This window comes from Cavia porcellus, unplaced genomic scaffold (genome assembly GCF_034190915.1).
Source record: "Cavia porcellus strain 051 isolate PalLab524CR breed Dunkin Hartley unplaced genomic scaffold, mCavPor4.1 scaffold_25, whole genome shotgun sequence".
Taxonomy (NCBI): Eukaryota; Metazoa; Chordata; class Mammalia; order Rodentia; family Caviidae; genus Cavia; species Cavia porcellus.
The window spans coordinates 31,498,100-32,038,400 of NW_026947508.1; the positions used below are offsets into that span (position 1 = coordinate 31,498,100).

General features: G+C 43.6%; 5 protein-coding genes, 1 long non-coding RNA gene, 3 other non-coding genes and 4 pseudogenes across 54 annotated transcripts; 4 read left to right on the forward strand and 9 right to left on the reverse strand.

The window, feature by feature from the left end:
* Positions 1-9,611: 9,611 nt before the first annotated feature.
* On the reverse strand, positions 9,612-9,718 carry LOC111754151 (U6 spliceosomal RNA). Its single transcript, XR_002788861.1, has one exon. It is a non-coding gene; the product is annotated as a U6 spliceosomal RNA (small nuclear RNA).
* A 2,886-nt stretch (positions 9,719-12,604) lies between these two features.
* Macf1 (microtubule actin crosslinking factor 1) lies at positions 12,605-355,426 on the forward strand. Of its 36 annotated transcripts, none has more exons than XM_063236130.1 (104): positions 12,605-12,697; positions 14,456-14,510; positions 15,344-15,615; positions 127,873-127,934; positions 138,771-138,860; positions 140,669-140,764; positions 144,179-144,256; positions 148,178-148,270; positions 173,065-173,231; positions 173,818-173,930; positions 174,020-174,126; positions 174,842-174,961; positions 175,110-175,205; positions 175,831-175,958; positions 176,049-176,142; positions 176,462-176,616; positions 177,565-177,841; positions 178,776-178,904; positions 179,875-179,952; positions 180,617-180,778; positions 182,088-182,192; positions 183,188-183,283; positions 184,343-184,468; positions 186,984-187,136; positions 188,454-188,608; positions 192,185-192,311; positions 192,832-193,015; positions 193,399-193,568; positions 196,341-196,519; positions 197,659-197,797; positions 198,791-198,984; positions 200,113-200,275; positions 201,424-201,507; positions 204,381-204,488; positions 204,667-204,765; positions 208,683-208,835; positions 209,203-209,291; positions 211,943-212,078; positions 215,652-221,009; positions 221,778-221,927; positions 224,020-224,235; positions 224,323-224,472; positions 226,430-226,663; positions 229,084-229,233; positions 235,612-235,845; positions 237,012-237,236; positions 240,878-241,396; positions 242,379-242,555; positions 242,826-242,949; positions 244,136-244,344; positions 244,756-245,073; positions 253,179-253,345; positions 254,784-254,940; positions 258,175-258,292; positions 260,615-260,677; positions 261,446-261,687; positions 262,647-262,776; positions 263,431-263,630; positions 264,970-265,465; positions 265,957-267,428; positions 296,172-296,333; positions 296,495-296,665; positions 297,698-297,864; positions 301,470-301,629; positions 301,904-302,230; positions 303,148-303,232; positions 303,721-303,962; positions 304,597-304,803; positions 306,517-306,636; positions 307,416-307,523; positions 308,346-308,564; positions 310,452-310,655; positions 312,335-312,566; positions 313,183-313,409; positions 314,271-314,393; positions 314,491-314,592; positions 314,976-315,077; positions 315,169-315,342; positions 315,435-315,590; positions 315,705-315,902; positions 316,946-317,074; positions 317,958-318,131; positions 321,383-321,538; positions 321,619-321,825; positions 321,954-322,073; positions 323,168-323,337; positions 324,570-324,729; positions 326,231-326,425; positions 326,756-326,884; positions 327,710-327,853; positions 328,238-328,426; positions 331,633-331,753; positions 332,457-332,620; positions 333,286-333,300; positions 334,109-334,271; positions 335,629-335,783; positions 336,314-336,388; positions 337,460-337,477; positions 340,727-340,844; positions 341,783-341,851; positions 349,537-349,748; positions 350,279-350,389; positions 353,175-353,304; positions 353,988-355,426. In XM_063236130.1, the coding sequence occupies exons 3-104, from the start codon at positions 15,396-15,398 to the stop codon at positions 354,242-354,244; spliced, it is 22,701 nt and encodes a 7,566-aa protein (XP_063092200.1). In that variant the 5' UTR covers positions 12,605-12,697; positions 14,456-14,510; positions 15,344-15,395; the 3' UTR covers positions 354,245-355,426. The 36 variants fall into 36 exon arrangements, with proteins under 36 accessions (XP_063092200.1, XP_063092202.1, XP_063092201.1 ...); XM_063236132.1 differs by lacking the exons at positions 12,605-12,697; positions 140,669-140,764 and adding exons at positions 13,731-13,992; positions 14,849-14,902; XM_063236131.1 differs by lacking the exon at positions 12,605-12,697 and adding an exon at positions 13,731-13,992.
* LOC100717051 (small ribosomal subunit protein uS4-like) lies at positions 142,481-143,067 on the reverse strand (annotated as a pseudogene).
* A 4,527-nt stretch (positions 355,427-359,953) lies between the features above and the next one.
* LOC100723594 (bone morphogenetic protein 8A-like) lies at positions 359,954-387,313 on the forward strand (annotated as a pseudogene).
* LOC111754139 (succinyl-CoA:3-ketoacid coenzyme A transferase 2A, mitochondrial-like) lies at positions 381,004-385,544 on the forward strand (annotated as a pseudogene).
* A 3-nt stretch (positions 387,314-387,316) lies between the features above and the next one.
* Positions 387,317-404,784, forward strand: LOC134473021 (uncharacterized). The gene is made up of 3 exons (XR_010043105.1): positions 387,317-388,418; positions 389,574-389,695; positions 403,295-404,784. It is a non-coding gene; the product is annotated as an uncharacterized LOC134473021 (long non-coding RNA).
* LOC134473093 (small nucleolar RNA SNORA2/SNORA34 family) lies at positions 388,213-388,317 on the reverse strand (annotated as a pseudogene).
* LOC111754144 (small nucleolar RNA SNORA2/SNORA34 family) lies at positions 392,938-393,074 on the reverse strand. The gene has a single exon (XR_002788856.1). It is a non-coding gene; the product is annotated as a small nucleolar RNA SNORA2/SNORA34 family (small nucleolar RNA).
* Positions 404,785-410,720: 5,936 nt separating the features above from the next.
* Positions 410,721-428,217, reverse strand: Pabpc4 (poly(A) binding protein cytoplasmic 4). Of its 4 annotated transcripts, none has more exons than XM_003462265.4 (16): positions 427,085-428,217; positions 424,265-424,458; positions 422,589-422,704; positions 421,260-421,399; positions 420,806-420,900; positions 419,847-419,984; positions 418,616-418,711; positions 416,286-416,558; positions 415,344-415,431; positions 415,130-415,201; positions 414,500-414,586; positions 414,278-414,405; positions 412,566-412,659; positions 412,156-412,286; positions 411,816-411,918; positions 410,721-411,029 (listed from the first exon to the last, which is right to left on the reverse strand). In XM_003462265.4, exons 1-15 carry the CDS (start codon positions 427,275-427,277, stop codon positions 411,829-411,831), a joined length of 1,935 nt encoding a protein of 644 aa, XP_003462313.1. In that variant the 5' UTR covers positions 427,278-428,217; the 3' UTR covers positions 410,721-411,029; positions 411,816-411,828. The 4 variants fall into 4 exon arrangements, with proteins under 4 accessions (XP_003462313.1, XP_003462312.1, XP_003462314.1 ...); XM_003462264.4 differs by having other exon boundaries at positions 415,082-415,201; XM_003462266.4 differs by lacking the exon at positions 414,500-414,586.
* Positions 418,297-418,429, reverse strand: LOC111754145 (small nucleolar RNA SNORA55). The gene has a single exon (XR_002788857.1). It is a non-coding gene; the product is annotated as a small nucleolar RNA SNORA55 (small nucleolar RNA).
* Positions 428,218-458,081: 29,864 nt separating the features above from the next.
* Positions 458,082-473,392, reverse strand: Heyl (hes related family bHLH transcription factor with YRPW motif like). Of its 5 annotated transcripts, none has more exons than XM_003462268.5 (5): positions 473,235-473,392; positions 466,878-466,944; positions 465,703-465,786; positions 464,612-464,693; positions 458,082-460,069 (listed from the first exon to the last, which is right to left on the reverse strand). In XM_003462268.5, exons 1-5 carry the CDS (start codon positions 473,312-473,314, stop codon positions 459,396-459,398), a joined length of 987 nt encoding a protein of 328 aa, XP_003462316.1. In that variant the 5' UTR covers positions 473,315-473,392; the 3' UTR covers positions 458,082-459,395. The 5 variants fall into 5 exon arrangements, with proteins under 5 accessions (XP_003462316.1, XP_063092225.1, XP_012997964.1 ...); XM_063236155.1 differs by having other exon boundaries at positions 466,878-466,940; positions 473,235-473,377; XM_013142510.3 differs by lacking the exon at positions 473,235-473,392 and adding an exon at positions 473,025-473,216.
* Positions 473,393-489,775: 16,383 nt separating this feature from the next.
* Nt5c1a (5'-nucleotidase, cytosolic IA) lies at positions 489,776-509,380 on the reverse strand. Of its 4 annotated transcripts, none has more exons than XM_003462284.5 (6): positions 508,671-509,372; positions 500,989-501,156; positions 500,449-500,578; positions 498,586-498,708; positions 496,418-496,602; positions 489,776-495,049 (listed from the first exon to the last, which is right to left on the reverse strand). In XM_003462284.5, exons 1-6 carry the CDS (start codon positions 508,800-508,802, stop codon positions 494,684-494,686), a joined length of 1,104 nt encoding a protein of 367 aa, XP_003462332.2. In that variant the 5' UTR covers positions 508,803-509,372; the 3' UTR covers positions 489,776-494,683. The 4 variants fall into 4 exon arrangements, with proteins under 4 accessions (XP_003462332.2, XP_005000169.2, XP_012997981.2 ...); XM_005000112.4 differs by lacking the exon at positions 508,671-509,372 and adding an exon at positions 507,752-508,528; XM_013142527.3 differs by lacking the exon at positions 498,586-498,708 and having other exon boundaries at positions 508,671-509,380.
* A 5,153-nt stretch (positions 509,381-514,533) lies between these two features.
* Hpcal4 (hippocalcin like 4) lies at positions 514,534-526,220 on the reverse strand. Its single transcript, XM_003462285.5, has 4 exons — positions 526,041-526,220; positions 520,389-520,558; positions 520,049-520,264; positions 514,534-518,476 (listed from the first exon to the last, which is right to left on the reverse strand). Exons 2-4 carry the CDS (start codon positions 520,548-520,550, stop codon positions 518,279-518,281), a joined length of 576 nt encoding a protein of 191 aa, XP_003462333.2. The 5' UTR covers positions 520,551-520,558; positions 526,041-526,220; the 3' UTR covers positions 514,534-518,278.
* Between the last annotated feature and the right edge of the window lie 14,081 nt (positions 526,221-540,301).

A 540,301-nucleotide genomic window follows, 5' to 3' on the forward strand; every position in this document is an offset into this window, starting at 1 on the left:
ATTTTTTAATGTTAACAAAAAGCAACAAGTGTGTAAAATAAAGTATAGCATATCAAGGGGCTGGGGATTTAGTTCAGTGGCATAAGCACCTGCCTTGCAAGTGTGCGGTCGTTAGTTCAATCCCCAGTACTGATAAAAAAGAAAAAGACAGAAAAAAAAGGTATAGTATATCAGTTTTTTTTTTCTTTTTGGTACCAGGGATCAAATTCATGGCTCATGACCTTTTACTTACCAGTCAGGTGCTTATGCCACTGAGCTAAATCTCTGGCCCAACATATCAGTATATCAGTTTTCAACTGTGTTCCTAGGCCAAATCCTGGATTCTTTCTTCAATTTTTTTTTTTTTATTCAGACAGGGTCTCTATACAGTTCAGGCTGTCCTTGAGCTCACTTTGTAGCCTAGGTTGGTCTTGAACTCACAACGATCCTCCTGCCTCAGCCTCTGAGTGCTGGTTTAAACCCTGGATTCTTCTACCTCTTGCTACCCAAAACCTTACACATCGACATAGATTACAGAGTGAATCAGTGCAAGGGTTCTACTGCTTCCCACATCCGATATGGGGGCGTAGGCAGATACTCACTCAGTGGGGAGGACTGTGGGAGAGAACACAGACCAGCTTAATGCGGTGACTGAGATTGTCTCTTACACACAGGGCCATTCTCGCCATTCATGGCCCCAGCAGTAAGCAGGTAAACCAGCTGCCCCTAGATCCCATCCTCCATCCTGGACAATGACTACTCCGAGAATTCAGTGGAGGGAATCTGGACCAGAGCGCGTTGTTCTTTGTGTTATGTGAATTACTGTTTCTCTACCTACAGCCTGATTTGCTGTGAGACTGGAAGGCAGGTGCTTCCACGTCTTTTTGACCTCTGATCCTTTCAAGTTCACTGAACCCAGCTGCCAACCCAGAATCCTTTGCCACTGATGAACACTGATACCCAACCACCTGGGATACGAAGGGGACATTCATATTTAAGAAGGCATGGGTAAAAGGACCAACTTTGGGTGAAGACTATCGGGAGCTTTTCCCATTCCAGTTCGACCTGTTAGCAGCAAACCAATTTATCAATTAAAACAGCCAAGGACCACTTCTGGGAAAAGGTCTAAGAGAACGTACACTAACACTTTTTTTTTCTTTTTTTCCGGTACCGGGGATTGAACTCACGACTGCCTGCTTGCAAGGCAGGTGCTTATGCCGCTGAACTAAATCCCCAGCCCCACTAAACACTTTTTAACAACAATTGCTTTACAGATCCAGGGTCAGAGAGGTAAATGTTTATCTCTTTAGAGAATTTTTACAGTAGGATTTAAAAAAGTAAATCTGTGAAAACTTGCTTACCTCACTCATAGGAGTAATACAGATTAAAATTGAGCTGGCTTTCCATTTTTTACTAATTACTCCGCCAACAATCAAAATTTGCACTTAAAAATTCAATAATATTGTTTTGATCAGATTATATTTCAAAGCCGAGCATGGTAGAGCACTCCTATAATCCCAGCACTCAGGAGGCTGAGGCAGGAGGATTTTTCAAGTTCAAGGCCAGCTTGGGCTACATAGCGAGACTGTCTCAAAACAAGACAAGACTAAACAAAAGAAAGAATATAATTCAGGAGGCAGTATAAATTGGTTGGTGCAAACTCAACAGTGGACAATTAGGTAGTGTCTTTGAAAATTATAAATGCAGGACCTTTTGGCTTCTACTTCTGAGAATACTTGATTCATATACAGTGTACCTGGGAACTGATGTATACAGGGTTATTTATGGTGTCACTGTTAGCAGAAGATTGGCAGTCATCTAAATTTCCATAAATAGGACACCGGCCTAATTTTTTTTTTTTTTCTTTGAGACAAGAGTCTCACTATGGTATCCCAGGATGGCCTCAAACTCAGGGATCCACCCAACTCAGGCTCCCAGTGTCGGGTGACAGGTATGTACCATCCCATCTGTCCACTACTCTAATTTTGATACATTCACACAATAAAGCAACAGTATGCAGTTATTTATAAAAAGTAAAGCAGCTTCTTAGGTTTTCTTTTTCTGAATTGACTCTTATGGTGAAGAGCTGGAAGGTCTTTTTTCCTTCTTATCGGTACAGGGGATCAAACTCACGACCACCTGCTTGCAAGGCAGGTACTTACGCCGCTGAGCTAAATCCCCAGCCCCAAGAGCTGGAAGGTCTTGATTGACTTAAACTTAGTTGACAAGATCCCTTCTACTGGGCTTGGGGGAGAGGCTGTGGGTGTGGACCCTGCTTCAGAAACCTGGGCTCCTGTGGCGTTGTTTGATTTTTAGAGAAGACCCCCACTAAGTCCCCAGGCTGTGCTGGAGCTCCCTGCCTGGCCTCCCAGGCGCCGGGATCGCAGGTACACGCTCCCACTTAGGCTTTGTCTTCTTCCTGCAGCCGAGCCCGGGCCTGCGGTAGTCCCACTCACTTGTTCTTTTTTCTGATTCTGCCGCTGTCAGCGCCCTGCTTCTGGTCTTGCTTCAACCACCCTTCCAGACGCTAGAATTTTACTCTTCCATTCATATGAAAGATATTTATGGCCCCTCCCTGTACACCAGGCAGGGGATCAGACACAGGGCCCATGCACACTAGACGAGCACTCACCTGAGTGTACCCCAGCACTGTCATGTACCAGGAGGTTCTGAGAACTGGGGGCGCAAATCCTTTCCCTCACATCACAGGCTTTACATCTTTTTCTTTCTCCCTTCGGTTTTTTGAGACAGGATCTCACTACACAGTTCAGGCTGGCCTTGAACTCACTGTGTGGCCCAGGCTGGCCTCAAACTCCAGGCAATCTTCCTCTGCCTCCAAAGTGCTGGGATCACAGGTGTACACCAGCACACTCAGCCTTTACATTCTGAGGTGTTCTCTCTGGGTGTGTGTGTGGGGGGGGGGGGCACTGAGGATATGATCCAGGATCTTCACACCAAGCTGTATCACCAGCCCTTTCTTATATTTTACTTCAAGATAGGACCTTGCTAAGTAACTGAGTTGAACAGACTGAGCTCAAATTTTCAGTCCCCCTGCCTTCATATCCCAGAGTCCTGGGATTACAGGCATAAGCCACATTACCTGTTCTTCTTTGAAAATAATCCCCACAGAGTATTATAAGCCCCATTTTCTACAGTTTACCCCATATCCATTGTCTAAATGAGAATGACCTGCAAAGCATCTAGCTCTGTTCCTGACATGTAGAAGACAATAAAATGTAGTCCTGTAATTCCAGCTATGTGGCCTACTCCAGCAGAAGAATTTCAAGTTCAAATCCAGCCTGGGCATTTTAGCAAGACCCTGTCTCAAAATATAAAAAGGACTGAAGATGTAGCTCATTGGTAGAACGCATGCCTATAGGAGCATGTGCCAGGCATGGGTCCACTACTGAGACAGAGAGAGACAGACAGGGAGAGACAGCAGACAGAGGGCAAGAGAGAGACCAACAGATGGAGACGGAGACAGAGACAGAGACAGAGTGGTGTATAGAATGGGTCAGTGGTTGCACCAGACAGACCTGGGGCAAATGTTTCCTCCAACACTTCTTTCTAGCTGTAAGTGAGATCTTGTAGGAGACTGATGCTCTCTAGGTCCTCATTCTCTCTCTCACGTGTAAAACAGGAAGAGAACAGCACATACCTGGAAGGTTGTAAGGGCTGAATGTGGGCGTTTGGCTGAAGCCGTGAGGGCTCCATGCCGGTGGCTGTGTGGAGTTTGGCGTCAGAACCAGGAGGGCAGAGCAGAAGGTCTCTGGGGAAGAGCTGCTCAGCAGCCAGGCACAAGGAGAGAGGAGTACCTAGGCTGTAGGTATCGGCCCCTAGCAGGAGCCCAGGAGCTCAGAGGGGACGGAGAAGGGCTGAAGTTAGCAGCCGCCCCTGCCAGGTTCCTCTCTGGTGGGGTCTGAGCTGAACGAGGTGGGGCAGCAGGTCGGAGGCGGCACCCGCTCCTGGGAATCCAGGAGGCAGGGGGCAGCAGCTGTGGAAGCTGAACCAGAACCTGCCCCAGCCAAGTCCACAAACCTGTCCACACGAGCACAGCCCCCTCTGCTTCCTGAGTTCACCCCCCAGCTCTCTTCATGCCAACTATTTTGAACATTGTGCAATTTCTTGAGCATACTATTTTCTCTGTGTACTTTAGATCTTTCAACATACTGAGTTCTGCAGATCAAGACTCTTCCCTGCTGTCCTCACTCACTGGATTCACTCAATCGTTCACTCATTAGCAAATATGGATTAAACTGGGCCTGGACCCAGTGGTGCACGCCTGCCTGTCATTTTAGCTGCTCAAGAGGCTGAGACAGGGGGATGCCAGCCTGGGCAACTTAGCCATTTAGTAAGACCCTATTTCAAAATATGATATAAATAGATAATCCAAACAAGTAAACAAACAGGGCTGGGAATGTAGCTCAGTGGTAGAGGACTTGCCTAGCATGCATGGGCCCTGAGTTCAAACTCCGGTCCTGCTTCCCCACACCAAAAAATCAACCCCTATGCGCAGTGTACTCTGTGAACTATGAAATACAGATGTGAAGAGTAAGGGTTTCACTCTCATGGAGCTTGCATCCTGGTAGCAGGTAAAGAAATAAATAGGTAAAGATATGAGCTGGATATGGTGGCACAGGTTGATTGCCACAGCTACTTGGGAGGCTGAGGCAGGGGGACCGTAAGTTTCAGGCCAGCTTGGGAAGTATAGTGAAAAGTTGTTTCAGAACAAATAAAAATATAAAGAGCTGGGGATGTAGCCCAGTGGTGGGGTGCTCCCCAATACTGAAAAAAAAGAATGAATGAAAAGGGCTGGGGTTTTAGCTCAGCAGCATAAGTACCTGCCTGGCAAGCGGGAGGTCGTGAGTTCAATCCCCAGTACAAACAGAAAAAGAAAATAAATGAATGAAGAAAAGGAAGGAAGGAGGAAAAGAAGCAAGCAAGATGGATATGGCAAAGCAAAGCGTAAAGTGAGGGGCTTCTTCAGGGAGACGGTCACATAGGCCTCCGAGGAAGCAGCTGTTCAGGTAAATCCTGGACAATGCAAAAGGTGCCAGCCACACCCGGGGCTTAGGGAACAGGAGGCCAAGCAGTGGGACAGAGCTGGAGAGCGCAGGGTCACAGGGTATGGCAGCACCGGCCTACAATCCCAGGGTACTGGGAGGAGGATGACAAGTTGGAGCCCAGCTGAGGGACACAGTAACCTCGTCTCAGATTACAACATTTGAAACAGCTTGTAGCTCAGTGTGAAGACCCCAAGTTCAGTCCCCAGTAACACACAGACACAGACACACACACACACACCCTAGGGTAGGGATGAGACTCACCTGGTAGAGGACCAGCGGGAAGGCCTGATTTGCTGGCATCAGTAAGCAAAGAGATAGGTCTGAGGGATAAGCAAGGCCCAGATGGTGGAGGGCACTATGGGGCAGGGTAAGGCGTTCTACTGTAATCTACAGTGCAGATTGGAACTGCGTGTGGTGTCGTGGGGTGACTTATATTTTACAAGATTCATCCTTGGCTGCCAAAGAAATGGAAATGAGAGGGAAGAAGCATGGGAACAGGAAGCTGTTCAGAGACTGATGCGCTGGTCCAGGAGAGAGGGCAGGGTTAGACCAAGATGTTGATGGAAGGATGGAGGAAGTAGATGAGTTCAAGATACACTGTTTATGGAGACAGTTTGTCAGAGCTTGCTGATGGGGATGAACAGGGTGAGAGAGACAAAAACAAAGAATAACTTCTAAGCCAGGTGCTGTGGTGCATGGCTGTAGTTCCAAAAGTTAAAGGCTGAGGCAGGAGGATCTGAGTCTGGATTACCTAGTGAGACTCTGTCTCAAAAATAAAACAAAAAAACCCACTAATGTCTGGGGCTAGGAAGCAGCTTAGGGACAGATTGCTGGCCTAGCTTGCACAAGGCCTTGGGATCAATTCCCCAACACTGCGATAATAAACAAACAAACTTCTAGACACTGGATTTGAATAGTAACTCAGTAAGTATTGAGTCATTTTCCAAAATGATATAAGTTGGAAAGGAGCGTCAAGGTGTGGTGAAGGGTACCTGTAATCCCAGTACTCAGGAGGCTGAGGCAGGAGGATCAATGTGAGTTTGAGGCCAGCATGAACTGCATAGTGAGACACTGTCTCAAAAAAAAAAAAAAAAAAAAAAACCTATGGGGGCCAGCTGGGGTCATGAAATGAAGCCCTGTGTCCAAAAACAAACAAACAGGAACCTACGTGGGAGTTGGGCATGGTGGCACACTGGGGAGCCTGAAACTGGAGGATTACAAGTTGTAGACCAGCCTGGGCTACATAAGGAGTTCAAGTCCAGCCTGGACTGTAGAGCTAGACTTTGTCTCAATGCCCTCCTCCATTAAAGCCATACGGGGAGGTCTGTTATGAAAGAATAAAGCTTCTCTATGAAGATAGGTACCTGATGGCATTTTATTCAGCCAAGGGCCTAGAAAGAGAAGGATGACAGACCTGATAAAATGAGCCAGCCTCTGGGCCGGGCGTGGTGGTGCACCTCTGTGATGCCAACACCTGGGAAACTGAGGGAAGAGGACTGCTATGTGTCTGAGGCCAGCCTGGGCTCAAAAAAACAAAGCAAAACAAAAAACGAAGAATAAAGAGCTACCCTGTTCAAGCTTCTGTCATTCATCGTCCCCTTTCCACACTCCTTCTCGGGGTGCTTCCTGCTCGGCATCTCGGCAGAAGCAGGCTGCTTTCTGCCCTTTTACCTCTTGTCTCTGCACCCCGAGGACAGGGGCCACGGCTGTCTGATTTCTTTTTTTTTTTTTTTTTTTGTCTTTTTCATTTTTATTGGTACCAGGGATCGAACTCACGACTGCCTGCTTGCAAGGCAGGCGCTTATGCTGCTCAGCTAAATCCCCAGCCCCTTGTATGATTTCTTTTTGAAAGAAAAGTATTGAAAGTTTTGAAAGTATCTCTTTCAGGCTTCTGCTTTCTTTTTGGTACCAGGACTCAGACTTAGGACCTTGCACTTAACAGACAGGAGTTTATATTGCTGAACTATGTCCCTGGCCCTGTCTGATTTCTTTTTGATCCTCCTGCACAAGCCCGGTGCCCAGTGTGGTGAGGGCACTGACCAGAGTTGTGAATAGATGTCACTCTGGTGTGGCTAGGATGCCGCACTCATCTTGCCAGCTGAGGGACCAGGTTAGGACGCCACACAGTCCTGCTGGTAAGAAGTTGCTCTGTGCACCCCCAATCCCAAGGAGGGCCCTGCTCTGGGACAGATATGGGATTTCAGGGCCACCTGTGCTGGGGGGAGAAAGCAGTGGTCTCTGCTGAGTTGCTGAAATGGGACACTGGGGATGTTCCCAGCCTTGCGGGGGCGCTGTTGGAAGGCAGTCTTTTTGAAGTGCCTGCCACCCCTCCCCCTCCACCATCCTGTGACTCTTTAAGGACAGAGAACTGATTGGATTCATTTCTGTCTTCCCAGAAGAAACCAGAACTCTCCCCAGCACATAGTAGTCCTCAGTAAAAAACCTGCTCAAATGAATCGAAGCCCAGTAGCTCAAGGTGACTGGGTGGCTGCCAGCTGCAAAAACTGGCAAATCTTGCCAGTGGCTGAATCTCAGGCAATGCTGTTGGAGCCAGAGACCAGAAGGGCACTGAGCTCAGGTGCCCTGTAGGCACAGCAGGTGGGGCCCTCAGGCTTCCTAGGCTGTCCAGCAGCACTTTGACGAGCCTCCAGTTGAGCCTCTCACCCAGGGTCCTGCTCACAAGATTCCAGGCTCCTTTGGAGACCGAGTCCAGCTCTCTGCCCTCTTCCACCCCCACCCCTGCATCCATGTTGCTTTCTCCAGGCTGACACCATGGCACACTTTCAGGTTGAAAGCAACTCTCCAATCTCATGCCTCTTGCCTCTTAGCCTCTAGGAACTTTATTTCCAAATTTATTTATTATTTTTTGAGACAGGGTCTTGCTATGCTGGCCTTGAACTCACTATGAAGCCCAGGCAACTCACAGCAATCCTCCTGCCTCAGCCTCACTAGTATGGGAATTATAGGCATTTGCCATCACACCCAGCTAAAAATTTATTTTTAGTTGATAAAGTTACATATAGTTAGCACTTGTAGCATGTTTGCTTTTGTGTGTGTGTGTGTGTGTGTGTGTGTGTGTGTGATCCTGAGGACTGAACCCAGCCCGGCGAGTGCTTTACCAAATGAGCTACACCCCCAAGCCCAACAAGAATTTTTTGCTGGTGACAGGACTTTTTTTTTTTTCTTTTAGACAGGTCTTTCCTTGTAGCTCAGGTTGGCCTTGAACTCACCATGTAGTCCAGGCTGGGCTCGAACCCATCACAGTCCTCCTACTTAAACCTTCCAATCATGCACCATTATGCTCAGCTGACAGATTTTTTTTTGTTAGACAAGATCTCACTATGTAGTTCAGGCTGGCCTCAGATTTACAATTTTCCTTCCTCAGCCTTCTGAGTACCTGAAGTTACAGCCATGTCCTTGGCTCATATAACATTTTTATTTATTTATATTTAATTAAAAATTCTTTTTATTTTTTTCAGTCCGTTTTCTTTCAAAGAGAAAAAAAGAAAAAAGAAAACAAAATTTCAAAACACATCAATCAGGGGGCAGCAATGGTACATACATTGCACATTGTGATCCTCAAATCATTCACCCAGAGCACAAGACATGTGCATTCAGTTGTCCAAACAATACCAGCATGAATCTTTCTCTAAATTCAGAGAAAGTAATGTAACTATCTTAATCATTTTTATATACATATACATATGTTGTTTCTTTTAGCTTCTCACACTAGTGAGATAATATATTTACACGTGTGTCTTACTTATTTTACTTATGAGTATGGTCTCAAATTACATCTACTTACCTATAAAAGTCTCCAGTTTACCCCTCTTATTTAACATTTTTATTAACTATAGTCACCATGTTATATAGTAAATTGCTTAAACCTTTTCCTAAGTGAAATTTTATATTCTTTGACCAACATCTTATCAACTTCCCTTCCTTCTTCTCCCTGATAATTATCATTCTTTCTACTTTTTAAAAAATTTTGGGGGCTGGGGATTTAGCTCAGCGGCATAAGCACCTGCCTTGCAAGCAGGCAGTTGTGAGTTCGATCCCCGGTACCGATAAAAAAGAAAAAGACAAAAAAAAAAAAAAAATTTGGGGGCTGGGGATTTAGCTCAGCAGCATAAGCGCCTGCCTTGCAAGCAGGCAGTAATGAGTTCAATCCCCGATACTGATAAAAAGGAAAAAGACAAAAAAAATTTTTTTATTTAAAGACAAAAAAAGCAAAACAAAAAAAGGGTAGCAACAATACAGAGTTTCAAAAAAATAAACAGTAAGAAATCACTTGTTGGGGCTGGGGATTTAGCTCAGTAGCATAAGCGCCTGCCTTGTAAGCAGGCAGTCATGAGTTCGATCCCTGGTACCAATAAAAAAGAAAACGACAAAAAAAAAAAAAAAAAGAAATCACTTGTTGATAAATTACATACTGTCATCTTAGAAGTTGCTGTTCAAGTTACAAAATTAAAGCATACATACAAAGTGGACATTCCAACAGTGAGACTACAAACAGTTCTGTTCAACAATCCAACAAAATTTGGTAATATGGTCATCTATCTTACAAAAAATATGGAATGCTTCAAGAATTTGCGTGTCATCTTTGCGCAGGGGCCATGGTAATCTTCTCTGTATTGTTCAAATTTTAGTATATGTGCTGCCGACGAAAGTGCTCTTTCTACTTTTTTGAGTTCAAGTCTTAGAGTCCACATGTGATATTATCTGTCTTTCTGTGCTCTGTTTATTTTACTTAACCTAATGTCCTCTGGTTTTAGCCTACTTGTTGCAAATGGCAAGATTTCCTGAGTAACATGCCATGATTCCATAGGAACTTTAGAATCAGGCTGCAGAATTTGCTGGGCCGCTGCAGGCTTCTGTGAATATATCCTACATAGGAACCTGTATGACTGGTCCAGATACAATTTAAGTTGTAACTGTAGACTTCTGATCTTTCCCCAGATATCTGAGAGGAAGCTGGGCATGGTGATACATGTCTGTAATCTCAGCACTCAGGAGGCTGAAGCAGGAGGATTTCTACTTCAAAGCCACCCTGAACAATTTAGCAAAATCCCGCCTCAAAACAACATCCCCTCCCCCCGAAAACGCAAACAAAGATAAACAGGACAAAAAATAGAAAACAGAAAAAAAAGTCTTTGTAGTACCTCAGAGGCCTTTGGCCAGTCAAAGGACCTGGGTTCTTTGCTGTGGCTTCAGATGGAACACAGCAATGGTTAGAACATGAGATTTGGCAAGAGATAGGGCTGGACTGAAACAACACTTTCAATACTAGCATGCTTTCTGGGCTTCAGTAAGTCATTTCATCTCTCAAAGTCTTGTTTCTTTATGTGTGAATTTAAGATATTAAAGTACTTACTGACAGGGGTCTTGGCAAGGATGTAATGGCATATTAGAAACTGCCCAATGAGGGGCTGGAGATTTAGCTCAGTGGCATAAGGCCTGCCTTGTAAGCCTGTTGTCGTGAGTTTGATCCCTGGTACCGGTAAAAATACAAAAAAAAAAAAAAAAAAAAAAAAAAAAAAAGAAAGAAAATGCCCAATGCACTGTTAGCAGGTAGTGATTCTTTTACTTAATGTGAGAGGCTGAAGGTAAACACAGAAACTAACAGGTGGAAAACATCCCTTCCCATTTCCACTGCTCTACCATGGTGCAGCACCTTATTGCTGCGTGTGTGTGTGTGTGTGTGTGTGTGTGTGTGTGTGAGTGGGGAGGAACATACAACCCTTTACAAGCTTTGCAAAGGTTCTTGCCATCAAGATGCTCCCTGATCCTGGAGGTCCTGCTGCTGTGGTCTCCCCGAATCACCATCATACTCACCTGATTCCTGCCTGTGAGCTACTTTAACTCTACTTTGACACCTTTCTTGGCTACTCATGATCATAAAATTTTGGCCAAATTTCTCTGTGAAGTTCAAGGGCACCTGTAAATTGCATCAAGATATATTTTTCTCCAACCATTATAGTGAGAAAAGAATCAGGGAAGTAGAATTGAAAACAGGAGTCCATGCTGGGCATGGTGGTGCATGCCCGTAATCCCAGCAGTCAGGAGCCTGAAGCAGCAGGATTGTCTTGAGTTTGATGCCAGCCTGGGCTACACCGTGAGTTCAGGGTCAGGCTGAAATACCTAGTGAGACCCTGTCTCAATAAATTAAAAAAAAAAAAAGAAAAAGAAAAAGAAGAAAAAAGAAAAATAAGGGAGGGGAAAAAAAAGAGAGAAAGAATGACAGAAAAGGGTCAGTCCTGGGATCCTCCACTTTCTCCCTACTTGATTTTGAGTAAATCATCCGACCTCAGTTTTGCATTTCTAGATGAAAGATCCTGAAGCTGTCTCATGGGATACACTGATTTCTGGCCATCTGTCCTGCTGGACTGTTATCCCAGTGGAGACAGTGGGCAGGGATCAGATGCATCTGGCTCTTCCTTGTATCTTTAGTTCCAGCATGGAACCTGGCATGATGCAGATGATCAGTACAAGTTTGTTGAATGAACAAATTCGAGATTTGGCCTCAAGCAGGTAAAACACCTTAGGTAGCTACCATGAGACCTTTCCATATGATAGCTGTTTCTGTGCAGCTTCTGGAATGATAGAGACAAATTCCCTTCCTGTCTGGACATGTTCACGGGGGACAGTCTTGCTGTGTAGTCCAGACTGGCATCGAACTCACTACTGTGTGTGGCCTGGGCAATCCCTGCTTCAGCTTCCCAAGTACCTCTAAGGGAATTACTGGCAATGCACGGCCACAGACGCCCGTGTTCACTATTCTGTACACGAGAGGAAGGAAAGTACTCCAGGATTTTATTTTCCATATCATTAGCTCATATATTCAGACGGAGTTTTAAAAATGCTCTATCCTTGAATGAAGCTTCTTCCAAGACTCCACCTAAGGCTAATCTACGGTAGGGCTCCCAGTCTGGGGCCTGGTTCCCCTCTACCCTTCTCTGCGGGGAAGATGGAGCCTCCTTTGGGTTCTTCCTGCATTCAGCTTCTGCAGAGGGTTCTCCACCCGGGAGTCAGGACAGAGTGTGCAAAAGGAGAGCAGGCGAAGGTTACTCCAGCAACAGCCAGCCCCTGACAGAGAGGCAGCAGGCAGCCTGGAGGGCGGCTCTGGGCCTGGCTGCAGAGCGATCCCAGGGGCGGGTGTGTGTGTGAGCGCGTGTGCCTCCTGGGTCAGCCAGCGGCTGCCCGCCGGGGTTAGCGGAGAGGTCACGGGAGCCGAGGGCGGGGAAGGTGGGGGTGTGAATTGGCCCGGGGGACCCTGGGTGCCTCTGGGGAGTGGTGGCGAGGAAAGCGGCGGTGAGGAGGCGCCTGGGGCAGCAGGAAGACGCGGGGTCAGTGCGGAGCAGCGTGGGCCTGCGGACCCTCGGGGAGCGCGGAGGCGCCGGGCGGGGTGCAGGGTGGCGAGCGCGCCTCGGGGGGCGGGGGGCGGTGTCGGCGCTGGGGGCGGGGGAGCGGGTTGGGCGGCTGCGCCGGCTCCGCTTCAGCCGCCGCCGCTAGGGCGCGGGGGGCGGGGGGCTCGGCGCCGCGAGCTCGGCCATTGTGGGAGCCGCTCCCCTCCGCCGCGCCTCGCTCCCGCCGGGCGCGCCCCGCCGCCGCCGCCGCCGTCTCCGGCGACCTTCTGCAGCTCCGGCTCCAGGGTAAGGCGCGGGCGCCGTGCGGGATCGGGGCTCCCGGCTGGCGCGCGGGGTGCGCGGCGAGGGATGGCGCGGGGCGGCCGCGCCCCACTTTGGGTGCGGGCGGCCGTGGGCAGCGCGGTGACGGACACGGCTGTCGCCGTCCGGCTTCGCACCTGCGGCCCCGCGCCCGAGAACGCAGCGCGCCGAGCAGGCTTCCCTGGCGGGCTTCCTGGGAAAACGGGGCGCCGAGCTCTGCCGGGGCCCGGCCCAGAAGCCGCAGGAGCGTGCAGAATCGGGCGCGGAAGGTCCCCTGCGGCCCAGGGACCCTGTGCTGGCCCCGGCGCCCAGTGGGTCTTCGGGCATGCGTCCCTGCTCTTTGTCAGCCACGCGCGGCGAGCACGCGGACCCACCCGCGCCACCGTCTCGCGGGCGCGCCCCTCGCCCCGCCGTGGGGAAAGGGATCGGGCGAGGTGGGGAGGCCACGGCGAGCGAGCGCCAGGTCGGGTGCTCAGCGCAGGTTCCGCCTGAGGCCTTGGGGTGGGTTGGGGGCGTTGGCGCGCGTTCGGGAGAACAGAGATTGATGGAATGACCGAAAGGTGGGACTGGAGCCTTGAGGTCAAACAGGTGTGAGTGTGTGTGTGTGTGTGTGTGTGTGTGTGTGGGTGTGTGTGTGTGTGTGTGTGTGTGTGTTCGAGCCAGGCAGTGGCGAGGACGGTTGCTCCCGGTGGAGGCCCTGGCTCAGCGGGTCTTTGTAGTAAAATGGGCGTTTGGCAGGGGAATGGGCGGCTCTGGAATGAAGCAGGTGGTCCGAGAGGAGGAGCATTTTCCTGCCTGAGACTGAGGGTAGGGTGGAAGCACAGCCTGACTTTCCAGATGTTGGGGCTGGTACTTTAGAACCCGGTCTGGGTGTAGGAGCTGGGAGGTGGGCACCAGAAGGAAAAGGAGTCGGGCAGGATGCTAGGATAAAGGGCAAAGCTGTGCCAGAACCTGAGCTCTTTCCTCTCCACCTCTAGCTGAATCCCTTCTCGGTGCTTCATGGAAGAGGGGCCGTGGCTGCTGGTTCAAGGTGGAAGGCTGTCCTGGCAGGGCTGTTTTTTCTGCCTTTGGCTGCTTAAAGGCTTCCCGCACCTTTTGGTGTTTCTTTTGTTATCTCTGTGAGTTCTGTGCTTATGATGGGGATCAGCCAGTGATCCAGGAGGCTGTCTCTGCCCCCCTGCCTCCAGGCAGAGATTCCCAGAATCCAGGAGCTGTGCCAGAGATCCGTGGAGTCCAGCCATTTAGGTCACCTCCCTGTCCCCACGCAGCCGTGTGTGCAGGTATTTCTCATAATACCCCTGGTCCACATCTGCGTTCCCTGGCACCAGTGAGAGGTGGTTACCCAGGCTGGGTTTGGGGCCCTAGGAACGTTGGCAGCTGCAGGCGTGTGCCATCTCAGCTCCAATGGAGCCCTTGGGGTGGTGGGCCTTGTAGCAGATGGCTCTGGGAAGTGAGCATGGCCTGGCTGAGGGAAGGTTGCCCAGTCTGGCTGGTAGAGCCCAGCTGGCCTCAGAATGATTGTTTCCACTCAACTCCCTCCACTGGTTAAACTGACCAGAAAAACTGACTGTCTGTACCATCCTCCCACCCCCATGCTGAGCAGTTTATTCCCATACCAACCCTAGGAATGAGCCTTGAATGTTTTACCTAATGCCTGCTGTGTGGGATGCCTTGTATGGCAGCAGCCTGTTTCACGATGTTCTTAAAATATCCTCTAAGGTAGAATGTTACCCCATTTTGCAGATGATGAAACTGAGTCTTTGAGAAGTGGAGTGACTTGTCCTTGATCACACCAATTGTAAGTGGCCAAGCCAGAATTTATACTTAGGTGTTTTAAGTTGAGTGCTTTGTGTAATGTGTCTGGAGAAATGCAAGAATTTTTTTCTATTCTAGCTTATGCTTTGTTTCATGTCTGCCATTGAGTTTTAGCTTTTTGACAGTGCCTCCCATCCATTGTCCTATTTTGTCCCTGTAGAATTCCTGGAAGCTAAGTAAATGGGGAATGTAGCATTTGCTGCTGTTTATTGAGTTCTTACTGGGCGCCAGGCAGTGTTAAGCACTTTATATGCAGGAGGTCATTTAATCTTCATGAATAGCCCTGTCAAGTTAGGTGCTAGCATTATCCCCCTTTTACAGATGAGGATGCTGAGGCTGAAGAGATTAAATGGCTTCTCCAGGGTCACACAGCTGGTGAGTGGTGGAGTAGATGTGAACTCACTTTTTCTATTTTAATCTGTGAGATCTGTAAACTTAATTCTGTATGTTCCACATTACAGTAACAGTGGTCACTAGTAGTGGAAGCTAACATTCATACAGTATTTTAAGACTTAAAGGTTTTTTTTAATATGTTACCTGATATGATTTCCCCCAAATCCCTTGAATTGTAATCGAGACTGGTCTTGAACTTACTATGATCCTCCTGCCTCAGCCTCCCAAGTATGGAGCCATGCCCAGCATATGTAGCTTTTGACATGTGTCATCAATATCTCATTTTGCAGGTGAAGAAACTGAGGTTTGGGTAGGTAGAGGTCAAGTTGGTGGTGAAACCAGGACTGGGAGCTCTGCTTCCCAAGCCCCGGTGTTCCTGTGTGACCCCTTCTGTCTGTTCACATTCATCCTTTCCTCCTCCAGGTCACTTCTCTCTGGATTCTCAGGCCCTCCTGCTGCAGCTCCCACCTGGACCATGTCTTCCTCTGATGAAGAAACGCTCAGCGAACGATCCTGCCGGAGCGAGCGGTCATGTCGGAGCGAGCGGTCTTACCGGAGTGAGCGGTCAGGGAGCCTATCTCCCTGTCCTCCTGGGGACACTTTGCCCTGGAACTTGCCCCTGCATGAGCAGAAAAAGAGGAAGAGCCAGGATTCGGTGCTGGACCCTGCAGAGCGTGCTGTAGTCAGAGTTGCTGGTAAGAGGGGTCCTCCCTGCACCTGGATGCTGTGGCCATGAGAGACAAACAGGCCAGTGTGCAGCCAGTGCCTGGGTGGGAAGTAGAGGGGTCCTCACATCAAGCCAGCTGGAATCTAATTGATTAATGCTGGCAAAATGATGAAAGCATCAATAAGCCTCAGAAGGGGAAAATCTACTTCCCCTAATGCTAACGTAAGACCTGCTGTCATCCTGCATCCTCTTCCTTGCCCGCCTCAGTTCTGTATAGTTGCCTTCGTGGTCTATGTGCCATTCTGACTCTTCAGCTTCTCTTCTATCAGAAAGATTTTCCATATTACATCAAAGTTTACAGTTACTTTCAAAGGCTGGGTACTATTTCATCATTGTCCAAACCCCACTTTCCCCCCACTTTTTTTTTTTTTGTCTTTTTCATTTTTATCGGTACCAGGGATCGAACTCACGACTGGCAGGCGCTTATGCCGCTGAGCTAAATCCTCAGCCCCCAGAATAATAATTTTTGATGTCTGTTGTGTTATTTTTTTTTGCAATGAAATCTTTTGAGAGTGCAGCATCACTCACATAGCCTTTCAGAAGTGTTGGGCACCTTCTCCCTTGACTCCGTGTCAGGGCTGGGGCTGCCTCACCTGTGCTGGGAAGTGCCCAGTTCTCCTATGTCAAGCAGCCGTGTGGTGCACTGGTAATGTGGGCTTTGCAACAGAGAGGCAGGATGCTGGGTAGTGGCCCCGTTACATACCAGCTGTGTGACTCCCTTATCTCCCTAAGAATGCCCCTGTGCCTGTGCGGGGATGCTGTCTGGAAAGTCACTGCTCCTGCTGAAGGTGTTTGCGGGGGTGTGCTCAGCATTCCTGCAGGCGCTGGTGTCACAGTGAGGGGAGACAGCTGGATCAGTGCCTGCAGCACAGTTAGTGACATCACCCGCATCAGTCCTGTCCTACTGCCTCCTTTGTGTCTCTCAAATTTATGTCCCTCCATCTCTTTCACCTTGACCTTCCAGCTAACCACCTCCAAGTCTTCCCGGCTTCTGCCACATGACTAACAGAGTAGTCGTTTCTCAGATGCAAATCCGGCCATATTACTCAGCGCTTTTTAAACCATCTTTTTAAAACCTCCTTGTTGCCTGTGTAATAAAGGCTCATCAAAACCAGGCCCTATTTTATTTATCTCTTCTATCTCACCTGCTGCTTTGCCCCCAAGCAGCCTGCCATACTGTGCTATAACTTGTTCTCCAGAGGTATGCAGCGTGCAGGGTCCAACCTCCATGCTTTCATGTTCTCTGCAAGATGCTGGTTACCCCTCCTTCTCTTTTAACTGCCGCCTCCTCTGTCCCTAATGCCCCCAGTGGTATCCAGAGCTCCCTCCTCCACTCTCATATTCCTACTTTTCATTCCTCCATGTTCCCTTGGACAGTATAGCAGTTAACTCACAGGAAACCTGTCCCGCCCTCAGGACTGTGAACCATTCAGACCTGGCTTGTTTATATGTTTTCCCCTGGGTGACTCCCCCAGGTCTTTCCTGATGCTAGAGATTAACCAGTGTTGAATGACTGAGTGAATGTAAGGGGTATTGAAAGGATAATGTGACAGATTATGATCAGGACAGGCAGCAGGCTGTAATGGGAAGTCAGAGAGGGATTTCAGCAAGCACCAGCAAGCTCTAAGGGAGGAAAACAGCGGTGGGCTTGGCAGGCAAGCTGCAGTTTGGATCTGCTTCGATTATGCAATAGGGAGCGCTTGGAGCAGTTCTCAAGCCCCATGGGCCTGAGCACCAGCCTGTACTAGAGCTTCAGTGCCTTCCCTAAAATGTAGGAAGGGCTTTACTTGTCCCTAGCCTTGAGGGGCCATGACTCAGGAGCCCGTGACTCAAACTTCTCATCCTCCCGAAGGCAGAGCTGATGTCTTGTTCTTTCTTAGATGCCTGGCTCCATCCTGACCACACTTCCAGGTCACTTTGCGATGCCTTTCTCTTCCACCTTCTCTGCAGAGGCCCCGCTATTTAAGAACCTGAGCCTAGGCCAGAAGTGGAGTGGAGGTGAAGGGGCTCTAATCCCCAGGCAGAGCCCCTCAGGGTCCCTCGATAAAGTGAATGACAGGGAGGGTGCTGCTCGGCCATCTTTGCCTCTTGACCCTGGGCAGTCTGTCTTGAGTAGGGCTGGGCTGGTGAGGGTGAAAATGAGGAGATTGCCACCGTTAAAAATAACTTGTGTGCTGTAGCTAGTCGTGTTTCTTCCACTGGAGAGAAGAGAGGCAGCAGCGACGAGGCGTAACTGCTACTTTAGGGTCTGTGATTTTTAGAATGTTGTGGGGGCCCCGGTAGAGAGGTAGGCAGCCTTGTTGTGTGGGGATCCTGCACGGAGTGCGGGGGCATGCCCGGGGGACCCGGGATGCTCTCAGGTTCTCTGCAGCAGATCTTCCCTTCCAGGGAGGAAAGGAAGTCAGGCTCCCACTGGAGGCTGGTTGTGGTCCGTTCAGTTTCTCCTCCTCCTGGGTCTGGGCTCGGAAGCCAGAGGTGTCCAAGACAGTCTAACCAAATGCAGTGACTCTCCTTTCCTGCCCCTTGTGTGTCCTAAGCTGGTCCCAAAGACTTGCCTTTGCTTGAGAGGCCTGATGGAAACACCCTGCTGTTCCTTCTGTCACAGGAGAGAAGTGAGTCAGGGCCAAGAAACCTGCTGGTCTCTGTGAGCAAAGCCAAGAAGATTCTAGGAGTGCCACACATTCTGCAGCCCGATTCTTCTTCTGCCTCTCTGTCTTTATCCCTTCTGTCCATTCTTTTCCTCTCTTTTCCTCGCCAGCCCTATTCCCAACTCCCTAAGCCAGCCACAGTGAAATGTAACAAGAGTCCTGCACGAGAGCGCCCCATTTCTCTTCATGAGCTCCGCGGATCACGTAGAGACTTTGTAATAACACTTGTGCTAGGCAGGACAGTGGCTTAGCATCTGAGGCCCAGAGGCCTTAGGGACTTGCCCTGAGTCACAGAGACCTAGGGCTTTAACTCCAAACACATATCTATTTTTGTTCCTTGGACAAGGCCAGTCTGACTCTTCTGCCAGTCACCCCCTAATAGCTAACCCAGTAATCTGAATCACCTGAAAAACCTTCTGGTCACTTCAGAGAAAGGCCTCAAGGGGAAGGCAGCAAAAAGATAGAGGAACCTTGCCTTTTCTCCTCTGGCTGTGTGTCCTTAGTGAGAGCAGACTGTCCTTACTCTCTGATGGAGGGCAGCAAGGAAGGCAGGGCTTGGGAGATTATGCTGGCAAGGAGTGTGACCCCAAAATGTCGAAGAGGGGTGGTGGAAAAAAGGCTGCAGTTCTTGGGTGCTGTGGAGAGTGGAGGAAAAACAGGTGTGGGACAGGTTTCACATAGTTTTATACTGCACAACTCTAGGGGGCGCCATTTACAGGTGTTGCATTGTGGCTTTGTGTTTTACTCCAACTAGATTCCTGCAGATGAAAGCCAATGTTTTATTTGGAGTAGGGCAGGATCATGTGTAGAAGGGATTCGTGATCCATCAACATCACATATTCAAGGCCTTTCCTGTATTTGTCATGATATATCCTGTGGTCCTGTCTTCCTGGAGCTTAGTCTAGTTGAGAGTACAGACGGAAAACGTTAACTCCATCCCTGTGTGTGTTGTGAAGGCAGGGAGCACAGGGACTCGGGCTAAGGATGATCACCTAGTCAGCCACGGGAAGCATCCATGGGATTCATTTTAGGAGCCCGCGGCTGCCGCCGCACTGATTCCCGACATCTGTTCCACTGCAGCCTCCCCCAGGAAGCCTTCTGTGATCTCTTCATTAGATCTCTTTCTAGCCCTTGTTGGCTTTAAAGCTTATTGTCTCCAAGTTCATTTCTCTTACCAGAGCTGGAGATTTCTATATTCCAACCCTCATGGGGCCCTTCTGCCCTGAGGCAGGCAGTACTGATGGAGTAGTGTCTGGTTGGGGTGGAGGTGGGGTGGGGTGGAGGAGAGCCTGCTCCAGTAGGAAAGCTTGGAGAGGCCATCCCAAAGGCACCACTCCGCTTCTTCATTTGCTCATCTGTTCAATACAGAAATGGATTGAGCCCCAGCTGTGTGCCAGGCACCAAAGAGACAACTGGATGTAACATCAGAAAAGTAGGCAGCCCAGTGTGGTGGCTCATGCCTTTAATCTCAGCACATAAGAGACTGAGGCAGGAAGATCCCTCTGAGTTGGAGATCAGCTTGAACCACATAGTGAGTTCAAGATCAGCCTTTAACTACATAGTGAGACCCTTTCTGAAAACAAAACAAGACGATAAGACTTCATTTCTTGGGGTCTTAGTGTCCTTCTTGGTAATAGGAGGTAATGATACCTGCCTCCAGCAACCACTGAATGCAGATCAGGAGGAGCTGGAGAAGCACAGGTTCATGTCAGATTCTGCGCTTAGCAGGGTCATTCCTGGTAATGTCCCTGGCAACAGAAGAGGCTCTAGCAGGCCAGAGGCCCTGAGCTTGTTAGTTCCGTCCCTTTCTTTTGTTTGTCCCAGGGCTTTGTGAGAGGGCAGATGGAAATGGTTTATTCCGACCAAGCTGTGGACAGCAAGAAGGGAATGCAGCCGGGAAATGGAACCCTAAAAATAGCCCCACCGGGAACCCTTATTCCTGACCAGGCAACCTGTCATGGCCTAGGCTTTTCTGAGCTTGGTATCAAGAAGGGGTCCTCCCCTTCCCAGCTTCTCTGCTTCCTAGCAAGGTTCTCAAATCGCTGCTCCTGTCCTGGAGCTTGGTTTCAGTAGCAGGAGAGTCCTCTGAAAGTGGGACAGAATAAATTGTGGCGAAACACCACCAGCTCAGCTTTGGCTCTTTGAAAGCAAATCTGGGTCACATTAGCTGCAGGGATAGAAAATGACCACGTGGGCAGAATTCTGTGCAGGTGGCAGAACAGGCAGCCAATCTGTCCTTTCTGTGAGGCGCAGGGGCCCTGTGGGACCCCAGCTGGTAAAGGAGGTGGTTGCTGCATTGCAAGGCGCAGTGATGACTTTATGTCATTGCTTCCTGTCGTGTTCTTCTAGTGACTTCTAGGTGACACAGAGAAAGGTTTAAACTGGCATTCTGGCTCATGCTTCTGTTCCAGAGGTTAGGAATGCAGAGAAAGGGTTGGGGACTGAGAAGGCTGTCATTTCTTGGGCTTATGGACCCAGCAGCAGGATGTAGAGCTGCGTTTATGTTTTTCAGCAGTCTTTGCCTGGAGAAAGGACTGTGGACATATCTTGGATGTGAACATTAGTGACTCAAGGGCTATTCCAAGCCTGGCTGGTGGCCTTTCTCTCTCTCTCTCTCTCTCTCTCTCTCTCTCTCTCTCTCTCTTTTTTTTTTTGCTGTGTCTAGGACCTGCCATGATTGGTTCTGTGACTGCCTGTTGCTACCTATAGTTGAAAGCCAGTCAGTTTTACTTTGGGTCTCCTATAAGGTGAGAAGGTTGGAATCTGCCCTGGTTGGAATCTGCCTAGGTCTGGAGTCATGGTAATAGTTATTATGGGCTAATATTTTGTGTCTCTGTCTCTGTCTCTGCTCTCTCTTGTGATATGGGAGGAATGAAGCAAAGACATCTGCCCTGACTTACATCCCTGCTGTTATGTTTTGTTTTGTGTCATTTGATTTTTTATTCTGGGACGGGTCTCACTACATCGGTAACTTGCCTGAATGAGGCTCAAGCTTGCACTCTTCCTGCCTCAGCTTCACAGTGTGTTAGGAATATAAATGGGCTGCACCACACCCAGTTTGTGCTAACATCCCGCCTGAACTGTGCTCCACCCTTGCTCAACTGCCTTGTGGTCAGAGGCAAGGTCCTTGCCTTGAGTCTCGGAGTGTGTGTTTCTGGGCACACCTGCCCTCCGTGCTCCCTCATTTGTCCATTTCCACAATTGCTCACTTAAAAAAAAAAATAAGGTACTAGGGATTGAATCTAGGGACACATATATGCTTTACAAACACCTTACCGCTAAGTTATATCCCCAGCCATTTTTATTTTGAGGGAGGGTCTCCCTGAGTTGCCCATGCTGGCCTTGAACTTGTGATCTTCCTGTCTCAGCCTCCCCAGTGGCTTTGGAGTTAGTTAGAATCCTCGTTTCATCACTCACTCAACAGTTAGAGGCTCCATAGTTTCCGACCTTACCGAGCCTCATTTCCTCATTATTAAGGGGAGTGGGGAGGCAAAAGAGCTACCCCAGAATCTGTAGTTATTCTTTTTTTTTGGTCTTTTTCCTTTTTATCGGTACCAGAGATCGAACTCACGACTGCCTGCTTGCAAGGCAGGCGCTTATGCCGCTGAGCTAAATCCCCAGCCCCTAAATCTGTAGTTATTCTAATGAATGTCTTTCGTTCATTCACACACCCGTTCATCTCAGTCTAAAGGTAGTTCTACAGGAACTACCTTTTCATGAACTTAGACTGGGCCTCAGAGCCAGCTCCTGCCTGTGAAGAGAGTTAGGACCCAGCCTGAGCTGTGCAACACTCAAGCCAAAGAGTGTGGAGGAAGTTCTGAGAGAGAAGGATCTCCTCTACTCCTGCCTCTTCTGGGCTGAGAGCAGTGATGGTATTTTTTTCCTTTTGGTTTGGTTTTTGGCAGTACTGTGTATGAACCCAGAGCCTTCACACCTAGCGACATCCTTAGCCTCTTTTTGTTTTTTATTGCGAGACAGGTTTTCCCTAAATTGCTGAATTGCCTATGGTGGGCTTGAACTTGGGATCCTTCTGTCTCAGCCTCCCAAAGGGCTGGGATTACAGGTGTGTACCTCTATGATCAGCTGAAGACAACATTTGATCAAAAACTTGAAAAAGACATAATTACTTGCTAGGATAATCTGAAGATGGAGAGTCACGTCTGTTGTTTCTGTTCTTTTCTTCCTTTGCCCTTAGTAGGATGGAAGGAAGGAGACTGAAAAGAGAACAGCTGGTGGGAGTTAAGAATTAAAGGATCCTTGCCAGGCATGGTGGCCACATGCCTATAATTTCAGCACCCAGGAGGCTGAGGCAGGAGGATTGCCACAAGTTTGAGGCCAGTCTGGAGTACCTAGGGAGACCTTGTTTCAACTCCTTGGACCCCCAAATTAAAGAATTCCTAGGGTGGCTTACACAGTGAACTCTGGACTCAGTTCAGGAGCTTCAGGAGAGATGCTGCCAGTTGGAATCACCTAGTAAATAATAACTGGAAAAACTACTGTGTAGAGCCATAAACATATGGCAGGCATTTTACACACATCATTTAATCCTTGCAGAACCCTGGGAAGAAGCTGCTATTCTTAACGGAAATGTTAAGGAACTTGTCTGAGGTTGTCTGGTAAGCAGGTAGTGGAGCAGGGATTCAATGTCACTCGGCATGTGGAACCCCACATGCATAATACTCCCTTTGCAGCTACTTAGGTGCCATGCTTTAGGGACTTTTTAGACTGCTTGAGGCATATACCAAACAAGTAAGAAGAAAAATATATTGCTGAACACCCATGACCCTGAAACAAGAATTAGGGCCAGTCATAGTCTGTCTTCTTTCACTTACATACCCGGCTTCTGCCTTCCCCAGTTAGGTAAAAGAAAGTTTAGATTAACTATATTCTTTTCCCTGCCTTGCCTTTTCTCTTCTTTTGGTTTCTTTTAAAAAAAATTTTTTTTTTTGGTACTGGGGATTAAACTCATAACCTTGCACTTGCCAGGCAGGCACTTGTGCTGCTGAGCTAAACCCCTGGCCCTTATTTTGTTTTTTTGAGACAAGACCTAGCTATGCAGCCCAGGCTAGTATTGAACTCCTGATCCTCTTGCCTCAGCCTCTTGAGTGCAGGAATTATAGGCAACTGCTATCCTCAGCTCCTGCCGCGTTTTAACCTTTATATTACACTACCTTTCCCCCAGTAGTGAGTATATCAGTTTATCTGCCTCAGAGCCCATATCTGAAGACCAGAGTCAGAGCTCCTCTATCCATCTAATGCCCAGGGGCTTCATGAGGAATTCTGATTGCTAAGGCTGGGTCCAGGGGACACTCCATCCCGGGGGACACTGCATCCCTCCTCCTGTTGCTCTGGGGTCCTCTGGTCCATGCAGGTCAGCCTCTGGCTACAGCTTGCTTGATCTGTGACTAGAAGATGATTTCTGAGGGTGGCATCTGTTTTTTCAGGCCTACGGACCCTGGGTTTGAATCAGGACCCTGCCACCACAATTGAGGAAGTTATCCCAAAAATGGATTTCAAGGATTGGAATTCAGTCTTTGTGTGTGTGTGTGTCTTTTTCCTTTTTATCGGTACCAGGGATCGAACTCACGACTGCCTGCTTGCAAGGCAGGCGCTTATGCCGCTGAGCTAAATCCCCAGCCCCTGGAATTCAGTCTTGCGAGTCTAAATTTGAGATGCAAAACTAGGATGGAAATCTTTAAAATCAAGGAGGAAGGAATTCTGTTTTTGAGAGGGTGGCTGGGGCCCCAGGCCTACCTTGGTGCTGGTGAATGTGTTCTCACTTGGAAGCACTGCTTTCTAGGGCCCCTTGGGGTCTTGGGACTTTGTGCTGAGTTCTGTGTTCCTGTCAATACCCCTTTAGAGGTTTGTTTCCTGCGGGATATGTGGGAAGGGAAGACTGTGTTTTAAATGGAGGGTTGCCTCATAGGTAAATTGCCACAGCTCCCAGTTTAGGGAACCTCTGAACTCCCTGCGGCCCTGCTTGGTAGGAGGGAACTCTGGGGCCCTGCCCCAGTGTAGGAAGGGAGGCTGAATTTAGTTAGGTGGGGTTCATGAGGCAAAATACAGCACTTTTATTCACACAGAGGCCTGAGACATTAGAGCAGCAGTACCTTTTCTAACTAGTATTGTTACATTCCTAATGCCAGTCTTTGTGTGCTTAGCCTGTTATGAGTTGCACTGGATCCAGTCTTTTATAAAACTTTATTGGGCAGAGAGCTATCATAGAGGTGGACACCCAGAGAGTTCAGTAACGTGCCCAGTATCTCCAAGCCAGTCAGGGCTCAGCTGGGAATAACTGTAGCTCTACTCAGGGCAACTTGCTGCCTCCCTCATTCCAAGGAACAGTAGAGTAATAGTAACTCACATCTGTGCAGCATTTCAGGGCTCAGGGTGTCTTCACACCCATTGTCTCCACTGTGCCTGGGAAGTCCAGATGAGGGAGACATTCTAAGGTCTCTTGGGATAACTGTCTGTGAGGGGTCCATCCTCTGCTCACGTCCACCAGTAAGGACTGCAGAGTCTTTGGTGCTGGTTCTCATAAGGTAGAGGAGAAGGCCTAGAGAGAGACTGAGGTGGAGAGAATGGTCAGTTGCTATGGTTACCCAGCTGGCTGGGTAACCATTTTGAGGGTTGCTATGGTGACATGCTGCCTGGTGGCAGGGATCTTGTCTTCTTGGGTGGCACCATCCTTAAATTGAGCTCTTTTACTTTCTGAACAGAAGAGGGCAGCATGAGATGGGCAAAAGCTTCTTACCCCTGAGTAGATTTGGGAACTTGAGGCAAAGCTTAGAAAAGGTTTTCAGGAACTGGGCAAAAAAGAGTTTTGACTGGGATTGGACAACGTCTGTGCCCAGGAGACTTGTAGAGTTAGGCCTGGAGGCAGAACCCCTAAAACTAGACCTAGGCAGTTTTCTTCCAAGAGCAGGGGCAGCCCCTTCAGTGTCTGGCATCACCCCTATTGGGAAATGTAAAAGGCACAGGAGACAGCTTACTCCTTTTTTTTTTTTGTCTTTTTCCTTTTTATCGGTACCAGGGATTAAACTCGCGACTACCTGCTTGCAAGGCAGGCACTTATACCGCTGAGCTAAATCCCCAGCCCCGACAGCTTAACTCTTGCAAGAAGTGGAAGAACACAGGTTTTCTGTCTCTGTCTCTGTCTCTCTCCCTACTAGCACATTTATTTATACAGCCTTCATTAACACATGCAGGGTAGTGTAGCATGAGCAGAACTGACTGCTATGGTTGAGCTCTCGAGGCTGGGCAGGGCACTAGCAGAGAAATGATTTTGCACTCTTCTGTTCACATGAAGTGCCTGCCCTCAACCCTTGAGCCCTGACTGAACACCGAATTGAATTCTCAGCTGTCTCGAATCACAGATCTGGCCCCATTCTCAGCTCCGCGCGCATCCTTCATTGAAGTATCCATTCCTTAAGCAAATACTTATTTTTGCAGTGCTGTGGAAACAAATTACGTATTACCTACTAAGGCTTGATAACCTGCTGGTGAAAGCACCGTATTAGGTCCTATGATGAATGAAGATGAAATAGATGTCACTGTCCTTAAAGAACTGATTAACTAGAGCCCAGTGTGATGGTGCATGCCTGTAACCCTAGCACTTGAGAGGCTTGAGAGGAAGGAGGAGTTTAGGGTCAGCCTGGACTATAGAGTGAGTTCAAGGCCAGCCTGAACTATGTAGTGAGTATGTCAAGCAAACCAAAACAACAACAACAACAACAAAATCCTCAACTATTTAATGAATGTCTGGTATATCCAAAGTTATTTGCAGGGCTGGGGATTTAGCTCAGTGGCATAAGCGCCTGCCTTGCAAGCAGGCAGTCGTGAGTTCGGTCCCTGGTACGGATAAAAAGACAAAAAAAATATTAAAAAAAAAAAAAAAAAAAAGTTATTTGCTACAAGCTACGTGCTGGTAAGCAAGACAGACAAGAGTCCAAGCCCTCAGGGAGCTAATTCTTTCAGAAAGGATGAAAGACACTGAGCCAGGAACTTCAAATGTGTGGGTATTAGCAAAGGGGGAGACAGGGTGTCCTAGAACCAGCTAACCTGGGGATCAAGGAAGACTCCCTGTGGGAGTCTCAGCAGGGGCCTGTGTAGAAGTGAGCCTGCCAAAGGAGGAGAGTAATAAAGGGTTATAGCCTGGGAGAAAATCAGGTGGGAAGGCCCCAGGCAAAGGACTACTTTTGAGCTGAAAGGAATTAAAGTAGGAGGGCTTTAGAGCGAAGCACTTGACCGGAAGGAGAGGACACCAAGAAGTTCTTGTCCTTCATTTCCTTGTCTTACTCTTCTTTCCCACTAGATGCCCTCCTGAGTACATCCTGCTTCCTGCTTCCTCCATTGCAACCTCCTCAGAAATACTGTACCACTGCAGGCTCACCAATCAGAATCATAGGCCCAAAGAAGAAAGCCTCAGAGCTTTCCCAGTTGTGTGGTCTGGCTATAAATTTACTCTTGCTTGCAAAAGAAAAACACAAAAACAAAAACGAAAAACCTCGCCATCACAGGCTACTTTCTTTCTTATCCTCCCAGCCAGCTGCTTTCTTCCTCTAGCCTTGTAAAATTTTCTCTGTATAAAACAGGAACATCAGCCAAACATGTGGACTTACCCCGTCCCATTCATTAGAAGAATGCATTGCTTCAATCTTGTGGGGGGCATTTAAATGCAAATTTTGTCAAGAAAGCAATTTGAGTCTGAGTGAAGCTGCTAGCTCTAACCACAACCTAAACCAGAACTTCCTTCCCTGATTTCTGTGTATCATAGTGGGATCAAAATTCCTTGCCCCCTCCTCCCAACCCCGCACGCATTTTAACAGAGCTTGATTCCCAGAGTGGAGTCTTTTCCTTTTTGCCCCTGTCATTCCTCACCTTTAACAGGCACTAGTCACAATTCTTGAGAAACCTGTTCTCAAAGTAGTGTATGTAGCAGCTCTGGGATGCTGGTGGTGGTGGGACTTTTCCACTTGCTACAATGAAAAAAAAAAAAAAAACAAAGAGGCAGATGTCTGTCGGGTCTGTCAGGGGTGAGGGTGAAGTATGTGTATGTGTGTGTGTCTGGGCCTTTGTAGCCCTACTGATATAAAATAATATAGGAAATGCAGTGACTCAGCACTGTTAACAGTCAAGATCCCCAGAGTTAGCATTTCTATAATCTCTGCTGTTTACGAAAACTGTGCTGGTGCTGTGCCAATCACAACTCATTCGTCTTGTGTTTTGCACTAAAAGCTTTTTATTTGTTGAATGTGAAATATATATGTGTGTGTGTACCTAAGATTTATTCCTTTTCCTAGCCTGAGCTCATTAGCAGCTGATACCAAAATGTGAACTAGACACGCGCAGCCTCTCCCCCATTAAATTGGAAGGAAATGAGCAATTGCCCACAGATCTTCCCTTTCCTCTTTCAAGCTCTTCCCTGTATGGTCATGTCTGGAATTTAGGCAGCTCAGCAATACTTGATGGAACAAGATATGATTAGTGTGATTAATGAGTTGGTCATCCCATTTGTGCTCATGATGTGATGTAAAAACCTATTAGCACACCTATTAGTGAAAAGCATCATTTCTTTTTCTTGTTATGAATGTACTGAGCATTGACCAAATAGTTGGCATTACTCACCAAGCACAAAGGTACAATCCCTGCCCTGGGGTAAGAAGCTCCTTCTTCAAAATCTTGAGAGGAATGACTGAAGTGAAAGCCCAAGCCCCAGTTTTGGCCACTCAGTGCCGAATGATTTTTTATTTTTTAACTTGCTTATGTGCCCTTATTGTGATATCAGCCAACCTAAATTCTTACCACAGCGTCCTCCCACTCCCTTGAAGAATCTTGTTAACATGAGGTGGGTAATGGTAGAATGGGCCACTTGTGGCCTGAAAGTGTCACCTACATTTACTTGGTTCCCTTACTTACTGCGTCCATCAGTGTTGGAACTGAAAACTACACAGTTGTACAGAGGGCCAGATGATGTCAGGACATCCTCCTGAAAATGGTCCCAAAGAAATCCCTACCTATGCTTACCAGTTTCCTTTCTTTACTATTTCCTTTTCCCTGAAGACAGAAAATAATTGGCTTCCTTGTTTATGCTCCAGAATCCTTTCTTTGTTCTCCGAACTGTCCTCCTTCAGTCTCAGGTTCCCTTCTGATCTAAGTCTCTGTTCAGATGCTTGTCACAGTTTAGTGATCCTGTTGGGTTTGCCTCCTCTGATTTGTGTCCTTCTGTGTGTCTCATTCACCCCACAGTGCAATCAGAATCCTGTTTTCTTTCTTCCCTCAGTTGTCATTTCTCAGGCTCTGCTCCTTGGCCTGGTTTACTTTTTGGTGATGCGTTGCCCCCCTCACTCCCATTTCAGTTTCTTCTGCTTCTGGTCAACCCTTTGTTCGGGGACTCTTTGTGCCGCAGAGTTAGTTCCCTCAGTCTCACTGCAGCCCTGTTCTGGTCCTGGCCCTAGTGGCTGAGGCATCCCTGCCTTCCCTGGTTCCGCCGGCAGCCGAATAGGCCCGGCTCCGCTTGTCCCCATCCAGGGGGCTCCCTCCTTTGTCCGGGCTCCCGGATGGGTCAGCGCTGGCCCGGGCTGCCCGCCCCGCCGGCCACCGCGCGAGCCGGCCAGGGGTCTCCCCGCCGCCGTGGCCCTCCCGCTTTTGGTCCCGACGCGCGGGGAGCCTCCGACCCGCCGGCCTCGCGCAGGCTCCAGTCCCCCGCCCGGCGGGACCCCTGAGGGCCGCCCGGGCCCACGCGAGCGCAGCCGGGGGCGAGGACGCCTAGGGCGGAGGGGCGGGGAGCCGGCCCGGCCCAGCGCTCCTGACAGGAGGGGCCGCCGCCGCCGTCGCCGCGCCGGGGCGGGCTGAGGGAGGAGCGGAGCCGAGGGGTGGGGAGGCGGAAACGCGAGCCGTGGCCGGCGGAGCCCGAGCGGGCCGGACGCGAGCGGGCTGAGGAGGCAGCGGAGCGCGACTGCCGAGGCGGGCGAACGGACCGAGAGCCGAGCGCAGAGAGCGAGCACAAAGGCCGAGCGAGACTGGGGCCGCCGCCGCCGCGCCGCCTCAGCGCGCGGGCCTGGAATCGGCGCCCCCCCGGGGTCCGGGCGGTGCGCGACGCGGGCGGCCATGGCCGGCTACGTGCCGGGGCAGCAGCCGGCCAACCGCAGCCAGGAGAAGGAGTTCGTGCAGGCGTACGAGGATGTGCTGGAGCGCTACAAAGGTAGGGCTGGGGCCGGGGCCGGGCCGGCGCGGCGTGGCCGGGGAGCCCGGGGGCTCCGCGGGCCGGCAGGTGGGGCGGCCGGGCGGGGTCGCGCTCCCCGCGCCGAGCTGGGCTCGGAGCGCCGCGTCTGGGGCCGGTTTATTGAGAGTTGGGCTGGCCTCGGGAGCTCCGTCCTGCGGCGGCCGGCGCCTCCGCGTCCCCGGTTACAGCAGTTGCCCTATTATCTGGCCTCAGCTGGGAGGAGGCGAGGAGAGGAGCCGGCTCGGGAGACAGACCGCTGTGGGAGTCGCTGGGAGGAGGAGGAGTTGGGCGCGAGGGAAGCCACCCGTCTGCCCTCCGCGCTCTTCCTCCTAGGACCTCGGACCGCCGCTCGCCCGCCCGCTTAGGGTCCCTCGCCCGCTTTTGTCTGCCCTATCTCCTGCGGGTTTTGGGGGGCGGGGGGAGGCGGCGATGCCCGTGAGTGTGCAGTTTTTGGTGGCGACCCCCCCCCCACTGCATCCCCCTCCAGGTCTAGGGCTGGTCCGGCCAGGGGGGCTATTGCTTTTTTTTCCTTCCTCAAAAATAGATTGGTCTCTGAGCTCGGGTTTCAGCCCCCCGGAGGCAGTCTCGCGTAGGACTTCTGCAAGTTAATGCCTAATCTGAACCTTGGATATAATGCAGAGAAAGTTTTGACAGGCCAGAGAGCTGGGGACTGCGTTACCCTAACTGCTGTGGGTGGCCTAAGTGGCAGCCACGGATGTGTGGCCTCAGAAGACCCCTGCTTTGATCCCTAATATTCAGTTCTGGGATTTTGCTTTGGGTGGCAGTTGTGCTTTTCCCAGAGGTGGAGATTTTCCCAGAAACTACATAGGCAGCACTTTTCTCCTATTTTATTTAGCTCAGGCCCTTGTGACTAGCGTTTCATTTCTTTTCATTTGAAGGAGAGAAAACTTCAACCCTTATACAGAATCCAGCGTTCTTGTTTATGACACGTACTCAACGAAGGGAAACTGATGAAGAAGCTGTAAAAACCTCTTTCTGTGTGTCTTTTTCTTGGTAGCTTTAGAGTTCTGGGGAATGCAGCAGGATTAAAAAACAAAACAAAAACAACAAAACAAAACAACACACCCCGACAAAATACTAAAATGGACTTGGTAGGGCAAACTTGTTCCCTTCTGCATCAGCTCCTGTAAACTGTCCAGTTTTTCCTGCCTGCAGCAAGTTTTCTGTCAGCCCCCTGTGGTCTTTCTTTTAAGAAATGTGGTTCATTTCAGAGTACAAAGAGGTTAGATTATACTGCTCAACTTCATTGAAAAAATGCTGCCCAGTGAATGGTTCCATTAAGTTTTCTTTGCAAGCTTTTGGGCAACGTTGCACTCCTCAAAGGGAAGATACACTGGGACTGTGTCAGGACATGACAGCTTTAAACCAGCAGAATTAAAAATAAAATTTGGGGGAGGGGCTGGGGATTTAGCTCAGCGGCATAACGCCTGCCTTACAAGCAGGCAGTCATGAGTTCGATCCCTGGTACCGATAAAAAGGAAAAAGACCAAAACAAAACAAAAAATAAAATGGGTGAAGAAATCTCAGTGCCTCACTGGATTGAACTGCCCTGGCCCCCAGCTGAAAGGAAGTTGCAGTGTCCAGCAAATGAAACAGAGGAAAAAGGGGGAAGTAAGAGGGCTTGTTTCAGGAGAGATCCCTGGTGTTCAGTCATTTCAGCTGGCTCCCTCAGTTTGCCTTTTCTCTGAAGGATTTTGTTTGGGTGTATAGGAATTTGATTCTTCTAGACTCAGATCTCTTTCTGGACAGGACTAAAAAATGGTTGGCCAAAGAACTTGAGCAGTATAAGAGGGTTGTGCAGTCTATGATAGGTGTAGAAAAATCTCTTCTCCATTGCACCATTTTTTTGAAGCTCCTAAACAATTTTAATGCCAAATGAAAAATGCCAAATAGTAATAAAATCAAGTGTCTTAGTTTTTTTCTCTCATTGCTGAGACAAATCCCCTACACCATTGCACCATTCACACTGGTGAGTCAGGGCGGCTTAGATTCTGGGCTTTTGTTACTTTGCCATATGGAATTCCCTGCATTTCTCGCACTTGGAAATCTTCTTACTGCCTTTATAGAACTGTTTGCCTAAGCAGAGGAGTGTGATGGAATCTGTAAAGTAACCAGGGGAGTAGTTTGAGAATAATGCCAATGATTAGTTTCGGAGATGGGGAAATAGATATTGATGGGGTCCTAGATTTTCGTAGCTTGGCCTCCTGATTCCTTGGAACTCCTCTTTCTCTTTCTTGCCAGTAATTTTAGTCATTTCATTCTGCAAAGTAGAATTCTTATATACAGAAGAAATACTACATTTTTCACCTGAAGAAGCTGCCCCTAAAAGGAGTAAAGGTGAAAAGGGAAGTAATACATTTGCAGTGTGAAGGGAGCAGAGCTGTGTATATCACAGCTGTATTAGGAATGGTTGTCAGGCATGGATTTTCCAGAACTGTGCTTGGCAACTGTTTCTCTGTGTATTGGTAGTGAGCATGGACTTGGCAGGATTAGGTGATTCAGCGTGGACATAAATGTGCTCCCTCATTTCCTAAATATCCCAAAGGCTGTTTCAAATAGCTGGCTGGTAAGCAGGAGGTATTAGGTAATAATTCTGGATCCTAACATTTTAGAGTGGGCAGCAACTGAAAAAACCAGGTTATATATTCCAACAATCAATTACTGAATTTTTTTCTGGTTGTGTTAGGCATTGCAGATGCCAGAATTATGAATGAGGTCTGGTTTTTGCTCTTGATTATTCACATCTAGCATAGGAAAGATACATGCAAACAATTTTGCTGTGGTAAGTGCTAGAACAGAGGTGCATAAAGTACTATAGAAACAAGAAAAGGGAAGACTAGCTCCTTAGGGTTCATGGGGAGGTTTTACTTTTTTGGGAGACTGGGCTTCCTGTGCATGCACACTAGGGGCAGGCACTCTACCACTGAGCTATACCCCCCAACCCCCTGGGAGATTTGACAAAGGAGGCAACACTTTCAGCAATGAATAAGATTTAGCCAGATAAAAGGAGGGGAGGGGAGAGGGGGTATAAGTAGCCCATCTAAAGGCTTGAAGGTGTGAGTGAATGAAAGTGTCTAAGGAATCTGAGTAGTTGAGTATGACTAACAGGTTAGAGTTTTGGTGGGGGCACATGATGTGAAAAACCAGGCTCCAACACATAAAGATTGTTTCATGGACTGAAAGAATGGGCTGTGATTCTTTCTATGGCTGTGAGAATCATTTAAAGTTGAGAAAAAGCAACAACTAATAAGCCAATTTTATTCATAAAAAGGGAATACCTGTCCACTGATTGGGATGCTTACATTGCTGTGCAGGGCACCTTGTTTCTGTAACAAAGTACTTTTGAAGTTTAGTAGTCAGATGATTGGTTGGGGCCGGGGATTTAGCTCAGCAGCATAAGCACCTGCCTGGCAAGTGCGAGGTCGTAAGTTTGATGTCCAATACCAAAAACAAAAACCCAAAACAAACACAGATGATTGGTTGATAAATATGCACACAACAGAGAGATGAGTCGTTTTGAGGAATATTTCATCTGGTGATATGGCCAACCACAGGGTTTTCCTTTCTGTGGACTGAGGTCCTTATGTATAAGAGAGGGAACTAAGAAGGAATATTCAAAGATACAGAACCAAGATCTGATTTCTCCCTTAGAATAGAGACACTGTATTGAAGAAGCAGCCACATGAGTCCATCATTTTAGGTTTTAAAGTTGAGGTTTAAAAATGAACACAACTGGATTCATGGTGTTGGTAAGCAGACAGAGAAATAACATAATACTTGTTCAAACTTAAATAGAACTTTCTGCTTTCGTGAGACCTTAAAGAGTCTTCATGTGTTAGAGTAGGCTAGGAATAAAAGAGAGCATTCACATTTCAACATTGGTAACACTGACTGTTTGGTACTTACCAACTTCAGAGTTATCGCTGGGTGCCACAGGCTATACGGGATTAGTTAGGACTATCTTTATTCAGCATATCACAGAAAAGAACTTGCAGAATTTACTGCACAGAGAGGAGTGAAGGGTCTGCACTTTACATAAAAAAGAGGTTGTAAAGAATCTACATTGTACATATTAATATACATATTTTAAAAATATGTAACTTTTTTTGAGACAAGAGGCTGTGTTGCTTAGACTGAACTCAAACTTGTGAGCTCAAGCTCTTGTCCCTAGAGTAGCTGAGCCTATGATTATGTGCCACCATTCTCAGCTTAATATGGACAACTCATGAGGAAGTTGTGTAAGTACTGTAGTAAAAAGGCTAGTAAACCCAGACTTCAGATTTCTTCATGCTTGGGCTTCGGTGCTCATTGTGTGCTTCTCCGTGTGACTTTGGAAAAATTCACCCCTCTGGTCTTAAGGGATTTTATTAGGGTTTATTAGGGTTTTATTTTTTAGGGTTGACAGTACGTCTTTGGTTTCATGAGAATATGAATGAATACTGGCATGTTTAACAACTTTCATGTATATAATACTTTATGTTTTACAAAGCCATTTTTATCCATTTATTTTATTTGAGTTTGATTTCTTGTAAGATGGCTAAATTTAGGCATAGAGACTTAACATTGTCTTTCAGGACCTAGTTTCAGACTTGTAGATGTAGATTACACATTGTATCAAGCCAGTTTTAAAATTAGAGCACAAATTTGGGTTGAGATAATTGTGAACATGTTAAGTAAAATATAATTGTTGGTGGAATTGTTAATATCATTGTTACTAGTTTTCAGCCACTTGAAGTATAGTTACATGGTATAAATGACCTATATTTCCTGATGTCTGAATCATGGAGAATTTACTTTCCCTTTATTGTGGGAGAAGTTTTATGTTAAGTATGACTCTGAGAATTGTATAAATATTTGAAAACTAATATACTATAGTGATGAGAGTTTGCTAACACAATGATTGAAAAATATAGGCTTTGTTTACCTAAGTGATGCTCTGAAGAAACCTCATGGTTAAATGTAGACTCAGTTTTTAAGTTCCTTTTTAGAAAAGAGTCACAAGGGCCGGGGATTTAGCTCTGGCATAAGCACCTGCCTGGCAAGCACAAGGTCGTAAGTTCGATCCTTGGTACCAATAAATAAATAAGTAAATAAAATAGAGTCCTAGAGGTGGAGTAGATTCTAGACAACAATAGAGTAATTGTTATTTCTGGATATGGACACTATGAATTCAGAAAGTGAGTCAGGTCCATCTTCTGGGAAGCCTTAAACTTTGGCCACATTAAACGGTGGCCGCATCGTGCTGTAGAAACAGTAAAACGTGTGCGTGCACTGACAGCATTTATGGGAGCTGCTGCTTTCATCTTGGACTTGCCTGGCTAGTGATGTAATACAAGTAAGGGAATTGCACCAGCTGAGACCTGTTATCCTGGTGTGTTTCAGTGCCAGTTCTAGGTTTTAGAGATCTTGGTGCAAAAAACACTTAGTTGGACCTGGGGCCTGTAATCCCAGAACTTGGAAGGCTGTGGCAGGAGAATTGCCATGAGGCTCTGGGCTCTGTAGTGAGTCTAAGGTCAGCCTGAACTACATGGCAAGACCCTGTATCCAAAAAACAAAAACAAAAACCAGACGACAACAACAAAAACAGTACTTCAGAGTGCACATTTGGGCACAGATCCATCCCAAGATCAAGGGTCCTGTCCTGCCAGGTGTGGTGCTACATACCTGTAAACCCAGCATTCTGGGAGGCTGAGGCAGGAAAATTAGAAGTTCTAGTCTGGCCTCTGCAACTGAGTGACTTGGTGAGACATTGTCTCAAAATAAAAATTTTTAAAAATTTTCAAGTATTTTATTATTTTGAAGAGTGACTTACCCATGTTTTGAAAACATATGTGAATATATAAGTCCTAAGGAATCCATTATAAATTTTTTTTAAAAACAGTAGGGATATAGCTCAGTGCAAAGGTCCTTGGTTCTCAGTTCTTACTATGAGTGCAAGAAAAAATCCTGACTCACTCTTTCAGCTTCTTTTTTTGTACCGGGGATCCAACTCATGACCTAGCGCTTGCCAGGCAGTGCTGAGCTAAATCTCCATCCCTTCTTTCAGCTTCCTTAGGATTGTGTTGAGCTGCGTTGTTGACTAGTTTGAATGGTGGCCTAAAGCCTTTGCTTTTTTTTTTTTTTTTTTAATCTGTACCAGGGATCCAACTCATGACCACGCGCTTGCTTGCAAGGCAGGCGCTTATGCCGCTGAGCTAAATCCCCAGCCCCAAGCCTTTGCTTCTGCTCACTTTGTGTGTGTCTTTGTATGTGCTAGGCAAGTGCTATACTGTGAAGCTGTATCACCAGCTTACTTTTCTCTTTTTGTGTGTGTGTGCTGCTGGGGAATGAACCTAGAGTTTTTGTATGGAGCCACACTCCAACCCTTTTTACTTTCTATTTTGAGGCAGGGTCTCACTAAATTGCTGAATTTCCCTGGGTGATCTGGGACTTGTGATCCTCCTCCCTCAGTCTCCCAGTAGGAGATTACAGGTGTGTGCTACCACACTTGGTTCTTTTGTGATGCTGATTGGATTTGGGATCTCTGTTGTATAGTTACTGGTTTCCTGGCCTGGAAGAGCCATTTTAGGCCCATTGCCTGAGCTTTTAGTATGTAAGAATGTTTATTCCAGTTCATTTATTTATTTTTATTTGCTTCTAATAAAACATTATGTTTCTTTCCAAAGCTTTTCAGTTTCTGGAATAAATTACAGTGAACCTGCAGTCCCTATCCTCTCCTGTCCCGGGGCTCAAACTCATGACCTTACACTTGCTGGGCAGGTGCTTGTTGTGCTGAGCTAAATGTCCAGACTGAACCTCCATTCTTGGTGTTCAACTTTCAGGGCTTCCCATAAATGACTTGTCCTGCACACCGGCTATACCACTGATGGGAGCTGGCCAGCAGGGGTGAGGACCAGCAGTCCTTTCCTTGCAGGTCCTCACCCCTGTCTCTGTGCCTTCCTTCACATCCCCTCTTCCTTAAGGACCTTGGCTGGCTACCCTGCCTTTCTTTCTTTCTTTTTTTGTCCTAGTACTCAGACTCAGGACCTTGCATTTGCCAGGTAGGCGCTTTTGCCACTGAACTGTATCCCCAGACACAGCCTTTCTGATTATATAAATATTACCATCTTTTCTTATTTTTTATTTTTTGTGGTACTGGGGATTGAACCCAGGGTCTTTTCAGTGAGTTACATCCCCAGCCCTCCAGCCCTTATTTATTTTATCCTTTATTTTTTTTAAATTGATTTTATTTCAAAGAGAAAAAATAAAATTTCAAAACATAACAATCAGTTTTTTTTTTTTTTTTTTTTTTTTGAGACACATTCTTACAGAGTTGCTAAATTGTGCAGGCTAGGCTGGAATTTGTGATCTTTCTGCCTCAGCCTCCCAAGTGCTGGGATTATAGGTGTGCACTATGTATCTGGTGTATTTCTCATGTATATGCTTCAGTGGCAGGAAATTTCTCTCAATATAGGGGATGGTCATATCAATTCTTTTAATTTATATTTAAATTAATTTTCACATTATGAATGTGTGTAGTGTGAAAGACTAATAAACATAGGAATGTATATACAGTTTTAGGTAATACGCTTTCCTTAGGTGTGTAGCGGGGGCGTCAGTGTGGAGGGGCAAAAAGGCAGGCTGACTGACCTGTCTATGAGCTCTACATGGGAGGGAACAGAGCTTTCAGGGACAGACCCCTTTTGCTCAGCCTTGGGTCTGAAATCCTTCACTTGTTCTGGCTATGTAGAATTGTGTTATGGTATAAATCTGCTTTCTGGGCACAGGCAGAATATTCAGAATTGCTTTATTCTGCATTACTGTGTGTCAGTCATGCAGGATGTTCCAATCATCAACGATGATTTGGACAGTTCAGCTAAGACAAGTTAATGAACTGGTCAGTCGTCATCTTTCTTTTGGCCAAGGGTTTTGCCAGCTATGTCACTGGATTTCCTCTTAACCATAGCAAATTTCTATAATGATTTTTTCTATGTTGAAGAAAAGAATGAGCTTACCTGAAGTGTCTTTGGTGTTTAGATGGGTTCCAACCCGCAGGAGCATGTTAGATTTAGACATGTAGGCAATAGTTTTCTTTGACTGTTTTTTAGGCAATCAGCAACAGTGAATAAACTCACTGCCTTGCAAGCAGACGGTCGTGAGTTCGATCGCTGGTACCGATTTAAAAAAAAAAATTACTTGTTATCCTAGAGCTTTTCTAAAACAAAATTTTCTTTCTTGTATAAAAATTATCTTTTAAAGATTTCACTCCTGAATTTGTAACAGCGCTGTGCATTTGAATGTATGACTCAAGGTCCTGTTTTGCAGCCTTTAGTTCTTAATTAAATTTGCAAATGCTGTGTGCCCCAGGTCACCTATCCATTCCCTGAGTAACATTATTGAATGCTTTGGGCGATAAATATCTGGCAAGACTTGTGTAAGAAATTCTCTAAGTCTCCTCTGAAATCTTGGATTAAATCTTGATTGAGGGTTTGATTGGAGGATCTATTTGTTCATTTAATAAACATTTATTGAATTTCTACTCTGAACCAGGGAGTAAGCCATGTGCTGAGGAAACAGAGATAGGTCCATGCAGCTCTGTGATCTTACAGTTTAATGGGGGAACATGTCGGCAGGCTGACAATACCTGTGTTGTAGGGAATGTTGTAATATAGGTAAATGTAGCTGTGGTAGGGAAGAATACCAGTACAACCAGTGCAAGAAAATGTCAGGGACTGCAGCTGAGAGGAAATGAAGCCTGAATTGTTACCATCAAGGTTTTGAGATTTTGGGCAAAAAGCTTGGCAAAATTAGACCTGATGGAAAAGTTTGGCTCAGGGGGCTGGAGGTTTAGCTCAGCCGCATAAGCGCCTGCCTTGCAAGCAGGTAGTTGTGAGTTCGATCCCCGGTACCCGTGAAAAGGGAAAAAAAAAAAAAAAAAAAAAAGAGAAAAAGTTTGGCTCAGCTGGACATTGGTGACAGACACCTATAATTCCATCGCTCGGGAAGCTGAGGCAGGAGGATCACCAAGAGTTTGAGGCCAGCCTGGGCTATGTAGCAAAATGGTGTTTCAAAAAAACAAGTTAAAAAAAAAGTTTGGCTCAGGGGTATTCAGGGCAGAATGAAAAGAAATAAGGAATGAGAGAGCTTGAGGAGAGGGAACATAGGGTAGAGTTTGGTCTTTTTTCTTTTTTTGGTGGTACTGGATATTACACTCAGGGACTTTGTACTGGGCTACCTCCCCAATCATTTTTTGAGATATGATATTACTAAGTTACTAAGCTGCCCAGACAAGATATGAGCTCGAAATCTTCCTGGTTCAGCCTCCCAGAAGGATTACAGACATGTGCCACCTGTACCTGGGAGGTTTGGACTTTTAAGTTTTGGGAGCCATTGATGGCTTAAGTCAAGGAAGGCTATGATTAGGTTTACATTTTAAGAATACTTTCTCTTTGGCAGCAATATGAAGGGGAGTTAGAGGGGATTGGGGATTTAGCTCAGCGGCATAAGCGCCTGCCTTGCAAGCAGGCAGTCGTGAGTTCGATCCCTGGTACCGATAAAAAGAAAAAGGCAAAAAAAAAAAAAAAAAAGAATGAAGGGGAGTTAGAGAAGGGCAAGAGAAGTGGACCATAGGAGGCTCTTACAGTAATTGAGACAGAGAGTGATGCCATGTTTAATTCATATTGTTAAAGTAACGGTGTAGCCCAGCACGGTGGTGCATGCCCATAGGCAGGCTGAGACAGGAGGATTGCTGTGAGTTTGAGGCCAGCCTGGGCTACATGGTGCATTCAAGGCGAGCCTGAACTACACAATGAGACAGTCTCTCAAAAAAAGGAAAAAAGAATGTAGTGAGTGGGCAAGTGGGAATGTTAAGGGGTAAGATTCCCATGTTTCTATGACTAACTGAATGATGTATATTAGGGAGAAGGAAGAACCTAGGATGACTTGAAGGTTTCTGGCTTGAATATCTGTGGGTGAGTGGAGTCATACACTAAAATAGAGAATATAAGAGGAAAAAGGTTATTTGTGGTGAAGTGGTGGCATCAAGAGTGCAGGCAAAGATTCTGAGTTCAGTTTAGGTTGTTGTGGGATTGAAGTTTCAGGGAGATGCCAGAATAAATGGTGCAGTGGCAGCTGGGGGCCTGGCTTGTGCAGCTTGGGAGTATATGGCTGAGACAGACATCATTAGTGACTCAAAGCCACAGCACTTGAGGAGACTACTTAGGGAATGGACATGCAGGGAGGCGAGACTGCAAACAGATACTCAGGGGGAATACCAGGGGGAGGTGGTTTCAGGAAGGAGGAAGAGGCCCCTGGAAGGAAATCATCTACAAGAAGGGAGCAGCTACAGGGTCTTGAGAGGAACAGGACAGAAGTGACTCTCTACAAGGAGGGTGCGCCCTGCAGGGTGTGTTGCACAGTGACAGTTTACAGAGGTCAGGCGAGACATGGACTGTAGGTCATGGACTACCGATGTCCTTTAGGAAGGACACTTTTACTGGAGCATTTTCAGCGGAGTTGCAGGAAGTGAAGGGGACGTGCAAAGGGAAGTCAGTGAGCTTTGAAAACTGGACTTTGAAGGACAGAGAGGAGGAAGGCCTTATGAAAGGCAAATGTAATATGGGAGTTTTGTTTGTTTATTGAAACAGGAGAGACTCAGGCACATTTAAGTGTTGATTGGAAGGAGGGAATAGAGAGGGAGAGATTAGTATACTTAAGAGAAAGGAAAGACTACTTGATGGAGCATTGGGATCCAGAGTTGAAAAATTTTAAAAAGACTAGGCAAGATTTCTGGTGATACAATGGGTTGGTTAGCAGAGCTGGGACTAGGCCAGGTGTGGTGGCACATGCCTGCAATCCCAGCATTTGGGAGGCTGAGACAGGAGGATTGCTGTGAGTTTGAGACCAGCGTGGGCTACACAGTGAGCTAAAGACCAGGCTGAACTACACGGCAAGACCTGTCTCTAAAAAAATGAAACAAAAAGAGTAGAAACTTGAGAGAATTTTCCCTGATATTCTTAACTTTGTCTGTGAAGTATTATTTAGTAAATATGTCTGTGTCTGTGTATGTACATGCATAAAATATAGCTTGATTATTGATTACTTGATTCTTTCCCTGACTTGTATTGTGTGTGTGTATGTATGTTGTTTTCTGACTTGTATTTTGTAGCCCCACCGAGATGATAAGCTCTTTCAAGGCAAAAACCATGTCTGTAACTTTTGTATTCTTTTGTATCAGTTAGCAAAGCACTCAGCAGAAACTAATTCTTCTGTGTTTGTTAGTTTGACTTTTGTGCACAGAGAGGGAGGAAGGGAGGGAAGGAGGAAGGGACAGAGGGAGAAAGAGAGAGAGAGAGATGGAGGGGAGCTCAGATGCCTCAGGCATACACTGTACCACTGAGCTCCAACCATAGCCCCTCATAGAAGCATTTTGGCTCTTGACATCATGGTCTGTAATCCCTATATCTGTTTTGGGGAGTACAGGATTCATTGGTTTATGAAATTGAGACTCCCTTCTGATAAATTCTACAGACCACCTTCACTACTCTGGAAACGTTTGTGGGCTTTGCTTTCCACGAATATTGTGGGATTAGTGGACCCCCGTTCTATCTGGACTAACCTTGTAAAGGCTCGGGTTTCTTGCAAGATTTGGACAGAGGGCTGATATGGGAGATAGAGTCTCTTTCATGTGTATTTTGGCAGGGGGAAAACAAACCTGATGAATGTTCTCCTGATTCAGAACCCTTTCTGTCTTGAGGGTCAGTATAATTACCACCTTTCAGATGGTGATAGAGCCCTTCAGGGTTTATCTGACTTTTATGTCTAAACAGAGTACTAGTTAGCCTTTGTCCTTTATTTGCTTGGGTCTTTTTTACCTGTAGTCCAGGTTAGGGGATATTTATTATTATATGAGGACCAGTTCAGGACTTACTCAAGTGTTACCCTTTTGGCACATTCCACGTACTTTGGTTGTTAATTGGTGTGTTCTCAGTGACGCTTGCTTTCTCCTTGATTTTTAAATTTGGACTCTATCAGATAAACTTGAGATGAGTCACTCCAGGGAGTGGAAGGTTTGTCTTCACTCTTGGAGAATCTTTGATTTTGTTCCAGTTCCTCATTTGGCTTATCCTATGCATTTTCTGTGTCTTGCAAGAAGTTTGTGGGGGCTGGGGATTTAGCTCAGCAGCATAAGCACCTGCCTTGCAAGCAGGCGGTCGTGAGTTCGATCTTTGGTACCGATAAAAATGAAAACGACAAAAAAAAAAAAAAAAAAAAAAAGTTTGTGTATTGAATGGACACTCTATTTTGTATTTATAAATTCCCTCTAAAATCACTGTCATCACTATCATCAAGAATGTCTATATTAAGAATCTCTTTGAATAGACTTTACTATATAAGACTGAATAAACAGAGTTCATAAGCCCTCTGTCTGCCTTCTAAGGGTTTACAGTATGTAGTAGACATTAAGTGACAAACACAAAGAATGCATATTCATTGAATGAATGGTTTCTCCTCAGCTTTTTTTCCCCCTTAAACACAGGGTCTCACTATGTAGTTCAGGTTGGCCTTGACCTCTCTGTATAGCCTAAGTTGGCCTCAAATTTACAGCAGTCCTTCTGCCTCAGCCTCCTGAGTGCTGGAATTATAGGCATGTGCTGCTGTGCTTGGCAGAAGTGTATCTTATTCAGACTGAGTCAAAAGGGGGAAGGGACTGGCAGAAACAGGATCATCTGTTCCCTCTGATGCAAGGACCTACTACCCTTGTCTCTTGGTGCCAGACAGTTTCTCTCCAATGTCCTTGGGTTTTTTTTTTTTTTCCTGCTTTGTCTTTTTTGAGGCAGAGTCTCAGATACATAGGCTGACCTTGAGCTAATTTTGTAGCCCAGGCTGGTCTTGAACTTGCTACAATTCTTGTATTTCCCCAGTGCTGGGATTGTAGGCGTGTGCCACCATACCTGGTGAATGTCCTTGTTCTCAGCGAATGCCCTTGGTCTCGAAGGACCTTTCCACCATGTTATCTTGCCCTGTAGCCAGGAGAGGATCCGGCTGGTGCCCTCATTGCAGTGACTTGTGGCTGAAGAGGTAGGCTTCAGTTTCCAGCAAGAACACTTGGAAGGCTTGGCTCCTTTGGTACAATTATCTTTGTAACATGAAGACATTCATCGCAGACCTGCTTCTACAGACACCTCAGCTGGGCACAGGGTCAGTGTTATTGGGAAGGAGCTGGCCTGAGCCACTTCCACAAAACATGGGCCCGTTCTAGCTGTTGCTGGTTAGTTTGTCCAGTGGAAAGGAGGGGCCAGACTAGTCTAACTGTGGTGCTGTGAGATCCTCACCTCTCTCAGAGGATTGGTTCATTGTTTGTATTGATTTTGTTTCTGTTATTGTATAACATTCATGTAGTAGGCCAGTCTTAGAAAAGGGGAACTGTCTGTCAGTGGCTGGAATTTCCTCCACCTCTCCTATGTGTCAGAGACACAGAGAAGCATTAGATTCCACTTCTCTGATTATTCTGTGGGAACATCTCAGAATGGAGTGAGGCAGTGGGGGATGATCCAGGCTCTGACATGAATGTGTTCTTTTGAAAGGATAAGAGGCTGTATCTGTAGCTTTTGTACAAGCACTTTGTTACTAAGAGAAGGTAAAGGAGAATTGAGGAGGCTAATAAAGCAGAAATTTTGTGTCATCATTAGGTACTTCTTATTCCCTTTTATTACATATGTTAAAAACAGAGCAAGAATGCCAGCTAAAACCTCTTTCTCTGCCTCCCCCTTGTCTTGATTACATCTCATTTTCTGACTTATAAAGATGTGTAATGCCTTTAAAAAATAGGCTGGTGATAATATGGGAAGTTAAATAAAAGCACCAGAGTTTGGAGTTAAGTGGTGATTTGATTATGGTCTTTAAATATAACAAGTGTTTTTCTTGCAATGCATTTATAAACAGAAACTACCTTATAGCACTCCTTATGTTTTTGTTTCTTAACTTCATATGTCTAGAACATCCCCACCTGATTGTGATCTCTTTGAAGGGCTTGATTGTGTCAAATGAGATGTGTATGATGTACCTCATGTACTGAGCCACATTGTAAATAGTGGTAGCTGTGTACATTTCTTAGTATGTCTAGCAACTTCTGGCACCTTTCACAATGGAGTTTTTCCAGGTCATCCCCAGACGTCACAAACGTGGTATGTCCAAAATGAGCACCATTGTCTCGCTCTGCTCCCAGACCTGCTTGTTCTCCTGTGTTCGCTACCTCAGTGAGTGCTTTCCCTGTCCATCTACTGTTCCAGGCCAGAGGCCTGACTTTTCCGTTTCTTCCTGACTTTCACCTTGTCCAGGTGCCAAGTCCTGTTAACTTGATCTCTGCAGTGTCTCTCCATCTGTCATGTCTCCCACTCAGTCCACTGCTGACAGAGGCGTGCAAGGCCTTATCACCTGTTCCTGGACTGCTGCATAGTTGCCATTAACTGGCCAGACTATAAGTTTCCTTCTTCAGCCTTTCACATTCAACCTGGAAGAATACATTCAAAAATACAAGACTAATCATGTCTGTTCTGTGCTTAAAAATTGCTTTAGTGGTTTTTATTGCCTGTGTGATAAAGCGCAAACGTGGGGAAAAAAATTTGTGTTGATTTAATCCTGGCCTGTTCCTGTAACCTCATTTTCCATGCATTTTTCTCTTTAAGGAGATGGGGCTATGTTTAACTTTGTTAGCATGCCATGCCAGGCTGGAGAATGTCTCTGTGATTTTGTTGCTCATGATTTTTTCTCTCTCTAGAATTCCTCTTTCACCTGTTAACCTAACCTACCCTACCAGCAGATTCCAGTTTCTCCTATTAAACATAATTCAGATAGTGTTAGAGTTAAGAAACTTTTTCTTATCCTTTCTTCCCACATAGTCTCTTTCCTTCCTTGCTTGATGGTTAGCTTCTTTACTAAACTGTTTTCTAGCCTTGCTAGCACATATAGGTGCTAGAAGAATGTTTAAACAATTAATGTACACAAAGATTTACTGTACATGTTTTCGCAGTGCACAAACTTATGTCTAAAATCAGAATATGCAGCTGGTCGTGGTGGTGCGCTCCTATAATTCCAGCGTTCGTGAGGCTGAGGAAGGAGAATCTGTGAGTTCAAGGCCACCCTGGGCTACACTGTAAGTTTAAGGCCAGCCTGAACTATGCAGTGAGATGCCCCCCCAATCTCAACCCCTCCCCCCAAAAATGAATAAATAAATAAACAAAACAGAACAAAGCAAACCAGGTTGAATATGATACTTTTCCTAAATGCTGGGCACAAGGAGTGTTTTGGATTTCAGATTTTGGTTATTTGCATTATATTGTGAGATATCTTGGAGATGGGACCCAAGTCTAAACTCGAAATTTATTTATGTTTCATATATATTTTATATATGTAGCCTGAATGTAATTTTATATAATATTTTTATTTTAGTGTCTTTGTTTTGTTTTAAAGCACAGTATTAAGTTATGAATTTGTGCCCTGGATTACTTTAAGATTTTGCAAATCAGACAGCTCATGCAGAGATATGAAAGCTGTTTGCTTTTAGACAATCCATAGAGCTGTAAAGCTGTGGGAGTAGAGAAGTCTGTGGGACTCTTCAGACAAAATACTGTGCTGCACATACCTTCCCTTGATTATACTGTATATAATTCACATTTTAGGATTCTTCTGTAGCCAGGGTCCCAGAATGGTCATAGAAAGGGGCGTGCAGCCACTTGTGAGTGTGTTTGGTAGTGCTCTTAAGCTCCAGAACCACAGCAAAAGCAGCGGCTGAGATGTAGGACAGGCAGAGTGGGAAAAGACTGAGCCCAATTGAAACTAGCTGTTTCAAGTACTTAGTAGGCAGATCATAATTACCTGTGTTGCTCAGAGACCTGAGTTGAGAGTGGGGGCCAGAGGCAGGTCACACCCATTATCTTTAGAGAAACGAAGGGAGTACGCATCCCTTAGTGTCCAGTTTACTCCAGAAGTTTCACTTGCCCGTGAGAGTCTCTTCACTTGCCCTTGAGGTGAGGAAGTATTCGAGTTGGCAGCGAGTCACCCACATCATCCAAATGTAGGGTTCAGACTTTTTTCTTTAGGGAAGGCTCATTTGTGTGGAAATTTTCCTTAGCTTCCTCATTGGTAGCTTTGTGTCAGCTACCTTAGGAAGGAAGCTGAAGTCAGGGATGAGAGGGCAGGGAGGGACAAGGGAGAAGACTGAAAATGGCAGAGAGAGGATGATTTAGGAGAGTACTCTTTTGGGGGGCAGTGCTGGTCCCTTTAACTAATTAACAGAAAGGGGCAGGGAGGAGTGTGGAGATTCAGGAGAAGGAAGGAGAGTTGCAAAGTGAAACAGAGTTGTTGGGCTTCTGCAATCTTGTTAGAATGCAGAATTTTAGTGGTGCGTGGTGTACAGCCTGTAATCCCAGCATTTGAGACCAGCCTGAGCTACAAAGTGAGCTCAAGGCCTCAAAAAAAAAAAAAAAAAAAAAAAAAAGCAAGATCTTTCTGGCAGGCACTGTTAAGAAAAATGAAACAAACAAACAAACAACCTTAGACTCTACCACAGGCTTGTAGAGTTACTTTTCTTTTCTTTTTTTGGTCTTTTTCCTTTAATCGGTACCGGGGATCGAACTCACGACTGCCTGCTTGCAAGGCAGGCGCTTATGCTGCTGAGCTAAATCGCCAGCCCTGGTAGAGTTACTTTTCATTTAGCAGGAATCCCAGTGGATCTATGCACATTAAAGTTTACTATTATGGAGCTGGGGATTTAGCTCAGTGGCATAAGCGCCTGCCTTGCAAGCGCGCAGTCGTGGTACCGATTTAAAAAAAAAAAAAAGGTTTAAAAAGTTTGCTATTACGTTCTTTTTTTTTTGAAGGTCAGTTCAGGCTGACCTTCAACTCACTGTGTAGCCCAGGCTGGCCTCAAACTCATGGCAATCCTCCTGCTTCAGCCTTCCAAGGCTGAGATTACAGTCATGCTCCACCATGCCCAGCTTTTATGTGATGTTTTGTTTTGGAAACAAGGCCTCTCTTTTTTTTTTTTTTTTTTTGTCTTTTTCATTTTTATCGGTACCAGGGATCGAACTCACGACTGCCTGCTTGCAAGGCAGGTGCTTATGCCACTGAGCTAAATCCCCAGCCCCTAAACCACTATTTTATTTTATTTTATTTTATTTTTTTGTCTCAGGCCTCTCTTTGTGTCCCAGGCTGGCCTTGAATTTGTGGCAGACCTCCTCCCTCAGTCTGCTGAGTGCTGAGATTTCTGACATGTATCGCTACACCTGGCGATGCTACATTAGAGTTGGAGAAGCGTGCTGGGTATGGTGGCACATATCTGTAATTCCAGCTACTTGGGAAATCGAGGCAGGTGGATCACAAATAATAGGGCCTGAGTGTATAGTTTAGCATCCCCTGAGTTCAATTCCCAGTACTTGAAAAATAAATTGAAAAGCACCAAGTTTGTGATTAAGTGGCTAAGCACAAAGGTCTTAGGAATACCACTGACCTGGTATTGAAACCTAGTTTGGCTATTTATTAACTTTATGGCCTTGGTTATATCATTTATCCTCTTTGTGCCTCAGTTTCTCAACTGTAGAACAGGGGAATTCTATCTCATAGGACTTATTGGTTTACTCAAGTGGTTTTGGGGACTGAACCCAGCACCTTGTGCATGCCAGACAAGTGCTGCACTACTGAGCTGTATTTCCAGCCCATTCATAGAGCTACTGAGGAGAGTAAACAAGATATTGGCAGGTTTAGCAATTGATGGTGTCTTATTTTTAATGAAATTTAATAGTATCTGTAACATACCAAACACTGAGCTTGGCATGGAGTAAATATTCAGTAAATGTTATTACTTATAATCAAATTAGGCAAGCTTACAGAAATAGCCTTTCTCTTTTCTCTCATTCCTTATCTCTGAATGAGTGTAGCTGTCTGCAGTTTTGTGAAGCTGTAGTAGTGTAATTATATGCTGGTGTTTAGCTTAGTATTATTTAACAGTGGCTAGAGAAGCAGCAGCAGTTAACACATACACAGCATTTTTATTATTGTGTCAGGGACCATCATAAGTACTTTATGCATCTGTTAATCTATTCAGTCCTTAGAGCACCATGTGAAATAAGTATTATCTCCATTTTCAGATGATGAAACAGAACAGAAAGATTAAGTGACTTGCTCATGATTACATAGCCGGTTGACGGCAGAGCTGAGATTTGAACTGAGGCAGTCTGAGTTCTGCATCTGAGCTGTTTTTTTCTCCTTCTCTTTTACTTTTTCTTTCTTGAGATCGGGTCTCACTATGTAGCCCAGGCAGGTCTTGAACTTGTGATCCTTCTGAATCTCCTTAGTGCTAGGATTAACAGGCATGTGCCACCTGATGACTGTGCTTTTTGTTTTCATGTAGTGTTGTTCTCAAACTTACATGGTGCTATGGAAATCAGGAAGCGTTGATTGGATACTTAATTCTGCCACAAATTTGTGACCTTGATCAAAGAACTTTCCTTTTTTATCTGTTTCCTTATAAAAATGGAAGGGTTAGATGAGATTTTAGAGTCATAAGTGATTCATTTAACACATAATAATTTTAATCAAAGGTTTGAAAGAAAATTGTATTCAGGAAATTGATTCAAATTACTTTGTTCAAGGGAGGTAGTGGTACACATCGGGTAATCCCAACTACGTGAGAGGCTAAAGCAGGAGGATCATAAATTTGAGCCCAGCCTGGGCAACTTGGGGAGATATTGGCAGATTTAGCAATTGATGGTGTCTTATTTTTTTTTAAAGTAGGTGTTTTAAAGTAGGAAAGGGTGGCATGTAGCTCTGTGGTAGAGTTCCTGAGTTTGATCCCCAGCATTGCAAAAAATAAGTAAATTTTTAAAACTTTTTCAAGCAGGCTGTTGTATGTAAGAAGAAGGGGTTTAAATTCTGGCTCAGGCTAGGCATGGTGGTACACGCCTGTAATCCCAGTACTTGGGAGGCTGAAGCAGGAGCATTACTGTGAGTTTGAGCCAGCCTGGCTACATAAGCAAGTTCAAGGCCAGCCTGTACTACACAGGGAGACCCTGTCTCAAAAAAAACTAAAAAAATAAAAAAAAGAAAAACCAAAATAAAAAGTCTATCTCAGACACTTTGAGGCTGTTTGACCTTTAATAACTTACTTAGCCTTTCTAAACATTGAATTTCCCATTAGTGGGGAGAATAGTTCATTCCTTGTAAGGATACTGTGAGATTTGAGTAAGATAGCTTGTATTATCACCTAGTATTGTGTGGCACACAGTGAATACTCAGTATCCAAAAGTCCACTTTCCTTTTTTCCACATGGGTGATGATTAGAAAGAAGATGTTCTAGATTAAAAGGACTTAGAATCTTTCTTGGTTTTACTGCTCTGTAATGGTAGCTTCACTCTTAGGAGATGAGAAGTATGAGAAGTAGCTATTTTTAAATCATCTTTTGATTTTAGGTTAAAATTAACTTCTCAAAATTCATAGTTTATAATAGCATAAGTACCTTTTTTTTTTTTTTTTTTAAGATGGTAATTGCCTGAGCAGCCATAACAGAGTAAACAAACTGGGTGGCTTCAAAAGAAATGTATTGGTTTATAGCTCTGGAGGCTGGAAGTACAAACGCACGTTGTCTGCAGTCTGAAGGCCATAAGGGACAATCTGCTATTGCCTCTCTTTGCTTTAGTAGCCTCCCTCAGGTATGTTTTGGCTTATAGATGACGTATTCTCTGTGCTTCACATCGGCTGTAGGGATCTGTATCTAAATGTCCCTTTTATATAAGAATACTAGTTTCACTGTGGTAGGAATCACCATAATGCCCTTGACTTGATTATTTGTAAATACCTGCTTCCTAAGTAAATTACAAGCTAAATGGGCCTGTTGCAAGTACTTGGGAGGTTGAGGCAAGAGGATCACTGGAACCTAGGAGTTGGAGACCAGCCTGGGCAATTTAGTGAGATACCACCTCAGAAACAGTAATAAATAAAGTTACATTTGTAGTTTTTAGGGGTTAGGATGTTAACATCTTTTTGGAGATACAGAATATTTAATCTGTAGCAGACGGTTTAGCTGCTTTCTAATCTGGAGAGAAATGTACTATGAAATTAACTTTTTCTGGTCTTTTAAAGCTTGTTACTAAGATTGCCATGGTAAATTCATGTTCACCTCTTGTCTTATATTTATTGTGGACTTTGGAAATATCTCAGATGGACTTTGGTTTATAGATCAGGGTAGAGATGCCTCCTTTTTCTGGGCTAAGTGGATTAATAATAATAATAATGATAGCTCCTATTAGTTGAGTTTTTACTATGTGCCAGGGATTGTGTTAACCAATTTGTATACATTACTTCATTTAATTGTCATAAAAACCCTACAAAGTATTATCCTCATTTTACAGAAGAAGAAAGTGAGGATCATTCAGTGAAGCAACTTGCCCAAGGTCACAGTTAATGATAGAGCAGGCATTCAGACCTGGCTTTGTGGGACTTCAGAACTCCTTTTAATCATGTTGTTACATTTTTCCTGGCATAAGTCCCCTTCTTTTCTCTAAAAACTTCTGGTTCTGGAATCCTGCCACCTGAAAGAGTCGGAAGTGACCTTCACTCCCATGTTTGTGAGCTCTCATTGTTAGTGAATAAGAATGGCAGTGTGATGTCAGTTGGTACTTTTTAACTAATGGTTTAAGTTTCTGTAGGGCACTCTCCTCAGCTGGGAGACATTGTCAATTACTTTAAAAAAGAATATCCTTGAACTTAAAAGAAATAAATCAGGTTTATTATGTTTCTCTCTATGATTAGTACAAATTATAGCGGCTCGTTATAATGAATTTTTAAGTAGAAATTAAAGAAAAAAGTAAAAGTTGTCTTTTCCTCATTTTCCTTTGCTCCATCTATTCCCCTTTCAGCGTCACCATTATTCAGGTGTTAGTATATGTTCTCATTTTTGTCTTTGCCAGGCTAAGTTTGGAACTTTCTCTGTGCCTCCTTTACTTCTTCATGTTGGTTGTATCTCTTCTTGTTCCAGAAAGCGCTTATTACTTATTTTAGTACTGGGGATTGGACCCTGCCAGGGTCGTTGCACTGAACTACTCCAGTCCTTTTAAAAATTTTTCAGATTTTGAAATAGCATTTTGATCAGTTGCTGTATAGTCCAGGCTGGACCTTCATTTACAATCCTCTTGCCTCTGCCTCCTAGAGTGCTGGATTACAGGCGTATGCTACACATGCCTGGCTGCATCTAGTTTACTTTTGACATGTCATTTAATGCTTGGGATTTGTACTCTGATAGAGCACCTTTTTTGAGACAGTTTCAGTATGCCATGGCCTTGAACTCACTTTGTAGCCCACGCTGGCTTTGAACTTGAAGTGATCTTTCTGCCTCAGCCTCCTGAGTGCTCGGATTATAGGTGTGTGCCACTATGATTTAGGGCACCCTTTCTGTAGTAAGATCCTTCTCCTACCTCCTTATAAAATGCTTCACGTCTTCGGCGCTCAGCTTAAGTCCTCTCTTTCCCATAATCCTTTGCAAAACTATACTTACCTGTCGCCACTCATTCTGCTTCTGAATTGTAGCAGTCATTTGTTAGTTGACCGTGAAATTCTGTGTATCACCTCTTAAATTTTATTTTGCAGTACTGAGGATGATCCCAGGGCCTCCATACTGTACTACGTTTCCAGCCACTTTGAATTTTTTATTTTAAGAGGTGGTTTCTCTAAGTTGCTAAATTTCCCAGGCTGGGCTGGAATTTGGAATCCTCCTACTTCAGCCTCCCAGAGCATTGTGTGTACCACCTGACTTGGCTTGTATTTTGTTGTTGTTGTTATTTAGCTTTTCACATATTTGGCTAATTAGATGCTGCTGCTGGGGCTCATGGATTATGATTTATTTCCCTGCTCTCCATTTTGACTAGCACAGTGCCCTACATTTAGCAGGTAGTCACCAATTGTTGATGGGATTGGATTTTGTTGATGCTACACACCCATTTTTAGTACAGGTGTTGCCGAAGCAAGCACTACACACTCATCTTTAAAGATCAGGTGCCCAGACCGGAAGGCTGAGGGAACTCTTGCTGGCTGACGTCATTCTGGCTGCCTGTCAGGACTGGGTGTGTGCTGAGAGACGAGTATCAGCACATGAAATACCTGTGCAGCGGGTTGTTTCCTCTTCTTCTGGATGGGATTCACACTTAACACTGGGGAAGAGAGATACCAAGTGTAGGAGGAGGGCCAGAAAGGGGATAGATGGGAGCATGTGGGGTTTGGCGTTATTAAAACCATAAATAAAAGGGTGGTGTAACACAGAGAACAGCATCTTAGAACCAGCAGGCTGATTTGATAAACTGGCTTCTCTGGTACAAACTAGTTATTAACTGCCACTTATTATTATTAGTTTTTGCAATAAAACGAACCACCCAGCTTCTCACTTTCTCATTAGAGTGAGTTTGGAGAAAAGGCTTGGCACTGAACTGGGAAATCCAGGAGAGAACCAGGACAGTGAGAGGGGCAAGGGCTGAGGCTTAATTGTCCAATTGTCTTACCAGTTCTGGACCTTTAGGTGATCAGGACCTCCTTGCATTTGCCAGATTGCTGCTGAAGCGGATAAAAACCTACTGTTGATAGAGCTTACTACCCTCTTTTGACCCCTTTTCCTCCCTTCCTTCACTGGTATCTCCCACCATCCTCTGAAAATTGCTCATGCATCAGCTTTGGTGCAGTGGACAACTTGCCTTTAGGTACCCACCCCTAAATAGAATCCATCTTTCTCGGCTGGGGATTTAGCTCAGCGGCATAAGCGCCTGTCTTGGAAGCAGGCAGTCGTGAGTTCGATCCCTGGTACCGATAAAAACGAAAAAGACCAAAAAAAAAAAAGAATCCATCTTTCAGTCCCCATCTTTCCCCAAATAGTAGGAAGGAAGAGAAAAGGAAACTGAGTGTGATGGTGACATTTTTAACAGCTGAGGGGGTAGGATGTTTTGATTGCTTGATTTAAGGGTCTTGGGGCCTCCTAATATGAGGGTCTGTTCTTTTTATTGCTAAAGAAACTTCACTCCATTCTTTATTCTTTTGCTTTGTGTAATGATGACCCAGAGAAAGGTTTTTGTTGGGAGCTGATATCTGTCCCTGCAAGGGAAAAGGTCATTTTTGTGTTTGATTTTTTCCCCTATTACTGGATATCTCTATCAGAAGATGAGGCTTTTAATGGTGCTTTGAACAGAGTGTAAATATAGCCAAGATCCTAATACATTTGTAATGATTAGGCTTTTACTTTTTGGAATATCTTTGTAAAAGCACAGTCTTTTAGGCTACATGCGTCCCTACCTTTAATTTGGTGATTTAGTTGCCAACTAACCTGTAGGGAAGAACAGAATTACTAAGACTGTCTTGGGAGGAGAGTTTTGGGCCCATGGGAATAATGTGGGTTTTGGTGTCTACTCCTTTCTGTCTTGAGATAAATCCTCCTACATGTTCCATTCTCTGGCCCTGGGAGGGACAGAGCAGGGAAAGGTTTACACACTCATTTCATTGTTCAGGTCAAGTTTTCTGGGTGTGGTTTTGTAGAACTTCCTCAGTTGACTCAAAGATTCTCTTCCATTGTGGAGCTGTTCTTACATGTCATACCAATTTACAGCCTCGGAATTGTGGACCACATTATTTGGAAGTGTTGAGTTGGAAATGGAGAAGGTAAACATTTTCAGAGGTTCCTTGAGAAAAAGGTTTCTTTCACTGGGTAAGCCAGTTACCCCAGATGCTGTAGCTGAGAGCCAAAGGGAGTTGAAACGTATAATCTTCCTTTTGATGTTACTAATTTCTCTGAATAAGTTTTAAACACCCCCCCCTCCCCCCAGTTAAGCCCAGGGTCTTTGCACTGAGCTACATCCCCAGCCATTTTTAAAAATTGAGATGGTGTTGCTAAGTTGCCCAGGCTGGACTTCAGCTTATGATTCTCCTTCCCCAGCCTCTCAGAAGGCTGAGATTACAGGTGTGGACCACCATACCTGGTTAGTTATTTGCCTTTCTGCTCTCCATAGTCTCTGAGTACCTTGGCAGCTAAATCGTCCCTCATTCATACAGTGTCGTTGATATTAGCAAGATGCTCAGCTTTGTAGATGTATGTTATGTTAAACTGAATAGTGGATGGCTGCTTCAAATGCATTGAGTGTAGACAGGTGTGTGCCTAGCTCACTGAATTGGGAGACATTAGAAAAATCTGAGTGGGCTTGGGATGTAGCTCAGTGGTTACAAGTGCCTGCTTGACAAATGCAAGGTCCTGAGTTTGATTCCTGGTACAAAAGAAGTAAGAAAGAAATAATGAATGAACAATTGATCTGTATGGACATGAGAGAGAGAGATTTTTTTTTTAAAGCAGTTTTTGTGGCTAGGAAATAGAGACTTGTTTTCTAAAATTTTTTTGAAAAGCAGTTTTGTAGTTCCTTTTTGTGGGAGAGCATATCTTGCTAGCTAATGACCTTGGACAAGACTTCTAGTCATTATCACCTTTGTAGGGAGAAAGATAACTTGTCAACTCAAATTAAGGGATAGCCCTTAGCAAAAGGAGGGACCCAAGATTAGATTGGGGGAAGTAGATCTTGGGTCTCTGCTAGCCAGGCACTGCAGAACAGTCTAGCTTTAGAATGATGATTGCTGTTGGCTTCTTTGGCTTCTATCCTACACGCATCACAACCTCAGATTGGTTGGATACAGACTTTAAATATTGGGGTCACTTGTAGTTGTTGGCAAATATTCTTTGTGTTTATCTGGAAATTGTGCAAATATTACTTTTTGTGTTCTTTTCCTTTTGTCTGTCAACAAAAATGTAGGAAGTTGGTAGCATGTCCTTTTGGTTAGCATTTGGGGCATCGGGTGCTTTCCTTTTCTCCATTTAATTAGTGAACATGCAACACTCCATAACAAGATGACCTGGCTTGGAAGTACTCACACAGGGAGTGACTAAAGCCTAAGAGGAAATAGGCTTCCCATCCCTTGCAAGAGATGGGAGCAGTTGCTTCCCTGAGTTCCATGGCTTGGCTCCTGATCAGCTGATTTCCTGTCTCTATAAGGATGTGATTCCTCCCCCTTCCTTCTGGAAGAAATGGATATTTTTCATTTCCTGTTTGATAGCATATTTTCTGAATACCAGGAGACACTTGGTAACTATAAATCAGTTGCGGGGAGGGAGTGGGAAAAGAGGCTGCTTTTGTTTTCATCAGAATGACTTTCTTTTGAAGAATTCAAAGCAACCCAAGCTTCCTTGTTCCTCTGGGAGAGTCACAGACCTAAAGGAATTGTTTTGAGTACCTTTCCTGGGCTGTGCCTGTTTGTTCTCCTTTCCTTCACTTAGGTCAAGAAAAGCTTGGATTATCTTCTGGAGCCCTACATGCTGTGATTCTTCTCATCCCATTATCTGGGTAGCCCTTCTTGCACCTAAGTCCACTGGGGAGCAACCATTAGTCTCTGGTGGAAGGACACCACCCTTAGAATGGAACCTGGCCAAATGCCCCCCTTTAGCCTTGACCGGGGACACAAGCTGGGTTTGGAATCCGGCTGTCCAGATTTCCTGTCCTCCTCTGTCCTCACCAGCAGACCCTGTGGCTTCCTCTCTGGGAGGGGCCGGTAGGAAGTGGTTGTTAACAAACAGTAATACCTGTGGAGCTGTACAGCACTGTTGTGTTCCTGTCTGAGAGCCATCCGTCCAGTCCCGCCTGTTCTTGCTCCTTCTGCCGCAGAAGCAGAGGAGGAATGGGCAGGAAGTCATTGTGATCCTTTTTGCTTCAAATGGCACTTTGCTTAATGTCTGAGGACCTGGGGTCTTGCAACATGCAAATTCCTAGTTTTTTTTTTTTTTTTTTTTTTTTTTCTCACTACTGGGGATTGCACTCAGGACCTTGTACTTGCCAGGCAGGTGCTTACGCCACTGAGCTAAATCCCCAGCCCAATTCCTAGATTTTTAAAAAACAGACTTTCTTAGATTATTCTTTTTTTAAAATTAACTTTATATTTTTAAAAATTCATGGAGAAGTTCTTAAAAATTCTTACGACCCAGGAAATTGCCTGGGAAGGGAGGCAAAATTTCATTTTTGGGTTTTGTGGGTATCACAAACAGCTTTTCCTAATTGGGTAGGGTTTTGCAAAGCTTGGTAATTGGTATGTTAAAGATCTTAAATATCATTTGAAGAATAATAAACTGTATCAGTGGAATTGAGGAATTTGTGCTTAGCCTTTTTTTAGGGGGGGTATTGGGGATTGAACTCACAACCTCCCATTTGCCAGTCAGGACCTTGTGCTGTTGAGCTATATCCCCAGTTATTATGCTTAAGTTTTTTTTTTTTTTTTTTTGAATGGGAATCGAACTCATGACCTCGTGCTTGCCAGGCAGGTGCTATGCCACTGAGCTAAATCCTCGGCCCCTGTGCTTAAGTTTTAACAAAAAATAATAATTCAATTCTTCCTCCTCCTCCTCCTCCTCCTCGTCATCCTCTTTTTTTGTAGAGAAGTTTTGTTAGAGGAAAAGAAACAGGCTCTACAGTGTGAGTTTGGGCCAAGTGAAGGTAGGAAAAGAAGTACATCCTACAATGTAAGGGTGGGCCACCATCAAGAGCATGCATGACACAGTGGCTAAAAATTCTCCCTTTTATCTTTCTGTGGCTACCCGTGCTTTTTCTCCTGGCTCCAGGGATTTGTTTTTGTTTGTAACTATTTTGTAGGATCAGATAAAATTTCTCCTGTAGGGTGGACAACAGCATTTTACAGTTGAAAGGAATTCTGTCCTGAGCCATGTGTAATTCCAGCACTTTTTTTTTTTTTTTTTTTTTTAATTTAAGGAGAAAAGAAAAAAAAAAAACAGTGAAAGGGTACAAGTTATACAGATTTACAGAAGAAAAAAATGAACAGTAAGAAATCACTAGTTAATGGATTACATATTGCCATCTTAGAAATAATTGTTCAAGTCACAAAATGAAAGCTTGTAGAGTGGACATTCCAACAATGATACTGCAAACAGTTCTGTTCAATGATCCAATAAAACTCTGTGATATCATTTTCTATCTTATACACTTAAATATACATGCAGTTATATAGTTTAGAGCACTTTCTTAATTCCAGCACTTTGGAAAGATAATGAAGGAGAATCACAAGATTGAGTCTAGCACAGCAACTTAGAGAGACTCTTGCTGAGGACTTAGCTCAGCAGCATAGGTGCCTGCCTTGCAAGCAGGCAGTCATGAGTTCAATTCCCGGCACCGATAAAAAGGAAAAAGACCAAAAAAAAAAAAAAAAAAAAAAAGAGAGAGAGACTCTTGTCTCGAAATTAAAAAAAAAATGAGATCAGGTAGCAATGTAGCCCATTGTAAAGGCCCTGGATTCAACCCCCAGTTTATTCCTTTATTTTTATTATTTTTTAAATACTATCATGTGAACTTTATTTATTTATTTTGGTATCAGGAATTGAACTCATGACCTAGCGTTTAGCCAGGCAGGCGCTTATGCTGTTGAGCTAAACTCCCTGCCACATTTTTATTATTTTTTGACAGGGAAACTCACTGAGGAGCCCAGGCTACCCTTGAACTCTTGGTGATCCTCCTGCCTCAGACTTGCAGTCTGAGATTTGGGATTGCAGGCCTGTGTCACCAGACCCAGCTCCCAGTACTTTAAACAAAACAAAACAAAACAAAACAAAACAAAACAAAAAAAACTCCTAGGAGTCCTGGTTTTGGAATTCTGGTTCTCCATACTTATTGGCTCTCTGACCTTGGACAGTCTCTTCACCTCTCAGCTGAGTGTGCTACTCCTAATTCCTTGTTTGCAAAATATTTGTGATAATAACCAGCATGCAGGATTTCTGTAAAGATTAAACAAGTTACTGTATAATGTACACACATAGTAGCTATGTAATTGTGTCTAACTTTTATCAGCAGGAATTATAATGGCAATATAATTTTTTTCCAGGTATGTGGGATTGAACCCAGGGAGCACTGAGCTACAACCCTATCCCTTTTTGATAGTTTAAGACAAAATCTCACTAAATTTCCCGTGCTAGCCTTGAACTTGAGACTCTCTTGGCTCAGCTTTCCTAGTAGCTGGAGTTGTAGGTGTGTACTATTGTGTCTGACAGCAGTATGATTTTTCTTATTGTAATAAAATTCATGTAACATAAAGTTGGCTGGTTTAACCATTTTTAAGTGTGTATCTCAGTGTCATCAGATGCATTTATGTTGTTATACAACCATCACTATCATCTGTCTCCAGAACATTTTTTATCATCTGAAACTGAAATTCCATTCCTATGAAATAATAATTCCCCTTGTCTTTCCTCAACCCTTGACATTCTGCCATTCTTCTTTCTGTTTCTATGAAATTAACTACTCTAGGTCCTTCACATAAGTGGAATCATACAGTATCTGTGCTTCCATGATTTAGCATAATGCTTTCAAAATTCATCCATGTGACATCAGAATTTCCTTCCTTCCTTCCTTTTTTTTTTTTTTTAAATCGGTACCAGGGATTGAACTCACTACCACGTGCTTGCAAGGCAGGCGCTTATGCTGCTGAGCTAAATCCCCAACCCCCAATTTCCTTCCTTTTTGAGGCTAAATAATATTTCATTGTATGCATTTACTGTATTTTATCTATCTATCAACAAATGTTAATGGTCATTTGAATGGCTAATAGTATGATTATTTTAATTACTAGTATTATTAGATTGAATCTCTAACCTAACTTCAAAGCTGAGAAGAAGAGAGTGAAATAGAATAGTACTGTTTGTGTGTTGACTTTGCCTCTGTGGGTTTTGGTCATAGGATCTGCTTTGATAGGAGTCTAACAAATGATTAACCCACTGAACTGCTTATAGAGGGTCTAGGCCTGGCAGAACTGTAGGGGAAAATGTACTGCCTCTAGCCTAATTTTTCCCCAGGTTAGATTGGTCTTGCATGTCTGTAACTTCTCTCCTTTGGTCTTACCAGGAATGGTATTCTTTCTGTGGTGACATAACCAGAATCTTGGTTTATTTTGTACAGGTAAGGAACTGTGAGAGAATTCCAGTTCTTATAGGCTGTGAATGGTGAACGCAATGAATGGCAGTGTGGCTCACTCAGGGTAGGGCTTTATAAGGCATGTGTGTGTGTATGCATGCACATACATGTGTCTGTAAGTAAAGATACATACATGCATATATATATGTACATACACACAAATATCCCATCATGATAGTTGACATAATGTGGAAGCTGTGGGTTCTCCCCTGGTTCTCCTCCACCCAGCCCACCACTAGTACAGTAAGTCCCAGGATGATGAAGAGCGTCTCCACAGTGGTTGAGATACACAGAACCTAAGCAGAAGAATCTATAGTTTAGACAATTTTGTGCAGGCCTAAAAGAGACTTAGAAAAGTCCAGGAACCCCAGCTTTTGTGTGTTATACTTAGCTGGACATAGGTGGAGGAAAAGGAAGAGATGTAGTTCTTTCAAACTCGTGGATCTCTAGCTGTGGACTCCAGTTCGTTTACAGGGGGAAGGGAATTCATTACCCTCAGTTTTCTATGTTTGGGAGGACTGCAGTGTCTTTGGTTTTTTTTTTTTTTCTTTTTCATTTTTATCGGTGCCGGGGATCGAACTCACAACCACCTGCTGGCAAGGCAGGTGCTTATGCCGCTGAGCTAAATCCCCAGCCCCAGTGTCTTTGGTTTTTTGAATGCAAGGATCTACCCTTTCACTGCACTCTCTCACCCAAATAGGCCTGCCCTGATATTTCCTGCTTCTGTACTATTTATCTTTCAGGTGCTATTCAGGATGATCTTTCAGTGTCAACATATATAAGCAAATTAATTTCATATTACATTAATAGAGGTCACATTTAGTTATAGTCATTAATACTGTGTATGTACGTATGACAGAAGAATTACATTTGTGCCTGGCATGGTGGCACACTCCTATAATCCCAACTATGGGAAGATGATGCAAATTTGAGTGAGACTCATCCTCAAACAGAAGGTTTGGGATGTATATCAGCTGCAAAGAATGCTTCGACTCAATCCCTAGCCTCTCATCCTACAAAAAAAGTGCTTTGGAAAGGCCACTACAGGGGAGGATCTAAAATCTAAAATAATTTTTTTTTGTATACCAGGTGGAACCCAGGGCTTCCTGTGTGAAGTGAGCACTCTGTCACTGAGCTACACATCAATCCCTTTTTAAATTTTAATCTGAGACATGGTCTTACTAAGTTGCCCAGGCTGGGGCTTGAATTTACCATCCTGTGGTTTAGCCTTCCATGTAGTGGGCTTACAGGTGCATGCCACCGTTTCCAGCTGAAAATGAATCTTGGAAGAGTGCTAGAGAAATGTTGGTTAAGTGTGACCGACAGTAGGGGGCACTTGTAGGACGGTGGGATAAAGACACACAGTGTTCAGCTGGAAATCTGATCTTCAGCTTCTGCTTGCTCTTGAGGAAGTACATGTGTTTTCCTAGTGCAGTTTTCTTTATGCAAATCTAAGAATTGTACTTTAAGTATAAAATATTTGACATGTTCAACAAGTTACAAAAATGTTGACAAAAAATGGACTTCTATCACAGTGTGTCACATTTATTCATGTATTCATTTTGTGCTGCTGGGAATAGAATCCAGAGCCCTATGCATTTTATGTTAAGCTCTGTACCATTGAGCTACCTCCTCAGCCCAAATTTATTTTTTACTTTCAGATGTTTTTTGGCAAATAAGAATTGCTACATTAAATGCAAAATGCTTTCCTGTACAAAAACAGTGCATGATTAGAGTGTGGTGGTACACATCTAGAATCCAGCACCCTGGGAGGAAGCTGAGGCAGGAGACTTGCAAGTCTCCAGGTAGCTTTGTGACTTAGGGAGGCCCTGTCTCAAAATAGAAAATAAAAAAAGAACTGAAGATGTAGCTTAGTGCAGAGGTCCTCTCTGTTTAGTCTCTAGTACCTCAAGTACAAAAACAGTGGATGAAAGCAATACCAAACGAAGGTGCCTTATAAGGTATTTGAATAGAAGTCCTGACAAATGCTTGAAAAATGACCGAGAAAGTTGAGCCCTTTTCATTTCATTTTTTAGCTAGTGTTAGGTGAACCCATTCTTTCATTTGAATAATGATATCGAAAGGTTGGTTCTGAAGGCCAAAACAACTTTTTGTTTTGTTTTGTCTTGTCTTTTTTTTTTTTTAATCGGTACCAGGGATCGAATTCATGACCACGTGCTTGCAAGGCAGGAACTTATGCCTCTGAGCTAAATCCCCCGCCCTTGTCTTGTTTTTTGAGACAAGGTTTCATTATGTAGTTCAGGCTGGCCTTGGACTCACTATATAGCACAGGCTGGGCTCAAATACATGGTGACCCTCTGCCTCAGCTTTTGGTGTGTTGGGATTACAGATGTGTTGTTTCTTGAATTCCAGTGGGAAGCTTTGATGAAGAATAACCCACACAAGCTTCATAATCATAGGTATTCCATGTTCCATGTATGATATAGCTGGCTGTAATCATCCCATGTAAATGGAGTTCAGGGTGTTCTAAATACTGTAAATTCACAGATCAATCCTAAAATTAATTTTCACTGTATCAGCAACAACTCCTACTTGAATGGTTGTGTGTTTAGGGGAAGGAACAGATTTCTTTCCTCTTTTTTGATTTTTTTCCTACTTTTTAAAATATTATCTCTCTTTAGTCTTCCTAGTCCAGCTCAGTGGATTAAGTGCTTTTTCTATACATGTCAGCTTGCCACTTCGTGCTTTTGCATATTCTGATTTTGGTGCTTGGATTGACCTTGCATTTCTACATCTTATTTGTTCTTCTATATCTATCTCACATACCACTTTTTGTATGTAACCTTTCTTGATTACCACAAGTACAAGTAATATCTTCCTAAATTTATGTGGTATTATTAAAATATCCTCAAAAATCATAGTACTAAAATGGACACTTCACACTCATACAATTGTTATAAAATGCTTCACATATACTAGCTCTTTTAACCTCAGAGATGATTGGTTACCACTGTCTTACAACTGAGGAAACTGAGACTCAGGAAGATTAGGTGATGTGCTAGAGGTCACCCAGAGCTGGAACAGGACATAAGTCTTACAACCTCTAATCCCTTGTCTTCCACTGAACAGTGCTGTCTTATGATTCTTATCACTTAGTACTACTGTGCGCTAGGGTTACTTAGGTAATGTTATATCTAGACCATTGCTTTGTGCTGTCCTTAAGGGAAGCGTTAGTGCCATATTATGTGTCTTTCACATCACAGTTTTGGGTATTGCATATAACAAGGGCACTGATAAAAATCTGTTGGAAGGCTGATGGACTGGGGAGATGTTGCTAAATGCATATGTCTAGCATAGTGCCTGGCACATACAAGCCTAATAACTGTTTGTTGAATTTGATTGAAAAATGAGTTAAAGCCCATAGTTTGAAAGAATTTATGTGGCATTTACTAAGCTCTTGTTAACCTGGAAGATAAAAGCTTTATATGTTATTAACTTTATTTTTTGTGTGTGGTGCAGTGTCTTGTGCATGCTAGGCAAATGCTTCAACATTGAGCTATACCTTATGCTTAATATTAGGTTTACCTATCTCCATTTTTCAGTTGATGAATTTTTTTGTTTTTGATACTGAGGATCGATCTCATGATCTCACGCTTGCCAGGCAGACACTTACACCACTGACCTAATCCCCAGCCCAACTTGATGAAATTTAGGAACAGAAAGGCATAATGATTTGCCCAAGGTCACACAACTGATAGGCAGCAGAGATGTGTTTCGTGCTGACAGGCAGTGGTTATGTAATCCACACACACTCTTTAACCATTACGTTATAATCAATTTTTTTTTTTATTTAAAGAGAAAAACAAAACTAAACGAAGCAAGACAGTAAAAGGCTAGAAGCAACACAGAATTTCAAGAGAAAAAACATACAGTAAGAGTTCACCAGTTAATAGATCACACATTGTCAAGTTACAAACAGTTGTCCAGATTACAAAATTAAAGCATACAAAGTAGAGATTAATACAGTGAGATTGCAGTCAGTTCTGTTCAATGATCCAAGAAAAACTCAGCAATATGGTTCTCTTTCCTACACATTTAAATAAACTTGCAGTTATATCCTTGAGATCACTTTCCTTCCTCTCTTTTTTACACTAACAATCGCGCATTTTAGTTTCCATTATTTCCACAGTTTTTTTTTAACTTTTTCTTTGAAGAGGAAAAGAAAAAAGATTGAAAAAAAGGCCAAAAAACAAAAAACAGAACAAGACGGACCAAAGAAAAACCCAATGTGACAAAGCAAAACAGAGTCATTTAGGTCAGGAGGATGGACATAGCATAAAATGAAAAAAAAAGGGGGGGGGGTTACTAGGTGATCAACAATGGTTACCATTATGCCTCTTGTTATCCTAAAAAGAGTAGCCTATATCAGCTAGTATAAAAGAATTGAACAAAACTGTACATAAGACCAATAAAACCACATTGGAGAGCTTACAGGATTCCAAAGAAGATAATAGTCAAATAATAACGGGCATCATAGAATATCTGGTTGCCTTCCAAATGGTTGCCTATACCCTCCACTGTAATCAATTGTACAGGTTATTTTTACACTGTTAAGTTCCTGCTGGACTCTTCTCTGCCTTGGGTGTGGCTCAAATACAAAAAAGCCAAAGCAGCATAGCATGAGAATATAGTACTGTGGTTCTCAAACTCGAACCTGCATCAGAACCACGTAAAGGGCTTGTTAAAACAGATTACTGGGTCCCACCCTAGCTGTGAGACAGTCTGTACAGAGCCTTGGGTGAGGCTCTAGAATGAGTGTTTCTGACAAGTTCTTGGGAGATGTGGGTGTTGCTGTTTGAGGCCCATTGGTGTGGAACGCTGGGGCTAAGTGCATACATTCAGGTTGCTAGAGTTTGATCTCATTTGTGCCATTTATTAGCTGAATTTAGGTAAATTTCTTTTTTCTCTTTCTTTTTTTGAGACAAGGCCTCATTCTGTATGTCAGACTGATCTTGGTCTCATGTGTAGCACAGGCTGGCCTCAAACTCATGGTATAGCCCAGGCTGGCCTCAGACTCACAGTGATCCTCCTGCCTCAGCCTCCCAAGTGCTGGGATCACACATGTGTACCAACATGCCTAGCCAGCAAACTCTTGAGACTTTCTGTGCTTCGGTTTTCATGTGTAATTTATTTTTATTTATTGATTTATTTTAGGTACTTGGCCTTCACACTGAAATGCATCCCAGCCCCCTTTCTATCCTTTTTTGTAAACGGGTCTTATTAAGTTGCTAAATTGTTTAGAGAAAGCTTGAACTTGCCATCCTCTTGCCTCAGCCTCCCAGAATGCTAAGCCCACACCACCATGCCCAGTAAAGTATTTACTGATAGCACCAACATTGTAGGAGGAGTCTGATGGAAGGTGAATGAAATAATATGCTTAAAGTAGTGTTTGAAGTATATAGTTGGTGATGAGACATTTTCCTTCCTTTGTATATTATAGAGTCCACTGGACTAAATCTGATCAATAAACCACTGTGAAGTCAGGTATTTGATGGGATGGTCCTGACTCTAAAATACCTTAGTTTTAGATTTGAAGAGGTGAAGTTGGGTGTATGTTGGGGTGCAGGGGAGAGAGAGGAGGGACCAAGAGGAGGAGAGGTGCAGGGGACTGTAAGATAATTGGAAGTTACATGGTCAGAGTTTACAGAGGCTGGAGTTGTCACTGATTTTGGTTTCACTACCAGAGAACTTAGGGAAAGAGAAGGAATGAGGTATCCACACACTGTCTGCCAAAGAGATAACCAGCTCTGTTTCCTATTCTTCTTTCTGAGGGTTGGTGTCGGCTCCTAGGGTTAAGGTCCTGGCAGCATTAGCTTTCTGTGGGGAACAATGCCTAAGGAAGTGGTTTGCTGCTGGCTTCTGAAGCCGGGCTCTGCAGCCTTTATCCTCTGCAGCTGCCACACATACTTCTGATTCTTGCTGAGAAAAGCAGTTGTTAGGTTTGGAAATCTTCAGATTCCAGGGCCAGCTGGACAGCTGACCTTCTTAGTGGCTGTTTCCCAGACTGCCAGCCCTCTGTCGCCTCATCCCCCTGGGCCCCTTCTTTTTGCTTTAAAGCAGTAGCCTATATTTAGTGAACTAGCCAGTTTGAAGATTGGAGATTTGAGAGGAGAGTCTCTCCTACCTTAAAATTCTGGATGGAAGGTGTATGTGGGTGAGGAACAAGATACATATTTAACCCCTGCTTTTGCCCAAATGACAATTTATAGTGCTCAGAATGTACCTCTAGGTTCTGGTGAGAGGCAAAATTTATTTTTGGGTGGCCTAAAGAATATATTTGGGGGAAGGGATGGGGAGACATTCAGGCAACTCCATTTATGGTTGAGCAATGCTTGGTATTTTACAAAAGGGACCATATGAACAGTGGGGAAGAGTTTAGCATTCTGATTGCTCACCTCTTGCTCCCTTCATTTGGGGATGATTAGGAACACCTCATTAGCTATCCGAGTGGAACAACTGTTTCCTGGACTCATCATGAGCCTGAGCTTCATATCTGGGCGTCTTCTCTCCTAGCCTCTGAGTCACCTCCTAGGAATGGCAGTAGCCAGGTAGCCGCCTGGAGCACCTGGAGCACTCTTGGCACACTGCACTGTTGACTGGTCTTGGTCTCCTAGACACAGTTTGGGCCTCTTCAGGCTGTTGGTGTGATAGGCTGGGTCTTAGCACTCCTTCCAGATTATTCCACAAGGCACTGACCTACTTTTCAGGGGGCAATTAAGTGTTTATGAGCGAAGAAAGGCAGTGACCCAAGTAAAGGTGAACCAGAGTCTCATTAAACAAACATTTTGGAGTTAGTTTTTCCATCGTTCACAGTAGCATCTCCCTGCAAGTGGAACAGCAGACCAGGCTGGTATGAGGGCCAGATTTCATGTGATTGTCTAGGGCCCAAATAACTCTTGGATGCTTATTCTTTTTACTCTGCACTTTAATATCAGAAGTTACCTTTCATCATCATTGTGCCCTTATTCTTTTAGATGATAGGAGGTTTGGAAGCAAATTAAGCTCCAGTGAATCATACAGAACAAGCCAGCAGTCATTTTTGGGGGCAGTGTTCTGGTTAATTTGTAGGTCTTTAAGAGGATTTGCATTTCTTTGTTCTTTTAGTACTAGTCTACAATAAGCGAAGTGGGAGCCTGAATCTTTAGGGAATGAATAAATAGCTGGTTTTGTTTTCCCTGTCATTGAAAGGCAGAGGATCAAGGGTTAACTTCAGCCTTTCAGCAACCCCTCCCCCACTGCTGGGACCTGAGGACCAGCTAGGCAAGCACTGCTGCCCTGAGCCACATCCCTAACTTTTTACCTTTCACTTTACAGTGCGTGTCACGCATCTTTTTAGTAGGCTCCAACTTCTGCTTCCCTGTTGAGTTTGATGTGTGAGTTGTCCTTAATGCTCTAGCTTACCACTGGGGGAAGGAGCCAAGGGCCTGTGAAGGACAGTGACCCTTGCCCTCAAGAGCCCTGAGGGAATTGCCAAACTACTAATTAAACAGTTTCTTAAACTTTTATTTTCATCAATTCCACATACTTGAGAACATGCATAATCCCTGATTAATAAAAAGGAAAGTTATTGATATTACAACCCAGAGATGTAGATAAAACTTCAAAGGAAGAAAGAGGCTTAGGAGCAGAACCCAACTCTGTCCCCTTCTCACTGCATTTCCCTTTGCAGTATCATCAGTACCAGTTTATATGTCAGAGCTTGTCCTGGAAATGAGCATGGCATCAGTGCTGGGCTTATCGATGGCTACATCTTTTGAAGGAAGGGTATTTTAGGTGACATGAAATTGTTCTGTTTCTCCTAGAAATCTGAGAGTCTGGTCATAAACTTTCTTTCACTTCTTCTATTACTTTTTGCCTATGAAACTAGGCTCCGCTGCTTCCCGTCTGCCAGCCCTTTTATGAGGTCAGACTCTTCCTGACCTAGCCTGCTGTGTACAGATATTCTTGATATTCTTGCCTCTCTTTCTTTTTCCTTCCCTGCCCTATCTGCAGGGCCAGACCCTGTTCATTTGCTCCACTGAGACATAGCACTGTGCTGACTAGCTTCTTTTCAGGTTTGTGAGCATCAGCCACACCCGGATTCTCCTCTGGTTGATTCCTGTTCTGTTTCCCTGCAGCATTTATTCCAGACTTGTACCATTTTCAAATTCACCACGCCATACTACAAGTCCTTTCCTTTTCACACCTTTGCCTCCGATTTGACTGCAGTCCTTTTTTTTTTTTTGGGGTATCGGGGATCCAATTCATGACCTTGCACTTACCAAGCAAGTGCTTAAATAGCTGAGCTACCCCCCCACCCCAATCTTTACCAGGCCCCTAGGCCCCTTGTCGTTCACCTGTTTCAGAGGCAAGACTCTGAGCACAGCGTGTTTTGTATTCTTAGTCTTTCCTCTCTAGTGAGTGACTCTTTATAAATCTGTTGAGGTTTCCTCCATCCTCAAAAAAAAGTTCTTTAAAGTCTCTTTTTTTTAGACTAGCTTTCTCCACTCTTTGTTTGCTTAGTTTTAAACATTAAATTTTAATATAGTTTCTTGTGTTTTAGTCATCTTGACCTCACTGTGGCCAGTGCTTATGCCTGTCATTCCAGTTAAGTTGCTCTCACTTCAGAGAACTTCCTTGCAGAATTCAGTAACCTCTACTGTTCTTTTATACCTAGCCTACAAATTAAAAAAAAAAATCAGTAATCTCTTTTTAGCTCTTGCAGTTATCTGCCATTCTTTGGATATTGTGCTTTCCCTGGACCAGTTTCCTGCTTGGATGATTTCATTTGTCAACCTTTTGTATGTAATGATGACTCTCATATCAAAACCTAAGTATGTGGAAACTAGAAGAAAGGAAAAAGCAATGAAATTCTGCCATTTAAAGCCAGTATAAACATGTGAACATTTTATACTCCTTTAGGGCATTTATATCTATAAATATACACACTTCGTAAGATCCAGTGTTAAAATAAAAAAATAAAGAGAGTTAGGGATATAGCTCATTGTGAAGGCCTTGGATTCAATCCTTAGTACCCACACTGCTTCCCAGTGATTTATGTACCTGTCCATTGCTATTGTTGAGGTCCCTAATGACTTTCTGATTGTCAAATCCAATGATATTTTTTTCTTAGCTCTGATCTTATTTGGCCTTTCTGGGTAATTCACACTATACGACACACCTTCTTCCTTCTAAGGTTTTTCCTTCTTAATCTTTGGTGACCTCATCTTCTGGTTTTCTTCTTTCTCATTTACAGCTTTTTTTGTGGGGGAGAGGGGTGGTACTGGGGATCGAACTCACAACTGTGGGCTTGCAAGGCAGGCACTAAATCCCAGCCCCGCTTATTTACAGCTTTATTTTTCTTTACTGATCATTAAGTAAAGAAGTGGTCTAGGATTTTTGCCTTTGAAAGGCTATGCTTTTCTTGAGTGATCTCATTGACACTTGTGGCTTCAGTTACTGTAGTGACTCTGGCCAGATTTCTTTCCTGAGCTCCAGACATTTCCCCCTTTGTACCTGAGTACTTCTTTTGGATATGCTATGGATGTTTTTTACTCAGCGTATTGCACATTGACCCCTTTTTCTTCACTCTGGCAAATGTGCTTTTTTCTCTTCTATTTCTTACTTCATTTAACCACTGGCTGAGGGTCTAACTCAGTGGCAGAGCACTTGCCTAGTATGCTCAAGGCCCAGGGTTTGATTTCCAGAACTACAAAAGAAACCTTGAACTTTATTTTAGACACTGCCTTTTACCAGTTATCCAAGTGAAATATTTGGAAATCATTTGGCAGCCCTCCTTCTGTCCATCTGTACAAGTGCGGCAAACCTGTGGCATATGTGCTACAGCAGACATGCAGGGCCTTGTCTGTCAGCTCACAAGCTAAGTCACCCTGGCAGCTAAGCATCAGTTGGTTTTTCTAAACTAAACACTTGGTTTTTCTAAACTAAAACTTCAGTAATCATGTTTCATTGTAATGTTGTAATAATAAAGTGGAATTTGAGTTGCATTTTGGGCACTTAGTCTCTAAAAGATTTGCTATCACTGATCTACATACTATTCTACCCTAACTCAAATAAAACAGTGATCAAGTGTGGTATAATTCCACTTTAAATCTCATATCCCTACCTTTTTACTGATCCCAATGCTACTGTCTTAGTTCAGATTCTGTCTGTAGTTCATATCACTGTACCAGTGTCCTAACTGGTCCTTTTTCTGTTTTGCTTCTTGTCTTGTCACTACTGCCAGATTTGTTTTTCTAATACTGGGTATTGAACCCAGGACCTTGGACATGCTGGCTAAGTGCTTTACTGCTGAGTTACATCCCTGACCCTAGAATGCTTTTTATTTTTTGGGACAAGGTTTTACTATGTATTTTAGGCTGGCCTCAAACTCACAGTGATCCTCCTGCCTCAGCGTTTCGAGTACTGGCATGTGCCACCACGCCAGGCTAGAACGCTTGTTCTGTAATTAAATCTAATTATAAAAAAGTCACTTCTGCTAGGTGTGGTGATGCATGCTTGTAATCTCAGCACTCTGGGGGGCAGAAGTAGTATAAATTCTAGTCCTTACTGGACAACTTAACAAAACTGTCTGAAAATTAAAAATAAATAAAAAAATAAAAGGACTGGAGTTATAGCTCATTGTGAAGGCCCTAGGTTTAATTTCCATTACACCAGAAAAAACAAAAAAAACAAAAACAAAAAACACTTCCAAGCTTAAGCTCTTTTAATGGTTTCTAAGGTGAATTCTAATTTCTGTACAATGTCTTTTTAAACAATTTTTATTATTATTATTTTTTTTTACAATTGTGTTTTGCATATGTCCATCTTAAGAGAAGATTTTTACAGGTGGAATTGTGGGTCTAAGGGATTACATAATTATAAATTTGATGGATAATGTAATTCACTGCTTTTCTTTTTAAAACAATTATTATGAATATTTCAAGCACGTGGATAGGTATAGCAGACATAGATATACCCACTACTCATTAAACAGATGCTGATATTCTCTTTGCGGCTCGGTCTAACAGGTTCTTTTGGCACTTCCTTAACATTGTGATGTTCTCACACCAGTTTCTCAGGACTCATGATCTACCATCCTTGGGTCATCACCATAAGGCCTCCTTAAATGTTCTTTCTGAATATAACCTTGGTGTTAGCAAAGGGCAGCTTCAAGGAAAATTCCTTTATATAGTTTTTAGTATCTGGAATCTAAAAAAACTTTTCAAAAATGTTTATTTTGCCTCCTTCCTCTGCTCTGAAGTAACAGAAGAATGCTACTGGAAGGTGCTTTCTATGTTTTCAGGGACATGTTTGATTTTCTAGCAAAGGAGCTCAGATGAATTGAACCAGCAAATACTTTGCTTCCCTTAGGTTTGTCAGAATAAACAAAAGTGGTTCTCCGAGACCCACGTCTGTGTTTAGTTGCCTTGGAGGTGCAGCTGTGCCCTCCAGGTCCTGACGGAGTTGAGGGCAGAGTTGTGCTGGGGCTCTGTGGAACCTGTTGACCTCTGTTGCTTCTATAGGCTTGGGGCTGTTTCAGCGCGCTTGGTTGAAATAAATTTCTTTCCTGTTCATATCTCTTTGCTAGAATTCTCTCACTTTCTGTTAGTGGGTGGTTTTTATCTCTAATATTTTTCTTAGGTCTTTGGAATTCCTGATACTGAAGCTTTTCAGTTATTTTGTGATTTTATAAACTCAGAGGGGAAACTTTTATCAGACTGGACTGGAATCTGAGGACACATAGGTGCAGGTTCATCCTAGAATAGGTATTTATTTCTTCCCTACCAATTAGTGTTTCTTTTTTTTCTCCTTTCCCTCTTCCCTCCTTCCCTCCTTCCTTCCTTCTTTCCATTTCAAAGATTGACCCTAAGGCCTCACAAGTGCTAGGCGAGTACTGTACTTTCAGCTTAAGGCCCAGATTTTTAAATTTTATGACAGGATCTCATTACGTTGCCCAGGCTGGCCTCAAACTTGAGATCCTCCTGCCTCAGCCTCCCAGGTAGCTAGGATTACAAGTGTGTGCCATTATGTCCAGTTTGTTTGGCCTGTAGTATTGCATAACTAGTATAGGTAGGAAATGGCTTAGAATACAGTCATTTCTGCATGGACCAGGCAGTTGAGAAGGACCAAAAAGAGTGAGCTGATTTGAGGGCACTCTTCTTGGTCCTGTAGCATAGATCTAACACACACTAGTACGTCTGCTGGCCTTGGCTGAGCACAGGGAAGGTAGAGCTTCTTGGACCCTTTTAGCCAGACTTCCACTTTTTGAAGCTTCTATTGGTCTTGCCATTTCAGTCCTCTCTGTCTAGGCATGAGACCTGCTTTTTGGTCTTGTCTCAGTCCTGCAGAGAGAGCTTTGGCCCTGGGAGAGACTTTCCTTTACATGGCAAACTTTTCTCCCTAGCAGACCAGAGGGACAGTGTGTAACTGAACCCTCTGTCCCTCCAGTTCTGCTGCCTTGGGGAGACACTGAAGAAAGTGATCATTGTTGCTCCCTGAATAGAACCCTGAACTGGCACCTGCTTTTGTTACTGGCTTCTGAAGTCACTGGAGACATTTTTGCTCTCTTCCTGGGCCAGCAGCTGCTGTGGGGTAATAATGGCAACTGGCTGTCAGGGTATCAGTTCTCCCTCAGAGAAAATTGATGTGTTTATGTGAGGAAGTTACTTCTTGTGTCCCTAAACCTTGTGCCTTCAGGGTTCATCTGGAGAGTGAGCAGTTGGAAGTCAGTTGTACCTTTAGGTTGACAACTCCATGACCCCTCTTTATCTGTGTCTGAGAGCACTTTCTTTTACTTTCTTCTCTTGGTGTCTTGGAGACCGAATTTTGTATGTCCAGCACTTAAGTCAGTGTCTGGTGCCTGGTAAAACTGCAACAAGTACATGTGGAACAAATGGTTGAACAGATTCTTTTTTTTTTTAAATTTTTTATTATTTTGAAGGTAGTAAAATACAACAGAACAAGATGGGACAAAGCCAATTTAGATAGTATAGTGAAATGGGTACAGAACTTCACGGCAGATTACTGAGATAATAGTAATAGGTACCACAGTATATCTCGTTATCTTCACAATACTTGTTCTTTCAATCAGGCATAACAAAATAAAATGAAATACAGAACATTATAGAACTTATCAAAATGAATATTGAGGGGCTAGGGGCTGGGGATTTAGCTCAGTGGCATAAGTGCCTGACTTGCAAGTGCGTGGTCGTGAGTTCGATCCCGAGTACCGATAAAAAAAAAAAAAAAAGAATATGGAATAGAGCAATATCATTAATCAGAGTAAAGCAAAACAGTGGTAAAAATATTTGCCTTCAAAGAGATGGTAGAAGGAAATTCCCCATATTTGCTATAATACATATGGTCAGCCTCCCAAGAGATGCTCAGATCTCTGGCTCCCTTTTGCTAATGGGAAAGTGAGGAGGTGGGATGTTTGATTCTCAGTCGTGTGCTGGTAGGCTCACTACTGCTTAGCAGGGAGGCAGGCTGGTTGCTTGGTTTCCCAGCGCCCTAAGTTCCAGCATGGTCCAGATTCTTATAATTCTTTTTTTTTTTTTTTTGGTACCGGGGAATCGAACATAGGACCCCGTGCTTGCAGGGTGGCGCTTATGACACTGAGCTAAATCCTTGGCTGATTGAATAGATTCTTTATCTAGCTGCCAAGGTTTATTTTCCCTGGCCTGATACTGGAGTGCTCTGTTGGAAGAAGACTTTGCTTTGGGGAGGACTGCTTCGCACCAATTGTGGAAAGTACTGGTTTCTAGAGGGCTTTTGGAACTCATTCTCTCATTATCTTAGATCTTCTCAATTGTACTCTGCTGGCAGACTTTCTCTCTGTGTCAGGAGGAGAATTCTGAACCTGACTCAGGTCTTGGAGCCTTCTGACCCACAGACCACTCCAGGGCAGGGCAAGAGTCATCCTGTCACAGGAAGAGTCAGAAGCACTGGGGACCACACCTCATGCATTGCAGTCTGCACTTCCCATGTGGCTGCATTCAGTCACGTTTCACTCAGCTTTTAGCTGTTCATGCCTTTGCAAGAGCTGTTGGAGACAGCAGGGCCTTTTTCCCCTTTGTCAGCAGCTGGCCAGAGAGCACCTATAGACTGCCATTCACAGAGCAGAATTACTCATAGCACCGGAAGTTACTGCTCACAGTCGGCCACTGTGGGCCCTACTGGGAGAGAAACGGTGAATAGTCGTGGAGCAGGTATAGACGTATTGGACTCTGGGGCTTTGAAATGCTCTGTTTCTGGGGAGAGGTCTCTGTTTCCAAGAATGCGATTGGAATTCAGACCTTTGTCCCACCCCACCCTACCCCTTCCCACGAGCTTCAAGATGGAACCATCACTTATTTCATAATTCCAAACATCCTTATTTTTAATTTTTATCTGATAAAGTGCTATTAAACAACTTTAATGGTGAAGCTCAGAGCAAATGACAAAACACCATGTGTTGTCTTTTTCTTGCACCTAGTTCAAGTGGCTATTTTAAATCGGCTGTTCTTGTTATTTGATTGCTGTTGTCTCATCTGCTTCCCGCTTTGAGTAGACCTACAGCAGGAGGACCCAGCACTTCTTTGGCTGATTGTTTATTCCTTTATACCGTCTTCTTTCCAACATTATGTTCAGATTGCTTTATGCTAATTGCTTCCAGATCATGATGCAGAATAGGTTTTAGAACTAAGCTTAGGGGTTCTTTACTTGAGATTCATTGATCCCTCTCCCTAGTCAGTAGAAGTTTGTATGTAGTTGAATTAATGTCTTTTTTTTTTTTTTTTTTAAAGGGAAGAGTGTTCTTAGTTTCCATCAGATTTTCGGAGAAGTTTGTGATCCAACTTCCCCAGAAAAGTTAAGAATGGAGCTGGACATGGTGATGCATGCCTATAACCTTAGCTATTTGGGAGGCTGAGGCAAGAGAGTTAAGACCAACCTGAGCAATTCAGTGATTCTGTCTTTCTGTCTCTTTTGAGACAAGATCTCACTGTGTGGTTCAGGTTAACCTTGAACTCACATTGACCCTTTTGCCTCAGCCTACTGAGTACTAAGATTATAGGTACGCACCACCATACGGGACAAGACCTTGTCTCAAGATAAAAAAGAGCTGGAGATGGAGCTCAGTGCTCCCTGGGCTTTGTCCCCAGTTTTTTTTGTACAGGGATTCACACTCGGGACCTTGTGCTTACCAGGCAGGCATGTATGTTGCTGAGCTGTATATCCCAGGTCCTTGACCCCCAGTTTAAAAATAAAATCAAGAAATTGCATTTTATAAGAACTTGGGGCACTTGCTCACATTGGCTAGTTAGGGGCAAAGTTGAGTCTTGAGATAGACTCCAAATCTAGGTACTGACTTTACAATCAAAGTTTTCCCCTTCATAACATGTGATCTGTATTTTTCCTGGAGAAATAAGTAGAAAAACTCCAGAAAAATAGACACACATGATCCATATATTGCTTAATGTTTTTCTTTTTCAGATCACACATAGCTTTATTTCACAGATGAATAATCTAGGGTCCACAAGGCAGATCTAGCCTGTTGGGCTAAGTGTTTTAGAGATACTGTGATTCTAATAGTAGTGCATTGTAGAATCTGTATTTGCGCTTTTTACTGTGACTTGTTGTCTTATATTCTTTAAGCATTACACTCCTTTTTAACCTATTTATCTTGCCCATAAGTTGTGCTCTAAGAAAAGGAGCCTTATGTTTATGTCCCCCCATGACGCCAAACACTCAGATTTGTAGCATGTGTCTGGCTACCTTGTTGGTACTGTTGACTGACTATTGGAAGGCACAAAAGCTTGGTTTGGTTATTTTTAATTATTTATTTATTTTTGGCACCGGGGATTGAACTCAAACCTTACACTTGCCAAGCAGGCGCTTATGCCGCTGAGCAAAATCTCCGGCCCTGATTATTTTTATTATTTTTCCCTTTCTGTTATCCCAGCAGCTATTATTTCTTAGCTGGATTCCTCCAAGTGAGTGTCTTCCTTTTTCTTTTTTGTTTTCACAATCTTGTCACAGTTTCTCCACCTGTAGCCAACCTGAGTAGTTGTGAGTTTTGCAGAAAATTATATTTGATACATTGTGAATTCTCACCTAGATTACTGTGTGGCAGCCTGTAAAAGAGCCAGGTTATTGGGGTGGAGTGTTAAACTTTGGGAGGGAGTGGAGTGTGTCAGTGTGTCTTATGAGGGCATTGTTCAGTGACAGCTGACTGGCTCCATTAGTTTCTCCTGAGTCTCTAGTATGCCAGAACTGTCTTGGTAAGATGAGCTGGATGTACCATGGTCAGATTAGGGAAACTGGTTTGCATGCAGCCCCATCCTGGGAATGGAACCCAGGGCCTCTCTGTCTGCTAGGTGAGCCCTCCACCCCTGAGCTTCATCCCCAGCTCTACAAGCTTTTCCCCCATGTCCTCTCATTGGGCTGATGTGTGACTTTGGGACAGACTCTGTTTTTCCCTCATGGTACTGAGGATTGTTGTAGAACCTCACACAAGCTAGGCAAGCATTCTGACTCTCTGCTACATTCTCAGCTCTTTATATTTTGAGACAGCGACTCATCAAATTGGCTAGGCTGGCCTCAGGCTTATAATTCTCCTGCTTCAGCTTCCCGAATAGTGGAGATTTTTTTTTTTTTTTTTGTCTTTTTCATTTTTATCGGTACCAGGGACCGAACTCACGACTGCCTGCTTGCAAGGCAGGAGCTTATGCCACTGAGCTAAATCCCCAGCCCCGATAGTGGAGATTTTTTTTAAAAGTAGCTGGGATTATAGGCATGTAGCATCACATCTGGCTTTGGGGACAGATTATTTCTCACGTATAAATGAAAAGTTGCAATTATTTTGATAAAGACATTTTCAAAAATGAGTATGGTAAGTAATGTAGACCAGCTACTTTTGAGTTTATTACAACAAAAAAATAGAACCATTAGTGGTTTCCCTCTTAATTGTAACATCTGTAGCCTTAATTTTAAGAGCTCACAAAACTTTTGCAATGGTCATCTTTTTGAGGCTTATGGAGTAGAAAGAAATTTGCAGCAGCTACTGATACATGAACTCTCGGAGGTCATGGCTGAGCTGAGATTCACAGCTCATCTTTTTTTTTGTTTTTTTGAGACAGTCTCACCGTGTAGTTTAGATTGGTCTCAAGCTTACTATGTACCCCAGGCTGGCATTGAACTCAAGGTATTCCTCCTGCTTCACCTCCAGAGTGCTGGGGTTACTTATGTGCCATCATGCCTTGCAATGCACAGAGCAACTAAAAAGCAAAGTGGCTACGTGAAATTGTGCCTGAACTAGAGGACATGGCAATGTTTGAGTTGCTTTTTCTCCCTAGTTTTATCTGGAGACTGTCCTGTCCCCCTGACTGTCAGACGTTCGGCATTTAGGGAACAGTTTGGTTCCTGCTGCTTTCTTCCCTTTGCTGTGTGTGGCCTGTGTTGATCAGTGGTCACCTGTGTTGTGTGGCTACATTCCAGTCTGTAAACATGACTGCTGTAAGTAAAGTGCGGTGTTGATCATTTATTTTGTGGAACCTGTCCCTTTGTCTTGTGATATTTGTCCAGGAGCTCCTGCTGTGGTGACATTTTTGTGGTGAGTATGGCCTTTAAGGATTCATTTTCAAATGTTAGAGGAACCCTTCGTTGGTGTCCTGAAAAGCTCTTAAGCATCCTTCCTAGAGGTTAAGCAGGAGGAGCAGTAATCTAAGTGGAGCTTGGTCTGTGGCCTAAACAGAGCCAAGGTGGCGGATGATATACGGGGGCTGTTGTGGTCTTATAGCTCTTTTGCACAAGGGAGGGGCTGGCCTCTCTTGGGGAGGTATTTCCGTTCTCAGCAACAAATGAGGGTGCACAAAGGGCTGTAACGCAATGAGGCTCTCCCGGTGACATCATTTATAAGTGTGGTCGAAGTCCAGTTCCTGGGGCTGGAGTGGAGACAGGCTGTTTGCAGTTCTCACTTCTCAGCTGTCACTTTACCATGGTGCCTGCTTTCAGCCACTGAAGCAACACAGCTGGGCTAGGCATGAACGCTTACAAGTACCAGAAGTTCCTGGAGGGACTCAACAACCTGCGAGGTATTACAGGCTTCAGACTGCCCTTTGTCCTCCCTGACTGAGCCACACTTTAACTGAGGGGTTGCTGTTTGTTGTGTGGGTCTTTACTTTCCATCAACAACTGACAGGTGTAGAAAGCCCTCCCCAGAGCTGGCTATGTTGTTTATATTAAAGCAGTTATGCTGAAGGAATAGTTTTGCTGAGTGAGTAAGAGAGAATCCTCTCAGGTATTTCAGCAGCAGCTAGTTCTCTAGCTTGAATGTGAAAAAATACCCCATGCTTCCTAGCTCAGCAGGGCTCAGGGACTCACTGTTTTCTCTAGGGCTGCCCAGCAGTGGGTGGAAAGCTCTCTGGTCATTGATCCTGCAGCCTCACCTAGAAGTACCTAGGTTTTTTGGGTAGAATTTTCTAATTGGCCTGTGTCTGCAGTGAGTAGGATCCTATTTGGTGAAAACTGAAAGTGGAAAGGGGGTGGACAGAGGATTGCAAGTTAATGTAAAATAGATACCTTTGTAAAATATAAACTAATGACTTTAAAGCAGGCAGCTTTTTTTTTTTTCTCTCTCTCTCTTTTTTTTTTTTTTTGGTACCAGGGGTTGAACTCACGACCATGCACTTGCAAGGCAGGCGCTTATGCCGCTGAGCTAAATCCCCAGCCCCCAGGCAGCTTTTTAGTAAAATTATATTTAAAGAAAATAGTGCTTTCTTTGTTTAGACAAACTTTTCACTGATCAGATGAGAGTACACTCCGATGTGACAATGCATGAGGATAAGGAGGAGAATGAATGAAACATTTCTCCTTTCCTTATTAACAGGTATTTCTGTGTGCTGAGGAGGGTTCTCATCATTCCTCTTTCATCTGCAGTCAGGATTCTGGACTCCGAGCTGTATTGAGTCCTTTTTCACTCCCTAAGAGTTGCTTTGGTCTGGAGATTTTCTCTAATTCTCCTGACTTCTTTTGTGGGGTCAATGGAACATGTGTTGTGAAGAGGAAGGAAAGGAATAAAGGGGGCTTTTTCAGTCAGAAGATCTGATTGCCTCTCTGGCACGATGTGTGACATTTTACCTTCATTTACTAACTTGAATAACTCTGTTTCTAGGAAACATGTATGTGAGAAACTTTTTATGGTATAGAGGGATATTACAGATTGAGCATTCAAAATCTGAAAGGCTCTGAAATCTTAAACTTGTTGAGTGCTGACATGACACCCAGAAGTTTCAGATTTTAGAGCATTTTGGATTTCAAATCCTCGGATTAGAGGTGCTTAACTGGTAAAATCTGTGTACTGCCCCATTCCCCAATCTGAAATGTGAAGCACTTCTGCTCTCAAGGATTTCAGGTAAAAAAAGAGGCTGTTGATCTCTGCCTTCTCTTTCCTTTTCTCTTCTCTCAACTCATGCAACCTTTTTTCACTTTCAACTGCTGACTCCTGGAGCCAGTCCCTTGAGGTTCAGGGCTCTGCAAGCTCATCATGTACCAAACAGGTCTGATAGAGAATGAGTGACATTAACTGTTGTTCTCACTTCCCTGTCAGAGGAGATTTTAAGAGGGTAGAAAAGGCCTGGGTTCTTCATCCAGTTTCATGGGAGGAGATGAAAAAGGGGGCACATACTAGTGATTCTTTTCAACAGCAGCTCTTCCAGTTCTTGCGATTGTAGGAACATGAAGGGAGGTGCTGGCATGTACCCCTGTCCCACACAAAAGCTCCCTTCTCCTGCCCTATTTTCAGTCTTACAGGAATCCTTCTATATTCCTGGGCATAATGCCCATCCAACAGCAGGAGCATTTCCCTCTTTTGTTTATAAAACTGGATTACAGAATTTGATCAACCTGCATATTCCTTTAGTTGAAGAGACTCAGAGTTGGAATCTTGGGCTTCTCCTGAACACTGAGCTCCCTGGTGTAGCATTACAGTGTTCTATCCTTAGAGTCATTCTTCCATAGAAAACCACCAAGGCTTTTTGAAGACAGACAGGTGGTAGAGTAGATGGAATGATATGAGATTTACTTGTCCATCCAATTTGAGAGTACATACAACTTTTCTTTTTTGGTTCTTTGTGTCAAGGGTTTTAATTTAGATGAACAGTTAACCGTACTAGGATGGTCATGGCCTATGTCAATTCGGTTTAGCAGTGTTTGTGTGAATTAGGTTAAGTATAGTCTTGAGGTTCTCAGGAGACTGTACAGGTCATAACTGTCTGTCATGTGTACCTTACGAAAAAAGTAGGCAGCTATCATTGCTGGAGGCCCTAAGGCATGCCAGGGGAGGGAATTCTTTTTCACTCTTCTAAGTAGGATTTGTTTTGGTCTGGAGGGTCCTCTAATTCTCCTTTCTCTGTGGGTTAATGGAACTTGTGGCTTGGCTTAATCTTTCCTGGGGTGTAAAGATTTAAAATTTTACCTTAAATACTATTTTTGATTTTGAAAATAATTGTTTTGAAACCAGATTGACAACCATGTATTTTCTTGGCCTACCCTATAAGGTACTGATAGAGTAACTTTTAGAGCTTTCAGTGATACAAACAGCCCACTGTGGCACTGTGCTGTAGGTTCACCACCACTGCTATAAGGTAATTTTTTCTTTCCATTTCCTGTTTGTATTTGGAATAAGTAACATTGCTAGTAGTGAGTGAGTAACAGACAAGGCTATTTATCGTGGGCAGTATGTCCTGTGTGGGCTTGAAGTCAGAGAAAAGACCACCGCAGCAGCTCCTCCTCTACTCTTCCCATTCCAGATATGGGGTTCTGTCCCATAGCCTTCTGATTGTACACCTCTGAGACAAACTCAGAAACATTCATTGTTGTGGGCATTAAGCAGGAAGCTGTGTGTATATATTTAGTTCAGTGTTTGGATAAAGGTCATTGTTCACCAAATGTTAGTTTTGCCTCTTGCTTGTTCCACTCCCAGAGATGTCTTTAGATCACAGAGTCCTTGTGCCTACTTGGGTCCAGGATGAACTGCAGGTCACATTCTGGGTCATGAGTTGTATCATCCACATTTGGTTCCTGGTCTGACGTACTCTCACTTTAGGGTAGTTAGAAGACAACAGCAGCAGTGATACTAGATATAGTGTAAACGTTTAGTAAAGTGCGTTTGGGACTAGACACTCCTCCGAGTGCTTTACCTGTATTAATCCATGGCTTGGCTGACCCACGCTCAGGGTTCTTGATAACACTGGCTGAGGGTTGTCAGCAAGATGGCTGATGTGCTGCGATCTTGTGAGGTAGGGAAGAATGCCCACGTTTGACTCAAGAGTGTGTATTAAATGTCTTTATGCACCTTTCTAAAAGAGCAGCAGTATGATGCTTTGGAATGAAGGTAATAGATCTTTTTTCTCCCTACTACCCTCCTTGAACTGTTGATTCTGATCTTTCATTCAGTGGTGTTTGCTTCATTTACATGTGTTCTATACACACACACAGTATTCAATACTGTGTACAGCAGAAAATGTATACAGTGATTTTGGGAGTGGAGCTAGTCAGCATTAGATACCAATCACTGCCTTTGTCAAATGTTGGTGTAGGTTGAGTATACATACTGTGTACTTCATTCTTCATTTTACCTACATCTTTGTGTATTCCAGCAACGGCTGACAGAAGGCTGTCATTAGACCCCCTCTTCATTTAGGTACCGACTTTGTTTTTCTTGACCTGGTTCAGCTTGTAGCCATTCCATAATCTAGTGGGTAACTGTTGCAGGGAATCCTGCAACAGAGAACAGAGACATTATATATGTTTTTCTTCTAAGTTTTGATCCCTATTTCTTGTGAATCTTTAGTGCTTTGATGACCTGATTGGAGGCCTAATATGTTCCACTGCTGCTGCTGCTTCTGGAGGGCTTTAACCTGTATTTCTGTAGCCTGGCATATTTCTGACACCTGGAGCCAAAATACATATTTTGGTACTGGGGATCGAACTCACGACCTCGTGCTTGCCAGGCAGGCACTTATGCCACTGAGCTAGATCCAGAATGAAAATACATGGTTATTGAATACACTAGAAAGACAGTACTGCTTATCTGTAGGCAGTTTCAGATGAGGGCTCTTCAGTACATTTTGCGTAGTAAGGATATTTTTGGACTTTATGAAAAAGGTAACTACTGGGGCTGGGGATTTAGCTCAGCGGCATAAGCACCTGCCTTGCAAGCAGGCGGTTGTGAGTTCGATCCCTGGTACCAGAAAAAAGAAAAAAAAAAAAAAAAAAAAGATAACTACTAAGAAGGAACACAGACTTTTTGATTTTATTAGCATGTTTATTAAGTCATCTTTCTCTTTACTTTGAACATACACTTAGTCTAGCAGCAGAGAAGCCTGTCTTTTGTTACCATATCTTAGCAAGCAAAAAACCCTCACACCCCAACAGGTGTCCTTAGTGTATTGGTAGGAGGGGATTTTTACCTTCTTCAGCATGGCTAATAATGAGCCCTGGTGTGTGTGTGGGGATAGATTTTTTTTTTTTTTAATGACAAATAGATATACCAGTTTGTCCTTATAGAAAGTTGGGGGGGATTACTAAAATACTATAACCCTCAGATTATTATGCTCATATATTACTGTATTTCTATCTAGTCTATCCATATATACTTTAAATTTTGCTTGTATATATTGTTATTATTATAATGCAGTTTAGTATCTTACTGTTCATTATTGTGTGGACACTCTTTTTTGCCTTTAACTATTTTCTACAGCATGATATTGCTTTGCTTTGTTTTGAGATGGGCTTCCTGTGATGCTTAGGATGGCCTTGTTCACAGTCCTCCTGCCTCAGTCTCCCGAGAAGCTGTGGTTACAGGGATGTGACATTATGTTTGTTCTATATAGCATGATTTTAAACAGCTATATAAAATTACATCAAGCAATAGTATCATTTAACATTACCCAATTGTGAGTATATAGCTTTCTAACTTTTCATTGCTCTAGTGATAATGATCATCTTTGTAAATAAAGTTTTCTGTGTATCTCTGATTTTTGTTGTTTTGGATAGATTATTGAAACTGGAATTACTGGCTCTTAATACTGTGTTAAGAATTTCATTTCACTTTTTAGTTATTGAGGGATAAAAAGAGGATACCTGTAATGCTGAATGCCCTTGTCGTCTGGGGATAGCCTGTCTTCAGGCTTCGGGCCCAGCTGGCTCTGGTGTTCTGTTATGCAGTTAATTTCATGGCAGGACAGATGCCAGTTGCCGCTCGCTTAGTCAGCAGCTCCCACATGTCGTCATTATATCCCTGTACTGTTGTGCTCTGAAACTTCTCTTCCAGGAGCTCCAGCCATTTACATGGCTTCAGTGAGCCTTCCACCTCCAGTACCTTTTTTTCTCTTGTGCTGAGGAGAGAGCTGCTGATGTTGATTGGGAAGTACAGCATCAAGACTGAGCCAGTAGTCAATGCTGTATAGGTGTCCTACATTGGAGCCCAGATTGATACCAGATCAGTCTTCTATTTCTCTGCTTTTATTTATTTTATTTTATTTTTGTTTTTTAAGACAAGGTCTTGCTATACAGTCCAGACTGGCCTTGAATTCACTATGTAGCCTAGGCTGGTTTTGAACTTGTGGTGATCCTCTTGCCTCAGCCTCCAAAGTGCTGGGATTACAGGTGTGTACCACCATGTCCAGCTTGTTTTCCTGCTTTTACTAAGCTAGTACCTAGAAAATAAGTTGGACCAGCTTGACCGATAAAATAGACTTTCGTGTCAACATCTATTTAAATCAGCACATAACAGTCATGTGCAAATTGGCTTCTGTTAACTTGAGATCTTCGAGTAGAATTATGGACTCTGTGAGGGTATATTCTTGTTACTGGTTTGGAGTTGATACCCTATAGCAGACAATGTGAGGTTTTCTAGGTGATAATAGATTGGCTTTCTGTTGTTTGGCAACTACCTTGATGTCTGAGAGAAGGCATGAGTGTGGGACTATGTGTGTAGAGGTCAGTAAGAAAGTCTCCACTGAAGCCTGGATAGTGGAAAATGGCTTGAGTCACCAACAGGATTGCGTCCTTCATGGTGAGAACTACCTGCTCCTCCCATTCCCAGAGCCATTAAGCAAACCTGCCACAATGGAGTGATTCTCTCCCCTGCAGGGACTCTGGGAGTCTTTGTGCTTCTAGGGTGTGCGGCCTGTCCACACCTTTTACAGCACTAGGCACCTGGTAAAGCTGTGCTTGTTTGAATGGTTCACAGTTTGTCCTGTGGAAGTTTGTTCCCTCCTTACTGCATGTCACTGGGCTAAAGAGAGGCATCACAGTGAACACCTGGGAGTTGGTTTCTGTTGCTGCTAGTTTCCAGTGTTTGGTGCAGTTCTTTTGCTAGTGTGGCTGACAAAGTATAAGTTACTATTTTTCCTAGCCTTTGTCTTGTATTGTTTTGGAGGTGGATATTAGTGTTGAATAGTGAAGGCCCTCATCCACACTATTCTGCCACAGTTTCTGTTGGCCACTCTCCAGGTAGAAACCTAGTCTAATGCTCCTACTTGCACATGTGTTACTCGTCACAGCAACGGTGGGGAGGGTCCACTGAGTGATTGATTCCCAGTGGTTAAACAGCATCTTCTGCTCAGTGTGGAATTGGCAGGGACCTTTTAGACTTCCTGGCTTGGTGTAACTTGAAATCTTTTGATTTGAAAGATCACTTTTTATAACTCCCAGTAGTGTTCCATGCTTTCTGGCCCTTCATTGGAAGTCCCCATCTCCTTTCCTTGCTTTGAGAACTTCCTGTATGCTGGACCCTTCCAAGAGACCAGGGCCGGGGTGTAGCTTAGTGGCATAAATGCCTGCTTGGCAAGCATGAGGTCGTGAGTTCAATCCCTGGTACCAAAAGAAAAGAAAAGAAGCTATAAAAAGGTAGGTAGGCAGACAGGCCAAAATAGACAGTGAATTTTTTTTTTAAATTTTTAAATTTTTTGTCTTTTTCTTTTTTATCGGTACCAAGGATCAAACTCACGACTGCCTGCTTGCAAGGCAGGTGCTTATGCCGCTGAGCTAAATCCCCAGCCCCCTCTATATATTTTTGTTTGTTTTGTTTTGTATTTTGAGCCAAGGTCTTGCTATGCAGTCTAAACTGGCCTTGAACTGGCAGTGATCCTCCTGGGAATGCTGGGATTATAGGTCTGCACTCCCATGCCTGATATATTCACTGTATCTTTTGATCACACACGCAGAGACCTCCTTTGCCCATGGTAAGTGTTACAGAAATATGAACAAAATACTGTGAGAAAAGTGGTGGCATGAGCACTGTTGGCAACATAATAGGTTATTGGGGAAGCATTGTGGTTGGCTTGGAATGAGTTATGTTTATAGGAAGCTGGGAAAAAGAATAGTTGCTTAGGGTGAGAGATAAGGCTGGCATAGAAAGTTTGATCAGTGTCACAAAGGACTAAGGTCTAATGTAGGCAGTAGATAACACTCGATATTTTTAAGGCAAAAGGAGTGGTTGGGAGTGGTTTTTTGGGGTGATTGGGTGGAAGTTAGAGTATTATTCTAGCAGCGGTATGAATGATTATCTGTGAGTATCTAGAACTACACCTGAACCATACTACATACCTGATTTTAATTTGTTTAGGATTCAGTGTAGGTGAGAGAAGTGAAGAGCTGGAAGTGGAGATCCCTTTACCTCCACGCTCAGCTTGAATCTGACCCTGATGTTGTACAATGCTTGTTGAGGCTGCTCAGATGTGCTCCAGCCTGAGGCCTGCAGAATAGCTTGCAACCAGTACCTCAAGGTGTCAGTGAGAAGAGGGAAAAAGGGAGCCTCCTTTACCTCTGTGAAGGGCATCTGTTCATTGGAAATTCTCCTGGCTGCCGTACCTGGCCCAGGGTTCCATCTTTATAACTCTTTACAGACCATTTTGGAATATTGACCCCATTCTGTGTTGGAGTGTTGGCATCAGCTACTGTTGATTGTGTCCCTGCTTATTTACAATATTCTCTTCCCTTAGCTTCAACAAGGGCATTTCATTATTTTCTTTCACATATCTGATGGCTGTTGCTGGGTATTTGGGGGTGGTGGAATGGTAGGACCCTAGGGATTGAACCCAGGGCCTCCTGTATGCTGAGCCCTACTCTACCACTGAGCTACTCCTCCAGCCCCTCCTTTCTCTTAGGCTGTGTGGTGAAGTTGGAAGACCATGGATTTAAATTGAAGTAGGTGGGGTTCAAGTATGAGTTTCTACATTTGTTGTATGTATGATTTGAGCCAGTTAACTCTTTAGGGCTTCACTTTTCTCATCAGTAAAATGAGATAATAGTATCTTAAATTTCTGAGGATTAAATGAAACAGCATGGTGACCCAAACATACATGATACATAGTTGGTGTAATTATTATGTTGATCCTCTGACCATTTTCTCTTTCTCTGGTTCTTTTCTTTTAAATTGCAAATTTTCATCTCTGTCTTTCACTATTTAAAATCTCTTAACAAGCTTTAAGTACTTTTTTTGTTGTTAAAAAACACAAAGTTTTAAGTATAGTGCAATGCTGTTAACTGTATATACATTAATGCACAGCAGGTCGCTAGCACCACTTCATCTTGTAGGACTGCAATGGTACAGTCATTCATAGCACCCCCTCGCCTCCCCTCAGTCCCTGACAGCCGCTGTTGTGCTTTCTGCTATTGAGTTTGACTGCTTAAATACTTCATATAAGAGGAATCACACAGTATTTGTCCTTCTGTGACTGGCTTTTTCCACATAACATGATGTCCTCAAGTTTCATTCATATTGTCCCATATGACAGGATTTCCTTCCCCTTTAAGATTGAGTAATATTGCATTATATGTTTAAAAAGCCCTCAAATTTTTTTCTTTTTTTTTTCAGTTAGCTGTAGGATATCTGTACTTGCATATCACCTCAAACTCAGTGTTTGTGTTTGTTTTTTGAAACAGGGTCTCACTGTATAGATTAGTCAGACCTTAAACTCACTGTGTAACTTAGGCTGGCCTTAAATTTGAGGATCCTCCTGCCTCAGCCTCCTGAGTGCCACTATGCCTGGTGCAAATTCAGTCTTTTCTCTTCTGTTCTTTTCTTTTCTTTCTTTTTTGATTGTGGGGATCGAACTCATGACCTAGCATTTGCCAAGTAGGCACTTACTTTGTTGAGCTAAATCCTCAGCCCACACCAGTATTTTCTAAGCCAATTTAGACTTGGCTTCCCACCCTTAGGACCCGTTTTGACAGCTGTGTTCACATTCTTCCAGTCTCCGATATTAAAAACCCTGGAGACATCTTTGATACTTCTCTCTTAATTAAATCCCCATTTGCAATTTGCCACTGAGATCTTTGGTTCTTCAGAATGTCTCATAATTTTGCCCTTTGCTCTTCCTTTTCCCTTGCCTTGGTTCTAGTCCAGTGGTTCATCACCTCACACTTAATTACCGCAGCTGTCTCATATTTTGTTGCTTGTGTTGTCTTTCCCTTCCATTTAATTCTAGCAGCTACTTTCTTAGTATTTCCTGTTGCAGAAAGTCCGTATTTTAAAATAGACCTTTTATGCTGTGACCCCTTCCTGCTTATCCAGGTTTATGTCATATAATTTCCATTGAATCACACCATTAGTTCATCATCTTGTTGTGCCTCAGCATCCCTTGTTCATTCTCCCCTTTTGCTATTTCTTGTGGAATTCTCTTTATCTGAAGTGCTCTTGTTCTTAATGCTGACTTGAAATCTACCCAGTCCTGCTGGCTTCATGTCAATTCTTTCATGTCATGAAGATCTCTCTGATTATTGAAGTCCAAGTTTGTGCATCACTCTCAACTTAGTTTTGTTTGTTGAAATTGTGAACTTTATGAGGGGGCTGTTCTGTAGACATCATGTTTCTCTACCTCTCATGGCACCTCGCTCACGCCTACCTAAGTGCTCATTACTAAGACCTTATAAAGTATGGTACCCAGGACTGTGGCTGCACATGTCTATGATCCTAGCTACTTGGGAGGCTGTGTCAGGAGAATCACAAGTTTAAGGTCATAGGGCTGGGGATTTAGCTCAGTGGCTTAAGCGCCTGCCTGGCAAGTGTGAGGCAAGAGTTCGATCCCAGTTACCTTAAAAAAAAAAAAAAAAAAAACAGAGAGAGAGAGTAAAAAAGTTTGAGGTTGGCCTGGGCATCTCTATAACATCTCTCTCAAAAGGCTCTGGATTCAATCTCCAGCACCACTAAGCAAATAAATAGTCTAGTGCTCAAATCTGTTGACAGATATGTGTAGTACTTCCCTATGGATGCTGTGCTCAGCAGTAGAATCTAGCAGTAAACAACACAATAACAAAACTGGTTATATTGTACATAAACTAGACACATACTTGTAGGTAGACTGGATTTGAGGAAACTAGGCAGGACTCAGGACAAATGACAAGAAGGAGACTTGAAAATGTGGCACAAATAAAACAACTATTGTAGGAAAGAGACGTTTAATGGATTAAGTCAGCAAATTTATTGAGTATTTGCTGATAAGACTTTATCCTAGTTATTAGGGGTGTACTAGTGAATAAAACAAAGTCCCTTCCCTTGTAGAATTTATTTTCTATCATTTAGAGGCATTTTTAAAGAAATCAAAGCAGTTCCTGTTGGATGAAGCCCATCCCAAGGAGGTTAGCAGGAAAGGAGTTAATCTGTTTCAGGGCTCTAGGCTTTGTTGAAACAGATGGTTGCTCTGCCTAGGGAGTGTTTCTAAGGGGGATTAGAAGCCTGGGCTGAAGCTGGCCTGAGACACACACCTGCTGTTCTGGCGCCTGGTAAACTATGTAACTAGTCTCCAACTTGGTAGGCCCTTGTTTGCAGGCTTGTGATTGTGGCTACAGAACTGACTGTTTCTGGTATTTCGTTTTCCTTGATTTTTACTTATTGAAGTGAAAAGTGAAGCAGTGAAGTCCCATTTTTAACAGGTGTTGGAATCTAACTGTGTTCCTTTCTGGTCCATATTTACTTCTACACAGTTTTTTTCCTGATGCAATTAAAATAAAAAATAATCATTTGCTTTTTTGATGCAGTTTTAAAATTATGGTAAAATACATAGAAAATTTACCATTGTAGTCATTTTTCAGTATATAATTCATTGACCTTCAATTGTATTCACAACATTGTGCATCTTTTAAAATTACCTAATTCAAGAAGTTTTTCATAACCCAGTGGAAATCCTGTGTCCACTAAGCAGTCTGTACTCCCATCCCTAACCCCTGGCAACCAGTAATCTGCTTTCTGATTTGTGTATTTTGGATTTGCCTAGTCTAGATGTTTTATATAAATAGAATTATGTGGTCTTTTGTATCCAACTTCACGTTAGATGTACTACACTTATCCATTTATAAGGCATTTTCATGTACCATTAAAAGGATTTTTAAATGTTTTCTTGCAGCCATTATACTTTTAACTTATTTTGTTAACGACTTCACTTAGCCATTCCCTTGTTTAAATTGTTTCATGTTATTGCAGTTAGTAGAAATACTACGGCAGACATTTCCCTGACTGTGTGCTACCTCCTTTCATAGGATTCTGTGTGTTTCAAACCAGCCACGGAAGATCATTGTCCCTGACTTAGAATAATGTGGCTGTTATTTACCTTTGTGGGAGGGCAGTAATTAACATATGTACCTGATTGCCAGGGAATAGCAGATAAAAATTTCCCTCATTTCCTACTGTCAGGAACTCTTCTGTGGTACTCCCTGCTGTATAGGAAATAACTGATTACAGCAGTTGGAGTGTTTCGTTTATTTGAATATTTGAGAATCTAGTGCATTTCAGACTTTCGAAACCTGGTGGTGGATTATGTTTTGGCCAAACAGTGTCTTTTACTCTGTGGCCTTTGATGCTGCCTGGGAGCAAGACCAGGACCTACTTCCAGAGGATCTAGGAGCCTCAGCAGCATGGGGCCTTATTACCTCATGGCGGGACACGTCATGGCTTGGTGACAGTGTAGAAGATAATCACACATTAATTTGAGCTACTCTCTTCAGGGAATTTCAAGGCCAGGCCGACATTCTTCATATATGGCTGCTCTCATTCACTCTGACAATCCTAGCTGCTAGGTGAGCCATCAGTGGCCTCCTAGTAGGTGAGTTCACAGTTTGCTGGGAAAGGCAACAAAGTAAGAGTGCTTGTTGGCTAGGTATAAAAGTTTTAGGGATATATGGTGATGCATGTCTGTAGTATCAGCACTGGGGAGGCTGAGGCAGGATGATCACCTCGAGTTCAAGGTCAGTTTGGGCCACACTGTGAGGTCAAGGCCATTATCTAAACCTTGCCTTAAAAAAAATAAATGAGAAAGTCTCCTAGCGATACAGGGGAATGAAACTCTCGACCTACTATGTCTGGTATGAGCTCGTGTTCTCTAAAATTGAAGAATGAATTTTAGGAGCAACGGAGGATAAGAGCAAAATATATTTATTGAGAGAAAGCTTCTGTCTGAGGAGAGACAGAAGGGGTCCTGAGCGGGTTGCCAAGGACTCTGTCTTTTTTAGGGACTTTTATAGAGTAAAACCATGGGTTCAAGGTGGGGGAAGACTGGGAGCTCACAAGGCAGATGGGCATAAGGTGGGACATAATTATAGTTAGCCAATAAGATCAGTAGTTAAGGTAAAATTGATTACATTATGGACAAATGGGGAGCGAGTCATGTAGAAAGCTAGAAAGCGGGCATTCTTATGGAGCAGTGACTCTTTCCTAGAGGATTGGGAACTATTTAGGGTATCAAACTTAGGATATGGGTGCATTTGTTTGGTCTTTTGTCTTGAGACCTGGCCCACAGCAGGAGGCATCAGTCTCCCCCACAGTTGCCAGGTATCTGCACTGGCTCCATTGAGGACCTAGCCCTGTCTCACTGCCTATAATATTTCTAATTAACTCAGCTGCCTAAAACACTAAGAGTTTGTTTGTTTATGTATTTGGTACAGGGGATAGAGCTTACAGCCTTGCGCTTGCCAGGCAGGTGCTATGCTGCTGAGCTATATCCCTGGCCCCTGAGTCTTTATTATATTAATGTTAACAGCTTTCATGCAAAGGGTGGGATTGGAGTGTTACAGATTGTCATTTAAGCTGTATTTACTGGGGCTTCTTGTCTTTAAGTCTCTCCTCCCCCTTTTCCTTAATGGCCAATTTAACAAAATATTCTTACTTTCTCTCTACCTGCTGGGAAAATGGAAACCACTTAGGACCATTCAAGGCCACCCTATACCTCCAAACCCCAGTGTTAAGTGGAGAGAGCCTTGGGGAAAAAATGGGAGGGAACTGTTTCCTTAGGAAAGTGCTAGAATTTTCTCAATTTGGGGAAAGAAGCCAAGAGGCTAGTGAGCGTGCAAGAATCAAGCCCTATAGCTACCCTTGTCCACTGACTGCGTCCTATTTTTATCCTCAGTGTCAGAACTTACCTGTCTATATCTTCAGATATATTTTTCCTGTATACTTTAAAAAGTCCCTTCTCAAGGAAAGTGGAGGGGAAATGAGGCGGATAATCAGCAGCAGGGCCCCGTTGTTTCTCTAAACATTGGCGTGAACTGAAGGCGTAAAGTTACTGAGGGCGACTGTGTTTGTTTTCCAGTGGGCTGGTTTCCCTGAGTAAGACAAAGGCCCAGAGCACAGGCCATTCCCACAGGCCTAACGTTTTCATATTTCTCTCTCTGCCAAAGAATCTTTGGTAAGTGTTAAGAATAACTAGTCTGTCTGTGGAAATACCAAGGCCTTTTGTCTGCCAGAAGAAAAGGGCTTTTGATTAAGGCTCATTTCTCTCTCTCTCTCTTTCTGTTTCTCTCTTCCTGTTTTACTGGGAGAAGACTTGAGAGCTTCTGAAGGTGCTGTGTTTGAGGTGTTTGGGGGGAATGCGATCTATAGCTCAATAAAAGGTTCACTGTACTTTGCTGTTCATTGTGCAGAAGTGAACAATAGCAAAATTTATCCAGTTTTTGACTGTTGCTTTTACTAACCATTTTTCCTTCTGATCTTTCATGAAGTCCATCCACAACACTGACTCCCCATCTGGCATGATGGCACACACTTGTACAAATCCCAGCACTTGGGAGGCTAGGGCAGGAGGATTGCCACAAGTTCAAGGCCAGCCTAAACTACCCAGCAAAACCCTATCTCAATCCCCTCCCTCTCTCCAAAATTAATTCTCACAGGAGCTGCAGTGCTGATCAGACCTTGAATCTTGAAGCATCACTTGGTGTGATTTGCAAAGGTACTTTTCCTCCTTAGGCCAGAGTTTCATAGCTATAAAGTGGGGATGATTATTATTAAAGCGGGTACCATTTTTATAGGGCTATGCTGAAGTGAGGGTTGAGTAAGTTAGCATATGGAAAGTCGGCAGAACATTGCCTGGCATGTAGGAAGTGGTCATGTCAGTAACATTACTATTACTTGCTGTCTGTTGCAAATACTGAGTGTAGCTTTCAGTTTTAAAACTTTTTACAATGCTGGGAATCAAACCCAAGTCCTGTGCCATGCTTGGTGAAGAGCTTTTCCGCTGAGCTACATCCCTGATCCCTGAGTATAGCTTCCTTTTCCTGATAACAGTTTTTGTTGTTGTTGTTTGTGGCAGGGTCTCACTGTGTAGTGCAGGCTGTCCTTGAACTCACTTTGTAGCCCTGGCTGGACCCTGAACTCACAGTGATCCTCCTGCCTCAGCTTCTTGAGTGGTAGGATAATAGGCTGTGCCACCACACCTGGGCCAATGACTGATTCTGAATGGTTTTCTACCATTAGTGAAAATAGCAACTAATCAAAATTGTTCTTGAAAAATTAATGACCCAGGAATGAAAATATATACACATAGTTTTATGTCCTTGACAAGACAGAGTAGTGATGCCATGTAATACAGTGTGTAGGGGACATCATATATGGGAAAAGGAAGCATTCTTCCTTCCTTTCCTTTTTTTTTTTTCTTTTTGGTACCAGGAATCAAATTCAGGACCTTGCGCTTGCCAGGCAGGTGCTGTGCTGCTGAGCTATAACCCTGGCCCAAAAATAAGTATTCTCAAATACTAGAATCATCTTTAGCATTCAGGGTGCCCACAGTGTGAGATGTACTTGTGAACTGAGATTTGCAGAAGTCTCTTGAGTCAAATCCTCTTATCTCATGTTCATCTGGAATACAATCTCATTGAGTAGAATTATAAACCTCTGTACTATTTAAATGTTTTTTCTCTGATTGTATTACTAGATGCAAGTGTGTCATGATTTTACTATATTTTTTCATTTTTCTATTCCTATTACAGTTTTTTAGTCTTTATCTTTTTCTAAACCCATTTTAGCTTTCAGCAGTTCTCTTACTTTGAATGTTTACTTATGTGTCTGCCTGTTCTGTTTCTTAACTGTTTGCAGTGTTTGGGATTCATTAAAGGGGCTTGGGGAAAGGACTCTTTTAATAGTCTTCTTTATTTAGATTTGCTGTAATCATATCTTTCACTTTCCTTTTCTCAAGTTCTCTACTAATTTGTGGAGAAAACAAAACAAAAAACAACAGTTAAAAGATCTTTGCCTGGGTGTAGTAGTGCATGCCTATAATCTCAGCCTTGGGAGGCTGAGGCAGGAGGATAGGATAGTTGCAAGTTCAAGGCCAGCCTACGCTACAAAGTAAGTGTAAGACCAGCCTACACTGCATAATGTCTCAAAAAGATTAAACAAAAAACAAAAAACAAAAAAAAAGATATTGCAAAGGATTGCTCCTTTCAAGCCTTAAAAGTGTGATCTGGAGGAAAGGCATTCAACTATAAGCCAGGAAGCTGGATGATGGTTTCAGCTTGTTGGTAACTAGCTGTGTGGCTTGGGACACAGATTGTTCTCTGACTTTTCCAAAGGGGTTCTCACCTGTCTTTTTATAAATCTATGAATTTGAAATTATTTGCTGACTGACCAAGTGTTTCAGTAATAGGAGTTTTCTAGATGAATACCTGATGTATAAATAAAACTGTTTTAGGCCAGCATCTAGGAGAGGCCCAGGAGCCACTCCACAAATCATTTAAAAACTTATTTTTAAAAAACTGCTAATTAGGGGCTGGGGATTTAGCTCAGCGGCATAAGCACCTGCCTTGCAAGCAGACAGTTGTGAGTTCGATCCCCAGTACCGATAAAAAAAGAAAAAAAAAAAAAGTTAAAAAAACAAACTGCTAATTCGAGCCGGGCGTGGTAGTTCACGCCTGTAATCCCAGCACTCTGGAGGCTGAGGAAGGAGGATCATTGCGAGTTCGAGACCAGCCTGGGCTACAAAGTGAGCTCAAGGCCAGCCTGAACTGCATATCGAGACCCTGTCTCAAAAAAAGACCAAAAAAAAAACCCCAAAACAAACAAACAAAAAGCTGCTAATTAGGAGGGGATTGTGATGATGGTGGTGGTAGGAGTGTTTGAGTTCATGGAGGAAGACAGGGCTACAATCCTCATTTCCAGTTTCTGGTTGGCATTGGTAACTGCCAGCTTTCAGAAAGTCAGCTCCCAGAGGTGACTTTGTGGATACATTTCAGCTTTGTTCTTTGCACTGTTTACTTTGCTATCTCTATCAGGAACTGTGGTGAACAGGAGAGCCAATGCCTTCTAAAGTGCCCTAGGACATTTCGAGTCCTTAGAATCATTTGGGAATAATGCTGAAATCCTATAGTTATGTGGCTCCAAGGAAAAGTTGTACTACCATGGCAATAAATAAGCAAAATGACAATTTCCAAGAATCTGGGTGGTAGTTACTTCAAACAAGTTGAAAAATGAGGACACTGAGACAGAAGGGGATTTCTGTAGAATCTAGGCTGTCAGGAAAACATTAACTCTCTCCTAGCTTCTATTTACCAGTTCCAGGAGAGAAGGAGGCCCCAAGGGTGTGTGCCAGTCCATAGCAAGATAGGGAGCCCATAGATGCTGGGCAGTGGACTTCCTTTTTTTCATCTTTTTGAGACAGGGCTTCATAATGCCATTCAGGTTGGCCTACAAAGTGAGCTTTGTAGCCCAGGCTGGCCGTGAACTTGAAGCAGCAGTCCTGCCTCAGCCTCCCAAGTGCTGGCATTACAGGTGCATGCCACCATGTCCAGCCTAGGGCAGTGGACTTCTTGACAGTCACATTGTAACTTTTCCCTTTCAGAATAGTTTCACATATTAACATAATCTTGGTATTTCACTGAAGATGTAGATGTGGCAATTATTCTGCCTGAAAGTTGAAGCATAAAAAATAGAGAAATATGTGAGAGTCATATTTACTCTTAGGACATATCTTCCATCGTATTTCTTGAAAGAAGTAGTTAGGGCATTTTTCTTTTTCCTTTTCTGGTTCATCCAGTGGAGCAAATAGTTGTTGGATTTGGTAACATTCTTTCCCAAAAGATTCTTGAGTCATGAGGGTCACAGAGGTTTATTTTTAAGTTCGTAACTCCGGTTGAGGGAAAGCAGTTGTCCCCACTGAATTCCCAGTAGAGGCTTTCAGCTGCTGAGACACCCCCCCCCCCCCCGCGCGCCTTTTTTTTAACCAGACACATTCCAGTGGCTTCATTCTGGTCTTGCATTTCACTCCTGGTTTCCCCGCGTGAGGCAAGGCTATGGTACGAACCAGGGTCCAGTTAGAAAGGTGAGGAAACAAGCAGCCTATAAGACTCCAGACTAGCAGATGACTTTGTAGACTTAGGCTTTTCGCACATTTCCTTAGATTTGTCAGCTTTACCCATCTCCTGCTGTCTTCTTTAGTTCCTTTCCATGGTTTTCTAGGAAAGTGTTGGAGACATTCAGAGTAACAACCCCCAGAAAACCACAGTGAACTTGAGAATGATTAAACAGTGATTAAGTATTGTAATAACTTCGTACAGTGGAGAAATGGGAAATCATGAGGGACAAAGTCGGCCATTTTGACTGGTCACCTTGTCTTTGTTGACCAGGGATGCCAGTTTCATTTTCAGCTGTAAGGTGAAGTCCCATACACACTTCTTTACTGATGTCCGTTTTTGTTTTTACTCCTAATCCTTCCCTTCACTTCCTCCACCTCCATGTTGCTCTTGTTGGTCTGGGAAAACCCATTCCACTCAGAATAGAGTTGGAGTGGGACTCAGCTGTCTTGCTGTCTATCTGTGAATTCTTTCTTGAAGGCTTTGAGGTAAAGCATAGATAGGAGATTGGGGATATTGGAAAGCCACGGGACTGGTAGGAAAAGTACCAGGTACCAGGTGGGAGATCTGGATATGAATCTACCTTTGCTATTTAAATAACTGTGATCTTGGACAAATTACTTAATCTCTGTAAGTCGTAATTTCTCTTGTAAAATAGGAATGATGATTTCTACCTGTGAGGTTGGGAATTAGAGTTATATGTGAGGATCACCTCACATTCAGGCCAGCCTGAACTACACAGTGAGACCCTATCTCAAAACAAACAAATAAACAAAGTCTTGGAACTCAATAGTAAAAAGACAAAAAATGGACAAAGAACTTGAATAGTTAGGTAACCAAATATGCACAGTGAAAAGATGATCCACATCATTAATCATTAGGAAAATACAAATCAAAACCACAACGAGATGTACTATGTCTTGTCCTCTAGAATAGCTACAGTAAAAAGACAGCGAAGATGTGGGGAAATTGAAGCCCCAATACTCAAAATAGTGTAGCTGGTTTAGAAAACAATTTGGTATTTCCTCAGAAAGTTAAACGGAATGGAATTGCTGCATAATCTAGCAGTTCTCCTAAATGTGTATGTGTGTGTGTATCTCCAAGAGAACTGAAAATATATGTCCACAGAAAACTTGTGTATAAACACTCATAGCAATATTATTCATAATAATGCATATTACCTAAATACCCATCAACTGGTGAATGGATAAACAAAATGAGGTGTGTCTGTACAATAGAATATATTTTGGAAATAAAAAGGAGAGATGTACTATGTGGATCTTGAAACTATTAGGCTAAGTGAAAGAAGCCAGACTCTAAAGGCCTTATAATGTTTTATTCTGTTTATACAGAATAAGCAAATCCATAAATAATAAATAGATTAATGATTGCTGGAGAATGGGAGGAGGGGAATTGCAAGTGATTGCTGGTAAGTATAAGGTCGAGGGTGATGAAGTGTCACCCTAAAATTAGGTAATAGTGATGGTTGTATAACTCGGTGAATATGCTAAAGTTCACTGTGTATAGGTTTTGAAAGAGTGTCTTATACAGCATGCTAACTGAATCTCAATATTAGGATGGTTTATATGCACGAATGGCATTTGGTCAGTTTTGACTTGGCCCTTTTACCACTGCCACTGTAAATCTTGTTGGGCAGGTTATTGTTGCCCAAAGCCTCAGGTTTTTGTAGTCATTTCTTCCTGAAAAGTAGTTGATGACAGTTTGTGTCAGTAACCAGATGTTTTACGGTAAACACTGAGGCACTTGCTTTCTGCTTCAGAAGGTCTGTGTCCTGCCCTAGTTCTTCAGTCTTCCAGCTGTGTGTCCCACTGGAATAACCGGTTGGTATTCTGGTTCCCGGCTCCATTCCCAGCCTCACCAAGAATCTTCCCTCTTTCTTCCCTTACCCATTTTCCCTTCAGGCGGGAGCTCATGCTTGAGGCATTCTTTCCTGGGAGATGTGGAGATAGCAGCTGCAAGAGCCTCTGGGTGGCGCCCTGCCCCAGAGCACTGCTGAAGAATGACTTAACTGAAAGAGTCTGAGGCCTGTGTCGGCAAGAAGTGACTCATTTTTCATCAAAGGAATTTCAAAGAATGTATAATGACAGGATGATGTCAGAGAAGCAGGTAGAGACAGAAACCTTAACCTAGGGCTGAAAGGAGGTGTTGAATGATGTGGTTGCCTAGGCAGTCAGGATGATTGACTGGCACAGATCATAGGAAATGTCACCTATTTATTAGTTCCTTTCCTCAGGAGCCCCGGTCAGGTCAGTGCTGTCCCAGTTCCCTCAGAGCACATGGTCAGGTCCATGTATGCACGTCTTAGGTGTATCTGGGTCTTGCTGACAGCATATAAGACAGTCATGGACCTCATTCCTTGCAGCATGCCTTGTGCTCTCTGTGTTGGTTCCATGGCTAACTGGGTCTGTGTCTTGGAACTGAACCTTACGTGTTTGCAGTGGTTGGTTTAGAGGTCGTGGCAGTTGGCATATTAAGATGCAGGAACTTGCCTTGACATCAGAAGGTCAGATCTCAGAACTCAACTGGTATAGTCTGGAGTACTCTAGTTCCCTCTGGTGTTTTGACAAGAGATGGATCTTTGATCTAGCCCATCTAAGGTAGTTTATTTTTTCCCTTTCTTTTTTGAATAGAGGGCCCTCTAATGGTGTGTATGTGTAAAACTGGTAAGTGGTAGGGGGAGTTACAGTTGAGAGGAAAAATAAACAAGTATTGATATCTTTTCATATTGCAAAGTAGTTAAGTGTTCAAGCTCCCTTTACTCCCCTCCCACTTTGTGGTACTGGAGATCAAGCTCAGGGCCTCATGTATGCTAGGAAAATGCTTTACCACTAAGCTATAATTATTTTTTATTTTGAGCCAGAGTCTTGCAAAGTTGCTCAGGCTGGTCTTGACCTTGGAATCCCTCTGCTTCAGCCTCCCAAGTAGGTAGAATTACAGGAGTGCCCCATTATCCCTGGCCCAGGCTTCCATTTTGTAAGAGTGCCCCATTGTGTATTAGCACCTACCAGACTTTGTATGATTGTGAAATTAGAGATTAAATCAATAGCTTAAGCAGAAGGAAAAAAGCTGAGTGTGGTGTTTATTGTTCTATGTATGAGATATGTATGTACTTCCAAGAGACTCTTCTATGAGATTCCAGGACTGCTGTCTCAGTGTGTTAAAGCCTATCAAATAACTTTTGAGTTCAGTATTTCTTTCTTATTGGTACATTTTATTTTATTTTTGTCTTTTTTGTTTTTATCAGTACCGGGGATCAAACTTACGGCTGCCTGCTTGCAAGGCAGGTGCTTATGCCGCTGAGCTAAATCCCCAGCCCCTTATTGGTACATTTTAGATATACATATTGATGACATTCATCATAGGAAATTTGTACCAGTATGCGATACATCTTGCTTCTTTTTTTTCCCATTCCCTTCCCTTTCCTTCAACTCCTCTTCTCTTCCTTGTTTACAAAAGCTTTGTTTCCATTTTCCCCTTCTATTTTCTTTTAGTATTTTCTTTGACATCGCCTTCTACTAGATTTTTTTGGTTTTCTTTTTAATACAATTTTAGACTGGGTTGCTCCCAACACCTAAAAAGCTGTCATCGTACAAGCATAACCTCTAAGCCCAGCACCCCAGAGGCTGACACTCAAGGCCAGCCTCGGATACACAGTGAGCTCAAGACCAGCTCAAAACATAGCTAGACCCTGCCTCAGAAAACGAAAATAAAACAAAGGCTGTTGTCCTAGGACTTTACCATTATCCTAGGACTTTAGGACATCCTTGGAAATTTCTTCGCCTCTCTTCTTATTACCTGGAGCTCATGTCACATTTCACAGTTTACCCCATTGTTGTTGTTGGGGGTGTAGCTTCCTACAAAAGGGAATTTAAAAGATAAGTGTTTTGGATATTTGCTTATGTGAGTATGTCTTCTACTTTTCATTTAATTGAGAGTTTGAATATAAAATTGTAGGATGCAGATCACTTTCCATCAAAAGTTTGGAGGTACACCTCTTCCTTCTCGTTTGCTGTTGAAGTCTAATCCATTAGGGTTCTTGATTACTTGCTTGCTTGTGGTGCTGAGGCATTGAACCTAGAGCAGTGCACATGCTAAGTTTGTGCTCTACCATTTAGCTGCAGTCCCAGCTCCCTGGCTCTTCCTTTTTGATTGAGACTTGTTTTTCTTTTGGTAACTTTTGGAATTGGATTTTATTTTTGCCCCCATTCTGAAATGTTGTGGTGAAAGTTTCTATTAATGTGCTAAGTTGAGTTCTCAGATGGCTTCTAAAATTTGAAACTACATGCAAAAAAATTGAAAATACATCTTTAATTAAAGTTATGTGATGATTTGTTCTCTATTTTGTTTTTTTTCCCTAGCTGTTTCATTATTAGACTTGTTTGTTCCCCCTCTCTATTTCTTTCTTTTTATTCCAGTAATTTATGGAAGAGCTCCTCAGCCCTATTTTACAACTCTTCTTTAGAATTTTTTTATTTTTGCTATCATATTTTTCCACCTTAAGCATTTTTTTCTTATTCCCTGAATGTCTCTTTTCGTAGTACTTTTTCTTAAGCCAGACGTGGTGGTGCATATCTGTAATCCCAGCATTTGGGAGGCTGAAGCATGAGGATCCTTGGAAGTTTAAGACCAGCCTGAGCTAGAAAGTGAGCTCAAGGCCAGCCTAACCTGTATAATGAGACTCTGTCTCAAAAAAACAAAACAAAACCCAAAACAACAACAAAAAAGGTAGTTATTCTTGTTTATGGTGCTATTTGTGGATAGAAGAGCTTGCCTTTGGTTCTGTTTTTGTTTTTTTGTTGAGACAGGATCTTCGCTGTGCAGTTCTTACCGCAACAATTCTGCTTTAGCCTCCCAAGTGCTGGGGTTACAGGTGTGTACCATCACGCCCGGCTAAAGTTTGCTTCTTTTCCACCTCTTTTCTCTTTTTCCTCCTTCTTTTCTTCCCTCCTCCTCTCCCCCACCTTTCTTTTTTTCTTTGGTTTAGCTGGGTACAGTGATCAATCTTACAATCCCAGCATTCTAGGAGGCTGAAGCAGGATAATAAATTTGAGCCCAGCTGGCAAATAGTGAGCAAGACTCTTTTAAAATTAAAAACAACAAACAAATAAACAAAAAAGTACTGGGTATATAGCTTAAATATAGTTTAGTGCTAAGGTCATGGATTCAGTCTCAGTGGCACAAACACAACAAAAAATGTTTTCTTTGACTTACTTTTGCTGGCGCTTCTTTCTTCTAGGCTTCTTTTGTTTGTTTGGTCTTTTTCATGTTAGAGGTTCTCTTAAAATACCTAATGTTTCTTGGTGTTTCAGAGTTGGCTGATTGGTGGGACTTGTTGATTGCTGTTTCTTAATGAATAACCAGTTAATGGTAGTTGAATTCTCCAGAGTGTAATTGGCCAGCCTTCTTCCTGGGGCTCTTGAAGCCTGGTAACCAGAGGTTTGGCATTGCCAAGCAGAACCTGGGAAAGTGAGAAAGGAAGGTGAATTGTTCTTCTGCCATGCTTCACTTTTTACCCTTGTTTTCACTGAGACACACTGTTTTCAGCCTCATATGTGCCTGAAGACTTCAATCAGTCTCATTTCAGCTTCATCTTGTACCACGTCTTCCCCTCCCGAGCTTTTCTGTGGTTCTCTGTACAGTTTACCTGGTTCCTTATTATTCTCCATTCCATTCTGGCATTTAGCAGAAAGAAGCCCAGTTTTTGCTGTTGTTATTGTTGTTTGATTTTGTTTTTATGGTGCTGTGGATTGAATCTAAGGCCTTATGCATGCAAGGCAAGAACTCTACTACTGAGCCACATTGCCAGCCCAAGAAGCTGAAATTTAAGTTATTTTATTATTATTATTTTTGCATTTCACAGGTTCAAACCTATGAAATTTACATACCATCACGGCAACTAGGTATTTCATAGGACCACAAAAATTTAGAACTGAAGAAGAATTTAGAATGTCAACCTGTTTTACAAATGAGTAAGCCAATCCAGTGTGATTAAATGATGCTAAAGCCATATAATAAGCTATGAACAGAACTGAATCTCTGACCCCATTTTCTAGTTCCCTAATTAATAAATCCTCACATTGCTTCTAGCTGATCTACACTTTATTAAATGTTGTCAATCTGGAGTTAATCAAAGGGTACTTTTTATTTTGTTCTTGTTGAAAATTTTTGTATTGTTTTGGTGTTAGTTACTGGTTATACTGTATGTAATTTTCTTTCTTTTTCTCTTCCTCTTTTCTCTTTCCCTTCTTCTTTTCCTTCCTAGTAAGTCTGGAGCTTGAATACTCTGCATTTTGTAAAGCAAAGCAAAACAAAACAAAACAAAAGGAAATGAAACAAGCTGTAAGCTGTCCAAAACAAAACGCCAAAATGAAAAATGAAACACTCTTAATTGTTTTCTTGCAAGTAAGAAGGCTTTGGTGAGTTCAAGACCAGCCTTGGTTATATAGTCAATTTAAGGCTAGCCTGAACTAGATAGTGGGATACTGTCTCAAGGTACCTAACTGAATAAATAAGATATCTAGCTCAACCTACAGGTTGGTGGTTATGGTTCATTCCAGCACAGAATGTGTGTTTAGCAGTAACTCTGCCTTGTAGAAAACATAAACCAGCCCCAATATCAGACTGTCTGCCATCACTCTGATGAGAAACCAAATCTTAGAGGAAGGAGTAGCCTCTTATGTGCCTGTGCATCTTCCCTCAAGAGCAGGGTGAGGAAAAGGATAGCATCTGGTTTTATGCTGAACAACTCTGAGGCAGTAGTTATAGTTCAACTTTTTAACAACAGTTTTACCTGGAGGAGTAACTCCTTAAAATACTAGTTCATACAGCTAGTTTAAACATTCCGGAAATAGCTGCCAGCAGCTCCTCATCTGTCTCATGGTCTCTGGATTTCAGAGAGAGGATTTATTGTACTCATTGACGTTTCTGCCTTTGCCTGTTTCTGCTTTGCCACCTGGCTGTCATTAGAGGGAATCACTACTAACTCTTGAGTCCCTGTAGGGGACTGAGGGCCACTCTGTCTGTTTTCAGGAGAGGCCATGTGTTCTTAAAACTTAAAACTGCTACCCTTTCATAAAAGATTTCCTTTTATGACTTGTTCAGTCAGCGCCAGCTGGGAAAATGCACTAAGAGGCGTTTCTTACCAGACAGACATAGTGGCCCTGGCTACTGGTGGGTAGTTGAGGCTGTGCTGAGAGTGAGTCAGCTCTGAGAATGGAAAAACTGCAGGGGAGGGAGAAGAGGCCACGTGTCAAGGATTGCTCCCTCTGTGTGCTCTGTTCTCTGTAAGGACTCCTCACGAAGCCATGGATACTGGGGGTCCAGTTGGTGCAGCCAACTGTGTGCCAGCCACCTGTGTGATACAGTTTTCATGAAGAGAATGAGCAGACTGGGCACAGCATTGCAGCTTTCTGTGTCGTGGGTGTACATAAATTTTGAGACAAGTTGAACTTGTATAGTGATGGTTCTGTGTGTATTTCACTAGATTAAGAGCAACAGTCTGTTCTTTGTCTTGGCTATAAAACTTATTCTTGTAGATCTTTGTCCAGTAAGGGTCAGTGAGGTTTTAGATTTGAAATGAGAAATTGTTACTGGTCCTAGGGAAAACCAATCAGATGCTTTGTTTTTGCTATGGTATCTTTGTACCTTGAGTACTTTTTTTTTTTTTTTTAAAGGAATTAGAGCAGAAACAAAAGATGTGAATTTGTCTTAAGAACTTCATTTTTTGCCAGGTGTGGTGGTACATGCCCATAATCCCAGCACCTGGGAGGTTGAGGCAGCATGGGGATTGTGGTGAGTTTGAGACCAGCCTGAACTGCATAGTGAGACCTTGTCTTCAAACAAACAAACAAACAAACTTCATGGGTTTACTGAGTATTTGAAGACCGAGTTATTCTAGATGATAGAAGGATAGAAGAATTAAATCAAGGTGAGCTAGAATTGTTTTTATGAATAAAAGTTGAGTAATTTTTTTAAAAAGTGAGAGAGGGAAAGAAAGTTGTTTTAAGCATCTGATACTGGCCTGTGTACTTTGCAAATACAGGTTATCCTTAATCTTGATAACCATCAGAAACAATTTTATATACATTATGTACTACTTTAGGAACCTTAAATACAGAAATAGTAGGTAGCTCCCCCTACTAATGATTTATCACTTACTAGGGGAGTCCCTGTTGGGCACATTTTATTTGATTGTGGTCATTACATTTCTGTTAAGGGGTCATGAAAGCTTTTTTTGTTAGACAGGAAGCAGAGCCTGATGGTAGACTCACCTGACAAAGACTAAAGTAATTCTTTGTTGTGGATTAGTGTTCTGACCAGTCTTCCAAGAGCCAGCAGGTGGAAAGAAGCTGATAGGTTCTTTGTCTTCACGTAACAAATTCTTTATTTTTTTCAGTTAGAGTTACTATCAGGGTCTGGCAAAGTATCTTACAGAGATCCAAAATTGGCTTTTGTGTGCAAAGCCTGGTTTCCATGGATAGTTTGTTTGTCTCTCTCCTTTTGGGCTGGGCTCTTTTTGTTGTTGTTCATTTTTAGGTATTTGAGACGCGTTCTTACTGTGTAGCCCAGGCTGGCCTTGAACTTGCAGTGGTCATCTGCCTCAGCCTCCCACGTGCTGGGATTACAAGCATGTGTCTCCACACCCAGCTGGGCTCTTTTTCTGACCTGATGTTGAACATTGCTTGCTATTGGCAAACACAGACCTGCTACATCATTGTTGAGCTCTTGACCTCTCTGTGAGCTAGCTGCGTAACCATATGAAACCCTCAACCATTCTGCTATCTTGGGTTGTGTCTCTAGGGGGCTAAGGTTGTCACTTGTTCTTAGCCAGAGCACATTAAAGATATTTCAAATTGGGACCATTCTGCTTTTGGTTTCCATTTGGAAAGCATCTGAAAAATATATTTAGGCTCTGTAAAAATACATTAGGTGTGATTCACTTGCCTCAGCCTCTCAGTGCTGGAATTACAGGTATATGCCACAACACCTGGCTTTTCTCTATGTACTTTAATATGTTGACTACCAGAGTTTCCTGGAAAACATTAATAGCTAGATCTTTTTATGTTATTGGGGAAAATGATCAATATTCTAGAGAGAGGGATTATTTAAAATGGTAATATGTCTGTTGAGATTGGCTAGATACTTTCTTTCTTTTTCTTTCTAAAACAGTACCCTTGATGTGTACTTTGATTTATCCATTGAATTGGTGACTTGGAGTGGTAAACACTCAGGTCACTTTTTTCTTTCACAGTAACCTACTTTCTCATGTAGAGCATGCTGTTTTCTACTTGAGCCAAATTCACTCTGCACAGCCTGTTGCTTTTCCTATCTTTAATAAATGTAAAATCTTTTTACCAGGAACAAAAAAAGTGTTAAGCACTATACCTTGACTGTCTTCTCTGTATTGGTTACTAAAGATGACTTAATGCTCTGCTAAAGCACAAAGCTCTTGTGCAGCCATGTCAGTAATAATAGTTAACATCAATGAATTAATATTTAATGTCTTTTCAATAGTTAAAGCTTATTCTGTGCAAATATTCCACACATGTCCTCGTTTAATACTCACTATTACATTGTAAAGAGTTAATTTTATTATCTCCATTTTATTGATGAAGAAAGAATTAAAAAGATAAAGTAATTGAGTGACACACAGCTAGAGATGGTGAAATCAGAATTTGATTCTCAGCTTGGTTAACAGATTGTGGTAAGAGTCTTGGGCAGAGAGACAGAGACGCTTATAGGTTTTTAGAGTTGACATCCAGAGCATTTCCTACTTAATTTAGCCTTATTCTTCTGCTTTATTTTCCCTTTTTTTTCTTTTCTTTTTCTCAAAGGTTAAGAGCTTCAGTTGCTGAGTTGGGCAAAAGCTACCCAGAGTTTGTGAATGTTAGACAAAATCTGTATCTGGAAAGGCTATCCAGAAGTATAATTTTTATTAGTATATGTTTATAATACATAATGATTACATTCCTTGTGGGGAGTTGGTCCATGTACATAACTCACCTTAATTCTTTTTACATCCTGTTCTTCTCCCTCCTTCCCAACCTCCTCCATCTCTTGGTCTCTTTCCCATTTTTAAAAGATCTGTCTCCCTGCAGATAGAGACCATAATATTAAGTGAAATAAATCAGGCATACAAGCTTAGATGTTATGTATGGTTTTTATCTTCTTCTGCCTGTCTTTCTCTTTCCAAATAATGATTTACAAATTTTTGTCTGGACATATGTTTTCATTTCTCTTGAGTTACATACCCAGGAGTGGAATTACTGTGCCATGTGGTAACTTTGGTTAGTTGCTTTTTTTTTTGAGACAGGTTTTTGCTGTGCAGTGCAGATTGTCCTTGAACTTGCTTATATAACCCAGGTTGGCCTCAATCTTATGACAGTCCTCCTGTCTCAGCCCCTGAGTGCTGGGATTACAAGTATGTGTCACCATGCTCACCACCCCCATAGTTTATTCTTACATGAGAAATGTACAGTATAAATAACTTAAACAATAGAATAAAAGATAGATAATAGGAAACAGGAATGCATCTGTTTTAATCACAAAATGTCTAGTGCTGTAATCATAGGCAAGTACCACCGGACTTGTATAATGCTTTTTAGACCTTACTTGTTTTTATTAATTATTCACTCATTCTATAAATAATTATTTAGTGACTAAAATTTTTATAAAAGAGAGCAAATAGTCACTTATCTTCAAAAACTCAATCAAGTGAGGGATTAAAATATATGCTCTCTCACCTGGCTTGGTAGCACACACCTGTCATCTCAGCACTCTGAGATTAAGGTAGGAGAGTTGTGAGTCCAGCCTGAAGTATATAGCAAGACCCCGTCTCAAAAAAAAAAAAAAAAAAAAAAAAAAAACAAAAAACCTCACTTGTATTCTCAAGTGTTAAACATGAGAGAAAAATGAAGTACAATAAAAGCTCAAAGGAAGCCAGAGTTATATTTCTAGCTAGGGAGGAGAAGGGACCAGGGATAATTCTGTGGAGGCATTGGTTTTAAAATAGGAATAGGATGTTGATATTTGGGAGGGGAAGGAAGAAGATTTGCAGGGTTAGTGAGAGATATATTGTGAAGCCACAGAATTTTGGACCTAATTTGTTGGCAGGAGGAAATTGAAAGCTTTAGAATGTTAATTATGAATAAATAAGTTATACAGCACTGAAATTTTACCAGTATGAAACAAGGCATGTTGGTACACACCTGTAATCCCAGCACTCAGAAGGCTGAAGCAGGAAGATTGTGGCAAGTTCCAGATCAGCCTGGGCTACAAAGTGAACTTGAGGTCAGCCTGAACTGCATAGTGAAACCCTGTCTCAGAGAGAGAGAGGGAGAGGGAAAGGGAGAGGGACAGAGGGACAGACAGAGCCAGACAGACAGAGAGGGAAGAGAGGAAGAGAAAGATGTTACCAGTATGTTCCAGGGAGTATAGTCTTGTGACTGAGGGGAGGATTGACATGTGGGGGATGGAAATTTGGTAAATTATGTTAGATTACTTAGATGAAAACTAAGTAAATTATTAATGTACCAGAGTTTGGAGCAATATTTAGAGATTTTTGAAGACAGATATTATTTGTTGCTCCTTCAAATAATGACAATAATAGCCAGTAATTATTGAGCATATATTGAGCACATTAAGTGCATTCATCTATTTAACTTTTCATATGGCTTTCAGAGCTACATTATTATTTTCCAATAAGAAATTGAGATTCTGTTAAATTGAGTAACTTGCTATATACCTATAGTTTTTTTTTTAAAGCTTTTTGTCTTGATGAGCACATTTTTTCCCCCTGGATTATGATATGTTTTCTTTTTTTTTTTTTTTTTTTGTCTTTTTCCTTTTTATCGGTACCAGGGATCGAACTCACGACTGCCTGCTTGCAAGGCAGCTGCTTATGCCATTGAGCTAAATCCCCAGCCCCATGATATGTTTTCAATTTTTAGTTTGTGTCTGTTATGCCGCTTGTTGATAATATTTTGAAACCAACTAAAACTCCACGGGAGTTTAAATATAATATGCCACATATCTTTTTGTGGGCGTACTCTAGTCTTATTCACAAACACTGACAAAGCTGTGCTTTGAGCTTTCTCGAGGGTACAGTCATGGGAGGCAGTCCTGAGTTCCTGGGAGTGACATCATCTCAAAAAGAGGCAGGTCCAAAATCTACAGGAGGCTGAGTACTCCTTCTACAAGGCTTCTTTGGTGGTTGGGGCTCTGCCCATTTGCTGTTAGTGAGGGATATTCTGGAGGGTGCTAAATGTGACTTTAAAAGCCTGTTCTTTTTATAAGAAATGATCCCTAACAAGAAACTAGTCACTTTCTCCTGCTAGTTTTTAACCACTTCCTGTAAATGACAGCATACACATCCATCTTAGTTTTGCTAAGTGAAACATCCATTTTATTTTCACAAACACATTTCCCTCCCCTTCTCTCTTCTGTCATACACACACACACACACACACACACACACACACACACACACACACCCCAAAAGGCCACAAGCAAACCTCTTACTGTAGAAAAGTAATGTATCCAAAGTATAGCATTGCATATTATTTTAGGAAAATCTTTAATGACACTGGAAATCTTTCACTGACTCTTCTAGTATTAAAAGCCAAAGTGGGTGTGGTGATACACGCCTGTAATCCTAGTACTCAGAGACTGAGGCAAGAGGATCACTGAGAGTTTGAGGCCTGCCTGAACTACATAGTGAAACCCTGTCTCAAAAAACCAAATAAAATTATAAAGGCCAATTGGGAATGTACCTTGGTGTTTGAGTGCTTTGGATTTCCCTCTCAAATTTCCTAGGTATATTTGAATGACACAGATGCGGTTTATGACTTTCTAATGACAATTTTATAATAACTTTTGCTAGTAGAATAGGATAAAGAAATGCTTTTTACTTTGGGAACTGAAAATACATCCAGAGAGTTTTATCATCTTTTCTACTTTATGACCTTGGCAAAGTAATGTGATTTCTCTAAGTCTCAAGTTCTTAATATATATAATGAGGACAATAATATGTACTTCCCAGAAATATTTATGGGGATTACCATAAATAAAAGATGGAGGTACCAGATAGTAGCTGTTTAATAAATGTTAGTTTCCCCTACAGACTCATCCTTGTTTGGATATCACGGCCCTAGAGCTTCTCTCTTTACTGTAAGGGGCATTTTTTCCATGGTGCCTTGCACAGGCTATCTGTGTTTTAGTTTTATGAATGAAGTCATCTGTTTAGCCACAGTGAGCTTATTCCCTTGAGCAAACAATATCACATTTCTTTTACATTTCATAGGCCAGGAGAGTTCTCTTTTGACCCTACCCCCTCTCACTGCTCCCTTTTACAGCAGGTCATTTATGAATGGGTTAGCACCAGGTTTCCCATAACGTGGAAGTTACATGTGAGGGGCAAGAGCATGGCCCTCTTCTCTACTGCACTCTGTTTCCCAGGACAAAGGGCTCTCAATTCCAGACCTGAACCCGGATCCCTACTTGGTGCCCTACTTGGGCACAAGGTAGGCTATACAGCAAGGTACCAAAATATTTAGAAAGCTTTGTTTTGTTGTTATGGATTCCTTTCTTCCTGTTTGGTCTTGAATCATTCTGGTTAGGCCTTTTCTTTATTATTACATCATCAAAATGCTATACCCTGGTCCCAGTCAGCATTAGTGCTCAGAAGCAGTTGCACCTGGATTTCTATGATGACATAATAATTGGTTTCCCTCCTCCCCACAGTTGTTTCTCAGTATTCTTTTCTCAATGTGACAATATGAGCAGTCCTTTTAAAACCTAAGGTGAATCATGTCACTCTCATATAAAATCCCCCAAAGCTTCTCCTTTCACTTAGAGTAAAAGCAAAAGACTTAAATGACCTGCATGGCCCTAGGTGATTTGACCTAAAGACTTAAATGACCTGCAGGGCCCTAGGTGATTTGACCTATCTGACCATATCCATCTTCTCCCTTTAGCTCCAAGCATTCCAGCTTTCTAGGTGTTCCCTATACACATTAAACATATACTGTTTCAAGGTTTTTTACTCGCTAGTTTGGGTTCATCCCTTCGTTAGATAGCCATAGGACTTTTCATTCATATTCGTTAGGGCACTTGTTCAAATGCCACAGTATTAGAGAGCTTTCTCTGACCATATCAGTAGTGTAAACTATCACTGGCACCCCTTCTCCTCTTCATTTTCTTCAGTATTCTTTAGAGTATTTTAATTTACTTTTGTGTTTTTGAGACAAGATCTTGCTGTGTAGTTCAGGCTGGCCTTGAAAACTATATATACTCACTGTGAACTCTTGGTGGTCCTCCTGCCTCAGTCTCCTGAGTGCTGGGATTGCAAGAGTACACCACCACGCTTAGCTCTCCATAATATTAATGTGACAAAACTATATATTTTATGTCCACCCTAGTGAGAGCAGAGTTTCGTTGTTTACCATGTCCCTGGGACCTAGAATAGGGCCTGGCACATAGTATAAAATATTTGATGAATGAAATGTAGATTATCATATAAGTATGGATGATCTTAGTGCTGGCTTAAAAAGTTGCTATTGTATTAGTTGCCCCATTAAGGGCTATTTATTACCTTTCTCTGTAGCAGATTATTCAGATCTAAAGTCCTTCTAATTTATTAGAAAAAAAAAGATACAGATAAACAACTTTAAATTTTTTTTTAAGTGCTTGTGAGAGTGCAGTATTCATCGTGTAATATACACCCTAGAAACAAAGAGCTAGTCTGGTAGACAGATGAAGCTATATAACCTTTACCTTTTTTGAGGTAAAGCTATGGAAACTATGGTTATATAGCTATGAAGCTATATAATCTTTACCTTTTTTGGACCTCACAGAGGACACCAGACCTATTTGTCGGTGTCATGTTGTGTGTCCACACCATACTTCGTAAAGTACCTTTTCAAAGAGAAGTAGATACAGATGGTGCAGTGGTTCTGTGAGACCTTCGTATATTCAGTTTAGGTTGTTATAAACTTTCCAGCATTTAAATGCTTTATGTTTGTTAGGTTTGTTGAAGAATATGTATAGAACTCACCTTTTTTGTACGATTTAGTGAGTTTGAACAAATGTGTGCAGCCATGAAACTACTATCATAATAAACACATAGAATATTACCAGCGCCCCTTTCAGTCCCCTTGTAATCTAGTCTCTTTCCTCATCCCAGTCCCTTCTGATTTCTATTCCTGAAATTATTTTCTAGAATGTCACATAAATGGAATAATGCAGTTCCATAGTCTTTTGGGTTGAGCTTCTTTTATAAAGACTAACACTTTTGAGATCACTCATATGGTTGAAAATATTAGTAGTTTTTTTTTATTGCAGAATAGTAGTCCATTGTATGGATATAGTAACTTTATAAGTTTACCAGTTGATGGACATCTGGGCTCTTTTCCAGTTTTGGTTATTTTGAATAATGTTACTATAAACATTCATACACTGGTCTTTGTGTGGACATAACGTATTTTCAGTTGGGAAAATACCTAGGAGTGAGATTGCTGGTGTATGTGTGCTTAACTTTGTAAGAATTTTACTCAAACTGTTTTCTAGAGTATGTGTGCCAATTTGTACACCATTGAGAGTTCACATCCTTGCCAAGGACTAGCATTATCAGCCTTTTTAAGTTGAGCCATCCTAGTTAGTGTATAGTGGTAACGAGTACTCAGTTGCTTCTGCTATGCCCATGCCCTGGTTTTGTGGAAGGCATTGCATTTTGCTGTCCTTGAGTTCCTAATGGGTTGGGTAGGTAGTTTTTTCAACCCTGGAAAAGTGCCCTCCCACACTGTCCCCCAGCAGTTTGCTCTCCTGTCTGCCTGGTTGTCCAGCCTGCTACCTGGGGGTCTGTTCTGTGCATATCCTTTCTGCAGTGGTGCACTACTTCTGGCTTGTGGCTGTGGAGGCCAGGGTGCTCTCTGTAAGAAGTTTCCTCGTGCTTCTGTGACTTTTCTCTTCTGGCTGCATCCTGAAGTCTGGCATTCCTAGCGGACTGGAAATGGAAACTTTAGGCGTGTGACGTCGTCTGGCACTCTCCCTTTTTGTAGCAGGGTCTGAGGTTTGTTTGTTTAAGCTGACCGAGGATGCCTAAGATAGAGGTTTGAGTCAGCGTGACACTGGCTCAGGCACCCCTTTCTATTCCCCTTGTTCCTCCTTCACTCGCCCCTCCCCACAGCCCGGCCAGTTGTTTCCTGGGCTTTGTCTGAGATACACTGTGCTGTTTTAGTCCCAAGCTACTACTGCCTGCCGAAAAGCATTCAGAGGCGAGATGGAGGGGAAGGGGGCAGGAAGTTTCTGACACCGAGCCCTGGGCCTCTGCGTCTGTGGCTGATAGTGCAGGACAGCAGTAACCTCAGGAGAAAGGCATCCAGGGCAGCACCGAGCTGTGCTTGTGGCTAGTTGAGGGAGAAGAAAGAATAGGCCTGAAATGCCCCTTTTGGATTCATCGTTTTTGCCACCAACCATCTTTATTTTGACTCACATTCTTGGAATTGCTGGTGTCCTGTACTGGAAGAGATGTGCCAGAGGCAGAGCAGGTAACCAACCAGCTGATGCTGTTCCTAAGTCAGCTGTGGGCTGTGAGGGTGGCAGAGAAAGGGAGGTTCTTAAGGGGCCAGTGCGCTCTTCCGCCGGGCTGCCTGTCAGACCGGACTGTGTGGGCACACTGAGGGAACTGGCTCTGGGATCTCCCAGAGGCGGGGACGCTCCTGCACCCTGAGGTGGTCCGGCTGCAGGGTGCCAGTTAGATGAGCCCACGTCTGACCCCAGAGCTGAAGGGAAGTGGCTGCCGTGCTGCCTTGTATTCTTCCGCAGAGATTCAGATCTGCTTTCTTTACTTTCTCGATCTCACAGTAGTGTTTTGGATACTTGTTTTAAGCAAACAAACTCTGTCATGTTCTTCCAGATATAGTTGATAAGCTTGGTGGGATCAGAGAGGTTTCTGAATTTGGTGTATTTTGGGGTGAGAAAAGGCAGAGGAGGAAGGGTCAGAGAGGAAAGGATTGTGTGGCGTCCTTGCTGAGGCACATCCCGGAACACTGGGGTCTGAGCATTCTTTTTGGTGATTGACCTTGTTCCCTTCCCTGGGGCAGCTGCACAGTTTAGCTGTGTGCGTATCCAGATCAGCCTGTTGAATGCTCTTCTCCAAGGAACGGGGCTCTGAAAATAAAAACAAAACCAAAAGAAACAGAAAAATGGTGCCAGGGCCCTTTTCTTATCACATTGCTCTTACATTGTGCTCCATTTACTTCTGACTGCCCAGTTAGGAATCGACTCTGAGTTACCTGATTCTCAATCACTGGTCAGCTCACTACCTTTATGTCACAGCATTTAGGTATTTGCTTTTGTGTCTCTTGCAAGTTAAAATGGAGATTTGATGACTTGTTACTTAGCCTTTCGTTAGAAGTTCATAAACAGCAGAATTATTCAGGCATACCCGGACATCCTTTCCAGTAATTCTCAGAAGAAGCTTTTGACTAAATACCATAGCCAAGATCCCAGAGTGTATTTCTGACAGTAGAAACAGACACACAGGCATTTGGAAATACATTTGCTCATGTGATGGCACATTTACAATGGTACCCTCATGTAACTTTTGTTTTTTGTTTCTTTTTTTTATGTTTTTCTTTTTTCTTTTTTTCCCTTCTTCGGGTTTACTATATTTGAACTTAGAAATCATACTAGGCTTAAATTATTTGGTACTATTATATTTCATATGTACTGAGAAAATATCACTTAGACAAAGGTACTACCTTTGTTCCCTATTACGTTATGGTAATGACATTTCTAAGTCATTAATTAGTATTTTGGATTTTCTAAAGAAAAGAGCCATTACCCTAAGTGCTTTCATTTTTGTTTTAGAAATACTAATTGCATAATAATGAAATACATTGAAATGAAGAGAAAAATGCACTGTGAAAGCTTTTTATTTATGTAAAACAACTTTGACTATTCACACCTCATAGCTGTATTAGGAATGTGATATGTTTGGTTTATCTGTAAAACTAGAGCTTTGCTTCTTTTCTTTTGTAGCACTCAGTACTCGAACCGGTAGTTTCTCTATCACTGAGCCACACACCCAGTCCATTTATGTATTCTTCTATTCGTCTGTTTACTTATTTTGAGGCAGGATCTCAAAATTGCAGAACTCGAATTTGTAGGACTTGAACTTGTGATTTTCCTGTCTCAGCCTCCCTCAGTGCTGGGATTACAAGCAAATTTGAGGTTTTCAGTTGACTTTTTAGTTGGAAACTATGGACATCACATCTTCCATGGAACATGGAAATACTTAAGAGATTCTGAGCCTGTATTACTATTTCATTTATTTAAAAATGTTTCAAAAGACAATTTGTGTGCCCCAAAATCACTACCAGCCAATTGGATATGACTAAATAGTTTCTCCACCATCTCCTGTATGTTTTTGTACTGGTCATAAATGTTTACATGATTAAATATATGAGAATTGGGGCTGGGGATTTAGCTCAGCGGCATAAGCGCCTGCCTTGCAAGCAGGCAGTTGTGAGTTCGATCCCTGGTACCAATAAAAACGAAAAAGACCAAAAAAAAAAAAAAAAAAAATATATATATATATATATGAGGATTTTCCATTCATTCATACAGGAGTGTGGTAGCACATGCCTGTAATCCCAGCAATCGGGAGGCTGAGCCAGGAGCAGCTCCTCAAGTTCAAAACCAGCCTGGGCTACATAGTAAGTTTAGTGCTGAACTACGTAGCCAGATCTTGTTTCAAAAAAATCAAAACAATAACAACAACAACAACAAAACTCAAAACTACCACCAACAACTTCTTGTGCCTCCCTCCCCCTTTTAATTAATACATTGCAGAATATAGGTCCTGTGCCTAACGGGTTCCAGGCAAGGTTCAGTTGTGTGGGCTTGGGTGTTTGGTCTCTAAGATGTAGTGAGAGTGGCTCATCACGGTATGAGGATGTTGCAGTACTGGTGTAGTGTGTCTGTATTGAACATTTGGCTCTTGTCTCACTTTCTGTTCATATTTACATAGTATGAAGAATGGACTTGGTTTTAGATATTGAACGTATTCAGTTTTGTGGTTTTTTTTTTTTTTCCTTAGGCAAGGTCTTACTATACAGTTTAGACTGGCTTTAAACTCATTTGGTGACCATGCCTCAGCCTTCTGAGTGCTGAAACCACAGGTGTGTACTACCATGCTTGGCTAGGGAATTCTTTTGTAAAACTGAAATATACCTTTGTAACTTGTACACAACCTTTAGTCTAAATTTTGCCTAGCAAAGATCAAATATGCTCCCGCTTTTCAGTGTTAGGCTAGCTTGTATTTGAAAATACCTGTAGTATTTTTACCTCCCTTTCTACTGGTCAGTATATTTTTCTAACTTTTTAACATTCTAGCACTCTTTTTGGGCAGTTAAATTTTTCACTTTTGCTTTGACAGTGGGCATGTGGGTGGGGCCTGGGAGGGAGGATGAAGGGTGAGTGGCCAAGGGGTGGTAAAGAATCCTTGATCTGATTGATGATAGGTGGCTTTTACAACCACCATGCTAAGTCACAATCTCTTTAGTAGATGTAAGCAAAATACAAAATGGTGCAGTTTGTATTGAAGCCATATAATATCTGTAAGGTAGATATTATTTAAATTAGGGGGCTGGGGATTTAGCTCAGCGGCATAAGCGCCTGCCTTGCAAGCAGGTAGTTGTGAGTTGGATCCCCGGTACCGATAAAAACGAAAAAGACCAAAAAAAAAAAACCTAGTATTTAAAATTTTAAATGTATTTAATATATACTGTCTATACTTGTATTCACAAATGTCTCGTTATTCCGAGAACCTCTTACTATCTTTATGTGTTGCTTTTTTTTTTTTTGTAGGCTTTTGAAATAACCTCCTTCCTGTGATCTATCCTATCTTATTTTTAATTCTAACCACCGTGATTTTTCTAAAACAGAGTTGTGCCACTCTGCTGTTTAAAATCCATCTATGTTTTCCCTTTGCTTTTAGAAAAAACTTCAGACTCTTCAGCCTGATGTGAAAGGGTTTGTGTGATCTGATTTGGGCCTCTTTCACAGATTTCGGTTCCTCTCTTGGTCTTACAGGGACCCAGCATTCTAGAGGTATTTAAAAATGTGTAGCTCTCTGGCTGAAATGTTCTCTTCACCTGGGTCTGCTTGGTGTTTGTCCTTCCTGGTAACCAGTTAGTGGCTGTGGAGAGCCCCATGACTGATGTCATGGCTTCTCTTCTGGGCTTCAGTGTTGTCCCGTCTGTGGTACAGTACTCATTCAAACTTGTCTCACCATCTTGCTTAGAATCCTTGTCCTGCCACCAGTTGAAATCTGTTAGACTGTAAGATCTTGGAGAACAAAAGAGTCTCATTCAACTCAGTATTTTAAGTGCTCAAGATAAAATAGGTGTCAATAAATATTACTTCAAATAAATAAAGAATTAACATAGCATTAGCTATAAGCTGTAGAGGGAAGTATGCCCAGTTCATTGTGTATTTAAAAGCTTGACTTATTTGATGTGTACCCTAAGGTAGGTAGATGTGTAGGTATAAGTTAACTGAATGATACAGAGTTGTCCTGTGTATTAATTTATACTCTCTCTTGTTGTGACAGTGTAAGTAGGAAAAGGGTTTTATGTTTACAGGAGAAGAACATTTGAGTTTTTATTGTGTTTGTGAAAGAAAAACTTTTTCTTCTCTACTGTTTTGCTTTTTTGCTTGTTTATTGGTAAAATGAAAGGTTCAGAAAATTTGACCTCTTTTTTGTCTTTTTAAGACAGGATCTCGGTATGCAGTTCAGGCTGGCCTTGAGCTCATTTTGTAGCTCAGGTTGGTCTTGAATGGGCAGCAGTCCTCCTGCCCCAGCCTCCCAAGTGCTAGGACTACAGGTGTGCGCCACCATGCCTGGCTTAGCCTTTTCACAGTTCTTTTTTTTTTTGTCTTTTTCATTTTTATCGGTACTAGGGATCAAACTCACAACTGCACACTTGTAAGGAAGGCGCTTATGCCGCTGAGCTAAATTCCCAGCCCCCACAGTTCTTTTTGAACTTTACTTTCTTCATTTGTAGTATTAGTTGTGTGCCTTCCATTTATATATATATTGTTTGAGACAAAGTCTCACTATGTAGCCCAGGCTGACCTCAGACTTGGTGCAATCCCCTTGCCTCAGCCTCTGGAGTGCTGGTATTATGGTCATTAACCCCCAAACCTGCCCAGCCATATATTTGATAAGTATATAATAGGTATTCAATTAAAAAAAATTTAAAAAGAATTTTGATATTGAGTAGTTTAGGCTAGCCTTGAACTCACAGTGATCCTACTGGTTTAGTCTCTTGAGTGCCTAGATTACAGGTGTATGTCACCACACCTAGCTTTTCATAAGTATTTAATTTGTGTTTGATAACTAATGTATTGCTGCTCAAATAATTATAGATTTTTGTAGGATAGTATATAAACCGCTGACCTTGGAGTCAAAAGGTTTAAGCTCTTAAGTCCTGGCTCTTTTGTTTACTACTATGTAATTTTTTGTTTTGCTTTGTTTGTTTTTTGGGACAGGTCTTTATGTAGTACAGGCTGGTCTTGAACTTGCTTATGTAGTCCAGGCTGGCTTCAAACTCACGGTGACCCTCCTGCCTCAGCCTCCCAAATGCTGGGACTACAGTGTGTACCACCATGACCTGCACTACTATGTAATTTTGAATAGGTTGTTTAACTCCTTCTGACTTCAGAGCTTTAGTCTATAGGAGAAGAAACAAAATGAAGATCTTCTGTGATTCTGGCACTGTAGTCATATGGCCTATGCTTGGAGGTAGTTAGGAATTATGTTTGAGAGAAGGTTGAAGGCGTGGACTCAAACTGTATTTTTTGTCATATTTGTCATCCTACCAACTGACATTTATTTATCTGAGCCCATTTTCTCATCTGTAATGGGTTAATAATATCACATGGTTCTGAGTTTTCTTTTTTTAAAGACAAAGTCTTGCTGTGTAGTTCAGGCTGACCTCAAACTCATGTAACTCAGGCTGGCCTTGAACTTGTGGCACTTATCCTGCCTCAGCCGCCCTGGTGATGGGATTATAGGCATGTGTCCCTATACTTGGCTGATTTTGGTATTTAGAAAAGAAGTTTAATATGTAGCTTCAGTTTTTATACTATTTTATGAAAGCCAGGAACTATAACTTTTCTAGTAACTTCCAGCCAAATGTCTAACATTGGTTGAATGCTTTCCTTCCACCCAGTTGTTCAAGATCTGGTAGCAGCCAGATTTACCTGTTCCTATTTTGTCATGAAATGATGAAAAGTTGGGCAAAAAATGGAAATAGCCCAGATAAGCACCTTACTAGTCCATCTTCTCTGGGTATGCCTATCCTCATCAAAGCCCTGTCCTCTTCTGTCTCTAGCAGCTTCTGTTTCAAAGCCTAGAACCTACTCAGTATTTCTAGAAGTTACCCTGTATATTTGTTTGAGACGTACCCCAAATCTCCTGTCAGCCACAGTTAGGAAGTTTTATTTCCGAATTTCCAGAGAATATTGTATAATCATATGCAGCTCTTACATCCAGCTTAGTTTTTTAGTTTAGGTTCCTTTCAGAGATAGCAGGGTATAATAAAAGGTCCTGCTTTGGAGCTGACAGATGAATATCTAATATTAGTCAAGTCATTGAACCTTTTATATCATAAGTGTGTTTGTCATTGAAATTAAAATGATATTTAATTTCTTTGAAAACTGTTGTTGGGATTAAATGAAATACTATTTAAAGTTCCTAGTACATTACCTGTAAACAGTTAAAGTAGATATTTGTACTCAGTTAATTTTAGCTTAACTTATTTAGTGCCATCCAACTGTGCCAGAAACTGAAATATGAAAACAAGAGTCCTCGAACTCAAAGAATTTCAGTGTGATAAAGGAAAATGTTAGTAAATACGAATCATCCTTTTTCTTCTCTCTTCCCTATTGCTTATATATTGTTTTTCCTAAGGCAAGGTAGCTTCTAGGAGGACCTTTCTCCCATGCTAACGAGTATCGAATAAGGGGGATAAAATGAGTACTGTTGTCACAGGTTATTGGGGTGACCACGAGCTTAGTCAAGGAAGGATAAAGTAAGCTATGAGGCCCTTTCTTAGTAACCAGTAACAGGATTATTAGGAGTTTGTAGGTGGGAGGGAAGGAAGTTGTCAGGTGACTGTGGAGGTAACAGGGTTTACTTAAACCAAGTGGTCAGCAAGGCAAGCCGATGTTTATTTTTACTTGTAGTCTTTCAGGTTAATATCTGGACACTTGGTTGCCTGGGTGCTGCCCCTCCCTCCCTGCCTTCGGAAACAGGTTTGAAAGCAGCATTAGTCTAAAGTTGTTCTATTTAGGGAGCTAAAGCAGAGGGCTGATGATTAGACCCTTATCATCAGTGGGGCCTTTTTGAGCGGTACAGGCAGGCTTGGATCATCTGCTTCAGCATCCACAGAGGCTCTGCTCTTCTAAGCCCTGGTTGGGTCAGAATTGTGAAAAAGCCCTTCATTGTGTTTCTTCAACATTCCACTGTCTGGTACAATTAGCCAAGACTCGGAAAACAAGTTGAACAAACAAGCAAGCAGCCTTCCACTGATGGATAAAGAGATTTCTGGCACAGCTAAGTTAAATGTGCCCACTGTAAAGACAAAGTGGGAGGATCTGGAAGAGGAAGGGGTTTTGGGATGCCATTCCTGGCACCAGGCGAACAGTCACTCTGAAGTTGCTGGAATCTGCTGCACTAATCTCTGCTAGAGGCGGTGCTCGACTGTGCTCTCTAAAGCAGGAGGAATCATCTGCAGCTCTTTTCTTTGGGAAGTGAGTCCGTCTCTCTTAGGAATCTAGGAAATTTTTCCGTGACCGCCTAGGTGCCTGCTCTAGTATGGTTTCCCATCTTGAGACTTCGTGGTTTGGTTCAATTTTGGATGCACTGTTCGAGGAGATGCGAGCCTGAGGAGCAGGTAATTGGGCAATGGGTGCACTGTTCCTGACTTGGCAGTAAGCCATGGTAGCCTACCAGCTGTCTGGCAACTGCTGAAGATTTACTGGGTTACAAGCTTTTTACTCTTAAATGGAAGGTAATCAAGGACCAACTTCTGTATGCTCAGGCTTCCCTGATACCTTGACTGGACTTTTATGTATGAAGTCCCCACCTCTGAATGTGCTATTGGTCTGCAAATGCTGAATTGATACCATTTTGGAATAGCATGCCCTTTGCCCGAAGACCTGCACCCCAAGTCTGGAAGTGCCCTAGGGAGGAGCTTCCTCTCTGATCTCAAGGGAAGAAGGAGGTCAGTAGGAAGTTGTGGGCGGAGCCACTTTTCGTTCTGCTCTCTGTTGATTGCCTACCTCTTGGGCTGCCTGTGTCTGTTCACTTCGGGGCCCTCCCTCGTTGAGGACCTGCAGGGTGTTCCCCAGGCCACTGGCTGGAGGTTCTTTGGGACATCCTCATTTAGTGGGGCCGGCTGACTTGGGGAACAACCATGTGGCCCAGTTACCAAGATGAGCACGAGTTCAACGCCCACCTGGCTTGCCGCATGTGCTGTATGGGTTAGTATGTGAGGGTTTTTTTTGTGTGTGGGCCTGAGGATCCTAAATAGCCCTTGTGCTCTTTGAATCATAGGAATACACAGCCTTTGAAGCCTGAAGGTGTTACTGCCTTTGAGCTTAGTAAAACGTGGGGTAAGAGACAGGGTTGCCTACTTCCTGGGGAACTTCTTAAGCTTGTGGTGCCTGGCAGTTAAGAGCTCAAGCTTTGGGTGTGTAACTTTTTATAGAGACTGAATTCATGCTCATGCTTCTTTCTGCCAGTGTCAGGAAGCTACTTTTAAGTTTCGTTGCATAATGTTGAAAGTCTAGGGTATATTTTTAGCAGAAGTTGGTTGGTTATGGAGTTCACCTCTGAACAAGCCGGGGGTGGTGGAAGGGAGGAGTCATGGTCTATGTTTCCTCTTTGGGGCCTATTGCTAATTCTCTGACACTCTCCTGCCAGTGTAACAGAGAGCAAAACACGTGAAGATGGTCTGGGGAAAAGGCCTGCAAAAGAGTTAGTGAGAGAAACAATCCTGTTAGCTGTGACTTAGATCTCATCTCCTCTGGTAGGGAAAAGAGTTCATGTAAACAATGTTCTCTGACTTTGAGCAAGTGGCTGTAGGTTTCCTGGTTTCCAGATTATAGGCTCTACTGACTGATACTGGACTAAAACATCAATTCATGGTTTTTTTTTTTGGTAAAATGAAAAGTAGAAGAGGGACGTAGTAGGTATAATCACTTAAAGAAATGTCCTTTATTCTGAAATTGTCTGCCTACTTTTTTATGTTAAAATAGTCTTTATTTTATGAATGTTTTGTTTTTAGAAGGTAAGTATTCAGATATCCGTAGCAAAATAAGTTGACTACTTCATGTTAGACTTTCTTTGAAACATTTACTGGCCTATGAGATCTAAGTTTGGGAACCACTGGCTTGGTAATCCATTTTGAGTCTCTAAAGTGATCCAAATTTGGCAAATGTTTTACTAACATTAAAATCATTAGTGTTTTTATGGAGAGGGGACCTCAGAAGAAATGGAGAGGAGAGGAACATAACTGGGGTTTTGATTTCTACCTCATCCTCTTGTTCGTTTGTTCATTCTTTCTTTCTTTCTAGAAAATCTTTTAAAAAATTCTTTCCTTTTTTTGACAGGGTTTCACTATGTAGCCAATACTTTCAAATTGTGGCGATCTTCCTGCCTCAGCCTCCCAGATGCTGAGATTACAGATGTGCATCTCCCCCAGCTTGGTACTCTACATCTGAAAGTGCCCAGAGATTAGTATAGGGGCCAAAGGCACTTTTTCTACAGTCAACAGAGAAATGTAAGAAAATTAAGAATTTTATTGAGCCAGATGTGGTGGCACATGCTGTATGTAATTCCAGCACCGGGAAGGCTGAGTTAGGAGATCATTGAAAGTTAGAGGCCAGCCTGAGCTACACAGTGAGTTTAAGGTCAATTTGAAAAACATAGGGACTCTCTTTCTCTCTCTCTCTTTCTCTCTCTCTCTCACACACACACACCCTGAGTCATAATCCAGTGCCTTCTGTATAATAAGTTAATAAATACTGGCTGGTAGTTGCAGTAATGTATGCAGTGTTTATAATGTTAAGCAGTACTAGTCATCATTTATTCCTATACAAAACCAGGTACACAAGTAGACAGTGGATTGCTGACATAAAGACCCTTATCCTTTGCATGCACTTTATTTCTTTCCTTGGGGTACTTGATGGCTGGAGAGAGTAGCTCCCTATTGTGAGCCTTGCCCAGCTGCTGGCCACAAGCCTGCAGCTCCATTCTGAGATGGAAGCCAGAGATGCAGTGGTTGAACTTTCTCCAGACATACAGGCACTATTCTCTCCCGGTTCACTTGAGTTGTACTTTTTACAAAGCTCTCGAGGTGCATTTTGATATAGCTGGTTCATAGATTGGTATTTGGAAACTACTGGCTTAGTCTGAACCCTTCATTTTGTAAATGCAGTTTAGCGTCAGGAACAGGAGATGAGCACTGTGTCTGAAAAAGGTAGGAGCCACGGACTAGAGGTCAGGAAATCCAGGTTTATAGTGGCCTGATTATGCCCCAATGTGACTTTGTCTAAATTCTTTAATCTCTCTAGGCCTTGATTATCTTTAAGATGATCTTCAAGGATTCTTAAAACCATGTTTCTCTTTGTATATATGAAATATTTAACTTTTCTGAAAGTGATACTTAAGTGAGTATTCTAGAAAATATTGGTCTTTTTCTCTCTTCTATTCTCTGCGTGTGTCTATCTCTTGAGTTCTTCTGCTGGCTTCTGTCTCTTTTGGGAAGGTAGGGCTGGTTAGCAAACCCTCAGCTTTTTGGGATTGCTAAGTATAAGTTTGTTTTATTTCTTTATATAACTTTTCCTCGTGTTTTCTGATTCCTAATAGTCCAAAGAATTGTCATTGACATAGATCAGATTTTCCTAAGAAATAAGATAAAGGGCAGCCCACTTGGGACCCCTTCTGTCTTTCTCAGACGGAAGCTTTCTTTCTCTCAATAAATATGTTTTGCTCTTAACCTCATTTGTTCCTGAAATTAATTCTTCAATGTTAGAGAACATAAACTTGTATCAGACATCTAGTAGGTTGGGAGTTTTATTCCCCTATGTTTAAAAGAAAGAAAGAAAAGAAAAGAAGGTAAAAAAAAAATTTTTTTTTTTGAAGCAGGTTCTTTTGCATTGTGGTTCAGGCAGGCCTTGAATGTGGCAGTCCTCCTGCCTCAGACTCCCAAGTGCTGGCATTACATGCATGTGCCATCATGCCTGGCCTAAAAATTTAATTTTGCGTTGAAGTTTCTAGAATTTTCACTTCCATGAATCCAGTGTTTCTCAGTCTGTACCAACCTTTGATGATAGATTCCCCCCTCCCACCTTTCCTGAGATAGTATCTCATTACGTAGCCCAAACTGGCCTTGACCTCACATGGTTCTCCTGCCTTAACCTCCCAAACTCTGGGATTACAGCTACATAGCCCACACCTGACTAGATGTCTTTCTTGAGTTCTTATTACAATGGTAGATTGTATTGTGTTCCTTTATAATGATTTCATGGAGGCAGTAGCATGGAGTGTTCACACGTCTGACAGAACCTAATAGACTTGCATTTAAATCTTTTTTTTCTCTTTCTTTCTTTCATTCATTCATTCTTTCTTTCTCTGTTTCTTTTTCTTTTTGTTTTTTTTTTTTTTTTTTTTGGTACTAGAATCGAACTAATGACCTTGCATTTGCCAGGCAGGTGCTGTGCTGCTGAGTTATATCCCTATCCTTTGCATTTAAATCTTAGTTCTACTAATTATGGTATGACTTTGGGAAAATTAATAAGCCCTCTGTCACTAAACTTCTGAATTATAAAATGAGGATAAATACTGCACACTTGGGTAGCATTGTGAAGATTAAGTCATATGCTAAGTGAGATAGGCCTCATACAATTTTAGTTTTTTTGAGACAGAGTCTCATTATATATAGTTCAAGTAGGTCTTAAACTCACAGCAATCCATGTGCCTCAGGCTCCCAAGTGCTGCGATTTCAGGCAACCTACATAGTCTACTTTCTTATTACATTATTAAATGTGTGCTATATCTAGCCAAAGCATCCCTTAAACACATGGTGTGTACTTTGGTATACCTGAATCACAGTTTTTGTTTGTTTGTTTATTTTTCATTTGTTTCTTTTGGCCTGCCAGCATCCTACTTGTTATTTAAGGATTATTTCGGACACCACACCTTCCTTGAACTCTTCTATCTCTTTGTTGGAGTTGCTCAACTCTGTGTTTGTGCTTCAGTATAATTTTGTGCAGCATGTATCTGATAGCTTATTTGCTCGTGCTATTATTAATTATTCACATGATGATCTTTTACCACTAATTGTAAACTTCATAAAGTCACAGAACAGACCTATTTCAACTCTCTTCTCCCCTTCTCTGTCAGCTTGAGTATCTCCTTTTAGACTTCCAGATGGACTGAGGATTTAGCTCAGCAGCATAAGCACTTGCCTGGCAAAAGCGCGAGGTTGTAAGTTTGATCCCCATTACAAAAAAAAAAAAAAAAGAAGAAGAAGAAGAAGAAGAAGACAGTAGATTTCCAGATCGCTGATACTTCCCAGGTTCTTAAGAACTTAGGACTTTTTATCACTCTCAAGGAAACAAGCAGAGGCTTTCCTTTAATTTGTTTTTGACTGATTCATGATGCAGTGAGACTATGTGGATAGGCTCTTTGATCAGAATATAGAATTATGCATCCCAATGCAGCTTTCATTCTGTACCTGTACTATTCTTAAATTGTAGAATAGGACAGAGAGTGGTAAACAGTGATACTGTGCAACAGTTACCAAACTAGTGTGTGTAGGCGATGGGAAAAGCACTTAGAGGAGGTGATAACTGAATGCTGAAGATGAGAAGGGGGTGGTACATTCCATGCAAAGGGAACATTATGTGCAAAGGCATGAGAGGACAAGAAAACAGGCTTCATTTAAACAAGACTGGAAGTTAGAGTTTTCATGGAAGTGTGGAGAGAAATAAGTGGCAGGAAGGAGTCATATCAAGCTAAAAAAAGTTTGAATGTTATTGAATGTTATCTTAATGGAGGCATCAGGCTTTGGCACAGGGTAAGCTGGGTTCAAATGTGACTTTATACTTTACCTTGTGATCTTGGACAAGTTACTTCTCTCTGGACTTTTATCTTTCTGTTAAAGTGATACTTAAAACATTTGCTGAGCACTAAAAGTACGTATGTAAGGTGCTTTGCATATAAGTATATATTCAATAAATCTTTACTACTATTAGGAGAATAAAGACTCATTGGAGGATTATAAAGTAGATAATAACAAACTCTGTCCCCTGACCCTGCTCATCTCTGCATCCTTCTGCAGTTAGTATATGTGTGTGTGCTGCTGAAGTGAGCACACAAGATTCCTTTTGACAGAAATATTGCTGGTAGCATTGAGAAGGATGAATTACAGCAGGATAGTCTGTTACAAACAAAAAGATTTCTATTTTAAACAAATAAATTTGAGATGACCATGAAATTTTTAGGAGGCAGTCTGATATATGAGAGTGGCGTTTGGGATAAAGCCCTGGGCTGAAGACAAAGATTTGGGAATTACCTGTGTATAGGTTGGAACCATGGGGATAGATGAAATCTTTCTGGGAGAAGGTAGAGAATGGGCATCCCTAACTTTTAATTTTTTTAAAGCAATGATTTCCTCCCTCATAATACCAAGAGCTTTGAATATAATTTTGGTATTTTATGATCCCCACTCTAAACCCATCAATGAATGGAGTCTTAGATCCTTGAATATTTTAAGAAGCTATAATATAGAATAGTAGAAAGGACCAAAGATGTATAAACATTTAAGGAGTGAACAAAAGAGAAAAGAACTAAAGGAGAAAAACTAGATTCAAGAGAGAGTGTGTGGCTGGGTGTGGTGCCAAGTAACCCCCCACTTTGGGAGGGTGAGACAGAAGGGTCACAAGTTCAAGCCCCGTTGGGGCAATTTAACAAGACTGTGTGGCTCAGTGCAGAAGCCCTTGGTTCAGTCTCCAGTATCACAGGGAAGAGGGAGACTTTGTTTAAAAGGTGAAGGAATGATCAGCCTTGTCTTCTACCACAGAGAATTTAAATGAGATAAGATGCAGAACTGCCCTGCTACACTGGAAATTAGGTGACTGTAGGGGGAGCAGGGAGAGTGAATCCATGGGGTTGGAGGCCATGGCCAGATAGGTAAGAGGTGAGGAAGTGGATTTTGAGAGTTGTCATCACACTTGTCCTGGAAGTCCAGGAAAGAGCTGATGGAGGAGAGGAAGTTGAAGGTATGCAGGCAAGGGATACTTGCTAGATTATGTTCCCCAAGAAGATTATTTTCCCCAAGAGGGAAAAAGTGGAAGGACAGATGTGGGTTATGAGAAGGGACATCTCTGCCAGTGAAACTGAAACGAAGAAAGTTATTGTAGGTATTGGTAGCTTGGTGCCCATTGACCTGTACTGTTAGTCTTAATGAAGTTGGAAACAAGTACTGAATCATTCCAATTAAAGCCTTGTAATTCAGAAATCTAATAATTAACAAAAACACCAAGCAAATAAGATACTAGATAAATGCCTTTATTAGTCCTGAAATTATAAGAAAATTTCAGATGAATTTTGCCCCTTTCTTTGACTCTTTTCCTTTTAACATAAGAGTACTTTCTGAGAATTTTACTTTAATAGAGTGATCTAGATTAAACTAGAATTGATGTGGGAATTTATTGTGTAGGAAGCCAAATTTAAAACTTAGCAAATAGTTTGAAAGTATGAACTGTTTAGAGCATGTCGAAGTTCGGTGTAATAGTTAAGGTTTCTGCTTGGTTTCCCCACTGAACTTGCTTGCTAAAATGTTACACCCTACGTTAGCACTGCAGTAGCCTCTTATGCTGATATTAAGTAATGATCTTAAAAAAGGATCCTACTCTACTAGAGGCTAAACAGTTCTACAAAACCCTTTTCTAGGGGAATGTATAACTCAGCTGTGAACAGGCTAGTTGGCTTTGGAAGGGCATGTAGTCAAGTTGCTGTTAATTCTATTCAGAAAACATTTTGATCTTTTTCTTCCTGAATCGAAAGGCAATTAGTTAGCTTTGGGGCAGCATGATTAATGAGACCATCAATTTTTCTCTAGGGCAGCAATGGCTATCTATCTATCTGTCTATCTACTTATGGTCTTTTTGAGACATAGTTTGACTGTGCAGTTCAGGTTGACCTTGAACTCATTTTGTAGTCCAGGCTGACCTATTTTTGTTTTTTTGAGACAAGGTCTTGCTATGTAATTGAATTTTGTAAAACTAAAATCAAGACATGGTTATGGAGTAATTAGTGTAGCAAAGCAGTGTGGGTCTGCTCTTGATGAAAGTGTAGCGGTCAGAACTCACAGTTAGCTATAATTTTTCTATCATGGTTGCATGTCCCATCATACATTGATACTTACTAGAGTTTTGGAGTTTTGACCTATTGAACTGTATTCTTCTAGGTAACTCAGTTCTCATTTCATTTTATGTTTCTTTAGCCTGTCTTCTAATGATATACTGACCAATTGAGAAAGATTTTTTTAAAGTTTTTGTTTAGGTCTTAATGTGTAAAGCTTTAGCTGTTAGAGATTGTGGAAGATACGAATAATGGTTTTTCTCTTCAACAAGTTAGTGATCTCACTGATGATGTAAGAATAGCATATTAAAATTATATAAATGCAGATTTAGTGATTAGTACAGTAAGTGCCATAAAGGATGTCATAGACATTATTGGGAACTGGAGTTGTTCAGTTCCCAATAACCAGGAAAAGGTTTCCCAAACCAGGAAAGGTTTCCAGAATAAATTTTCACAAACACAAATCTGATCATATCATCCTCCTAATTTAAAATCTTTCAGTGCCCCTTCTTACCTATAAATACAGTTTGGACTCCTTAGCTTGTCATGAAAGGTCATGATTTAGCATACACCTCCTTACCAAGTTTTAAGTCTTCGTTTTGAGCATTTCTCTGAATGTAAGCTCATCTCTTTGAATCTGTGTGAGATAATAACTTCATATAACAACTTTGTCTATTCCCTTCTCTTTCTGATTGACTTCTAGTTATCTTTTAAGGTTAGTCACTTCTTTGGAAGGCAGGGATTGTGACATTTTTCCTTTTCTTTCCTTTTTTTGAGACAGGGGCCTGCTATGTAATCAGACTAGCCTTGAACTCACTATGTAGCCCAGGCTGGCTTTGAACTCATAGAGACCCTCCCATTTCAGTCTTCAGAGTACTGGGATTACAGGTGTGAACCACCACATCTGGCTACATTAATATTTCTATTGTTAGAGTCTAAAGGACCTATCAACTTGGTCCTTAATATTTATGCAAAGAATAAATGAATGAAGGAACAAATTGGATTTTAAAGAATAAGTAGCATTTGGAGAGGCGAAGAGAAAGAAATAGAGTAGCATGCAGGGAAAGTAAATAGTATGAATGTCTGTGATTTAGCTGAGACTAGTTGTAACTGATTCTGATTTAGTTTGTAGGTGACATGGTCCTAAAAAAGATGATTGTAGGTTCTGGACAACTGTACCAATTGGCTGCTAAAAATGTCAAAATATGTTGGCATGGTAGAGGTCAAATCTGATAATCCTGGCTTCAACTATTTATAAACCTAAGGTGAAAACTAGATTAGATTTAAGTAAATTGATGTGCTGTCTTATGAGATAGTGAATTTTTCATTATCTCAAGAATACTGTAGATGTCGGGCATGATAGCACATGCCTCTAATTCCAGGACTCAGAGGCTGAGGCAGGAGGATTGCTGTGAGTTCAAGTGCAGCCTGGGCCACAAAGTGAGTTGGGAGTAAGGGAGTTTGCCTCGGTGTGCTCCCATCCCCTCTTAGGAGAAGGAAGGGAGGAAACAGATAAAAACTGGTCAGCTTTGAGAGCTGGCCGAGGGAGGTGGCATGATGCAGGGAGTGCTGGGTGGGAAGGGTGGCGGTGGGGCTCAGGCAGATTGGTGGTTGGAGAGAGAGAGAGATGTAACCCACCTGCCTAGGCCACTTCACACATTATGCTGGTGTTCACAGCTTTGACCTTCATTGTTTGTTGGGAAGGAAACAGGGAGTGATTCTCCTCCCTGCTCTGTTCAGATTGTGTTGCTCTGGAGACGTTGCTGTGACAGGATTTTTGAAGCATATGAATCCACTCTGTAAAGTGACAGCAGGGTCAGGAGCAAAGAGGAAGTTTGAATAGATGAAGCCTCCCTGATAAGAAGTCCTGTGATTCTGTGGGTAAAGTCAATTTTGTTTTGTTTTGTTTGAGATAGGGTCTCTGCCATGTAGTTCAGGCTGGCTTTGAACTCACTGTTGAGCACTGGCTGCCCTCAAGTTTGTCCTCCTGCTTCAGGCTCTCAAGTGCTAAGATTACAAGTGTGCACCACCACACCTGTTTTAAAATGAACCTTTTATTTTATTATTTATTTATTTTTGATACTGGGAATCAAACTCAGGACTTTGCATTTGCCAGGTGGGCACTTATCCTGCTGAGCTATATCTCTGGCCCCCAAATGAACTTTTAAAAGTGGTCCTGGAGAAACTAAGGTATGCACGAGGCAGGGGACTAGGAACTTGCCTGCACAGCCCTGAGCCCTTCTCTGTGTTTCCTTTGCAGATGAGCGGGACCGAGTTCAGAAGAAAACATTCACCAAGTGGGTCAACAAGCACTTGATGAAGGTAGGATAACTTCACAGATGCCGTATGTGCGGCCCTAGCACCTGTTAGTGCTCCTGAGTTAAACTCTCCCTTTTCTTCAATGGTTTGGATTGCCTGCCTTGTGCCAGTCTTGAGGATATGCATGTTCCTTCCCTCTCTCCTTCTGTGGAAACAACCTTATTATGTGCCACTGTCTCAGAAGGCTGAGGTTGAGGATGCTTGGAATGATTTCTAAAACTTTTTTTTTTTTTTTGTCTTTTTTGAGATGCGGTCTCGCTATGCAGTTTAAACTGGCCTTGAGCTTACTTTGTAGCCCAGGCTGGTCTCGAACTCGCAACGATCCTCACACCTCAGCCTCCCGAGTGCTGGGATTACAGGCGTGAGCCACCATGCCCGGCTGATTTCTAAAACTCTTAAGAACACTTTATTGCCAGCTTTAAAAAAAAAGTTTTATAAACTCCTTTATTTTTATTTTTAAATTTCATTACTAAGTAAGAGTGGGACAAATGTGATTTTATTTTCTGTCTTTTTTGGAGACAAAGTCCTGCAGTGTAGTTCAGACTGGCTTGAACTCACTGTGTAACCTAGGCTGGCCTTGAACACTGGGCAGTCCTTCTACTTCAGACTCTCAAGTGCTGAGATTACAGTGTGCGCCACCATACATGGCAAGGGATTTATTAAAAGTCAACCAGAAGCACATGAAAGGCCCACCAAAGGTAAATGGAATGCCTCCTGCAGCAGTCAGATCTGAAAAGTGTGAGTTCAGATCATTCCTGCTGCTGTGGGAGAGGTGAGAGGTCAGTAGTGATCTCTTAATTGCCATATCCGGTGACCTCATTTTATCTTCGTCTGATTTGGTTTCTCTAGCATTTGACCCTGCTGTCTGTTCCTTGAAACCATGTTTTACATTGGCTTCTAGGACTCTTGTTTTCTCCCTGAGTCACCTCTTCCCCTTCTGAATGTGTTTTTCCTCTTCCAGGCGCTTTTCTCTCTGACCTTCGTGATGATGATCTTCCCAGGGCCTTAATAATGGTCATTTTCTTCCTTTGTTCTCTATTCTTGAGCAGTTTCACAGGGATTGTTTGGTGGCTGAAATAAAAAAAAGCACAAGTAAAAGTATATATGGGATGATATCACACAATCTGATATCTAGATATAGCTGGACTTTATGAAAACTAAACAGTTATTAGACCGCTACTCTTTCTCTCACTTTTTTATAAGACTTCATTTTCCTGTTCCATTTCTTGTGTGCCCTTTTACCTTCATCTTTCTGTGTTGTACTCATTTATTATATACTGGTTGTGGTAGCTGTTCCTCACATGGGTACACCTCTGAAGCCACATGTTTCTAAAGGCACAAGCAAAAACTATGATGGGCTAGGGTTTTCTGTCCTCTGTGGGCTGGTTGTCCATTTATTGTGAAGGAAAATGTGGCCCCGGAGGTGATACAAATGAGGCATAGGTGTTGTAATAGTGAGAACTGCAGGTAAAGGTTATTTTTTCAAACTGCAAATCCTGAATAAAGAGGCAACTATAGAGCCTTTTCCCTCATTTTTGCCTGTCAAAGAATATGCATTCCTCACAGTGTACTGGACACATTCATATGGAATATGCTATATTTGACATGTCCCAAATGATAAATATTTCTTTTTTAAATTGCTGTTTGTTTTTGTTTTGAGACAGGGTCTCACTATGTGGTTTGGGCTGGCCTTCAACTCACTGTGTAGCCCACTGGCCTTGAACTCTCAGTTATCTCTCTGCCTCAGTTGCCTGAGTGCTAAGATTACAGGTACGAAGTACCATACCCAGCTTGTGATAGGGTTTATGTATATTATGTCTTTGTGGTAGATAATAGCTTGAAAGCAGGTAATAAGCCAGTCTTACAGTATCAGGGCAAAGGGAGAGAGGCAGAGAGAAAAACAAACAAAAATAGCTATTCTCTTCTTTAAATCTCTTCAGTGGCCACTGGTTGTCTATTGTCCAGTGATACCTAGTTCTATCATAGTGCAGAGCTCTGCACAGCCTGTTCTGACCTGTCCATTTTCATTTCCAGGTAGACTCTCCTGTATAGCCTGTGTGGTAGCCACACAGAGAACACACTGCCCCCAAAACTCTGTGCACTTTCACACCTCTTTGTTTTTCTCTCCCTGGAATGTACATCCTAGCGTCTTGTGCCTGGCTCCTACCTACTTGCCTGTCAAGCGGAGCTCTAGTATAAACTTCCTGACACTCTGACTTCTGTCCCTCAGATTAAATCAGCTGCAGCTCCGTCCCTAGTCAGTACTGCTTTGAAGAGACACCCATGTGTATGCGTCGCTTTCCTGTCTGGTGCTATACAGGGCCACAAGAAGGAGTCATTTCTTGTTACCTTGCATAAATAATACTTGGTGGTGTTTTATAGTTTATGAAACACATTTTACCTGACTTGATCCTTTAGTAATTCCTGTGGAGGGAAATATATTTTATATTCTGTTTTCACAAGTAAGGAGAATGAGAGTAACAGAGGTAAATTGACTGCCCCAAGATCATACAGCTAGTGAGGAGTTGGAGCTATGATGGCTCAGTCATGAATCCTCCAATCAGAATTTCTAGGTCTTCTACCAAACATGCTCCCTTTTTATACTCAACTCTACCCCTGGGAAGAAGTGGATTATCTGCCTCAAGCTTTTTCCTTGAACTTTGTCATGGTATTCAAAGGTGGTGGCTCCCTGCTGCTCATTTGTAGCTGCTGCTGCCTGTTGGACCCCAGCTTCTGTGCTGCGTGATGACAGGCGCTCAGCAGGGCTGGGGGCGGGGCTGAAGTGGGAGCAGCAGCACACATCACAGCATTGTTAGCCACTGGAGACCAGCCAGAGCTTTACTTAAAACCCTTGGCTATTTTTCATCACCTCTCAGGCTGCCAGCCCAGAAGGCCCCCCCCACCCCCACCCCGTAGCATTTTTTTCATCTTGGAATATTTTAAGAGAGAGATTCACTGCTAACTTGAATCACTGCTGTAAGCTGGAATTCTTTGAACTTTGGGGGTGAAGATTAGGGGTCAAGATTTGATTTTCACAACTCGGGCACCTTTTGCTTGGCTGTTCATGTACACCCAGATTAATGTAAGATCAAAACCAGTTAAACCTCCCGGAGCCAGATGTGGTGGCCTCTAATTCTGGCACCACCGGGAAGGCTGAGGCAGGAAGACTGCCATGAGTTTCCAGACCCAGACCCTGTCTCAGAAAACCAAACCAAAACAGTTTAAGCCTCCTCTAGGGTTCGTTCATGTAAGATCTCTTGGGTTCTCAAGTACCTGTTTGGGAAACAGTTTGTCCTGGAGTAAGAAAACGAATTCATCTTTATTAAATGAGAACGTGGTTTATCCATTCATGAAAGAAATTTGTTAACAATGTATGTATATGAATATATAAACAACCTAATTTATAACACAAGCCCACAGAGCAACAGTTATGTTTATTGTGTCAGAATTATCAAAAAGGAAAATCTAGAGATTCAGAGTATCTGTGCCATATCCCAGATACTGGTAACCCGATAAACTGTGTTTTCCCAAAGAGAACATCAAAAAAAGATACGAGAGTGCATACCTCAGGAGGAGAAGTGGGCTTTCTGGTTAGGTCTTACTGATTTAAGAGGTTAGTAGATGTAAAAGAAACGCTAGCGTTTAATAGTTAATAAATGCTTCTCCTTTTTATTCATGTGTGCATCTAGTAGGCACTAAACTTCCTGGAGTTCTAGTGTAGAATTCCACATATACCAGCAAAAGTTTTAAACTCGAAATGTTCACTGCTGTTTCTAGCTTGTCTTTGTTTTTGAGTTACCTAGCTGAACACAGGTCAACTGATGGTTCGTGTTACTGTCTGCTGCACAGTCTCAGTGTGGCCATGAGCAGCTGTTCTGTCCCCAAATACTTGGTGGACTTTCACACCTCTGTGCCTCTTCATGTCAGTGGGAAATGTTGGAGGAGGCTGGGGACAACCAAGTGCCTACTTACAATGACACTGAGGAAGAGTGTTTTCGGTCTTTCCTCTTGTGACCCTGTGGTGCTGGTCTGTGGCTCTTCCTGCCTGGATGTGGTTACTATTAAGGCTAGATTTCACTTTAGACTCACCTCAGCTCTTACCAAAGGTTTTGGGCCCAAGTTGGGCCCACCTATTAAATACGGTTGTCTTTGATGGATTTCAGAACCACCCTCATCCTCAGAGAATCTCTGTTAATCAGGGTTGTTAACTACCATTAGGGTTTCCAAATTTAGGAAGTTCTTAAAATAGATGATTGAGTTTTTAGCTGCAGTGACCCACTCACTGTTCCCTGCATAGGGTTACCAGCCTTCACTCTTTTTCCTGCATTTGAGCACAGATCTTTCCAGAGTGGGAAGTCTAGGACAACTATAATCTGTTTTTTTCCCCCTCAAATAGGTGTTTAGTCAGTGAATCAATATAGAATTTCCCTTTATAATTTAGTGACCTACCAATTCAGAAATCTGCCTCAGCCTCATTACCAACCTTGTTTTCCCTTTCCCAAATCTCTGTGTGTGTGTGTGTGTGTGGTGCTGAGGATTGAACTGATGGCCTTTGCACTGAGCTGTATCTGCAGCCCTTTTTCATTTTTATTGTAAGACAGAGTCTTTCTAAATTGCCCAGATGGGGCTCAAACTTGTGGTCTTCCTTAGCTTTCCAGAGTGCTGGCATTACAGGAGTATCCCATAGTTTTTTTTTTTTTAAATAAATTTTTAAGTTTTTTGAGACACGGTCTCACTGTGTAGTCCCAGGCTAATCTTGAACACAGTGTGTAACCCAGGCCGCCTCAAACACAGCAATCTTCCTGCCGTCAGCCTTCGAAGTGCTGGGATTACAGGCATGCACCACCATGCCTGGCACTTTGTTTTTAAATTTTCTCCTCTGACCTGTTTCTTCAGTATATAGAGGTTCACGGAAATCGAACTGTTTGTGTTTCCTTTAATACATAGTTTTAGATGAAAGTTTTTCTGGATCATGTTTTCTGTAGATGTTAAAGAATACCACATCATAATCATTGCTTCTTTGTTGTTGAGTTTCTCTTATTATTTAATAATGTTGATAATAGGGCTGGGGATTTAGCTCAGTGGCATAAACGCCTGCTTGGCAAGCGCATGGTTGTGAGTTGATCCCCGATACCGCCAAAAAAAATTGATAATACATCATATTTACCAATCAAGTATTGTAAATGTCTTCAAAAAGAAGGAACGAAAATGGGAATAAGGTGACAGATCTGGTATCTACTCTGGTTCTTGGCCAAATGATCTTACTTGGGTTACTTAACTTCTCCAGGCAACAGTTTTCTCATCTGAAAACTGGGTAAACCTAAGTCAATTGGCTAGATCTAAGTCATCTTTAAAATCCCTTTGGGTTCAGATTCTGATTCTAAGCACTTAAGTGTAGTTTATTCCCTTTGTTAAAGCCACTCAACCATAGAGGAAAGCTATTTATTTTTCACAGCTGTAAGACAAGTTTTTAAAAAGTGAAAGAGCAGGTTTTCTTTGGCTTCTTTGGTGCACGGGATTGAGGATGATTTTCCTGGGTCCGGTTGGACTTGTCTTAAAATTTAGTCATTTGCTAACTGAAGACTTAACACATTATGCAAGTCACCTATTGAAAGAATACTGTTGAGTATTATTTGGTATGTTTACAGAGTTGTGCGGTCATCACCACGATCAATTTTTAGAGGACATTTTCATTGTCCCCAAAAGAGATGCTATACCCCTTAGCCACCACCTCCAAACTCCTCACAGGCTTCCCCCAGCCCTAGGCAGCCACCAGTCTACTGTGTGTTTCTATGGATCTTCTTTCCCAGGTATCCCCTGTAAATGGGGTCACACTACATGTGATCCATTGTGATTAAGTTCTTAGCTTAATGTTTTCAAGGTGCATCATTGTTGCAGCATGTATCGTTTCATTTCTCTTCATTGCTGGGGAATATTCCTTACTATGGATATGCCACATCTTTTATAATTGATCATTTGATGGGCGTTTGGGTTATTTTTTACTTCTTGGCTGATATGAGTAATGCTGGTGCAAATAATAATTTGCAAATTTTTGTCTGGACATGTTTTCAGTTCTCTTGAGTTACATACCTAGGAGTGGAATGACTGTGCCATATGATAACTTTGGTTAGCCTTTTGAAGAACCAGCAGATTATTTTCCAGGGTATCTGCACTATTTCACATGTCTGCCAGCAGTGTCGGAGGGTTCTACTTTATCTGCATTCTTACTAATCCTTATTATTTGTCTTTTGATTAACATTTTCCTTATGTCTGGTGATGTTGAACATCTTTTCTTTGTTAGGCATTTATATATTTTCTTTGGGACATTTGTTAATTTAAATTGTACTTTTCTAAGGGTGTGCAAACTGCTGAGATCCGGGATAGTTGAAGTTTTTCGTTTATTTTGTTTGTTGACATCAAGCGTGATTATTTGTTGGAAGTTATATCTATATTGATGATTGTTAAGCACTGTTGGCTTTACTTGGTGACTACTCTAAATTTCTGCTCCTTCCTCTACCGTAATGTATCTTGAGATTTGTGGAAAACACTGGAAGCAAATGTGAACATGTGCTGAAGGAAAGACTTTAGAATGGGGCAGATCTGGATTAGATCAGCTGGGTTTTTTTGATAGCTGTGTGATTTGGGTCATTAATTGAGTCCTCCACATTTCATCTTTATGTCTGAAAATTTTCTGACACAGAAGTACCCAGTTAGAGTCAGCTAGTTCTTACACATCAGTAGGCAGAGCTGTATCCAGTGTGCCTTTGAAATAGGCTATTGTTGGAAAGTCTTTGGGGAAGGGGACAGAAAACTACATTCCCTTCCCCATTACCTCTGTCTGTGTCTTTTTTTCTCTCTGTATATATATCCTAAAGGTAGTTTCATATTAGTTTCATAGTTACTGCTTGTTATATTGAGACAAAGATTGAGAGATGTAATACCCTAATACTTACCTAAATGTCTTATATTTAAATTTTGCTATGGTAGTTGTAGAGCAAAACAGGAATTGTTTTTGTTGTTGTTGCACTTTGTAGTGCAGGTGGACTTCAAACTCATTGTGTAGCCCAGGATGGCTTCAAACTCAAACAGTCCTTCTGCCTCAGTTTCCCAAGTACTGAGATTATAGGCTCCACCACCATACCTAGGCAAAATTTGAATTTTAAGAAGGCACTATTAAGGCCTTGCTGTAAAATTAACTTTCCATTTGAAGGTGCCTCCTTTTTCTGTTAAGTACTCTGTGGTACTTAATAGCCTCACAATAACATGTTGCAGTTGGTTCTCACCCCACACCCCCCCAATCAAACTCATGACTGCCTTGAGCTTGCCAGGCAGGCACTGTGCTGCTGAGCTGTATCCCCAGGCTGATTCTCAAGCTCTTAAAGCCCATTCCCAAGTTTTCTACCTATGTTCAGATCTTATCTATCGAAGATAAAGCCTTCCTTTTTGTCTGATTATATAATAACCTTTTGTTTTTGTCTGGTTATATACAGCTTTTGTTTTTCTTTTTTTAGTTTTCTTTTAATAAGAAACAGGATCTGTAGCCCATGCTGAACTTGAACCCTGGGTATCCGAGGCTGGCCTTAACTCACAGTAGTTGTGCCTTAGCTTCTCAGCTTTGTAGAGCTTTTAAAAAGGGAAGGAAAAACGGGCAAGTACTTATGGAAGAATAATAGCAAGTATATTAAGAACTACAGGGGGAAAGCTGGGTATGGTGCTGTCACACACACATTTGTGGTCCCAGCCACTTGGAAGGAAGGTTGAAACAGGAGGATTACCTGAATTCTCAGGAGTTTGAGAACAGCCTGGGGAACATAATGAGAGCCCCATGTCAACAAAACAAAACAAAACAAAACAGAGAAATCAAGGTAATGTACTGGTTCCCTTGAGATGAAAAGAAATAAGACCACATAAAAATATAGCTTCAAGTATATGTGTTTTATTGCAATAAAAGTACCTAAAGTGAAGGTGGTAAAGTGTGTGATTAAAAAACACAAATTGTATTTAACTTAGTTGCCCTTCTTTTTCTTGCTCCTCCTCTTCCTCCTTTTCTTCATCTTCTTTCTCTTCCTCCTCTGCATTCTTTTTTTCCCCCCTTTTTGAGATGGGTTTCATTATGCAATGTAGGCTGGCCTTGAACTCCCTTCGTAGCCCAGGCTGAATTTGAACTCACAGCAGTCCTCCTGCCTCAGCCTCCTGAGTGCTGGGATTACAAGCATGTACTACCATGCTCGACCTAGCAAATCATATTTAAAATAAAACTAATTCTGTACATACAGCCCTCTGTAATTATTTTACTGCATGTTATTGCCTGTACTCTTGAGGTTAATTATGTCTGTTGTGTTTCTACCATGAAAATAATGATGTGCAACTGCTATAATTATGAGCTAAGTGTCTTGTATTCATTGTCTAGATTTAATAAAGTGATGGAAAGATTAACAAAGTGTAGTATTGCAGATTAACCTTAAAGATGGAGGTGTTCATGCCTAAGTCTCTAGGACAGTATTGTTTTAGTGTTCAGAAGTTTTTACCAACTTATAATGAACCATTTTCTTCAGATGGACATTGTACCTATCACTTTATTTCTCCACACATGCAAAGGCACACTTTGCAGATTTCTACTTCTGTACCTTGTCTCATTTTTTAAAAAATCTTTTTTCTTTCTACCGAAATATTTGCTGATCTTTTAAGTATAATCTTATTAGGGAAATCTTCCCAGATGTTTCCACCCTTTATCTTTTCCAATTTACATTCTACTTTGAGTGCTATAATGAGTATCATAATTATAAAGGACTTTAATTTTCCATTCAAATATTTTTAAAAAATGCAAATCGCAGCTCCCCCCCCCCCTCTTTTTCTTTTTTTGAGGCAGTGCCTCACTATGTTGGGTAGGCCAGCCTTGAACTTGCTTATGTATCCCATGCTTGCCTTGAATTCATGGTGATCCTCCTGTCTCAGCCTCTTGAATGCTGGGATTACACATGTATGCCACGGTGCCCAGTTTATAATGCAACTTCTACTTGAAAATTCAAGTAAGTATACCACTTTTGAAAGTAACTCACTCTTTCTTTTCTTTCTTAATTTCTTTTCTCTTCTCTTTTCTTCTCTTTTCTTTTCTTTTCTTTTCTTTTCTTTTCTTTTCTTTTCTTTTCTTTTCTTTTCTTTTCTTTTCTTTTCTTTTCTTTTCTTTTCTTTTCTTTTCTTTTCATACCAGGGATCAAACTCATGACATCATACTTGCCAGGAAAAGTAACCATTTCTATTGTTGTCTAGAAAATTATTTGTGTAAAAGGTCTATTTCTACCAATCTTCTGATTGTTTCTCCAGATTTACTGAAAAATTGACAAATAAAAATTACATTTTTATTGTGATGATTTGGTGTCATGCTAATTAACAACCTAACACCTCACATAGTTATCTTTTTTCTAATGGTGAGAACACTTAAGATCTAGCCTCCCAGCAATTTCTGAGTATAGTTAATTATTAGTAGCTATAGAGTCACTGTGTTGCACAGTAGATCTACAGAACTTATTTCTAGCTGAAACTCTGTACCCTTTGAGCCCCATCTTCTAATTCCCTACTCAAACTAGTGGTCTTCTGATTCTGTGCTGTGAGCATCACTCTGTTGTTCATGACTTTAAAACAAGTTGTTAGTGACTTTAAAACAAACGACGAACAAAAACACCACACAAGACCACCTGCCACTTCATTAAGAGCGTGGATCTTGCCTAACTTACAGTTATATGAACCTAACTTCTTAATCCTCAACTTCTGTTTTTTTCTATGGAAAGGGGATGATACTCTTCAGAAGGTAGTTTTTTGGATTAAATAGTAAACTGAGATATTGGCTGATCATAAAGCATATGAGTAGTGAAATCACAGTTTTTCTACCTCTTGACTTTGGGCTTTCTTTGTAACTTGTTTCCTTGTGTATAAAACAGAGCACCACTTTTTGGTGGTGCACGCCTGTAATCCCAGGATTTGGGAGGCTGAGGCAGGAGAACTGGTGCAAGTTCCAGGCCAGCCTGAACTACATAGCAAGACCTTTCTCAACACCCTCTCCCCACAATAATACGCACTTTACAGATGTGAGGGGTAGATGAGGTAACAGCATTTAGCAGGGTGTATGACATTAACTACATTTTTTTCTCAAGGTGAGATTTTTCTGTAATTTTAATTATAAAATTGAAATCAATTTTCTTGTAAGGAAAATAATTCTCAAATTCACTGTTAGAAGTGTTTAAGAGAAATGTTAATCTGGAGGAAGATCTTAGGGAACATTGAGTACCCAACATTTAGTTTCTTTTCAGCGTACTGGAAAGCTTTTGTGACACTGGCAGGACTTCATCTGTCCGTCATTAGCCATTCAATCACATTTTGGCCCTGAAACATTTCTGGGGTTTTTCAGGGTAATTAAGATTTTGCATCTCCTTATCCAGAGTTTGTAGACTGTTGCTCAGTATTGCTTATAGTGTCTTAATAGATCTGTCTTCATTAAAAACACCCCCCCCACACACACACCTTGTGGCATTACCTTTTTTGTTTGTTTGTTTGTTTGTTTGAAACAGTTGAGGATCACCTTGAACTTCCTGTGTCGCCCAGGTTGGCTTCCTACTCGCAGCAGTTCTCCTGCCTCAGCCTCCTGAGTGCTGGGTTTACAGGCTTGAGTCATCATACCCAGCTTGTTACCATTTCTTATATATTTTATTTAAGCCTGAAGATTCACAAATTTTCTTGCTTCTGTATTCAAATTCTTTAATTTGTATTTACCTAGAATTCTTGTGTGGTTTATAAAATGCTTCAAATCAAATGTAAACCAGTCTACGTCATTCTCCTTCCCAGGTCCGCAAGCACATTAATGATCTCTATGAAGACCTTCGAGATGGCCACAACCTGATCTCTCTGCTGGAGGTCCTCTCGGGCATCAAATTGGTGAGTGTCTGTCTTCTCCTGATGAGTGGCCTGTAGATGTGCCCTCTTGGTGGCATCTGGGGTCATCTTGCTGAATGCTGGGACAGTGACCTCACAATGCTTCCTCAATGACTTGGGAGGAAAAAGCAGAAGAGATTATTATTTATTTCTGAGCTTATAGTTTACAAATGACATTCTGATTGATGTATGTTTTCATGTCTTGTTAAAATCAAGAATCTATTATATTTCTTCTATATGTGTATATTTCTTTTGACTCTTCATGTATTTCTAGGTACTGATAATATAGGAACTTTAGGTTCACATTTATTTGTAGTCTGTTAAGACCCCTCCTATTTCCCCATCTATTGTGGCTTCAATACATTCTTTTCTATATTCAGCTAAGGACCTGAAGACTACATTTAAAACCCCAGGTGTGATTTGAGTTGTTTTTTTCTAGCTTGTCTCACTTTCTCCCTTCTGTGATGCACCAAGTTTCACAGAGTAGAGAGGTGCTGAGGTTCATGTCTGAGCCACGCCCCAGAAAGCAGTACCTCTGGGTTCCTTGGATAACAAAGTGTGCCTGTCTGCTTCCAAAATGCATTAAAGATCATTTTGGGGAAACACCTTCCTATCTGAAGACAAATCCTGGCTTAGCTCTTGGCTTGTCAGATCATCATTCTTACATTTGCCGTGTTAGACGGATCAAGATAATCCAGCATTGTGTCTGTTGTTTCATATATTTGAGCGTGATTGATGCAAGTGCCCCTGCTGGGTTTACGTGCTTTTACTAGTGCTATCGACAGTGTCATTTTCATTTGGAAAAGTGCACTGTTGACTATTGGAAACATCTGTGGAGAAAAGAGAGCTGAAGAGCCGCAGAGCTCCAGTAGTCTGTGAATCCTGGCCCACTCACTGCCTTTGGTGAATTCTTAGTCATTGTTTGTTGTGTTTAAAGAACAGAATTTGGCACATAGGATACCACCGCTAAAGTGATGTTTAGCTCCTTCTAGGATTGGGGCTTGGCTTCCTCTGGGTCCTTTTGTTTCGCTGCTGCTACTGCTTCTGCTGCTGCTTCTGTCTCCTCCTCCTCCTCCTTCTTTACCTCCTCTTCTCCCTCTTCCTCCTTCTTTTCCTCCTCTTCCTTCTTCTCTCCTTCCTCCCCCCATCTGCCTTGAAAAAGAATTAATTATATATATATTTAGTGGCCAAAACTGACAGAAGTTTTTATAGCACAGCCAGTAAATATAATTCTGGCTCTTCTCTTGCCCTTATTTATAAATCTAGTAAGTAATCATAATTTCATTTTCATTATGTTGGACATTATTTCTATTACTTATAAGATTATTAGATAATATGATACATTTGATGAACTTATGATTTTATATTAAAACAATTCTTTTTGTTGTCATTGGCTTCAAAACAGGTAACAATTGCTCCAATATATTTTTCCCTAGCTCTTGGAATTCTTTTAAGTTTTTTTATTCTATAAGTATTTAGATATACAAGCTCTCTCTCCCTTTTTCACTCAAAGCCACCCAGATATTCTTTCGTTGTTATTTTCATCCATCTTTTTCTCCCTCAGTTGATTCACAGAAGCAGAAAGGATAGGTGGTTATGGAGAACTGACGATCCGTTTCAACATAAGAAATGTTCAGTATAACCATCTGCTTTGGTCCTGATTTGGTTTTGTATCTCTTTTGGAGGTGGGAGGGTATTTTCTTATTTATTTGCACTTTTAAAAAAATGTTGTTGCATTCATTTCCATTTCATCTTTGTGTTGTGAATTTCCTGTTCCTCTGTTGTGTCTTTGCCTTTGTTGGTGGCCAAAGGAGCCAGCAGGGCTGAAGACCCTCCGGTTGGTGAGCATGCCCTCCTGGCGCTATGCAAACATCGAGGAGCAGGAGGAGGAAGATGATGATGATGTAGTAGGTCCTCTGGGGATGCCAGCATCCCTGCTGGCACTGCAGGGCCATCAGAGAGGCTGAGGTTCTCCAGAGGCCCCCAAGTAACTCAGTCACCAATTGCCTCCTATTTCCACTTGGGAATTTGGGTCCCAAAGAAAGTGGTTAAAACTAATTGTGCCTCTTGCCATTGTTAGATAATCCTGGTGGGGGAATTATTTTGCTTATCTGAGAATGGTTGGCACAAAAAGAGTCATGATGGTCGGGGATGTTAGGTCCTTTTGTATCCTGGAGAGCCATAACTTTCTGGTGGCCTTCAAAACTATGGAAAGTTTAGTTGACAGCATGACAATTGCTCACAGCTCCCCAGTCCAGACTAACAGCTTTCTCTCCACCTCTCTGGCCTCTAGCCTCTTACCACACGTGCCTTTTGTTTTCAAAACAGTCTGTTGTTTGTAAACTCACTGCATGGCTATACTCTGGCTTGGTCAATAATATTTCTAGTTGTTGTGGAAGACCAAGATTGAACTTGCATGTTTTAGGCTATTTTTATTTTTGATGGAGAGTACCTTAGGATTAAAGATTAGCATATATAACAGGAACAGTTTCTGCTTATAGACCCTGAGTTAATAACCTATAATATTTCTTTAGAATCAAGAATTAGACAGATCCTCATTCCTGTCCTTTTTTTGTTTTTGTTTTTGTTTAGTTTGGTTTTGGTGCTAGGAATTGAACTCAGAACCTTGTGTTTGTCAGGCAGGCACTTGTGCCACTACGTTATATCCTCAGCCCATTGTTTTCTATGTAGACAGGGTCTTGCTGTATAGTCAAGGCTGGCCTCAAATTTTGAAAGAAGGTCTTGCTATGTAGCCCAGGCTGGTCTCAAATTTGCAGTGATCCTCCTGCCTCTGTCTCCCAAGTGCTAGGATTACAGTGTGTGCCACCACACCTGGACTTGCTTTTTTTCTTTTTTTTTTTTTTTTTTTTTGAGACAGAGCCTGGGGGCTGGGGATTTAGCTCAGTGGCATAAGCGCCTGTCTTGTAAGCAGGCAGTTGTGAGTTCGATCCCTGGTACCAATAAAAAGGAAAAAGGAAAAAAAAAAAAAAAGAGGCAGAGCCTGGCTCTGTTGTTCAGTCTCCCCTGTTCTGGAATTACAGGTGTGTGCCACCACAACCAGTTTAAAGTCATCTTTTTATCTAATTGATCTCACTTCCCATTGCCTTAGACCTGTGATGGGAAAGCTTTTAGATCCTTCAGTGATACAAACAGCCTATTGCATTGCGTGCACCATAGGCTCGCTGCCATTGCCTTAGCCTCTCATTTCTTAGACTGTCGTCCTTGAAACCATATTAACAACTAGTTTAGCTGAATGACTGAGAAGCGGTTCTTTCTAAAAAGATGTTTTCTCCTAAACCTTTGATTTAAGAAGTTATCCTCTTACTTAGAGAATCCTCAGCATTTCTGCAGATTACTGTACTTGGGGAATCTTGCTTGAAGTGTTGGAGGATGGCTAGACAGGGGCTCCCATTCCCCTCCACATTCTCCATCTGTTTTGTCTGTTTAAACCTGGGACATCTGTGTGTTTCCTCTGTGCAGACACCTACCACAGAGCTACTATATATATGTATTTTTGAGGGGTCCTTAATGGTATCAGTTTTTTTTTTTTAAACTGTTGATTCTGGTTCATTTACGTGACTGGGAAAGAAAACCATCCTTTAGCCAGAAAATGAAGGGTGGGCTTAATCCTCCTCCTTGTCCTCCTTGGCTCTGGCCCTACCCTGGCCCTTCTTGGATTCTTCCTCTTCAGGTGGCCCAGGCAGCCTTCCCAGTATGGGCAGTGCAGGGAGAAGTTGATGTGCTTCTGGGAGTCCGGTACAGGATAAAGGAGGGGGTGTTTACCACCCGCTTGCGGACCCTGATGTGGCGCTGGCGGATGAGCACACACTTATGGTGGATGGATTGGCCAGGCCCAGCTTGAAGACTTGGGTCTGCAGGCCCCTTTCCAGAGTTTTTAGGTCCTCGGTTTTTAGGTCCAGGATGTAATCCAGCCTCATCTTGCCATCATCCAGCACACTGATAAGGACAAGTCACGGCTGGAGAGTGTTGCCTTGGAAGAGATACTGCGGGTCCTTTTCGTCCAGTGTCAGCAGCCCCCAGGCAGCCTTGCAGATCTTGGCCAGAGTAAACTTGACCCTCCAGACCTCGTACCTGTTCCAGAGCCCATACTCGCAGATCAGCTTCAGTTCTGGTCAAGGCAGGATTTCTTGAAGGACCTCTGCGGGGTTATGTAGGTTTTACAACAAACCCAGCTCCTTGTCACTGGCATGTTGGCTCTCCTTGCCCTGTTGCGCCTATGAGCTGGTCCTGATAACTGAGAACAAGAGTGGTATCAGTTTGACATTTATAAACGATTGGGTATTATCTAGTGACAGTTATGCCCAGTCACTGTGTCCAGTATATTGTAAAATAAAAACAATTTCGGAGTCATATGTGGTGGCGCACACCTGTGAGGCCAGCTGGGCTACATAGCGAGCCCTGTCTCTAAATAAATGCACAAATAGGGGGATGAAGCAAAAAAATGTGTTGAGAGGCAGACAGCCATTCCCATAGTACTTGCTAGACAAACAGGCTTTATTCACTTCCCAGTGGATAATAATTGAGCCCTGTACAGAGTACCAGAAGCATTGGGTGGAGAAAGCTTTTCTCTCCTGAATTGTGTGACACACAGGATTAAAAACAGACAATAATTGTCTTTAAGGTAAATGTGTTGAACAGGCCTCCACTATCAAGGTTTTGTTTACTCTGGGTATTTCATGGCAGAATAAAGGGCAGCTTCCTACAGTGATACCCATCTCCTTGGGATTTCCTAACTGTTCTCCCTGTTTCAGATATTTTTTTTCCAGTTCTCTGTGGCATGTATGTGCAACTCCTCTTCTGTATGGTTAGAAATTGGCTATGTCTAGTTGAGCTTCTTTGGCTTGGTTTGTAGTAAGGTTGGCTCCATCTCTTTCTGTGCAGCAGTATGTATTAGGGCTCTCTACCTTTTCCTTATAATAGCATTTACCTGTGATTTTTAAGAGCCCTAGAGCTATGTGAAATTTTTGTTCCCATTAATCTCACATCCAGAGTCAAGCTGTGCCACCTGTGACTACAGAAGGACCTGTGGAAACACCATGACACTGGCTCAGCATTAGTAGTCTAACAGGATCATGTGTCTGTAGGATGCATAGTGTGTGCGAGGCAGTTGGGGGGCCACAGAAAGCCTGATAAACCACACACAGATTCTGCTTTTAAGGATGCTTTATGTACTGCTCCACGCCTCGCTTGAGCCATGAGGAATTCTTGTGTGGTCTTCTGGTCTTTGCCACAAAAGAAGAAAGGCCACATATGAATAAATTACTGTAACTAAAACGAGCATTCTTTTTCTCTATTTGCAGCCCCGGGAGAAGGGCAGGATGCGTTTTCACAGGCTGCAGAATGTGCAGATTGCCCTTGACTTCCTGAAGCAGCGACAGGTGAGGCCATGCTCTCTCCCCATTTCACCGGAAAATGTTGATCTGGAGGTCCTATTCAGGGATGTTCTCGTGATCTTAGGAAGCCTGAGTAAATGATAAATCTGACTGACCCATTCTAAATTTTAACTTGTTTATGAGCAGTTGTTTTATGATTGGACAAGTCAGTTAGTAGACATTACATTTGTGGCCTTAAGGAACAGTGTTCATGAACAAGATGCTAAAAGATGGCATCTTGGGGCCAGGAGTTTAGCTCAGTGGCCTAAGTGCCTGCTTGGCAAATGTGAGGTTGTAAGTTAAATCATCGATGCAAAAAAAAAAAAAAAAAAGATGGAATCTTGTGGGCCACTTTATCCAAAATGGAGATAAAAAACAAACCAGGGAAGAAAATGGGGGAAAACATGTAGCATGGCAATGGCATGTTATCATGAAGACAGGATGAGGGAGTGGCCTGAATTATTGGGTAGACATCAGATCCGAGAAGGTCTTAGCTCCTAAGCAGTCCTGACTTCAGAGAATGTAATAGAGTAGAAAAATATTGATCGTGAACCTAGATATATAGGAGGAAGAAAAGTTTTTCCCTCCCTAGATAAAGAAGGAAGGAAGAAAACCACATGATTTTAGGCATAGGAGGAGGAGAAGCCAATGAAGAGAAAAAGGCTGAAAATGAGTGTGAAGAGAATTAAGAATCAGAGATTGTTTCTTTTATGAGCTATCCTAAAGACCTCGTAGTCCAGGTTCTTCATGTTACAGGTGAAGAGACTGACACAGCTTAAATGACCTGCTGCAAATCATACCAGACAGATGAGAGCTGGGACTTTAACTCAAGTTTCCTACATGTGGCTTAGTGTTCTTCCTGCTGTCTTTGCTGGTTTCTACTCACAGTCCTTTCTCCCATTGCTTCCTAATTGATGAAACCAGATCTAGGGGTTGAAGGATGAGAACCAGAGCACAATTGATGTTATCTTTAAAGAGAAAAGACAGTGCCTCTTGTTCTGTGATCCTGTGGGGACAGAGGAAGAGTACAGATTCAGAGATGGCTTGTGGTAGGGAGGCAGGTGGGTGAGGGAGCAGGAGGCTTTATCTCCTTAGAGTGACCAGTACGGGAAATGTTTGGTGTAGCTAGGGTTGCCATGCAACAGCTCCAGTCAACATGATATTAAATAGCATGTACATTTTTGGAATAAGATCATTTTAGTTACTCTTACCAGCAATTCTCATTAAGTTGAGCAGTTGTCTTTGTGCATGGTTATATATTAATGTTCTGAAGTAACATTTACTAGTTATTTCTGCTCACTTCAGTGTAAGTTCTATGAAGACAGGAAGCATAGTCTTAACATTTTACTCTCAGCATCTGTCATAATGAATGTTTTATAATTGGCAATTGTTTGTTGAGAGAAACTGATAAATGAGAGAGATAACTGATAAATGTTGAGAGAAACTGATAAATGGCAATTGTTGTGAGAAACTGATAAATGAAGAGGTGTAGGGGAAGTGGAGGCTGTAGAAGTGTTCAGGGTACTGGAAGAAGCAGCTTAACATGTCTTTGTGCAGTTAGACCAACCTCATGAGGGCCTTAGTACATAAGGTAAATTGAAAAGGATTGGTTAGCTAGAAGTGTTAATAAGAACAAAGAGTCAGTTTGATTACCATGATAAAATAAAAATTAGAACAAGTAAGAGCCTGGGACTCAGAGAAGGCAGTCCCAGAGTGGAGTCTCCAGAGCAGTTCTTGATGGGGATGAGGGCCAAGTTGTGGCTGTATAGTTAGTTATCCACAATAGAGTAAAATGAAAATCGTTAGACCTGAGAAGGCAGGCAAGTTGTGCTTATAGGGTGATATTTGAATCATCAACATGAGTACTAAAATTGTCAAGGTAAGTGGCAGATGGAGCTAGGTATGATGACACGTGCTTGTAATCCCAGAACTTGAGAGGCTGAGGTAGGAAGATCTCTTCAAGGTCAGCCTAAGCTACAGAGTGAGTTCAAGACCAGCTTGAATTGTAGAGCAAGACTGTCTTAATTAGAGAGAGAGATAGAGAGAGAGGAAGGAAGGAAGGAAGGAAGGAAGGAAGGAAGGAAGGAAGGAAGAAAAAAAAGACCGCAGCTGGTGAGGTAGGAATAACAGCAGGAGCTGAGTGCTGAAGTCGTGCGGAGAATGTTGGTAGAGACTGCACGGTGGTCTGCAGAGGGGAATCTTGACAGAGGTGGGCTGAGGCGTGTAGACTGGATTGACATTTCCCACCCAGTTCTGCATTGTTAATGACTGATCACTAGAAAGACTAGAAAGACCACTAGAAAGACCACTTCGAAGAATGTGCAGAAATAAGAACATGCAACATGGAAACCTGTACATGAAGGTAGGAGCTTTATTCTCAGGCTGGAGGGACAGATTCTCCTATCCCTTTTCACCAACCTCCAACCCAGCTGAGAACATTAGTGTTTGGGAAAAATAAGGTTTCTATTTGAGAGATCATGATTTTTGTTTCATTTTTTTCATTGAGACAAAGTCCAGGCTGGCCTGGAATTCACAGAGAACTCCTGCTTCAGCCTCTTCAGTGCAGAGATTACAGGTGTGCACCACCATCCTGGCTGTGAGATTCTTCAGTCTATGGGAGATAAAGGCAGGACAACTAAAGGACAGTTTGTCACAGTTGAATAAGAAACTAACTATACATGTTTCAAAACTCAGGCTGTTACACTAAAAAGTAATTAATTCCATGAGGATATGACAGGAAAGGTGAACAAGCTGGAAATAGAAGTAGAGTGGTTTACTAGGACATTTCTGGTTTAAAAATCCCATGACCCAAGAAACCAAACCCCTCAGTTGCTAGCACACAAGCATAATTAATCATACAAGGGGGAGGAGAGCCTTTCTACGTCTGGGCACAGTGTATTGTTGGGATGAGATTTCAGGAGTAAAGTAGGGATGGCAGGAATGGCAGGTAGGGAAGTGTGTGACAAAGAGAGGAAGCTGGATGTGTGAAGGACCCTCTGTTATTTTTTTTTTGAGACACAGTCTCAGTAGGTAGTCCAGACTGGTCTCCAACTCGCAGTGATCCTCCTGACTCAGTGCTGGGATTTTAGACATGTGCCACCAGGCGTAGCCCAAGGGGTCTCTTTTAACTTTAAGAATGAAAAGAAAAAGAGTTCTGATTATTTAATTTAAAAAGCAACTTGTAATACCTGTCCATGTAAGTTTGTTTTGCTGGTGAGAATGCAGAATAGTATAGCCACTCTTATAAAGGTAAAGACAGGGGCTGGGGATTTAGCTCAGCGGCATAAGCGCCTGCCTTGTAAGCAGGCAGCCGTGAGTTCGATCCCTGGTACCGATAAAAAAACGAAAAAGACCAAAATAAATAAATAAAGGTAAAGACAAACTGCTTGATGCAGCAATTCCACTTCGAAGAATGTGCAGAAATGAGAACATGCAACATGGAAACCTGTACATGAAGGTAGGAGCTTTATTCAAAATTGCCAGAGACTGCAAAAATCTAGAAACCCTTCTATGGATAAAAACAGGGTACTATGTCTACACAGATGAAATGCTGGTTGGCAACAAACAGGCAAACTAGTCAACAACTCTAATGATAATCTCAAAGACATATTGTGCTGAGGAGAAAAAAAAATACCCTAGTGTAAAAGGGTTACATATTGTGTGGTTCCACTTACTTTCCAGAAAAAGTAAGCTAGGAGCCTGGAATATTCCAGTGACTATCAGCAGGAGTTCAGAGTGGGACAGCTTTACTGCAAAGCGAGAGCAGCACAAGGGACCTTTCTGGGATGATGGAACTACTATACATATTTTGAAACTTGGACTCTTACACCAAAAAGTAATTTATTTATATGTCAATAATGAAAATGTATGAAAATCAAATCAAAACTTAGAGTGCCAGAACTCTGAGACTTTTTTTTTCTTTTTCAGGTGAAGCTAGTGAATATTCGCAATGATGACATCACAGATGGCAACCCCAAGTTGACACTGGGTTTGATCTGGACCATTATTTTGCATTTCCAGGTGAGGGTTACAAAGTTTTGGTTGCTGTTGCTTGTTCTGGACATGGCCTAGGAAGTTATGCTGCCTCCTTCAGGCAACACAGAGCCTCCTGTCTATTTGGCACTAAGCAAAGGTGGGTAGGAGCTATATCCTAAACCCAGACTTCTAATTATTTGCATAATGAAATGGAGAGATTTTTCAGCTGTTTGTGGTTTAGCCTTGTCTTTGGCCTGCTCTAGGTATTAACATTCTGTTTGCTCAGCTGAGTTAAAACTAGGCTTTTTGGTGACTTCAAAGTAGGAGGGGTGGGAAGTGATGGCACAAAAGTTCATCTCTAATCTTTAAGCAAGCTTGACTGACTGATTATAGCACCTTAGCAGCTGTTTGTATACTGTGCTGTCAGCACAGCCTTGTAATAGGTGTCATACCACCAATGGTTCATTTTGAAGCTTTCACATGGTCACATGGCTCTTGTTGCTTTCTGCACCTAAGATGCTAAATCCTTTCAAAGTTTGGGTTGGTTCTGGAAAAGCACAACCATATTTTCATGAAAGGCTGTTTTTTTTTTAAAATCACTTCTAGCCCACCCAAACAAAGCTGTTTCTCAGGCAGCTGTCCAATATCCAATTGTTGCGCAGTAGGCTGATGGATTAAAGAGAGTACTCCATTTGCAGGGTGGGAAGAAGACTACCATAGTAACTGACTCTAGGGCTGAGGCCTATGTGATATCCTGTTTGAGTAGCTAGTGCCATCTTCTGGTTGCAGGCAGAACAGTACCTCTCCCTGAATTTCTAAGACGCTGAGCTAACAGTGTAGCTTTATTCCTCGCAGCTCTGGTTTGCAGCCAGTGCTGGCACTGCAGCCTGGGCAGGGTCACTAGTATGTGGAGGTAATGTGCATTTTTGTGGTGCTGCAAGATGTTTTGAGGCAAGCTTTAAATATAGGGATAACTAGGAATCTGAACTTGGTGAGTATGATCTGGCAGGGTGGAACTAAAGTCTTTGCTGAATTTGAACAGGGGAAGTTTGTTTTTTTTTTAAAAGAAAAATTTTGTTTGTTTCTTTGTTTTTTTAGCCACAAGCCTGCCCTCACTGTGAGTGCCAAGTGTTAGTCTCACAGGCATGAGGTAGTATCCACTGTGTCTCTGTTTACTCTTACTACCACTAAAACACTTTAAAAGGGGAAATTTGGCTGGGTGTGGTGCACACCTGTAATTCTAGCACTCAGGAAGTGGAGGCAAGAAGATTTCTGAGAGTTGGTTTGAATTAGTTTCCAAACAAGGTCTATACTGCATTAAATCTCCTACCCACAGTGATTTGATGAAGAAATCAGGGCTTTAGGTTTTGTTTGGTTGTTTTTTTGCCGAGGAGGTAGTGGTGTGTTGTGTACTTTTACTGCTATACACTAGGATGCATGTATTGTCTTTTTTGGGGGGACGTTAAGATTGATAAGTGACTTTCAGTGTTATCAACCTGATCCATTAATTCTGTGTTTCTTATTAGTGAAACACCTAATAGTTTAGTAGGTATTGATCATAATTGCTAGTTTCATTAGAGATTGGGAAATGGTGATATTTTAACTTCGCTAATCCTTCATTACTTAGTTGGAATACTTTTATAAAGGAGATCTGCACCTCACCAGTTACCCTGAGGGGAGTTCTTATGGGAAAAACAAAATAGATAATCCTATGTTTCCTTTTGTCAGTTTTCAGAGTTGTGTTATCAGCTAGGTCCTTCTAGAAGTGGCTCCCTAATCAAATGTTCCTGGATTTTGAGTCCTTTGCTTCTTCTTCTGGAGTTGGAGTCCAGGTTCTTCTCATCTTGAACAAAGAATCAAAGAAAACAAGCCAAAAGCAATGACAAAGTTTATTTGAAAAAGTAAAAGTGAAGAGTACAGGAGAAACTGACTCTGCAGAGTAAGCTTGGGCTGAGTGAAAGAGGAAAAAAACAATGTAAAAAAACCTCCCTGGAGAAGCAGAGAGGGCTCTCGTGAGGAAATGCTCAATAGCCACCTCTTCCTGGTATCTGTGACCTTTTATACTGTTCGAATCTTGAAACCCCCAGAACCTCTGCACCTCGGTAATGAGAGAGAATGCTGGAATTCCACACCTCACCAGTGTCGGGTCTAGGCCACCCTACTGAAAACTTGCTGGACTTTATGAGAAGTCCACATTCAGAGCTTGGGAGGTGTTCTGCCATGTGGCTAGGATCTTGTACTTAACAGGTCATGCCTACTTTCCCAGCTATCTTTGCCACCCGCTGTGTCAGTCTGTTCCCTAAGATTCTTCAAAGGTGGGGGCTGCGGATTTAGCTCAGTGGCATAAGTGCCTGCATGGCAGGTGCGAAGTTGCAAGTTCAATCCTTGGTAACGCAAAAAAAAAAAAAAAAAAAAAAAAAAAAAGATTCTTCAAAGGTAACCAGTGTAAGTTTTTTTTATGGATTGTTTTTTAAAAATTAATAATGTTTATTGGTATATTTTAGGTATACAAAATGATCACATTCATCATAGGGAATTTATACCTGCACATAATATGTTTCGACTCTTCCCCCAGCCATTCCACTCCCCTCCCCTTGATCCCTCTTGCCCTCCCTATTTACAAAAGTTCTGTTGCCATTTCTTCTTTTTTTCTTTGCTTCCTTTCCTCTTCACTGGTTCCCCATTTTCTTTCTGTCTTTCTTTCTTTCTTACTTTCTTTCTTTCGTCTGTCTTTCTGTCTTTTTCCTTTTTATCGGTACTGGGGATCGAACTCACGACTGCCTGCTTGCAAGGCAGGTACTTATGCCGCTGAGCTAAATCCCCAGCCCCAGTTCCCCATTTTCTTAATGTTTCACAAATATCTATTATACATTTTGGTCCTTATTTTCACTGTAGGTTTCTCATACCAGAGAAACTATGCAATATTTACAAATGTGTGTCCTATTTATTTCACTTAAGAATATGGTCTCAGGGTGCATCCATTTTTCTAGAAATGTTTCAACATTATCCTTCTTTATGGCTGAAATAGTACCCATTATATAAAAGAACAATATTTTTATCATTAATTGGTTGATGGGCACTTGAGTTGTTTCTAAGATTTAGCTGTTATAAACTGTGCTACTATACATATGGGTGTGCATATGTCACTGTAGTATGATGCTTTTAATTCTTCCAGGAATATGCCAAGAAGGGGGAATAGCTGGGTCCAATGGGACCTCTAGTCCTGGTTTTTGAGGAGTTTCCACACTGATTTCCTCAGTAGTTGTACCAATCTATACTCCCACCAGCACTGGAGAATGTTCCTTTTTGCCCTTAGCCCCACTAGCATTTGTTATTGGTTGATTTCTTGATACTAGCCATCCTTTCTGGGATGGGTTGGAATCTCAGCATTGTTTTAATTTGTATCTCTCAAATGATCAGTGATGTTGAACTTTTTCTTTTCTCGTACTAGTATTGAACTCATGACCTCACACTTACCAGGGAGGCACTTGTGCTGCTGAGCGAAATTGCTGAGCTAAATCCCTGGCCCCTCCTTTGTCAAAGATGTGGTGACCAAGTATTACTGAAACTCCCTCCTTTTAATGTCACCACAACTCAGTGAACTTTTAACAGACTTAATATGTTCTTTTTTTTTTTTAACTTAATATGTTCTAATCAACTATAGTTCTCATTGTTCCTAATACTCAAATAGCTGTAGTTTTGACTAATATGAACCTTTCAACTTAATTCTCAGTCCTTTGGCATGACCTCAGTAGTTGGATAATTTCTTTCACTTCTTGTGTGGTAAGATGTCTCACAAGCTCTTTTAGTATTTCCTGTCCCAGTCTTGAAATTCTGTTTCTCAAGAAAACCAGCTCTTTATTTCTGACCACAATCCAAGTGCTGCTCCTTGCTCATTGTTTCTGGATTTTTTTCTACTGTTACAACTGGGCAGTACCTGTATCACTTTTTAAAAAATCATTCATACTGATATTTCTGAATCAAATTTAGGATTCTAGGGTTTTTTTTTATCTCCTTTGACTTTATTTTTTTTCTTACACTGAATTTCTTTTTTTTTTTTTTTTTTTTTCTTTCTTTTTTTCCCCTGCTACTAGAGATGTATTTGCAAGGCAGGTGCTTGTGCCACTCAGTTAAATCCCCAGCCAACACTGAATTTCTTGATTCTAACAATAGTAATGAAATTATCCCTTTTTCTTATGCACACATATATGTAATATACCTAAGAGAAAATAATAGTATTAATGCTGGTAACAACAGTACTTACAAGTTTTTGATTTCTTTGCAGTTCTTTGTGTCCCTAAATTTTGTTTTGTTTTATTTTGTTTTGAGACAGGATCTTGCTATGTAATTCAACCTGGCCCTGAACTCACTGTGTAGCCTAGGCTCGCCTCAAACTTGGACAATCCTGCCTCAGCCTCCTGAGTGCTGGGGTTAGAGTTTTATGCCACCATACCCAACCCAAATTCCGTGTCCCTCCCCCTGTTTTAGTTTAGTCTGTATAGATCATTTACATTGTTTCAAATGGAAATTTTAAAAAGATTACAGGGGCTATTCAGAGAAGTCCATTTCCTTTGGTCCTACTATACTGTTTCTTCCCTTTTTCTCTAGTTAGCCAATTTAAAAAAAATCATTCTAGTTATGTTTTGTGGTCATTATATTGTTTGTATATTTTGGAAAATGTGCACTTTTTAAACACATTAATTTTTATAGCTATAAAACTTTATTGAGTTATAATTTATGTATCATAAAATTGAGCTGTTTTAATTGCATAATTCAGTTATTTTATGAGCTTTATAACTGTCACCATAATCTAGTTTTGGAGCATTTTTGTTATTCTTCTTGTCCTTTTACAGTTATTTTCTCCTCCTATCACCAGCCTCAGGCAACTGCTAATTATTTTCTATCTCTAGATGTATCTATATTATGAACATTTCATACAAATGGAGTCATACAGTCTTTTGCATTTGGCTTCTTTCACTTAGCATAATATTTTTGAACTTCACTGATGCTGTGTCGTTTGTCAGTAGTTCATTTCTGTTGTCAAATAATACTCTATTGTAAGGATTTGTCGTTTATTTTGTTTATCTCTTCAGGATTTGATGGCCATTTGTGTTCATGTTTTGGATATTAAAAGTAATGCTGGGAGCTGGGGGTTTAGCTCAGCGGCATAAGCACCTGCCTTGGAAGCAGGTGGTCGTGAGTTCAATCCCCAGTACCGATAAAAATGAAAAAGACAAAAAAAATAAAAGTAATGCTGATATGACTACATACCAGTCTTTCTGTTGATATATGTTTTCACTTATCTCGTATAAATTCCTATTAGCTGTTCTTACCAAGGACTTAAGCCAACAGATACAGAGTGGAGATGTTAAAATGTTAAGAGATCAGCAAAGTAGTCACTCTAGTCAGTCACAGTTACTGGTGCTGATGAGGTAGAACAGTGATAAACTTTAGGAGTAGTGGTGGGTGTTCTCCCAAGGGGGTATGCAGTTGAAGAGATGCTGGTTTGAGATAAAAAATTTGCTACTATCAGTGATACTGGTAGTATTGATATTTTCCTAGAAAGGTTTATAGTTTCTACAGTGGTCTAACAAGTATTTTAAAATATATGCTGTATGGTAGAGATTCTTTGTATTTTATTTTGAGTTTTTAGTTAGGAAAATTTGAGGTACTCAAAAAAGTATATGAGATTCTCAGATGTATATTTAACCTTCACAATTAAACAAATGTTAATATTTTCTTATACTTGTTTTGGAGTTCTTTTCTCTGTCTCCTTTTTTTCCACTAAAACATTTATGATACAGCCAACTTCCTTGGCCCATGTGTTCCCTAGTTAACTATCATCCTGAAGTTTGTGTATACTATTCCTATATATGCTTTTGTGCATTTGTAGCAGATGAAATATCATAAATCATATGTACTGGTGTTTGCATGTTTTATATTTCAGATGAACTTCTGTATATCCTGCTACTTTTTAGACTAAAATTTGTTATTCAGGTATATCCATGATAGAGGCTTGATTTGTCCATTTTAAGTAACTTACGTGGAATATAATGTGAGTAGTGCCCCCCACATCAGTGGTTCAATAGAGCTATTATTTATAGTAATTAGTTGGTTGTATAAATAAAGCAGTCATTGCTGTATCCTATATAAAAGAGGGATTTTTGGATCCATTCTTGGATTGGAATTGCTGGGTTGTAGACTTTCCTTGATTTGCATATATTTTGCTAAGTTTCCCTCAGTAGGACTGTGCGACCTACAATATTTTGTTGAGTAAAATTACTGTTAGACATAATATGTATTTACTTACTTGTTTACTGTCTGTTCCCCAAAGTAGGAGTAAACTTAAGAATGGCAAGGATATCATCTCTTCTGTTTTAGAAGAATAGGCACTCAATAAATATTTGTTAAGAGAATATGTTATCTCAGAATGTTCTCATACCTATAAGGTTGGTAGACCAGGTAAATACACTGTGCTATTTTCTTATTTATTTATTTATTTATTTTCCAAGTTTGTGATATCCAAATGTGCTATTTTCTTATGCCCCTTGTTCAGATGAGGAAACTGAAACAGTCAAGCTAACTTCTTGGGTCACATATCTAGACCGTAAAAATAAGATTTATCCTAGTTTTACCCAAGCCAATTTTTATATATTTTATGTTAGGATTTATAATTTTTCTTAATGATATTATCAGTTCTTTATAGTCATACTGTAACAAAATTAGTTTTTCAGCTGTCATGTTTGTTAAATATAGTACATGTCCAGCATCTCAATATTTAGAAAAAATCCAGAGTTCAGTTACAGGGTAGTTCTAGCTATCTAGACTTGAGGTCTAAATTTTCTGTACTTTATGGCACTTTATACTTTGCATATTGGATGAGGCATCATTCATGTTTGTGGAAAGAATGAATGAATGGGCTCTTTCGTTCATGAATGGCTGTCTCTATGGAGGAACTGGGTAGTAAACAGTTAACTGGAAAAAGTCAAAGAAGAAGATACCAAGAATATGTAGATCCTAAAAGTCTGCCTTACATGAAGGCAGTAGGACCCAGCCTAGTTAAGAAAAAGGTCCCAGGGACAATTCTGTGATCAGAATTAACTTAGTAAGGTAGTAGAAGCAGCTCCTGCAAGGACAAACAAAGGCTTTGGGTCATGGAACATAGCTCCTTCCCTTCAAGCCTTATCAGGAAAGAGTATATTGGGATCCCCTTATGGCCTGACAATGTCATCTGATAACTTTTAGCTCTGGAAACAAATGGGACAAAAAGGGATTTACTGTAGATCAGGCACTGAGCCAAGTACTTTATAGATATTATTTCATTAGCTGTGTCTGCAGTCCATAAGTAAGTGATCGTGTCCACATTTCACAGGTAAGGAAATTGAATCACCTAGTAAATTAGTGAAGCTACTTAGCTTATAAGTTAACCGAGCTGGGAATTTGAACCTAGTGAGACTCTGCTAAAATCTCTGCTTCTACCCCAAATCAGTTTTTCTGTGGGGCAGGAAGAAACAGGTGTTTATATATATGATGCACATATTTAAAAAAGAAAAATGTCCACCGAGGTAAATGTGCTAGGTTCTATGAAGCTTCTCAGAGAAATCTTACACAGTAGGAATCATGTTAAGCAGCTCCTTTTCTTGCTCCAAGTCTAACAGTTTCAGGCATTTGGTTTGCTTATATTTTATTAATAAAATTCAAGCTCAAATCTTAGGATATGCAACTTAAAAGTTCCTGTTTTCTTCATTAGAGGTGTGAAGACTTGGTAGCTGCCTAGAGAACATCATGCTGTAATGTCTGGTTTTTTTTCCTGATTAAATTATTTGCTGTCATCCGAATTCCCCATGCCCTCTTGTTTCATGCTGCACTTTCTGACAGCCATACGATGGTGCTGCAGCTCTGTAGTCAGCCTTAAGAAAGGGGAGATGCCCACTGTACTTACAAGGCAGGTGGGGGCCTCCGGAGGGGGTCATACTTTAGGGCTTCTTATTGCTTTCCTCCTGTGGAGGGCGTGGTGTAAGTCCCCAGGAAAGGTGGGTAGAGTATGCTGCTACAAGTCTTTGGGGTTATGCGGAGCCAAGCAGGTTGCTTCCCTCTGTAGTGTCCTTCAGAGTGGTCTGGATATTTGTGGTACAGTGTCAACAGTGCAACCACTGTGATGGCATGCACCCATAGTTTGCACCAGGAGCTGAAGCAGGAGTTTAAGGCCAGTGTGGGCAACATAGTGAGAAACCTGTCTTTAAAAAAAAAAAAAAAACCAAAAAACCACAACAAAAAAACCCAACCAAATAATAAGATAAAATTATGCTGGAGATGTGGCTGAGTGGTAGAGCACTTGCCTAACATTCACAAGGCTCTGGATTCAAGCCTAGAACCATAGAGGGAAAAAGCAGCGACAGGAAAGAAACACCTATAACATCTCTTTCCTTCTACTTTGAGCCCTTTGAGTTATAATTTTTTCTCATCTGTCAGATGCTGTGCTAGAAATTGGAGTGAACAGTACCTGCCTGCCAAGTGCAAGGTCCTGAGTTCAATTCTTGATCCCTAAAAATAAAAAAATTGGGGTGAAAAATTCTGTTGGAATCACAGGTTAATATTTTAGTCTAACTTTCACAGTCTAATTCAGACTTCTTCCCTGTGGTAGCTTGAGTAAAAATCACCTGGGTCTCATTTTCAGAAGCTTTTCTTTCTTGTGTCTGGCAGTGAGCTAATATTACCCCTTTGTTGTACTCATGGTCCATGCAAAGTCCAGTTGCTGTTTCAGAATCTGTTTTCCAGCCTTGGGTACAGATTTCCATCCCTGCTGTAGTTAGAAGGTAAGGTAACATACATAATTGAATTGAAAAGTTTTAAACAGGTTCACATCTGGTTTTTCCCACTTATTAGGTATTGAATGTTGGGAAAATTAATCAATTTTCTTAAACATCTATTTATTTATCTGAATGAATGAATATAAAATGATAGTTTTGACTTCACATGGTTACTGTGAGGGTTAAATGAGATAATTGTGTTCACACATGCTTGAAATATAACAGGTGTGCAAAAAAGTGTTAGCTTTTGGTGGCAGCTGCACCATCAGTGATCACTGTTGAGTGTTTGTGTCAAATGCTCTTAATTGGAGGTCTTATTTCTCTGTTGTATTTGGAAGCAATAGCGTTCCCATTTAGTTTTACATGCTAGACTTAAAACTGGTTGCCAGGTTTTTCTTCCTTGTCATTAGCCAATTGAATTAACAGATCTTTTCTTTTTCCTTTTTTTAGGGAAGAGAAGGGAAATAAATATAGGAGGCTAGATGTTCAGAGCTTTCCTTCCTTCCTTCCTTCCTCCCTTCCTTCCTTCCTTCCTTCCTTCCTTCCTTCCTTCCTTCCTTCCTTCCTTCCTTCTTCTCTTTTTAATCTGGGACTGGCTCCAATCTCTCTTTCGGTTAAAATTTGATTAAACTAATTGTATCATGATCTGAAAAAAAAACTGGGATTGTGTATATCTTCTTAATTTCCTTTGTACATCTTGGTGCAACAATTAAGATTATTTGATTTTTTGTAGTTTAGAAGCCATAATTGCAGCTTCCCAGCTCTCCCTCTTTGTGGCCCTTCCCTTTCCTTGCTGCTTGGAACCAGCTGAGCTGGTTTGCTTTTTCCCTTTTGATATTGTTCTCCTCCTTCTTCCTTCACGTTACCTCTCTTGGTTTCCCCTCCCTTTTCCATTTACTCTTACATTCATTCCCTTGCTCCTCCTCACCCTCTCCTATTTTCCCTCTCCCCGGGTTCCTAGCTCCCTTTTGCTTTCTGTTTGTGTTACTGAGGGCAGTGCTCCAATTACCTCATATTTGGAGAGAGGAAGCTGCAGCCAATCCGGTTTCTGTCTGCTTTTAGGTCAAGTGATTTCTGAACTGCAGTGAGATGCTTTGAATTTGTCTTGTTGCAGCTCTGAGCCTGTAAGATGGCTGTCTGAATCGGCAGCGGCTGGAAGAGACAGAGGCAGGGAGGGAGGGAGAAAGAATTGGAGGGATTGCTGGCATAGTGCATGTTTTTTAATGTGCATCAGACCCGATGAAGCCACGGTTGGCATTTTTCTTGGATCCCAGGAGTGGTTTAGCTGCATTTTTGCTGGGATTAGGAGGGGAAAGAAATGGGAAATTCACTGGGCTGTGTTAAGGAGCCGAAAGAGTCAATAACTGTTCCAGAGAAGGCTCCCATATCTCCTAAGAAAAGGGTTCGGTTCAAAAGGAAGTGGAAGGGGAAGAAAGTCCCTACGCTGGGAGCACCTCACAAAGAAGAACCCTTGGAAAGAACTGGAGTCACTGAAGAGACTGAAACCCCAAGGAAGTTAACAGTGAGTCTCCAGGAGGACAGAGTGGGAGGGGCGGAGCATCCCCTCTCAGACATTTTGCTGCCTGGGGACTCAGCCCAGAACTCACAGGTGGGCGATCCGGGAATGATTGTGCAGGTGAAGGAGAGATTCCAAGGGGAGATCCAGACTGCCCACCTTTTGTTAGAGAATGAGTCATCCTTTGCTGGAGCGGTCTGGGATTGCCTGGAAGAGGGGATGACTGTCATTGCTCACCTGCGTGATAATCCTGCAGAGAGGAACTGTGAGCGATCCGTGAGCCAACTGGTGGAATTTCCGAGGACAGCGTCCTGCAGCAGCAAGGCTGTGCTGCTGCCTGTGCAAGGAGAGATTGCAGTGGAAAGGGGAGGTGCTCAGCTTGGATTTCGGAGTAGCGCTTTGCCTGGAGTAGACCACTCCAGTGACATGAAAAATCAGGACCAACTTTCAGAGGGCTGGAGTGCAGGGAAAGGAACCAACAGTGTTTCGAGAGCCCCACAAACGGGTTCCTGGACTGCCAAAAGTTCTGTTCCTTCATCACTGCTGGGCCAGCCAGCAGGCGCTAGATCCACAGAGCCTGCCCAAGTGGGTCAAGTGCCGCCCCAAGGCCCCAGATTACCTGCTTCTCAGAGTGATTTGTCCATCAGTGGCATGACTGTGAGTGTTGTGCCTTTATCTTCTGGCTATGGCAGTGATGGGCTGCACTTACATGGAATTCAGCCTAAAGATGCAGAACGTGAGAAGAGCTCTACATCCTTTTCAGAAGAGGATGGCACCCTTTCTTTGGAAGCCAGCCACACACCATCATGGGGTCTGGAGGAGGTAGGTGGGCATACTCAAAGGCAGTCTGACCACTGTTTGTATTCCTGGCCCTCAAGCCTATTAAAATGGATTATGGTGAGCAATGAGAATCCTGATGCTTCTCAAATCTCCCCCCATGTAGGGCATGGTGCGTTACTGACTGCCAGGGCTTGTCAAGCAGAATCTATTTCAGGCCCATCCCTCGATACTTGCAACCAAGCCTTGTCTCTGAGGAATTTGTGCTTCTGGGTAGCCAGGTAGTGTAATTGCTGGAGCTGTCAAGATGCAGCACCACCTAGTCATTACTCTCAAGCAGTACTGTTTACCTGCCTCCTGACTGTAGTGAGTTGTGCTGCAACGCAGAGGGGGAGGAAGAGGCCTCAGTGAGTCTCTAAAATGAGTGTGGAAGGCTGAGGGATCATGAAGGGATGGAGGTGAGGCAGCTGTCCTCAGTGTGTTCGCCCTTCGCCCTAGAGAGCTGAGCTTCTGCTGGAGCTGATGTAATCCTCTGCTGTGGAGAAAAGGCTAAAGACAGCACTCATTTTGTGTCTGTTTGGGAAGAGAGGGATTGTCTTCCTTTGATTTGCAGGATTAGGGGTGTAGAGTTATCGGAGACAGTGGAATAGGGCAAAACGTTTGTTTTTTTTGAGAGAAGATCTTGCTATATAATCTCAGCTGGTCTTAAACTCACTATATAGCCTACAGTGGCCTTGAACTAACCTGTGATCCATTTGTCTCAGCCTCTCAAGTGCTGAGATTACACACATGAGCCACCATGTCTGGCTTGAAAAAGTTTCTTTTGTGCTTGAAGTTGTTTGAAGTTTTAACATGTTTAACATGTTTTGTTTGTGAGGTATGTGGTGAGACATAGGTGATGGTTTTGGTTGTTATGACTGTTTCCAAAGGTCAAGAATCAATGAGAATTCATAGATGTGGATGATAACCAGCAAGACTCTGGTGGCATAACCAGTGCATGGATTTTTGAGGATGCAGAGGGTTGAGGTGATAGTTCACTCACAGCTGAAGGACTTTGATTGGCATCGTGGCCTCTGCTTAGGGTCTCAGAGCAGCAAAAAGTGGGGTGGAAGATGAAGTAGGACACTTTCTTGGCTAGCCTGTGTGCAGCTAATGTTACCTAGCTGCCCTGATGTGCTGCTGATCTGTGATGAAAATTTCCCTTGGAGATAGATTGTCCCATGGATAGGCATCTCAGTGCCCTCTGTGGGGAGTTTGGAGACTCCTAACAGTTTGAAGATAGCATTGAAAAAGAATATTATATGGATGGGCAAGAGGCTCCACAGGCCTCGTAAGTATGTGTGTTCATGCATGCGTGTGTTAGGCAGCAAGGAAGACAAGCTGCCGGGATGGAGTGTATAGTATTTGGGATTCATTAGATAAGAGGGAATGGCAGAGTCAGTTATTACCTTTGTAAGGAGTAGATGTTGAATAGTTGGGGATATAACCAACTGCTGAGTTTGTTTCTCTTTTAATACTACCGCCATTAAAGTTGATACTGTGGAATCGTAACAGTATTATAGGGGACCATAATTGAATGTGGGATTTTCAGAAAGTTTTGAAAAATTTTAGGAATGCTTGGTGGAAATGAACCTTAGGTAATGGACTACAGGTAACAGTGGCACCTCTGTACCAGCTGGATCTCCAACACTGAGAAGGAAGATCACATACATACAATTCTTGAAGAGTTTTGTTTTGTTTTTTGAGACAGGGTCTTCGTATGTACTTAAGCCTGGCCTCAAACTCACAGCAGTCCTTCTACCTCAGCCTCCTAAGTGCTGGGATTACAGGCATGTGCCACCATGCCTGACTTCTAGGGAGCTTTTAAAGAGTTTTTGGGAGAGTCCTTTGGATCACAATCTGTAGTTGACAAAGTAACAGTGTGACTCTTTTGCTGTTCAGCACATGAGTCCAATTGGTATGTGACATTTTCTGGGAGGCCAACCTCTGCGTCCAGCCTTCTGCTTTTTCACTGAGGAATAGCCAGATTATTCAGATATAGACAAGGGGCTGAAAAATCAAGTGACAGGATGCCAGTGCAGATACCTGTGTTTCTGAAGCTCTGTATTTATCGTATGATGTGAGGACCATAAACCGACCATCTTTCATGACATAAGGCACTTTTCAGTATATGTGTTAAAGTTTTTCAGAATCAATGCCCTTAAAGCCAAAGGGCTGGCACCCTCAAGGTCTGTAGAGGAACTGTGTCTTTAGGGAACTGCTCCCCGCACTAGCAGACTGTTCACAGGCTCCAGAGCAGCAACAGCCAGAGAGGTGGTGGATGCTCTGACCCTGTAGGCTTGTGTGACTGGGTTGAGGCTGAAAGCAAGTGTATGGAACATGGGGAGGACACGGTCAGAGAAGCGGCTCTGGCCGTCATGCACCAGCACCTTCCTAAACAGGAATCTGTGCAGCTCAGTAGTGTTTGATTCATTTTGTTTGCTTGCTTCTTTTGGGGTTTGTTTTGTTTTTAATGTGTCAACACAATAACCCTTCTCAGAAAACAATTCAAGCTGCATTGCTATCTGTCCTATATGATGCAGACCATGTTCTGTGTCCTGTTGATTAGTCCGGGGTGATGATGGGAGTGGGACTAGGCAAGGGCTAGACAGGAGTGGGTTTTGCTGCTTTTCAGAATATCAAGAAATGGGAACTAATTTTTGCTGGTTTACATAATAGAAGATAAATGTCAGCTGCTTTCCTGTTCACCCGATGCAGTTAATACTTCGCTAGATGGAAAATAGTTAATATAGAAGCATGATGACAGAGAGCAGCTGACAAAGTGGTTTTCAGAATGATAAGTAGACTAGGGTTTGGAGCTAGATGGAAGCAGACTCATAGCAGTTGTACTTTGATGTCAGATAAAGGTCTTCTGTGGCACTTTCATTCTGTCAGGAATTCTTACTCCTTAATACCTGGTTCACTTGAACAAGGAAAATTGTTGAGAATCCATGTTCCCCATCGTGGCTTCACATTGTTAGTGGATCCCATTGAATAGAAGAATTTGACTCTATACCAGTGCCTTGCCATGTACATGGAGATCCTTACAATTTCAAGTGAGTAGACAGGTAATGTTGGGGGCTAAAAATGATGAGCAAGAGATCAATTGGTATATTGTTTTCTGGGCTCAGCCTTTTTAGTTTACAACTATTCCTTTCCCATTTGTTCTTTTAATTATAGGAAAACTGGGTGCAGCAGTACACATGTGTAATCCGAGCTATTTGGGAAGCTGAGGCAGGAGAATCACAAGTGTGAGGCCAGCTTGGGTGATTTAGTGAGACTTACCTCAGAATAAAAAATACAAGGGGCTGGAAATGTAGCTCCGTGCAGAGGCCCTAGTTTCAGTTTCCAGTAATCCCCATTCCTCACAGCGGCAAATGGGTGCTGGTAGTGCATATCCACTCTCCCAGCACTGAGAAGGCTGAGGTGGAAGTGACATGAGTTTTAGGCCAGCCTGGGCTCCATACTAAGTTCAAGGCAAGCCTGGGGTGTATAGCAAGACTCTGTCTAAAAAATAAATAAAAATAAAAATTCATACAGATCGTGTTTTTTAAAGTATTGTTTTACTAATACTGGTTTTGTGTTGTAAAAAGAAAGCAAAACTAAGTAGGTGATATTAGAAGAATGTAGAAGTTAAAAGTTATAGCTAGAGCATTGTTCAAGAATGGCTTTTGTTCCTTTTTTTTAAAATGTAGTTTTAACAGTATTACTAAAAAAGCATTATTTTTTAGATGTAACAGTGTTATGTGATAGTAGAAACAGCCTTCATCTCCTAGAGATTTAGAGATAGCTACTGCTGTGTTTATAGAGCAAACAGAGTGTGTGGGATTTGCTTCATAATAGGGGAGGGGTGAAGTGGAGGAGCATGGATGAAACGGAATAACTACATGTTGATAAGGGTTGAAGCCTACAGGGGCATATTAGCCTGTTTGGTCTTATTTTGCATGTGAAAATTTCCATTCAGGTGGGACATTAAGAACAATAAAATTATATAAAAATGAAGTGAAAAGTTAAATTGTAGATCAATAAATTGAATAATAATGGTAAAGTTAATTAATGCATATACTGACAGAAAAGTGGTGGATATTGAGTACATATGAAATATTACACAGGTGAAGTGGTTAAGAATATCAGGCTATTGGCTTGGTTTGGATTCTAGTGCTGCCACTTACTAACAGTATACCTTGGACAAGTTACTTATTCTCTGTGCCATAATTTAATCATTTGTAAATTGAGGCTAAGAATAGTATATGCTTACTTTGCAGGGTTGTGTTGAGAAGTAGATGAGGTGGTACAAGTAAAGCACATGTTAATACTATTATTGAAAAAATTTCTACAAATAAACAAGAAAAAGACAGATATTAGGACCATGCAGTTCATGAATACAGCAAATCAAAATGCCTCATACTTAGCCACTAATGAAGGATATAAAAATTAAAATAGTAAAGTACAAATACCCATCAGATTGACAGACAGTACAAAGTTTCAAAATGCCCAGGGTAGGCAAGGATATGAGTGACTGGAAAATATTTTCATAGCCTGTGGGTGAAAGTATAAATTGGTACTGCAATGTAGAGAGAAGTTTGGTGACATTTAGTGGAATGGGAAAATGCCTATATCCTATGACCTAGACTTTCTGTTCTAAATATAGTCTCTTGTGAGATCTTCAAGACTATGAATGATGAATGAATGAATTAGTTAGTTAGTTAATTAATTAATTTTGGTACCAAGACTTTGCCTTTGTGCTTCCAGGCTAGCAATGTGCCACTGAGCCATGTCCCCTGGCTGAGACTCTGAATTTAAGTACTGAAGGGAGTAGACTCTTACCTTTACCTAACTCTCACGTTGGTAATAAACACCTTTTTCTGTGGTCCCCCAAAACAAAGCTGCCACTGAGTCCCTCTACCTGGACACTGTGCTCTCACTTTCTGCTTTTTTATTTTTACTTCTTATATAATTGACAAAATCCTATATTTAAGGCATACAGTGTCATATTATGAGATACATATATATTGCAAATTGATTACCGCAATCAAACTGAGTAACATATCTATCACTTCACATACTTATTTTAATTTTAATTAAATTTTAATTTTCTCCACATAGAAACATTCTCGTAATAGCACAGGTTAGTATATTCTTAAATAAAAAGAAAAATATGCTCAACATCTACTCTTAGAAGCAGAGTAAAATATTTAAGTGAACACTATTCTAGACAATTTTCTTGGTATCTCTGTATATTAATGCATTTTTGAATATAGAAATATGTTAGTACATTTGATAACCTGCTGTTTCACTTACTGGCGTGTAGTTGGACACCTTTTCACCTCAGATTCATGTTAGCGTCATGATCTCTCTCTCTCTCTCTCTCTCTTTCTCTCTTTCTCTCTCTCTCTCTCTCTCTCTCTCTCTCTCTCTCTCTCTCTCTCTCTCTCTCTCTCTCTCTCTCTTTTGGTACTGGAGATCAAACGTATGACCTCACACTTGCCAGGCAGGCGCTTGTGCCACTGAGCTAAATCCCCAGCCTCCAACATCATGACCTCTTAATGACATAATACGTCTCTTCTCCATCCCCCTACTTAACCCTTTCTTTTACCTCACTTCTACTCCTATCTAGGAAGAGTCTTTCTTCTACTTTAGTATTTCCTCTCCTCTCTTTCTCAATGCTGGGGATGAACTTAAGGCCTTTGCTCTAAGTTATATCCCCTGCCTACTACGTTGTGTGCTTTTTAAAATTGTTTTTATTTTGAGATTGGGTCTCAAGTAAGTCTCCAAGCTGCCCAGGTTGGGCTCAGACTTTCCTGCCTTAGCCTCTGGGAGTGCTAGGGTCACATATGTATGCCACCATTTCTGAATATCATATCACCTTTTAAAAAATATTTTCCACATTAGGAAAAAGATTTTACATATTAGGAAAAAAATGATACTGTCATTTTGAGTCTGGCTTATTTATCTTGACATGATGATCTTCTATCCATTTTCCTGCAGATGGCATAATTTCATTCTTTTTCACAACTGAGTAACACTCTGTTGTGGGTGACTTAGTTAACTTTCTCATTGCTGACACACAATACCTAAAACCCACAATTTAAAAAGGAGAGGTTTAATTTGGCTCATAGTTTCAAGGAATTTAGGCCATAGTTATCTGGTTCTGTGGCAAGAACATCATAGTAGAAGGGTATGTTAGTGCCAAGATGCTGGGAAACAGAGTAGGGAAACACAGTACTAGGGAGGAAGGAATAAGGAAGCACATGTCTTTGACCCATCCAGACACACTCAGAAGTATGCTTCACCAATTCCCTGGGTGGCTCCCCAGCCAACCAGGTTGACACAGTTAAACTCAACCACCAGTGTGTGTATATACCGCACGTTCTTTATCCATTCACTGTTGATGGGTACTTACTTATTTTGGCTACTGTGAATTATAAATAAACCTGGGTATTGTGAATTGTACAGTAAACATGTGTGCAGGTATCCTTGTAGTGCATTTACCTGAATTACTTGGATAGATGCTGAGGCGTGGTGTAACTAGATTAAATGATAGCTGTGTTCATGGTGGTTTTTTTCGAGGAACCTCCATACTGATTTCAATAGTGTCTGTACTCATTTACATTCCCACCAGCAGTGCAGTGCAGAGGTGTTTCTCTATACTCTCACCCCTACATCCTAGCCATTTATTATTTTTTGTAGACTGGATGATAGTGGTTTTGACTGGCCTGAGATGGAATCTCAATGTTGCTTTGATTTACATTCCCCTAATAGCTAGGAATGTTGAACATTTTTTTCATATACTTACGGGTCATTTATACTTCTTTTGAGAAATATCTGTTTATTTCATTTGCCCATTTATTGATTGGGCTAGTTGTTTTCGAAGTTAAGATTTTGAGTTCTTCATATATTCTAGATATTAGTCCTCTGCGAGAAGAATAGTTGATAGAGATTTATCCCACTTCTATAAGCTATGTCTTTATTCTGTTGTTTTCCTTGCTGTGCAGAAACTTTTTAATTTGATGTAGTCCCACTTGTTGACTGTATTTTTCCTCTGACATTGGAGCCCTGTTTAGGCAGTCTGCTGGTACCTGTAGCTTCATGTGTTTTCTCTGTGTTGTCTCTTAGCAGTTTTTAAAGTTGCAGGTCTTATTACCTAGGCCTCTGATCCTTTTTGAATTGAAACTTTTTGTTTGTTTTCTGGTGGTAGATGAAATTGAACACATGTATTTATGTGTGCTAGGGAAGCACTTGAACCATATCTCTAGCCTTTGAAACTGATTTTTGTACAGGGTGAGAGGTAGGGATCTGGTTTGAATCTTCTACATATGGGTAGTTCCCCTAAATTTGTTTAAGAAATTGTCTTCTCTACAATATATGTTTTTAGCTCCTTAGTCCAGAATTAAGCGGTGTAGTTGCATGGGTTTCTTTCTGTCCACTCTTCTGTTTCATTGGTCTGTGTGGCCTTTTTTTCTCCCTATTCTTTTGTGATATAACATGAAATTGGTATTGTGATATCCAGCCTTGATCTTTTTAGTTAGGATTACTCTGGCTTTTCTGAGTCTTTTGTGTTTTCATATGAGTTTTAGAATTTTTTTTTTCTAGTTTTGTGAAGTGTTGAAATTTTATTGGGGACTTCTTCCTCCTCCTCTCCCTTCTTTTACCTTCTTTCTTCTTCCTATCCTTTTTGTTTCTCCTTTTCCCCATGCCCCTTTTTTGAAACAGGATCTTACTGTGTAGCCCAGGGTGACCTTGAACTCCTGGCAACTCTCCTGCCTCAGCCTCTTAAGTGCTGGGATTACAGGCATGTACCACAGTGCCCAGCTACCAGCTACTGTTTGTGTTTATAAGTGATGTGAGTAATTTTTAAAAAAGTTTTCATGTTAAGGCTTGTATAAAATTACATTCAACTTTTCCAGTTAAGAGATTATGTTCTCAAGAACCACAAGTAGTGAGACATGATGGTGCATGCCTGTAATCTCAGTACTCTGGAGGCTGAGGCAGGAAGATTATGGAGTTTGAGACCAGCCTGGATTACAAAGTTTAAGTTTAAGGCCAGTATGAACTGTATAGTGAGACCCTGTCTCAAAAAAAAAAGAAAAGAAAAGAGCCACAAATAAACCTTATGCCTGGAGTGCATAGCAAGACACTGTGTCAAAACAAAAAAATAAAACACACACAGAGCTTCTGGTCACATTATGAAAATTATAAATAAACTTTAGTAAAATGAATAAGAACAAAGTTCCAGTGTTATATAACTACATTCTTATGGTTTTGAGTGAAATGTCTCAGAAAAGTGTTCTTATATCTTGAAAATCTTAAAAGGAAATGTAGATGATATTTTCTAGAAAGATCACTCGCAGAATAGCTTTATTTATGAAAAAGACATTGATATCAGTGACGTATGTGAAGTTTTTTTGTATGTGAAATTTGAGTAGCTTATTTTTTTAAAATATAAAGGCAGAAGAAGTATTAATGTTAAACTGATGAACTAGAATACACCAGTAAATTTTAAGTATGGGTATAACTGATAAATTTCTAAATTTAAAGAAGATGACAATGTCCTTTCTCTGTCTCTTACTTTCTCCCATTTGTTATAATTTGGGAAACTAGGATGGCCTTATTTTAGTCAAATAGGACATTTCTCAACCAAGTTCTACCCCATTTCAAAATTTCAGGTCTTATTCCCTGGTCTTTGATCCCTTTTGAATTGAATTGTTGTGTTTGTTTTCTGGTGATCACTGGGATTGAACACATGTCCTTGTGCGTACTAGGGAAGCATTGTACCCCTGGAGCTATATCCCTAGCTCTTTGAATTAATTTTTGTACAGGATGAGAGATAGGGGTCTGGACAAATAGATGGTTTGGTTTTTGTTTGTTTAGTCCTTTTTTGCTTGGCTAACTTCTCTGGTGGGCAGAGAGATGCTATCATCTCTTAAGTAAAGTTCGTGGTCATTGCTAATGAAGGTTGCTTACTTCCCTCTGTGGCAACATTGCTCTCTCTGTCAGTTATCTCCCCAATTAAAACACTTTTCCTTAGGCCGGATGCTGTTTTTACTCTGAGGTATTAAAAAGATAAACAGTGATTGCTGAAAAAATAAATAATGTGTAACTTATTTTGTTCTCCACAGTGTCTGATATAAGGTTAAGGATGTTACTCAGTTAATATAGTATGTAGTGAATAAATATCATATGATTTTTCCTGAATGAGAAACTCCAAGTATAAATAAATTAAAGAGCAAAATAAAAGGTGGAGAATAGGAAACAGATCGGTAGATCTTTTAGAAAAGGGCCGGGGACCCAGAGATGAGGGTGGGATGAAAAAGAATTAAGATATGTTACACACATGTACCTACTCCTCACAAGGAATGTAATCATTATGTATGGCAAACATGGACTAATAAACTAATTTAAAAAAAAGAAATACTAGGAAACGTTGTTTGTATGAATGCTTCAGAGAAGAAATTAACCAGGCTTTGGAAAGTGTGAGTGAAAGGAAGCTCAAGGAGATGTGCAGGAGTCTGTGGCATGGTATTGAGGCTGTGCTCTCCCCACATGGGGAAGAAAGCTTCCTGCAGTGGAAGCTGGATTTCTGCCTTTGAGAGATTAAGGTAAATCTTCTGCAGAACCAAAGGGGCAACAACATGCATACACATGACATGTGGGTAATATAAAAACAGATGGACAGCCAGGCTTGGTGGGACACACTTGCAATCCCAGCACTTGGGAGGCTGAGGCAAGAGGATCATCACAAGTTCTAGGCCAGTATGAATTGTATAGTGAGATCTTGTCTCAAAAAAATTTACAAAATTCATTTAAAAATAAATAATATGACTCATAAAAAATCCCAGTGTGGTGGCACATGCTTGTAGTCCCAGCACATGGGAAGATGAGGTGGGAGGATGAGGCGGGAGATTGCCCTGAGTGTTCAAGGCCAGCTTGGACTACATTGTGACACCCTGTCTTAAAAAAAAAAAGGTAACCAGATATTTTTCCTTTTCCTTTTCCTTTTCCTGAGGTACCCAAGCATTTCCCCTTCTCATTACAGCTGTATTGCAAATATGAAATAAAGCTGTTCATTGAAGTAGTTTAAGTACAATGCACAGAAATACTGTGATTTGCAGGTAGGAGGTATCATGAGGGAGACTGGCTGTAGTTGGCTGGGCATATGATGTCAGTTAACTAGTTGGAATTTAGTTTTTTTGTTTTTTTTTTTTTTTAAAGAGCCTATATATTCAGACTTCATTTTGCTTATTCAAATTGAGTTTTACTTCATCAAAATTATTTTCTATTCCCAATAATGTTTTTCCTTCTTAGTATGTACATCATACAGTTGCAGGGAAAGTATGAGATATGTCAGTGTTGAGTAGCATTTAGTCATTAAAATGGTCAGCTAGAAATCTTACAAAGTAGAACTGGAATAGAATTGATACTAGAGAGTGACTTTATTTTGGGATCACAGGATGGTGACTTGAGCAGCATGAGACATCGTTGGTCCTCAGCTTTGCAACTTCATACCACCCCACACACATACACACACTGCAAGTATATTTACAGTAGATTGAATTTTGTGGGTTTACTCACACTGGTCACAGTAGCAGGAGATTGGTTGATGTGAATGAATTAATTTATAAAATGAATTTTATGCAGGATGTGGTAGTATGCAACTGTAATCCTAGCACTGAGGTAGGAGGATCACTGCAAGTTTGAGATTAGCCTGGGCCACATAGTGAATTCAAGGCCAGCCTGAATTATATAGTGAGACCCTCTCTGACCTCGAAGAATTTTAACTGCCACATATATGGGTACTTACCATCTGCCACTGATTGCCTGTTTTTGGAATATTTGCATGGGAAGCATATCTTAGTCCGAAGGTTGTTAGGAGAACATAGTATTGGAGCAGTGGGCTGGTAAATGAAAGATAGATTTGAGAAACACTCTTACTAGCCTGCAACAGCAAAGTGTGATAGCCAGATTTCTTCTGTAGGCTGCACCTGTCAAGGACATGATGAGGATTCTCTGCCCTCCAATCTGCCATCTAGGGCAGCATATTGCCTTCATAGGTGTAGAAGCAATACCTCTTGGATTTCCTTTTCAGGACTCCATTCAAGCTCTGTATACTCTTGTGTTTTCATAGTCTGTCCTCTGAACAATATTTAGTAGTCTCCCATGTTATTTTAGCCTCAATAGAGTATTGAATTCCTGGTCCCATTTTTTTCAGATTTTAAAAGATAGATGTTCCTTGACCTTATATCTTGATAAGGTCATCATAAAAAAACAAAAAAACAAAAAACGCTGTCAGAAATGCATTTAAGGACTGGGGATTTAGCTCAGCGGCATAAGCACCTGCCTTGCAAGCAGGCGGTCGTGAGTGCGATCCTTGGTACCGATAAAAATGAAAAAGACAAAAAACAAACAAACAAAAAAAGAAATGCATTTAATACACGTAACCTACCAACCTTCACTTAGTTTAATTAGCCTGCCTTAAACTGCCCAGAACACTTACATTAGCCTACAATTGAGCAAAATCATTTAATATATTATAAAGTCTCTTTCATAATAAAGCATTTGATATCTAACGTAACTTATTGAATACTATGTTAAAAATGAAAAAACAAAATAGTTGTATTAGTACACTTTGGTACCATCATAAAATCGAAAAATCCTTAGGTCCAAGCCAACTATGGTGGCACATACTTGGCATAGCTACTTAGCAGCCTGAGGCAGGAGATTGATAAGTTTGAGGCCAACCTGAGCAATGTAACAAGATCCTATCTCAAAAATAAAAAGTGGTTGGGAGTAATTTAGTGATAGAACACTACCTACCATGCATGACACCCTGGGTTCAGTTTTTAGTGAAGCCAGTAAACACACACAAACAAACAAACATACATTAAATTGAGCCATCATGAAGTCAGGTATCTCCTGTCTGTTGTGCTGATGTGCAGTGTCATTTCTTATAAGTTGAGTTTGCATAGTTGGTATGGAGATACTCAGAGGTGCCTCAGTGTTAATATCCTTGTATTGGTCACTAGGAAGGGTCCTATACCTGACAGACCAGATACAGATTGACATGTCCATACCTTCCCTGCTCCAAACACCAGGACCCCCCCCAGATGATGCGGAGAGTACTCTTCTACTATGATGGGAAAGAAATACTGGCTTTCTAAGCACTACCAGTATCCCCTTATTTAACCCATAGAGGGACTCTATGAAAAAGCTGCTGTCTTGTATTGAGTATGAGTAAACTGAGTGGAAGGAATAAAAGGATTGCCTGAGAGGACAGTCCTCTAAAACATTTCCTTTTAGGCATATGTCTGATTCAGAGCCATGTGTTTTTTCTTATTAATCAAGATTATAGTTTCATTATAAAAGTACAATGTATTCATTATTTAAAGTCTAAAAATGGAAAGGAAATAAAATTATTCCTTGTCTTACTCCAAGGCGGACACTTGTTAACATTACATTAAATTTACTTTATTCACTGCTTTGGATTGACCTTTTGACTTTGGATTCTAGGTAGAGTTTAACCTTATATCCTTTATTTGCTTATTTTTAGCACTTCATTTATAAGCCACATATTTATAAAATTATTATTATTGTTTTGGGAGGTTTGGCCTGGTTTGATTTTGATTTTTTGAGACAAAAAAAGTCTCACTGTGTAGTTCAGACTGGCCTTGAACTCCCTAGGTAACTAGGCTAGCCTCAAACTCCTCTTAGGCTATCCTCTTGCCTCAGCCTCCCGAATATGCCACCACAGCTGCCTCCAGATATTTATAAATTAAAGCATGTTAGGTCCCTAGCACTACACTAGTGAGTAGGCAATATTTGGAAGGACCATGCCCAGAGTCTCAGAGTTGGAAGTTATTTCTTGCTCAGCATCCTCGATGCTGCTTAAGTGAACCCAGTGTCGAGGAGCCCTGTGTCACAAGGGCTGCTATTGATTTTTAGATAATTTTGATTGTTAAGATATGGTGTCAGCCCTTCAGAAAACTTACAGTCTTGACGAGATTAGATTAAATATATGAAATAATAGTCAGCAGTGAAAGACAGCAGTCAATTAAATGGTGATGCAGACTGTCAGTGCTGTGACAGGGAACAATTGAAGATGCTCCTCCACACAGTGAAGAAGAAGTAAGGGTCCTCCTGTTTATTGAGAATAATGTGGAGTTAGACTCTGTATAGTCTCCTTGATTATCACAGCCTCCTCCGTCCCACCCCTCAAAAAGGTGGTAGTTATTATTCCCATTTTTAAAATTTGATTCGATTCTTTTTGCTATCTTGCTTATGATGTTTTGATAAACATTCTTGTATAACTTTCTTTTATACATCTATCTGATGATTTTCTAACAAGTTGTGTGTATTTTTTAAAGCTTCTGATTCAAAATTGACATCCTCAGAATTTATGCCATTTTTTACTCTCACTGAGGGCAGGATGAAAATATCCAATTTTTGATATTCTCTCCAATTCTGACTGCTATCATTACAAACAAATTTTTCCTAGTTTAATAGGTAAAAAAACCTCTTAGTTTCAATGTGCATTCCCTTATTCTCAAAAGAAAGTGAGAGTGATGTTGGAGTTGTCATCATCATAGCTGCCAGACTTGGATCATCCTCTTCCTTTGCAAACCATATTGTTTGGAGTAGAGAAAGTTCAAAACCATCATCTTATTTGTTATAAGTCACTCTATGCCCTTGTCTTTTGGCAGATCTCTGACATCTACATTAGTGGGGAGTCAGGGGACATGTCAGCCAAGGAAAAACTACTCCTGTGGACTCAGAAGGTGACAGCTGGTTACACGGGAATCAAATGCACCAACTTTTCTTCCTGCTGGAGTGATGGGAAGATGTTCAATGCACTTATTCACCGGTACAGGTAGGTACAGTTGAATTTCAGACTTCCTTTTGTCTCTTACTGATAAAAAATTATAATGTCTCCCCCCATCAAAAATTAAGCTGTAATTTCTTTATTCACTTGAAAGAAAATCTTTATTAAGCTCCAGCTCTTCTTGGCTGTGGGCACAGGTAGCAGTGAACAGAGTAACAAAAGTTCTTGCTCTCATAGAACTTGCATCCCAGTGGGGAGAACAAGAACAAACAAATGCCTGCTGCCAAATAGTGGCAGATATGGTGGTGGGATAGTGAAGGGTTAGTGGCAGAGGTGATCCGAAATGGCCTTTGTGATGTGGATGTCAGGAGAGAGCCATGGGGCTCTCCAGATCAGAATGCTTCAGTTGAAAGAAAATCCAAGTGCAGAATGCAGGCAGCATCAGGGCTTGATTGGAGAGTGGCTGAGGACCAGCAGGTGGCTTGGAGCATGTTGAATAAGGAAGATAGGAATGAAAAATTCCTGCTTTTCTTCTTAACTTGCTCAGTTATTTTTTGCCTCTGGGAAATTTTAGAGTTTTTCTTTGTATGAACTTGTGTAACAGACATTCATGTGCCTTGGTGAACTTTTACAGACCTGATCTGGTAGATATGGAAAGAGTGCAAATCCAAAGTAACAGAGAGAATCTGGAGCAGGCTTTTGAAGTGGCCGAAAGACTGGGGGTCACCCGGTTGCTAGATGCGGAAGGTGAGAGTTTACCAAACTGAGGATGTTAGCCTTGTGGCTGTTGTTCCTTATCCTAGCAGTTCTGACATATTTCATGTCTGTACTCTCAGATGTGGATGTACCATCTCCAGATGAAAAGTCTGTAATCACTTACGTGTCTTCAATTTATGATGCCTTCCCTAAAGTCCCTGAGGGTGGAGAAGGGATCAGTGCTACGGTAAAAGAACATTTTCCTAAAGTACCTCTTAAGTCGATTTATTTGGCTGCGATACATTGCTTGAACAGTGTTTCTTAAGTTTCATTGTGTATAGAGCACTTTTATACAGAGCTACTTTTATACAAATCCACATTTTCTTGATCACAATGGACATTGTATCCAGGTGTGGTAGTATAGTTCTGTAATCCCAGCACTTAGGACAGTGAGGCAGGAAGATCATTACAAGTTCAAGATCAGCATCCTGGGTTACATAGGGAATTCAAGACCAGTGAGACCTTATCTCAAAAAAGCCCCAAATAACAACATTAATAATAATAATATTGCCCTGAGTCCCTCAGAAAGATCCCTAGGTATTGTAGATTTTATATCACTTAGCACAGATTTGGTGTAAAATGCCAGCAAAGAATGACCTTCTTACTCTCAGCTATAATTCAAGAGAAGGCAGTGTTTTTTCAGACACTAATATTAACAGATTTAGGCATATCAGAGATCCTTTCTGAATATTTTTAGTAGCTTGGTCTATCGCCTTTCTAGATGTCAGGGTATTGAATGCTGGCCTGAGAGTCCTTGAGGAGCTCTGAAACTGGGACTGTGAGCAGCCTAGGCAGTTAGAGGAAAAGAGTTTTCTGTGGTTTGGAGTGACCTGAGCTACTTTCTCCTGTGCTTGTTCTAGATATTGCTAATCAGATTTGTGATGTTTACCTTCTGGCAATAGGAAGTGGACTCCAGGTGGCAAGAATATCAAAGCAGAGTGGACTCCCTCATTCCCTGGATCAAACAGCATACAATTCTGATGTCAGATAAATCTTTCCCCCAGAACCCTGTTGAACTAAAGGTAAAATCATGGACCTAGATTGCTTTTATAAATTCTTTCCAAGGAAGAAGTCTCAAACCTTGTTGCTCCTGGCCCTGGGTGAAGTGGTATGAAAAAGTGGGCCTGTTTCTTGTGTCCATTTATTCATTCATCAAATATTAACTTGTAGGCACTTTATAACCAATATATACACTTCAAAGAGACAGAAATTTTGGCCAAGGAGAAAGAAAAAGGAAGAATTGAGGAATTATATAAATTATTAGAGGTAAGAAAATTTATCTTTAACATTTATAGTTTGCTGGTTTGCATTGTTGCTTTTTGGTCAGACGGATTCCTTGTGTTCTCTCTCCTACCTGTACTAATAGCAATACCCTCAGTCTGGTCTTGAAAAGTTAGGGTACAGCAGCAATACCAACCATCTGTATTTTTTTTTTTTTTTTTAAAAAGAACTTACTAAATGGCACACATTTATTGAGAAATTCTGAGTTTTGTTGGTGAATTTCTCTGCTGTTTTAGAAGAAGGATTAATTTTTTCTGAGGCAAAAAGGAAAGAGGCTTCCCTTTATGTTTTGATTCCATGTTTGACGCTATAGATAGGCATTTAACCTCATAGAAGGAGATTATTGACAAGGAAGATTTATAGAAAGTGTGAAGGAATGGAAGGCTTTAGAATAGGTAGTTTCTAGTTTCTGCATTTTAGAGGTGATTTTTTTTTCCTCACCTCAAGATGAGGCATTGCTAAATATTTTATTGTTTTTTCATATTAGATAGTAGGAAAAGCTGCTGATTGATTGGCTGGGTAAAGAAGGAAGAGTCAAAGTAATAAAGAATAAATGAAAATGGGCCTGAGAGCATGGCTGTGGTTTTGGACTGAAAAGTATCTCTTTCAGGTGTGGATTGAATTTGGCAGAATTAAGCTGCCTCAAGGTTACCATCCCAATGATGTGGAAGAAGAGTGGGGAAAACTCATCATTGAGATGCTGGAGCGAGAGAAATCCCTCCGGCCAGCCGTAGAGAGGTAGGTTCAGGGCCTAGGTGTGGGCTGATACTCTTAACCTCTCTGCTTGCAGCTTTTCACTTGACTGTGGTTTTTTTACTTTTGTTTTAGGCTGGAATTGCTGCTACAGATTGCAAACAAAATCCAGAATGGTGCTTTGAACTGTGAAGAAAAATTGACACTAGCTAAGAACACACTGCAGGCTGTAAGTCTCTGTTTTGTCTCACTTTTATTTGTTTGTTTGTTTTGAGTCAGGCTCCTGTATTTGAGGCCAGCCTAGCCTCAAACTCACACTGATCCTGCTTTCTCAGCCTCCCAACTGCTGGGATTATAGGCGTGCACCACCATGTCCAGCTATCCTTATGTCATGTGTTTTCTACTTCTCACCTTCTGCTTTACTGTTCAGATTAACAGTTGAGGATTCTAGCTATGTTACTTTTTTTTTCTTGTAAGTACAATAGGCCCCTTGGCTGCCTCTATGCTGTGAGATGTACTTCTCCGCTTTTGTTTTCTCTCTGTTGTAGGATGCTGCTCACCTGGAATCAGGACAGCCAGTACAATGTGAGTCAGATGTCATCATGTACATTCAGGAGTGCGAAGGTCTCATCAGGCAGCTGCAGGTGGATCTCCAGATCCTACGAGATGAAAATTACTACCAGCTAGAAGAGTTGGCCTTTAGGTAAGGAACAAGGAGCTCACACAGAAGCTTTGTTCACTATTAAGATTCATTTATCAGTGGGTCATGCTGAATGTGATGGCTTGTGCCTATAATTCCAGCACCTGGAGGCTGTGGCAGGAGGGTCACTACAGGTTTAAGGTCAACCAGGAGTACATAGCAAGATCTTCTCTTTCAAAAGACCAAAAAGAAAAAGAAACAAAAAGACTGGATGAAGAGATAGACCCTCAATCTTATAACTTGGGCATTAGAGATCAGCATTTCAATGGAATATTATATGTACATATTTTGGGCAGGAAAATTCTTGTAGAGGAATGTTTCCCTTTGTGCACCCCTCTCCCACTAAGTGCTTGCAGTATATCCTCACCTATTTTAGAATGACTTACAGAGCTGAGATAATGTACCCAGTTTAGAAACCCTGGTGATCATTCTGTAGAGGAAGAAACTGAAATGCAGAAAGGGTGAGAATTATTTGAAGTCATATGGCAATCCATTGTTTATTCTGTTATACCTCTCAAGAGTTATAAAAATAGTTCTTAACACTGGAATTTGGCATTTGCCTTGAAGACAGCTCCAAATTGCTGAAGATGTTATAATACCCCTTTGCATTCATATAGCACTTTTTAAAGACATTTTTCCTATTATAAAAATTTTTATTTTTACCATATTATCTACTGAACAGTCAAGATTTCAAGTATGTTATAAATATACAACTTTTTAAAATTTATTTTTTATTGGTACCAGGGATCAAACTCAAGACTGTGCTTGCAAGGCAGGCGCTTATGCCGCTAAGCTAAATCCCCAGCCCCTTAAATATACAACTTTTTTGAAACACTTTTTCGAAATAATTTTCCAGTTATGATCTCACTTTTTTTTACCATGTTTTTGTCTAATATAATGAAAATTTTAAGTATGTTATAAATTTAAGTCTCTTTTTCTTCTCCACTGTAGGGTTATGCGCCTACAGGATGAGCTGGTCACTTTGCGTCTAGAGTGTACAAACTTGTACCGGAAAGGTCATTTCACTTCACTTGAATTGGCTCCACCCTCTACTTTAACCACTACTCACCTGAAAGCAGAACCCCTGACCAAGGCAACCCATTCTTCTTCTACCTCCTGGTTCCGAAAGCCCATGACTCGGGCTGAACTTGTGTCTATCTCCTCCTCTGAAGATGAAGGCAATCTCCGATTTGTATATGAACTACTATCTTGGGTGGAAGAAATGCAGGTGGGTATGTGCCAGTGTCCAAGAAGTTCATGCATTGCGCAATTTACTGGACCTAGCAGCTTGTCTTAAGAGGACTCTGATACATATTCCTTTAATTACTGATCCTGCCTGGATGTAAGATCTTCCTCTTTAAATATTAAATGTGTAGGACCAGTATAGTTTCTCATAGTCCCTCTTTAAATAGCAGAGCTTCTGGCTTTGGGGAATCTGTTCCCTCAGCTAACAGTACCATGAATGCTTATTGAAGAAATCAGTGTTCATATATCTCAAGTTATCATTCCTGAAATTTTCATTAGCAAAGGAAATTTTTTTAAATTTTGTTTTAGTTTAAATTTACAAGCTTTTTGTGTTACATAATCCCAAAAATTTATCCCAACTATTTATTATAGGATAATGGTTCAAATTAGGTATTGTCCTTAACTTTCTAACCCTTTTGTTTTATATTAAATTTTTACTATCCCAAAAGGTCTCCTGTATCAATAAATAAAAATACTCAAACTATTCTAAAATTTTCTTTCATTGGGTAAGTCGATACCATGAATAAATGAAACAAAATATTTCAAGTAGTTTTTCTTATGTCTGTTCTGATTATGAAATAGAAAGATACTTCATAAAGAGAAATCCCTGAATTGCAATGTTAAACATGTTTAGTCTATGAAGACCTCTTTTTGATTGTTAAACTCAGAAATACATTCTCATACGTAAGTAAACACAGCTAGCTGCCTGCATTGCAAGTATGTGAGCTTTCCTCTCCTACTCTTTAGGGGTGATTATGCCATATTCACCTTTAGAAAGTCATGAATGGTGAAGATTGTTTAGGTGTCCTTTTACTTAATCCTCTGCACCTAGCCACCTTCTCTAAACATTGATTTTGACCATTTTCTTTTCCTATCTGTTCAGCAGTAAGTTATAACCTATTTTTTTCATTTTTTAGATGAAACTGGAACGAGCAGAGTGGGGCAGTGACCTGCCTAGTGTGGAGTTGCAACTGGAAGCACAGCAGCACATTCACGCCAGTGTAGAAGAACTAGGCTCGAGTGTCAAAGAAGCCAGGTTGTATGAGGTGTGTAGTATTTGGAATCCACATTATTTAGGACAGGTGGATTGGGTAGTATATGATGCAGCCGGTTTGCATGGTGCAGCATTTTCTTTAGAGAAGGGGCATTGAAAAAGAATGGGAATGATTGTCAGCTGTGGTGGTCCATACCAGCGATTCCTGCCTACACTGGAGGCCAAGGCAGAAAGATCACCATGATTGAGCCCAACCCAAGCTATACAGTGAGACTTAGTCTCAAAAGAAGAAAAAAATACAAAAATGAATGAGAATGATAAATAGTGTCTTACAGCAAATACCCTTTCTATACTGTGTCCTGATAAGTCTTCGAAATAACTTTGTAAAAAAGGTATTTTTTTTAACTGAGCCCCTCATAGTAAAAAGAAAAGTAATAGTGGAGGCTAAAGTCAGAATTAGTAGAAACAGTACCTAAACTCAGGCTTTTTAAAAACCCAGCATGATGGTGCATGCCTATAATCCTAGCATTTTGGAAGTTTAGCAAGAGGATTGTAAATTCAAGGCTAGCCTGGATTGCATTGTGAAGCCCTGTCTCAAACGAAACAACAAAAAGCAAAAACAAAACAACCCCAAAGCATCAGACCTTTTGCCTCCAAAAATTCACGGTCCTTTTCCTTGCTGTCTGCATGTAATCGAGAACCAGTGATCTTCACACTTTTTATTTCAGCTCTCCCTTTCAAGAAACGGTGAAGTAGTTTGGTAATCATCAAGCACAAGTCTCGCTTTAAAGCTTTCCAGAATTGCTGGAAGGTCTATTACCTAGTTGTTGTTATCTGATGAACTATTGCCCACTTATTGCTTCTCTGGGGTATAAAATATGATCCAGAGATTTTGTTGTCTAAACTTCTTTCAGAGAATAGCTAATTACCTGTGTACAGACATATTATTTGTACAAGTGAAACTATAGCATATAATTTATTAGTTCTACAAATTTTTAAAGATTTCATTTCTTTCTTATCAGGGAAAAATGTCCCAGAATTTCCATACCAGCTATGTTGAAACTCTTGGAAAGCTGGAAACACAGTATTGTAAATTGAAGGTGAGTTTTGACTAACTGGTTTAGTTTCTGCTTATGGAGAATCAGTTCACTCCAAATAACCAAAAGCACATGGTTTGGCTATGTTTTAGTTTTCTATTTATTAGGTCATATTGTTTACTGTTTAGGTGTATTTATGTATGATAATAGGTTTTCCATTTTCTTTATAAGTTAGAAACCATTACCATGGAAAATTTTACATAAGCAGAACCATCCTAGTTATCCTGTTTACCAAAGCAGTGGCCATATGTTCTTTAGGACACAGAAATGAAAAGTTTGCGATTAATAGGGAGAGTATTTGTCTTGGTCACTTTCTCATCACTAGGATACAATACCCACTACTCACAACTTGAAAGAGGAAGGTTTATTATGTCTCACAGTTTCAGAAGTTTCAGTTCATACACGGCAGGTTCAAATGCAGAAAGAACAAGGTGGGAGAGCCTGCTATGGAGGCAAGCTCCACTTGTCATGGCAGCCAGAGGGCAGAAAGAGAAAAGAGAGCCAGAGAGAGAGGTACACTCTTGTAGGTCACCGAGGCCCCACCTCCCAACAGCATACTTCACAGCTGAACTCACCAGTAAATGAATACACCAATAAGTGTGGAATGTGCTATCACCTACAGATGCAAAGGCTGGCAGTTTAACCCTATAACTTTTGTCTTGTCTAGGAGACTTCCAGTTTTCGGATGAGGCACCTTCAGAGCCTACATAAATTTGTATCTAGAGCTACAGCTGAGTTGATCTGGTTGAATGAGAAGGAGGAGGAAGAACTAGCATATGACTGGAGTGACAACAATCCCAATATCTCAGCCAAGAGGAATTACTTCTCGGTGAGTCTGAACACAGCAGGCCTGTCATGTTTATTTACTAGCAGCAGAAAGACACAGCAAGTTAGTTTGCCTCAAGAGCCCCCGTTAGAGTTGCGGTCTGATAAGTAGAAATAGGGATCCTGCTTAACGCATGTACGTATCTGAGAAATGCATATAGAGAGGCACACAGTAGACCCTTCTAATTAATATATTTGGAATGTATCTAGAAGGGCAGTGTCTTGAGTGAACAGCATAACAGTATGTAAGTTCAGTCATTTCAGAAACCGAACAGCTTGTAGTTAAGATTACAGCCTTTATAGTGAAACAGACCTAAGTTTAAGTCTCATTTCTTTACTAACTAGCTCTCTAACCTCAGACAAGTCATTTAATCTTTTTGGATCTTTGTAAAATAGAGTAATACCCACTTCATAAGATTGTATAAAAGGTTAAGTAAAACTTAATAAGTTAATCTGGGCAAAGTAATTGTAGAAGGCTTAGTATTTTTTTGACTGGGTTACATGCTTGGCTTTCCACACATTTCTGAATTCTCCTTGTTAATTCATTTAGTAACATTTTTATCTCAGTCTCTTAATTTGTAAACTGGATGGGAAAATTCATGGAACGACGAGGCAGTTATGTTTTTCAATGAAAAGTGCAAACAAGCAAGTAGGGATATTTTTGCTACTTTCAGTATTATATAAGGTTGTTAATGATTTCATAAACCCCATACAAATAGAAGACTTTTTGCTAAATTTGAGGTTCTTAAAAAATATGAACTTCTCCTAATTGGAGAGAGCATATGATTCTTCTGAAGAAGAAAGAAGTAAAAGTCTGTGTGAGAACTGAACTTAAGTGTAACAAACATATAAAGTGTCTTGGAAGCATCATGGAGAAAGGATAAATGTGACAGGAAGATTTCACAGAAGCATAGGCACCTAAATTGGATCTCTTAGTATGAATAGAATTTAGCAGCAGAGGAGACACTGAGGCTAAGGAAATGGCTGAGCAGAGCCCTCGAGTCTGTGATCCCACTCTCCTGTCATGTCCTCCACTGGTGCGCTGATGCAAGCTGCCTGCCCCAGCCACATTTTCCTTTTCCGTGCCTTCAGTGTTCCTCTGCTTTACTCAGATCTGACTCAGGTCTTTGTCCTTTGTGAATTGTTTTCTACTAATTCCAGCATTTGGCACTTTTCTGAAATCTCGCATGTGCTGTTTATACATCTCATTTTGGCACCAATCCTGGCTCCTTAAAGAATGGCAGGGAACCCTACTTTTTCTTTATTGTTATACCTTCCCTTACTACACTTGTAAAACTGAATTTAATTTTTAGGAGTTGACAGTGGAACTGGAGAAGAAACAGGATGTGTTTCGGTCTCTACAAGACACAGCAGAACTGCTGTCACTTGAAAACCACCCAGCCAAGCAGACAGTGGAGGTATGTAATTTGCAAACTTGTGAAAGTCAAAGACTTAGAAGCTATTATTAAAAAGAATATTCAAATTGGAGGCTTTGCTCTTTTGAAAGGTCTAAAGCAATGGTGGCAAACCTATAGTATGTGTATCGTTTTTATTTTAAGACAAAATATGTTGGGGCTGGGGATTTAGCTCAGCAGCATAAGCGCCTGCCTTGTAAGCAGGCAGTCGTGAGTTCGATCCCCGGTACCGATAAAAAGGAAAAAGACAAAAAACAAAAGAACATATGTTAATGTATGAGTTGGTTTTTCCAAGCTACAACCTCAGCATTCAGGTTTAATTGTGGTGTTGGCAGTTTACAATAAATAAGCAAGATTGGGTTATAGTTTGGGCACTCATATCTAAGAGGTTTGCCATCACTGGTCTAGAGGAAATGTCAGGGATCATTCATCTTTGTATCTTCCTCCTTTTTAATCCCAGACTCTTCTGTAGTCTTCAAACACCTGTGAGCAGTTTTGATAGCTAAGAATACTAGGAAAAACAGTGTATAGCAACCCTGACTTTATGGAGGAAAGTGACTTGGATTATATGCCTTCATATAACGATTCATCCAGCCTCTGGTTGATGTAGTGCTTTTGTCTAGAGAAGAGAGATAGTAGAATAATACAGGAGGAATTTATGCCTAGATTTTGCTGCCCCATTGATTTCATTGCTACTGAGTGTGAAGAGACCTTTTTTGTGTAACTCCTTCTAAGAAAGCCAGGTGGGATAGATGGCAAACCTGCTTCTCATGGGAAGCATTGAGTAGGTGCCAGCTGAGTATCTCTATGTCTCTTTTATTGCTTTTTTTTTTTTTTTTTTTTTTTTTTTTTTTTTGGTGGCACTGAGGATCTTGTGCTTCTGAGCTAAATCCTCAGCCCCTGGCATCATTAGCAGAATTGTGTGTGAAAGGAGCATATATATTGTACATTGAGTCTGTTAAACTCATACCCTGTGTCTGTGTGCTTGGTTGTTGCAGGCATACAGCGCCGCTGTGCAGTCCCAATTACAGTGGATGAGGCAGCTGTGCTTGTGTGTTGAACAGCACGTGAAAGAGAACACAGCTTACTTTCAGGTATGATGGGCTTTGTGTGATTGTGTGTGCATACCTTTGGAAAATGAGATTAAGAATATGTCTGTATCAGTTAGCTTTTACTAATTGTGTAAAGTTCCTCAAAAAAAAAAGAAACTTGAGTTGTTTAAATTAAAAATCATTTAGTTCGCTCAGTCTGGGCTGGCTCAGCTGAGTGGTACTCTTCATTGTATTTGCCATCTGTGTGACTGCAGGCAGCTAGCAGACAAGCAGGGGACTATCTGATCCCAGATAGCATCACTCAAATGTCTGACAGTCGCCTGGGTGACAGGGTGCAAGACTGTGTTTCTCTAGCATTGCATAGCCTTTTTCACAAAGTGCCTGTGGCCCAGAAGCAGTAAGAGAAAGCAAGACCCTGTGCACAAGTACTTTTTCCACTTCTGTCACACTTGTTGATAAACCATTGGTCAAAGCAAGTCATATGGCCGTGCCCCACTTCCAGGGGAAGAAATTGAGATGCCACCTCCTACCAGGAGGAGCTGGTAAATATTAAGACCTCCTCCTACCAGTCTATCATAACATGAAAGAATACACTGCTTATTTTTGGCTGTGAGTAGTGCAGGAAGTAAGTTCTTATGTGTTTTGCTCTAAATTAATAATCTCTGATCATTTTGTAATTATATCATTGGATTGAAACAATGGCTTACACAAACTGTAGGCTTTGTATGTCATCCCTAACATTTTACAAACATGGCTGTGGGGTTTGTTTGTTTTTTTGGTGGGAGTGTTGTTTTGCTTTGCTTTATTTTCTTTGAGATAGAGTCTTGCTATTTAGTTGAGGCTGCCCTTAAACTCTCAGCAGTCTTCCTGCCTCAGCCTCCCATGTGCTCAGATTATGGACATATACCACCATGCTTGTCTTTGATGTAGCTTGTTAGCCTTTCAGTTTATACTGCTGTGGACTTTGTAATCCAACTATCGCTAATTCAGTAGCATGTAATCAGTAGAGATTGCTCAGGTCAACATGGTCAGATTCTTTCTTAGTTAACTCTGGGCATTCTGAGGTGTCAAGCACAAGCCCTCTTCCTTATTTTCCTACAGTTCTTCAGTGATGCCCGAGACCTTGAGTCATTCTTGAAGAACCTCCAAGATTCCATTAAACGAAAATACTCCTGTGACCACAACACCAGCTTGTCTCGCCTTGAGGACCTGCTGCAGGACTCCATGGTGGGTGTTGCCTCAGTGGGAATGGTTACTTCTGAGAAACAGTGACCTGTCAGCTGCTGCTGTTTGTATCCTTGAGAGCTCCTAGGCATTCTTGTAACAAAGGCTGGCTCACGTCCAAACACTTTAATGGGTATTTTTTCTTTCTCTTTTCGTTTTCCTTTCTTTAAAGAAGTTTTCACAAGATTTCTCTGAGTGTGTTACCGCCACCTCCCCTGAGCCACTCAGTGCTCATTGTAGTTGCTTTGTGTCTTTCCTGTTTGAATGCAGTAGTTGGAGCCAAGGATTAGGTGTGTAGTGTGAAGAACAGGATTGACAGGGGTTCACCGACAGCAGTTTGTTTTTACTCTGTTATGCAAAAGAGAATTCTAAAAAGTGAAACCAACCTGAGTCCAATGTTTCCACTGTGGTTTATTTTGGTAATGATGAGGTATTAAAAATCTGATTTTAATTAAGACCAACATTAAAATCTTATTTAGAGGTAATACAGTGTTTTTCCAGTTTATTTATGTAGCAATATTAGCCTTTCAAAATAATTTTACTTGCAGTATTTAACCTACATTAATTTTATATTCATTTGCTCCAGTGAATTATTCTTTCAGGAGTGCTGGTTATAAAATTAGTAGCAGAGCTACTTGCATTTACTGAATATATTACTTAAGAGTTGGCAAGACATGGCATAGCTATACCTCAAATTAAGAGAAATACATTTGCAGTAGGGAAATTACTTTTCCTGTGTGAGAAGCCTAGGGATTATCATATTTCAATACAAATTTCCAACTAGAATGAGAATAACAATCCAGTAGAGTTTGTTTTGTTCTGTTTGTTTTCAGTGGTGGGGATTAAACCTAGAGCCTTGGACATGCTAGGCAAGTGCTCTACCACTTGAGTCATACCCCCACCCCTCCCCTGATACTTTGAGGATTAGTAAACTTTTGTGCAGATTTATATTCAGTGCTAGACCTGGGCAAATAGAATGTGAATTTAATTAATTTGGAATGCAGTATAAAAGCCTGAATTTTCAGTTGTCTTTAAAATGTCTCTCAGAGGTACTCCAAGCAGGAAGGAGGAATATAATCCTTGGCTGTTATCTCTTCCTTCCCACAGAGTACCTTCCTGTGATAGGGTAACTCTGCAACTGTCATATCTTCTCTTCTCGAGGGTCGCTGCTCTGTTCCCTCCTCTCCAGGTCAGGGGCATCGGGTTGGCGGCGTCATCGGGGCATGGAGTCACCTGGGTCTGCTCCTCAGCTTGTCCGTCAGGTTCGGGAGCATCTGTCCTGGCTTCTGGTTCTTTTCAGAACTTTACCACGCTAAGCACTTGGTCTCTGCAGCTTGAGATGTTTGGCTGTGGGTTAGACACAAATTTACATCTTTGTGGAAACTGAAATGGGTAGACCAGCTCTCAAGTATAGAAGTATGGCTGTCTTCCCTGATGTATTCCATTCCTCTTTCTTAATAAGTTAAAGTTGTATTTCTTCCAATCATGCTCCCGGGGACAGGCACAGGTAGTTCGTTTAAGCATTTCTTTTTCTTTACTTGCATATTCTTAATTCTTTAATGGCATTTCTTAACATTATTAACTCTTTATTCTCATCACATCTATGCTCATCCTAAGAAAGCCCTCTTTGGGGAACTGTTATGCCTCACAGTGGGTTGAAACATCCTGAATAATAGATAAAGGCTTATCATTTACTCACTAATGGAAATGGTAGTAGATGACTACCAGTTTTACTAAGAAGTTCATTAGGTTTTAAGATAATTGGGTTTGCAGAGATTTGACAATTTCAGCTTTGCATGTTATTTCATTCAAACCAATCAAATTTACATGAATATAGCATGGCAAGGTACTAAAGGTAAACCTTAAGTTATTTATTGTGATGGCTTCACCAACAGCATTTGCTTGTGAGTTGTTGGTTGAAGGACTAAGATCTTTCTCTAGAAAGCTTTACTCAATTTAAGAAAGTTAAATATGTGGTGCAGAGCTTGGGAGATAGAATTATTTTTAAAATGTTAAATCATTTAACTTTAGCTGCTCCTAAGCAGTAAGGGAAGGACTGATTTCTATCAGTAAGAAAAAACAATAATACTAATAATATATTATTATGCAATATTATGTTATTATTATATTGATAACTTCTACATTCTCTACCCATAATTGAAGAAATCCTTTATTAGCTATGTAGCTGTATTTGACAACTATAAGTTTGTGTTTGTTTTACTTTTGCATGTGGCTTTATGGGTCATTAAAAGAGGCACAGAAAAAAAGGGGGGCACAGAAATTTGCAGATTTAGAGTTACAAAAGTACTTGGTAGAAAACAGAAATGTTCTCTCCTTTTTTTTTTTTTTTTTTTCTTTTCTTTATTCTTGTCTAAATCTTTAAGATGCTCCATCAAGGATCCCTACTTAACTGAGAAATGACATTCTCTAAGGGAGTGGAGCACTGAGTTTTCATTATTGACTTGGTGATCCTGAGTAGCACCATTAATGTCCTTTGGTTTTTCTTTTCATTTTGTAGGATGAAAAGGAGCAGCTTATACAGTCCAAGAGTTCGGTTGCCAGTCTTGTCGGGAGATCAAAAGCCATCATTCAGCTAAAGCCACGTAGTCCAGACCATATGCTAAAGAGCACCATTTCTGTGAAGGCCATCTGTGACTATCGACAGATTGAGGTGAGGAGCCTTTCCTCTTGAGGGAAGAGAGAAAGAAGGTAGGCCTTCAGTAAGGATTATGATTATAGGAAAAGGTCGAGCTGTAGACGTTGGGAATTTAACAGTGCTCAGATTCCTCCCATCATTAAAAAAGAATTCATCTGTACAATCGTGACCTGCTTCTTGCCTTGGTGATTGTCACCATCATCCCCCTATTACCAAGTTGTAAAGAGTGGAACTTTGTGATATGTAGGAGGTCCTCTTCCCCTTCCCAGCTCATCCCTACAGTTAGTAGGACCACCAAGTCCTACTAAATACCACCTTATAAATATCCCTTTAAGGTACTCTGTGTTCCCGCTGCTATGACCCTAAGTCAGATCCTAAGTTTCTTTCACTTGAATTATTTTATTGACCTTGTCATGTTTAGCACATTCTTATCCTGCCACCAGCATGGTATTTAAAAAAAAAAAAAGTTCACACTCTTCTACTTAAGTCCTATAATTTCTCATTGCAATAGCAGGCACTCTGCAAAAATCTGTATACCAAAGATTGAGTGAATAAAAGAGAGTGTAGGACTGCATTTTCCTATGTCTTGGTATTTCTGTCTTCAGAGTAGGAATAATAACATTGATGTCTCTGAAGTGAAAACAAAATTTTGGTTTTTTTGTACTGGGAATCCAACTCACAACCTTCCCTTTGCCAGGCAGGCACTTAGGCCACTGAGCTGAATTCCTGGCCCCAAGTGAAAAATATTGATGAGTCCAAAATGCTTACACATTTCAGAAGTTTTGAGTGAAATGATGGGAAGAGAGTGAGAAGTTTCAAAAGAGTAATGCCACAATTATTTATGTTCCTTGATTTTTACTCTAACAATTTTTGGTATCGAGAATCCTCTTGAGGGTTTTTTGTTTGGTTTGTTGATGGATGTTCTGTTTTATTTTGAAACAGGATTTTGTTAATGTAGTTCAGGCTGGCCTTCAGCTCACTATGAAGCCCAGGCTGGCCTCAAACTCTTGGCAGCTCCCCCTCTGTCAGCCTCCCAAATGCTAGGATTATAGGTGTGCACCACCACATCTGGCTGTTGAAGGTTTTATAGTCTCCTCATAACTCATATACTGAGCTATTTCACATATAACAGTAATTTAATATAAATACTTAATTCTTTTATTTGATATGTTGTATATGTATAAAATCAGAAACCTCCACTAAAGTGCTGCAGATCTTTTCTTAAACAGATTTTTCTTTCCTTAAGAATTTCATAGCCTTTAGATTAGGTACCAGGTAATAGTAAGTTGTTGACTTCTCCATTAACAATAACTTGTGACTTTATCCCTTCAGATCACTATTTGTAAGAACGATGAATGTGTGCTGGAAGATAACTCTCAGCGGACCAAATGGAAGGTGATCAGCCCCACAGGAAATGAGGCAATGGTGCCATCAGTCTGCTTCCTTATCCCTGCGCCCAACAAGGACGCCATTGAAATGGCCAGCAGGTAACTGTGCTCAACCAAGTACAGCCACCTCTGCTGTTTGTCTTAGGTAAACTTAGGAGCAGAGAAGCCTGCATTAGTGATCTCCCAGAACAGAGCAAGCAAATGAGAAGTTTCTTCTGGGAAGTCTTGCGGTTACAGAAATGAAGTCTCAGTTGCTAGCCACAGTAGATCTTCAATAATTCCATGATACTTCTTTTTCAAAGAATTCTTGCCAGGTGTGGTGGCTCACTCCTGTAATCCTAGCACTTGGGAGGCTAAGGCAGGTGGATCCAGACCAGCCTAGGCTACAAAGTGAGCCCAAGGTCAGCCTGAACCACATAGAAAGACCCTATCTCAAAAAGACAAAAAAAAAGGAATTCTTTTGTTAAAAACAGGTTACTCTCAGAGGGTTGGGATTTTTAAAGTAACTTTAATTTATTATAAAGTATTTTATATATACATTGTAGAAAATTGGATTATACTACAGAGCTTATTATAATGAAAACTAGCCAAGTGTTGTGACACATGCTATAGTCTCAGCTACTTGGAAGGCTGGAGCAGGAGAATCTCTTGAGCCCAGGAGTTTGGGATCAGCCCAGGCAATACAGCAAGATTCTGTCTCATGAAAGAAAGACTGGGAGGGAAGGAAGAGAAAATGAGCGGTCATCCCCCCCACCTAAGGTTCTACCCAGCAGAGAGAACTATCTTCAACTCTGTTAGGTTTTTGTGGGCTTGGCCTCCAAATTTCTAAATTTGTTACTGAAGGAAGTAAATATGTATCTTTATACGTACTTACACCCATAGCTTCTTTTCTTCTGAATGTAGGTATGTCACAATTATTTATTTATTTATTTATTTATTCATTCGTTCATTCATTCATTTATTTATTTATTTTTGTGGTACCAGGCATCAAACTCATGACCTTGCAGGCAGGCGCTTATGCTGCTGAGAATTGTTTTAATACTGATTTTTGAGGTTCTTATTACATTGTAGCTGAGCTGGGTAGCGTACTTGAAGGCATCATTATGCCTCACCCCTCTGACCTCATCTTCTGCCACACTTCCTATACTCTGCTATTTTTCCTGGTTTTAAAACAGCAAGCATCTTTTTACCTCAGAACTTTTGCACTTTCTGCTTTGTTCAGATGGTTACATTTTTATTTTTGTCTGCATCTTCAGCATCTGGAACCATTTCTGGTACATAGTAGGAACCCAAACAGTTGTTAAAGAATGAATAAGTGATCAAACATATAAATAGTTTTATTAACTTCTTGTATGACTTTATTTTTTTGGAAATTAGGTAATTGCTTTACTGTTTAGTTTGCTTCTCTGTCTGCATGTTAAGAATTTATCACCAAATTCTTTCCCTGTGTTGTGGTTTGTGTCTAAATGTCCCCCCAAAGCCTCGTGCAGCCATGGGAGTGGGTTTCTGCAGTTTGGGATTGATTCATGGTCCACTGCTGGGATTATGGGTGTGGTAATATACCCACCCCGAGGCAGGTAGCCTATATATAATATAGGGACAGAAAGTCTTCTCTTGTTCCTCCCTTTTGCTCCTGTTGCTTTTGCTGATTTCTGTCACTGTGCACTATTGCCCTCTGCCTTGGAGCCAGACGAGTATGCTCTAAAACTTCCACAAACTGAGCTAAATAAACCATTCCTTCCTTAATTCTGGGCATCAGACAGTTTGTCTCAGCAACAAGAGACAAGTAACCAACACACCCTGTCACTACAAAAATCTCATCAAATGTGGTCAAGCACCACATACAATTTTTATTTTTATCTTGTTATCATCTCTTTTAAACCATTCTATCTTACTTTATTGATCTGTATCTGCTCCGTAACCCTAATTTAGTGCTGCCTGTGGATTTTCACATCTCCTGGGGATTCACTTCACTTGTCTTTTGTGTTGGAACCATGGATTCCACATCTTGTTTGTTTGTTACCTGGTTTGGAAGAATACACTCTTCAGAGCTACAGAAAAAGACCACATGGGTCGTACATTTTTTGGCACTTCTGTATCTGAAAATATCTTCGTTCTTCTTCACAATTACTGGCCAGATATATAACTTTTTAAAAATTATTTTCACTGTGAACCCTGAAGACATGCTTTATTTCCTAGTTTTCAAGGTTTCTTATTTATCCTTGCCCCCTTTGAAAGGTTTACATAACAGTAAAATTAACTGTTTATCCAGTGCAGAATTACTGGTTTTCACAAACAAAATTGTGTATACACTACTCAGTGCAGAATAGTTTCGTATTTCTGCTTTTTGAATGAAATCTTTATTCTTCTGGAAAAACTCTTTGCATCTATTGTGCTAATGAATAAACTGGAAACTCCTCTTTCAGATCTTGGAAAATTTTTCTAAAATTATTTCTTGAATTGTTTAAATCTCTATGGGTTTTTGTTGTTGTCATGTTTTCCCTGTTCTTGCTTTCAGGAATTCCCATTGTTTTCAGATGTTGGACTTAATGAGCTGTTTCTCTGATGCACTCTTATTTTCTGTTTTTCATTTATAGTTTAGCCTTCTTTTGAGATTCCCTGAACTTTTTATTACGTTAGTGAAATTTCAGGGATTTTTTTAAGAATGAGAATATAAATTAATGAGTTTAATGTCTCATTTAAATAATGCCCTGCTTCTAGTTTGCCATCCTATTCTTTATATCTCACATCTTCTCAACTTTAGTAAAATCCAGGTAATGCAGCATTGTATCTGTGTGTCTGCAGGTCTTCCAGATGCTAAAATTGAGGTAGGCTTGGGGTGCTTATGAAAATATCTCAGGCCCAGTATGCTGTAGTTTTCTTTTGAATATCAAGTGAACTTCTTAAATTGCTATTAGCTTTTAAACATTTTGGCATTTTTGTAAATTTATAGAACATAGCAAACCACTTTTTAAACATTAGTATCATCATTTTTCAACAGTTCCAAATGGAATTGTTTTATCTGCATTTTTTTTCCCCTGGGGCTCTCCCTGGCTACTTCATATACTTACAAGTGTATGTCTCACATATATTTTATATATTTATATATAGTTTTATTTGTTTTTATTTTTTTATTTTATTTTTTTGAAATAGAGTCTAGCTGTATAGTTCAGGCTGGCCTCAAATTCATTGTAATCCTCCTCCCTCAGTCTCCCAAGTGCTGGAGTTATGGGTATGTGCCACCACGACAGGGCAAAAATTCATTTTCAACAATAAGTAACAACAGAAAATATACATTTAATGGGATACTATTTGTTATAAATATTCTATCAGTACATATTAATATTACCTGATGGTGGGTTATTATTTTGGAGACATTGGTATGTGCATTTAATATATGTTAATCAATTTTGATCTCATGTCCCCCTTCTATCTTATAATAGTGCTACATTCAGATATCATATTCAAGATTATTAATTATATGTAAATGTGATATACATAATACTGTAGCAAATCCAAATTTATCTGCAAAAATTCCTGTGCTATCAGAGCATGTTGCCTTTGCTTACCTGTAAGCTCAGTTCTGCTAAAGGCAATCACAGTTTTCTGTGGAAGGCCTTTGTTGTGGAACTCAAGTCTTAGAAAGGCTATAGCTAGGTCTCTTGTTTTTTCTAGGGTGGAACAGTCTTATCAGAAGGTGATGGCCCTTTGGCATCAGCTGCATGTTAACACCAAAAGCCTTATCTCTTGGAACTACCTGAGGAAAGACCTTGACCTTGTACAGACCTGGAACCTAGAAAAGGTGATTGTGAAAATGTTATCTCATATTTGTATCATATTGGGAAATTTTTCAGAAGAAGCCTTTGTCATTAGTGTGAGACTTCTTCCCAGCCAAAGGAAATGAAGGGAATAAGAAGCACTGTTTCAAGTTTACAAATAATTCAGAAATTAAATTAGGAGCCAAAATGATAAGGATATTCCTTGGTGGAAATAAATAATATCTTAGGCAAAGGGAGGTTGTTCTCTTCTCTCTGCAGGAGAGACATCTTTGTGTAAAACTGTGTAGTGGTAAAATACTGGTGGTCAAACAGCTATTAAATGTCATATCCAGTGAGGCACAGATTGTGTTCTTGGGGTGCTGGTAGTGTTGTATTTTTTTATCTGAATACTATTTACACGGATGGATTCAGTTTGTGAAAATCAAAGTGTTACAGTTATGATTTCTACACCATTTTGTATATGTATATGTTAGATTTTAACAGAAGGGGGATAAGTATTATGTTCCTATTTTATTGAATTTTCTCTTGGTTGTTTCTGTCTAGCTTCGATCCTCAGCACCAGGGGAGTACCACCAGGTGATGAAAAACCTCCAAACCCATTATGAAGACTTTCTGCAGGATAGTCATGACTCTGCGCTCTTCTCAGTGGCTGATCGCTTGCGCATAGAAGAGGAAGTGGAAACTTGTAAAGCCCATTTTCAGCACCTGATGAAGTCCATGGAGAATGGTGTGTGCACTGGGACAAGGGAGGGAGAATGATGGAATGTGCACCCTATTCATACAAACTACAAAGTAACGTCACCTGGAAATAGAGGAAATCTTACACAGATAAATTCTCAAATTTGCAGAAGATGATATTTTGATTGTTATTGCCAACTAACCTATCACATTTTCTTGTTACTATAACATGCTTGAGTCCTTAAAAGACAGTAAAAAATGCAAGGACTATAGGATCAGGCAGTTTCTCTAAAAGAGATGAGACCTTGATTTCATCAGTGACATACCTAATCTGCTGGTACCCTCTGTCTGAGGGGAATCTATTGTCCTTAGCTTTGTTGATCACTAATAAGAAACTTAGTGGTCCTTTGTTTTGTGTTTTTGTATTCACAGAGGACAAAGAGGAGACTGTGGCCAAGATATACATATCAGAACTGAAGAATATCCGGCTACGCCTGGAGGAGTGTGAGCAGAGGCTGGTCAAACGAATTCAGTCTCCAGCTAGCTCTAGAACTGACAAAGATGCCCGGCAGGACACTGCATTAAGGATTGCAGAGCAAGAGGTAAGTAAGCCCCAAGAGAAAAATGAGCTGGTGGTAGTCAATGCTTTCACATTAGTTGGATGGTGAAAGAGTATGGACCCTAGAAAATGGGGCACACACTCATACTACTACTCAAGAATCCTTCCTTCTGGTCTGCACATGCTTTTTACCTGAGGAGATACATGTTTTCAGCTGCAAGGGTATTGCTAAATTGATTATTTAAAGATTTGAGAAGGCAGGTGGACTGCTAAATTGTTCTCAGCATTGTGTTTGGGCTATGTATCCTGGAGTTACTTAGTAGAGATGCTTCTATTCTTTATGTTACTTTTTATGACTTATCTACTACATGTGGTGACCTTTAGTCCTGACTCAATAAATATAAGGAGACATTTATATTTTAGTGTGGGCTATCATGCACACGGTCTCTAACTTTGAGCAAACTAACTCATTCTAAGTTTTCTTTATTGTAAAATAAAGACAATAATGCATAAGTTGCAGAGTTCTTTAGAAATTTAAACAGTGAGTACATATAGTGTGAGTTTCCTAAGAAAAGTAAAATGCTATAAAAATACAGTATTCTTGAAATGAATGAAGCAAATAATGCTTTATTAAGTTCTCTGCAGTATGCAAAGGAAAGAAGTCATGGTGCTGGTTTTTTACCTGTCATATAATAAAAGAAAAATAAAAGATTGAAGATACTTTTAGCAACTTCAATACAAACTATGCCATAGGCTAGTAATTAGTATATTTTTTAATTTCCCAGCAAACGTTAGTGAAGGACTTTAGAGTGTTTATTAGAAAAGTTTTGCTCAGGATGGTATGAAACAGCTCTATGAAGATTATTATATTTATCTGAAAGTGTAAAAGGTATGGCCCAAATGGCAATATGAAAAGTGATTTTTCTTATTTTTCTCAGTTATGCCTACACCTGCAGAGAAAAATGGGAGACGTAGTATGGCTTTCACTGGCTGAGTGGGATTATATATGTCTATCTATGTACAGAGTCCTCAGAAACTGTAATTCTCACGTGAAGATTTTCTACTTTTCTGTAGTCATATAAAAATCTGTTCATCCTTGGGTGAAATAGAACATGCTGAGACCTCTTGCATTCATTCATTCATTCATTCATTGCTGCAGTGGTAGTGATTGAACCCAGGGCTGCTGTACCACTGAATTATACCTTAGATCCCAGTCCTTTTAAAAATTTTTATTTCGAGACAAGATCTTACTGAATCACTAAGTTGTCTAGATTGGGTTCAAATTCATGATCTTTCTGTTTCAGTATCCCAGAGTTCTAGGATTATATGCATATACCACCATGCCCAGAAGCATTTTTGCTTCTGTTGTGCTTTTATTTGCTTTTTGATGTAAGAATCTCACTGTGTACTCTGGGCTTGGCTCAGACTTGTTGTGTAGTTCAGGCTGGCTTTGAACTTGTGATCTTGCCCCAGCCCAAATGCTTGGAATTACAGCATGTACTCCAGCTATGCATCATAGTTCTTTATCTTTTAACATCGGTGCTTGTGGTTTTTTTTTTTTTTTTCCTTTTGGGCTGTTTCCAAGATTGTATTTTTTTTTGAATAGTTTACTTTTGACAAAGCAAGATATTCCTGGTTCCTCTTGCCTTTGTCAGCCCCAACCCAAGAATCATTTACTTTTCCAAAGAGCTCTGCTCCTTTTGCTTAGAGAATATATTTAGAAATCAAGAGTTGAGTTCTAAATGTGCTTAAAACTGTGTCATTGCTTGTGGCCTGCTCTACAGCAGCCATAACTAAAAAACACACCAATGTAATTATACATAAATAAACACATACATGTTATATATACACACAGTCATACATGTATATATGTACATCTGGGTGAGTATATACAAGTAAATGTATCATCTAGACAGGTCAATATATGAATCTGTCGGCGTCTATCCAGTTCCATACCAAAGGCTTATTCTAACCCTCTTTGTACCTCCTGTTCCTGAGGCTGAAAAGTGTGCTTCATGCTGCCTATAATATATCTATTTGTTGTACAAATCTAGTATTATATTAGTAGTTTGAAGATTGCGTAAACATATCACTACTACTGCATAACCAGACCTACTATACCAGAGTTTAACAGTTATTTATAGGTCTTCTTTTCTTTAGCCTGAAGATATATCTATAGTCCAAACATTATCTTCAGGAACTACTTGTATATATTCTTGTACCTGCCTATTAAGTATGATTGTTATTAATCTCAAATACAGTTAGACTGGTTTATTTCTGTTTGTGTTACATTAGGAACTCTTCCCCCCTTCCCCATCCTTCATTATTTGTTGTGTTGTTGTTGTAGTTTATAAATTTTATTTGCAAATTTTTAAAATTTTTTATTAGTACATATTTATAATTCACATAGTTTACAATCATCTTGGAACATGGTTACATATACATGTTACAGCCTATTTTTAACCCTCCCCTCTTTTAAACCCCTTGTTTTAAAAATGTAAAAACAGTAGTTTATAGTTTGGTCAACTGTTTTGTATAAGCATTTTGATGTTTCTAATACTTTGCTTTTAAAATAAGAACTTCTAGCTGGGTGTGGTGTAACGCATTTATAATCTCAGCACTTGGGAAGCTGATGCAGGGGGATTGTTGCCAAATTCAAAGCCAGTTTGGGCTACATAGTGAATTCAAGGCTGACCCGAACTACATAGTGAGCCCTGGCTCAAAAAATAAACAAAAAAAATTAAACTAAAATCAAAACTTCTAATATCTTTTTTCAATTCTGTCTCTGTCTTTATTGTGTTCTTGTTGCTGACAGCACACTCAAGAGGATTTGCAGCAACTGAAGTCTGAGCTGGATGCTGTTTCTACAAAATGCAACAGCTTCCTCCATCAGTCTCCATCTGGTTCGAGTGTCCCAACTCTGCGTTCAGAGCTGAATCTGCTGGTGGAGAAGATGGACCACATCTGTGGTCTTTCTGCTGTCTATCTGAATAAGTAAGTGAGCTGAAGTTTTGGGCTAAAGGGCAGTGTTTTTCATCGAGAAAAATTAGAAATTGTTTGTTTGCTTACGGTACTGGGAATTGAACCCAGGACCTTCTCACTGAGCTACATCTGCAGCACCTTTTAGAAGTTTTTGAGACAAAGTTTCACTAAGTTCAGTAAGTTGCCCAAGCTGAGCTCATACTTGTAATCTTCATGCCTCAGCCATCTAAAATGCAGGGATGAGCCACCGTGGCCAGCTAAGATTGCAGATTTTACAGAGCATTTACCTGTGACGAGAAGTTTTGACTTTATTTCCTAGTAACATGGAGTGTGTTGATTTGGACTGCATTGAACAATGCCAGTGATAAAGATGAGGAATTCATTTGCAGTGTTAGCACTGTTTTGTACCTTATTTCTGTCTGAGTAGATACCTCTGAAAATAATTCTTAAAGGCATTAAGGGAAAGAGACTAAACATTAAGAAGAAAAATTCCAACTAACCTACATTTTAGTGTTTCAGCATCTTCCTCCTACCTGCCTATTTCCACTCATGACCCTGAGTGGCAGATTTGAGGGTGCCTTGGCATCACGGGGGTTTCTGGCTTCATGCTTTCTCTCTGTGAGTCCACCACATGTGCGTGTGTTGCGGGTCTTAGAAATTCATTTTGAATTGTCTTTTTTATTTTTATTTATTTATTTTGTCTTACTGCTTTTTATTGGTACCGGGGATCGAACTCAAGACTGCCTGCTTGCAAGGCAGGCGCTTATGCCACTGAGCTAAACCTTCAGCCCCTTGAATTGTCTTAAATTACCAGCAGGATCAAGAAGGGAATTTTGAGACGGGATCTCACTATGTAGTTCAGGCTGACCTTGATCTCACTTTGTAGTCCAGGCTGGTCTCAAACTTGCAACAATCCTCCTGCCTTAGCCTCCCGAGTGCTAAGATTACAGGCATGCACCACAATGTCTGGCTTCAAGGAGAGATTTTTGTCTCTCTTTACAAAATGCTTTTATAGAACCTACTCTTTAACCACTAATGGTGAGATTGATTCAGTAAGTTATGTTTTGTAAACCTGTCAATAGTATCCTGGTGTGTAAACGAAAGTCATAAAATTCACATGCTAATGAAGAAAGGTGATTTTATCCCCACAGATTAAAGACAATCGACATTATAGTGCGTAACATACAGGATGCTGAACTCTTGGTCAAAGGTTATGAAATCAAGCTGAGTCAAGAAGAAACAGTACCAGCAGATCTCTCAGCTCTGGAATCCCATCGGTCCACATTACGGGTTGGTTATTCTAGTTTCTTGGGAGGTTGATTTAACATACCCATTGCTTTGGGTTACCAGAAAAATGCAATTTTTTTTTTTTTTAAATTTTTTGTACCAAGAATCAAACTCAGGACCTTGCACTTGCCAGGCAGGCACTTATGCCACCGAGCTGTACCCCTAGCTCAAGAAATACAATTGTGAAAGGCATACTGACTTAAGTTTGCATTTGAACTGAATAGAGTATCTTTTTTTTTTTGTTGTTGTTGTCTTTTTCCTTCTTATCGGTACTGGGGATTGAACTCACAACTGCCTGCTTGCAAGGCAGGCACTTAAGCCGCTGAGCTAAAACCCCAGCTCAAGTATCATTCTTAAAATTCAAAAAAGAAAATATTAAGAAACATGTCTAGCTAAACAGACAAAAGATTCTACCTTTGAATTTACTCCCATGCCTCCACCCCACCCCCCATAAAATCATAGCTTAATTGAACACAACCAGTAATTGTGATGCAAGTTTATGAAGCACTTAACTGTTACCTCCTCTGATCCTCCCATTCTCTGTGAGGTGGATGGGGAGGGATATTTATCTCTCCTTATAGATAAGACACTTAGGCTGAATAAATGATTTATCCTGATTCCATACCTTGTAATAGTGAGGCAAGTTTCAAACATAGGTTCTTTGTGCATTTTGTCTGTGTGATATGCTTTTGTCCTTGCCTCCTCAACATGCATCAGAAAAGCAGGGACCGTGACCTGAGGAGGCATTTCTGAAACAAATACTCTATGGCCTAGTTTCTGAATCACAGTTACATTGTGGAATCCATTGCAAACAGTGTCCTAGTTCTTCCCTTAGTTCGAGTGCTTTTATTTATTTATTATTTTTTATGTACTGGGGATTGAACTCACAGCCTTGCACTTGCCAGGCAGGCGCTTATGCCACTGAACTAAATCCCTGGCTCAAGTGCTTTTAAACATGGAGAATTGGAACGTGTTTCTCTGCTTATGTTTTTATAGCACTGGCTTAGTGATGTGAAGAATAAGAATTCAGTGTTCTCAGTCCTGGACGAGGAAATCGCCAAGGCCAAAGTGGTGGCAGAGCAGCTGAGTCGCCTGACACCAGAGCGAAGCCTGGATTTGGAGCGCTGTCAGGAAAAAGGCTCTCAGCTGCAGGAGCGTTGGCACCGTGTCATCGCCCAGTTGGAAACCCGGTAAGTGGCAGCCCCAGCCTGTTCTCTTCTTAGGGTTTGGGGACTAGGACTTAAACAAAAATAGAGTTTTTAAAGTCAGGAGTTGATCAGAAGGTGCAGAAATACAACAACAGTATGAATTGTGAGTAAGATAAGTGATGGTGTGATTAACAGTGCCTCTCCTGGGCTGGGGATTTAGCTCAGCGGCATAAGCGCCTGCCTTGTAAGCGGGCAGTCAAGAGTTCGATCCCCGGTACCGATAAAAAGGAAAAAGACAAAAAAAAAAAACACAAAAAAACAATGCCTCTCTTAGATCCCACATCTTATCTAATTAAGCCATGATGACAGTGGCTTTTATAATATAGAGATGAACATTGTATAGTGATCTAAAGTGGCAGTTCTTGTTTTACTAAATTAGAATCCCAAATATGAGCCATTTTCATAGTGTGGGGCCTTGCAGAATTCCTTGTTTCCATTGCATTTGCTAATTGATGTTTTATTTTTGTTACTTGAGGTTCTTTCTGATGACAGATTGAGTAAACATGGCAGAAAACTATACTTTTCTGAGGCTAAGCTGGGTAGGGAAATATGCAGAGGGTTTTATCCCAAGGCTGACTAGAATAATAAAAGTAAGTAGCAACTACTGTTTTTCACTTTTCCCACTGTCTACTCCAAGAAATTACAGTGATTCATAAAGCATAACTGTTGTAATGTTACAGTTACTTCTCATGGGTACACACATGTGTACTGCCAATACCACCTTTTTGGCAATCTAGGTGTGAAACAATTGACAAGGACTATCGTGGGATGCCAAATCATGACAGGATTTCCAAGGCTAGTCAGTTCCAGCGGGTTTCTTCGCACTTTTAGGGCACTGAGTACATGCTTAGGTATCACTCAGTCTTGTACCGCTTTTTTCCAGAAGTGAAGTTTCATTCTCTGATCAAGCTCAAGTGGAGGGCCAGGCAAAGGGAGGAATTGCCTCATTTCCTGAACTATGTTTGTAATAAGATGTCTGATATTGGGGCTGGGGATTTAACTCAGCAGCATAAGCACCTGCCTTGCAAGTAGGCAGTTGTGAGTTCGACCCCCGGTTCTGATTTTAAAAAAAAAAAGATGTCTGATACCAGTTTCCCTTTGCTCCTCTAGCCAATCTGAGCTAGAAAGTATCCAAGAAGTTCTGGGAGAATACAGAGCCTGCCATGGAACTTTGATCAAGTGGATTGAAAACACCACTGCCCAGCAGGAAACGATGAAGCCAGGCCAGGCAGAGGACAGCAGAGTGCTGTCAGAGCAGCTCAGCCAGCAGACGGTGGGTGTGGCTTTGCCACCGAGAGCACGGAGAAAGAGGGCGATGTTTTAGCAGCTTAACGCTTAGAGGAGAGTTGAAGAACAAGGTGTTCTATGTCACTGCTTCTTAGAGGAGTTCGAACAGATGTTATGAAGATGTTGGTTTTGCATTTAATCCACAGGGACCTGTCAGGTCCCTTTTGTCTTGAGTATCTGTGACTACATATTGAAATCATTAGGTGGACAAATAAGTAAATCTTTTAGCTTTTCTTTTTTGCAGTAATGGCGATTGAACCCAGGGCCTCTACACTGAATGACATCCCTAGTCCCTTAAAATTTAAAAAAAAAATTTAATACAAGATGTCACTAAGTCATGCAATTGCTCAGGCTGGACTTGAACTTTCAGTCCTCCTGCCCTTGCCTGTCAGAGTGCTAGGATTACAGGCATGCACCACCATGCCTGGATATTTTTTCATATATTTAATTTTCAAGACTATGAGATTTTCAAAACCTAGGAAAAGTTATGAGTGGAAGAAAATTACTTTGTTCAAAGAATTTTTTTGCTTGGTATTTTGTTGTGTCCCATTGTACTTAAGATTTTATTGTCCCAGCTCTAGTTTTGTCTCACTCACCTATTTGCTATGAAACCTTGAATACATTTCTTACCGCTCAGTGTTCTACTTGCTTCCCTATAAAATGAACACAGTTCATTAGTCATTTAACTACCTTTTAAAGTTACTGTCATTAGGATTAAATGAAATGATATATGTAAAGTACTAGGGAACAGTGGTTCTCAAAGCGTAGAGCTGCTGGCCATCGTAGTATAGGCCTGTTATCCCAGCACTCAGGAGCCTGAAGTTCAAGGCCAATTTAGGCTATATAATGAGTTCAGAAGTAGCCTAAACTACTATACATAGCAAGACCCTGCCTCAGTTTAAAAACAGAAAATTCATAACGCCAGGAACAAAAACATCAGCCTCACCTGGCCATGTTAGAAATGAAGTTCTTGTGCCTCATCACAGACTTACTGAGTCAGTAATTGAGGTTGGGGCCCAGGAACCAGGCTTCCTAGTGATTCTGATGCAGCTAAAGTTAGTTAACCACTGCCTTAGAACATAATGAATGTTCAGCTATTTCACTGGTGATAATGTTTGATACTTTTGTTTCTAGGATCTATTTGCAGAAATTGAGAGCAATCAGACAAAATTGGACCAGTGTCAAAAATTTTCCCAGCAATACTCCACCATTGTAAAGGTAAGTGTACCACACATAAAATGATCTCAAGTTTAGAAAAAATCTGCCTATCAAAAAAAAGTGCTTAAAAAATCTCCCAGGCATGGTGATGCACTCCTGTAATCCCAGCACTTGGGAGGCTGAAGCAGGAGAATTGTTGGCAAGTTTGCCTGAACCACATAGCAAGACCCTATCTCAAAGACCAAAAAAAAGAAAAAAGAAAAGAAAAAATCTGCACTGTGGCTATTCTGTTTTGGGACAAAATAAACAGAACTCTCCTGCTAGAGGCTGGTCCCATCCTCTGAGTACATGTATACTTCCTGTGGCCCCACGTTTGAGGATGCTCAGACACTACCTGTGGTTTCAAGAGCCTCTATTTGGATGACCACAGTCCTGTTGAATTTTCCATGTCAAAAACAGAACATTTGTGTTTCTTTCTCAGATGCGCTTTTCACTTGTCTTGCCTATCTCAGGAAAGTGACTCTAGTTTTCCTACATGGTGAAATAAAAAGTCCAAGAATCATCTTTTCTTTTCTTTTTTTTTTTTTTTTTTTTGTCTTTCTGTCTTTTTCCTTTTTATCAGTACCGGGGATCGAACTCACGACTGCCTGCTTGCAAGGCAGGCGCTTATGCCGCTGATCTAAATCCCCAGCCCTCAAGAATCATCTTTAACCTTCTTTTTGCTTTAAACTTTACACACAGCCTGTAAATTTTCTCTATTGACTTTGCCTTCTATTGTGTCTGCATCTGACTACCTCTGGTTGTAGCTCTTCTATCTCCCTGTTTTGCATCCTAAGTGAGGAGTCTTTCTTTGACCATTGCAGTACTGCTAAGCCAGTATCTTGCTTTTGTTCCTGCCCTCCTGGGCTGTTTTCCCTCATGAGAGGTGGATTTATTTTTTTAGAATATGTCCCTGTCTCTGAGATGCCATTAGTTATATCATTCTATTTTGCATACCAAAATAAAGAGAAACTGCCAATTATATGAAATATCATTGACTGTAAGATGTAGTCAAATTTTAGAGAAACTGAAATGTGAGGAAAATGTACATCTTATAAGCATAATATATGGTAAATTGGGTCACAGCATTCTTTATTTAAAATGGTCTGATAATTTCATAGCATGTAATAAGCTTTCAAATCTGTATGTCACGTATATATTATCTTCCCCTTTCTATGTCTCTTGACATCAACTTAAAAACAATTTAGGATCATCATTATCTACTGATTATGTAATTTTTCACTAGAGTCTTAAGTGCTAAGGGAATAAGATTTTTTTGTGACTTGTTTTTTACTGTATGTACAGTACTATACTCAAAACAATGGAAGGCTATATAGTAGTTCAACAAATAGAATATGCATTTCTTCAGTTAGTAACGTTCATCATCAGAAAAAAACTGAGTTCAAATCCTAATTTTCTGCATTTGAGACTTTGTGTGAGTACTTAGCCTCTGGTGTTCCTTTTCCTGTGACTAAAATGAGAGCAGGTTCTCACTGAGTGGCTGTTAAGATTAAATGAGATAATGTGTACATAGAACAGTACCACAAACTGAGTGTTCACTCACAAATAGAAGCAGATGTTGTTACTTTATTACAAATACTGTGTTGTTTGTTTCTTTAAGGAACTCATCACGTTTTTGTTTTTGTTTGTTTGTTTCCCCCCTGTAGAATTTTCTAAGTAGATACAAGGAGCAGGACATTCTAGGCAAAGGAATTCTGTAATCAGAATCAGAATTAAGGCATAGAAGGAATAAAAATACATGACTATATAAAGAAATAGCAAGTATTCTGGTGTATCCAGAAAATATATGATAGGTGTGTCCTGGGACATAGCTTTGCCTGTCAGGCTTGACAGCCTGGGCATGGTCCTCAGCAGCATACACAGAGGAGCCCAAGATAGTAACAGTAAGAGTAGAAGAAATGTGAAACATGAGAAGCAGCAACTGTGGGAAATGCTCCAGGTTGGGTTTACCTGTGAAAGGCCTTATTCAGCTGTTTTGGCTTTATCTTTTGTTCGTTTCCCTAAGATGCTGTCTTTAAGGCATAGTATCAGCATCACCTGGGAGGTTGTTGGAAATGCAGACTCTTGGGCCTGCTGAGTCACGTTCTGCATTTTAATAAGGTCCCCAGATGATGTGTATGCATGCTAATGTTTGAGAAGCTCTACTGTAGGTCATTGAAAACTGTTAATCAGAGGAGCAATGTTGTCATCTTTATGTTTCGGGAAAGGTCTTGTGGCAGCAGAATAACAAAGTAAATTGGAGTAAGATTAGAAGCTGTAAGCAGCAAATAAGAAGTGCTTGCCCCATTCCTGTGACAGGAAGAGCCCGGGAGCAGAGCAGCATTCTTAGGGTCACAGAAGAAGTGGTCCAGTAGGATGGGGGATGAAAAAAACATCTGTTGAAGGATTGAAAGACAGAGAATCTAATTTAACCTACCACTCACTCACAGAGCTAATTAGGGAAATTTACTTTTCCTCTTGGGTTTCAATTCCCCAGAAATCAGAAGAAAATCAACCATAAATTGTAAACTCAAAAGTCATCAGGCCCCAAAGACTAACTCTAGCTTGCATACTGGCTATGAGAAATAATTTTAAAAAATTAAAGAAGATTAAAATATCATGACACATTAAAGTCATAGGAACTTTAATTTTTCAGTGTCCTTAAGTAGAATTTTACTGTAACATAGACACATTCATTTGCCTATTGTTTATAGCTGCATTTACTTAAAAGTTCAGTTATGATAGAATATGGGCCAGTATTTTTTTATCTGCCCTTGTTTGGAAAATTTTTAATCTCTTGTCTGAATGATTACCAAAGTGCTGTGGTACTGTTGCATGATTCATGTCAGCTATAACTCCTTAACTAAATGAAGTGGAATTCCTTCCTCTCTCAGGACTATGAATTGCAGCTGATGACATACAAAGCCTTTGTGGAATCACAGCAGAAGTCTCCTGGCAAGCGCCGTCGCATGCTTTCCTCTTCTGATGCTATTACACAAGAGGTAAAAGGGTGGGGGAGGGAATATTCTACTGTGTTTCTTTAAAAACAATTCATTTGTCTAGGCTTGCCCTTTGACTTAGGGCTGTCTTTCCTGCTGAGCATGTGATACCCTAAAAATTAATTCTTGAAATGTACTTTACTGGTTGATAATTTGTCTAAATTGTTCTTTTGAACCACAGTTCATGGACTTGAGGACTCGTTACACAGCGTTGGTGACCTTAACAACTCAGCATGTGAAATACATCAGTGATGCACTCCGGCGGCTGGAGGAGGAAGAGGTGAGGATATTAGGTCCTGAATCATCTTTCTGGTTTTGTTGTTGTTATTGTTATTGTTGTCTTGAGGCAGGGTCTCACTACGTACAGTTCAGGCTGGCCTTGAACTCATTGTGTAGCCGAGGATAGCCTCAAACTGTGGTGTTCCTCCCACCTCAGCCTTTTGAGTGCTAGGATTACAGGTATGCACCATGACACCTGAGTGGGTCCTGAATCATTTCAAAAGTTCAACTAAAAATCCTAGAACTAGGGTTGTAGCTCAGTGGTAGGGGGCTTGCTTAACATGCATGAGGCCCTAGGTTCAGTCCCCGGAACTACAATATTGTCATCATCACTCATGCCTTCCCATTTAATGTGCACTTATTTGCAGTGATCATGTTTTAAAGATTGACTGCGTTATTGAATATTGAGCCATTGCTGTTAGAGAAATAGTTACATTCTTGCTGGTCTTAAGTCACATTTTTGTCAAGAGATCAATGGATAACTTTGTTTTATATATGTTTTTATATAAAGGTTTTTTAAAAATACATATGGTCGTGCTGGGGATTTAGCTCAATGGCATAAGCGCCTGCGTTGGAAGTGCATGGTTGTGAGTTCGATCCCTGGTACCGATTAAAAAAAAAAACATATTGTTGACAAAGGGGCCAAACATGTTCACTGGAAGAAGGGTAGCCACTTTGATAAATAGTGCTGGAAAAATTGGCTTTCCACATGCCAAAGACTAAAACTAGACACTTGTCTATCACCATGCACTATATAAACTAAAGTCAAAATGAATCAAAGATGTAAATATTAAAACAAACACTAAATCTACTAAATCTAATCTAGGTAAAAATCTTGAAGACATGGGGGAGGGCAGAGAGTTCATGAACAATACCCAAACTGCATGGGAAGTACTTCAAAGAATCAATAACTTGGGGCCTGGGGATTTAGCTCAGCGGCATAAGCACCTGCCTTGCAAGCAGGCGGTCGTGAGTTCAAGCCCTGGTACCGATAAAAAAAAAAAGAATCAACAACTGGGTTCTCATTTATTAAAAAGATTGACAGATCAAAAGGAATCACCTAGCTAAGCCCCTGCCTGTGAGCCAGCTTGCACAAGGAATGAGGAGAACCAGGAAGGAAGCTAAGTCCATGCCTGTGAGCCAGCTGGCCCACAAGCCTCAGAGATCAAAACAGCACCCTCCTATCCCCAGCAACCAGCTGATTCGGAGGAGCTGTATTGTTTGATTGACTTTGCAAGCCTAAAACCAGTAGTTCCAGCAACTGTTTAGGGACAACAATATGCAATAGAGTAACTATTGAGATTTCCTACTGTCTTATCACTGTTTTGATTCATTTTATTGTTCTGTTTTTTGCCTTTAAAATCAAATTGTAAAAAAATTACCAGCAGAGTGAAAAGAAAACCCAGGAATTGGGGAAAAATTGTAGCCCCAAGTGTCCCTCAGACAAGGGACTTACATCTAGAACATAAAAAGAATTTTTAAAAAATCAAGTCCTCCAAGTTCAAAGATCCAATCCAAAGATAGGCATCAGAGATGAATACACATTTCTCAGATGAAGAAATACAAATGACAAATAAGTATATGAAAAAATGTTTAACATCACTGGTCATTCGAGAAATGCAAATTAAAACAACACTGAGATTCCATGTGACTCCTGAAAGAATAGCTATCATCAGGAAATCAACTGATAACAAAAACTGGTGTGTATGTGGGAAGAAAAGAACCCATCTCCACTGTTGGTAGGAGTGTAGACTGGTACAACCTCTATTGAAATCAGTGTGTAGATTTCTCAAAAAACTAGGTTTGAAAATCCCATTCAATCCAGCTATTCTCCTTCTGAATATTTTTTCAGAAGAATTAAAAACATCATACTTCAACAATATATGTGCACCCATGTGTATAGCAAGTAGCACAATTTGTAATAGATCTTTGAAACAACCCAAATGCCCATCAACCATAGACATTAGGACATTAACAATGGTCAATATATTATGTAGTTACCTTCAAAGTAGTTGCTCAGGTTATAAGATACAGGCAATGATCATACAATGAAAGAAATGGTTCTTTTTGATGAGCCAACAGAGATTAGTAATATAATTATCTATCATATATATTGTATGTATGTATACATATATATGTATATTTAATCTTTTCCCTTCTTTCTCCTTTCTCTCATCTCAGTTGTTCTTTCCTTTTGAGCAGTTTGTCTATTGTACATTTTGGATCTTATTTATTCTTTCAACTTTTTACACAACAGAGACAATATTATGCTTACACATGTGCGTCTGATTTATTTCACTTATGAGTATGGTCTCAAGTTGCATCCATTTACATATGAAAGCTTTGAGTTTACCCTTCTTTATAGCTAAGTAGTATTCCACTGTATAAAAACACAGTGGGAAATACACAATTTGTTGGTAACACTGAATTCATGGCCAACAGCATTGTAACTCGTACCTGAACAAAAGTATCTGTTTCCATAAAGCATGTTATAGTCTTCTTGTGCTGAGGAACACTGGATGGCACTTCAGTACGACAGGCATTTTAAATAGTGAAATCACCAAACAAACCCCCACAAAAAATCTGGAAAATGTGACCCTAAATATGACTGCTGAAACAAGGTGGCCATTGCCGTTTCGTTCTGCTACACTGAGCAGCTACATGTGTTGCCTTTCTGTGCACCACAAATACTGTATTGATTTTGGAGTTAAAGATAAATTTTAGTGAGAAGATAAATTTACAAATAATCTGTGAATAATGAGAGTTGACTGTGTTAATCTAGCACTCCTACTTTTTGGGATTTTTGTTTGTTTGTTTTTTGAGACAGGGTCTCACTATGTAGTCCAGGACAGTCTTAAACTCACTGCAGTCCTACTGCCTCAGTCTCCTGAGTGCTGAAATTACAAACATGCACACCACACCTGATAGCATTCCCACTTCTTCTTCTTTTTTCTTTTCTTTTTCTTTTTTTCTTTTCTTTTTCTCTTCTTTCTTTTGAGCCGGTCTCATTGTGTAGTTCAGCGAGAGCCCATTCAACTTATTATGGAGCCCAGAATGGCCTCAAACTAGTGGCAGTCCTCCTACCTTAGCCTCCCACGTGCTGGGATTATAGGCATGTGCCACCACACCTGGCTCCACTGAGAAATATCTTTGTGACAGAAAGGAATGTGATCTTCATTAAAATATAATTTGTTAAAAATAAAATACTGAAAATTCCATGCCATGGAATGCTATGGCACTATTGAAAATGATGAAATAGATTTGGGGCAGGGTTAGAAATAAGGTCTCTCCGTTCAGCCCAGGCTCACCTTGAACTCACTGGGTCACCAGGGTTGGCCTTGAGCTCACAGCAGTCCTTTTGCATCAGCCTCTGAATTGCTGGGATTACAGGCGTGCACCACTGGCATGCAATAGATTTGAGTGAATTGACATGGAAATGTATTTATTACACGAGCTTCCAGAAGTGAGCACTATAATGCATTACTATATAATACTTTGTATTATTTCAGTACAAGTTATACAACAAATATACAGTGTGGCATAGAAATGATTAGAAATATATTTAAGAGTATATATACATTTCAGATTTGATTGAATTTGTTGTAATTAGCATGTAGTCTTTTATAATTATAAAAATCTGTTTGTCAAGTCAGTTTGCCGACTATTCAGCCATTCATAAAATGCTATTAAAAACATTAACTTTACCATATTTTGCTTGTGTAAAGTGAAAGACTTCCTTTTTGTTAGTGCTTTCCGTATTATCTTTTTCCACTTTGTCTCTTTCCCAGTAAGAATTATGAACATATGCAAGATGCTATATGTAAACGGTAGTAATTTTCTCATCTGTTTTAGGATTTCTTGAAGTATGCCAGTTTAATGAGACATTGACCAAGGTACTGATTTTGTTTCTTTTTGTAGAAAGTGGTAGAAGAGGAAAAACAGGAGCATGTGGAAAAAGTTAAAGAACTTTTGGGTTGGGTATCTACCTTGGCAAGAAATACACAAGGAAAAATTACCTCATTCCACACCAAAGAATCCACAGACATTGAAAAGGCTATTTGGGAACAGCAGGTAAGTGGAAGGCCAGGTGCAACATGTGGGAATGCACCAGAAAGACAATAGGTTACATGTTTCCTGAAGCAGCTGTTACCTTAGTAAATGATAACTTTGAGCACTTAGAGAAAGTTCAGAGATGGCTTGTTTGGTTTGCCTTTTTCAGATCAGCCATAGTCCATTGATGGTAATATTTGATCTAAGCTGTACTTTTCTTTGTTTTTTAAAAAAGTTATTTCAGGCCAGGGATTTCAGGTCAGTGGCGTAAGCACCTGCCTAGCAAGTGCAAGGTCGTGAGTCCTATCCCTAGTACAAAAAAGAAGTTATTTCAAAATAATGTTATACTTTTTAATTCTTGAGTTTTCTCTTTTTCCCTATAACACAGGTTCTGGCAGAAGAGCTGGCAACCAAGAAAGAACAAATTTCTGAGGCCATTAAAACATCACAGATCTTCTTAGCTAAACATGCTCATAAGTGAGTATTAAATGTAAGAATACTTCATTTTGGGACTCAGGGTCATGGAGAATTCAAAGCAGCAAGAGCTGGGATGTGAAGAGCCTTGGAGTTCATACATTTCACCTAGTTGGCTCTGGGGAGAAATCTTAAATAATTGGATTTTTGGTTAAAGTTTCTACAACATTTACACAGAGAAAGGATTGACTAGGGGCAAAATTAGAAGATGAGAGCCAAGTTAAGAGGTTGTCCTGATAGAGCAAGAAATGATGAAGACTAGAGGGGAGGAAACAAAGATTCAAGAGATACTAAGGACATTGAATCTGTGGATTTGATGACACATGAAAATTGTCAGGTATATCTCCTAGGCCGCCAGCTTAGGCCACAGATTATATAAAGATGGCACTAGCTGGGGCTGGGGATTTAGCTCAGCGGCATATGTGCCTGCCTTGCAAGCAGGCAGTCATGAGTTCGATCCCTGGTACCGATAAAAAAGGGAAAAGGAAAAAGACAAAAAGAATATAATAAAATAAAAAAATGCCTGTTCATTTAAAAAAAAAAAAAAAAAAAAAAAAAAAAAAAGATGGCACTAGCCAAGATAGGGAACACAGGAAAAATACAGGTTGAAGAAGAGGTAGGTAACTTTTATTTCAGACACTATGAGTGTAGAAATTATACGTCAACAGAGTGAAAATGCATTAGTTGACTACAGCCTGACCTATGCCTTCAGTAGTTGCCCCAAAGGATCCAAAGGCCAGGGCATATGTAAGTTTAGAATTAATGACAAATCTAAAATGATGGAGATCTGAGTCATCAGCATAGCAGAAGCCATAAGAGTAAAATAATTTAAAAAGGGCTTTCAGGGCTTTTCATTCTATAAAGGAAGCCTCAGAGTAGGAAAAGAAGAACTTTAATGAATTATGTCCCACAACCCAAGAGAGTTCTCAACATGAGGGAGTAATTAGAAGTCAATACAGGTTGAAAACTGAATTAAATTTAGCAAGCTGGTTGTTTTGGAGAATTCATGTGAAAAGTTGGGGAATAATTTCATATTTAGTATAATGAACAGCAAGTGAAATGTGAGGAGATCAGTGATAATAAAGTTAGACTTTTTCAAAGCTTGGTCATAAGAAACAAGAGTGCAGCAATTAAGAGTGAAATATACAATCAAGAAAGTTTTGTTTTCTAGGAAGATTGGAGACGTTCCTAAGGACAAAAGAAAGACCTGTTGCAGAGAACATAGATGAGAGAGGTTGAAATTCATGTATGATAGAAAGTATAACCTTAATCAGGAGTTGAGACACCTTTTCCCCAGAAGTATACAGAATGAACGAGGCAAGGTGTGTATAATATGATTTTGTTAGGAGTGAAGTCAGTGAGAGAAGTAGTGTCCAGTGTTATATATGTTCTCTTTGAATAGGCAGAGGGATGTCATGAAAATTAAGGTGCACTGACTGCAAACCTTTAAGAAGATTGTCAGACAATATTGACATCCAGATGAAACTGGAAACCTGTAGGATCTGTTGACGCACTGTAGAACTGTTTTTCCTTCTCAATGGATATAGTTAGTAACATGGATGGGAGGGTAGACAGGTCCAGTGGTCTTATTGCTCTAGGATGTTTTCGCAGATTAGTGAGTAGACAGTACAAAGATAATAGGAACTGATCAAGAAGTGGAAGGGTCTGGACCCTAAAGAGAAGAAACTGAAGATAACAGAACTGATAGATGAAGAACAAATGGAAGAGCTGAGTGTAGTGGCACTCATGAGCCTGAGGCAGAAAGAGCACAGTGACTTGGAGGCCAAAGTGGGCTACATAAGGAGTTCAAGACCAGCCTGAACTATGTTGTGAGACCTCATCTTAAGGAGGAATCAAGTAAAGCTTGGAGAATTTCAAGGAGTTGATGAATAGTTCTACTTTGAGTCAACAGTTCTTTCTCACATACAATATAGAAAGAGAAGTTATTAATTCTAGGGAGACATGGAAATGAATAGACTTGGTGACAAATACATAATTGACTTTAAGTTTATCAAGAGTGTCATTTTTCCTGGAAAAGGATTTAAAACCAAATATGGTTAAATAATAAAATGAGAGCTGGGTGTGGTACTGTGCAGCACTTGGGAGGCTGAGGCAGGATTGCCGCGTCATCCTGAATTACATAGCAAGACCCTGTCTCAAACCACCACCCCCCCCCAAAAAAAAAAATTTGGTAAAGCTAAATAGATGAGTAACAGGAAAATAAAAATTCTCAAGTTAGTCAGAATATCAATTTAAAATATTTTTAAATGAGGAAAGGTATAAAAGTAAAGAAATACAAAACAAGGAGATAAGGCGTAATCATATAGTGGATTGTTACACCCTAAGGTGAAGTAGAATAAGGTCAGATGACGGCAGGGTACAGGTTTGCTATGTGTTGGTGGGCTGAGGTTGAGAAACGGTCATTTGGGTTGAGGAGGCTGCTGGATTATAAGCTAAGTGTGGCCTAGCATTGTGTGCTGGGCATCATGACCTGATTGGAGATAGCCAGAAAACTATGAGATTCCATCAAGGAATACGGAAGAGTGGCCAGGTAATCCATTCAAGACTTTGAAGTAATAGTTTAGAAGCAGTAGAGGAGAGTTTGAAAAATGTTTTTTTTTTCCCCTAAGAAACTTGAATGTATCATCTTCCAGGCTCTCAGAAAAAGAGAAGGAGCAGATATCTGAGCAACTGAGTGTGCTGAACAAGACTTACCATGAACTATGTGATGGCTCAGCAAACCAGCTACAGCAGCTTCAGAGCCAGTTGGCTCAGCAAACAGAACAAAAGGTATTTTTAATTTTTGTCTCCACATGTTGGGAGGGTACCTCTTGAGTGGTATGAAAGCACCTGTGATGATTGATTGAGAGTCACAATCACTAGCTTTCTCTGACCAAAATGACTTAATTTTTAACCTCACTGTAGCAGCCATTTGTCCTGTGTTTTGTTACTGGGGTTCCATGATGTGTTAGTCAGCCAAAAACACCAGATGGCATTTATAGCAAAATCTTTAAACATGACTCAGTTTATTTGTCTTTTGCTATTTTGTAGCAAAAAGCCATCAGGAAGCACATAAATTCTATTATATCTGATCAAAAGACAGTAGAATTACTACTTTGTGGTATTGTTACCCAAGTTGGTATCCAAGAAAGGTGAATATTGGGAAGAAACAGCTGTGAGCCTCTTTTCTCCATATGGTAAACAGTGGGAAACATTGTTTCACAACAAATTGGTAGATGACTTTCACTGACTGAGACGCTGGTTCCCCGCACCCGTGGTCATCCCATCTTGTGACATCTTTATCAGTTACCACTCCATGTTCATGTCCTGGACCATATGAAAGTCGTTATAGTTAATGTTGGTTGTCCTAAGTGCTTCCTGGATACTTAAGTGTGTATGTGTGTGTGTGTGTACACTTACAATATTATATACATGTGTCTTTGGGATATATATGTGTGTTTGCCTGCTTATTTCCTATGTTGTGAAGCAGTGGCCAATATATGTGGGGAGGACCAAAATTTAAGCTCATGTCAGCATCCGGTTTGAGCCAGATAATGCTCAAAATGATGTTCAAATAAAATATACTTTGACTCTTGTCCTTGGATACAAATTCATACTCATCCAGAGCTGTAAAAACTGCAAGATGGAACCAGCTCTGATTTGAAGGTATATTTTCAAAAAGCATGTGCTGTGCATAGCATTCTATGTAAGGTGACCCACTTTGAACGGCTTGTTGCTTCACCATATAAGAGAGTATGTGAAAAGTTTTAACAGTTGCTTGCTGAGAACATCCAGTTCTCATTTTGAAAGGTTAAAAAGAGTGGGGGAAAAGAAAAAAAGAAAGTCAAACTGCTGAGCACCACTACATTGAGCATGATGTGTCCCCTGTACTGTGTGTGTGTTTCATGTGAAGTATTGTTCTGATTAACTGACATCCTTGCTTACAAGTTTCACTAACCCTTTGGAGTTTAAGCACAAATGCACAAAGGGAAAAGAGGACGACCTGTTTGGGGTTCTTTTTTGCAAAAAAAAAAAAAAAAAAAACAGTCGCATGCTGGACGCTAACACCAAGCTTACACTGTGTGTGTGATACGGCTGAGCTGCTCCGTAAAGCTCTCTCTCTTATCTGCCCGAGGCGTGCCCTGCAACTCTGGTAAGTAGAAGCCGTTTATGTTTTCTTTCCTCTTCTCCCTCTGTCTTTAATGCTCACTTAGATCAGACTGTCCCTTGTTCGGTTACACTAAGAGAGATTTCTCTGGATTACTTCCCAGCTCAGTGCTAACTGCCTGTTCTCCAGTTGGGAGGAACAGCATGGCCTTTTTCTCTTTTGCTGCCCTCCAGGCTTGTTTTCAGTGTCAGCACTTAGGAGACTCCATGAATCTCACAGAAAAAACTAGAAGTTCTCACCGTAGTCCTTCCCTTTGTCATATTGTCTGCTTCTCAGTAGGCCTTACATGGACTTTGTAAAAAGAGTTTGTTAGACGTCTCAGTTATATGTCAGTTGTCAGTTACTCCATTAAGCACATACAGTGAAATGGAAAAGCAAACCAGCTCTACTGTTGCCTCATTTGCTGTCTTGTTTTGCATTCTCACAGTACGAGATCATTAAGCTTAAAATCCTTGATACGTGTGTTTAAAATTTGGGAGAAACCACTTACTGATTTTAAGGGTTTTCTTACTTTTTTTAATCCACATTTTATTCATCTAGTGTTTATGGAACTTCAGGCTCTGTTCCTATATACTGGTTGAGTAAAGTATATTTTTATGATGCTTACTTTTCCCTGAAAAGTCAAATGCATTATTTAGGAAGCAAGGAAGTGATTAGCAATTATTTAACCAAGATTTTCCATGGATAAGTTATCAAGAGTTAAATACGTGCTGGGAACATAGTTCAATATAGAGAGCTTGCTTAGCATGCGTAGATCCTGAGTTTAATTCCAATACTGAGAGAAAACTAGAGAGAGTTAAATAATGCCCAGAAAGTAACACTGAACAAAGACACCCAAAATTATCTAAAGAAAATGATCAGCTGGGTAAAGTGGCATATAATCCCAGCACTGAAGGAGGCTGAGGCAGGAGGATCACAAGTTCAGGTTTTTCTGGGGCAACTTAGCAAGACTCTGTTTCAAAATTTAAAAAAATAAAAAAGACTGGAAATGGAGTGCAGTGCCAGGGTTTAAAACCCTGGCTGGAATTGCAAAAACAGAAAAGAAATACAATGAGCACAAACTCTTAAGTATCATATTTCTATAATAAGAGGCTTCAAAATTGGAAATTTTAGGAGCTGTTTCTAGTACTTATATTTACAAGGATAGGTAATTTGGAAATTGTATAAGATTTGTTTTATTTACTAACCTTAGGACCTGCCTCCTGTGTAAGTGACTCTAAATGCTTTTCTGGAATTGACTATGGAGTAGAGACCACGTAAAGCACAAGAGTCTCACCTTGGTTTATTTCTGGAACTTACTAGTTTTGTGATCTATGTCAAATTATTTAACTTCCTATGCATCATTTTCTTGTCTTCAAACTGAAGATTAAAATTCATTTTCATAGAATTGTTATGTAGACCAAATGTTAGCCCTCAAAAAGCCTAATAATAAGTGGTAGCTGTCATCATGGTAGTTGTACTATTCATTCTTGCCTTCACCCGAGGAAAAGTTACTAGTGGTTCAAGTGACAGAGGTCCCCAGTCTGTCCCATCCTTGACTTGTTATTCCAAGTCCTAAAACTAATTTAACTCAGAGCCGTTGCCTTTGGGAAAGCTGGCATCAGCCACTTAGAGTATGACTATCCCAACTGCCAGTTGCTTAAATAGTATGTACACAGGCTCATTTGCTGGGATGCCCAACTGTTGCATAGTTGTTGGGATGCTTAACTCACTCATATCTCATCTTGTGGACCCATCTTGTCATACTGTCACCAGAGAAATGCTACTTCCAGAGTCTTCTGCGTTGGTTACAACACTGAGAAGTTGGTATATGAGATTGAATTCTCACTTTTTGAGAACTGGTATGTGTATATAAGAACCTTTGTGGTGACTTAGTTTTAGAAATAGCTGTCCTCATACTTTCACTGCTTACCCCTTTGTAATGCTTGCCATTTAGATATGCTTAATGCCATGTATCATCTTTCAAAAGTAATCTCCCAACTTCTAGCATTATTAAACATTCTGCGACTTTAGAAAAAAAAAATAGCATTAACACTGCCAGGCTTGCTACAGAATATTTCCTATGTGTTAGGACTTATCCCAGGTTGTGTTTTCTTGTGGTCAGAATTTTATTTACTATAGTATTTGCTGGTGTTCTGCCGATAGGTACTTTGCCATTGACTCTGATTCTTTTTTCTTTCTCATTTTGTCTCTAGGGTTGCAAAGCGGTTGCTGGGGTGATTGACCTGGGCACAGTGGAGATATTTCCCATCTTCAGAGCCATGCAAAAGGGCCTCATTGACCAAGACACAGGCCTTGTGCTCCTGGAGTCCCAGGTTGTCATGTCTGGCCTAATTGCACCTGAGACCAGTGAAATGCTGTCTTTGGAGGATGGCTTAGCCAGAAACCTCATCAATCCCCAGATGTACCAGCAGCTCTTGGAGCTACAGGATGCCCTGTTCTTAATAAGCAGGCATACTGAAAGCAGAGGCCCTCTGTCTGTGTTAGAAGCAATTGAAAAGAGAATAATCAATGAGAGAATTGGACTGAAAGTCTTAGAAACTTACCTGGCAACTGGAGGTTTCAGTCTCTCCCCAAGCGAGAATTGTGTTAACCTGGAAGAGACTTTTCACCAAGGACTCATTTCTACTTGGCTTCATTCATTGGTGGAGTCTCATCTGAGATCATCCAAGAATTTGATAGACCCCAATACAGCTGAGAAAGTCAGTTTGTTGGATCTGATGCAGAGGTGTATTATCCATAAGGAATCAGGATTGAGATTACTGCCTGTGAAACAGTTGGCAGGGGGAATGGTGAGCTTGAAATCAGGCCGGAAGGTTAGCATTTTCCGTGCAGTTCAGGAAGGGCTGATAGATAGGCAAGTCACAGTCAGGCTTTTGGAAGCTCAGCTTTTTGCTGGTGGTATAGTAGATCCAAGAACAGGACATAGACTTACAGTGCAAGAAGCTGTAAGACATAATTTGATTGACCAAGATATGGCCTGTGCTATACTCATAAGGCAACTTCAGACAGGAGGCATCATCGATACTGTCACTGGGCATCGCATGACAATAGACGAAGCAGTGAGTAATGATCTAATAGCTGCTAAGATTGCCCTTGTGATTCTAGAATCCCTCTGGTCATTCATGGGATTGTTACATCCTGATTCTGGGGAGATCCTCCCAATTATAGACGCCCTTGAACAAGGTATTGTGTCTACCGAACTAGCACATGATATTCTTAGTAATCGACAGCATATTAAGGCTCTATTTCTACCAGCAACCACAGAGGTTTGGTCCTGGAAGAATGCAGTAGAAAATGGTATCTTGGATGAAGATCTCGCTAATAACTTAAAATCAATTTGTATACCTGATGTGATGCCCAATATGCAATTAGCAGACTCTGCAGATCAAAGCAATTTGAGAATTACTTCTCAACCAGCTGCACTGCCATGCAGCAAAGGCCAAACTGAGGACATAGCAAGCCATGATGAGAAGCTGTTGTTTCAGCTGATGACTCACAGCTACGTTAATGTGCAGAATGGACAGAGGGTGCTTCTGTTAGATCAAGAGCTGATGGAGACTCTGACATCCAGAGATGAGTATCATGCAAGTCCTCCAGAAGTGTTTGGAATTGGGCATCAAAGACCATACACCCATGAGGAATTGCGAGAATCAGTGAATAGGAACATCGCAGAAACTTTCAGTGATAGCCTTATGTCGAGGCCATGTGAACGCCAGTTTTCTTCTCAAAACAAAGAACATCCCAATCAGGAAGACTGTTCTGAAGCAAAAAATGAAAAGATTAATACAAGAGTAGAATATTCTTCTATAGAGAATCCTGAAAAGCATCAGTTGGTAGAACAAAATGTGAGTAATGCAAATTTGAAGGTTATAGATAAAGTCAAGTTAGAGTTACAAAGGCAGTTGTCAGGTGCTAAAAAGGAAGCCCAAACAGAAATGTCTACCAAAGAAAATGATACCAAAGGACTCCTCCTGGGAGTACCTCCTGAAGAAGGGCTGTTAGTTGGCAAAGATCTTTTTTCCATTGAAACACCAGAGGAAGAATTGCAAACTCCTAGAAAAACTTCTCTTACAAATCAGAAAGAAAAAAGAAAGACTTTTATGGTTGAACATACCCCATGTGCAACTGAAAGACTTCTCTTAAATTCCCAAAGCAAAAAGTCACAACTTCAGATAGAGAAATCTGTAAGTTTAAAATCAGAAGTGCTGTCAGAAAATGATATGAATATTCCTTCTTTGAACGAAGAGAAGATGTTATCTAAAATGCTTTTGGCCAGGGATGACCATAAACAAAGCCAAAAAGGACAAAACATTGCAGATGGTAATATGATGTCAGAAAAAATAAAAACAGAAGGTAATGGCGGTGAAACTTCCATGTTGTGCAGTCATCCTTCAGAGGTGCTTGAAGACTCTACCTTGAATATATTATGTGCACAGCTACTAAATGGAGGAATCATTCATGAAGAAACAGGTCAGAAGTTGTTACTAAATGAAGCAGTAGCCGGAGGCATCGTGCCCAGCCACACTGCTGTGAAACTTATGGGAAAACTCAGCATGTTTCGGGGCTTCTTTGATCCTCAGACCTGTGAATCTCTGACAACTGAAGAAGTCATTGATGAAGGTCTGATGGATGAGAAATTATTACATAAAGTCCTTATGACAGACAAAGCTATCAGTGGTGTCTTGGACCCCCGTACTCACACACTCTGCTCTATAAATGATGCAGTTAGAATTGGACTTCTTGATAAGGAAACAGCTAGCCAAATTTTAGAGGGGCAAGTGGTGACTGGTGGAATTATTGACCTGAAACGAGGCAAAAGAGTGTCAGTAACTTTGGCCTCAAATCTTGGCTTAGTAGACATTACTGATCAGACAGAGCTTATAAATCTGGAGAAAGCCTTCAAAGGCAAAGACACTGAAAAACCAATTAGGGAAAGATTAATCAGACTTCAAATGGAAACGACAGGATTCATGGACCCTGACAGTAAAGTCCCCTTAACAATTGTAGAGTCCATTGACAGAGGTCTTTTGGAGAAAGAGGAGGCCGTTCATTTGTTGACTAAACAGGTGGTAAATGGAGGTATTGTTCACCATACATCTGGGATGAGACTCACAGTTGATAATGCCTATAAACATGGCTTAATTGGTGAAGATCTAGCCAAGCAACTCAAAAAAGTTGAGAATGTGAATCTCCATCAGTTTTTTCATCCTGAAACAAAGGAAGCACTTTCCCTCCCTGAAGCCATAAAATTAAATCTTGTTGCCCCAGATGTTAAAAAAGAAATACAAGAAATTCAGACCTTTAATGAAAACTTTGTGGATCTCATTTCTGGCCAGAGACTAACTGTGGCAGAAGCTAACAAAAAAGGACTGTTAACTAATAAAGCAATATCATCTTCAGGAATGATGCATGGGGTTATAGATCCTGAGAATTACAAAATTGTTCCATACTCAGAATTGGTAAAGAAATGTAAGATTGATATTGAATCTGGACAGAGATACCTGGAAGTAATTCCCTTCTCAGACATAAGAGATGGGGTAAGTGACAAAGTACTTTCACTGTCTGAAGCAATTCAGTTAGGAAAGGTAGACTTTGTATCTGCATTGAAGGTTTTGGAAGCTCAGGCAAATACTGGTGGAATCATAGATACAGCCACAGGAAAAAAACTAACATTGGCATCAGCTTTGGAACAGAAATTGTTGGATGAGAACATGGCCAGAATTATTGCATCTCATCAAGTGTTAAGTGGAGGAATTGTTGACATATTTAATGATGAGAGAGTGACTTTAAAGGAAGCTGTGCAGAAAGGACTTATCAGCCCTGAACTGGCAACTGTTATCCACACAGATACTGTGAAGTCTGGTGATCACACAGCTCTTATCAAAGAGCAAGATGATATTGAAGTATGTGAATCAGAGGATGAATTTCTAAGAAAGGAGAAGTTAATTGTTTATAGTCAGATTGCCAAAATGAGTTGCGACAAAGGAGAAAGTGAGAAATTATTTGCACAAGAAAAGTTTGAAGGAAAAGTTTCTAATGGTAAGCAGACAAGAAAGAAGAGAGAGATTTCTGAGTTTAAGGGCAAAGATTGTGAAAAAGGAAGAGCTTCTCCAGATACTATAGGATCTGTGAGTGACATAATTCCTAGTAGCATTAACATGAAATCTGCAAGTCCAGTTTCAGTGCCACATTCTCACTCAGAAGTTGCCAATTTTAAACTCAGTGGGGCTGGAAACATGGGAAAAAATACAAATGTAGAACAAGAAAAAGTAATGCCACAAATAGAAACACTCACTCATATGAAAAAGTCTAGCTTAGATTTGGATGCTGAAGATGCAACAGAAAATCAAGAAGTGATTTCAGAAGTACAAGAGTTTAATCGCAAACCACCAGGCAAATTTTTGAATGAGCAACCAGTGAATACGAGGGAAAAAAGTAAGAGAGAGAAAGAGACGACTGTAGAGAAAAGTGTCAACTCATGCAAATCAGCAGCTATTTCTGAAAAAAAGCTGACTCAGAAAACTGCTGATAGAGATGAGCACAAATCTAACAAAAAGAAACAGTCTATGGAAATGGTCAAAGGTGAAAAAGAGAAGGAAGCTGATAGAGATAAGGAGCTCTCTGTTATTTGTAAAACTGAAGACTTTTCTTCGCAAATGACACCTAAAGGAATTTCTGTAAAAAATCAAGATGCTTTAACATTCTTTACCTCTACACCAATGAGTGAAGAGGAAAGAAAAAATGTAAGCCTCTGCTTGACTTTTAAAACAGGAGAAAATTTATCTAAAAAAATTGATGTTGGGGCCCAAAGTGAACCATTCTCTTCTGTGACCCCAACATCTGAAGAATCAGACTTCCAGCAATTAGTTGGAAAACCTCAAATTACAGATACCTCACAAATGTCCAAAACAGACAACATTGTCCAAAGAGCTACCAGACAGGAAACCAACTTTTACCAAGGTTCTTGTGTTACTTTGGAGACCAAGGAAACAAAGGATCTAATTTTCCCACTTCAAGAAAAGTCAGACCAAGAATTACCTTTTGATTCAAAAAGTGCTCTTAAATTAGGAAAATTTACAGTTTCTAGAATAGATCCAAACGAAGTGAGTTATCTAGAATCCTCAGACAGGAAAGACCTTCATTATCAGGACAGCAAAGATGATCTTGAACTTAGTGAAATTCTCAAATCTAAAATAGCAGTAACTCAGGAAACAAATGGAGAGAAATTTCAAGAAGTAAATCCAGTAGTTACAGGTCCAGAAACAGGGTCCCTTGAAGGCATAGTGACACAGAAAGTTCCCAGAGACTTGGTGTCCCTTGTTCCAGAAAAACTATTCAAAGATGTGTCAGAGAAAGTAAGTGCAGTGCAACAGGGTGTCATCGTTGCTCTTTCTGCTCTGGAAACCAGCGAAGAAATGGCACTTCCCCTGACAAAGGATGGGAAGACACCACAGAAAGAGCTCAGTGAACAGTCTCCTTCCATGGCTGGACCTGAGGGAAAGGGAAGCAGGAGTGGAGATGGAAACCCACAGCCTCTGAGAGCAACTCAAGTAAGTCTCCCAGGACTATGTAGTTTTTAAAGAATAGAAGTAGTTTTACGCTAAAACTTTTAACTGCATAGAGTTGTCATGTGTATAGTTCCATGAATGTATTCATTGTAGAGTACTAGATAACTCTATAAGATACAATTTTATCATGGTCAGTTTATAATGTGATTGTTAGAAAATTAGGTAGCCACTGATTCCAAATGTGGTTTTGAAATTTGCAGGTTTGGTTTGGTGTGGCTTGTTTTATGTAGTCCAGGCTGTCCTTAAACTCATTGCATGGCCTTGGACTGACCATGATCCTCTTTCCTCCCTCGTGCTGGAATTACAGGTGTGCATTACCACACCTGGTGAAATTTGCAGAGTTTTTTTATTTATTTGTCTGTTTTTTGTGATGCTCACAATTGATCCCTGGGCTTGCTGGACAAGTGCTATACTACTGAGCTAATCCTCAGTTTTACATTAGGAACCAACATGGTGCTAATGTAAAATACTGGGATGATGGTCATTGAAATCAGAAAAATTTTTGATAATTTGCTAAAATGATGCTTGTCAATTGAGTATGAACTTCCACTCTCTGAGAAAATTAATAAAATCACTTCTCTGTTGATTGAATTTACTTGGACAAAATAACATTTCATTTCATTCTGTCTTGAGTTTACTTAAGAAAGGAGTAAAAATTACCTCTTTCTGTTTGTCTAACAGGAAGCTACCCACTTTAGGAGTCTACTTAAAGGAGAATGATATAACTGAAATTTTTCTTTTGTTCCACAGAATGTGTTTAACCGTCAACTCTGTTTAGAACATGATGAGAAGCTGGTATCCTATCTGTCTCTGTTACGGGACATTGAAATGAGAACCAAACAGATTCAGCCTTTGGAACTTAACTTGGCAGAATTACAAGACCTGGTGTGTCAGGCGAAGGTAAGTTCCCAGAGACTTCCTTCAGGCCCATTGGTTTCAAGTTAGCTGCCGCCATCTTTCTTAAAGAGTCCAAGTTTAAAAGAACCTACCTAATTCTCCATTCCAGGGTAAACAGTCTGAGACTCTTTATTAGATATTGTGGGTCTCATTTTGTTGAGTCTAGACAAGATGTATAATGGACAAACTTAAATAAACTTTAGTCAGACATTTGTGTTTTGTGTATTCTTGGATTGAAAAATGTAAGGTTAAAGGCAGAGTGATTGGGTAGGAAGCTGTTGTAGTAATTCAAGCAAGAAATGTTAAGGGTGTAAAATAGTAGGTTAGATACATAAAGTAATCTCTGTTACTTCCCAGAACTCCAGTAAGACATCAGGAAAACGTGTGTTCTTAAAATGCATGAACCGACAAGAAAAAAAGGGGAGGAGAAAACCATGAAATTCTATTCTTTTTATTTATTACTTATGTATGTATGTATATTTATTTATGTGTATTTATTATGTATGTGTGTAACTTTTGAGACAGGGTCTCACTGTGTAGTGCAGGCTGGCCTTGAACTTGCTTATGTAGCCCAAGCTGGCCTCAAACTCACTGCAGTCCTCCTTTGTTAGCCTCTCAAGTGCTGGGATTACGGTTGTGTGCCACCAGGAAACACTCATCTCACAGAAACCAAAGAAGAGACTTAAGAAACAGGATATTTGGTCTTCCGTGGTACTAGAGAGAAAAGACAGAGAACAGAAGAGAAAGGGAATTTATTGAGGGCACAGGAGGGCTGCGGAGAAGAGGCAGGCACCCTGTGGAAGCTCGGGGAAAGAGCCCAGGACTTTATTTGGAATTTGCCAGTGGGTAGAGTTAAAGGGGTGGGCGGAATTATGTTTGGACAGCTCCTTGAAGGAGCATTTGCTCATGTGCAAAAAGGGGGAGGTTTGATGTTTGAGTCTGCAAAAAGAATGCAGAGAGGCGCTTTCTAGGAACACCTGCCAGAGGAGACAGAATTAATGACGGCAGACGGACTGAATCCTAAGGACTAATGGGAGAACTGAGTGCCTGAATATCATTGGTGATCTTACTAGAAAGAGTTTCAATGGAGTGGTTGGATATTAACTAGCTTAGATTAGAAAGTGGAGACAATTACTATCGAGGAGTCTTTCCAGAAGCTTTGTAGTGCCATCAGGAAAGGGAGGACACTAGCTAGAGTAGATAAATCGGGAGGAATGTTTCCAATGGATTTTTCTGCTGAAAAAAAGAACCATTTTTTTAAAATGGGAGAACTTGAATTTAGAGGAGAGAAGAAGTGAAAACTGATAAAATTTGGCTCCTGAAAACATAGAAAGGCAACCTTAAGAGGGAGGATGAGGTACTTTTTATTGAAATTGAAAACTCAGAACTGTCACAGGATCAGAGTTACAATGATGACATAGAGGTTTGCCAGTCCTCTTAATGTGCAGAGTATCATCTTGGGTAGGTGACTGATTGGGAAGTGATGTTATGTTCATAAAAACTGTCAAGCTATTCCATAGCTAATTTCTGGCTTCTTTGTTGAGGACCAAAATATTTTAGATCAGTTGAGCATGAAGATTTTTTGGGATATCTTTGTGTTCTTTGGTTCTGTCTATCTGCAATACGGAGCAAAAGAGTTATTTTTTTGATTCACTTATTTTGCAGAACACTAATTATGCATAGCAGCCCCTAGGGAAAAGAATAATACCATTGTCAGAAAGGCAGCAAGTTGTACTAGAGGTTACACACTGCACAAAGTCTAAAGATCTGAATGCAATTCCTGATTTCAGCCAAGTGGCCTCAGGCCAAAAAAAAAAGTATTATTAAGTGCTGAGGTATCTCCTTTGTAAACCCAGAATAATAATGTCTGTCCTACTGACCTCATGAATTAGCGATTATGAGAACTAGTAAATAAACTGATGAATGTACATAAAAACATTTTTCTAAGCCCTAAATTTCTGTGTAGACATGAGGCAAGAAAAGTGTGTTCACAGCTGATTCCCAGATGCTAAGATTACTGGGCTTAATTTTGTTTTTGTTTTTTGTTGTTGTTGCTGGTCTTAATTTTGAAGATAACTCTAGACTATCTCTTCAGGTAATAGACAGGGAACTACAGGCCCTGTCTACCTTGGTGAGTCAGGAATTGGAGTGTGTAAATCAGATTATTGTCAGCCAGCCTCAAGAAGTCCCCACTCAGCTGTTGAAAGCTCTTGAGAAAGATGCCAAGAATCTTCAGAAGTCTCTCAGCTCTGTGAGCAACACTTGGAGCACCAGACTACTCCATCTCCAGAATGCTGTGGAAGTAAAAAAGGTGCCATCTGATTTTTATCCATAAAAGCCCTTAAAGCCTGGGAAGGCCTGGAGTGTTTTCTAACCTGACTTGTTGTTTATTTCGTAGACCACAGTGTTAAATCAGCACACACAGCTAGAAAGCGAACTTCAAGATCTGAGAGCCTGGGTTGGCGATACCAGTGTTATTCTGAACAACAAAGAATGTAACAGTGAAGCAGATGTCATCAGCCTGAGTCATTCTCTCCAGCAGTATAAAGTAAACTCTCCACTCATTTCCAAGCATATTTTATTTGTCATTTGAGTTTTATAAGTTTTATTTTTGTTTTTGGAAACATATCTATCCTAGTCTTAGTCTGATTTTCCATTTCAGCAATAAAGTGAACTGTGTAGTTTTTAAGCCGTCATCTTCCTGGAGTTTATGATTAATGCTTATGGTTATTTTCTCACTCAGCTGCTCTCCGAGAGTCAGTCTACAGAATGGCCTCTTACTATCAACTTCATCTTCTCTTTGTAACTGATTTCTAGAAGCTGTTTTCTGTTCACCTAAAATCAGTCCTATACACATGCATGCACATACCTATTTCAGAAGAATTGGTTTTTTGTTTTGTTTTGTTTTGTTTTGTTTTTGTCTTTTTCCTTTTTATCTGTACCGGGGATCGAACTCACGACTGCCTGCTTGCAAGGCAGGCGCTTATGCCGCTGAGCTAAATCCTCAGCCCCTTCGGAAGAATTTTTGTTCAGTGACTTACAACATTAATTAACAAACTTTTGCGTAAAGGGCCACATAATACATATTTTGGACTTTGCAGGCCAGATTTAACCAGGGGACATAGTTTCCTGACCCTGTCTTCTTAATCTCCAAATTAATTGATTCTTCAGTTAGTCAGAGAGAGAAAAGTTATACAGCAAATCCAGGTGGTTTTTCTTAACATTGTTATTTTTGTCATTGTTATACTTAACATCAGATAGATAATATTCACTGGTTTATCAACCCTGTGCTATAAAGACAACTCCCACTCAAACCCTTTAGACAGTCAGGAAGAGCTAGAGTCATCCCCTCCTCTTCTGTCCTTTCCTTTCCCAGTGTTAAGAAAATGAGACATAAAGGTGTGTCACTAGTCCACTTTTTATGTGACCTCTTTCTCCCTCTTTATGTTGCAAGAGTTAACGTATCTCCTTCTTTTCGATTCTTTACCCAAAGACATTACTGGGGGAGGGAGGAGCAGATTTTCTTCATTAAATATTACAAGGAAGCAAAAGAGAAAATAATTCCTATGATATAACATGATATTTAAACACAGAGCATCTCATGCACTGGTGCCCTTCCCTTGTTTTAACTTCTGTTCTTCTAATAAGAGAAAAGCAGTCTAAGGCTTTTTTTCTTAGCGGTAATTTCCTAAACCTATATGTTCACAGATACACTGTTTTTATTGTGTAACAGTAACTATACAGAATATTAACATAGTTAATGATCACTAAATGTTTATGGTTTTAATTGTCTGAAAAACAGATTACTTTACTGTTTGAACAGTTTCTGCTACTTTAAGAGAACAATAACTATTTTATAAGAAAATCTGGGGGGGCTGGGGATTTAACTCAGCGGCATAAGTGCCTGCTTTGCAAGCCCGAGGTTGTGAGTTCGATCCCTGGTACCGTCTAAAAATAAAAAAAGAAAATCTGACTATAATCCTTCGTAGTTTAACAGTATATAAATAGCATTTGTTTACTGTAAAAGTCAAAAGTTATATATTTGCTGAGTACTAGCCTACCAGTAATTCACTGCTGCAAAAATACAAGTAGGTATTTGGGCCCAGGAAGGTAAAATGAGACGTGATACATCTCATACCAAAAATTTATGCTGTACTTTCCAAAACTTTTTTTTAAGAGAGAGCAGTAGTACAGTTCAGTTAGCATAAATAATTGAAAACTTAACTGCATTTGGAAATCAAGGTATACTAAATGAAACTTAATTATATTTATTAAATGTGCTGCTGAAGCAAGCACTCTTAATAGTATTTATGAAGACTTTGGAAAGACCAAAAGTGAGAGAAATTTCCAATGCTATTTTGACCCTAGAATCATCAGTGCCAATTGCAAAAATAGTTGTGTTCATATTCTTGATTCTTTGATTGGGAGCAGCAGCTTTTTCTTGAAAAGGGAAATATAAGTTTTCTTTCTTTTTCTTTTTTTTTTTTTCTTTCCCTACTGACTAGGATTTGAAACAACCTATGGCTGAAAGGAAATCTCAGCTGGATGCGCTTGCTTTTGATATTCAGTTCTTTATCTCTGAGCATGCACAGGACTTGTCTCCTCAGCAGAATCGACAGATGCTGAGGCTTCTGAATGAATTGCAGAAGTCCTTCCAGGACCTTGTGGACTGGACCGCAGCTCAGACGGATGCCTTGCAGGGTCGCCTTCAACAAGTGCAGAAGGAAGCCCAGATTAAGGTCAGACTGAACCAGCAGCTGGGCTCTTTTGTCTTCTGGGATGTCTTCTGTTTTGGGGTTTTCTGGTCAGCTCCTATGTACAGTATCATAATTTCCTATAGCTTGGCATTGCCAGTTTTGAAATTTTGTATTATTCAGGCCAGTGTTGTTCTGGCCCAAGAGCAAGGTTTCCTGTCTGTTTTTCTTGCCACGTTTTTGGTTTTGTGTTTGTATGAGAGAATATATGTGTGTTCATGTATGGTTATATGTGCAGTTGTTTTCATTTTCGTGAGGCTGTACCCTGACTGTATCTCATTGTCTTTGACTTTCAAAGGAAAATCATAATAGCAAGCCCTTTCTTCCATTACTTTCTCCTTCTTCACTCTTAAGGGCGTCAAGATACTCTAAACTCATGCCAAGAATAATTCTGAAAATCAGTTTTGGTCTGGAGCTGTTTAAGTGTTTTGTGATAAGATTTCATGATAATCTTCAAACAACTGACAAAGACATTTTTATTAGAATGATAATAATTTATTAACAATTTTTAAATTACTACTATTTTTTATCCACTTTCTTCATATTGTACTTCCCGGTAGTTAGTCAGTCGTGGAAAACAGTGTATGGAATCAGAGATGATACAATTTTTTAAAAAACTGATAGTCATCCTCCATCATAACAAATTCAAACTCAGCATAAGGGCATTTATGATAACATCATAATCTTAGGATATGTGAATGATATTTCTGCTTCTGCTGTTTGTACAGTAAGTTGGCAGGCAGCAGAATAATGTTAGAATTGTCATTATCACTAGTAAATCTGTCTCAGGATCTCTAAATATTGTGCAAAATACAATTCTGTTTTTTGGTACCGGGGATCAAACTCATGACCTCACGCTTGCCAGTCAGGTGCTTTGGTTTTTTTTTTTTTTTTTTTTGTCTTTTTTTCATTTTTACCGGTACCGGGGATCGAACTCACGACCGTCTGCTTGCAAAGCTGGTACTTATGCCGCTGAGCTAAATCCCCAGCCCCCCAGTCAGGTGCTTCGGCCACTGAGCTAAATCCCCAGCCCTATAACTGTGTTTTTGAGTCAGTCTTAAATTAGATTGGTCAGTACCACATATCTCCTACTCCTGGTCAGATGTTTGAACTGTGTTGAAATTGAGATAAAATCGTAACGATGCTTTCGGTTATCTTCCAAATCTGAACATGCACGATGCCCTAATTTTATAATTTATGTAACATGGTATAATCTTGGGATGCTTAATGAAGCAGTCTGGTCTCAGGTACATGAAGACCCAGCCCAGATCCAGAGTAGGCCTCTAAGCTGCAGCAAGTTATAGTACTGCATGTGAACATTCTTGTGAGCACGAAATTAATTTCACAATGTTTATTAACCTTGTTATTGTCAGAAATGCTCTGCTTCTCTCTATATTTGCCCTGAACGCATGTGTATGTTTGTGTGTTAACTTGTTTGCTTTGCTTTTTTCAGATTCAGTCTGCACCCATCCTAACCCATGAAGATCCTGTTTTACAGCTGAAGAGCTCTTAGGAGTTCTCTTCCAGAGCCCTTCTATTTGTCCTAAAGAGGGGGAGAGAGGGCCAAATTGGGCACCTGTTTGTAAGTGCAGGTGACTAAAACACCATCAGAAGGCAGAAACTGGTGGAAAATGGTTTTAGAAGGGTGTCAGGAGAACACATCATGCTCAATTGCTTAATTAGGTGTTTCAGTGTCATGCAGCTGAAATGAGTCTGGGAAAAGGCTTAGGCACAGAAACATATTCCATCTCTCTCCTGGGGCCTGCCTTTTTCTGTGATACTAAGGTAATCACCTTAAGGATTGAGCCCATGGCTTTTCCTGGGCAGTTTCCTTCTTAAAATAGCCAAGTTAGGCTTCTTATGCTTGACATATAATCATTCTATTTTTGAATCCTTACAGTGTTTCAGGCATTTGACTTACAGTGTCAATTTAATTGTTAAGCTCTATTACCTTACGAATTATTCAAGTCCTTGATTTCTTTTTCTATTCATATTCTTCTACTTTCCCATGTTTTGATTTTAATATATAACAAATCATCTGGTTCTAGGGAAGGAATTAATGAGAAGCACTCATTTATTGTCATCACCACAATCGTGGTTTTCAATATTTTCCACTTCCAATGATAATAATAGCAGCCTGACAAAGGAGCTTCCAGACCCAAACTTAAACAAAAAGTATTCTTTCCTGAAAATGCCCATTTGTCATCCCATCCACAGGCCCAGCTCAATAGACTGCCCAAATAAGGGGAGCTCCCTGAATATGATTTCTGTGCCTTTTCCTGTTCTAGTCTTCTGCCACCTTTTCTATCCTTAAGATATAATCTTCTTGTTTTACGTTTCAGGGATTATATTTGTGTAAATTGAGAGTTTCTAATTGTCTCTTGACTCCTTTGCATTTTAAATAGACTCTGCAGCAACAACAAAATACCTGTCATCAGAAGCTGGAGGATCTGTGCAGCTGGGTAGGACAGGCAGAAAGAGCACTGGAGAGCCACCAGGGCAGAGCCTCCCATCAGGAGCTTTCTGCTCTGCAGAAGAACCAAAGTGACTTGAAGGTTAGTGTGAGTTACTCATTTTTTCATTCTTTCAACAAATATTTATAAAAGCTTGCATTGTGCCAGCATTGGGCTAAACATACTGTCGATGTCCGCTCCCGGCCGGCAGGAAGGACACACGACAAAGTCTGGTAGTGGACAACCTTTTCTTTTTATTTTCCTTCTCCGTACAGCCTGCCCTGGGTTCTCCCAGCTGAAGCCTCCTCTGGTCCGCTCCCCGCGGCTCCTTTTGTGCTTCAGTCTGCCCCAAAGCCTCTACCGGTCCGCTCTCCGCGGCTCCTTTTGGGCTTCTACTTCCAGGCTTCTATCTGGCTTCTACTTCCGCCCAGGGGTGGCACCGGTATATATACGGGTACAGTGTCCAATCATGTTAAAGTAAGCAAGGCAAGCTGATTGGCTAACATCATCAGTTGCCAGGCAGACTATATTGTTGAGCGGGTTGTTTACGCGGTAAGCAGGAAACTAACATATTCGATGGGAGGGGTAATCTACCTCAGGCCTCACTCTTTACTACAGGCCTCACGTCCGCCAAGTGAGGCGACCGGGCTCGGGGCTGTGGCTCCCAACATCTCCCCCTTTTTTATTTTTTATGAATGTGCGCATCGTAGCCCTTTCTGGACTGGGTGCAGAGGCTTATGCCCTATGCGTAGGCCCACCGTAGGTCCTTGGCTTAGACCCTGGTCGGCCGTCCCATGGTCCGCCAAGGCCCTGAGGCCCTCGTCCTTTTTCTAGGGCCAGGCACAAACTGGACGGAACCTGGATGCACACAAGCTTGCACTCATTTCCTCTCCGTAAAGAAAATCCCCTCGGAGAGAAATTTAGACCTGGGCAGCATCTAACAGTCCAGCGGCTTACGTGCAGGATGGGGTAGGGCCTGGCTTAGGTCGAGTCGTGCTGGGGAGGCACGCTCTTACCCGTCATTGACTCACCTACCCTGCTGTGTATTGTCACCTTATGGAGGAGAATGAGGGATGCCCGCCATATCTAGACTCGGTCGTGGGCCAATTGAGCAAGCCATGCATATGCCTGAGGATCTTCTTGTCCATTTCGGGCTACCGCTATTTCTATTCATCTTATTGGTTGGTCTGTGATGGATCTCCAGTAGGGCAGGTCTGATCTTTAGTCGAGGGCTTTGTTGCCCGTGTCAGTCTCTCCGGTATCCACAGTGGTTCTCGTCCCGGTTCCTGTGGGAAAACACAAACCGCGCCTCGGTTCCAGCTGACCACTGGATCCGGGCCCATCCATTGTCCTGTCAGGACATCTTTCCACTTCACCCACCCTTTATGGTTGGGGGAAGGGTTGCAGTGCTCCACAGCTGGGGAGCTATTATCATTATTTAAATTTAAAAAATTGTGTGTGAATAGTGCCATGGATAATCGTGCCTTTGGGGCCAGGCCTTGGCCTACTCCCCCTTTTTGTTTTTGTAAAATTTCTTTGAGGCTTCTATGAGCCCTCTCAATGATTCCTTGACCTTGGGGATTGTATGGGATACCATGTTTTAATTGAACCTCCATCATTTTGCAGAACTCATTGAAAGCTTTGCCTATATAGGCTGGTCCATTATCAGTTTTTAATATTTTTGGTTTGCCCCATGCGGCCCAAGCTGCCAGGCAATGATTGATCACATTAGACACTTTTTCACCTGTTTCTGCTGTTGCGAATATGACGTGAGAACAGGTGTCTGTGGAAACATGAACATATTTAAGAGTCCCAAACTCCTGTATATGTGTGATGTCCATCTGCCAAACATCACCAGGGATCAAACCTCGAGGGTTTACTCCCATCGGTATGGCAGGTTTGTATGTGGCACAGGAGTCACATAGTCGCACGATATTTCGTGCATCTGCTCTAGAAACATGGAAATGGTTTGCTAGTGTCCTGGCATTAACATGAAATTTATCATGGAAGGCACAGGCTCGCTCGATTGGTGTTAGTAAGGTAAAAATCCATAACGGGCGAGTGGCAGTGTCAGCAGCCGCATTCCCCTGTGCCATGGGCCTTTTACCAAGTGTCATATGGAGTCCCTCAAAGACTTCCCCTGAGGAACCGAAACCTTGACTTTCTCTAATTTTCTGCTTTGAGGGAAATCTCTTGTGGAGACTGGGGAGCAGCAAGAGCTGCGCTATCTTGTCTCCTTTATTGATTACCATAGTACCCACAAGAGATTGAACCATAATTTTAATATGTCCTGTGTAGTCTGAGTCTATGACCCCCGGGACTACTGTGAGACCCCGAAGGGCCGTGGAGGATCTCCCGATCACCAGACCCACGGAATTTTTGGGTAACGGTCCCTTAAAAGTGGTTTCAACCACTTGAACACCCATATCAGGCACTAATATAAGTCCTGAGGCGACACTGAGGTCCACACCTGCTGACCCAGGGGTGGCCCTTGTTGAAGGCTGCCACCCTGAGCTGTCCTGTCTCTGGGGCGGGGGCCCGCCTGTGAAGGGGGCCCCCTCTGGCCGTTTTTTGGCCCTCTAGCATCTCGTCCACAAATACGGTTGCCCTGAGCATCAAAGACCGACCTACACTCCTCAGCTTTGTGTGATCCCTTTTTGCATCGCCCACAAACATATGGTTCTTCATTCCTAGGGCGAGGCCTAGCATCTGCATTGTTTGGGCAATGACGTTTAATGTGTCCTGGCTCCCCGCAGGCAAAACACCCTTTAGCCTTACATTCCCCTTCTAACCCACGAGGTCCCCTCTGCTGTATAGCCTCGGCCAGGAGAGCAGCCACTCCCGAGTTGGAGAGCGGCCCCCCTATCTCTCTGCATATCCTAATCCAGGCATTGAGGTCCTTGTTCTTATGAGGAGCTATCGCTGCCTTGCACTCCTTTGTACATTGCTCAAAAATCAGCTGTCTTACCAGCGGTTGAGCCACTCCTGGATCAGGAAATATCTTATCGGCAGCATCTTGCATTCGGGCCACAAAGTCAACAAATGGCTCTGTGGTACCCTGAATTATTTTTGAAAGACACAAGGAGGCTGTTCCAGCACCACTTACTTGCTTCCAGGCGCGGAGTCCTATGGCATTGATTTGCTCATAGACAGCGCCGGGGAACTGGGTCTGGTCATCAGCGTGCCGACCTTCTCCCATAAGCATTTCCTTGTTCCACCCCCGGTTTCCCCGATTGGCGTTTCTCTCAGCCTGCTCTGCAGAGAACTCTGCGTACCAGGCTCGCCAATCCCGGTAACTGCCCGAGGGCAGACACGCCTTTGCCAGCTGAATCCAGTCCGCGGGGGTGAGGGGCCCAGAAGACAGATTCTCCAGCATGGCAATGGTGTAAGGCGCAGTCGGCCCAAAGGTTGTAACTGCATTTTTAAGTTCTCTAATCTGCTTTATCTCAAAAGGCTCCCATACATTGCGTCCCTGGCCCATAGCTACTTGTACAGGAAATATCCCGTAGGGGCCACTATCTATCCCAGGTGGATGTACCTCATGAGACAAGCGTCCCCCCTGCCAAAGCCGCCTGTAAAAATACCGACCCGCCGGCGGCGGAGCATAAGACGGCGGCCGTGATTGGGCGGAAAATGGGGGCCCGTGCATCACTTCCTGTTCTGGCGAAAGGGGAGGGAGCTCCCAGGCGGCCGCCTCGTGGCGAGGGACCGCCTCCCTCTCGCGCCGGGGCGCACTCAGGAGCTCTCTACTCCTCCGCAGACCAGGTTGAGCAGAGCGCAATTCGCGGCGTGACGCTGGAAAAGAACCCTGCGACTCCTTATTGAGCGACTTAGGCTCCTGACAGCTGGTCTCTTTGGCCTCCCTGCCATTCAACTTTCCCTCGTCCTCGGAGTCAGACGACTCCGAGGCTAGAGCCCCGTCCTCCTCCTTAGCATCTTTGTTCCCCTTGACGGGCCCCTCTCGGGAGCTCCCCGACTGGGCCTGCTCAGATACCCTGCGTACTTTTGTAAGCTCTTGAGAGCTTTCTCCACAACCACCCTCGCTCTTAGTGTTGCTACCTAACATGTTTCCCATCTTTTAATATGTTACTCACCGCGTGAGGCCCAAGGAATCCGCCACTTACGCGTGAGCCTGAGGGGAGTCTAAAAGCCCTGTAGGTGCGCGCCACCCAGAGCCCAGGCTTATCCCCAACTCACCTGTCTCGCAGCTCTGTACTGGAGCGTTGTCCGCTGTCACGTCTCGGGGGTGATCAGTCCCCGGGCGGGCCTCCAAATGTCGATGTCCGCTCCCGGCCGGCAGGAAGGACACACGACAAAGTCTGGTAGTGGACAACCTTTTCTTTTTATTTTCCTTCTCCGTACAGCCTGCCCTGGGTTCTCCCAGCTGAAGCCTCCTCTGGTCCGCTCCCCGCGGCTCCTTTTGTGCTTCAGTCTGCCCCAAAGCCTCTACCGGTCCGCTCTCCGCGGCTCCTTTTGGGCTTCTACTTCCAGGCTTCTATCTGGCTTCTACTTCCGCCCAGGGGTGGCACCGGTATATATACGGGTACAGTGTCCAATCATGTTAAAGTAAGCAAGGCAAGCTGATTGGCTAACATCATCAGTTGCCAGGCAGACTATATTGTTGAGCGGGTTGTTTACGCGGTAAGCAGGAAACTAACATATTCGATGGGAGGGGTAATCTACCTCAGGCCTCACTCTTTACTACAGGCCTCACGTCCGCCAAGTGAGGCGACCGGGCTCGGGGCTGTGGCTCCCAACAACATACATCATCCCTGCCTTCAGAAAGGTCGTGGTCTGGTGAGAGACACAGATAGTTACATAGATTTCACAAAAATGAACATCTGATGAACGTGGTATCTAGAAAGTTTTATGGAAACACATACTAGAGATTCTCAGTCTAGTCTTAACATTTGAAAAAAGATTACCTTAAAGTATCATTTAAAATGAGAAGTATAAGCTGCGTAAGGGATAATGCATGGTGATACATGTCTAATCCCAGTACTCTAGGAGACTGAGACAGGAAGATCACAAGTTTGAGCCCAGCATGGGCAACTTAGTGATTAGTGAGGCTCTATCTCAAAATAAATGATAAAAGAGAGCTGAGGAAAGTGGAAAAGCCCTGGGTTCAATCCCCTGTACCACTCTTCTCTTCCCCTGCCCCTCAAAAATAAATAAAAATAAAAGTGGAATGAAAGCTATTCAGCTAGGCTGCAAAGAATAGAAGCTTAGTGAACAGTGAAATAGGAGAGATAGGTGGGATCTGTATCATGTTGGGCTTTGCAGACCATAGTAAGGTGGAGTGATAACCCAGAGTACAACAGCTTCCCCTTAGCCTGCAAGAAGCATGTTCCAGTACCTTTAGTGCATACCGGAAGTCACAGACAGATAGTAGTGAACCTACATATTTTTTCTATACATATACAACTGCAATAAACTTTGCAAATGAGACACAATACGATATTAAAAGCAAAAATTAACATCAAGTACAACAATTATAGCAATATACTGTAGTGAATATCATTACTGTGGCACTTTGGGGCTACTATTATGTAAAATGGGAGTTCCTAGAACACAAGCACTGTTACCAGCAGATTGTCTGATAACCAAGGCAGCTACCAAGTGACTAACTGGTGGATACATGTACACTATGGGTGCCCTGGATAAAAGGATGATCTGGGCTAAAGCAGGATGGAGTGAGAATCACCATACTACTCAGAATGACACACAATCTAAAACTTACGAATTATTGCTGGGATTTCTGTTTTAATATTTTTGGACAGTGTTTGACCATGATTAACTGAAATCTTGGAGAGTAAAACTGTAGAAAAGGACAAGTAAGCTGTAGAAAAGGATAAATCAACAGACCTTGGCTCTGCAGAATCATGCCTTTAACTCTTCTTTATAGAAGAAATGATCTTACCAGGGATGGTGGCTCACCCTGTAATCTCAGCACTTGGCAGGCTGAGGTGAGAGGATTACTATGGGTTAGAGGCCAGCCTGAGACACACAGTGAGTTCAGGAGTAGCCTGAACTACATAGCAACATCCTTTCTCAAAAAAAAAAAAAGGAAATAAGGAACAAAATACAAAATAGCCAGGAGTGTGTCATACACCTGTAATCTCAGCACTTGGGAGTCTGAGGCAGGAAGATGGTTGTGAGTTCAAGGCCAACCTGGGCTTCACGCACAAATTAAAGGCCAGCCTGAACTGCATAGCGAAACTGTTTCTCCAATCAATCAAATCTCTCTGTGGAGAACTCGCTGCAAAATGAAAAGCTCTGTTATTAAACATATTTATGGGTAATCTTTTGTCTACATTTAAATATTTGTCTAGAAAATTAATTATATTAGAATGTCTTTCATTGGTTTGAGTATAAGCCTAAAATAAATTTTAGTTGGAAACTGTGCAGGTATGTCTTCCTAGCCATTTAATCCTTACACTAAAGTTGAATACTGTGACATCCCTATTTTCATGTGTTAAGGATTTACAGGAGGATATTCAGAATCATACCACTGCATTTACCACTGTTGTCAAAGACATCGAAGTGTTCCTGGAAGAGAACCAGACCAAACTGAGCCCACAGGAATTGACAGCTCTTCAGGAAAAACTTCATCAGGCTAAGGAGCAATATGAGGCTCTCCAGGAACAGACCCGAGTGGCGCAGAAGGAGTTGGAGGAAGCAGTGAGCTCAGCCTTACAGCAGGAGACCGAAAAGGTAACCACACTACTATAATGCTTGATGTTTTGCCAAAATGAAACTTCCCATATCTGCATAAAAGGTGAGGGGAAACTGCCTTATAGAGAGCATAACATCACAAAAAGGGGCTGCTTAAGGAGCAGATCTGTGAGTCAGTCTTTTTACAAGAAATATTCTGAGAATTCAGGTAGAAATGCTAGCCAAAAGTACACATTACCAAAAAAAAAAAAAAAAAGTAAACAAACAAAATAATCTTGCTGTTAGTATGTTTAGTACTCTGGCTAACTGAGAGAACTTAAGTAAAGTATTACCCTAAGAGGAAAAAATAAAATATTGTATCATAACATGATCTAGATTGGTGATCTAAGGTACTAGAGAAGATACCTGTGAAGTTTTATTTCACCACAAATTATCTCCTGTTGAGTCTATAGTTATGATGTGAATTATGGCACGGGGAGAAACCAAAGAGAATAAAATCTTGAGTGATCCTCTGCCTCTGCGTCAGCACTGGCAGATTACATTGAATCCTTCATTCAGCCTTAGGCTGTGATAGTAATGAGACAAAGAGCAGAGGAAAGAAAAATGAATCCCTACAGAGGAATTTTGAAATCCGTGAATATATAATTTGGCGTGTACCACTTAATTGAACCAAAATACTTGAGGAGCCAGTAAATAGAATTCAGGAGGCAAGTTTAAGAACCGAGAGTTCTGTTTACTGAGATAAGGGTGAAAGAAGTCTGTTTTTCTTTTAGGGAATAACAATCAAATAACTGATTGTGACTGTGCTGTTTCTTGCTCTACCAAACCAATGTCTCACTAACTTAGAAAGAATTCTGTGAAATTTTGGTAGGGTGGTAAGACTCAATATATTGTATATTTACTTAGCTATTAAAGAAGACAAAACAGAGCAGTGCTCACTGGATTTAATAAAGCCTTTTAAAATCCTGGGATGTAGTATTCTATTTTGTCTCGAAACAGTGAGATGTAGGTGAAAGCTAGACATTATTTTAAATTTTTATGTTCAGTGAGTTTTAGAAGGTATTAGTTTTTGTATGTACAAACACCATTTATACCCAGAATTAGAACAGCTCTTTTTTTTTTAGAAAGAATCTTACCACCTTTACTTAACAGTTGGTTTAATGATTGAGTAAGGTCTTCTCACTAGATACTTCTGTGGCTTTCAGAGTAAAGCAGCAAAGGAACTGGCAGAGAATGAGAGTAAGATTGATGCTCTCTTGAATTGGGTGACTTCCGTGGGCTCATCCAGTGGACACCAACAGACCACTCTTCCAGGAATGAAGCAGCTTTCTGGAGCCAGCCCCATGCAGGGGACCTTGGATACCACCGATGGCCACATGGGGGTGAACCATGCCCCAGAGAATCTGGACAGGCAGTGTGAAAAGATGAAGGTGAGGTGTCAGCTTGTTCTCATACTAGGGAAATCTCCACCTTGTGCGCAGCACCACAACCTCTTTTCCTCTAAATCCAGTGAGCATTGCTCTCTTTTTGTCTTCTTTAATGGTTCAGTGACTTTGAGACTATTGGCTGTTCCTTTTGAAGTACTTTCTCCCTTGGTGTCCAATACCGCTTGATCGCCCTTGTTTTCCTCTTGCTGGTTTCTGAGGTACTGTTAGGCTTTTATCCTTTTTCTCTTTCAGAATATACTTTCCTTAGGTAGTCTTCTTCACTCAGAAACTTAAGTTACCAGTTGCATTAATTAATTCCATGTATAGATTCCTCTCCAGCTGTGATGCTAGTCCTGAGCTTTAAAACAGTTTACAAATTTTTCCTCCTCTTTGTATTTTGGAACCACAAGCTCCTTAACCAGAAAATAGACCTTTGTTTTTTGTACCAGGAATCAAACTCAGGATCTCATGCTTGCCAGGCAGGTGCTCTGCACCATTGAGCTAAATCCCTGGCCCGGAGATAATGGAATTTCTGTCTCCTACTATATACCTCCGTTTCTAATTTTTTTTGTCTTTTTCCTTTTTATCGGTACCGGGGATCGAACTCACGACTGCCTACTTGGAAGGCAGGCGCTTATGCCGCTGAGCTAAATCCCCAGCCCCACTCCCTTTCTAATTAAATGTGTCCTTCTATCCTCTCACCTAATTGTCTGAGCTAGACATCACCCTAAATTCCTCTTTCCCTCATTATTTATATTGAGTAGTTGGGTTTTTTTGCTTTTTTATTTATTTGTTTGTTTTTATTGTTTTTTGGTACCAGGGGTCAAAATCATGACGTTGCACTTTCCAGGCAGGCACTTATTCCACTGAACTAAATCCCCAGCCTACGTTGAGTCTTTTCATCAAATCCCATGCTTCCTGTGTCTCTTTCAAAGTTATCCAGACTGCATTATCTGTTGAAATATTGTAGTTTAACCACTATTAGCTTTCACTTCATTATTTAGTGACTTTTATTATTTTTCTTGCCTCTTAATTTTTACCCTCAATTCCCTATTACTGAATGATCTTTATAATTTTATAAAACGCTACATTCCCAGGGGCCAGGGATTTAGCTCAGCGGCATAAGCGCCTGCCTTGCAAGCAGGCAGTCGTGAGTTCGATCCCTGGTACCGATAAAAAGGAAAAAGACAAAAAAAAAAAAAAAAATAGATTCCTGCTCCAACCTTTTAATGGTTCTGTTAACCTCAAATTAAGACTAAACTTTTGTTTTGTTTTGTTTTTTGGTCTTTTTGAGACAGAGTTTCACTGTGCAGTTCAGGCTGGCCTTGAATTCACTTTGTAACCCATATTGGTCTCAAACTTGAAGAGATCCTCCTGCCTCAGCCTCCCAAGTGCTGGGATTACAGGCATGTGCCCCCACACCCTGCTAAGACTAAATTTATTAAACAAGGTTTAAAACCCCTTTGGTTAAAACATAGTTTTACTTCCTCTCTCCCTCACTTGACCTCATTTCTCGCCTTCCTTCACACTTGAGCCTCTAGCCACTGATACCTTTTGTGGTCAGTCAACTGTACTGCGCTTCATTCTCCTTGGCCTTTGCATGCTCTTGGAATCTTTTTGTTTGTATAGAAAATAAGGAAAGCCAGGTGTAGTGCCATATGCCTGCAATCCCACCCTCAAGAAGGTAAATAGGGGGGCCAGAGGTGCAAGTTTGAGGCCAGCCTTGGCTGCATAATGAGTTCAAGGCCAGCCTGAACTACACAGAGAGACTGTCTCAAGGAAACAAAGATAAAAGAAGAAAGGAAGAGAACCTGTTTTAGCTAATTTTCATTTCTTCTTGTTTGTTTTATTTGTTCTTAGGAACTTACGTTACCTCCTCTAGGAAGCATTGTTTGCTCCTCCCCAAAGTTAGTGTATTCTTCTTACATTGTAGTGTTTCTCATTCTGGAATGTTTTGTGTGCTTGTTTGTTTTTGTTTTTTTAAATCTATATTGCTTTCTGAACATAGAATTGAAAACAGAAACAATTTCTTTTTCACCATTTCTCTCTACCTGTTTATGCATTCATTCAGTAAATAATTGTGTATCTGCTGTATGCCAGGCATTGGAAATAACCCAAGGAACGAATAAGACAAACAATCTCTTAGAACATTGGCTGCAGGGGCTGGGGATTTAGCTCAGCGGCATAAGCGCCTGCCTTGCAAGCAGGCAGTCATGAGTTCGATCCCTGGTAACGAAAAAGACCAAAAAAAAAAAAAAAAAATTGGCTGCAATGTACAGGCATAATATATTGAATGATTGAAACAAAATTTGGGACACTTACAAAATACATGGATCACATATTTTCATAGTGACATCTTTATAATTTGGCTTACTAGGAAGATTGTTGAAAGACCTGTGTGGTTCTTTGCTTTATTTTGTATTAAAAGGATTTTTGCCTCTTGCTTACCATTTATGATCTTAGAGGATCCACTGTAGTGTTTCCCAAACTCCTGGTAATCTTTCAACACCAAACAACAGAGATGGTTCTGCTGCATTATAGAGAGCCTCCTCGGAACTCTTGCTGGCTACAGTCAGCCTGGCCAAGTTGCATCTCCATCCCACCATATCCATGGGTGTTGGGTTGGAGCCTGAGACATTTGGGTGGGATACAGACAAGGTTGTGGTACTCCCCGTTACTAAAGCAAGGAATCTATCTCTAGGTTTGCTGAGATGATGCGAGATACTGAGATTCAGGTTGCTGAAGCTAACTAAATAGTACTTTGAAGAAAAGTAGGTTACAGTCCTGCTTCAGGCAGTTGCCTGTAAATGTACATAGGAACATTGGCTGAACTCCCACTGTTTTTTTATGGTTTTGTTTTGGGGTTTTTTTTGTTGGTTTGTTTTGTTTTTTTGGTACTGGGGATTGAACCCATGACCTCACACCTGCTAGGCAGGCGCTTTTGCCACTGAGCTAAATCCCCAGCCCTCCCACTTTTTTTGTTAGGCTCTGGAAAAATACATTTCAAAACCAAACCCTGGATCTATACACTAGGATAGAAAAAAGGGCACACGTTTGTCCATAGACATAGACATTCAGATAAAAAATACAAAGTAGGGATGTAGCACAGTGACAGAGCAACTTGCCTAGCACGGAGGCTCATTGCCCAGCACTATCAAAAAAAGTCTATGAAAACCACCAAACAATAAAATTAAAACATGCAAATTATATATAATATCCAGAAATATACTCTATTTAATGAATTAATTTTTCAAAGCCTTATCTAGTAGCAAGTCTTCATGGACATACGAATGACATGTTTACAGCTAAGTGTCTGCATTTTGACATTGTCATGTATGTGGCTTACCCAGTTACTCATTTCTTCCACTATTGTAGATAGGTACTGAGTGACCATTTGTACGTTCTCATAGACTTGATTTAGTGATAAGAGTCAAATTCTAGTCACCTTTCTGACCTCGAACTCTCTGTATGTCTTCAGTCAAGACATATAACATCTTTTTGGTATTTATGTATCTCATTTGACCTATAGTGTCTTATTGAAGTAAAGACAGAGACTTTTCTTTACTTGTAGCTGCAGACATTACCAAATTATTCATGTTTCTCTACTGATTTTCCTTTGTTTTGGTTGGGGGTTTATTCACCAGGCCCATCATCAAGAATTGCTGTCCCAGCAGCAGAATTTTATTCTGGCCACCCAGTCAGCTCAGGCCTTCCTGGAGCAGCATGGCCACAATCTCACACCTGAGGAACAACAGAACCTGCAGGAGAAGTTAGGAGATCTTAAGGAGCAATATGCAGCTTCCTTGGCACGATCCGAGGCAGAGCTGAAGCAGGTGCAGACACTGCGGGATGAGCTACAGAAGTTCCTGCAGGACCACAGAGAGTTTGAAAGCTGGCTGGAGCGGTCTGAGAAAGAACTGGAGAACATGCGTATGGGAACCATTGGCCCCGAAGCTCTGCCTTCCTTGCTAAAGCAGCAGGGAGGCTTCTCAGAGGACGTCATTTCCCACAAAGGAGACTTAAGATTTGTGACTATCTCAGGACAGAAAGTTTTGGATGCAGAAAACAGCTCTGAGGAAAGCAAAGAACCATCAACTACTAGTGACTTAGTGAAGGAGAGGCTGAAGGATGCAACAGAAAGATACACTGCTCTTCATTCAAAGGTAAGGCAATAGAGGGATGGTATATGCCTATAATTCCAGCTGTGTGGAAGACTGAAGCATGGGTTCACAGGTTCAAGCCTAGATTAAGCAACTTTAACAATCTGGGGGTGGGAATGTAGCTCAGTACAACTCCCAGCTATAGAAGAGGAAAAAAAAAAAAAAGTAGAAAAATCATGTCAACCTCTGACAGGATTCCAGGATTTTTGGGTAACAATAATGGGCCTCAATATAAGAACCCTAGAACACAGTGGGAACGCTTTATTTGACCACAGGCAGAGGGTTTTTATGAACCATAGAAAAGTGCATAATATGTAGGCCAATGGGCTGACACCTTCTAGCAGTATGGGGAAGGTGGGAGTGCTTTCTATCCTGGATCTTGACCAGTATCGTGGGCTCTTTCCTGGACAGAGCAGCTACTGTCAATCCTTATCTTCTTTCCTATCCAAAGAATTCCTTCTCCCTTAAACCATAATCTTCAGGTGAAAAAAAAAGAATTCCTTCTCCCTCCTAAAGTTTAGAATCCATTCTGTTTTTACCTGTCATGCTTTCTGCCAACATCTCTAATCCCCAAAAAGGAAGGCTTTTTGTACCTTTGGTCCTAACTTTGCCTTCAACTTGATGTGAATTTCTGTGATGGCCTGTCATTCAACTCATTAAGTCATTCTGGGTGTCAAAGAAGGGTAAGATGAATAATGGCAAACAAACAGTGAGGCGCTTGTAGTTAGGTGCTCAGGCTGCTCATCTGTCCAGAGTTCCTAGCAATACATTTGTGACAAGTAGCAACCCAGGCCACTTTTTTGAAGGGGAGGGGTGTGTCGTTTTATTGTACTAGGACTGAACCCAGGAGCTCATGCATGCCAGGCGAGTGTTCTACCACTGGATACATCCCCATTCCTAGACCTCTTTCTTTGTGCCCTACTCAGGAAGCTGCTCCCTTTGGGCTGACATTTCAGGTCTGTTTTTCTTTCTTTCTCTGGCGCAGTGTACACAATTGGGCTGTCACCTGAACATGCTACTAGGCCAGCATCAACAATTCCAGAGCAGCGCTGACAGCCTACAATCCTGGATGCAGGCTTGTGATGCTAATGTGAAGAAACTTCTCTCAGATACTGTTGCTTCTGATCCTGGAGTCCTACAACAGCAGCTTGCAATGACAAAGGTAAGCCTGAGCACAGGCTGTGATCGTAGCATCAAGGCCTTGGATCACATGGCTTAGAATATCTCAAAGGAAAATCAGTACTTGTATAGATTAAAAGTGGGGTGCTTTGGAGAAATTCTGGTCCGTAAACAGTTTATTCTACTATCTGTAGCTGTTAATAAACAGTTGTTTATAAAACTGTTTAATAGTTCTAGCTTCCTAGAATTTAGTTTAATTGCTCAAGTAGGTTTTTTTTTTTTTTTTTTTTGGCCTTTTTTCATGGACAAGCAGAAATTGCAAGAGGAACTGGCTGAGCACCAAGTTCCTGTAGAAAAGCTCCAAAAAGCAGCTCATGACTTCATGGAAATTGAAGGAGAGCCAGCCGTGGACCCTAAGCATGTTCAAGAAACTACAGGTATGAAGTAGGAACGGCAATATTGTTTCCTGAATTTCTAGAGTTAGCATTTGTTCTACAAGATAGCACAGTGATGGCAAACATTTTAGAACTTTCAATAATAACAAACAGCCCACTGAAGCACATGTGCCATAGGTTCACCACCATCGATACGGCACATTGTGTTGTGTGTATCTGGATGCTCAATTAGGAGCTGAGACTACAGCCATGCATAGCAATAGACTTGGATCAAATAGGGCATCCTCCAGTTAACTTTGTTTTTGTACTTTTGAAAGACATTCACAATGGGCTTCAATCACTTTTCCCAGGCATCTACCTTCTTGCCACACCCTTCTTAAACCAGTTATGTCTGCATTACATTACCTGTGGAGTTTTTCCTGTTGCTTAGCTGTTAACATTTATTTCATATGTACTGTGCGTGATGAAATCTTGTTCATACTTCAAGATGTGGCTAAGGGTACATCATGACAACTGTAGTTAATAACAGTATATTTTATGCATGAAATTTACCAAGAGGGTAGATTTTAAGTGTTCTTGCCACAGAAAGTGGTATGTAAAGTAATGTGTATTTTAAATAATTTGATTTAGCCATTCCATTAGGCATTTGTCTATTTCAAAACATTACACTGTTTGTATGTAACTTGTCTAAAAGACAGAAGAGACAAACAGAAGAGAGAACTGTACCTAAGAGGTTATTTCCTTTATGAAATCATTATGATCACCCTCATCCCTCAAAAGACATAAAAAATGAAAAGTAGCAGTCATCCTTCTGAGTTTCTTTAAGATGTACTTACATTACCAATAAAAGCACTTATGACTTTATTTTTATCCCTAATTAGGATTTCCCATCCTCTGGCCATGCTCTGCTTTAGAATCTTAGTTTGTAGAGGGCAGACTAATGTCCTAAGTCTCTTTTTTTTTCCTTTGCTTTAAGATATTTTATCCAAAGTCTTGTCTTTAGTATTCCACATCTAGCACAATTTCTTACTGTTGGTAGATGCTACATGACTAATGCTTGTAAAAGTTGGCTCTAATACTAATGTACCTAAAGCATATTCATTCTATGTGTGTTGCTGTCAATTATTACAGTTAACATGTACATTTTAAACACTTTATTTTTTAAAAGCAGAAACCAAATGTAATATTTTACTTTTAACTCTTTCTTCTCACATCCTTGATTTTCCAGATTTTATACTCAGTCACTTCCAGAGCCTTTCCTGCAGTCTGGCTGAACGCTCTGCTCTGCTGCAGAAGGCAATTGCTCAGTCACAGAGTGTTCAGGAGAGCCTGGAGAGCCTGCTGCAATCCATCAGGGAAGTAGAACAAAACCTAGAAGTGGAGCAAGTGACATCCCTGTCATCAGGAGTCATCCAAGAAGCCCTGGCTAATAATATGGTAAGACCTGTGTCCTGAGAGCATAGAGGATGTGTTTGCCATGGGCCATAAATTACATAACTTTGAAAAAGTAGCACTAGGAAAACTCATGCCTATGTTCTAATAAGAGTTAGAGCTGAGAACTAATCCATGTAAAGACATTTCTACTGCCAAGGATATAGCTCAATGATATGTTATCTACCTGGCAAGTGTGAGGTGGTGAGTCCAATTCCCAGAATAACAACAACAACAACAAAAAAAATATATATATATAAATATATATATATATGTATATTTGTACTGTTAGGATTTAGCTCAGTGGTAGAGTGCAGTTGCCTTGGGGAAGTGAATGTGGAGTTGTTAAAGATGATGAATTTGTAAGTATCCTGAAATAAGTGAGTCAAAAGCTGACAGCTTTGTTCTTCATATCAGAAATGGAAGCAGGACATTGCTAGACAAAGGAGCAGCTTGGAGGCCACCCGTGAGATGGTGACCCAGTTCATGGAGACAGCAGACAGCACCACAGCAGCAGTGCTACAGGGCAAACTGGCAGAGGTGAGCCAGCGCTTTGAACAGCTCCTACTACAGCAGCAAGAAAAGGAGAGTACCTTAAAGAAGCTCCTGCCCCAGGCAGAGATGTTTGAACAGCTCTCTGACAAGCTGCAGCAGTTCATGGAAAGCAAAAGTCGAATGTTGGCCTCTGGAAATCAGCCGGATCAAGATATTGCACATTTCTCCCAGCATATCCAGGTAAGGATATACAGTGTCTGCTATGTTGGCAGAATAAATGGGAGAGACCAACATTTACTGATCATATACTGTACCATCAGACACTTAAAGCTTTACCTGCATCATCATGGAGAATTACCACAGACATCCTAAATGCTTCAAAAAAAACCAGCCTAGATTATTTCACTCATACTACATTTCAACCCAGATCTACCGGCATACTCAGCTTACTATAGCCACTCAGGGGTACATATTGACAGATTTCACCCTGATATAGCAAGGGTGAAATGTTGCAAGGGGAGGAGACACAGCATAGGCATTCATATTTCATCAGCCAAAGCAAGTTTCACACTGCCCACACTTAACTTTTTCAGGGGATTAGGGTATGTAATTTTCCCATGTACCTAGAGATGTGGAGCTAGAAGTATTTGATGGAAAGTACTAATGGCTAACCAAAATAAATACTTATGAGGAAAGTTGCTGGGTCATAGTATATGTATATGCTTAAGTATACTAAGTAGTAGCTAGTCTGAGCTCCTATTTGAGGGCAGCCCATATGCCAACCTGTAGTACCTCAGTATTCCTGCGTCACTGCCTTGGGGCTTTTCATTCAAGCTTTTTCTATTTTGAAATGATATCTCACTATTTTGTTTCCTAAATTTAGGGGACTTGTTTTGAATAATTTCATTTATTTATTTATTTATTTATTTATTTATTATTTTTTATTTTTTTGGTACCGGGAACCAAACTCAGGTCCTTGTACTTGTCAAGCAGGTGCTATGTCTCCAGCCTGTTACAGAAAAGTAGATAAGTCTGATAAATATTAGTATACTTTTTGCTTAGACTCACCAATTATTGTTTTATTGATCTTTATTGGAGTACAAAAGAGAGGTGGTATCACTAAGAGCTCTTAAATTCTTCATATCTTTTTGAAATGGAAAGTTTCCCCAAATTGGTGAGTGGAACCCTTTAGATGTTTTTGACAGGTCCTTATTGGCATGCAACTGTACTTAGAGTTTTCTAAAATAAGATAGTTCAGAAGCCAGATGTAGAGGCACATACTTACCATCCCAGCACTTGGGAGCCTGACACAACGCAATCACCGTGTTAAGAGTAGCTTGAACTATAGCGAGACCCTCTCTCAAAATAATAAAAACAAATAAAAAATAAATAAGAAAAATAGTTCAGGCTCACTTTGTAATTTCCTTGTCCCATATCTGAAATCAACCTTTTCTCCAAAAAACCCCACTTTTGATGGGTAATAGTTTTCGCAGACCAAAGTCTGAATACTTAATGAAGTACTGGCATGTTATTTCTTCTGGGTCCGTTCATTAGGTAATGTTAGCTAATACTTGTACATATTTTTTGTATCATGAGAGCACACTAATAATGTAGTATCTACTAAATACTCTATTCTTTGTATCTTTTTTTCCTACAGGGAGAATCTTTTTCTGTACGACTTATATATTGCCTATATCCTATAATAAATAAAAAAGAATTTTGGAATCATACTAGTATTTCTACCAACAGCATACTAAAAATAATCAAAGATTTTTATCTTTGTTAATACAGTTTTATTCTTAAATACATAAATCATTAATACAGCTTAAAAGTCATTCTCTTTTCTGTGTTTACTAACTCATCCTCACCTACCCTGATACTAATGAATTATAGGTTCATTTTTCTGTTTTTTTCCCCCAAAATGATCATATGCTTTCTTCTCTCTGTTTTGTTTTGTTTTGTTTTTAACAAAAATGAAAAACATACTGTAGAATGTTTTTGCGCTTTGTCCTTATACTAAATTTCCTGGAAATCATTAAATGTCAGTTCATTTTTAAAAATATATTCTTACAGATAAATAATAGTTTATTCAGTGAGACTCTTATATATATGGAGATTCCAAAATTGAGTTTGGCTGGGCATGGTAGCACACATCTATAATCCCAGCACTCAGGTGGCTGAGGCAGGAGGATTGCCATGAGTTCAAGGCTAGCCTAGGCTACATAATCATTTGAAGGCCCACCTGAACTACCTGATGGGACTCTGTCTCAAAACAATAACAATAAAAAAAAAAAAAATTGGGCTATTACACAATTCATTGTAACTATGTGCATTTTCCTCCATATTATTGAGTTTTTTTTTTCTTTTTTTAAATTTTATTTAAGGAGAAAAAAAAACAACAGAAAAAGGGTACAAGTTATACAGAATTTCAGAAAAAATAAACAGTAAGAAATCACTAGTCAATAGATTACATATTGTCATCTTAGAAATAGTTGTTCAAGTTACAAAATTAAAGCATATAAAGTGGACATTGAAACAGTGAGACTGCAAACAGTTCTATTCATTGATCCAACAAAACTCAGTAATATGGTTATCTATTTTATACACTTAAATATCCATGCAGTTATATCCTTTAGAGCACTTTCTTTTCCTCTGTTTTGTACAATGACAATTACACATTTGGGGTTTTATTACTCCCACAATTCTTATTACTTTTTTTGAAGAGAATAAAACCAAATGTGATATAACAAAACAGAATCAGTCAAATCAAAAGGATGGACATAATACATAATGTAAAAACAAAATACAAGGTGATCAACAATGCCTCTTGCTATCTTAAAAAGAATTGCCTATATCATCAGTTATAATAAAATTGAACAAAACAGTAAAGAACAAAACCAATAAAACCAAAACATTGGAGACATTACAAGACTTCAAAAGAGATAATAGTCAAACCAGAATGGGCGTCCTAATGAATCTTACTGTCTTCACAGTTGTTGCTTATACTCTCGAACTTAGTACTATCAAGCAAAGCTGAATAGAGGAAAATCAGTCAAAACAAGATGGTGAGAGCAATACAGGGTTTCAAATCAAGTTAATAGGAAATCAAAGTGGGTTACTATAATATATCCTGCTATTTTTTATTTTTCTGTTAATTAAAAAGGTAAAAATAAAAAAATAAACAATAAAAAAGGAGATTGAGATAAAAGAGGACATAACAATAAAACAGCACAGGTCAAAACATAACCATTTAAGCAAAATAGTGTTTCACCACAAGATATCCCGACATAAAAGTAGTTACCATAGTGTCTCTTTCCTTGAAATCTTTGAGTATAACTTCGTATACTATAGCATCAAACATATCAAGACAATGTAAAACCATTCAAGTGAATGACAATATTACAGGGTATTTAGAATCAACTAATGGAAAATGAACAATGTTTCTGTATAATCTCCTTGTCTATAAAAGTTTCTGTTTATATTATTACATATAATAAAATCCAATAATATACAACATGTGAAGATGGATGGAGACAGAAGAACAAAAGCTTGATGGGACTTCAAAACAAGATGATATTAAATCAGTACTAGCTATTATGATGTCTTGTTTTCTCCAAAATAGCTGTTCCTACCATCCAACCTTCTCTGCCTCATTTCTGTTGAGCTCTTTTTCTATCATTAGTTGTCAGTTTGTCTTCTTCATTTTGCTTTCTGCTCCATTCATTGTGGCCTCTCTGCCATTGTTTCTGGAATCTTGGTATTTTTCTTTTTTTAGCATGTCCTGTAGTATTCTCCGTAGAGTCGAATTGGTGGTTGCAAATTCCCCTAGTTCCTCTTTATCTTCGAAGCACTTTGTTTTTCCATCAACTTCTAGGGACAGTTGTGCAGAATATAGCAATCTTGACTGGAGGTTATTATCTTTCAAAGCTTGAATTATTTCCCCCCACGCTCTTCGTGATTTGATGATTTGTGCCAAGAAATCTGCTGTAATTCTGATGGGTGTTCCCTTGTAAGTTATCTGTTTCTTGTCTCTGACAGCTTTTAATATTCTGTTCTTATATTGGATTTCTGGAATTTTGATTATTATATGCCTGGGTGTAGTTCTGTTTGGGTTGTAGGTGGCTGGGGTCCTGTACGCCTCGTACATCTGAATATCTTTACCTTTTGCTAAAATAGGGAAATTCTCCTGGATTATTTCTGTAAATAGCCTTTGCAGTTCATTTGTTTGTGTCCCTACTTCTTCTTTTACATTCTTAATTCTTAAGTTATAGATCCTCTTATCATCTTCTAGCCTTTGGTATTATTGCTGTTTATTTCCTTGTTATTTTTAAGAAGTTTTTCATTTCATGCTCCTATATTACAAATCTGTCCTCCAGTTCAGATAATCTATCCTTAGTTTCTTTCAAGCTGTTATGCCAGCTTTCAATAGAGTTTTTAGTTTCCTGGTAATCTCTTTGAACCTGCATCACGTATTCTATGTTTTCTCTATTTTTTCCATCAAACAATTCTCCCCTTTTTTCTCTATTTTCTCCATCAAACAATTCTCCCCTTTTTTTCATTCCACCATCTGTTACTTCTTGGGCGATGCTTAGCATTTCTGTAACTATTCTACTTATATCTTGCATTACTTCGTTAAATACTTCACTTTTGAACTTGTCTATGAGGCTTCGGAGATACCGCTTTATGTCTGTTGGTGCCGTGTCTGATATTGCATATTTTCTGTCCTCATTCTGCTTTGCATTAACCTTTCCTGGATCAGTGTTCTCAGTATTGGGGACTGAGGACCCTTTCTTGTTGCTCCCTTTTCCCATACTTTTTGTTCCTTCCATATAAGTGTATATAGGAGGCCCAGTTTGTTTCTTTGTTGGTTACAGTTTGTTTGAATCCGCCAGCTAAGGTGTTCTGCCTACTGCAGTATACTAGGGAGACACAGACCTGGGCAGCCTCTGCTGGGCCTGCCCCTCCAGGTCAGCCTACTAAAGGCTTCACTGCTAGGGTGTACCGCCGGCTCTGGGACCTGGTTTGGGCTAGCCTAATGGGTCTTAGTCTGTGGCGTCACCCAGGCCAAGCGCTCTCCACCAATCCCGCTTGAGAGAGGAATATGCGACTAAAGTCACTGCAGCGTCCTGTTACAGCTAATCTGCTTGGTCCCAGAATGTCCTCTGTTGGAGCCTCCTAGTCTATGGAAGGGTCCCCGTTCCTCTCACTCACCACAGGTCAATGCAGGGCTCCCTGCCAGTCCCACTCTCAACTCCGTTTGCCGATTCCCGCTCTCAGAGCTTTCACGTTCTGTGCATGCCATGCCGATTCAGACACAGCAGCGGCGGCAGGAAGTTCAAATTGCGGTTTCCAGAGGCACAGGTTCCAGCTTCTGTGCTGAGATTTTATCTCTTCCAGTTATAGCACTGGGATTGCATTTCCAGTTGGTTTCTCTCAGCCTAGTTTGTTCCTGGGTCGGCAGGGTATATCTCCCCTTGCTTAGGACTCCTCACACCGCACCATTCCTGTATTTTAAGCTGGCTTTCTCATAGAGCCTCCATAGCTGCTGTTATCTATCCACCATGTTCTCCCGGAAGTCTTCATTGAAAGAGCATTTTATGAATAAATTTCTAGAGTGGAATTGTTGCATCAAAAAGTAAACATAGCTGGGTATAATGGCTGTATATTTGTATTCCCAGCATTCTCAGATGCTGAGACAGATCAAAAGTTCAAGCCCAGCCTGGGCAACTTAACATGATCCTATCTTAAGATAAATAAAAGCTCTAGGATATAGCTCAGTGTAAAGACCCTGTGTTTAATCCTTGGGATCCCACACACACATAGACACAGTATCTGTATGCTTTATTAAATACAGCCATATTTCAATACCATTTTATATCCCCTACTAGCAATGTCTGTGAGTTTGTTTCTTAAATTCTCTCCAATCATATGTTAGCAAACTTGTGAAATTTTGCTAATATAGCTAATTGGGTGTGGTGGTGCACACCTGTAATCTCAGCACTTGCAAGGCTAAGCAGAAGGATTGCTCCGAGTTCAAGGCCAGTGTGGGCTACATAGTGAGCTTAAGGGTAGAACTACATAGCAAAACCCTGTCTCAGAAAGAAAAAAAAAATCATTTAAATAAAATGTTGCTAGTTTAATAGGGGAAACTTATCCAAGTGTGGTTTTAATTACGTCTTTTTCCAAGATCTATCTAGTTCTTTGCAAACAGCTTATTAAAATGTCTGTCTTGGTTACTTTCTCATTGCTGGAACAAAATATCCAGTACCCATAAGTTAAAGGAGGAAAGCTTGATTTTAGCTCAGTTTGTAGAGGTTTCATTCCACAGTCAGCAGGCTGTAAGGCAGAGCAGCATAGCATAAGAGAAACAGTCCACGGCATGACAGGCAGGAGTTAGGAAGCAGCAGCAGCAGCCTCTCTTCCTTGTTGCCCTTTTATATTCCATCCATTAGTTAGTGCCACTCATCTGTTTGCAGTAAATCTATTCAACCACCATGCTAAACCAACCAGGGTACTAATCTTAACCCAGTCACAGAACCATGATCTGGTAACCTCCCCAAAACCTTACCTATAAGCACATGAAGCTTCGTAGCTTTGTAGGGACTTACAGGTGCAAACCATAACACTGTTTTTTCTAGAATTGAGACATCATCTTTATCATATACAGTATTTCTATATATGTTTGAATCTACTTTGAATTTTTTTGTGTGTGTGTCAGTTCTGGGAATTGAACCTATTGCATCCTGCATGCCTAGTGAAGCTTTTGTACACTGAGTACATGTAGACTTTCTATTTTGTTTCACTGATTTGTCTATTCGTGTACCATACTTTTAATTACAGAGACTTTCTTATTGTTTCAGTATCTAGTGGGGTTGCTAGCCCTCCAGTTTTTTTGCTTTCAGGATTTTTCATAACTATAGCTGTTCATTCATTTTTTCATGTAAACTTCAGCTATATTATTTCTAGAGAGAAAAGCCCTGATGTTTTTATTTGAGTCACACTGAATGTGTTTATTCACATAGATATATACGTGTATGTCCTTATGAATGTCTTCCCCCTCTTTCAGGTCTGCTTTTGTGTCTTTCAGGAGTATTTTAATGTTTAGGTTTTGTGTGTTTCTTGTTACTTGATGACTAAGATTGAGCCTTTTTTTTGTTATCTGCGAAGTTTTTTTTCTTGATTTTTGTCTCCCCTCCCCTTTTCTTTTTTGGGACCAGGAATCAAACTCAGGACCTTGTGCTTGCCAGGCAGGCACTGCACCACTGAGTTACTTACATCCCTAGCCCTTATTCTTAAATTTTTGTGTGATTTTTTTTTATACCTTACTACCTTATTAAACTGATTCTTTTTTTTTTTTTTTTTTGTCTTTTTCCTTTTTATTGGTACTGGGGATTGAACTCACGACTGCCTGCTTGCAAGGCAGGCGCTTATGCCGCTGAGCTAAATCTCAGCCCCTAAATTGATTCTTTTTACATTTTTTATAAGTATGCTTTCATGTAGTCCACAAATATGTTTCATTACTCCTTTTTCTTTTGTTTTTTTTAATCAGTACTGGGGATCAAACTCACAACTGTGTGCTTGCAAGGCAGGCGCTTATGCCAGAGCTAAATTCCCAGCCCCTATTACTTCTTTTTTAGTTCTTCACTTCCTCTTTGCTAAAAGATCAAGAAGTGATACCCCTTTTCAATTCTTATACAAGTCTTTTTCCCTTAACTGCATTGGCTAATATCTTTAATACAGTGTTAAGTACAGTGGGCATAGTGTGTTTCTTTATTTTAAGGAAGTGATCATAGAAGCTAAGAGATTAGTGGTGTAGTATCACAAGTTAGCTGGGCACATACCTGTAATTCCAGCACTCTCTGAGACCAAGGCAAGAGGATCACAAATTCCAGCCCATTCTGGACAATTTAATGAAACCTTATCTTAAAGAAAAAAGTAAAACAACGGGACAAGTGTATATGCCAGGGCTCCGGGTGATTCAGTACCTGTGACTGGGAAAAAAAAAATCACAACTTAGGTGACAGCCATGATTGATTCTCAGATTTGTCTGACTCCTAAACTTTTGTTCTTTTCATTCTGTCATGTTGTCTCACAAGCGTTTGCACATGTGTTTAAAGGAGACACGACTTCTTATAATTCCTGCCTACCCTCCATTCAGCTGGAGGAGAGTAGTTTATTATTTTGACCTAGCAGTTAATCTAGAAAGTGTGCCTCTTTTCTTGTTCACTCTTTTTTTCTGCAGATTATAGGGAGTTTTTTCCAGACTTCTGAGTATCTGTCATCTTCTTGAGTATATTTATTCATAAGAATTAGAAGATTTAATAATTTCTTTGCTTGCTGGACAGGAGCTCACTTTGGAAATGGAAGACCAACAGGAGAACTTAGATACTCTTGAGCACCTGGTCACTGCACTGGGCTCTTGTGGCTTTTCCCTGAACTTGTCCCAGCACCAGAACAAGATACAAAATCTCAAAAAGGACTTCACAAAGCTTCAGAAGACAGTTCAAGAAAGGTGAGTTTTCAGCTGAGTTGATCAGTGTTAAGGAACTATTGTGGGTATTGTTGTTTCTTTCTTTCTTACTGTAGGTTGAATAATATTTTCTTCCTTCCTCTGTAAAGGAGGCATCCAGAATTCTGTTACTGAGTCATGAGAGTCCAGCAATTTGAAATTCTGAGTTTGGGGACGGAAGGGGAGGTACTTCTTTTAGGCAAAGCTACTCAATTCATTTGATTACCATAGAGATCAGTAATTTTTGTGTTACTAACCAGTGGATTCCATCTCATTAATGGAACTGAGTTCTGATTTTTTTTTTATGACCGAAAGCCCAGGTTCTCTGATGAAATAGAACAAGTAGGATTACGGCAAAATTTGAGATAAATACAAAAACTAGGGGAGACTTGTCAAACATAATTAAGATTATATTTGCACTCTGTTTGCTTGTTTAGATCACTTTAATTGCTGTTTCAAAGCATGTGCAAATTTTTCTTTCAAGTTACACAAGTGAATATATGACAAAAGGCTGGTGGACTGAAGCTTACTGTTGAAAAACAGTGATTCCCCATTAGAAAACCTCTCATATTGTTGTGTGTGGTGGAACACTCTTATAATCCCAGCACTTGGAAGCCTAAGGCAGGAGGATTGTTGCAAGTTCAAGACCAGCCTGATGTACAAAGTGAGCTCATGGCCAGCCTAAACTACATAGCAAGACTCTGTCATTAAAAAAAAAAAAGAAAAAGAAAAAGAAAGAAACCCTCATGTGAATTTGAGTATTAATATGTTTTTTATCTTAGTTGAGCCATAAATGCAAGCTTAATTTAGAAGATGACTTTTTAATAACTACAAGAAAACAGTTACTCAAACCAACACTTAGCAGGAGGTTATTTAGTGGAGGATTTAAAGACAAAGGCCCTAAGGTTTATTTTTCTTGCCTTTTATTGATAGGAGGGACCAAAATCTGGATTGATATCTGACTGACAAACATGGCTATTTTCAAACTTTCTCCTCGATTTATTTTGGATGTGCTTCACATAGGGCTAACCACCTAACTTTTCTGAGTTTCAGATTCAGTGTTTCAGTTAGGACTTGAAAGAGTCAAATACCTAAAATGTAGCAGAGCTGGAATAGAGATCCTAAGCGTGCATTCTTTCCATTGTATCATAGTACCTAAATAGCAGACTGCCTTTAGTTTTCCTCACTTTCGCTTTAGCCTGGAGTAAGATTAAAGGCTCCTTTCCCCAGAAATGTCCAAACAAGGGCAACAGATTCCTGACTTTGATGCTTCTCCTGCATTATATGTGGTTGTTCAGCCAAACTTGCTATGGAACAGATTATGGGAAGAAAGGACCCTATTAGGAAACTAATGCCTAGAGTTCCTGAATGAACCTACTTTCAGCTCAAGTTGATTTTACAAAACTTAATCTAACAAGTAACAACACTTCTTTGTTGACAGAGAGAAAGATGCATCATCTTGTCAGGAGCAGTTAGATGAGTTTCGGAAGCTAATTAGGACCTTCCAAAAATGGCTGAGAGAAACTGAAGGAAATATTCCACCTTTGGAGACTTTCATTAGTGCTAAAGAACTGGAAAAGCAGATTGAGCACCTGAAGGTAGGTGAATAAAAAGGCTCCAGTGTTCTGGCTAGACAGTAGTTTGGAAGCTTATACCAACTAATCTCCAGTCCTAGTGGAGCTGCAGAACAGAAATCCAAGTTGTCTATCTGCATTAGAGTAGACATTTACCCGGTTCTTTTCATTCCACTGAGCCCTCCCTACACAGCACCAAGCACTACACTATCTCATATTTACAAGTCACTATCAAGCCAGGTGTGGTTGGCACATGCCTGTAATTCCAGCACTCAAAAGACTGAGGCAAGAGGCTCACTGGGAGTTTGAGGCCAACCTATACTACATAGTGAGACACTGTCTCCAATCAATCAGTCAAATGAAATCAAATCAAATCTGGGAAAAAATTTATAGTTTCAGCTATTTATTGAATGTCTTTATGATGTAGTAGGTGCTGAAAAAGACATTTAAAAAGATTGATTAAAGTCCCATCCTTGAGAAACTTACATTCTCATTATGTGCTTGAGAATTAAATCAGGTATATAGTTCAGCAAGTAACCAGACATATCATTAGAAAATTAAGGAGAAAAGAACTAGCAATACTCTGGCTAGTAAAGAAGTCAAAACCACACAGTTTAAAGATACCTTTAAGAATGCAATCAGCCTTTCTCCCATCCCCTCAGAACCCCTTTTGTATCACCTTTGATTCATAGTCAGACACCCTCTGCTTGTACCTGTGACATATCTTTCTTGTTGAAATAAGCCAATTCTATTTCTTTTTTTTTTTTTTTTTTTTTTGTCTTTTTTGAGACAGAGTCTTGCTATGCAGTTCAGGCTGGTCTTGAGCTCACTTTGTAGCCCAGGCTGGTCTCGAACTCGCAAGGATCCTCCCACCTCAGCCTCCCGAATGCTGGGATCACAGGCATGAGCCACCATGCTCGGCTTTCTGCGGTACCAGGGTTGAACTCACAACCTTGCGCTTGCCAGGCAGGTGCTTATGCCGCTGAGCTACATCCCCGACCCACGCCAATTCTATTTCTAATGAATGCTCTTGTGTTTGTGATTATTTTCTCAGAAAACCAGGCTTTATCTTGGCAGGTGACTGAGAAGAGTTTATTTATTGTCACAGAGCAAGTGTCAGGAACATTTCCTGTTGGAATTCCCTGGAAAGGAGGTTTCCCACAGGCTGACGATTTAGCTCAGCAGCATAAGTGCCTGCCTTGCAAGCAGGCAATCGTGAGTTCAATCCCTGGTACCGATAAAAAAAAAAAAAAAGAAAGAAAAGAGGTTCCCCAACCTTCTTGGTTTATAGTGCCCTCAGTGTTTGTTGTTTTTTGGGTGTTTTGTTTTTTGCCGGGAATAATTGTATAATACATGTACATGTTAAATGAAATAAATTGGTAACTGTGTTGGGACTGAATATTGAATTTTAGTCACTTACATGTGTGTTAATCAAGGATCTTCAGAAAAAACAGATCAATAGAATATATACAGGGTCTGCCAAAATATTGTATAAACATTCCAGGAAGAGAAAAACTTGTATAAATACTTTAATGCTAACTTTATTATCATCCTGAAATTATTATCATGATATTAATACAAGTTATGTTTGACCTCTACAATTACAAGAAGTACTCAAATTGGCCCTTAGCTTCTAGACATTTATTATTTTTTCTTTTCCTGACATATAGATAAATTTTTTGTCGTACTCTACATGTATTCTAGAATATATATTTACACTTACATATACACATATGTTATTCAGAAAGACTTGTGCAATTATAGATGCTGCCCTTAGTGTTTTATGAAGATTTCCATAGTACTTTAAGATCCCACCCACCCAAAAATTCCTACAAAGCAATTTAATAATTCCCTATGCTAACAACTTAATAGTTGTTCACATGGTATCCAACAGATGTCACTATGTTGCCCTCAAAATTTTAAAATTTACTTCGTGTCCCTGCATAGTTTTAGGACTGGTTTAGGAATGAAGAGTGATTAAGCCACCAACTTAATGAACATTTGAGTTGTGAACTTTCAGAGGGGAATTGATCTCGCATTACAAATATTGTATGTGTAAACAAATTGCAGAAGTAGCTCATGTATCTGCCAGACATTGGCATAGTTGTGTTGCTGTGTGCTTATTGTACAGTACAATAGTGTACAGTATTATAGTACTGTCGGAGACTTAATGTTTTTGTGTATATTTGGTTTTCTTGTGCTTTACATTGTGTCAAAGGTGTGTAAGACTCATTTTGTTGAACTTACAGATGAATCTGACTTATTATTCTCTTGGAATAGAATGCATTTGTAATTTAGTGACTTAGTGACCAGCCACAAGTCAGTTGGAGTTAGGTTATATGAGCTTGCTAGATTTGATGGTTTTGTGTCTTTTCTCTTGCTACTCTGAAACTTAGAGACAAAAACAAAGTAAGTAAGTGGTTAAGGGATATTCACTGCAGAGAGTAGCATGATGTCCCTGTTTTGAAATGGGTAAAATCATACTACTGCGGCAGGCCATCCCATCTCCAAGACCTAGCATGATCTGGTACTTTTGTCTTAGAGCAGATGCCATTTTTCTTCCTTTCCATGGTAAGTTTGAACTCTGCCTTAAACCCAATTTAAAGTTCCCTTAATAGGTGGTCAAAGCTTTGTTTTCTTTAGGCAATTAGTATATCTCCTCTTATGTGCCACGAGTTCATGATATTTTTATAGTAACATTTATCATATTATAATGCAACTGGTAATACAAGGATTTGGTTCTAAGAATTATCATAATCCTATCTTGTATCCTAGTACTTGACACACTGCGGATCTATATAGTAAATGCTAATAATTATTTGATAAATGAGAGGCCAAGTGTGCCAGCCTCACATCTGTAATCCAGCTACTTGTGGACTGAGGCAGGTTTGCAAGTTTAAGCTCAATATCGGCTAATCAGCAAATCTCTGTCATCAAAATAAGAGAATGGAAAGGGCTGGAGGTGTAGCTTAGTGGTAGAGCACTTGCCTAGCATGTATGAGAGGCCCTGGGTTCAGTTGCTCCTACCACCCACAAAAATGAGTGAATCAACATCCACAAATGAGTCAAATGCCTTAAAATTTTCTAAGTGCCATTCTTCCATTTCTTGACTGTATCAAGATCACACAATGGCTAAATACAGAGCATGGTCTTTTAGATGCATGTCAAAACTTTGGGGAATGTGTATAGAACAGTTGTCCCTAGTTAGGAGGAAAATACTCCCAGGTGTTAAATTTAAGTACTTTTTCCTTTAAACAGGATCTCCTAGATGACTGGACCAGTAAAGGAACACTAGTGGAAGAGATCAATCACAAAGGCACGTCTTTAGAAAATCTCATCACAGAGATCACAGCACCTGATTCTCCAGCCAAGACAGGTGAGTGGGTGCTTCAAAATGTAGTGGATAAATGCCACTCTTCACTTTCAGCCTTTGGATATGCCTTTTTACTTAATGTCAAAATCAAGGTTGGCTATAAACATGTGGGCCCTAAAGCAGTGTCTCCTCGCAACCTGATGTGTTTTCTGTTTTGCTTCATAATCTTGCTCCAGTTGACCCAGTTAGAACTGTCAGATGAGCATAGAAGAGTTGAAAATGGAATTTTCATCTTGCAGAAGTTTGATGTGTGAAAGGGATAGATACATATCATCTTTAGACTTGAGTCAACCCAAATCGATACGAGTGAATATCTAAGGAAGGGAAAGCCAGTGGTTGAGAATCACCATTGATACAACAGAGACTAGTACAGTTCTCCAAAGCAGACACAGGATTGTGTAGAGATGTGAGAATAACCTCTGGCTGTAAGTTAAATTTTTCAGGCAAAATCCAGTATGATTTCAGTGACTTGCTAGTTGTTAATGGAGAAACCATAGATTTCATTAGCAGACTATGATAGTATACTTTCATGGTCATATACTTTCATGATCACTTGTTTATTTTTCCCTGGTAAAAATAGCTACTGTTCTTCAAAACTCGAAAAGTTAAAGTTTTCTTGGAATTATCCAAAAGGGACATTTAGAAAAATTGAGGATTTGTATACTCTTAATACATGAACCTCTAAATTCAGTGAATAATTAGTATGACTAGATCAGAAATAGATAAACGTTTTCTATAAAATATCAGATAAATATATTAGGTTTGTAGACCGCATGATTTCTGTCACAATTATGCACCCCTGCCACTGTGGGACAAAAACACTCATAGACAGTGTATAAATGAATAGGTATGGCTGTGTCCAGAATACCTTTGCATACAAAAACAGGTGGAGGACCCAGTTTGTTCTTTCATGGTTCTCGTCCAGTACTGAAAACTTGATTATTCCAGTTCATGACACTTCTGTATGTTTTTTCTGTTTCATAAACTACTTTTCATGTACATTTCCTTTTTTTTGGTACCAGGGATCACACACAACTTCACACTCAGCAAGCAGGCACTTATGTCACTGAGCTAAATCCCTGGCTCTTTGTACATTATCTTTTGACCTCTTTTCAGTGATCCTGTGAGAGGTACAGAAGAAACAGTAGTGTCTTCTTATCCTACAGTGTAAACTCAAGGCTAACCATAAACTAGGGCTTACATACTAAATCTTGTCTAATTACTAGTTCAGTTTTTTGTTTCTTGGAGGTTTTTTTTGTTTTGTTTTGTTTTGTTTTGGGTTTTTTTTTTTTTTTTTTGGCTTTTGTATTGTTATTATACTGAAATGGAAAGTATTTTTCTGTTTGATCTATTTTTAATTAAAAATACAATAACATTAACATTTCAGTCTTATAATCAGCATCCTAACAAGTGGTTTTTAATTTAACCTTGTGCATGATTTTTGTGTAATCAATGCACATAGGAGTGTTATTCTTTTCTTCTTCTTCTTCTTTTTTTTTTTTTTTTTCCTTTTTCTTAAGTATTAGGGATCAAACCTAGGTCTTCCTGCATGCCAGGCAAGCATTTTACCACTGAGCTGTACCCTCTTTTAATGTAACATTAAATCATGAATATTCCCCAGATTTTTGCATATCTTTATAATTTTGTGACTTGGTTTTTACTGTACTTGGAAGCCTTTCTAAAATAGGAACAACTTGAGGGGAATATAGGTAAAATTACAGTGATTACAACCCAAGGCCCAAAGCAGAATTTATGAGAATGTTCATGAGCCAGATTTATTTGTGTTTAAAGTTTCTTTTTTTCTGGTGGGATAAGGAGAACTAGAATAGGTCAGGAAAAGAAGAACAGGGAATCTTCCTTTAGAAACAGTATGAGGAGTGTTCCTTTTTATATCTTTAGTAAATAAGTACTGCTTTTTATGTTTTTAGTTGTGTTTTATTGTTCATTTTTACTATAATGAAAAACATTGATATTAAAGGTGAATCTTTTTGGCTCTATTATAAATCCACACTCCAGAAAAGACTCAGTAATTTTAATAGTACTTCATAAAATTAGGAAAGAGTCCAGAGGATTCAGATTGGGGAGTTAAAAATTTAATTTCCTCTAGAAAAGATTAAGAATCTTTACTGCTGAGGAAACACCTCAAGTGACATTTTGTTGCCTGGCAGCTAATATGATTTGTCTTTTTCCATGAGTATGTTGTCCTGTGCTGTGTTAACTTCCTAATACCCAAGCTTAAAGTGAGTGTGTAAGAATAATGCAGTGCTTGCATGTATTCCTAACACGTTGGTCTTGCCCTGTTTGTCTCCCTGTCCTTCTGCTCAGGTTCCATACTGCCCTCTGTAGGAAGCTCTGTAGGCAGTGTAAACGGATACCACACCTGCAAAGGTGAGAATACCATTTCAACAGTGCTCTTCCTTGGGTGTGTTAGGACAATGTTCTCGTTTGCATCGCTGTGTTTTCCAGTGTATGTAGAAGAACGGCTGCTGCCAGCAGAGGGTGTGAGGGCAAAAATCTGGGAAGGAGCAGCTGTGTGTGCTGGCTATGGGCCAAATGGGTTGGCAGCTCCAGAACTAAAAGTACTAAGGAAAAGTACATCCTAGCTTACCAGATAAGGCTAATATGGAGATACCTTGAAAAAAAAATATGACACTTTAAATTATAAAGAAGGATTCTAGAGGTAATTTAGGGAAGCCCTCAGCTTCCCTGGGTGACTTCTCTGTAGTTGAGAGGAATAGGGCAGAAGAATGCTACAAGTCCATTAACGCTGATAGTATGCTACAGTTAACTTCTTATTGTGCTCCCTTCTCTTTTTGTCGTTTCCAAGTTTATTGAGCATTTTTTTTTTTTTTTTTTTTTTTTTTTTTTTGTGCCAGGGATCAAGCTCAAAACTTTGTGCTTGCTAGGCAGGCACTGTGCCACTAAGTTATATCCCCAGCCTTTCAGTATCTTAAGGTATACTACATGTAATGCCCAAACCTGAAAGCACATTGAGAGATGTTTTGCTTCACATGAACAGAAACTTGTATGTGGTTTAGAGGAACACAATCACTAGTTCACTAAAAGAATAGGACAGATGCTTAATCCTGACAAGTAATTCCAGAGTGAGAAAGGGGAAAGCTTTTCCCAATCTGATTTCTGCATCTATGATACTAGATCTGACGGAGATCCAGTGTGACATGTCAGATGTTAATGTGAAGTACGAGAAACTGGGGGGTGTACTTCGGGATCGCCAGGACAGCCTTCAGGCTATCCTCAGCAGAATGGAGGAAGTTCAGAAAGAGGCAAGCGCAGTGCTGCAGTGGCTGGAATCAAAAGAGGAAGTCCTGAAAGCCATGGATGCCACTTTGTCTCCAACCAAGACAGAAACAGTGACAGCCCAAGCTGAATCTAACAAGGTACTGTGTTTACATTAGCTGTATCCAAACACTAAGAAGAATGAGTGCTACACCAGTGTTACTGCCCTAAGCAAGGCATCTGAGAGTGAGATGTGGCCAGCTGTCCAGGCTGTGATAAACAGTATATTTGGCTTCCATTTAACGTGCCTTCATTTCCTAGAGAATTTTCTTATCTATGAAATTGGAAATTTTTTTGTCAGGTTCAGAAACAAAACCTGAAATGTTTGCAGAAAATAGCCACCCCCACATATATCAGTCCTTTGTGACTGGAATCTCATTTTTCCATGTGATGTTACATGAGAGCCAAATCATTCTCATCAGAGCATCTTTTCTGTTCTTGGAGGGCCTAAGACTCTGATTGCATTTTTAAGATTGACATACAGAGTGCTGAGGATTTTTAGCCCAGCAGCATAAGTACCTGGCAAGTGCGAGGTCCTGAGTTCAATTCCCAGAACCAAAAAAGAAAGAGAAAGAAATCTGACATACAAGACAAGGAAAATGTCAGAAGATACAAGACCATAGAAGATCCTGTTAGAAATTTTCTCTAAAAATTCTATTGAGCATAGCATATTACCTCCTTCAACTACCAAAACATTGTCACCATTATATCTTGGTTTTTTTGAATCTCACTATATAGTTCAAGCTGGCAGAGAACTCACTATGTAGCCTAGGCTGGCCTCGAACTTGCAGTGATTCTCTTGACTCAGCCTCCCAAATGCTGGGATTATAGACATGCACCACCATGTCTAGCTTAGATTTTCATTTTAAAGTACACATTGATGCAGAAATGTTAAGTGCCTTAAAATCACAAAATAAGTCATGGATAAAACTAGAGCGGAGCCCATAATTGCCAGTCAGTCTTCCAGTCATTTCCTACACACACACGCATGCACACACATGCACACACACTTTATTTCCTGCTCTGAATCTCATGACATGCCTAATATTTTTCCTCATAGGCCTTCCTGGCTGAGTTGGAACAGAATTCTCCAAAAATCCAAAAAGTAAAGGAAGCCCTAGCTGGATTACTAATGACATATCCCAACTCACAAGAAGCAGAAAACTGGAAGAAAATGCAAGAGGAGCTCAGTAAGTTGTCAAAAAAAAGTTACACATTCACTATATTGCATGTCTTCAAAACAAATAGAATTTCAGCACATCTTATAAAATAGAAATTATGTTCAGTTAAGTTTTATAACCAGGAAGAGATCCATATAGGGTTGCAGAAAGAGTCTAAATAGGGAAAATTTGTAGAAACTTGGACTCAGAAGTCTGCTTTCCTGAGCAAGCCAAACTAAGAATCTGTGCTTACCAAGAACTAAAGAAAGCATTGATGATAAAAATGAAAGATAATCTAAATATTTAATAAAGACATTAGAAAAATGTGAAAGTAATGTAGGTGAATATTTATGAGCACAAAAAAATACAGTAAATTTTAAACAGACTACTTTGATAACATATGTAGCACATTTTACATACAATTACATATTTGTGTATGTGTATATACATTTGTTTAGTTTTGTATAATTTTATGTGCAGTTCCATGTTACTACCATTCCATTAAAGATACAGAATGTTTTGCATTACTTCAGTTAAAATTTTTGAAAAGTTATTTTTAATTTTAAACAAATGTTAAATAATATTTCTGAGGTCATTTCCCGGAGCGTGTAAAGAACATAGTTTAGGGACAAGGCCAGTTGCTGAGTAAAGTAAAGGAACAACATTCCTATTTCCTCCTGATAGACTCCCGATGGGAAAGGGCCACAGAGGTGACTGTGGCTCGGCAGAAACAGCTAGAGGAATCTGCAAGCCATCTGGCCGGCTTTCAGTCAGCAGAATCCCAGCTTCGGCCCTGGCTGATGGAGAAAGAGCTGATGATGGGAGTGCTGGGTCCCCTGTCTATTGACCCCAACATGTTGAATGCACAAAAACAACAGGTCCAGGTGAGGTCATATCTCTTTTCTATTTGTTTGTGGCACATCCAAACGTATCTTTGTGGTGTGTGTATGTGTGTCTTTCTTTTTGAAACAGGGTCTTGCTATGCAATTCAGGCTGGCTTTGAGCTCACTTTGTAGGACAGAATAGTCTCAAACTCCTGCCTCAACCTTCCTAGTGCTGGGATTACAGGCATGTGGCACCACACCTGGCTGTATCTTATTTTTGTATAGGGTAAATGCTAAGGACTTTACATAAATTATCTCATTTAATCCCCCCCCACCCCCCCATCTCTCTCTCTCTCTCTCTTTCTCTCTCTCTCTCTCTCTCTCTCTCTCTCTCTCTCTCTCTCTCTTTCTCTGTCTTATACTAAGATCAAACTCAGGACCTTATTCATGGCAGGGAAGCACTCTACTGCTGAACTACACCCTTAGCTTTCTCATTTAATCTTCATGACAGCCAAGATAAGTACTTTACTGTTCTTATCTTACAAATGAAGACGCTGAGGTTTGAGCTTTTTTTTTTTCTTTCTAGATAGGGTTTTACTATGTAGTTCAGACTGCCCTTGAATTTACATTATAGCCCATCCTAGCCTGGAACTCACAACAGTTCTCCTGCCTCAGCTTCCTGTGTGCTTGGTGAACAACTTTTTAAAACTTTTCCTAAGTTTATACAACTAGTGAATGATAGAACAGGATTGGAATGCAAGTGCTGTGGCACCAGAGTCTATAATATAGTAGTCATTTCTTTGACAGTAGCAGCAGAAGATAGAAAATAAATATAAAAGTACAGTCCTTGTTTTTAAAAAGCTCTTTATCTAATTGTGTTATACAGATCATATGTGCTATTGAAATTCCAATAAAGAAACTAAGAAATAGAGGCATTGAGAATTGAAATGACAAACTCAGCCTGAAATATAGCTGGCTCAGGACCTAGTTTCCAGACTTTGAATTAAGGCTTGGTGTTGCATGGCAAATCTGATGAATGTCATTCTGGTTTCCTAGTGCATACTGACCTTAGTAACTGACATTACAACAAAATACAACAAATACGAAAAAAAAATTTCAATGTAGTGGTGCACGCCTGTAATCTTCGCACCTAGGAGATGTAGGCAGGAGGATCACAAGTTCAAGGCCAGGGTTACTATGTAAATTCTATATACTTACATAGTAAGATGCTGTCTCAAGGAAAGAAAAAGTAACACAGCCTCAGACTAGTAGTCTGGTCCTTGGAGTCTTCTGGTTTATTTTCAAAAGGCATTGGCACAATTCATAATCAGTTTTTGTTTTTGACACTGCTTTTAAATATTTTTTCTTTGCAAACATGTTGGTTTTATTTCTGTTACAGTTTATGCTGAGGGAATTTGAAGCACGCAAGCAACAGCATGAGCAGCTGAATGAGGCAGCTCAGGGTATCCTCACAGGCCCAGGAGATGTCTCTCCATCTACCAGCCAAATACAAAAAGAACTCCAGAGCATCAATCAGAAATGGGTCGAACTAACCGACAAACTGAATTCCCGTTCCAGCCAAATTGACCAAGCTATTGTCAAAAGTACCCAGTACCAAGAATTGCTCCAAGACTTATCAGAGAAGGTGAAAGCAGTTGGACAGCGACTAAGTGGCCAGTCAGCCATCAGCACTCAACCTGAGGCTGTAAAGCAGCAGTTGGAGGAGACCAGTGAGATTCGATCTGACTTGGAGCAACTTGACAATGAGATTAAGGAGGCCCAGACACTATGCAATGAACTCTCAGTGCTTATTGGTGAGCAATACCTCAAGGACGAGCTCAAGAAGCGTTTAGAGACGGTCACCCTGCCACTCCAAGGTTTAGAAGATCTTGCAGGTGAGTTGGAATGAGGAGCACACTTCTGTCAAGAAGAAACAAAGAGTGGCTTAATAGTCTCAGGAATCTAGGATGACCCCAAAGTAGCTTACAGACTCAGAACTGTGTTACCCAGACCCTTCTTCCCAGTGACAAAGCTGCGGTGGTTGTTATACACTGGGCACTAGAAATAGTGGCGTTTTACATAGCATTTCCTAGAGATAAAAGCTGTACTACAAAGTTAGTCATCAAGTAAACGCATGCCTATGGATGTCCTAGTAGATAGAGTTACGCATTCACCAAAGAAACCTTTTATTTTCTTTATATCACTTTACACTGGCTTAGAAGTACACAAGTCACCTTGAAAGGTTGAAAGGGAATTGAATAAGATACAGTATGTGAAAGATAATAGTTACATGCCTCTTTATGATAGACCCTCATGTACTCTCTAGAAACATTTATAATGCCATGCTGTTAATTTCAGTTTCATTTTTTTTATTTTTTTATTTTAGCTGATCGCATGAACAGACTCCAGGCAGCCCTTGCCAGCACACAGCAGTTTCAGCAAATGTTTGATGAGCTAAGGACTTGGTTGGATGACAAACAAAGCCAACAAGCAAAAAACTGCCCAATTTCTGCAAAATTGGAGCGGATACAGTCTCAGTTACAGGAGAATGAAGAGTTTCAAAAGAGCCTTAATCAGCACAGTGGTTCTTATGAGGTGATAGTGGCTGAAGGAGAATCTTTGCTGCTCTCTGTACCTCCTGGAGAAGAAAAAAGAACTTTACAAAATCAGATGGTCGAACTCAAAAGCCATTGGGAAGAACTCAGTAAAAAAACTGCTGATAGACAATCCCGACTCAAGGACTGTATGCAGAAAGCTCAGAAGTATCAGTGGCACGTGGAAGACCTTGTGCCATGGATAGAAGATTGTAAGGCCAAGTTATCAGAGTTGCAAGTCACTCTGGACCCAGTGCAACTGGAGTCTGGTCTCCTGAGGGCAAAGGCTATGCTCAGTGAAGTGGAGAAGCGCCGCTCCTTGTTAGAAATACTGAATGGTGCTGCTGACATTCTGATCAATTCTTCAGAAACAGATGAAGATGGTATTCGGGATGAGAAAGCTGGGATCAACCAGAATATGGATGCCATTACACTAGAGCTACAGGCCAAAACAGGGTTGCTCGAAGAAATGAGTCAGAGGCTCAAGGAGTTCCAGGAAAGCTTTAAGAATATTGAAAAGAAGGTAGAAGGAGCCAAACATCAACTTGAAATCTTTGATGCTCTGGGCTCCCAAGCCTGTAGCAACAAGAACCTAGAGAAGCTAAGGGCTCAACAGGAAGTGCTGCAGGCCCTGGAACCTCAGGTAGACTATCTAAGGAACTTCACTCAGGGACTGGTAGAAGATGCCCCAGATGGATCTGATGCTTCCCAGCTTCTGCTTCAAGCTGAGGTTATCCAGCAAGAGTTCCTAGAAGTGAAGCAAAGAGTGACTAGTGGTTGCATGACAATGGAAAACAAGCTGGAGGGCATTGGCCAATTTCACTGCCGAGTCCGAGAGATGTTTTCTCAGTTGGCAGACCTGGATGATGAGCTGGATGGCATGGGTGCTATTGGCAGAGACACGGATAGCCTCCAGTCCCAGATTGAGGATGTGTGGCTGTTCCTTAACAAAATCCAAGCTGTCAAGTTTGACATAGAGGCCTCTGAAGCAGAATGCCAGCAAATGCTGGAAGAAGAGGGGACTCTGGACTTGTTGGGTCTGAAGAGGGAGCTAGAAGCTCTGAACAAACAGTGCAGCAAGCTGACAGAGAGGGGAAAAGCTCGCCAGGAACAGCTAGAGCTGACTCTGGGCCGCGTAGAGGACTTCTACAGGAAATTAAAAGCACTGAATGAGGCGACCACCGCAGCAGAGGAAGGAGAGGCACTCCAGTGGGTAGTGGGGACCGAAGTAGATCTCATCAGCCAACAATTAGCAGATTTTAAAGTAAGTCTTTGTGTCTCATGTGTATTTCTTTGCCATTACGTTATATACCAGTTGAGCATACATTTTCATTTTTGTCCCTGGTTTCCTTGTTCTCCTTTACCACCAAAGTACTCTTGGAAAACTAAGCAGTTTCTTGGACTTCTGAGCAGACTGATTTGAGTGTTTTTTGTTGTGATTTATTTCTAAATTAAGCATACCGAAAGAAATGCCTAAACCTTACCTCTTAGGCAGAAAATCTCCTCTTACGATTTCTTGAGATTGCACATTAGCTGATTTGGTAACTGCAGTGACAATATCTTTGGTGCTTGTTTTTCAGAATGTGCTGTGAGGAGCCATAGGATATACATGGGCTCATCTTATATAGTGTTAATTTTACAGATTTTAGGGGGAAATTATTGATGTATTGATGAATAAAACATAAAATTCTCGTGAATTATTAAATGAAACATGCTTCAAATAAATGTCCCACTTATAGCAAGCAGCTTAGGAGTACATCCCAGATGAGCCAGATGTGGTGATGCGTACCTACAGAGGCTGAGGCAGGAAGATTGGAGGATTGTTGTGGGTTTGAGATCAGCCTGGGCTACATAATGAGTTCAAGGCCTGCCTGCACTGTATAGTGAGACTCTGTCTTAAAATAGAGAGAGAAAATATACCCCCAAATACTTCAAAAGTACAAGTTCTTTGCATGTAAGAGTTTGAGAAGTACTGTCTTTTACTGGGGATTGAACTCACAACCTCATGCTTGCCAGGCAGGCACTTATACTGCTGAGCTAAATCCCTGGCCTAAAGAAGTACTATCTTAATTGCTAAAATATTTTAGTTCTTCACCTGCATCAGAATTTCCAGTGCTACAGTTTTGTGAGCCCGAATTAAAGCAATAGGGGATGGTTAGATGACTGGAACCCAAAGGGTAAATGTGCTATTCAGACACTTTGCTGTTGGGTCTTGACTCTCACTATGTATGCCCTTTCCCCAAAAGCTTCCTTTGTTGTAAATACCTAAAATTGCCACCCTCTGCCATTGTGCCTTTCAGAGTACATGGATCAATTGGGAAAAGATATTTTGAGCACTTTTATTTCTATCACTAGTGTTAGTAATTCCCACTTTACAGAGCTAACGCTTCTGCTATCGGAGTGAAATTTGTTCTCAAAGCTGCTGCCTATCTGAATTTTTTTTCCCCTTACCTGATTCTTTATGTTAGAAGCGAGAATGGAAGCTGGGCATGTAGCCCATGCCTGAAACCCAGCACTCTGGGCTGAGGCAAAAGGATTGTGAGTTCAAGTCCAGCCTGGCCAAGTTAGTGACTTAGAGGCTATCTCACTAAGTCACAGGGCGACGGAGATGCAGCTCAGTGCAGAGGTTCTTGGTTCAATAATGAGTACCAGTAGATGGACAGATAGATGAATGATACAAGGGTGAGTGGATGAATGGATGGACAGACAGACAAAAGCTTGGATGGAAAAGAGAGTGTTGACACCAGGTCAGAACTATATGGTCTTTAGAAAGGTCACAAGGATACAACCCAACTGCAGAAAGTTGTCTGTTTCAGAAGGCATTTCATAGAGCTTAAAGGACATTTAGCATTAGAGTGGGATGTTGACTGAAGGCCCCCTTACCACATTTGAAGGTAGTACAGTTTGGAATAACAGAAATTATTATGTTTGGATTTCTTTTTCTTTTTCATTTTTTCCATGTTCTTTCTGAAGTGCTAGCCATCTCTCCAAGACAAGGTCTTACTAAAATTGGCCAGTCTAGGCTCATTTTGCAATCCTGCTTCAGCCTCACAGAGTGCTGGGATTACAGGCGTGTGCCACCATGCATAGCTCTATGTGACATCAAAATAAAGCAAGTGTAGATGGAGAAAATTCAAGCTTAGGAGCAGTTGTATGTTGCTCTTTGAAACATAGTTGTCTCCTTATTCTAAAAGCAGCAAGACTGTTCCTAAATCAGCTCCCCCCTGTGTTTTCTTTCCTTTTCTCTTGTCAGCTCCTTGACCACAGAGACTGTGTTCTGTAAGTATGTATCTGTTATCCAGCTAGCCAGGATCTGGATTATTTAAAATTTTAACTGTCTGACAACTAAGTGAATTTCTTAGAAAACTATTTATTCTCATAGGCTTCAAAACAGTTCTACCTGACCAGATTGCAGTTAATGTAGGAATTATTTTAAATTTTATTTGCCTACTTTTCTCAATGCTATCTTGTACATACCATTAAGTTTTTTGTTTGTTTTCTGAGTGTAGGTTAATACTAAAAAGAGCTTACTGTTCTCTACTATGGTGATATTCTGGAAGATATTAGAGACATTTGGGACTACTGTGCTTTAAATGTTGTATATCGCTGTGCAGTTTGAATGCTGTATTGGAATGCTTAGGGCCTGTCAAGCATGCTACTGGGTGGATTGCTGTATATAGCTGTACAGGAGGAGTGTTTCTTCCCCAACCACTGTGATATCAGGTATTATAATTGCATCTGTACCTGCAGGTTCAACCAGCCATAGACTGATAATATTTAAGGGAGAAAACCAGTAAAAAATAATACAAATTGAAAAACTAGTATGCTAACTATTCATATATGTAACTATTTACATATTAGGTATCATAAATAAGCTAGACATGGTTCAAAATGTAAGGGAAGATGTAAATACCATGCCATTGTATGTAAAGGATCTAAATATGTGTTGATTCAAAATATGGGTGGTCCTGGAACCAATACCCCATGGATATAGAATGGTTAACTCTGTTGCTTCTTCTTTCTAATCTTGAGTGACAGAAAATGAAGTTAAACAAGCCTGTTAAAAAACTGCCTTAGCTATTAGCTAGAATACAAGGCAGAGCTCACAGGTAGGCATACACAGTGCTTGGATTTGATAAGTCATCTTTTCCTTGGTTTCTAGATATATTCTGAATTTTGATGTTGCTGGATAATTTCAAGAAACTACTGGCAATCACTGTACTTTTTGTGTCCCAACACATGTTGCCTTGTGGCTGAGTTCAGTAGAAACTTAGTTCCTTGTTACAGCCAACTCATTTCATTGGATTCTAAGAATAAGCCCGCTACCACAAATATTATAAATATGAAGGTTGGGAGGAGACAGTCAGCTGGGCACTGGCACAGCGTGTTTATCTACAGTGTGCTGGTATTGGCAGGCAGGCCTAAATCCAGAGTGGGAATGGAGGAAGGCATGGAGTGCCCTGTTATAATCCACTGGTAAGGCAGTTTGTAGATCTATAAAATGGTCAATATCCCCCAAGCTGGATATCCACATCGCAAAGAAGCCCCGTTCCATCAGTCTACCTTGTAAGGAAGTCAGAAGCTTTAGGGAGTTTTGCCTCCTCCCAGCAAAGGTCCTTGAGTAAGCGGGAGGAGCATACTCTGGTTGAGCTCATGCTGAGCTCATGGGAAGTAAAAACAATCAGAAAGGAAAAACTCCTCTTGTCAGTTCCACAGCCTGTTATAGGCTGCACAGAGGGAAGATCTTTTTGGACCCATTTTAAGGCCTGAGTCATTTTCATGATAGGAGTTTTCTGTTCCTACAGGTTAATGTGCTATAGTCCAGCAGTAGACCAGACTCATAAATTATGACCCCGCCTTCAGATTCAAATTATTTTTAATAAGGAAAAAAAAGACAGATGAAGATAAATATTTAAGGCAGCTTAGTTTTAAGGGTTTTTTTAGCCCTTTTTTTTTTTTTCATTAATGAGCTCATACTGTCAGCACGTCATCTGCATAAGAAGAGGATATGAATCTGAAACCAAACCACAGGCTCTGCTTTGACCTGGCTGACTCCACCCAGAGTAGTAGTGGACAGATCAGCCAAGGCTGTGGTGAGCCTCTAGGCTTACTGGGACTCTGTAGTACTGTTAGAAAATCTGTGCCACTGCATTTAGTCTGTGGGAAAAATTATTTCTTCCTTAAAAAAACATGGAGCAATTAAAAGTCACTATTCCTAGGGAAAGTTTTTTTCCCTCAGTTACCACTGAATGTAGAATCTGGTTGGCCAGATGGGATTGGAAAAGAGTCCTTTCTACTGGGAACAGGCAAAGACCCCGGCCTTCCTGAGTCAGGACCTTTACTGAGTTCAGCCCTCTTTTGGAAGTAGAGAGGAAAAAGCCTTTCCAGAAATCGTAATGAGAATATTGAGGATGTTTTCACAAAATTGGGAGGAAAGGCCTGGCTAACCTCTTCAGGAAATTCTATTTTCCTGAACAAGAGAGGCTCTGATTATTGAGGAAAAGGAATTGCCTCATGTGCCTCACAGGAGACTTAGGAGAAAGAAGGACTGGGTTTTTTCCTCTTTTCTTTTCTTTTCTTTTCTTTTCTTTTCTTTTCTTTTCTTTTCTTTTCTTTCTTTCTTTCTTTCTTTCTTTCTTTCTTTCTTTCTTCCTTTCTTTCTTTCCTTCTTTCCTTCTTTCTTCTTTTTATTACTGAAACTGGAACCAAAGAACTCCCCCAGTGTGACTTTCCTGGGAAGAGTAGGAAAAGTAAAAAAAAAAATTGGTTTTTTTAAGTCTGATGCTAACAAGAGGCTTTCCTCATTTTGAAATTCCCTGCGGGAGTTTGACTTGTCAAGAATTAACATTTTGGGCTGGGGATTTAGCTCAGTCGTGAATTCAATCCCCAGTACCAAAAAAAAAAAAAAAAAAAAAATTAACATTTTGAGTCTTAATTCTATCCCTCACTTGTATGCGTGCTCTGCCACAAGAACTGTGCTGACCTCTCAGGCAGAAAGCACGTATTGGTTTTGACATGGTGCTGACAAGTTGCATCTAGAAACCTGGTTGCACCATCATTTGCTCTGTGTTCCTGAGTGTGATCCAGGCCAGTGTGAGCCAGTGTGAATTTGTACTTCACATTCTACCTGTCAATGAAAAGAAAGCACAGTGGGGAAAATGGAAACTCTTTAGGCTTTTCATGTTTCTCAGAGTCATTCACTTTACATACTAGTGGTGTATGTGAAACGTCCAAATCAAACTTTTCCTTTCTTCTCTTTGACTGAGCTGGTGGACTTTGGGCATGGTAGCAGACTTCCTTCCCTCTGACAGTTCTCACTCAGACTGGTCAGAGCTCAGGACCAGGTGGGTACTCAGTACATTTGTAGCTTCTGACTGGGAGAACTACCAATCCTACTACGAAACCAGAACAAGGAAGTCCTTTATGGAAACCATTTTTATTCAATTTTTGCCTCATGGTAGGCAAGCTTAGGTTGTACCATCAGTACGTGTGAAAACATTTGGAAGAGAGGGCCCAGCATGGAGCCCAAAGACTGCCACTGTGCATTTAATGCTTGTTCTTTCCTTTCAAGTGATTACAAAGGCAGTATCAGCCCATCTGCAGTTTTGCCAGCTACTATACCCTGAGATAGAGTCTAGTACTCACTAAACGGCAAATCAAATTAGGTCAGTATTATCAGCCTGCCCTGGGAGAGAAGGGAGACCTGTCCCTTAGAGTTTGAGACATACTCAAGCCCGGCCTAAGTATGCACTGCCCCTCCACCTGTCTTGTTTTGTTTCTTTCTTAAACAAGGCACTGCCAATAAAGGTCCAAAGAGGTAAAGAAAATACCCTAAAACTGAATTTCTCAACTTCAATACTACTGACATTTGGGCTGGGTTATTTTTTGGTATAGTGAGCTGTCTTTTGTATTGTAAGTAGGATGGTTAGCAGCATCTCTGGCCTGTAACTACTGGAAATAGCTTCAAAAATATCTCTAGACATTGCCAAATGTCTCCTGAAAGGCAGAATCACTCTCCCGAGAACCACTGCCCTAGAAGGAAATTGCCACCAATGCTTAAGTGTGATTCAGTTGGGTACTGAGGGATTAAACTAAATATTTATATAGCAAACAGCCTTCTGATAATAATCTGATTATAACTATGCAGTAGCAACAATAATTTCTAAATCAGCCTTCCTTTAGGCCAGCCCTGGATTCTTTATTGTAGCTGGTTTAATCTGTTGCTAGTTTTAAATCTAGTCACTTTCCCTGGCATGTGAAATTTGCCTACAGTTGTTGATGCAGGTGTTTGGCTGATGATACATTTTTGAAGAGAAGAGGAACTTCCTCTGTGGAAATACTTCAAGGAGCTTCCTTGTTCTGTGCCTTTAAGTAGAACTACAGTATGTCAGTTGTTCTCTGCAGCCAACCTAGAGTGTGGCTGCTGATATTTATAACCCTTTTGTGACCACCCCCCCTCGACAAAGAATTCCAATGCTGTGTAATAATCCTCTCCACCCCCACTGTACCAACTGGATGGGGAGAAGGCAAAGGAGCTTTTGAGGCCTGTAAGTTTGTTTCATATTGAACCTTTTCCAGCTCTTCCTTTTCCAGCCACTTCATATTTTAAATATAAGCATCACAAGCAAAATCCTAGGCTTGCAGCCATTACATCATCTTAAAGAGGTCTCATGCCTCAGTGAAGGTAGTAAAACAAAATGGAAAGTCCTAAAGAAAGCAGTGATAGATTTCACAAAATCTTGTCTGGAGATTTTGATAGCAGAGAGATTTTAAAGCAACAAGCAAATATATCTTCAACCAAATAAGCAGTTTGATTTGAGTTTACTGAAATTGTTCACATACAGTATCACCACCTAGCATTCAAAACTAAAATTTATCATAAGAAGGAAGAAAAATGTGTTTCCAGGAAAACTAGAATGTTTCCTGCATAGTATTCATATTTATTATTGAGCATTTGATTAGTGAATATGGTTGAGATCAGCACTGATGTGTATGTACAACTATACTGTTGCTTGTTGTGTATGATACATGGTCTCAGCCTAGCCCTGGAGCTATGGAAAAAAGAGTCTAAAAGGTGAAGCTATACGCCTGTAGTCCCAGCTGCTTGGGAGGCTGAGACAGGAGGATCACTTGAGCCCAGAAGTTTGAGACTAGTTTGGACAACACAGTGAAACCTCATCACACAAAGAAGAAAAGTACCCTGGGCTCCCCCCACCCCCCACCACCTTTCAGTACTAGAGATAGTACCCAGGCCCTTGTGCATACTAGACAGGCATTCTACCACTTACCTACATTGCTGTGCCCTTTATTAATTTCTGTTTTGAGACATCATCTTGCTGATTTTCCCAGGCTGGCCTTGACCTTGTGCTCCTCCTAGGGTTTATAGATGGATGCTGCTGTGCTAGGATTATCTTGGGCACTTTCAGAGCGGCTAAGTAATGCATGAACTGTAATCTTTGAACCTCTAGGAAGTATGATGAGTAGCTCAGAAGGGCCCTTGATTGTTGCAGTTGGCTACTCTACCAGGGAAAAAACAAGTCCCACCGGCAATTGAGTCAGTTCACTGCACCAAAGCATCACTGTCCCAAACAGTTTTCTCATGCCAAATGAATTATTTCCAATCTTCAGCTATCCTAGTTGAAAAAAATGTAGCTATGAGGAGAATGTACTTCCTCTGCACCTTCCTTAAGACTTTGCTACAACTTTTTTTTTTTTAATGGATATCAGGGATTGAACTCATGACCACGCACTTGCAAGGCAGGCGCTTATGCTGCTGAGCTAAATCCCCAGCATTACAACTTTGGTTTTTTTTTTTTCAGATAGGAGTCTCGAGTATTGCTGTGCAAGATTAATTGGGCACATTTATTCCCAGGCCCTCCCTCACAAGCTATCTTCCTGCCACTAGTACTATTTCCAATATATTCTAGTCTGTTTCTTCAGAAGTTTGGGGTTCCAAGGAATGAGAGCAAATGGCTACATGGTGATGCTTTGTGAATCCTTTTGTGCAGATTAGAAGAAAAGGGCTCCATAGCCCTTTCAGCCCATCCTGAGTCCAAGCTTTGTGCCAGTGCTTGGGTAGGTGCTGAGGTCTTAAGATGGTCTCCAGTTAACAATGGGGAATACACATGAAGAATTGCAGTAGTAGTAGAATAGTCCTAAGTACAAGAGGAACGACCTGAACCTGCGTGATCTTGTAATGTACCTCTGTTAAATCTGACATTTAAAAACCCAATTTGCAGATCAGAAAATTGAAACATAAAGAGGTAAAAACAACTTGTTCAAATCACATAGAAAATAAACATTCCAGGTTGGATTCACCTATGGTTATTATCACAAGTGAAGAAACTGCTTGCTACTAGCTTTCATTGAGTGCTGCTAAACATCCTATAGTACAGAAAACAGCTATTTACAATGAAAAAAATTATTTAGCCCACTTGTAAAAAAAAGGGGGGGGGGATTTGGTTTTTGCAGTTTCTATGGCAAGGAATAGTTAACTGATGAAGTGGTGTCAGAATAATGCCTAGTGAAACTTCTGTGGTTTTCCTTCTCCTTTTCAAAATTAGTTAAGAAATAATTGCTTTTGAAAGTGATTTACACAGATTTAGTGGATAATATCAGGATCTTGGTGAACTAATTTGAGTCAGTAGCTAAAGAATTCTCTCCATGCATGACCAGTCCCCACCCCAGCCTACCACAAGGTTCCTGCTGTGGAAATCAGCTGTGTGTCACAAACTACTTCCTGTAGGGTGTGTTGTGGCATGGCATCAGCCCCTGCACCAGCTGAGAGTACTGATCTCAGTGTGATTTTATTATACTCTGTCTCTTTTGAGCCTGGCTGTCGGGAACAAAGAACCCTCTGTGAGGAAGGTAGAGAGCTGGTGTTATTGGAAGACCAGCATGTACGCACATGGTTCCCACGGAAAAAGCAGACATAAATTATTCTGTAGCCTTTTAAAACTTGGGCCTCTAAGGTGGATATCCTGTATTCACTCTTTCTGGGAGTGCTTATCTTTCCCACTGATAATGCAGGAACCATCTGATTATTATTATTATTATTATTATTTTTTGTACTGGGGATTGAAAGGAACCATCTGATTTGATGAGTTAAATAGTGGCATCCTTCAGAACTAATTTCATTTCTGTACCCTTAGCCTTTTTCTTCTCCAGTCTTGGGCTACATATTTGATCTCTGCTTTCTTTCCAATTTTGTTTCCCATATAGACCATCCTCCCTCTCTACTTACCCTATTCCTCCTACATTTTATCTATTTGATTTCTACCAATATCTGAAGATATGGTGCAGTCCCATCACTTTACAAAGTTTTTCTGATTACCTCAGTTCACCAACTGTCCTGATCACCTAATTCACTTAATATATGCAGTTCTTTTGGCCCTTATTTCAAATTGCCTAATCTTTGTACTTTCCAATTATGTATATCTGTCTGTATCTCATCTTGATCCATTTTTGTGTGTGTTTTGCCTCTCAGAATAGATAGCATACATGGAGACTAGTAAATATTTGACAGTTTTTGCTTATTTGTTTCTTTCTTTCTTTGTTTCCTGTGCTGGGAAGCCAGCTGAGGTTCCTGTGCATGCTAGGCAACCACTCTACCACTAAGCTGCATCTCCAGCTGCAATGTTTATTTCACTGATTGAATGCATGATCTTTACTTCTCATAAAGATCTTTTTTTTGAGACAGGGTCTTGCTATGTAGTTCAAACTAGCTTTGAACTCACTGTGTAGCTCAGGCTGGCCTCAGACTCACAGCAATCCTCTTGCCTCCACCTGAGTGCTGGGATTGCAGGCATGTGCAGCCACACCTCTGGCAAGATTGTTTATTTTTTGTAAGGATTCAAAATTCAAGGGGCTAGGGATCTAGCTCAACAGCATAAGCGCCTGCCTTGCAAGCAGGCAGTCGTGAGTTCGATCCCTGGTACCGATTAAAAAAAAATGTTGAAAAATGCTATCTGCTGTGTAAGACTTAAGTTATATCGTTTTGTTTCCCCGACTTATGAATGAGTTTGGTTCAAGGAGAACATTCATACATCAGATTCATTTGTAATCTAACAGAGTTTTTCATACAACATCTGTGAGTCTTTCACAGTATACCTGTGAAAGTTCGTGACTCATGTTCACAAATTGGGGGCTAATTGTATAATTTTCACCAGGTTTCCTTACCTCCCCTCTCTCTAGACTTTTTCTTCACTAGTAGTTAGCATCTCATTTAATAGTTAGCAGAGTCTCATTTTAGTGTTAGCCCAAACAAAGCAAAACTAAGAAACTTGACACCATGTGTAATTGAAGAAAGTCAGATTCTGATATTCTTTTGTAATTACTTACCATGTTAGAGCCGTAGTCATTTACTCAGCTAGTTGACAGTTAACAAGATTCCTCATGTTTTATTCAATCTAGTGTAGTGAAAAAAATAATCCAAGTTTAAGTCAGAAATACACAGCTCTGTTGGCCATTAGAGAAATGTAAATTAAAACTACATTGAAGGGCTGGGGATTTAGCTCAGCGGCATAAGCACCTGCCTTGCAAGCAGGTGGTCGTGAGTTCGATCCCCAGTACCCATAAAAAAAGAAAAAGAAAAAAAAAAAACTACATTGAAATGCCATGTTCTTACAAAAAGAATGGCTATCATTAAGAAATAAAATAACAAATGCTAGCAAGGCTAAAGGGAAAAAGGAACCTTCTACTGTGCTAAGGAATGTAAACTAGTACCCACAATAGAGATCAGTATGGAGATTCCTTAAAAAACTAAACATTGAAATTCCATTTGACCCAGCTATTTCCTTTCTAGCTATCTGCCCAAGAGAGTTAAATTCATCATATTACAATGTTACGTGCTTACCCATGTTGATAGCAGCATAACTCATAATAGCTAAATCTTGTAGTGAATAAAGAAAATGTAATGTTTTTACACAATGGAATACTACTCTGTCATAAAGGATAATTTGAGGCATTTCAAACCATAATGATGCACCTCCAGATCATGTTAAATGAAATAAACTAGCACACAAGTTTAAATGTCACATGGTTTCTCTTATATGAGAAACTCAAAATATAAAGAGCAAAAATAAAAGGTCATAGGAAGGAGGGTGTTTTTTTTTTTCAAATGGGAAGAACAAAAGATGGAAGAGGGAAAGATAAAAGGAAAAAAGAATGTAATAGAAAAAGTGGTAATAGAGGTTTTACAAACAGAGAAATGAACAAGTGTTGAAGACAGCAGGAAAGAAAGGGAGGGAAGGGGGACAAAAAACAATTAAGATGTGTTATATACGGGTACAAACTCTCACAATAAGTATCATGTATTACAAACATGTACTAATAAAAATATTTAAATTTTAAAAAGGAAATATCCACCTTTGAATCTTTGGTACTTCATTTACAGGCTCAATGACTTTGGGGAAAATTACTTAAACTTTTTATGTCCAGGTTACTTCAACTATTAAATGTGAAAAATGATAAATAATGCTCCCAAATTTTATGAATTCAATGAAGTTATAAAGACAAAAGAACTAGGCTTACGTTAGGTGCCTAATAAGTAATAGTATCCTTTTTTAAAAAAAAAAAAAAAAAAAGGAAAGTTTATCAAGACATAAAAAACAAGAACACTATAAAATCTTTTTTTTTTTTTTTTTTTTTGGTGTTGAGGATTGAATGCAGAGCCTTCACACTGAGAAACATTTCCAGGCCTTTATTTTATAAGTATTCACTTATTTTTACTTTTTTGGTACTGGTAATCAAACTCTTGACATTGCGCTTGCCAAGCAGGCACTTATGCTGCAGAGCTATATCCCTGGCCCTCACTTATTTTTGTTTTGAGATGTGAGTTTTAAAAAGTTGCCCAAGCTGAATTTGAATTTGCTGTCCCCCTTCGCAGCCTACCAGACTGCTGGGATTGTAGGCATGCACTACCATGCCCAGCTATAAAATCTTTTTAATAAAAGCAGTTATCTCCTTTTGTGTTTAGGGATAATCATTCTTCAGAAGGTTGACTGTAAGATCCAGCACTTGATTAGATTAGGTCTTTTTCTTCTTGAAAAAACGGAAATTACGAAGTTAAAATCAGTTTGTGGCAGCAGTGAAGCAAATGGATAGACAGAAAGCATTCCTAAGCTTTGTTTTGTTTTGTTTTTTGGGAATAACTGTAGATCTTGTTTCTGACTGTAACCGTACATAGGCAGGTTTAAGTCATGAATCCTTAACAGAACTTCAAATGTATTTTGTGTACACATGGATAGTTATTTATTCATTAGTTTATGAAAATAGTCATTCCTGTTAGAAGCCCAGAGACAGCATGTTTTTCTGAGGCCAGTTGGCCTTGACTTATGTGCTACACAAATCAATATTATTTTCAAATCATTAACTAGAACTGACCAGAAGATATTGCCACCTCTGTGACACCCCACACCCCCAGCCATTCAGTTACCCATCAGATCAGCTTCAATGATCTCAGGGTCCTTGGCCTAATTAACTTTTCTTATAGACCATATTATCTCCCTCTCTTGCCATATAATGGCAACTACCACATCAGCATCTTTAGGAGAGACACTTCTTAATATTAATCAGTCTTTAATAAAGCATTTGAGGTATAAAAGAAAAATAGCAGCTTAGTTTCAGAGACAATCTGTTTAAACCCAGATAATTCATCCCTCTAAGATTAGATTGAGATGTTTTATAGAAGGCCTTTAATTATTTATACTTTCTGCAAATATATGTTTATAATATTTAGTGGTATGTATATGAGTCAAGCAAAAAAGACAGAACTCAAAGAAATTGAACTGACATGTTTTCTCATACTTGAATTCACTGTGTCCATTCAAGTGAGCCATTTAATCTCTATCACTTTGATGATCATTCCCCAAAAATGACCTCTGTTTTAGCCTCATTCTTTAAACTCAAACTTAGGTTGTCTGTCTGCAATCAATGTTAAGAACTGCTTTTGTTTTACTAACAAAATGAGTCAGTTTTCAAAAACTCTGTATTACTTATTCTACATTTTTCTGTATTTTGAGAGGGGACTCCTACAGCAAGATTCATTGGAGATTCAACCCAGGGATAGGTTTTACACCAAACTTCTTTGTGATGATCATGCCCTGCTGTAAGCAAAAAGACTACTCTCAGTTGACCTCAGGGAAAAGTTCACACCATCACTTTCTTAGTAAAGCCTCCTGAACTTCCAAACCAGGTCAGGACCTGTGATCCCTGCTCTTATAGAACTGTTTGCTTTTCTTTCAGAATACTGTTATGCAATTGAAGGGAAGTAAATGTCTCCACTGCTAGAATGTAGGCTTCTCATCGCTTTCTGTCTTAGTACCTGGCATAGTTTGGGGCACATAGTAGATCCCAATTGTTAAACAATGAAAAAGAAAAAGATATAACTTTGTAGGCAGGAGTGGGGTGCATGCCTGTATTCCCAGCCCTTAGGCATGGTAAGGCAGGAGGATGACAAGTTTGCATCCGGCTTCATTTTCACTGTCTTTAGACAAGTATATTTTACCGCTCTAAGGTTCATTTAGCAGTTAGGGTTTGGGTTTTTGTTTGTTTTAAATGGGACAAATGGCAGTTATATTTTCTTAAAAAACTTGGCACACATCACCAACTGCACACACACAAGTGCATGCACACATGTGCATGCCCATACATTCAGTTAACTAAATATTGATGCAGTATGGTTTTCTGAATAAAGCAAAAATTCTTCGGCCTGGCACCCATGGTATACTAGCCTTGAGTTAGTTACCATTCTGACAACCCATGTTTTCCCTTCATCCTCTCTCTGCTTAAGCCACGCTGAACCAGAACTTGTTTCTTTAAGGACCTTGCTTTCCCTTTTTTCCCCAGAATTTTTACTTTTTCAAAAATTAAGTAAAGCTGGAGATGTAGCTTAGTGGCACAGCACCTGCCTGGCAAGTATGACATCCTGGGTTTGATTCCCTGTACCATAAATAAATAAATAAATAAATAAATAAATAAATAAATAAAGCAGGTTGGCAGATAAAATCATGTATCTAAGGTACACAATGTCATTTTTGAGATACTATACATATCTGTTGTGAAATGATTAATTTTTATTATATCTCAGCAGTTAATTTCCTAGACTAGAAACATTTTATAATAGCACATCAAAACACACTGTTAAGGGGCTGGGGATTTAGCTCAGCGGCACAAGCACGCCTGCCTTGCAAGCACGCGGTTGTGAGTTTGATACCTAGTACCGATTTTTTTTTTTTTTTTTTTTTTTTTTTTGTCTTTTTCATTTTTATCGGTACCAGGGATCGAACTCACGATTGCCTGCTTGCAAGGCAGGCATTTATGTCGCTGAGCTAAACCCCCAGCCTCTGATTTTAAAAAAATACTCTTAAACAGAAAAATTTGCTTAACATCTCAATCCCAGAGACAGATTAAGAGAACACCATTTTGGACAATTTCTTAATTATCTATACATTAATACATTTTTGAAAATTAAAATTTAGCAATACCATGTATACTATTTTATAACCTGCTACTTAACAGTGTTGTGGACATCTTTTTACTTAAGTAAAATCATGTCAATATGGTGCTGTTTTAATAATATAATTAATGACTTTTTAAATTCTCCCATGTCCTCTCATATGCCTCTCAGCCCTCTTACTTATCTTCCTCTAAGAATAGTATTCCTGCTGCTTTCATCTCTCTCTTTTAGATCCTGTATACTAAGGAAAGCATATGATGCTTGCCTTTTTGGGTGTGGCTTATTTTGCTTAGCATGATGCTCTCCAGTTCCATCCATTTTCCTCCAGATGTTTCCAATATCTTGGCTGCTGTAAATTGTGTCTTCATAAACATGAGTGTGAAGTATCCCTATGGTATGCTGACTTTAATTCTCCCAGGTATATTTTAAGGAGTGGTGTAGCTGACTCATATAGTAGTTCTGTATTTAGTCTTTTGAGGGACCGACCACCATACTGATTTCCATAGTGGCTCTACTAATTTACACCAACGGTGCTTTTCTGACTCTCGCTCTTCAGTTAGAAATATGTGGGGCACAATTTCTGTTTTCCTAAGTGCAGATGAGTAGTTCCTCCATGAAGCCTTTCCTGATTTCTCCTGCTTCCTGTCTTCCCTCCTCCTACCCTTCCGTCAGATCTTTTCTCACTTGCAAAACCCCATGCTTTTGTCATTACCAGTGTCTTGGTAATCATTAATCTTAAAAGAGGAAATACTACACCGCCTTTTGGGAAAGTCTACAAGCTGAAAAGGGTTTACAGGGGTCATGAGAGTTCCTGCAGGGTGTTTGGAAAGTTTCTCATGGGTTTAGGAACACGAGGGCTCAAATAACATCAAAATTCTTAGTTTCCCATTTAAAACAAGTTCCACATCCTGCTGTGTTGCTTTATGAGCTACTCTGTAGACATCTTAATAATAATAAAAGCACCAAAGGATGGTAGTGACTGATGCCTAACAGGCACGGACTAATACTGTGGAGTTTCTACTTGCCACTAAATAATACTTGGAAACTCTAGGTATCCTAAGGTGTACTGACCATATCATACTGTGAAGTGTTCAAAGAGTGTCTACTTTTAAAATCTGAGGGGAGTAGACTGCTGGTTCCAGTCTAGAGCAGACAAAGGCAAAGTGCCAGGCCCAAAATTTGGAAAGGGAGGTGTGTTAGGGTGTAAGGAGACTCCACCCAGCTGCCTTTAATCAGGAAGACAGCAGGAAAGAGCTAAAGGGCCTAGAAGGGCCAAGACTATTCTTTTAAGGTAGGTTCACTGAAGGGAAACCTGACATCACATTCTGGTCTTAGGGGTTTCAAAATACGTAGCAAATTCTTTAAGCTGTGTAATCAACTAACTGAAAATAATTTGAAATTTTGTTCGAGTGCCTTTATTTGTGGTTTCAAGGGTGGGGAAGGCATCTGAACAAGTACTCTGGAGCTCCCTGTATTTCTCTTTTAAAAATTGTACTCACCACATGTAAAATGAACAGATGCTTTTTTTTTTTTTTTTTTTTTTTTTTTTTTTGGTTATAGCTATCAGAGCAACAAGAGGCTAAAAGCTGTATCAAGCATTTATTTCAGTCACTGAGATGGCTATTGGCAGAGTTCCACATACCAAAACTAAGGAGAAACTCATGAACAACACAAAACAAAAAGACATGGAGGAGAGACCTTGTATATCCTCTGATTTTTTTTCCTAAACATATACTGATGATTAAAAAAAAAAAAAGAGCAAAGCACTCAGAATTCTTTGGCTTTTGAGTTTTTGTTGGTTTATTCTGAAAGGGGGATTAACTGACTGCATATAATCTTTTCTATAGGCCATGCTTCATCTTTTATTTAAGAGTTTCTCGGTAATATTTTCTTAATACCTTAATTAGAGAGTAGCTAACTATTAAGTATTCAAGCCTGAACTTGAATGTTGTGTTAGACTATATAGTACATTGATGAAAGTAAAATAAGGTGGATAGATATGGGGAGAGGAATAAATAAGAAACGGCTGAATTGATTGGCACCTGAGTTGGTGAGGAAACAGGAAAGGAATTTCTGGCCATGAAGTTTGTGATTCCATATGAAGATCATTCTTTATAATAAAATAACCACCCACTCTAGTCCAGGGCCAGAATTCCTCAGATTCCTCCAACCAGAGGGGCCTTGGCATGCTAAACAGACTGTTATGATATCCAAACACTTTTAAGTGGATGTGTTTGCCCAGGGAGATTTGCTGCTGAAATTGATCCTGCATTTCCTGGGTTTTTCCTATTGTACTGAATAATTAAAAGAAAATTTAAAACCCAGTTCCTTGAACTGTTAAGTATCAGATCTGTAAGCTGATCAGTCCTTAGGATCACACTGTGTGCCAGCATTAGAAGGAACCTTAAAACATCCTAATCAAATGATAGAGGGCTTGTAAATCTGTTTCCCCAGATATCTCACCAAGTTGATTGCTTGAATTTCTGCTCAGACATCTCCAAGGTCAGGAAAGTCTCCTCTTCCGGAGACATCTTGTTCTTTGAATAGCTGTGAGGAAGCTCTTTGTTGGTTTAAAATCTGCCTTTGGATCTTAATGTACCACTTTAAGAAAAAACACACAAAAAATTTCCTTCCTCCTGAGTTCTAGCTCTTCAGACATTTCATGTTGATTACATCTCCTGCAACCTGCTCTAGTCAAGTATTCATACTGCTTTCTACTACAAGTTTTTCAAGGAACAGGGTTTCTAGTATCTTTCAGTATAGGTCTAAGAGGACGCAAGATTCTGGAAAGCGTTTTTAAAAGTTTTAGAATTAAAGAATAATAATACTAGGCCAGGCATAGTGGCACAGCATGCATAGCAGGCTGAGGCAGGAGTATTGCCATGAGTTCAAGGCCAGCCTAAACTGCACAGTGAATCCTGTAATAAAAATAGTAACACTAAAAAAAAAAATAATAACGCTAGATAGAGAACCTCTATCTCTTCACCCTCTTTCAGTTTATGGATGAGGAGTCTTTTGTCTTTGAGTTGGTAGAATTGATCAGCAGTATCTTTTGAAGTGAGAAACAAAATGTAAAACATTTTGCCAGAAAAAGTCTTTTAGGTACTTAACTGTGATCACAGGCTTCAGCCTGCTTTTGATTTTTGCTTGCCACGTTGCTGACTCTCCAAGTAAGCCTGGGGCTCAGCTCAAGATTTCACTGCCAGATCTCCACACACCACCTTCCTTTAGTGTTTGTGTAAAGAGTAAAAATAACTTTTCCATAAGTTTTAATGTCTACATTGACCACACAGTCCACTTTAAAGTCAGATACTTTTAATGTTTTTTCAAAACAGGGTCTTCCTCTGTAGTTCAGTTTGGCCTCCAACTCGGCAGTGATCCCCTCTGCCTCACACCTGACTACCACACCCAGCCAATAAACTTTTTTTCCTTCATAAAATCAGAGAATGATCATCACAAAGAGAAGAAAGAATATGTTGCATCTTCAGAGATGCAACTTCCTCTGATAGACAGTGCCCATTGTACTTTTTTTTTTTTTTAAACAGGCACAGGTGACTGGATGGTTTTTCTGTGGACAGAATTGAGGAGGCTTTTCTCTATTTTCTTCTTTGAGAACTAAAATACAGGCACACGCTTTTCATCTGGCCCCAAGGAGGCTCAGGTTTCTTGGCTGTGTGCACCCAAAAGGCGCTCAGGTGTTTGGGCTGGGCGTGGGGCACTGCTGTGGGCCTCTCGACCGCTCCCCCTACCCTTTCCCAGTCGTTGACATTTTACAGCTCTGTGGGTGAAGTTCTAGGGAAGAATGTGCCAAGACCTGATGATATACTTGAGAAGATAGTGTGCCTAGTTTATCTAGTAACTTAGTCTCCAAGTATGACCAAATTCTTCAGGACACTAGGAAAGTGCTGGGTTTAATGGTGGGTGGAGCGTTCAGCCCGACCAAGAGCGCGCTAAAGGTGACATTGCAGACTGGCGACAGCCTTTGGCTGCAGAGCTGGAGCCGAGCGCGATGACTGTAGCCCACCCGGCCCGGCGTGACCCTTTCGGCAGCTGGGGCCCCGAGTGGCCCTCGCCAGAACCAGCCGTCTGGGACAGGCGGGGGCGCCCCTTCTGTGTTCGCCCGCCCCGGGGCTGGGCTCGGAGCCCAGCGGGTTGGAACGAGGCGGGGGCGGCGGGGGCCGGGCCAGCGTGAGGAGGGCGGGGCTTTCCTTTGTCAAGGGATTTGCGCGGCGCGGCGGAGACTCGCGCTGGTGCGCTCCCCTCCTCTCGCCCTCTGGGGGGCGGGGCCTCCCCTCCAGCCCCAGGGCGCGGGGGCGTGGACTTCGGGAGCCGAGCGGCCGGCGCCCGGCGTTCTGAGCCCCGCAGAAGCCCCTCCTTTCGCACCGAGGTCTCCAATCCCCGCCGCCTTCTCTCCCGGGTCGCTGTTGCCCTGGCCCCGGCCGCGGCCCCGCCCCCGCTCTCCCCTTGGCTCTGCCCTCGGCGCGCTCCCGGTCTTCCAGGGGGGCTGCCCAGGCGGGGCGGCGGCGGCGGCGGCGGTGGCGCGGGAAGGGGGCGGAGAGCCACCCGCCAGCCAAGCACTTCCAGCGAGCGGCGAGGAGCTGGCCGCGCTGCGCGAGGGAGGAGGGCTCGCTCCCCGCCCGGCCGGAGAGGAGCCTTTTGTTCCCAGCCAGAAGTTTGCATGCCGGGACCGTGACAGCTGCGGGCAGGGAGGACGGCGGGGCCGCGGAACCCGCGGCGCAGGGGAGAATAGAAGCGGCTGCTTATCATGCAGCCCACGGTGCGGCGGCTGCGGGCCGGGGACTGGCGGCGGCGGGATAGGCGGCGCCCACAGCACACGGGACTCAGCTGCCCGAGGGACAAACTAACTTCCTGAGCGCGAGACCTGAGGCCAGCGCAACCGGGAGCACCTGCCAGCCTGCGGTGAGGCAACCCCGGCCCTCAGGGCGCGCGGCCCGGTGTGGGGTGCGGGCGGTACTGAGTGAGCCCCTCTGACAGCCCCTCAGCCACGACTGCAGCCTGCTCGCTTTCTGCAAGGCCGGGCGCGGGGCTCCGGTAGCCTTGTGCGGCCACAGCACGGGGTTGGCCTAGGAGCTACAACAATGCCATGATGTTTTGGAGACAGGAAGCCCCGATCTGGCCCCGAGTGAAGGACTTCCTGTGTTTAAAGTTACAGGAATATCCGTCGACCAGCCCAGTTCAAATCCAAACACCCCAACTAGGGAGGACGAATGGCTAATTCAGACCAGCTGGACTCTCCACGACTGTAACAGAGGATAAAATGAAAGGAATTCTTAGGAGCTTGGCCCATACTTGAAAGACCAGAAAGGCTGTGCCATTGTTACTACAGTCAGTACAAATTTGCTGCTTCCAATTCTGCTTCGTTGAAAACTGAGTGGAACTAGATATTGAATAAGACTTGTCAATATCAAATGATTTTTGTTGACTGAATTAAAAAGAGCAGTGCTCTTTTAAAAATAGAATAAAACCAGAAGCCATACAAGGAGTTAGATTTGTTGATCAAATTAGACCATTTATCTGTCTGCAACAATGAGGCTGATAGCCTGTGAAGAAAAAGCTGTTTGTTTTAGAGCTTCTCCCAGAATGTTTTCTAAGTGGAACTCCCAGGTCTTTCTGGAGAGCAGATGCAGTTGGTGGTTTAAAATGTGAACGTGTAAAAGGATTTATAACTCATAGAGAATGCGTTTTGGGGCAACCTATAAAAAAAGTTCTGAAAGATTGATGGTTCATTTTGATTGAAAAAGTATGGGTAAGCCACTCAGCAGACCAGACTGTTTAAGGCGGAACCCCACCTGCCTAGGGAAGGGGGAGGATGAGGATGGCTACATAGAGGATTGCTATGTTCCACAGCGATCCATATATGATACAATGAGGATAAATGAACAGATTGACCAGGGGTCAAAGCTTAACCAGACTTCAAAAAGCACTATGGAAAAAACTGAAGGAAGTACCATATCCAGCAATGGTACCTTAGGAGCAGCATCTAATGTTTTTGAATCTAGAGCACCAGAAAGCAAAAAGCTGGATGAGAGAATAATATTTGATGCATTAAAACTAAGCAGTGATGTGCAGAAGTCAGCACCAGTGCCACCCAGACGGAGGCCAAATGCAGAGCGCAAAGACAATGTTAACAGGAGATCATGGAAGTCCTTCATGCCACCCAACTTCCCAGAATTTGCAGAAAGGATGGAAGCTTCTCTCAGTGAGGTTTCAGAAGCTGGTGCTTCAAATCCTTCCTTGCAAGAAAAGAAGGAGTTGAGTTCTCCACTGACAGAAAGTTCTGGCCATTTGAATCACAGAGAGCTTCAGTCAGAGTCTGTGACTTTGGAGCATGTGTCCAAATCCATTGGTATTCTAGAAGTGCAAGATGTGAAAATTTTAAGTGGAGACTGCCAGGACTTCAGATTCCAGCAGCACAGTGAGAGCGCTCCCCATGAATTCCAGCCTCTAGAATCAGAAGCTGCTGCAGCAAGTGGTAACACAGATGTAATGCAGGAGCACAGATTCTCAAGTGCAACCTGGCCCAGGGCCATGAAAAGTTCAGCTAAGGGAGGCTTCAGTGAAAAGCAGCACCCCCTTGGGGATGCAGCCTGCACTGTGGAAATGCCACCTCTCTCCCCTTGCCTTAGTGAAGAGCTGTTGGATCCAGAATTGCATAGTCTTATAACTCCCAGCCTAAGAGAGAAAACAGAGTCTGAGCTAAAGTTTGAAGAGGATGAGCGATGGATCATGATGGAGGCTGAGGAGTGGGAGGAAGAAAAACTGTCTGAGAAAGAAAAAACTTTTGTAATGACAGATGAGAACAACCTGGCTGATAGTTTTGAAGAAAGAGAGCAAATGCACACAGTAGCAGAGGTGGAAGTTGGAGCTAACTGCTTGGCTGCTGTTGTGGGGACTTTTGATGACCTAGCTCTTGGTCAGATTTGTTGCACTAATGACCCACAGCCAGGCAGGGACCACTTGTCTTCTGTTCCCAAGGATGCACTATCCCTGGATTACAGTTGTATTACTGTAGGTGAGGATGCTACTGGTGAGATGAAAAAAACTGCTCAGGGACTAGAGAGTCTTGCTTCAGAATTAGAGTTTAATATCAGTCCTGTTGAGACAGAGCAGCTCTCTGACACAGATTCAGTGCAGATGTTTCTTGAACTTGAAAAGGAGTGTTTATGTGAAGAAGGGGTAACTGCTCCAGTAGAGCTACAGAATCAAGCCTCTTCTGAAGGGCTGGCTTCAGCCCAGGATGCAGAACATTCAGTTACAATAAGGGCTGCCTTAGAAAAGGAACAGCACGGAGGCCTTCCAAATGTAAAGGACCATGATACTTTATTGAACAATGAATATTTTAATGCCATGGATTCCTCTCAGGTGCCTGATGCTGTGGAATCTATCGTTCATCCTAATAGCATAAGGGACACTTCCATGGTTAGCAAGGAGTATGAAAAAGTGCCTTTTAGCCCCGAGACTACAGGGGAATTTAAATCTCCAACTGATCTGGATTCACTGGGAGAGCTGGATCCAGGAGATCTGCTGAATTCTGATCACAGGGATTTTTGTAAAGAAAAACTGTCAGGCTTTATTGCTTCTGAGTTAGCCAAAGAAAATGGCAATTTGACCCAAGCAGACTACAGTCAAGCTGAGAATGTTGAGTATATTGAAGTAGTCCCTCTCAGTTTTGCTTGTAGCTATCAGCTAACAGAAACAACCTCAGGACCTGGAGGAGAGGCATTATTATGTAATTTAAGCTTACTAACAGACAAACATTTACAAAATGAGAAAGAAGTTATTAATCAAAAAAGTAACAATCTGACATCCTTGGCAAATGTAGACTCTAGTGAACTGTCTGTGAGAAAAGTTTGTGGTGAAGATGATGAGGGAAAAGAGCTGGATCATCAAGCCAGGCTCTTGGGAGACAGAGCCCCAGCATACTGTCACAGCAACTTCCCAGAGCAGGTCTTTCAGGATCTCCAGAGAAAGTTACTAGAGTCAGAGACTCTGAGTCCACACTTGCTGGCTGGAGAACTGAGACATGGAGATGGAGTGGAAACTCTAAATGATACAAAACCTGAGCCAAATGTGGCATCATCACAGGGAGAGGAGATAAAAATGGGAGATTTAGATTCATTCTTGAGTATCTTTCCTGAGGAACAAGTTACCAAAGCTAGTAGTGTTGAACCAGTTTTAGAGGAATGGATACCCAGCCTTCAGGGGCCTGTCCAGGCTGCTATAGTTCTCTCTGAAGAAGAAGGTGCCCTAGATGCTACCCTGCCCACCCTAGAGGAGGACATCACTGTTGCTGCAGTGCCTGCCCCAGAGGAAACTGCTGAAGTGGCCAGTGAAGTGCCCTTCCCAGAGGAGGACATCCCATTTGCTTCACTGCCCACTGCAGAGATCCATGTCCCTGCAGCTTCAGGGGTCATCTTAAAGGAGGACATCACTACTGCTGTACTGGCAGCCCCTGTGGAGGCTGCTGCCCCAGCTCTTGGAGTATTTGCTCCCAAGGGGAGTGTTCCAGTTGCTGCAATGTCCTCCCCAGAGGGAACTGATCCAGCTGCTGCAGCAACCATCACAGAAGAGGCTGTACCAGCTGTTAAAGGGTCCTCTACAGAGGTGACTGCTGCAGCTTCTGCAGTACCCATCACAGAAGAAGATGACACCCTAGAAGGCCTTGTCACCCCAGCCACTGCAGGGCAACCTCCTGAGGAACTGGCCCCTCCAGCTGCTGCAGTGTCTATCCTAGAAGAACCTGACTCTCCAACAGTTAGAGTGTCCACCCCAGAAGAGCTTGATACTCCAGCAGTCACAGATTCCACCCCAAAGGAACCTCCCACCCCAACTGCTGCAGTGCCTGCCCCAGAAAGGCCTGCCACCCTAGCTACTGCAGTGCCTGCCATGGAGGACATTTCTCTCCCTGGCAGACCTTTCCTGAGAGTTAGTGCCCACACTGATTCAGTGCCTGTCTCAGAAGAAGGAACTCTTGTTCTTGATGATGTTTCTCCTACAAGAATGTGGTTCCGGGAAGACCTTGATTCATCAGCTTTTGGAATGAAAGAGGTACCTGGCATAGTGCTACATGGAAAAGTGTCTCTGGCTACAACTGATGGATTAAACTCAAATGAGGTAAATGTTACATTGTTTCTAGAGAGTAAAGGGAGTTTTGCTAGTTCTCTGACCTCACAGTAATGAGAAAATAGCACATACAATTTTGTGGGAGAGAAAAGAGGATGGGTTTATAATTTCTAGACTTTAACGCAACAGGGTACAGATGTAAAAATAATAATAATAATAATAATTTCTAGTTTCTGTTGAGTTTAGAAGGAAATGTGTTTTAGCCGGGCATGGTGGCACACACCTGTAATCCCAGCACTTGAGACTCACAGCAGGATCACTGGGAGTTGGAGGCCAGCCTGGGCTACAAAGTGAGTTCAAGGCCAAAAAAGTCAAAAAGACAAAAAAAAAGAAAGAAATGTATCTTAATTTTGTCCCATAGAAAATCTTTGTAACTTTGTAATTCATGTTCCTTTCTTTATTCAATAAACCAAGCCCAAGGGCAACAGGGATGTAACCAGTTTTTGGTTTACATTTTTAGAGTATTAGCCTGAAAGAATAGCTTGGCTTTTGAAATAGCAAGCTTATTTCCTAAATCAAGAGCTGCATATTGATTGATGATGTCTGCAGTTAGGTAGAAGCTGCAGTGTGAACTTTGAGACCTGGAGTACTCTGGAAAATTGGATAGATACTCTGAGTCAATTTCTTCATTTGGTAAGACTTGTGAGGGTTCCTAAGAATAAAATGAACTATGGCATTTAAAGCACCAGTTGTGTAAGACAAATGTATTTTCCCCCTTCTCTTCAAATGTATACGTTGGTTAGAATTCACCACAGCAGGTTGGGTAAAAGCACTATAAATGTATATGAATAACAGCTTTTTAAATGCAAATGTATTTCTTGAGGCCACAAGTATAATAACTTGAGCAAAATAGAGGTATTTTAGCTAGTCATATTGTGAAAATGTGTTTCTGTCCATAAGCAAGTTGTTTTCCGTTCCTGGATCTCTTGTTTCTTAATCTGTAAAACAAGAGAATTAGGCTAATATGTCCTCTTGGGTCTTTCTTAGCTATAAGTATCTCTGTTAGAATATAGAATATATTAGGAAACAGTTGAAAAGAATTAGAGTTCTAGCTGGAAGAATTAAACAACTTTCAGTCATTTGGTCAGTCATAGAGTGAAGAGTTTATAGAATTTTAATCTGTAGAGTTAAGGCTGAGTGAAGAAGTTGTTCTGACCATACTCCATCCTCGGGACGGAGAATAATGAATGCCTTCTTCAAAGGCAGCATGCACTGAGTAGGAGTCTCCTGGAGTATTAAAAAGTGTTACAAGATGGACTGTCTCATCCACCCCATTGCATAACTTTCCTGGACAACCTAGTCTGCTAGAGCACGAGTTAAATGTGCAGCCAATAGCAGCAAAATCGGTCCTAAAAGGTGCCAACTTTACCACCAGTATTCCTGCTTAACAGAGTGGTAATGATTTCACTTTGAGTTATACTGATTATTTTATAATGTAGCATCCCATCAAATTAGGATACATCACCTTTCAAATGGGATGAATTTTGATTCTGTTTTCTGAGTTTTACTGAATTTGGGTTTCCAGTACAGCAAGGTCCCAGTAACCTTCCCGAAGTCAGAACAGTAGGTCAGTGACAATAAATTTTTGCATTAGAGTTTTTTTTTTTAAAGACACAATCTTGCTAAGTCACCCAGGCAGGGCTTCAACTTGTAGTTCTCTTGCCTCATCCTCCCAAAGTACTGAACTTACAGGCATGTACCACCATATCCAGCAGCACCGGCATTCCTTATAACACAGAATATTTCTAGCACTACTCCTACAGCAGCAAACAATGAAATACAGAGGTTAAGTTTTAAGGAACCAATCAAATCTATATAAAGGAAAAAAATTCAAGAAATCCTTACTGCTGTACTCCAGGATCTTTTCTGCAACATGTAGATAGGGCTAAGTGACATCTCAGGATCTTTCCAGCTATAGAAGATAGTTATTTTATGAGATACTGACTAATAAAATAACAAAAGGAATTGGTAGTCACCTACAGTTATCCATCTTTGAATTGTGGTTATTTTATGGACTATCTGGAAGCAAGCAGAGTTTTTAAAGCAAGAATTGGGGAACACCACAGTACCAGTTCGGTGGGAATGCTCAGCTGATGGCAGAATCTCCCTAGGTTTGTTTGCTTTCCCTAACACCATTTCTATACAAGGAATCATTCATCCATGGAATAAATATTTATCTAGTACCTACTCTGTGCCAGGTACTGTACTCCTTCGATGAATAGAAATGCATGTTTCTTCCCTTGTGGAACTCACATAGTGGGTGGGGCATGACAATAAGAAAACAAAAGCATTAAACTGTGACAAGCACTTTGAAAAAAGAAAAGAGTGCTATCAGTAGATTTGAAGTTGTTTGGCTGGACTCAATATTTTGAAAGAAGATAATTGGTAATGTTTTTTGTGTTAGGGTGAAGGAGAGGAGTTAATTAAGGATGACTTAAGTTCTGGTTTGTACAGTTGGGTGTGTAAGGCAGTAACAAATTATCAATTTAGGGGAGAAAATGGATTTTGAAGACAGGAAAGGAGATAGTGTTTTGTTTTGGAACTGCTAGATTTGAGATGCTTGTCAGTTGGTTTGTATGGCACTAAGAAAGCAGTTGATATATAGATTTGGAATTCAGAAGAGAGAGATAAGTTGAGACTCAAGCACCTATCAGAGTTAATATTTAAAGTCATGAGAATATATGGCATTGCCCTGGAAGAGTATAGAAAGAAGTGGACCTTGGACTGGCACGGTTCCCTCACTTCCAGCCCCAGAAACTCCAGCCTTTGGAGGTAGGGATAGGAAAAGAAAGAAAAGAACAAAGGACATCAAAAAAAAAAAAAAAAAAAAAAAGATCAATTAGGGTAAAATTGAAAGAATGCAGTATGAAAGTGTTTTTAGAAGTTCTGTGGGAATTTTCTGTTTTATGTCCTTGTTGCATCTTATAGCCCTGCAATAATTTTTACTATATACTATTCTTTTTTTTTTCCGTTTTATCGGTACCAGGGATCGAACTCACGACTGCCTGCTTGCAAGGCAGGCACTTATGCCACTGAGCTAAATCCCCAGCCCCTACTATGTACTATTCTGAAAACTGTCTGCCAGTGCTGCTTAGTTAGTAACATGGCACAGTCTCTTTCACTAACTGAAAAGTTAAGGAGTAGGAGTTATAATATATCTGAAAACACTGGTTTTGCAAAACTTTATTTGGAAGAGAACAGAGCAAGGGTTTTCAGATTTATTTTCTTTAATATTCTGCTAATGTTCAAAATAAATATCTAGGTTCAAAATAAATATCTATCTTACTTAGAAATGTTTTGCTGTCCAACTTTCAACTGAAAATTGATGAGAAAAATAGACATTATCCTTGCCAGCTTAATCCATGGAGTAAAGGTGAGAAACAAAGGAATATTGAATACTTTTGTAGGAAATGTTTCCAAGCAAAATAAATTTTAAAATTTACTTACTATTTATTTTTGGTTTTTTTGAGGCAAGGTCTCACTATTTAGTTCAAGCTGGCCTTGAGCTCACAGTAATCCTCCTGCCTCATTCTCCAAGTGCTATGATTACAGGCATGTGCCACATGCCTGGCATAAACCCAGACTTTTAATGAATTGGCTTTACTTTATGAAGGAGTTTTGCTGGGTGTGGTAGTGAATACCTGTGATCCCAGCTCTTGGGAGGCTGAAGCAGGAGAATCGCAGCAAGTTCGAGGCGAACCTGGACTACAAAGTGAGCTCAAGATTAGCCTGAACTACACAGTGAGACCCTATTACAAAAAAAAGAAAGAAAGAAAGAAAAAAGAGTTTCAGTGTTTATTTTCCTGTTTCATCAGTAGCACTGACCAGTATAATTTCCTGCCAGGATGGAGATGTTCGTTCTCTATGAGCCCGTGCAGTAGGTACTAGCTGGCCATATGTAGCTGCTGGCTGCCATGTTGACAGCATAGAATTTAACTGCCAGTTGGGGTATGAGACTGGAAGTGATTATGGGAAAGGGGTCCTTCAGTGTGGATTTGACATTTTCCCTCTGTACCTCTTTTCTTCCCTTCTTTGCTTTGCCAGCACCCCTCCACCAGTCACCACATGTCATTGCACCAAAGCAACTTTACTTCTGATTTTACTTCAGTGAACATGTCTTTAATGATACATAGTGGAATTATAGCACTTGCTATTTCTGGAAACCATGTTGGAAAAACTGTTATTTTAGCTGAACTGCCTTGTAGCATTGCCTAACGAAAAAAGATGTAATCAAATTATAGTACAAATAGAGTGCACCAGTAGTTACCTTTTTAACTTTCCCTGCTCAGTGTTCCCTAGGGCTTTCCCTTTGCTGACCATGTACCCGCCTTTCTTTGTGGAGTCAGATGCCTAATCCTAGTGTGATGTGTGTGGGCTCATATAGTCCAAAATTACTCATCCAAACTTACAATTTTCTTTCACATTTATTTTTGTCCTCTTCTGGTTTGGCTTTAATTGACTCACCTGTTTCACTGAAACTAAAGGAACTTTTCCTGGAAGAAAAGAGCAGAAATAAAGCCAGACTACTGGAATATAGCTTGTTTTAATCCCCTGCTAAATAGAAAGAAATCTGATTTTATTGAAAAATATTTAACCATTTTTTCTTAAGACCCTAGGTTTTAAAAAAGGACTTCTTTTGATTCTTTTGGTTTCCTATAGAAATGTCCAAATTGTAATACTCTTGAGCTATGGTAAAGTAAGTGCTTTGTTACAACATGTTCCCAACAGGATACTCTTGATACAAAGATCTGCATCTTACTTAGAATTTGTGTCCAAAGATGTTAAAAGGACATTTCCCAACATTACTGGGCCCTGTTCCCATTGTAATAAGAGAAGTACTGTTTCAGGATTATTGGCTGTGTGTGGTCTGTGGTCCTGAAATAGTAAAGAGTTAAGTGGCCACAGGAGAATTAAACTATGAGGTTGGCGGGGTTTTTTTTTTTCTCACTGTTAATGTGTTTTGACTAATTGATTTATTGGTCCTAATCAGAGAAGAGCATTGTCTGTTATTAGTGATCAGACAAGTCCTTTCTGTAAGCTATTTTCCATCTTAAAATACTCCTCATTTGGTATCATTCATCCTTTTTAGGATTCATAGTGCTTTATACTTATTTTATAATGTTTTGAATCTGATACATCTTTATTTCCTATAGTTTTTTGCATTAAAATGCAAAAAACTTTAAAAATGAGTCATTGAGTTAAAGATCCATGTAGTGCTATAATATAATTACACATTCATAGGAAAATAGGACACATTTCTGTTATACTTCACTGTGCGGTGACTTACTTTTTTTTTTTTTTTTTTTTCCTGTCCTCCTTCATTAACTCATAAATCTGTCAAGAAAAACCAGTGTGGTGTAGAGGGCCTAATAGCTTTTAAATTAATCTTATATTGCAATTATCCAGATGTTTCAGAAAGAACAAGTGGATCCTCTTCAGATGAAATTGCAGCAGGTGAATGGACTTGGCCAAGGATTAATTCAAAGTGCAGGGAAAAACTGTGATGTGCAAGGTTTAGAACATGACATGGAAGAGATCAATGCTCGATGGAATACACTGAATAAAAAGGTAAGTAGTAATTGTACTCGAGTCAGCAAACATCTGAGACAGCTAAATCTAAAGTTATCTTGGAACCCAAATGCAAATAAAAATTTAGCTGTTGAAGTCCATAATTATAAAAAGTATCAGGAGTTACTTGAAAACTGCTCTTTCTCATGTGTGTGACACAGGTCGCACAAAGAATTGCACAACTACAGGAGGCCTTGTTGCATTGTGGGAAGTTTCAAGATGCCCTGGAGCCATTGCTTAGCTGGTTGACAGATACTGAGGAGCTCATAGCCAATCAGAAACCTCCATCTGCTGAGTATAAAGTGGTGAAAGCACAGATCCAAGAACAGAAGGTAAGTTAGAATGTGGGGACAGTGAAATAAAACAGCCATAGGGAGCGGGGAGTGTCAAACGTATTTGCTTAGAGTGTAGGGAGTAAGTCAAGAATCCTGAAAAGAAGGGTAGAAGTTGAATTTTATCATCTTATTTCGATCTACCCGTTTACTGTGGCATATTTTAGACTGAACAAATTGATTTGTTCATGTATCCTATTTCAGTGTTTCATTCATAGGTTTATGTTAAGACACTTTTAGTGTTTTGGGGCCTAGCATTACTGTAAATAACATCGTATACAAGTTTGTATATTTTTTGTTGGTTTAATTTCTATTTTAATGCATTTTTTTCATTTGTTTGTTTGTTTGGTATGTTTTTGAGATATTTAGTTTAGGCTGGTCTTGAATGCACTGTGTAAGTTCATGTTGGTCTTGAATTCGTGGCAGTCCTCTTGCCTCAGTCTCCCAGGTGTTAGGATTACTGGGGTGAGCCACTACACCTGGCTTGCATTTTTCTTTTTTTATAAAAGTTTATCTCAAGGGGTTGTGGATTTAGCTCAGCGGCATAAGTGCCTGCCTTGCAAGCAGGCAGTCTTGAGTTCGATCCCTGGTACCGATAAAAACAAAAAAGACAAAAAAAAAAAAGTTTATCTCAAAGGAAATTTTATTTTTTTCCAGATTTATGGAGGTATAATTCATAAGAATTATATATATTTACAATGCAGAATTTGATGTTTTGATTTACATACACTTGTGATTGTCTTAATTTCTTACCTCACATAATGTTTTTCATGCACTTTTCTCTTGATTCAGAGACAGCTTCCTGTTTGTCACATAATGACAGTCGCAGCTTCATTTAAAAACTTATGCATATGAAAAGTTTGTGTGGGTGGTAGAAACTATGTTGTATCTCATGTGTTTGCCTCAAGGATGGAAAAACTTGTGTTACTCAGTTAATCTTAGGATTTGGCAGGATAGAATTTTTGTTTTGTTTTCTTACCTGTTTCCAATTTTTAGATAACTTTTCTATTCTTTCATACGTGTGTACCATAGTTGCTCCAACGGCTTCTAGATGATCGAAAGGCTACAGTAGACATGCTTCAAGCAGAAGGAGACAGAATAGCCCAGTCTGCTGAACTGGCTGATAGAGAGAAAATCACTGGACAGCTAGCAAGTCTTGAAAGTAGATGGACTGAACTACTCAGCAAGGCAGCAGCCAGGTAAGACCAATGAGACTTTGAGGAATGGATCTGAGTTTGTTTTGCCCTGTTTGTCTTTTGATTTTGGGGGGAGTATTGGGGATCTAACTTACAACCTTGTACTTGCCAGGTAGTCGCTTGTGCCACTGAACTGTATTCCCTTGTCTTGTTAGACTTACTTTCCTGCGTGGCTCATATGGTGCTTTAAAAGATATGTAAGGACTTTTGTATGAAGAATGATAAGTATTCCGAGATAATCTTCGTAATCAGAATCACTCTGAGAAAATTACAGTTCAGCCACCTGTAAATTTCTAAAAACTGGAACACCTCATTGAATAGTGTGGCAATTCTATTGTACTTCCAAACAACAGACACAGACTCCTGTAATCCAGCCAATTTAGGAGTTTTTGAAACAGATTTTTTCCCCTTTGATACTTGTAAATAATGCTTTTGATATTGGAGTTAAAGTTTGTCTTACTTCTTTTCTGTTAGCTTATTCTGATGTTTGTTTTTTGGTTTTTGGTTTTTTTTGCATCGAGTGGGTAGTCTTCAATTCTGTTAATCATATGGATATTCTTCAACAATTGGTGAAAAGACAAGCAGTATACTTTCCTCATCCAAGGAAGTGTTTTCATAATTGTAAAGAACTCTCACATCAATTAAGCTTTAATAAGTCACATGACTGTCCCGACTTTTAGCTTATACTATCAGTCTTAGAAATAAATGCTAACTAGTCATCAGTAGAAAAATACTAGGAATCAATAAGAGAGTAGCAAACTTGATCATTTGTTGCATACTTCAAATTTTCTAAGTAGGAAGTAGCAGTGTTTAAATGACTACATCATGAGTCTCTACTTCCAGCTGCCAGTGACTTGCTTATGTACCATCTGAGCTACAAAGTACAGCTTGCCCATGTTAGTGGGAGAAACAGAATTGAAAGAATTTAAGTTTTATTTCCAGATTTACACTACTTTTTGTCCTTTTCGATCCATCCCTTGCCATTAAAGTACCATTAGTCTGAAGTTACCTGGGCCTGACTTGAACTCTGCTTTCTCTCTATCCTTGCTTTGTGCCCAGAATGTGTCAGAATACAAAAATTCTGTCTTTACCTCTGTTTCTCCTGTCTGTCTGTTTTCTGATTCCTTTTCTCCTACCTCAGTTCTTGGTTTATAAGCTTTCACTTAAGGCTGTTGAGGTAGCTTCCTAACTAATGACTTTTCTACCACTTACCCTCAGGTGTTTCTCCTTTCTGTCCCCCAGGTCAGGCGAGCCATTTTCAAGTACATGTCTGATCTTATCTCAATGACTCTATTGCCTATAAAATAAAATGTAAAATAACAACATGCAAAGTCTATTTGACTATAGCCAAACTTTCTTAGTTTCCATTACTATTTTCTTTTTATTAATAGATAACCTAGAATCTGTTCTTTAGAATCACCTATAAGCTTTCTAACCTTGTATCTTTTGTTGTTCTTGTTACTTCCCCTATGAAATGTCTTTATTTTTACCCCCTAATATGAAACTTCTTTATTCACCCAACATAGAATAACTTCTCCTGCCTCTTAGTTGATTGAACTCTGCATCTGTATTTTTTATTAGGGTCAGTGCTTTGTGTGCTTATCTTCCTGTCACTGAGTTCCTTAAAGTCATGATTTTCTTCCTTTTTTTTTTTTTTTTTTTAAATATCAGTACCAGGGGTCGAACTCATGACTGCCTGCTTACAAGGCAGGTGCTTATGCCACTGAGCTAAACCCTCAGCCCCCGATTTGCTTCCTTTTTGAAACAAGGTCTCACTTAAGTAATTAAGGCTAGTCTTGAATTCACTGTTACCTCAGGCTGGCCTCGAACTCACAGCAATCCTGCCTTAGCCTTCTGAGTGCTGGGATTACAGGCATGTACCATCAAAAGTAGCTTTATTTATTATGGACATTTTAAAGACTTCAATTTGGATTCTTTAATTTTGGATATTTGATGCTTCAAATTATTTCATTGCTCTCCATAGCATAAATCTTACTTCATTGAGTTCTTTGAATTTTCAGATTCCAAAATCTGCAACAAATCAGATATAGATAGTAGAGATGATTTTTTTAAAATTCCAGTTTAATAATGACCTTTAAGTTTACATATTTTAGAGTATTGATTCAAGATATAGTTTGAAGACTGGCATTAATGAAGTAAAATAGAAAATTCTATTCCCACATTGCCACTTAAAAACAGCAACATCTAGAAATGTGTTTTTATTTTTTTCTTTTTGGTACCGGGGATCAAACTCACAACTGTGCACTTGCAAGGCAGGCGCTTATGCCACTGAACTAAATCTCCAGCCCTGTAGAAATATGTTTTTCTTTACTTCAAATGTAATTGAATTTCCAGTTAAAGTACTGAATCTTTTTATTTAAACCATTTATCAAAATAAATTTCTCAGATTATATCCACCGTAGCCCTAGCACAAAGCAGGTGTTCAGTAAAGTTTTACTAAAATATATCACATATCCTTAGGCCTTGTCAAATGGCATCATTGAGTCTGTAATTTAAAATTAGCACCATAGTCTTTTGTTGTTAATCTGTGTTTTAATATAGTTCCTGTGGTTGTTTTCCTATCTCTTTCTTGTCAGGATACCTCCATCATCCAGGCGTTCTCTCCCCTTTGCAATTTGCTTCTTTTAGTTTATAGAGTACTTAAAAATCTAAGCTTAGTGTAGATGTTATATTAAATAAAGGTTAAGATTCCATATGAGCTATAAAGTCTTTTAGGGTCTGTGTTCGTGTCGTGGTACTAGAATTGAAGCCAGGCCCTTGCCTACATTAAGCAAGCACTCTACTACTGAGTTGGATTCCTAGCCTTTTTAAATATTTATAATTTTGAGACAGGCTCTCGCTAAGTTGTCCAGGTTGGCCTTCAGTGTGCAGTCCTCCTGCCTCAGCCGCCTGACAAGATGGGATTACAGGCATCATCACCGTACCTGGCAGCATCTTCAGTTTTTTAGCTTTTTATATTTGCAAATTCAGCTAGTCTGAGGTTTCGAGTTTTCATTTCATTTTTTGGTTTTATGTCTTAAATTTGAATTTAAAGTTATGTATGTTCTCAGCTTAAAATTACCAAAAGCCTGGCTAGATTTTTTGGGTGATAAAAAGGGCGCTCTAGTTTGTAGAACTGTCTTACTTTTGCTGTTCAGGTATTCATTCTCTTTATTTCACACATGGAAGTAGCAGTGGCAGAAGGAGACCAACTTTTTTTCTTTTAAAACTTTACTTTGACTATGTGTTTAGTTGGTGCATTACATTTTGATATGTGCAACAGTGATATAAGAAAGAACGCATTAGATTTGATTATAATCCCTATCCTGTAGCTACTCATTGGTGACTAGATGAAATTTTTCTTAAAGCTTTCATGGTCAGTTTTCTCTTTCATAGTAGTGGGATAATTCTCTGCCCAAGGTTATGAAAAGATTACAAGAAAATAGTGCTGTGTAAAAAAAAAAAGAGTAATACTGTCTAAACTTTTACTGTAGCAGAGGGCCACATGTGTTCTGTTCACTATTGGTAAACAATACCTGGTAAAGATTATCCTTTTACTGAATTTAGTGCTGAGTCTTACTGTTCTTTCTGACTCTATATTTGTGTAGGCAAAAACAGCTGGAAGATATCCTGGTTCTGGCCAAACAATTCCATGAGACAGCTGAGCCTATTTCTGACTTCCTATCTGTCACAGAGAAAAAGCTCGCTAACTCGGAACCTGTTGGTACTCAAACTGCCAAAATACAGCAGCAGATCGTTCGGCATAAGGTAGGAAGGAGTTACTATAAATGAAAGCACAGAACTGAAAGTAGAAATCCTAGGAATTAAAAAAAACTGCCCGCAGCATTGTTTTAATTTAAAATATAGTCAAATCAGTAATTGGAAAAGCCACATCCTTAAAGTAAAAGTAGAAATTAATATTATTTCTGACCCTCATAGGTGTTTTTTTAATTATTTATCATGTCATTTGTTATTCATTGCTTCATGTTTGCTTTTCATTTGTTTTGTTCCTGGCATTCATTTTTTCCATCTGGATTTCTAGGCTCTGGAGGAAGAAATAGAAAACCATGCAGCAGATGTGCACCAGGCAGTGAACATTGGGCGGTCCTTGTCCTCCCTGACTTGTCCTGCAGAACAGGGCGTGCTGTCAGAAAAGCTAGACTTGTTGCAGGCACAGTACAGTGAGATTCAAGACCGGTGCTGTCGGAAGGCAGCCCTGCTTGAACAAGCACTGTGCAATGCTAGACTGTTTGGGGAGGATGAGGTGGAAGTGCTCAACTGGCTGGCTGAGGTTGAGGACAAGCTCAGTTCAGTGTTCGTAAAGGATTACAGACAGGATGTCCTACAGAAGCAGCATGCTGACCACCTGGTATTTGTGTTTTCCATTCTTACTGGTTATGTTACTGAGTTACTTTATCATTTTGATTTGTGTCTTTCATGTCTTTTTTTTTCCCCACCATTCCAATACTTCAACTTTATTTTATACAGAAACACACCATTTATTTGCTTGGTGCTAAACACTACATAGCTTTTTTGAAAGCTATGAAAATACTTGTACTTCACACACTGAGTAATTCTAGAAGATGGTGCTGGGGTAGGGCCCATCTCAAGTCATAATTTACATCACTAGGTAATATAGCATTAGGTTTCCATTTGTGCAGATTTATGAAAGGATATACTTTAACAAAACTGATATTATCTAAAGAGTGACAATTTAATCATGTAGTTACAGCTTTTAGGCTTTTCTGGAATTAGTATACTGAAATTCTAGGGATTCTGTGTCATCTTAAAAAAAAGAATGTGCCCTTTTTAGTTACTTTATGAAGTCTTTGGAGATAATAAAAGTAGGCAAAGTAACTTTTTAAAATACTCCAAGATTGTTTTACTTCATCAACTTGAAATATGTAGAATTTTTGCCTGGGATCCTGATTTAAGTCAACTTGCTCTTATTTCTCTTAGTGTTTACTTTGGACTCCATAGATTTTTGCCAAATTTTACTTCTACCTTACTTGAGTTCAGGTTTGGTATCAGTATGTTAGTAGAGCTTATTTAATCCTAAATCACTTTTCATTCAGTACAAAAGAAAGCTTGCTTACCTTTAGTTATATGATTTAATTATTTGGGATATTCAGTGGGATAACCAAAGAGATAATAAGGGAATCAAATATCTGATATTAAACTAAGCTGGTCCTCATCTTTTTGTTTTAAATTTGATCCCTTAAGATCTCACATTTTTTTCCTTCAGTTTGCCATAGTTTTGGAATTAATGGTATTCTTTTTTTTCAGGCATTAAATGAAGAGATTGTTAATAGAAAGAAGAATGTAGATCAAGCAATTAAAAATGGTCAGGCTCTTCTAAAACAAACCACAGGTACTTTGAAAAGTTCATCTCTTAGCCCTTCTGTGCCCTCAAACACAGTCTCATATCCAGGATAATAAATACCCTGCAACAGCCACCTCTGTATAATGAGAAGCTTGTATTCATGGATTGTGTTATCGTGTGCTTCAGGGATGCTAAGACCTATGTTCCTTGAAAACTACAAGACCATTGTCTCACATCCAGTTGTAGATGATTTCCCCTGCCTGCCAATATGTCACCTGTCAGCATTCACTACAAGGTCTGAGGACATCTGAAAACACCTGCAGCTGAACTTAGATCCCAGTCTCAGAAGTGACTTCTTTTATCAGCTGGAAGGTTTATTTTCAGTGTAACCTTAGTGCTTGATGTTAGGTGAAATCACTGCCAAAGGGAAAGAGTATCTATGAAATTTAAGCTCTAACTTGAAGATGGGTGATTAAATAGATAGTGCTCATCCCCAGGTCTCCTAATTGTGGATAATTATGTGCTCTTCTCCACAGGTGAAGAGGTATTACTTATCCAGGAGAAACTGGATGGAATAAAGACCCGTTATGTGGACATCACTGTCACTAGCTCCAAGGCTCTCAGAACTTTAGAGCAAGCCCGGCAACTGGCCACCAAGTTCCAGTCCACATATGAGGAACTGACTGGGTGGCTGAGAGAGGTGGAAGAGGAGCTGGCGGCCAGTGGAGGACAGTCTCCCACGGGGGAGCAGATACCCCAGTTTCAGCAAAGACAGAAGGTGAGCTAGGATTTCATATGGTGAAAAAGATGAAAGGTTTGTCGGAATGCCTTTGCATCAATGTTACCTTAACCTCAAAACCTAAAACTTCTTTCTGACTCCTCTTATTTACTTATGAACAGTAAGATTTGACATAAAGATATTAATACAGGAGCCCTTGTTGTGGTCTGAAAAAGAAAGAAATTGAATCCCAACTCCCTAAGAAGTTTGCTTCATAATATAACATTTTATAATTTACCTTCACAACACATTCTCTCAAGAGTGCTTCTTGATTATATTTGGTTCTCCTACAATATCCTTTAGAAACATTGAAGCACTGTGCAGATATTTAAGTCAAATGCCTATGATTAAAGGATTATTTATTGCTGCTACTAAAGTAAGAAAAAAAGAAAGGAGCACTATTTGTTTTACTCAGTCTGACTCAAGTCTCAGAGGCAGTTCTAAGTAAACAGCAGCTAAGCCTAAAGTCAGGCTTCAGAATGATTGAAAAATCTGAGACCAAAAAACAGTAACTGCAAGAAGAAGGTCAGTGCCCTGCTGAGATGTGTGGTAGAGATAGCAGTTTCTACCCAGCACAGCTGCTGATGTGCTGTATTTAGCAAGGTATGGCCTGAAAACTTTTTTCCTTCCTTAGGAATTGAAGAAAGAGGTCATGGAGCACAGGCTAGTGTTGGACACAGTGAATGAGGTGAGCCGTGCTCTCTTAGAGCTAGTACCCTGGAGAGCCAGAGAAGGGCTGGATAAACTTGTGTCAGATGCCAATGAGCAGTACAAACTGATCAGTGACACTGTTGGACAAAGAGTGGATGAAATCGATGCTGCTATTCAGAGATCACAACAGGTAATCTTTATAACTCCCCTGCATTAATATTTTAGGCAATGGGGATAGATGTGTGAAATTCAATGCTGTGAATAATGAGATTAGGGTAAATATGATGCAATAGACATTTCCTGATAGGAAATGAGATTTTGGGTAGAGCTTGTGAGGATGGGTCCAAGTTTGACCCAAAACATTTTCAGTGGAGAAAAGAGTTTCTGTGAAACCTTTTCTTGGTGACCAGGCTGATGGTGATAAGAAGTTGAGAGCATCTAGACACAAATGGTCCAAATGCAGGGCAGTCTTAGTTTGACATAATCAACCATGTTAGCACTAGATGTCAAAGGGGAAGGAACCACGAACTATAATTACTATCAAATATGCAAACCAAAATAGCAGAGCCATCCAAAATAGAACCATCACAGTAAACACAGGTGTCATATTTCCTTGGTTTTTTTTTTTTTCTTCCTGCTTTCTGGAAAAGTGTTACTTGCTTTTCTCTGTAGTTGGCTGTGTACCAATTAATATACCATAGTGCATATACACACACATACCCTCACACACGCTCACACACCCACAGCATGACTACCCAGGTTCATAGTGAACCATGCAGAAATTTTTTTATGACTCTTAAGTACATCCACAGTGTCTTTAGGGTTATTCTTCATTTTAGCCAGATATTTCAGTATACTACTTACTGTGTTTGGGAAAAACTTAACCTTTCTTTTTTGTTTATTTTATTTTTTGGTACTGGGATTCAAACTCAGGACCTTGGCACTTGCCAGGCAGGCATTTATGCCACTGAGCTATATCCCAGGCTTAACATTTCTTTTTAAACACACACTGAATATCCCTAAACTGAAAATCTAGTATCTCATACTTGAAAAGCTCAACCATTAAAACTGTCCATATAAATACTTCAAAATAAAAAACCAAAATCTCAAACATTTCTCCTCCCAGGTATTTCTGGTAAGAGATAACCCATTTTAGTGTAGGATGGCAAATAAATGAAAACTTGGAGCTACTCATGTTCAGTAGTCATGGGGAATATGTTGTTTTTGCTGTTGCATAGTGTTTTGAGGATGTTTTTGTTTTGTTTGTGTTCTCTCTTCTTCAGACCAGTTCTTGCTGTGTAGTTCCAGCTGGCCTTAAGTTCGCTATGTAGGCCAGGCTAGCTTTAAACTCATCCTCCCTGAGCCTCCTGACCACAGCGATTACAGGCGTGCACCACCATGCCTGGCTGCATGGTCATTTAAATGTGTAGTGTTTTCAGGGTCCTGTGCTTCTTCAGCTGAGCACATACCTCCATGTTAACTTTACTCAGCTGCTTACTGCCATTTTAAATTTTATCTAAACATCTAATGAAAACTGTTGTTCATTGTCTGGGTAAGAAAAAGGATTGGCAGAAAGAGTGCTACCTCATGAAAGCACTCTGATTAGAAGCATATTCGTTTTGAAGAGTATTATTTTCTGTTGTTTCTAAATAAAAGATCACTAGCTGAGTTCCATGACTTAACAGAAATTGAAGGATGACCAATTGTAATTTGTATATATCTTGATTTGTTATTTATGAAATGCTTCTCACTTTTGGCTCTACTTTGTGAGGTATAAACTATATTTGTAAAAAATCAGAACTTTCAAAAAAAAATCAGGACTTTCTGTGTTAGATAAGATACAGTTCTAAGAAGCAGACTTGGCTGTATATAACTTACTCGATTTTCCTACAATGTCTGTTAGTATGAACAAGCTGCTGATGCAGAACTAGCATGGGTTGCTGAAACAAAACGGAAACTGATGGCTCTGGGTCCAATTCGACTTGAACAGGACCAGACCACAGCTCAGCTGCAGGTGCAGAAGGTAAGTGTCATGGCCGGTGCCCACTATGCTCTGAGCTAGGACAATGACTAGTAGCTTGAAGTGAGTTGGAGAGTGTTTCTGACTATCCTATGTCAAGCCAAGTGAACTGATGTAGGTAGTCATTAATTTCATGTGCACTTGTTCAGGGAGAGGAAAAGTTGTTTTTTGGCTTTTTCGTTGTGAAAAGTAGACTTGTCAGTCCAAGAAAAAAGTTAGCAATTTCCTGGGTGATATAAGAAAGAAGATGCTTGTGTAAGCTACTAAAAAGGCATTAAAGATGATGACTAGGCAAAGAGTCAATTTTTTTTTTTTTAGTACTATATATTAAACCCTGGGCCTACGCACTGAGCTACATCCCCAGTCCTTCTTATTTTTTGAGACCTTGCTAAATTGTCCAGGCTACGTTCAACCTCAAATCCTCCTCCATCAGCTTCCCAAAGTGTTGAGATTACAGGCATGTGCTACCATGCCTGCCTCAGAATAATTTGGATTTTGGGGGTTGTTTTGTTGTCTTTGAAGCAAATAATTTTTCATAGGTTGCATTTTACTTTCCACAAACACAGGCACTCAGGAGCGTTTTGTTTGTGGAGTTTTTGTTTGTTTTGGTTGTGCTAGGCTTTCACACTGAGCTACACTCCCAAGCCCTTTGTATTTTTTATATTGAGACAGGCTCTCGCTCAATTGCCCAAGTTGGGCTAAAACTTGGGATACTCCTGCTTTATTATCCCAGAATACTGAGACCTTTACTTCTTGACTTAACTGTAGTTTACTTTTCAAAGGCTTTCTCCATTGACATAATTCGACACAAAGACTCTATGGATGAACTCTTCAGTCACCAGGGTGAAATCTTTGCAACATGTGGAGAGGAGCAGAAGGCTGTATTACAGGTAAATTACAGTTATTTATTCACTTTATTTTCATTTTCTTAATCATGGTGAGCAGTACAATTGAGAAGGAAAATGTAAAGTCCAACTTAATGTTCTGAAGAATTTGACTCCTCACCTTATATTCACAAATGTCTAAACAGCCTAGCTATATAATGTGAAATGTGTTGCAAATCTATCTTCATTGTAACAGAAAAACTGCTACTTATCCTTAGTCTATAGGAGTGAACTTTCAGTGAATTTTTAAAGATATTTATGGTAGATTTTTCAGAACCATATGCAGATATTGATGCCTTTTCTTGCCCTAAAGGTCATAACTGTTTTTGGAAGTATTGGCCAAGATAGTTTGTAGACCAGTTTTGGTTGTTTTTTTTTTTTTAAATGTATATATAAAAGTATGTCTAACCACTGTTTCCTTAGAAATCTTCTTAAATTGAGCTCCTTATGCTGAACATTTGAAGTCTAAATGCTAGGTTTCCAGAGTTCTGGAGTCTAAATGCTAGAGTTCCAGAGAATCAGAATTCTATCATAGCTTCTGAAGTGTTCAGTTTTAAACTTATAATGATGCTGTACTTTTACATGTCATTGTCATTAATTTTGTTGAACAACTTTTGTGCTATTTTATTACCTTGTGTGCTATGTTTATATTTTTTAAATTAAAGAAATAATACATTTGTATGATAGATAAACTTAAAAATTTAAATAAATATTTAAAAATTTCCTTGTAATCTTATTAGCCCATAGTTAATAATTTCATGTGTTTCTTTAGACTTTTTTTAAGAGTTCTTAATAGTAATATTTTAAATTAAATAATTTTTCACTCAGGAAAAAACAGAATCTCTAATACAACAATATGAAGCCATTAGCCTACTCAATTCTGAGCGTTATGCCCGTCTAGAGCGGGCACAGGTCTTGGTGAACCAGTTTTGGGAAACTTATGAAGAGCTTAGCCCTTGGATTGAGGAAACTCGGACACTAATAGCACAGTTACCCCCTCCTGCAATTGATCATGAACAGCTCAGGCAGCAACAAGAAGAAATGAGGGTAAGGAACATGCTAAGTTCTATTTCATTACAGAATAAAAATGGATTCTGTAATTTTTTTCTAAAACAGCATATTTATTAGGGCCTGCTATGATTCATTCTTTTTTTTTTTTTTTTTTAAATCGGTACCAGGGATCAAACTCACGACTTTGTGCTTGCCAGGCAGACACTTACACCACAAGCTAAATCCCTGGCCCTGAATGTGTGCTATGTACGAGGCTTATGTTATGAAGTTAATTCCTAATCAGTTAAAATTTCCTTTCACAATAAAAAGACATGTTGAATTATTTTTTGTCATTTAATATGACTAATAAGATTATAGAAAGTATCAAGATCCTTTACACAGGTAAAGTAAGGATTAACTTTGTGGTAGTATTTGCCTAATGTGGTAATGAGGGGTGAATCTTTTAGAGACAGAGTGCCTAAACTGCAAGCCAAAACCCACTTGTTTATTACAAAGTACCAACACTGCAATAAAACTTGAATATTGAGGTTTTAATTTAGGGAAAACAACTCACATACTAAAAGAAAAACACAGTGGGGACTTGGGGTTTAGCTCAGCAGCATAAGCGCCTGCCTTACAAGCAGGCAGTCATAAGTTTGATCCCCGGTACCAATAAAAAGGAAAAAGACAAAAAAAAAGAAAAAAGAAAAACACAGTAACAGCTTTTAGTGATACAAACAGCCCAGTGTGGCACACATGCCATACATTCACCATCACTGACCTAGTGTATGTAAGGCCCTGGGTTCTGTCCCCACCACTGCAAAAACAAAACCAAACCCAAAAAACTCACCTCTTTAAAAAGCCAAGGAAATTTGAAGTATTTCCAAGGATGTTCAGGTATTGTCAGACTGAAGCTGTGGTTGGATGTCTCCCTCTCATGAAGCCCCACCCAGTTGGTGTGAGAGCTATGAAGAAATGTCAGAAAGCATTTGCTACATACAGTTAAGATGAAAGGGAAATTTATGCACACTTCAAATCATGTTGTTGTTTTTAAAAATTAGTTTAGTGCGAATGCTTATTATATTTTCCATATTCCTATAAGTGGAAGATTTAAACTGGAAATAGCTAATAGTAAAGTCAAACAGTAGTCAAAGTACCAAAATTGTTGCAATTCATAGCCTGCTTGGTATCTCTCAGTCTGGGGTAGTAGACAGATAATAAATCATAAATTACAGTATAGCACATGAAGGTATTCATGAGTAGAGTGAAATAGACTAGCATGAAGGTATTCATGAGTAGAGTGAAATAGACTAGCTTGAAATAGACTGGCTTCCAGGTTGATCAGAATACCTGAAGTAATTTTAGAAAGTTAAGAGACTGACTATGCTTTGTGGTGCACACCTTTAATTCCAACATATGGAAGGCTATGGCAGGAGGAATCACAAGTTCAAGACCAGCTTAAACCACATAGTAAAACCGTGTCAGAGAGACGGGTGTGTGTGTGTGTGTGTGTGTGTGTGTGTGTGTGTGTGTGTGTGAATGAATATGAGTGAGAATGTAAGAGAATTAGCATCAGGGTCCAAGAAGACAGTTCTTTTTCCATTTCCCCATAAATGGTAAGATGTTAGGGTTTTTTTTGTTTGTTTGTTTTTTGTTTTTTATCGGTACCAGAGATCGAACTCACAACTACCTGCTTGCAAGGCAGGTGCTTATGCCACTGAGCTAAATCCCCAGCCCCTAAGATGTTAGGTTTTGTTAATTTAATAATTCAGTTTGTTCCTCTCAAAGTTGATTTAGCTCTAATCAAAAACATGTAAGCTGAGTTTTGTTTTTTGTGGTGCTGAAGATCAAACATAGAGCCTCACATATGCAAAATATGTGCTCTACCACTGAGCTACATCCTTAGCCCTGCTCATTATGTGTTTATTGATGTGTCTTCCATAGCAACTGAGAGAATCCATTGCTGAACACAAACCTCATATTGATAAGCTTCTAAAGATAGGCCCACAACTAAAGGAGTTAAACCCAGAGGAAGGTAAAATGGTGGAAGAAAAATACCAGAAAGCGGAAAACATGTATGCCCAAATCAAAGAGGAAGTGCGTCAGCGGGCTCTGGCCCTGGACGAGGCTACTTCCCAGTCTGCTCAGGTCTGTGTATGTCTTATACTCCTGTAATGTTAAAACTGTCTGCTGCTCTAATCAGAAGGTCTTTGCGTCAGATGTTCCTATATACTTGGGAATATACAGACCAACGTGTCAATAATACAATATCAAAAGAGTAGCAAGCTTTGCTCACCTGCATTTGTATTTCTGTCAGTATGTTGGTGTGACATACTGACACTCTGTGAAGGGTAAAAGGCACATTGGCTGGTGTTTGGTTGATACTTTCCCTGAAAACTTCATATTGGAGTGATCCTTTAGCAAGGGTAATTTTGGATAAATTTATCTGGTAGGTCCTAAAGCTGCCTCAACAAAAGTCCAGAGCCTGTTGTCTTTGAGATTTAGAATGATGTAGCACATTAGCCTTCTTACTCAAGAAGCTACTAGCTTTCTAAATTGAGAGAAAGATACTTCATTAGGAAGAAGAGCCAAAAAGATGCATTAAACACCTCAGTGGACTTGAAGGCATGTAACTACATAATTTTTCAACTAATACTGTTAGTAGAACTTTGTCATGTCTGGGTATTTTATTCCTATGTTTAGTCTGTATTCTTGGTTAATATTTGTACTTACTCAAGTTTTTCCCCCCACCTCCCGTCCCATCTCTCACTCACATTGTGGAATGTGTTACTTTGTGTTGTTGCTGCCTGCTCCTGTCTTCCCCACATCGTCACATTTCATTGTTGTGTTGACCGCGCCCACCATAACAGATTACAGAGGTAAGGTACCCATCCCCACTGGGATTAGGGCTTTCTTATAAAGCGGAAAATTGAGACCATTGCCTGTAAAGAAATTCCCTTTACATTAGAATAAATTGTGTCATTGCAGTTATTATGTCACTTTCATTTGGGGTGGATTCCAGAAGTGAGGGAGTGATGGGAAGTGATTTTGTTACTGAATCTACTAGGACACATGAAATTGGTAAATCTTATGTAAGTAAGTAATGAATCCAGAGCTGGGTTTAGATAGCTTCTTTTAAGAGGTACGCTTAACTAGCTTGCTGTCTTTTCTCCCCATTCTGCATTACATTGTAAGTGAGAATTTATAGTTGTAGTCATGTTATTCAAAATACCAAAAATGAGAAGATAATAGTTTTTTTGAGAATAAGGTGAGATTCGGCCTTTCTTAATTACTTCTCATGATGCCAACATTTCCGTCTGACTGTTCCATACGGTGAATTATTAAATTATATGCCCTGATACTTTCAAACGCTGCCTCAGGCAGCATATTAAGTTCCCCATCCATGTGCACAGCTGGTGGAGGGCATCTAACTTGTTGGTCTGACCTGTTGCATGTGAGCGTCATCTGAGATGTTGACATACTGACTCACCAGTTTCATGGTCTTGTCTTTTTTTGTCATATTAGTTGGAGTAGGAGAAATAGTGTGACAGCATAAATGACTTGAGTTGATTTCTGGTGTATTACTTAATCTCTTTTGACTCTAAAATTAAGTACTGATTCTCCCCACCCCACCACAGGGCAGCTCTAGTGTGCTATGTCCGAAATGGTTTCTTAGCTGAACCCAACACTTAGGAGTTACCAGGCTAAGTTGAGCACAGATTATCCTAAACAGTAGTAGATTTGTACTTTGTCCTTATTCCCTAACGTTTCACTCAGAAGTGTGAGAAATTATTGCACTGTTTGGCTGATGTTTCAACCTTGTTTAGTTCCATGATAAAATTGAGCCCATGTTGGAGACTTTGGAGAATCTTTCCTCTCGCCTCCGTATGCCACCCCTGATCCCTGCTGAAGTGGACAAGATCAGAGAATGTATCAATGACAATAAGAGTGCCACCATGGAACTTGAAAAACTGCAGCCATCTTTTGAGGCCCTGAAGCGCTGTGGAGAAGAGCTCATTGGGCGATCTCAGGGAGCAGACAAGGATCTGGCTGCCAAAGGTACGTGATAGATACTATTATTTTCAAGGAAAACTCAGTAAATTCCAAGCTGCGATTATCTCCAGCATCCTACCAGATGTGTTTCATTGAATCTAAAGCAACCCCCAAATAGTGAGTATTCCACAAAGTCATTTGGAAGTCATTTAGAATTCAGGACACATTTGCCCATTGAAACAAGGTTACAATTGTTAGTTAAGATTCCCAGGCCAGGAAACAAATGCTCCTTTAACCCCTAATGTGAGTAAACTACAGTATCAATAGTGGATAGAACATAACTACCTTTTATAAGGCTTTCCATGGGAAAAACACAAGTTCAGCACAGAATACTAGAAGTAGAGATCCCCTTGCAGCCTCTTCATTTTTATCTCAGCAGCACCTTTATGTTGGGTTTCTAGACTGCTTCTATGATCCCTTTTTGTGGGGGATCAACATAAACAGAAAATGTTAGTGTAGAAATAATAGGATTAAAACTAACATGGAAAACTGGCCATTGGTTACACATTTTTTGAGCTGCTTTTAGAGGTTGTTTCACTGAAAATGTCAGAATTAGATGGAATTTCTGATGAGACAGCTTTGAAGTATTTAGAGAAGCCTTATTCTTCTTTATCCCCCTCAGAAATTCAGGACAAACTGGATCAAATGGTGTTCTTCTGGGAAGACATCAAAGCTCGGGCTGAAGAAAGAGAAATTAAATTCCTTGATGTCCTCGAATTGGCGGAGAAATTCTGGTACGACATGGCAGCTCTTTTGACCACCATCAGAGACACTCAGGATATTGTCCATGACTTAGAGAGCCCAGGCATTGACCCATCCATCATCAAGCAACAGGTTGAAGCTGCCGAGGTAAGAGGAAAACAAAACTTCCCTTATGTGTGTCCTTTAGCAAAGCATTTTATCCAAGTATGTTGTATTAGCTGCTTTATTGGTTTTTTGTTTTGTAAGTCTTTTTTCAATTTGAAAACACCTCCTTATTATAGTAAATTTCTTTAATATAGAAAGTCAGACAGTAGAAAACAAAAACTAATTTTGTACTCATCATCCAGATTCGGTAGTTTTACTTTAACATCTTTTACTTAGCATGGGCCAGTGATGTGGTGGAAGTCATATGTCTCTCTAGTCTTTCTGAGAAGTCTATAATAAATGTGTGTCTTATCTAGTCCACTTAGCACAAGCGAGCCTACTTGGTATTACCTTTCACATCTCGTACCCCTCTGTGCGTCATCCCTTGAAACCATGTTTTAGGATCTGGAACAGAACTGGCTTTCTTCAGGATTAAACAGCCCAGCCTCTACCATTATGCTAGTCTGTCAGTGCTCACATTTGTGACCTGCACTGTACTATTTCTCCCTTGTTAATATTTCTTTCCAAAATAGACTCTGGATTATAATTTCCTTGGAGGCAGGAAAGGATGAGCTGTTAGTAAATTATCAAAGTTCATTGTAAAAATACATACTGTCAATTTTTATTCTTGCAATTTTATCTTTGAACGCTCATCATATTTGTATGTATAATATTTTGTATATATGTGGGCAAAAGCTACTTGGTGCCTGAAGCTACACCATCTAAATAAAACAAAATCTGAAGAGCACTGAAAGTTTGTGAGAGTGACAGTTGTGTTCAGTGTCTGCTTTCAACAGTCTGTAAGTTTGGGAGGTTCTGTTCTGCTTTCTGCTATGACTCAACGTTCTGTTCCTTTATGTGTAGACTATTAAGGAGGAGACAGATGGTCTGCATGAGGAGTTGGAATTTATTCGAATCCTTGGAGCAGATTTGATTTTTGCCTGTGGCGAAACTGAGAAGCCTGAAGTGAAAAAGAGCATTGATGAGGTGTGGAGAATGGATGAGGGATTCAGATGAAACATTAGTGGGTTCAGCCCAGAGAATGATATTAATTAAAGAATCTGATGGAATGTTTTTCTCCTAGATGAATAATGCTTGGGAGAACTTAAATAAAACATGGAAAGAGAGGCTCGAAAAACTTGAGGATGCTATGCAAGCAGCTGTGCATTATCAAGACACTCTTCAGGTAAGATGCTAGGGGGTGACCACCAAGATAGTACAAGTTCCATGTACAAGTTCCATCTTCTTTTGGTCATTTTCTAGATTCAGTGCAAAACAGTAGGTCATCTTCATAGGACCTCAGTGTTCTCGAACCTAAGATACAACTGTTTCTACATTTATAGCTGAAGATTCTACCCCTACCATTTTTGTCAGGGGTAGAATTGATCATGTGCTTACCCTATCTGTACTCATTTAGCTCTACAACAAAGCTGCCTTACTAAGGCATCGTTTGCAAAGGCTTCAAGCCCAGGTTATCATGAAGTATAATGTTAGCAAGGATAGTGAAAACTCTCTCCAGGTGCCTTATTTTTGGGGTTTGTTTGTTTATTTTTCTGTGTTATTTTTTAGGCTATGTTTGATTGGCTGGATAACACTGTGATTAAACTCTGCACCATGCCCCCTGTTGGCACTGACCTCAACACTGTCAAAGATCAGTTAAATGAGATGAAGGTTTGTATCCCAGAATAGCTTTGGAAGAAAAATTGCTTGGTAGTTTTATAAAGGCTTGGTTTGATATTAATACTGAGTACATCTTTGATAGGAGTTCAAAGTGGAAGTTTACCAACAACAAATTGAGATGGAGAAGCTCAATCACCAGGGTGAACTAATGTTAAAGAAAGCTACTGATGAAACAGACAGAGACATTATACGAGAGCCACTGACAGAACTCAAACACCTCTGGGAGAACCTGGGTGAAAAAATTGCCTACAGACAGGTAGGGCAAGTGGTTGAAGGCATAAACAGACTGCTGTTTGCTCTTTTTTTAATTCCCTAACAAATCTTCCCTCTCTGTCTTGTTCTGAGCAGCATAAGCTAGAAGGTGCTCTCTTGGCCCTTGGCCAGTTCCAGCATGCCTTAGAGGAACTCATGGGCTGGCTGACTCACACCGAAGAGTTGCTGGATGCTCAGAGACCAATAAGTGGAGACCCAAAAGTCATTGAAGTTGAGCTCGCAAAGCACCATGTACGTATTTCCATATTTCATTTCCAGCTCTGCTGCTTTGAGACCAGATATTTCCTTCTAGGCAGGTTTGATGATACTCATAGAGACAAATTAATGTCATTAAACATCTTACAGGTTCTAAAAAATGATGTTTTGGCTCATCAAGCCACAGTGGAAACAGTCAACAAAGCTGGAAATGAGCTTCTTGAATCTAGTGCTGGAGATGATGCCAGCAGCCTGCGAAGCCGCTTAGAAACTATGAACCAGTGCTGGGAGTCAGTGCTGCAGAAGACAGAGGAGAGGGAACAGCAGCTTCAGTCCACACTGCAGCAGGTATGTGCACCGTCCAAGGCAGGAAGAGAGGTCTGCATGTGACTGCCACTGCGAGAAGGCCTGCGTCAGAGGAAAGCACGGTGGGGAAACCCTTCTGAAACGGTCTGCAGAGAACAGTGTTTTACTAGGTGGCTCTTCCTGGATTAGTCAGTAGCTTTATTCATCATTCAAAGTAGTAGATCTTTACTATAACTCACTCTGTTCACAGATTTTATTTTCTTTATTAAGTTCTTCCCTCTTCAGCAAGACCTTAATCAGTTCATTCTTCAGATATGTACTCTGTTACAATGAAATCTGCAGGATTCTGCTAGATTAAACAAATACATTGTGCTGAACCTACCGTGGAAAACTAGCTGAGAGCATCCCAGCATTCCTCCCTCACAGTTTGTCCTAGGATCTTTTTTTTAAATCCATTTTATTTCAAGGAGAAAAAGAAAAAACTAAAATAAAATTTCAAAACTCATCAATCAGGGGGCAACAATGGTACATACATTGTACGTTGTCGTCCCTAAATCATTCACCCAGAGCACAAGATATCTGCATTCGGTTGTCCAAAACATAACAAAACTGTTTAATGAACTAAGAGAAATCAGTAGCATAACTACCTTAATTTTTTAACATACATACATATATATATATATTGTGTCTTTCAACTTCTCACTGAGATATGATGTTTACACATGTGTCTTATTTCACTAATCAGTATGGTTTCAAGTTGTATCCATTTACCTATAAAAGTCTCCAGTTTATCCTTCTTTGTGGCTGAGTAGTACTCCATTGTATAAAACTACATCTTTTTTATCCGTTCTTCAGTTGATGAGCATTTAGGTTGTTTCCAAGATCTGGCTGCTATAAACATGGGTGCACATATATCACTGTGGAATGATAACTTTTAATTCTTTTGGGAAGATGCCCAGAATGGAATTGGCTGGATTGAATGGGACCTCTAGTCCCTGGCTTTTCCTCATAGGATTCTTTACAGTTCACGTTTGAAGCTAAGACTTGACTGCTTTTATAATGCTGATATGTCTTTCTCTTAAAAGGCCCAAGGTTTTCACAGTGAAATTGAAGATTTTCTCTTGGAGTTGACTAGGATGGAGAGCCAGCTGTCTGCATCTAAGCCCACAGGAGGACTTCCTGAAACTGCTAGGGAGCAGCTTGATACACATATGGTAATAGTGATTTCTTCAAACTGAGCATAAGCAGCCCACACTCAGCACCTGCTTTCTGAGCTCACAGGGAATGCATACCTAGGAGTCTACAAAGGAGCACATTTTTACCAACAGCATGTAGTACAGCTTGGGTGCTGCTGCTTTCCTACCAGCTCCCATACCTCACCAGGGGTGGAGGTAGTGACAGGAGCAAGTAGCCACAAGGACACCAGGGAGCTGGTCAATTCTGAGTTGATCTGTTTGGTTAGTGTAACTGTAATCAGAAGGTGGTGAACAAACAACATTTAAGGGCCTGGGGACATAACTTGTTGGTAAAACATGTGTCTAGCATGTACAAGGCCCTAGATTCAGTTTCCAGTACCAGAAAAATAAATAATATGTAGCACAGACATGTTTGTACTTAATAAGACTGTACAATGAGGTAAAGAGAATCAGAAATTGACAATTTTTTAAGAAAGCATGCTGAAGCTAACCGTAGTCCCAGTACTGAGGCGGGAGGATCTCTGCAAGTTCAAGGCCACTGCATTGCATAGTGAAACCTTGTCTGGGGGTGGGGGATATATACATGATGTTGAAAACAAAAGGCAACATGATTTCTAGACAAGCCCTTCATGAAAAGGGAAATAAATTATAGTCTATTTTTGTCACTTTTGATCCTAAAAAAAATTTTTGTTCTATTTACTTGTGACAAATCATTTTAGTATTAAGGAAGAATGATGAATTTTATTCCTTAACAACTCAACAGTTGCACTGAATGCAAAAACATCTTTTAAATCAAGATGAGACCTTCCTAGGCTTTTGCGGAGTGTCCTGGTAGATCTTGAGTGTCTTCAGAGAATGGGTGTTACTGATATCTTTCTTTCTTGTCTTTTTTTTTTTATAGGAACTGTATTCCCAGTTAAAGGCGAAGGAAGAGACATACAACCAGCTGCTTGACAAAGGCAGGCTCATGCTCCTAAGCCGTGATGATTCTGGGTCGGGCTCAAAGACAGAGCAGAGTGTAGCACTCTTGGAGCAGAAATGGCGTGTGGTCAGCAGTAAGCTGGAAGAAAGAAAGGTATACCCTCAGGGCCCTGTGTCTGAACAGTTCAGTTGATGATAGTGGTAGTGATGTAATTATCATCTTGTTTTGATGAAGATTTTCCAAAGATCAGTATACTGTGATAAATTGCAGAACTGATACTCAGTTATCTTCATACCACTCCAGCTATCTTCTGTTTCTCTTTCCATCTTTGTCAAAATACATGATGAGGGGGGCTGGGGATTTAGCTTAGCGGCATAAGCGCCTACCTTGCAAGCAGACAGTCGTGAGTTCGATGCCCGGTACCGATAAAAAGGAAAAAGATTAAAAAAAAAAAAAAAAATGCACGATGAGGGACTGGGGATTTAGCTCAGCGGCATAAGCGCCTGCTTTGCAAGCGCATGGTCGTGAGTTTGATCTCCCATACCAATAAAAAAAAAAGGAAAAAAATGCATGATGAGTATTTCTGCTGACAATTGCTTTTACAATTATTCGTTCTGTTTCTCTATCAGTTAAGATGTTGCTGTCCACTACTCTTCAAGGTGGACTTTGTGTCCCATATTAGCAGCCCGTTTGTGTTAACTGCTTAAAACAGGGTTTCATTGGAGTTAGTAAATTGAGATTAAGAGGGTGGGAACAGAGCAGGTCTAACAGTTTTCCATAAGGAATGTGACTAACAGTTTTCCGTAAGGAATTCAGTTTCTAGTGTAAGTACAATGTGCAAGGAACTTAACTAAAAATCAAAAAAGAAGTACATTGTAGGGCTTGTCACCCTTCCACCAAAATTAAGGTTTTTTTCTGTGTAATAGTAATCAAGATCAAGACACTTCCCCAAAAGATTATTTTTCATGAGGACAAAATTTTACTCTGGTTTTTGCTAGTCAGACTGACTGCAAAATATGCATGCAAATCTGCTGGGCACACCTACTCAGTATATACTCAGAAGCCCCAGACACTGTGCTAGTTTATATTGGAAGCAGTAGGTAAACGGACCCTATCAGTATGAAGCAAATGGGCAGAAGGATGTAAGATGGATAGTCACACACAGAGATGAACATTTTAAGAGAGGAATTAATTTCATGCAACCCTTCTAGGAACAGTGGCCAGAGGACCTGAGTATATGGCTATATTCTAACCTGTGGACAGGCTCCTACACAGGCAGAACACAAAAATGGGACTAGAGAACCAGGCAGAGTCTGGTTCGTAATTAAGACATTTCCTAAGAGGGGGGCAGAATGTCTCAAAACTTAGTTGGTCATCATCTGTCTGATCAAGGAAAGCCACTGTCAAGGATAGCTATTTCTGATGTTGCAGAAACATTGCATTGCAGTATTACAAAATCATTTATTAAATGTATATGGTGCTGGGGCTGGGGATTTAGCTCAGCAGCATAAGCACCTTCCTTGCAAGTGTGCAGTTATGAGTTCGATCCCTGGTACTGATAAAAACGAAAAAGACAAAAAAAAAAAAAAAATGTATATGGTGCTTGCCAGGCATGGTGGCATATGCCTGAATCCCAACACTTGGCAGGCCAAGGCAGGAGTATTACTGTGAGTTCAACGCTAACCTGGGCTACACAGTGAGTTCAAGGCTGGCCTAAACTGCAGAGTTAAACCCTGTCTCAAAAAAAAAACACAAAAATAAATACATAGTAAATGTATATGCTGCTATGTTGCTGTAGATACTATGATAAGAGGAAATTCCAGCTGTCTAGGAAGTTGTAACATTAATTTCTAAACATTCCTATGATAGATTTTTAGGCAAACCCTATTTTCCATTCTCTACCTGACTTGTTTAAACTGGGTCAGTTCCTGTGTGCGCCAGCCTGAGTACTAGGGATCAAACCTAGGGCTTCACACATTTGAGGCAAGTGCTCTACTACTGAGCTACATTTCTAGCCCTGTATGTACATCTTGATAACATTTATCATAAGGTTTTTGAGGAGATTACAAAAGTAACCTGAAAGGACAAACAAGAAAATAGAAATCATAATGTAATACATCAGCTAGAATAGCAGTTAACTTTTAGGTGTATGTCTTGAATTTTATTTTTCCTATGAATACTTTTTTTATTTGTTTGTTTGTTTTTGTTTTTTGTGGCTGGGTCTCGCTGTACAGTGCAGGCTGACCTCAAACTCACAGTAGTACTCCTGTCTCAGCCTCCCAAGTGCTGGGATTATAGGCATGCACCTCTACACTCAGCCCATACATTCATTTTTAACATATTCTGAACATATTTTTTCCCCCTTAGTACCCAGGGAGTGAGTGCTGAACTAAACCCCCAGACTTTTTTCATGTATTTCTATTTTGAGACAGGGTCTTGCTAAGTGTCCAACTTGCCCCAACTGGGCTGGAAATTTGGTCCTCATGCCTCAGCTCTCTGAGTAGCTGGGATTATAGGTACACACCACCACATCCAGCTTGGATGTTCATTTTAACAACCTGTTGTTTTAGTTTGTCTGCCTCGATGTTGAGCTGGCAGGGAAAAGTGATCAGGGGGTGAGTCCATTAGGATGGAGCTTGTGGACACTGGAATTGGAGTGCGTTTCTGCCTGACGGCATTTGTCCTGAATGTCATTACTTTGCCATTCTGATTTAGATCAAAGTATCTGAACATTTACATCCAGTGGTATTAGGTTTTTGCTGTTTTTGTTGTAATTTTTCTCGTTACCTTTTTTTTTTTCCCCCTCGGTACCAGGGATCGAACTCACGACTGCCTGCTTGCAAGGCAGGTGCTTATGCCGCTGAGCTAAATCCCCAGCCCCTCATTACCTTTTCTACTCGTAAGATAAATATACATTTTAGACCGAGGCATTTTATGTGTCACATTTCTGAAAATGTGTATTCAGATGGCACTACAGTAGACATTTTCTTTACAGCCATGCAACTTTTTAGCTCTCTTTACACCACCAAAGGTGGGGGGGGGGGGCATTAAAAGACACTGAGATTACCCAGAGTAGGTTGCAGGTCCTGCCACTCTCCCCACTAAGGATCTGCTCACTTATATTTGTTGAATAGTTTCTTCTGTTCTGCAAAGTCCCAGGAGCTGAGAAAAGAACTCAGCTGCTAATTGTATGCTTTCTTTTTCTTCATAGAGTTTTGATCCAGTTGTTTCAATTTCAGACCCTAACATTAAATTGTCTACTTCTTTATACAAAAAGTCTGTTTGGAGGCTGAATGAGGCTTTCTATTTAGAGATCATTTCATTTGGTGTGTAATTCATCTTTTGCCATTGGAAATGTAATTCCTGAATTGAGCACCTTTTTTTGTCTTTTACTTAAAATTCAGTTAAAGCTGGAAGAGGCCCTCAGCTTGGCAACAGAATTCCAGAATTCCCTACAAGAGTTTATCAACTGGCTTACTCTAGCAGAGCAGAGTTTAAACATCGCTCCTTCCCCCAGCCTGATTTTAAACACTGTCCTTTCTCAGATAGAGGAGCACAAGGTAACTATGACTCATAGTGTTACCTTCTTTTTGAAGGGGAAATAGTACTTATATATTAAAAACCAATGTTTTTCCCTCAGGTTTTCGCTAATGAAGTGAATGCCCATCGAGACCACATCATCGAGCTGGATCAAACAGGGAATCAGTTAAAATTCCTTAGCCAAAAACAGGATGTTGTTTTGATCAAGAATTTGTTAGTTAGCGTCCAGTCTCGGTGGGAGAAGGTTGTCCAGCGATCCATTGAAAGAGGGCGATCACTAGATGATGCCAGGAAGCGGGCAAAACAAGTAAGTTATAAAAGATGTTAATTTATTAAATGAGCTTGGGCTACATGTTTGGGTTTCTGGAGTGGTTCCCATAAATGAATTATGTAGTTTACTTACTTGTTCCTGTTGCAATGTGTTTCTTGTTTTAGTTCCATGAAGCTTGGAAGAAACTGATTGACTGGCTAGAAGATGCGGAGAGTCACCTAGACTCGGAACTGGAGATATCCAATGACCCAGACAAAATTAAACTTCAGCTTTCTAAGCATAAGGTAAAACAGTTAATTACTCTTAAGTACTAAGATGGTATAAGCATGTAGCATGCTTAAGATTAGAAATAAGAGCTAAACGAGGCCAGAGATTTAGCTGAGCCGCATAAGTGCCTGCCTGGCAAGTACAAGACCATGAATTCTATCCCCAGTACCAAAAAAGAAGACCTAAAGTCAAGATGGTGAAGGATTTCTTCTTTCTTCTTTTCTCAGTCTTGGGGCTTGAACCTAGGGCCTGGCATGTGCTAGGAAAGCGCTCATCACTGAGTTACATCTGCAGCCCCAACCCCAGGATTCCATTTTATATCTGGGCGCTGCCCAACCATGACGTTGCTCTTTTAAGTAGGAGTACGAGCAAAGCAGTTATTGGAATAACCAGTCAAAACTGTATGCTTTTGGAAATTGCTATGTACTGCTATAAATGGCATAAATAAAAAATTATCCTTAGGATAGGTTATTACTCATTTTAGTTTGGTTTAGTTTTTTATACAATGTATTTTTTTCCTCTTCTAGTACTGAGGATTAAACATATGGCCCCACAGACTAGGCAAGCATTCTATCACTGAGCTACCTCCTCACTGTCATTTTATTTCAGTCAGACAGGGTGCTATTAATTGGCCCAGTCTGGTTTTGAATTTGTAGTCCTTCTGCCTCAGCCTCCCAAGTAGCTGGGAATGAGGGCCAAGGATTTAGCTCAGCGACACAAAGCACCTTCCTAGCAAGCGTGAGGTTGTGAGTCCAATTCCTGGTACCAAAAAAAAAAAAAAACTAAGTAACTGGGAGTATAGATATATGCCAGCTCACCCAGCCATATTTGATCTTTAACCTGAAAAGTCAAATTTTTATTGTTGATTCATATTAAGGCATCATATAATATGTGTGTGTATGCTGAGAATAAACTCAAGGCCTTGTAGCTTTTTTTTTTTCTTTTTCCGCTGCATAGTTTAGGCTGGTCTTGAGTTCACTGAGTTCAGGTTGGCCTCAAACTCTCGATGATCCTCCTGCCTCTGCCTCCTGAGTGCTAGGATTGCAACTCATTTGTTTATCAGCATTTTGTTTATTTTATCATATGCTTATTCTTTTCTTTCTGAAAACAGGAGTTTCAGAAAACACTTGGGGGCAAACAGCCTGTGTATGATACCACAATTAGAACTGGGAGAGCATTGAAAGAGAAGACTCTGCTTGCTGATGATACACAGAAACTTGACAACTTACTGGGAGAAGTCAGAGACAAATGGGATACTGTTTGTGGCAAGTCTGTGGAGCGGTGAGTATGAGTGTTCCTTGTAGGGTAGACAGCGTGACAGAAGTAACTAAGAGACTTCAGATGGTGACAAAGCTAATGCATCAGTAGAAGGTTGTGAATTCAGCATTACAACGTGATTTTAATAGAATGTATTACAATTCTTAAACTTGAACCTTACTGTATTAGCAAAGGTGAGACCTGCAAAAAAATCATACCAACAATAACAGAAGATCAGTAATTCTACATACTTGTAAATCACAAATTTGTAATACCAATAACTATGTGTCCAAACAGTGCCCCTAATAATTAACACTCATAGAAACCAGTGAGGTGGCTCCTATTTTTATTCCCATCTTACAAATGAGAAAATGTTCACAAGAGGGTTCTTAACTCCCCCAAGATCACTCAACTAAGTGGCAGAACTGGGGTTTGAACTTACACAGTTTGGTTCTAGAAGCTATACTTTTCCATCTACTCATACCCACTAGGCAATGCTAAATATTACACCTTATGTGTACTCTTTGGCCTTCTAACTTTTTTGATGAGGCAGCTGGGCTTCAAAAAGATAAAGAGATGGCCAAGATCACACAAATGGTGCAGAGCTGAGAGTTGAACTCCTAACCCCACACCATTACCAAAACCAACTGCCATTCCCTGACTAGTGTGCTACAAAGTAATTAACACAGACCTTGGGTTGTTGGGGTATGTCCTTATATTATTGAATTGTGAGATTTCTAGGGATATCTATATCCATTTGTGCACTATACTTTCTAAAGAGTAGCTTTAAAATGTTTGTGAAGCCTAGAATGATAGTGCACACCTGTAATCCCAGCACTCAGGAGGCTGAGGCAGGAGGATCACAGCAAGTTCAATGCCAGCCTGAACTGCATAGCGAGACCTTGTCTCAAAAACAATGTCTCTACATATCTCTCTCAGTCACTTTTTATTCTTAATTGTTCTAGCATGAAGTCACTCTAGAGTTCAAGCAGTATTCCCTTTCAGTAATTGGAATTGTGAACTATCTTTTTAAATCCACTTTATTACAAGGGAAAAAAGAAAAAAACTAAAGCAAAATTTATGAACTATTTTTATAAAGAATTCCTAAAGCCAGGCCTGGTGTTGCACACCTGTAATCCCAGCACTTGGAAGGCTGAGGATAGGGAGTTCTAGCCCAGCCTACCCACAGAGTGAGACTGTTTCTCAAGAAAAAAAAAGAAGTCCTAAACATGGTGGAGTTTCTGTTCTTTTCTTAGACAGCATAAATTGGAGGAAGCACTGCTGTTTTCAGGCCAGTTCATGGACGCATTGCAAGCACTGGTTGACTGGTTGTACAAGGTTGAGCCACAGCTGGCAGAGGATCAACCTGTACATGGGGACCTTGACCTCGTCATGAACCTCATGGATGCCCACAAGGTGAGAATTGACATTTAGGCTTCATAGTGGGCAGTGCCGTTAAATCATCTGCCTTTTGGTCTGGGTCAGCCACCAAGGAAGAAGGAAAGACTGATAGCCTCTATCTGCTGAGAAGCTGATTCTTGTTTCTTCTTTTTTCCCTCCAAGTCTTATTTTTTATTAGTCCATGTTTGTAGCAGCTAATGATCATATTCCTCATGGAGAGTTTCCATGTGCATTACACAGTATAAATTTTTTTAGCCCCCTTCTTTTTTATTACTCATCCCCCTGGCATTGGCTCCTTGATTTCTGTGTTTTAACTTTTGCTGAGATTCAACATCAGTCACAAAGAATTTACTAAAATTGGTTTAAGTCACATTTAACAATATGTAAACTTTACTTTGAGATTCTTTTTCTTCCTGTGTGTTTTAGTCGAGTCATAAAATGAATTTAAATCAAGAATGAGACCTTTAAAGTGTTCATTTCCACTAACACCTAAAATAGAAATAAGATTCATTCGTTTGTTTTTTCTTTCTTTTCTTTTCTTTCCTTTCCTTTTCTTTTCTTTTCTTTTCTTTTCTTTTCTTTTCTTTTCTTTTCTTTTCTTTTGCTGTCTCACCATGCTGTTCAGGATGTTCTTGAACTCGTTTTGTAGCCCACGCTGGCCTTGAACTCACAGCAATCGTCCTGCCTCACCCTCCTGAATGCTGGGATTCTAGGTGCCACCACACTGGCAACAGATTAACACTATGCTCACCATTCTTTCAGTCACTATTTAACGTAACCTATACCTTTCATGTTGCATTACACAATATCCTCCTTTTATCTTGAAATTGTATCAAATTCTTTTTTTGTGTGTCATGTTTAATACATGTTTGCAATACCTAATGATTACATTTATTATGGGAGAGTTTGTACATGGACATAACACATACACTTTTTTATTTTTTGACCAGGAATTGAACACAGGACTTTGCACTTGCTAGGCAGGTGTTGTGCCACTGAGCTATTTCCCCAGCCCCAACACATCTTTTTTCATCTTCTTCTGTTGCCATTTCTCCCTGTTCCCACTAACTGTTCTTCTTCCCATTTTCAAAAGCTCTGTTTCCACTTTTTCCTTCAATTCTTTCTTTTTTCCTTTCCCTCCCTTCCTACTCCATCTACCTCTTGTCCCCCTTTCCATTTGAAAAAAGATTTCCTATTATCAACTGCTTATTCTATAAACTGCAAATGTATTCATATGTATACCCCATAATTTTAGAAATGTTAGTAAAATTATTCCCATTTTACAGATAAGGAAACTAGGACACAAGTTAATTAAACCTGCTATCCAAAATCACGACACTCATAATAAATCCCTGAACTGACATTGAGCTGCTGCTTTCTTCATGTCACTCTGCCTGCCTCTACAGATAAAAAAGACTCATGATTAGAACCTACTAAGGGAGTGATTACTTTGTGGCTTTACTGCTCGAATGCAGACAAAATATTTGTAAGACAAACTATTTCTCCTGTCTTCTAGGTTTTCCAGAAGGAACTAGGAAAGCGAACAGGAACTGTTCAGGTCCTGAAGCGGTCAGGTAGAGAACTGATTGAGAATAGTCGAGATGACACCACTTGGGTAAAAGGACAGCTACAGGAACTGAGCACTCGCTGGGACACTGTTTGTAAACTCTCCGTTTCCAAGCAAAGCCGTCTTGAGCAGGCCTTAAAACAAGTAAGAGACAATTTGGGAGCCAACCCAAGGCAGAGATATGGGGATATTTGTTTTAGTTTCTTTATGAGGCTCAATTCCAGCCAGTCTCGAACATAGTATAAAAATTGATACTCTGAATGTCCTTTCGGATTTATTAGTATTAGAGAATAGCATATCTGTGACTTTCGAAGATCTACAAATGAAAGATGACCTTGATGGAGCTTTGACCAGCTTAGAAAGTGCCTGTGATACACTGAAGAATTCAGTCCCAGACCCTTTCTTTGGCATGTTCCAGAGTCTGAAGCCTCAGCTGCAGAGAGAGGTCCAGTCTTTTGTGCTTGGTTATTTCAGGCTGAAGAGTTTCGGGACACAGTCCACATGCTGTTGGAGTGGCTTTCTGAAGCAGAGCAAACTCTTCGCTTTCGGGGGGCACTTCCCGATGACACAGAAGCCCTGCAATCTCTCATTGATACTCATAAGGTAATGTAGGCCCAGGGGCTTAGTTACCTGTGCTACCTATCACAGGTCACTGAGGGTTGCCCCACCCTGAGGAAAGTAGGATTTGCTTGGAATAGCATCATGCGAAAGGAGCAAAACCAGAACCAGCCAGTTCATTGAGTTAGCAGGAATGAGAGAGAAGTGACTGATAGTTTTTGTGATACCTTAACATTCACTGATTTTTCCAAAAGCAATTCATGTTGGTTGTAAACAAGTAAAATAATGTATCACTCTGTAAAGAAATTGCAGGTCACTCCCCTTTCTTTACTCCCTCCTCTTCTTCCCTTTGTTTGACTTACATTTCAGCTTTGGGCCTTGTCTGATCTCCAAGAACTGCTTACCAGACTATAGAATATAGCCCGTGTCTCAGTGTACCTGATGATGTGGGAAATGTTGTTTTCTTTTCTAATTTTCATGTTACTACCCAGAGATTTTAATCTTAGTTTTGTCATTGTATCCTGTGATGGATATTTTTTAAAAACTGTGGTGTTTCATAGATACTATATTTTTTCCAAGACAAATATGTTTACAGACATGGAAATGAATAAAGATAAGATTTTTAAAAAGAGAAAAATAACAGTAAAAAGAAGGGCATACCTCTGTGTCCCTTATCTATTTTATAAATACTTTTCACCTTCCCATATTTTCTAAAACTGGAAAAGAAAATACAGGCTTTTAGGGACTAATGAATGCTAACATAGATAGGGGAAAAAATACACTAAAATTTCTTTCCCTTCTGAGTATAAGAGAACACTGCTCACAGAGTACATTTCTTCAGTTTTTGTTTTCCGAATTTTGTTTGTTTAGGAGTTTATGAAGAAAGTGGAAGAAAAGCGAGTGGATGTGAATGCAGCGGTAGCCATGGGAGAAGTGATCCTGGCTGTCTGCCATCCTGACTGCATCACGACCATTAAACACTGGATCACAATCATCCGGGCTCGCTTTGAGGAAGTGAGTCACCATATACCCTGGGATACGAGATTGCAGTGATAACATAAAATAATAAACAACTTTCTTGTTCCCTCAGATAAGGAATTTTCTTACTCATTATGAATTTCTGAACAAAATTTAAGCTAACATTTTAGTAAAGACTTCTTGGTAATATGCAGCATTCTAGAAAAATAGTCCTAGTATAGTGATGTGTGACTCAGAAGGACCTGTGGTGTGTATCTTCTCATTGGAGAACTAGCTGCTGCTTGTGGCTTTTATCCAAGTTTTCTCACTGGATTGAGAAAGAGGACTCTTAACTGCTTGGGCAGTCTTTCCCCCAAAAAGCTGTGTGGATCAGATGAAAAGGGGCTTTGGAACAGGGATGGTTTTCTTCTCTCTCCCCAGGTCCTGACATGGGCAAAGCAACATCAACAGCGCCTGGAAACTGCTCTGTCAGAGCTGGTAGCTAATGCTGAGCTCCTGGAAGAACTGCTGGCATGGATCCAGTGGGCCGAAACTACCCTCATTCAGCGAGATCAGGAACCCATCCCTCAGAACATTGACAGAGTTAAAGCCCTTATCGCTGAGCATCAGGTATCCTGACCTCACTGTGTTTTCTGTGCAGTCATGGAGCCCATTTTCTTTTCACAGTGCACTCGTTGTTTTAATTGTGCTACACATATTATTGTAGACTTAGCTGCTTGAAACATTTTACTCTGACCTTAGTTTCCTTAAGTTGAGAGTCATGAATTAGCTGAGTCATCTTGGGGATTTTAGGCGGAAACCAAAGTGTCCATCAGTACTGTACGTCTCATCTGAACTCTGAGACCATCTTCCAGGCTCACTCAGTTCCTTGCAGTTGTAGGACTGAATTACCAATTTCCTTGGTGGCTTTTAACTCCTGTAGAGCAGTGGTGGTAACCTGCTGCATGCATGTTGCAGTGGGCTGTGTATGTCACTGAAGCTCTAACCGGTTCACCATCATTGTGCAAGAGGCTCTCTGTCCCTGGGTCTTAGCCATAGAGCCCTCTCACTGGCTTTGCAAAACCAGGAAAAACTTCCCATTGTGCTGCAACAAGATGTTATATAATGAAATGTAACCAAAGGAGGACTGACTGTTCTGCCATTGCATAGGCGTCACCCTCACTCAAGGGGGTTGCAGAGGGCAGGCACACTACAGGGCAAAAGTCCCATTACACCTGATTTCATTCAGAAAGAGCTCTTGCCCAGCAAGGAAGGACGAGGACAACACAGGAGAGCAATAATGAATGAAAGCTCAGTTAATGCCATCTTCGTAGCTTATCCTTAGAAAGCAAGTACAATCTTTAACCATGGAGATTTACACTGAATGCAAGCGTGGGTTTACTACGTTTTACTCTCAGTCAGTATAGCCGTTTTAGTTTGTATAGAAAATTACTCTAGCAAGTGAAAACTTACTGTACTTCGATGAAATTTACCTACACTAATACCTGCCCTTGAGACTCGGGGTCATCCTCCTGGTTAAGGGGAGGCCTCTTGTAGGTTATCCCACCTCCCCTTTTTTGTCTTGAGGCTCTCCCTTTGTATGTGCACTTGCTATGAAGCTTTCAGGAGTGTCCCTTCAAGCCCATGTCCCCTCAAGTTACTGCCATTGCTGCTGCCCTCATGCTCCAGCCAGGTTTCTCATTCCGTCTTCTCTCCTCGGTGCCCATTCATTCCGCAGACCCCCGTGGTTTCTTCCACTGTCAAACCACTGCATGTTTCTGGGCACGTCCTCTTGTTTGTCTTACCTGTCATGTGGCAGAGTTGGATGTTGGTTCTTAAAACTCTCCTTTGACTTCCCTGTCCTTTCACTTTTTTTCTCTGAGCTCCCCAACTGTTCCCTTTTAGTCATCTTAATGGTTTCTTGTTGCTCTCCCTACTTGTTGGTATTCTCTGACTAAAGTCCCATTCTTCGCACACTTCTCATAGTGCTAAGATTTATTTAGTCTAGCAGCTGTGGTCATCTGTAAACCATGGATTTCCACATCTTTTTCTTCATCTCTACCACGATTACCTCTTGAAGTCCAGACATAAAGTAAACTAGAAGTGACTCTAAAATTCCATTTTTGTGCTAGGCATAGTGGAGTGGGCACTTGTCTATACCAGCACTTGAGAGGCTGAGAAGGATTGCTGCAAGCTCAACACCAGCCCGAAATACATAATGAGACTCTGTCTCAAAACAAACAAAATTCCATTTTATCTTTGCCTCCTTGCCTGGCCCCACCATTTCCTTTCAGACCTGTCTTTCCTTACCTAACACAGTAGCTATGGGTCTCCCTTGTCTTGTTCCCTCTTCGTTTAGCCTGTCAGCACATCTTACCTGTCCTGCTTTTGAAATACCTCTGGACTTCATCATATCTCCTTTGTTCAGCCCCTTGCATGTTTTGCCTCAATTATGCAATGGTTCCCTAATCTCTGTCCCTAATGCTGGTCTCTCCCTGTACCCTGCTGCCCCCCCATCCACTCTTTCATCTTCAAAGAATGACTCCAGCATAAGTGCTGAACTTTTGACTTGCCTGGGCCGCATTAAGTGAACACAAATTGTCTTGGGCCTCATATAAAGCATGTAATGTAGTTAATGTACATAATTAACAAGTCTTTTTTTTAAGATACTTTTATTGTCTAAAAAAAGACAAAAAAAAAAAAAAAAAAAGATTGTAAGCCAGGCATGGTGGCTCAAACGCCTGTAATCCCAGTACTCAGGAGGCTGAGGCAGAGGGCTGGTTGCGAGTTCAAGACCAGCCTGGATTACAAAGTGAGCTCAAGGCCAGCCTGAACTGCATAGCGAGACCCCGTCTTAAAAAATTTAAATATTTTTATTATAAAAAGAGGGCAACATAAACCTAGTTGGATATTTGACCTTATTTTTGTGAAACTGACGTGTCAGGATGATTTGATATAAGTGGTGGCAGTTTGTTGAGCATTCTCAAGGTGCTTATCCGAAGTTTATCTGATTTTCCTCTTCATCCTTGAAGATCATTGTTCACAAGTGCACTGATTGTGTAGCAGGCAGAAAAGGCAATGTCAGCATCACATGCTGCCCCCTCCCCTGCAGCTTTCTGTTACCTACATAGTCTGCACTCAAGCGCCAAGCAATCAAGTCATAAAAGTATTGATTAAAAATCAATACTTAAGAGTTCACTGTCTTGTGAGGCTGTGTTATTAGCTATCCAGAGCCACACACCCATGTCACCTGTGGACTGAAAGTTGGACATGCCTAGTCTGCACTGATCTGATCTTGTCTCTTCTGTGGATCAGAATCCTTCAGTCGTCCCCACTGCTCTCAGAATAATAATCATTCTTCTGCCTGCCTCTCAACCCTGCCTCTTGCCAGGCCTCTGATTGTATCCTCTGTGCAGCCAGTGAGGGGAGGGGGCCTCGTCCCTGGTGCTGTTGGGCTCCCTTGCTCTGCCCAGACTGCACTCTGCTGTGACTGCCTGCTCCCCCCACCCCTGTCTGTTGGTAACTTGGCTCAGCTTTCCTGCCTCCTTGGGCTGTGACTTACACAGTGGAGTTTTCCCTGGAGCCACACTTAGCACTCTTGAGTCATGGGCTTTCATCACTAAGCTGTGGTCCATGGCTGGAGGCTGTGTTTTCCTTTTTCAGGTCTTTAGTCCTGGTAAAGTTGCTTGCTCAGTTAAATTTCTTAAAAGTAATGAGAGTATGCAAGGACATCTGTCACTTGAGTAGTTAGTTACCGACTTGGTCTTTAGTAGTAAGAAGTTGCCTGTTTGCAAAAGAAAACTTTCAGTTCTTCTCTCATTTTGTGTACTTAACAGACATTTATGGAAGAGATGACCCGAAAACAACCTGATGTGGACCGGGTCACCAAGACATACAAAAGGAAGAATGTGGAACCTGCTCATGCTCCTTTCATCGAGAAATCTCGTGGTGGTAGCAGTATGTCTCTACCCCATTAAATTAGAATGCTAGCTGAAGATGAACACTTTCCAAAAGTCTAAGTAGATAACTTCTTGATTTTCAAAACCATACGGGGTTTGAACAAAAATCTCTCTCTCTTTTTTTTTTTTTTCCTCGGCCTTAAACTTGTGGCAGTCTTCCTGCCTCAGTCTCCCCAGTGCTGGGATCACAGCCATGTGCAACCATGCCCAGCTTCAAAATCTCCTGAAACTCATTTACCTTATACTAACTTACTCTGTTGTTTTGAATTAGTATGAAATTTAATTTAACAACAATGAAACTGGTAGGTAACTAGGTAATGAAACTAGTTCTGTAGCAGTGGCCTTTTCATTATTTTGATCATCAGTCCTATTGACATTTGCTTTGCGCTGATTTAGTTATAGCACATGTAAGTGTATTACCCACTGCTTTTGTCATCGAGTTGACAAGTCCTAGTTCACTACAGTAAGACAGAATCGGTGGGTGATATGTAGGAGCTAAGTAAACACCTGTTGGCTGGGAGGAGGGTCAGAGGTGGTGTTAATACACCTCCATGCCTCAGTGTTGCAAAGTCCAGCATTTCTTTCTGCAGTTACTGACTGGGTAGCAGTATAAAGGTCTCTTGAGTTCATCCACATAGCTGTTTCTCTCTGTGAATGGACAAAACCAGCTTTTCTAATCTCATGGTTATTTTTCTTCTTAGGGAAGCCCTTGAGTCAGCCCACACCTCCTCCCATGCCAATCCTTTCACAATCTGAAGCGAAAAACCCACGGATCAACCAGCTGTCTGCCCGCTGGCAGCAGGTGTGGCTGTTAGCACTGGAGCGCCAGCGGAAGCTGAACGATGCTTTGGATCGCCTGGAGGAGGTAATGGCCCTTGGGCCTTCAAGGGATTTTTTCCCATAATCAGAACATAGCCCTTCTGAGGCCCTCTTGCTGTGACCATGTGCTTCCACCTACCTGTCCAGAAATAGAATCTGGGCCAGGGATTTAGCTCAGTGGCATAAGTGCCTGCCTGGCAAGCACAAGTTCACGAGTTTGATCCCCAGTACCAAAAAAAGTAAGAAAGTACAGAAGTAGAATCAGACTGGTACGAGTCCAGTACTTCTTTCTTCAAGCTCCCAAATGAGAGAGAAAAGACAAATGTCTAGGAACACCACTCACAGCAGAGAAGGCTGTAGCATCTGATCATGGAAAGCAAGAAATTAGGCAGTCTATACAAGAATCAGGCAGTGGCCTGATGCACCTCAGCACCTTGCTGTAGTTCAGAATCAGGAGCAACTTTGAAAAGCTTTCTCTCTGTACGTAACTTTCCACACAACTAACTGACCATTTTGAGGCCTTTGTGTAAAGGTGTGTATGCTACACAATTGTGAAATAAGTCATTAATTATACTCTTAGTATCATCACTAGGTCATAAAAAGCATTCTATTTTGAATGATTACCCCATATAAAAATGTAATACTGTATTTCCTAGTTTTTAAAGGAAGCTTCTAATATCTTTTATATTTTTTTATTTGTGCCTGTCAAAGCAACTATACCCAGAAGTGAGTGTTCTGTGTTTTTTTTTTTTTTTTTTTTTTTTTTTTTGGTGTTATTTCTGTAGGTTGATTGAATTTTAAGCATATTTGATTCTGAAGCTTTTTTCCCCCATTCCTTCCAATTTTGGAATTTGAAAGACCAGGGGGAAAACTGCTACACTATTATGTCATTCCAAATGTGAATCACTATATACAATCCAAGGAGCTGAAAATCACCCTGCCCACTGCCTAGGCCTGCTCTTTTCCATGAAGGCCAAACATTTAACATAGATGTCAAGTGTGCAGTTCCCTCTGATGCCGTTTCAAAGGAACATGCTTGGGTACAGGGTTGGGTTCCTATTCCTTTGATCTAGAACTCTAATTTTTCTCAAGGAAGTCTCAGAAATTGGTAGCAAACATGGGCCTCCGATGTGGCCTCATGTGTGATTTATAGAGCCTCTCAGAGCAACATGTGAGCGATGCTGAGACCTTGTCTCTGGGTTGGTACCCATTTCCTTACATGTAGGCGGATAGTTCTTGACAAAGTCCAAAGGGAAATCAAGCCTGGCTCCACCCATTTTCGTTCTGCGTGCTCTGTATTTTCTGTGGTAGTGTTTTTTAGTTACTGTTTTTCTTGCTGCTGCATTATACATGGCTCATGTAAGCAATCATGGGTTAAGTGAAGGGACCAGACTTTGCCTTCACAGAAGAGTCACGTGTGAACTGCATTGTTGGCCTGCATGGCTTCACTGAATGTTTGAAAATTTTGGTATGCTCTGGGCAGCTTGGAGAGTCCAAAATATGAGATCATTTGACACTTCTGATTTCTGTCTAGTTGAAGGAATTTGCCAACTTTGACTTTGATGTCTGGAGGAAAAAGTATATGCGTTGGATGAATCACAAGAAGTCTCGGGTGATGGATTTCTTCCGACGCATTGACAAGGACCAAGATGGGAAGATAACACGTCAGGAGTTTATTGATGGCATTTTAGCATCCAGTGAGTCCACTTGTAATTCCAAACACAGGTCACAGATGGATTTCTTGCATGTACATTGTAGAAGTTGTGATGTTCTGCAAAACAATCTTTCAAAGTAAAAGCTACATTTTGGGGGATGAAGTGATACAAAATGAATTAAAAGTGGTCTAGCAATTTGATGGAAAGATTCTCATTTCACTAGGAATAAAAAGCTATCTTGATAGATACACTGGGGCAAGCAGAACACATTTGAGATATGACTAAGAAATTATCTTTTCTGAATGTTGAGGGTCTAACATTTAAAAGATAACATAAAAGCAGTTTCTGATATCTTTGTAATAGTTCATACAGTATTAGTAGTACATGTAGTTGATGTATAAAGTAATTAAATGACTTGCCAAGTCACAGAACATTTCTTAAACTATGCAATCTTACATGACAGTCACAGCCTATTAGAAGAAGTAAAATTTGAGCTGAGCTCCAAATGATGAGAACAGTCAGTCATATGAAGATTTATGGGAGGAGCTAAGAGGCAGAAGGAGGAGAAAGTAGCAGCATTTGTGTGGCAATGAAGCTAATGTGTTCTAGTGATGGAAATGTTGGCCTAGTTGGAGTGTCGTGACCAAACAGGAGAGTGGAAGAGTGACCAGCAGCCAGTTCATGCAAGGCCTCGTGGGAAAGTTCAGAACCACCTGAGGTTTTCAGCTGAAAAACAGGGTGATGCAACTTAGGTTTTTATAAATCACTGCAAATACCATAAAGATACTCCCCTATGGAAAGTAGTTTGTCAAGAATCAAAGACAGTAAACATTGAAGAGGAGAAAAAAAAAAACACACTATTAATGCCAAAGGGCTACTGTTCAAAATAGTGACAAATCTAAACATCCAACAATAAGGGAGTGAATAAATTCTTACAATGAATTATTGTAATATTTTATGTCTTTTGTTGTATCAAAGTACTACTTTTATTTTCTTAATTGCAAAGAAATTAGGGGAATCTCTTAGCAAATACGCCAAAATCGTAACAGTGACTGGCCCCTGGTTGCTACATTTTTTAATGCTTTTCATCTTTATAATTTGAATCTTTTTTTAAAGTGGACAGCCGAACATGGTGGCACATGCTTGTAATCCCAGCACTTGGGAGGCTGAGCAGGAGGATTGCTGTGGGTGTGAGGCCAATTGCATAGTGAGTTCAAGGACAGCCTGAACTACACAGTGAAACTCTCAGAAAACGTAAAATGTAAAGTGAATATACACTGTTCTTCAAAAAAAAAAAAAAAATCAAAATACTATGTATTTTTTTCTGTCAAGTATTTATATAACTGCTCTCCAACCAGTAAGCCACCTGAATGTTTGAAAGTGTGGTTCCTTTCTCCAGAGTTCCCTACCACCAAGTTAGAGATGACTGCTGTGGCTGACATTTTTGACCGGGACGGTGATGGCTACATCGACTATTATGAGTTTGTGGCTGCTCTCCATCCCAATAAGGATGCTTACCGACCAACAACTGATGCAGATAAAATTGAGGATGAGGTATTGATTTTGAGGTGTTTTGAATATATTTTTTTGATCATCAGTTTATATTGTCCCGAATTGTTCAGATGTAGTTACTGTTATCAGACTTTCCCCTTGACTTGGGGAGTTGATCATTTGGAGTTTTTTGAGGGAAGGGGGATCTACTGTTGATAGGAGCCTTTTCAGGGAATCATACTCATCCTGGTTCATAGGTATCGTGTCACTTAAGTGGACTAATTTTAGTCCTCAGCACCCTACCTCAGAATCCAGGGACAGGGTGTTCAAATGTAGCACATAGGGGTGAGATGTACCAAGCATGATAGTTCATGCCTGTATCTCAGTACTCCTGGAAGGCTGAGGCAGGAGGATGGCAGATGTGAGTACTGCCTGGGCTAGGGACATAGGTCTCAGTGCAGAAACCCTTAATTCTACACCCACTGCCCCAGCCCTAAATGATGAATAAGATTTCTGTTTACATATAAAAATAATTTTTTTTTTATTTCTTGCTCCACCATTATGCTTTTGTTGTTGTTGTTTACATCCAATAGGTCACAAGACAAGTGGCTCAGTGCAAATGTGCAAAAAGATTTCAGGTGGAGCAGATTGGAGAGAACAAATACCGGGTAAGGAAGAGAGGAACCATGCCTTTGTGGTGGTTATTTCCTCATATGTGACCCACAGCAGACTGGAGGATCCCACTTTCTCACTCCTGGTGCTTGACACCAGAGCCAGTAGACAAGAGATGTGGTCACCCTTCAGCCTTCATCTCTGAATATCAGTTGTCAGTTGTCTGTTGGGCTAAGCTTATTTTGTGCCCTATATAGTTCTATCTGAGAAGATTCCATGGCCAATGGCCTGTAGCTAATACTTGGCAGGGGAGGAGATGCTGTAGAGCCCTCACCTCACTGCTGGCCAGAATCTTAATGGAGGTGAGGCTGCCCATTTGGATGGTTACATCTGTCTAATGACTGATCATTCACCCCAAAGAACTGATTATCCTGAGCCAGAATGGCTCCCAGGCTTGGAGAGGGCGTTAGGGACTGCATTGGGGCCTCGGCAGATACTGTGCCTGCTCTGCGTGGGCTGCAGAGGAAACATACATCCATGAGGCAGCCAGGTTCCCACGCCTGAAATACTTGGCTATAGTGACAGTGGTCTGTATTTGTATTGGAGCTTGAGAACCAGAATGAGGAAGTGGTAGAAGGCATGAAAACAAGGCTCCTAAAATATATTCACTAGCTTGCTAGGATTCCATGAAATCTTAAGAAAATTCTATGATTGGTGAGGAGGTTAGATTGAAACGCAGGAAAGTCTAGCTTCCTTTAGCACCTCAAAATGTTCTCAAAATACGCCAGATCCACACCAGGCTGCTGTTAACTGAGCAGGAGGACTGGGAGTCTGCCTTAAACCCAACGCAGAGCATTTAGTTAGAGCTCCAAGTAACCCTGTGCTGGCTTGTTGGGTTTTATTTTCTTGTTCATTTAACTATCTGTTAGCAAAATGAACTAACGAGCAACACAGAGTGAAAATTTAGGGCTGGTTAATTTGTAAAATCATGTTCTGTTACAGGAGTTCAGTAAGAATACAGTCTGTGTATTTAGAAGACTGTTAACATGGTATAATTGCCGTTTGTTAGTGTTAATGTGACAAAATGTTCTCTTTTTTCCCCCACCCTTTACTCTTACTGTCTGTAGTTCTTCCTCGGCAATCAGGTACAGTGTGCCTTGCAATGTTTTCAGTGGGAATGGTCTGTGTAGCTGCCTATCCTTTGCTGTGGGGAGAGGACGTAATCCAAAGCATGCCTGGTCACCTCTGGTTGTCTTACCAAGTGGAGAAACTGCTAACAGGGCCAGTATCACAAAGCTGTCTTGACAGCTAAAGGATTTTTAAAAGCAAGATAAAATTTTCTTATTCAAAATTAGATTGAATAAAGATATTATGCTGCACTGAGTTATAAGTAATATGATCAGGGAAATTGAAGGTATAACCATTCCTCTTCTGAAAAAACCTAGTCTTAGCGCCAGGGATACAGCTCAGCAGCGCATACCTGCCCGGCAAGTGTGAGGTCTTAAGTTCAATTCCTGGTACCCAAAAACAAAAGCCTAGTCTTGAACTTGTGTATTGGAAGTCAGAATAACAGCAGCACAGTTCTCGTTGATATCAGTCTTTTGATAGTCAACACAGATTTTGTAATGTGCACTAAGTCAGAAGGTCCTGGGGGTACTTTAGTACGGTCTGTTTAAAAACTGCTTCAGCATATGAGGTGGCGAACTCCTGTAATCCCAGCCCTTGAGAGTCTGAGACAAGGGGACCATGTATGAGGCTAACCTGAGCTACGTAATGAGTTCAAGTCCCAGCCTGAACTACAGTGTGAGACTCTATCCAAAAAAAGTGTTTTCTTTTTTCATTAATATTTTTAGCTACTTACACTTTTATAATTAGAAGGTACCTGAGAATTGTAGTATAGAAGTCATAATTAACTATATCTGAAGTTTGCTGAGTCTGGCCAGTCAGATCAAATCTAATGAGATGAAATTAGACTTACATAAAAGATTGGATACCTTGATTCCACTTGGTAACTTAAACCTTTCACATCCTTTTGAGGGTCTTGGGTCTTGTGGAAGGCAGTTGCATGAGTAAAATCTGCCTCTCTGCTATGAAAATAGAAATACTTAGAGTTGATTCAAAGCCTTCAGTCAGTGTTAAACTCCAGGCACTGCAATGATTACTAACCACAGTAATGTTCTGGGCACAGTAGTGTTCTAGGATAGAAAAAAAAATAATCACGATGAGAAGAGTCAGATATGTTAAGTAATTCACTGCAGTAGAGCATGCAGCAGGCCTGCTTTCAGCTGAGCTTCTAGGTGCTAGGGCTCCCCTAAAGGGGCACTGACACCTTCTTCCACTGCCTTATTGACCAAAAGATGAGTTGTTCTAATATTGAAACAGAATTATGAAGTTCATTTTTTGTCTGAAGCACCTGAAGCCTCACAAATCACGTGCCAGCTAGGTGTGGTGGCACACACCTGTAATCCCAGCACTCGGGAGGTTGAGGCAAGAGTATTATTGCAAGTTCGAGACCAGCCTGGGCTACAAAGTGAGCTCAAAGCCACCCTGAACTGCATAGTGAGACCCGTCTCAAAGAGACAGAGACACACACACACACACACACACACACACACACACACACACACAGATCACATGCCACTGCCATGCAGCTATGTCAAAGTTATGGTCAAAACCTAGTCCCTGTAGGAAAAATGTTAATTGTTAACCTCCAAGACTCTGATTCTGAGTTTCTCCCTTCCCCCATACGTCTGTTTTGTAAGTCCCATTTTTAGAGCTTTTGTCATTATTCTAGTGCTTGTCACTTTGATCTCAGTTTCCTCAACTACACTGGCCTGTGCCTTAGGTCAGTCTTCCTTTCTCCAGTACTCACAGATGCCAGTTAGAACCTTTCAAGTAGTGCTTCGGTGGGATATTAAAGGAGATGGATTGAGTAATAAACTGTAGGACTTTTTATCTGAAGCTCCCCCAGGTTAAATCTGGAGGACTTGCATGGGTATCCCTCTCTTTCTCCCCCTCTCCAGAGAAGACACAACCATACTTGGGTCTGGTGTAGCCTCACTGGCTCTCAAGACCAGCTTCCTCTGTGACAGGTGGCACTGCCTTCCTGGACCAGGGCATTTCTCCCCTCACAGCTCTGGGTAGTGCTGTGTCTGTGCCACCGCCCTGTCACTCAGGACGGAGATGTATAGAGTAGGGCAGTTTATTTTCAAAGGAAATGGCTGGGGAGGGAAGGGACAAAAGCATGTGTCTCCATCCCTATGTAATAGCACATGTGAGTCGAGGACATGGAGAATTACCGCCAGTTTCGTAATACTGAGGGAGGGTGGTTATGTGTCCTCCTCAGACATCCTTTTTCACTTTCAATTTTTCTACCTTGGTTTAAAATTATGATTCTCCTACATATAACATCAAAAATCCTAATTAGAGATTTAAACTGTTCCTTTTCCTCTACCCCCCAGGAACATTCTCTTTGAATTAAGTAACTTTAGAAATTCACTTTGTAACCAGGCATGGTGGTACATATCTGTAATCCCAGCACTTAAAAGGATCATTGCAATCGCAAAGCCAGTTTTGGGGTATGTAGTGAGTTCAAAGCTAGCCTGAACTACACAGGAAAGCCCTCTCAAAAAAAAAAAAAACACTTTCTTTTAACCAATGTTTAACATGTGTTTTGGAATTTCAACCTGCTTTTCTTTTGTTGCCTTTTACTTTATTTTGGGAAGAGGGCAGTTTACACAGTAAGAAACTCGAAAGTAGAAATGTTAGGCAGGACCAAAAAGTAAAATACAGATTTGGAAAATCATGCTTGTTTTAAGGTCCACAATGGTTACTGAAGGCTATTTTAATCATTTTAGGAGATTAAAATGTTTATTTCTTCAACTAAATCTTAATATAAATACTATCTAATCATTTGTTCAGCTGAAGAAATCTTTTCTGCTGATGCCATCACAATTAAGAGAATATGTAGGATTCAGTTTTCTTCTGAGCTTGCAATAATGATGCTTTGCAGGGGCTTCCTTTAAAGCTTGACATTTGCTGTTCTCCATTTAACTTTTGAGCACACTGTATTCAGAAGTTGGCATCTTCCTCCCTTTCTTTTGGGAAAATAAATTAGCACAACAGAAAGTGAGTGCTAATTTGGGCAGAATCTCTAAGAAAATCAAAGCAAGTGAACATTCGCCTATCTTCCTCTCTCCTCTGGCACCGGGGACACTGGTCTGTTGCTTGCTATATCTGCTTTTCTGTTTTTCTAAAAATGTAAAAGAATAGAACAGTTTAAAATTCTGCCCAAAGTTTCATGTTGTTTCCATCTGAATACAGTCTGCTTTGGGGAAAACAGAACAGGTCTGCTTGAGGTGTTACTTATTAACTAAATTTTCTCGATTCTACAGTTTGGGGATTCGCAGCAGTTGCGGCTGGTCCGTATTCTGCGCAGCACAGTGATGGTCCGAGTTGGTGGAGGATGGATGGCCTTGGATGAATTTTTAGTGAAAAATGATCCCTGTCGAGGTAAGGAACCATCCTAAGTATGAATTAATTGCATGATAGGATGTTGGGTAGGCCCCTTCCTCGGCCTTTCATGTTTTAGGCAATAGTGCAGATGGGTCTGATTTTTGTTTTGTTGTTACGCTGCTCAAGTGTTGATCCACTAGCACAGATTAAAACTTGGCTTGAAAGAAAAGACTGGAGAGGTTGATGCTGTTGAGGAGAACACAGAAATGAGAATTAAGATGTTATTGGAATATAGATGGGCATGGTGCCACAAATCTGTAATCTCTAGCACTCTGGGATGCTGAGGCAGGAGAACACTCATGAGTCCAGCCTGAGCCGTTTAGTATGATCCTGTGTCACAGTATAAAAAGGGCTGGGAATGTAGTTTAGTGTGAAGGCCCTGGGTTCAAACGCCAGAACCCAAAAAATAATCTGTTGGTGTCACCCAAGTGTTTCAGTTTGGAGTGTTACATTAACAGCAGCCTAGCAGGGAGCCTGAGGCAGTCCTGTGCGTTCCTCTGTCTCAGCCTCAGATCCCTTTGCCTGGAATTCCTCGGACTGAAACTCAGGGAGATTTTGGGCCCTTCCCATTCAGGAAAGGATTGGTGAGCTCCCTTAGCCAGAAAGGAAGTTAAAGAACATCTCCCAGCAGCCCCCAACTTCTAAGACAGATGGTCACCTAGGCCATCCCACCATCTGTCTTCCTGCTGCACCCGAAAGGCTCATCCACAGCCCAAAGACAAAAGAAAACCATCAGTGTAATATGAGCAGCGAGGGAGGAATGGTCAGATCCTGCTGCTAAGTCCCGTTCAGCTGTATCCTTTCCTCTTTCCTGTTAGCAGAGCTACATGCAGATGTACAGGAGCTCCCCACTGACTGCCAGTTTGTTTCTCTTGATGAGTTTCTACATTTCCTGCTCTGTCTTTGTTTCTTTGTCTATATATTTTTTATTCTAGTTCACCATCCTGGGAGTAAAATAAAGCGCTCTGATTCCAGCTCTTCGATTTCCAGTCAGTCTCCCATAGGTTGGCTCTTGTGCTTTGACCCTCTTCCCCACATCCTAGTCCATTGCGAATGGCTACGCTTCCTAAACCCTAACACCTTTGGCTCTGTGACCTCTGCTGCCTTGGTGAATGTGTGAAATAGCAAAAGCATTATTTTGCCAATTAGTCTTCGCTGACAAGGCATGAAATACTCCCACTGAGACAGTATCTAGACAGTTCATCCTGAGTTTCCACTTAACAGGTGTTTCTATAGCTTTCTGTGCCACACACTACTATATGCATTTTGTAAGTAATACATTTTTTCCTCATAATTACCTTATGAACGATAAATATGCTTACCTCCACTCTACCAAATAGGAAATTGAGGCATAGAAAATTTAAATAACTTTCTCAAGGACATTCAGCCAGTGATAGCGAAGGCACAGTTCATATCCAGGCTAGCCTGGATTCGGACATGTGCTCCTGAGTACCGTGTCTTAGAGGCTCATATCTCACTTATTGTGTGTATACCACAAAAATTATTAAGGCTTGTTCATAAGCCAAGGAGAAATGTTGCCAGTACTGTTACACAGCTTATTTGGAGGTGGTATATAGTCATATTCTAAAGCAGATAGAGAAAACAGAGCTAAAAGGTACCATTCTTACATGAATTGAAATATACCTGCAAATTATGTCTGGTATTTTAACTTATTCTACATTTACTCTAATAATCCAGAAGAAAAACCAAGCAGTGGTAATTTCTGCTAGAATTTTTTTTAAATAAAAGATTAATTTTGGAAATATATTTTCTGATTAAAACTTAAATGGTTTCATCAAGAATTTAGATGAAGGGGCTGGGGATTTAGCTCAGCGGCATAAGCTCCTGCCTTGCAAGCAGGCAGTTGTGAGTTCGATCTCCGGTACCGATAAAAAAGAAAAAGACAAAAAAAAAAAAAAAAAAGAATTTAGATGAATAGATGAATGAATTTAGAAAATAGAAGAATTTAGAATTTAGAAGAAAATAGAAGAATTTATGTCATAAATCAATGTTTTTAGATTTAAAATCTTTTTCATTATTTTAAATGAAAGGAGCAATATTGTACCATTTTAACTTAGTAAAAACGCATTATCCCTTTTCAGATCTATTAATAAGGTCTCCGTTTTCCTGTCATGTATGACTGAAGTAAACAAATAAGATGCTGCATGTAGCATTTTGGAGCCTAGGGTGCCTGTTATGTGCTGCCTGCTCTGTTCACAACATTTTGCTGCTGGCTGAGGAGAGCACTGCTTGCCTTACACTAATCCCACTGTCTAACATTGGAGCCCCAAAAGGATCAGAGGGGTCTGGTCTGGGAGTAGCTGTGTTCTGTGAGACCATGGTAGCCTTTTCCACATCCTTTAGAGTAAACAAGGTAGGGCTTTCCTGCCTCCCCAGGAGTGTCTGCCCTTCTGGAACCTGGTGATCACCACTGTCCAGCAACTGTGCCAGGGAAACTCCCTGGAGTTTATATGTCACAACTAGGGTGATAGACAGATGAGTTATTTCTAATCAAATAAAATAGTGCTAGGAAGTGGACACTTGAGGACTGTTGTGGATGGCAGTGGAATTATAAGAATGTAAATATCAGGCTGAAGATACAGCTCAGCAGCATAAGTGCCTGCCTGGCAGCCTTATGGTTCTAAGTTCAATTTCTGATACCAAAAAAAAAGTAAATATAAAAAAGAGAAGTTACTTGAAGCTATCTGTGATTCTCTAGGATTAACGTGGCTTCTAGAAGCACTGTGGTGAATTTTACTTATAGATTGATATTGTTTTGGGTGTTTTTGGTTTTTGGTTTTTGTCGGGTTTGGTTTTGTTTTTTGACACAGGGTCTCGTTACAGAGATCAGTGTGGCCTTAAAGTCACTATATGACTCTCACTGGCCTCAGACTCAAACCACTACATCTGCCTCAGCCTCCCAAATGCTGAGATTTTGGGCATGTACCATCTTGCCTGGCAATTTTATATTAGTTATTTTGCATTTACTTGGGCCTCTGGACTATATAAAATTTTATACTGAGGATGGTATAAAATTTGTGCGAAGGCCAGGCATGGTGGTACATGCCTCTAATCTCAGTACTCAGGAGGCCGAGGCAGGAGGATTGCCCACAAGTTCTAAACCAGACTGATCTACATAACGAGTTCAAAGCCAGCCTGAATTACAGACCAAGATGCTGTGTCAAAAAACCAAAAAAGACAAAAAGAAAAGTTGTGACGGGGCTCTTAATACTTTACACAGCTATTGAGAAAAATGAGAAGAGTTAATTCATATGTTGCTTTAGCCAAATGTAAAAAGTAAAAGTTTTCCACTAGATAGATTTGCCAGTTGTACAATTTCTTGGTACTGCCACAATTAGAGTTTAGTTTCTGAATTTATTTATGACAAAGGAAATCATGAGTAGAAATAAAAACAATGCTTCTTCCTTAAAAAATGGGTATTGCTACACGCAGGGTACCAAGTATGTTTTTGAGCATTAGACATAGTTCCCCAAATAAGTGAAGATCTAGAAATTTTCACTTATGGAGATATAAAAGATACAGTTTGGCTTGGAAGTGTTTTTTGTTTGTTTGTTTGTTTGTTTAGTAAAATACACATAAAATTTACCCACTCGGGAGACCGAGGTAGAAAGATTGCTGCAAGTTCAAGGCCAGCTGGAAATGCATAGCAAGGCCTTGTTTCCAAAAATATTTACTGTTTTAACTTTATAAGTATATAGTTAAGTACATTCACACTGTGCCACACATGTACAATGCTATTTTCATTGTGTAAAAACACAATTCTATACCCACTAAATAATAGCTTAGAAGTGAATATTTACTAACAGGCCTATCAAAGCCACTGTCACGTGGCCATTAGAAAATGACCTCTTTGTTGGGTGGAGGGTTGAAGTTTAAGTAGTGCCTTCAGGATCTGCTCCCTTGGTTCCAGGGACAGGTAGCCCCCAGTGACAAGACTTGTGAGAGACATTCCTATCAGAATACGTCAGTGGGCAGGGGCACCCAGTGGTAGAGCACTTGCCTATCATGTAGAAGGCACTGGGTTTGATCCTCAGTGCTGAAAAAAATACTAATCAAATGTTTATCAGGAATATTCTTCTTTACTAACTCTAGAAAATTGTGTGAAGTAATTTAATATTATCCTTATTACTAAATTGTTTCTAGTAAACTTAACTAGAATGTGACATTGGTTTCTAATTTGAAAAAAATGTTTACTTTTTACCTTTGGAATTGTCGCCCAAAGCCAATTCACAGCTGCTGTTGTTTCCTGCCCCCACACCTAGCATTTCTAGGCTTCTTCAGAGTCCTTAACTCCTCGTCCACAGTGAAGATCATTTGCTTTACATCTATTTCTGAAGAAATAGCTTTTATTTCTCTCACATATTACGTGCATAAAATGTTCCTCTCAGGAAACATTTCCGTAACGGGCATGGTGACACATGCCTGTAATCCCAGCACTCAGAAGGTTGAGGCAGGAGGATCAGTAAGAGTTTGAGGCTAGCCTAGGCTCCCTAAGTGAATTTAAGGCCAGCCTGAACTACATAGTGAAACTCTGTCTCAGGGAAGAAAAAAAAAATTTTCCTTGTGTTATATCTTCAGATATTTTCATTTAAGATACACATTCCCTTGGGAGTTGTGGCATATTAAGCTACCCTTGGTCAGCAGTGCTGTAGAATAAATTAATCATTTGCTGGCCTCCTTCCTGAGATGAGAGCACTAGAAATATGAAGATTTTAGTGTTGTGAACTTAGGGGTATAGGGGTAGGGTCTTAAAAGAGGAGAGATAAGTGCCTAAAGATTATGACCTATTATTGCCTGTGGCTTCTCCAGTCCCCCAGAGGTGACTGTTGCCTGGAAGACTCATGTATAAACAGGGGTTGTCTCACTGTTCTTGTTTCTTTAAGACAGTAAGCACACGCCAGAAACATGAGGGACTGGGACTCGCCAGCCTCTTGCAGCTGGGGGGGCAAGTGAGGCACCATCTTGGGAGATACCCCAGCCCTAGAGCAGCTTCTGAACTCACATGGAAGCTCAGCATAGAATCCTGTGACCAGATCCCAGAGTGTAGAATTTACGTAACTATGTCAATAATAACATTGGAAATTTCCATCCTGTATTTCTTTGTTGAGGGGGTAATTGGGCTACATCCTCCCCTTTTTAAACTTCATTAAAGACAGGTTCTCATTAAGATACCCAGGCTGGGCTCAAACTCAGGATCCTGCTGCCTTAGCCTCCCTAGTAACTGGGATTAGAGGTATGCCCTACCACTCTTGGCTTCTGTAGATCTTTCTTATATATTCATTGTTCTCTCCATGTTTTTGTTTTTAATATTATATCTATAGTAAATTTTGGCAGTCTGAACTTAACCTTGTAGTTCAGTAATAAAAACTCCAGGGCTTGCATTGTGCAAGTGTACCAGAGAGCAAGCTTTGAGAGCAAGCTCTTCAACATAGCTTTGTGCTTCTGGTCTTCATCCCTAATGAAGGAGCACTTCTGATGGAAGGCTTCTTGAAGATTGAGAGATTGTCTCTTAAAATGGTTGAGAACCTACCCTTTTCTTTGAGTCTTTTTAGATGGACTCCATTTCATAGATATGTGTTGAAACCTCGATCACAAGCCTTGTGCAGGGATCTAAAAGTAAACTAAGATGACAGCCCTGCTGTGAAAATCTCATGCCCAGTACATGCAAATAAAGGTAGCCCTACAGATGAGACCATAAGTGAGCTGGTAGAGTGAACCAGGGAATGGATCTGCCCATTACAGGTGGAGGAGGCATCAGGACCAGGAGGCCTTGTCCAGCTGTGTAGTAGAGGCAGGGGATACTGGACAGGCATGCAAAGGACATGTGATATTCTCAGTCCAGAATGCCACAATTTCCAGCTTGCAGAAGCATTAGCAAGGAGACCACAAGCAGTCCTGTGTGACAATGGCAAAGTGGCACCAGATAGGACTGTAGTGAGGGTCAGCAACTGGGACCAGGTGGTGAATGCCAAGTCACTGAGTGCGAGGCATCTGATACCATAGTGCCTGCCAGGTCCCCAGGAAACAGCTCTCGGAGAAGCAGGAAGTCATGCTCAGATGCACTTGGAAGATGCTGAGCTCAAGCTAAGTGTATTTCTTTCAGCACAGGGCTTTTCAGCAGACATGATACCAGCTGCATTTGACCTCTGCCAAGGTACAGTGCAGAGGCCAGTATTTACGAATCCCCTCTCCCAAGAAAGCTCAGTCTGGGAGATTCCGCTCTAAGCAATGAATCTGCTCTGCATACTGTTTTCTGTGCAGAAATTCATCATGGAGACTGAGTGTGGGGAAATCATGGTAGCTGGTGTCACCCAGCTGGAAGTAGGTAGAGGTGACACTTCATGAGCCAGAGAGCTATAGGGGAGTGAGAAAAGACTCAGGGAACTGTAAAGTGTCAGCGGGTGAGCTTCCACCAGGTGAAAACTTGAAGGAAAATGGGACCACAGAAAATGGCAGGTTAAGTAAAAGGCAGGGAGGCAGGAGAAGCAAGAAAACAGGTGTTCTTGAAGCCAAGGTCAAGGAGCATTTCAAAAAGGAAAGCAGTGAGTTATGCTTTGAGTTATGTGAGTTATGACAGCAAAGAGGTGCCTTTGCCTATGAAATTTTCAGACTTCTGTGTGTATATTACTGGGGATGGAACCCAGGGCCTCACACATGCAAGTTGTCAGACTTTTACCAGCGCACACCTTTAATAATACAGAGCATTGACCAAGGTGAAGTTAATTGAATGTGTCAACCTTGATATATGCTTGACCTACATGAGTTGACATGTTTTGATCTTAAACATACATGCTTGGGGGCTGGGGATTTAGCTCAGCGGCATAAGCGCCTGCCTTGCAAGCAGGCAGTCGTGAATTCAATTCTTGGTACCGGTAAAAAGGAAAAAGAAAAAAAAAAATACATCCTTTTTTCCAGCAAATCCACTAACCCTAACCCTAAGGAAACATGTGCAAGGATGTTCTATATTTTAATAATTATAAACAAAGAATGTGACACTGCCAGGCACAACGGTACACACCTATAATCTTAGCACTCAGGAAAATCATTGCAAGTTCAAGGCCAACTTTGGCCCTATATAGTGACTGCAGGTCCACCTGAGCTGCATAGTGAGACCCTGTCACAAAAAAAAAAAAAAAAAAAAAAAATGCAACATTGGGTTGGTTAAATAATTGGCATCCATGTGATGAAATTATACTTCAAGCTAGTTGAAATTTGACATGAGATAAATGGAGTGGGGCAGCATGCCTGACATTTTTATAATGAAGATACATATACAGCTGTGCAAATGACTAGAGGCACATCATCATTTTGAGAGTGATGTCCCCTGTACTTTAAAATTAAGCATCTTAGGTTCTGTTTGTAGGTTTGTTTCCTTACATTTAGCCCTTTCTACAATTTAAAGATGGTCCCATTTGGTAGTTTTCAGTGGCCTTTGGCAGCAGTTTCCTTGAGGGGTGAGGGTGACAGATGTAGGTGATGCTGCAGAGAGTGGGACTGGGAACAGCTTGGGGTGACCTTGTTCTGTGGGTGCCTCCGTTCTGTTGTTTGTAAGTGTAGTATTGTATGAGATAGCATGTATAAAATCACACAGTGCATGGAGAACATGTTGTTACTTATTACAGAGAGCCCTCTCTGCTTTTTGTTGTTGTAGATTGTTCATCGTGGCTGGTTTTTCCAGGGTTCCCCAGCAGTCCCATTTGTTTAACTGTCTAGTTCTAGCACATTCCCAAAGTGAAAAGTGTAGGTGATCTGATAGAAGATTATTATAGGATAATATCTTTTAGTGAGAACTGATGGGAGGACACATTCCAGGGAGATTATTTCTTCTAAATTAGTACTGTCTTTCTCATTTAATGTTTGTAATGGCCATACTTGAAATCTCCTGCCTGAATGAATCCACGTTTTAAGTTCCAGTCTTACAGCTCCGGCCAGGCCTGAGGCAGCAGCGCCCGTGGGCATTCGTCCTGGCTCCAGGCTCTCCCACCTGGATGTTCCTTTCCTACTTGCATTTGCCTCTTAAGCATTTTACTGGTTTCAATTTTTGACTTAACAAGTTCTCACTGGCAAATTTTGTGCATGGTCTTGATCTCTTTCTCTGTCTCTCTCTCCTCACATGTTTACTTCTTAATGATTCATTATTTTACTGTCCAGAGTTCCCAGAGTCCTTTCTTTAGGATTGTTATTGGCTGAATTCAAACAGAAGAGTCTAGACAGTGTTGGTTTGCCTAATGTGTTTTCTCCACTATTTCATTACCACATACCTTGCAAAAAGTACACATGTCCTATGAGAGAGAAGAGAGGGGTTTTGATGAGTGTCAGAGGCTTGCAGACCATTGCATCTGCTTCACCTTGAGCAGTTACAGTTTGCTTACCCCAGAGCACAGTGGCAGAGCAAGACCCCAGCCACAGGACGGATGGTACTTTGCACACAAAGATTTGTGTATTACCGCAAGCCAGGGTCTTTCTAGTTAGTATATCCACTGTGGGTTAGAATCAGGACAACATTGTTAAATCATGAATTTATCTTTGTTTTTGAAGAATCTACAAATGATACTAAGCCTGTAACTTAGATAAACTGTTACCTGGGGTCAAGCAGCTATGTGACCATCAAAGACACATTTTTAAGATTAACTCATTTTTTATATGTATATATTTATTCCCTTTTTAGCACGAGGTAGAACTAACCTTGAGCTTAGAGAGAAGTTCATCCTACCAGAGGGAGCGTCCCAGGGAATGACCCCTTTCCGATCACGGGGTCGAAGATCCAAACCATCTTCTCGGGCAGCTTCTCCCACCCGCTCCAGCTCAAGTGCTAGTCAGAGTAACCACAGCTGTACATCCATGCCCTCTTCTCCAGCCACCCCAGCCAGTGGGACAAAGGTATGTACTGATGCCCCTAGGGGGCTCCTTCCCCATTGCCATCGTGGCAGATGTTTGATGTTCATCCTCTGGAAGACTCCAGGGAAAAGAAGAGCCATGGAAACATACTATCCAGACCCTCCACCTACTCGACAAAGAATGCCCAGGCAGTACAGGGATACACAGCCTAAGATGACTACAAAGAACATTTCTTAAAATTCAGGCTGATTATGTCAGAAACGCTTGTTTTCTCTTATTTCCAGTTTGAGTGTGACCCCATCCAGCCACTAATTTGGATGTTCCAGGCACTGTTTGTGCAGCTAGAGCTAACTTTGGAGATAAATTTGCTGTTACAGTGGGTTATAAACTAAGAATGCTATTGCCTTTCTGCCTGGTCCCTCTCATCCCGTTGGACTGATATGCGTTTTATTTTGTTCTCTGTTTCTTTAAAATTTAGTGTCTTCTGTTTATTTTTTTCTGTTCCCAATTTGTTCCCTTTCTGTTCCACTTTAAATTGTCCCCGTCCTTCCCTTTGGATTTCCGTTTCACAGACTCCACTTCAGTTCTCTCGCTGTTATGACAAACCTTGGCTGGTAAACAGCAAAGCGGGCACCCCTGTCAGGGACAGCCATTGTCCTAACCTCCGGCTGCCCAGCCCTGAGGTAGAGTATGGCTTTGCTGAGTGGGGACGCGGCCCAGATGAGACCCTCGCTTACGCAAGACCCTGCCCTGCTCTTCTTCCTGACACGAGCCCATCTGTCTTCTGTCTGTGGTGCTTGCTGGCACAACTGATTCGCTAATCTGGTGTTTTCAGGGGTTTCTAACTCAGAGTCACCAAAGTTGGAGACAAGGAAGAGAGGCCTAAAACCTTTAACAACTCTATAAGTCTAGTATTTCATTTGTTCGGGATGATAAATAATGATCATTCCTGATTTATTGATACTGTTTAGAATCAAGCCTCATGGAGTTCCCCAAATGTCTCATACCCAGATGAGTTATGAACACTTGAAATTCAGCTATGGTGCATGTTCACCAATGTTGTATCTTTGCTTAGAACAAGAGTGGTTGGTGCCATCGACCCTGAGACCACTCCCCAGGGTGACCGGTACTGCTACACTGGCCCAAGGCATGGGTGCTGTTTACTTCAGCCGGCACAGAATCAGTGACCACTGCTGAGGCTCACATTTTAGGTTCTGAATCCCTTGGCCCAGGCATGTATGTGGGTCTCTGTTACCTTGATCTGAATACACATACCAACAAATGAGCATGTTTAAGTGCAGCCATTAGAACACCTAAACACTTGGAAGAACAGTGTTTCAGAAGCAGCACATGGACCAGCAGCTTGCCTGACAGCAGTACAGTTTGCATTCCAGCTCCTGGTGGGCAGCATTGGGTTCTTGTGCCTCAAAGCACAGAACTTGTGTCAGGCAGTTTCAGTCAGAGAAACTGAGGCGGCACAAGAAGCCAGTGACTGTGAATGAACTGCTGCTTTGGGCCCCATCCCACTCCCAGCTACAACTCCAGTTCAGAAATCTACCTGGTTTAGAACATGATCTGGGGACCTACTGCTGCTAAAGCCCTAAGACTCAACATGCTGATTTTGCTTTTCTTCTTCCATAGTGGCTCCAGTTTCATGAAAATATCAAGAATTCTGAAATTTTAAATTTTCATTTTCTGAAGTACAAATTCTCATACAATTCTGATAGATAGGCCTTGTTGTTTAGTCTTAAGTTGTGATTTCTTGTTTCGCTTTGCAATTTCATTTTTCTTGTTGGTATCCTGTAGCCAGGCCATGCCCTGACTGGACACCCAGCCCGGGGTCTGGGCAGTGGACTCCCAGCAGCAGTGCTTGGGAAGGATCACTTCTGAAACTGGTGCTCCTCCTGTGGGCCAGGACAACTCATGCTTGAGTGTTAAACACTTCCTGTCGCTTTGCTTTCTCATTACAAATTAAAGAAATGCAGCACACACAATGAGATGGGTTACTTTACTCTTCTATCTGTACAAACATATTAAAGGTCCTGGAAAACAATATACACAGCTGATTTCAAAAGAAAACCTTCAGAACATCGTTGGCATGAGTGATATTTAAAACAAAATTTCAAATATTCTTCTCCAAAATGTTTGCTTAATATCTTCTTAAAAATCATTTAGGAAATGTAGCCCTTATTGGTAGCAGTAATAATATAAAGTTCTTCCAGATTAGGAAATGCCTCTTCAAATCATCATTCATTCACTCATTTTATTGAGTTCCTCTTCTGTGCTAGTTTTAGCCACCAAAGACATACAAAAGCGTAAAGCAAACTCCTTGCTTTCATAAAGTTCATGCTGTAATGCAAAAGAAAGAGGCAGTGAGAACATATGTAATACATGAAGCAGGGATAAATGCTGTACAGAAAAGCAGCAAGGAGCCAGGCAGGACAAGCTGGAGCCTGTCCTGGGCAACTTAAGGGCTTAGCAAGATCCCATCTCAAAATGTGACAAGCTGGCAGGATAGCTCAGTGTAAAGGTGCTGCTGGGTCAAGCCCCAATATGGGGAGGGAGGAGGAGTAAAAAAATCATAGGAAGAGATTAGAAAGATGCAAGACGTGTGAAATAGGCAAAGCCTCTGAAAACATCGTCCTTTCAGAAAGCAGGGCCTCTGAAGGAAGTGCGAGAGAGCCCCACATAGGGGGTGAGGGGTGCAGTAAGAGTCCAGGTGGAGTGCACAGCAAGGGGACAACCAGAGACCTCGCTGGGCCTCTGGACAAACAGTCTGCAGACCGTTGTGTCTAGGGTAGGCTAAACACAGGGACTGCGTTTGGAGATGAAGTGGGAGAGGCAGATCCTGAGGGAGGAGCAGAGACACAGGCTGGTTCATTTGGACCCATCCAAGTCATGGAGCCCAGGTGCAAGCCCATGTCTCTGGCTGCACATTCAAGGGAGTGTTCCTGACACCACCATCCCACTTCCGGTGCCTCATGTCATCTGTGTGACCCAAAGTCAAATGATGTTAGCTGCATTTTGTAATGCAAGAAGAGATAGACTAACAAGAGGCCTTAACCAAAGTTATTACACCTACTACTGTTGGAGTAATGAATCTCTTTCAGTATTTCATGTTTCTACCCCCAGAACATTGATTTTTCTTTATTCATTTACCATGTTTAATTATAACTATATTAATCTTACTATCTGGAGTATTTTTTCCATTTCTAGTAGAAATTTGTCATCAAGATAAGAAGTATTAGAAGACATTTGGAAATTTTAAATTCAAATTTAAAACCTTTGAGAATCATCAAAACCCATGACCTTAGGATACTTTGAAAATAGGCCTTTGTTTTCCTGGACTTTTAATTTGCTTTTCTAAATGATCAGATATAAAGAGGCTTTTACGTAGATCTTTTAAAATTAAATATCTATCAAAGGTTTCATCAATTAAATGTGACCTTTTAATTTTTTTTTTTTAAGATAATTCCATCAACAGGCAGCAAGTTGAAACGACCAACACCAACTTTCCATTCTAGCAGAACCTCCCTCGCTGGTGATACCAGCAATAGTTCTTCTCCAGCCTCCACAGGTGCCAAAACTAACCGGGCAGGTGAGTCCCATGACGTCTGCACTGAGCCGAGGAGCCAGGGCTGTGACCAGGCGGCAGCAGCCTGCCGGTTGTTATCTGCGCTGCTTCTCCTGTCAGCAGAGCCAGCTCTGCCCTTGCCCTCTGAGAGCGGGTGCCTCACCTGTCCTTGATCAGAAACGAGCGCAGGGGAAAGAGGATGAAAGGAAGAAGGGCCAGGCCAGAGTTGGACGGGGCAGGCAGTTTACTAGGATTTATTACAGATGGTGGTCAGCCGAGAAAGTCAGGCAAGAGCGCATCCGTTGACCACCCAGTGTTCCTCCTGGGAACCTGGGGATCTGCCCTCTCTCTCGGCTCTGTGTTTCCCCTCCTTCGCCCCCATTCTCCCTCTGCCAGCGTGTTACCTACATCACCCACGCACTCACTGGTGCTGGGGTGACTGCAGCTCTGCCTGACAGTGCTGCTGACATCGTCTGCTTTCCCCTCAGAGAAAGTAAGCTTCTCAAGCAGACTCACAAGCCAGGAAAGGCTCAGTGACTGGAAGGTGGATGAGGAAACCAGGGTTCAGAAAAGTTGTGATTGCCCAAGGCCACACAGCAGATCAGTACTAGGGTCAGCATCCTGAGCTCCGGGCAGCTCAGGCTGCCACCCATATCTTCTCTGTTATAATCTATTGTATCAGCTGCTGCTCTCTTCTTGAATTTCAGACCCTAAAAAGTCAGCCAGTCGCCCTGGAAGCCGCGCTGGGAGTCGGGCCGGGAGTCGCGCCAGTAGCCGGCGGGGAAGCGACGCCTCCGACTTCGACCTTTTAGAGACACAGTCCGCCTGTTCAGACACTTCGGAAAGCAGCGCTGCCGGGGGCCAGGGCAGCTCCAGGAGAGGGCTAACCAAACCTTCCAAAATCCCAACCATGTCCAAGAAGACCACCACTGCCTCCCCCAGGACTCCGGCTCCCAAGCGATAACACTGTCCAAGCCCCCACACCGCTATCCACTTTGAATCCTGCTCCATACATTGGATGTATATTTATTCTGAATGGGAGAAGTTATATTGTTAAAAGTGTAAAAGAATAATTGTGTTATGAAGCTGCCTTATTTTTTTTCTTTTTGTAAGTTACTATTTTCATGTGAATATTTATGTAGATAAAATTCGCCTCCTGGTAACCCTGTGATTGATGGGGCCCAGAAATGAAATATTTGAAAAAAAAAAAAAAACAAATGAAAAGGTCAAGATACAATATGTATTTAAAAAAAAAAGCCTCTAACTAGGGTTTCTGTGTGGTGCAGGGTTGTACACCTGCTTTATCTTTTAGGATTATTCCTAAATGCATCTTTATAAACTTGACTTGCTGTCTCAGCAAGATAAATTATATTAAAAAAAATAAGAATCCTGCAGTGTTTAAGGAACTCTTTTTGTAAATCACAGACACCTCAATTAGCAAGAACGGAGGGAGGGTACTCATAAACTGTGTTTCCATTGTTTAATGTTGTGTGATTTTAGCCGAAGGGAGGGCGCCTCATCTAGGTAGCATTGACACACAGCGCAGCAAAGGGGTCATTGCAATACTGACTTGGAACACTGTGTCAGTGCTGGGTATGTGAAGGACACGGAGCCACTAGAATTCAGGGGTAAATGTAACTGTTCAGAAAATGTCAGAACATTGGGCTTTTAAACCAATTTGTAAGTATCCAGCCTCACCACCAGTAGCTCCTACGCTCACCAGGCCCCAGACCCTTGGGGAGGGGGACTCCGTGGTGGCACTGTGGATCCCAGATTTATCTGCACTTTCTGCTATTTATTTAAATGGTCGATCAACTTCTCACAAACTGAGGAATGAATTCCACGAGCCTATTCTGAAAATGTGGACCTAAGACAAATACTTGCTCATCCTTTAATGGAACTCACCAGCACACTTGTTCACCAGTCCTGTTCGCTTCCGTCTTTTTTTGTGCGTAATAGTCAACTGACCAAGTGACCACAAAGGGGCTGTCTGGGGCTCCGTTTTTTAGCTGCTGTTCCTCTTCAGCTCCGACCATGTTGCTGTGTGATTATCTCAATTGGTTTTAATTGAGGCAGAAACTGAAGCTCTACCAATGAACTGTTTAAAACAAGACACTTTTGTATTAAAATTGCTTGCAGTAACAAATATTTTGTAATTCCTGCTTTTCTTCTCAACTGTTGCCTTATATTTAAATGTCTTGGAGGTACTCAGACACCATTCAAATCAAGCTGTCTTGGATAAGTTATAGTCCTCATAGATTTTTTAAAAAGTGTATCCCTGTTTATTTCACAGGGCACTAGGATGCAGTAGTTAACACAGGGTATCTGTCCTACTTACATGATTAAACAAATACTAGCCTATAAGATGTTTGTATTAGAAATCGCGAAGTCCTGGGGTTTGAGAGACTGGGACCAATTTCTCAGTATGCTGAAATTCATTTAAATGATAGAATTTCAGGGTTGAAAAGTAAAATTGGTCATCCTGTTGCCACAAAAGGCTCACTCTGCTGGCCACATGACAGAGACAGGAGGCAAAGCAGTGGCAGAGAAGAAACTTCATTACCGGGCGCAAGCTGGTCAGAAGGTAGCTGTTCACGTCCTCGTCCTGAAGAGACATCTTCCCGGAGACAGTGGGCGCGGTTTGTTAGACGGGTGGTCCCGGAGTGATCCCGGACCAGTGGGCGCCTGCTCACAGGTGGAGTTTTGTGGCCAAAGGTTACATCCGATCTTAACCGCCTAGTCAGGGGACCCTGGGTTCCCCTCTGGTGGTTCTTGTGGCTGATTAATTTGCTCACATCAGATTTGTGCCATATTACACAGTTAACCGGCCAGAGTGGGTGTTTGCTCCAGGGACATCAGGCAGGTCACACAGAAGCATGCTTTCCCCTGATGATGGCAGAGGACACTGAAGTTACATAGAGAGTAAATGTGGTCTCAGCGCTCCCCTCCAATCCAACCTAGCTGCTTTGTTTACAGAGGGAGAATCGGGGAAGGGTGGTTTCCCTGAGATCACAGAGTAAGTGACAGGTGGTGGGTTCTCAGCCCAGAAAGAACTACACAGCAGAGAATTATGGTGAGTAAGCATTGTAGAGCGAAAGCAGAAGGTTCATTTATGACGAAGTGAAAGCAAGCAGCTCCCTGGTAAATGAACCTGGAGGGGGCCCAGCGAGGGTTGCCAAGAGTAACCTATTGGTTAAACTGTGACGAGCAGGAAGTTGGATTTAGAAGTGAACCTCTAGGAACTCGGGACAAGGCAAATCTTTAGCAAGGGGTACAAATGCCTTGTTGCTGGACAAGAAAATCACCCATCTAGGAGCCTGGTGTTTGTGGGGTCTCCAGTGTCCTGACCATCATCCTTCACTGCATCTTCCCCACTCCCTCTTTGGGCTCCCCTTCCCACACGCCTCCCTCTCGGGCTAGGATCTCCCTGGAAAATCTCACCCTCCCACAGGGCCCTGCTCATTCTCTTTACCATAACATAGGGCTGCTTGCAGTCTGTCAGGGAGCCCATTCTCAGCATTTTCTTATACATACTGTGTTTCACTGAAACTGATTGATGAGGTTACGTTAGGAGCCTCTTAGGAAAATTTTCACCCAAACCTTAGAAAATGGGCCGTGAGCCCCACCACACCAGCGCAGAGGGCTTTGCCAAGGCTGCTCACATCACTGCTTTTATCTCCCTATTCATATCCAGCACTTCCTCTTTTAGCCCTTACCTGGCTTTACAGTGTGTAAAACAACCAAATGTTAACTAGTTCTGATAGGGAATAGGCTAGAGAATGTGACAAGAGGACCATAAATGCAGGCTATCCATATTCTTTGTCATCAAGCCACACTTTTGAGGCAGGATCTCATGTTCAGACCAGGTTTGGTCCTCTTGCCTCAGCCTCTTGTGTGCTGGGATTCCATGCATGTGCCAACATGCTGGGCTGTCAGTCATATTTCTTAAAATACCGGAATTTGCAAAACATCAGTGAACATCTCATCAAAACTTAGATCACATGCTCAGGGTAAAGGGAGCATGCAGCCCAAAAGGTTTTGGAGGGAGCACTTACTCTCCTGCCTAGAATGGGATAACCGTCAAGCTGGAGAATGTAGAGTAGAAGAGTGTTTTCATCTGAATGACTTCCACCACTAGGCCTCCTGGGAGCAGAAGCCTGCTGAGACCAGTTTGACCATCTTTCCAGAGCTTTTTTTTTTTCCTTTCCTGAGGAATTCAGGTTTCTGCTGAGTCTTCCTGGCAAAGCTCAGCTGGTCGAAGCACCCACAGAAAGTGTGTTTCCACCCAACAAGCTGCTGTATATAAGACCATGTAAGAAACACACCCTTAAAACGAGTTAAAATATACTTCTAAGAAACAATGGAAGACAAAGTTGGTGTCTGCTGGTACTTTGAATGATTCCCTGAAATGGCTGATGTACACAGAGGGCTTGCTATAGGCCAGTGATTGCACTAAGCTCACGTTCTCATTTAATGCCCACCCCATTCCTGTGATTTCCAGTCTTTTATGAATGAAGAACAGCCTGAGGTAGACGAACTTGCCAAGGTCACAGAGTTACCGGTGGCAGGGGAAAGCCCTTGTTTTGACACTTCTTCCTGCAGAAACCCTACCTTAACTTTCTCCCAGGCTCAGGTTCCACTCACGCTGCCCTTCTCCACTTCGACGGGCCTGTTGTGTCTTTCCAGGCACTTTGTCGCCGCTCTGGGAGCACAGCTTTCATTCTGCTGTCAGAAGTAACCAAGTTCACGATGATCACAGCTGTTACAGCCAGGACTGCTCAGGAGTCAGGTCTTGTCTGCCTCACTCCGCTGAGGGCCTGGCTCAGAGCAGCGCATCCTAGTGGTTGTTCAACGGAATTGCGGGCCAGGCTGCCACTCAGGAGGGCACACAGCCACCTACACACATCTTTAAGTGGAGGCCTGATTTGTCTTTACCATAACATAGGGCTGCTTGCAGTCTGTCAGGGAGTCCAGCGCTGCACAAAATACAACCCAAGAACTACAGCCCTCGACTCTGTTCCCTACCCCACTCACCTAGCCCTGTGGATTCAGCCTCCTAAACAGCTTTCTCCTCCGCCCCCCAACCCTCTGGGACCAGAAGCGACTGTCACCCTCCTGCCCGCTTCATTCCTGTACCGGCTGCCAAGTGCAGACCCAGACTGCAGACCCAGGCCCGCCCTCTGCATCCTGGCTCTCATCTTGCCTTGGTCACTTTCCTCTGCTGCTCTGCGTTTTCCTTATAGGTTAAAACCTGTGTCTTTGTGGGGCTTGCAAGCCACGTGGAAGTTTACGTGTTGGGTAAAAGACAAACCAGGGATGTGTTTAAAGCACCAGCAGACGATTACGTTAAGAAAGTCAATATTTAAAACTTTGAAGCTATTCCTACATTAAAAGGTGATTTTAGGATGGGCAACACGCCCTAATGTGTATCAGCTTAATCTCGAATCTACATGGGAGACGCCACAATTGCCCAGGGGCCTCGTGTAGCCACCTGCAAGGCCCCTTTGGCGGCCCTTTCAGCCTGTGTCTGTCCTGGTTCTGCCAAACATCTGATCTAACGGTGCCACCTGCCTCATCCCAACTCGGCTGATGCATGACCTGGGAGAAGCCCCTGAACCTCTGCGTGCTTCCTTTCGTCTGTTTAAAAGGGGGGGGGCGGTGTCCAGTGACGTGCCCCTCCCCATCACGACCCGTGAGCATTACGGATAAGACAGGACTCAGAACATGAAGTGCCACTGCGATGTTCCCCAGAGTCTGGACACAGCTCTTCCCTCTGCTGGAGGACTTTGCTCTCACTGAAGCCTGCTGACCCAGGACAGTTCCATGGAGCCTCGGGACCCAGGCCCGATGCGGCTTCCTCCAGCTCAGGGCTTTAACCACTCACCAATCAGGGCAGGGTAGAGCCGCCGGAGGGGTGGGGGCGGGGTGCAGGTGCGCGGAAAGGGCTCAGTCCAGGCGTTTTCGGGAGGCCCCGTCTCTTACCAACCGCTGACAACACAGAGGACGAACCGAAGTGACCCCTGGGTGCTCCGGGAGAGCCCCGGAGCTGCGTGCCAGTGGCGCTGCAGACAGAGGCGGGTGGATCAGGTGCACAGCAGGGACCAGCGGGGGCGGCACCCCGAGCACGCGGGAACAGGGTGGGTGGGAGCCCCGGGCGAACCGACGGAGCCCAGACCAGACCAGGAGCCATCGCAGCGGCGCCCAGGGACAGCGGGGAAGTCTCGTGGAGAAGGCAAGGAGCAGCGGTGGCCTGGACCCCAGGGCCCGCAGTTTCGTGCAGAGGAATGCGTCCCGGCCTCGGGCCACAGCAGGCACCTGCGCGCGCCTCCCCGGGGTGTAGGGTGCTTGTGGAGCCGGGTGGCGACTCCCCGCTGGCAGGACCAGCTGGGCGACGAAGGCCACGCCCCGCGGGAGCGCAAGTTCCAGCTTTCCCAGGACCGCGCGGAGGCTCGGCCTCCGAGGCCAGGCCGAAGGCGCTCGACGGCGCGGCCAGCGGCTGGGTGGGCGCCCAGGAGAGCCTGCAAGGGTTCGGGGGCTACGGACCCCCGTGCGGCGCGCTCACCACCACCCCGGGGCGGCACCTCCCGGCTCTCACCTTGAGGGGGCGTCGCTGGGTCCTGACCACGCCCCCGCGCCCCCATTGGTCCGCTCGGGTGGGCGGGGTCGAGGGAGCGGGGCCAGGCTGAGGCTCGCTGGCCGCCCCTGCCGCTGTCGGGACCTCGGCCTCGAGGGCTGGCGGTCCGCAGGGACAGGAGGATCAGCCGGTCGCCGCAGGGCCCGCCGGAGACGCTGTCCCGGAGCCACAACAGGTGCCCCGCGGGGGCGCCACGGGCATTTTGCCGCGGACGCAGGCGACCCCCGCCAGGTCCCGCCGGCCGCCAAAGCCGGCCCGCACCCGCCGTCGGGGCGGTCCCGCCCGGCCCAGGGCGCCCCGGAGCACCTGCGCCCGCCCGGCGTGCGCCCCGCCATGGCCGCGCGCCCCGGGCCGCTCTGGCTCCTGGGCCTGGCGCTGTGCGCGCTGGGCAGCAGCCCCGGCCCGCGCCCCCCGCACGGTTGTTCTCAGCGTCGACTGGGCGCGCGCGAGCGCCGCGACATGCAGCGCGAGATCCTGGCGGTGCTCGGGCTTCCCGGGCGACCCCGGCTTCGCGCGTTGCCTGCCGCCGCTAGACTGCCCGCGTCCGCGCCGCTCTTCATGCTGGACCTCTACCACGCCATGGCCGGCGACGACGACGAGGATGCCGGGCCCCCGGGGCGGCGTCTGGGCCGCGCCGACCTGGTCATGAGCTTCGTCAACATGGGTGAGTGCAGCCGCGGGGACGCTGTTAGGGCCCCGACGCTGACAGGGCACTCCCTCCTAGCGGGGAGCTGCTGAGGGCTGTCTGGGAGGTGACTGGTGCCCTCCAGCCTGTCCCTCAGGGAGGGAATGCATGAACAGGACATGTGTGGTTCCAGGGCAGCGTCAACCTCCTGGTCCGGACAAGCAGTAAAGGTGCAGGGGTCAGGATATGGGAGGTCCGAGGGATGACCAGGGTCCCTGGGCAATGAGGGGCATAGGAGCAGCGGGGATGTGGTCTGCCAGATGGCCCCTTCAAGTGCCTGTAACACAGCCACGAGTGGAATCTGGTGGTGTTGGGCCCACATGGGTGGCACCAAAAGACAGTCCTGGGAGACAGAAGAGTAAACAGAGGCCGGCAGTGGTGCTGTCACCGTGATAAGGGCAGTGCTGAGGAGAGGGACAAAGTTCAGTGGGAAACCCGTGGTCACATCATCAGAGTGACCAGAGCTGACCCGCGTGCCCTCAGTCCACAGCAGCCCTTCTTGTGCAGCAGGAAGCCTGTGGGTGGGGTGCACAGTCAGGAGGCAGCCTGGTAAGGTGTGGACACCCTCGGCTCAGTGGCCTGAGGACTGTGGTCTTGTCGGCTTGGGCCCCAGCTCCTTCAGCCCTCCTCTGTCTCCCAGGCCAAGCCTGGCTCCTCCTCTCTGCAAAGTCCTTTCAAACCATGGACCAGTGGTCCTAAGGTCTCAGAGATATTTTCCCACTGCTCTCTAATCTGCAGGCATTGGTACGTAAGCTAGGTCAGGTCCTCATCCACTTTCTCTCCATCTGTGGCTGGTGACAGGCAGGGGTCTGAGAGCATGGAGAGGACCATTGTCCAGGCCACTAGCCCCTTCACCCACAGTTTGCAATCCTCCCAGCACCTTGTGAGTAGCCATGGCCTTCATCTCCATCTTCTAGGGGAGATGCAGCCGAGCCAGAACAGACCTGGGGATGGCTGGAAATCCAGCACCCTGACATTTCTGACCTGTCAGGCCAGGGTGGAGAGAGCTTTCTGGAGATTTTGGGCAGAGGAACATGAGGGACAAACAGCAGCAGGTTTTGGAGGTCCTCAGCCATGTTTCCTACAATAGGATGGGAAGAGGGGACAGACATACCTCTGTTACCAACCCAGAACTGAGGTGGGGGAGCAAGCAGCAGCCCCTCACCAGTGTTGAGAGCCAGCCTGGCACAGGACTCCACCCAGTGGGACCTGGGTGCTGCCTTTCTGCTGGGAGGGGTGGGTGGGGCGTTGAACAGAAGAGACCATATGTGACTGCGACCAGAACTCTGTCCTCAGGACAGGCTGACCCAGGGCTCAGGACCAAGAACAGGGTGAATGGACTTGCCCAAGAATGTCCCCAGGGGAGCCACCCATCAGAATGAGTCACTGCCCAGCCCATGGCCATTTCCCCAGCATCCCCTGGGTCAAGACACACACAGCCCTGGTGGGAGCTGTTGCTGGGATGGAGCAGGGCCCAGCCCTGCTGTGTGACTGTTGGAAAATTCCTAGTCCTCTCTGAGCCTCAGGCACCATCTGTGAATGGGGGCTCCCAGACAGCGGGTCTCAGGTTGGAAGTTACCTGACTGCTTGTTGGATGGGCAGGAGTCCCTTCTTTCCTTTTGGAGAGCCAACTTTAACCCAGCCACTTTGGACTCCTGTTCCTCCCAGCAGCACCCTACCTGTGACAGGAAATTCCCTGTCTTATAGATACTGAAACCCAGAAGCAGAGTCTGAAAGCTGACCAAGGGGTGTTTGCACCTGTGTTTAGGAGAAGAATGACCACATGAACTTTCCCAGCCCCTGATAATCATTCAGTCCAGGCAATGACACATGACCTTCTTTTGTCAGCTGCATTCCATGGGCTCAGAGAGGTCCAAAGGCCACCCCAGAGCCACACAGCATGTCCAGGGCACATCCACAGCTGTTGGTTCAGGTCACAGCCTCTTCTCACACTGTCTGTGCGTGTTCCTTTAGGACCTGCGCCTCGGATGCAGCCTCAGATGAACAAGCAGGGCTTTGTTCAGTGGCCGCCCTGCTGTGGGTGGCTCCCGCAGAAGGCCGCCTGGCTTCTACCTTCTCTCTGCACCCTAACTCTCTTGGCCTAAGTTGTTTGACTGGTAGTCACGCAGCCCACCAGGGAAGGTCAGGGCCCAGAACCACTGTGGAGTCTGACGGCTGTGACACTTGGTGTCCACACCCATGCCCGGCTCTCACACCTGCTGCCTCTGGCTCTGCCTCTCCTGTCAGCCCCATCTGGCTCCTGGGCATCTGGGTTTGTGGCTGCCAGGCCTCTGACTGTTGATGGCAGCCTGAGGGTTCCAGAACTGGAGTTCTCTGGGCCTCCTGCCTGGGCTCAGGTCAGTCAGCCAAAAGTGTTTGCAGGGCCTTTGATGGCTGTGTCAGAGCTGGCTGCCTGCCACCTGTCTGTCCATCTCAGCCTGTCCATGTTGGCTCCTCCAGGCAGGACGCAGTCATGAGGGCTGTAATGGTGAGGAGCAGACGAATCTTGTGCCCAGTCTCCTTGTGCTCAGCACACGACCCACTTTCCTGTCCTTCCCTCTGCATATCTTGGGCTTTCCCTCCCCTCCTTGGGCCTCTGCTTTCCATCCAGGCTGCAGGGATGGTGTTAGAAAAACGAGGCGCCTCCCAGCCTGGTCCCATGGCCCTGTCAGAGGCACCTCTCCCCACACAGGTGGTGCCCTGGGTGTGATTGTCTCAGACCTGTCCAGCCCCAGCTGGTGGAAGGAGGCGAGGAGGACTTAGTCCCTACGGGTCCCTGAATCCTCCCACCTTGGGGCAGTGCAGAGAGGCCACTCCAGCCTGAGCACGCAGGTGCAGGCAGGCCGAGCAGGCTAAAGTCTAGGCTGGATCACAGTGGCACCAGCTTGACTCTGTCCTGAACCAGACTAAATATGCCTGTGGCTCAGGGGCCCGAGGACAGGGTGGTGATAAGCTGAGCTTGCTGGATTTGGGGGATTCGTGGCTGAGTGAAAACTTGGGACCTGGCCCAGACCCTGATCTGCTCTTGCCAGCCCTGTGACCTTCAAGGGTAACACTTTTTCTCCTTGGTTTCAGGGTCACTTTTCTTGGTTCTCTAATAGGGAATACTGTCATTTCACAGTCATGCATTCAACAAACAATTATCAGCCCAGTTCTAGATGCCGGGATGGAACAGAGAACAATGTCTGTGTCCTTAGACCTAAACCATGAAGTCCACTGTCAGGTGAGCTGGGCTGACCTTTCTGCCCTCATCTGCATGACAGGGCTGGGTTGGGGGTTCTGACCACGGTGTCACACAGACATTATGCATCCTGACTCCACCATCTACTCAGCATAATCTGGACTTTCCCATCCATCTCTTTGAGCCTCAGTTTATTGCTGTGTAAAATGGAGTTACTCATTTTTGAGACTGAGAGGACTTGTGTGAGATGCTGCCCAGTGATGGGCACATATCCAGAACCCGATATCTGTTCCTTCATGTGCATCTCAAAATTACTGTCATGTCTTTGCTTTCAAAAGGCAGAGAGTGAGCCACAAAGAAGGTGCACAGTTTCCTAAGGCCACACAGCAGGTCTCCTGCCTCCCGGCTTCCACATCCTGAGTTTGGTCTACAGGGCAGCTGCCTCTCCAAGCAGCCCAGGACTGGCTCAGTGTTAAATGCAGCGAATGCTGCTGAAATGGACCATATTGAAAGTTGTCTTCAGGGCTGGGGATTTAGCTCAGCGGCATAAGCACCTGCCTTGTAAGCAGGCGGTCGTGAGTTTGATCCCTGGTACCGGTAAAAATGAAAAAGACAAAAAAAGAAAAGAAAGTTGTCTTCGTTACTTTTGTCATTGATGAGACAAAATACCTGACACTCACAAGTTACAGGACGAAAGGTCTGCCTAGCTCACAGCTTATAGAGGGTTCAGTCCATGCTCAGCTGGTCCTCAGGCATGGCAGAGGGGCATCACAGAGGAGAAATCGTCCATTGTAGGACAGGCAGGCCGCAGCATAAAGTGACAGCAGCACCCTCTTTCTGCCCTTGTAGTCTAGCCAGACACACTGCCCTGAGGGCAGGTGCACTCACACCCAGAGTGGGGATTCCTTAATCCCAGGTGAGACCATCCATCCCAGGATCACCTCCTTAATGGCAGCATTACACACTCTAGGTCCAGCCACTTCCGAAACCCCCGCCTTTGACCATGAGTCTTTGGGGGGAATATCGAGATACAAAGTGTAACATTCCACCCCTGGCCTCCAAAAGACTCACGTGCATCCCTTTATACAAAAGCCATCTCTGAGAGTTGCCAAAGTCCTAACAGTTTCAGCATTACTGAAAAGCCCGAGTCTCAAGTCTCCTCTGAGATTTAAGGCAAACTCTTAGCTGTGAGTCCCTAACAAATGAAAAGAAAGTTAAACACTTCCAATGTATAGAGGAACAAGATAGACATAACTATTATAAAAGGTACAAATAAGGAGATATAAAGGAACAAGACCAAAGCAAGTTCCAAATCTGGCAGGACAAACATTAAATCTCACGTCCGGCGTCTGGTGCCAGCTATGGCAAGATGTGAACTCCAAAGGGCTTGGGTGGCTCTGCCCCTTACAGCACTGCTGATGGCTGTAGCTCCCATGGCTTCTCTCTTTGGCTGGCTCTGGTCACTCCTTGCAGCCTTCCTCAGGTGATCCATGTTCCTGGCTTCTGCAAACTTCTGAGGTCTCCACTGCACCTTAGGCTTCACACAGCTTCATAAACTACCCTCAGGAGCACACTGTCTGGCCTCCCAGACCTTCTGAAAATGGTGGAAACCTTCCTGACCACAACGCTGGCATTCTGTATGCACCTAAAACCAGCACCATGTGATGATGCCAATGTCTGCTACCAGCTGGAGCACTAATCAGGTTTTCTTCTCTTCTGGCCATAGGGATAGAGTGTGTGGATTGCAGAACACTAAGAACTCTATCCTAAAGAAAAACTTCCCTGAGCCCCCCTCCATTCTGGAACGTGGTGCACTGGGGCTTTCTTCTCAGAGCAGAGTCTTTTACCTTTGCAATTTTGAGGGTGCAAAGGCTGGATTCTAGCTGATTCTTGTGATGTCCTCAGGTCACCTTTTCTATTGTCCTGTTTCTTTTCAGCAACCAAGTTCTCTTCTTCATCTTTGCAGTCCTCAACTGTATTAGAGCTTCCTTTTGGTCAAACTCAGATCATTTTCAGTCATTGTGCTGTGCTAAAAGCCTAGAACAGTAGCCATGCCACTGCCTTGACATTAGACTGCCTTGAAGTTTCTTTCCACAAGGTTATTTAACCACCTTAAGTCTCAGCCTCAGGCAGAGTGTCTGGACATGAGCAAAATGTGGACAAATTTTCTAACAAAGAATAGCATGATTTGGAGTCCAATAGCCAGTGAGGTCCTTCTTCCCAATAGAAACCTCCCAAGCCAAGCAGCAGCAAAAGCTTCCTTCTGTACCTCTATAATCTATCTGGCTGGAAGCCTGTTAATTAGTGCCACCCACATCCAGGGTGAGGTCCCCTTAATCCTAGCATCACACTTAAAATCCCAGACACTCCCCAAAAGCCCTACATATGACTGAGAGAGGCACTAGGGGAACATCTAGATACAAGCCGTGACAAAAGTGAACTGAAGTGGGTTTGCAAACAATATAGAAATCCAAGCAGGCAAATTGATAAATCTTGAAATTTTATTAGTTGAGCTCATCAACCACCTATAGACCCTTATTTCAGAGTCAAAACAAGTGGCCCTGAACTGGAGGGTTACAGGGCATTTAAAGCAGAAAACCACAAAGCAAGACATCCTGTTGGAAATAATTCAGCTAGAATCTTATATTAATTTTTCTTTTCTTTTTTTTTTTTTGTCTTTTTCATTTTTATCGGTACCGGGGATCGAACTCACGACCACCTGCTTGCAAGGCAGGTGCTTATGCCGCTGAGCTAAACCCCCAGCGAGAATCTTATATTAATTTTTGATTGACACCTGTATCTGCTTCTTTGTTGAGCAGATTAATTTTCTCTTGTGGGTGCAGCTCATTCTGCTTTTCATGTGCATCCCTTTGGGACTTGTGTGTACCTTGAGTAGTTTTTCACTCTTCTGGGTCAAATACAGGACACAAGATGGAGTCAGTTATGCTAAGCTACAACATAAACATGTGCTGTAAATAGAGATTTTTTTTAACAATGAGTTTTATTAATATATGCCTTATAAATAATTCAAGTCATATAGATTATAAATTTTCATTGTACAAAAGTTGAGCCCTCATTCAGAAATGTAGTATGGAATCCCCTATAATCTTATCTGTACTTCAGTGAAAACCACTGTTAATCCTTTGGTGTTACACCTCCAAACCCAAACCAGCCCTGATATTTTGTCATTATAGATCCTGACATTTGTTTGTCTATATTTTTAACAGTGCGGGATATAGATGCTAGATTTTTTTGCCATTTTTCTTTTATTTAACAATAAATCTTTTGTCTGTCTTTAAAGGTGACTATTATTGTGATCATGGGCCAGAAGATATTCATCTTTCTCTAAGTTGAAAGTGGGTCCCTTTCCCCCAAATCCTGCCTGTCCACCAGGATGCTGTGGCTTTGTAGACTCCAAGGCTGACCCCTTCTCATCTGAAAATAAATGATTCTTTCTCATCCAACCCCACTGACCAAGGGGGAAGCTGAGTCTCAGAGAGTTTAAGTGACGGCCCAGGTCCTGCCTGGACAGGCATGGAAACCAGATCCCAGAGTGGGCCCGTGGGCCCCGAGGTGGGCAGCAGAGTGCTGGATACTGTGGAGTGGGCAGGCCGGCTCGTGCACCTGAGAGCTGCAAGGCGATGCACAGATTAAAGCCTGCGTGTTTCCTCACCTTTACCTTGGGATACCTTCCCACAGCACGATGCCAGGTGAAGGTCCTGAGAACTGCCCGAGTGCCCGCCTGCCGGGTCCTGCAGCCAGCGTGCAGAGGGAGGGGCTGCTGTGCTTGCTTAGCCTCACCACGCCCACCCCTGCCAAGTCATCTACTGTGAGGATGGTAGAAGGAGCTGCTCCGGGATCAGGAGGTCTGGGTCCCACCCTGTCCCCCCAGGGGACACCCTGCCTCCAGGGAGCGCTCCATGAAGCTGTGAATATCTGGCTGCCATGCACCGAGAAGGAACAGCCCGAAAGAGCCACTTGCCCCAGAGCTCCCAGTGCACTGACAGTTGGCTTAGGCTTTTGTCATGACTGCATCACCATTTGGCTGTGTTCAAACCTGCTCCCTTCATTCCCTGCAAAGACAGTGGTGACCCATCCCCGTCAACCTTCCCGCAGAGTCTGTGCTCCCAGGAGCCCAACCTAAGATGATGTTGACAGCATTATTGTCTAAATTATTTCATCTCCCTCAAAAAAACAATTATCCCTTCCCTTGTGCCTCAGTTTCCTCATCTGTGTCACAGGCTGGTTAGGAGTATGAATGAGTTCAAGGTACCAGCTTATAACAGGCTGAAAAGAGAGTCTGGCAAATGCCCAGTAAATGTCAGCTTTGTTGGTTTCTGTTTGGCCAGTGGGCAGCTGGTTATTGGTGAGACCCAAATAAGACAGCCATGGCCTTTATGGGCTAGCTCCATCTGAACAGCCCAGGACCCTTACACAGTAGGTTTGGGGAAGCTGAAGGCTGTGAGACCTGAGGATGGAAAGTGGAATTGGCAAGAGCTTTAAAGTAGCTGTGGCAGTCTTTAGGGAACACTGCTGGGAGCCCACTGTGTACTGTTCCCTTCCTGGTTATCTCGGGAGCCAATAGGAAGCATGCCAGGCCCCAGTTCTAGTTTTACTGGGAAGATAGGTTCACAGATGGTGTAAGTTGCCAGGGAATGGAGGAAATGGCCATTCACCAGCCACCAACCTGGGAGTGAGGGTTCAGCGGAGCCAAAGATGGATCACTCATTTTTTGGAGAAAATTAGGCCAGAAGAGAAGGGAGATTGGCCATTTGTGCTGGAGCAGACATTTGTGCTGGATCCTAGAAGTAGATGGAGTTGGCTTGGAAGGGGACAGGAGGAGGTGTCCAGGCAGAGGGGAAGGGTAAGGAGAAGGTGGGCTCCATGTTCTCGGAATGCCAGTTACTCAGGCGAAATCTAATCCTGGTTTTTCCTGCTCAGGACACTTCTGTGTGTTCCTTCAGGCCAGAAGAGAATTCAGGTTCCCCGGCCTGGCATTCAGAGTGCAGAATTCCAGCCCAGCTCTGGCCTCTGTGTCCCCGTGACGCATCCCCCAGCCCTCAGGGCCCTGCTGGGCAAACAGATATGTTAGCGTCCAGGCGCACCTGGGTTCCGATCCCACCTTGGTCACCTCTAGCTGTGGCCTTATGCAAACTAGCTGTCTTCCTTGATCTTCAGTGTTCTCATCTATAAAACAGGGTGAATAATGCGTCTCCCAGCATCGCATGGTGGCCAGCCTCCATCATAGGCTTTGGTGACGCCCACTCCCTGGCGTGCACACCATTGGGTAGACCCCTCTCTCATGATACTGCCACTGCTCTCTGTGACCAGTGGTGATAATATGTCACTGTCCAGAGCAGGTTCTAAAAGACTACAGCTTCTGTGTTCTTGCTTTCCTGTACTGGGGGAGCATGGACCCAATAGAGATGCCCACAAGTGGGGAACACAGGTTGGCTGCCATCAGCCACATGTGTGAGCTCAGAAATGAGTGCTGTGAGTCCGTCAGGTCTTCAGAGAGACTGACACCTTGGCTGTGACTTCATGAGGACCCTGACCTAGACCCACACACCTAGACTCCCGGCTCCAAGAAATAATGTGAAATGAATAACTGCTGTTTTAAGCTGCTCCATCTGAGTATGTGTCACAAGCCAGTGATAGCTAATGTGTAGTATTCACACAAGTGTTAACAGGAATGGCATCTGTAGCATGCCGAACACGGTGCCGGGCACTTGGTTCCGTGCTTTCAAGGTGGGAATCAGCGTGTTACTTCACCTCAGTGCCTTTGCCGAGATGACTGCTCTCCATTTCTGCCTGTCAGAACTTTTCTGCCATACTTGAATGTTTCTAGAAGAGCGTTCTCTGACCTCTCCTGCCCAGGCACCCCTGTGGATAGAGAGTGCCTCGTCCACTGTGTGGCTGTTAGGCCCCGAGTCTCTCTGCTTGTCTGCAGAGCCAGCCCTCTTCCCCTGAATCCTGGAGAAGCCTGAACAGCCTCTGCTGTAATCAGGGTGTGCAAGGAAAACAGTTTAATACAGGACACATAATTCACAGGATTATTTGATAATAGTCATGCAAAGAGCCAAATACAAAAAAGTGCAGGAAATCTGTCTACACACTGGTGACTCAAAGAATCCAGCTGAAGATGTAGAGCCCATGGGGCTGGGGATTTAGCTCAGTGGCATAAGCACCTGCCTTGCAAGCAGGCAGTCGTGAGTTCGATCCCCGGTACCAATAAAAGGGAAAAAGACAAAAAAAAAAAAAAAAAAAAAAAGAAGATGTAGAGCCCATGACAGTGGCCCTCATGAGTCCAACTGCAGGCCTAAAGCCCATGACAGTGTCTCATGAAAGTCTGTTTCATGGATCTGCGCTGGGAAAGGGCCCAAAGGTCAGTGGCGGAAGCTAGAAAGTCCATGCCAGGGGATGAAGGATCTGTGCAGTGGGCTGAGGGATCTGTACCGAAGCCAGGAAGTGAAGCTCAAAGTAAGGACCGGGCTCCCCTGAACAGTACTGCAGCCATCCTCAGCGACAGCAGGGTGCCGAGCTCTCTGATGATAACAGCGAGTTCTTATCAGGAAGCTGGTGTGACAACTTTCTCCAAGAGATGGAACTGCACACCATCTTCAGGTCCGGAAAGCGGCTCTCCTCCCGCAGGACCAACACCACCACGCCTTTCTCTTCAGGCCTCCTTTTGATGTTGTCAGCACCACTCTCACGGGCCCTCCACACCCAGCACCACGCTGACTGAATTCAGCTGGGTGTTAGAAGCTGCCCACCACCAAACTTCCGGGAGAACATGGCGGACAGATAACAGCAACTACCGGAGGCTCTCTGAAAGACTCGGCTCAGAAGCCAGGAATGGTGCGGACTAAGGAGACATAAGCAGGTGGAGATATGCTCTGCTGACTCAGAAATGAACTGGGCTGAGAGAAACCAACTTGGAATGCATTCCTGGTGCTAAAACAGGAACAGAAAAGCCTCGGTGTGGAGGCTGGAACCGCGCCATTGTAAGCCGGGATTTGAGTTTCCCGCCGCGCGGCGGCTGGCTGCCTCTACAGTGGCTCGGCAGGGAGAGAGACACGCAGAAGCTCTGAGAACGGCAATCTGTGAACGGCAGGGAGGCGTGCACTGACTTGTGGTGAGGTGAGTGAGAGAAGCTGACACTCTACCACAGTTTGACTCCAGCGGAGGACTTTCTGGGCTCGGGCAGTCCTGCGGGAGCAGGGCGCGGTGGCGACTCCAGCCACACATCCCCCTCTCGGGCGGGATTGGTGAAAAGTGCCTGGCCTGCGTGACGCTGCCGGCGGACCCAGTAGGCTGTCCCAACCCAGATCCCAGAGCCTGACGGTGGCCGGGAGGGGAGACGCGTAGGCTGCCTGGTCCGTAACTCCCTGGTGCGCAGCGGTGAGCGGGAACACCTAACTGGCGCAATTCGATCAGGCTGTAGCTGACTGGGAGAGAAGCTGGGCCTCTTATATAAGCTTGCATATATAAGGAACAGAGAAGAAGAGGCAGCATGGGAAGAGGCAGCAACAAGAAAGGCTCCTCGGCCCCCAATTCTGAGAAACAGGCAATAGCAGACACCGCACCAATATACATAAGGCACCATATAGAGAGCCTCATAGACCAATTCAGGAATGAAGTTATCAACGACCTGAAGCTAGAAGTATGCAGAATAGTTAGAGAAATGCTAAGTACCACCCAAGAAAAAACAGGCGGTGGAATGGAAGAACAGAAAAAAAGGGGAGAATTGTTTGATGGAGAAAACAGAGAAAGCATAGAATACGTGAAGCATGTTCAAAGGGATTACCAAGATACTAAGAAGTCTATAGAAGACTGGCATAACAGCTTGAAAGAAACTAAGGACAGACTATCTGAACTGGAGGGCAGACTTGTAATATGGGAGAATGAAATGAAAAACTTCTTAAAAATAACAAAGAAACAAACAGCAATAATACAAAGACAAGAAGATGATAAGAGGAGCCATAACTTAAGGATTAAGAACATAAAAGAAGAAGTAGGGACACAAACAAGTGAACTACAAAAGCTACTCACAGAAATAATCCAGGAGAATTTTCCTAATTTAGCAAAAGGTAAAGATACTCAGATGTATGAGGCATACAGGACCCCAGCTACCTACAACCCAAACAGAGCAACACCCAGGCATATAATAATCAAAATTCCAGAAATTCAATACAAGAACAGAATATTAAAAGCTGTAAGAGACAAGAAACAGACCACTTACAAGGGAACACCCATCAGAATTACAGCAGATTTCTCGGCACAAACCATCAAATCACGAAGAGCGTGGGGGGAAATAATTCAAGCATTGAAAGATAATAATCTCCAGCCAAGATTGAGATATCCTGCACAACTGTCCCTGGAAATTGATGGAAAAACAAGGTGCTTCCAGGATAAAGAGGAACTGGGGGAATTTGCAACCACCAATTCAACTCTACAGAAAGTATTGCAGGATATTCTAAAAAAAGAAAAATACAAAGAACCCAGAAATAGTGGCGGGGAGGCCACAACAAATGGAGCAGAGAACAAAATGAAGAAGACAAACTGACAGCTACTGACAGAAAAAGAGCTTAACAGAAATGAGGCAGAGAAGATTGGATGATAGGAACAGCTATTTTGGAGAAAATGACATCTTAATAGGTAATACTGATTTCGTATCATCTTGTTTTGAAGTCTCATCTAGCTTTTGTCCTTCTGTCTCCAATGGTCTAAATAGGTTGTATCTTACTGGATTTTATTATGTATGATAGTATAAGCAAAAACCTTGTAAAGACAAGGAGATTATACAGAAACCATTATTCATTTTCTGTTAGTCGATTCTAAATACTCTGTAATGCTGTCATTCTCTTGAATGGTTTTACATTGTTTTGATATACTTAATGCTACAGTATACGAAGTTGTACTCAAGGATTTCAAAGAAAGAGACAATATGGTAACTACTTTTAGGTTAGGATTATCTGGTGGTGAAACACTATTCTGCTTAAATGGTTATGTTTTGATCTGCGCTGTTTCGTTGTTATGCCCTCTTTTATCTCAATCTCCACTCCATTATTTACTTTTTTATCTTTATCCTTTTAATTAAAGGGAAAAAATAGCAGGATATATTATAGTAACCCACTTTGACTTTTCATTACCTTGATTTAAAGCCCTGTATTACTCTCACCATCTGGTTTTTAACTGATGTTCCCCTATTCTGTTTTGCTGGATAGTATCAGGTTCGAAAGTTTAGGCATCAGCTGTGAAGATAATGAGATTCATTATGACGCCCATTCTTGTTGACTTTTATCTACTTTTGAAGACCTACAATGTCTCCAATGTTTTGGTTTTGTCGGTTTTATTCTTTACTGTTTTGTTCAATTGTATTATAACTAACGATATAGGCAATTCTATTAGAGATAGCGGGAGGCATTATGGTAACCATTGTTGATCACCTTGTATTATGTTTTTATATTATCTATTATGTCCACCCTTTTGACTTGACCGATTCTGTTCTGTTATGTCACATTTGGTTTTACTCTCTTCCAAAAAAGTAATAAGAACCGTGGGAGCAATGAAACCCAAAATGTGTAATAGTCATTGTACAAAAGAGAGGAAAAGAAAGTGCTCCAAACTATATAACTGCATGTATATTTAAGTGTATAAGATAGAAAATGATATCACAGAGTTTTATTGGATCAATGAACAGAACTGTTTGCAGTATCATTGATGGAATGTCCACTTTACAAGCTTTAATTTTGTGACTTGAACAATTATTTCTAAGATGACAATATGTAATCCATTAACTAGTGATTTCCTACTGTTCATTTTTTTTTCTGTAAATCTGTATAACTTGTACCCTTTCCCTGCTTTTTTTTTTCTTTTCTCCTTAAATAAAATTAAAAAAAAAAAAAAAAAAAAAAAAAAAAAGAAGCTGCCCACCAGTTGTCAACCCACCACAACCTCAAATGGCCAAATCAGACTCTCCCGGCACCCCGTGCGCTCTGTCCCAGCCCCAGCCTGGGAGGTGCTCTGCGCAGACTGGTAGGGGCAAAGGCAAGAGGAGCTTGGCAGGAGGCAGAGAGCCCCTGGGCAGGGGAGGCTGGGGCACTGGGGTGGGACAGCGGCGGGCTGGCCCTCCCTGTCTTTGTGGTGCTGACAGTGACTGCAGCACCTCCCTGAGCCCTTCTCTGGGCCCCAGCCCTGCAGGCCCTGCTGGAGGAAGGTGGCTTCAGCCGCCCTCTGCGGCCCCTGATGACAGAGGAGCCTTGCTCACAGGTGACCCCTCCATCCAAGTGTTGCCATCTGCTGAACTCCAGGCCACTCACGTCACATTGGCCCCAAGCCTGAAAGTTCACAGTAGGGACCCTAACCTCACGTGTGACCAGTCAGCAAATTACTGCCTCTTCTGGGCCTCAGTTTTCCCATCTTGGCAGGGTTGCCCCAAAGGTCTTTCCAGGTCTGCATAAAGAAGGTGCCGCCCCTGCTCACGGATGGGGGTCCCTTTGGGGTGAGCCACAGAGCTGAGAGGCCCACCCAATCCACCTCCTCATGGAAGCCTCTTTTCCACAGCAAGACAGGATGTGTCTCCATGACCGTGCCTTTCTGGAAACACCCCACAGTCCAGTTCTTTCCTGGGTTTCAACTGGAGGAGTCGCGTTCTTTTTGCTCATATCTCCTGGGAACTATTTTTGACTTGGCGGACTTGATGTGGTGGCCTGTGTGGGTGTTCCCTTTTAATTTGGGGTCTGAAGCCATCTGAGGACTGGGCCAGTAATTATGTGTACAGAGCCCTTTATGGAAACAGCTCGTGAAGAAGTCAGTAATGAGACTCGGCTGGGAATACCTCAGAAGAGACCCTGGGCCTGCTCTCCACAGGGCTGAGATTTCTGGCAGGAGAAAGCCCTTCAGCACATAGAAGGGACAGGTTACCAGTCCTGTGGCTCCTCCAGGGGCCTGCAGGGTCCACAGAGATGGGGTCTTGTTTTAGGTGTGAAGTGCGCCCCCGGGCCTTTGCTACTAGCAGGACCAGCCAGACAGGCCCAGCCTGTCCACCTCAGGGGTTCTGGGGAGCCTGTCCCCACCCTCAGAGGCCAGGCTTGGAGAAGAAGCAAGTCTCACAGCAGTGTGAAAATATCAGTGGCTTCTCAGGGAGACACACTTGACATGAAAGTCACTTCCAGACCAGTGTTGCCTGAGCCCAAGGGGCTGTGAATGCCGGACACAGAGGTGCTGTCCTGGACACACACAGCCCTAGGAAGGACAGGGCTTATCTGGGCCCCTGGGACCCAGGGCCTTGATGAGTGGGCTGCTGGAGCCTCCCATATCACTTACGTGTTCAACCTCTGCCCTCAAAGAGCTCACTGTCCAAAGGGGCATCTATGCCAGGAGCATGACCCCCTGGCTGAGGGAAGAGGGACAGACCAACAGCCTGGACTGTGAGCAGCCAGAGGGGAGGACGCAGTTCGTCAGTGGGTCTGATGGGAAAGCAGTCTTTAGAAATGACAGGAAAGGGCCTCTTGAGGGGTCCTCTGGAAGATGTCTCTAGGCAGAGGGTGCAAGAGGTCACGATAGACAGACAGACCTACAGACATCTGGCCAAGTGTCCTTCTATGGGGTGGCGGGGGGCACTGGGTTTGCTCGAAGGCAAGATGGGTCAGACAGCACAGAAGAATCTATTCTCCTGACAGCCACTCTGAGCTGGAGCTTTGTCTTTTGAAGTCTTAACTTACGGTCAGAAACGAGACGGATTTTAGGTCTCCCGGGTGAGTCTAATTTCACCTAGGGAAGAAAAATAGCCAATACTTTGTTGATGCCAGGCAGATGAATGCAGGGTTTGGCATCAGGAGATGTAGCCTGTGAGTGGGAGGCACAGGTCCTGGGATGTGGACGGGCAGTGTGGCCAGGGATGCCGCCTCCTGCCCACAGTGGGCCTTTCCTGGAAGCGTGGGAGCCGGAGGTGGTTTCATCAGAGGCAGGAGGATTGAGGTCCAGGGTTCTATGATTGTTTATCTCAAAGCCACAGTAAGGAAGTTCAGAAAGCAAACTCTGCTTCTCCAGATGGAGCTTTGTAGACAGTGGCACTGTCTGTCCCTGATATCGGGCTTTTGTCCCTCTAGTCCACCTCTGGAGCTGGCTGTCAAGGGTCCCTGTGACTGTGCAAACTTTGCAGATGATTTATGTCCTAAGCGGGGTCATCCACTGTCACCTCATCAGGATCAGCAGGACTTTATAAAATTCCTCCCAGTCACCAGCTGCTTGGAACCACTGTGCTCAGTTCTAGGCTGTGGCAATCGCGTGTCACCCTTCATGCACTGCAGCTCCTGAGCACTAAATGCCACCCAACCTGCCTCCTTGATATGTCTCATACATGCAGGGCCTTTGTGTTTCAGCATCCTTCTCTTCCTCAACCTCAGATGCTGCTTCCTTCTCCTTTGTAAACTCGGTTTACCAGGTTTTAAAATGAGACCATGAGCTGCAGGCAGTGGTTCTTAACTAGAGACAGTTTTTCTCCAGGGACGTTGGGCGGCCCCTAGAATCACACTGGACTGTTCACTGGGGAGTAGAAGGCGTCCTTGCTAGTGTCTCATGAGTAGAAGCCAGCGAAGTTGCTAAATGTCCTACAGGAAGGTCCCCAAAACAAAGGTTCCCACACTGTCAGTAGCGCCAGCTTTAAGGATCTGTTTCAAGGTGACCAACGTTTGCCGACGGTGATGAGCACCCAGGTCTGTGATGTGTTGCAGTCTGCTTCCAATGTTCAGATCGTCCCTCTTTCAGCCATTATGAACTCCCCGTACGCTGGCCTCTGAGTCCCTGTGCATTTCTGAGAGCTCCCCTGACTTCTAGTCGGAGACCATGTCTAGCTGCTGCTCGGTGCCTCTACCTGGCATTCTTTCTATGCTTTTCCAGTGAACAAAGTCAACAAATATAAGTGCTAATAACAGAAACCTAAATCTTTCCAGTTCTCTTTTGGCCCTATGTGAGGGTCATGTGGCAGATATGGTCCCTGAGTCCAGAAGGTTAAGTGCCATGATTAAGGTTAAGCAGGAAAGAGGGAGGCACCTGGAAAAAACCCAGATGCCTCTCCATTGAACTGATACATTTTCATGATAGTTTCTCATTCCATAGTTTGGTTTAGGAAAATACAGTTGACTGAAGAGGCCATAGTGTATTTCTTTGGGTATGTACGTTAAAACTTTTGCCTGATAAATCCCTGTATCCTCTAAAAAAAGGAAAAGAAAATTCGAATATTTCTCTTTGCCCCCGCCCATTGCTTTTGAGATTGAGTCATGGCCTCCTGATGGCGCTGCCTGATACCTGAAATAAGGTAGAAAATTGAGACTTAGCACTTTCTCCCACCTTCTGAGGAATGACCATCACTCCCATCCCATAGTCCTTTCTAGTCCTTTCACAGCCTCCCACTTCACAGACAGGTTCCCAGGAGGAAGCGTCTGAGGGCTGGTGAGGTCAGGAGCACCAGCTGCTGGCCAGATGTGCCACACTTTTCAGCTATCCAATGAGGTTAAAGCACAGTCAGCCTGCCCAGAACCACTCCAGGGGAAAAACCAACAAGTGCTCATTCACAACACCAGCTTTCAGAATCCAAGGAGCAGTCACTGAGCAGCTATGGGTCCACATGGGGCAGCACAGAAATCTAGGCACTCCCTCTGGCCACTTCCAGGAATGTCAGTGCTGCATCCTGGAAAGTTTTACCAACTCCAGATGAAAATCATTGTTTTCCTAAAAGCTTCCCAACTTCTCGTGCTTGTTTACAGCCAAGGTGGGTACTTTCCTGGGCTAGAACTCCTGGGTGGTTTATTGATTCCACAAACTCATGACACAGAAGTTTGGTTGCACAAGAATTTTTCAAGAGAACCTGGGCAGGCCATACAGATTGTCTCAGGAAGGCAGTCACAGATCTTGGGGCCACCCAGAGCTGGCAGTTTTGTGGGCTCCTTCTTCAATCTCCAGCTCCAATGCAGAGCCCCAGTGGCACTGTACCCTGGAAGCAGAGATAGAACGATATATGTAACAGTGCTTTGAAATAGGAAGGGAGAAGGGGCGCCTGAGGGACTCGCCTTTTTGTCTGTCTCACATAGTGTGATAGTCAACACACAAAATCTGTTTTATCTTGCACATTTGAAAATCTCACACAGCCACATACCAGGCATCTGAAATTGTCACCTAGGTTACAGTTATGTCTGGAGGGGGAGGACACACAGGTGTAGATCTTCACAGTAGAAAAATTGCTCAGCAAAGGTCCAGAACCCTGGCTTCATGCTCTTTGCCTGTAGAGGCGGGACCCAGACCCTGATCCTGTCACTGTCACTGTCACTGCCTCTGAAGCAACCTGGTTCCCAAGTGAGCATGTGTTCGTTGGGTGCCCCAGTAGCCCGCTGTGCTGGGGACCGTGCACATGCCATTCCTTCTCCTCCCTGGTCTGAGGATGGAGCCTCCCACCTGCTCCTGCCCAAATGTGCCCATCCTGCCAAGTTGTATGCCTGTCCATCCCTGGACCAGATTCCCACCACCAGAACAGGAAGTGCTCCCCACATCTGCCTGGCTGCACAACCTGGTGCTTTTCTAAACTTGACTTGTGGTCACTGAGCTCAGTAGCCAGAGAGGGTTTTTGTAAAGACTCACACACATATAATTAAAATCTCAGTGTTGGGTTGTGGGGAGGGCACTTGGGCGGCTCCCACCCCTGCTTTCCGGAAACACAGATTTTTGGCTTTTGAAAGTGACAAGAGCCTAAGGGAGACTGCCTAAATATACCACCCTGGGCATTTCCGTGCAGCTGGGGGCCTCTCTTTCTTTGGAGGAGCTCCAGTTTTTTGGTTTCACCTCAGATATTGTCTCCAGGCTTCCAGCACAGATATAGTGGCCTTCTGATATAGACTCATGTGACCCTGCAGTGAGCTCTAGATCTTCGACTGGATTCTTCAGCTCTCCAGTGTGCAGTCAGACCTTCTGCACTCCTCCATATCCAACCTGTGGGTGGCCATTATCAGGAAGATGGCAGAGCGGTGAACACCAGAGAAAGTGCCTCTCTGAGATTTGGTGTCCAGTCCCTGGAACAAAGCAATGTGAGGAAGAGGAGGAGGAAAGTAGGTCCTCAGAACTCAGTAAGGATCTGAAGTGAGAATTGAAGCCCACAAGGAAAGCAAAGAGAGAGACTTCAATGAAGAAAAAGCAGGTGTCAGGCAGCACTTTCTCCCTGTGTGGGAAGGGCGGCTGCAACCTACAGACCCACACGGACTACTGCGACCCCAGAGGCCTCCACAGAGAATTGCAATAGTGGAACAGAGCAATGGCTACAGCAGACTCCAGCGACTGGTGCGTTATTCAGGTTCAGATGCCCCCAGGGGAGGGCAATTGGCCAGTAGCCATCTTGGAGAAAGGCCAACTGAGCTTGGAACTCAGCAGCTGCTGGGTGGCTCCATCTAGAAGTTCCCAGTGTTAGGATGAGGATGCTAATTTCAAATTGGCAGGTGTCAAGGAGCTGAGTTCAAGCTGGCAGGAAGCATGTGGAGTGCTGCAGACTGAACAAATTGAGTTTCAACCGTACAGCCAGAAACTAGCCTAAATGTCAGTGGAACTAAAGGTTCAGGCTTGCTGGGATTCTCCACTACCTGGCTGGAAAGTGACAGCTATTGTAGTTTGACATAACTGATGCCATCTTGAGCCCTACATTTAACTAGTGCCTTGTATTTGACCCAGGAAAATGGAAAATCACCCTCACACACCAGAGCCCTCTGCCTGCCAAGATGCCTGCCCATCCTTCAAGGCCAGTTCACAAGTCACACCCCTGAGAAGCCTGCTAGGATTCTGCCACGTGTGGGTCCCTCCAGCTTCCCCACACCTTGACTGGGCTTCTCCAGGAGCTTGTTGTCCTACCCTGGGATTTATTCTTTATTCTGCCTTCCTCGTATCTCCTCCCCTTATCCTCTAAAGGAAATTTACAGCTTCTTCCCCTCTGCCAGGGAATCTCCTTCCCTGCCCTTGGGATCGGATGCCCTCAGCCTTGCTCTGCTGGGCTGTGCTCTGCAGCCTCTCCGTGGACACTGAGGCAGATTCCCACTCAGCCCTCAGGTCCAGCTCAGCTGTCAGATCAGATCTCTCTCCTCCCCCACTTCCTGCCCAGGAGCAGGATGGGCCTGGAATGGCCCCTGTCCCACCGCAATGCAGCCACTTCTGTGTCTGCTCCCTTTCACCCTGGGCTCCCACAGCTGGGCCTGTCCATTGTCTCCTTGGGGCTCCCAGGACCAGTACGGGACTAGTAGGGGGTGGCAAGTGGGTTTGGGGCTTGGGGTCTGTTTAGCATTTGCTAGAGCTGCTCACTAAGCAACCTGGTAGAGCCTTGTCTACATCTGGGTCAGAGCCTGGAACAGGCTGTTTGTAGAAGAGGAAATGGCCCTGACCTGGCTGCCTGGATTCCTGCTCCAGAGCCCAAGCCATTCCAGCTGCTCCTAACCACCTGTCTCTGGCTTTGTTTTCCAGTGGAGCATGACCATGCCCTGGGCCACCAGGAGCCACTGGAAGGAGTTCCACTTCGATTTGATGCAGATTCCGGCAGGAGAGGCAGTCACGGCTGCCGAGTTCCGGATTTATAAGGTGCCCAGCACCCACCCACTCAACACGACTCTCCACGTCAGCGTGTTCGAGGTGGTTCGGGAGCGCTCCAACAGGTGCCTCCCCTCAGCCCAGGCCGATCCTCCCGTGCCTTGGTCAAGGCTCAGGCAGGACACACTGCCTGACACGAGTGCGGGGGAGTGTGTCCCAAAGGAGGAAGGGGAGCTGCCTGGGAGGACAGCCTCAGAGGTGGGAAGGATGCTGGGCCTGAGCAGCCCTGCCTTGCCTTCCTGGCTGTGGGGCTTTGGGTGGGTCCCGCCGAGCCATTGTGCTTCAGTCTCCCACCTTCACGTGGGCACATAGTTGGGGGGGGGGCGTATGAGTGGCATACAGCAGAGGAGCCCAGCCCAGGACCAGGGCAGGGTGGCTGCCTCAATAAGGGTCCTCAGAGGTAGTGGGACTGGCCCTCTACCCTTGGTTAATTGTTCTTTCGTGTCCACAGGGAGTCTGACTTGTTCTTTTTGGATCTTCAGACCCTCAGAGCAGGAGACGAGGGCTGGCTGGTGCTGGACGTCACGGCAGCCAGTGATCGCTGGTTGTTGAACCGTAACAAGGACCTGGGACTCCGCCTCCATGTGGAAACCTTGGATGGTGAGACGTGGGGGCTCAGTGAGGGCTCTCACCTGGGCTCCAGCAGGTGGTTCCAGCAGAGGCCCTAGTGCTGGGGAGCAGCCTCCCTGTGCCCTAGGTGCCTGTTCTATCCCAGCTGGGCCCACTGTGAGGACTCGGTGTGGGGAGCGTGAGGTCCTGGATCGAAAGGACTCCAGACAAGGCCACCATCCCCCTGTCCTCCTACAGAAGCTGTGAGCTGCCAAGGGGGAGTGGCAGCCTCCTCCCCAGGAATGGGGCAGCCTTGGCACTGGGCAGGTCTGGCGGGAAGGGGTGGGGCAACCAGACCATTGGCTCTGAGTGGGAGGGCCCGGGTTGGAGTCCTGCCAGCCGGCTCTCTGATGTCCTGACCTGGTGACTTCGGCATGTTACTGACCTCCCCACACCTCAGTTTTCTCATCTGCAGATGAGGTTTGCTCACTGGCACACAGGTGTTGGGGAAAGCTCCCTTTGTACCAGGCTGTGAGGGCAGAAGGGCCAAGGTGGCACAAGACTGGCTGCCTGAGGTCCAGCAGGGGGCCACATGGAGGAGTAGGTTGGGGCTGGGAGTGCTGGGAAGGAGAGGAGGCTGGGAGGGGTCGGCAGAGGTCACTGAGTTAGGGGGACCAGGACAAGGTGTTTGGAGGTTTGAGGGAAGTTGATCTAACAGCGGTGAGGGATGACAGGCTGTCTCTTAGGTGTTTACTGTTGTTGCCCCAGCAATGGTGATGGAACCCAGAGTCTCCAGTGCTAGGCAAATGCTCTACCGCTCAGCAGGGACTCCGGTGTTTGAGAGACTCACTCTGAGTCCAGTTCCTGGGAGGAGCCCAACTCCTGTGGCCTCCAGGGAGCTCCAGCAGGGAGCAGGGGTGGGGCCACCCTCACCCTCCCAAGTGTCAGCGGGATGAAACACGTGCGCCACCTGGGCGAGAGCCCGGTGTGCGAGCAGCAGTACCTGGCCTGCGAGCTGGAGCTGGAGATGACGCCGCAGGGCACCCTAGCCGAGCGCATCGCACGTTGGTGCAGGAGGGCGGCGCCCCACTGCCTACTACCCAGACGGCCAAGTGGCCGTGCTGAGCCAGCCCCGGGAGGTGCGGGAGTTTGGCAGGAAGCTCTACCTGCTGGAGCACGCCATCCTCGCCGACTTCGCTCGGGCAACGTGGTCTTCCGCGGGAGCGCCAGGAACTTCAACGTGCCCATGTGCAAGGCGGCCGACGTCTCGGTGGTGGAGGTGGAAGAAATCGTGGATGTGGGCACTTTCACCCCGGAAGACATCCATGTGCCCAACATTTACGTCGTCAGCGTGATAAAGGGGGCCAAATACGAGAAAAGGATGTTTAACCACACGGAATGGGCAAAGAGCGCGAGCCAGGGACGCAGGCGACATCAGGACTCGGATCATCAAGCGGGCGGCTCTGGAATTTGAGAATGGCATGTACGCCAATCTGGGCATAGGGATCCCTCTCCTGGCCACCAACTACATCAGCCCCAATATGACAGTTCATCTGCACAGCAAGAATGGGATCCTGGGCCTGGGCCTGTTTTCTTAAAAGAGGAGGTGGAGGCGAATATCACCAATGCAGGCAAGCAGACAGTCACCGTGATTCCTGGAAGCTCTTTCTTTGCCAGCGATGACACCTTTGGTATGATTCGCAGGGGACACATCCAACTGACCATGCTAGGTGCCATGCAGGTTTCCAAATACAGAGACCTGGCCAACTGGGTGATACCCTGAAAGATGGATGGTAGACAGTGGTGCTGGGACACACTTGGAAGGGCCCCTCCACTCAGTACCTGTGTGTCGCTGAAGGCTGTGTGGCAGGGTCATGTTGTCTCTGCTCAAAGTGCTGCAGCACACAGCACCTGCACCAGACAGTTCTGATGCCTCAAACTGGCCTTTGAGACATCCTCCTTCCTAACCCAGCAGGACTGTGGGACATGCATGCCACCCTTAATCTACTGTCTCTCACACTGATATGAAAAAGAGAAAGAACCCACATGAAGCAGGGGATGCAAGCTGTCGCAAGGGCTCCATCAGACTGTCACCCAAAGAAAAGGCCAGGTACTGGACTCCAGAAATAGAGGGGAAACTGGGGAGGTGCCACAGCCAGTCAGAGTGGATAGGATGTCATCTGGCACAGCAAGCTGTACCTCTTGGGCTTCTTGGGGCATCTGATCTGCACTGAGCATCAGGAGGAATCTCTAGCAGCAGTGGGAAAAAAAGCTGAGGTCCAGAGCAGGCAGGTGGGAGGGCTGCCAGGGAGGAGATGAATGGGCCCTTGCTCCTCAGATGACCGTGCCTGAGGAGGTGACCTAAAGGACTAGGGAGTTACCACATCTGGAATTCCCTTGAGACTTCAACCAGGCCTCTGGACTGCCCCTCAGTGTGACTCTGGAGTCACTTCCTCTTGCAGGCTGGGGTGGGGCAGAGGCTGCAGAAAGAAGCCTTGCAGAGGTGGAGGCAAAATGTGGTCCAGCACTGTTGGGGAGCGGGCATAACCTAGGCCGAGAGGCTGGTCCCTGAGCTTCTACCTGTCTTCCTGGGGTGGTGGTTGCCCATAGCTGAACCCCACCACCACCACCACCAGCGGGCCTGCTAGATCTTCCCTGCAGCCAGCAGAAGCCAGGACCCTGCCCAGGGATGTGCTGGCAAAGAGCAGAGCTGTGGCGACAGGGAGCTCTGAGCTCAAGAAGGGGCTGCTTCTCCAGTTCTGACAGAAGACAGTGCCAGTCCCCTAGTCCTCCTGCCTCTGCCGCAGACAGGCCACTGCCACCTACTGGGGAAGCACTGAATAGCATGGCTCTGCTTGCTCTGCTCTCTCTGGGCCTTAGTTTCCACTTCTGTAAAATGAGAACCTGGGATGAGCTGAATCCAGGGGGCATCAGTCTTGCTTACCTGATGTACCAGAGGTACCCAGACTCACTCAGTCCGCTCTGAGGATCTCTGCAGAGCTCTTCTCTGTAATGGATCCAATATGCCATTTGTGCTGCACTCAGGGGACCTCAGGAGGCTCTCAAAACAGCTGCACAGAAGCAAGCCAGAAGTGGTCCAGAATACCGAACACACCCTGCCCACAGGGGCCAGGGCTCCAGGGGCCCAGAGGGCGCCGTGGCCTGCACATAGGGCTGCAGGCTGCCCTGAGTCTAGGCCATCTGTGTGTCAGCGGTCTGTGGGGTCTGCTCCAGTGCCTGGCATTGTGCACATGGCGTCCTTGCTCTCATCCATTTCGTCCCCTGCCTGAGGCGACCTCCCTCACCTTAACCTCTGAGCCTGCAGCTCTGCTTCCTTACAGCACCGCCATTTCTCAGTGGCTGCAGCTGCCATGTCCCACAACCTCTGCATGGCTTCTCTGGGCTTCCTCCAAGTGCCAGCCCGGCAGCTCAAGCCCCTGTCCCTGCAGCTCTGCCCACATCCCTGAGGCAGCCTCAGGGCCCAGCATCTTTCTTTGTGGCAGGTGATGTCACAGGTTAACTTCTGGCGATAAGTTGTTCTATTGAGTGGGCCATGGACTCCTGGTCTGAGATCCCACTGATGAGGGGTGACTTTCTAGTGCACTGTGGGTGGCGCTGGCAGTGTCCTGACCCTGGTAGTCTGCAGCTGGGGTGGATGGACCTGTGTATACACCATGCCTGTAAATGTACACATGTCTGTGTGCTTATGTGCATGCACACATAGGCAAGTCCTTGTGTTGGTGCTCACAGTGGGAGATGCATGTACTCTTATGTCAGTGAGTGTGGCTTAAAGATACAAGAGTGAACAGCAGTGTGTAACTGAGGGTGAGCATTTCCAGTGAGAAGAAGGATGTGTTTTCATCCTCATAAGCAAGCCAAGGAAACCTGACTCTAACGAGAAGCTCCTATCCGTGTGGAAGGGAAGGCAGATCTGCTCAAAGGCATTTTATGCATTTAAACCATTTATTGTGGCAATGTATTGTAATAGCTGCAGAAAGGGTTATGTTAGAAAGTTGAAAAAGTACAAACTTCTTTGCTATACTGGTAACTGTGTAAAATGTAAGTCAGCACATGATAATAGACAGAAAATTAAAAGAAGAGTATGGGGGTTGGAGAGAGACTTTATGGATCATATGGTTTTTTTTTTTTCAGAAGTTCTTTTACTGTGGTTTTTATAGTGCTTTTACAATAAAAGATAAATAAAAATGAAAAAACAGGCTATGCACCAGCCACATCAGCATAGGAGGACAGTCTGGGGGCGCAGGTGTCCCTCTCCAGCAGGTCACCCCGAGGAAGGGCCAGATCCTGGACCCCAGGGGGGGATCTCTGGGGTGTGGGGAAGTGGCTGGTTGGGGTGGGTGGAATGTCACCTGGCACTATGAGTGTACCTCTGGGGCTTCTGGGGGCACCGGATCTGCCCTTGGCATCAGAAATCTCCAGCAGCAGTGGGAAGAGGCCGAGGTCCAGAGCAGGCAGGAGGGCAGCCAGGAGATCCTAGTGTGACAGGCTGGTGACTACCTCAGGTCTCTGCACCCTTCTTCCTTCTAACCATCACCTTGGCCTAGTGGACATGGACCAGGGCGTCCCAAAGGTGCTGATGTGGGTGAGCCGGGCTCTGGACTTTGTCCTGATGTCTGCTCTGCTGGCACCGCTGCCTCCTGTTGGGGGCAGTGACTGCCCTGCTCTGGGGCCACGCTGGCAGAGGTGGGCTGAGTGCTCAGTGCCTTGGGCTAGTGCTGCTGTTAATCCCACATTCCTCCTCAGAAACACAGCAGAGAACAGGCCGTGGGCCTTGGGTCCCAAGAAGGGACCCTGGTTCTGAAAGTCACCAGCAGCGGACCCTGGTCATCAGTGAGTGGGCCTGAGGGTCTTCTGCAAAGCAAGAAATATGGGGCTGCTGTGGAGACTAAGAGGGAATTAGTGGGGAAACTGAAGCCAGCTCCGTGCTTCACACCTGCCCAGGTCATAGTTATCCCTGACTGTGACACCCGCACACCCAGCACCCCCTTCCCAGACCTGCCCTTCCGAGACCTGGGCTGCAGCTACCACTGCTGGCTTAGATGAGGAAAATGAGGCTCAGGGTGCCTGCAGGTCCTCAGCCTCCAGCTTCACTGAGAAGCAGAGGTCCCTGCTGTGTGTCTGCATCAGGGCCACCCGCGTGAGTGCACCTCTATCCTGTCTCTCTCTCAGGGCACAGCGTGGACCCGGGTCTGGCCGGTCTGCTGGGGCAACGGGCACCACGCTCCAGACAACCTTTCATGGTCACCTTCTTCAGGGCCAGCCCGAGTCCCATCCGTGCCCCTCGTGCAGTGCGGCCCCTGAAGAGGAGGCAACCAAAGAAAACCAACTGAGCTCTGTGAGGAAGTGGCAGGTGTGGCCTTAGGTGTGTTCCTTCCCTGCCAGGACAAAACTGTCCACGTCTCTGCACAGCAAGCTAGGGTGGGCCTCCTGTTGAAAGAATTCTTTCAGTAAAGTCACGAGCAGGTATTTGAACTTCTCCTCCCTTCCCACCCACTTTTTAAAACCATTTTTCCTCACAAGAAAACATTACATAGGTGCTTAGGGAAGTTTTCAGGGGAAAAACATCACAGCTCCCAGTCTCGGTTCTTGGCACACAAATATCTGTCTGTACACACATCTGGTTATCTTCTACAGTTGGGGTCATACTCTAGGACTGCTTGGGATCTGACTATCCAATTAGATATGTTTTGAAAATTTCTGCTATTAAATAGTCTTTAAAAGTACAAATTTGAGTTTTTCCTCAGGTAACAGGTCCTACAGCAGGTGGCAGGCAACACAGGTCAGGTGACATGGTCACAAGGGGGCTGCTAGTCCCTGGGCCAGAAACGAACTCTCTTCCTTTGTGCCAGGTATGCAGGGCAGGACAGAGTCGAGGGAGTTAGGTGGCAGGGAGGTGTCAGAGATCTCATCTCTGAGGCCCAGGTGACTGCAGGAGTATAAGGCTACAAGTGGACCTCGTGGGTAATTCCGGGGAAGCCACCAATGGCTTCACTGCTGTCCTAGCCAGATCTCAGTAACATGTCTTCCCTGTACCCTCCCTGCCCAATTTTAGTCCTTGTTCCACAGGACTGTGTGAACAGTTCTTCCTTCCAGGGCCACAAGCTAGTTGGTTCCATGTCCCTAAGTGTCACCTGGGAGTCAGCCATGCAGATACTTCACATCACCATCTCCTCCTGCACCAACATCTCAACATCCCTGAGGAGCTGGCATTGCCCTGGCCTCGCTGCTGCCCGCCCTGAGTGCTGTGATTGATCAGCAGTGAGAGGGACGCCTGTGTTTAAGGCTCCAGGTACCTCCAAGGGAGGGAGCCAGGCCCACTGAGAGCAGGAGCCCCTCTGGTAGGCAAAGAGCCAGGTTCCAGGGGTGCACTAGAGGCAGGGCTGGCCTGGGGTCACTGGTGCTGGGGACAAGCAGGCTTCTCCCCTCCCCCAGGCTTATTCTGATCTCAACTCAAAATGGGAAGCAGCCCCACCAAGCAGATCCCTGCTCCAGGAGCTCCTGGGGAGGGGGCTGGGAGCAGGCAGCGGCCCTGGAGTGGGTTTCCGGTGACTGACAGGGCTCGGCCTCAGCCTGTAAGAGATAAGGTGAGGTAGCCAGGCTGGGCCACCACTGGTGTAAGGTACCAGCCTGACAGCTTGCCACATGCTGTGAGACAAGGGACCAGGCCACGACTCCAGCCAGGCAGCTAGAGGCCCTGGCTTGGTTCTTTTACTTTTTCATTTTAAAGAGAATAAAATAAAACAAAACAATGGGAATGATACTGCATTTTGAAAATAAGACAGTAGAAAATGAACCACTTTTTCTTAAGTGTTTTGTAACAACTATTTCAGAAGGGATCTGATAATGCACATTGTTATCCTCTAAACAGATGCTCAGACCACCACACACAGGCATGCAGAGTAAGCACCAAGTTGTCTCTTTACTTCAGCTGCCATCACCTCAGAAATTTCAGATGTGAGCTTCTAATTTCTTTTGCAGCTGTGTCATCAGGGCTTGTCCTGGGTGGGCTGGAGGTCTGAGATTGCACCCTGCTTCTTTGCCCTCCAATCTGAGGTTGCTGGGGTGGCAGAGCGGTACAGGGCAGCTGCTCATCAATGTTCCCCTAAATGCAGTGGGGCCTCGGGGGCGTGGCCTCCTCTCCTCCGGGCCCCAGGCAGGAGGAGGGAGAGAAGGGCAGGAGGGGCCCTCATTAGAAGGTGCAGCTGCTGCTTCTCCTCCAGCGGTGGCAGCCTCACTAGGTGGGGAGGGCATTTCTTTCTAATGAATTGACTATTACATTTCTAAAATTCTAGAATGGCCAGCAGACCATTGAAAGATACCACTTTAGGCTCGGTCTTGATTCAGGGCCATTCTGGCTTGATTCTTATGTCTCCCCAGCACCAAGCACTGTGCCTGCCAAAGAACGGGTCCTGACATTCTGCGGGAATCTGGTTCTGATGATGGCTCAGTAGGTGAGTGTGCACCAGTGAGTGTGACTGATTACTGGAACCTACCAGAAACGTGACTGGCTATGAAAGAGCAGAAGGGAGCCAAGCTAGCCCAGCAGGAAAGAAGACAGGCAGTCTGTATGGCTGTCACCTCTGTGCCCTGTGCGGGCCTGTAACAGGGTCTCCCCAGGGGCTCGGCCTCAGGACAGCTGAAGGGAAGATGCTGACTCCTGCCCACCTCTATACGTACCTGGGGCCACACAGGAGGCAGCAGGACAAAAGCCAGGATGGGCCAGGGCAGATCTGGGAAAGCCCATGGACACACTCAGCTGCCTGTGGTGGGGAGAGCGGCCCTGTGCTGGCTCCCAGGCAGGCTGCACCTGGCAGGGGCCCAGAGCAAGCCCAGGCCGTGCTGTGGAGGAGCTGCTCCAAGCTGGCCCCGAGGAGGAGCTAGGACGCAGTGCTGCCTGCTCACGCAGGACACCCTCAGTGTCTGCTGAGCGGGCAGCTCCTTCCTGGGCATACGGACAAGTGCAGAGGGAGCAAGTGGCACAGCCTCACATGTACTCCCCACAGTCGGCGATGATCACCTTCTACTTTGGTTTCCCGTCCTTGCTGCCCTGGGCCTTTGTGGGAGGAACAGGAGAGGAGGCTGAGTCAGGGGAGTGTGTGTGTGGAGGAGATAAAGAGGCCGGGGAAACCCCCCTGCCCCTGGCCCATCTTCCCACTGGACTGGGGTCCAGGGCCTGGGAAGGGGGCCTGTTCCCCGCCACCTACTTCAATCTGCCGCAAGACATCCAGGCCTTCGGTGACCTCTCCAAACACCACGTGCTTGCCATCCAGCCAGTCCGTCTTGTCACAGGTCAGGAAGAACTGGGAGCCGTTGGTATTTGGGCCAGAGTTGGCCATGGAGAGGCGGCCTGGGAGACAATGACCTGTCAGCTCCCTCTACCCTGTCCCCAGTGAGACAGCCTGTGTGCACATAGCCTTCCACTGCAGCCTCACCCGGGGGCACAGTCCTGTGGGTGAGCCCACCGTGTCTTTCCTTCAGTTGATGAGGTTAAAATAGGATGAACAGTTGTTTTGATCATTTTATATTCATCTGTCCTTCATTCACCAATTCATTCATTCAGCAAACACTTATTGTCTGCCTGGTAATGAGATTCTTGTTGTGCCCAGAGGATGCTGGCTCCAGTCCTGCTTGGAAAGCACAATCTGGTGGGAAAGGATCACTCAGAAGATAAGTTTGAGACTTGATCCAACATGGCTGACCAGAGGCAGCAGCGCATCAGACACGCTCAGTAAGATTCCCTGAAAATAAAGGTATTCGGGAGTGGGGGAGGGATGGCATCCTGGAACAGAAAATTAATAGGAAAGATGATACATGTAGATGGCACCAAACATTTGGACACTTGAAAAGGGGAAGCAGTGCTGGTGTGGCTGGTCCACTGCCCCCACCCCTCGCTCCTCCGAGGAGCAGCTGACATGTGACAGTGTTGCCCACTAGCGCTGCAGAGCCCACTCCCGGGACAGACCCTGCCACACAGCCTCTCCCTCCTCGGCGACCTCCCAACACTGGGGAAAGCGTTCCCGCACTCACAGCCAACAAGGAACCCACCCCGCCCTGCGGCCACCACTACCACCGCACCCCGAGCCCACCCTGCATTTCCCTGTGGCTGTCTGCAAAGGGACTGCGACCCAGACAAGCAGGGAACCATGTGGACGCCCAGGCTTCCCCGCATGGCAGTCACGAGGAATTTGCGTGTGTGCTCTCTCGTCACAGTGCTGGGTCTAGGTCCCTGCCTTTTTGTTTTTGTTTTTTTACTTTTTTGCGTTGATTTAGTTGTTGTTTATTTTCTCTTTCTCATCTCCCTATTCCTTTTCTTGAACTCTAGCATCTATCTGTAGCAACACTATTTGCTTAACCTTCTACCCTATTTTCTTTTTGTTCTCCCTGATCTTACCTAGCCCTCCTCTTCCCTGGCCCCTTCTCTACCTCTCAGGTCACAAACAAAATCAACAGGCTCTGATAACCTCCTAGTTTTTCTTAACAGGAAATTATACCTCCCTCTTCCTACATCCCACCCTGCCCCTACAAATATCTTCTTAAAACCCTCAACCTTAACCCTTCACTCCAACTATAGAAGGACGCATAACAGGATACGATCCCCAGCGTAATGTTCTGACCATTATCATTTCTCCTATCTATCTCTCCTCCTGCTGACTTACACTCCTCTCACATACCTCTCACATCCCTCCCTTGCCGTCCCCTCTCCTTCCACACTGCAGACTAACTGCTAATAACAAACAGAATAGGCTATAAAGGTAAAAGTATAAATGCAAAATGTAACTCATATAAGTAATGATGCATGATCTGATCTGATGACGCTGTCATAACCGATAGTAATTCTCCCCTCACAACACAGTGACGGGCCAAACCATTTACATTAATACAATAGCTCTGGACAAATAGAGTCACAAACATACCGCTGAAGGGAAAAGTTCTTCACAGTCTCTTCTCACTCTACTTGATCTCAGTCTTCAGCATGTGCTCACACACACACACACACACACACACACACACACACACACAGAAACACGGGAATCAGGACAACAAAAGGCCCTCAGAGCCTCCCAACTCTCCCAAGGCCAGATCCCGGGGGAGCCAATGGAGCAGAAAGCAAAGACCAGGTGGTGGGGCTTTACAAATGGGTTAAAGAAGATATAAAGAAACTTGGCAAGTTCAAAGATGTGACCCAAAAGCTCATGGAATGACCAGTGTGGATATGGGAGAAACAAATAAAACACTGGGAGACCTGACCAACTAGTTAAAAACATGAATGACAAATTTACCAGACATAAACTCTAAGAAGAGGTATCTGATAGAGGTCCAGATATAAAAAATTGAATAGATTTCATAAATTGCAGAAATGACCAGTGTGAAGACAAAGTGTCTGAAATTGAGGGGAAAATGGTAAATTATAATGAATAACTCAGAGAAGGCATAAAAGCAAAAAGAAAACAAGGAAATTCACCCAGCAGCTACTAGATAACACTAAAAAGATCAAACTAAAACTAACTGGAGTTAAACTGTAAGACAGTACACACGGAGTAAAAATTTGCTCATCAAAATCATAAAAGAAGACTTCTCAAGTGTAAAGGAAGAGGTCAGCATGTAAGTAAGTTAGACTTGCAGTGCACCATTCAACTATGATTTTAAAAAGCTCCTATGACACATTTTAGTCAAAATTCCGAATGCCCCACAACAACACTAACAAAAAATTGGAAAAAGATAACATGTAAAAATACATGCACAGGGTCCTGGAGCATCTATCTTTATAAAACAAACACTGCTGGATGTAAACGATCAAACAAACACCAGCACAGTAAGTGGGTGACCTCAATACCCCACTTTCACAAAAAGAGAGATCAACTAAATAAAAAAATTTGCAATAAAGAGCTATCAGAGCTGAACCACACCTTTGAACAACATCTCTGGCCATTAGAAAAATGCAAACTAAAAAAACACTGATATTTCACCGTGATGTGGTGGTGGACATCTGTAATGTCAGCACTTAAGAGGCTGAAGCAGGAAGATTGCTGTGAGTTCAAGGCCAGCCTGAACTGCATAGTGAAATTGTCTCAAAAAGACAAAAAACAAAAACAAAACCCTAAGATTTCATCTTAAACTAGAAAGAATGGCAATCATCAAGAAATAAAAAATATGCTAAAAAATTAAAAAGGAATCAAATAATAGCTAAGCATGGTGGTACATGTCTGTATTCAGGAAGCTAAGGCCGGAGGATCACGGTGAGTTTGAGGCAAGTCTGGGCTAGACAGTGAGTTCAGGACAGCCTGAATTGCATAGAGAGACTCTGTCTCAAAAAACCAAAATAAGAAAGAGAGGGAGAAAGAAAGGGTGAGACAGAGAGAGGCAAGCAAGCAAATAATAACAAATCCTGATACGGCTGTGATGGAAAAGGAACCCTTCTACATTGTGGGAATGTAAACTAGTACAACCATTATGAAAATCAGTAAGGGCACTTTAGTTTTTATATAATTTTTTTAATTTTTATTTTAAAGGGGGTAAAATTAAACACAACAAAACAGAGCTAAATAGGACATAAGAAAACAATGTAAGAGATATAAATTTCAAAGCTAGATGATCTGAGATCTTCACTATCTATCATATTGTCTCCTGTTTTCTTCCAAATAGTTGTCTATGTCTTTGCATACAGATAATTCATACAAAACAACATAGTATAAAACTGATCTGAACAGAATGAGGAAAGCGTTGTAGGGTCTTCAAAACCAGACAACAGGGAAGTCACTAATGGCTGTTGTAGAGTCTCTCGTTCTCTTCAAAATAGCTGTCCATACTTTCATGTATATTGAAGTTCAACAAAACGTAACAGGCAATTGCTTGGTTTCCCGGTGCTCCAGGTCCCAGCATGGCTCGGGTCCCAGTAAACGCTGGTGGCTCCTGTGCTGGGCTGCATAGAGAGCTCACAGCTGCTCACCAGGGGTGGTAGGGGTTGCTTCAAGCTGTTTCTTTCTAATGAATTGACCATTTCACTGCCCAAGTTTTGAAATGGCCAACAGACCATAGAAAGACATCTCTTTAGGCTCCTGCTTGAAACCAACAGTATCAGGAAGCTGTTGGCCTTGATTCAGGGCCAGACGTATGGACCGTTCTCAAAGTCTAAAAATAAAAATTCTATTTGACCCAGCTCTTCCCCTTCTATCCCAAAGAATTAAAGACAGGATGTTACAGTAATGCAGGTGTACTTATGTTTATAGCAGCACAATTCACAACAGCTAAATCCCCAAAAATGAAGTTCATGTATTGCAAATGTGTACTAGTAAAGTAAAATAAATAAATATGCAACATAAAATAGTAAAGGTAGATTCATCTCAGGAGTGCAAGGTTGACTTGACATCTAAAATTCAATTAATATAATGTGCTGTATCAACAGAATCAAGGATAAAATTGCATGACTATCTCAGTAAAGGCAGAAAAAGCATTTGACAAAATTCGACACCCCTCAATGATTAAAATCACTCAAGGGGCGGGGATGTAGCTCAATGGCACAATGCCTACCTGGCAAGCACAGTTAGCCCTGTTAAAATCAATCAATCAGTCAATCAATCAATCAATCAAAACAAAAAACAAACTAGAAATATAAGGTGAACTTCCTTGATATGATAAAGAGCACATACAAAAGGCCAGATGGCAAAAGACTGAAGGTTTTCCTCTAAAACCAAGAGCAAGACAGTGATGTCTACCCTTACTATTCTATTCAGTATTGCTTTGGAAGTTCTATTGGTAACTACAGAAAAAAATAAAAAGAAAGAAGTGAAAGGTCTCCAACTGGAAAGGAAAATGTAAATCTATGTCTGCAGATGGCACAATCTTATATAATGAGAGAATCCTAAAGAAACTACTGAAACTATTAAAGATAATGAACAAGTTCAAGGTGGCAAGACCCAAGGTCAGTACGCAAAAACAAATTGTATTTGTGTAAATTAGGAATAAACAGCATGAAAATGAAATCAAAAAAACAATCCCACTTAAGGTAACATCAAGAAGAATAAAACACTCAGGAGTAAGCTGAAAAAAGTATAAAGCTCATACTCTGAAATCTCACACAAAACATCCTTGAAAGAAATTAAAGATCTAAACAAAAAGCCATCCTACATGCACACATTTGAAGACAATATTGGCAAGATGAGGACATTCTCGAGCTGACCTCTAGAGTTAGTGTAATCTCTACCAAAAATCTCAGCTCACTTTCTTTTTGCAAAAATTGACAAGTTTATCCCAAAGTTAAAATGGCAATGCAAGAGAATCAGAGTAAGGAAAAAAATCTTTTTTTTTTTATTTAAAGAGAAAGAAACAACAACAACAAAAAAATACTTGGAGGGAAAAAAAAGGGTAGAAATAATACAGGATTACAGAAAAATAAACGTTAAGAAATCACCAGTTGATAAGTTACATATTGTCATCTTAGAAATAGTTGTTCAGGTTACAAAATTAAAGTATGTAAAGTGACATTCAAATAGTGACACTGCCAACAGTTCTGCTCAATGATATATAACAAAAACTTAGTAATATGGTTATCAGTCCTACACACTTGTTTTTTATCTTAAAGAGGGTAAGATTAAACATATCAAAACAGAGCAAAACAGTTCAAAAAGAAACAATTTTTTAAAAATACAGATTTCAAAGCAAGTCCACTGGAGATCTTCACTGTTTATCTAATTGTCTCTAGTTTCTTCCAAATAGTTGTCCCCATCTTCACCCACATTAAATACATACTGCATATTATAGAACTAATCAAATCATTACAGGATGATGAAGGCTTTTTAGGTCTTCAAGATCTGACATAGAGGAAGTCAATAATGACTACCATAGTGTGTCTCATTCTCTTCGTAGTAGCTGTCCTTATCTTTACATATGCTGAAATTGAACTTAAGAGACTAGACTAATAACACTCTGAACAGTGAATAATAGTATTGCTAGGTTTTATATCATAATGCTACAGAATTAGCATTGGGTTTCTTAGTGTCTTTTCTTTTTCAGAATATCTGTTCATTACATAGTCTGTTCCCGTAAATAGTTTATAAAAATCTTCCCATGTGTGAATTTCTACATATATATCTATCCTCTCTGTATTATAGGGGAAAACAAATCATAACAAGACAGCAAAACAAATTCCTAGAAAAACATGCAATGAAAAAGATGCATAAGACTACAATACTAGGTGATTTACCGTAGTTATTATGCTTTCTCCTGTTATTTTCAATAGACTTGTCCACATCATCAAGCTTAATATAGTTAAGCATAGTATTATATAGCTATTTTTATAAAAACACAACTTTGAAAACATTGTAGGACTTGAGAGCTGTTAATAATCAAAACCAGGAGGGTCTGGGGATTTAGCTCAGCGGCATAAGCGCCTGCCTTGCAAGCAGGCAGTTGTGAGTTCGATCCCCGGTACCGATTAAAAAAAAAAAAAAATCAAAACCAGGGTTGAGGATTTAGCTCAGCGACATAAGCACCTGCCTTGCAAGCAGGCAGTCATGAGTTTGGTACCGATAAAAAAAAATGTAAAAAAAATCAAAACAGGTATGGATATCTTTTACATCTTGTCATCTTCAGAGTAGTTGCCTCTACTTTTAGGGTTGATACTATCATGCATATCAAATTCAAATAAAATCAGCCAAGGCAAAATCGCGGTCTAACGAATCAGATTCAAATAAGATCAGTCATAGTAAGACCATGTAAGTAATACAGGGTTTCAGTTTAAGTTAATAGGAAATGAAGGATAGTTACCATGGAATAACCTGCTATTTTTGGGTCAAATGTCTGTGCCCTCAAATCTGATATGAGTGGACAGACCGGAACAAAATAAATTCAAACTAAACAGAGCGATAAGACTACTGTAACTTTTAAATCCTGATACACTATTAACAATGACCTCTGCCTTTTTTAATAGTGTATCAAAGCTATCCATACTAAAGATTATAGCTCACCATCTCTGCCTCATGTCTGCTACTCCACTTTACTGCTATAATTTGTCCACCTTACTCCCTTATTCCACTGTCTGCCCCATTCATTGCGGCCTCTCTGCCACTGTTGTTAGAATCCTGGTATCCCTTCTTCTCTCTCTCTGGAATGTCCTTCAGCACTCTCTGGAGGGTTGGGTTGGTGGCCGTGAACTCCCACAGTTTCTCCTTGTCTTGGAAACATCTTATTTCTCCATTAATTTTGAGAGTGTTGTTATTTTGATAACTTTCCCATTGTAGGTTATCTGCTTCTTTTCCCTGGCTGCTTTCTTTCTTTTTTTTTTTTTTTTTTTTTTTGTCTTTTTTTATCGGTACCAGGGATCGAACTTACGACTGCCTGCTTGCAAGGCAGGTGCTTATGCCGCTGAGCTAAATCCCCAGCCCCACCCTGGCTGCTTTTAGTATTATGTTCTTTTGATGGATTTCTGGAATCTTTATTGTTATATGTTGGGTGTAGATCTGTTTTGGTTGTAGGTAGCTGGAGTTCTGTATGCCTCATTTATCTGGATATCATTTCTTTTTCCTATGCTGGGAAGTTTTCCTTTAATATATCTGTGAATATTCTTTGTATTTCATTTTTGGTTGCTCCTGCTTCCTCACTCATGTACTTTATTCTTAAGTTATGTATCTTTTTGTCATCTTCTAGCCTTTGAATTGTTTCTTTCTGGTTCCTCATTATTTTTAAGAGGTCTTTTCTTTCATGATCATATATCATAAATCTTCACGTTTCTGTCAAGGCATTTTGCCAGTGTTCAATGGAGTTTTTAGTTTCCTGGTAATCTCTTTGGATCTGTTTCATGTATTCTAGGTTATGTTTAAATTCTTCTTCAGAGGTTTCTCTTTCTTTTCTGATTTCCTCCATTCTTTCATCTGTGTTCTCTTGGGAGGGGCTTATCATTTCTTTAACTAATTTCTTTATATCTTGCCTCACTTGGATCAGAAGTACAGTTTTAAATTCATCTATGAGGTCATGAAGGTATTTCTTTATTTCGGCTGATGCTGTGTCTAGTATTGGATGGTTACTGTGCTGGTTCTCTTCTGTGTTTACTTCTCCTGGGCTTATTTTCTCACATTCGATAGCTGGAGATTTTATTTCTATCTCTTATCATGTTTCTGGTTTCTTTCAGACTGGTGTGTCCTGGGAGTCTCTGGCCTTCTCCATATTGCTTAGGGCCTTTCCGAAATATGCTGACTTGAGTTTTTGCTGCCCTCCCCAGTTTGCTGTTATCTGAGGTAGGCAGCAATGCAGGGACAGTGCAGGCTAGCCTCCAGCCTCTGTGCCAGTCAATCCACAAGTTGGGCTGTACCATACCTTGTGGACGTCAGAGTCATGACTATTTTATATCTGCTTATTGGGTCCCAACCAGAAGCGTGGTTCAGCCCCTGCAGACCCTTCCAGTTCTCTCTGTGCCAGAAGCTGACTGATGTCACCATAGTGCAGGGCTCTGCCCAAATCTCAGCTGTCCTCTACCAGACCTCTGTGCGCCAGGGACAACTATCTGATGTCACCAAGGCACTGGGTCTGCCCAATTCCAAGATGTCCTCCAGCCAGCGACAGCAGCCACAGAACCCAGTGCCTAGTACTCACCGGAACTCAACGCAGATCTTCCTCATGGGTCCACTGTACACTCTGCCGCTTGTCTTCACTGAGTTCCCAGCACAGCGCGAATTGGTCAGAAAACAGCACAGTGTCCAACTTTGTAGTTCTGGAGCTTCTCACAGTCTCCTCCATTGCAGCCAGGTGGCTTTGGCTGCTTTGCAGGGTCTCAGGTCTCAATTTCCAGCAGTTGCCAAGAGCCAAAACAGCTTTTCCCCTTGGGTCCACTGCTCAGTGTGCCACGTTAAGGGTGCGGGATTTGCAGACTCCCATCATCAGCAGCCGTGTCTCAGCACGACCTTAAATCTTATGGGCCCGCCTAGTACAGTGTGGAATGGGGCTCAGCGAGTACATTGGGCTTCAGCTCTCCATCCACGCTTTTCCTTCCTCTTCCTAGTTTTATTTTTCCCTTCGGTTACCGCCTTGGTTAAGAAGAATCATCCATTCATCTGGCCCTCTCCATGTTGTCTTTTCCTAGCATCTGATCTGATTTCTCCGCAGAGACTCTGCACCCAGCCCCCTAGCAAGCCGCCTTTTTTTCCAGGTTCCTCCAGGAAAACAATCTTAAAATTTAAAACAAAGAAAAAAAATTAAAACTAAGTTTGAAGGCTAGCATTTCTTGAATTCAAGACTTACTACAAAGCTACAGAATTCAAGTCAGTGTGATGATGGCCTAAGAACAGACATGAATGCATTTATAGTCCAGGCATAAACCCTGACAGTTATGGTCACTTGACATTAACCAACAATGCCAAGACAAATGAACAGAAGAACGGTATCTTATTATTTTGGTTTTCAATTTTTTTTGTTCTTACACAAGGTCCTAGCAGGTTGTCTAAGCTGCCGTGAGCCACGGCTTCCCATGTAGTGCAGTTCTAGGCATGTGCCACCACGGCTGGCAAAGCAGTGCCTTTGTAGCAAACTGCTACAACTGAATATCCCCAAGCAAAGGAGAGACCCAATTTATTGTTATTTTTTAAATTTTGAGACAGGGTCTCTTTAAGTCAGTAGGTTACCTAGGCTGGGCTTCAATCTGTCATCTGTCTGCCTCAGCCTCTCCAAGTGCTGAGATCACAGGTGTGCACTGGACTGGGACTTATGTTTTAGAAGGATGCTGCTGACTACCGTGCAAAGATCAGACTATGAGAAGGCAGAGGCCTCACTAGAGGCAGGGAGAGCAGCTAGGGGACCGCAGTGGCAGAAGGGCAGGGAGCAGCTGCCCCAGGAGGTGATGCGGAGGGACGGTTGTGCTGTATGGGCGGCAGAGGAGAGGACTCAAGGGTGAGCCCTAAGTTTCTGATCAGCACCCAGAGGGACAGTGGTGTTGCTGTCAAAACAGGGAAGAGAAGGAGGAAGAGTGTGGGAAGACAAGGAAGAGCTGTTTTGGCCCTGTGATGTGAGAGGCCCATGGGATACCCCGTGAAGACCACAGGAGGACAGCGGGACAGGAGCTCGGAAGGCAGGGAGCAGGGAGCCTCCAATGTGGACAAAGTCAGATTTAGCGAAAGCCCTGGGACTGGATGCCGACTGCCTGCAGCTGCAGCGGTGCCTCTCCCCGTGGATGCGGTGATGCTGCCCCCTGGAGGCTGTTGGAAAATCGTAGGGCATGTTTTTGGTTATGGATAACACTGGAGAGGGTGATGTTGGTGTTAGGGACTGGGAATCCAGATTCCCCGCAGTGTCTCACCTGATAGAGTTCTTTTAAATCCTTTTGGCATTTCTCCTCTTGGCAATGGGGATTGATCCCAAGACCTTTGCTACATCCACAGCCTTTTTTTTTTTTCTTTTTAATTTTCAGATTGGGTCTAAGTCATCTAGGATAGGCTCACCCCTGCAGTCTTCCTGTCTCACCCTCCAGAGTGGTGGAATTTCAGGCCTGTGCCACCACACCCAGCTCACTCAGACTTTCAAATGCCCCAACAAACATTCACATACAGTTAATGAGGAAAAAAAAAACTCTAAGGAATTACTAGCCAGGCATGGTGGCATTTGCCTATAACCCCAGCACTTAGGAGGCTGAGGCAAGGGGATTGGTGAGAATTTGAGATCAGTTTGGGTACTGAATTCAGAGCCAGCTTGCACTACATAGTGAAACCCTGTTTCAAAAAAGGAAAATCCAAATATGTGACAGCAAGTAACTTAGACCAGAACCGTCTGTCATAACCTGGGCTCTGCTGGACTGAAGTCATAAGGGTAGCTGGGCATGGTGGTGCACACCTATCATCCCAGCACTCAGGAGGTTGAGGCAGGAGGATCACCATGAGTTTGAGATCATCCGGGCTACATAGTGAGTTCAAGATCAGCCTGAACCTGTCTCAAACAAAAAGCAAAAAAGGGCAGAAAAGTATACTAGTAAATATTAATTTTGCCCAGCTTGGTGGCGCACACCTATAATCTCAGTACTCGGGAGGGCATGTTTGAGGCCAGCCTTGGCTACTTTATGGTTGATACTTTGTGCCAACTTGAGAAGTTTAGAAGTTTAACTCAGAGACTCAGCAGGAAGCCAGGATCCTTACTTTGTAAATATCCTCATCCTGTGCAAGAGGAGGGCACAGAGATTTTGTGAGTGCTACACCCACCCCGGAGGGTGGGGGTGGCCTGTGTACAATATAAGAGAAGAAAAGAGACTTGTTCTTCCCTGCTTTTGCTCTGGCTGCTGCCTTGAAGCATTGCCCCAGTGCCATGCCACCCTGCCTTGCAGCCAGCTGATTATGGACTGGAGCCTCCAAAAACTGTAAGCTAAATAAACTCTTCCTTGCTTAATTTTGGGTGTTGGGTATTTTGTCCTAGAAATGAAAGAAAATTAACTAAGATGGATACATAGTGAGTTGAAGGCTAGTCTGAACTACATACATAGTGAGACCCTATCTCAAAAAAAAAAAAAAAAAAGAAAACGTTGTAGGGACTGGTGGGACCAGCAGTGATCCACTCACTACAGAGTGGGCACAGTGCAAAAACAAGCTCACATGGGCAGGTAACCAGGCTTCCTGTTGTCTCTTCTTGAGTTCACATCCTTGTCTCACTTGAGGTCTCACATGAGCAGCTAGCACAAGAAGAGAGATGACAGACGTGGGTTGCCAGTGAGCTGTGTCAGTACCTGGGGACGAGATGCAAGTAGACTGCTGCTCTATGAAAGCCCTACTCAAGGGAGCCCCACAGGACAGAGATCAGTGGAAATCCTCTCAAAAGGCAGAGAGGTGGCAGCTTTGTATGTACAGGATGGTAGCCTCAGGAAGAGTCTTAAAAGCTCAGGGGCAGTGACACGGCCCCAGGAACCTGGGTGTGTCGTCAGAAGATCTTTGCTGTCAGCTCCCACCAGACAGCATCTGTCACAGGAGAAATATTAAGCCGCCCATAACAAGGACTCTGAGAACATCAGCTGGCATCACTCATGGGACACTGCAGAGAGCACATGGACAAAGTAACCACGGGGAGACAGTTCATCGTGATTGCAACTTGATTGGCTTGAGAGATGTCTAGAGTAATAAAGCACACTTCTAGGAGTGTCTGGGTGGGTAACAGAGGCACGGCCTTGGGGACTTTATTTGGTCTCCTCCCTGCTTCTGAGCGTCCTTCTGTGTGCTTTGCTGGTGCTGTGAGATAAAAACACCCTTGCACCACACCATGTCTGCCTTGGAGCCAGGTGACCATGGACTGAAACCTCTGAAACCATTAGCCAAAATAAACCTTAAGTTATGTATGCCAGGCATTTGTCCCAGCAGCAGAAATCTGCCCAACACACACGGTGACAAGAGGGAGGAAGTACATGAGAAGAACACGAGTTTCACTCACCAAGGCTGATCTGGCCACTGCGCCACCAAATGTTTGGACCACTGGCAATCGAGGCCAACCCTGACACCCAGAGCAGCCAGCCCTTGGCAGCAAGTTGATCACCTGGCCCCTTCTACCATGGAGGGGGAGTCATTCATCCTGAGACGCATTAGTAGATATTCTGGATGCGTGTTTTCTCTTCCTGCCTACAGAGCCTCAGCTCAAACGATGAGCCAAGGGATTACCACATCAGATGACACAGGGCACTCTGTGCTATACTCTTACTGTGCCATTGCTGAAACACAGATGCTGAAACTTAAAGCTCAAGATGATGGTATTAAGAGCTGGGTAATTTAAAGGGGGATCAGGTCATCAGATTGCCTGTCCTTGTGAAAGGGATCAAGGTCCTTAGCCCCTGTGCCCTTCCACCTTCTGCTATGTGGGACACAGCCTGCTTGGCCTTCTGGAGGAGACAGCAACAAGACACCCCTTGGAAGCAACAGAAAAGCAAACCTGCCAGCACCTTGATCCTGGACTTCCCAGTCTCCAGGATTATGAGAAAATATATCTCTGTTCTTTATAAATCAGTGTCTCGGGTATTTTGTTAAAGCAGCACAAATTAACACACTGAATAATGTCACGTCAAACCAAAGGACCCATTTTATAGCAATAGAAGTGAGGCAGTCAGCACATGAACATGGGGTCCACTATTCCTACTGTGGTGGTCCCCCGCTTCCTGAGGTATGAAGGAGCCAGAGAAAATAATTTGGAAAGGAAAAATATTATTTATTAAAGCACAGGCCTGGCGACGCAGCCTCCAGTAGCCAATATGGAAGACTGCAGGGCAGGGTTGGGCTAGGGATTTAGCTCAGCGGCATAAGCACCTGCCTTGCAAGCAGGCGGTCGTGAGTTCGATCCCCGGTACCGATAAAAAGGAAAAAAGGGTTTTTATTCTGTAAAACTGCAAACAGCTGATGGTCTTCACAAGCTGGGGGGTGGAGTTTGCGGCGCACTACAGAACAGGAACACAGCGGTTACATTTCTTGGGAAGAACAAGGTTCAGGTGGGCTAACAAGCAAGTTGAGATTAGGCAAACATCTGCTCTTAGAGTTACCTTTGATAGGTTACAATACCTACCGTGTGCTACATAGCTCAGACTATATAACAGACACCAATACCTTAAAGTGCAGATGAGGAGCCAGTTTAGCTGTGACACAAAGCTTTGTAAATGAGGAGGCGGGGGGATTGAAGGGAGGGTAGGGGAATGGAGGGAAAAAAGTTGTATCATGTACAGGAAAAAATGCTCTATGATGAATGTGATCATTATGTATATCTAAAATGACCTTAAAATCTAATATGATAAAAGAATGAACAATCATAACAACAAAAGAGAAGAAATGACACACGAGTGTAGACAGAAATAAGATCTACCCCAAAACAGTGAGCATCACAGATGCTATGTCCTGGGCACCTTGGAACCAAGGTGTAGAGGTTAGAGTGGCCCCACTTACATCACCCCCTTCCCATCCCTACGGTACAAGGCTTCCTGGCTGACAGATCCTGGCTCTCGGAGGGTTACTTTCTCGCGTGGTGAGCTGTGACTGCTGCCTGATAACATGAGGCTCCTTGTGCCGGGAAGAGCCAGTGGGAGGAAACGCTGTCATGGTTCCTGAGTCAGGAGGAGGCAGTGTGCTGCTCAGGACAGCTTGGCACCCAGGGCAACTTCCCTGCCCAATTTTTACAGGCAACCACGGACTGAGTAGGGCAAAATGACCAGGAGGCCAGGCCTTGGGGAAAAGTCTAGATCTCCCCCACCCAGAGGAGACACTGAGAAAAGAGGAATCTAGAGTGGGTAGTCAGGAGAGAGCTGAGGGTATCAGTTGCAGATCTGGGAGCAACAGCAGCAGTGGGGACAATAGTTCACCGCCACTAACTTCCGGTTGCTTTCTCTAATTTCTTCCAGGAAACGAGACTAAGTGGAGTCCTGGAGGGGCTGTTCCCAGGCCGAGTGACCTGTTACATGTGTGATGCTGTGGCACGTCACTCAGATCCCTACAGGGCTTCTTCGGTCCCAGGGGTGTTGGACACTCCAGGCTTGGGATGAGTCCTGCCCAGGAAATTACCTTGGCCAGAAAGAGCTGCTCCATGGAGTGCACCCCCCCCCCTGGAACGAGCCAGAACCCAGGACTGGCCCATCAGAGGTGGAAGGCCTGGTCCTCTTGCCTGGCTGTAGGACCAAGTGAGCCCCCACCCTGCACCCTTTGCAACTGAGGCTGCCACAGGCCCTCACTGTCCAATCTATTTCCTTTTTATATTTATTTATTTATTTAGCCTTTCCGAGACAGGGTCTCACTATTCAGTTTAGTCTGGCCTTGATCTCACTTTGTTGCCAAAGCTGGTCTCAAACTGACAGTTCTCCTGCCTCAACCTCCCAAATGCTGGGGTTACAGGTGTGCACCACCAGACTCAGCTCTTATTTTTAGTACTGGGGATCAATCTCATGACTTTGAGCTTCCCAGGCAGGCACTGAGCTATACCCTGGCCCCTTCTCTCCTTCTCCTCCAGGAGCTATTCCTGAGCCCGTTTGCTATACATTTACCACAAGTAAAGCTCCATGAGTCTGTTTCCAAAAATCTGGCCTAAAACAGCCAAAAACTTAGAAAAAACCAAGCAGTAGTAATAAGACTGTATTTGCTGGAGTTATAGCAATAAAATCCAAAATAAAGTTAAAAGAAATGGGTGCTGCCTCTGGCAAGACAGAAAAATGGCAATATCTGGGGTAGGGGAGAAGAATGTTTTGTTTTGTAACTATACAATGACCTTTTTTTTGAGACACGGTCTCTGTGTCGTTACTTTTTTCTTGTGGCTGGGATGAAAGACTTGAAAAGTTAAAGGAAGAAAGGTTTATTTAGCTCACACTTTGTGGAAGTTGCAGTCCATGCTTGGCTGGTTCCAAGGAAGACTAACATGTGGCAGAGGGCAGCATTTCACGGCGGCAGAAAACAGCAAAAGCAACAGGCAAAGGCCAAAAAAGAGGAGCACGGAGAGCAGACCCTTCCTGTCCCTCACAGTGTACACAGGCTTCCTGCCCCGGCGCAGGTGTAGCACTCACAGTCACAATGCCAGCACTGGACCAAGGGTCAGCCACGAATTCAGCAGCCTGCTCACACGACCACATGAGGCTTTTATGGGGGCATCCAGACACAAACTGTAACAGTCTCACTCTAATTCAGGCTGGCTTTGACCATTCTAGGATTACAGGTATGGGTCATCATGCCATGCAATTTTCTTTAAACTACTGTATATGTAAGTATGACTTTGATGAACATTTAAAAAACTAAATTAAGAGAAAAAAGACAAAAGAGGGTATTGGGGATGTAGCTCCGTGGTAGACTGCTTGCCTAGCATGTACAAGGCTCTGACTTCGATCCCCAGTACCTATCTATCATCTCTCTCACACACACACAGAAAAGAATTGTGTGTAAAAAAGGATAATGAGGAATATTTAAGAAAACAGGAGCCAGGCATGGTGGCACACACCTGTAATCTCAGCACTTGGGAGGCTGAGGCAGGAGGATCATTGCAAGTTTGAAACCAGCCTGAGCTACAAAGTGAGCTCAAGTCTAGCTCTAACTGCATAGCAAGACCCTGTCTTAAAAAGACAAAGGGGAGGAGGAGGAGAAAGAAAGAATAGGAAAAACACAACTGTCAAGAGATGGGCTATAGATAAAAGAAAAACAAATTTTATGCCCTTAAAATGTACTTTGCAGGGCTGGGGATATAGCTCAGCAGCAAAAGTGCCTACTGGTGAGCACAAGGTCTCGAGTTCAATTCCTGTACCAAAACAAAATATTTATCTTTCCAGTGGAAAAACCTGGCAGACATCTGCTGAAGCAAGTGATCAAAGGTAACATCACTCATCTCTGAGTTGCCATCAGGATTTCCTAACGGGATGCACTGACCACACTGGTTCTGTGAGGTTCCTGCTTTTAAAACGTATAACCCAGAGCAATCGCCAGGGAGTTCCTGTGAGTGGACACAAACACCCTGGAAAGAGACAACAGGAACCTGGGGGAAAGGAGACCAGGCATTCAGTGACCAAGTACGAAAAGTAAATCCTTGTCAGTAACGTTCTTGTAAGTGAAGAAATCTAAATATGCCCAGAAGATTGTGGTGTTGTGTCAGTGTTAAATTTTGTGATCTTACTTGTTGACCTGTACTACGCGAGGCAATAGCCTCGTTCTTAGGAAATACGCTGAAGTATTCAGGAATAAAGAAGCACAATATCTTCAACCTCCTCTCAGACTAATGTCTGGTGGACAAAGCAGTTGTATATTGTACATAAAATGATAAAAGATGAGACAATAGGCAAATTAGTAAGTGGATAAAGGATATATGAGAGGCCCTTGGACGATTCTAGTATGAGGTCAGCCTGGGCAACTTAGCAAGAGCAGTTGAGGAAAACCTGAAGGCAGCTGCTGTGACATCTTGCCAAAATAACTCAGGAAGACACTCAAACTTGTCTTACAGTTAGGGCTCACAGGAAAGCCCAGCAGCACGTCAAGAAGGTGCACGTCTCCTTTTTTTTTTTTTTTTTTACTTTTTTTTTTCTTTTTATCTGTACCGGGGATCAAACACACAATCACCTGCTTGCAAAGCAGGCGCTTATACCACTGAGCTAAATCCCCAGCCCCACACTTCCCCTTTTTATCTCCCAGCTTTGTGTACTCAGCACGGGACATGGACTGCTTGCTAGAGCTGGTGGTATACAGGAGGTGCTCAGGTGACAGAGAGACAATACACAGACAGTTAGGCCGGATGGCAGAATCTGACTCTGCGGGAACTAAACTGGGCCTGGTGGCCTTCCTTCATACAGGGCGTCCTGTGACTCTGCCACTACCCAGCCACTGTGGTAGACTGAAGAGCGTTCCCCCAAATTTCCTGTCTACCCAAACCTGAAACTGTGACCTTATTTAGAACTACTCTGCAGATGTCACTAGTTGAGGTCATACTGCATTACTGTGGGCCCTTAATCCAATGAAGGTATTCTTATAAGATGCAGGCAGGCGCCGGGCGTAAGGCCTGCAGGGCAGAGTGGAGACCGCAGGGACGCTGCCCAGCAAAGGACTGCGAGGAGTGGCCAGCAGTGAGGAGGAGGAGGAGGTTAGGAAAGATTCACTCAGAAGTGCAGGACTGGATCTTGCCTTCCAGATCTGTGAGAGACTACATTTTGTTATTTTAAGCCCCCAGTGGGCGGCAGGTGGCTCATCATAGCAGAACTAAACAGGGCAACTGTCTTGCCTGTACTGACTCAAATCAACAAGAGAATCCTTAGTGTTTTTGGCTTTTCTGGAATGAGGAACTGAACCCAGGCCTCGTGGATTCTAGATAAGTGCTTTACCACCGAGCTACATTCTTAGCTTCCCTTCGTGCTTCTCTATTTTTTAAAACAGGGTCTCACTACGGTAAGTCTCCAACTTACAAACAAGTTCCTTTCCAGGAGAACATTCATAAGTGGTATCCATTTGTAAGTCCAACACAGTGAGCCTTATACGCTTGACACAGATATAGAATGTAAAGCATAACACACACACGCATACGCACACACACAAATATGGTAAATAACGCTTCCAGACATCCTGGGCTCTGAGGGAGCACTTATTGTACGCTGTCACACTGTACAGTAAGTACAACTGTGACAATGTCCAGCAGACATATGAGCTACTTCTGCAATTTATATCTACAAATGCTTGTAATGGAAAGTCTATTCGTATTTGTGGAGTTCTGCAATTTGAAAGTTCTGAAGTTGAGGACTTACTGCATGTATTTCAGGCTGGCCTCAAATTCACAGCGATCCTCCTGCCTCAGCCTCCCAAGTGCTGAGATTACAAGTTTGTGCCACCACACTCGGCAATAGCCCATTTCTGGTGTTGCAGAAAAGCATCAAGGGAAATCAGGCATAGCGGCACATGCCTGTAACTCCAGCACTTGGGAGGCTGAGGCAGGAGGATCACCATGAGTTCAAGACAGCATGAACTATAAATAAAACCAAAAACGAGAAAAGGGTTGTTAATAGGTAGACGACAGGAGCAAACAGGACACATCTGAGGCCATTTAGAAAGTGAAAATGTGAGTGTTACATTGGTCTTGGTTTATTTCAATGCTTATTTTGTTTTAAATAAATATAGCCAGCTTGAGGTAATAGCTCCCCAGCAGAGTATCTGCATAGAATGCATGAGGCCGTGGGCTTGATTACCAGCACTCCACAAATAAATGTCGCTAAATAATTTTGGGAGCTGAACCCAGGTCCTCTTGTTAAGCACCACTTTATCACAGAGGCACAGCCTGTAACTAGACCAGGCAAAGTGGTGCACACTTAATCTCAGCACTCAGAAGACTGCGACAGGAGGGTCATAAGCTCAAAATCAGCTTGGCAACTTAGAAAGTCCCTGTCTCAAAACAAACAAAAAAAATCAATGAGAAAAAAATATTTGCAGATTTAAGCTACTATAGATTTAAGCCTTCAGTTTCTTTCCTAGCATTTGGATGATTTTTGTTCACAAAATTTACACAAAGTAGGAAAAACCAGGCTGGGCATGGTGGCACATGCTGCAATCCCAGCACTCAGAAGGCTGAGGCAGGAGGATCCTTGCAAGTTCAAGACCAGCCTGAGTTACAAAGTGAGCTCAAGGCCAGTCTGAACTGCATAGGGAGACCCTGTCTCAGAAAAGACCAAAAAAAAAAAGTTGTTAATGTAAGGAAACAATCTTTCCTTTCAACCAAGCACTAACTGTGTGTAGAATTGCTACTGATTTAGGTGACAACCAAAGGGAAGATAAACTGGGCCTGAGGAAAAACTTGCTTTCCCTAGGGGAGACCAAGTTACTAACTTACAAAATCAGGTGTTACAGTTTAAGTTTCAAACACAGGTCCAGAGGTGGGGCCTGGATGGAAGAGGTGAATCTCTTCTGGCTGTTTCCTCTATCCTCAGGAACTCTGCTTCCCTGTCACCATGCTTTCCTCTGCCAGGTCCTTCCAGCATGCTGTTTGTGTTGGGGGTCAGCTGACTATGAGTTATCCCATTGGAACTGTAAGCCAGTCTGGGTGTGGGACATGCCTGTAATCCCACCCAGCATTCTGGGAGGCTGAGTCAGGAGGATCACAAATTTCAGGGAAACTTAGTGGGATTATCTCAAAAACAAACTAAAGAAAGGGTAGGATCAGGGGTATAGCTTAGTGGCACAGTGCCTGCCTGGCAGGTGTGAGGTCCTGAGTTTGATTCCTGGTACAGACAACACAGAGGGCTGGGGTGTTCTCAGTGCAAAGGGCCTTCAATCAGTACCATGCCCCATCCCCCTAAAGAAAAAATATTAAAATAGCACTGAAACTGTAAGGCAAAATTTCTCCGTAAACTGCAGGTGTCAAGCATTTTGTCCCAGCAACAGGAAAGCTGACACATTAGGTAGAGAAGGACCTCCAAAGCCATCTTCCCCTTCAGACTAACAACTGAAAGAGATGTAGCTCATTGGTAAAGCACTTACCCAGCATGCACGAGATCTTGGGTTCACCCCAGCACCAGAGAAAGAAAAATGCCTTGAAGAACTGAAGGCTTCGAGTGGTGTTTGTTCATGGCCGCCTGGTTAACAAGATACTTTCAACTTTCTAATATTTGTCTTCATCTTTCCAAAGGGAGCCCTGTCCTCATTGTAAATAGAGGCCACACAACGATATCGTACCTGTTCCAGTCCACAGGGTGAGACTGTTCCTGTAATTTCCCAGCTACGTGTTTTTTGCAGAGGTGACTAGATCTAGCGTGTGACTGATGGTGCAATGCTAGGATCAACTAGGACCAAGGGCGAGAGTGCTACCAACACCTAAGTAGCCTGGATAGAAGGAACGAAAGAGCTGTGGTCATTTCTTGCTGCTTGCCCCCTTCTGCCCACCATGAACCATTTCCCTTTGCCATGTCACCTTGCCTTGAAGCTGACTGTAGACTGAAACCTCTACAAATACAGAGCCAAATAAACCTTTCCTCCCTCAACTTTGGGTATCAGACATTTTGTCTTAGTAGCAAGAAAAGTAACTAAAATACCAGCCACTCTGGGAACTCCTTCCTCTAAGGGTCTAGGGCCAGAGGTTATAGAATAAATGGGAGCCAGCCGGGGACAGTCACAGACCATGAAGCCACTTCTGAGTCTAAGTAAGGAACAGTCAAGGGCTCCAGGCAGTGCTGGTAGGCACTACACACAGGTTGAAGGCCCCACAGGAAACCTGACCCAGGCCACTCTGCCTCAGTCCTCCATCAATCCAAACACTGCCTGGAAAGAGCCTGCCCACAGGAAGCAGCCTTTTTTTTTTTTTGGTACCAGGAATTGGAACTCAGGACCTCATGCTTGCCAGGCAGGCGCTTGTTCTGCTGCTGAATCCCAGCTGGAGGCAGCCATCTAATCCCCAGTTCTGCTGCTGAAGCTCTGGGCCCACCTTCATCTCTGTCCACTCCAGCTACAGTACCCAGCACCACCAGGATGTTGGGCAGCTAAAAGATCAACCAAGTAGTGGGTTGTGCTTGGAGGTTGAGGCCAGCCCAGGCAACTGTGGCTGTCTCAAAATAAGCTTTACAAGGGCTATGGATGTAGCCCAGTGCTCCCTGGGTTCAATTCCCAAAACTGGGGGGAAAGAAGAGTACCAAAGTTATTATCTGTATGAACAAAGGATGAGAACCTTCATAAAGGAAGGTTATCAACAATGCCATTTGAGACCAGCTCTTAAGGAAAAAGAACAAGTTAGAGCACAGCAAGGAGAAACATTTGGGGATTTACCATCTACATGAGATTGACTGACCTTGCTTGGTTGCTGTCTCATTGAGGAATAAAGGACCCACAAAACAGAGGACTTCACTGCTGATCACCAATCTTCCGTCACTCTTCCCCATTGCTAGAGGAAACTCTAGTTGCATAGTCTGGGCACCTGGTTCTGCTGACCTGCCTGAAGGGCAAAATGACCATGGGAGATAGAGGGGACAGGCAGGTCAAGCCCCAATCTGTTAGCACATCTGACAAGGGGAAGGGGTGGAGGGATGGAGCTAATCAGCCAGATTGCACCTGTCCTTGGGGTCCATGCCAGCCCAGAACCCCAACTTGTACAGAGCTAATCCCAAGGCCTGCTGACCCTACTGGATTTAAATACCTCCTTCTCTAAGTTAAATGAGTGCTGTTAGGCATTGTTTTCAATGGTTCAATTTATACCTCTGCATACCATGTTTACTTTAAATTTTTTGCTTATAAGTAACAGAGGTTAAATTCATTAGAGTGTATTTGTATCTAGACTACTTCCAGTGAAAACTGGAATTTATAGAATAAAACTGGTCAATGACATGGTAAGACAGGCAGTTTTATGGAGATTTTTTTTTTCTTTATTGAGAAACTTAAGACTTGGATACATCAAATAAAACCAATTTCTGGGGAAAAAAAAAAATCAAAACCCACAATAGAAAAAAAAAAATGTCTGGGCCACAGCAGAACCCAGAGAATATACTTTTATAATTGAAAAGTTCTAGGTGCTTCATAATTGACCTTTTGATACAAAATGACCTATTCAATTTGCAACTTGTGGTTCTTGGTGTTGAGGTCCATAGGACAAACTAGGAAGTCTTCAAACCTTGAGCTCAATTCCGTGAGGGATTATTTGGCTTTTGAATCCTGGAAAAAAACAAAAGCACCAACACAAATTTAAAAAAAAATTGCCGAGACTCCCTGACAAAGGTGTTCCAGAAGAGGGCCTTCAACCTCAGCGTGCCTCTCCCTTCCCTACCCCGAGGCCCCGGGCCGGCTGAAACTTCACTCACCCATCGCCCCCCTGTCCCCCCTCCGCAAGGCAGGGGCACACTCTGTAACTGCAGTTCACGTGGGGCTGTCTCTGGCACTAGACCACAACCCAGTGCCTGCTGTGTGCCACAGCTAAGCTGCAGGTATACACACCTCTCCAGCCTCACCAGGCCAAACCAGGAAACGATGCTCACAGTCGTGAGGCTTTGGTGTGTGATAACTCCTTACATATCTACCACTGTGTCAGAGACAGGACGGAAGAGAGGTGCTAGAGGACAAATGAAGGCCTTCTATGTGCTAAGCACACAGACTAATCTGAGCCAACAGAGGTAGTTTTATGGACATTCTTGAGAGAAATCTGACCTCTTTGAGAAAACTTTTTTTCTACCCTCAAGACAGGGTCTTGCAATGTAGGCCATGCTGGCTTTAAACTCCTGGGCTCAAATTCTCCTGCCTCAGCTTCCAGTGTAACCGAAGACATGACCACTGTACCTGGCTCTTTGTTCTTCAATTCCAAACCCCTTCGTTCTTTCCATAGTAACTGATTCAGGTGGGAGGCTCAGAAGCCAAATCGTAGGTGAAATGTCAGAAAAATGTCCTCACTTTTTTACAAAGACATTTATAAATCAAAATGATTGAAAATGTGACAGGCAAACATACGTGTTTTCCTTGTCTAAGAGGTAGCAGCAGCAACGGCGCCCACCTTCTGGGCAGCTTCTTTCTTGGCATGATGAGCCTGTAGAACTGCCACAGCTTCATCCACCTGGGAGAATCCGCCACGCAGTCAGTGACTCAGGAGAGCACCAGGTCCCTCCCCGATACCCAGGCCCAGTGGCCTCTGCTGACAGACGTCTCAGCACCCACACTAGCAGCATCAATCACAAGTAAGGCATGAGAGGAATAAGGTGGCAGAATATCCTCTCTGCTGGACCCAGTGTCCAGGCCCCCTCCACCCTCCCGAGCCGAGAGCTGTCACTGCAAGCTCTGAGCAGCAGCTCACCTTTGAGCGCAGAGACTCAGGGGACTCGAGCATGTGCAGCAGTTCTGAGTTGTCGATCTCTAGCAGCATGCCCGTGATTTTGCCAGCCAGGTTCGAATGCATTGTTTGGATGAGTGGGAACAATCGTTCTCCTGTGGACAAGACAGTCAATAAAAGACCAGCTCAAATCAGTGGTGCACATCTGTTAATCCCCAGCTATTCAGAGGGCTGAGGGAGAAAGGCCAGAAGTTTGAGGCCACTCTGGGTAACTTAGGGAGACCCTGTCTCAAAATTTTAAACAAGGGCTGAGGTTGTAGCTCAGTACTCCTGGACTTAGTCCCAAATACTACAAAAAAGAAACAGAAGAAACCTCAGTGAACACTGACGTCCAGGTTAGCCAACCTCCTCTTACAGGCTGATGGCGCACTTACCCAGCATCTGCTTCTGCTCCTGGGGGGGCGCGGCAGCCAGCATGGAGGCAGTCAGGGGCTCCTGCCCCTGCACGTGGACAGCAGGCTGGGGTGCCTGGAAGCCAGCACAGGCAGTAGGTTAGCACCAAAGACAGGATGCTGGGCAGTGACTGAGAGCCTCACTACTCAACATCTCAACATCTAGGTTCTTAATCTGAAAGAGGAATGGGGCAGCTTTGTTTTCTTGAACTTCAGTTTCGAGGAACAGAATATTACAGACATTAACTGCAATGCGAGAGGACACGCTGTTCAGCTGGGCATGGTAGCACAGCAAGATGGTTTTGAGTCTGAGACCAGCCTGGGATACACAGCTAGATGTCTCAAAACCTCCCCCTCCCAAAAAAACTCAAAAAGGACAAGCTATCAGAAGGGTAAGTAAAACCCCAAAATAAAACAAATGCATAATGCTAAGCAACCATTTGCTGATGTTCAATTTGACCTATCCAAAAATTCAAGGCTGTACCATAAATCAGGCCACAATGAACATCTGTGCAGGTAGCCTTTTCTTGGAACTTTCCTTTAGTGTTAATTTCAGTGGAGGCTGGGTCAAAGAATGTGCCTATCAAAATATTTATAATTATATCCTACACCACACCTACACAGTGACAATGCTTTTACTATTATCAGCTGCTTGAGGACTGCCAGCATGCAGCACTAACGCTCACCGCACAGCCCTAAAACCAGGGCCTGTGCAGAAGACAGTTTACACTCACCTCAAGCCCTGGGAAATCCCTTAAGAGTATGTTGGGGGTGGGGGACACATCTAAAAAGTGAACTATCGGCTGGGGATTTAGCTCAGCAGCATAAGCGCCTGCCTTGCAAGCAGGCAGTCATAAGTTCGATCCCTGGTACTGATTAAAAAAAAAGAACTATGAAGCAGCTTATGGACCTAATGGCTGAGCGTGGCCTTGCCACAGAAAACTGCTGAGCTCTGAAGCAAACTGGTTGTATCTTTGTTTGCACTGAAGAGCACAGCTCTAAAGGCTGAAAATTCCAGCTTAGGCAATCTGAGCTACTCTATTCCCTTTCTCTCTCTCTCTTTTTTTTTGGTACCAGGAACTGAACTCATGACCTCATGCTTACCAGGCAGGTACTTATTATGCCACTCAGCTAAATCCCCCGGCTATTTGCTCTTAACACTTTTAATGCTGAATTTCTTAAATTCTAAATTGAAGCTTCTTAATTTTTTTTTTTTCTGCCCTTGTCATCTGAGAGAAGTTTCTTAATTTCTAAATTGAAGTTATTTTCTGCCTTAATATCCCAATCACCTTGCAGAGCAGTCAAGGATCAAATATGGTACTGGATAGAAAAGTCACCCAGGGCTCAGAATATTCAGCACAGGTGTCACACAAGCAGCAGAGGAAGCACCTGCTTCCTGCTGTGGGCCAGTGAGCTATTCTGAGAAGAACACTTTCTCAGGGACAGGGTCCAAATCACCATGCATAGCACGGGACCTTGCAGGCTTGACGGCATATACCTGTAACTCCAGGACTTGGTGCTAAGGGAGGAGAATCACTATAAATTCAAGGCCAGCCTGTGACACAGCAAGACCCCATCTCAAAAAACCCAAAACCCAAAACCCAGCACTGTAACTGGGGGCAGGGTTGCCAATACCTCCTGAAGGACTATGTAGAAATGGGGCAAATGCCTTTGACACCATCTGGTGGCCTCACCTGCAGGGGCTGTATGGCAGGGTGCGGGCTGCGGACGCTGGAGGCATACTTGTATGGGGCCACAGCCCGAGGAGCGGCAGCAGCAACTGCAGCCCGAGGCGCGAGGTTCGGGACTGCTGTGGGAACACCTTGAGGAAAGAATGAACGCAATTAAAGCCCATCAGTCTGGGCAAAGGCCCGTCAAATCCCATCTTTCCCCCTTCTGTGTGCGTCCAATACCACCTCCAGACTGGCAGCTGTCAGTCAGCCCTTGCTGGGCGGCACCAGCCCCACCAAAGTCCATAGCCAAGCGGTCCGGGCACTCAGACCCTACAACAGACCAGCAAATGCACATCAGTGTTGGAGGCCAATGTCCAACTGGCCACGTCCCACGGAAGGAGAGATTCCAAAGCACGTTCACATGACACATCACACTCTGGGCCACTACTGCTACTTTCCAGGATAAGCCAAAGACTAACACAACTTTTCCACATCTTGGAGAACAGGACACTCTGTAAAAAAGCTTCCTTGTATCTCCCGCCCCACCAAATATATGCTCTGTTGTCATCCTGTTAGCAAACTAATATGATTAACATTTTTCACCTGACTCACCAATAAGCAAAGAATGGTGGAAGTAACCAGCGCACCCAGAACTCACACTGGCTGTCTGCTCCTGAATGAAATACCTACCTACTCAAACACAGAGCTAAGGTAACAGAACCAGGGCTCCACACATGAGCCGAACAAACTGACCAAGCGAGGGCAGAGCTAGTTCTCCTGACTCCCTCCTCCCCAGGCCACGCTCCTACAGGCCAGTTTGCTCACCGACTCTCTGAGTGGTAGTAGGGAGGCCACGAGAGGCCGGAGCATTACCAGTTGGAGCCAGATGGCGAAGAGTTGGACGAGGCCCAGATTGGCGTATAGCGCTCGGCATTCCTTGGAAGCCTGGAGGTAAGACAGAAATTGCTCATTACTGACAAGCAACACGGACCAAGAGAAGCTAGGCTCTGCCCCACAAGATGCATGCAGGAAAAAGCAGGCAGACAGACTAGGTACATCCTGGGCAGGCTCTGCTCCTACCACTTACCTTGAGGTCTCCCACCCTGCTGCCAGCGTGGATTAGGCCTCATCTGTGCCAATTGGTTAGGTGTGTAATACGGCGGTCGTCCCTGAGCCTATAGGGAAAGAGCACCTAAGTCCTTTTATTTTACAGACCTGAACCCAGCTAAACTGTTACCTCGCTACTAGGCCCTAGGCCAGTGACGGTGAACCTTTTAGAAACAAATGCCCAAACTATAATCTAAAACCTAATTATTTATCGCAAAGAACTAACATTGCAGTTAAGCCTAAATACTGGGGTTTTCATTTATAAGAACAACTTGTGCAGTAACATCTTTTTGTCTTAAACACAATATACACGTCAAAGGTTCAACACCACTGGCCGAGGCTATTTAGAATAAAGATCTCTACTCAAAAGCTGAAGTGCTGGTTAAGGGTCCTCAGGGCAGTCTATTCTCTCCCTTCTACTGTGCGTGTATGATCACGATCAAGTCCTTCATTCTCTTTTTGGGTGGATACTTGGTTGAACCCAAGGCCTTCACACTGGGTGAGCTACAATTCCGCCCCCCCCCCCCCATTATGACACAGGATCTAAGTTGCCCAGGCTGGGCTTGAACTTGTGTTCTTGCCTCAGCCTCTCACATGTTGGGAAAGGTGGGGATAGCAGGAAGAGTGAGGCAAAAATGTTTGAAAAGGGTCAGAGTTACAGCCTTATAATCATACCTTGCTCTTCACTTTTACTTATAGTGCCTTTAACATTCTAGAATGCATTAAAACCCCTCCCCAGGGATTGAAGGAATAGGGGAACCGGGGGGGGGGGGTTGTACCAGGTATAGGCAAATTCTCTATGACAAACATGAACATTATGTATACCTGGAATGTACCAATAAATTTAATTTAAAAAAAAATCCCTTCCCAACCACTGCAAAATACAGGCATGTCCCAGAGTCATGCTATGTGGCCGACCCACCTGTGGAACCGCTGGCACAAAGTAGCCACCAGCTGCAGGCTGAAACTGGTTTAAGATGGCATTGGCCGGGAGCGCTCTCATTCCAGCCACTCGCTGCATGTACTGGTTGGTTAGGTGAGCCTTTCTCTCCTCCTTCCTTTGGGCCAGGGCAACATACAATGGCTTGGAACCCACAATGCGCCCATTCATTTCAGTGACTGCTTTGGTTGCCTCCTCAGGAGATGAGAAACAGACGAAACCAAATCCTTTGCTTCTTCCATCCTCCAGCATTACCTACAAAATGAGACCAGCTACCTAAATGTGGTGAGGAGGAGCTACTCATGACAGCCAAAAATCTAGACTCTGCTCCAGAGTTACCAATTTTAGGTCCAGGATGCACTGTGACCTAGAACGTACCCTAGGACCAGTAAAGATGTACCTTTAAGGTATCTAGAAATTTTCTTTAAATCCCCAGATGATGCTAACATTCCCTAAACCCTATGATGTAGCTAATGGTAGAACCAGAACCTGAAGACATTTCCTGATATCTGAGCAACACAACACCCCTAGGTATCCTTGATAACAGTGTGGAGCAATTTATTTGTAGAGCTAATCCAGTCCAAAGCCTTCATGGACAAAATTTCAACAAGGTCATCAAGGATTGCCACCACTAACTTGATAGGAACAACAAACACAATTCACCGAGCCCAGGAACCCAGAATCTAACTCAACTCTTAATTGCTTTGAGCCTCAGTTTCTATGGTCTACTCCAGGACAAAAAGCTGTAAAATAGCCACAGAGCTTCTGATTTGGGCAGTCATTTTCCCAGGTATATGTCTTCTTGTGCTTCACATCATTTGTGTCTTAGTGGCCTGGATGGACTCTCTCAAGTGGAGGACTTGGATATCGACAGGTACCAACCCAGTAACTTCCTACCAGTGAGGCAGGCCAGTAAGGTGTGTAAAACAATGCCCCAACAGAATCTGAAGAACAGTGCCTGCACCAATTTAAATACTGCATTGTTTCCCTTGTGCGAGAAACTCAAAAGGAATAAAACGGGGTAAATATTATTAGGAAATAGGAGCAACATGATCAAATGGGGAGAGGAACAAGAGAGGGAGGGAAAAGGATTATGAAAATCAAATGGAAGGGAAAAATGGAAACAAGCTTTTGTCAGTGGGGAGAAAGGAGTTGATGAGGGGAACGGGAGATATGAAGATTATTATGAACAGTCACCAATTTCCTATGCTGAATGTGATCATTATGTATGCCAAATAGATACTACTAAAAACAAAACAAAACAACACTGCCTGAAACTTCTAATTCGAATCTTTTCAGCCACTCCTCACCAGTGCCAACTTGTCAGGTGTGCAGGTAGACAGAAATATCATCCCTTGCAGCCAAGAGACCAGTGAGAGGAGTGATGCCGAGAGGAAGAGGGCGAACCCCACCGAGATGGCCTTGCTCAGCTTCCCACAACTGATCAAGTTTCTTTGCACAGTGTTCTAGTGTTGAGAACAACATTCGCAAAGGGCCAGGGTAGGGCCAACCCAACCTCCATTCATCTCCCAAAGGACTCTGTGGCCTCTACTGCACCTCTGCCAGACAGGCCAGGATGTAAAACTTCCCTGGTGTCCCCAGCCCCCACCACACTCCTCAGTGCCACGACCACACAGCATACCACCACAACACAGTCAACGTTCTTTTCTGGCTCAAGGACTCATTCTTTGTCTTTAAAAGCCTGCTGACTTAATTGATATGATCAAAGAACATCAAGGAAGCCAAACCATGGAAAAACACCCCATTTTTTTTTTAGACAGTGTCTTGTTATGTAGTTAAGACTGGCCTCACACAAGGCTAAAGCCTTGGCTGGTCTTGACCTCACAGCGATCCTGAACCAGCCTCTCTCAAGTGCTAGGATGACAGGTGCGCGCCAACATGCTCAGCTTCCACTATTTTTCTTAGTGAGACCATGAAAATGGCTGTTAAGCCCCAGCTCCCAAATCCTCAAAACAGCTTCACTCTCAAGGAGCAATGTGGCAGAGTTGTAGAGACAGGCCCCAAGACAAATGGAAAGCAACCCGTCTGGATATCCTCTGCTCATGTTGTAGCACCCACTGTCCCCAGGCCAGCACAAAGCAGCAGGAATGGGAAAGATTGGGTGCTGAGGAAGGCAGCAGGAGGCCTGGCTCAGACTCGTGTCCACCGCAGGGCGGACAGCAATGCTGATCCTGTGACGCACCCTTGTAAACGCTATGCCGAAGGAAGTAGCTACACTCAGAAACACCAGTTAACTTAGACCGAGAAACCTGCGAAAGTGTTTTCAACTACAAAATTCCGTATGGAAGTACCTTAGCACTGGTGATTGATCCAAAAGGAGAAAATTCTTTTCTTAATTTCTCATCATCAATGGTGTCGTCCAAGTTCTTAATGTAGAGATTTACTCCCTGAAAGAGAAACATCATTATTAACTTCTTTCTAAATCTAATTTCTCTGTAATAGTTGTTCCCAATCTGTGGTCCCCAGAGCAACAGCAAGAGCTAGCTGTTTGGGACTTTGTTAGAAACGAGTATTCTAGAGGCCGGGATTTAGCTCAGCAGCTTAAGCACCTGCCTGGCAAGTGTGAGGTCATCAGTTTGATCCCTGGTACTCCCTCCAAAAAAAGACAAACAGAAATGAGTATTCTTGCCAGGTGTGATGATATATACCTGTAGTCCAAGCACTTGTACAGCTGAGGCAGGAGGACTGTCTAGATTTAGAAGCCAGCCTGAGCTATTTAGCAAAACCCTGTCTCACCTCCCCACCACTGCACCCATAACCCCAGCTACTCAGGTGGCTAAAGCAAGAAGATCTCAGGTTTGTGGCCAGCCAGGATAACTGAAAAGTTGCCTTAAAAAAAAAAACAAACTAGTAGAAGAGGGCCTGCACAGCAGACAGGAGACCCCTGGGTTTGAGCCCCAACATTGTAGGGGTGGTAGATTTCTAGGCTAGACCTTAAACCCAATTAATCAGGAACTCTGGGTTTAGAGCCCAGCATGTTTCATCAAGTAGAGCACACACACATATACACAAAAGCTGGATTTGGCCTGGCATAGTGGTACATGTCTGTAATCCCTAGCACCTGGGAGGCTGGCTACCCCAAGGTCAAGACTTACCTGAACTATATAGTTAGACTCTGTCTCAAAAAACAAGTCCCACTGACAATTCTGTTGCAATCTCAATGCTGAGAAATTACCTGGGACTGCTGAGACCATCAATGCAGGACTCGTAACCCTCCTCCAGAGGGAATTCTGGCTAACCACTTACCCAGGCAGCATTCCTGCACTACTCCTAACGAAGGGGCACCAGTTTTTATTACTACATGTTTAGAGGTTACCATTTGAGTAAAAAGGAACCTATGCAGCAAGGAACAACAGGCCAGAGGGTTCCAGAATGGAGGGCTTCTAAATGAAGTCACTTGCCCCTGTTAAGTAACTGTTGCCTTATCTGGTTGGTACAGATCCTTTTAAGCTTGCTAAAAGGGTGCTTTGCAAGTATTTCATGGGAAATACCCCCACAACGGGCTGGCTCACCCCATCTCACCTGGTATCGACTAATTCTCTCCTGTTTCAGCTGCTCAAATTTCCGTTTTAACTCAGCCTGCCGCTCTACTTTCTTCTGTGCACGGCCTACAAATATGATTTTCCCATTGATTTCTTTTCCATTCATCTCTTCCACGGCCTAGAGAGGAAACGCATGTCTTTTAAAACAAACATGAATCACAGAGACACTAGCCCTATTGGGAGCACTGTAAGCTCAACTAAGTGTTCTGAGAAAATCTTTTATACAGGCTAATATTAATTTTATTTCATCTTTCTAGTCTGCCAAACATTTAAAATTCCTCTATCTGTAAACTGGGGTTAATACTAAATGGGATCTAGGCACAGAGGTACATGCTTGGAATTCTAGCACTTAGGAGACTGAAGCAGGAGACCTTGAGTTCAACCAAAACCAAAATGAACAAAAAATAAACAGTACCCTAATTTGAATGTGGCTATCACTAAATATCTCAGGTTCCTTTGTGAATATTAAGTGATACATGCTGAGAGCCTAGCTCACTATTTTGCTGAAAAGTAGCAGCTGTGCTATAATCAGGTCAACTCTCTGGACTTTAGTTCTTTTGCCTATAAATGAGAACAAACATCTGTCATCCATTCAACAGCTGACAGCGACAGGTACGGGAAGTGCTTTAAAACAGTTAAATAAGTTAAGTAGCTGGACACATTGGCTGAGACAGAAGAATCCATGTTGAGTTTGAGCCCAGCCTGAACTACAGAGCTAGACCCTGCCTCAAAAAACAAAACAAAACAAAAACAAAAAACCACAGTTAACCACCACAGTGATTGACATACCCCCGAGGAACACAGCTCTGCAGAGAATGCATCTACCACCACTCACACCACTTCAGCTCCGCTCAACTGTGCTCTGCGCTAAGCAAGGGTCTGCCCACACACGCGAGCCGCCTATAGAGGCTTCCCAACCCTCAAAAGAGGCTTGCTCACCTTATTGGCATCCTCGTGTTTTTCATAACTCACAAAGCCAAAGCCTTTGGATTTTCCACTGGGATCTCTCATCACCTTGACACTGAGGGTCTTACCTATTATCAAAGGACAGAACTATTAGTGACACCATCTCTACCATACCGCACACAGAGGGATTCTCTCTAGAAACCCAACTGAAGCAAATCTCTGGCAGAATCGACAGATACGAGACAGAAAAAGAGGTGCCATGTCTGGTCTTCTAATTCTCACTAAGCAGCTGAGATGGCCTTAGGGGTGAAAGGAGGTAGGATGAAACCAAGCCAAGGCCTGAAGCCTATCTGTACACCTTGTGACCTGTGTCACATAAGGTACTTTATTTCTGGGTCGGAAGGCATGCGTCTCTTTAAGTAACAGGTGGTACTCCAGGGCTGCTAGACTATAAAAGGGAATATGTGAACTCAGGACATCAACTTACCAAACTGGCTAAACAGCTCTTTCAGATTCTCATCGTCCACCTCTTCTCCAAAGTTCTTGATATAAACATTGGTGAATTCTTTGGCTTTGGCTCCAAGCTCAGCCTCCCGCTCTTTGCGAGACTTGAATCTGCCTACAAACCTAAAAAGAAACCATGAAAAAAGTTATCACCTAGAGATATTAAAACATGATTTCCAGGGGCCGCAAGGCAGGCAAGTTAAAATACACTAAGTCCCCACCTATCCAGGAGGAGTCTCAGAGATACCCCAAGTACCCAACAGAAAGAGAAGAGGCAGGACTATCCTGCAAGGACCAGCCCAGGGCTCCTGGCTCAGACCAGGGCTACTCCTGTCACATCACACTGCCTTCATAAGAAACCTAATGACCATGTTTAAAAAAAAAAAAAAACAATGTTCATATCTGTGCCTATGTAAATGATGTACAGTAAAGGTCTGGAAGAATGCAAACCAAACTGTTAACAGTGGTTAGTCAGTCGTAGGTTTGAAGTTGCTGCAAGTGGAGAGATAACCTTTGCTATTTTACTGTATTCACCTTAGTATATCTGATGGGAAAAATGTCTCTGTACACTGACCATTTCTCCATTTCTTGTGATTAGTCACCACTGGGCACACAGATGTTCTAAGTACAATGCATCCTCTGACTCCCTCAATACCATGGACAGACACGACTTTCGCTTAAAATAATGAAGACACATATGCAGTACTTTACCCCCTTCACAACCCTCTCCACTCCACAGTCACAACTGCACCAGAGCAATGAGATCTGCTATAAACCCTCTCTTTCAGAGGGTGGGGTTTTCACTGTAACCAATATTATTGTGGAGCAAGTCTTATACTGGTTTCTGAGCCACAGGTTAAAGAATGGAGAATAGGAGGGACAATTAGGTATCAACAACCAGTGAGATCTATGGACAGACCTGAGTCAAAGAAGTCAAGGGCACAGAGCTAATATACGGTGCCTGGTGAGCCCAGGGCCCTCTCCACTCTGTCGCTGGCCAAGACCCCTGCTCAAAGTGGGCTTAGAGCTGCCTCCAGCAACCCCAGCTGCTGGTGCTCACAAACCCATGGACGGATGCCTTTAAGGGAGAGGCAGCAGGCAGGCCATGGCATGGGCAGGGAGCCCACCTTGGCGAGTCAAAAGGGCTGCCACAGCTCGGGCAGGGAGACTCACCAGCCCTGGAGTGGAGAGGTAGGAGCAGGCCACACTTGGGCCGAGAGAACCAGTAGCCGCCTTGTGTGTGCCAGTTAATACCGAAGTGGGGCCACAGCTGGCTCATGCGATGGTTGATGCTCCGGACTGGGACACTCACACTTTGCGGTCATTGAGGAGCATGCCATTCATCTTCTCGATGGCCTTGTCGGCAGCCTCTTGGGTCTCGAAGTGGACAAAGGCATAACCCTTAGAGCCATTCTCATCACACACCACCTGTCAAAGAAAAGGCCGATGACCTTAGGACCACTGGGCAACTCGAGATACACCTGTGGTCGGATGCAGCCAGCTGCACCAGCAATGATGCCTCTTAGCACTGAGGCACAGTACCAGGCACCCAGGAAGTGCCCAACTCACAAACAGTTGGCACTGCTGGGCTGCTTCTATTCTGAATGTCCTCTTGCTTCATTTAATTAAACATCTAGGGTATCTGGGTATAAACCAGTGTTGCACTGATAAAACTGTTTTCTGACTCCACAAAACAATTTCAGTCCCATGTAATATGAGCCATGTAAATACTCAAGATCTTATGTTTTACCAAGTGCGCCACATAAACAGATGTTTGGAAAAGAAACATCTATATTTGGTACTTCAGTACCAAGGATTGAACCCAGGGCCTCAATCAATAGCTAAGTGCTCTAATCCTGACATCCCCGGTCTTTTACAAAATTTTATTTTGGAAAAAAAAATTTATTTTGAGGTAGGATCTCATTAAATTATCCAGGCAGGCCTCAAACTTATAAACTCAAACTGCCAAAATCTCCCTAACACCTTGGATTCCAGGTGTGTGCTACCAGACCCAGCTGAATTTAAGTAGAGCTTCCTGAAGATCATACATACTTCTCTGGTGTTCTCACTTATCCAAAGCAAAAGCCTCCCCCACTTTTTTTTTGGAAACAGGTCTTGTTATGTAGCCCAGGCTGGAGGTAAACTTGCAGTGATCCCCCTGCCTCAGCCTCCCAAGTGCTGAGTTTACAGGTATTCTATGCCATGCTCAGCTTTTTAAATTTAAAATTTGCTATGTAATTCAGGTTGGTCTTACACTTAGTGATCTACTGCTTCAACCCCTCAAAAAACCTTTTGAGTTTTCCAAAATTAAAAAGCTAGAAGGTTGTTTCAGGCTACGGAAAGAATAACCACAAAAGCACCTGCTAGCTATGCTGGGTCGTGGCTCTGACAATACCTATGGGAACTTTTGAGATTCCACTTCCAGCATTTTGAAAATTACCATAACTTGCTATCCCTAGTGGGATAAGCTCCCCACCTAGTATTTATTTTATCTCAGGATTCAGTAACTGCCAAGAATGGTGGCACATGCCTGTCATCCTAGCACTCAGCAGGCTGAAGCAAGAGGACTCTCATGAGTTCTAGGCTGGCTAAAAACTCATGGTGAAATCCTGTCTCAAAACAAACAAACAAACAAGATTCGTAATTATTCTGTTTCCCATCCAACAGCAAAGTGGTTCAAAGGAACAAGGAGAGGCGGTAGGAGGTGGGGAAGGGGAAATGAGAGGAACTGATACACTATACAAGGTCCAAGTAACTCCAACTGGTCTGCACATTATACACCATTAATGTGAGCTAAGGTGAACAGTATTAACAAGTACAAAAAACGTGATGGGGAACACAAGTAGAGGGGATTAGGAAAAAAAACCCCACCGAACTATAATATGTACATACAGTCACTCCCCAAAACGACTAAACTGTGTGAATTCCAAACATACACTAATAAAACTTAAAAAAGAAATCTGCTGAATTCACTTAATCTGTGTTTACCTTGCAGGACAGAATGTTTCCAAAAGCAGAGAAGGTATCATAAAGTGCCTTGTTATCTATAGATTTGTCCAGGTTCTTGATGAAGACGTTTCCCACACCAGATTTTCTCAAAGAGGGATCCCTCTGAGACCACATGATACGGATTGGCTTTCCTTTAATCACATCAAAGTTCATGGTGTCCAAGGCCCGCTCAGCTGTAAGAAACAAACACAATTCAATCCAGGATGTAAAACATCAACTCATGAGAGCATAGGTGACTGCCATTATCTGGGAGACACACGGACTACTCCACAAATTTCCAGGTAGTCACTGATAAAAGGCAATTCTACTAAAACAGGCCTTCCCCAAGTGTAGTGGCATGCCTGTAAACCCAGCATTTTGGGAGGCTAAGGCCTGAGGATCACAAGTTCAAGCCCAGTCTGAGAAACTTAGCAAGATATTGTCTCAGAATAAAAAAAGAACAGGGCTAGGGCATAGCTCTGTGTGAAAGCTCTGAGTTCAATCCCCAGGATGGGCAAGTGGTGGGAAACCTTCATGGCGCCAAAACAAGATAATACCTCACCTTTGATTAAGCTAGAGATTCTGCAGTGACTACTCAGGTGGGACAGCTGAAACTCCATTTTTAATAAAATAGAATAGTTACATTCAGGGTGGCTATGCTATGTAGTTAGCTAGTGATCAAAAACCATTACCAGATTTTCTGATGCTATCCCTGCATTCCACAGTTTCTTATACAACATAGTTTCAATTTCTGAGAATGAAAAGTGACTTAATATTAAAAAAAAATCCATCATCTACAGATACTACTGGTCACACACATGGAACATCATCTGTTGCATTTTCAGGGCAAAAAGGATGAAACTTTGCTGAGCTGGGGTTCAATTTCTAATACTGGAAAAACAAAATTGCCACACCTTTCTAGGAGGACACAGTGCAGGCAGGTCCTGGCCTAGTGGTATTCTGGCCTTTGGAAGCTTAATCAGAGTTTATGGAATTCTAGGAATTTAACTGCCCTGGTGGCTCTCCATCTAGTGCACTGGGGCAAGGAGTTTTCCAACCAAATACATGTGTACACCAGAGACCACACTGAAAGAAGACCGAGGGCTAAAACATACCACCTGATGGCCAGGAATACTTTTCACTGGCGGCAACTCTCCTCCTTCCATAAACTCATCACAGTGACCGACTCTATCCACAACATCCCCATGAGGGGACTAAAGCAGGTAGAGTCGAGATGCCCACTCCTGACCTCAAGGCAGCTCGCTTAAATGGGGACAAAACGAACTGCACCTCCATAAGTCCAACTGCCCAATAAGCCAAGGGAATTTTTTCACACTCATTTTGATCAAGTTTTCTCATCTTTGACAGAAGATGGGGTAGTGGTAGCAGAAAAAGGAAGACAGATTCCAAGTCAGGAAACATCCAGGTTCGTATTTGAAATATTCAGCCTGAAACAAACTTCAATTAGGTTAGCAGCAAAGAAGCCCACTTCAGCACAGCTCCTGGTCTGCTTCCAGAGAGTTCTGCACAGGGCAAGTCAGCTTAGTCTGACAAATCTGGCTACACTTATTTATAGCAGGCAGAAGTCCTGCAGAGGTATGTGTTGGCAAACACACAGACCAATGGCTTCTACTATATCTACAAGTGACACAACTTTTGTTCAGAGTCAAGGCAGGCAAAGGCTAATACACCCAATACTCCCCACTAAAAAGGCCACACTCAGCTACCTCCTTTGTATTCCAGTGGCCAGAGACAGAACTCAGCTCATGGCGCATTTAGAAGACTAGCCAAATCTAGATGCAGCTACAAGTTGGGCAAGTAACATTGCCCCACTGACAGTAAATAAAGGGGGGACAAAAATAGGAACCTGGAGATCCTCTGCACAGAATGACTTGTTTCTCCCAGTGATGGTCTCCGCAGTTGTTCCCCTTTAATCTGAAGTCACATGCAGTCCCTGATTAGGTTTCCTCTCTGGCCCACTTGTGCCACGCCTACTGCATACCTCTCTGCAGCCCCCAAAGGAAGGCCACCGTCTGCAATGGGAGTCCCAAAGTTCCTTTCCCAGTAGCTGGGACCCTATCTTCTTCCAATAAAATGAAGTCAGAGAGTTCTGACAAGCATTAAGTGTGGTTCACAGGTGAGACAATAATGCTATCAGCCCATCTGATTTTAAGATACTTCTCCAGACTACAGCTTCATCCAAAGCAAAGCACTTCACACTAGTGACCAACATACAGGAAGGAGCTGGCCTAGCACCTGAAGCTCTGGTGCCCCTCCTGAGTCTAAGGCACAGAATAGCTCCCCTGGCTTCCTACCTGCCTTAAAGGAGCCATCTATTAGCAATACAAAATCAAGATTCAGTCCAGGCTAAACGTGGGGTAGGGGGCAGGGCAGCAATCTAAACATGGCATTGTTTCAATCCACCTGCCTCAGAGGGGCACCAGCCTGTGCCCACTGACAAGGCCAGGGTCTTCTAACAGCTCAACCTCACTGAAGCGGGTTCAGTCACACTGGAACAACAAAGTTAACTTCACTCAGATCACGATTTACAGCCTCCCCTTGGATTTCAACCCCTCCCCCCAACCACCGAGTGGCCCAAGGTCATGCAGCGGTTAGCAAGTGGTGGAAGCAAGATTGAGACTCAGGTCATGACAACATATCAGGCCTTATGTCCTCAATCCCTGCATCCTGCTCGCCACTGCGGATTCTGTGCCAACATGCTGTAGTGATGTCCCCTTCATGCCAGCAGGGTCCTGCCAAGCTGACTTCTGAGGTCCCCAGGATTCTGCGAATGTGTATGTGGGCACTGCTGCTACTCACCGTCAGCTGGCTGCTGGAAGTTGACGTAGGCATAACCCAGGGAGCGGCGGGTGATCATATCTCGGCAGACCCGGATGGACAGCACAGGCCCCGCTGGACTGAACTTTTCATAGAGCATGGCCTCGGTGACGTCCGAGTGCAGATCGCCCACGTAGAGGGAGGCCATGGGGTAGCTGCTGGCTGCAGCGTTCATCTCCCCGCCCCCCACCACCCCGAGCCCCGCCAGGAGGACTTCTCACAGGGCCCAACGCAGGACAAAAGGGGCTCGTCTCGGAGCCGTGGGCCGCGCCGCGGCTCACAGGTGGCACAGGGCGACGCGGGGGAAGATACAGTCAGAAGGCTCCGAGGCTGCACGGGGAGCTTGGGGTCGGCTCACACGGGACGCAGAACCCCAGACAAAGGCTCTCAAAAAACAATATGGCCCTCCCCGGGAGTTTGTTATTTCCAGCTGTCCTGGCTCAAAGCTCCAAATTCCAAAAGAAAAAAAAAATCAAGTGGGGAAATCCCCTGCCTTAGTGGGGCAAAAAAAAAAAAAATTCTTCCAGAGGCAGCCAGATGCTGCCCACGTTGGCCTTGGGGACACGCGTTTCTCGATAAATATAGGCCCGGGCTCCCAGCGGTTTAAGATTACAGCAGCCAGGGAAGGGGAAACTAAATCTTTGCGGGTGCCGGCGCGGCAAGCCCCGGGCGGCGGCGCGGCGGCGAAGGGCAGCGCGGACACGTGGTGCGCCGGGCCGGCGGCGGGGGCGCGGGCCGGTGCCACGCGGCGCGGCGCGGCGGGACGGAGGCGCGGGCGCGGAGGGCTGGGGCGGGCGGGCGCGCGGCTCACCACCGGGCCGGCGGGCGGGCGGACGGACGGACACGGACGGACGTCGGGCGCAGGCAGGCCGGAAGCGTGCGCAAGTGACTTCCCCGCCGGCTCTCCGAGGAGGACTCGCTTTTTTTCTTTTTTTTTTTTTAGGTTTTGAAGCGTTTTCGGGTTTTTTTTTTTATCTTTTTCTTTTTTTTGCTTCGGGCTGCTGAGCCCAAAAGCGGCGCAGGCAGCGGCGACCCGGGGCGGAGAGAGGCGGCTCGGGCAGCCACCGCTCCATTTATACCCGCCCGCCCCGGGCGCTGCTGGTCGAAGGGCGCCTCGCGACCTGGGCGCAGTCGTGCCCGCCCACTCGGCCCGGGGGCCCGAGGCGGGGCGGCCACGCGAGAGCGACCCGGAGCGGCCGCGCGGTGTAACAGCGACCCCTGGCGTGCGGAGGACCGCCCGCTGGTGGCTGTGGCCGACCCCAGGGCTTCTTTCCAAAGCAAATAGATGGAAACGCCCCCATCCTACCCCACCCTACCCCAGCCCAGTCCTCCGGGTATTGGAAGGGACCCATGGGTGGCTTAACCCACATAATGTGTAAAACCGCAAAGGAACGCGTAATGGTAAAATAGGGGTGCATACAACAGGCTATAACAAAATAATAGGTGGTTTAGTATGTGGATGTTTGGGTCCCAAATACATAAGACTACTGAAATATTCAGAATACCATAACCTTGAGTGTACTCATGGAGGGCACTGGAAACGCAGAAGTGTCCCCGGGTGGTGTGATTTTTTTGAAAAGATGGACAAATTTTAACAACAGCAATAAGTCAAGATAAAATAATTCCTTCTATTTACACTCTAGTGTCATTCTTGGAAACTTACTTTGTACTTAAAGGTCAGAAATTACTTTCTGCTGGGCGTGGTGGCAAGTGCCACATGGCACTTGGAGTCTGAGGCAGGAGGATCTCTGCAAGTTGGAGGCCAGCCTGGACCACATAGTGAGTTCAAGGCCAGCCTGGACCACATAGTGAGTTCAAGGCCAGTCTGAACTACAGAGCAAGACCCTGTCCCCCACCCTCCAAAACAGACTATGTCTGAGGATGTAGCTCAGTGGTACAGCACTGGCCTGTGTGCTCTAGGTCCTGGGTTTGATCCCCAGAAAGGTGTTGGTAATGGTGGTGGTGGTAGTGACACTTTCTGTTTCTTTTTGTGAGAAGGAGTTAATGTCTGGGCTTGGGTGATCGTAAAATTATTTCTCTTCTACATGAATGTGTGACAGATCAACTGACCGTCAGGTTGCCTTATGGAACAATATGTTTCATATCTTTTTTCTCTGTAAATGCCTGGAACCACCCTCACCATCCCTGTGACAACCAAAACCAGAAATCACTGAAGGCACACACATGTCCCCATTGAAAACCACTGATTTAAGTGAATGAATGAAGTATATGTGTGGGCCAGGGATTTAGCTCAGTGACATAAGTGTCTGCCTGGTAAGCATGAGGTCGCAAGTTTGATCCCAGATACAGAAAAAAAAATAAGTATATGTGTTTACACATTCATTCACTCTGGTAAATGGTTCAGCAGAGAGAGTTTCATCTATGCTGATGCTGGAGATACCATGGAGAACAAGATAGAGGAAGTTTCCTCCCTCCCTCATGGTAATCAAATTCTAGTAAATGTATTAAATCAGAAATATTTACGGAAGCACAAGGGAAGATGAAATAAAAAGAGTTAAGATGTTTTATGTACATGTACCGACTCCACATGATGAATAGAATCATTATGCACTGCAATGATGTAGGAAGAAGTCTTTAATGAAAACACATGTCTGGAACACTTCTGTACTCAGATCTTTCGGGGAAGTCTCCACAGAGCAACCAGCACCGGTGTGAAGTAACTTGCCAACACTACCGTGCCGTTTGACCTTCTTGCCTACAAGGTGCTTATTACTACCCAAAAGTAATTGTTCATATGAAGGATGACTATCACTAATCCAAAAATCCAAAATCCTCCAAACCTGAAATTTTCTGAGCATCCACAAGTAGAAAATTCCATACCTAACTCTCTGTGATGAGTCATAGTCAAAAGGCAGGCTCATCTAGCATGCTGGGAGGCTGAAACAGGAGGATCACAAGTTCAAGCCCTGCCTGGGAAAGTCAGCAACTTAGTGAGACCTTGTCTCAAAAATAAAAAATAAATTTAAAAAGGATTTGGAGGTCAGCAGAGCACACCTGAGTTCAATCCCCAGTATGGAGCAGGAGCGGGAAGTGAGGCAGGTACATGAAAAATACTGTATGAAACCACTTTTGAGAACCAGGTGTGGTGGCATGTGCCTATAATCCCAGCACTCAGGAGGCTGAGGTGGGAGGATCTCCAAGAGCTCAAGGCCAGCCTGGGTTACATAGTGAGTTCAAGGCTGGTCTGAACTACGTAGTGAAACCCCGTTTCAAAAATAAACAGGGCTGGTGATATAACTCAGTGATATAGAACCTGCCTGGCGAGGGCTAGGTTCTGAGTTCAATTTCCACTCTCCCAAATAAAACAAATAAGACCATCTTCACGTCAGTATAGTGGCACACGGCTGTAATCCAAGCACTTGGAAGGCTGAGGAAGAATTGCTGCAAGTTTGAGACCAGCCTGGGCTACAAAGTGAGATGCAATCTTTTATTTTTTATTTTTTATTTTTGTCTTTTTCCTTTTTATCGGTACTGGGGATCGAACTCACGACTGCCTACTTGCAAGGCAGGGGCTTATGCCGCTGAGCTAAACCTCCAGCCCCATGAGATGCAATCTTAGAAAATCAAAAATAAAAATTTTTAATTAAAACAATAAAATTACCTTCAGGCCTTGTATATAAGGTATATATGAAACATAAATAAATTTCTTGCTACAACTTGATATCTCATTATACATGTGCAAACATTCTATAATCTGATATCCCAAACACCCCTGTTAGAAAACATTTTGCAGGGGCCTGGGGATTTAGTTCAGTGGCATAAGCACCTGCCTGGCAAGTGGGAGCTTATGAGTTTGATCCCTAGTACCAAAAAAAAAAAAAAAAAAAGCATTTTGCATAAGAGACACTTGCCCTACACACATTTCCTTGTTTAGTGTCTGTTTTTTCCCCAGAACACAAGCTTCACGAGAATGAGAACCTAGGGCCAGGGGTTTAGCTCAGCAGCCTCAAGCGCCTGCCTGGTAAGTGCGAAGCCATGAGTTCAATACCCAGTACCAAGAAAAAATAAATAGAAAGAATGAATGTAGCTCAGTGAGAAGGCCCTAGTTTCAAATACCAGTACCAAAAAAGAAAGAAAACAAAAAGAAGACAAGAGAAAAAGAAAAAGAAAAAGAAAAGGAGTATATGTGGACTTATACCCAGGAGCAGGTACACTGTAAGCATCTGGCAGGCAGTGGGTCATATGTATTATAATATGACATTTTGAAGTTTTCCATAAGTTGCTAGAATTTGGAGTGTGTGTGTGTGTGTGTGTGTGTGTGTGTGTGTGTGTGTGCATGCACATATATGTTTGTGCAGTGGGGAAGGAAATAGCAAAGTAAGAATCTTGTATGGATCCCTGGATTCCATTCTCAAAGTGCAGCATTCCCAGAAGTAATTGATGTAACACTATTATTTGGAAGTAATGACTAACAGCTGACACAACACAGTCCTTCTTACACCCCAGGCTCTATGCTCAGCCCCGGGAGAGTCACTGGCCATGATCACAAAGCCAGCAAGAGTGGGCTGAGACGTAAATGTTTTCTTGCTCTAACTCTCATGCTGCCTACAACAATGCTAATAATAACTATCTCTGACATTTATTGAGGCTTACACGTTTCATGTAATCTCTAGACAGTCATGGTGTACTCTATCTGAAACCCTTTGCAGAGGAGAGAGGCGAGGCCTGAAACTCTGAGTCCTCATAGTCTGACCCCTGGTAACGGGTAGAAAACTATGTGCTCCTCCTAATTGCTTCAAGAGAAGCTGCCAAAGTTGCTCTGCAGACATGCGCCTTCACACTGGCTCTGTTTTGGTGTTTTGACCTCGAATCCACAGGAAGCAAACGCCTGTCATCCTTGCAATCAAGAGGCTGGGGCAGGAGGATCACTGTCAGTTTGAGGCCTGCCTGGGCTACATAAGTGAATTCAAGCAGCCTGAACTACATAGTGAAACCCTGTCTCAAAAAACAAAACAAACAAAATGAAATAAAACCATATGAAAAAAATATGAAGGAGGAGGAGGATGAAGAGGAAGAGGAGGAGGATATAAATGGGGAGCCAGACATGGTGGTACACGCTGGTGATCCCAGATGAGGGAGGCTGAAGCAGGAAGATTGCCTCAAATTCAATGCCTAGAATATATAGCAAGTTCAAGGACAACCTGAACTGCATCATGAGATCCTGTCTCAAAAAACAAACACAAATGCAAAAACAAACAAAGTATTGGATTAGGAATATAGCTGTGTTAGAGTGCTTGCCTAACACAAACACCAGGATTAGATCCCTAGCATCCCTAAAACTAAACCAAACCAAACCAAACCAAACCAAACCAAACCAAAAGCTTCTCTTTGCCCTAATCTCTTTGGATGTACCTCTGGTCTGCCATAGGCTGTCTCCTAGATTCCTAAATTGCAATCCTCTGTTATACCTAATGAACTCTTTGCTTTAGAGAGTCAGTTTCTTTGTTTCTCAAATGTACCTTGACCCATCCATCATCCATCCATCCACCCATCTGAGACAGAGACCACCACAGGGATTGAAGATAAATTCCGGGGCCTTTAACCTTTTACTCATTAAAAGCCACGATTTTGGCTTTCCTCACAGTAGCCTGCTCTGCTTCCTCCAGGGTGCACTTTCATCTTGCTTTTTCCTCTTTTACTTGGCCCAAGGTTGCTCCCCAGAGCTAGTTTCTCCCTCACTTGTGGTGATCACCCTGCCTCAGCCTCCCGCCTCAGTCTCCTGGGTGCTGGGATTACAGGCATGCAGCCACCATGCCCAGCCAGCTATTGCTTTTTGGAACACACACACACACACACACACACACACACACACACACACACTAATATTCAAAAGCTGCTTTTGCTGAAAAGCAGTGGCTCTTCATTTGGGCTTGGGGATGTCTGGTGGGTGACACAAAGCAGAATTTCCTCTCTTTCACGGCACTGGGGATTGAACCCCGGGGCCTTAACACTGAGCTACATCTTCAGTTCTTTTTTATTTTTTATTTTGAGACAGGATCTCCCTAAATTGCTAAGTTACCCAGGCTAGACTCGAATTTAAAATCCTCCTGGTTCAGCCATCTAGAATGCTGGAATTGTAGACATGTGTGCCTTGCACTGGGCCGATCCTTATGGTCTCTTTGTTACTTTAAAGCTTGGAATCAGACCGTGGCTCAGGTCTGCACATGGGCCTGCTACTCGTTCGGGGAGTCTCTGTCTGAAAGCTGGCAATACCAGGTTGATTAGCCCTACATTTACACAACGTATCTCACCCCCATCAAGACTGACGACACCAAGATTTACAGGGACATTCAATTATCAATGAGGATCCAGAAGTAGCCAACTGTTGCCCTAAACCTGGGGTCACCTTGGATTCCAGCAGAGCCTCCATAAAACCAACACTGCTGCAAGCAGAGACAGTCACCTCACGGAGACAGGACTATGTGACAAGGAGTTCTCCAGAGCCACCTTGGTAAATGGAACCAAGATAAAGATGGATCAGACCCCAGCCCACTTCAGCTAACCCATAAAAGCTGGTTCCCCTGTTTTGTTAATGTGCCAGTCTGAAAGTGCCTTCCCTGCTTTTTCTTTCTAGCTCTAACAAATCAGTCTATGCCTTTCACTGACACTGAAATGACCCTGTCAGGAGCCAGAGTATGGTGGCACATACCTGCACTCCCAGCGCTTTGCGAGGCTAAAGTGAGAACCTTGCAAATTTGAGCTCATCCTGGGGAACTTATCGAGATCCTGTCTCAGAGATTGAAGAATAAAAAAAGGGGGAGGGATGTAGCTCAGTGGAAGGCCCTGGGTTCAATTTCAGTAGAGAAGGGAGAGGGAAAAAGTCAAATTTCCACCTTCCCCACAGAATTACTATCCTGTGGAAACTCTTCTATATTTTTCTCTGTGGTCATACTGATACTATATACTTAACACAGCGCCATGGGCAGGAACCCAGGTCAGTGTGGGTAGATCTAACTTGTTCCTGCTAAATCTTGTGTGGTGGTAGTGCCACCACACCCAGCTGTTCACTCCATTTTTAATGGCTCTGAATATTGTGAAAAATTTTTTTTTTGTTTTTTGAGTCAGGGTCTCACTGTATAGTTCATGATGCAGCCCAGGCTGACCTTGAACTCACAGTGATCCTCCTGCCTCAGTCTCCTGAGTGCTAGGCTTACAGGAAGGTGCTACCGCACTGTCCTTGAATGTTATGAATTTTAAAAATTTTCCCATCTGATTAAAAATGGTATCTTTCTGTCGTGTTGATGTGTGACAAGGTTAACCAGCTTTTCATAGGCTTATTAAGGGTCATTTCCCTTTATTTATGTGTAAATAGCTAAAAGTGGCTTTGAGAGAACAGATCAGAGAATTTTAGTAGCAGGCATTCCATGGAGAGCCTGAGCCAAGATCCCCAAACAGGAATCATCTTAAAAGGGAATTATAAGCAGTGTAATATTGGTGGATGGTAACTTTGTAAGATGGGAAAGCAGGAAATAAAAGTAGATATATAGAACCTGGTCTTCACAGAGTACGACTGTAATCCCAGCACTCTGGAGGCTGAGGCAGGGGGATTGCAAATTTGAGCCTACCCCGGGCAACTTAGAATTTTAATAAATTTTAATAAATCCTGTCTCAAACATAACCTGAAAAAAGGGCAGTGGGTTCCAGACATGGTGGCACATTTCTGTAATCCCAGCACTTAGGAGACTGAGGCAGGAGGATCACTGCTAGTTCGAGGCCAGCCTGAACTACATAGCAAGACCATGTCTCAAAACACAAACAAAACAATCCTAAAACAAAAACAAAAAAGGGCTTAGGAAGTAGCTGAGTGCCAAGGCCCTGGGTTAAATCCTTACCACTGAAAGAAAAATAAAAGTGGAGGTTAAAAGCCAAATCTTTTAAAGTGTCTTTCATGCCTCAGTCCCATCACGCTATCATGTAGCTTCTTCAAAGAGTGGCTAACCACTGAAATGTTACCTGGTTTTGTGATGCTCATGTCTCTTTCCAGAGCTGGTTTGCAGGTTCTTCTCATTTGGAACAAAGAATTGGAGGAAACAGGCGAAAACCGGTAGCAAGGTTTATTTGAAAAAGTAATGGTCAAGGGTAAAAGAAAAACTGACTCTGCAGAGTGAGCTTGGGCCAAGTAAAGAGGAAAAAGAAAAAAGTATACCCGAAGAGTACAGGGCAGGCTACCGTGAGGAGAGCCAGGCTAGCAAGCTCTTCATCGCTTCGGTGTGTTCTTTACACTGTCCAAGTTTCAAAGAAACCCCGGAGCAGAAAGACGGCCACAGGCCGACATTAGGTTTGGGGCACCTTATTGAAATCCTGCTCGAGGTCTCTTGAGACATCCACTGCAGGGCTTTGAGAAGTGTTCTGCAGTGTGGTCAAGGATCTTGGAATTAACAGAACGTGTCTACTTCCCCAGCCAATTTTACCACAACCTAATCTCTTATCTCAGTACTTCTGGGGACATTAGACTCTATCTAGGAGTATAAACATTGCAGCTCTTTCAGGTGGCTGGTGTGAGTTGACCTAATACAGGTCAATATAGGTGTACAGTGTGTTAGTGTGACCATAACAGAGTAGCACCACAAGGGTGGGGGACTTAGCTCATCGGTGTAAGCACCTGCGTGCTGAGCGCGAGATCATGAGTTCAATCTCTGGTACAAAACAAAACAAAAGTAGCACCACAAACCAGATTTAAAAAGTAAGCCAGGCATGGTGGCACATATCTGTACTCCTAGAACCCAGGAAGCTGAGGCAAGAGGTTCGCTGTGAGTTTGAACAGCTTGGGATATATATTTAGACCTTGTCTCAAGACAAGACAAAACAAAACAAAAAATGGAAGTTAGCCAGGTGTGATGGTGCACATCTGTGATTCTAGCACTCAGGAGACTTGGCCAGAAGGATGGTGCGTTCCAGGCCATGCAGACTACATAGTTGGAAGTCAGCCTAGACTACATAGTGAGACCCTATCTCAAAAATAAATAAATAAATAAAAACTCCTAACCAAACAAACTTAAAAAAACTAGAATGTTATTATTTCAATTCTAGAAGCTAAAAGTTCAAAATCAAGGTGTCAGCAGGGCCCTGTTTCTTCTGTAACATATAAAGGATTCATCTTTGGTTCCTCCTGTCCTTCTTTTTGGCAGTACTGGGGATTTATCCAGATAATTTGCACTGAGCTACTTCCCAGCCCATTTTACTTTTTATGTGGCAACAGAATGTCACCAAATACCCAAGCTGGGCTCACACTTGTGACACCTGTGTCTCACCCTCTGGAGCAGTTAGGGTTATGGGTATATGCCACTATGCGCATCTTCACAATGAAACTTTGATTACATAAATTTGTTCTGCTTTTTCCATCTTTTATTATAGGAGTATCAGCCGTGAACATTGGATAGGTAGAAAAATATATGAGTTTTTTTCCCTACACAAACAAAATCACGTCCTGAATCCTGCAGGTCAGGACTTCTGTGTTTCTTTTCTTTTCTTTTCTTTTCTTTTCTTTTCTTTTCTTTTCTTTTCTGTGGCACTGGGGATTGAATCCAGAACTTTCACACTAAGCTACATCCAATCAAAGGCCTTTTTTCCTTTTTTGATGTTTTTATTTTGAGGCAGGGTCTCATGAAATTGCTCAGATGAGACTCGCCTTGTAATCCTCCTGCCTCAGCCTTCCAGAGGGCTGGGGCTGCAGGTGTGTGCCTCCACATCCAGTTGGATTTATGCATATCCTTTTTTTTGTATTTTGTGTAAAATTTATTTATTTATTTTGTGTGTGTGTGCCGGGGGATTGAACTCACGACCTCGTGCTTGCCAGGCAGGTGCTTATACCACTGAGGTAAATCCCCGGCCCTTTTTTTTTTTTGTATTTTAAAGAGAAAAAAACAAGAAAAATCAAGAAACAAACCAACAAAAAATAACAACAAACAAACAGAAAACAATAGCCATCTAGGATTTCTGCATATCCTTTTTCAATGGCAGACACAACCCATAAGAAAGTGAGAAAAATATTCATGAGGAGGCTATTTAATGGAGCCCAAAGGAGCCCAATGACAGCAGTGACAGATTAGAAGGGACACATCTTAAAGAGAAGTTAAGGTGGCAGAAACCACAGGAGTTGGAGATTGAATGGTGGGGAGGAGAAACATGCTCCCAGGGGCTGTAGATTACAGTGTGGGATACAAGGTGAGGAATGATGTGGCCTCTATGAAGGACAAGGACTTTTGGGAGAAGGAGGGTGCCCCCTGGAAATCTTGGGGTGCAAACCTGGGCAGCACTGAGAAGAGAGTTTCGGATTAGTGGTTCCCACTTGGACAGAGCCCATTGCTTCTTCAGTGGCTGCCTGCAGCTGCCAGCAGCTGTTGCCTTTGTGTTTGGGGACAAGGTCTCACTGTGTAGCCCAGGTTGGCCTCGTACTCGCAATCCTCCCACCAACCCCCAGAGCACTGGGACCACGGGTGTGCCAACCCACTGTTCACACAGCAGCCAGAGCAGTTTCCAAACCCCTGTCCTGTGCTCAAGTCCTACAAGGTCTCTTGTTCCTACAAGAACTCTGGGCTCCATACTGCAGCTTACGATGGGCAAAGCCAGTACTGAGGGTCGTCCTCGGAGCCGTGATTTTCTTTGACTTTATGCCTTGTGTGTGATGCTCCAGCCATTGGCTTTGGCCAATTTCTGGGCTTCTGTGCAGGTTTCTTTCTACTTCTCAAAGACTCCTCACCTCCTGGCTCATTCTCATTCTGCAGATGCCTTTTGTCCAAGAACAAAATCACAACAATTCAGTTTAGCAATCTTGATTAGCTTTATTTTTGGTTCTAGAATCAGACAAGACTTCATCACATAAAACAAATAAGCTCCCATGGGCTGAGCAGAAGAGGTTGGTTTTATAGATAGAAGGTGGCTCAAAAAAGTAGAACAAAGCAAGTTGTTTCTTTCAACTTTCCTTGAAAGGCAGGAATGTGGAGACAGCAGGGAAAGTAACTGGTTTTTGGTTTTGTTTTGAATGGTTCTGAGGATTGAGCTCAGGGTGGTTACATTGAGGTAAACTCAAGTCCTTTTTAATTTACCTACTTATTTTTACTTATTTATGCTTTTTAAAGTTTGAGTGTTTTTTTTTTTTTCTTGGTACTGGGACTTGAACTCAGGACCTTGCTCTTGTCAGGCAGGCACTGTGCCACTGAGCTGTATCCCTGGTCCTGATTTTTGTGTTTGTTTTTTGAAATAAGGTCTCACTATGTAATTCAGCCTGGCCTTGAACACACTACGCAGCCGAGGCTCATAGCTGTGATCCTCCTACCTCAGCCTACTAAATCTGGGATTATAGGATGTGTGTCTCAATGCCTGGTCTGGCTATTTTTTTATTTTAAGGCAAATTCTTGCTAAGTCACCAACTTGCCAAGATTGAGCTCAAATTTGGGATCCTCCTGCTTCAGCCAAACCAGAGTGCTGAGACTACATAAGCTTGCATAGCATGCCCAGCTAGGTTACTTTTTGTAAGGACCAGGGCAGTGCAAACTTCATTATTTTGGTCAATGAAATTGGCCCGTTTAGGAAATGTGGCTGGTGTCTGTCTGGTTTCGGGTTGGTGATGGTGATCCCAAAGCAAGAGGGTTAAAATGATGGCCTCCTGTACTTTTTCTAATGCTGTTACTGTTAAGGCAGGAGTTCAGCTAGTTAAAGAAGTGAGCGTGACTTGCTAATTGCAAAGCTCCAAGACACACTGCACAGAACCATTCCCAAAGCCCTGCACGACATAGAACCAATGAGAGAGTGCTGTCTTCAATTCTTCTTGGGAGAAATCATGCACATCTTTTTTTTTTTTTTAATTGAGGCAGAGCCTTTCTATGCAGTTCAGGCTGGCCTCAATCTCATGGTGATCATCCTGCCTCAGCTTCCTGAGTTCTGGGATTACAGGTGTAGATCACCATGCATGGCTTCCTTTTTGTATTTTTTTAACCAATGTTTTTTGCTCAATACAGAAAGAACCTAGAGTCCACCTCTAGAAGGAGACTGTAGCACTCCCAAGCTTGGTAACACTATCACGTCCTTGCAAAGGCCTTTCATGATGATTTTAAGGCAGCTTTGTGCTGGTTTTCTTCATAGCCTTTCGAGTTCTCTATCAGTTTTAGTTCATCTGTCTTCCTAGACTACACACAGCACCAGGTCCGACGGCAGTGACCTGGCTGGGTGCAGCTCGGCCATGGTGTGTGTTGAGGATGCCCACCCCACTGCCCAGCACGATGTCTGGTGTGGGGGAACCGCTGAGTGAACCAATGGCCACGTAGGTTTGTGACCTAAATATGATGGCAGAAGGAAGTGCAGGGGAGAAGCTAGACCAGTGACACCCTGTGGGACACCCACATGGAAAGGCCAGTGAAGGAGCCGAAAGAGTAACTGGAGTCATAGTCACAATGCCGGTGCTGTTCACTGGATGGGACTTCAGGTCGCGTGAATTTAAAGATGGAGGCAAGTGGAGGAGGTTGGTTCTGCGGCAGATGAGTGTGTAGAAGAGGTGGAAGGCCCCAGAGAGCGAAGGCTCAGAAGCAGAGTCTCCAGGGAATGAAGGGGGTTGGATCTGGACCTCCGTTGGAGGAATTAGGTGGGGACAGGGAAGAGTGTTGTCCTCTGTGGTTGCTCCCAGGAGTAGAGGAGAGCGTGGGAGCTCTTGGCTGATAGCATTAGTTTTCTGCAAAACTTGGTGTGCTGAGAAAGCGGGGGTCTGGCACAGGTGAGGGGTGCTCAGTTTCTGTCTTGTTACCTTCCTAGAGTATTCAACACGACCGACCACTTCCTCTTTGAAATGCATCTCTCTTTGGCTTCTGTGATTTCTGCCTTTTCTATTTAACAAAGCACGAAGCCTCTGATCACAGGCTCTGGGGATACAGTGGAGACCACGATAGCCCAAGCCCCGCTCTCCCGGAGCTTACAGCCTCCCTTGCAGATACTTTTCAAGTAATCACACAATTTCCTTCCACTTTCTTCTTGTCCCTTCTGGGAAATTCGTTTACAAGTTGCTCTTTCTCTGTCCATCTTGGGTGTTCCTGCTTTATTGCTGAGTCCTGGGCCCTCCTTCCCTTCACGTAATATCAACATGATGTCAACCAAGTGTGGTTTCTGGACCATCACAGTCACCTAGGAATTTGTTGGGAATGAAGTGCGGTAGCTGGGCATGGTGGTGTACACCTGTAATTCTAACACACGAGGCTACAGCAGGAAAACTGCTCAAGTTCGAGGCCAGCTTGGACTATATAGTAAGTTCAAGATCAGCCTGAACTATGATAATGAGATCCTGTCTCAAAAATCAAACCAAAACAAAACAAAAACCCCAAAACAAAAAAAGAAATGAAGTGCAGTAATCCCAGGGCAGAGAAAGATGAGACCCTTAGGTCTTAAGGTTAGAGCAAGGGACATGGGCCCGTTTAGAAGGGAGGAGAAAAGTAGCTTCTACAACTACCAGCAGGCAGTTTTGTGGCCTCACACTCACCACGCAGCTCAAGCTGGTCTGGAATTTGAGATGTTCTTGCCACAGCAGCTTCATGGATGAAGCTGCCCCAAACTGGGAAGTCCAGGCTGACTGCAGTCTCTGCCAGCACTATTCCCTGTCCCAGCCTGGCACTCCCAGTGCACAGAGGCATCAGCGGGCCCCTGGAAAGGCAGTCGGGCCAGCACCAAGTTCCTCAGGAGGCCTGCTCCCTGCTCTCAGCTTGCTTAGGCTCCAGCTGCGAGGAGTTGAACCTCATAGGCTTTTGAACTCCACACCTGCAGCATGAGACTCACTTCCCGGGCTGAGCCTTCCCTGGCCTCGCATCACAGCCCCAGCACCTGGTCCTCAACTGTCCGTCCTCAGCAGGTGCTACTGGGAGTCTCCACTCATTACCCTCCAGGTGTCTGGAGATCTTCTGTGGACTCGCCCTTTGGAGGGGAGCTCCCTGCGTCCAGGGGCCTAGCAGGGGGCTTGTGGCTGTGCTATCTTGGATTCTCCAAGCAGTCTCCCCACACGCTCAGTTGCCCAAACCAGCAGAACCTGGGCACTGGCCTGGTTCTCTTCTCACCCCAGTGGAGAGCTTGCCCAGTGGAGAGTTCCTCGACCCACTTGGCAGTATCTCCAGACCTGCCTGCTTCTCCTCCCCCCTCTTTGAGCCTGGCTCCTTCTAACCCCACTGCATTCCCAATGCCCTGGCCAAGTTATCCTGCCAAAATGCACATCCAGTGCTGCCACTGCCTGCCCAACCCCTTCAGTGACCACTGTGTCCAGAGTGGACGCTAAGTCTCCTAGTGAGGGCTTCCCTGGCCTGCTTGTCTCTGCTTTCCTCTCTCTCCCCATCACACTGTCCAGTCATCTCTCAAGGTAACAGCAGCTCTTTGAAATTTTCACCCTGACTTCCCGCTTAGGAAAGCCTGTCCTCCCTTCGTGGCCTGGGTGTCCCCACATAGTGGCACACCATTGCCACTTGGGGTTGACTCACGTGGCACCCTGGAGCATACTCGTCCCCAACTCTCATCTCAGGTCTGAAGTGCAGGGAAGTTCTTTGGGAGTCTTAACAGAGGAGAGACATTGGCTTGGTACGGTGGTGCAGGCCTGTAATTCCAGCTCTGGGAGGCAGAGGCAGGAGGATTGCAAGTTTGATCCCAGCCTGGGTAATTTAACAACTTACAAAGATTCTGTCATTAAAACAAAGCAAAATAAAACCAGCTAAGATTTTGTTTTCTAGGAAGGTAAAAGAGCACGGGCTTAGATGAAGTAAGAAAGGAAAGAAAAGAAAAAGAATAGAGGGCCATTCCCAGTGCTAGTGAGCCAGTGAAGGACCCACAGGCCCTGGGTGGCGGTGAGAGGCGGAGTCTTCCGACTTCCTGAAGGCAGCTAAGTCAAGTGGTGGTGGAGGGTGGGTCATGAGGAGGGATGGGATGCAGTGTGGCCCTGTGGCCGGGGGTGGGGATTCCCTTGTAGTTGACAAGGCATCAGTATCTCCGTATAGGACCCACCTTCCTTGCTTAGCTCCTGACCAAAGTGCAGAGTCCAAGCAAACTGTCCCACAGCATGGGAACCACCGGGCCTGGCTGGACGTGACCTGTGTGTGGTACCTGTGGTCCGCCTGGGCTGGTGGGGAGCTGGGCTCTCCTGGGGGCTACAGCCCTGGTGCTGAGAAAGGATTGGCTGCAGAAGGTGTTTGTGCCAGCCCCAAAGGCCAGGGTCAGCCCAGAGAGAGGAGAGGGACTGGGGGCAAGGTTTGTGCAGTGACTGTGGGAAAGGCCAGCATCCCCTCTCCCCTAGTCCCCAGTCAGGTCCCCCTGACCACCCTGCAGGAATGACAGCAGCTGCCTCCTTCATACAGTCTCCCTGAATTTCCCCGAAGCACCACTGCCATCCCCTCTGCACAGGGTAGCAGGTCACTCTTAAATGTAAGGTAGGCATGGCGTTACACACCTGTAATTCCAGCATTCGAGAGGCTGAAGCAGGAGGATTGCACAAGTTTGGGGCCAGTCTGGGCTACATAGTGAGTTCAAGACCGGCCTGACTACATAGCAAGACTCCATCTTAAAAGGAATAAAAGTATACGAGGCCCTGTCATCAGTGTCACCGGCCAGAGGACAGCGAGTCTTCCCTGGGCCCCTAGACCGCTGTGGATTAGAAAACCACCTGTGTCTAAATTCAATAGCAAAGCTGGATACAAAGTCAACACTTGAAAAACAATAGCCTTTATGTACATGAATAACAATCTCACTGAGATTGCAATCAGGGCAACAACACTTCACAAAAGTCTCCAAAGAAATAAAGACAGACCTAGGAATCAGTCTAATGAAGGAGATAAAGGACCTCTGCATTGAAAACGGAGAGTACCCTGCAAAAGGAGACTGAAGAAGATACCAGAAAATGGACATTCCTTGCTCTTGGTTAGGAAGAACCAATATAGTGAAAATAGCCATACTGGGGCTGGGGATTTAGCTCAGCGGCATAAGCGCCTGCCTTGCAAGCAGGCAGTCGTGAGTTTGATCCCTGGTACCGATAAAAAGGAAAAAGACAAAAAAAAAAAAAAAAAAAGAAAATAGCCATACTTCCAAAATTTTTATACACATTCAATGCAATTCTGATCAAATTTCCAATATCATATCTCACCAAATTAGAGAAAACAATCCTAAAATTCACCTAGAACCAGAGGAGACCTAGAATAGCAAAGGTGATTCCAGACAAGAAAGGCAGGCAGATGGCATCAAAATCCCTAACTTGAAATTTCACTATAACTTACTATGATAAAAACAGCAGGGTACCGATGGAAAAATAACTGACCTGAAGATCACTGGAACAGGTCAGAAGATGAAGAAACAGTTCCAGCCATACTAGGCCACCTTATTTTTGACAAAGGTGCCAAACACATTCACGTTCCAGCAATTCATTCTTTAATAAACGGTGCTGGAAAAACTGGCTCTGCACATGCTGAAGACTGAAATTGGACCCATATCTTTCACCATGCACTAAACTAAATTTGAAATGAATCAAAGATCTAAATATTAAAACAGAAACATTAAATCTCCTGGAAGATAGAATAGTTAAAATTCTTGAAGACATTGGTATAGACAAATACTTTATGAATAAAACCCTGATTAAACATGAACTATCACAAAGAATCAACAACTGGAATCTCATTTTATTGAAGTATTTTTTATGCCAGAAATCAAACTCATGACCTGCCGCTTGCCAGGCAGGCACTTACGCTGCTGAGCTAAATGCCCAGCCTTATTACAAACAGTGAGCTAAATAAACCTTTCCTTCCTTCACTTTGGGTGTCAGGTATTTTGTCCCAGCAACAAGAGAAAAGTAACCAACACAGAATTTGGTACCAGGAGTGTGGTCACTGCTGTGACTATACCTGACCATGTGGTTAAGCACCTTTGGGAATGGCTTGTGAGAATAGTTTGAAAAGATTCAGAGATGTCACCTGAAAGAGTAGCCCTGGAACATCTTAGGCTGTTTCATATGAGAGACTCTGGTCAGAGTTCAGAGACCAGAAGGCTAACAGAAGGCGTGTGGGTAAAGACCAGGTTTGGGAGATTTCTGCTGGGAAGAAGGACTGCATTGGTTGCTAGACTCCAAATGATGTGTGTGATAGCTTGGCAGAAAGTTTGTCTGCATTTTGCTTATGTCCAGAGACTTTGCTGGGGACTAAGATTAAGGGCAGTGGACTGATTAATCTGGCAGAAGAAATTTTAAGGGAGTCGAATGTTGAGGCTATTGTTGGGGGCTCTTAGCCAGATTTATGTTGCAAATCAAGAGCAAAGAGCCCAGAAGGATGATTTAAAATGTTGTGAGTTTGGCCAGAAAGGAAGCTCCAGTAAAGTTGTAGACTGTAAAGGTACAGCTGAGACCTCAATTGCTGAGAAGGAACAGAGAAATAAAGAAAATGGCTTGGGGACATTGCAGGAAGCAGCATGCTGTACAGCCTCAAAACTGCAAAAGTGAAAGACTACTTGGAGGAGAAAGCCTCAGAGCACCATGGTCCAGAATGGCGCTGGAGACCCCAAGAGGTTCCAGAATGTCAGCGGCATAAGAATTTGTTCCTCAGAATCAGGTTCAGAGTGCCCAGCAATCCAGGCACTCAGCCCCTACAGCCAAGAGAGAGGAAAGCCTGGCTACTGCTCCAGTTAGCAGCAGACCTCAGCGTGATCCACATGGTGCTGGTTTTAGGTGCCTACAGAACGCACGACTTCTGAGGTTGGAAAAGCTTCCACCTCCATTTCAGAGGGCCTAGGCAGCCAGGCAGTGCGCCCCTGAGAGGGCGGTGTGTGAAGCTGTGAGTGTGCAGCCAAAGGTGCAAGCAGAGACTCCAGAAACTTGGAAAAGCCAGGAAGGTGGATCATCTAAGGAAAGCTGCAATGAGGGGGCAAAGCCAGCCCAAGAGAGAAGCCGTGGGATCGGTAACCGCCAGAAGTGCCCTGGGGTGGAGGCACACAGGCCCTTTGGAGCCCAGTTTGCCGCAGATGGCTTCAGATGCTGGATGTGCGGCTCCAGGCTTAACATTTGCCCTGCTGGATTTTGTGCTTGTTTTGGTTCCAATGCTGTGTATTCCTCTGTTTGTAACTTTTGGAATGGGAGTGTCTGTCTTGTGCCATTGCATATTGGAAGTGTTTAACTTTGTTTTCATTTGTACAGGGGTATGCAACTAACAGTTTACCTTCCATCTTGGAGGAGACTTGGAACTTGAACTTTTCAGCAATTATTGAAACTGTTAGGACTTTGGCAACTCTTACAGATGGACTAACTGTCTTTTGCACAAAGATAAGTGGGTGAGTCTGGGGGCCCAAGGACAAAAGGTTACGGTTCTCATGTAATATAATGTTGATAGATTTAATGTGGGTTCTTAATGGTTGTTAAGCTGTGTTATAATGTTCAAGTTGCAAAATGTTAAGAATAAGCATGCCTTTGCATTAGGAGGCTGATTTAAAGAAATATGTCTAGTTGCCAAGTTGACAGGGGGTGAACTATTGTGGTTGATACATTGTGTCAACTTGAGAAGTTTAGAAGTTTACCTGAGGAACTCAGCAGGGAGTCAGGATTCTTTGTAAACATCCCCATCCTGTGCAAAGCAGAGCAAGGAGATTCTGAGTGCTACACCTGCCCTGTGGGAGTGGGGGTGGGGTAGTCTGGGTATACTGTGAGGGAGGAGCAGAGGTTTGTTCCTCCCTCTTTTTACTGTCCCTGCTGCCTTAAAGTGTTGCCCCAGTATCATGCCACCCTGTATTGAAGCCAGCTGACTATGGACTGAAACTTCTACAAACAGTGAGCTAAATAAACACTTCTTTCTTTCATTTTGGGTGTCTGGTGTTTTGTCACAGCAAAGAGAGAAAGTAACCAAGATACACAGGAACTATCACAAAGAATCAACAACTGGGATCTTATCTTGGTAAACTTTTTTTTTTTTTTGGTACCAGGAATCATGACCTGGTACTTGCCAGGTAGGTGTATGTCACTGAGCTAAATTCCTAGCCTTATTGAAAAGTTTTTGCATAGCAAGAGAAACTACTATCAAAGTGAAAAGATAACATGCAAAGTGGGAAAAATATTTGCCAGCTGTTCCTGATAAAGGATTACTAGTGAAAACATATAAAGAGCTAAAAAAAAAAAAAAAATCAGACCTCCCAGATTTAAAGACCCACCCCAAAAATGGACATCTCAGATGAATACACACTTCTCAGGTGAAGAAATGTAAGTGACAAACACATGACAAATGCTCAATATCACTAGTATTTAGAGAGATGCAAATTAAAACAACACTCACCCTGGAAAGAACGGCTATTACCAAGAAATCAAGCAGTAACAATCACTGGAGGAACTGTGGGGAAAAGGAACCTTTTTCCACTGTTGGTGGGAGTTTATACTGGTGCAACCACTGTGGAGATCATTGTGGAGATTCCTCAAAAACTAGGATTGAGGGGCTGGGGATTTAGTTCAGTGGCATAAGCACCTGCCTTGCAAGCAGGCGGTCGTGAGTTCAATCCCCGGTACCAATAAAAAAGGAAAAAGACAAAAAACAAACAAACAAACTAGGATTGGTGGTCCCATTTGACCCAACTGTTTCCCTTCTGGGTATCTTCCCAGAAGAATTAAAAACCTTGTAGCATAGCAGTATATGTGCACTCATGCTTATAGCAGCACAATTTGTAATAGATAGATCTTAGAAACTACATAAATGTCCATCAACCACAGAATGGATAAAAAGAGAGATATTTTTATACAGTGAAGTAGTATTCAGCCATAAAGAAGGATGAACTTGAAATGTTTATAGGTAAATGGATGCAACTAGAGACACACTCATAAGTGAAATAAATCAGACTCACATGTGTAAAATCGTATTGTCTCCCTAGTGTGAGAAATCAAAAGAAATAATACGATAGTTAAGATAGCTACACTACTAATTTCTCTTAGTTCATTGAAAAGAATGATTTGTGCTAATACTGTTCAAACGATTAAATGCAGGTATCTTGTGCTCTGAGTAACTAATTTAAAGATAATATGCAATGCATTAACCACCATTACCCTCTAATTATCATGTTTTGAAATATTTTTTTTCTCTTAAAAGAAGAGAAGACTGTGCTCTGGATTACTGGATGAGGCACACAAAAGGGGCTGGTGGAAAGGAAAATAGGAAAGAAAGAAAAGCGTGGGGCCTGCTGAGATGGGTCTGCGGTCCTGAAATGTCCTACGTGCCCCTGCCAGGACCGTTTGAAGATCCCTCCCCAGTCCCACACCTCCCCGCGCCCTTTCTAAGGTAACTGTGCTCAGACTATGCTCAGGTCAGCGCTGGCCCTGGGGAGCCCTCCATGTTCCCTCAGCACTTACTACAGTGTGGACCCATCTGTCCTGTGTCCTGTGATGACCTGTGTCCCCAGACTAATTTGCTGACTGTTTCTAATTTCCCCGTCCTCCCCGCCCTTGTAGTTGTCCTTGTCCTTGTCCTTGTCTTTATCTTCTTCTTCTCTTTGTTGCTCTTCATTTAGGTTTTTTTAAAACAGGGGCTCACTATCAAGTCCAGGCTGGACTTGAACTCACAATCTTCCTGCCTCAGCCTCCCGAATACAGGGAGTAGCCGGATGTGGTGGCACATGTCTGTAATCCCAGCACTAGGGAGGCCGAGGCAGGAGGATCACTGCGAGTTCAATGCCGGCCTGGGCTACATAGTGATACTGTGTCTCAAAACAAACAAACAAACAACCCCCCAAAAAAACAAATACAGGGAGTATAAGGGTGTGCACCACTCTTGGTTAGAGGAAAGCTGCTTTTTTCTCCTCCTCCTCTTCCTCCTCCTCCTCTTCTTCTTCGCCTTTTTTTTTAAGATTTGAACCCAGGGCCTTTGCAACGAGCTGCATTTGTTACTTATTTTGAGACAGAGTTTTGCTAAGTCAGTGGGTTGCTGAAGGTGTACTTTACCTTGTGATCTTCCTGTTTCAGCCTCCCAGAGTGGTGTAAATACAACAGTGCGTCACTATGTCACCATACCCGACCCGAAGGCCAACTAAGAATCTCGTTTCTTCTCCCTGACTGTGCTTCTGCCTCTTCCTTCAAGGCCTCTCCACACTCCAGTGGTTGCTTCTCTTGGACACCGGGGCCCCTGATGCCACCAGACCTTTGTTATAGGAAGGTCTAGGTTCACAATACACGTTTTGTTTTATTTTATTAATTTATGTTCTTTTTTGAATAAGGCACATATGTGTAAACATCATATTGTCTCACTAGCGTGAGAAGCTGATAGAAACAATGTATGTATATATGTATATAAGAATAGTTCAAACAAACCACTGATTTCTCTGAGTTCACTGAAGAGAAAGATTTGTGCTGGTCTTGTTTGGACAATTGAATGCAGGTGTCTTGTGCTCTGGGTGAATGATTTGGGGATGACAATGTGCAGTGTATGTAAGATTGATGCCCCTGACTGACACATTTTGAGATTTTTAGGGTTTTTTTTTCTTTTCTTCTTCTTTTTCTTTTTCCCTTGAAATAAAATGGATTTGGATAAAAAATAAAAACCAGAAGATGCCAAAAAAAAGGTAGTATTTTTCTAATTTACTAGATTTTTTGGAAGCAAATCACTGTCTCCAGTCAATTAGCCTACATGTATGTGTGAATTAACTTAGTATTTAGGAGTTTTTTCCTTTCATTAGTGTATTTTTCTGGTATATAGCAGTTACAGTCACTACAGAGGATTGGTACATGTACATAGTACATTTCAATGCCCTTCTTTATCCCTCCTCTCTGCCACCCCATTGGTTTTTGAGAGTCTCACTATGTGCTCCAGAGTGGCCTTGAAGTCACTATGTAGTCCAGACTGGCCTCAAACTCTCAGCAGTCCTGCCTCAGCCTCCCACACACTACAATGACAGGTGTGCACCACCATGCTCAACTGATTGTTTAGTTTTCTGGAGAAATGGCCATAGTTTTCCACAGTTGGACTAATTTATGTTCCCATCAACAGTGTACGAGCAGATGTGCCTCAACATACTTGTTGGGGTTATATCCTGACAAGCCTGTTGTAAATTAAAAATATTAGAAGTCAAAATGCATTGAAAGAGAAAATGAAAAAGAAAAAGAAGAAATGAAAAAGAAAAGAAAAACTGCATTTAATATACTTAACCAGCCAGGTGTGATGGTGCACAGCTGTAATCCTAAGCATTCTGGGAGCCTGAGGCAGGAGGATCACAAATTTAAACCCAGCCTGGGAAATTTAGAGACTTAAGAGAACTTGTCTCAAAAAAAACCTAAAAACAAACAAACAAAAAAACAGTAGGTCAGTATAAAGGCTCTGGGTTCAATTCCCAGTACCGCTAAAAATTCTAGAAATCCTGAATATACGTTACTGTAGCTTGTAAACTTCAACTTATTTAGATTACATTGCCACATATTGATCAGGTTCATTTATTTTAATGACACCATTGTCTTTGGGTTTTTTTGAGACAGAACCTTACTATGAAGTTCAGGTTGGCCTTGAGCTCACTGTAAAGCTCAGGCTGGCCTCAAACACCCAGCAATCCTCCTGCCTCAGCCTCCCAGAGTGCTAGGATTACAGGCGTGTGCCCCCATGCCTGACTGAGCAATACATGAACTGGCACATTACCATACTCAGTGCTCCCACCCATGCACACACCATATATTTCCATTTAGTTAGGTCTTCATTTATTTGGGGGGTTTGGCAAGCATGAAGTTCCCATCTCCCAAGCCACAGCCTCTCCTGTACCGGTGTCTCCACTCCTGACGGGGAAAGGGGTGCAGACCCCCTCACCAGCCCTGTAACACTGCGACGGAAGTCTGCTAACAGTCCCCACCATCATGGATCCTTCCTGGGCTGCCTGGCCTCCCTCCCTCCCCAGAATCCATGGCAACCACAGATCCTTCTCCCGCTGGCTCCTAGCTTTGCCTTCTCCCGAATGACGCGCTGGAGTCACACATGCGCGGCTCTGCAGCGGGCTCTGCTGTGCTGGCTCTGGGGTCTGCAGGTCCCTCCCGGGCCTGAGCAGCGGCAGGCAGCGCGGTGCCCTCCCCCTAGTGAGGCTGACAGGGCCCGCAGTGAGGCCTGGTGGAGGTGTGTAGTTCTGTGACAGCTGTCCTCCAGGTTCTCTGGAGAGGGCTTCTTATAAAAGAGAGCAACTGGCTGTGCACACCCAGAACTCCAGAGCAAAAGAGTAGCTTCTCCCTGATTCCTCTGGTTCCTGGCTCTTTCTTCTCTTCCTCTTCCTTCTTCTTGTGGTATTGGGGATGGAACTCAGGTCCTTTGTATGAGCTACATTCTCAGTCCCTTTTTAAAACAAATTATTTGGATTTTGAGACAGGGTTTTACTAAGTCACTAAATGCCCAGGCTGGAATCAAACTTGTGAGCTTCCTGCCTCAGCCTCCAAGAGTGCTTGGTGTGCACCACCAAGTCTGCTACACTTACTCATCTATTTTAAGAAATTAGCTCTTGTGACTGCAGAGACTGAAAAGTTGCAGATCTGCAAGCTGGAAACCTTTGAACGCTGACAGGTTCTTGTCCAAGCTCTGCAAAAGACATGCATCCTAGCTCTGTGGCCCAGCAGCCAGAGCTGCCTCTTATTTGAGGAAGGGTCAGCCTTTTGTTCTGTTCCCTCATTCAGTTGATTGATGGGGACCATCCACATTACATGGGCAACTACTTTATTAACTTTTTCTTTGATTTTTTGAATGGGCTCTCACTATGCAACTCAGGCTGAACTTGAATTGCAGGGTGGTCCAGGCTGGCCTCAAACCCCTGGCAGTCCTCCTGCCTCAGCCTCCCATGTGCTGGCATTTGGAGCTGCAGTGCCACACCTGGATACCTATTTATTCAGTCTATGGATTCAGATATTAGTATCATTGGGACACTGAGCAAACGTCTGGGCTTCTGTGACTCTGTCAAACTGAGCGATAACATTGATCAGGGCTGGGAAGACTGTGTGCTTTGAAGCTCTGGAGGACACAGCTGTGAAACCTGCTGAGCCTGTTATTCAGGGTCTAAAGAACTATAACTGTTCTATTTTGGAAACTGTTTGGGCCTTTTATACTGACAGACCCTGCCTCACAGTTTTGATGTATTTGATTTGTTTGTTTTGTATTTTTGAGATAGGGTCTCACTGTGTATTCCAGGCTGGTCTCGAACTCACACGACAATCCTCTTGCCTCAGCTTCTCCAGTGCTAGAATTACAGGCCTTCATTACAAAGTCTGGCTGCAGGTTTGAGTTATGATTTTTGATTTCATGATGGTGCAAAAGTGATGTACATTCAGTATAAACTGTATTTTGAATTTTGACTTTTCCTAGGCTGGCAATAATACTCAGTCCCGCATGCTAGCAATGCTGATGACAACGGCAAGCAGCAGGTCCCAGGCAGGCATGTAGTTGGGGTTCCTAACTAGCACCCACCACGGACTGTGCCGTGGGGCTCTCCTGTGAGGGAGGTTAGGTGTCCTCAATGCATTTTCAGCTTGCTGGATTTTCAACTTTCTTTTTTTTTTTTTTCTGGTACCAGGAATCGAACTCACGACCTCACACTTGCTAGGCAGGTGTTTATGCTACTGAGCGAAATCCCCAGCCCACATTTTCAACTTTCTGTGGGTGTACACTACACTATTGGGATTTAACTGACAGTTCAGGAGCGTGCGTTTTACATGGCAGTTATGACGTTATTTTAACTGACCACTAGAGGGCAGTAAGGGATAATGAACCTAATACAGTATAATAAAAGGGTTGGGGAAAGCTAACACAAGGTAGTTAAAACCCTGTCTGTAAAAAGCAAAACATGGTGTAGGTGCTGCTTGTTTATTTGTTTGCTTGTTTGTTTTAAGACAGGATCTCACTGTATAGTCCAGTCTTGCCTTGAACTTGCTTATGTAGCCTAGCCCATGTTGGCCTTGAACGATGGCAATCTTCCTGCCTCAGCCTCCCCAGTGCTGGGCTTACAGGTGTGTGCCACCACCCTTGGCAAAGCATAATTTTTTTACTCTCATTTTTCCCTTGAAAAGCCTGAGGTTTAAAGAAGGTGAGAAGCTTGTCCTGCCAGGCTTGGTAGTGTACACCTGAAATCCCAGCATTGGTGAGGCTGAGGTAGGAGGATTGTTACAAGTTCAAGGCCATATGGGGCTACATAGTGAATTCAAAGTCATCCTGAACTACATAGCAAGACCTTATCTAAAAACAAAACAAAACAGTCTAGACCATGTATTCTAGTAGGTAACGGATCAGAAATTTTAATCCAGTCTGATTCTGGTACAAACACATTTTTTCTATCTTTTTCCTATTATGAATTCTCAGGCTTTTTTATTTTGTTTTGTTTTGTTTGTCCTGCCTCAGCTTCCTGAATGCTGGGATAACATGTGAGCACCACCATGCCTGGATCATTCCTTCGTCTTGTTTTGTTTTGTTCCTGGAGTAAGATAGAATTTTATTTTTATTTTTTATTGGTACCTTTTAAATACATGTAATGATCACATTCACCATAATAAATTTGCACTTCTACATGATATTTCTTCTGTTTTTCCTGTTTGCTTCCCCTCTATTTGATCCTTCTTCCTTACTTTATTTACAAAAGCTCTGATTCCATATTTTTCATTTATTCTTTTTTTAAATTCATAAGCCAGTACAGCAGCCGAGCACGGTGGCACATGCCCTAAGCTCAGCACTTCAGAGGATGAGACAAGAGGATCACTCTGAGTTTGAGGTCAGTCAGGGCTTGTGGGTTTAAGGCTGATCTAGGCTACTATGGAGACTCAGGTTAAACAAAAAATCTCCCAAAAACAAACAAAAAAGAAAGAAAGAAAAAAAAACTCAGAGCAGGGTTGCTAAGAATTTTTCTTCCTTTTTTTCAGACCAGTCTCGCTGTGCCGTTCAGGCTGGCCTTGAGTTCATTTTGTAGCCTCAGCTGGTCTTGAACTAACAATGATCCCCCTGTCACAGCCTTCTGAGTGCCGGGGGTACAGGCATGTGCCGTCATGCTGGCACTAAGAATTTGTTTCCTGGAGTCAGATCTTCTGGGCTAAAATTCTGGCTCCAGCCAGCTATGATGATGCACATATATAACATCAGTACTCAGGAGGCTGAGGCAGAAGGACCATCATGAGTTCAAGATCAGCCTGAACTGCACAGGGAGACCCTGTCTCAAAAACAAAACAAAACAAACAAAATCAAGCCATCATGTGCACAAGCAGTGTTTACTACTCATTAATTAATGACATGTGATACATTCCTACTGTGTATTATCACTGTATTGGATACCAGCACTAGGTGCCAGGAATAACAACGGCCCAGAGAAATCCCAGCCTCCGGCGATGTTCCAGGGGGAGAGCAGCAGCACCCCATCAGACCAACGCAGTGTGTGGCGTGGTATGAGCATGCAGACGGCCAAAGGAGAGGGTGGAAGGGCACAGGAGGCTGAGGCTGGAGGATCCCTGCCTTCCAAATGGCGTTGTTGGAGAAGGCTGCCCTGTGAGACCTCGATCAAAACTCCAGGAAGAGTAGGGCAGGGATCTACACCCATAACCCTAGCACTTCAGAGGCTGAGGCAGGAAGGCCACATGTTTGAGAACAGCCTGGGCTACATAGTAGGACAGTGTCTCAGAAACAACCCAAAGGAGATGTGGGTGACAGCCATGTGGATCTGTGAGCTGCGTGGATTTCTGGGAACAGAGCCTGTGGGTGGGGAGAGGGCCAAGCCCCTGAGAGGAGACTGTGCCCCCTTTAAGAGGAGGCAAAAAGATGGGGCTGGGAAGGAAGCACAGGATGGGCCAGGTCTGAGAGTTGGGGTAGAGGCAAGGATGGGGTGGGGTTGGGATACCCAGAAGGCTCTGCCTTCACACAGCCTGGGGAGCAGTCATTGGAGGGATCTGAGCCAGTGGGTGGCCTCAGCTGCTGCTCTGTGTTCAAAGGCCCTGGGGCCGGCATGAGGAGACAGATGGTGGAGTGGGGGAATAGGGAACCCAGGAGGAGGCAGAGCACAGGCAGAGTGGGTGTGTGAGGGGCAGAGACTCCAGTATCTGCTGCAGGCAGAATGGGTGAGATTTGCCAGCAGAGGAGATGTGGGCCAGGTGAGAATGAGGGACATCAGAGGCAACGCCAGGGTTTTTGCCCTTGACCAACTGATGTACTGCCTCACTCTTTCCTGAGGCCGAGAAGACAGGAAGACCTGTGAGCCTGGGAGGGCAGCAGGCATGGCTGTGTCCCTTTGGGACGCCTCTGGGACACTGGCTATTGATACCCAGGTCCGGATATCAGGATTCGTGGATGCATCACTTTTGGCAGCTGTGAGCAGGCCCTCACCTCCGGCCACACAGGGAGGCCGATAGGCTCCTCCCTCAGTGTCCCAAGCACTGGGCTGTGTCTTAGGGAGCCCGCTGCAGCCTCTTTTCCAGCCACCCTGAGCTTCCCAGTGCCTGCGGCAGTGTAGGTGACACCCATAACTCTGGTCACTGTACTGAGCCAGAAACTCTGGCCCACAGGCTTGGAGATGCCCAAGTCTGTACCTATTAACAGTCTGGTGTGAAAGCTAAACAGACCTCCTTTCTCACCAGTTAGTCCCGAGAAGCCAAGGGTTTTATGTCCTACGCCAACCTGATTAGTAAGGTTTGATCTGGACAAGGCTGTTGCAGTAACAAGTGTGTAGATATGGGGTACACTCAGGAGGCTGAGGCAGGATGGAGGCAGGATGATTGCTGCAAGTTCAGGGCCAGTCTGAACTCCATAGATCCTGTCTCCAAAAACAAAACAAAGCGGCTTATTTTTATGTTTGGACCAGCTGATTTCTCCTGTCTGCTTTCCCCAGAAAGAAGGGAAGGAAACTAAGGTCTCGAGTTTTGCACAAAGCCATAACACTCCGTGTCTCCTAAATCGTATGTTCCAAGCCCCCTGGGCTTAGCTTCATGTGTTTGTTAGCTTTGTGTCCCTGAAATGAACGACCTACCCAAGCTACTTAGGAAGAAGTGCTGGTTTACTTCACATTTTGAAGGTTTGAGGCCCAAGATCTAGAAGTGGCAGGGGCGGGGGTGTTGATTTGGCCTCTGGCGAGGACGGGGATGGTGTGAAATATGGCAGGAGTGTAGGAGGAGCCCTCAGAAGGAGCCTGGCACAGTCCCCTCCAGCGACTCCCACTCCCCGGTCCAAGTTGAAGATGCCATCACCTCCCGACAGAACCACCCTGTGGACCAAGTCTTCCATCACGAGGGAGCCCTGGGAAGGGGGAGACAAATCAAACTAAAACCTTTGCAGCACAGCAGGTTTTATCAGTCACCTACTATGTGCAAGGGACGAGGAGAGGAGCCAGGAGACAGAGATGCCCTTGTGGAAACTGTGTCTCAGAAAGCATCAGTCTTTGTAGGCTCCTAAACTGGAATTCATCTACTGAATAGAAATCCACCTGCCTAGGAACAAAATCCTGTCTTCTCATTACACCTCCTAATGAGATTCCTGAGCTCTGCCCAGATCAGTAAAATCTTAATTTTTGAGGCCAGTGCAGTAGTGTGTGTATCTGTTTTGAGATAGGATCTCACTATGCAGTTCAGGCTGGTCTTGAACTCACTGTGTAGCCAGCCTGACCTAGAACTTGCAGCAATCCTCCTGCCTCAGCTTCCCCAGCGCTAGGATAACAAGGTGTGTGCTGCCAGCCCAGCTGGGCCGTGGTCCTGCCTGAAAGCATCTGGATGTTTCCAGTGAACAGATAAAGCGCAATACACATATTACTGCTGCCCAGCCACCCCCACGTCCCTGAGCATGAGTTTCTTAAGGCCCGAGCTTAGCACTCACAGGAAACAACCTTTTGGGCTGAAACCTGGGATGTGTGGCGCAGCACCCTTGAGATGTTCACAGTTTGCATCCAGCCTCCTCCCATGAATAACACAAATGGGGAAGGCTGACTACATCACACCACCGGGCACTGCAATACCTGGGCTTTTGTGGGTGTCATGTCACTTGCTTCACACCTGAAGGACAGCAAGCCTTGGGTCAGTTTTCTCATCTGTGGAAGGGGAGCATCCCAATAAAGCCCCATGGCACCATCTGATACAGCTACTGCTCAATCAGCAGCAGTCATTACTGCAGCCTCCCATTTTACAGATGTGAAAGTTGAAGTTCGAGGTGATTAAGGAGCTTGCTCAAGGCCACAGCTCAGGAACAAGTACTTGGTAATGCAGTGTGACTTCAGTGCTCAGACTCACTACTGAGGGCCTTCTTCACGCCCCTCTCCCTGCTGGTGCTTCTCAGGGCGACAGTGTCCTTGTCACCTCCACCTATACTAGGCCTGGATCTGGATTTGCTGGATCTGCCGGGAGCTGAACCCACCCAGGCCAAGCCAAGCTAAACCAAGGTGGACTCGCTTGTGCCTCCTTGGGCCACTCTGAGAGAACATCCAGTCCCTTGGCCCTGGCTGCCTCTTTGTTCTCCAACTTCCTCCTCCTGGAAGGGTTTGCAGCACCCACAATGTGAGCTCAGAAGGCGTCTCACCTCTTCAGTTTATTTATTCCACAAAGACGCACTGGACACTGATGCTGAGCCTGGCGCTATGATTGGTGCTGGGTACAGAGTGGATAGAGGAGAAGAGTGGTCCTCGGCCTCGAAGAGCTGGCCCTCTAGGGGGTGGGAGCAGCTGGCCAAGGTGCAAACACACAAGTAGGAGCAGCATGGCAAACTCCCCGAGACCTGGAGGGAACCACTGAGGACTTTCAAGACTATTCAAATACAGTGGTCAGGGAAGGAATCTAAAGAGGAAGCACTGGAAGCCAAGGCCTCGGGGTTCGGAGATGGGAGCCATGGACAGGACCGGGAGAGAGTTCTGCAAAGGGAGCGGCATATTCCCAGGAGCCAGGTTGGAACGCTGAGGAACTAAGGGCAAGGGGGTGGGCCAGGGGGCAGAAGGGGCAGTGCAAGTTTGGGCCTGGAGGGAAATGAGGCTTGAAGGCGGGCTGGGAACTAAAGAGGAGAAGCTTGGATTTTATCTCTAAGATGACAGGGTAACAGAGGAAGATGTGATATGATGTGATCCGCATGCTTCAGCTTCTCTGTGGGGGCAAAGAACCGACTGACTAAGAGGTGAAGCTCGAGCTGGCAGAGGCTGCCACAGTGGTCTGGGGGAGAACAGATGTGACCAGGTCACCATGATGGCTGTGGACCTGCATGTGGATGGACTCCCAAGACTTTTAAGTAGAATTTACTGGGGGTTTCCAGAACTAAGTCTTTATTGACTGCAACACTGTGGGGTGGGAGAGTCAGGGTACCAGGAAGGTTTGAGAACTGGAGAAACACAGACCCCAAGTCCCCATCTGTGGGGATGAACACACAGTCACCTTTCAGAAGTTCTCAGCAGAACCAACCTGAGACCAACCAAATGCTGAAAGTGCCGGACCATTTTCCAACTCTGTTCAATGGTGTCTGCAGCCAGTCGAGTACCCACAGCATAGAACTGTATTTCCCACAGCCTTGCTGGGCTCTCAGGCTAGGTCACTAACGTGAAGGATTGCAGGGCATTGTGGGTTTCTGGGAACAGCTGGGCCTCAGGGAGGAGGAGGAGGAGAGGGAGGACCAGGATGGGGAGGACTCAGATGTCCTCTCCTTCATGAAAAAAGGGAGTCTAGTTCTGCCTCCTGTCATTCCCTGTCCCCTCTCAGCTCCTGGAAGCCTGCATGATTGTGCTGTCCTCTCGCCCCTCAGGTGCAGCCCCTGCCAGAATCCCCTCTCCACATCTAGTCCTTCTTGCCTTGCTGTCGCCCAGCTCAGATGGGTCAGCAAACTGACCAAGCTGGCTGTCCTCACTAAGAAATGAAAGGTATACTTACCTTTTTATGTCCCTTCCTGAGCAACCTGCTTTTGAAAAGAGCTCTCTGGATCACTCCAATAACCTCTGCCCTTGGCCTCACTTCCCTGAAAGGGCCTTTTGGCCCAGGGCTTTTGCAAACTCTACTTTTGTGCTGTAGCCTCTGAGGAAGGCGGGTCCCCTCAAAGGACAGAAGTCCAAGAGTCTTGGATCAGAGACATGGAAAGTATTTAATAACCAGTGTGGCATGAGCACTAATGAGTGGTCAGCTGGGGAACCCCAAAGCCTAGGGCTTGAAACCTAGGTAAGCCAGATGGTGGTGGTCCTGGGAAAATGTCCAGTGCCCGGGGCACTCAGAGGCACTGGGTGGGAGGCAGGGGGAGGTTTTTCCGAGTACAGAAATGTTTCTGCACTATGTCAACTAATGTGGCAACCCTGAATGTCTCTCCAGTCTCTGCTGTTCCACTGGGCATGGACACCAGGCCCTTTGTTCTTCCATTAGAGGAGAATGGCCTAAGGCAGAGCTGTGGAATGAAACGGCCTCTGAGCAGAGCCAGGGTGCAGCCTCTGGGTGAACAGGATCTCAGGCCCTTGACCCTCTGTGTGACCTTGAAGGGCCAGCCGCCTTCGATTCTTCTTCCTCCTGCCCCTCCTCGCAGTTATTTTTGTCCAGCTTGAACAGCCGTTGGCCGTGGCAACAGTCTAGACTCTGCAAGCTGACGCGAAGCAGACAGCTCAGGCATCTGGTGCTGAACCCCAAGAGGATGCCCACAGGGGCCGTGGTGCTCGCACTGTGCACCCCATGGGGCAGGACCACACGCAGAGAGGACAGTGACTGCCAGAGGCAGGGATTGGGGTATTCGCTTGCTCATGCTGGCTTCTGCAAGGCAGTGCTGTCACAAATGGCCTGGCGGTCATGAAGGTACCTTGTCACAGAGCTCTGTGAAACCTTCCAGCCTTCCTGGGGAAGCCGGCTGTGGGCAGGGGTCTGCTGGCCTGCAGGAGGGTGCACATCCTCACCAGCAGGAGAGCAGCAGCAGGTCCTGCTGGGCCCCCAGCACCCAGGCTTTGGCTGCAGCGGAGAATGGGTCTGTCCTGTGCCTCGCCATGATGGGGTGGCCAAAGACAGGTGGGAGGGGGCAGGCAGGATGCCCAAGAAACTCACTGGTGGCCCTTCTCAGTTACTGTCTCCAGGACAGGAGGCGATCTGGCATCCTTTTACACTAAAGCTTTTGCCCCGGATCTAAGATCACACATCCTGGGTGGAAGAGAGGTCTGGGCATGGCTCTCAGGGGCTCATGAGGCCCATGACTCATCGCTCAGGTGAGAAATGAGACCAAACATCTGGAATCAGAACCACTCTAGGGGAGAGGAGCCAGGGGGACAACTGGGTCAGCATAGAGGAGGAGGAAGGGACCTCTGATGGGTGAAGACCCTTTATGGAGGCCCCTGTCTGTAGAGCAAAAGCAAAAAAGACAGTGACAATTTTTAGAGTTTCCTTGCTCCTGCGGATGCGAGGGGTAGCTCAGAAGGCACCAATTTCAGTGATTTCAGAGGCCCAGGAGCGGCAGAGCACAGCTCCCGAAGGTCTCCCGGCTGGCACTGCAGAGGATGCACTGGAGACTGGCACAGCCGCGTTAGCTGGGCTCCCCACAGCACTGGGGTCTGCAGGGGAGGAAGACCGCAGGAGGGGAAGGAGGTGGCTGCTCCTGGCAGCCCTGCTGCTGGGGGCCACATGGAGGGGGGCCACTGGCCTTTCAAGGGGCCGGTCCCTGAGGATGGAAGGGGCTCCCCGACTGGGCAGCAGACTCCTTCGTGTGGGCAGGATAGAGCCAGAAGCTCTGCGCATGGGTGCGGTTCTGAGGGCTGGGATGGGGTAAGCAAGAGGGGAGGCACTGGGGACCACCGGGCTGGGCACTCTCCCCAGAATGGCGAGCTGATGGCTCAGGGTTGGCAGCCCCGGGCAGCTATGGAAGAAGGACCAGGGCCACGCAGGCAAGACCAGGGGGCTGGTGGGTATGGGCGAAGGCTCCATCTCAGCTGCGTAGCTGTTCAGGTGGGAGAGAAGACGAATCCGGACAGGGTCTGCACGGCTGCTGGGTCCTTCCAGGACCCCCAGGTACCTGATGACTTCCGTGAGGCATTCCCGAAAACCAATGCTCCGGAAGTCAACTGCGAGGGCTCGGGCATCCAAGAATCCTGCAAAGCGAGGCATTATGAGGGGATGCTGAGCTGGGAGAAGCCTAGGGCTTGGGCCAGATGGTCTGCACTTTGGACTTGCCCCTCCCACTCACTCAGTGACCTTGTCTGTGTCCCTGCACCTCTCTGAGGCTCAGTCTTCCCATGCGTAAAATAGGAATAAAAATTCCTACCTGGGATAGAGGATAGTAAATTATGAGAATCAAATGAGTTCACTGACTATGAACTTGGAACTATACAAAATGTATGGTTTTCATCAGAATGCGCAATCCATGCAAAGAACAAACTTGATGGCCAAGACAACTTCATTCAGTAGACACTGACTGGGGCGAACAGGCCGTGCATGTGCAGGTGTAGAGTAAACCCCGCCTGCCAATGGGAGCAGCCTTGGGTAGGGGAGGCAGTAACAGTGGCCACGAGAGCTTGGAAGCCCCTTGGAGACAGCAGGGCTGGGTAGCAGCGAAGCATGAGGCCTCTGGAAACTAGGTTCAAATCCTTACAACTTAACCACAGGCTGACAGTGGGCAAGTCTCTGCATCTCTGTACACCTCTGTTTACTTGGCTATGGAATGGGGAGATGACAGTACACACTGGGCAGAGCTGTGAAGGTGAAATGAAGCAGTGCATAGAAAATGCTCCGTGAGCAAAGAGAAAGTCATTGCTTCTATTATTGCCAAGCCCTTCTTTGCACCTGATTTTCCTCCTGGTTCCAAAACCAGCCTGGGATGCAAGACTGCTCCCTGGTCCTCGGCTGCTGCCACCTGGCCAGCAACCCCTCTTTGGTTTGGTATCAACGAGGGACCAAGTGGCCATTACACAGGCACTGACACTCACTGCCTCTACACACCTGCTCCTGCTTGGACTGTTTCTGGGCAAACAGGCCCAGGCCGCACGGAGGCAGCAGAAACTGGTCCCTGGTTCAAGGCTGAGGTCTCCCAGGGGACAGCTATATTTGGAGTCAGGCCAACTTTCAGATGAGACCTGGCTTGCTGCATACTTAGCTGTGCTAGTGTGCATAAATCCCTTTACCTTTCAGTGTTTGGTACTCATTTTATTTTTGTAATGGGGATTTAACCCGGGGCTTTTGCATGGAGCTGTATCCTCACACCTACCCCTTCTTTTGAGACAGGGTCTTGCTATGTCATTCAGGGTGGCCTTGAACTCCCTATATAGCCCAGGCTGGTTTTGAACTCATAATTCTCCTGCCTCAGCCTTCCAAGGGCTTGGGTTACAGGTATATGCTACCACACTTGACTTTTATTTTTTATTTTGAGAAAGGGTCTGGTTAAATTAGTAACTTGCCCAGGCTGGTCTAAAATTATTTATCCTCCTGCCTCAGCCTACCAGAGTGCTAGGATTATAGCTGTGTGCTACCATACCCTGCCTAATGCTCCATTTAAACACTTGCTAAGTATTTACTAACAACTTCATTACATTATTTAATTTAATTCTCAAAAAACTCCTTTCCTATTCCTATTTTATTTAATTAATTTATTTTTGGCTTTTTGAGACAGGATCTCATTATGCAGCTCAGGGTAGCCTTGAACTTGGCAGTGATCCGCCTGCCTCAGCCTCCCAAGCACTGGGGCTACAGGTGTGTGGTACCATGCCCAGCTATTCCCATTTTAGAATGAGACAGCTGAGGAACAGATTTTAAATCATTTGTCTAAGGTCATAAAGCCAATGAAAGGGAAAACTGTACAAGAAGAATTGTTCTTTTTAAAACTTTGTTCTCCTGAAACTGTTTAGCTCTGTACCTGCTTCATGGCTTTGTAATTACTTTCCTGATCCCTGTAACCACCAGGGCGTAACCAAACATACAAAATGCCAAGCATTGTGCCAAGCTTCACGGGCCGATGATCATTAATCTACCCTTGGAGCTGATGGTCCCACCCTGCCAGCTAATCAGAAGAACTGCCAGGCTGTTCTGTGCCTCCATTGCATCTCCTCTGTCCCTCCACCTATGCATTATATAAAAGCCCTAAACTACTAGAGATCGGGCCTGATACCTTGGGAATGATCCTGATCAGCGCCTGTTGACATACATTAATCTGCCTCCAAATCCTGGGTATCTTTCAGTATTTCTGCTTGCGATTGCATTGGTATAGCCGGGACTTGAATCCACACTCTGTGCTCTTCTTAGCGGCAATTTCTTATCCTCCTACCACTCTCGAGCCAGATAACAGTAATGAGAACGATCTCACTTCCAAGTTCTCATGGGAGTCAAAGGATGTAACATAAACAGAAGCATTTTGAAAGCTGTAAAATGCTGCCCATACATTAATCACTGCTTTCAATACGGTAAGCATGAATGCCATTTCAAATATGGCTCCTCTGGATGCTTAGACATCAGCTACAGATACACTCCTTCTGAGGAGGGTCTCATAAGAGTGAGCTACACCAAGGTTCTCAGGAAGGCTTGACACACTGTCGATGCCTAAACTCAAAGCCAGACCTACTGCCTTAGCTTGGGGTGGGAGGGGTTGATGGCCACAGTTGTGCCTGCCCCCAGTGACACGGCTGCATGCTAAGGCTTGAGAAACACCAGGTTAGGCCTCTCAAAATACAACTGTCTTTTTCTGTGATAGAACATTGTTTTGGGGACTTATAAGGGTGGATCAAAACTACAGTGAAGCTGCCAAACATGGTGGCACTCATCTGTAATCCCAGTTCTCAGGAGGCTGAAGCAGGAGGATTCCTGTGAGTTTGAGGTTAGCCTGTATTACCCAGCAAGACCTTGTCACAAAACAAAAACAAAAACTGTGAAGTTGAATTTTTGTTTTGTTTTATTTTGAGGTAGGGTCTTGCTATGCAGTGCATGCTGGCCTTGAGCTCATATGTAGCCCAGGTTGGTCCCAAACACATGGTGATCCGCCTGTCTCAGCCTTCTGAGTGCTGGGATTATAGGTGTGTACCACCTTGCCCAGTTTGAAATTGAAATTTTAAAAATTTATTATAGTAAACAACATATTGCCATTAATCTCCCTCAAAATACTGCCCCTTGCTTCAAACCCACTCATTCCATCATTCTTGCCACTTTCTGAGTTAGTTGTAGAAGTCTTTCGTGTTTTTACAAGGTGTGATAAAAAAAATACAGGCAACGCTGCTGTCATGTGCCATCCAATGGAAAGGCAGGCACATAAAAAATCACAGTGCGTCTTTATCCACCTACCTCACTAACCAGATCTGGTACTGTGTGACTTCAGGCTCTCCAGCAGTCAAATGATCATGAAAGCCAAACGTTTTGAAACATTTCAGGACACTGCGACAGTCACAGCAGCACAATTAAAAATACTTACAAAAAAAGACTTCCAGAGCTGCTTCAGAAAGTGGCAAGTGCGAGGTGTGGTGACCCATGCCTGTGATCCCAGCAATCGGAAGGCTGAGGCAGAGGACCGAAGCAAGTTCAAGGTCAGCTCAGGCTAAGCAGCGAGTTCAAGGCCAGCCTGAACTATATAGAGGGACCCTGTCCCCCACCCTCCAAAAAGCAGTCTACCTTCGTGGCCATGGTCTGTGGAACTTTCAAGATTCCCCAACTATAAAATCATCAAACACACAGAGAAGCTTCATGACATTTTCCATTTGTCTGGAAGTCTTTTCTAAACCCACAATTCCATGATTTTGTTGAAATTTTTATTTATTTTAATTAAAAAAAACTTTGAGATAGGGTCTTGCAATGTGATGTAGGCTGGCTTTGAACTTGCTTATGTAGCCCAGGCTGGCCTTAAACTCATAGCGCTCCTCCAGTCTCAGCCTCCAGAGTGCTGGGATTACCAACATGTGCCACCACACACAGTCACAAGTCCATGATTTGAATGTAAAGGACTAGCTTAAAATAATGGACTGATGCCTGGTGTGCTGACACATGCCTGTAATCCCAGCATGGGATTGTGATTGGGAGGGTGTAATTGGGAGGGTGAAGTAGGAGGATCACTGTGAGTTTGAGACCAGCCTGGGCTACACAGCGAACTCAAGGCCAGCCTGGACTATACAGCGAGACTCTCAAAAAACAAAAACCAACAAAGGGAATGAGTGACATTGTGTTTCACTACAGTCCTGACCCCTGCCGTGAGCATGACATGCCTCCTAGCTCTGCCCTGGACACAGTAGCACAGGGGTCTAGGCCAATGGATAGAGACACCAAAGAAATGTCAGCGGCTTAACATCTTAGGCAGGTCCTGCCTTGGGCCTCTCGAGGACACGGGCTGGGACGACAGTGAGAATGAGCTCGTTCAGGCTATTTCTTATAAGGCCCTGGGGTAGCTCACGGAACAGTCTGTCACACGTAAGTAAGCCTGAGACTGGGATGAGTTGGGCAGAGGAAGGGTTGGGGCCAGGGCCACACTCCAAGTACAGAGAGAGAGCGGCTGAAATCAGAGAGTTTGGCAAACTTTCACACCTGGACCTGCTTCTGCTCTTCTGGAGACTGTGAGCTCCCACAGAGCAGGGACCGCATCAGCCTCGCTCACCTGTGGATCCCGGAGGCCCAGCCTTCAAGATGCTTTTGTAAAAATGATTCCCCAAAGTGAGGAATATCCATACCTGTCCCTCCAGTGGCGTGGAGCATTTTCAAGTGATCCACTGTCATCTGCAAGACCTCAGCTTTCTCCAGCTTGGACGAGCCCTGTGGGAACAGAGGCAGAGTGTCCATAGCTACAGCTCACCTCGCCGCCTGTGGGCACACGCCGAGCCATCTGGATTCCTGCCTTCCTCCCGCACGTGCAGATCAGCCCAGCTGTCCGCTGCACTGCCCCCTCAGCCACTCCTATTTTCCTTCTGGCTTGCCTCTTCCTCTTCCTTCAAAACACTGCTGCCCAGTGAGTGCTGGGCCCCCCTCTTCTTGCTCTGTGTGTTCTCCCCAAGTGTTCTGTCTATGTCCGTGGTTTCATCCTCCAGCACCCACTTGCCTCCCGGACCAGCTTCCCTGGTAATCCAACTCCATCCTCAGCCTGTCCTGAGACCTAGTTCATCTCGGCCCTGAAGCACATGCTATTTCTATGTCTTTCTCAGGAAATGTTTCCTAGACCTTCAGGACTACCTGGCTTCCCAGAGCCACACTTCCTCAGAGCCACACTTTTCAAGCAAGTCCCTTGAGGGTGGACAACAGGTCTAGTCCATGGCTGATCCTATGACAAAGACCCCGGAGGTAGAATCACTGAGGCTGGCTAATTCAATCAATTGACTCCTCAGTGTGGTCTCCACACCCCAACATATTCAATGATAGAGCGCCCATTCCCTGAGCAGCCTGTCCCATTGTCAAATATTTCTGGAAACATCAGGGGACATGCACACAGTCCTGTGCTCCAATGATGCTCTGCTACTTACTAGCTGTCTGATTTAGTACCATGTGTAGTACTTCTGTCTCTGTGTTTCATTTTCCTTTCCTGAAAGGGGCAGAATCTCTATACTTCAGGACCATATTTAGGATTCAGCTCAAATAGACACACGTCAGACGCAAAGCCACCACACCTGAGACACCTAAGTATGAATTTCCATTCCCCTTGTCCCCGACCAGGGACAGATGCTCATAAATGTTCAGGGCACCTCAGCAGCCACTGCCGTCAGTAGAGAGGCCACAAGAAACGAGCCGTATCTATCATCCACTCAAGACTCTCTGGCACAGTCGGCAATACCTGTTTCTCAAAGGCAGTGGGCACCAAGTGCCGAAGTTCAGAAAGGCTGCTGTTGATACGGTCTCGGCGCCGTTTCTCTATGATCTGGAAAACAACGACAGAAAGTTACACAAGGTACTCCGTCCTTTCCCAGCGTGCCCTGCTGGACACCAACTTGCATTTTCCCACATTATATTTTCTCAAGAGGGAAGTAAATCTGTTCTTACTTAAGGGAAAAAGAAATTGAGGCTCAGAGAAGGATAAGTAATGTGCTCAAGTCACACAGCAAAAAAGTGCAGAACTAGAAGAAGCACTTGGATCTCTTGTCTTGGACTGTAAGGATGATATTCAAAATACCCAGCCACTGGTACTGCAGGGTACCACTCAATCAGAATGGAGAGACCAGCCACAGCACCCGCATGTGCCTTGGGGACCCCCGCTGGTCCAGCTGCGGGTCTGAGGTCCTAGGTGTGGCTCTCTCTGCTGTAGAGGCTTCATTCACACCACCTGCCCCCTCCCACCCTGGCAGCAGAAGGTGGGAGGCGATGTCTGCCCAAGGCTGATGGCAAGCACACAGCAGTGCCGTGCGCTCTTCTAAGTGCTGGGCCTCTGGACTTACAGTGCGCTAGGGGGAAAGAGGAGGCTGGATAAAAGGCACAGTAGCGGTCAACTGGGTGTGACGGAACTGGGTAATTCCAGCATTCTGGGAAGCTGAGGCAGGAGGATCGAAAGTTTGAGCCCGGTTTGGGCAATTTAGTGACTTAAAGAGAACCTGTTTCAAAATAAAAAATAAAAAATGGCTGGGGATGTAGCTAATATGAAGGCGCTAGGTTCAATCCCCAGTACAACTCAAAAAGAAAAAAAGATGGAGAGCAGCAGGCAGTGAGCCTCTTTCCGTCTTCCTCCCCTTCCTTAGACAAAAGGAAAGTTCTGGATCAGAGAGGAGACAGAAGGAGAGGGGGGCTGGAACAACGTAATAAATAAGGCAGTTGCGAGCTGGGTGTTACTCAGAGCGTTGCATTGATTCATTTCAGTTTGGGGCAGGTTTGGTTTTTACTCCAGTCACACCAAGGAGGAATCAAGCCTCGGACTGGTTAAGTGATTTGCCCTGTCCTCCACACAGTCATTTGAACCTAATCAGATAGGCAGTTTGGGGCGATGCTTCGGACCAGGCCCCGGGGGACTCAGACACTCACCCCTCTGCGTTTCTTCCTGGCTTGCATCTGCGAAGGGCTGGGAGTGGACAGCGGCCTGGCCATCTGGCTGGAGAGGAAGGGAAAGGCTGGTTTCTCAGAGCTGAGAGCCACATCCCTGGACTAGACTGACCTGGGAGGCCGGGTTGTGGGAGGCACCATCCATCCCTGCAGCCCCACAGGCTCCGGGGACTGCGCCCCAAGGCGGGCACAGGAGGGGTGCCTGCTCCCACCTTCCCCCCGGACCCTTCCTCCGAAGGCTACATCCTTCTATCGCCCCAGCCTCCCTCCCCAGCCTCACGGCTCTCCGGGGTCCCCTCTGGGCTGGGACCTGACCTGCTCGCCTGGCCCCTGCCCCTCGCTGCGGCTGTGTCCGTCCGTCGGGCCGGGCGGGCGACGCGAACCGCTGCGGCCCTCGGCTTCTGCAACCCGATCCGGGGGGCGGGCGGAGGAGGGCACGGGCCAGGCCAGGCCGGGAGGCTTGGGTTTCACAGGGAGCCGCCAGGAAGGAGCGTGGAAAGAGCAGATGCCGCAGCTTCCCACGGGCCGGCGCGCCGCCCTCTCCCTCTCCCTCTCCCTCCACCCGGCAGCCTGCAGCTGCTGCCTCCTCCCACGCGGCGCGGCGGGGGCGCGGGGGCGCATCTGGGTCACAGGCCCCTCTCGCACGCTCTGGGACCTGCTCCTGCCTCTTAGAAGGTCCAGCTGAAACCTTGGCCTCCCTCCCACCTCTGCAGGAGCACCCACCCAGGAGTCCCCACACGGAGAAGAGGCTCAGCCTGGGGTTTCCGGCCCAGATTTTGACCAAATAATCTGCAGCTCCACTGCTGGCCCCTTCAAGGGGTACTTGTAGAGGCTCACCAGGCAGCACTAAGGCACTCTTCTTGGGCCCAGCCCTTCTTGGGTACCCTTCTTGGGGCTCAGCCTTTGGGAAACCCTGTTTATCCCCAGGGACCCGGCCCTCCCCGTGCTGAGCTCCAGCACTGGACAACATGCCTCCCATGCCATTTTGGGTGCCAAAGGGCATGCATCTAAACAGGAGCTCATGAGCTTGCCTTTAGCCCCACACCAGCTCCTAGATGCTTGGGATTCCCTGCCTCAGGGAAGGAGACCCCAATGTCCAGTCCTGCAAAACAGATCCCTGGCACTGTTTTTGATTTTTCTTGTCCTCACCCTCATGGCATCAAAACTTGGGCGTGTGTAAAATACTTCTCATGTCTGTGCTTTTTACGTCCATGAGTCCTCTCTAGACCATACTTCTGTCATCTCTCACCTAGCAGATTGCAACAGCCTCTTGCTGGGTCCCTCCGCAGGCCACAGTCACTTAAATTCAAACCCAGTCTTGTCATTCTTTAAACTCCTCAGTGGCTTCCCAGTGTGTCTGGGTCACCATCTTTCTGGTGGGCCAGCTGGCCCATCACCTTTCAGACTCAAGGCTGTGCTGCTCTAACCTTCGAGTGTATCACCTCCTTCCTGCCGTTCCACATACTGCTTCCCTGCAGATGTCAAACGGAATGTCCCCTCCACTGGAAGCCTTTTCAGACATCTATCTTCCTAGAAGATGTCCCCTGCTCAAGACTCTCCTAGCAGGGCTGGGGATTTAGCTCAGCGGCATAAGCACCTGCCTTGCAAGCAGGTGGTTGTGAGTTCGATCCTTGGTACTGATAAAAATGAAAAAGACAAAAAAAAAAAAAAAAAAAAAGAGGATTCTTCTAGCCTTCTGCATTCACTACATTTATATCAGTTTGTTATTTTGTACTCAAATGATTATTTGATTAGTGAACATCTCTCCAGCAGATGCACAGGCCCCATGAGGCCATGGGACATGTTCATTTCATTCACCATCGTAGTTTCAGTCCTCAGCAAGTGCTTGGGGCATGGTAGAGCCATGGCAGAGCATCTTCCTGCAGCTCTTGCCTTTAGCATCACTGAACACAGATGTAAGCACTAAAAAAAAAAAAAAAAAAAAATCCACATCCTAGATCTCGGAGGAAAGGGGACACCTGTGGCTCAGTGGGAGGGTCCCAGCCTATTGAAATATCTTCTTTGTGTCCAAGGTTGGATCCTTTTCATCAACATCTCAAAGACAGAAGGTTGTAGGAGAGACCAGATTGCATTTGTTGGTTCCTACTGCTGTGCTCTGTCTTGGTCTGGCCACATCTGGAAAAGGCTATCTTCAATCCAAACATCTGGGCAAGCAAAGCTGGCAAAAACCTGGGAAAGTTCCTGGGAGGCAAGGCCCCGCGCATTAGGTCCAGAGCGCAAACAGCCAGATCCTGAGATCCGTAGGGCATCTTGTTTACAAAGCTCCACTGGTTTACTGGGGACAAGCCCCAAGAGCTAAGGCACATGAAGAAACACAGCCTTTGTTTCCCACTGCTGGATAAAGGTCCTCTCGGGGTGTTGGGTTATCCGTGTGAACGTCACTGCCTTCAGCCTGATCCCTCCCCAGGGACCATCTGTCAGACGCACCCACTTCAGGGCAAGGCAGCTCTGCGCTCCCTTCTTCAGCCTTCTGGTCAGTTTTTTTCAGCAGCAGCATCTACGTCTTTCTTATATCTCACAGGCGACTCTCACTTGGTAATTTTCTTAGCACCACTACATGTGTGTCTCACTTCTGAGATTTATAAGGGCCCATTTCACAGATGAGGGTTCCCTGCCTCGGGGAGCTAACACAGCTTGCTTGGCCCAGGCAGCTACTAAGAAGCAAAGCCAGCACGGGAATCCATGGCTTCTGGTTCCCAATTGAGCATTGTTTCCCCTCCTAAATCCTACTTCCTGCCTGTCTGAATAGTCCTCCAGTCCCCTTCTCATCTCCTAACCAGAGCTCAGTCCAGCCTGCGACCTGGCCCTGACCATGGGAGGAGAGGTGGAGCTTCTCCCTGAACAGTCTGAGATAAAGCAGATTTCCATGGATCCGAAAGGATATAGTGACCACTAAGACCTGCTCCATTGGCCTCTGTCAGGGCCCCAGCCAGAATTTCAGGGCAGTCTCTGGGGGGTGACATAGTTTTCTAGTGGTCTGGCTGCCAATCCTGAATACCCGCAGTGCTGACTCCACCTGGGAACTTCCCCATGGGACCCTGGTCGATTATCTCACCCATTTGGCATCAACCAAAGGTGGAACCTAAATGTTCCAATTGAACAGATCTCAAAGGTCACGAAGCCCATTTGTCAAATGAGAACATTCATAGATGAGATGGGACGTCCCTCAGGCTAAATGAGAGGAGACCCCAGAGTAGAACCAGAGCTACTGCCTTTTATGCAGTGGTCCTGCCAGTACACCCCAAATGCTTATGATCCCATCATACGTATCTCTTATCCAGTATTTTGTTTCCAATGGCACTTCGATATTTCTCATTCATTGCATATGGGCCTGAAAGGAATTATTTGGACCATTTCATTTTTAGGAAAAAATAATCATTTTATAGATGGGTGACAAACACAAAGAGTTAAGAATGTGCTCAGTTGGCCAGGTGTGGTGGTGCATGCCTATTATCCTAGCACTTGGAAGGCTGAGGTAGGAGGATCACCCTAAGTTTGAGGCCAGCCTGGGCTGCATAGTGAACTCAAGCCTGAACGACCTAGCAAGACCCTGTCTCAAAAAAAAAAAAAAAAAAAGAAAAAGAAAAGAAAAGAAAAGAAAAAGAACGTGCCCAGTAAGTCCAGTCTTCAGACTTCCTCAGACCACCTGATCCTCCCACCCACACACACTCACAACTCCTTAGAAAACAGCATGTATTAGAAATTACTTTGGGCCAAGAGAAAGAGTTATATGCTTCATGGAGATAAAACATCAAAATCTCACCCTAGGAGGCAGATGTTTACATCCCCATCTTGTAGGAAAGGACACTGAGGCCCGGAAAGAGATAAAAATGGTGGAGAGAGCCAAACTCACATCTGACATCAAAGGTAACCACGTGCCTTAAATCATATGGGAAACACCCAGACCCTGATCCAGAGTCTGGCATGTGACAGGTGCTCACCAGGGTCAGGATTATGGTTTGCACATGAGTAAAGGAGAGGTTGTACTGTGTTTGGACCCAACATGTATCGGGGGCCAGGTTGAGACAGGAGCTTTGTGGGCATTTCTCACAGATGGGGCAGGATGCGAGCACCAAGCAGACGTCCCTAGTGACAAGGGAACACGGCCCGCTCCTGCCCTCATGTCTCCGGGTGTGGGGCACTTGCACAGTGCCTCTGACCCCACAGCAGCTGGCTGCCCCCACCCTGTGGCCCTTGCTACTGTCATGTGTCTTTCTTTGTACATAAAGCTCTTCTTCCCTGGGAGATCCCTGAGGGCAGAGGCTGAGCAGGATACATCTGGGTCCCGATGCCAGCTCAGGGTCTGGGCCACAGCAGGCGTCCTTCAGCAGCCCCTGAATTGAAGCATTTATGTCTGCAGGGGGAGGGCCCTTTCAGGAGAGCCACAAAGAGGCATCTATAAGGCAGCCTCTGCCAGATGTCCAGCTGCTTGCCCTCCTCTGAGGAGTCTGCTCTTCTAAGAACAGTCTCCAAAAATGGACTCTGGCTTAAAATGGCAAAATGCTGCAGAAGAAAAAAAACTGTCCACTTTTTTTCTAGCAGTGACACCTTCAACAAACCCTCGCTGCCGTATCCAAATACGGTAGTATTTACCTCTTCCCATTTAGGTGCACTCACAGCCCGATCTGGCTCTCTCCTGCAGTCTTTGTGTGACCTGAGAGTCACTTCCCAGGCTGCAAACTGGCGAAGGACAGAAACCAGCTCTGATTGACTTAGTTCTCTGGTATTGATTTTGTGCCTTTGATCCAGGAAGGCCAGATGACATTGAACTCCATACCACCACACGGTGCTGCGCCCTGCTAATAGCACAGGCTCAGAGACTTGTTTTTCTCAATGGCAGTTTCTGCTAAACAATTTTTTAAAAGGTTTATCTCTCACCAGGCATGGTGATGCATGCCTGTAATCCCAACACTTGGGAGGCTGAGGCAGCAGAATCTCTGCAAGTTGAGGCCAGCCTCGGCTACATAGTGAGTTCAATCCCTGCCTCCTGAATTACACAGCACATGGTAAGACCTTGTCTCGGAAAAAAAAAGAAAAAAAGATTTATCTGATGATAGGACATTATATTATGTATCCCAAAACAAGGTACAAGATGTAAGAGGAATACCTATTGTCCTATTACCTATGATAAGCTACAAATAACTGGTAGTTGGTGACATTTTATTTGGAATTTATTTATATAGTGCTGAGCATCAAAACCAGGGCCCTGTGCAAGCCCTACCACTGAACTACATACCCAGAGAAGATCTGTGATTGAGCCGGGATCACCTGATCTCCTTCCAATTTTGTTCTAGAGAGCTGGATTTGAATGAGGAAAGAGAAATGAGACAGTTTTCCCCTTCCCACACCCACCCTCTCACATTTTACTGATATGGAGGCTCAGACTCAGAGAATCCAACGGCTCTAGGCTACATGGTGGTAGCGCTCTTGTCTAGTATGTGTGGGCTCTGGGTTCCATCCTCGGCACCAGAAGGAAGAGGAGGAGGAAGAAATAAGGAAAGAAGGAAGGAAGGCTGGCTACATGGGGTGTGGTGACACAGACTGGGCTGGAATCCACACCTGCAGACAGGCTCCCAGTCAGTCCCTGCCACTCTTAAAGCATTTGCTAAGCTTTCATTGGATTTCCCTAATGTTATTAGGAAATCACTTCTATTGTTTATACCCATTTGGCAGATAAGGAAACTTAGCATTCACAGAGCCCGAGTTGGGAACTGTACGAGTTCAGTTTGTTGGACAGGTTTGAAGGAAGAAAGAATATTTATCAAGAGCTGAAGAACACTGGCAACAAAGTTGTTTTAGAAGACAAAGCACTGGAATTGGAGTCTAGGCCCTTACAAGTCTGTATTGACTTCAATACCCAAACCCTACTTCCAGAGTCCAATTTGCTCAAAAGAGGAGAGGTTTCCTTTCCTGTTAAGTTTTTTGTTAACTACATGTAAACTGCACCTGAACTAGGGTGCATTAGGGAAAGTGGCGTATGCCACCAACAATCTATAGGGGTTACCTAAGGTCTTCAGGAAAACTCACCAGTGTCCTTTAAGGGGGAGGGCGGCAACAGAAAGACCAACACCAACTTACCATCAGACCTTGGAGCTGAACAAACCTTACCTTCAGCTCAACATCCAGATCCTACACCGGCGAGAGCACCCAGGAATCGCCCGGGATCGTGCACCGCGACATGCTGCACACGTCCCCACACACCCTTCCGCGGGCACCTGCGAGCTGTCGAGCACCCGCCCCTTCGGAGGGCCAGGTGGAACGCAGAGGTCTGCGTCCTGGCTCAGGAACCGGTCGAGGCGCGCCCCGCCCTGGCCTCACCTCAGGTCGCCCTCGGTGCCCAAGTCGATGGGTCCGTCGGACTCGCCATCGGAGCCGCCGTGCTCCCTGGGCCGCTTCATGGCCAGCGCAGGTTGCCGAGGTCTCGGTCGGTCGGTGTTCGGCGCTCCGTCTCCCTGCCACGCCCCGCCTCGGCCCCGCCCCGGGGCGCCCACGTCGCCCTTTCCCAGGGCCCTTCCTGCGCCACCGCCCCCGGCGCCCCGGCGCCCCCTCGCCCCCGCGGTGACGCGCCACCGAGCCGTGGGAAGGCCTCGGGCGGTCACCGCCCCCACCGACCGCTGGGAGGTCCGGCTCTGCCAGGGCCGCCGCAAGCTGGGTGGCCTTGGGCAGGTGCCCTGGGAGGTCCCACGGGGAGGCAGGGGTGTCTCGATCTGTCCCCGGTGCGCCCAGGGCGCTGCCGGCGGGTGGAGCGCGACGCCCTGGCTTCCCCAGGGGCCGCTGGGTGCCTTCCTGCCTCCCGGGGTTCTGGGCCTTGCAGACAGTTTGGTTTGGCAAGGTTGGTGGGGTGGCTGTGACCTGCTCCACAAGAATTCCTCAGCAGCTCCTTCCTTAGGAGCCTAAAGTAAATGGAACGTGTGTGTATGTGTGTGTGTGTGTGTGTGTGTGTGTGTGTGTGTGTGTGTGTGTGTTTGAACATCACAGAGCGCTCAGACCTGTGAAAGGCTGTGGTCAAATCTAAAACAGACGCTTGGGCTGTGCCCTCACCAGCAGAGAAGTTTGGGCTCTGGCCAAGGTCCTTGAGGGCCCGACTTGCTGGTCCTGGTTGCCGGTGCGTCCTTGGGAATCAGGTCCCAGTTCACATGAGACAGAACTGTCCTGGAGGGCTGAGATTGCACCCGGGAGAGGGCTCCTTCCAGAGGCTGCAGAGCTGGGGGAGGGTGAGGAAAAGGAAGGAACTCTCTTTTTCTAGCCCCTCCACTTTGACAGCAGACCAAGCTGTGCACTCACTGGAGGGTTCAGCCACCCTGCCCTTCTGGAAAGGACTCCAGGAGACAATCAGCTGCCTTCCTCATCGTAGGTCAGTATCCCAGAGAAGCCCATAGCGCAGAAGGAAACTGAATGGAGTGTCTCAGAAAGTGGACTTCGTGGGTAGGGAGGGGGAGATGAACAGCGGATACCAGAGAAGTGTTTGCCCTTTATCTCGCCCACCAGGCGAGCACCGAAGGATGCTTCCCTTTCATGTGGGAGAGAGGGACATGTGGGAGTGAGGACAACTTTCACCCATAGCAAGAACTGCTTGGGGACGCTTGATTACCTGGTGGAAAGGAACATGCCTGTGCTTCCTGCCTATTATGGTTTGTGTCAGGTGGCTCCCCCAAAGCCTCATGCAGTCGTCGAAGCAGCTGACTCCAGCTTTTTTGATTGGTTCATTATCTAGCACTGGGATGGGTGGTATGAGTGTTATACCCGCCCAGGGGTACAACATACCTGCACAGTTTCTGGTGGTTTTTTTTTTTTTTTTTTTTTTACCATTTGCGGTTGTCATTTGTGGCTGCCAAGCACTGCTGTCCCTTAGCTACACCACCCTGCCTTGGAGCCAGCTGAGTACAGACTGAAATGTTCAAAAACTGTAAGTTAAATAAACCTTTTCTTCCCTAATTTTGGATGTCAAATATTTTTCCTCAGCAACAAGAGAAAAGTAATCAGGGCAGTACCACATGGACCCACACGTGGCAAGGTACGCAAACACACACAGGCCTAACCTGCAGAAACACACTGGTACACAACAGGTGTGAGAAGTTCCCATCAGAAGGCACTGCTGATCACCCCAGCTACAGCTATGAATGCTTCTCCCAAATGCCCTTGGCATTCTGTGATCTCTGTGTGCGCAGACTGGTGCAGTAGAGTCCTCCATCAGGACAGCAAGTGTACACTCTATAGGCTCTGTATTCCCTGGAAAGGCAGAAAGCAAGGACTGTGTGACTGGCTGAGGTAGCAAGGATTGGCAGAGATTGCAGTGGGCTCTGTAGTGGACACAGTCCTGTGAGATGTCCCAGCTCATCAAATGTAGCACACAGTTAAACAGAGGGTCTGGGGGTCATGGATTTAGCTCAGTGGCACAGTGCCTGCCTGACAAGCCTGAGATCCTCACTTCAATTCCTTGTTTAACAAAAAAAAAAAAAAAAGAAAGAAAGAAAGAAAGAAAGAAAAAGAAGAAATAGGGGGTCTGGAATTCAGGAAAGAAGTGTAAACCAATTTCTTAAATGTGGAAGTCATTTGGTAATGGATGGCATTTGACGCCACAGGAGCAGATGAGATCATCCAGAAAATAAGGCTAGGGTACCCAACTAAATATCTAACATTCATGGAGCACTTACTGTAATACCAGAAAAGGCCCTGAGTGTTCAGTAAATATTAACTCATTTCGTCCCCAGCAGCCTACAGAGTAGTAAAAGTATTATCCCCACTTTACAAATAAGGAGACAGAAAGGTGGAACATTCGGCCTAAGGTCAACAGTTTTTAAGTGGAAGAGCCAAAGCCAACAAGGGAGTTTGATCCCAGAGCCACCCTATTAGCCTGTCTTATTCACCTTATAGACCTCTTAACGGTTAAGCTACATGATCTAACACTAAGCCTAGAGCCACGCCGTCAGTCTGAGGGCCTTGAACCATATATGTGTTAAACACTTGAAATGGGCCTGGCCTAAATTGCTGAGTGTAGTATGGGTGAAACACACAGTAGAATTTTAAAAAGTGAAGTATCTCCTTGATACATTTTAGACAGATTAGAACAGATCGAATATATTGGTAAAAAAAACTTTTGAAATAAAATTTATTGGTACATTTTAGGCATACGTAATTATTGATAGGATTTTGGGCACTTTAAAAGAGAAAATATAAAGTAAAAATGGCCTTTATTCTAAGAATGTTGAGAGAAACTCCATGACTGCCGAGGATCTGGCTTTTTCTGCGGTAAACGTGGTATGGGGGGCATACATATATATAGTTTCCAACTGAGGTGGTGCTTAAAGGTGGCATTGCTGATGCGCAAGTAGCCGGATTGGGACTCTTTAGCACCACAGGTAAATTGCATAGGGGTGGGGAAAGTGACCTCAAGGTAAATGTCCCTTGGTCCCACCTCCCACTGCTGTAGTGTCCTATCTAGGGCAAAAATCCTTTCTTTTTTTTTTTTTTTTTTTTTTCTTTTTCTTTTTTATCGGTACCGGGGATTGAACTCATGGGACTGCCTGCTTGCAAGGCAGGCACTTATGCCGCTGAGCTAAATCCCCAGCCCCAATCCTTTCAATTATTATCTTCATTATAGGGAATTTGTACCTGTACTTTCAGACCTCAAAAGAAGTTGATTCTTTTCAAGTCAATTTTTTTTATGCCAGAAGATTGAGCTCAAGGACTTGTGCATGCTAAGCAAGAGCTCCACCACTGAGTCACCCCTGAGCTCCTCTTTTTCTTTTTTTAACCCCTACAGCATAGCCACTAGAACAATTTTCATTGACTATGCAACTGCCACGATATTCTTATTGGGTAGTGCTAATTCAGTGCATGGTTTTCCAACCTTGACATTACTGACACTTTGGGCTGGATAATTATTGCGCAGGCCTGCTCTGTGAGCTGCAGAATGCTCAGCAGCGTTCTGGCTAGATGCAAGCAGTACCCCCCACAGGGTAACCCTCTACAATACCTTCATCTAACATCAAATGGCCCTGGGAGGGGAAATTGCCCCCAGTGAGAAGCACTGACCTTGAGAAACTGAAAGATTTCAGGGTTGAATAGAACAGAAAGAGCTGCTAGAGTGGACCGAGAGGATCACCAGGGAGGCAGAAGAGAGGCAGGCTGGGGCAAGGTGGGAGCTAAAAGCCTTTCAAGGACTTCAGTCAGGACCTTTAACCTGAGAGGCAGAGTCTGCCCTTCCTGTTCAAAATGGTTCTCAGGCTTTGCATCAGATTTGGGATGACAGCCACCCGCTCCCCATGCCTGTGTGGAGTAGGGTGCCTTTGTAACTTATCATCTAAACCCTGGACATCTTTGAGAGTAAATGGAGGCATCGTTAGTAATTTCACCAGGCTAGTTGGGGGCACAGTGGCTGTATGGCTACCCTCAGCTCTGCCCTGACTCTCCAGCTTCATCCTCTTTCTGCCTTGGTCCTGCAGCCACCAGAGCCTTCTTGTCCTTCCACAGGAATCGTATTCCTGGACCTTGTCAGATCGTGTCACTCCCTTCAAGTCAAATGTCACATCCTCAGAGAAGACTGTCCTGGTCACCCCATTTAACTAGCACAGCCCCACCCCTACCCATCTAGGCCTCCCACCTTGCTCCATCTAACTTCACACTATCTATTAATATTGCTGGCATTAGATTTTGTATGTTGGTCTATCTGTTTATTGTCTGTGTCCCCCACAAGAAGATAAACTAACTGAAAGTAGAAATTTGTGCTTTGTGTTCACTGCTGACCATGCCTGGCAGGTAATAGGTGTCCAATAAACACTTGCTGGCAGGACACTAATTTGAGAAGCTTGACAGATGAGAAAGTATGCCAGGCCAGAGGGAAATGTGGAGTCCAGGATTTGTTTTTGCTTTGACTTAAGATGGGAGAGGATAGATCATGGGTCAAATAACAAGAAATGCTCACTCTATGGGACTTCCATGAAAAGGCCTCCACCTTGACTGTAAAGTTCTTGGAGTCAGAATCATTTTTATTGTACAGGATCATGTCCCTTCATGCCCAGAAAAGAACCTGCCATATAGAAAGCATCCTAAAATATTTGTAAAACAAAGAAATAATAATAGTTGAAAGAATTTTCATTGCATTTAACATGTGCAAGGCACTCCCTTAAGCATTTTTGCATGTCAACTCATGTAACTCTCTCACAACAACTCTGTGAGAGAAACTTCTGTTATTGTCTCATTTATTGAGACTTAGAGAGACTATATAACTTATCTTAGATCAGGTAAGTAGTAACAGGACTCTAACACTCTGAAATTCATCACTGCATCACACACAGGTGTGGCGGACCAATCTGGTTCAAGGACTGGGTTAGACAAGGAAGAGGAGGGAACAGATCTGCATGTGCAGAGCTCCTATCTGGGTGACTGGTAGGTGGAGGTGTCAGTGGAAGAAACTGCAGAAGGTGAGACGGTCAGTATGCTCATGCTGTGTGTAGGCCCTAGGAGACATCCAGGAGGAGAAAGCAGAGAGGTCCGGTTTGAAGAAGAGAATTGGCAACTGGTAGCTGAAGCCAGGGATACTGAGGTGTTTGAACCAAGGAGCTTGTGCAAAGCAAGAAGAGAGGAGACTAAAATAGGACCCTGGAAAGACATAATTAAAAAAAACTCTTGGCAAGAGGAGGGAATCAGGCAAGAATGGAGCTCCAGGATATCAGGTGAGTGAAAAACAGAGAAAATACTTTGGTCACCAGTCCAAGGGCTCTAAGAAGGTGAGAGCTGAAGTCCTAGCATGAATGAACAGATGAAGAGAGGCACGAGCCCAACCCCCATGCTCTGGGATGGGTTTGAGGCTGTAGAGTTGCCTTGGAAATGGGGCTTGTTGATGAGCAAGGGAATCCCAGGCACTCTAGAGCTCTCGGGAAAAATTTGCTGGCTGATGGAAAGGCACTCAGCAGCAGGCAGAGGACTGAGCCTGGGTGGCCCACGAGGGGTGGCCAGCCTCGAGGGCAAGCAGAGAGGCAACCACTATTCTTCCTGTTTCTTGTCACTATGCACTGGGGCTGAGTGAGCAGAAGGAGACTTTCAAGGACAGATTTCCCACCTGTGACCACCTGCTAGGTCTGCCCTTGCCTCACAAAACTGGTATTCAGATTACTAAAATGACGTGGCCTGGGCTCAGGGTTCCGGAGACCTCTGCAGGGCTGGCCACTACGCCTCTTAACTGTTGCATGATGGAGGGATGTGGGGGGTCTCGGGGATAGAATGACTGGCTGAGATGCCCGGGGAAGCGGCTGGTAGTTATTAATTGTGCAATAACTTATGTCTGTCTCTGGGGCTGTTCTGTAATCCTCATAAAAGCTCAAACTGTGCCAGGCCTGGTTACTGTACTGTGTACCACTGGGTACCATGGTGTCTGGCAGTATCTGGTGCAGAGCTGGTATATGTTAAGTACTAGCTGAGTGTTTAGTGATGGTGGGAGGAGTGGAGAGGCTCCGGAAGGCTTCCACCTTCCCTGTGGAGGGAATGACGCCTGGATCCTGGGAACCAGCAGAGCCACGACAGGGTGCCATGCAACTTTCCTTCTGCAGGAACTTGCCCTTTCCTATGCATCTGGACACTGAGGCCCAGTGAGAGACAGAAACATCTCCAGGGCCACATGGTGAGGCCTTGGTATTCTTATCTGTAAAGCAGGATGATAAAACGGTTGCTTTGCTATGGGCTTATCGTAGGGATGGAATGAGGTGAGAAGCACAGAACGGTGTCTGTGTTTAGAGCCCAGCCTTTGGGCTCTATCTCTGTCCACTCCCTTCTAAGGTGATTCATTTACTCCCAAGGGTTTACCTCTTAAAAGCCTCTCTCTCTCTGTCTCTGTCTCTGTCTCTCTCACGGTGTCTTCTCTGTCTCTGTCTCTGTCTTTGTCTCTGTCTCTGCCTCTGTCTGGCTATGAAGTCTTGCATATGCTAGGCAACCATTCTACCACTAAGCTACACCCCAGCCCCTTAATTTGGATCTCAACCGCAGAGCTTTCATCTGAGGTTCAGGTCCACACACCCCACTTCCTAGTCCCTCTCCTCATACTCTCTATGTCAAAGCCCAGATGTCAGGCATCCCCAGCGCCACTTTCCTGCTCCCTGCTCCAGCCTGAGAATGCTCTGGGCCTCCTCGCCTCACCCCTGCCCTTGCTCATCTCAGGCCCTTCCTGTCCGCCCCCACTCCCCAGGGGCCCATCAGGGCTCACTCCCACCACCACAGCTGTCGCCGCAGCTGGTCACTGACGGAATGCACAGCTGCTGGGAGCCACATGTGTGGAACAGGCAGTGCACAGCTACCCCTGAGCCTGGTGAGGACAGCGGTGGGACCATCTGTCTGTGTCTGTTTGTCTGTCAAGCGCAAATACATGTGTGTACACACTCTATGTGCACAAGTCCCTTCTATATGAAATGTGGTAGATAATGTTGACTTGGGTCCCCTTCCCCAGCCCTGGACTGAAGAGGTCATGATGGTCCATGTTGGCTCCATCAGGGCACCTGAGAACCACCAGCAGGCCTGGCCCAGCTCATCACTCTCATCCACTGCCACTGCTGTGGGCACAAGGCTGGCCAGGGCTGGAATGGCCGCCGGACACTCACAGTCTCCTCCGCTTTCCCAGGCCCTCTAAGGAGGAAGCTGGAAGCTCCAGACACATTCCAAACCCCCCTTGGCAGCACCCAGGGGCTCCAGGGGAGGCTCAGCCCTGGGGCAGGGCCACAGCATCTGTCCCTGGTTCCCACACTCTGGCCCCTCTGGAATCTCACAGACTTCTCTTCAATGTATGTGTGATGTCAGGGAGCAGAAAGGAGGGGCTGAGCTCCCTGAAGTCGATGGCTGAGGTGGGTGTGGGGAATGGAGGGTGAGCTGGGGCCTGGGCACTGCTTGCATCAGAAGGAGAGGGTGGCTCAGCCTCCTGCCCCTAGCATGACTGGGTAGTGACTCACCCAGCTCACTCTCACACGCAGGGAACTTTCATTTCCTCATCTGTCCGTCCCACAGACTTGAGACTGACCCTAACATCCAAGGTACTCATGACAGCTGGAGGATCCAGATCCTTCTCAGTGCTCTCCTCCTATTCTCCTGCCCTCTACCCTGGCCTGGAATGTATAACACAGGCTCATACCTGGGGTCTTTGTGTTCTGTCTACCTTGAAAGCTTTTTTCCTCTCTCTCTGGAAAGCTCCTACTCATCCTCTAACATCCAGTGCAAAAGTGTCTCTCTAGGAAGCCTTCTCTGCTTCCTTGTGCTCCTGTGGTTCTCCATGAACATCTCTGTGGCAGCCTGCCATCCCCTGCCCTCTGCTCCCGAAGCTGCCTACCTCCCCACCCCTCTGCGTGGGGCTCCTCCAGAAGCTGCAGGTGAGAGGGAGCTCCTCTTCCCAGGCCTGCCAGCCACCCTGGGGAGCCCAGGCACATTGGCCTCCAGGTGCAGGCATCAGGGCACCATCAGGATATGGCTCTAGCCCTGGCCCCAGCCCTGGTGCTGCCAGACAGCTTCCCACCTGCACCTCGCCTTAGCAGACTGAGGAAGGAGTTTGAGCCTCACCAGCTGCTGAGGCGTTTCTTAAACTGAGAAAGCAGCCATTGCCACCTTTTCCCATACTAAGTCCTGCGTGCAGGAGGAATAAAAGCTGAGACAATGGAAGCCTGAGACAGACACTGGGTTAGAACCCAGAGTTCCTTTCTGTGTCCCCTAACCTCCTCCTAATACCTCCGTGTGGAGCTGGGATTTAATCATGGGGTGAAGCAGAGTGTGAGTGGGAGGAGGCAGCTGTCCTCACCTCTGGCTTCGGCCGAGATTGGATCCCTCTAATACCAATGATAGATGTCAGATGTGCTGAATTCATGTTCCCTGAAGTCGAGGAGTGAATTCTAAGGAACAACGGAGGTTAAGAGTAGAAAAGGAGGCCACTGGATTTAGCTGGGCAGCACAAGTGCCTGCATGGCACACATAAGGTTGTGAGTTCGTTTTTCAGCACTAAAAAAAAAAAAAGAAAGAAAAGAAAAAGAAAAAAGAAAAGTAGAGAAGGAACAAGGACTAGGAATGGGACATGGGAATAGCTCCTGAGAGACAGGAGGGGTCCCGAAAGGGTTTCCAACAAACTCACTTTTTTTTTTTTTTTTGTCTTTTTCCTTTTTATCGGTACCAGGGATCGAACTCACGACTGCCTGCTTGCAAGGCAGGCGCTTATGCTGCTGAGCTAAATCCCCAGCCCCCAACAAACCTACTTCTTGAAGGAAGAGTTATAGAGCAAAGGCCCAAGGCAGGTACAATGTGGATCACAACTATGATCAACCAGTAAGATTGCAAATATAGTCTCTTCAGCAATATTGATCCAATGGTAGTAGTAAGGACATATGGATGATATCATTAACCATAGTTCATAAATCTATAGTCTTGCCTTTAGTCTTAGTTTTAGTGGCTTTAGTCTTAGTGGGTGCAAGAGGATGGCCCATCCCAATTAGATAATGGGAAGTCTCAAAGGGGTGATATCAATAACCTCAAGCTTCCATTTATTCCTTAGGGAAATATGAAATCTGACCACTGTGATTTTAATCTTCAGATTTGGCTCCATTCTCTCCATGCCTCCCATTTCTTGCCCTAACTTCCCTGAGAGCCCAGCCTTGTCTGACTGCCTACAATATTTCCACCCAACCCCAACGTAGCTTCCTATAATACCATCATGCCTGTGTGGCCAGCTGCGGCCCTTCCAGGGGGAGAACCACCAGTGTCTCCTGAGACCCGCGCCATGTTGGAACTTAGGACCCTGGGAAACCAAGCAAGCAGCTCCCCTCCCTGGTAAGTGGCTGCAGTGTGGCAGACTATGGCCCTTCCAGGGGGAGAACCACCAGTGTCTCTTGAGGTCGGCGCCATATTAGAACTTAGGACACTGGGAAACCAAGCAACCAACCTGCCTCCCTGCTAAGCAATAGTGAACCTACTGGTGCACAGCCTAGAGTCAAACATTCCACTTCCCCTATCCCCCTTTCCCCTGTCTCTTGTTAGCAAATGGGAACCAGAAATCTTGGAAGGTTGACCATAGCAAACAAGGGGGATTTCCTTCTACCATCTCTTTGAAGGCAAATATTTTTATTACTGTTTTGCTTTATTCTGATCAATAGTACTATTCTATTCAATATTTTGTTTTGATAAATTCTATAATGTTTTGTATTTCATTTTATTTTGATATACGTGATTGAAAGAACAACTATTGTAAAGATAACGAAATATACTGTGATACCTATTACTGTCATGCTGGTGAAGTTCTGTTCCAATTTCACTACATGGTCTCAGTTGGCTTTTTTTTTTTTTTTTTTTGTCTTTTTCTTTTTTATCAGTACCAGGGATCGAACTCATGACCACCTGCTTGCAAGGCAGGTGCTTATGCCGCTGAGCTAAATCCCTAACCCCTATCTCAGTTGACTTTATTCTGTCTTGTTCTGTTGTATTTTACTACTTTCAAAATAAAAAAAAAATACCATCATGCCTGCTAGTGTTGGCAGGGAAACTCCACTAATAGCTCATCGCCTGCTAATGAGTGAGACTTGCAAAAGCAACAGACCCAAAAAGCACTATCCTGAGGAGTGGATGGCGGTGAGACCTATGGCCTGGGAAGCTTGTGACTGTTCAGGTCTTCTGGGAGCTGAAAGGTGAGAGGTGTAGGAAGGTTATGGAGAATGGTCCACTTTGAGACCGTAGCAATCTGAGTCTTCATTCTTTCATACCTCTGACAAAATCCCCCTCAAAAATCCTGGAGTTGGGCCTTGTGGCACATGCCTATAATTCTAGCTTTTGAGAAGCTAAGGCAGGAGGATCACTTTGAGGTCAAGGCCAGTGTTATGGTTTGTGTATGGATGTCCTCCCAGACCCTCATGTGGTCATGGGGGCAGGTTTCTAGAATTTGTGACTGATCATGGTGCAGTGCTGGGATTATAGGTGTGAGTGCCACACCTACCCTAGGGTGGGTAGCCCACACAGAGTATAAGGGACAGAAATGGTCTCCTCCTTGCTCCTCCCTTTTTGCTCTTCTTGCTTTGGCTATCTTCCATTGCCATGAACTGTTGCCCCTCTGACACTCCACCCTGCCTCGGAGTCCACTCAACAAACTGAGGTAAATAAACCTTTCTTTCCCTAATTTTGGGCATCCAGTATTTTGTCTCCTTCCTTCCTCCCTTCACAGGTGTTGGGCCTGCACGACAAGCTCAGCGTTCTTTTGGTTTCTTTCTGCTCCCTCCCTTTGACTTTCTCAGCAGTTCTCCGCACACCAATTCCAGACAGGAGGAAGTGGACCTCCAGGGGAGCATTAGGTCGCAGTCCTGGCCCTTCTGCCACTGGAGGGCCTATAAACCAAGGAAGGGCCTTGTAGACACTAAGTCCCCGGCAGCCTTGATCTTATGCTTCCTCACCTCCAGATCAGTGAGAAATGAATTTTTTTCATAGTCTTGAGGAATACAGACATGCTAGGCAAGTGCTTTAATATTGAGCTGCAGCCTAGGCCTTTCTTTCTCTCTCTCTCTACCTCTCTCTCTCTTTCTTTCTATCTTTCTTGTTCTTATTTTATTTTATTTTATTTTTATTTTTTGTCTTTTTCCTTTTTATTGGTACTGGGGATCGAACTCACGACTGCCTGCTTGCAAGGCAGGTGCTTATGCCACTGAGCTAAACCTCCAGCCCCTATTATTTTATTTTTTGAAATAAGGTCTTGCTAAATTCCCAGGTTGACTTGGATCCTTCTGCTTCAGCCTCCTAAGTAGCTGCTGGGCTTACAGGTATGTACGACTGCTCCAGGCTGATTTCTGCTGTTTATGAGCCACCAGACTATGGTCCTTTGTTACAGTAGCATACATGGACTAAGGCAGATGAAGCAAGGTGCACACGTATCAGGGGAAATAGCACTAGCTTTGGAGCAACAGCCTGGTGACAATTTCCTTTATGCACCTAACAGTATCTATCCTTAGACAAGTGGTTGCCTTTCTCTAAAATTTGTTTTCTACTTCTGCAAGATGTAAATGAAAAAATTTCACTCATGCCTCCCATCCAGAAAAAAAGAAAAAGAAAAAAAGTGCAAGGCAACCAGTATTTTTGCCTTTGCTTCTTATATAGAAGTGCCCACCAAAGACACTACTGAAATGTTTGCCCAGAGGGACTCAAAGGGCAGGAAATTACTTGTACTGCTTCTGAGGTTTGGGAAGACATACCTCAAGCTAACTTGATGTGAGCTCAAAATTTCTTCTGTGAATTTCTTAGAAATATAGAAATATATGGGAGTGATGGCACAGGTCTGTAATGCCAGCACTTGAGAGGCTGAGGCAGGAGGGTCACTGAGTTTGAGGCCAGCCTGAGCCAGTGAGTTCAAGGCCAACGACAAGAACCTGTCTCAACAAAACAAAACAAAACAAAACACAAGTGAGTCAGCATACTATAGCATCTATGCAAGTCTCCAGAGTTGGACAACTTGAGTTAAAATCTAGTTCTACAACTTGTTAGCTTGGTGAGTTACCCTTCTGTGCCTCAGTTTCCCTTGTCTGTAAAGTAGTAATGATAAGAATAACTATTTCAATAGGTTTTGAGGGAGATTAATGGAAATGTGTCATTTGCCATAATAAACTTTTAAAATTTCAATTTCAAACTGTGTGTGGTAGCACACACCTGTAATCCCAGCACTTGGGAGGCTGAACCAGGAGGATGCTGCAAGTTCAGGGCCAGTCTGGGTTCAGTATGTTCCCAGGCCAGCCTGAACTACATAGTGAGCCCTTGTCTCAGAAAAACAAAACACACAGGGTATTTATTTACTTCATAGGATTATTGCTCGAATTAAATAAATTGATTTGTATATTTATTCTATTCACTGTTATGATGTGAATTTGTAATTTTAGTCCTTGAGTTATACTTACAAAATTTTTTAGTTGACATATATAGTTGCACATATTTATCATAAACACAATATAGTATTTTAGAGTGTATTTATCTCATGGAATAGTTAAATCTAACTAATAAATGAATTAGTTTGATTTAACATCCCTAACATAGCTGGCACTTTTGTGGTGAGAACATTTTAAATGTCACTATCTTTGGTTTTGTTTGGGAGGTGGGGTCTCACTATGTAGTCCAGACCAGACTTGACCTCACAACATAGCCCAGGCTGGCCTCGAACTTAGTACCCTTCTTTCTGCCTCAACCTCCTAAATGCTGTCATTATAGGTCTGCATCACCACACCTGGCTGGCCTCATACTTAGAACACAATGTGTCCTCATTAACTATAGTTACCATGCTGTGCAATTAAAAAATCCATTTTTTAAAATGACCTATCAGTGAGTGAAAGAGACCCATAAACAAAAGAAAAGAAAGAGAGCAAATAGCTCTCAGGTCCTGAACAAGCCTTGCAAGAAGAAAGAGGAGGACACCAAAAGTGGCGGGGAGCTACCCCCATGACTTTGCTACCCTGCTGTGCTTTTTCAGCTCCAAGCCACAGCCATGTCTCTACCTTATCATCAGGTTTTGCTTTCAGATCCAGTCTGCGCTGTGTCGGAAAGCTGTGAGGGTGCAGTTAGGGTACCGGAAGGTTGGTTTGCTCATCCACAGATGGGACAGGAGAGGACCAGGATACTATCCCTCCCTCCCTCCACCCGGCCTTTCCCTCACCTCAGCTGCAGACCAGTGCTGGCTCATGCATCACTGGCTTTGGGGACATTGTAAGAAGCTCATGGAGAGACCAGACGTGTTAGAACACCGTCTCCATGATGTCCCCAGGTGGGTGGCTCCAGGATCCCTAAAGGAATCTGTAGGATGAGAGATGTGAGGAAGAGGATGAGAAATCACACTGCTCCCCATCTCAGGCAACAGGGTGTGGGTGGGTGGGAAAGCAGGGGACTTCAGGTTGGAACGTCAAGGAGGCACACTTGAGTCCAGTCTTGCCAGGAGGCAGAGGAATGCTTAAGATAATCATAAAGCCCTTTGGGTATGCCAGGCCTATGAGGGTATGTGATGTGTAGCCACCTCCACGATGGCCACTATCCTTGCCCTGTGTGATCACCTCCTGTATCTTATCGTATTTGGTTGGGGTAGTCAGGAGAATATGATGAAAATGGTGAGGTATCACTTCTGAGACTAGGTCAACAAAGACAGCAAGCTCTTGCCTTGCTCCCCTGTGGATTACTCACTTTAGGGAAAGACAACAGTCTCACAAGCATAGCTCGGGTAGCCTGGGACAAAGAACTGAGGCCACCTGCCACAGCAGCATCTTAGAAGCAGGTACCCAGCCCCACTCAAGCTTTCAGATTACTGCAGCCCTAAGCCCTCCCTGATGGCTTCGCTATAGCCTTGTGAGAGGCTCTGTCCAAGGATCATCCAACTAACCCACTCCTAGCTTTGCGTCCTGCCGTCTTTGAGGTGCACAAAGATGCTGAGGTTCAAGATGCTGTGAACCTGAGGCTGGCGTCAAGGTCCCCCGCCTCACACTCTCATCTCCTCTTTTCCCTCCCCCTCCATCCCTTGCTTTATTGGTTCCTATGGAAACCCTGAGTCCATGACAGGAGTCCTGCCGGAGGAAGTGGTGGCTCAGGGTAGTCTTTTTGTTTTGTTGTATTTGCGAAAGAGTCTCAAGATGGAGCTCTTGCTGGCTTTGAATTTGTGATGCTCCCACCTTAGCCTCCCCAGGGCTGGAATTTCAGATATACACCACCACACCTATGATGTGGCCTTTGTGTGTGTGTGTGTGTGTGTGTGTGTGTGTGTGCTACACAAAGACCCTAACATCAATGCATGGACTGATTCCAGGCCGGTTCGCTATTTGCATGCCCATTAGCATTTCTTAAGGGCCTTATGCTGGCTTGTGGTAAACAAACAATCAAACAACCCAAGGCAATATAAATTTATTGAAAATCTCTCCTGTTTATTCGAATGGCTTTTAAGACACACAAGCCCAGGTTGTAAATTGAAGGCAAAGAACACACAGGAGGCGTGCAGGGGATCCACACTGACCAGCGTGTAGCATCCTGTATCGTGTGACCAGGTACCTTCTGTGAGGGGCCAGATAGAGCTGGAGCCCCAGGGACTGCGGTGAGCAGGCCAGGGGCCAAGGCTGGGGAAAGCGTATGCACGGTTATCCCATGCGAGGGCATTCACAGCACCAAGGAAACATATGCTCCGTGTCCCTGCAGGGAGGTACTTAAGGGGCTCATAGGAAACAACAAGCACAGGGGTCAAGGGAGGGGAAATCTGGGCAGCGAATGGTAGGAGGGCTTCTGTAGAGAGAGGCGAGTAATACTATGCGGGAGGGCTTCATATTTTTTTTTAAAAGAAGTTCTCGATATACAGTTCAGGCTGGCCTCAAACTCGTGGTGATCCTCCTGCCTCGGCCTCCTGACTGCTGGGATTATATGTGCCGCAACACCCAAGAAAGGTTTTATTCTTACTTGTGTTCTAAACAGGGGTTACTGAGACACTGTTTAGTGGCAACCAGGAGTTAAGGACGTGGGCATATTACGTTAATAAAGAAGTTTATACTACATAGTTTAAAACACACGAGGGATGAACTATATCATTGCCAAAGCCTCTGGAACAGCTCGAACCATGACTATGAGGGTGTTCTCCTCTCACTCACAGTTATTTGGGTTGAAAAATCCCAAGTGGCTGGTCAAGCCTGGGCCAGTGGGTGCAAACGAGTTCTGAGGACCAGATTTAGCCCACAAGATATGTTGTCTTTGGCTTACACTATGTTTTCTAGCCCTGAAAGAGTTGCCAACATGTGAAAGTCCAGATTTCCAGCCCCTCATGAAAAGCTGAGTGGAATAGCAAGCTGGCCATGTCTGCATTCCCACGCAGCAGCAGTGGGTCAGATGCTTGGTGTTTCTACCTCCAGAAAGACCCTGTTGACCCCCTTCGCTCATTTCTGGTTTTTGCCTGGCCCCCATAGGCTTTGGAGTTTGTGACCCCTGGTCTATGTAACCCCAGTGGTTTTCTACTGGTAGTGGCTACAAGTCCAGCCTCGGACCTTTGCCCTAACTCAGCAGCAGACTGCCCACGAAGGCACATCCACCCCAGGCCAAGAGTGCACAAGTCAGTGACCCTGAACTATAGAGCTTTGGTTTGCCTTCTGAGGCCCTGACTTGGCAGGGATGAATAACGGAAAGCTTCTCAGCCACATTTCCCTTTCATTCATCACGTCCCTAAGTCCTCTGGGGAACTGGCCCATCAGGGAGACACTTCCCAACCAAGGTCAAGGGTAAATCACTTCTGGCCAGACACAAAACCCAAGCAAAGGAAGGAATTCCAGCCCAGACTGGGCTGGGCCAGGGGGATAGGGAGGAAGGTCAACTTCTCAGCCACGGCCGTTAGACATGGCCAGGACATCTGTGTACAGCTGGCAGATCCTGCAGATTTAACAACCACCCAAGTCATTGTGTGAATGGGCTCCTTCAGACTCTCATGGCTGATCAGCCTCACTCTATGTGTTCGCCCTGGCACCGTGGGGAGGAGAGAAAAACAAGTGTAAGGCAGTGAGGCAGGTACAATCAAGAGGACTTGCCTAGCTGATTCCACCACCTCCATCCCAACATGGAAGAGGCCAAGGATGAGAGAGGATTAAGAGACAGAGGCTAGAGGCTGGAGGCTAGGGAAGAGGTTTGCACAGAATGGCCTCAGTGACCCCCGGTCTACACACATACAATGTCTGTGAGATGACAGGAAGAGCCAGAAACAGCCCCAAGAAGCAGGACTGTACCTGAGTTCTGTAGGTGGAGCCCAGATTCCTCAATGGACAGAGATAACCATCAGCACACACTTGTAGTAAGGAACACAAACATAGGCATGCGTACACACATGGAGTCATCAGCAGAGATGCCTGAGTCATTACACATACCCACACAGGTACATTTCCATGCACAATTTTTAATTCTGGTGTACACACTCATGTGTGCATCTATATACACAATCACAGTAGTTATCGGTGAGCACAGTCAGCTCATCGCACAGGTATGTTTAGCAAACATTTCCTGAGCACCTGAGGTCCTTTTTGGCTGCTGGAACTACTCAGTAGGGAGCGACCAGCACAGCACTAGTAGCATGGGAGAGAAAAGTGAGTCAAAACACTAACCAGAGCCAACAGCTGGGTGCTGGCCTGCAGTGCCACCTACTGGCAAGAGAGTTTTTTCCATGTTCCTTCAAGACTGCAAGACTCCACGCTCCTTCTCTGGTATCCACTCCGTCCAGAGAAGCTGCCAACCATGAATTTCATTCACTCTCCCTCTCCTTTATGTTCCACCAGAGGCAGGCGAGATCCTGGCATCCTTGGAGTTGCACCACAGCATCAGAGAATGGACACCCGGCGCCTCCAGAAAAGAATTCCCAATGTCAAGACGGGGTGGCCAAACAGGACCCATCTCTCAGACCTTCCCCAGCCAGCTGGTGGTGCTGCCTGGAATGCTGGAATTCGACCCCGAGGCCAGGTCTGGGCCTGGCGGAGAAAACTATCATGATGGAAAGGTGACAGCACCGGAGCCTCGGGTGGGACAGCTTCCACACTCCCCTTTTCTGAGGCAGATCCCAGACTCTTCTGATTCACAATTCCATCTCGAGGATGTGCTTGTTGCCCAGACTAGCACTCAAGAGGCACAAGAAAACTGCCACTCTGACTTTCATTGGTGTTAGATTTCACTTGATCAGCAGCTTCCAAGCCAGACAAAGCCCGGCTAGGACCTTTTTCATAAAGAATTTGTTCTTGCTTTCAGAGTGCGTGCGAGGAGGACTTGTTAGATTTGAGCTGCTGAAGTCAACGCTGGGCACTTTGCTTTCTCCATGCTGTATGCTGAACCCCCAGCCACCTACCAGCACTCCTTGCTGCCCACGAGGCCAATGACATGTGGGGAGCACAAAGCTACACTGAGCAGATGCTGGACAGCAAGCAGAGCTCACCCCTAGCCAAGGCTCCTGCTCCCCAGAGTCTCAGCCATCAGCTTCTCAACTTGGTTCAATTCAAAGTCTTCTCACTTTGACTCGAATCAAATTCATACATCAACTAAGTAGCAAATAACAATAGGTCATGAGCCACTAAAAAATCAAAACTTGGCATCTTATTCAAGTTAATTTATTTTTATTTTTGAGACAGGATCTTGCTATATCAGCTAGGCTGGCCCAAAACCTGTGCTCTGTCTGCCCCAGTCTGCTGGAGTAACTGGAATTACAGGAGACTATGGTTTGGAATCTGAAGTCCTTGAACGTCAAGCAAGGGTCAGCAGGCACAGAGCCTCCCTGCCCTGCCCCCCAGCACTGGAGTTAACTCCCATCCTTTGAGTGTAGGTGGGTGTGGCCCGATTCGCCCCACTAGGGTTGGGCCAGGGATGTTTGCCTTAGCCCAGGGGTTAGCAAACTTTTTCTGTGAAGGACCAGATAATAAATAATTTTGGCCTTGCAGTCTCTTGGAGTCATTCAACTCTGCTGCAGTAGTTCGAAACCAGCAGCTCAAAACTTGGAGATGGTGTGTTAAAAAATAGAGTCGAGCTGGGTGCAGTAGCACTCACTTGCAATCTTGACATTCAAGAGGCTAAGAGAGAAGTGCAAGTCCAGGAATACACGGTGAGATTCTGTCTCAGAAGCAAACAAATGGCCAGGCATGATGGTACACGTCTGTGACACTAGCACTCAAGAGGCTGAAGCAGGAGGATCACCACAAATTTGAGGCCAGGCTGGGTTACACAGTGAGTTAAAGTCCAGCCTGAACTACATAGGCAGACCCTGTCTCAAAAACAAAAATAATGCTTCCAAACAAAACAAAACAAAAATAGGCAGCACATCAGGTTTGGCTTCAGGGTTTTTAGTTTGTCAAATCCCACATTAGCTCAAATCCGGGGTTTTCAAACTGGGTTCCACAGAAGGTGGGGTTGTTTGGAAGTGCTCCGGGAAGTCTGCAAATGGGTTGGCTCGCTAGGAAGCTCCCACCAAAGTGTCCCCAGCCAAATGTATTCCAGTATTTCAACACGCATGTGCAGTACATGCGGTATGCAGAGCCTGGCTGTAGCATCAGACAGATCTGACTTGGAGTCCCAGTACCACCATTTACTAGCTGGGTGGCTTTGTTTACGTTACTTGAACTCCCTAAACCAGCGTGATGGGATGGCACCAGAGTGGACACCAGCCGTGGTGCTGGTGCAGCCGTGGGAAGACGGAATGGTCACAGTGGAAGGCCAGGGCATCAGGGGTCACAAAGGACACTAAGGCAGGGCTAATTACCAACTGTATTAGGACTTCTGCAACTGGTTTCACAGTATGGGTCCACACTCACACTGTCATTAAAATGTCACAATCATTAAAACGTTGCATCCGTCTTGGATTTTAATTTCTTGTTGGTTTTTATTTTTTCTAGCATGTTCCATTAAATTCCCACTGCTCTGAATGAGCTCTCAGGTAGGGCGGGGGCTGTTTTGCAATGATCTGAATTGTCTCAGTGTTTAACAGCAGGGCTCTGTTCTTCTGGCAGTTCTGCTGGGTCTGGGATTTTGATAGCAACACTTCCTGAGATCAGTGTTCTGCGGGACCAGGGTGCTTTCAGCTAAATGGGCCTGGTGTTCCAGAAGCTGTGGCCTCTCAGCCCCAATGATGCAGTGTGAGCCTTGGCCTGGGGCTTTGGTGCTTATATGGCTTTTTAATTTCCTAGGCCCACTGGGCCTCTCTTCGGCACTTGAGACACCAGAAGTCCTGTCTGGCTGCCTCTGAAGCCTGCCTCCAGGACATCTGGCCTTTTATGCCAGTGTTTGAAAGCTGCTTTCCAGGCTTGAGTTGTTCACCTGTGGTTTCCATAATAGAATTTGGACCTTTAGTGTCTCCCTGCTGCCCAGGGCTGTCCATTTCCATTAATTGTGGCTCCAGTGAAATCCACAACCTTCACTGCGCCTTATTTTCCTGCTTCCCGAGCAACCTGAAAGGCTCTATGGTGTTCATCCCTAGGCCCTGGAGGCTGGGCCTCACAGATCCCAGGATCCCTGGAGTTCACTTTAATGAGGTGACAGCTGGCACTGCCCTCAGAGTGCACAGGTCCATTCTGTGAGCTCGGGCTGTGCCTGGCCTTGCAGGTTGCTTGCAGTCACTGGCTTTGAGGCCAACTGTGATCCTGGCAGCAGGGGGAACACAGGGTTTCTGTGTGGTGCCTGTAAGAGGAAGATGACCTGGGACTGAACTCCCTCCCTGTCCTCTCATCTCTCTCTGTCTTCCTTGCCTGTCATCTCCTTGCAGCTGTTCTTGGGTTACACAGCATCTCTGGGATGAGTGCTCAGGAGGACAAGGGCTGGGCTGTCCAGATCACCCTTCACCCCATGCCTCCAGACCCCTGCCCCTCAGATGGTGCCCTTGGTTTTCTTCACAAAGTTCTCACTGCAAGCTGGGATGCTTGCAGGAACTGGGCGACTGGTGCACACCCAGATGTCTTCCTACCTTTCTCGATCTTTCTATGGGACCTGCCATCTTGCCTCTACCTTTCCTCTTAAGGAGCCAGGGCTGCTCAGCAAAGGGGAAGGCTGGTCTATCAGGACATTAGCATGCTCCCCGGAAAGTAGGGCAGAAGGTGCTCCTGCAAGAGTGGAGGAGTCCCTGGTATGCCTCAGGGAGGTATTTCATCCCAGAAGCCCCGTGACCGAGAGCTCAGTGGCAGTTCTGATTCCATCCACAGTGGGAGAATTTTGCTACTGTGCATTCAGCAACTTCCTGCCTGAGCCATCAGTGCCTCAGTTTCTTCTGCCTCAGATCAGGCCTCCTGACAACTGCCCATTTTCACACACTGGGCTTTCTCCTCCCACATGTCTGTGGCCACAGATTTTCCCATCTTTCTCTCCTGGCAGAGCTGCCTAAAAGCACAGAAGGATGCCATGACTGGGTCTTTCAGAGCTGAGAGGGAGGTGGGCTGGCAGGACAACTGAACTCTGGCTAAAAGCCGAGGCAAAAGGAAATGCTGTACTGACAGCCACAAAATCTCCTCCCTACGAAGGGTCTGCAGCGCCTCCTCCTGGCCGGAGGAGAATTTGTATGAAGGCTAAATCACTCCCTTGGCTCCTTTAGGCAAACCTTGTACCTGGCCACTGAATCCTGATGGCTTAGGTCTGAACAGCACAAGAAGTAGATAGGGTATCTTGTCCTGTGGTTTGAAAATGTAAAATAGATAGGCATTTGCCACTTGACGAAGGGCTCTAGGCTAAGAGGTGAGTGGGGCTGAAATCCAGCCTGCATCTTAATAACGAGTCGTGTAACCCGACATGGGACTGGGTTGGGCCAGAAGGAGGCTGCCCTTCCCCCTGGAAGAGTGCCTTTCTGTCATCCGCATACAGGTGCATACAGCAGCCCTGCACAGACTGCCCCCTTCAAAGGGCTGTCTTGTAAAAACCACATCTCATGGACTAAGGGAGTTTGAAAACTACCTAAAACCTGGGAAGACCAAAATCATGCTGTGTGTGCCGGAGCAGAGGTTAGATATTAGAGTCACCCCGTCTCACAGCAGTGTTCTTTGAGCTAGTTTCTATCCCAAGCTCCTTCTGAGGCATCCTGGCTTCTTGGACCCTACTGCCCTGAGGCCCAGGAACTTGTCCCTGAAATCCAGCTACTCTGCACTGTCCTGCTGCCCTGGCCAGGACCATAGCATAAGAGCCCAAAAGGAGCTACAGTGAGAATATTGGCCCAGCCCATCAAAATTCCTTTGAACACCCCACTCAAAAGGATGAGGACAGACATGCAGGAGGGCAGGATGGTGGGGAACTAGGAGCTTCATCAGACTAGAAACCTGGAGCAGACAGCTCAGTTACTGTACAGGCGGAGCTGGCTTCACAGGTGAAGTTCGCCGGGGTGTCTGTGCCACACCGTAAGGCACGTGCGCGGCTACCGTGCCCATCTCCTGAGCTCCGGCCACGTGGAACATCTGGTCATCAAAGAAGATGTGTGGGCGGATCTTCTCAAGGACGGGACCTTTGGGTGCTCCGGCTAGGAACAAGGCCTCATCTGTCTCCAGGCCCCAGCTGCGCAAGGTCTTGAGGGCTCGGGCCCCGGAACTGGCTGCACTGCGCGCCGTCACTAAGTAGGTGCGAATTGGGCACTCCAGCCGCAGGCCCTTGGCGTAGAACTTCTTCTGCAGTCTACCCAGGGCCTCCAGAAAGCCCTTCAATGGGCCCTAGGAGCACGCAAGGGAACACAGTGAGCTCGGTTCTCCCAAACATTTGCCCCCTCCCTAGAGCATCTGTATTTTGCTGTTTGGAGTAGAAAAACCTCTCATGACCCCTAATTTCTCTGGCAGTTCTGCTGCACTAACTTGGGCTCCCCTGTGCATCAGTAGAGCTATAGGGACCCACAGCGTGGGATCAATCTTATTGTGACTGGAGCTAGGTCAGAATAACCACAGCAGGGCTGCTGCTGCTATGCACATCCATCCGTGTCCCTATCTGCAGATACCTATCTGTGCCTCTCTTAAGTGTGGTCTTCTGTGGTTACCAGCAGGGAAGATATTAAAATTAGTAACTATGGTACATTCACCTTCCAGTCAGAGTGAATTCCAGCCACAGACACGTGGGCTGACGGGCGCATGTGTAACTGCTGACTGCAAACCTGCTCATGGACACACAGCTGGCTCAGGGTGTCTTGTCCAAGCTCTCCAAGGTCAAGGAGAAGTGTGTGTTTTTTTCTCTATGGTGCCCAGAAAATGAAGCTTAACATGGATATATGAGCAAAGAGCCTGATGGTGATGAAGAAAAGCTTCCAGGTATCTCAGAGAGGACAGCTGGAAATAAGGAAAGGTAGGTTTCTTGTCCTGGAGACCTGTTCCTTGCTGAGTGACCTGGAGTCAGTTGTGGTTTCTTCTGCCTCTGACATTCACTTAGTGGGAAAACTGCTTGGCTCTGAATGTCTGGATTTTTGTGCAAAACTCCTAGGAGAGCTGGAAAACCACACAGTCCATCCCCAGGGAATCTCCACCAAGCTCCAGGACACAATCCATTCTTAGAGAGGCGCTGAACAGCCTGAGGATGAGGGAGGATCCCCGGGCCCCCCTACCCAGGATTGGCTCTTGGTGGTCCACTGGAAGAGTCAGCTCCAACCTCCGCCCCCAACAGGACCTCCCTGCCCAGAGCCAGTGCCCATCCAGCACTTCCTGTCCTCCAGGGAGTGACACAGGGGCTTCTGGGGAGATGAGAATTTCTCGCGGCGGGGGAGGTGGATTCCAGAGAAGGGATGAGTATTCCAGAGATAGGACATTGGCTTCAGAGAGACAGAGGACTCAAAAGGTGGCGGCTGAAGAGGGATGGGGACCTCAGAAAGGGGACTGGAGCCATCAAGAGAGAGAAGGGCTCCAGAGAGGGGATTAGAGGGATTCTGGGGGTCTCATGAGGGGAGGACTGCAGTGAAGGGGATGGGGATCCAAGGATGGGAACCAGGATGAGGGCCTGAGGCTTGGTGAGGGAATTTGAGGGACTCCTGAGTTGATCCTGACCTGGATCTGGAAAAGAGGTATGTAAAAAAAATTTATATAAAGAAAATACATGCATACCTTGGCCAAGGGTTTGTTCTCATGAGCCTTCTCGTGCTCGAAGAACCCATGCAGCCCCTGAGCCTTGAAGATGCGCTCTGACTCATCGGAGAAGAGTACAGCATCTCCATCGAAGGCCACGCGCAGCTGCGTCTGAGACACAACCACATTCTTGCTGGGGCTGAAGATGGTGGCAGCTGCGATCCCTGGGCAGAGAGAGGCAAGCATTGTTTGCTTTCAGGCAGGGCAATAGGGCTCCCTGCCTAGGAACAAGAGAGAAGTCTCTGTCTGTGCCTGTGCCTGCTGCTCCTCCAGGACCCAGGGAATGGCTGGTGAGGGATAGTGCTAAAGTTATCTAAAAACTAACAATGTGCAAAGACACTGACCATAAGAATGGACAGGTGCCAGGTGTGGTGGCACATGTCTATAATCCCAGCTCTTGGAAGGCTGAGGCAGGAAGATCTCCATGAGTTTAAGGACAATCTGAGCCATGTAGTGAGTTCAAGACTGAACTACATAGTGAGACCCTGTCTTAAAAACAAAACAAAAAACAAAATCAACCCCCCACCCCCACAAAAATGAGCAGGGCTGGGGATTTAGCTCGGTGGCATAAACACCTGCTTGGCAAGTGCGAGGTTATGAGTTCAATTTCTGATACCAAAACAAACAAACCAACAAAGCCAGCACTTTGAGGCAGGGCTTTGAAGGCCCTTGCCTATACCTGGGTCACCCATTAAGTGGCTGTTTTGTGGGGGGGCCTCGGGAAAGGAGGATATTCAGGGACTCAAGGCAGTAGCTACTTAGCAAACAGTGTGAAGGAGTCAGTACTTAGTTGCCTAGTAAGACCATGCTGTGAGGATCAGCACATGACAGTCCTGGAGGAAGGGACCCCAGGCCATGGTCAGGGTCCCTCATAGGCCCCCAGCATGATATATAAGCGGGCTGCAAGGAGTCCATTCTGGCTGGGCCAAACTCACCCCTCACTGCTGATTCTGACAAGTCACTGACCTTCCCGGGGCCAGGGTAAAATTATTCAGGGCCACTCAGTTCTGTGGGAGCCCCATGTGGTCACAGTGGCACCCAGATACACGCAACACAAGGTAGCCTCCCCACTCAGGTCCCAGTGAGTGGCCTAGCCACACCTGACTCCAGCTGCCCTGGACAGCAGGATGCCTGGCAGATGGCCGAATCTGTCTCCTGTTTTCATCTCTTCCCAAAGGCCACTTCTGCCCTGCTCTTAGGGAATCCAGTGAGGTCTCTGCCAAGCATTGAGAGGATGGAGCAGGACAAGCATCACCACAACCTCACTAGCCCCGGGTGTCAGGGAGGACCAGGCCATGGGCTGCAGGTCAGGCACTTTCTCAGCTTTGCCAAACCGAGCCTACCCTATGCTCAGCAGGGCCCCCACTCCACACAGACCTGCTGTCTGACTGAGGTCAAGCTGCAGACACACAAAGGCATGGCTATACGCTGGTGCCCCCGCCTCAACTAATGGATTTGACATCTCTTTAGGCAAATGGGGCTTTCTGGCCTTTGGTGAAAGAAAGCCTCACAAAGCTCAGGAGAGAGGCACTGGAAGAGTGGCCAGGCTTCTGGACAGGAAATAACATAAAAGAGACAAAGAAAAGTGACATCCTGTCACTCGTGTTCACCCATGGTGCCTGCTCAGGCAGCAGGGCTGTTCTTCCTTGTCCACATGGCTACCACTGGAAACTGCCCTTCGGAAAGGCAGTGCACAGAATTCCGCTTTGTCAGTGTTTGAAGCTAGGTCGTCTAACCTCACCTCAAGCCCAGCTTCTGGAAACATCGGCCGTTTCTCAGAGCCCATCACTTAAGCTGGGCCCTTTTGCCTTTGCCCTAAAGAGAGAGACAGAGGCTGCCCATATTCACACAGGAGTCAGAATTCCTAGTGCCCTGGAGGACTTGTAGAAGGAGGGTTTCTATGGAAACGGAAAGCTGGATGATGATGAGCAAATGCATCCTTACCCCAGCGAGGCAGGAAGTGAGGAGGTGGACTGAGTAGGACCTTATTTTCAGAGTTTATAAGACAGATCATAGGAACTTATCACAATATCCCTCCAGTTACCACAGCAACCCCTAGTGCCTGTTCAGAGATGCAGGATCAGGCCTTTTATCTCCAGGGTGCTGAGGCTGGACTTCTCATGTCCTCCCTTTTCATTCTGACTCACCTGCATCAATAGCTTCTTGCACTTTTTCTGCATCAGCTGACAAGTAGAGGTTGGCGTGATAGGCCTTGAGGTAGCAGATGGGGCTGTTCCCACCTGTCATGCAGAACCTCTCAATGAACAGATCTGGGGAGGAGACAGAGTGTATCCAAGTGAGGCTGGGGCCAACCTCAGGGCTCTAGAATGATCTCTCCGTACCTAATGAGTGCCATTGGGGAGGGCAGCAGAGTGATTCTCTGTGATTTTAGGCCATGTAGCCCCTCTGAGTCCTTCCATCCTTCATCCATGCGATGGGAATGATTGCATCTCTGGAGCAACTGCCTGGCTCACAACAACCCCTTCATATCAGGGAATTACAGATAGATCCTCTGGCCATCACTGGGACCCTGCCTCCTGGCCACAGCTGATTGGATAGTGGCAGACCCCACCTCACCCAGTCATATCAACCAGATTCTCTTCTAGCCTGGGCTGACAGGCAGTAGTCCCCACGGCAGCACAGGCTGTAATATTTGCTGTGATACATGGCTGCTGTCCTGAGCCCACTAAGTGATCCAGGATCCTGAGCTCCTCACAGTCTACCCCAGAAGGGGCCCTTGCATTGGTACTCTGTGTGATATCTGTCCCTATTGCTCAGCACCCGTTACACAAGTAATCAGGTGTGTTTTGTTTTTGTTTTTGGAGGCAGGGTTTTGCTATGTAATTCAGGCTGGCCTTGGGACTCACTGTGTAGCCCACACTGGCCTCAAACTCATCGCAATGCTCCTGCTGAGTGCTGGGATTACAAGCATGCACGAATACACCTGGCAACAGTCAAGTATTTTTAATACCATCACTCATCCCAGGAGTTTAAAATTAGTATTTAAAAATGTGAGCAGGGGGAGGGTTAGGGGTGTAACTAAGTGTTAGAGCACATGCTTAGCATGCCTGAGATCCTGGCTTTCAATCCCTGGCACCCAAAATAAATAAATAAAACCAAGTCAACTAAACCCTCTTAGGTGCTTAAAACAAGGTCTTATACGGCTGGGGATTTAGCCCAGTGGCATAAGTACCTGCCTAGAAAGTGTGAGGTCATAAGTTACCCCCAGTATCAACAAAAAAAAAAACCAAACAAAACAAAAAACCCAAGGTCTCATAAGCCTTTATAAAGATGGGTTTATTTTTCTGTCCGTCTCTCCCCAAATTGGATTTCCCTGCTTTTCTTGGTTTTTGTATTCAGAAAGGCAAAGAAATCCAATTTGGGAAGAGAGAGACAGAAAAAAAACAAACAAACAAAGAACAAAGGCATGAGCTTGCTAAACAAGCACAAGTGAAGGTCCATGTGGCTCCAAGAAGAGCGCAAAAGAGATTTCCAGGACTTGGATTCAAGCCTTTGTGGCTCCAACTTTACTTTTTGCTCTGCGGTTCTGAGATACCCTGGATCCAAGGAGCAATTCCCTCCAGCTGGAGGTAGCTAGAGAGTGTCTGCCCTTGTAGTACCCAGTCTTGACTAAAACAGAGAAGCCCTTTCACTATGACAGCGGCTTCTGACTCTCCCCGCAGCCTTGCGAGGCTTACTGGTCATCACAGGAAGACAGGCAAGGTGCAGAGGCAGCCAGCGCCCTGCTCCCACACCAAGGAGTGGGCCCTGCGCATTGTGCTGCAGCTGGCTCGAAAGAACTGATGGTGAAACATTCAGGGATTCTGTGAGCTAGCTATCTTAATCAACATCGATAGCTTGAAATCAGCCATGGTGGGCGTATTTATATCCTGAAAACTGGTAATTTCAGATCAGACTTGTTCATTCGGCTTTTTTAAAGGATTGCTTTACCGGATCCCGCCGCCAGGGGGCGCGGGAGGGTCACCCCTTGCCCAGAGCCATTGCCTCACCGTAGTGGTTGATGCTGTTGATGAGGCGGACTCCCACTTGAGCATGGTTGTTGGTCATGAGGACGATGTCGAAGACGTCTTCACTATCGGGGTACAGCTCCCGGAGCCGCTGATTCACAGCCTCCAGAGCCTGGAAGGGAGGGAAGAGGGCACGCTCTAGCTCTGAACTCCCAGGATGGACACCTGGACTCGATGGCCCAAGATGCAAAAGGGGATGGGAGGAGGCTTAGGATGAGATCAGGGCAGGTGGTCTACCTCCTAATGCCATTCTCTGCCATCACTGGGGGTGGGGGTGGAGGTAGCTTGCTGCTTGGGGGCACCTCAGTATAAGGAGTAGGATTACCTGGGGAGAGCTGCATCAGTTCAGAGAAGGGGTGAGCCCTCTCACAAGGGCTGCGTCCCCCACCCCCTGCCAAGTCTGACCCTTGTCGGGCTGTACTGCCCAGAGGGGACTTCTTTTCATTACCCAGATACCCACAGGGGTGCTTTTTTTCACCCCACCAAGGCACAAGGTAGACTGCTGCTGGAACTGCCCTTCACCTTCACAAAGGGGAAGGCTGGCCCGGGGCTGAAAGGCTCATTCTCGTGCTGCAGCTGGTAGCGCACATACTCCTCCACACCCCGCTCCGTGAAGATCCTCTGCTCCTCATCCATGCGGAACAAGGCCCGGGAGGACACAGCGATGGTGACAGCGTTCTGAGGCTTGGGCTGCGGAGGTGCAGGAGGAAGTCACTCAGAAGCTCCCTGGGACAGGCAGGTGCTCATGTGCAAGCCTCTCCGGGAACTGGTGACTTGGAGAAGACCCGGGCTCAGACTTTGCTGCAAAAAGGCTCAGCCTCGGGAAGGGGCAGACTTAGGTCTGCTCCCACACAGAAGCCAGCTGGGGACCGCAGTGCAGGATGACTCTCCGCTTAGAAGTGTGATCTAAAGAAGGGCCATGCCTTTGGGGAGTTTGCAATCTAGGTGGCTATCTGAACATAAAGGAATAATGAATCCAGGGTACAAGGGCCAAGTATGGGTGATGCCTGAGACGATCTGCAGATGGTTACCATTATGAAATAAGAGCCACATGCCCTTAGGAAGAAACTGGTGTCCAGGAACACAGTGATCACATAAGAAAATTTATCTCCCTTCCAGATCTGTGTCCTGAGCTTTAGACTCACATATCTCACTGCCCCAGTTGGCGATCAGACCTCCAATGCACCACGCCCAAGGCTGAATTCCCACCTCCAAGCCCAATCCCTTCCTCTTTTCCTCATCTCAGGACTCAGCACCGCCCTCCACCCGCCCAGACCTCCACTGGATGAGTTGACAACACCACTCTGCATAAGCTGCCACCCGAAGTCAGTCAGTTCCCCGCTCTTCCTTGGCTCCCTTCCCCATCAGTCATCGCCCAATGCAGTCCATGCTCCCGGAGCCCTTCTGCTTCTCTGTTGTGCTTTCCACAGTCCAGAGTCACCGTCATCTCTCACCTCCTCCAATTTCCCACGCACGCCGCTGCCAGGGGATTTTTCTGAAGTGCAGAACTGCTCACAGCCCACTGCCTCAGCAGTGCCAGCTCTTTTCAGAGTGAAGCTGGCAGCCTTTAGAGTGGGGCTGGAAGCCCTTCCCAACACACTCCCACTTCTCTTTCCTCACAGACTCCCCTTCCCAGCTTTGCTCAGTCCGACTTTTCTCACCTCCGAGACCCCCTCTTCCTCTGCGCCTTTACACATGATGTTGTCTTCCCTAGTATACTACTTCCTGTTGTGTCTACCTAGCTAGCATATACTTAACCTTCAGCTCTCAAATTAGATTCACCTCCAGGAAGCCTGCCCTCGCCATAGTCTCCATCTGACACCCATCCTAGGGATTTTCTTCCTAGTACAACTTAACATTAAATTAGAATTGCTTAATTATTTCTTTCTAGGCAGAGTTCCAGGGAGGAGGCAGGAATCCTGCGTATGTTGTGAGAGCAGGAACGATGTGTCTTGTGGTCCTTATCATATCTCTAGTGGCATGGAACAGCCCTCGGCAAACTTTTAATGCCTCTGAACTCTTAATATATTCTAGTATACATTGAACATATTCAAGAAAAAGTGCATGCAATGACAAACTTCACATGAACTAGAAGCTCCAGGGTGGTACTCTCCCTCCTCTTTTCCAATTACTTGACATATAAAGCAGGTGATCAGAGAATATCCTTTGTGGTTGATGTAAATCTGACAAACACTTATTGCTTCCTTGTGTCAAGCACCTGGAAAGCTGGTTGCTGCCCTTGGAGTTCACAGACTGGTGGAAAAGATGGAATCAGAACTAACTCAGAGACAAAGGCTGAAGCAAGACCTTGATGATACAGCTTCGGGGGAGTTGTCAGAGGACAGGAGGCCTTTGAGGAGAGCTTTCAAAGAGGAGCAGGGTGAAGGAAAGGAGGAAGAGGCAACTGCAAAGGTAAGCAGAGCCCAGGGCCCACGGGGAGGGTGTCACTGAGCCAGGAAGGTAGGCAGGTGCTAGTTCGCAAGAGGCATTTTCAGCGATTCTGGGAGGGCCTTAGAACTCCTTCCCCGCCACTATGTCCAGTTGTTTGTGTCTCCCTAAAATGTATACATTGAGACCTAGCCCACAAGGTGATGGTATTAAAAGCTGGGGCCTATTAGCAGTGATTAGGTTGTGACTAGTTTAGTGTCCTTATGAAAGAGATGCCAGAGAGCTTGATTCGCCTGCCCCACCATGTAAGGACAGCTTGAAGGTGCCATGTTTAAACTAGAAAGGTCCCTTGCCAGACACCAGTCTGCTGGGACCGTGATCTCAGGTTTTTGGCTTCCAGAATTGTGAGAAATAAATTTTTGCTGTTTACAGAATAAGATACCGAGTCTATGGCACTTTGTTATAGCAGCTCAAAGGGACTAAGACACCCACTTCTGATGGGACAAGGAAAAGCAGGGCCACTGCAGACTATAGCCACACCCTTTCTAACCTCTGCACAGCTTCCGAATGTGGGCATCCAAGGGGCTTAAGGATTTCAAGGGCCTCACAAATCGCTGTAACCAGGCAGTTCTAGGATCATGATTCCTCCTTAACACATGAGAGGGGGACTCAAATGGAGGTCAAGAGTCATAAAAGGGCCTTGTTTTCTAGCATGCATCTAAGAGACTTGCCCAACCTACTGCTTCTTTTGGGCACTAAGCCTGGACTTCAATTGATTGACAACATTGATAAGTTACCATGTGACAGACACCTGATGGGGACATAACAGGAAACAATGCAGGTTCGATTCTGGCCCCCAAGAAGCTTATGATCCACCCCTAACACCAATTCACACCATTCTCCAGAAAGCCTGCCCAGTGGAACTTCGGTGATAACAGAATGAATGTTCCATAGTGTCCCAGACTTTAGCAACCTGAGATGTGATTAAAGATCTAAATCCTTAATTTCATTTGATTTTAATAAATCTAACTAGCTATGTAGGCACAGAGGTTAGTAAGCTCTAGAACCCTAAAATAGAAATGGAAAAGTGAAGAATGCCCTAAGATTGGTGACTGACCTCAGTTTATCTGTGGCCTTTGACTCCAACCAAGACAGTGCATGTGGCCGGCGGGACCAGGGGAAGGCAGTGAGGGAACAGGTATTCTCTCTCAGAGACTCAGCCCAAGTGCCTCGTCCAGGTGCTGACCATGATTGTGTGTCTGTGTGTCCTTGGGCCAGGACATCCCAACCCCATCAGCGACTGTGGCTCTTCAAACAAAGAGGCTAAAATCATAAGCCCCAAAGGAAAGGGGCAACAGAGTGATGGCCGAGGATGGCCAGGGCAGGCTCAGAGGTGGTGGACAGATCCACTCCGGCAAACCCTGGGTCTCAGATGGGGCTGAGCTCACCACCCCCACTCCCACCCCAGCCTCCTGGGCTTACTGGCCCAGAACAAGCCCATCCTCCTCCTCAAGGACAGGGCTAGTTGCTCTCCAGCCCCTCCAGGCAGGTTCCCAAGCAGCCGCTCTGATCCAGGCAGCCAGCCAGTGTCTCATTCTCCACTTTCTGTCCTACATATATGCCTGACTGCTGAGTCCTGGGCCCCCTCCAGCCGTTGGCCTCAGGAATCTTTACTTCCTTCTTTTACAGATGGGGACACAGGCCCAGAGAGGGGCAAGATAGTCTCTATGTCATACAGCAAAACCAAGGCAGTGCTGATACCAGATACCAAGTCTCTGCCGTCTAGCCTGGACTCTGTCCACTTGGCAGTCCACCTGCTGTGGCCTTCCTCAGGAGCTACCTAGTTCCCTCAGGACTTCCCCAGGCTCCCCATCCAGATTGGGGAGCAGCAGTGAGAAGCACCTCCAGGAAGCCAGGATCCTGCCAGCTCTCTCCCTTACCCTGGGCTGAGGCCCAGGCTGATCACTGGCTTGGGGGTGGGGATGGAAGAATAACAGAAGCATTCGCCTTCTTCATCTCTGCCTGCCTGAGAAGCTCTCTTCGTGTTCCTGTTCCGCCTGAGAAGCTCTCTTCGTGTTCCTGTTCTGACCAACATGATTCTGCCTACTGCATTTGAGATAGGAACAGAGCCAAAAATCTGTTATTTCTGGATAGACTCAGAGAGAGAAGGGCTGAGGGTGAGGCAGGGACAGGGCAGCTCTGGACAGAGAAAGTCCTCTAATCCTGTGATGTGAGGGCTTCCAATGGGTCTTTTCTCGGTTAAATATTTCACTCAGGCTCCTGGGAATGAGAACAACACCAAGTCAGGCCCTGATATAGCCCATGAGGCCTACCGCCCCCAAAATAGCTGTGGGAAGACTGCAGGGAGGAACCGGAGCCAGAAAACTCCAGGTTTCTTGTGTCCTAAAGAACCATGAGGGTCAGGGCCTGACCAAAGGGTCGTGTGTCACCAATGGCTGGGCCTGAGCTTGTTGCTTCCTTGGTGCTACGGAGGAAAGGATTTTGAGCACTAAAGCATTCACTATTCCAGGCTCCAGTGTCCTCCTCTCTACCCCTCAGGCTGTGTGTGACAGTGGCCTGGCTCTGTCTTCTCACCAGTTCGCTGCTGCCAGGCCCACCCGTCACAATCCTTCTCATGAACGGCCCTGTGTGATCTTTCTAGAATGAAAATGGGGCCAAGTTAATCCCCTGCTGAAAAAGCCTGCTCTATCATGGTTTTCACGTTTATTTTTTAAAGTAGGTTGACATTTCATTCTGTTGATTTCTCAGGCAGAACCCCAATATGTAAATCAGCTACTACCATATAATATAGCTAGTATGTCTATTTTACAAATTGAAAAGTATATTATAAATAAATGTGCTATAAAGTCAACAACTGAAAACAACACAGTTGTTCAAAGGACCATAAATTTGAGACTAGCAGTCTCAAACTTCAGCATCCAGCTGATTTATTTTTGTCTGCTTTTTGCACAGTATTGAGAAAGTCCTGATTCACTCTAAGAAGTGATTGCAAATGGGAAGATGTTTTTTAAATTTTGTTTTGTTTTAAATTGCAAGTCCTGCAATCCTGAGATGCATTTCTAGTAAATGAATCACAGGAAAAGCTTTATTTGGGGGTTTGCTAAAAAATAATCTGCACCGCAAGTTAATGTTAGTGGTCTCCAAGGTGCTGAAATGTCCAACAAACACATTTGAATATAATTGTTTAAAATTTAATTTGATTTCTGAACAGAACACCAGTGGCACAAGAATTACTGAGACTCAACAAATGGGATCACATCAAATTAAAAAGCTTCTGCACAGCAAAGGAAACAATCAACAGAATGAAGAGACAGCCTGCAGAATGGAAAACAAATTTGCCAGCTATTTCTCAGATAGAGTATTAACATCTAGAATATATAAAGAACTCGAACAAATTAGACCACCCCGAATAAAAGACCCAATCAAAAAATGGGCAAACGAAATGAAGAGACACTACTCAAAAGAAGTATAAATGGCCACTAAATACAGAAAGAAATATTCCACATCACTGGGCATTAGATAAGTGCAAATTAAAATAACACTGAGATTCCATCTTATGAATGGCTATCATCAAGAAATCAAATAACAATTACTGATGAGACTATAGGGGTAGGGAAGAACTCTTCTGAATTGTTGGTAGGAATGTACAACTTCTGTTGAAATCAATATAGAGATTCTCTATATTCCCACTAAAGTGGGAATTCATTAGTCCTAGCTATTCCCTTCTAGGTATCTTGCTGAGCGAATTAAAGTCATTATATTACAGTAACACATGCACACATATGTTTATAGCAGCACAATTCATTATAGCTAAATTTTGGGGATGGGCTGTGTGGCACTGACAGATGAATGGATAAAGAAAATGTGTTATTTACTCACTAGAGAGCACTACTCTGCCATAAAGAACAGTAAACTCGAATAGGTAAATGGATGCACCTTTGGACCATAATATTAATTGAATCAGTCACACAAGCTTAACTATCCCAGGGTTCCTCTTATATGAGAAATCCAGGATATAAGTAAAAAGCAAAATAAAAGATAGCTGATAAGAAGTACAGAGATCTTTTTCAAAGGAGAATAACAGTTGGAAGGGGAAGAGAGAAGCAGGGAAAGGGGATAGAAAAGAAAAGAATTAAAGAAAAAATGGAGCGGAGTGTCATGGCACATGCCTGTAATCCCAGCACTTGGGAAGCTGAGGTAGGAGAATCACTAAATTTTTGGCCAGCCTGGGCTACGTGGTGAGACCCTGTCTCAACAACAACTACAACAAAAAACGCCACCACCACCAACAACAACAGCAAAAAGAAAAGAAAGAAGAAAAAGAAAAAATTGGAAATAGATCTTTTGCAAATGAGAAGGGCACCAAGAGTTGGAAGGAGCAGGGAGGGCTGGGAGGCGCAGGAGATGGAAAAAAAAAGATGCACTGTGCCCATGGACCAACTCTCCACGGTGAATGTGATCATTACGTACCGCAAACACATACTAATAAAAATTAAATTAAAAACAAAGTATACAACTAGAAGAAAAACTTAAGCTGGATTCCCATGTCCACCAATCTCTTGAAACATGAGTTCCACTGAATCTAGTTTGAAAACCTCAACCCCATTGAGAAGGTTCAGGCTCCTTAATAAGGTAATAAGGTCGTGCTCCCCCACCCCACCCCAGCTCTCCCCCAACAGTCCTGCCTCCTGCTCAGTATGGATTCCCTAATACAGCCCTCCTGTTTTTCTCCCATCCTGTTTCCCTCTGCCTGAGAACCCCAGCCGCGGAGGCATTAAGATCAGTTTAGATGCTGTTTCCACAAGGCCCTCCCTGACCAGCCAGCAGTCGCTCCTGCTCTATGCTCCTCCCATGGAGCCATGTAGCATCTTTTTACCTGGGCATCCACCATCTCCAGAGCCTCCATTGGTGCGCTGTGACCTCCTGGGGCAAGAGTACAGCTTAATTAATATGTCAATCCCCACGCGTGAGCCCAGGCCTGCAGAGGGCCCAGGAATGGCATCCAGATGCTCGAAAGCGAGACTGGAGGTCTTTGGAGGATGCCTTGGTCCTCAGTTCCTTCCCCAAGCTCTGAGGTCTGGGAAACCCGAGCGAACAAGCCAAGGGCAGACCAAGTACTTCATCGAGAACTTGTCCCACAGGACAGAGGCACTCTTTGCAGAGATCTCAGAGCTCTGATGCCAGCACAGAGGTCGCCAGGATATTACTGTTCATCGCGGACGGGAGCAGCGCTCGCAGCTGGAGTCAAAGCTCTGTCCTGGGAACCCAGAGCCTGGGGCGAAGAGCGCGGGTCGCAGAGAGAGCGAGAGAGCGCGCGAGAAGCTCCCTTCTTTTGAGAGGCAGAAATTGCGGCGCCAGTACCCGGGTGACGGGCCCTAGCCTCAGCCCCAGAGCAGGTGCTGGAGATCCAAGCGTCCAGCGAACAGCCAGGTTTCCAGAGTCGGGTTACCCAAGTCCGAGGCGCCTTTGCCAACAAGTGCAGTCCGCGCGCCCGGCTGTCTGAGCGGAGGGGGCAGGAACGACGGTGGCCCGGAGCTGGGCACCGATGACAGCATGGGGGAGGGGGTCCTGGCGTGGAACCCGAGCCCCGGGGTAAGAAAACGCCATCAGCAGCACAGCCAATGCAGAGCTCCCGAAATAAACCCGAGAGCGCGCCAAGTGCCCGGCGCATTCTGGGTCTGAAGACTGCGCCCCCTCCCGGAGCGGCGCTGTGGGTCCCTTCCCGGGCCTGGCAACCGCTTCCTAGGAGTGACCCTTTCTCTGCCCGACCCCTCGGACCCATCAACTGCTCTTACCAATTTGGGTTTCCTCTTGGGAGCGACGCTGTTAGCCTTCTCCCAGTGCGGGGTCGCGGCGGCCTCTGCCTCTAGCCCAGGCTCGCGGGGCTCCTGGGGCTCCCGGGGCTCCCGGGGCTCCCCGGGCTCCATCCTCTGACCCGGCCGGAGTAGGCGGTGGCTCGGAGCTCGCAGGCGGCTGCAAACTGGAGACGCCGGGCGCGAGAAAGGGCGGGGAGGGCGCGTGAGAGCGGGCGCCGCCCCCGCGGAGGGCCCGGGAAGCCGACTCTCGAGGTCGCCTGTGTCCAGCTGCAATGCGTGTGTTTTAGGAGACAGCTGGGCTCTCCATCCCCGATCGCGCCAAGCCGGGAACAAAACGCGAGAGGTCCCGGAGGAGGGGGCTTGACACCCTGCTGGTAGCTGCTGCGGACTCGAAGTGGTCGGGGTGCTGCTCAAGAGCACCCAGATAGGGAAGGCCTCGCAACTCTTCTTCTTCGCCCAATAATGATCCCCAAATGAGAAAATAAAAAACTAAAATCCCTCCCCCCAAAACAGCCCACAAAAAACTCTTCCTCTGTCCCCTCTGATGCCAGGACCCTGAGATCCTGAACAGATGATCAGCAGTAGGAAGTGGCTGATGGACAGCTCCGACCCCGAGTGGGAGCAAGTGGAGGACAGATCGTGCACACCACAGCAGAGGAGCCTTTTAAGTCTATGGTGACACTATGTCCCCTGGCTTCGCCGGGAGCCCAGACCCTGGAGGGCACCCAGGGACGCAGCACCGCACCCAGATTCTTGCTGGCCGCTTTGGTAGCCAGCAGAGGGCACACGTTTCCAGGACCCATCAGTGGAGTTTGGAAAGGGCAGTTGCATGTTTCCAAGGGGCTGCAGGTCAGCGATGAACGTAATAATTGTGTACTGCAAGCGTGTACCAATGAAAACGAAAATTAAAAAAAGACACATCTGAGGAGGGAGGCAGGGTAGAAGTGGAGCCTCTAAACCAAAGGATTTTAGGTCATCATTTTGGAATTCTAGGGTTGTACTGTGACTATCACCGGTCGGAAGGCACAAGGCCCAGAAGAGGACAGAATCTTTAGAGGTGTGCAGGGGATGAGGGAAGGATACAGGTAAAGGAAATGATAGAGAAGCAGAAAAAAAGCCTGGTTTAGCCAGGGCAGCCTTGGTTTGGGGGAAGGAGCTACAGAAGGGAGGGGTCTGCACAGCCTCCACCATGTCCTGGGAAGAACATATCTTGTGTGGGAGGAAGGGAGAAATAATAATGACAAAACAGTAGACTTGTCCTTCTCCTGACTTGGTAGGAAATTTTCGGGAGGGGCCCCCAAGCTTCTTCCATCTTGCCTGCCCTTTGGGTGATGTGACAGTGACTCCTTCCACTTTGAGATGGAGTCTTGTTGGAGCGGGCCTTTTAGAATAGAAATGATGTGATGATTTCCAAGCTTAAGGGACCTTGAAGATTCCATTTCTGTCCTCCTGGTGCCAGCTATCATGTATGGAAATGTGCTGAATGGGCCATGTGGTAGCTGGGGGAGGGGTTGCATACGCCTGTAATCTCAGTACTTGGGAGGCTGGAACAAGAAGATTGCTGTGAGCTTTACACCAGCCTGAACTATGTAGTGAGATCATGTCACAACCACAGCAACAACAGAAAAATCCACGTGGTGAGAAGAGGCCCTGCAGATTAAGAATCCAGGCGAGGGGCTGTGGTGTAGCTCAGGGATAGAGCTTGTGCTTAGCATGTGTGAGGCCCTGGGCTCAATTTCCAGCACAAGAAAGAGAACAAAGAGGAGGGAGGAGGAGGAGACCCAGTAGAGGAGAACTGAGGCTTCCTAAGTGGCTTTCAGGACCAATTGTCAGATATATGAGTGAAGCCATCTTGGTTCCATCCCAGGGTTCACTCTCAGGGTAATACAGCTATGTGACTCCAGCCGACAGGAGCAGTGACACCTTCCTGCTGAGCCCAGCCAGCTGACGGAATCATGAAAAATAACAAGTTGATATTGTTTTAAGCACTAAATTTTGAGGTAGCTTGTCACACAGCAATAAAGATTTGAAAGTCTAGGCGGGGGTTGATTATTCACAGCTGCCTCATGGAAAAAGATCTCATCACTTGGAGAAAATGTGTAGAATGGTTATTTGGTTGGGATAAGCACTTGACACAAAGGTGAACCATGTCACACTCAGTGACTTTGATCTATGTGACTGGTTTGAAGAGATGATGCAGGCCCATCGAATTCCAGTTCTTAGAGAATTTCAAAATGGGGACCAGGGACTGGGTAGTCAACCTCAGAATGACGCATACACCTGTAATCCCAGCACTCAGGAGGCTGAGGCAGGAGAATTGTTGCAAGTTCAAGACCAGCCTGGGCAATAAAATGAACCCAAAGCCAGCTTGACCACATCGTGAGAGCCTGTCTCAAATAGTAAAAAAAAAAAAAAAAAAAAAAAAAGAAAAGAAAGAAATGACAGAGGATGCTGCTGTAAAATATAGTTGGCCCAGATGTGCTTCAGCAGGCTGCAGTCACACAGAATATGAAGCAGAAGTGGGAGAGAATGTCCCTTCTAGCAGACTAAGCCAACCACCACACCTCTTTTCCATGGCTTTCCTCACATGGCTTCCACAAAGGCCCCACAGAAGGAAGTTCATGCTATGGATTTTGCTTGACCAAGTCACCTTTCCCAATCTCTTTTAGCCCTGGCAAAGGAGTATCTTATGACCAACACCTGACCAATTGTTTCTCTGGACATGGTGTCTGTTCCATGGATGACTGTGTGATCCCTCTGGGTACCCATAAGGGATGCTGGGAGATTTGGATCTTTTTCCTCTGGGCTTACTAATTTGGGATGATGTAAGCTGGAGGCCCATCTCTCTCTGTGTCAGGGAAAGGACATGGAGGAAGTCTATCTGGAAGACAACTAGGTCATCAAGAGGCAGAAGAAGGGAGGAAGAAAGTAGAACACTGCCTCTAATCCAGCAGGACAGGAACTTCCCAGTAACACAAGCCAGGCCATAAGCCTCTCTTTTTATTTTAAACTCATTTGAGTTGAGTTTTGTTCACCTGTAACGAAAGGTCATGGGTAATAGATTTCCCTTTACCCGCACGGGCACAAGGTCTCTGTTCTTTGCCATCAAGGAAAACTGCCAGACTCAGCTCAGTCCCTTTAAGAGTGGTCCCTGAACCCTCTTTGGAAGGGTTAGAGAATGGGTTCCCAGCATTTCTTTACATTTTCTGGGCCTCTGGGCTTCTGACCATCCCCTTTGGCTTGCCTGTCACAAGAGCAGGCTGGGTGCAGGGGTTCCTTGGCTCTGTATTCTTGGTCCCAGCCAGGGCTCTCCCTCCAGGTCTGGCATTTCTTCAGATAAGTAAACTGGGAACATTCTCCACATCCGAACTCTTCTTGGGCCACCCTGCATGGAATGTCAGTCCCTGTTGGCTGGCATTCATAAAGCTCCTGGGTAGACGGTGACCCCTTCACAAAGGTATCTGTTCTCTGGCCCTTTGCTGATTCCCACCACCGATGGGCAATATCCTTTCTCTCCTGAAGCCCAGGGTTTATGGTTTTCTACCCCTCCTTTCTACCATCTGATTTGAGTTCTCTCCCATGGCTTACAAACCATAATAAATCATGTTTGGAGACTTGAGTTCAAGTTCCAAATTTATTAATCACTGAGCCTTCATTGCCTTGTCTTAAAAAAATGGGAGACATAGTTGGGCATAGTGACTTATACCTGTAATCCTAGTCCTTGGAAACTGAGGCAGGAGGATCACAATTCAAGTCCAGTCTGGGAGACTTAGCAACTAAGTGAGACCCTGTTTCAAAGGAGGTGGGTGTATCTTAGTGTGAAGGCCCTGGGTTCAATCCCTAGTACCACAAAGCAAAACAAAATGAAAACCCTTTAAATGTGCTCTGCTGACTGTGATGGTGTACACAAGAGGGGTTAGTTGGAGAGTCTCAAGGGCTTCACATAGGACAAGGCCCACTGAGGCAGAGGAATATGTAGCTAAGGGAGGGGCAATGGCCTGTTGTGTACAAGTACAGAGACCCCAGTGACTCCTTAGGAAAATGGGGGGAGGTGGGAGGAAAAGGGAACTATTCGAGGTGGCTCATGCCCAGGGTACTGGGGTGTCATGTGAGCCAAGAGCAAGGTTCTGAGGTCAGCAGGTACAGGGCGTTGAGGGACATTTAAGGTGCAGATCACACTGAATGCAGAGAGGGCTCTTGCTCAGCTGGCGTGCAAGGAGGGTACTCAGAGAAGATTGCTTTAGCTTCTTGATGGCAGTAAGACCAGACAGAGGGCAAGGCTGAAAATAGGAGGTGGACCAACCTGTCTGGGCAAAAGATGTGAGGTACCTGGGAAAAGGTAACCCAAGCCTTGTTTTTGTACAAATGCAGCCCGCTGTCGCAGGGGGTAGGACCACGCCATTTCTCCTGTGTGGACTGGCTGCCACTGGGGAGAGCAGCTCCAGGTTCTCAGGCTTCTGAGTCACCTCCTCAGGTTCATGATTACCCTGAGGCCAGGTCAGCCTCCTTCCTCTGTCCTAATTGCTTCCTGCCGAGGGAGCTGGCCCCTCCAGGTGTCCTTGAAGAAACCCTTGTAAAAGCAATCAACTGTTTCAGAAAGAAGTAGATACCTCTGGCTGCTACTGTTCCAAATCCCTGCAGGGAGCAGCACTGCTCTGCAGGCTGGGTGCTTCTGAGAGGAGTACTCCACCCCCACACCTATTCTTCCACATCCGGGCCATTTAGGGGTCTTAGGACTGGAATCCTGTGTGTGGTGGAACAGGTTTGCCTTGACCAGCAGGGCAGATGGGGCTCGGTGAACTTCCTGGCATCACAGGTCTGCATTTGTCCAAAAACAATGGTATATTTTTCTAAGTAGCCCAAAGGTGCCACCCACTGCCTGGCTGCATACTTATGGGGCTGCTTCCACTCCAAAATAATACCTATTTTCTTCTTTTTCTTTCTTCCTTTTCCACCTTCCTTCCTTCCTGGCACTAGAGATTAAAACCAAGACCTTCACACTGAGCTACATCCACACCCCTTTTAAAAAAACCTTTATTTTGAGACAGGGTCCCACTAAATTGCTGAATTGTGCAGGCTAGATTTAAACTTGTGATTCTCCTGCCTCGGCCTCCTGGATCTCAGGAATTATAGGTATGCATCACCACACTTGGTTGTACCTTTTCTTCATTTGTACCAAGAACAGCATATGAACTACTTGTCACCCTGGCTCTTAGCTTTCCTCCCCATTGGCCACTATCCCTTCATTTGGAGTCTTGTGATACCTTCCACTGGACAGAGAGAAAAGCTAAGTCCCTGAGCCTGCTGCCATTAGCTTCTTTTTTGGGGAACTGTGGTGCTCAGTATCCAGTCTGGCTCAGATGATTGGATCTAGAGAAGATGCCTGATCTAGGGGTTCCTCCAAAAGCTAAGGCGACCTAAGTAGATCCTTTGGCTTGAGAACCAGAACTAAAAGATAGAGTGAAGATGTCTATTACTGCTGTATCTTGGTGGAGGATGGAGATGCAGCCACTCAGTACAGGGAAACCAAGGAAGTCTGAAGAGAAGCCACAGAAAAGAACACAGATGCAGACACTGTCTAGGCAAGAAGAGCCAGAGCTGAGAGGACCAGCTCCATTCTCTTGAGGCCCAGCCTGTCCTGATTTTCCATCTCCAGGGTCCCTCATGATCCATCCCCCTCTTTTTTTGACCCAAGTGGGTTCCTATGCTATGTGACCAGAATCCTGGCCAGAACAAAGACCTTGGTCCCAAGGAGAGCCCTGAGGTATCCCCACTGTATGGGGCCCTAGACTTCTAGCACCCTCATTGTACCCCAGCCCAGCAGGAAGAACAGAGGCCTCGGCACAGTCACATCTTTTATTCATTGTCAGTGGGAAACACACACACCACATGGCACAGGGGTGGACAGTGAGGACAGTCACTTTGGGCACAGCCGGAAGCAGCACATCCTCGGTAGATGGGGCGACACCAGAAACTTGTGGTGAGTTGGAGCACCCCTGCCAAGTGGTCACTCAGCTGTCCCAGGCTGCAATGCTGCTGCTGCTTAGGAGGCCCTAGGCCTGGCCGGCTTGTGTCTAGCAGACGGGGCCACACCTGGATACCCTGACCTGCCCCCACACTCTGGCAAAGTTACAAAGAAAACCCTGACATTTTCAGAAAGAAAATCCTATGTTTTTCTGAGACTCTGAAATTGAAGACTTGACTGATTTCCCTTTTCAAGAATGATGAATAAAATATATAAGAAATGAATACTTGTCCCTACATCTATCTCTAAAACCAACACAAAGCCTCACCCAGGGTGGATTGTCAGGAAATACTTGTTGCTTTAATAAACTTTCTGTGTGCAAGTATTTATAATGTCAGCTTGATATCCTGCCTAGAAAACACCAGTTCTTCCCTTATTCTCTTTCTGCCCCCACATTACCTTCTTTCTCTGCAGCAGGGTGTTTTCTATCTCTAGGGATGCTACTATTGCCAGGCAAAAGGATTTGGTGCCTTTGCGAAATTATTTTTTCTGACTTTTTGACTGAAATGTATGTCAAATAATCCTGACTACAGCTCTGAGGACTGGAGTGGTCATCTGAAGGAGCCTGTGCTGATGATTTTTAGAGCTTAGAATTAAAAAGACCATCAATTACTCCCAAAAAGATGAAATGAGGACAGGATTGTGAGAAGACAGATTCTGGAACCTCCTAATTCGGAGTTGCTATAAGAAGAAATTTCAAAAGAGACTTTGGCTGTATCAATGACTTAACTGTCTAGGTATTTTTGTGTCTGTGCAAGACATCCATAAACCTCTGCTTGATGGCAAGACCCTTTCACCTGGAGCCAGAATGGGAAGCCTGTCTCTCTTCCCAAGGCAGGGCTGGTGCTCTACCACATGGGCTCATGGGCATAAAGTGACACCCAGAAGAATGTGGGAGCAAGGCCTGGCCTGCTTGTGTCTCCACCAGTGAGAAGATGGTTTCAGACTGGCCATGCATTGAGTTCACTCTGCTGAACTGTATAAAAACCTTTGGCCTGACCATCAAATATCACCCACAGGGGAGTATGTGTCCAGAATCCTGGAGTGATGGAACTCTCATTAAGACTTGTCTACCAACTTGGAAAAAACAAAAATCATTCTCTTAGAGAAGAAGATGATGGTAAGACAATGCAAGATGCTTTCCAGGGTTCTGGGTCAGAGGTCTTTAAGGACAGGATTGGCCCATTAGTAGCACGATGCAGAAGCCAAACACAGGATGCCTGAAAAATGTTGGGAACTTCATTTGAGGCCCTATACTTTCTTGGAAGATCTTAGCTTCAGGAACTTCTTAGTAGAAGCTTACAGAAAACAAAAGCCAATTGGCCTAAGCCACAGCTGACCTCTGCACAAATCAGACACAGAAATGAGCAGGGAAGAAAAGACTTCCCTCAGTGAGCCTTGGATTCAAGTCTTGGCATCATATCACTTCCTGACTACGTGCTCTTGCACAAGGGGCTCCCCCTTCTCTGAACCACAGCTTCCAAGTCTGAAGAAAGAGAATGAATATCCCTATCTTCCTGGGCTATGGGGATCAAATGAGATGGGGCAGAAAGAAAACCTTTGAAAACCATGGAATTCAACAGGACTGGGAGTTAGGCTTGATTCAGGTTCCAGCTTAGTCAGGGTGTTGAGCATTTATGTATCGGTGGTGCTGAGTGGCAGCACAGGACACACTTAAGAACCAGCTCCCGAGAGTGAAGGAACATGCTTTGAGGCATTACTAGATAAATCCTTGCTAGCTACCAGCTGAGGATATGAATTCTCCAGCCTCACCTTGTGGTTTGGTCATAGGCAGGACAGAAAGAGAAGGCAACCCAGTGACCTTGCTACCTCCAAGGGTCACAAGAAAGGTCCAACAGAGCTTGGGACCACAGCTCAGCACACCCAAGTTTCCACCTGCAAAGAGTCAAGACAGGCGAGCATCTGGAGGTCAGGGACAAGCTGCATCACCTTCCTGCAGATGTACATCCTACCATGTGCCCTGGCCCTGCAGTCATTCCCTACTGCCACCCTGGGTGGACAGCATCCATGTACTACACTATTCTCACCAACAGTTCAAGAGGAAGTCAACCATCACTGCACATCAAAGCTAAGTTCTGATTACAAGTACAGGAGAAAATAAAGGGAACAACTTGATGGAGAAGCAAGATGATTTTTCTGGCAGTCAAAACATGCAGCCAGAGAGCTCACAGGTTCATAAATCAGAAAGCAAAGCTAGTGCACTAGGAAGATACAGATCTAGGACTGGGGCTGAGGAAAAGCCTTTCAAATGGAGCATGCCCAGCACAGTTTTAGGCATTTGGTCTACAAATGCAGCCTGGGAGCCTACTCAATAGCCAGGTGGTCCTCTTCTTCTAGCTCCTTCTATATCTGAGGCAGTGAAAGAAGGAGTCCATCCCAGAAACCAAAAAACTCAAAACAAACTACCAGTGTGTGGGAATACACTTGTCTCACTCTTGGTAAACCTTGCCGTTCCTGTCTCTGAAGTCAACACCCAAAGTGTGTGGTCACTTGTTGAATTGAAAAAGGTTAAAAAAAAAGGGAGCAGCGGAAGCAGCAAAAACTGCTGATGGTGACAGCTGGGGACTCAGCCTACCCCCTCCCCAAAGGGTTATCTGTTAGGTCTGGTGGTATTTCCTCTCCTTTACCTTAGTTTTCCCCCTTTGAAGATTAGCATTTCTATATTCATTTAATCATTTTTATAAGAAACCAAGTATTATAGAGTATATTTAATATTCTAATAAAATGATTTTAGCTCTTTTCAAGGGTACTAAAAAAATAAATATTACATAGATTTTCATTTTTCTCAAAACTTCCCTTCACATGACTCCTAAACCTCTGAGTTTTTTCACTTGGGTGCTGCTAGCTGGAAGACACAATGGCTCCTCTCAAACCAGCCAAACGTCCTTCTGCTGCTTCTCCTCTGGGCACAACAACCCTCTCCGAGACCCTGACCACTGGAAGTTGCCCAAGGGCATGGAGTAGTCTTGTAAACTACCATATTCTTAGCACCTAAAGGTGCCTGGCATTAAATAAGTGCTCAAAGAACATTAGCTGAAGAAAGGACTGAATGAACACTCCAAAGGCCGTGGGCCAGAGAGGCCAGGTAGAGATGAGGGAGCAGGGCAGATACCACCTGTAAGAGATCTGAGTCCTTAGGAAAGGACAGACCCAATTTGGCCCTTTGGGGCCTGAGGGACCCCATTCCATAAAGCACAATCCCAGGAACAATAAGATTTCACAGCAGAACCCAACCCCACCTCCTTAACCCTGCCTTTTAGGGTAAAAGCCAACTCCCCTATGGCCAATGGATGTTGGTTCTGGGCCAAGGCTGGAGGTGGGGCTAGATGACAGGAGATCAGAGGACCTGTCCCATGTACAGGGTGAGGTGATCCCTCAGGGAACTTGACTGAGGGGAGGAAGGGCTTGGGTAGTGGAGTGGGTAGACTGGAGAGTGAGGCTAGCGTTGTCCCTCCCCCTGGGGAAGGGCCAGCCAGAGAGGTCATCAGGTTGGGAGGTGGCCATGGCCCTCCTGGCCAGGGGCCCTGCCCCTCACCAGCCTCTACTTCTGCATGTCACACTGCAGCAGCAACACAATGGATGGGTCACTCTTGGCCGCCTCCTTGAACTCTTCCAGTGTAATCTGGTCATCCTTATCCTGGTCCATCTTCTTGAAGATCTTGTCTACACGCTGCTGGGGTGTGAGCCCATCCTGGTTCATTCGCATCATTATTACAGTGCCCACCATCTTGTAGATAGCCTGGGGTGGGGGTGAGGAGGAAGGTGTGAGTACCCACAAAAGACAGAGGGGACTGACTGTAAATAAAAGGGATCTGGGAGTGGGTGGGAAGAATACTGGAAGGTGATATACAGCCATTAAGACTGAAGATTTAGGGGCTTGGGATTTAGCTCAGCGGCATAAGCACCTGCCTTACAAGCCTGTGGTCGTGAGTTCGATACCTGGTACTGGTAAAAAAAAAAAAAAAAAAGACTGAATATTTAACAAGTACCTCAAACTAATCACGTCTCAAACCCAACTCTTCACTCCAACCTGGGCCTCCTCCAGTGTTCTCTCGGGAAGTAGCACTCTGATTCTGCCAGTTGTTCAAATCCCTGATGTCATTTTTTTTTTTTTTTTTTTTGGTACCAGGAATTGAACTCATGACCTCACACTTGCGGGGCAGGCACTTAGGCCTCTGAGCTAAACCCGACCCACTGATGTCATTCTTAGCTCTCCTCTGTCTCACAGGCTGCATCCAACCTCCAGCCACTCCTTGAATCTTGCAAACACAATCTCACCTGCATTTACTGCTCCCTTTGCATAGACATTGGGTTAGCTCCTCCCGACTCAAGCCACAGCTCACTCTTTACTCTGCTTATCCTTTTCATAGCACTGGCCAGCAAGGCATTAGGCTTATTTATTTTTAAAATTTCTCACTAGAAGGCATCCCCTGGTGAATCATTTGGGGATGAGCTGATGTGCTCTGAAATTTTGTTGGAGTTTTCTTCTTCATTCATCTTTCTTTTTAACTTTGAATAAAATGGATTTGAAAGAAACAAAAAAGAAAAAAATAGAAGGAATGCCCCTGAAAGCAGGAACTTCGTTTTTTCAGATGTTGCTGTTGTTTGCTTTTGAGACAGGGTCTCACTGTGTAGCACAGGCTGGCCTTGAACTCACTGTGTAGCACGGGCTGGTCTTGAATTTAAAGAGCTCCTCCCACCTCAGACTCCCAAGTGCTAGGATTACAGATGTGGACTACTACACCTGACTGAAAGTAGGAACTTCGGGGCTGCGGATTTAGCTCAGCGGCATAAGCGCCCGCATTGCAAGCGCGTGGTTGTGAATTCGATCCCCGGTACCAATTTAAAAAAAAAGAAAGAAAGAAAGAAAGAAAGCAGGAACTTTGAATAGTACCTGGCACTTAGCAAACAATCAAAACTTATTAACCTGAAGAATGAATAAGTTTAGAATGTAAACTCTGAGCCGGGCATGGTGACACATGTCTGTAATCCCAGCCTTGGGAAGGCTGAAGCAGGAGGATCATGAGTTCAAAATTGGCCTGGACTACAAAGCAAGATCTTGTCAAAAACAAAACAAAACAAAACAGGACACAGCAAAGCAACACCACCAACAAAACCCTTAGGCTCCGGAGTCAGGTTCCCTTGATTTGAATCATAAACAACCACTTGCTACGTTTCCTTGTGTAAAATGGGGCTTCCTGGACAGCGGTAAAACACTTAGCCCAGGGGCCTGCAGTGGCTCACTGGATCCTGGGTGGGAAGAGCTGGGTGCAGCAGGCCTACCGAGGCCCTGATCCCCCTTCCCCCGCACCTCGATGATCTCCAGCATCTCAAGGCGCGTGATGCGCCCGTCGCCGTCCAGGTCGTACATTTCAAAGGCCCAGTTGAGCTTCTGCTCGAAGCTGCCGCGGGAGGTGACCGACAGCGCGCAGATGAACTCCCGGAAGTCGATGGTGCCGTCGCCGTTCTTGTCGAAGGTGCGGAAAGCGTGCTGCGCGAACTTGGAGGCGTCGCCGTAGGGGAAGAACTAAGGCAAGGTGAGGGCGTGGGGCGCACGTCAGCCTCGCTGCCCGCCGCCCCGCCCGCTCGGGCTCCAGTCCCACCCTCCTGCTCCCTTTGGAGCTGGGGCCCGGGGGTCCACCTGTGCCCACCTTGATGTAGAGCTGCTGGAACTCCTCCAGGTTGAGGATGCCGCTGGGACAGTCCTTCAGGAAGCCTTTGTACCACTGCTTCAACTCCTGCTCGCTGAACTCCGTGTTCTGCACCAGGTCCTCCAGCACCTCGGGGGCCAGCTTGCTGTTGGTCTTCCCCATGGCAAGGCCTGGAGGACAGGGAGCTCCCTCAGCTCAGCCCAGGGTAAGGCCCTCCCCCACGCCCACAACACAGCCTTCCATAGGGATCGTTTATCAACAGCCCCCCCCCCCCCAGCCACCTAGCCCAACAAGCCCACCTGGGTACAGCAGGGCTCTGGCCTTCACCCACCCCTTCCCATGGGGAGCAGACGTTCTCTGGTCCATGTCCCTCTGTGCAGCATACACCTTGCAATTCCTGCCATAATAGCACCACCTCTCCCCTTTTAACATCCTGCACCCAGAGAAGGCTCTTCCTGGCCTGAGGATTCCAGCTTTCCTGATCTCAGCTGACCTTCTCAGTGACCCAAGCTGCGGCATGCCATGACCTCCATCCTCACCTCTCCTCTTCCACCTTCCATAGCTCCCCGCTCCCATAGCACCAAGCTTCAACTCCTCTTCCTGCTATGCAGGGCTTTCTACTGGTGGCGCCCTCTCTCCTGGGCAGGCTCCTCTCCTGCTTTGACCACAGACAGGTTTCTTATGTGTCTCCCTGACACGCCTCTCAACGTCTCTCCAGCCACTCCAGTAGGAACTTCCCTCCCTCCTTCCTGTGTACGAGTAGGAATCTTAGCCTGGAGCATTGATGACTGTGAGTACAGTCTGCTTTTGATTAACTCCTTCATCTCCACAGCATTTATTGAGACCGACTATGTGCTAGGCCTTGAGCTAGGGATGGAGACAAAACCAACACAAACAACCTGCAGGAACTCATAAATTGGACCACAGCGGTGGTGGCTGACTACCGAGAGCCTTCAATCCATGCCAAGCACTCACAGGGACCTGGGGGCTTTAAGCAAGGGCTTTCAAGTTAACATTCATTCCACAACATTTATAGGGTGCCTGCATTGCGCCAGGTCCTAATCTTGGGGCTCAGGAGCCAAAGAGAACATGCGCATGTAGGCATTTTTCTTTTGGCTATAGTGTACAAGGTGACTTGGAGTGAGGGGAGGTGGGCAGAGCAGGGAGGAACATGTTACACAGTGTGGGTAATGCAAGACAGGGGCTATCAAGAGAAATGGATGGGCACAGCGCTCCTAGGACAGGGCTTGGTGCCCAACTGGATGTTAGGGTGTGAGAGGGAAAAAGGTTGAGGCAGATGTTCAGATTTGGGGCTGAATGGATGGATAGAGTGGTTGTGGTTGAGAAGCAGGCCAGTGAGGGGGTTGGGTGGGTCAAGTCAGCCCTTAGCCCCTCAAGTAGCCTGTACCAGAGAAAACATTTACAGAGGGTGGCACAGAGCCTTCCCAGAATCCTGGCCATGCCCTAAGACCGAGTGGACACTTTTGACTGGTCACCATGGGAATCATGACGCCTCGGTTTCCCAGGACAGAGCTTGGGACCTGCTTTTCACTTGCCTAGAGTTTCTTTGGAGGCTCTCACTGCAGATAAACTGTCCTCAAGATACTCTGATAAAGGGAGCTCATTAGCAAAAAGAATCCCACAGTCACTGCCACTCACGCCAGTATGGTCTCTAATCCCTACTGTTGGGCATGGCCTGAGTCATCAGATAGGTGTTGTGACAGTTTCATGCTCCCGGCTTTTTGCTGGGCAGCCTCAAGTTGGTAATAAGGTATCTCTGGACCTCATGTTTCTCCACTGGGCCATAAGGAAGATCAAGGAGCAGCAAAATGGCCACATCCTTCCTCACCTACCACCCCCAGAGGGTGAGGCATCCTATTCGCTCAGGAGAGCTGTCGGGTGGGGAGGCTGCCATCTCTGGGAGCCAGGGGCTGCGGAGGGCAAGAGAGCTGCACTGAGGTCAGAGTCAAAAGTACCCTTAGCACACCCAAGGGAGGAGGAGGCAGGGTCCCTGTCTACCCCCTCCTCAGGTTCAAAGATTCCATGGGCTTAGGGTATCGGAAAGGAAGCTGGAGAACCCACAGGCAGAGCTGTGTGCTGGGGGAGGGAGAGCCTCTCCCCATATCTCGTGTCTCTCGTGCAGTTGCCTGAGCGTCTGCCTGAGGGACCGTGTCTGTGTGGGAGGGTGTCAGTGTACGAGACTGCAAATCTGCCAGAAGTGCGCACGTCTCCTTATATGTTGCCGTGTCTGTGTGTGGCCCTCATCTCTTGCCCCTTTCTCCTTCTGCCCTGTGCTGCCTTCCCCCAATTCTGTTTTATCCCTGTCCTTGTCGGTCCCATTCCCTGCAAGGCCTAGACCAAGGCCTTCTCCATTTCTTCTGAGCTCTCTACTGCTCTCCATGAGTCAGTCAGAGGTCACAGCTGGCAGCCCCCTTTGAGGTCATCCCCTCATTTTAGTGCAAAGTGAGGTGTTTACCTCACTTTGCAAACACCGGTTCAGGGTTACCCTGCGGGACAGTGAGGGGGCCCGATGAGCACCCACAATGAATCCCTGCCACCTGCCTAGACCTCCCTCTACATCATGGCTGCTCTGGCTCACTACAGAACTTCTCCACCCCCACTTGCCTTCTGGGGAAATCAGCTCTTAATCTCCCTTTTGGCCTCAGTGGGATCATCTTGCTTGACCTCCGGGCCATGATCTCTGATATCCAGAAATATCCACCCTGGTGCTGGTGCCATTAGTACTCAAGTATTCATATCTACAGCCAGACTCACCCTCAACCTGAGATGATCTATCTCTCTACATTGTCTCTTCCTTGTTTCCGTGACCCCTGGGTTTTGGGGGAAATACAATCAGTAAGCTACTTTAGGTCTCCCTTCTCCCGTTCCCCCAGGTCCAACTTGACATCAAGTCCCTTTTTTTGTTGTTTTTGTGGTTTCTTCATTTGAGACACTCTTGGAATCTTCACTATGTCTATGGCCAGAGGCACAGCTGCGGGGTTGAAATCTACCTGGGGCTCTGCTTGCAAAGCCAGGCCCGTGCCCTTGAGGTCCATCTGCCTTGCACGAAGTCTCTTCCTTCTTACTCTTCTGTGCCCCCAATATGCTTGTCCCACTCCCAGAGACTGCCATGTAGGGTAGAGGTAGCCATGCTTATGAGCCCTCTGAAACTTTAGCATTTGCTAGAATCTGGTCTCAAGGTGTCCCCCTGGTACCTCACCTTCCACTGCTCCCCTTTACTCTTCTAGAGCCAGGCCTGTCCCAGACAGAACCTGTATCATCTACCTGTCTAGCTAGTTTCCTCACACCCACCATCCTCTCTTTTCTTCTGGATCAATCCAAGCTGCATTCAGCCCTCAGGACCCGGCTGAAACCTGCTTCCTTATGATCAGCCTTTTCAAGCCTGGACAGTGGCCAGGCAGCAGCATGGGCTCCAGTACTCTGGGCAAGAGTAGACCATGGGAGGTGGGGGAAGTGGAACCTCCATAGCCATGGAGTCCTCTGGCCCTTATCTGGTGCTCTTGGTTTTCAGAAAAGGCCTCTGCATTCAATGCCTAGCTGAGCCAGGGAAAGTTCTCTGGGGCTTTCTGCTCGATGGTAAAGAGCTTATCCTCTCCTAGGAGGATCCAGAATACTTTTAAGCAATTTGGACAGTGAAAGAAGAGCTTTGCCCATTGTTTCTGAGTTAGCTCTCATACAGCTGTCAGCCACAGGCTCCAGCCCTGCCCCCTGCACAATGCATCCGAGAGGTGAAAGAAGTGCCTAGGGCTCAGCCATGTGCAGTGGCCATCTCCTGGTAGGTTATGTGAGAAGACCCGTGCCCGCTTTTCTTCTTGAAACCAGGTCACCTTGTTTTGTTTATCTGTGCTCTCTTTCTAGCATACCTCTTAGAGATGATGAAACTCAGAGCCAGGGAAAGGAAGGGTTCACCTAAGGTCAACTAGAGCCCATCTGCAGCAAATTGAAGGCCAGAACTTAGCCAGGGGCATGTTCTGTTGGAGCTATGGCCTCTGAAGAGCTGTCCTCCAGCTGAGAAGTCACTGGCCCAGCCCCAAGCACAAAATCACTGCCCCTCCATGGTCAGTGGCATCTTCGAAAGCACTCAGGATTGTGGGCTTTGAATGGAGAAATAGCAATGCAATTGGGAAGGACTGAAGGAGGCAATAATCCCACACCCTCGCCCAGCTTCAGAGGAGCTGGTGCTGAGGCGGTTGCCATGGTGACAACAGCTCCCTGGTCAGAAGATTTTCTCTCTTTCCTCTCCTCCCTTTGCTGTTCTCCAAGCAGCAGCAATGGTAGTAACCAGGTCTTCTGCCTCTCTTTTTTAAAGAGAAGCAGGAAGTGACAAACGGTGAGCCCTGTTGGTCACCTCCAGTTTGGAGCTGTCCATACCAGGGGTGTGCTGGTGGTCCAGAAGAGACTCCTGAGACAGGAGATGGGAAGTTGTGTGGGAGTGAGTGGCCTTTGCTCAGGTCTAGGTAAGAACCAATACACCCCCCCCTCCCCACCTCCCTGTGAGGATGGGAGCCGCTAGGCCTCTGCTCTGAAATGTTCTAGTGGTTCAGGTCCCTATTTTCTCAAATCAGTCATCAAACCAGAGTCTGTGAGTGTTGGAAGGCTGTTCAAGAGCACTTCAATCAGTTCACTTTCTTTCCTGTCCCCTTTCCTATATTGTGAAAGATCAGAGAGAGAAAAGTGACTTGGCCACTGAAGCAAAGGAGAGATTTGCACCCAGCTCTGCTGCCTTCGAGATTCATGCCATCTTAAGGAAAGGAACAACATAGTCCACGCGGAGCTTAGCACAGTCCCTGTGGGACAGCAGGAAGATAACAGAGAGGGAGCGACTACTGGAGTGGAGAGTTGAATTAGAAAGATTTGGGAGGTAGGATGAGGGGACTTGGTCCTCTGGCTGTGAGGGAAGCAAGCAGGAGAAAGTGTGGAGGCTGGAGCCCGGGCAGCCTGATACAGTGTGGGTGTTCCCTGGGAGTGGAGGTATCCCTGCTTCATGCTACAGCCAAGATAAAAGAGGCCAAAAGTGGGGCCTCTGCCTAACACTGGGGGCCACAGGAAGTGCCTCGACTGTGAATGTCTCCCAGCAGGACATGAGGGGAGGCATCCCTCCTTTGCTCCCTCAGGTGTGCCGTTAGCTGGTCAGCTTTCAATATGGAAATGGGGACGATGTGAGATGCGGTTGGTCTCTGGAGCCGGGGGCAGTCTTTGGGTGGTGTGAAGGGCCGTGAACTGTTGTGAGTGCGGGCTATCTGGAGATGGGAGGTTGTCACAGAGCTGGGCAGCTACTCATCTCCAAAGGCTACAGGAGAGAGGGTGACTGGTATCGACCTCCTGAGCATTAGGTACACCCCAGCCCAGGGTGCGAGTGTGTGTGTGTGTGTGGGGGGGGTTGACGGCTGAGCAATGATTGTTACCCCAAGAGTTGGTGCTAAAAAAGCACCTCTGCTTCCTCTCCTGCACTCTAGGACGGCCTGAGGTAGAGGTCTCCTGCCCTGGGGCAGGATCCCCAAATGCTGCCGCCTGTGAGGGACCCAGGGTCAGCGACGTGGGCAGGAGAGGATTGGGGAGGAAAAGTGGAGGGGAGCGACCCAGGGCCTCTGCCCCGGGAATGACCCTAGGGCCCAGCCCCACCAGCATTACCTGAGGCCGCTCGCTGGTCGCTGGATGGCTCCGATTCTCCGCGGGCGGAGGGGAGCTGGCTGGCGGGCAAGCCGATGGGCTATCCGAGGTCCGCGCCGGAGCCGCCTCCCAGCTCTTGTATCACTAAGTGCCTCTCGCAGGCAACACGATTTGCATAAGCCCCGCCCCATCCCGAGGAGTATGGACCTCTATTGGCTCTGCTGGGGCCGAGTGGCAGGCGGAGTTCCAGGTGGGGCTGCGGTGGGCAGAGAAAACTGGCCCACGGGAGCGCGCCCTGCCCGCCCGCGCTGACCTTCCGAGTCTCCAGGGCGTGGGGAGCCTTTACCCCAACCTGTACCCCGACCTTGAGGCTCAGACCCCCGCATGCAGCCTAGAGTGAAAAGTACGGATGACTGAAGCGGATTCACACAAACAATCGCGCCGTTGCTATGGAAACGGGAGAACCGCAGCCCAGTCTCTAAGCTCTCTCTTCCAGAGCTCCGGCCTGGGGGTGGAAGAAGGGGTGACTCACAAGATGCGACCCTCCCCCAATATTCCTATCCGACATTGGAGGAAGACAAAGAGGAGCTACCGAGTGCCAGGGTGGGAGAGAAGGGGCGGGGTAGTTAGCAGCTCCGGCCTTCGCACAGCCGCCCCCCCTCGTTCCCCTCCGCGGCGGAGCTGAGCGGAGGGTGGGTGCGCGCGCGGGGCGTAGTGTGGCCGCGAGGGGCCCATCTCCACCCAGTCCTTCCCTCCATCCACCCCTCCAGCCCTTAATTCAGATCCCTTCCCAGACAGGCCCCATTCTTATTTCTCGAGGACCGGGTGACTTGGGTTCTGCCAGAAGGAGCGCTCCACCGACCCCATGGATCCCTCCAGTCCCCACCCCCGTGTTCCCGGCGCTTGGAGGGAGCCTGTCCCCCGCCGCCGCCAGTCTCCGGCCTCGGATGTTGACACAAACCCGAGGCGGTTTACACTGAGCGGATCTGGAAGGTTTCAGAGCCCCAGGAACACCTCCGCCTCGTATTCGGGGGTCTCCCCAAAGCCCAGCCTGGCATCCTAGATCACACAGACTTCTGAGAGTTCCTGATCCAAAGCTTGGAAAAAGAAAGCAATCCTTTTATGCCAGACTGGGGGCGAAAGGGGAGCAGCTATCCCTGGGCCCGGCCACGTGCGAGGGAGGGACTTGTAGAGATCTATCAAAAGTAGAGGCGGGGCGCCGGGGATCGGTCGAATGGGATCGCGGATGCCGAAGAGCACGGCGAGGGGGCTGGGCTTCTGTCCAAGAGGCAAAAGGAGATGGGCGTCCCGTGGGCTGTGGGGGATGGGGTAGAGACACAAATACCTCCTCAGAGGCGAGGATTCTGGGACTGGCCCCAGAAACTCCCTGGATAGGCCATCTTGGGAAGCGCTAGTGGTCCCCTCTTCTTTAGGACCAGCCCATTTTCCTTGAACTGGTTTTGCTGGCCCTTTATCCTCGCTGCAGGATATGTTTATCACTGGAGCTCTAACAGGTAACTGGGGGTGCTCCATGGTATCTTTCCAGGTAGGAGGTGCATCCCTTTAGTAGATGACTTACTTCCCAGGCACTTTCTGTGTGTTCTGGACTCATGGGACCCACAGATGAACGCGAATTATGCTGCTTAACTTAACCACCCTCCAAGCAAAGAGGAGACAGCATGGGTTGCTAGAGGTGGTATCCAAAACTCTAAAATGGTGCCCCACTTTTGCCAATGAACCCGCACATGACTGTGAGCAAGACTTTTCTAACTCTGGGTGCACTGTTACTTTTCTCTCATTGTTGAGGCAAAATACCGGACACCCAAAATTAAGGAAGAAAAGGTTTATTCAGCTCACAGTGTGTGGAAATTTCAGTCCATAACTGGCTGGCTCCAACGCAGAATGACACATGGCAGAGGCAACAATTCATAGCTGCAGAGGACAGAAAAAGCAACAAAAGCAAAGAGGAGGGAGCACAAGAGCAAGCCTGTTTCCCTCCTTTATGTTGAATACAGGCTGTCTACCCCAGTGAGTGTAGCACTCACACTCATAATCCTAGTATTGGACTATGAATCAATCACAAACTCTACAAGCCCACCCCCCGTGACTCCATGAGGCTTTAGGTGGGCATCTAGACACAAACCATAACACTGGGCCTCTCAGACTGTAAAATGTGAGAACTGTTCCAGGAGACCCTGTGGAACAGAGTGAGAATTCCAGATAAGAGGATGAAGAAAATGTGTGATAAAACTGACAGCTCCAGAGCCCCCAACAATATACTGAAGCTCACTCTGTGCCATATGCTATTTTAGAACTTCACAGTAGTCCTCTGTAATGGTTGGTTGTGTCAATTTGAGTTTAGAAGCTTAACAAAACCAGTTTAGCAATTCTACACCCTAGGGTTATTAAACATATTAAAAATACCGGGGCTGGAGGTTTAGCTCAGCGGCATAAACGCCTGCCTTGCAAGCAGGCAGTCGTGAGTTTGATCCCCGGTACCGATAAAAAGGAAAAAGACAAACAAAACAAAACAAAACCAAGCTATCCACCAGGCTGTTAGTGTTACCATTCAGAATGACTCTAGTGCTAGACTGAGGTCTTAGTATAACTCTCTGTCCTGTCAAGAGTTAACTTAACTATGCCATCCAGAGGGTCAGAGAGAAGAGAAGTTAGCTTGGCGGGGACCAAAGGCTATGATAATTTATTCACTGGTCAATTGGAAGAATTTTGATGTTTTCACAACCAGTTCAGCTGTACAGGTGCATAGGAAGAGAATTTCAGTGCTGGTAACCCCACTGTACTTCATAGTAGAAGATGGAGCTTGAGAAGTTAGACAGTTTATCCATTGTAACTCAGCTCATTAGTCCAGAGCTGGGATTCCAGCCTAGGTCTGACACTAGAGCCCACACATTTCACCAATGGTTATTTCGTGTACTTGGGGGAGAGGGAGTAACATGTATAACTGGGCTGGGGTTCCCTCTGTCATGCAGGTAAAGGCTGAGCCTGAGGCTTGTGGCTTATGTTATGAGACTTTCTCCGTGGCCTTTTTGCTTTCAGGCCGTGACACCTGTTGTATGTAGAATGAGGAAGTCCACGGAGTACAAAGTTCGCGAAAGGATGGGGGACTATGCAAGGGACCTCAAGGGGCCATTGAGGGAACTGAGCCCAGCAGGGCTCCAGTGAGAGCCATACAGTGGCCCCTTCATTTTGTTTCACCAAGTGCAAGCATGTCTCTCTTCCCTGGTCTAGGGAATATTTTTATGATGGATAATATCTGATTCCCTGGTTTTCTCTGCCATGACGAGTGCAGCCTGGTGACAGCTGGAATTCCCCTGGGTCCTAGATCGTTCACTGTTTCCTTCATAGCTGAAAATGAGATCACCAGCATTTAATTATTTCCCTTTCTCCTATGGAGAAAGCAGGACTTTAAAAAACATTTCCAAAATAGAAATCACTTTGCCTTTTTGTATCTTTAGCTCTGTGTATGTGTGTGTGTGTGTGTGTGTGTGTGTGTGTGAGTGTGTGTGTGTGTGTATACATCTTTTCTTAAGATTTTTAAAAAAACATTTTCTTGGTATATTTGAGATATACACAGTGATTATGTTCATCATAGGAAATTTGTGTTGTACATGATATATCGTGATTCTTTTCTTTTCCCCAATCTCCTCCCTCCCCTTCATCCCCTCTTCCTACTTATAACAGTTTTGTTTCCTTTTTTTCCCCTCTATTCTTCTTTTTCCTTGTCCCTTCTTTTCTTTCCTCCTTCCCCATCCCTTGTTCCCCTTCTCACTTAAACATTTTCTTCTCATTTCCAAATGTCTGTTATACATTGTGGTCCTTATTTACACTTTCAGTTTCTTACACCACAGAAAACATGCAGTGTTTAAACATGTGTATCTGATTTATTTCATTAAAGAATATGGTCTCAATGTGCATCCATTTAGCTAAAAATGCCTCAAATTTATCCTTCTTTATGTCACAGTAGTACCTCATTGTATATTTTTTAAAAAGCACATTTTTATCCATTCATTCACTGATGGGCATTTGAGGTGTTTCCAAGATTTAGTTGTTACAAACTAAGTATCCCTGTGGTGTGATGCTTTTAATTTTTTCAGAAACACATCAAGAGGGAGAACAGCTGGGTTCAATGGGACATCTAGTTTTACTTTTTTGAGGACTCCCCAGTGAAGAGACATGAGAAGAAATGTTCAACCCTCACTACTCTGCCAGCATTTGCTATTGGTTGGTTTCTTGATGATAGCTATTCCTCCTGAGGTGAGGTGGAATCTTGGGGGTGTTTTAATTTGGATTTTTCAAATGACCAGTTATGTTGAACAGTTTTTCATGTATCTGTTTGCTGTTCGTACTTCTTCATCTGAGAAAAATGGACATTTTCAGATGCCCATTTTTGGATCAGATCTTTAATTTGGAGGGACTGATTTTTTTTAGTTCTTTATATAGTCTAGATATTAGTCCTTTGTCTGAAGAACAGATGGCAAAATTTTTTCCTATTCTGTGGGTTGTCTCTGTACTCTGTTGGTGTTTTCTTTTACTGTACAAAAAAACCTTTTAATAAGATGAGATTCCAGTTGTTGGCTCTTTGTTCTGTTTCCTGTATGATTGGGGTTTTGTTCATAAGTCTTTTTCTTTCTTGGCTTGTAAATACCTGGTGGCTAAAACAATGTTAAAAACAGCAGATGTTCTTCCTAATCCCATGTGTGTTAACTGCAAGGAGGCTTGTGTTTTTGTCTATCTTGCCTCTATTTCCCCTTTCACTGGAGAGGTCAGATAGGTAGTGGGTTCAGTGGACAGACTTGAGCCAGGCTGTCTGTTTGCAACCCAGCTCTGCCTCTTTAACAGATGTGTGACTACAGGCAAGTTACTTTACTTCTCTGTATCTCAGTGTCCTCTGAAAACAGGGATGATGATAATAATAGTATTTATTTTATAAGATTAAAGTGAGTTAATATGCACCTTGTGCGGGGCAAAGATTGCCCTTTATGGAATTAAATAGCTGTGTGGTATACAGTGTTGTGGGAACGACCAATCCAATGCAGGTGTCCCGCCTTTCCTTGGACAGGGGTTGGACTATGATTCAACTAAAGTGAAATAGTATCCCCACCTCCACCCCACTAATCTGAATCTGGGGTACAGTGACTCGAGAGTGGTAGATGCTTAGCACTGGTTTATTCCAGAGCAGTGCCTGATGGCACTATTTACTTATTCTGGCTATCTGAATCCTCAGGGGCTACTCTGGTACATGTCCTTTCCAGACTTGCATGTATTGATTTCCTTTTGGTTTTAGAAGCTGTCACCTCCTGTATTAGTCACTTTCCCATTGCTAGGGAAAAAAAATGCATGACACCTGCAACTTAAAGAAGGAGCGGTTTACTTTGGCTTAAGGTTTCAGAGGTTGTATGGCTGGTTGCCTTCAAAGCAGCAACATCATTTGGGGATGATGGACAATGTACAATGTATGTATCATTGTTGCCCCTGATTGACGTGCTTTGAAATTTTGTTGTGGTTTTTTTTTCTTTTTCTTCTTTTTTCTTTTAACCTTTAAATAAAATGGATTTGAAAAAAATTAAAAACACACACACATAAAAGCAGCAACATCATGGCAGATAGGCCTAGTGAAGGAAAGTTGCTCACCTCGTAGCAGCCAAAAAGCAACAGAGACAGAAGGGAGGAGCACAGAGGGAGATATACCCTCCACAATTACATCTCAGTGACACACCTCTTCCCACCCTACATCATGACAGTACATTTGCTATGAGGTCATCATTGGATCAGTCCTGATGAGCATGGCCCGCATCCCTTGATCCAGTCACTTCCTTAGAGCCCCACCTCTGAACACATGAGATGTTTTTGTATTTTGTTTTTTAAATTTTTTTTTTTTTTTTTGTCTTTTTCATTTTTATCGGTACCGGGGATCGAACTCACGACCGCCTGCTTGCAAGGCAGGTGCTTATGCCACTGAGCTAAACCCTCAGCCCCTTGTATTTTGTTTTTTGAGACAAGGCCTGGCTATGTAACTCAGGCTGACCTTGAGCTCATTCTATATCCCAGACTTGCCTTGACTTAGTATATATCCCAGGTTGGCCTCAAATCAAATTCACTGTGATTTTCCTGTCTCAGTCCCCTAAGTGCTGGGATTATAGGCATGTGCCACCACACCTGGCTGATATGAAACTTTAGGGAGATTTGAGATAAAAACTCTCTCTCTCTCTCAATTTCTTTCTTGTCATGTTCTTTAAGTCACCTAGAGGTAATTTCTTTTTACTTGAAAAAACATACATATCTTCAATACATATCTGCATCAGTTATCACTCCTGATTGCTTGTGCCAGAGTATGTAGCTCACAATGGGTTATATAATAAGAGAATGTGATGGCTCAAGGAAGGGAAAAAAAAAGACCAAGGATTAAATTGAAGTTTGAGGATGGCTGGATTCAAGGGCTTACCCAGTACAATTCATATCTGACCTCTTTCCAGGGCTTTGCTCTCTTGAGTGTTGGCTTTTTTGTTGGGATCCACATAATGGCAAAATACCTGCCAGCATCTCTAGGCTAACACAGTCTCAGGTCAGAATCCTACGGAAAAGAAATGTGCTTCTCTTTCCCTCTGCAGCCACTCAGTGTCCTAGGCTGGCTCTCAGTGGCCTGATTTGAGACCCTGATAGCTTCAGAAGCAGTTGCCGAAGAGAGGAGATGCACTGCTCTGATTGGCAAGGGCTGAGTCCTATTCTACCCCTAAATGGGGAAAGTAAAGTCTACTCATCTCAAGCATGTGCACCCCGAGTAGAGAAGGTGAGTGCTTCTACCAAGAAACTGATGCTGGGTGGCAAAAACAACAGAGGTGCCTAAATTTCATAAATGTATGAACATGCTGTCCTATTAGGGTGCTGACTGTGCACAGATGGCACTTAAAGGGATAAGTGAAGATAGGTGGATGAGGGAACTGTTTACACAAGTATGGGCAGGGTTGAGCAATATCAACATGATATTATCAAAGGCCCTGGAGCCAGGACAGTGGAAAACCATTAGACCCAGGCAGGCCTCAAGGCTCAGCGAAGGGGACTGAGCTGCTGCCCTCTGAAATAGCTTTCCAATGGCGGTGGTGGCCATTTATAAAGGAACAATGCCAACAGGTAGCCTGATAGAGGTAGGAAAAACACCTCGACCTCCCGTGCCCCTGCGTCTGCCACTGTATTTTCCACTTCCCAAAGCAAAAAAAGGAAGCCAGAGAGTAGAGACAAGCAGGAAACATAATCTCTAAGTGCTGGCGCTTTGAAGTAGGACAGACTTGGACAAGTTATGGACCTCTCTGCAATGCAGTTTTTAATCTATGAATGGAAATACTTTTTGTGTCAGAATTCAATGAAAATAAAGTATTCAATACATGCTTGGCATGGGTAAGCATTATACTTGTCTAAATATATAAATCATGATTATTAGGGTACTATATTCACTGGGGCAGAGGCTAAGCAGCTGTAACAAATAGACCCAAATATACAATGATTCAGATGCAGTAGAAGTTTATTTCTTGTTTACATACAGTTTAAGTTCTGTCTGGCCTCTGGCCTCTGGAGCCTTAACTCTGCTTTTCATGGGATGGGTGTTGAGAAAGAGCACTTAGCGTGAAGTAGAAAACTTAGTTGGATGGAATTTTAGTAACTAAATGTGACTGAAGTTATAGTCTTCGGTTTTGAGTATGGATGGGTAGGTGATGATAAGAATCATTGGACAGGAATCATTTGGTACTCTTGACCTTGATGCTGACTTCCTGGTTGACCTCTTTCTCAAATTGGCTATAGTCAGTCACCTCCTCTTTATTCAGCCTTTGGTATGCCCAGTCACTCTGACCAGTGACGCCCTATTCTTCCATCTTTTACACACACACACACACACACACACACACACACACACACACACACTGGCATGCCTAGCAGCCCTCAAAACCTCCAGGGACCACTGGGAATCCAGGAGCAGATCAAGTGTCAGAGGCCAGTCTGGCTCAGGCTGGGACAATTAGATGTGTCCTAGGAGTCGGGAATTTTGATGAAGAGGCACAGAAATCTTGTCAGTAGAGCACAATTGGGTGGATAGTGGTGCCTTAGGAATAAAGTCCTGTCCTCTCTTGCTATGGAGCCTCAGGGCCTGCTCTTCCCCTCTATCACAATTTCTTGGCTGCTCAACCCTTTCTTGAAGTCCTTGAGATACCCCTTAACCCCTCTAACATGTCACCCCATTCTCTCCACCTGCCACTTTGCTTTGGTTCCTTAGGTCCCACCCGTCCCCCTTAAATTAGCCAGAGCTTGTTTTTGTGGCTAGCTGCCAGAGGTATCTCAACCTACAAAGGCCATTCAAGGTCAGAGACAGTAGGTGCAGTGATAGGCAGCTGCCAGCAGAGGGGACCATGGGTTCACTTTAAAGGGACCTTAGCATGGCCCCCAAGGCCTCTGAAGTGAAGATGAATAGGAGAGCCAGGCGGTGGAGAGAGAATTCTTCCTTATAGTATTTTATCCAGCCAGAGCAAGGAGGACACACAAAGAGATAGTGAGGTGGGATGTCTGAACCTTTGATTCAAACACAGCTACGTCATTCAATTTGCTCATTGTGTGACCTTGGGCAAGCCACTTAACCTATCTTGTTTGCTCTTTTATAAAACTGGAATAAATGTAGAACTCCCTTACAAGATTGTTGTGAGGATTAGTTACAAAATTTCATCTTAAATGCACAAAACATTTACACATACACTGTTGCTATGCCTTTGGCTGTCTTTACTGTCATGTCACAAGCAGAGCTAAGGAGTCACAGACAGAATTCCAGAATAGCACCTAGACACGTGTCAGACCATGGGGACTCTTCCAGGTGCACTGACACACACTGGGTAGGAGAGCTACTGGGGCCTCTTCATGGGAGAGTTTGTGGCAGACCTGGGAACAGAAAGCTCTAGAGACCAGAACACAAGATACCCAGGAAACTGAATCCATTTTGGATGCCTCAGACGTTAGGAGGAGAATCAGGCTATGGCAGGGGGTATGAAGTGTGTTGCTGAGGCATCCTCTTTGGGCACTGTGGTCTCCAAAGGTGGACAGATTGCCCTGAGGACTGATTGATGGTCCTCACAGGTGTTGGAGTCAGAGAGGGATTCTTAGGTGCATAAGTTGGAGGCCAAGGACATTAAAAGGTTGTATTCAAGCAGCAGAATTAGTGTCTGTTCTCACTCTTTACATGCCATAGCCATGTGTACAGTAGGGACTGACGTCCAGTCTGGGTCTGGAAGATTAGAATAATGGTTAAAGTCAAGGATCCCGGATATGGACAGAGCAATGCCACGCTCACTAGCCGTGTATCCTTGAGTAAATCATTTAACCTCTTTGATCTTGTTTCTTCATTTTAAAGCAAATTCAGTGATCTGGTACCTTCCTCTTTTTTTTTTTTTTTTTTTTCTTTTTTCTTTTTTTCCAAATCCATTTTATTTCAAGGAGAAAAAGATATCTTCCTCTTGGGGTTATTGTAAGAATGTTGAAGCATTGCCCATATAAAATAGTTAAAATCTGACATATAGTCTGCTAGAGTTATTTCCAAAAGATGAAAAATATTAACAAAAGATGAGAAATATAAAATAAAAAGCGGCCTTTATTCTGAGAACACAGAGAGAGATGACCGGCACCCCCACCGCTGGCATCCGGCGATCTCTCGGGCGGACACGTGGCATGGGGGCCTGTAAATAGCCTCGGTTTGGGTTGGAACCTAAGGCGGGCATTAGGGATACACAGGTAGCCCATTGGTCCTAGGTTTGGCGCCATATGTAAATTTCCAGGGGCTGGAAGATGGCGTCACAGGTAACTTCCTAGGGGAAGGGGAGATGGGGCTTCCTGCTTCCGGTTGTGGCTTTCCTGGCTACAGTGTCCTATCTGGGCCAAAACCCTTTCATAGTCAACATTGAATGAGTGTCAGCTGCTGCCCAATCCTCAACGACTGCACTGAGGACCCCTGCAAATTGGAGAAAGGGGTCAGCATTTGAGATCTCAGTCTTCTGCCTTCCCATGAGACTAGTCATGAGCTTCCCTGGCTTCCTCTTTCATAGCTGTTCCCAGCCCAGGCAGACCCCTGGACAGGCCTGGCTTCATAGTCAGCCACACAGGACCCACACCCTGATTCACTGCGTGGCTATCACCAGTCTGACATTCTTAACACATTTTTTTAGCAAAGGGCATACATTTTTATTTTAGCCTTGGTCCTCTGGAATTAGGATATTTTTACTATTACCAATCTAATTTGTGATTATTTTCTCGATGACCAGTTCCTCAAACAGTGCACTCTTCTATATCTCTGCCCCTTTTTATTTTGACACAGGGTCTCACTAAAGTTGCCCAGCCTTGGCTCAAACTTGTGATCCTCCTGCCTCAGGCTTCCGTGTTGCTAGAGTTCCAGATGTGTGCCACCATGCCCTGCTATGTTGGCTTCTTAAAAATATGGTTTAATGATTATATGGCTTTTACTTTATTTACTTTGTCTTTACAACATTTTAATCTTTTTAATTGTATTTCTCATAAAGTTTTATTATATTATATTTTAAGAATACCCACTTCCACCTAACAGACCTTATCTTAATGGGATGGCTTATCAGTTTTTCTGTCTAATATATTTCATTCGCTGATGAAAATACAGCATCCAATAACTCTATTACTAAGACATGAAATGCTGTTAACATTTGGTGGAGATCCTTTTAGGTTATGTATCTGTTCATCTAGCTGCCTACCAATCTAAAGTTACATAAGTATATCTATATTTCTCCATCCCTATATAATTTTTTTTTCTCTTTTTATCGGTACCGGGGATCGAACTCATGATCGCCTGCTTGCAAGGTAGGTGCTTATGCCGCTGAGCTAAATTCCAAGCCCCTATCCCTATATAATTTTTAACCTGTATTCCTTATATAGTTTGGTCATTTTTCCAAGACAGTATACATTTTTTTCTACAAAATCATTTTTAGTTGGCTGTTTCTATTTCATAAATGCATTATAGTACATAAAACCAATCTGCTCTTGTTGAATGTTTTGTTTTGTTTTGTTGGTACCAAGGATCATCTTGTTGGATTTCAAAATGTTGTTTCCATTATTATACATTGTGGTATAGCAAATATCCTTATGGTTGTAGTTCACATCAATGTTTACCATCAGGATAAACTGTAGAAGAGGAGACTTCTGGTTCAAATATTGTGCCCCATCAAGAATTTTTCACAAAGTTTGTGACCGTGAATTGTATCCTCATGGTATAAAATTCAAATGGTACAGAGGGGTTTGCAGTGAAGTCTTTTCCTGCTGTCTCACCCTGCTCCTCACAAATCCCCTGGCCATCCACTCCCCTTCTCCAAGGTTAGCTAACATTAGCAGTTGTAAGAAGGATCTTTAAAGTTGTTGACATAAGACATCAAATTGTCCTCTAGTAAATGTACAGTGTAAGAGATTTCCTGTCTCCTGCAGTTTTGCTACAGTGTAGTTTGTTTCTGACTGTTTGTTTGTAGTGCCGGGTATGAAAGCCAGAGTCTTGTGTATGGTAGGCAAGCCTTCTACAACTGAGCTACATTTCTGGTCCTAGTATTCTTAATTTAATTACTTTTTTTTATTACCTTTTGCTCAAATTTTTTCAAATTTAATATTACTTTTTTATTCTTTTTTTAAACTATGAGTAATTCATATCTATTGTAATAAATTCAAATAATAAGGGAGACTGTAAGATAAAAAGTAAAAATTGTCCCCTACCACCATGTTCTAATCCTGTTGCTTACCAGACCATTTTCTTCACTTACACACACACACACACACCCTCATCCACCTTCCCCTGAAAGCTCGATCCTAATTCATTTAATAATCTCCCTATCCATGGGCATTGCTATGGTTTGAATATGGTTTGAGTGTGTCCTTAAGGATTCCTGTGTTGAAATGTAATCCCTATTGTGAGCTATTCCGAGGGAGGAATTTAATCTGATTCTGCTGCTTAGAGGAAGATTTGAGAGGTGATTAGGCAGACATAAGGTCTTTGATATAGAGCACCAGTGATTGGATCCTGCTGGCTTAATAAAAAAAAAAAAAAAGGCAGACCAGGACACACACACACACACACACACACACACACACACACGTATGCTCCTCGTTTTTTGCCATGCAGCCCTTCACAGTCTCAGGACCTGTCAGCAAAGCCACTGTTAGGTGTGGATCTTTGATCTGGAACCAGAACTGTGAGCCAAAATAAACTACTTTTTTTTTTTTGCTCTTTTCCAGTACCGGGGATCAAACTCATGACCACCTGCTTACAAGACAGGTGCTTATGCCGCTGAGCTAAATCCCCAACCCAACTACTTTTTTTTAAAAAGTTACTCAGCCTCAGGTATTTGGTTATAGTAACACTAATCAAAAGAGTAATGTACATACTTATAATTATCTTCTATTTTTCACTGCTAGACATTTGCTTTAGTAAACCTATCACATACTGAATCTTTTCTGTAGGATATGTTCCTACAAGTTCCCTCCTTCTTAGCACTGTCACTGAAGTAAATCAGTTATTTATCACAACTCAGCCCAGGTTGGGCGTTCTGTAACTTTGAAATTTGCCAATTTAATAAAAAAATTGTGTATTGTGATTTATTTAATGTACATTCCATGATTATTCCTGAGGTTGAGTATCTTTTTCTTTCTTTCTTTTGGTTTTCTGAGACAGGATCTTGCTTGTAGTCAAGGCTGGCCGGAACTGTCAGAGTCTCCTGCTTCAACCTCTTGAGTACTGGGATTATGGGCGTGCACCGTCATGCCTGATTTTGTATCTTTTTGTATGATTTTTGACCTTTCCTATTTATTTGTGACTGATCTTTTTATATCCCTGGGCTAGATTTCAATTGGGTTATCGTTTTCTTGTTTATTTGTGTTATCTTTTTATATAGTATAGATACAATCGTTTCCCTATCATAAAGATAGTAGATATTTTTCTCTGTCTGTATCTCTTAACTTTGTTTAGAATTTTTATGACACACAGAAATTTCTCATTTACATAGTAGAATCTCACCCATTTCTATGTTTCCTTCAGGTATTTTTATAGTTTTTGTAGTTCAGATCTTTGCACAGTCTGCAGTTTATTTTGAGATAGGTTGTGAAGTAGATATCCAACTTTCCCCCCCCCCCTTCTTTTGTTCTTTAAATCTATTTATAGCCAGGTATGGTGATACATGCCTATAATCCAGCTCTCCAGAGGCTGAGGCAGGAGCATCACTGCAAGTTTAAGGCCAGACTGGGCTACACAGTGGGTTCAAGTCCAGCCCATGCAACATAGCAAGACCCTGTCTCCAACAAAACAAAAACCCAAAAAATCTATTTCTAAGTGGGTTGAAATCATTTTTGTTTAGCCAAGGTGAAAACAAGATAGAAATTCCCTGGGAGAAGATTGTTGGGAATATTATAGCAACATGAAAGGCTGTGATAATTTCTCTTTCACTGTGCCCCACACCCAAATTCCTTTAACCATCCTCTGGTGACAGAACTGTGGGTCTTAGTTGTTGATATTCATGATTGCATTTTCTATTGATCCAGTTTCAGGGAAACAGAGGCCAAGGGAGAAGGAGGGTAATGATGGGCTTGGTGAGGCCTGTGGGGTACAGTGTGAGGGACATTGAATGGGAAGGATAACAGTCATAGACTAAATTAAATGTGCAAAAAGTAAAAACACAGTTTGACTGCATAATAGAAACATTTTTTCCTATTTAGAAAAGAAACAGGTATAATGGCACACTCCCATAATCTCAGTTACCCAGGAGGCTGAAGTAGGAGGATTGAAAGTTCCTGGATAATTTAGTAAGACCTTGTCCCAAAGCAAAAAACAAAAATTTTTTAAATTGTAGCTTTAGCTCAGTGATGAGGATACACAAACCTTGGATTCAGTCCCCAGTACAACCACACACACACACACACACACACACACACACACACACACATGCGCGCACACAAAAGAAATCTAAGCTCTGAAAGGAGAATTTGCAGGCGGGGCTGAGGCTGGCCTGGGGCAATTTAGTGAGACCCTCTCTCAAAAAAAAAATAAAAATAAAAAAAATTTTTTTTGTCTTTTTGAGACAGGGTTTCACTGTGCAGTTCCGGCAGGCCTTGAACTAACTTTGTGGTCCAGGCTGGCCTGGTACTCAGAGCAATCTTCCTGCCTCAACCTTCCAAATGCTGGGATTACAGGCATGCGCCACACCCAGCTAAAAATTGAAATGTTAACATATTAG

Excerpts from the sequence above, each read along its gene's own strand:
- Macf1 (XM_063236118.1), top strand. The coding sequence starts at position 158,354 with ATGGGAAATTCACTGGGCTGTGTTAAGGAGCCGAAAGAGTCAATAACT. Across the intron at positions 192,312-192,831 it reads AGACCTGGAACCTAGAAAAG|CTTCGATCCTCAGCACCAGG; the intron begins GTGATTGTGAAA and ends GTTTCTGTCTAG. Across the intron at positions 204,489-204,666 it reads CTGATGCTATTACACAAGAG|TTCATGGACTTGAGGACTCG; the intron begins GTAAAAGGGTGG and ends TTTGAACCACAG.
- Pabpc4 (XM_003462264.4), bottom strand. The coding sequence starts at position 427,277 with ATGAACGCTGCAGCCAGCAGCTACCCCATGGCCTCCCTCTACGTGGGC. Across the intron at positions 419,985-420,805 it reads AACACGAGGATGCCAATAAG|GCCGTGGAAGAGATGAATGG; the intron begins GTGAGCAAGCCT and ends TTTCCTCTCTAG. Across the intron at positions 412,660-414,277 it reads CTGCCATACAGCCCCTGCAG|GCACCCCAGCCTGCTGTCCA; the intron begins GTGAGGCCACCA and ends GCTGGCTTCCAG.
- Heyl (XM_005000111.4), bottom strand. The coding sequence starts at position 467,516 with ATGCGCCCCCGCGCCCCCGCCGCGCCGCGTGGGAGGAGGCAGCAGCTG. Across the intron at positions 465,787-466,877 it reads CCAGGAAGAAACGCAGAGGG|ATCATAGAGAAACGGCGCCG; the intron begins GTGAGTGTCTGA and ends GTTGTTTTCCAG. Across the intron at positions 460,070-464,611 it reads CCACGCCACTGGAGGGACAG|GATTCTTGGATGCCCGAGCC; the intron begins GTATGGATATTC and ends CTCGCTTTGCAG.
- Nt5c1a (XM_003462284.5), bottom strand. The coding sequence starts at position 508,802 with ATGGAGCCCGGGGAGCCCCGGGAGCCCCGGGAGCCCCAGGAGCCCCGC. Across the intron at positions 500,579-500,988 it reads CAGCCTTCCCCTTTGTGAAG|GCTCTGGAGGCTGTGAATCA; the intron begins GTGAAGGGCAGT and ends CCTCCCTTCCAG. Across the intron at positions 496,603-498,585 it reads GCAAGAAGCTATTGATGCAG|GGATCGCAGCTGCCACCATC; the intron begins GTGAGTCAGAAT and ends CTCTCTGCCCAG.
- Hpcal4 (XM_003462285.5), bottom strand. The coding sequence starts at position 520,550 with ATGGGGAAGACCAACAGCAAGCTGGCCCCCGAGGTGCTGGAGGACCTG. Across the intron at positions 520,265-520,388 it reads TCCAGCAGCTCTACATCAAG|TTCTTCCCCTACGGCGACGC; the intron begins GTGGGCACAGGT and ends ACCTTGCCTTAG. Across the intron at positions 518,477-520,048 it reads AGATGCTGGAGATCATCGAG|GCTATCTACAAGATGGTGGG; the intron begins GTGCGGGGGAAG and ends CCCCCACCCCAG.